General features: G+C 42.0%; 2 protein-coding genes across 10 annotated transcripts; both read left to right on the top strand.

Moving 5' to 3' along the window:
• Window positions 1-3,866: 3,866 nt before the first annotated feature.
• On the top strand, window positions 3,867-59,343 carry RNF145 (ring finger protein 145). Of its 3 annotated transcripts, none has more exons than XM_028718381.2 (11): window positions 3,867-4,200; window positions 21,203-21,416; window positions 28,453-28,561; window positions 37,376-37,467; window positions 44,466-44,701; window positions 48,311-48,486; window positions 49,735-49,875; window positions 51,803-51,985; window positions 54,138-54,285; window positions 55,036-55,392; window positions 57,666-59,343. In XM_028718381.2, exons 2-11 carry the CDS (start codon window positions 21,233-21,235, stop codon window positions 58,098-58,100), a joined length of 2,061 nt encoding a protein of 686 aa, XP_028574214.2. In that variant the 5' UTR covers window positions 3,867-4,200; window positions 21,203-21,232; the 3' UTR covers window positions 58,101-59,343. The 3 variants fall into 3 exon arrangements, with proteins under 3 accessions (XP_028574214.2, XP_028574213.2, XP_028574215.2); XM_028718380.2 differs by lacking the exon at window positions 3,867-4,200 and adding an exon at window positions 4,994-5,180; XM_028718382.2 differs by lacking the exon at window positions 3,867-4,200 and adding an exon at window positions 5,352-5,374.
• A 31,652-nt stretch (window positions 59,344-90,995) lies between these two features.
• Window positions 90,996-474,408, top strand: EBF1 (EBF transcription factor 1). Of its 7 annotated transcripts, none has more exons than XM_077924631.1 (17): window positions 90,997-92,175; window positions 93,901-94,057; window positions 94,688-94,751; window positions 95,755-95,810; window positions 112,079-112,152; window positions 120,644-120,712; window positions 339,499-339,580; window positions 355,972-356,089; window positions 383,266-383,396; window positions 392,502-392,628; window positions 433,557-433,645; window positions 452,929-452,994; window positions 454,994-455,171; window positions 457,132-457,311; window positions 462,355-462,549; window positions 462,854-462,922; window positions 471,109-474,408. In XM_077924631.1, exons 1-16 carry the CDS (start codon window positions 92,042-92,044, stop codon window positions 462,919-462,921), a joined length of 1,788 nt encoding a protein of 595 aa, XP_077780757.1. In that variant the 5' UTR covers window positions 90,997-92,041; the 3' UTR covers window position 462,922; window positions 471,109-474,408. The 7 variants fall into 7 exon arrangements, with proteins under 7 accessions (XP_077780761.1, XP_077780757.1, XP_077780755.1 ...); XM_077924629.1 differs by having other exon boundaries at window positions 355,972-356,113; window positions 383,263-383,396; XM_077924630.1 differs by having other exon boundaries at window positions 90,998-92,175; window positions 355,972-356,113.
• Window positions 474,409-525,037: the final 50,629 nt, after the last annotated feature.

Here is a 525,037-nt window from a genome sequence, read left to right as displayed (position 1 = left end):
CACAGGATTAACATATGGAGGAGGGAGGGGGGAATATGCAGAGCTGGAGATATGCACAGATAAGTACATCCTGAGTACCGGTGATGAGAGGACAATAGTCCAGGTATGCATAGTCTGCCACCTGGCACTGCCCAGAGGAAGGGCTTGGCAGGGTGATTAGGGAAGATTAGGGTCTTCCTGAGTGTACGTGACACCTTGCTTGAGGGATTATGGAGGACACTGGAGGTGTCATGGAGTCCTAGAGAAATTGAACAAATTGGCACCGAAAGCAAGAAAATCGGTGTTACAGTTGATTTTCTATGAATTTTATAGATTTTAGTCCCTTTTGACATTGACAATTGGACTCGGAAATAAATGGATATATTGTAGTGAAGAAGAAGGTGAAGAAGACATGCCCCACCCCCCCGTATCAGGAGATAACAGGCACACGTGAAAAAAGACGGTGAGAGATATACCTGAGTGCATACTTATTTTTTACTTTGTTTTGAAGGTTATTATCCTACATTTTGACTGGAGTCCACAAAGCAGCTCACAACGCATATATATATATAGAGAGAGAGAGAGTACTATGCTGCTGGCCTTAAACCTGTTGCTTTGTTAGAGTAATGATAATAATAGAAGCAATATTGTATGTAACACTAATGTCTCACAACAAATGAAACTGATCTGTAGGAAACGCAACTTGAAAAAAGACAATGCACGTGTTTTTGTAAATCAAGAAATCTTTGATAATTTTTTTTTTAAGTATAAATACAGCATTATAATAGTTCCAGAGGAAAGATAGCACAGGAATGAAAGGTGCCTCCAGACAGCCACTATTTTGTAGTAAGGATTCGAGGTGTGCACTTAAGGTGTGCACATTTTAAAATCCACTTTTCCAAAAAACAGACTGTGGTTAGAAAGTGATGCGGAAATGCATTGAAACTTTTTAAGCGCAGTTTGGTGGAACTTTATTTTATATATATTAACAGCAACAATCTACAATATCAGTTACAGACAGTATCTCTTGAGGTCTGGAATGCTTCGTTGTACTTTTGACCTTTTGTGTTTTAATTTTAGGTACATATCTATGCTTTTGAATGTTTTCTTTGTCCTCTGTGTTTTCTATGTTTGTAATGCTTTATTTAGTTATGTTATTCATATAACAAAAATAAAAATGTTAAAACATTAAATAATAATAATAGAAACAGTGGTAGCATCACTGAGCATTTATATACCACATTTGTATGGTTTTAAAGTGCTCCCCACAAATTAAACATAGCGACGAAATCTGCTTTGCATTCAGATTTGCATTTGATTCAGCAAGGGGGGGGGAGAGATCAAACCCACATCCTCAAATACGGTAACTTTCCACTAAACAGGAAACAAGAGGCTCCATTAACATTTTCTAATTGAAAAAAACCCCCAGCCTTTAACCAAAAAGAGGAGCTTGCAAAAACCAGTAATTAGGCAATCCCTGCCCTCCAGCTTATCATCTAAAAGTTATGACGCAGGCACCAGGAAAAAGGGATGTGAAGGAGCAAGAACCCAAGCTCAGAAATCTTAATGCCACAGATCTGTTAAGGACCAGCTGGGATGGAGTAAGTTCAGGTAGCCTGGTGGAAGAGTTGCTGCCAGGTGGAGACTGAGGGGGGGCCACAGGCAGCTGGTCTGTCAGCAGAAGCACTGGAACAGCCCAGCAGCTTCTCTTCTCTCCCTCTGCTCTGAAGCTCATTGGAATGGCTGCCACATAGTCCCACTTTGCACATCATGCTGAGCCAAAAGTTATTTTCCAGCAGGAAGTTGCCCACATTTCTGTGCCTTCAGACCTCCCTCTTTATATTTCTCCTCTCCACAACCATGCACACACATGCTTGCAACTCATGATAACACTTGTTGCATCTGATGAAGTGTACTGTAGTCCACAAAAGCTTACGCCGCAATGAATTTGTTAAGTCTGTAAGGTGCCACAAGACACTCTTATTTTTCTCTCACTTTCCTAGTGAAACCTGGTATTTACTATTGCCTGTAAGGTGGCAAGCTCATCTTTATTTGGGTATAAGTCTGATTGAACTAAAATTTATTTCCAAGTAGGCATTACACTGCAAAACTAGCTATTTTCAAGAAGTCACCATGGCTAATTAAAAACGGACCTGCTTTAGCACTGGACTTCAGATCGTCAGATGGAACTGATCCAAACAGGTCAAAACTGAGCTTCCGATAATTCAAATGTCCTTGTATTCAAATCAGTAGGTATGAAAGTATTTGTGCCGATTGCAGTGTGGGACATTGTCTGAATGGACCTAAAAACAGGCTCTGCAACGTGGTGGGGTTGCCACTTGGGGAAGACATAGGGGTGCCCCTACTTGTGGGATTATAGACTAAGCACTATGGGTGAGAAGTCTGGTAGAGGGAAAGTTTGATTAAGTGGGGCTCCCCCATTGTGAGAGATGGAGGAGAGGAGAGCTGAAGTGGACTTTTTCTCTCCTGACAGAGTGGGATGCACATATTACGGGGGCCTTAGTTTAATATCTGTGGCTCTTAAGTACAGTATAGGTTGATATTGCAGTGGTGGAATTGGGGCTCTCCAATTTCACTGGCGCCCTATGTGACTGCCTCTCGCGCTCTGTTCTACAGCATTGTTGTGGTCGACCCTGCAGCACGGTGCCCAGCTCAAGCACACTGGTTGTGCAACCTTAAAACTGCCTTTGGATATTAAATGCTAAAATGTGTCTTGCTGGGCATATAGCTAGGAATTGCTAAGATGCTTCCTCTATTTCAGTGGGTGGGGGTTCAGGTGAAGAGGCTAACATGGGTAGTTAGAAATCGTTTGATTTCTGTTCCTTCCTCTAGAGATACTGGTAGGCTATCCACCAAGCTTCCCTGGTTTGTGCTGCTATTGATGATCATTCAGGACTGGATCACCAGCAAAGAGAATGATCTGGTTTGCATTACCGAGGCTTGGATGAGTGAACTGGGTGGGTTTGACCTTACCCAGCTGTGCCCATCTCATTTCTTGATGCAGTATCAGGCCAGGTTGGGGGGGGGGGTCCTAAGGGAAGTTTTGCTATTGTCCATAAAAGGACCATCTTCTTTTCCAGAAAACCTATTACTGTATACCTTGGAACAGGCTTAGGAGGTCTGCACCTGATCCTGGAGTAGAGAAAGCACCCCCTTGAACGCAGAGGGCTTACCTTACTTTTTAATGTTTGATGTCTCACTGTGTTTTTATATTATTCCAGAAGCCGTCCAGAGTGGCTGGGACAACGCAATCAGATAGGTGGAGTAATAATTATAATTTATTGTTAGTTCCCAGTAGGCAATTATAGTATTTTGCCACAATCCCAAATTCCTAGGTGCTTATTATTACTATTGTTATTATTAATTAGATTTATATTACCGAGGGCGGTTCATAGGGTAAAAAAATAAATACTGTGGTTAAAAGCCGCAAAACAATAACGCCCCCACAAACACATTAAAAAAGCCGTGGAATATCATTTCTTATTAGATTTATATAGTTGGGCTTATGAATCCTCGATTTATATACATATATACTTGGAAGTCCCCGAACACAACGGGGCTTACTCCTGAGCAGCTAGAATCAGGCAGCGGGATCACCCCGAGGGATCTTTTCTCTCTCCGCCGGATTTCCATCCCGCCTTTCGCGACAAGCTAGGCCACCTGCGGTCGCGCTGGCTGGGTTCCGCTCCCACGCGGAGCGGCTGGGCTGGCCCCGCGGGCGAGGAAGGGGACCTGCAAGCGCCGAGGCGCCCAGGAGAGGGCGAGCCAGCCGCGTCCTGCCCCCGCCCGCCCGCCAACCGAGCAGCGCGCCGGCCGCGACAGCAGCAGCAGCAGCGACTTTTTGTTTCGGCGGGGCGGGCGCATGCGCTCTCCGCCGGCAAGGGCTAGAGGAGGGGGACGGACGGGCTGCTCTGGGAGCTGGCTGCAGGCGCAAAGCGCAGCACCGCGGAGGGCCCCATGGCCGCCTGCTAATGGGGCAGCGGCGCTCGCCGGCAGGCGGACCACGACCACGACGATGCTGCTGCCTGTGGAGGCCGATCGGGTGCCGCTGAGCCGACGCAGGCCGGGCATGGAGCCTTGGCAGCTGCTGTAGGAGCAGCCAGGAGGAGGCGGAGGAGGAGGCGGCGGAGGAGCGGGCGAACAAGCGAGCGGAACAATCCGAGCCCCCCGGCTGGGGCGGAGGCGGATCGCACAGCCCAGGTGATGGAGAAGCGCCCGAGCCGCTTGCATCCCCACCCCGCCCCCGCCCAGCATGCCTACTCCCCAGCCTTCCTAACGGCCCTTTCTCCGGAGCCTCGGGGCCCTTCCCAGATCCCCTCCCGCTCCCCGATCTCCTCCTTGGTCACCCCCCCCGATCCTTTCCAAACCCTCGCCCACGTTGCCAACACCGCCTCCCTCTTCTCCAGATCTGCCGGTCTTTTTACCCCCACCCCGTTGCCTCTCGTTTCCTGAGGATCTTCCCTCCCAACGAGGGCCTCCTCCATCCCCTCCCACCTCCTTATTATGGCCCTTTCCCAACCCAAACTCCTGGCTTGGCTGCTTAAAAGGCCGAGAGGCTGTGACTGAGAAGGGGGGGGGGTCTTCCCTGCCTGGATCCTCTTAAAGGCCTTCCGAATACCCCCTCTCCCAAATTCATGGGAGAGTTGCACAGTGCCTTTGAGTTATTGCAGCCTCTCTCTCCCCCCCCCCTTTCAAGAGCAATGCTGGGAAGCCCCCCCCCCTTTCCCCGCCCTGCCCCCTTTTTCCTTGCTGCGAGCAGGTCTGGAGGCTGCTTTTGCTGCCGCTTGGGTCTGGCAGCGAGCTTTGGAGGGGTTACTAGAGTTCAGACGCAGCTGAGCTCGCAGGAGGGGAGGGTGCGGGGGGGGGTTCCGCAGCAAGTTGTAGATTAATGGAAAGTGCTGAATGGAAATAAAAAGCGAGGTGCGGGGGAGTGGAAGGGCCAGGGGAGTTAGGGAGAACTCGCTTTCCAATGAGTGCGTCGGCTCCCTGCGGATCCTAACCTCACCCAGGGTGGTGACCTGGGTGCTGAGGTTTGGCAATGGCACTTGCGGCTCCCGGTTCCTTAAACGCTTTCGGTCTGTTCACCTTGCTGGTCTTGCCACCGAGTTAGCCCCGAGCACCTAGATCCGGAACTGGTTACGAGGAATTAAAGGCCTGTCGAGATCAATGGCATGCCCCAGGTATGTCGGAGTATGGACGATGGCTATTTGTTTATGGTCAGTCGTCGCGAGCGTTTTTGTTTTGTTTTTTACAGCGAGGCATGCTTTGCTGCAAAACCGTCCCATTTTGTGTGTGTGAAACTCGGTATTAAAGGGAGAGAGAGAGGAAGGAAGCGGGGAGTCTGAAGAGGTCCAGTTGTAAAGCAAATGCTTATGTAAGAATTATTTCCCTTTTCTCAGTCTGGTGAGCAGGGCAGTCCGCCTGCACCTCTCCCTCCCAACCTGATTCTTTTAGGCACCTTAAATTAAAGCTTGCAATGCGTGTGCATGTGTGTGTTGGGTTTAAAAATAATAATAATCTTTCTCTTTGGAGCTGCAGTTTGCCTTGACAGATGGGTAGCTATTGGAAATCTGCCTCCCTGACAGGTATTACTTTGTCCTCTGGCAAGTACAGGAAAGGAGTGTGTGTGCTAGGAAGACAGGCTGGGCTGGAGGAAAACGTGACTTTAAAGATAATTTAACAGGCTCCACTCCTGCGCATTATATATTTTTAAAAAACCCAACACCTTAGTATGCTAACCTTTTGGTTATGATCACATGCAGATTTTGCTCTCTTTAATGTAGACTTCTGGAAATAATTTCATTTAAAAGCTATGCGATTCTTTTGGCAGTGATCAGCTTCAATTTTTGTTAAGAGATGTGTTTAAAGCTCACTGTTTCGTGTGGAAGAGGCAAAGAGATTAATTTCCCATACATTATTGTAAATTAACACAGTTAACATGCTGGCATTGTACTGCAGATTTGATGTAACTAGCTCCTCTTGGTTTTACTTATTGTGCAGTGTAAAATTGCAATTCTCTGTATATAATTTTGGGGGAAATTCCACTAAATTCAGTGGGCTTTTGTCCAGTTTGGGATTGGGCTGCAGATTAAATTAAAACCACATTGTTAACTAAAGCTGTAATAAGAAAAGGATGGTTTAACTTAAATAAGTTTTATGGTAAATAAAAATTGGCTTCTTTAATTGTGATCAATGGCATGCTTGTGTGAGTAGGCATTCTGACAAGCTTCTAGTTACAGTATACTGTTAGGAATATATTTGCATCAAAGTGATTTGGAAGTAGGGTTGCCAACACTTTCCTGAACAAAGCTCCTGTATTTCCAACAGCAGCATAGCTTGTAAAAAATAATATTCAGAAACTATCTGTGGAATACAGGAAAAGTAATCACCTACTACATTTCTGTTTGTCTTAAAGCTGTTAAACGGGGTCTTGCTGGATAAAAAGTTGGCAACTCAGCAGGGAATAGGCAACTCTGTGCTTTTTAACATTACTGCGTGACAATGTCTTTCAGAGCAACCAGGTTTTCTTCTAGCAGATGTGAACATCTTTCAACATAGCTTTCTGTCTGCTTTACAGTACTGTATTACACTTATAAAGTGAATGAAGAAACTGATGTCAGAAGTGAACTGAAATCAGTCAAGTATACCGGAGAGGGATTTCCCCTGTCCCCTTTCGAAAGTGATGCAAATTTCAGTTCCCTCCTAATATCTCATGTCCCGGGGGTGGGAATTAAGAACTGCAGATAAATCAATATGTTGCAGAACTGACAAGTGCTGCAAAAAGGTGTGCTACTTTATAGTCTGCTTTAAGTAAACACAGCACAAAATCCATTGAATTATTGCCTTTTGCCCTTTTTAGCTTGTCTATTGGTAGTTCAAACTATTAGAAGCCCAATTGATGCTTTATATTCCAGCTGCTCTTTTCAACCAGTACTCTGCATGATATCATCACACAATGTTTGATTCCAAATACCTTACTGCAGTGATTTTTTTTTATAAAAAAGCTGTGGAACCAAATATAACTTTAATGTGTACTTGTCTTGAGTAGTAAAAGTGGTTGACGATGGTTCAGCGTGTGCTGTGTTTACAATCGCCGAAATTCCATGAGATTTTCTCATGCAAATAATACACTTAATTTAACAGATTATTTATTCTGTGGAACAGCTTTGCGTTCTGCTTGTACAGATTTGCATAGGATTTTATTCAGCCAGCTTTCCCTCAGAGTAGACCCACTGAAATGAATGGGATTTAACCTAGTCAGGGTCATTAATTTCAGTGGGTCTACTCTGAGTAAAAGTTGGTTGAACAAAACCAGTAATTTACTGATATATGTATAAAGTGAGGAGCCCCAAAGTAGTTTACCACTTCAGTTTTTGTAGGATCAGAACTGTATCGTACACCAGCTGAACTTGGCATCCTTACCTTCTACTGGAACTTTGTGGCATTTATTAATTTTTACATCCAGTACAAGTTTTGTAGTGTCTGTAAAAAAACAGATCTCTCAAACTTATATCCTAGAAGTCATCTATGTATGAATACGTATACGCTTTTATTGGAGATTCCGAACTGGGTGACCACCAGGTGTTTGGAACTATAACTCACTTCTGCCCCAGACAGCATTGCTGATGGGACTTGTAGTTCAAAACATGTAGAAAGCACCTGGCTGAGAAAAGCTGCTTTAGATACCCGGAAGCACAGCACAGATTTGTATCCTTGAGTTGGTTCAGTATTGTTTCAGCCAGATGTCTGGTACATTTTACTGATTTTGTGAATCTGCCGTACTTGCACTACATATGTTACATAGGTATCTTGGGGTACCCTCCCTTCTCTCACCCACAGAGGTAGTTGTTGAATAAAGACTTTCAGAAGACATCTGAAGGCAGCCCTGTACAGAGAAGTTTTTAATGTTGGATGTTTTACGGTGGTTTTTATAAATTGTTGGAAGTTGTCCAGAGTGGCTGGGGCAACCCTGTCAGATGGGTGGCATATTATTATTATTATTGTTGTTGTTATTGTGCCTGAATTTTTTAAAGTGTTGTGCAGTTATTAAAAGATAGGACAGCCCCTGCCTGAAGGTGCACAGTCCAATAAGACAGGATCATAGAATCATAGAGTTGGAAGAGACCACAAGGGCCATCGAGTCCAACCCCCTGCCAAGCAGGAAACACCATCAGAGCACTCCTGACATATGGTTGTCAAGCCTCTGCTTAAAGACCTCCAAAGAAGGAGACCACCACACTCCTTGGCAGCAAATTCCACTGTCGAACAGCTCTTACTGTCAGGAAGTTCTTCCTAATGTTTAGGTGGAATCTTCTTTCTTGTAGTTTGGATCCATTGCTCCATGTCCACTTCTCTGGAGCAGCAGAAAACAACCTTTCTCCCTCCTCTATATGACATCCTTTTATATATTTGAACATGGCTATCATATCACCCCTTAACCTCCTCTTCTCCAGGCTAAACATGCCCAGCTCCCTTAGCCGTTCCTCATAAGGCATAAGGATACGAAAGGGGGTGGGGAGAATGATGAGGTAAACGGAAAACAAACTGCCTCTGATTGATTGATTGATTGATTGATTGATTTTCTATGCCACCCTTCATCTGAAAATCACAGAGTAGTTTACAAAACACACACACAAAAATACACAGCATAGTAACAAACGAAAACAATACCCCACATAAACGCTTTAGAAATATTGTACCACTAATTTGATTTATCCTGTGCTTGCAGGATAAATCGTATAAAAGTGCCAGAGAGCCCACTAAAGTTAAGTGTGGGCCAACTCTTTTGAGCAGGTGTATTTGCAAGACATCTGCAAGGACAGAGCTAAATGTCTGTAGATGCATACCTGAGTGTTGCCTTTCTCATATGGAACTTTCACTCCTTTTAAGGCATGGAGATGCACACTGACATCTTCCAAATACCACATGAGAAGCTGCCCCAAGAGCTCCTTTCGTGGAGCTGCCTTCTTTTCACTGGAAGGAAGGTGTCAGAGTAGTGTCCCTGGAGACCTGTCCTTTTTTCACTCACTTGGCAAGGCATGGTCAAAGCAGGAGCTTTCAGATTGCTAAAGTGCCTTCTCTAGATTGCCAGCCACTTCAAGGTTGCTTTTCATTATTTATTGAACATAAGATGAGCCTGCTGAATCAGGCCAATGGCCCATCTCATCCAGAAGGTGATGGTTGTCCAGCTTCAGGCATGATTGCAGAAACTGGTTACTTAGGCTTCAGGCCTGGTCATGGCACAGAAACTATCTCAGTCTCACTGGTTGATGACATTTGTTGGGGCAGAGATGGAAAGAGTGTGACCCTGCTTGTTCTCTTCAATCTCTTGACAGCTTTTGAGACTGTTGACCATGGTATCCTTCTGGATCATCTCAGGGAGATGAGGGCACTGTGTTTCCGTGGTTCCGCTCATACCTCTGGGGCCATTTCCAGAAAGTAGTTGTGGCAAGCTGCTGTTCAGCACCCTGGGAGCTGTCCTATGGCATCCGATGAGGTTCCATCTTGTGCCTCATGCAATTTAACTATATGAAGCCTATGGGAGCTGTCACCAGATTTGGTAAGAAGTGGTAATCAATATGCCGGTGACATCCAGCTCTGCATCTCTGTTCCATCTGAATCCAGAGAGGCTATTGAGGTGTTGTAACGATGCTTGGAGGCGGTGATAGGCTGGATGTGGCCCTGCAAACTGAAGTTGAATCCTGAAAGGACAGAGATGTTATGGGTGCCAAGTTCTCATGTCCTGCAGGCAGGAACCTCCTGTCCTGGTTGTGATTGTACTCCCCTTGAAGGAAGAGGTCTGCAGCCTGGAGGTGCTGCTAGATTCAACACTGATGTCCAGATTTCATTATTGCAATATGTTCTAGATGGGGCTGCGCTTGAAGACAACTCAAAAATGTCCAAAATGCAGTGGCAAGAATACTGGTTGAGGTTCCATTGAGTTTCCACATAATGCCTGCTTTAAAACAGCTGCACTGTGGAAACTTTGATGTGACCAATGTCTCTTGACAAAACAAACAGTAGAGGGAATATTTAGCAGAATTGATGCGCTGGGAAAGGTTTGAATGCCATAATTGGTGCACTAGTTAGTGGAGGCAGGAATTCTGACACAGTTGAGACCTACCAGACAAGAAACTGAAGTTGATAGTTTGGAGGTACATCAAGATGGATAGGTCTAAGCACAGACAGGAGGAAAAGGCAGCGGGTGATGGATTAATAAGCACACTTGGAAAGGTAGTGAATGAGTGGGAAAGTCATATTTCCGGTGATGATTCTTCTAGAAAGAGGCCCCCAGATGTTCCACAGATGTTCATAACTGGCCAGTGAAGAAATCCAGCAGAATAGTGAAAACAGAATCTGAACTGAAATTCAAGCAGGCATGGAAAAGCAGCTGGAGGAGGAAGAGAGGACAGGGTGAAGAAAGAGCTGTGAGTGGGGAGAGTCTTTCCCCCATTCTCTGGAGCCCCTAGGAAACTCCACAAATCTGCTGAGGCTGGATGGGTCATGACTGTGGGCAGCCTGAGCAAGTACCGTCTGCCTCGGGCCTGTCAATTGTGAATACCTGCCTTAACTGTAACCAGGTAGGCATTGTCGCATTAATCTTTCAGGATCGAGATGTGTGGGATAAAGTTTGGACTCTAATTCTTATGTTTGCTGACAGAAAGCTGTTACTTGAATTAAAAGGTTGTCCAAGGAAGCCCCTGCCACCCACCCATTCTAATGGCAAGTTAGATATTCATTCCCTGTACTAGAGAAAGGGAATTTCAGTCTGGAAAAGGCAACTTGAGAGGAAGGTGCCGGAAGTTCTCAAGCCATAAGATTCCCGCCTTTGTCACCCTATCCTAATTATATATAGATATGATGCAATAGACAAGACGGGAAACTTCATAATATTGGCCTGAATGTAGATGTTGGAATAAACATTTCCAGGTTTGAAGCTCCAAACTCCTACCCTTCTAGCAATCTGTTTTGCAGAAATCAAAGGGATTACCCATTAACAAATGCTCAAGGTAAGCCCAGGCGTAGGGGTAACTATAGAATAGCAAATTATGATACCTTTAGCTCTTCTCTAAGATACCATAACTGACTAGAAGACATCCAGAAAGGGTTTAGCAATCATTAGTGCAACCTGGCGTGTTGGGATAATGAAAAGGCAGATTAGGAATTTATTTGTATGCTTCAGCAATTTGATACAATATGTTTGCAAGGGACTTGGTTGCACAAACTTAACCCACCCACCCCCTTTTACAGGGTTGTTTACAGGGTGGCGCTGTGGGTAAAACCTCAGCGCCTAGGACTTGCCGATCGCATGGTCGGCGGTTCGAATCCCCGCGGCGGGGTGCGCTCCCGTCGTTCAGTCCCAGCGCCTGCCAACCTAGCAGTTCGAAAGCACCCCCGGGTGCAAGTAGATAAATAGGGACCGCTTTATAGCGGGAAGGTAAACGGCGTTTCCGTGTGCTGCGCTGGCTCGCCAGATGCAGCTTGTCACGCTGGCCACGTGACCCGGAAGTGTTTGCAGACAGCGCTGGCTCCCGGCCTATAGAGTGAGATGAGCGCACAACCCTAGAGTCTGGCAAGACTGGCCCATACGGGCAGGGGTACCTTTACCTTTACCTTTAACTCTTTTAGTGAGCCACCTAAATGAAGAAATTTTAAAAGGGCGGAGGAAGTGGGGACTTGATTACCTTGATTTGGCAGAGGAAGTTTTGAGAGCAGAATTTGGAGTAAAAAATAATTAACTTTTGTCCGTACAAATCAAAACTGAATTTGGAATCTTTATTTTCAGTATCAATGTAAGCAGAAGAGCTTATTTATTGCGTTTCTATCCTGCCTTTTTCTCCAAGGAGTCCATTGTTCACCCCCTCCTTAGTTAATCCCTACAACATCCCTGTGAGGTAGGTTCAGAGGCTGCCCAAGGTCACCCAGTGAGCTTCAGGACTGAGTGGGGATTTGAACCCTGATCCCCCAGGTCCTAGTCTGATACTCTAGTCTTATACCACACTGTTTTCTTAGAGTACTTCTTCTATTGGACAGCTATATACTGTATTTTCCCATGTATAAGATGAGCTTTTTTTATCCAAAAATGAAGCTCAAAATTTAGGCTTGTCTTATATACGGGTAGTGCTGAGGGGGATGTGTGAATGGTTTTTTGGCGCGAGCCTGGATTGTAAGCGGCGATTGGCTGCTTGATTGTTGGGGGGCGGGGTTGCCGAACATCGCTGACCCGCCAGAATGCAGCACACAACCGCTCGCGTCGCAGCTGCCTGATCACTGCCTTTAGCCCTCCTGCTTGCCGCTGCGGCAGCCAATAGACAGCTGCCCTTGTCGCAGCAAGCAGGAGCGTGTTTGGCGGCCGCTGGCGGCGATCGGGGAGCTGATAGGTGGTTTCTGCGATGCGAGCGGCAAGCAGGAGGGCTAATGGCAGCGATCAGGAAGCTGCGACGCGAGCGGTTGTGTGCTGCGTTCCAGCGGGTGAGCGATTTTCGGGATTCCCCCCCCCCCCCCCAACAATCAAGTGGCCAACACTAAAAATCGCTCACCCGCTGGAACAAAGTGTGAGCCCAAGATTGTAAGCAGCAATTTTAAGCGATGCGAACGGTTGTGTGCTGCATTCTGGTGGGTGAGCGGTTTTTTGGCATCCCCCCCCCCAAATAATCCTCCCCAAAAGCTCAACGCCCCCCCCCCCCCATTTTCTAAATTTTGAAGCCCAAAAAATAGGGGACGTCTTATAGACGGAAAAATGCAGTAAATTAAGTAGGTAAATAAATATGGGAAAGCAAAACGTCATTTAGAGAAGGATCTGAACTATTTTCCTTGAAGCTTGAATTTGTTTTATTTGATGTTTTAATGTGTTGTAAACCACTTTGAGAATTTTCCTTTAAATATAAAGTGGTAAAGAATTGAAATTAATAATAATTAAAAATTCCACTGAAACAAACAAAAATGTGCCTAGACATTCTGTTCTGGCAACTGTAACCTAGGTTTAGGTGCCATTTGGCAATTAGCTTTTATATCTCAGTTTCTAATACTGGGGCCAAATGGCTCCCCAAATCAACACAGACTGTGGAAACTTCACACTGGACTTCAAGCATCTGGCATTGTGTGCCTCCCCATTCTTCCTCCAGACTCTGGGTCGTTGGTTTCCAAATGAGATGCAAAAGCTGCTCTCATCAGAAAAGAGATTTGGGGAGCCATGTCATCAGCTGGTGTTGGTCCACTGTGCTTCATTAAGTCCAGGGTCAACGCAGCCATCTACCAGGAGATTTTGGAGCACTTCATGCTTCCTTCCGCAGACGAGCTTTATGGGGATGCTGACTTCATTTTCCAGCAGGACTTTGGCACCTGCCCACACTGCCAAAAGTACCAAAACCTGGTTCAATGCCCATGGGATTACTGTGCTTGATTGGCCAGCAAACTTGCCTGACCTGAACTCCATAGAGAATCTATGGGGTATTGCCAAGAGACAGATGAGAGACATGAGATCGAGCAATGCAGAAGAGCTGAAGGCTGCTATTAAAGCTTCCTGGTCTTCCATAACACCTCAGCAATGCCATAGGCTGATAGCATCCATGCCACGCCGCATTGAGGCAGTAATTGATGCAAAAGGGGCCCAAACCAAGTACTGAGTACATATGCATGCTTCTACTTCTCAGGGGTCCAATATTGCTCTATTTGCAGTCCTTGTTTTGCTGATTTCATTTAATATTCTAATTTTCTGAGAATGTTAATTTGGGGTTTTCATCAGCTGTATGCCATGATCGTCACAATTATAACAAATAAAGGCTTGACATATCTCGCTTTGCATGCCATGAGTCTATCTCATATATTAGTTTCACCTTTTAAGTTGAATTACTGAAACAAATGAACTTTTCCATGATATTCTAATTTTCCGAGTTTCACCTGTATATGCCTGGTATTTCCTTCAAAAATGATCAGACTGATTGTAAAGTAAAAACATTAAGGGTAGCTCAGTCGGTAGAGTGTGGGACTCTTAATCTCAGGGTCATGGGGTACACCCCGGCAGAAATGGTTTGGTTTCTTCAGAGTGACAATAATAGCTTCATAACACGCAGAGTGGCCCTCTGTGCACTGGCTGCAAAAATAGATAAAATCACTATAAATTGTTACAGTGATTCAGAGGTTATACGTTTGAAATCAAATTGGATTTGAATTTCTTGGTGTCTCCGATAACCTCTCTCTTACATCATGGATGTTGGCTCATATTCTCGATGTATGATCTGCATAGTTTTATTGCCACTCTTGCTGTGGGTTTGCCATGGCCTTTGGCTAGAACAATAAACTTGCATTGAAAATTGAACCATCTTTATTCATGGTGGTGCCATGCTGTTTTTATTGCCATTGTCTGCATGTTTTTAATCCATTTGCCAACGAAGCCGAGAAGAGCACCCTTCTGTAGATAGAATCTTGGCTGCTGTAGCTAAGAACTTAATTTATATTAACTCGGGCGGTGGAATACTTTTGGAGATTGCGTTTCCCACAGCTTCACACACAAAATAGTCGATATCTTTCAAAACGCATAGCTTGCTTGCCATGCCTTTCTGTGTGAACCCTTAACAATCCCACTTTGATATCATTTGGATATTGCTCAGGTACTGCGATGAGCTACAGGGTGGGTTCCAGTGGAAATTCTGACAAGCCCTTAGTGTTGGTGCACACAATACTTACTTTCCACCTGAGGTTTAGCAGTATGATTATTTTCCAGGGTGCACTGCATACAGAAAGAAGTGTTCCTATTGTTGATACCATTTTGTATAAACCCCACAATAGTCAAACTGCTTTTTTGCCAGTGTGGTGTAGTGGTTAAGAGCAGTACTCTCGTAATCTGGGGAACCAGGTTCGCGTCTCCGCTCCTCCACATGCAGCTGCTGGGTGACCTTGGGCCAGTCACACTTCTTTGAAGTCTCTCAGCCCCACTCACCTCACAGAGTGTTTGTTGTGGGGGAGGAAGGGAAAGGAGAATGTTAGCCGCTTTGAGACTCCTTCGGGTAGTGATAAAGCGGGATATCAAATCCAAACTCCTCCTCTTCTTCTTCTTCTTCTTCTTCTTCTTCTTCTTCTTCTTCTTCTTCTTCTTCTTCTTTGCTTTCCCGCGGCCAGGAGGAGTTCTTGTCTTTGTGAGTGTGCAGGCAACAGGTTCAGTTTGTGGCATCTCCAGTGAAAAGGGCCAGATATGAAGTTGTGGAGAAGACCTTAGCCCAAGACCCAGGAGCAGCTGATGGGGAGGGTCACTGCCGTACACCTGGCCTCCGGAAAGTGGCATCGCTGCTGCTCACCAAGGGGGGAGAGGCAGTAGGGAGGTTGGTACCCTGGCAGGAATGCCAGGTGGGCACTGCCAGTGCGCCTGCTGGCCTGCTAAGTGGCAAATCACTCAGAGCCAGCAGTAGATCCTGGTCTACCTTCTGCCCACTCCTGCCCCACACCACACATCTTGATATAAACCAATGTTGTGTTCATCTCTAGGGTTACCTCACTGGTCCATTAGAAACATACCGTATTTTTCCGCGGAGAAGACGCCCCCATGTATAAGACGCCCGCTATTTGGGGGGGACTCAAATTTAAGAAATTTGCACTATACACTATCCATGACTTTTAAGCATAATTTTTAAAGAAAAAAATTAAAAAATACGGTGGTTATTTAACTATGGCCAAACATTGCGAAATACGCCATCATGACCTGAGGATGATGGTAATACTTGAACTAGTCCACTGCTACTTAGCATGATTGCCTTTTAAAAACTTGCTTTTTTAAAAAAAACAACCAGCTCCAGTCTCCTTACATTTTTTTTATTTGAAAAAACAAATGGCAACCGTAGGCTGATCCCTAAATATTTCACAATGAAGAGAAGAACTTGGCAGTGAATTAAAAAAAAGCTTTGCCTATTCTTGCTGAAAACTACAATAATTACTATTTTAAAAATAAAAATTATTTTCATTTCACAGTGTTATGTGTTCCCATAAGCATTTCATTTAGCATAATATCAGGCCTGTAAAGCACAAACTTTTTTTTTAACAAAAAAGAAAAGAGACTTTAATCTCTCTCTCTCTCTCTCTCTCTTTGTCTTGCCTTCCAAGTTCTTGGCTCTTCTTTGACAATTTTTGGCTGGCATCTTCTCCCTGCTGTGTGAGATGCAAAAGGGCTGTTTCTCACAAGACCGCAATTAGGAAGAACAGGAATCGCAAGGCATTGGCTCCCCTTGTTCCCTTTGCGTAATCGTAAACTCCAAAGACCTTGCCTGTTTCATCAAATGCTCCTCCTGCACTTTGAGGGCAATGAGCAGCTTTAACTTCCTGATGTTTTGTAAATCAGAAGTATTTTACTTTATTGGTTAAAGTGAATGGTTGTGGCTTTTCTAATACTATCTCTATTAATACAGCCTGTAAGTGGGAGGAAATTATTGAACAACTATAACCGGGAGATACTGTACATTACCATAGTTTTCTGTGTATAAGACAACTTTTTAATTATAAAATAATGTTAAGAATTGGGGGTCGTCTTATACATGGATAGTGCGGGGGGACGGGACGGGCGATCGGTTGCAGCCGCGAGCAGGAGATTGTCAGCGGCGGTTGGTTGGGTGATTGGTGGCTGTGGCAATCCCTGTTGTTAATTGGCTGCTGCTGTGGCAATTGGGCAGGTGATTGGCGGCTGCTGAGCAATTTTTGGCAATCTGGGCAACCCCCTCCCAAAAATGCTCAACAACTCTGGGCAATCTCTCCCCCCCCTTTTCTTAATTTGGAGTCCCCCAAAATAGGGGTCGTCTTAAACACGGGGTCGTGTTATACATGGGAAAATACAGTAATTTTGCAAGAATTGGTGTTGCAGGTTGGAACAGAATCCTGACATAGAATCAATAAGAAATGGCTTTGCCAGGTTTCTCTTTGGTGAATTCACAAAAGCCTGTGTAAGAGAGTTCAATCAGGGTAGGCTTAATTTTAAAACATATTAATAATAAACTGGTAGTAAGGGTTTCTCAATATTCTTTCTTAAGGGAAGAATAACTTCTCGTTACTTTCTGTGTTAGCTTTATTTCCAGATTGGCAGTTGTATTAAATGATAAAACAAAGTACAATATGTTCAGGGCTTTTTTTACAGCCGGAATTCACCGGAACTCAGTTCCGGCACCTCATTACAAGAGAACAAGGGAGGCAGGCTTTCCTTGTGGGTTCCAGCACCTCTTTTTCTAGGAACATGGCACTGAATGTGTTTAATATTCGCGCTTTTTCTTTCTGAGTTTTAGAGGGCGCACATTACCAAGATGTTATTGAAGTATGTTTGCATGATGTGCCAGGCTGCTGAACTAAACCGGAGAGGCGAATACTTGAAAGCAGTTGTCTTGAGAGCAAGCAGAGTGTGCTCTCGCTTGTTTGCTATATGCTGCTATATATTGTGGGCAGCTCCGTACAATAGACTGTTGTTCATAACTGAAGGGACGTCATATCTGAATCATCTTATCAATTATTTTTCTCCGATCACTGGCACGACAGTGTATCTAGCTGTGGATTAATGTTTTGGTGGCTGGGACTACCGTTCTAATGGTATTCTGAGGCCGAAGCAGATCTATGAAACTCTTGGAAAGCCTTTCCTAAACCTAGATATTAACGAGCCTTATAAAACTGAAGTGGACACGGGTTGAAATGTTGGCAAGATCAGCTGTGCTTTCTTGCACAATCCATTTAAAGGAGCTGCATGCTTTACACACACACACACACACAGTTCCAAGATACTGTAGTAGTGTTGCTGTTGTATAACATCATGTATTCAGTTTTGTTGTGTTAAATTGCTGCCTTTCATCTTTCTCTCCAATCTTCTATGATTCTCCTGCCTGCGACATAAGTGTGTTCATAGCAATCACCACCTTTTCCTTACCCACCTTTCGTGGGTGAGCAGCCGCCTCTGAGTTGTACAGGTAGCCTGCCCTGTGAGTATTTTATGCAAACTGCTTAGAGGTTTTTGTCTTATCAGGCAGCCTATCAATCTTGTAAAATGCTTTGATTCTGGCAATATTAACTCACATGGCAGTTTTTATGGATGATTTCCAGTCATGCCTGGTTTATATGGATTTCTCTCTTGCAAGAAGGTTTCCTTCCGAGTTACTTGTTTTTATTACAAGACTATTGCAGATTTCATTAGTCCTCAGTTGTACTAAATTCCTGGTCCTGCTTATGTATACCGATTTTCAGCCTTGAAAATCAACTCACACACATCATTAGAGATCCTGTTTTTATGGCTCTATCGTATTATTTTCTGCTTGATTCCCGGGACACCTGTATAAGCTAATCAGGTTGTCAAAAGATAATCCTTATCTGTTAGATGTGCTGGAATTCTTTCATGCTTTACTAAAATGTATCCAGGGTTAGAGTTGGTTTAGCTCTGTTTTGTGGTAAAGGCAACAATCTGCGGGCTTGATCTTAGAAATGTGAAACGTCATTGTAATGGAGAAAATGCTGCAATTACTGGCTTAATAAATGGGTGTTATTAGATAGTAGGCTATCTTCTTTCTCCACACCCATCTCTTCTATTCATTTGAACCATATTTTCAGTTGGATTATTTTTATGACTGAAATGGTAACTTGGGCTGGTGCAATAAGGCCTATTACCATTCCACATCTCAGTTTATCCACTTGCCTGTTGCTTATCCATGCCATGCATAGATTTTGTTCTTCCCTTTTGTAAGTATTCAATCCCAATGGCTGGTTTAGCTTTCATTTGTTGTATTCATGCACATAATTTCCAAACTGTCCACTAACCCACACCCAAGTGGAACTTGTTTTTTAAAACAGTGCTCTGAAAACAGGGGATTGCAGGACTTAGAACTGTGCCAATAGTGTCCTTTGCTAACAGAATCCACACCACAATCCAAAAGGGTCTATAGCAGGGGTAGGTGGAATGAAGGGACCATGAACTATCAGTGGATCCCCTCCCACCTACTGGGTCCTCAGATTCATAAACAATACTGAGCTAGTTGGATCTTGGTCTGATCCACTCTCACTTCCTTTGTGTGTGATTAGGATCATATATTTATTTTATAATAATTTTCGTACCTCCTCACATTTCCAAAGGAATTTTTAAGCCGTTTAACACAGACCAGTTCAGCCTGTAGACCAGGGGTATCAAACATAGTGCCTTGTAGATGCTGTTGGACAAGAATGCCCGCCAGCCTCAAGCAGCAAGGCAAATGTTCAGGCATGATAGGAGTTCAACGGCATCTGAAGGAAAACATGTTGGCTATCCCTGCCTTAGACATTCAGTGATTCTGAGGGTGCACTTTTGATTTGTAAATTTAAAGTCTGTCAATGGACCATGGGAACACTAGTTTTTAATTATCTTATGTGTAGAACACTTTGCGACACTGCTTTAGAATGCAGTTAATAAATTTATTGCAATAATAATAGTTTTTTAGTACACCATCTATGACTTAAATAAGCTTACCCCTGGCTTAGCATCTTGATATTGTGTCGTCTCTTGATATTACATTGCTTTGAAAACTCCCGTTGCCACCTTTCTCCTTGTTTAATTGGTTACTACTTTGTCTTCTCTTTGGTTAAGAATAATTGGTACATTTAGCTGTCTGTGTCTGTGGTTTATCTAGGAAAAAACAAGTACAGTCAGCCTACTGCTATGCAAACTATGTGCTGAAAAAGACTTAACTGCAATTATAGGTTTGTAGGCGTTGGGTTAACCGACATCTCAATTGAAAGCCTTCACCCGACTGAGCAGTAATGCAGTGTCCTTCTCATACAACAGAGCCTATCTGTTGACAGTAAGTGACTGTGAGCGCTGAAAGCTACATTGACAGAAGGGCACTTTATGCAGTTCTCCCAGTTCATACTGTCATCTCTTTGGTGACTACACAGCACCTCTGGTCAGTCCATCAAATATCAGATGCATTACTTGCATTTTTAAAAGTTCAAATGGAATGTAGCACAGATCAAAGTTTTGAGGCTTTATGCCCAGACTGAGTTCAGTTATTAAAAGGGTGTTGTTTAGTCATATAACAGCTGAGCTCAAATTGACTCAATGAGCAGACATCGCTTCAGCAGCTTTCCATGTGTGTCTCTGCCAGTGATCAGTATCGCTAAGAGTTGTAGCCATAGTTGGTTTTTTTAATCCATGGCTTAGTACAGTAGCTGGTTGTGTGTCAGTCTACATGGCGGTAGTGTGTGATAGCTACATCCAGCACTAGAATGTGGGGTGTGTATGTTGGCCAATGTTGAATGTGGCCCTTGAGACAAAAAAGGTCAGCAACCCACGGCTTAGTGTGATGTGCGAATGCTGTCTAGAAGCTTAACTATACTTTGTTTATTGCCATCAAACGACAATCTGATGCCATGATAAGTTAGTGTATGGGCCAATGGCATGCCACTATGTGCAAATTGAGCACCTTTCCCTAATCATGGTTTGTTTAGCCAACAACCACAGATGCTCAAAAAGCTACAAAGGCATGAGGCATTTGGGAAACAAAACAAGCTTTGCAGAAACAATCCATGGTTTATTAGATCCCCTGGGGTCGACAAGCCATGTTTAACTTGGTTTTGATATACAAACCATGGTTTACTATTATGTGCAACCAAATCAGTGTGTGTTTCTTTATCATACATATCGCTGTCCAACATAGCCTTGGGTGGTGTGAAAAAGGAAGGCTTTAATGTTGTTTAAAATAGGGGGACAGTTTGACAAGGAGCTAACCCTGCTTTTAAAAGCAGCCTAGAAGACTTCACCTATTTTATGTCAGGTCTTTTGTCCAATCCTGCTCCAACGAACCATACAAAAATTGCTAAAATGTGAAACTAGAAAATATCCTGTTTCGACAGCCCTTTTAACATGCTTTAAAGACTTTATATGGAGCAACTGAAAAGGTAAAAGAGAGTCCAGACTTAAAGGGTAGCTGGTTTATTTAGAATCTGAAGTTAAGCTTTCCCCAAATGTAAAATAAACGTGAGTGAGTACAAAATAGTGAAAACATTGCAGCTTAATGTATTGTGGTGAAATTGGGGATGCTTTTTCTGATTTGTAGCCCACCTTTGTGAAAAACGTTTACCATCAAACTTCCATCTACTTAGTCAGCGTGAACAGTACTGAGCCACGTAAGCCAGTGGTCTCACTCTGTACAAGACAGCTTCATAAATTTTAATGCTGTGGATACTTTGGTGTGCCTAACTTGCTGTCTTTGGCTCTTTACAGTCTGCTACCCATCCATTGATAAGGAACAGAATGGCTGCCAAGGAGAAGTTGGAAGCAATGTTAAATGTGGCCTTGCGGGTCCCGAGCATCATGCTTTTGGACGTCTTGTACAGATGGGATGTCAGTTCCTTCTTCCAGCAGATCCAAAGAAGTAGCCTCAACAACAACCCCCTCTTCCAGTACAAGTACTTGGCTCTCAATATGCATTATGTGGGTGAGTATGCATTGGCTGGCCAGAGCATTTATGCCCTGCTAGTGCTGCATTCTGCCTGAAGCAAAACCTCTCTCAGTGTATTCAAAGCATCTGATGATAGTCAGTGTCTTAAGAGAGAGGTTTGAGTTGCTAAGAGGCGTTTAAAATCATTACTTCCTCTGGCTCTTGAATAACCTGAGGGAAGGCATTCCAGAGGGTGGGTGCTGCTTCCATATTGTCAGCAAGTGAAAAATCAGTAGGGTGCCCTCAGAAGGTATTAAATACTGGCTTGGTCTGTACTGGGAGGCAGTCTGCTAGGCATCCTGGTCCCAAGTTGTATAGGTCCCAAGTTGTGTCAGCAACACAACCTTGAACTTAGGTCAGTAGCCAGTGCAGATCTTTCCACATCAATATAATATGTGTTAAGCTGGATGTTCCTGGGAGCTGCATTTTGCACTGGCTGCACCTACTGGACCGGGTGCAAGAGCACAGTCATGTCTGCCTCCCACTTCCCAGGGTTTCCTGGGAAGAAGGACTGATCGTCAAACCACTCTAAAAATTACAGTTCTGTGAGGGAAATAGGAGGTCTCCTAACAACTCTTAGCACCCTTAGCAAACTCCTGTTCCCAGGATTCCTTGGGGGAAGATAGGACAGTTAAAGTGGTATAATAGTGTTGTAAACATACAATACAAATGCTGCCCATATCTCCACATGTGCAATTAATATTCCATAAGTGACTGGGTCACCCCTCAGGGGAAGCATTCTTGAGTAAAAATGTCTTCAGTAGGCTCCAAAACATTGTGACATTAGGTGCCTCATTTAGCGGATAATTGATTCCAGAGGGCTGGGGCCATAACACTTAAAGCTTGATTTCTAGTGTAAGCTACATGCACCTCTGGGGCGTGTGATACTCTGGTGCCCCTTCTGAGGAGTGCAGTTGCCGGGCAAGGTGGTCCCATAGGATAGTTCGTTTGACAACTGATGGAGCCACGTGTGCATTTTGTAAACTCTGGCACGCTTCGTACCTGCGTATCAGAAATACACTAGCCCTACTCAGGCACTTCCCCTGACTGTGGCAGGGTTCCAAATCATGCAGAGGAGCCTGCACATGGAGAGCAGACCTTCCCCCTTCACTGTGTGGAAAGTGGTGATGGGGACACAGAAGAGGGGTTGGCACCATTGAGCCATAACCCACTGTCCCCCACCCCACCAATGACTGTAATTGTGTGTGAGAGAATGTAAATTATGTTTGCTTTGTTCACCATCTAGCTTGATGGAGGAGCTGAACAACGTATACTTGGTCTGTTGTTGTTGTTTGTTATTGTTTTTAAAATAATTATGTTTTAACTGACTGAGCTCTTTTTAAGGTACAGTGGACCCTCTGGTTATGAATTGAATTCATTTTGGGGGTCTGTGTGCACCCCAAAAAATTCATAACCAAAGGCACCGCTTCTGTGCTCGCGTGCGGCACACAGAGCACTTCTGCACATGCGCAAGTGGCGAAACCCGGAAGAATTCACTTCTGGGTTTGCCGCTTTCACAACCCGAAGATTATGTATCCAGAGTGGCACGTAACCCGAGGGTCCACTGTATCTTGTAATCCTACTGTACCCTCAAGTCAGATTCATTGCCTTACTTCCCAGCACATCAAAGGGGAAAATACTTTCATTTATGCTAGTACCATGCCCTTGTTTTTATTAGTATAAAACAAGCAGAGATTCAGATTCAGATATTTCAGACCATGTTGGCTGCACTGCTCACCCCTGGAGGATATTAAGCAGCAAGAAAGGACGTTTCATAAGTTCGAGAAATATTTCACTGAGAGAGGGGTGGTCGCTGCTATTTGATTTTAGTATAAATGATTTCATTGGTTGGATGGTCATTCATTTTGATGTTTGTGAACTGTCATAAGTGGTCTAGATTTTTAAATAATAACCTTTGCCACATGATGTCTTTTATATATGTACTCTCTCCTTCCCCCATTTGATTCATATGCTTAAGATGTACACGGACGAGAGTGGCATACAAATAATGTTACAAATAAAATTATGTAGATATAATGAAATAGCTTGTAGTGCAGATGCTAAGCTGATGCTAGATAGGAAAAATAAGTCAATTCCTTTAATTCACTGATAATCCTACCTTTCTTTAGTAGAGCTCAGGACTGTGTACATAGGGTTACTGAGCAATTGCCCATCCAGGTGCTAACCAGACCCAGACCTGCTTTTAGCTCCAGCAATGGTACTTTCAGATAATGGACCTACCGAATCTTAGATCTATGTAAAGAAATAGAGGCACTTTCCATTTGAGCTGCTATACACAGTTTATCCCTCTGGCATTTTCTAAGGCTGATATGTGGGAGGTCTCTGCTTCTTCAGCCTAATGCAGCCACTGGCTATTCCTTGTAAGAATGCCAAAGTCAGTGTGACACAACCAGATGTAATGGTCAGATAAATTGTTACGCTTTATGGACTTGGGAGAAAGCGCCCCCTCTGACAGCTACAGAGATGTATAAAGAGTTCATCATGTTGCTGCCTTAGCTATATTTGTGAGAATGGGGTTCGTTATAGATTAGTGCTTCAGAGCTGCATATTGGGTTTCTGGGTGAACCACGTTGGGGAGGATTGTTGGCATACACTTCTTCCATTGTGCTTGGCAATCCTTCCTTGTGAAACCTGTCCCAGAAAATAAAGGAAGTCCAGCTATTGCCAGTTGCTCATGCTGCCCTCTTAAGAGTACATGTGAGAAAAGTGTTGCTTTGTTTGCGCTAGTAGTAGTTCCGTTTTAATCCTATGATTGCAGGTGGGGTGATAATGATCTGCGTACATGTCTACTGCCTGCAGCATACTGATTTTCACCATAGATTACAGCCTGCAACCTGTCTTTTTGACTTGCGGAAGCTGGGCGTACGGCTTGCAGAGCTATGGAGAAAATATACTTAAGAAAAACAGCCCGAACCCCACTCCGCACCAAAATGGATAGTTAGTTGACTTCTGACTGTTTATATCTAAGTTAATTGTAAGACAGTACAGTTGTAAGCTATTGTAGGAGCAGGCCGAGTTGATTTTGCACTGCATAGATAAAGGGTGCTTACAGGTGTTAGGACTTGGGAGCCCTGAGTTCAACTCCCCAATCTCTCGTGAAACTTGATTTTGAGCTACTCGCTTTTTCTCAGCTTCAACCTCATAGAGTTGTTGTGAGAACAAAATTGGGGGATGGGGGAGAACCATTTATACCACCCTGAGTGGCTTGGGGGGAATGGGAAAAGAGAATACAGTGAAGCAACAATTTTTTTAAATGCAAGGACAAAATGAGGTTTGCATTACAAACCGGGAAGTGGTTTTTAAAAGGTTACTATAAGCAAAGTACTATCAAAATATTTGTTTCCAGTGTTAGCAAAAAAATAATAAATGTTCACAAATACATTGCCGTCTGAAGCTGTCCGGTGGTATCATATATATGTTGAATCTCTTTTTGTTGTTGACTGTTCAGAGACAGTGGATCTCTGCACCTGACATCTTATGACATCAAGTGACCGGGAGGTGGGTGTGGATTGCTCAACATGGCCTTGCAGGCCAAATCCAGGGCTAATTAGGGCCATGGGTTAGGTTCTCCGCTGTTGCTTTAGGTCCTGAGGTACCCAGGCCATGTAAGGCTTTCTAGGTCACAGCCAGTGCTTAGAATTGGCCTTAGAAAACGAAACAGATGCCGGTGGAAGTGCAAAGTGGTTAACTTCTTGACTTCTGTCAAATACCATCAAGTAATAGGCAGTCAGTTGGATATTATTCCTCTCCTCTCTTAAGAACATCCCGGTTGCATAGTGTTATGCTAGCTGCCCTGCCCCGAAGTAGATAGTTGGAAATTGGATTTGCCTGTTAACGTGAGTGCAGAATTTTGATGCTTAGTATAAATCTGTCACTGCTTCAGAAATGCGTGGGCTGAGGAAGCCTTGCTTTATAAATAACAGAGTCCCCTACCTATCTTTCTCTCACCATTCATTTGATTTTTGCTTCTCTCACCTCTGTCCTCTGGCTGCGGTGATATGCTGCCTTTCCCCTGAGAGGCTTTTGCTGTCACATTAATAGCATCCCCAGGCACATTCAGCAGCCATTCACTTCTATGGCACAAAGTCAAAGAGCACACTTGAGGCCATGATCACATCCCGGCACTGAAATGCAGAGGGGGAAAGAGCAGGTTGTAGTTTTGGTTAAGCACTTTTAACAGACCTCTTCATAGTGTGCCTTCATGCTCAGGCCAACATTAGTGCCTGAGTGACAGATCTAATTTTCAAATGTTCTATTTTGGAAGTGTAGCTATTTTTAAGTGAACCCATAATCTTATGACTTGTCTTGTGTCTTTTTGTGATCACGCACTGGGAGGGAAGTTTTTGTGTGGTGATCAATTGCTATCTTGAGTTCCTTGCAGAAAATTAGTTACTTAATACAGTGAGAAGGCACATGAGGGCTAAAGCTATCCTCTTGCATTCAGTACTTGCTGTGCGGTCTGCATCCATTCCCTCTTCCATCCTTAGTGGTTGCTGAAATGCTTGCATGGGTCATTCAAACACAGGAAAAAGAGCAGAGTGGAGCATGTTAAGTAAAGTTTCCCCCCCACACAATTAGTTAACAGGGTGGGCCTATCACCTACTTACTTAAGTCCTTTTGTAAAGGAAGTGCCTAAGGGGATAGCAGTGTTCTCTGAGCCAGTTTTCACACATATTAGTCATCTAGTAGTGGCCGCAATTGAGACATAATGGACGCAACATGTGAACTGGACCATTGTGTCATTCTTGCTTCTGCTGTTGTGGAGGAAATTGAAAGAGATGGCTGTAAAGTCGTACCTTGGTTTTCAAATGCCTTGGGAGTCGAACACTTTGGTTCCCGAACAATCGGAAACTGGAAGTGATTGTTCCAGTTTTCAAACGTTCTTTGGAACCCAAACATCAGACACAACTTCTGCAGCTTCCGATTGGCTGCAAGTGCTTCCTGCAGCCAATTGGAAAGCCACACCTTAGTTCGTTTTGGAATTCCGTTCGACGTCCAAGGTACCACTGTACTGCATAGCTTAGCCAGTATATTCTCTTTGTAGCCAAAGCTGTGCAGTACAGTGGTTAAGACTCTTCTACTTTTGCCTATCAGTTCCAGCATTTTAAGGTTTGTGCTGTTGGGGCTACCTTTTCTAGAGAGCTCTTGCTCATGGCATTGTCTTACTTGCAGCCAGTGATGGGGGGATGGAAAACATTATGTGGAAAATTTTCCAAAATTTTCCAAAATGGGAAAACTTCCTGTAGCTTCCCCCCCCCCCCCGCTATAAAATTTCCCATTTCATTAGTTCCTTGGTAGCAATGTGAATGAAACTGCAAATACTTTTTAAAAAAAGCTTTCCTTACTAAAAGAGAGAGAGAGACTGAGAGAGTAAAATAAGCATTCTGAACGGGTTCAATCTCTACGATTTTGGAAAATATTTGATGCAAAATGAATATTCTCCAAGGCAATTTTTTTCTAAAAGTTTCCCTGATTAAATTTTTTCAGGAAAGTACAACACTGCTTGTGGCTTAACATGTGAACTGCTGTGAAAGCCTGTCTCACACAGCAGCTGCGTGTGACCTCCACACATTCAGTGTTGGGTGGGGAATCAGGATCATGCCCAATATGATAGGGAGCCATGTAAAACACAGGTCTTCAGAAAACCAAAACATTGAGAAACTGGTACTTCATTGGTGATTCCTTTTCTTTTTTTAAAGGAAAATCTTAGTCTATATCTAAAAGACTGAAATGTCTTCCCCTATTTCAGTGTTGATTTCTGACTTATTTTTCCTGAACATTTTGACTGACAGCAAAGTTATGTCGATCACCTCCTTTTATTACGACAAATGAAGAGTGTCATTTGCTTAGTGAGTGAATAGACCACTTCTGCTGCTGTTACTCAGAATAAGCAAGTGTTCAGAGCCCCAATTGATAGAATAAGCAAGCGTTCAGAGCCTGAATTGAAGTATTGATTCCTTGGTTGCTTTCCATGATAAAGTATTCTTAAGGGTGCACCATCAGCTGTCTCCTCAATGAGTTTACTGTTGTTTGAGAGTAGTAATGAGGGACTGTATGATTAATTGCAAAGGAACATTCTTACCTCCCTATTAGAATCATAGCATTGCAAAGTACTTTGGAGGTAATCTAAACCAGCCCTGTTTTCCATTAGGGTTCTGCAATGCAGCTTACAGCATCATTGACAGAAGAGTCCAGCCTTTGCTTAAATACAGTTAAAGAAGTCCACCACCTCCCAAGGCAGCTTACTGTTAGGAGGTTTCTGCTCACGTTTGTATCTGAAATCTGCTTCACCACAATTTCAACCCATTGGTTCTTTTACGCCCTCTAGAGCAGAAAAGAAACCTGTTTCATCTTCCGCATGGCAGCACTCCAGATATTTGAAGGGAATGCTTTTATGTCTCCCCTTCTCCTCCTCCACGTTCAGTATAAGCATCTCCTTCAGCTGTTCCTCATAGGGCTTGGTTTCCAGACCCTCTCCACTACCACAGTCCTAATTGCTCTCCTCTAGACATGCTCCAGTTTGTTAACGTTCTTAAATGTGTTGCCCAGAACTGTCTGCATTATTCCAGATGCACTCCGACAAACAGAGAATAGAGTGGAACTGTTTCGATCTGCCTCTGTTAATTCAGCCCAAGACTTCTTTTTTATAAGCTGCTTCGCAGTGCTGGCTTACGTTCAGCTTGCAATTATTTTGCTTGGTTTTGTTGGGCCAAACTACATGGGAGAGATTCTGTGATTGGATTTCATGAAGTTGAAGGACTTTTGTCAATTCTCTCTCTCTCTCCCTTGCACCGTGCCTCCTTCTTAGTTGATGTTTTGTGGATCAGTTGACCTCTCTAAGATTAATTGTCTTTTTCTTGATTTGCTATGGCTCTAGCCATAACACCTGCTTTTTTGTTTTTTAAAAAGGCAGAAAGTGGTACCTTTAAATTCACTTTTAAAAGGAATGAATAGTATCATTCTTTAGAAGTCCATGGACTTAACTGTGAAATTATTTCCATTTCTTCTCCAGGTTACATCTTAAGTGTTGTGCTCCTAACCTTACCCAGACAACACCTGGTTCAACTCTACCTGTATTTTCTAACTGCACTGTTGCTGTATGCTGGTCATCAGATATCCAGGTAAGAGTTGTCTCATCACTCTTGTAAGCTTTGCTTTTCATGAGTTTTTTGCCAATAACTTCCACTTGCAAAATACGTTATTTATTCCATTTATGTATTTATAGAAGGTAGTAGCCAGTGGTGACTGTCCACTGACAGAAAGTGAGGGAAATCAGTTTTTGACAACCCCCCTTCCCCTCCTCCAGAACTCAACCCTCCCCAGATCTTCTCTAGAAGTCCCTCCCCAATCCTCTAGAGCAGATTCAGAGGGGGAATTTCTGAAATCTGCCTCCCACTCTATTCTTCTGACTATACTTGTAGTTTATATTATGGCTTTTCTCCAAGGATCTTGATGCATATGGTTCCCACTCCCATTTGTCTATTCACAAAAGAGGGGTAGGTTTATATTAGCGCCAGTGACGTGCCCTAACTCACCTATTGAGCTTTGTAGGAGAATGGAGATTTGGACTCAGATTCCACAATCCTAGTCAAACACTAGTTTTTCCAAGGAATGAATGAGAAACCTTTCTGTTGACTTTAGTTGTAGCCTGGAATGAGTCTTGAGACTTGAAACACAATCCTGTACTGTATTGGGTTGTAATGGATCCCTTATCATGCCTAGATATGTATGGGATATGGGTGTGCGCGCACGTGTGTTTAGATATAAAGTGGCTGAGAACATGTAAAATGCAAAACTAAAAATAACAGTATCACACCTTTAAAAGACAGTCGTGAAAAACAACCCAATTTTAACAGCATCAAAACCAAAACCCTGTCTTTGAGGTCTGGAGTGCAGTGTCAGAGGAAATGTTTAAAGTATTTAAATAAACCATCTCCCATACAATTCTTGTTTCTAACCATTTTTGAAGGACCAGATATGGACCTAACAGTTGAAGTATTGCTTATTACCCCAATACACTGGTGCCTCGCAAGACAAAAATAATCCGTTCCGCGAGTCTCTTCGTCTAGCGGTTTTTTCGTTTTGCGAAGCAACCCTATTAGCGGATTAGCGCTATTAGCAGTTTAACGGCTTAGCGGCTATTAAAGGCTTAGCGGCTTAGTGGCTAAAAGGCTATTAGCGGCTTAGCGGCTTAGAAAAGGGGGGGGGGGAGCGAAAAAAATCGCAAGACTCGCAAGCCCATAGGGAAATTCGTCTTGCGAAGCAACTCAAAAATGGAAAACCCTTTCGTCTAGCGGGTTTTTCGTCTTGCGAGGCATTCGTCTTGCGGGGCACCACTGTACAGTGGTACCTCTGGTTACAGACACTTCAGGTTACAGACGCTTCAGGTTACAGACTCCGCTAACCCAGAAATAGTATCTCAGGTTAAGAACTTTGCTTCAGGATGAGAACAGAAATCGCACAGCAGCAGCACGGCGGCAGCGAGAGGCTCCATTAGCTAAAGTAGTACCTCAGGTTAAGAACTGTTTCAGGTTAAGAATGGACCTCCAGAACGAATTAAGTTCTTAACCTGTGGTACCACTGTAGTAGCAACATGTTTATCCAGAGCCATCAATGGAAATATATATATATACAGTGGTACCTCAGGTTACATACGCTTCAGGTTACAGACTCCGCTAACCCAGAAATAGTACCTTGGGTTAAGAACTTTGCTTCAGGATGAGAACAGAAATTGTGCAGCAGCGGCGCAACGGCAGCAGGAGGCCCCATTAGCTAAAGTGGTGCTTCAGGTTAAGGACAGTTTCAAGTTAAGAACGGACCTCCGGAACGAATTAAGTACTTAACCTGAGGTACCACTGTATACCACTAAATGTGGCACAATTTATGGAACTCTGTTATCTCTGAAAGCAACCACCCATCAAATACAGCCATTAAGTGGTCTTTTTACACAGTATGGAATTTCTTCAATTCTGCAGGCTTTTAACTCCCTCCCCCCTCCCCATGTATTCACATCTTCACATGCAGACTTTGGGTTAGTAGGCATATTCAGCTCAGGCAACAACCCTTCCATTTGTCTGAAATCTGCAAGCCCTACCTACATGTATAAAGAAAAGGAAAATAACGTGTGCACTTTTGACTGTCAAGTATAACATTGCTATGAAAGATACTGTGCTTTTACTTTTGGTCACATTTACGTTTTCAAACAAAAGATTTATTTAAAAATGCAGAAAAACCATTCCCTTCATGTTACCACAGCTGTGGGAAACCTCCGGCCTGCAGAACTAATGAGGCCCAACAATGGTTCTGATATGGCCTGCAAGGCTGTTTTCCTAAAGCTGCACCCACCCAGCACCTGACAAAAGTGGGCCTCCAGGTTGTGGGGAAGCTCAGCGTTCAGCCTACTGGCCAGATCCTGTTTCCCATCCCTGTGTTAGCATATTTATGTGTGTCAAGTAGATACGCAGGGCCATCCTTAGCCAGCTATTGAACCTCTGCCATCTGAGCTTCGTTCTGGGCCAACAACGTGATTCAGCTTTTCAGCCTACGGTGGACAAAATATGGGAAGGGGGAGCTAGGAAGGTAGCCAAGAACATAAAGAATCATTGCTGTGACAGTTATTGCAGATATTTATTACTTTTCCGGTTAGCTTTGCAGCAAGGAATTTATTGACTTTGAGGGTGTGAAATAAAAAGTTAGACATTGGATAGCCAAGGGTGAAGTATCAAGAAGAGTAAGACTCCATGGTGTCTGCAAGTTTTCTTCAGGGAGAAAAATTCAGACATTGATTTTTTTAAATTTATTTTTTACAGAGGAGCCATCTTGGAGATTTTGTGTGGGAAATGCAAGGAATGTGGAATTGAAGCCAGTTCCTTACAGTGCTCTGTGGTGTGGAAACTGGTGTATTAAAATGATGTCCAGAAATTAGTATGTTGGCTTCCAAAACCAACAGAATTTCTCTTCCAGCAGATGGTTTGGAATTGGAGAGAGAAAAGCAAATGGACATTGTAGAGACATGTAAACAAAGAAGATAATTTTCTTGTTCGGAAATGAAAGGAGGTGGTAGAGAGTATACATGAGCCTGAATCTTGTTCAAATTACAATAATCCAGTAGTCAGTCGGTTTCCCATCTCCCCATCAAGCAAGCTTTCCCCTGTATGTTCCTAACTTTCTCAAAGCTTTCCATGATAGCTTTCCATCACTTTGGCATCTTTTCTTTCATTACTACTACTACATGTATGCTGCCCTTCCCTCCTTTATTATAGGATAAATTGATTCTGCAGTGACTCTATGTATACAGAGACAGCTACACTGGCTTTAAATCATACACATTGGCTAGGGATGGGGAATTTGTGAGTCTCGAAATGTTGGCTGGCAACTCCTGTAATCCCTGACCATCGGTTGTGCTTCCTGGGGCTGATGGGAGTTGTAGTCCAGCAGCATCTGAAGGACACCACATTGGCCAACCCAGCTGTAAACATCTGTAAAGATGCTCCAGAGCAGCCTTTCTCGACCTGTGGGTCCCCAGATGTTGTTGAACTACAGCTCCCATCACCCCTAGTTAGCAAGGCCAGAGCTCAGGGATGATGGGAGTTGTAGTCCAACAACATCTGGTTGAGAACCGCTGCTCCAGAGGATTGTGGGATCCTCCAGAAAAGTGTGGGAGATGGTGTGGAGTACAGGTTGTCTGTAGGAACCTCCATTGAATCAGAGTTCCTTCCATGAACAGAAGGGCATATCTAGATCCTACCCAATGTATGTATGTGGAATAGTAAAGTTCAGCAATTGCATTTTGCATTGCTTTGAACTGTATGACTTACTTCACATTGTTTTCACCTTTTTTATGCTCAGGGATAATTTCCCCATTTTGTTCTGGTTACCTTGATACAAGCCTCAGGTACAGAAGTTTCCTTCGTTGTCATGCAGTGCCCAGAGAATGCACAGCATCCACATAATCGCAGACTAGCAGCTTGAATGGTCAGGCTGTGGTGTGTGAGAGAGCAAGGGAAATTTTGGGACGTCATTCATTGAATAGAGAGGGAAGGTCTTTGTTTGCTTCCCAGAGGTCGTAGGATGAGGATGAGGGCAAGCTGGCCTGCCAAGGCCTCCATCACCCCATGGTCTTAGGGAAGCTAATAGGGGCCTGGCAGTGCCTCTTCCTATGAGGTGTACATCCTTACATGTATAAAAGGACAGGATTGTGGTAAGATACTCATTTGTTAATCTCTGGACATGGCCTCATGTGCTACTGTAGCTTCTTTTCATATACAGTGGTACCTCAGGTCACATACATTTCAGGTTACATACGCTTCAGGTTACAGACTCCGCTAACCCAGAAATAGTACCTCGGGTTAAGAACTTTGCTTCAGGATGAGAACAGAAATTGTGCTCCGGTGGTGCGGCAGCAGCAGGAGGCCCCATTAGCTAAAGTGGTGCTTCAGGTTAAGAACAGTTTCAGGTTAAGTACGGACCTCCGGAACGAATTAAGTACTTAACCCGAGGTACCACTGTACAGTGTATCCCCCTATGAGGTTATTCAGCAACCTGTTTGCCGCAGCAGAATAAAACAAATACTAATGAAGCAAGCTCTACAGATTTATTCCTGTGCTCCTTAATAGCAGTTTAATAAACAGGGCTATTGCTTAGCTAATTATTATGGCATTTTAGTTGCTACTATATTGAAAACATCCTTAGAGGATTCCTTTGAAAGCTTGGCTCATACTTACAATGTAGCTTCAGGGCAAAGTATTTCTTTTCTTAACACATAGCATCTTATATAGTGCTTTTAAGAGTTTTTAAAGCCCTTTGCATATATTACTGGTACAGTGGATGTTGAGATACAGTAGAATATAATCAAGTGATGGGAGGAATAGGAATCCAGGTTTATCTTGACTCATGAAATGACATTATGAATTTTCTCTGAGCAAACTCTTGTTCTGGAGTGATAGAAGTTGCATTGGACACCCACAATTTGGGGAAATAGTATGGTAGAGGCTACCAAACTTTCTTCTCCATGCAGCCATTTCAAGATCTCAGGCTTCAGCAGTCCCACTGACTGCGCAAGATTCTCAGTCCTTGGCTGTCAGGTTCACACTTTCATTCCAGTTCCTTTCCCCACACTTTCAAAGAGATGGGTAAATGCCGAAAAATGCAATGAGTGCTATTGAAATTTTACAGATAAATGGCACATACAAATCCAAGATGCCAGTAATAATATGAAAGCTAGAAAGGAGTTGTCTAGATACTTGCCCTTAACAGAGAAGACGGGCAACAAAAGTGTCTGTTGAATTATCTGATGTGGCTAAAGAAACCACAGTTGCCTACAATTAATTCATCCTTGCTAGCTTGCAAATACGTCTCTTGTATGCCCAAGAATGCATGCATGTAGGTTCAGAAATGCTTCTTAAAATGTGTCTTTTGTTTTTAAACAAGATTAGTTCAGTGTGTGTGCAAGGATCCATCTTGAGAACCATTTCTGAGAGAGCCTTTACTTACTTACTTACTTACTTACTTACTTACTTACTTACTGTTAGCCATCTGTGGAGTAACAATACAAAGGGTGGGATACAGTGGTACCTCCGGTTGCAAACAGGATCCCTTCCAGAGCTCTGGTCGGATCCTGAGGTTTCCACAACCGGAGGGACCGCTTCTGCTCATGCGCACGGCACAGCACTTCTGTGCATGTGAAACCCGGAAAAATGCCGCGATTGCATCCTGGAAAAATGCCACGTTCGCATCCTGAAGGATACACAACCGGAGGTGTGTGTATCCAGAGGTACCACTGTATACACATTTTAAAATTAAGGTGTTTTTTTTTTAAAAAAATTGATTTTTAAGAAACATGGTGGGCACTTTTTCCAGAGTGACAGATTACATACTACTGGCTGGACAAGAAAAAGGGAGAATGTGTGCAGCAAAGATGGAGGGAGAAGGTCGTAATGTACTAGCGGTATCGGTCCTTTAGATTCCTTGCTTATTCTCGTGCATTTTAATTGCCGGTTGTAGACTAAAGAGAACCACTTCACCTACTTGTAGCATAACCTGCACCTACTTGTAGCACTTCAAACACCTCTTCCGCATACCTGTGTCAGACTTGCTACTTCACGGCAGATTTTTAAAATGTTTATAACAAGAGAATTACTCATTTTGTTAGTTTCATAACTCTGAAGGCAAATAGTTTGTAATGAGTTAAAGAGAAGAATTTGTTATCCAGCTAACGTTGCAGCTTGAGTGGGCTTTTTTTTTCTGTTTATGATTAGCGCTGCCTTAAGTCCAAGAGTATCTTAAGGCACAAGGCTATGAAGGATAAATGAATCAGAGAGAGGCCCACATAAAAATTCCTAAATTAATATGCCTCTCCTAAATAGAGACAGGGTTTCTTTTACTTAGTACTCACAGTTATTCCCTCAATTTCCATTACCAGTTATTTTGTTCTCTTTTTGCATGCTTGCCTTGTAAATTTCACATTCGGCTCTAAAAATTGGGCCCAAGCTACAAATTTTATGTAATCATGTCAATCTTGTTTTCATGACTGCTGTTCTCCCAAGCAAAAGAACTTTTGGGAATTTTTGATCCAGGGGTTACCAACCTTTTTGGGCCCATAGACACAACTGCAACTGGAGAAACTGTTGTGTGCACTACACACAGGGCAGCAAAGCACATACTGCAACCTATTTTATTTTATTGACTACAGTAGAATACTTCTTTCATGGCTAATTGCAGCAGGGGAGGAGATCCTGTGGATGTCAGGGAGGCCTCTGCAAGCACATCTGTGCCCCCTGGGAGCCACACTCCTTGGAGACCAGCTTGTGTGTTCTCTCTCTCACTCACTCACTTTCTCTCTCTCTCTCTCTTACACACACACACACACACACACACACACACACACACACACACACAATCACTGCCTTAATACTTTCCCTATCGTCTGTTTTGCCCTTTCAAAATAACTTCCTAAACCTGATTTCTACCTGTGGGAGGGGGGGGGGAATGCCAGGACCCCTGTATTTTTGCTCATTTGTGAAAAAGCAGCTTGAGGGGTGGTGACTGGTTTGGCAAGGGTTAACCAGCATCTTTTGCCTGCTCTGCTGCTTAAGATTCCAGCCTCCTTTAGATGCTTCCCTTCACAGGAAGGGTTGGGGGGAATCTATCAGCAAAAAGGAACATGGAACAACATGTAGCTTGGCACCTCTTCAGATTGCAGATTTGGTAGAATTGCAGCTGTTTAGCAGAAAGGATCTGGCGGGCAGGGGCAAGAATTGAGAGAGTTTCAGTATTACTCTTTTCCATTGGTAGCTCTGGCTGAAATAATAATTCAATTTTTGCTATTGGGGAGTCTAAAAAGATCAGATGCAATATACTAATAGGCTTGATCTATGTTTCTTCATGGTTCTGGTATGCCTTTCAGTCTCATTCATCCTTGCAAGCAATTCTGTGGATTGTGGTTTCAGTTATAGAAGCCCATTGGTAAGTCCAAGGCGTAGACATCAATTTTATACAAAAATCTGCACTCTTAAATATTATTACCCAAAAGTAAGTCCCACATATCATTATTCTCAGTAAACATTTTGTAGCATCAAGTAGCAGCTGTGCAGAATGTTTACGTCCTCAGGAAAACCTGTGATCTTGGATATTTTTTAAACTTCTTTGAGAGAGGGAAAACTGAGACTGAGTAGCCCAAGACCATCTAATAGTCAGTGATCTCAGCTGGGATTTGAACTTGGGTTTTGCAAGTTGAGCATGTGACCGTTTACTTCCTATATATATTTTAGAATAGACTTATGTCTCTCTCACTATCAATCACTTTGAGAGAATGATTACTTGTTGAAAGTTAACTCAGAAAATAGCATTGCCAATGAGAGCACGTAATAAATACAACCTGGCTGCCTCTTTAATTAATCAATGTATGGCTTAAGTTGTATACAGCCTTAAGTTTGGCCGTATAAGCCTTTTTGTGACTTGTTTGTAGCCCCAATTCTTTCATTATTTAGTATTTAGATTGGATTACAGAAGTGTTTGTAAACCATTGAAAGCTTCTCTCCTTGAAGAGATTCAACAGTGGTTTTAATTATTTTTTGTTCCTGTCCCCAAAACAGGAAAAGAACATGATGCATATATGGAACTTCTTTTTTTAAAAAAAAATATATGAAATTGGTACATTTTTATGAGGCTTGTTTGTTCTGCTTATCTGTTTGAAACGTCACATGTTTGCAACCCACTTCCCAATAGGATGTATTCAGTTTAAAGAAAGCTGGTGAAATTTCTAGGAACAGTAAGACACAATACATGCTTTAGTTTAAAATTAGAAGAGTTGTAGGTTCACTGAGGGCTATTTCACACAGGACATTTTCATGGCTTGCACCTAGGACAACCAGTATACAAAATCTTCTTCTGTGAATTCTGAGTGAGTTTTGCTCACCACGCCCTCTGTGATATTGGGAAACAGCACTTGTTTCCCAATGGTGCGCAATAGTGGCAAAGTAGCCAGTTGCGCAATTGGTCGCATGTGACATTGGCCCTATTCAGATGTAAAAAAGAAGGTCTATAGCTCAGTGGTAGAGCATCTGCAAAAGGTACCAGGTTAAGTCTCTAGCAGGTAGGGCAATGAAGATCCCCAGTCTTGAAACCTTGGAGAGTTGCTGTTGGTCAGCTACTGAGATTGATGGGCCCAGTGGTCTGACTTGGATAGGAATACCAGAAGATGCCTTATACGACCTCAGACTGATACACTATGATAAAGGAGTATAACAGACTTGGGTACTTCAGGAGCATCCATACAAATCTTTGCTAGATTTTGTCTAAAGAAATGGACAAGTGTCTATGATTTCCTGGAATGTGCATGGCAAAAAAAGAAAAAGAAATGGAGGGTCTTTTTGCATGAACAGTTAATGGCACCCGTTCTTACACTTGACTTAATCATGCTTCATTGTGTTCCTCAGGGATTATGTGAGGAGTGAGCTGGAGTCTGGCTATGAAGGGCCAATGTACTTAGAACCTCTTTCCATGAATCGTTTTATGACAGCCTTAATAGGTGAGTACACTCAAATTCGACATCTCCTGAGGGGCACCATGTTCTTTCTTGTACCATGAAAGCACATTTCACATAATCAAAATCACCCTCTTCAGCCATATTTATCTGCCTGTGTCTTGCCATTTATAGCAAACAAAATTAATAGTGATTGTGTAGCTTCACAGACCATAGCTGTAATTTTGGCTCCTTTTCTTCAGTTACTGGGTACTGCTTGTTCTGTGTCTTCTTTGGAATGGTCTGCTCGTTCAGTCCTGTTTTCTATTTGTGCCAACCTGTGATCTGGATTATGTGGATTAAGCAATAAGGGGCCTGTAATATTTGGAGGTTCCAGCTTTAGGGCAGGGAATTGCAGCTACACGTTTCTGTGAATTCTGTTTGCTTGTTTTCAAATATTACAGGCCCTTGGTAAGAAACTGTGGGGCCGTTTTGAGACAGGAATGAAGACTGGTGTCACTGTTATCCCCTATATAATGACACTAACACAAAACACCACACCTACTATACTATATAAAAACGCTGCACTATATCAATAATTCTAATTATTTTTTTTTGTCTTTCCAGAGGACAGTCCTCTGCTCGGAGGCCTATCAGAGGATTGTCCTCTATTTGAAGGCATGTTTTGACTGGTTTATAGAGCAAGAACCATAAGGAAGAGCAGCAGGGGCCTTGAAATCTTTATTCTCTTTTTAGATGACTTTTTTGTGATGTAGATGAGGACACCCTAACTAAACAATCAACATTAAAATAGACTGAGAGCTGAAATTTTAAGAAGGAAATAAATAAATGCTGATCCATTGTTGTTGTTTTTTTAATTTTAGTTACAGACTAAAATAGGTTAGCATTGTACTCAAGACTGATTTTGGGCGTTTTGTGTCCATGGTGGCCTTGTGGCTTTTTACCAGTTTTTGAAGACTTATTGGGACCTTCTTTCCTAAGCAAAGCATGTTCCAGCCCTACAAAGGGATATTCATCTTCTGCTTTATGGTGATGTTACAGCTGGTCTGACAGGAAATCAGCTTGTCTTTTGGCAGTAACTTTTTTAAACAGCTCATTTACCGAAACTACCAGTAATGCAGCCTTCAGCAAGAAATCCCAGGTTTTTCAGTCTCTTTGCTCTGGTGAATGTGTTGTGGTTTTTGAGAAAACAGAGATGGGAGGCCTGAAAGCTTTCTTTAGAGGTGTTTGTTCTAACGCAGGAATAAAAAGCTGCTGTTTCTGGCTAGGCTGGCTGCTTTCCCTTCTGAACTAATTTCGCAACACCCACTTATTTCTATGATCATTAAAAAAAAAAAGTCCCACCACTATCACCAGGGACTACTTGTAATCTTGAAAAGGATTGTCTCTTTCCTTACAAATATGCTTTCATTCAGTTTCCATTTTACAGTTAGCATCTTCTTTTCATGAGCACTCTGGAAAAGAAGCTCCTGATCCAAACTGTTTTCTTGGCATTTATTTTCAAGTCTCAAACTATTTAGTTTTAATCTTCCAACAGTTCTGCTGGCTCAGATTTTTTTAATTTCCCAGTTTCCATTTCACCAGTAGCCAAACTGAGCCTCTCACACTGAGGGTGGGAGGAAAGCAGTTATAAAATACAATTGACTGTATTCAACTAACTTTTAGTCAGAGTAGACCCATTCAGGTTAATTCATTACTTCGATACCACCTCTTGTGGGTAAGCTGAGAATCCTCTTGGGAATCCCTAGCCTTTCTCCCAAAATTGTTGTTCCTGGGGCTTTATGTGAAAAGTCCTGGTAGTTAAGCTTGTAGGACAGAAATCGTCCTCAGTAGGTATCCAGGAGAGACTGGTATCCTAAATTTCTGATGTTAAGTGACATTTCTGAGGACTGCCCAGGTGTGCAGAGAAGTGAAAGTTTGGAAATACAAAAAATAAAGGGAGACAACCCCCCTCTGCAAAACATATTGACAAGGACTGAACATAGTCCTTCTAGTTAGACTGGAGGATTTGCGCCATAAAGCATGTGTCATCCCTTAACCCTAATTTCCTCCCCCAACTATATGATGTTTGGGGTTTGATCTCCTCTAGAAACTAAGAGCGGTGGCGGAATAAATTAGAAGTGAAGAAAAAAACCTGCTTCCTCCAGTCTTAATTAAGCCCACCTCCAGGACTCAATTTAAGCTGTAAAAGAGTTTTCACATCCTGAAGTATCTCAGAGTGGCAAGTGGTAACGGGTAAATAATACTACCAGCAGCCTAGTCTGTGCACTGTACCACTCGGAGATCCTGCTAACCGAAAGCTCAACCTCAACAGTCAGCACTATATAGGGCAAGTGTTGCCAACCACATTTGGGCCTGTTAAGCACATCTGCAAACAAGGGCACCACACACACCACAACCTATTCTATTGGTTGCATTGCAACATAATCCTGCTTTCCACCCTAATTTCAGTCGTAAATGTCTCTGTGGGTGCATGTGTGGCTGCAGGTGCCACAGTGGCAACCCCTGTTATAGGTCATTTGCATTATAGTGGTTGGATGCTAAAGGTCAGGGCCTGGTGAGCAGGAAGTTGCTCTAGTTTAACCTTCTTATTCTGTTGTGCAATGCAGGAACTTCCTTCCCTTATCTGTCTATGCATAGATGCACACATGCTCCCTGCACTCATGGCTCTCAGCTTGTTTTTTCCTTAAATAGCAACATGCATAGGCATCTTGAACCTGCCTTGAGAGAATAGGAAGATTAGGTGGGGAGAGATATGGTCAGGAATCTGAGTTATGGCCACCATTCTGCATTAATGGCATGCTTAAGCGCACAAAGCAGAACACCCTTCGCTATCAAATCAGTCTCTGCACCCCTGGTTGTTCCCACAGAACTTCCACATGGTAAGAATACTTTCAGTTAACCTAAAACTTGAGGTGTCAGCTTATTTCCTTTGCTGCTTGTGGGAGACATTCAGATCAGAATATATGCTGCCCTTTGATCTGATTGTGCCTGCATTTTTCTAATTCGTGTAATGATAAACAGACTGCAGTGGAAATTAGCCCTCAGCTATGATTAAGTCTCCAAGCATCATACTTCAGTGCAAGGGCTTAACAAGCAAAATGAATGGCTTCTGTTTCATAGCTGACGAACTAATTGCTCAAAAATCCCATTTTCCAGCATTCACACTAATGGGCCAGTGCACAAAAGTATTCTGCTGTTGGTGTGGTTGTTTTCGTTCTCTCCCTCTTTCCAGCCACATTGACTAAGCTAGCCCTGTCTCAAGAACGCTGGGCTAATTTTAAAACTTCCCCATCTTGTGTGTCTTAGCATATGGGAAGGTTGCGAAGTTGCTTTAAATATTGATGTGTGTAATTAATTTTGACTGCAGGCTCGTGCTGTGTGTTCCACATTTCCCTCTGGAACAAGAAAGTACCAGTTGCACCAGTGATTATGTAAAAGGAGATGGGCCTAACAAAATAGAATTAAAAAGTTAAATTGACAAACAGGATTGTCTAACTCTCTGCCGTGTCTCAAGGTGGTTGGGTGAGACTGAAGGTATCTGAGAGGGTGAAGACAGCTGGCATACAGGCTTGTTCATACCATCAACCAATTAGGGGGCACCACAACAATTCTGTAGAATTTAAAGATTGCCTTTGCTTTCCAATGCGCCTTCACTTTTTGTACCTATAATTGGAAAACTGCAAAGAGAAAATAATACGAAGTTAAGCAACAAGAGGAGAATTCGAGAAGGCGCTAAATTTTTGGGCATTTTATATGCTGCTTTAATTAGACTATTACTCAGATCACCTGCTCTTAGATTATTCACTCTCAAGCTCCGTTTTGTCATCTGTGTTGTGTGAATCATGTTCTGTATTCTCTTATAAATGAATGTGGAGCAACTTCAAGTAACCAAATATGTGTACGGTACTTCAGAAGTTCTGAACTATTCACTTAGCTGCAGCCATAAGCAAGACTTTGCTTTAATATTCAGCCAGTCCTCATTAATGTCTGGAAATCAGCAAATGTCTTATTTTTGTGGATGAAATTGGAGGACGTAGCTTTGGTTCTAACAGATACATTATATGAATGACACTTTCCCACTCCCAGAAGGGAGGATCGCCCAGTCAATGTGCACAAGAGGTACAAGTATAGGAAGTTTGGTGTTGCTGTGTCACTGATGACACTAGCTTTGACACAAAAGGATTTTCTGCCTTTAAAAGGCTTATTGTGTAACAGCTATAATGTGTTGCCGTGTGTGTGTTTTGGGCCACAATAGAAAACAACGATTACTAAGCTAGAAACAGTGGAAAGTTCAAGCCATCTTAATAAGCACCTCCATAGATGGGACTTTTACCTTCACTTCTGTGAAACAGCTTGTATATTTGTTGTTGTTGTTTAGTCGTTTAGTCATGTCCGACTCTTCGTGACCCCATGGACCAGAGCACGCCAGGCACTCCTGTCTTCCACTGCCTCCCGCAGTTTGGTCAGACTCATGCTGGTAGCCTTGTATATTACTGTCTGCATTTTAGAATACACACACACACACACACACACACACACACACACACACACACACACACAGTATCCAAATGGTTTGCATCAGATTTGGATGAATTCAGAACTAAGGTGAGGTGCCTCAGAAGTGAAATGGGGTCTGTATGAGGTGATAGGAGTCAAAGACAGAACCCCTAAGGGGTTTTGTGGCACCTGGGTGATCCCACTGTCAAAAATAAATGCTACAGTCAAGCTTTTGCTAAAAGCATATTTGAAAGCTTACCATATAAGGTGTAAAGCTACTTCTGACTGGGGGGGGGGGCTGTTTTCTGATGTGCAGAATGTGGGTTTGAACTGAATTTTGTGGTTTGTGCACACCTCTGATAGTTTGAAAGCTATCCTCCTAGGCTGTGTTGGATGATTGGGAAGCAGTCTTCCTAAGACGAAGTGGCTTCTGGCTGCCACTTTTCAAAGCACAATCCTATGCAAGGCCTACGTGTTACTAATTCTCCTTGAGCTCCATATGGTTGACTCCTGGGTATGTGGGCACAGGATTGCAGCCCGAGTCTATGTGTTATGTGCAGCAGTCACTCTTAACTGTGGACATGAGGGCATCCTTCCATTTATGAAAGCTGAAAGCCTCATTATCTTGTCAAGAGTTCCTAAGTATTCCCTCACGAGTCATGAGTAAGCTGCATCTTGGGCATATTAATCTCTTTTGAGCAGCATTTCAGTGTTAAGTACACTTACTCCGAGCTAAGTTATTGGGTGTGGAGAAACTTGCTTCATATGTTACATTTTTCGTTTTATTCCTGCAGTGGAAGCCATTTAAATGGCACCCCTCCCTCTCATTATTAACTGTGCATACGTTGTAATGACATAGGCAGCAGGGAAGCTGTGTAGCTTTTTCAAACAGTACAAGTTTTAGACTGCGGTTCTAGGCACCCTGACCTCTGAGTAAGCTCCGTTGACCTTGGTGCAACTTGGTTCTGAGTAACCGTGCTTAAGTTTGCACTGTTAAGCACACACAGCCAGTCTGTAAAGTATAAATATAAAAATATACAGTCATAACTCGGGTTGAATGTGCTTCGGGATGAGTGCTTTCGAGTTGCGCTCCGTGGCAACCCGGAAGTAACGGAGTGCGTTACTTCCAGGTTTCGCCACTTGCGCAGACGCTCAAAATGACATCACGCACATGCGCAGAAGCGCCAAAATGTGACCCACGCAGACACGGATTACGTTTGCTTCTAGATGCGAACAGGGCTCCAGAACAGATCCTGTTCGCATCTAGAGGTACCACTGTATATCACTGAAATATAATATGTAAGTCAGCCCTTCCAACCTCAGCCCCGAAGCCAAATGTGGCCCTCCAGGACACTCCAGCTGACCCCTGGGAACCTGTCCAGGCTACACACCCTTTTAAAGCCACATTTCCCATTGGTCGTGCTCCACAATTTCCTTGAGTGCTCTGGTGCATGTTTTTGAAGTGTGATAGCACCGCTTGCTTGCTTGCTTGCTTGCTTGCTTGCTTGCTTGCTTGGCGTGGTGTGTGTGTAGAAACCTCTGACTGAATATAACCAAGTGTACAAAGGTAAGGATCACATCTGTTGGTCCACCCATACTTGTCTCTGACCCCACCCACCACTGCCATGTGGTCCCTGGGAGCTCACCCATGAGGGACTGTGGGCCTTGGACTGGCAAAGTTTTGCTACCCTTGCTTTAAGCATACTGCCTAGGGCTATATTTTTTTATATTTATATTTTTGCCACAGTCCTCCCATATTTTCACAAAACATGCAGCAACCACAATTTTGCCTTCTGTTAAAAAGCAGCTGGACTAGTTGAGCTATGTCTCGTATGCAGCTTTTACATATTTAGATTTGGCAGTCACACATAGTCCCAGTGCTGGATTTATGTATAAGCTAAACAAGCTGTAGCTTAGGGCCCCATTCTCTTGGGGGCCCCAAAAAAGTTCAAAGGAAAAAAACAACTGGATGTACATTTCCAAAATATAAGATAAAAAAAACAAATACAACCTACATACAACAACAGTGTTTTGTGTTGTGTGGTTTGTGCAGTTACTCTAATCATATAAGTAATGGGTCCCGCCTGCTAGCCTGCTCCCTAGAATATCACTGGTTTGCTCATTTCTATATATAGGGTGCCTACATTCTGCATGGACTGGTTGCATGGAAACATGTGCAAATGGCTTTAGATACCTATTAGGTCCATAAATCATCATATAGCATATATTCAACACAAAAAACAGCGACAATTTGTTGTTCGCAAAGGACATCTGGACATATAAAGAGCCCCATTACCTTCAGTAGCTATGGGCCTCATCAAACCTAAATCCGGCCCTGCAGAGTCCCCAGTGTGAACTTCTCCCTTTGCTATCGATTTAGTCCATCATTGTTGCATGAGGACAATGTATTTAATCAAAATAAGATGCGTCAGGCTGTGGCGCTGCTTAATGAGGTTACTGGGGGAGGTGGGAGCCATTAATAAGATACAGATTTTGTTGAAATTGAAAGGATGTCGCTATTCAGTGTTCTCTGTCACTTTCAGGTCAGCTTGTGGTATGCACCCTTTGCTCCTGTGTCATGAAAACCAAACAAATCTGGCTCTTCTCTGCTCACATGCTCCCTCTGCTGGCACGGCTTTGCCTGGTCCCTCTGGAAACTATTGTGATCATCAACAAATTTGCCATGATTTTCACCGGCTTGGAAGTTCTCTATTTTTTGGCATCCAATCTTCTGGTACCATACAATCTGGCCAAGACTGCATATAGGGAACTTGTCCAGGTAAGACGTATGCATGTTGAAATAAAGTAACTGGTTTTATCGTTCGGTCTTGCATACTTTTGTAATATGGTAGGTGCATATACATATGCAGACAAACAAACGCACCTATATCCAGCATTTAGGTATTGGGTGCAAGCCTGGGTTGCTTGTAGAATATAATTGTGAGCCAATCCTAAAAATGGCTATTTTTGAGTACTGCAAAGTGCAGCGCAGGTACCGATAACACAGAGGTCTCTTTTAGCCCTGTACATCGGAGGGTTTCATTGTTGAATGGGAGAAATGCTATCTATTTCAGTTTTGCCTTATCCCATGAATTAATAGAGGTCCTATTGCCCACAGCTCCCTTTCGCCCTTGCCACCTACATTGCTTTCTGCTATGCGAAACATTTTGACAGTAGTTCCAATATGAACCATTCTTGCTGCTCATAAGCATTGCCTCCGCTTGTGTATGAGTGTTCATGAGGAATGAATTCCCTCGACCCAAAAATACTATGTATCCGTGAAGTTAATGAAACACTGAAATAGCTAATTACACTGCTGCAATCTCAAATGCAGCTGTAGAATTGAAGATGTATATAAATAACCATCAGCTTGTTAATTAACACGATGGTACGGTTCTCTCTTTAACAGAGAACTTGCTATCTGATCTGTGTGTACATTCATCTGTGCAGTGATGGAAAGGAGGGGAAATGGGCTGGGGAAATTAGGGCTCTCCCAGGTGACAATCTTACTGTTTGCAAGCTGCTTTGGGATTCGTTTGAATGAAAAGCAGCATTGAAATATAATAAATCAAATCAATTTAGTCTTGCTTTGTGATCTACAGTCAGTGCCAAATAGCTGACGGATAATTAATATTGATTAATGAAACATTAAATGCAAGAACCACTGGCACTGGAGGGTGCGGTGATGGCATCACTTAATTTTACATTTAAATTTACATTTGCTGTTATCATGTGGCAGACATGTTAGTGGAGGGAACTTCAGTACTTCTGCCTGTGGCACCCATGATGTAATTGGCTGTGGCCCCACAACATCTGCTGGAAACTGGGGGCAAGCTGAATGAAAGAGAAACCTCACTTTTATCCTCACAACAGTCCTGTCAAATAGTTTAGATGGATATACCTTATTTGAAAGTTTATTCAAGGTGGATCACTGAAAAAGAGATAATAAAAATATAAACCAAATGCAACTTATTTTTTTAAAAAAGTACTTGTATGTAAATAGTTTAGATTGCCTTAGTTCTTATTCATTTGAAGGCATTAAAAATAAGCTGGCTTTCTAATGCAACTTGTGCAGAAAATCTTAATGCCTGGTAAGTACATTGCCACACACTCTCAACATTTGCAGAAAGGTGTTTGTCGTTGACAAACAGAACTCATACCACTGTTTTGTTAATTCCCTGTGCAAATCTTGACATTTACTTGTTGAGAATATCTAAACAATCTGGAAGATACTTACTACCTTCTGTTTGGATCATAGAGATGCTAATAAATAAATAAAAGCCTGTGGTTAAGAATAACTGTGTGTAATGTAAGCTAGAGAGAATGGAGTGCTGTTTACAAGAAGACAGAATTGTCACTAAGTTAATTTCCCCCCAAATTGCATCTCAGACAAACTGCCTGCAATCAGAGCATAATTATAGCTCTGAATTGGCTTTGTGTTAAGATTCCAATATAGTGTAATTTAGGGTTAGGGCATGACAACTTCTACAAAATAACATGCTGTAATCAGAATTATATTTGTTCTGAAACAGGGAAAATATATATTGCTCAAAACAAAAAACTGAGGCTTTATGCTTACAAGTAAAAAAAAGATCCAATGAACTCATCCAGCAAACGTTTGTCTGTCTGTCTGTCTGTCTGTCTGTCTGTCTGTCTGTCTGTCTGTCTAATACATATTCCAGGCTAGAACTCGTCTTGTTTAATCTTGCCCAGAGTTGGTTTAACTGTATTTTGCTTACTTTGTATTCCAGTTGCTCTCACTGATCTGATTGGTTGCCTTTTCTCAGCTTGAATTAATTCAGTGTAAATCAATATTTTGCTCATATGTCTCCTTCTGAGACTTGGAGGTGACATTGTTATCAATAGTTTTTTTTAATGCCAGAAGAGGCAGGGGAAATGCAGGAGGAGGATTTAAAACACACACAGAAATACTGATTTGCAGCCATATCTCCAGAGCCCTACAGTTCTTGAAAGCACATGGGTGAAGAGTATAGTCAAAACTGGTTGCATATCCTGCCCTCACCTCCAGCTGCAATTAGAGTTTCTGGGCATTCTGCCTAGTGAACTTAACTCTGTTGTTTCCAGTGGCTCATGGCAGTGCATCCTCATCTATCCCCCCATTAGGGAAACACCTTGTTGAAAGTTGAAAATGCCATATCAGGGGTAGCCAGTGTGGGGTCCTCCTTATGTTGTTGGGACTCCAGCTCCCACCAACCTCAGCAAGCATAGTCACCTTGGCAAAAGCTTCCATTGCAGAAGTAACAGTTGAATCAGCGAAGTACATGTTTGCTGCTCAGCAGTGGCTAAAGAGTACAAAATTTAAGAACGGCCATTGAGAAGCTGCATTTTGATATTCTGGAACTTCCATTGTTATCCGTAAAGTAGTTCTTAACCATAAATAAGTGCAACAGCTGAACTTTCAAAAAAGCCAAGCAGACTGTTGTGCACATTGCCATAGCTGAACTTCAAGCACAGAAGTTTTGTGCAGAGCTTCTTGCCTCCGTTTTACTTAGTCATCTCAAAAAGCATTTTGATCTTGCCATAATTGCTTTCCCATCCCATATTGTTCCACACACCCAACCACTACTGGTCCTACTCTTAGAGCATGATCATATTCAAAGCCTTCCATTGATGCAGAACTGAGTGTATTATTATTATTATGATTATTATTAATTATTATTATTTATACCCTGCCCATCTGGCTGAGTTTCCCCAGCCACTCTGGGCAGCTCCCAATCGAATGTTAAAAACAATACAGCATTAAATATTAAAAACTTACCTAAACAGGGCTGCCTTCAGATGTCTTTTAAAAACAGGATAGCTATAGGATAGCTGCTTATTTCCTTGACACCTGATGGGAGGGCGTTCCACAGAGCGGGCGCCACTACCGAGAAGGCCCTTTGTCTGGTTCCCTGTAACCTCACTTCTCGCAATGAGGGAACCGCTAGAAGGCCCTCGGCGCTGGATCTCAGTGTCCAGGCTGAACGATGGGGGTGGAGATGCTCCTTCAGGTATACAGGACCGAGGCCGTTTATCATCATCCTCATCTCCTCAGTAAAGTGCCAAGACACAAAGATGTGCCTTAATTATCAAAATGAATGCCACATGCTAGTTTAGGAACCATAGATTGCAACTGAAAAATGATTTTCTTTCTTCTTCTTTTTTAAAAGGTAAAAGTGGTGGCTCAGATTTGACACCTGTGATTTGTCAACAGGAATGTGGCAAAAATAGTTGGCAGAGTGTCGGTTTGGTTGTGACAGTAAATGTGAATAACTGTGCCGTCACTCATTATTTACATCCAGTGATCCCCATTTTCTCCTTCTGATATTTAGATTTTAGGGAGGCAACGGAAATCATTAAATTTTTTCTCTTCTTTTAACTTGTCCAGGTGGTTGAAGTGTATGGCCTCCTGGCCCTGGGGATGTCCCTGTGGAACCAGCTGGTGGTCCCTGTCCTCTTCATGGTCTTCTGGCTGGTACTGTTTGCTCTTCAGATTTACTCCTACTTCAGCACACGGGATCAACCTGCCTCTAGGGAGAGGCTACTCTTTCTTTTTCTAACCAGGTAATTAACAAAAAATCTGTAGCGGGATGTTGCTAATCTGTGCTGTGTAAAGCAGCATGGCAGGCTAGAACGTTATACTCTAAAACATTTGGAGGGCACCAGGGTGCAAAAGCTGTATGCACCTGTTGGCATATAAACCATCATAGAAGTTTCTACACATGTGACAGGGCTCACCTCACAAGCAACGAAACCTGCACCACAGAGCGTTTGCACGTACCTGCATATGCCTGCAATCCTTCCCACCTTATTTTTTAAAAGAAGAATTACAGAAATTGGGAGTTCTTGTTTCTGCTAAACTTCCTTGCCCCACCCCCCAGTAAATGGTTTCCAGGAAGAAATCTAAGAGAAGGCTTCTTCGGCAGGTTTAGCAGCCAAAAATGATCAAAAGTGGTTGGCACTCTACCCCAAGGAAAGGATCTGTTGCACTGTGCTTTGTGGAGTCATTGTAGCCTTTGTCTCTCGGGGCCTTTTGCAGTCTTGCATGTTCCAGGAAGAAGAAGAAGTTGGGTTTCATTGATAACCAGAAATAACTATAAACGGTTTAACGGGATTGCAGAGTAACACATCAGAATGGACCCATGCAGCAACTTAATTTCTAATTTTACAATCATATTAGGCTTGTATTGTGCAGACATCCTTGGGCTACTGCAGACTGACACTGGAAATCGTGTAGAGAAAATACCTTGTCGACTACTAATGGAAACCTTGTATATGTACCCTTCAATGTTGGTGCCCCACCACAATTGGTTTCTTGTGTCTAATATTTGGCTAAATGGGAATTGATGTATAAATGCATTGGTATAACCTTGCATCTAACTGGACTCTTTTGGATTGAAACATCAATGAGCAAACTAAAAGTATTCATTTCTATTCGTCAATGAACGACTTGTTATCAAAATATAAGCGGACTGGACCCCCTGCCTCAATGGTACTATCTTGTAATACACATCTCCAGTAATATCACCAATAGTTGAATATTGCTGCCTGATACATGTGTACATTTAAGACCCATTCTGAGTAGAAATGCTTTAGGATTTCACTGCTATGCTAGATGTGTAGCTTCAGCATTAGTATTTATAGAATATGGCAATGGACTGATTCATATTGATATTCCCCTGCTTACCCCTGTCTCCATTCCCCTCCTCTTCTTACTCTGTTGTTCTCCTTGTGTCTGTTTTAGCCACATCAGGGACCACTCTGTGTATCTATGCACAAAGATCTAATTCAGCTGTATTTTCTCCCTCCTAGTATTGCAGAATGCTGCAGCACTCCCTATTCCCTCCTGGGTTTGGTGTTTACAGTCTCCTTCGTGGCACTTGGAGTTCTAACCCTCTGCAAGTTTTACCTGCAAGGCTACCGAGCATTCATGAATGACCCAGCTATGAACAGGTAAGTGCACAGCAGAGGATGCTTAAACCTTTGACAACTCAGGCTGTGTTTAGTTAGGCTGAGCACAGCATAGTGTAATCTTTCTAAATCCCGCTCGCCACAAAAATAGCTTACTATATTGCTCAGGTCCAACTGTTATTAGATTTGACACTGAAATATAGGCTATCTTGTACCTTTCCCCCTAAGAGGATTGCAACTTGCTCAAGTTTTACATACACGATCACAGCTTTATATGCTTGGCTGAATTGGGCCAGAAGAGCAGGGGACCATTGGAGATCTCACAAGAGCCTCCATAGCTCACACAGGCACTTCCCAGAGCCCAGTAAGCAAAGCAGAGAGCTTTAAAAGTTCTTTTGCACATCTGATGGTAATATTTCTCCTAAGCTTTTATTGCATTATCAGTTTGCCTCACTTTTGCCTTTTATATTTTTTGCTCCCTGCCAGAACACCCCAATCCGAAAGGGGGAAAAATCCTCTTCAAGCTCCTCCCCCAGAGCTTTGTTTTAACACAGGGGTGTAGGACTTGTGGCACGTCAACTTCAGCTAACAACCATTGGCCAGAGCTGGTGTAAATTGCACTCCAGCAACATCTGGAGGGCCACAGGTTTCCCATCCCGCTTTCAACAATTCTTCTTACTTCATCCTGCAGTTTCCTTGTGATGTTTTAATGAATGTACACTTGCATTTGCTCACCATCTTGATGAGTAGCCCTAGTCGGTTGCCCTTGGCTCTCATGTCCCCGGTTTTAGATTGTAGGCTTCTCAGAGTTGCATCTGGTGTTCCTTAGCTCTCAAAAGCACCAGGCACATTGTGATATCATTTTGTGATACGTAATAACCTATGTTCTCCTCCCTCCCTTCATACCACAGTTTCCTTCCTTTCTCTTCTGTGTGCCAACCAAAGTAATTTTGTTGCATCCTGAAAGCCTGTTTAAATTACAAGGAGAGACAGCTGAAAATAGCTTCCTTTCTCCCAACAATGGCTTGGCATAAAAATAGGAATTTATAAACATTAGTGGTGCAAAATTTCTAGAATGCTGAAATCTTACATTGTTACGTAAGCATATATATTGTACTCAAAAATGAGCCAAGAATCAAAGAGATCAGAAGTGATCCAGGATCATTTCAGGTGAAGACAAGATGTCGAAAAACATTCTCTGGTGCCAATATTGTATTTTACAGGATATGTGCAGTTGTATTAAGTCTCACAGCTCTGTAATGTAGGGCCCATGTGATCATTATTAATTTATATTAATTGCTAGTGATTAAATTTGTCATCTGCCCTTCACTGTAAGGTCTCAGGGTAGGTTACATCTAGAAGAAAAATACAAGGCACCAAGAAAGATTAAAAACAACCCTGCCCCGAAATACAAGAGGATTCTCTGTAACCCTATCAGACATGCAATTGTATTTATATGCATTTTTATTGTTGAAGTTCTTAGTGTTAAATCATTTCAGGATGTTTTATGGGAAGCGATTCATAAATTAGATAAATGAATAATATTATACGTATCAACTAAATAGTTTAGCTATCAAAGGCCAAAAGAAAAGTGACTGCCTTAAGTTGTAGAGAAGATGGTGCCTGACACACCTCTCCTGATAGGGAGTTCTACAGTTTGGGGGCCATCACAGAGAAGGCTCTCCCATGGGCCCACCACACACATACCTCACACCAGCCATTTTATGGATGGTGACTTGCCTAAGTCTGTCAAGTGAACAGAGATTTGAATTCCAAGACCAATGCACTGTATTGGGGATTTGCAGCTGACAGCCAATGTCTCGAAAAAGGATCAGATGAAAAAGGCAACAAAAACCCACAACATAGTTCTATGTTACGTTGTACAATTCTGAAATTGAGCCAAGTTCATTAATACTACAAATGTTATTCTTGTTTCCCTCCCCCGTTTTTTCCCTTTTATGTGATGAAGAGGGATGACGGAAGGAGTCACACTTTTGATTCTGGCTGTGCAGACTGGCTTGATTGAGCTGCAAGTTGTTCACCGGGCCTTCCTGCTCAGTATTATTCTCTTCATTGTGGTTGCGTCCATCCTGCAGTCCATGCTTGAGATAGCAGATCCCATTGTCTTAGCTCTGGGAGCTTCAAGAGACAAGTAAGCCATGCATTTTCTAGTGGTGTCTATTGATTCTTGCTTTGCAAATCTAGTATATATGTGGGATTTTGGACTATGGGCTTGTTAGTTTAGGCACCAAACTATGGCTTCAAAATATGAGAATGAGCATTCAAGGGTCATCAGGCTCACTTACTCCTTCCTTCCTTCATGCATGATGATTGCTTTGCTGGTTGAGGCAAACTCCTGCTTGCCATTTCCTTTGAACTGATCAACTATGGGGCTTACGATCCTGGTTAGCAGAGCATGCACAAATCATAGTTTGTCAGTGTGGGCAAAACAGCAAGCAGAGGTTTGCCTCAAACTTGGGATTACAGGAGCAAACCACTGCACAATGCAAGGGAGAAGGGAGCAGCTGATCCCAAGGCTCATTGAAATCTTAGTCTCTGTTTCATTTGAACCAGCCCTGTGTGTCTGGAAGGAAGGCTTAGATCCTTAGCAGCTGAAAAGAAGTGGGATGCAGGTCCTCCCTGTTCAGTCCTCTCTGCTCTCTCTGGTGCTATTTATAATGTATGGGAGTAGTTCTCAGTCTTAGTAGTCACCGTATTTTAATGCAGATATAAAGTACTAAAATAGCGCCATGAGGATTAACAGCTCTTCTGCTAAATGTCTGCCTAAGTTTATTTTTTGTGTGTATGTTCTTATGTAGAAGTTTTGAATAGTATATTGAGTTAGCACTGAAAAGGAGCAGCATGGCAGGAGGTGCAAAGGGTGGGATTTGGAGTATGGAACCAAGTCGACCAATAGCAACCGAATGAATACATAGCAGAAAGTGAGCACAGCAACTGAGGACCATAAATCAAAGGAGTAGGAAGAGAAAACCTTGAATGTGTAAGTGTTGGAAACCTGAAATTGATTTACTAGAACAGCTAGAATTTGGGACTAAAATTGCTTTAGTGTTGCATCTTACCTGTGACCTAATGCATAATATTTGAAGGGTTTTTTTTAAAAAATGTCCTGGTTAGAAGCTATGGCTTTTTGTACCTTGCCACCGTTCCCTGTAGCTTTGTCTTCCTCTCTTCTGTGTAGCCTGAAAGCGTGGTAAATAAGAGAAGGCTTATTTATATCCACTGTGTCTGTTTGTTTTGCTTAGAGGTTACTTGTGGCCAGCACAGGTTGTTGGAGCATGTTAAATGCTAAATTTATTAGCTGAGGGAAAAGGGAATATCAGAGCTGCGGAATGCATAGCTGGCTCCTATAAATTGGCTCTGCTGGCAGCAGGCTGTAACTCAGCTCTGCTAGGTACAAACTAGGCTGGGGAAAGAAGATCTAGAAATGGCTATGGGTGGTGTCCTTAAATTTTAAGATCCAGATGTTGCGCCTTGGTATTTTCATGAATAAAAGATACAGGAATATGCAAGTCCTCTCTGCACAGACACTTCTGTAGCTTGGAGTTGTGGGTTCCTTTCCTCCCCCCAGGAGACAGCGATATATCTGTGTGTCCACTTTATGCTTATGTACTGTTACAGAGAGATAACCCCTTCGGAGGGCGGGGCATGCAGTCTTCCTCCATTGAAATAGGTCACGAATGAGAGAAGCAACATGGCACTAAATAATGCTACTTTTATAAAGCTAACTGAGTGCTTTCCCCCCATCTGCTGAAACAATCATGTTCAAAAGTTAAGTAGGTTGTTACATAAGAACGTAAAATGTGCCTGCTGGATGAGGCCAGTGGCCCTTCTAGTCCAGCATCCTGCTCTCATAGAGGCTACCCAGATTCCCTATGAAGTCTGCCATCTGGACATGCGTGCAGCAACACTCTGCCCACCTGCAGTTCTTAGTATTCAGAGCCATGTTGTCTCCGACTATGAGGGTAGCACGTAGCCATTGTGGCTAGTAGTCACCGATAGCCTTCTCCCCAATGAATTTGCTTAATCCTCTTTTAAAGCCGTCCATGTTGGGGGCCATCCTTGCCTCCTGCCGGAGCAAATTCCACAATTTTTAACTTCACATTGCATGAAGAAGTGCTTTCTTTTACTACTTGTCTTGAATTTTCGAACATTCAGCTTCATTGGCTATCCACTGGATGCTTAACACTGGGTTTCTTCTGTGGGGATTGTGATGCTACTCAGCAAGTCACTGAAGACTAAAGCCAGGGCCCTTATTAATTTTAAAAATGTGTTTCTTTTTACAGGAGCCTTTGGAAGCATTTTCGCGCTGTGAGCCTGTGCTTGTTCTTGCTGGTCTTTCCAGCTTACATGGCCTACATGATCTGTCAGTTTTTCCACATGGACTTCTGGTTACTGATCATCATTTCCAGCAGCATTCTCACCTCCCTCCAGGTAAGGTAAAATGGCCTCCTGTATGCTGTTAATTATTTTTTAGTTCGTACCTGGCAGCAAGGCCTTGTGTGGAACAAGCTGGGAAAGGATTAGAAAACCAGAGCTGGAAAGCAGAATGCAAGGTGTTAACCAGGTTGTTGTTGGGAATACAGACTGAAAGAATATGTCTTTTCCATCAAGCTTGGTCTGTGTTGCAGGCCCAAGTACAGGGCATTTGTATTTACAGATTGTAATGGGTTGCATGACAGATATACCAATTTAGAAAACTTCCATTACTAAGGAAGTTTAAACATAAACCATCTATGTCAAACAGTTAGACACAACCCAGCTAAAGCAGAGCACTTTCCATTGATTTTTAACAGCAGAGTTGACCGTGTGCTCAAATCTCTCCTGCTGAAATCAGTGAGCCTTAAAACTACTTAATGGCTGGAATGTATCTAGCGATATTACATGTAACTTAAGCTATCCTGATCATGCCATAATGTATTTGTGCTGAAACTCTTAACATTGAAATTCAGACTTCCACTTAAAATATATAAATCATTAAAATATATTGTTCCACTTTTTTTAATAAAAAAATTAAGCCTTGAGTTTGTCTTGTTAAATATATCAATTATATATTTATCATTATGCAAGTGCATTGTTAGATTAGGTATCTATATTCTTCACCCATGCAAACATAATATTGAGAAGTTCTAGCTTTGTGACTCAGTCCCCTTTTTAAATCAGTGTCATTTTTTCTTGCTCCAGGTGCTTGGAACACTCTTCATTTATGTCTTGTTTATGGTTGAGGAGTTCAGGAGAGAGCCGGTAGAAAACATGGATGATGTCATTTACTATGTGAATGGCACCTATCGACTGCTGGAGTTCCTAGTGGCTCTCTGTGTCGTTGCCTATGGTGTGTCGGAAACCATCTTTGGAGAATGGACTGTGATGGGCTCGATGATCATCTTCATTCATTCCTATTACAATGTGTGGCTTCGTGCTCAATTGGGATGGAAGAGTTTTCTTCTCCGCAGGGATGCTGTGAATAAGATCAAATCACTGCCCACTGCTACCAAAGACCAGTTGGAACAACACAATGATATCTGTGCCATCTGCTATCAGGTGTGTAGTTCTTCTGAAATGGGACTTTTGTGGATATTGTTCTGCCTCCTTATGGTATTTTATTGGAAGAGCTGAAGTTTATGCCTTTGAATTGGGTTAGAAATTAATTGAACTGGGGAATTTATTACTACTAGTACTACTGTTACTACTGTTACTATTGTTGTTGCTGTTTAAATTTGTATTCCGCCCTTCATCCATAGATCTTAGGGCAGTTCACAACATAAAATTACAGTGCAATTGTCCTGCAGGGCTAGCACTTCCACCTGTGCAATGGAGGAGTGGGAGCAAGGCTGCCCCTTCACTATGATTCCTGCATTGCAGGGGGTTGGTCTAGATGACCCTCAGGGTCCCTTCCTGTTCTATAATTCTATGATTTGCCAGCCTGTCTGCACAATGACCTGACTTGTATGATTCTTCCCTTCAGAAGAGTAATAGATGGTGTAGATTAGGTCATTATATTTCCAAGACTTCAAATAGTATATCCACATCACACATTTTGTTAGGCACTACTTCCCCCATGCAAATTGTAGCCCCAGCCCAGTTAAGTGTTTGAGCTGGGCCAGTCTCTTCACCAGTCGCAATTAAAAACGAAACAAAAAAGTGGTCAAAGGCAGATGATGCCTGTAATTTTGTAATATGCATCAAACATAGCTTTTTAAATAAACAAAAGCTTCACATTTTAATTCATCTTTTGAAACAAATGTAACTGCTTTATAAAGGATCTCACTTTGACAATTGTGCCCGAAATAAATTGTGTGATGTGTATGCTGATAAGCTTGCAATGGCAACTTGCTTTGCAGCCAATGTTTGTAGCCACCCAGAGATGCAGGTAGGCTGTTGGGTTCCTTCGCACACAGTCTCAACTAGTTTCTCCAAACCCCTGCAAGAACAATTTAATCTCTGAGGCCTGTTCACTGCATCCCTGAAGAACCAGTTGGGCAGAAATTAAAAGGCCAGTTATCTAAATTAGATCTAGCCTTTTAAGTGAGCATTAATAATGAAAAATTCCTTCCAGTAGCACCTTAAAGACCAACTAAGTTAGTTCTTGGTATGAGCTTTCGTGTGCATGCACACTTCTTCAGATTAATCAGATTAATCTGATGCACAGATTAATCAGATTAATCTGATGCACACTTCTTCAGATTAATAATGAAGTTAAAATAAACCTGGAAGCAACACTTCCACATTTGTGCTTTAAACTCCCCAAAAACTGTCTTTTCTTCCTAAGAGTGCATGTTGGATCTGAATGAAGTGGTTATATTGATGGCTCTTGGAATACAAAGCTTCTTGTACTTTCCTAGCTACAGTTTAGGAGCATCAAATCCAAGCCACAGGTTACTAGTAGAGCACATGTACTGCATATATAAGGATCCAGGTTCAATGGAACTACCAGTGAAAAATGCTTCAGGCAGGCATCTGCATATTTGGGCTAGTCTTGGTAGCCAACCAGAAATTGTGCCAGGAACTTGCTGCTCTTTCCAGGGATGGTACCCTCTCCCTGACCTCATGCTGCACCCCGACAATCAGTGTGAAGTCAGGGACCTTCTCCAGCACCAAGCTTGGAGCTGAGGTTGGGGGCATTCCAGCAATCATTCTGCACTTTTGAGGAACCCTCATTACCTTGGAAATAGAGCGCCAAAGCAGCAGGCCCTTTCCAAGCTTGGAACTGGAAAAGGGGAGTGGAGATAATCTTGTAGTTCAAAGAACTTGAGAAGCCCAGTACACTGTCCTCGTCTCCAAGGGCGTTGGCTCCTGGGGGCCAAGGCACTATGCCCCCCATATTATTTTTTAGGGGGCTGGGCCCCCTCAATATTCAGTGGGCTACACATGTGATGTCAGGACATCACATCAGACCCCCTCAATTGTCTGGAGAAGCTGGCGCCTCTGCTTGTCTCCCTTTCCTGTTCAAAGGTTGGGAGAGTGACTTATCATGCTAGCCAAAGGGTGATGGGACATGCTGTTTCTGCACAGAATTGTGGCATTCATCCAGCTGTGTCTATGTAGTTCTTGCACTGCAAATCCTTAGTAATTAAAATTTAGCCTACTTGCCTAGAATGAAATATTATGCTTTGTGCTTTGCTGTTCTCGTGTGTTACTAATGTATAGATATAAAGCAAGTTTCCTCTGTGTATGAATAAAGGGTGACAACTGAACATGGGCTGTTGGGTCATTGTGGTTTACCTTTTAGCAGTCCATGCTGAGTTTTAGGGTAGCTTCAGGACTCTGCGTGTTTGCTTGGGCGCTGTGTGATCCTTCTGCCTTCTTTCTTTCAGGACATGAAATCTGCTATCATCACGCCTTGCGGCCATTTCTTTCATGCGGGCTGCCTTAAGAAATGGCTTTATGTGCAAGAAACCTGCCCCCTGTGCCACTGCCAACTTAAAAACCCCACTCAGCCCCCGGGGCTAGGATTGGAACCCGTGCCACAACCAAATCCCGGAGCGGAACAAAACACTGTTCAGCAACAAGCCACTGAGCCCGCCGGTGTAGAGCACCAGGAAAGGGCAGGAGGCAAACCTATTGACAATGGACAAGCTGCCAAAGGATCAGGCTCCCTGCAGGACTCTGTCAATGTGAAGGATGACTCTGTCAGTCTGGACACTGCATCTTCCAGTGAGTCTGGCCAGGGGGAAAGTGCCGCCGAAAGGCCGTCTGAAGAACTGGAAGAAGTTGCAACGCGAGATCTAGGGAGCTGCATCCAGAATTGAACAGGCGGGCGCTGGTGGAAGAATTAAGCACTCCAGGAGCTCCTGATTTGGCAGGCGGAATCTTAAACCCTTTATTTGTCTCGAACAAGTTTTAACTCTCAGAATGCTGGCCAAAATGTATTTATGATATCCTATGCTGATTTTCTGTGAGCTGCTTCGTTTACAGGGCTGCCAGTGGGTTCCACTGGAAACTACCTTAGAAGCTGCCACCATGTTGCAAAAGGGCAGAAACTGGAAATCAAAACTGAGTATTGTTGGAAGGGAAAGTTGGGCGGCGGGAGGTGGGGAACAAATGTGAGGATGTTGGGGTGTGAGTGGAGAGAGAGGAAGAGAGATTAAAATAAAAGACAGTGTTGTTTAAATGGAAAAGGGAGAATAAAATTCAAGGGCAATAGAGGTTTGAGTCCATATCCTTGGCCTTGTCTTTCTACAGTGAGCGGAGCTCAGTCGAGAACAGCGACACAACTCCTGTAGATCTCAGAAGTAACAATAAACAAATCAAGGATTGTGTTGGGACAGGGCAGCACTCAAGTCGAGTGTGGTGCTTTGGGCATGTCGGGGTAGGGCATTTGCATTCATGTAATCTATAGCAACTCTTGAATTTTTATGATGGAGTCTTAAACACTTCAATGTTTTAGAAAACCTTTTTTGTTCATGAACTTTCTGGACAGCATGGGCTGTGTGAAGTCATTAAAGCTCCGGTGAACTTTCTGTCTCGCCTCCAGCAGTGAGTGCAAGAGAGAAATGGGAGGAGTTTTATGGTGCTGATTGAAGCCTCTAAGGGCTGTTGAGTTCTGTGTAGTGTATAATTTCTTGCAGATGAATTGAAGCAGTATTAATCTCCTGGCAATATTTGCACCTTTGGGAATGAGTACATCAATTGTATGATCAAACGCCGCAAATGCCACTCCTAAAGCTGTTAATAGGATTTGCACCTTTTTCTTCCCCTTCCCCCTTCTTTGACAAAAATGTGTGTGTATTTAAATTTTTACATTCATCATGGCTTTCAGGTAGAACTAGGGATGTGGGAGGGATGGGAGCTGGCAATTTTTTATGTGAATTTTGATATGAAAAGGAACTAGTCACTTATTTATACACTAGGCTTGGCTCAATTTTTTGTTTTTCTCGAGAGTTGTTGTTCCTAATGTGAAATGTGACATTACTTTATTTTTTAGTAGTGAATTTGGATGTAGACTGACAGACATAGCTGAATGTCTCAATAAAGTACTTTTGAAGATTTTTATATTTTGATTGTCTTGTTCTTCCATAGGAAAGTTTCTTACATTGCAGGATTTTAGACTAGATTACACTTGGGATCCTTTCAAACCCTACAATTCTAGAATTCCTCACAACCCTGTGAGGCAAGGCTACATTATCCTTATTCTGTAGATTATGAACTGAAGCTAAGGTTGCAATCCTAATAATTTAATCATATATACTAATAATAAACTCATTATATGAGTATCTGCCTAATGGCATCATCCATACACAGGTAGGAAATATAAGGCTTGGGAAAACCCTAATGTTTGTAGGAGTTGTAAGACTACAATAACATACACTAACATATGTTAAATCTATATATTTTGGAAAGTGGTTTGTCTGTTTGTTCTATGTAGGTACGGACACCTGTTGAGATAATCATCACCAAACATGACATGAGTATTCACCGTATGGGAGCAGCAGCTTCAGTCAACATTTGGATGCTGGCTGCCATTTTGAATCAAGATGGTAGAGCAAAACGTGACTTTATCCTGACTCTGCCCATTTTGGGGCTTAAGTTCAGCCGCCTCTCAAGATACTATCACCAGACTTGGCACAAGGCTTCCCAAGGTGGAGCTGGCAGACTTTATTGCCCTTTGGGTGCCAAGCACCATTTTGAATCAAGGCAGACCAAAACGTCACTTTGGCATGACTTCAGATTTGTGGCATCGCAAGTCCAAACTCGCAAATTACGCTATCCATTTAACAAACATATTTTTAGGTTTCCAAAAATTCCCAGGCAGCAATGGGCACATCCCACTACCATAAACATAAAATAAAATTCCTGCAGTGTATGAAAACACCAACAGGAGAGAGCCCCCACCCCCCAGCAAAAATAAATAAATCTGAGGTCTGAGCATACTTAGTGGGCACAAAATACTGATTATTGGTGCAGTGGGGTTAGGTAACACAATGGAGTGGGGAGGAGGCTGGAAACCTGAGGAGCAGCACTGCATTTTGCTGCAGCTCACACTTGTTACTTCCCATGTAATGTTACGGAATGGAATAAGTGTGGTTACAATTAAAGCTGTGTCTGTATAGCTCAGTGTTTCCCAACCGGTGTTCCGCGGCACACTACTGTGCCGCGAGACTTTGCCTGGTGTGCCGCGGGAAAAATTGGCGGGGGGGGGGGGAATAAAGGGGAAAAAATTTATTCCCCCACCGCCAGGCGTGGGGCTGGGGCGGGGGAAGCCCGAGCTTCCCCCTCCCCCAGAACGGGACCCAGAGCCATGCCGAAGCTGCGCGCAGCTTTGGCATCGCTCTGGGAGCTTGCGGGGCTGGGGGAGGAGGAAGCCCTCCGCCAGCCTCCAAACCATGTCGGGAGACAGCGGGATGGCGCGCTGCGCCTCTCCCGCTGTCCCCCGAGTTTGCAGGGCTGGCGATGGGGAGGAGCAGGCTTCTCCCCCCGCCAGCCTTCCAGCCAAGTCGGGGGACAGCGGGATGGCGCGCTGCGCCTCTCCCGCTGTCCCCCGAGTTTGCGGGGCTGGCGATGGGGAGGAGCAGGCTTCTCCCCCCGCCAGCCTTCCAGCCAAGTCGGGGGACAGCGGGATGGCGCGCTGCGCCTCTCCCGCTGTCCCCCGAGTTTGCGGGGCTGGCGATGGGGAGGAGCAGGCTTCTCCCCCCGCCAGCCTTCCAGCCAAGTCGGGGGACAGCGGGGTGGCGCGCTGCGCCTCTCCCGCTGTCCCCCGAGTTTGCGGGGCTGGCGACGGGAAGGAGCAGGCTTCTCCCCCCGCCAGCCTTCCAGCCAAGTCGGGGGACAGCGGGATGGCGCGCTGCGCCTCTCCCGCTGTCCCCCGAGTTTGCGGGGCTGGCGACGGGAAGGAGCAGGCTTCTCCCCCCGCCAGCCTTCCAGCCAAGTCGGGGGACAGTGGGATGGCGCGCTGCGCCTCTCCCGCTGTCCCCCGAGTTTGCGGGGCTGGCGACGGGAAGGAGCAGGCTTCTCCCCCCGCCAGCCTTCCAGCCAAGTCGGGGGACAGCGGGATGGCGCGCTGCGCCTCTCCCGCTGTCCCCCGAGTTTGCGGGGCTGGCGACGGGAAGGAGCAGGCTTCTCCCCCCGCCAGCCTTCCAGCCAAGTCGGGGGGCAGCGGCAAGGACGCGCTGCGTTTCTCCGCTGTCCCGGACGGCTTTCAAAAGCCTGCCTTCAAAAGCCGTCCGGGACAGCGGAGAAACGCGCTGCCTTTCTCCGCTCTCCCGGGAAGGCAGGCAGGGGGGAGCAAAGGCTTTCGCCCCCGCCCGCCTTCAGAAGAGGTCCAGGACCTCTTCTGAAGGCGGGCGGGGGGCGAAAATCTTTGTCCCCCCTGCCTGCCTTCCCAGGGGCTTTTAAATAGCCCCGGACAGCGGAGAAGTCCTCCGCTGTCCCGGGCGATTTTAAAATGCCGCCCGCCAGCATTTTAAGATTGCCCCGGACAGCGGAGAAGTCCTCCGCTGTCCCGGGGTTTTTTAAAATGCTGGGGGTCGGAAGAAAAGCCCTTGTCCCCCCCCCCCCAGCCTTCAGAAGAGGTCGGGGGACAGACTGCGGGGAGAAATCAGGGTGGGAGTCACGACCGTGAGGCAGGGCTGCCAAGTGTGGCAGAAGAGGACACGGCCGTCGCACCTGTCCTTGGGTAGGAGCTTCTTCCGTGTCGACCTGCTGCCCTAAAGTCTTGGCTTTTTTCTTGGCTTTTTGGCGGTTGGCACAGAAGGAAGGCAAGGGGGAGGGGAAAAAATTGAAACTTACACTTTCGTGCGTCCCTCCCGGCGTGACGCTGCGCGCTGACGTCACGGGGCTGTAATGGTGGTGTGCCTCGATATTTTTTTCATGAAACAAGTGTGCCTTTGCCCAAAAAAGGTTGGGAAACACTGGTATAGCTGATCAGAAATGTGAACCTAAGAAATATGGTTCCTAGGAACCTAAGGAAGATTATTCCTCTCCTGAGCGGCTTCATTTTAAGGGCTTGTCTGCTTTCCCTTATCTTCATTTTACAGCTATGCAGGGGTTTGTTTGTTTACAGAAGCAAAACGTCTTTTTAATAAGGAGCTTGTAAAAAAATACAGCCACAAAAAAAGATGCAACTTAACCTACATTAACACCACACTCCCTCTGCTGGTTAGATCTGCTGCTTCAGGCTCGCTGCTAGAGCGGGGCTAGCAGTAGAATATGTTGATACCTGTAATCTGCAGCACAGAGAGCAGCCGGCCAAACTGCGGCTGCCGTTGATCGATCACAGCGTTCAACAGGTCGGCCTCTGGAGGGCAGACGATACCTAAAAGGGAGAAGATGCTCCATCTATATGCTGTGAGAAAGGGCATCAAGGAGTTGTGGGAAATATCAGGAAACTGATAGGGTGCCATTTATATTGAGCTTTGTGTACAGATAACTAGCCAAAACAAAGCTGGAAATGACCACATTTTATAGTTTCAGGAACTCTTCCATCAATATACATTGCACAACTGAGAGAAAACTACCATTCAGCCATGCAGGCTGTGAGAACAGAAGAATGGATAAAGCACAGCAAATGTTATCCAGTGCCTCTTTGCAAGATCTGGCTTAAAGCAAGAAAATGCAATAATTGAAACGCAGCCCTTGGGTATTGGTACAATAAGCGATTCTTCCCAATCTGATCTGGAATTTATCTTGGGAAAACTAAATTTAAAACTATGCATCTGCTAGCCATTTAGATGTTTATTCTGGACTTCCACAATTTAGCTCAATATGGATCCCTAGCTTGGAGGCTTCTAGCACCATGGCAGGAGCTCCTCACTCCTGTGGGAGCCTTTTCATAGGCAAACTTACGAGAGGTGGAGGAATACCTTTTATTTTTGCCTAGGAGAACACGACAGCCCATTCACTGGTATGGGAGATAGTAAAGGTTTGTGCTCACCATATGGATGGGTAGTTAAACTCTCTTCCTGCCCCTGGTGACCCCCAGTTTCTTGGCAGTGTTCCCAACAGCCTTTCAAATTCTAGCTCCTCTCAAAAATTTGCAAGAGATACACGAGGGAGCCGCTGTTCCTTTCTTAAGCCATGCTCTCAGTTCCGATTTGTTAGCATTTCTAAATTGTGACATTAGCATGTGACTCCATGAGGTGATCTCCCTTCCCCCAGATGTTGAAATCAGGTTTCCTCCTCATGTGGAGGAGATCTATATACATACATCAGTACATGGAAAAGGCATGGCCATGGAATATAGCTGGTGGGCACATTGGTAGCAATGGAGCTGTTGGGCAGGATTCCAACCCCTCGCTCAATAAATGGGGGATGGGTGGGTTTCATCTGAACACCTTTAAAGAAATTGGACCAAAACACATCTAGATAGATATTTCTATGAGCCACTGACTCAGGGCAGTGGATTATAGCTTTGACTCTTGTCAATTGTCAGTTATTAGTCATTCTGCGGTGCCTAAAGTGTTATTTATACACTAGAACAGCCTGCTGGATCAGGCCAATGGTCCATCTAGTTCAGCATCCTGTTCTCACAGTGGCCAACCAGATGCCTGTGGGAAGCCTGCAAGAAAGACTTGAGTGCAACTGCATTCTCCCAACATCTGATTCCCAGCAACTATTCAAAGGCACTCTGCCTCTGATATTGGAGATGTAAAGGTAAAGGGACCACTGACAATTAAGTCCAGTTGCGAACGACTCTGGGGTTGCGGTGCTCATCTCACTTTAAAGGCCGAGGGAGCCAGCGTTTGTCTGCTTCCACAGACAGTTTTTTCCGGGTCATGTAGCCGCTTCTGGCGAAACCAGAGCAGCGCATGGAAACACCGTTTACCTTCCCGCCGGAGTGGTACCTATTTATCTACTTGTACTGTGTGCTTTCGAACTGCTAGGTTAGCAGGAGCTGGGATGGAACAACGGGAGTTCACCCCGTCGTGGGGATTCGAACCGCCAACCTTTCGATCGGCAAGCCCAAGCGGCACAGTGGTTTAACCCACAGCACCACCCACGTCCCAATAGTGGAGACAGAGCACAACAATTATTGATAGCCTTGTCCGCCATGAGTTTGTCTAATTCACTCTTAAAGGCATTCAAGTTGGTGGCTGTCACTCCACCTTGGGGGAGCAAATTCCATGTGAGGTCCTTTACATTTTCCTGTCCTGAATCTTCCAACAGTCTTCTCCAGCTGAAACTACAAGTGCTAAATACCACAGATATTTGCAGGGCAGATATGGAAAACAGTGTAAAGGGGAGGCAGGGAGGTGGACAAGGATACTTTCAGGCAATGCCTGATATTTAAAGGAAGCGAGATACACAGGACATAACTTCCTTTGTACATTGGAGCGCAATGTTTTCTCTTTTTTTTGAGACCTCTTCCTAGCATTTCTTAGCATTGCCTTCAAAGCTGAGAAAAGAAAACAGAAGGTCTTGGCTGGAATGCAGAGGGATTAAGTTTGTATTTATTTCCCCTGCTCTGAGCTCGTATTGTGCAGTTTGGAAAGGAAATGTGCTTGAAAGATGGGTTCCTCCATAAACTCTTCCAACTTCTGTTTGTTTTTAGATGGAAATTATTTTCTCAGAGACCCTGCCTGCGAGGAAGTGGGTGTTGATAAGTAAGGCAAAATAAGAAAGCACAGCCTACCACACAGAAAACTTTTAGAAGACATCTGAAGACAACCCTGAGAAGTTTTTAATGGTAGATGTTTTATTTTGTTTTTAATATTTTGTTGGGAGGTTCCCAGAGTAGCTGGGGCAACCCAGATAGGTGGTATATTATTATTATTATTATTATTATTATTATTATTATTATTATTAGTTGTAGTTGCTGTTTCCATTAACATGGGCAGTTTAGCAGACATAGCACCTCAGCTCTGCTTCCCCTTTGTACTTTGCATGACTGCAGCATCTGGGCTTGATTAGGCATGTGACCTTCACCTGTTCCAGGCCTACTCCAGATGACGATTCCCACACCACCTCCTAGAGCTAACGAGCACCACCTAGCCAGCTGGTGAGCTTCACCTCAGAGCCTGCTCCCTACACCTCAGAGCCTGCCATGTTTGTAGAGACAGCGGCCCCTCTGGTTCTGCTATTCTCTGTCACCCTGTGAGTACTTCCTTACCCATCCCCTGCTTGTCCCTGTGTGTCCCAGTCCCAGCTACACCCCTCTCTGAGATCCTCCTCTTCCCCATTGTCCTGCCAGTTCATGACACATGGCTACTGAGCATGCTCACTCTTTATTGCGTTGGGTTGTAGTGTGTGGTTGTTGGTTTTTAAAAATAGTTGTTATACTTCTGCAAACTTCGGTGTTGCCCCAAAGCAAGTTGCTGCCTACCTCTTGTTTCACAGTGGTTCTGTTTTGATTGTAATCCTAATTAGAGTCCAATCTATTCTAACCAGATCCTTTAAGTTTGTGGGGAGTCCCTGTTTGTGGTCCCCCCGCAAAAACCATGCATTCAGTACTGTGGGCCCAATTTTATGGAACTCCATCTCAAGTAATTGAGCATGTGGGTGACGCAGCTCTCCTGATAGTGTGTCATTAGGAGATATCCAGAGGTGTGAGTGATCAGCACAAGTGGATTCCGGACTTTCCTAAACTACAGTTTGGTTAGATGCTGGCCAGTGATTTGGTCAATGAGCACTTGCTACTGCTGTGTAGAAGCAGAATGAAAGGCTGGTGTCTGTGGAAGAGATTTATCTTCACCCAAGTTCAGAGGCGGCCTTTACCCTGTAGTTCTGTGGCAAGCACCATAGCTCCGAGGCAGAGCATAGACTATGCATGGAAAAGATCCCAAGTTAAAACTGTGGCATCTTTTGCCTGAAATGCTGGAGAGCTGCTCCCATCCTTGTAAACAATACCAAGCGAGATGAACTCAGCATAAGAGATCTTCCTCTGTTTCCATGAGCTTATTTGAGGTTGCTTTTGGATAGAGGTACCTCGGTTCCTCAGTTTTTGAACGTAATCCTTTCCATAAGACCGTTCGAGTTCTGAAACATTTGAAAACCGAAAACTCAATAGCCAACAGCTAGGCCTCAGGATCTTGCACTCAGCAGAAGCTGAAGGGCATGTTCGACTTCTGAGGCATGTTCGAAAACCAAAGCATTTACTTCCAGGTTTACGGCTGAAGTCTGGTCATTGTGAACATACTATGCCAACTGCACTCACTCCTCATCTGTTTCTAGGCCCAATTCAAAGTTTTTGACCTTTTAAAGTCCTTCACAATTTTAGGTCCAGCCACAGTACTTGCCTGCCCTTCATAAGTACCGCTAACTGCCAATATATTCAGATTTTCAGTGGAGGGCATCGTTATTGTTAACTGCCTTATACTGTTGCTAGCTGCCTTATACTATTTTTGTGCTTTTGTGGCCTTTCATTTTGTATGTTTTAAAAAGTTTCTTGCAAACTGTCCTGGGAATACGATTGATGTGGCTGTGCAAAAAGGCCTATGATTAATTAAAATGCCACATGGCAGTTTACATGAAAGACTTTAAAATATTTGTGCTTTATTTTCTCACACACTTAAAATAACAACAGTGTTATACCAGGACTCTAGATCAGAGGCCTTTAGCCAGACTATAATTTAATGACTCTCTATGGGTCACTTGTATGCATGCGCCCCAATATTTGTGGATGCCCCTCCATAGAAGCCTTGCATGGCCACAATGGAAGAAATGCCACAAGGAAATGAAAATCTAATGTGAAGGATCTTTCTTTTCCTTCACTACGTTTTTAAAGTTTTACAGTATTGTATGTTAAGATTATCCTTTTAAAATATATTTAAGAATAAACCATTTTCCTCTTTGCACAAAATACAAAACAAATATGATCTATCCAATAAACAACAATATGCAACATAAGTCAGGTTGGTTTGTAGCCAATGCTAGCCATACTCAGAGTAGACCCACCGAAAATCACAGACATTCATTAATTTCAGTAGGTCTACTCTGAGTATAATTTAGTTGGAGTCTGGGAATCCAAAGGGTGTATAATTTAACCTGTTCTGTTTTTATTTTGTTTGGATATTTGTATGAAAATTGGGGAAACCGTGGAAGGGAATTTAGGCTGACTTTAGAAAATGGTTTAAAGAATAAGCAATGATGTATAAATATGAAGTTTATAAGGCAAAATTGGCTTTTTAAAAATGAACTAAATATAAAAAAGGTTTAAAAATAGGGATAAGAACTTGTCGAACCAACAATCTGAACTGGAATACAAGAGGGGGAGGTGTGGGGAAGTCAGGGAAATATGTTATAGAAAATAAGGATTGTGAACTCTATGTGTTTTTAAACTTTTTTGTTTTTTGTTTTTTGATTTTTTATTGTATTATAGTGGAAAATCTTAATAAATATCTTTTTTAAAAAAATATATAATTTAGTTGGCTTCAACTGTTTGTGCTTAAATTGGTCCTGAGAGAAAGGAACTATGACACTTCCGTAGCTGGAAAAAAAAGTATAATTTAGGAAAGAAAGGCATTAGGATAGATGTTCTCTTGTTGCCCTCAGGATTCTTTGGAAAAATCCCAGAGCCTTTCTCGACTCATTTCTTTATTTTGGAGTGCAGCATGGGACCATCTCCTAAATTTCCATCTTGCACAAGTTGAACATTATACCTTTCTGAAACTTAGCTCTGATTAAGAGCCAGCCTAAAAAGCTGCTCTGTTTGCAGTCATATTCATCCTTTAGGATTCCTGCAAACCAAGTAGATTATCACTATTTGTATGCTTAGACATGTAGGAAAGAGAGGGAGACTCTTACTCACAGCCAGCTACTAGGTATATCTACGAGTGTAGATGCATTAGCAATAGGTTAGTTATCAGGAAATTTACAGGCTTGTCCTTTGAATGAGCCCACTAATTTAAAGTTCCATGTTTGTCTATAATTGTCTTACATGTGTTTTTTTCCACTGTATTAATAGCACTAAATGAGAGATGGTATTAAAAAATGCTACCACTAGTTGCCACTGGATGGCACCATGGTTATGGAAACCAACAAGCTCTTTCAAATTTCTTCATGAGAAATGAAGACACTTAATAAATGATATGTTTATTGTATCAAAAAATGTTTTAGTTAGCAGTGTTGCGGCTTTGAAAAATGTTTACTGTAATTGCGTGAAAAAACTGTACTTGCAGATTTGTTTGCTTCCTTTCCTTTTAATGCTCCGTTTTCTGTGTTCCTTACAGAGAAGATTCAAAGTCAAATGAATTACAAGGCAGAAAATAATCACTCTTTCATAAGGTCCATGCTGTAAATTGTGAGTATTTCATAAATAAGCCTTTGCCGAAATTAATTAGGAACCCCTTTTACTCCTTGTGTTCACTGAATTTGTCACTTTCTGCATTCTAAAAAGGTAAAGGTACCCCTGCCCGTACGGGCCAGTCTTGACAGACTCTAGGGTTGTGCGCCCATCTCACTCAAGAGGCCGGGGGCCAGCGCTGTCCGCAGACACTTCCGGGTCACGTGGCCAGCGTGACAAGCTGCATCTGGCGAGCCAGAGCCGCACACGGAAACGCCGTTTACCTTCCCGCTTGTAAGCGGTCCCTATTTATCTACTTGCACTTTGAAGTGCTTTCGAACTGCTAGGTTGGCAGGCGCTGGGACCCAATGACGGGAGCGCACCCCGCCGCAGGGATTCGAACCGCCGACCTTTCGATCGGCAAGCCCTAGGCGCTGAGGCTTTTACCCACAGCGCCACCTGCGTCCCTTCTGCATTCTATGGACTTCTAATATGCCACCTTCAAATTTAAAAATAAAAGCTGTGTGCTATGCTGCTAGAAACGTAATTCCACACTTTCCCTAAATCAACACACCACATAAAGTATAAGAACATATGGATTGTCTGAAACTCATTAATTAGGATGGCGTGGAACAGTGGTCCCCAAACTTTTTTTTTTTCCACCATGGGCCACGTTAAAATTGCGGAGTGTCTTGGCAGATTTCCCCCCCTGCTTGTTTGTAGCAAGTGCAATGCACTATTCAGAATGCTGTATGATTCTTAATCACATTTTATTGTGGCCTTTATTTCTTATATATTGCATTTTATTATATTACCATTTGAATTGCAATATGAGAAATAAATGAAGCAATGAAAAATCAATATTAATATTTCGTGCCATGGGTGTCCCATTTCCTGTCTTCAAGCACAAATCCACAGACATGACACGGACCACCTTAATGAAGTTCATGGACTGATGGTAGACTGTGGACCACCATTTGGGAACCGCTGGTGTAGAATGTCGACGGGTTTCCTTTTAATTCAATCCTTGGTTCAGAAATCTATACTGCCCCCTTCAGGTATTAAGCAACTATGTATAATAATCATGTGTGGGGAGGAGGCAGCTGGGATTATCCTGCTAGCTCCACCCACTAGGCTAGTTCCACCTCCCTGAGTTGGAGGGTGACTATGGAAAGCAGTGAGTGTTCTTCTGAATGTTTCCTGTGTGTTTTAGAGCCCTGATTCCCCCCCCCCCCAGTTTTCTAAAGTGTAGTTGCAAAGTAGAGGAGGCTCCCCTCTTTGTGCAGTTTCCCTCCAACTCATGGTGGGTGATAAGAATAAATCTCTCATAAGCAATAAGAAATGCTAGTTTTAAGCAGTTATGAAGAATGATGTTTAAGAGAGCTAAAGGGAAAAGGCAGAAATGTATGTGAGGGACAATTAAGAAGCATTATAAATCTACTCTATACAGCTACTTACAGACAGAGGCCTCTGGTCTCCTCATGAGTAACTTAACATCCTGGATGGTCAGTTGGAGGGTGAGGGACAAAGGAAGATTGGCAACACTCCATTTTCAAGATCTCTTGACCCAGAAACAATGCATGTAAGGGGGAAATCTGGAACACCACGGGCTATTTGAAACATTCGTATATTTTCACAGACCTCTAACAAAGATACTTAGATGTTTTCCCCCTTAAAAATAAAATACCACAAGCCGAGGTGATGCAGATTCTGCAGAAGCTACTGTGTTCTATCCTGCAGATATCATTTATGAAACAGAATGTATTCAGAGCCATACAGGGTTTTAATACATTCCAGCTACCTAGATGCTAATGCTAATTTCAGAATATTTTTGAATAAGCAGCATACTCATTATGTTCTGCTAATGGCTCATGTTTTCAAATATTGCCGGTAAATTATGAATTAATTCACAGTGTAAAAGAGATCTGCTTTGAATCGAGTCTCTTCTATTTCAAAGTCTTTTTCTCTTGTGAAAGTCAGAGGATACAGTTCTCAATGGCAAAGTAATTATATGTCCACAAGCCAATTTCTAACTTAGGTATTTCCTACAGATAAAGATTTATGAGAATAAAATTATATGACTAAGGTCAGAATTTCTGAGCAGCGATGTTACCCAAAGGGATTCTTAGGAGAGCTCAAGTTTTTATCCAGTTCCCCCAGGACATTAATCAACAAGCCATCCAGCTTCAATTATGGGTTCAGAGGGTGGACTCCCGCCCCCCTCTTCATCACTCTGAATTTTTAAAGCTCTGTGCAAAAATGCCACTAACATTGTCTACTTTTAGTTTGTTTTCCACTGATGAGATGATCATTTATGCATACATAATTTGCTGGCCCAACTTGACTCAGTGTTGTTGGGTTTTCTTTTTGAAAAGGATGCTATAAATTCAGTGAGCTGGTTTTTATTATCATTGTTTACTTCAAGCATTTTTATCCTGCTTCTCAGCCAAAGAAAAAAGAAAAAAAGGGGCTTCTAGAATGGTTTACAAGTATCAAAATGCATGACATGAAAAGAAAGGAAGAGGGTAGATCAGGTCAGGGGAGGGAGAAAACCCAGCTACTTTTCTTAGCTACAAAGTTCTTGAAGTCAGGGCCGGCCCATGCATGAGGTGAAATGAGGCAGTTGCTTCAGGCGGCAGATCCAAGGAGCACGTCGCCACCACCTCCTCCTCCTCTTCCATGCCTGCCTGTCATGCCCTTCTCCTCCAAGTCCATTGGAGCTACCTCAGCTTTTTAGCACTTGTGGAAAGGTAATTGCAACATGTTGTGCAGGCCAGAGGTCCTTGACTGTTTATTCTTCAGTAAGTCCTGTTGAGTTTATTGGGATTTACTCCTGGATAAGTGTGCATAGGGTTGTTGCGTAAGCATACAGCATTCCAGATGCTGCTGCTGGACTACATCTCCCTTCATCCTTTACCCTTGGCCAAGCTGGCTGAGGCTGATAGGAGTTGGAGTCCAACCACATCTGGATGGCCAGATGCTCTCCGGTAGCATGTAGGAAACCTATATAAAAATGGGGCCACTCTCTGACTTGCCGATAATGGACCAGAATGAAAGATGATCCTCCACACTTTGCCATGACCGCATTGTTGGAACCAAGATTTTTGTGTTTTAACTTTTTGGATTTTAAGTCTTCCTCTCCTCTTCACCCACCCCTGAGAGGATAATATGAAGGAGTAACATGGAAAAATATGACTCCTGGCTCTGATGATGTAATGGTTCTTTGTGGTGACATTTTTAAGAGGCCTTGGGGAACAATGACAATAGCAGCCTAAGCATGTGAGATGTTCTTTGTAGTAAAAAGGAAACAAATAAATGTCCCCATTAAACTCTGTGAGGTCAAGAGCATTCTCCTGACCATTTGATTCATACTTTCACTGACACTTTTTTCCTGACTTATCTTTTGGAAGGAACATAAAACAGAGGTACTGCTCTCAACCTTTTGTACACAGAACATGACAAAGAATTTCCAATCTGCCAAAAAAGAGACATTTTTCTCACTGCTTGAGTATGAAAAACTGCCATTGTGAAGAGACTTTTAAAAGGTTTGCTAAGGCCTTGCCTGCCAGAATTCTCTTTTTAGGTGAACTTACTTTTCTGTTAAACTCCACCCCACCTTTTGTTTAAACAAACAAACACCCATATTCTGGTTATTTTGATGGGAAATTTTGAAATCAGAAAGTGCCCAACTGTCACTTCTGTCCCATCTCAGAAAAGAGATCACAAAGGTGATATCTACACTGCCCCCGCCCCAAGAAGGACAACCTATCCCTTCAGGATGGTTAAAGCATATGGGGCTTAGAAAAAAGGCTCTTGAAGGAGACATGATAAAGGCTTATAAAATTAATGACGTCTGGGGAAAATGAATAGAAGTTTTCTTTCACACACAGACATTGTTCTAGAAACTGGACCCAAAAATGAAGATTGACTGGCAGTCATTTCAGAACAGGCAAAAAGTAAGTACGGTACATAATCAACTTATTTTTGCAAGAAATTAAGAAGTTGCCTTGTATCTAACTATTGCTTCACTTAGCTTAGTGCAGAGATGGGGGGTGCAACTTAATTGAGAAGTGAAATCACAGAATTATGGAGCTGGAAGGGAACACAAGGGTCATTTAGTCCAACCCACTGCAATGCAGGAATCTTTTTGAAATGAAAGCAAGGAAGGAGTCATTCAAGTGTTTTAAGTATTGATTGATTGATTGATTGATTGACTGATGGATGTATTTGAATTTTTCATGAGTTTGATCGTCACTGTTCATCATTTTTAGTAGTTGCAATGAAAATGTTTACATAAACTGTGATGATTTGTAATTTTCTGATGTAGTAAAATTTGATTGATGTAGTTTTGCCTATGTAGCAAATTGGCATTCATGGTTATTAATTAATTCACCATTATTAAATGGTGCATACTAAACTTTATAGCACATTCCTGTTGTTATTCTGTGCTTTCTGTTGATAGCAACTGGGAGGAGGTGCAGGAGGAAAGCCCCAAGTCTCTTTTGCCTTGGGCCACCTCTCAGTGTTGACTGGCTCAGAGTGAACTGCATGCTATGCAATGACCGGCCGTGTTGACTTGCCTGAGGCTGAATGTTTGGATTTGGGGGTCTGAGTTTTGACTCAAAACCTCGATTGCGCTGCAACTACAGCCTTAGCTAAATACCTTAGAAAAATGAATATCCGGTGCTAACTTGATTCTTAGACTTGCAGAGAGCTCTGCAAAATAAAGGGAATATTGAAAAAGAGTTATATGCACAACTGGACACTAGATGTCAACATAGTTCCATAAAAACAGGATTGAAGAGCCCAAGTCGGCTTTTCAGTTTGAGTGTTGTTTAGATGCTATATTTTCAGGAATGGGTCACATTTGCCCAGGATCTGGGAAATAAAAAACAACAACAAAACATTTGTTTTAAGATGCATACTCTTAATTTTTTTCAACGTATTCCCAGGCAGGGCATTTTGTGGTAGGAAAATATCTAATTAGAGAAGTCTGATTAGAACCAAGGTTAAATACACTCAGCCTCACCAACTGGAAGAATCTGAATTATTTAGAATAGCAAGCCACTGAACCATAGTGTCCACTCTCTTTAGCTACTCGTGTCTTAACAAAGGCTGTGAGCCTTGCCTCTTAAGGGGCAGGACACAACAACAAGATCTGTTGGATAAAAAACGCAACTGTGTATTCAGGCTACCTTTGCACATTCCTGCTAGCGTGTTAATGTTTTAAATGTTCGGTGTGTAAGATGAGGGATCTTTTTAATGGCAATATTGTCTTGCTTTATGAGTAATTAATACAAGAAACATGTGCTTCTATCTCCTGTCCCAAAAGAAAGCTTTCAGAAACACTACCACTGATTTTGATGTATGCTGTGCTTTGATTGTTTGCATTGTTTGCAATAGATAAGGTTTTAAAACTACGTGAGCTTGGAAAAGGATATAAATTATAAAATAATATAAATAATAATTCAACCCTGGCTGCCCCACCCCCAGCAAGAGGACTCTCATCTCAGGTGTTGTGTTTAAGAAACAATTCATTTCCAAAATTACACGTGCTAGGTCTTTTTTTCCTTCTTGCAAAGTCTGGGGGAATATTGTCTCCCCCCCCCCTTTTTAATTGCCACCTATATTTTCAGCAAAGCTAATCCCATTAACAGAAGTTTTCATAACAAGGCTGTGTATAACTACAGGGTCACCTCCTGATGTTTTCTCCCTAGTATGATGCAAAATACCTGCTGAGGCGTTTTGTTGTTGTTTGTTCACTTTGAAATCAGGCCCTCCCTAGTTTTCACCTGAACAAAGATCCACTGGATATAGATATAATTATAGGTGGTTATAACAAAGAGGGGACTGGTGGCACATGGCCAGAAACTAAGTCAAGAAATGACCATGACCTTATAAGTAATTTTGTGTTCTCTTGACTTTGACCTCCTGAATATGACTTGCATCTCTGCCTTGTCTGATCTGTAAAACTAATTAGAAATTATGGCACATCCAGTTAAAGTTAAGAAGTTTAAAGTCCTGCTGCTTTGGGTATGGACTGTTGTTCCAGAGCTTTCCCACCTTTAGATGTGGACTTTTTCAGTCTTGGCTATTTCAAACTTTCCAAATGTCAGGAAAACCCCACAGTTAAAAGGGGAAAGGTCTGGGGCAACACTGGGATGGGGAGGTTTTCACGTGGACTCCCCTACATTTAGGGGCAGACGGACTGGTGCAAATCCACATTTTTCTCTGGTGTGGACAATTCCATAGAGCCAAACTAGATGTGATGTTAAACAAGTTACTGTATTTAACATGTGTGTGTTGTTTGTTTGTTTTTAAGTTACTGTGAATAGGGCCTGAGTAGGATAATGGCACAATAGGGAGGAAGACTTTCACCCTTTCCCACTGCCACCGCAATCCAATAGCTCCCTCACCACAATGCTATTATTTGCATTGGAACAAAAGCTCCCATAAGTTCTAATGAGGCTTCACCCCCACCTGAATGCAAATAGCAGCTAATGGGGACGATATTTTGGTGGGCATTGCAACCGGAGGCATACCTAAAGTCCCTTACACTCTTGGCAAAAAGCTGTAGTGGTCCCCCTTCCCCTCGAAAAAAGCCACTTTACCACAATAGTCATATTAGAAATTACTACGTTTTGTGTGACCCAAGTACTCGAAGCACCTGGAGTAAGGGTGGAAGGGCGAAAAGAATTGCATGTCTTTTTGCCACAGTGTGAGAGGAACAGGAAGCTTCTCCTGCATTGGATCTCATTGCAACTGTGGTGGCACGTCAACACACACATATATGCCATATAGGCGATTTTTGCACCCCCTCTGGGTTTGCGGCTCCAGTGGGGGCCGGTTTCGCCAACCCCAAGATATGCCTCTGATTGTAACAGTGGGGCAAAGAGTTACACTTCCCCCTTTGCAGCTGCCACAGTTCTGATTGTGCTTATTCCCCCTTCTCTACGGTCGCTATTTATCCAGGCTAACATGTAAAATATGACAATGCATTATGTCACATCTCATTTTGCCCTTTGGCATGCAAAACGTACACATGGTCAGGCATGGAAAATGTGGGGTGACATTCAACTTAGTTTTACAAAGAGCTGATGTTTTGAAATGAATAGACCTAACTGAGCTGTGTTCATTAATTCCAACGGGTCTACTCTGAGTTGGGTTAATACCCATTTTTGCCATGGGTACATGTGCTAAGAAGCTTGGAAACTGGAGAAGGTGCATACAGCTGACTTAGAACAAGCGCTTCCATTAATGGGCAGTGGCTATATATACATAGGAAGCTGTCTTAACAGCGAGTCAAGCCATTGGCCCATCTAGCTCAGTATTATCTACACTGACTCTTTAGGTCTGATGCAGAAAGAGATCTAAACATGATTGCTTCTACCAAGAGCTCACCATGGTGCCCGCTTATCAAAATGGAGCATGCCCGAGCCAGATACCTGACAAAGCTCCCATTTGCCGTACTAAAAATCGCTTTTACAGAACTACAATTCCAATTGATGCTCTTGGCGGTGTTGGATGGACAGTACAGCAAAGTACATTACGAAGAGAGACTCTGTCTGTGTGGACAACCCTGCGTCAAGGACCTGTGCCATTATTTATTGCAGTGCCCGTTATATATAGACCCAAGAGACCGATTTATTAAAAACCCTGTTTACGAATGGAACACATTTGAATAGGGTAGAAAGGGTGAAATGGCTGCTGAGCGACACTGATGACTTTGTTACTTATAAAGTAGCACTCTATGCACTGGCAGCTAAGAAGATCAGGAGGAAGGAACTAGATAAAATAGCGGTCAACTGCAAAGGGGATTTGGATATTTAATTTGGCACATCTTACCTGAGAATCTTCTGCTACTCTATTCTATTTAATGCAACAAATAATTGTAGTAGCCGTGACCGTAGTTTTATTGTATGTGTGGTGCCCAATGAATTTTATGGTTACTGTTTTTTTGTTGTTGTTCTCCTTCTGAATGATGCCATGGCCTATGGCAATAAAAAGTTTAATTGGAAATTGGAATTAGTTAGCAAAGAATCTACACTGACTGCTAGTGGCTCTCGGGGGTTCCAGGCAGGGGACATTCCCAGCCCAACCAGGGACTGAACTTGAGTCTTTGCATGTGAAGCATGTGCTCTACACCTGAGCCACAGCCTTTCACCAGCCTAATACAGTACAGATTGATGAGAGGACTGGGAGAAACCCTGGATCTGGCGGGGGGGTGGACCCCACACAGTATCTCAGATTACATATCCACATGGCAGGCTTAAAGTGGTCTGTCATTTCCTCTTCCCAACAAGCCCTGGGAATGTTAGTTCTTGAGGGAAGAATGGGGCAGGGATATGATCGCTCACAGGATATTATTTCCCTGGAATTTCAGGTCTGACACTTTCTTTTAAGCAACATTTGAGGAAACAACCAAACATAAACTTCTCCCCTACCCCCCAACTAGCATTAGTAAATGTACCAATTTTATGAATGAAAATAATGATATAGGTCTGGGAAGGTGTGACTATCTAACCTTGATTTTAAAGCTACCCTCACATTCTTCTAACATTCTTCTTTTGTACAACCTAACATTAACTTGGGTCAGGTGATGCCAAATCTTCACTTATATGGCAAGCAGTTTCCTGCGCAACTTCTTTAGAAGCGGCTGGTGCTTGGGTGCCACAGATTCTTTCTCACAGAGCACTGAAACTATTCTCAAAGAATCCACCAGAGTTCAGTAGGGGGTCTTAGGCAAAATTCTCAATGAGGTTTTAAAGTTCACTCTTAGTTATATTCAAGATCAATTTCGGGGGGGGAGGGGGAGCAGCGCATCTTAAGAGTATTGTTGTGGCTACTTTTTATACATTCTTATTGGCTTTAAAAGGAATTAGATAAATTCATGAAGGATAAAAGCAATTGATGGCTACTACTCATGATGGCTTTGAATAGCAGTTGCTATGGACCAAAATTGGGAGAGGACTATTAGCTATGTCCTGCTTCTGGGTTTCCTGAAGGCATCTAGCTGTGCAGTGATGGACCAGGATGCTGGATCACCATTGGTGATTCTTCTGTTCCAGTGGTGTAGTGGAGGGAGACTTCTGGGGAGCACATCTCTGAGACTTTTTTGAGTTGGCAGCTACTGGAGCACCAGGGTACTTCATGGATCCTTCTTGCTTTGGCAACTGAATGAGATGATAATGAGGCTTTCAAGTTTAGCATAGAGGAAGACAGGGGGGGGGGGAGAGAATGCAAGTGGAGTTTGGATGCTTTTCTTTCTTTTCTTTGATGAGGTTCCTACTTCATGTTTGTTGTTCAAAATGGGATAACACTTATCTGCAAGATTGTTTGCATTTCTGATTAAAAGCTAAAGGTTGCATATTAGCAGGCTGAAGATGTTTTGTTGAAGCTCAATGTGTTTTGCGAATCATATCAATGAAGTCTGAAACAAGCACAGCTGAGTTCAGTGGAGTTTGGTCCAGGGTAACTATGCATAGGATTGCACTCATGCTGACCCTAATGAATTGGGTATTTAGATATGGGCTGCTGCTCTTTGGTGTGGGTGGGTGCATGCAGACAAGCATATGTGCATGTTTGTAGCCCTGCTCAAGTGTTTTTTGCTGCTATTCAGCAAAATAGTTCAGTTGGTTAGAGTGTGGTTGCAGGTTCAATCCCCGCATGGGACAGCTACATATTCCTGCATTGCAGGGGGTTGGACTAAATGATCCTCAGGGTCCCTTCCAACTCTACAATTCTATGGGAGCATGGAGCTAGGACATGTGAACGCATCATTAATATCTCTAAGGAAGGACTTCAGGTGGCTGGGAAGCCATCGTACATACCATTATATGTGTGAATCCCCCTTCCTACTGGTGTTCAGCACAGCTTGCTTCCTGGTGCAAGTGCAATAGCAGGGATCATTCCATTTATAACTTAAGGGATTAATGATGTTCTCAGTGTTAGTCAACTAACTAAGGGGTCATTGTCCTGTTGTGCTGCGTATGTAATAAAGGGGAACCACACTAGGGTGAAGGCATCCTCCGTAGCTTGTCCATGTGCTAGTTTGTTGGTTAACTTTTCTGGTAGGGCTGTTTCCCATAGGTTTTGGTACCTGCATATTTCCCTGCATATCTCTTTGCAAAAAAACCTTTTAAAAAAACTATTTTTTAAAAAACTAACTAAGAGGTGTGTGCTTAGCAGCCAGTCAAGGTGGCATGATCTTCTCTGAGGTAACATGTACTCTGATTGGCTAGGTGGTTTTGAGGGAGTTTTCTTCTGTATGTTTGGTTGTATGTCTTCTTACCATGTACCAGGCCTGAAGCAAGAAAGGCAAAACCCCTCTATTACTTTCTCCTCAAAGTATACACTGCCTTGGTTCATTTCCTCAGTAAAGTTTTATCAGGATTTCTTTTCTTCCTGGACTCCCTCTATGTAATTTAAGTGACTGCCAACACTCCCGACCAGATGCTCATTGGAGCAAATAACACACAAATAAGGCTTTTGTAAAAATTCATGAACACAGTTGTCTGGATTTTTAGACCCTCCTTACGGGGGTGAGAGCTATGGGTACTGTCAGGATGAGCTCCAGCACTTCAAACTGTACCACTACACCTCTGATTCTATTGCAACACAAACTATGCAAAACATGTCAGGTCCCTTTGAGTTGTGTGATCTGATTGGCTATTGGTTTATCTTATTTGACTTACAACACAATCTTAACCATCTATGCAAATGAAAGTCCTGTTGAATTCACTGGGGCTTTCTCTCAGGTAAGTGAGCCTAGGTCACAGGATGCGGCTTTAGGATTATGCACAATTTTTCATGGAGTATTTTTTTAAAATTATTTAACAAAAATTATACGCTGCTTTGTGGTAATAAAACCTCTAAGTGGTTTACAAAAAATAAGATATTAAAATGGTCAGTAAAAGACTTTTTAAAACCAGGTATTTTAAAAAATCAGAAGATAATTAAAACTAACAATTCTGATATGGGCCAAAGGAATCTTCATCTCTACCAGTCTGCAGGATAAATAATCTAACTAAAGGTTTAAAAGTGCCAGCTTCCAGCTATTCCTGGTGCATGAACAAATCCAGTTGGGGATGATGTTTTTATAGTTCAGAGGGTTTTTTTGCAGGAACACCCACAGAATGAAGCTTGCAATCCACAACCAGCCCTCTTGGGAGAGAGGTTGTCAAAGGGGCAGCATTGCCCCATTTCCTTTAAAACACAAGCTGATAAAGTTCCATGCACATACCAGCCATTGGGGAAAGTTGCAATGGCACTGGCAATGATGGTGAATGTTTCATTAAAAATAAAAGGCAAAGTATGAAATGGCTCGCTTTATTTCTTATAGGTGATTTTAAAATAAAAAATCACTATACAGCCCAAGTTTGACTTAGCATTCCTAAGAGTCCAGCTCATGTCCTTTAAGTTAGAACCTTTTAATACTTTAAACAGTAACCTTGGAGGGGATTTATATAAATTAAATAATATTCATAATGCAAAACCAGAAACAGTAAGCATGAGAGTTTAGGGTGTTGTTTTTTTAAACTCACTTACTTACTGAAACAAGTTTAAATCGTAGTGTAAATGCACTAATCCCAAAGGATCCACTTCAGACTTCAATAACTCTGAATATGGAAGCTTTAACTGAAATATTTCTGGCTGGGTAAGAAAGAGGCGTGCTGATTTCACTGAAGTTCCCCCCCCCCCCCATATTTGAACCATGTCTAATTAGAAGCATATCTTCTACCATTAATAATGCCTACTGTGCAATCTGCTACTCCTTTACCTGGGAGTGCATCCCACAATGAACTCAGGAAGACTTCCGTCAAATTAGGAATGCAGGTTTGCACTTCAAGAGCAGCCTTTGGTGAAGCATGAGCAAGTGAGCTGTCTAGCAGGTCCCAAGGGCCAGTGAAAGTAGGGATAGCAGGCACAGGAAGCTCCCTAATACAGACTTAGGCCAACGATCCATTTGGCTTAGTGTTGTCTACATTGACTGGCAGTAACGCTCCGGGGTTTTAGACAGGGAGTCTTTCTTAGCCCTCCCTGGAGATGCTGGGGATCAAACTCTTGGGACCTTCATGCAAAGCAAATAAATGCTCTGCCACTGAGCTCTACCACCATGCCTGGGGGGGAAAATAATCTGTTGCAAATTCTTTTACAAAGTGACCTGTTCCTCTCTGGAGTAATGTGCAGGTTGAGATTTAGGGGTCCACTGCAATTTGCACTTCTCCAAATTCAGTATCAAATACAGTGGTATCAAAAGATGCATCTAATGTCACATCCACACAATACCTTTAAATCACTCTTATACCACTTTGATAGCCATGGCTTCCCCTCCAAGGATCCTGGGAACTGTAGCTCTGTCAGAGGTTTCCTGACAACAGGGCAGACTTTGGTAATGTGGTACCCTGAGTGAGGCCAAAATTTGGCTCCCACAAATGGGTCTTCTCACTTATGGATCTTCTCAATTTTGTGCTGCCTCAGCTCAGCGTTCTGTGCTGGGGAACCACCTACACTGCCCTAAATCCGGTGCTGCTGACAATTTTCAGCATGCATAACAAACTACGGTACATCTCTCAAGGTTCTTTGGGCAAAACCATGCCTGTTAAAGTAAATTAAGGGTGCTTTAAATGTATGGGGTGGATGAGGCCAAAATATGCTGTTGGAGATAAAATGCATTTCCATGAATGCCTCCAAAATGTCCCCCTCCCCCAAAAAAGATTTGGGGAGGATCAGGAAATCTCCCAGAAAATCATGCAGCGGGCAGATCATTCCGCCTGTCAATGCTGGAACTGATCACCTTTGCATAATGCTGAATTCCTCCCATATTGTGAAAGAAAATGATATTTAAATAGTATTTTGAGAGAAAAGACATATTAAAATTTTTGAAAGTTTTTTTTTAAAAAAAACCTGGAATGAAATAATGGGTAAAACATGTGAAAGTGACATGGACCAGAAGGATGACTACATAGGTTCACCCATCCCTAGCTAAGAAAGATGGGAGGACAAAAGGAGACATCAGAAGACAAGATGTTGCCCTGAAGACAAGGGAATCTTAAACCATAGAGTTGGTGGTGGGGTGTGTGCAAAAATAGCAACTTGGAGGGGGAAACTGCACCACCCAGTTGGATTGGGAAGGGGCCACCATTTTGCTTGCCAAAATGATTAGAGCCAAATCTGAGTATCATTTCACAGGGAGGAATTTGTTTCCAAATCCCATCAGGTATATGAGGTCATGAGGCAGAAGCCCCTTACTCAGTTTCCCATCCCTTTGAGGTACAGGAGGCTTATTTTGGAGCACGGGGGGGTGGGGAGGAATGAATCTTAGGATCAGTGGGGAAACAGCACTATTTGCAGTGAGCCTTTTTCTTTCTCCAGGATTTATGCTCTTTGTGAACTCTGTGAAACCGAGTGAGGGAACAGTATCTCTGTTCTCTGTAAATGAGAGGAAGGAGCATTTTTTAAACCTTAGCTTGGGTCTGTAAGGTATAAACCCTATGCATGTTATATTAGATTCTCAGCCGACCACCACCCTGAACATTGGTGTGAGACCTCTGGAATCTTTAGCACAAAGATGAATCCTGTGTTCTGCCTTCAGTGCCAATGTCCTGTGCACATTCCTGTGGGGGGAGGGACTTCAGAGACCAGTTCCCATGTGTCCTCTCTCATCCACTGCGAAAGTGGTCAGGAAAACTGACTGCTGTCCCCACTTTCAAGCAATCCATCTCATTCCACTCCCACTTTCCTCATTCAAAACAGAGTCAAATGTTTGCAAGACTAACAGGACAGAGTTCTTCATGTTGTGTCCTGTTCCCTTTGCTGTAGCAAGTGGATAAGCCAAAGTTCCTTACAAATGCGTTTTCCATGCTGAAGAGGACTCTAATGAGCTCCATCTCCATCCTGTATCAGGTGAACACGGTAGGAACCTGACATTATATAAACTGCCACTCATCTAGGTCAGACAGGCAGATTCTTGGTGCACCTTCCCATCTTGCAAAAACCAAGGTAAAACACCTATTGTTAATATCTGCAAATGAACAAATGTAGGAATTCTCCCCCCCTTCCTTTCAATTAATTCTCATTTTACTGGTGCCACTGGCAAAACTCACTTTTTCCAAGAAGCCTTTGGCATAACTCCTGACTCCTTATTCAACTCAGCCAAAGTGCACCTCACGTAACTGGATGCATACATGTTCTTCCTCTCTCACTTTCAACTCCATCCTCCTCTCACACCTCTTCTGTCTCCCATCATGTCGGATTTTAAATTGAAACCTCCTCAGGGCAGAGATTCCTGTCTTTCTGTTTGCTGCTCTGGACAGTTGCATACACTTTAGGATCGGACAACAATATTCATTTCTTTGTAACATTTGTATACTGCTTCATTGTCAAAACCTCTGAACTGAACATAAAATATACATTAAAATTCCTATTCCCCTTTGCACATGGTGTGGTAAAGGAGCTGTCCTTGTCAGCAGTGAACTCCCTGGTTCTAGAGACTCAAACAAAGCCATCTTTAATGACTTTTCAGCACCAGGCAAATTCCTGTTTTTATTTTCCAGTGCTTTGCAAAGTACACTACTAAGAGGTATTTCACTTTAAGAAACGTATTTTTAGTATATATTTATTTATATGAGCTTCTTAGCTTCTGCATCTTGCTGTGGTTTGAAGGTGTATTTTCTCTCTACGTGGTCATTTCTGCTGAAATTGTACAATTTGATTTGATTGCATTCTGATATGATATGGTATGGTATGGGTTTTTATTTGATTGCTGCATTACAATAAGTTGTTGTTGTGGGTGGTGGTGGTGGCAATGTGATTTTAATTGGTTGTAATTGTTCATTGCCCTGAAAACTAAGGTGGTAAGGAACTTGATAAATATGACTAAAAATAAATAGGTTTGCCTAGGAATGCAACCTTACTTGAGGAGAAAAATTCAAACTGGCATTTCCTGGTTATTATATGACTAGGGAAAGGGCTTGCCAAATTTTTTTGTCTGGATACTTTGCAAGCTCTTCCGTACTAGATGGGAGCTGATTGTCAAAATTATGTCTGATAATAAAAATTTATAGGCATTATCTAAAAAATGCTCAGTAAGTGTTGTTTTCTTTAAAACCACAATTAAATATCTCTTCTCCTCCTGGCATGACATGATCATACCCCCCTGAGGATATTGTGCATTCACTCCTTCCATATTTGGGGAGGGGTGAGAGAAATATGCAATGTCCCTTCCTTAACTATGTGAGGAGGAAAGTTACTGCTCTTGCCTGGTGTGACTCATGTGCAATGCCTTCAGTCTATGAGTTTTTCCTCAACCCTGTTGCTGATTGATCCCCATATACAATACAGAATACATATGCCTGTCATCAGGCCTGGCAGGTTTGCCTGTGGAAGTGATATTTGGTTCGTGCTCCTATAAAACTGAGGTGACCAGAAGATTGGGCTGGACGACTTTAAATTCATTCCTACTCATAGGCGCCGACTCCATGGGGCCTGAGGGGGTCCGAGCCCCCTCAAAAAATCGCTTGGGGGGGCTCTGCCCCCCCAATAATTTAAGAAAATTATTAGTTATATTATGCTTTGTAAAATCAGAAAATTATGTTGGTATTTTTTATTTTCCTTGTTTGACGATAGTTACCTTTTAAAATACATTCAGTAATGAGTTAAAACAAAGCCACTCCCGATCTAGAGAGGGGGTGGGGTTGCGGGCTCTCGACCCATCAACAATCTCGCAGGGCTGGCGTCAGCCCCGCGAGAAGCGGGGATTCCCCCTAGCTCATTAATATTCACCGCCCACGGCGGCAGCCAATCGGCTGCCGCAAAGGGCGGGCCCTCACAGGTTCACTTAAGGTCAGGGCAGCCCGGGGCTCGCCCCTTTCGTTCCCCCAGCAGCAGCGGTTTGGAGCTCTTGGGCCCCCCAATATTTTTTATAAGTCGATATGGGCCCCCCCAATATTTTTTATAAGTCGGCGCCCCTGTTCCTACTCTGTAATTGCAATCCGTAATTTAAAAATGGGTTACATGTATCCAAAGTCCCCGCTCCATACACGTTAGATACAAGAGCTTTTAAAAGTTAATGCGAGAACTCCCCACCCCCAACCCCTGTAGCAACAAAGGCATTTAGGAACTTGTTATGATAATGACTTGTGTTTGGACAGTTTTTAAGCCGGATGTTTAGCTGAGGAATTTTTATAGTTTTAACTATTTTGGCATATGATTGTGTTTGAGATGATTTCGCTTGCTATTCTGATTCAACATGACAAAAAGCAACGTCAAAAAAGAAGGACAGAAGAAGCACTGAGATTCCTGCTACCTCTTTGATTTTTTTGTTTTGTTTTCTGCAGACTCCCCTCTCTTTTGGTGCTTCAGAGTCATATTGCTTTCACAACCCAATGCCAAGCCTGAATGAAGGGGACTTGAAAGCAGACTCACCTGCACTGGAGAACTGGAGAAACATATACAGCCTGGTGTGTGCTCTGCATCCACACACAGGCAGAGATAATCATAGAATCATAGAAATGTAGAGTTGGAGAGGACCCTGAGAATCATCTAGTGCAACCCCCTGCAATTTGCAGTTGTCCCATACAGGGCTCGAACCTGGAATCTTGGCATTATCAGCCCCACACTCTAACCAACCGAGCTATTCAAAGCGATTGCTCGATTGCAATTACAATCATTTAAATGTGAGCAAGTTTTAAATCTAGCTGAGAGGCAGAGTTATTTCTAAAGGTACAAGTTATTTCTAAAGTGTGAGAATGTCGGTTGTGTGGTGTCATTTTTCTGGTTAAGCGAAAGGACTGATGCAATGATTCAAGGTCAGCAGAGAAGAAACCACTTTCAGGTTATAAATTAGTAGTAGCCACTACCTACTGGGGAGGAGAGGGGATATCTTGAAACAGCGAGCATAGTTTTATCATTGAGGAAGGCAGCTTTCCTCCTGCCCACGTGAACAGACCTGGAGAGCAAAGGCTGCCAACAGTGCCCCTTGCATTGACCCAAGTTCTGCATTTATCTGATCATTACTCCTTCTCCTGGCATGTGCAGAGCTCTGGAAAAGAAACAATTGGGATCGGTGCAAATTGCTTTTAATTGTAAAGAATATCGCAGAGTTGAAACATTTGGCCTAGAAAATGATACAATTATTGCACAGGGGGGAGACTACATGCAGTGAGGTAGTTTCAACAACCGGAAGGGACATGTACTTATCTGCTCAGAAGGGAATGCATTTAATCCAGAGCTCATCCGGTCTTTTTTCAGTGCTACAGCACACTCCTGAAAGTAATATTCCTATATGCATAAAATTGTAAGGCTGCCATCGCATGGCCCCCACTGGAGGATTTGTATGGCTGCATCACAATCCTAGATTTGCAGGGGTGGCAAGCTACGCAAGCAGGCTTGGCAGCCCATTATCATCACCATCACCATCAAAATGTAATACCTAAGAAAAGGCTGAAACAAATATTTTCAAATACTCAAAATCCCTCCATTTTTCTCCAGTTTCACCATTCTAATTATTTAGAATCAGAAATTTCAATGCAAAATCCAAGTTCCAGTTTTGGATGTGAAGCTTTAAGCTCGGAATTGGGATGTTTTAGGCTTGTTGGCGTCCCGTGATTATTTTGATTTTGGCAAGCTTCAAACACAAGCTTTCAACTGTCAAGTGCTCATTGCTATGGCATGTTATTGATCAAATGTCAGATACTAAAGGCATTGCATGTTTTTCATCAAACACTATAAGATTTTAAAGCGCTATTATATGTCAACTAACAAACACCTTCTAATATTCTGTATTTTTTGCATGTCAACCATCAAATGATGTCAAATGTGATTGTAGCTTTCTTTCTTTCTAAGCTTATGGTGGAGACCTCAGTGGGAAGAACAACTGAAAGGCAGCTTGCTGATCATTAGTGATCATACTCTGCAGTGTAGAAGGGATCTTTTTTGTTGTTGTACCACATGGGATCCGCAAGATCATGAAGTCCCACCTTCCCGCTTCTTTTTGGTTTAGGTTACCTCCCCACCCCATCCCAATCACAGCTGCACTAAAATCCTGGATACCTGAATTGTTTTCAGCCAGCCAGCAATCACTTTTCAATCATAGGAGACCAGAAATGAAAGGCTTAAATTATCCAAGAAGTTCCGTCTACTGATGAGAGTAGTTTCACCCTACACTTCTTTGTCTAATTGGCTACACCTCCTTGCCATGTCAGCCCTTGCCATGACTACATTCATTTGCTAAAAAATGCTACAGGCTGTTTTCTTATATAGGAAATGAACAAAATAGACATTTTGCCTCATATATCAGGTCATACAAAGGCTTGCTTTATTTGTTTCGTAAATGAAAGCTTGGACTACAGGGAATGTGGCTCATCTAGAGGAGTACCTGTCCCTTTGCCTTCTTGCATAGAGCATGCCCCAGAATTATCTGCAATAGCTTCCCCCAACCTAATGCCCTCCAGATGTTTTGGGCAGCACCTCCCATCATTTCTGACCTCTGGCAATGTTGAGTGGGGCCAATGGGAGTTGTAATCCAAAGCTTCTGAAGAGCCTCAGGTTGGGGAAGGCTGATCTACAGATGGAAAGAACATGCATACATTCCATGTCAGATGCTGTGGAGTGTATTCATGGAATGTAGACCATTAGAAAAACACTGTGATAGACAACTATGTGTCAGTGGTCCATGCAATCAGATATGAAATGTCACTGCAAGTTGATGATCAGATGTTGCCATATATATATATATATATATATATATATACACACACACACACACACACACACACACACACACACACACACACATATATCAGTTGGCCAATATCCATTATCGCTGGTTGTTAAATATGAACAACAACAAAATATTCAAGCATCCAGAGAATACCTGGAGAATATTTGACTCCAACTTTGGAAAGGAGAAAGTTAAAAAGAATCTTAGGAAACTAATTCTTAGGAAATTAATTTCAGCTCAAAAAGTGGGTTTATTAAGCATGTGCAGAGTGCCTTCACCACTAACTAATTACAACCATGTCCTATAAACATGGGCTTATTTTAGGTGGAAGTAGGTTTTATGCTAGGAGGGGGCAGAACCGAGTTATCGGTGACACAATTGGTCAGTTAAGTATTTTTATTTATTTACTTGATTGGGGGGCAGCTGCCCCCTGCACCCCCCTGGCTATGCCCACGCCTACAAAACTTGGAATAAGGAGCAGGATACCAAGTCCTCAGGCTTTGGGACTTTCAGGTAGATTTGAAGCCAACTACTTCCCCCTAGTGAAATTGACTGTGCATGTGTTTGATTAAGTTGAATGGAGAATGTACATAAATGCAGGTATTATTCTGTGCTGACCAGGTGATTGTGTGAACTCCTGCTGACTCTGTCAGTTTAATATTTATTCATATCTAGAGGATATCTGGCCCACCCATCACCATAAGGATCCCAGATAGTTTGCAGAAAATAATAATGATAATATCAGTAAAGGTTTACATAGGAATATTAAATATTAAGCCTGCGCACAGTGAAGATTTTATGGCCATTCACCATTCAACTCAGATGAACCCTGTACAGCACATGCCCCTATTTGTATACTCAGTGAGACTCTGGTAAAGCAATGCACTCGATTGCCAGATTTCTTGATCTTCACAAATATAGGCACCAATGTCAGTCAAAATGAGGCTGAATTTTGTACTCGCAGCAGTCTTTAACTTGTTGGGTTTCAGACACAATGCTGCATACATGTGTTGCCCTCTTCATTCAATATTCGCTTGAAATACAGGCAGACAGAAGTACCTACAAAGAGCTTTGGATGTTCAAAATGGCCCCATGGAAATAAATGAAATCAGATCTCTGTCAGTGGTTACCTGTCTGCCTTCCTGGAAGTCAGTTTATAAACTGATGTGTGTCTGTGTGTCATCTATCTATAATCATCTGTTATATTATCTGCATATTGAGGCAAGTGAATTTTGAAAGAGGCTCTTTATCAATACGCTGCAATACAAGGTGTTAGAACCACATTATTTGCATGTTTTTGCAAGCGTGAACAACGTCGGTGCAACACCTGTGCAGATTTACACATGTAGACACGGACAAAAAGAAAGAAAGTCGGAGAAAGCCACCCTGAATTTAGTTTTAAAGTTTCTCCCATATAAAAGTCTTCTTTGCGAGAAGGGCTGGGAGAGGATACCAAGCCCGCAGTCTTTGGGCAGGAAAAGAGAAAAGAACAAGTCAAGTCTCTGGCTGCTACTTCCTAACGACCAGTTGATTTACCCTGGGAGGATAAAGCGTTTGTTTTTGCGCCACATTATTATAAAAAGGCTGACCAGGCTTGTCAAAGTGCCCCTCTCCATATGCTAGCACCGCTGATGAGAAGTTGCTCTTTGGGGAGAATCCGACACGCATGGAGAGGTTTGGGGCGGAGGGCTGGATCACTTTTAGGGAAGATAAGCAGTTAGGGGGCACGCACGAAGATGTCCCACTAGACGTCAAGTACGAGAAAGTGGGAGGCTCTGGCACTTGGCGATCGAGAGAGGAAGGAAAGGGAACGCGGGGAGAGTTTTGACGCACGGAGACTTAAGCCAGCTCCAGAATTTGAGTCGGTTCCAGAACGCTGCTTGCAGCGGAAATGTTGCAGAGTGTGCGTGTATGGGTATGTAATCTCTCTCTCTGGAGAGAGAGGGGTGGTTCTTGAGAGCGTTTGTGAGAAGAAACTGCCACAAAGATACGTGTTACACGTGTGGCGCTCGTGTGCATGCATTACTGGGTTTCTTTTAACTGTCTTCGTCGTCTTCTCTTTCTCGGAACAAACCAAGCAAGAAAAAGAAAATAGTGGGCTTGTGTATATGTATATTTTTATTTTTAAAAACCCATCGCCGCTAACCCCGTCCATTTGAACCACAACGTCCTATTCGAGACCCGTGTTTCCAAGACTCCGGATAACAAGAATGAAAAACCATCACCGTTCTAATGGAAATCGTTCTAAACTGAAGTGAAACTCTTTTCTTTCAGGAAAGAGTCCTTTCTCCATTCTGCCCCACCACTCCCCATCCTAAAAAAAGAATTACCCGACCTTCCTGGATTTGAAAGAGGGATAAAATGAGCCCATTAGGCACTTTTTAAACTGATGCGCCCTTGGTTTATTGGTAAAGGAGAAAAGAAATAATAATTTTAATGTCCTTTGTGGGGCGAGAAGTGGCACTTCCTCGTCGGAGAGTGACTTCTACTATGTGGAGGCCACGTGAAAAGGAATAAGGGAGGACGAGAGAGACATAATAATAATAATAATAATAATAATTATAATAATAACAACGCGCTGAGCTATCTGCGCAACGAAGACTCCGAACGACGGGTTCTTATTTTAAAAAACACAAGGCATATTTTGTGTGGGTGCTTTTGTTTCGGTTTTTTTGCAGGCATCTGCCTTATGACCTCGTCCGACTATAAATTAGAAACAAATCCCACGAATCTCTCGATGATGGGGTGAGGGGGGGGGGAACTGTACAATCGGTCGTGAGAATGAAATGTAACAATGCGGACGGATCATCTGCTCTTTTTTTTAAAAGAGGAACACCAGCTTGGTGGTGGGTGACAGCTGTGCTCACAAAATCGTCTCCATTATGGAAAGGATGGTGGGGGTTGCATCCAGTCGGAAGAGCCTGTCACTGTGGCCCGCAACAACAGCAGCAGCAGCAACAACAACAGCATTGGAGGACGTTCCTCTTTTTAAATTTTTAATTATTATTTTTTGTGGTTGGCTGAGGGGCTGCACAGCACGAAAGTAACACCACCCGCACCTTGGGCACGTAACTTTGGGACGAGCGGCGGACGAATCGTCGAGGCGGCGGGAAGAAGGACCTTGGTGGGAACTTGGGGGAGGCTGCTATACTGGAAATATTTAACTCGATGTGCTGGAGTGGGAAAAAGAATCCCAAACGCAGCCACCTTTGGTTTAAGCGATGGGATCGCGAGAGGCCAAGAGCGAGGAATCAGTTGCTGGACGGCGCGCCTCGCCAGCCCGAACTTCCACGCGTCTTAAAACAAAAACAACACCACGAGGCTGCTGCCGGAGAGCCAGCGCGCTGCTCTCCGCCTGCATTTGCGCCTTTCCACTCCGATCCTGCCTCTTCCCAACCCGATCCTGTCCCCTTTTCCCCATCCTTCCTTCCTTCCTTCTCCTCGCCGCCCGCGGCTCTCGCGCCCTGGCTGGCAACTTTCTCCGGTCTTTTCCCGGCGAGGCGAGGGGGCGGGGCGATGCTAATGAGCGGGGCGTGTCCGCCCAGCCCGCCGCGCGACGCACCTCGGAGTTCCTCGCCGCCCATTGGCGAGCCGCGGCGCGGCCGAGGAAGTTGTGACGCTATGCAAATGGAGAGGGCGGCGCCGGGCCCGGGCCGGGCCCCGCCCCCTGCCCGCTGGGGCTGCTGCGCTCGTGTTTGGCTGCGGGGAGAGTCGGAGCGGATTCCATTGGGAAAGACTGCAAATCACTCCGGTTCGAGCGCGTGGGGGGGAGGGAAGAAGGGGGGAGGGAAGAAGCCAAGAGGATCGCCGTCCACCCGCGGAGGCTGCTGCTGCTGCTCCTGCTGCTTACCTTTGCCGGCGTGTCTTCCTCTCTCGCTCTCTCCAGCAGCCAGCCAGCCAGCCAGGCAGGCAGGCAGCTTCCTGCGCTGGGGAAGAAAGGCAGGAGAGAGAGAGAGGAGCCAGAGGAGCCCCGCAGAAAGAAAGAAAAGCAAATATATATATTAATATATACATGTTAAAGAAAGAAGGGGGAAAAGATCTTTGGCTGGAGGGAAAGAAAAGCCAGGAAGAAAAGGCACCAGAAAGAAGAGCGCGCGGGAGGCAGCAAACTTGACGCTCTCTTGTCACTGGAAAATGACACTTGAGGTAGCCAAGGGCGCCGCCGCCGCCGCCACAGCAAAAGCCGCCGCCGCTCCAGTCGATCCTATTGTTTCTTAAACTGCCTTCTTTCTCCGGCGATCCCGAGGAGGGTGACTTCGGCGCGGAACAGGGACGGCGCCTTCGTCCTCCGGCTTCTGGCGCGATCCCGGCCAGCGAACAAACGATCGTCGTCATCTTCATCACCATCAACATCGTTTTTTTTTTAAAAAAAATTATTGTTGTTATTCTTCTCCTCCAAAGGCCACTCCGCCACGCAGCCTCGACAAGAACCAGCTCGCCACCAGCCAAGCCAAAAGCATCCGCGGCCAACCCCGGGGGAGGGCGATTTCGGTCCCCCTCTGGATTCTCGCTCGTTTTGTTTTTCCTCCCCCGCTGCTGCTGCTTCTCCCTTTCAATGTCTGTGTTTGATTTTCTCTGATTTGCTTTGATTCCAGCAGCGGTTCCACAGAAAAAGAAAGAAAGCAAAGCAAAGAGCGAGAAAGAGAGAGAGAGAAAGAAAGAAAGCAAGAAGAAAAAAAACACTCCCTGGCGATTTATTATCATCAACACTATTCTTTGTTGTTGTGTTTTGTGTTGTTGTCGTTCTCTCTCTCTTAGATCTATATTATTACTATTTTTTAAGAAGAAGGGAGGGTCCTGGTTGCTTTTAATTCATGTTTGGGATCCAGGAAAGCATTCAGCGGAGTGGGAGCAGCATGAAGGAAGAGCCCCTCGGCGCGGGCATGAACGCGGTCAGGACCTGGATGCAGGGCGCCGGCGTCCTGGATGCAAACACGGCCGCGCAGAGGTACGTAGGCGCTGGCGCAGCATCCCTCGCTCCCCTTGCCTTGCCCTCCTCTCCCTTCTTGTCTCGGCAGGCTACCTCTCCAGCAACACCAGCTCTCCGCAGCCGACTTTTTGCCTGCAGGACTTTTGCGCTGGGGGCACTTTTTGTTGTTGCAAGCGCCTTGTCAGTGGCGTCTTTACGCGCGTTGCCTCTTCCTTCCTAGTTGGGCAAACACGTCTTTCTCTGTCTCTCGCTCACACTTTCCATTTCCCCTCCTCCTCCCCAAAATGGTTTTCACAATATGTTTACTCTTCCGATGCCCCCAGTCTCATAACCGTCTCTTCATCTCTCTCAAAAAAAGCTACATTAATAGGTGCAACGCTCTTCCTTCCCCAGCATAACCCTCCAGAAGATATAAGCACTAATGCAAATTGACCCCCGTTTCCTCCCAAAGCCTCGTTTTTTTTGTGTGTGAGTTGCAACAGGCAATGAACTTTTTCTAGATGCACAACGCTAGACGCGTGTGTGTGTCCCTTCTGCAAAACCTTTGCAATATTTATTGGGAGTCATCCTCCTCCTCCGCGGATGCTCTTCCCGCCCTCCACAGCCTTGCATTCTGCAAAGCCTCTGTCCCGGACATCTCTAAATCTTTCTCTTTCACACACCCCTCTTGCTGTCCGTGTTTGCGCGGAAGCAAGTCCGAATTATTGCCGTGGGACTCGCCTCCAAGCCAGCCCCGGTTCGGATTGCAGCCTGGGGCGCATTTGCTAAGACGGATCCGGAACCAAGAGCCAACTCTCGGGTTTAACTGTCATGTTCGTCTGTATTTCACGTCCATCCTTCTCTGCCCAGTACCACCCCCAGGAAAAATGCCCCTCTGAGGAAGGGAAAGTTCTGCAGGGACAACCCAAAGGTTGAAATGTTTAAAGTTTTCCTAGGCAGCCTGTGGCGGGATGGTTCCCATCGCAAAGAACCGGAGAGGCGATGGAGCCAGAGGCGCTCATAAAAGCTCGGGCGGAAAGATAAGGCACATGGCGGGTTTCCCTGACAGCTGAGGCCAGAGCGGAGGGGACTGCGAAAGAACAGCGCTGGGAAAGCAAAGCTCAGCTATCTCGGGCAGTTTAAAGCAATCTATAATTCAACCTGAATTTCCACAAAGTGGAAATAGAAGGTTTGTGGGTGGAGGTGGGTGTTTCAGGAGCAGAATAAATGTTTCATAAAAAAATAAAACCATAATCACTTTGGAGAGCATTGTTTCTTCCTTTCTGGCTCCGAGGAGCCAGGCGCTCCAACACGGGAGAGAAAGAAAGAAAGAAAGAAAGAAAGAAAGAAAGAAAGAAAGAAAGGCAACAAAATAGGTGAATCAATAAGTTTGCCTCCCCTGTAGGACTGAGCCACCTGCTCTGGTTTCTCCTTCGGGCTAGTGAGTTTCACAGAATTTTCTGCTGGAGATTAGGAGGACCAGGCCTGAAATGGACGTGGGTGAGGGCCCTTTAGCTGTGACCCGAAAGCTTGCTGGGCATTTTAGAAAGCCGTGCGGGACCCTGGCCCGGGACTTCGAGTGCTTTTCGACTCGCTAGCCCCGGCGCCCCTTACTCGGTGGCGTCTAGTGCCCTAACTTCAGCGAGGGTGACCAGAAAGGCGGGCAGGGGTGGCATGTGGGAGAGAGACCCCCTTGGAGATGGGAGTTAAGAGGGTCTTGGGACCGCCTCGGGGCTCTCTAACCGTGTGTGTCTTTGGCTGCAGCGGGGTGGGCCTGGCCCGGGCTCATTTCGAGAAGCAGCCGCCTTCCAACTTGAGGAAATCGAACTTCTTCCACTTCGTGCTGGCTCTGTACGACCGGCAGGGGCAGCCGGTGGAGATCGAGCGCACCGCCTTCGTGGGCTTCGTGGAGAAGGAGAAAGTAAGTGAACGTGTGAAGTGCGGGGTGGGTGGGTGGTGAAGAGGCTTCGACTGCCTCACCTGCGAATTGTAACCCTCCCCCACCCCTTGCACAACCCATCACCAGACAGAAAGAGAGAGGGAAGGAGCGCAATCCCACACCTCCATGCCTTAAAATTAGTTTTGCAACTATTTTGCACGCTATTGGGAGCGGGGGCATAACATTGCCTTTGCAAAATCCCTACCAGACGATTCGCCTTCCAAACTCTCGGAGGGTCCCTTTCTCCCCGCAGAACCTCCACCCCAATTGAGCCAGTTTGACAACTTTATGCCACCACAACGCCCCCACCCCGTCGAGTGTCTTCGTGACATCAAGGCGTGCCCCTCCATCCCTGGGCTTCCCTCGTGGGCTTCTCTTCGGTTGCAGCCCTGCCCCAGGCTTCTCTCTCTCCTCCTTTAGGCACTTTTGGTTAAGTGCTTCAAGCTAAATCCCCGCTTGAATGGGAAAAAGGGAAAATGAAAGAAAGCGGGATGTGTGTGTTTGTGTGTAGAAACTAAGAACAAAGTACAGTAAAGAAAAGCGCAGAGTGAGTTTGGAGCGTCCCGGTGGTCTGCCATCGTTCTTATATGTGTGCGCCCCTTTTCCCTTCAGGAAGCCAACAGCGAAAAGACGAACAACGGGATCCATTACCGGCTGCAGCTCCTCTACAGCAATGGTGAGCCCCTTTCCTGGCTCGGCCCGACCCTGACAGCTCGCGGCGGCTTGAAAGCTCTAGGGAGCTCCCTGGCTCAAGTGAACTGTTTACTCCTGGAAGTGAGAAGCCGGGGAGGGGAGAAGGGCTCGCTCGTCGGGATGCTTTAGGGGGGAAATGGATCAGAGGAAAAGAAAAGGGGGAAAGCCACCTCTCCAGTAGTCCCATAAGGCAGGACAGATTCTCTTTCCTTCCCCACGTGGCGACTGCTTTCGCTTTGCATGTTTCCAGCTCACCAGACACAACGTTCCACTTTGGTCAGTCAAACATGGAGGTCGCCAAGGCGGAGCAGGGAGGGGCAGCTGCCCCCCTCCAAATCAATATAAATCAATAAAAATACATAGCAAACGGAGGTTCTGTCCCCCAAAGCCCTGCTCCCCTAATAAAAGGCCTACCCTCCAAAAAAATCTTGTCTACGACCATGCAGTCAAACTCAAGGAAAAGAGGGAAAACTCTATTTTCGCCTCCACTCTCCCTTATAATATATATGCGCTGGGCTGGGGTGGGGGTTAAGGCGGGGTGACAAGTCAGACTGGGACCGATGAGGGCAAAGGGACACCGGAAGATGTCTCGAGGAAGATCTCTCCTTTACGCGCCATCCAAAAAAAAAGAAGGGAGGGGTGTCTTCGAAGTGTTTGTGTGCATGCTGGAGTGACAAGGAATTTGAACCCGTGTTCAATGGCTTTTCGGAATGCTAACGTCCTTGTTATTTTCGCGATCCATCCCCCCAAATTTTTTTAGGGTTGTGCTTGGTAATGATGACAATAAATAACAGTAACAATAATGGTGATTATTATGACAATCGGTTCCAAGGCCCTTCCCTCTTGCTCCTGGACAGCCGAGTAACCGAAGTTCAAGAAAACACCGATCTGTCCATTTTGTCATTTTCTGCATTATTTATCGTAACGACGCTCCTGATTAATTTATTTCTCTTCCCCACTCCCCATCCCCCCTCTCCTGCTCGTAGGGATCAGAACAGAACAGGATTTTTATGTCCGCTTAATCGACTCCATGACAAAACAAGTAAGTTCCTCCCGTCTTAATTCGTGCCTGTATACTTTCTCCTTCGGAGAGATCAAGCTGTGTCTGGGGTGGTGGGAGGCAACGCGTTTGGTTCGGTTCGCCGCGGGTTGCAGGAAGCTGAGACTGGGGGCTGGCTCGGGGGACCAGTTGGTTGGTTGTTTGTGTGCGTCCCCAGAATTGCGGAGCCGGCGATCGACGTGGGGAGCGCGCCGAGTGAGGTGAGGTCAAGGCGCGTAACGTGCGACTGCTTTTGTGTGCACGCTGCGACAGGCCGTGCAGCCCAGTCTCTCTTCCCGGGGGAAAGCGCAGCCCCTCGGACAACTTGACACAGATCAGCAAATTAGGGGAGGAGAGGGGGTTGGGTTTTCTCTTCTCCCCACCCCAAGATACCAATTCAATTTCATCCCCTTTGCTGTCCTGGTCAAGTTTACCCCGAAGTAAACCCCTTTGTTCCAGCTGCCTGCCCGCGGATCCTGGCTTTGCACGGCCGGGTGAAGTTGATAAACTCCTATCCAAACCAGTCCCACAAAGACCTGGTTTCTGGGGCGAGAGCCGGAAGATATTTTCTAACATCGGCCAGAGTTTCCAAACGCGCCTCATCTTCTGGTTCGATCCCTGTACGGGACAGCTATATATATTCCTGCATTGCGAGGGGTTGGACTAGATGATCCCGAGGACCCTTTCCAATTCTATGCTTCTGCTAAGAGCGGACGGTTGCCCTCGGGGCGCATTAGGTGCGAAGTATTTCTCTCTCTTTCCCCTACCCTCACATTTCCTACTCCAAATTCCTAGCCACTTAAAAGTCCAGGTAGAGGAGAGAGCCAGCAGTCCTAACGGTTAGAGCACAGAAAGGGGGAAAGTCCTCCGAAAGCAGGAGCGATGAGATGACGGAGATCTCGCCTCTGCGAGCGAGGGATGAAGTCCATCCGCTTGGAAAGGAAAGCGCGCCTGCGGCTGCAGAGCCCAGAGCAAGCCGCGCGCAGCTCAGGCGAAAGAGCGCTTTGGAATCGGCGTTTGGCTGCGATGGGCAAAGCGCCTCCTGCTCCCGGTTTTAGATTGGCCGGGAGCCAGGGCGGGGTGAAGGCGCCGCCGCCTTAAAGGTACAGGATCGCCGTCACAGCCTCCTCGCCAACCTCTCTAATGGGCCAGGGCCAAATAAGGAACTGAGATCGGGTTGCGGCCAGAAGGAGGAGGAGGAGGAGAGGCGGGGAGGGCAATGTTATTTGTCACACACGCAGAGATTAATTTTGTCTCCCCCCAAATCCGAAGTTTTAATTAGGCACAGTTGCTGTTTGAAATAAATAAATAACGTGCGGCTTCCTACTCCCTGAAGGCGTTCAGATCACAGGATTCTCCTCTCCCCCGCCCCCAACTCACTTTAATTATACGAATGAAAAGAAATAGAAAACAAACACAGCCACGCAAAAACAGCAACCAGCCAGTGTAGCAAATATTTATCCTTCTCTTATTTGCAATGACATTGCTAGTGTTTTTGGTGGTTGTTTTTTGGGGGGGTGGGTGGGTGGGGGGACAGCGATTAACTCATTAGAGCTTTGCAGCTGTATAACTAGGCAGTGAAATGTATGCCGGGAGGTTAAGTGACTGTTTTAGAAATGCTACGTTCAAATACATGCCTAGTTTTAATTTGTAATATGGGGAGCTGTTCCTGTGATGCAGGCTAATTTTGAGCATGACATTTGCTTCAGAACGCTCAAGTGTGTGCCAAGCAATTGTGTTTGCAGGTAAAAGGCTACACACAGAGAGAAAACCAAAACAGGAGGCAAGAATTTTGCCTCCCCAAATCCCAATATTTTTGTGCTATGATTTAATTAAAAACATTTCTTTTTTTTAAAAAAATCTAAAATTAAAAGACTTTAAAATCAGATCTTATTAGCATTCATGTTAATCATTTGAAAGTAATCAGTTGAGGTACATAGTCTTATTCAAGTTTTGTTTTTCTATTAAAAAGTTGGGTTTTTGTGTGTAGGAGGGGTTGCTCCACTTTAAAAAGGCCAGACAAAATATCCAACATTTGCACACATTTATAAACCAGTTTCTGGGTGTTTCAAATTCTGCCTTCAAAAACTTTTATTGCTTGGCTTTGTTTTTGGTGGCTTTTTGACACCAAACCAGAAAGGTCAAAGTGCTGAGTTTGTTTTAGAACACTGTCTTTGATGGTCCCTAAACATCTTTTCCTGCTATTGATGGCTGTCTTACAATAGGAAGAAAAAGAAAGAAAGAAAATGAAGTAATTATGTTAGACAATTCCATCATTCAGATACAGCTAATTGAAAGATACTCTTTTGAAAGAGTCTGTAGCAGGGGCTGAAACAAAAACAGGAACAATTCTCTAACAGCAAGTCTCGAAAAAGTGGTGAACAGAATTGGCTGAAAATGGATCTGTGAGCTCATATTTAAATTGGCAGAAGCCCTCACAGTGCTTTGGGGTGTGTCTTGTGTATTTCATGAGAAATTGCTACAAAAATACCATTAAATATTATAATTGAACAGCTTTTATATTACAGTCATGGAAGAGATGATGTTTCCACCTTTCATAATTATGATCCCCTGGTGGAAAGCGACTATTTGAGTTTCTATAGCTTTAAAGCACTTTCCTTAACAAGGCACTTTGCTTATGATTGCATTGTTGTCAAATCATCTGTGAGTTTTCTTAAGAAAATAAAAGGTGAATAGTCTGTCATCCTTCGCTTAAATACGATGGTGAGATTTAAGCAGCCTGAATGCAGGATTGCAGCCTTTGTTTGTTTGTAGCATTTATAATATAGATATTACAGGCTATAATCACCTTTGGAGGATGTCTCAATTCCCCCACCCCCTTCTGTATCTAAATCTGAAGTGAGGAAAAAATACAGTATCTTTTTTTGAGTTTGGGGTGGGATCGAAGAGTATCACTGACAAATAACATAGACAGAACCAAGATCTGAGGGAGAATGTTGCTACAGAACTACATTAAAAGCCTCTTCTGGGTGTGAATGTAGAAAATAGCAAGCTGGTGGATACAAGTGTGTTGTGTTATTTGCTTCCTTGTTAGGCCCATGAATGTGTTCAGAAGTGGCACATGTGCCTTTAAATATAATCAGTGGCTGTATCAGTTTTTGTGCGTGTGGTGATCTGATTATTATTTCTGGAAAGCAAAGACGCTTGCTAAATTTCTGCTTGAAACAAATTTGCTTGGGAGGTCTTGAAGCCTGTGCGCTAGTTAATCAAGGAAGGAAGGTCAGTGCTACATATGGCTTGCCAACGTGTCCAAATGTGGAGACATCGCTAGCGGTTTAGTGCAGAGTGTGCATAATATATAGGAGATTCCCGAGTAACTTTCAGCTTGTAATTAAATTGTGCAAAGCCTGGTTGGAAAAAAAAATTCTTTAATCTTTAATGCAAGTTAAACATATATTGTCAACCTACTTAGAGGGGCAGTATTCCAGTACACACGACTCAGAACAAATTGGATAATGGAATGATGACTCTGAAATGAAACTGTGGCAGGAGCATGCATGCCTTAATGGGGTGGCGTCAGCGGGAGACTTGCGCACGTGCCTTCGTCAACAATGACTGTCCTACACAGCAGTCACTGTTTCAAAGACATTTGTTGCAAATATTATTTTTAAAAAAATATATCTGAAAAGGTTAATGAACAAATAGGTTGTCCCTTTTGCCTTTAGGAAGGTGTCAGTGAAGAGACAGTATTGAAGGGAAAGGGTGGTTTAAATCTATAGTGATATTGACATAAGCATGCAGGTAACTGAACTATATAATCATTTAATTCAGAAAAATAAACTTTAATAGATGGTTTATTATCCACAGTGATTGCAATCACTTTCATCCAATTGTATTAGCATTATTATTATTCCTTTGTTTAAATGTCTGGATGCTTGAGACTCTCTGTATGAAAAGTCATGGACAGATGCTGGGCTTGAGATATTGCTTTTTTAAAAAATAAAGCAGGTCGTAATAGTGTTTTATGAGTCATGGATAGTATCCCAACTTCATCTGTATGTTTTTTTAAAAAAACAACCCCTAAAGCCTAAGAATAGACAAGGGTGTATTTTGGGTAGAAATCTTGAAATAGTTACTCATGAATAAGCCATTGTTGGCTTAAATGGGACAGTACCTGCATGCAACTGCTTGCCTATATTTAGCAGTCTCCGATGCTGCCTAAGAAATTAGACTTGGGTCCTGGTATAGTGACAAAGCTTACCCCAATTGGTCTTCAGTGAGAGCTGATTTAGGCTTATGGGCATTAATTTTGTCTCTGCATGCATATAAGCAAACACCCAATCTTACTTCCCTTGCCCCAAACATGTGAATTTGTCCCTGAAGTTTTAACATTGGCCAGGCCTTCAAGCGTGTGCATGTATCATGTTGTGTTTTATGTGTCTATATCACACTTGGCATTGGACGTATTGGCAATGTAAAGCTGGATGCCGTGGGTGCTTCTCAGCTCTGGAATGATGTGCATGTAAATATATATGTATGCAACCTGATAAACAATACCCTTCACTGAACAACGTTAAGTTCTCTTCAGTGCTGAGAGCAGATCTTTTCACAGTTCAGTCCTAATGCACTTCGTAGAAATAAGTAGAGCTGTTTCCTGCAGGACTTTCCCCCATGTAAGGCATTCTAGATGCTATATCAAACATTATTTCAAATAACTCTATAGATGTCTGTTCCCTCCCCTCCCTGCCGCTGAGCATGATGCACATGGTACATATGTAGTTTTCCATTTTTGCTCCGATCCTGCTGTGCCAATGCACATAGGTATTCAATCAGCTTTCTGCTCAGCATATTGCATGGTTCTGTGGCTGGCACATAGGCGATTAAAATATTATGAATCCATTCAGAAAAGAACTCTGCAGAATCTGAGCTATTGAGCACAATGCGCCTTTGAAAACGCAACAGAGAAAGTTTGCAATCGAGCCAGGTTCTAGCAGCTTCAGTGTTCCTTTGGTTGCATGTCAGAAAGTGCAGGTGATTTTAATTTCCTCATACGGAGAAGAATGCAGAAGTCTGAAATTTGCATGCATGATCAGGACCTGTGTGTTTGGGAAAATGTAAACTCATCACAGTGGAAAATGTGTTGTTTGGAGTCTGGGGGTGAAAACAAAGCTGAGGATTTTGGAGCGACTGCCTGGGCCAGATGGCCTAGTGCATTCCCAGTCTGGCAGCCCAACTGCTCCCTCCTGTATAATATACAGCCATTTGTTCTGGGATATTTACGCTAGAGTTGTTTCCATGTGAATGTTTGAGAAGCGTTGAAAACGAACATATTAAGGGGGGCAAGAATTTTATTTAATTCATGTGAATTCAAGTTGATTAGCGAGCCAACATGCCGGGGATGAGAGAATGAGAACAATGATTAGTGTCTTTTGGTTTAGGGCTGTTGAGCAAGAAAAATAATCGCTATATTTTGGGGGCCAGTCTGGGAAATCCCTTATTGCTCTACCTATTAAGATATTATAGCAAATAATGAGAGGCTGCTTTGCAGCCGGAAATCAGAATTAGTGGCTGGTTAAATATTGCAAGTGGAAATTATTTTAATCCAGAATCTAAGCACTCATTCCTAAATATTTCCAGGGCTTTATCAATACAACACCCTTATGATTGGTATTTTATGATTATCTAAATACTCTTTGCCCCTTCTCCAGATATAGACCTATGGATGCAACCTGATGTATAAAATGCTTCTTTTATCTGGACACCTATTTTTCTGCATAATGTTAGATAGCACTCAGATATCCCAAGTGGTAAGAGATAATTTGCTGGATATAGGGACATAGGGATTGGTTCGTGACCATTTATGCACATTGGGTTATATCCAGTGGTGGTGTTCAGCTAACAGAAGACTGCTGCCAGCAGAAAGGGGATTTTGGCAATTTCAGGCAATTATCCCACCCATCCCTGCAGCTCCCCTCACCTGCCATAAATATGGTGCAGAGGTTTGGAGGAGCGGGTGGGGAGAAATTGCTAAAAACAACAACTTATTACCCTATTCTGCAGATGAAAAACCTTACTGCCTGCTCAGCAACATTGTTGGATACAACCCATGGGCTCCAATCCAGCTAAAGTTAGTGGCTCCTAAGTAACATTGCAGCTAATGGAACAAGTTAGTTATAACTGTAGAGCATGTCCCGCTGGAATATCCAAATCTGTGCATTTTAAAAAACCCCCAGTGTGGTTGGACATATATCCCAATGAGTCAGAGGTCCTGTTCTGGAGGGGGTTGCACTGCTACTGAGTGAACCAGTGCATAGTTTGGGTTGCTCCTAAAATATTTGTTGTTGAGAAGCACCTCTTTTCAGCTTTGGCTGGTTCGCCAGCTATTGCCGTCCTATGACAGGGAGAACTTGGCTACTGTGGCCCATGTGCTGATAACCTCATGTTTGGATTACTCTATGTGAAGCTGCCCTGGAAGTTTTGTTGCATGTGGCTAGGCTCCTGTCAGAGCAGTGGTGGGCTTCAAAACTTCAGTGGCTCCCTGTGCAATGCCAAAATTCACCCCCTCCCACCTCTCACTTTCTGTTATTCATCATTGCTACTGTTTCCTCTCAGTTTGGCACCCAGTGTGGGCAAACCAGTCGTGTTCCCTTAAATCCACCTCTGGTCAGAGGCGGCCTGCAGTGAGCACGAATTGTGGAAGAACTGCAGTGGCTTCTAATATGTGACTGTGCCAGTTTCGTGGTTTTGGTACTTGTGTACAGAAAGCCCCAAACAACTTGGAAACACAATTCCTGAGGGAACACCTGCTCCCCTATAGACCAGCCTGTATATTAACGTCAGCTAAGGTGGTTCTCAACAGCCTCACCATTTTTTGATATTTGTATGGCAGTATTGTGGGGGAGAGGCTTCTTGGTGGGGGCACCTTGCCTTTGGAATGCTCTTCCCTTTCAAATAGGATGGATGCTGATCCTGTTCTGCTTTGGGCACCAGCTAAAGACTGGACTTTTTGCTCAGGCCTTCCTCAACATTTAATGTCAGACTATTTGTCCTGACCTCTTCGGGTTGCCATGCATTTGCTCCTGTTCTTAAGCTGTTGAGTGTTTTTTGTGTTGCTTTTAACTTGTAACCCACTTTGAAATCACTAGCAATGAAGAGCAGGATAGAAATGTTTTTAATAAGTAGTAGCAGTATGTATGTATGTATGTATGTATGTATGTATGTATGTATACCCCACCCATCTGACTGGGTTTCCCCAGCCACTCTGGGCGGCTCCCAACAGAATATTAATAACACGATAAAACATCAAACATTAAAAACTTCCCTAAACAGGGCTGCCTTCAGATGTCTTCTAAAAGCCATTTATTAAAAGTTATTTCTAAATTAATAAACATAATGGTCCTAGTTGGAGGTAAGGGGAAAGGATTTAATTGCCCTTTTAATATACTTTTCCAACCTCCTATCAAGACATACCCCAGAGTTAAAACTATAAAAGACAAACACACCCACACCGGGGGGAAATTGCATCACATGGTTGTTTATTTCTTTACCCATGTGGGTTATGGTGTACATTTGCAAAATTATTTTTAGTACTACAGTAGTCTAACTTTATACCGGGGAACTTTCACTTCTTCCTAATTTATTGATCTCCTTTTGTAACTGGGTTTCACTGGAGCAGAGCCCTGCATAACTTTGACAATTATCCCACCAGAGGTCTTGGTTTCATGAACAGAGCATGAAAAATATTTGGAAATATTTAGCTCAATACACCATTTTCTTTTAATGCATACAATAGAAGGGTGGTGTGTGTGTGTGTGTGTGTGTGTGTGTGTGTGTGTGTGTGTGTGTTTAAAGGAACCATAATTTAGCAACTTCCTGTAGTGGGACCTGAGTTTCTGTCAGCTGCAAAGATCTGAGACTGTTCTTCCTTCCGTCCTGAAACCAACTGTTGTAAATGTTTGCCGCCATGGTTTGTGAGCACAGACGGCAACTGTAAGCTAACCAGTCAGCCCCACACTTCTTATATTGTGCCATTTGTGAGAAGAGGTAACATCCTAAGAGTGGCTTAGAGAGCCAAAATAGAGTGGCACCCTGTGTATCCTGTTATCTGATAATTCATACACAGGGGGGTGGGGATTCTTTTGGTCTTCCAGGTCCTTCATTGCAGCTTAGAGGTCTGCAAACTTATTCTTCTGAATAAATCTAGTTTGCCATTTTTTAGCCTTGATAATGGTGCAAGGGAAGGATAACAAGAAGCTGTTCTCCACAGGCCCTTAATGAATTAAATACCTGCAACATTCTAGACACTCGCATGTCAAGTTTAGCCAAGTAACGCCAGCTTATTGAACAAACACTAAGGACCACTTATTGCAATTTCTCTGCCCAAGACGGTCTCTTTCCTCCCCTTTGACTGGATTTCACTCTGCAGCAGGCAAAGTGTTCATGGGACTTGGCCATGGAGAGCATGGCCTGTCCTTTTTTTTAGCATGCTCTTGCTTTTGCATGGTGTTGGTCATGTCCACTGCACTGTTTCTGCACGAACACATGGTGCATCAACCTGCTCAACATAGTTGGGTGACATGGATCTAATTTCCCTGGTGCTTGTGCACAGATCCTAAGCACCTTGGATGGACCAGGCTCACATATAAAGTAGGGGCAATCTTGGCAGGAATGTTGCATCAGTGTGTTTGTAAGTGTCCCTTATGTCAAGTCGGACCAGCTTTCTAAGCATTGCCTAAACTGACGGGTAGTGGCTCTCCAGGGTTTCAGGCAGGGAGTTTTTCCAGGCCTACCTGGAGCTGCCAGGGACTGAACCTGGGACTTTCTGCATGCAAAGCAAATGCTCTGCCACTGGGCTAAGGCCCTTCCCAACACATGCATGGTATTTAATGCAATTCATTGAACAGCTATTATCAGTAAACAATCTGAAATGCAGGTAAAATTGTGTTTGGTCAAATAGGCTCCTAGAACTGGCTTGCCTTTTTGTTCTTGCAAAGAAGGAAATACTGAGGAGCATCTGCACAACCCAACACGTGTGTGTGTGTGTGTGTGTGTGTGTGTGTGTGTGTGTGAGGTGGGGGGTTAGGGTTGCCAACTTTCAAATCGGCACATGCAGCTCTCCAAGCACAGTTTGATAGGCAGCAATTGGCAGGTGATAATGCTTAGCTGCAAAAGTGGTGCCTGCTGATTTATGCAAATCAAAGCTTTGTTATAGGGCAGGAGAGGGTTGTTTTTGCTTTTATCTAGTTGGCAATCCTAAAGGAAATGCAAAACCTTTGGTAACCTCTATATGTGGCTCATAGAATGGGAGCTGAAAGAAGTAGGCAGCGTCCATCTCCTGGCCATGCTTCTGTTTTAATACATGCAGTTGCCTTGATAATAGCTGAGTGCAAAGAAATTGAAGTGAGCCCCTAGTGCATCGCAAGGCTAAGGATGTTATGCACGTAAGCAAAAGGACTGCTGATGTTAAACACAACAGACAGGTGATTAGATACCACACTGTTGACTCTGTTTGTTCATTATTGCTATTTAGCTGGGTTTTGTTTTTTAAAAAGTAGGTACCTGGAGGTTAAGTAAGCATAGCAGATGCATGGAGAGGAAGTGAAGAAAGGGAGGGAATTAAATCTGCTTGCTCTTATTTGTAGCTGCTAGTGAAGCTGATGTTGCTGCAATTAAACTCACATTGACTCCGGTGCCGGCAAGATTGGCAGCTGAGCATGCACAGTGGTGGGGCTTCAACATTTTCAGTTCTTACTTAAGTAGGGGGTGGGATCCTTTGGGGCCCTACTGTGCTGTATTAAATGCAAAATCAATTATTCAGCGCAAAACACCATTGCCCCAGCTTTGCTGGCTTTTTGGCAGCGCCTAGATAACCTGACATATCAAATGCAATTAAGCCTTTGGTATTCCATTCCTGCGGTCAAAAAGCCCACTCTTGATAACATACAAACCCCACAGCATCAATCACTCATGTTGCCTTTTGATTCTAGGAAGATTTTTAAAAAAATCAAAACCTGCAAAAATCACAGTAGACTAAAACTTCATTTATTTAAATAATTGATTTATATTAAATGCACCTGTATCTGGTCATGATGATTCACAGGTAAACCTCTACTTGTAAATATTCCTTTAAAATTCCAAGAGGCAAATCATTGTGTGTTTTTTAAAAGCACCGTCTGATGTAGGAATTAGTACCAATGATTCTAGTGCAGTATAGTGTTTACTTGCACAGATCCAGAACTCTGTGTGCACTCCGGTGGGCACCCAGACCTCCTTACATGGAGTGGTTTCCTCATTCACTTTAATTGTGTGCAAGACTCCATCCATGGGAATGTTTTTCTGCCTCTCTGCACAGCAGATCCCCCTCATCTGCAAGAGATCTCTGGATCACCACAAATGCTTTTAACATGAGGGTTTCTCTGTGTTTCCAAGCCTAAGGACTTGTAAGTTAGAGCTGGTTCAAGCAATTCAGCGAGGTGCGTGGCAGAGTCTGGGTGAAACTGCCTCACGGCACCTTATGGAGATGAGATGTTTCAAACCACCCCTAGTTCTCCTTGCGCATCCAAAACCCACTTCATCTGCATGCACTGGCTTTGCATGTACAGAGGGATTTTGACATGGAGTGCTTTCAAGTAAGTCACCATTATGGAAAAGTATGAATCAGCTCAAAGTTCCACTGAAGCCAGTGAGATGTGCATGTAAATAGGTGAGTGGATATGGAGTTGTTTAGCCCAGTGCAGTTCACTCTAACTCAGTAGTGGGAGCCAGATGTGGCCCTCCAGGGCCTCTCTGTTTGGCCCTCAACAGCCCTATTTCACACCTTCAAGTATTTTTTTTTTTTTTTGCCTAACTGGAATGTATCCTTGAACAGATCATGCCTCCTGGTTGCCTGGATGAAGGATATAGAGGTGTGTGTGTGTGTGTAAAATAGCCCACTGTATAAAGGTAAACATTTGTTGGTTCCCACAATTTTGCTTCTCACCCCTGGCATGGGGGCCCCTGGCATGTGCCCAGATGGCACTGTGGACATTGATCAGATACTGGCTCTAACTGGCATCAATTCTTAAAGACATCAGGCACCAATCCTTAGCAGCCCTGCTCCCCAAGATCTGCTTAAATGAGAGATGCTGATGGTCAGTCTCGGCATGCAACTAACTTGCAATGCTATTGAGCTGCATCCCTTTCTCTAACCTTGCAGTACTGAGCTCAGATCCTGCTAAGTATGTCAGTGGCTTTTCAAAAGGGAAAAGAGAAACGCACTTGGTACACAAAGCCCCAGTGGGTGAAACAAGTGGAACAATATATGCAAAGGAGTACAGGCTGAAATCCCTCTGAAATGCAAGCTAAGATCTTGGTTGATGAGAAAGGGATAAGATCTGGACCCAGGGAAGACACCCCCCCCCAAACCCTCTGCAATAAAGTTAGATGCTGAGAAAGTCCCTCTGTACAAGCTCTGTTCGAGCTTTCTTAAAAAGTGACGTTGGCGTGAAGGCTGCAGAAAGCTACAGCAACACCAGTGCTATTATTTACAGCACTACTAAATCATATTAAAATATAGTATACCGTACTGGAGTGTGATAATACTATGTTTAAGCAATTACTTTTGCTGGCTAAGATTCATGACTGCTGCACAGGCAAACCTCACCCCCTCCTATCGCTTTCAGTGGGCAACCTTTTCAAAAGCAAAGTTACCGCAGTGCCAAGCCGTCTCATTTTATGCATGGCTTTGTTCCGCTTGTTTAGCTGTACTAGTTTGCTTGAGCTGGCCACACACACACACACACACACACACACACACACACACACACACAAATTTTACTTGTTGGTTTGTGTTAGGGATGCCATGAAACGACTTATACTTTTAAAAGCAAAGTTTTTATGCGGTACCCTTTTTAGTAAGGGTGTGCCAAATGATGCTGCGGACTGCAGCTCTGGCATCATAGAATTGTGGAGTTGGATGGGACCACAAGAGTCATCTAGTTCAACCCCTGCAATGCAGGAATCTTTTGCCCAATGTGAGGCTTGAACCCACAACCTTAAGATTCTCATGCTCTACCAACTGAGCTATGTGCATTTTAATTTATTTATATATTTGAATGTTTATGGACCCCCAGTTTTTCATAAAATATATCAAGGCAGCTTACAACATAAAATGCAATGGAACCTATCTACAAATGTCTATAAAGCATAATGAAAAACATCAATAAAGCATCAGTAGATATTGGCTGGTATCTACTGATACATTGTAAATATACATTGTCTCTTTGAAGCAAATGGGAGTACCTGGCTAAGTTAGGTGTGAGACACATTTATTTGTATACAGTACATCTTGAAACGATTCACTCATAGACATGAATATTGCCTAAACCTGTAATAGGAAGCTAAGTCATTCAATGACTATGCTGCCTAAAGTGCCACAACTCCCTCTTGAGGAAAGCTAATTCCACTCTCTACTTCCAAAACAAAACAAAACAAAACAAAACACTCTAATGGCCTTCCTTAGTTAAGATAGTCAAAATCTTCATTTTTAGGAAGGCTTTGGGGACATAAACTGTTATTTCCCTTTTGAAGTAGTTTTAATGGCTGTGGTTACATTGTTTTTGATGGTTGCTTTTTTATTTAAAAACACACACATTCTACTCTCTCTCTCTTGTTTTAATGTTTTATAGCTGTTGTTTTTCTTTCCATTGCCAAATTGTTTTTTAAATGGTTAAGTTATTGTTTCAACTTGCATCGTTAACTACCTTGGGCTCATTGAGGAAAGGCAGGCTACAACCATTTTGAATGAATGAATGAATGATAGCAAAAATGGAACACCCATGTTCAGAACCAGTGTACCTGACATAAGAACAGGTCAGCGGGAATAACTGGCCACTGGAATAACTGGAATTGCTCAGCCACTGCAGGAGACAGAGTGGGCTAGGCAGAACTTTGGTCTGATTGAGCCAAGGCAGTATTTTCCTGTTCTTGCATTATATAGAAGCATCAATGGAAGATGCAGAGGTGGTTTTAGGGCAGTGCAACCAGTTCCCCCGCACTGCACTGGGCACCCAGTGCAGAGGGAGCCTGGTAAGCACTTGCTCAGCTAGGAGGAGGAGACAAGAGGGCTCTGACAGGGTCCTAGAGTCCTCTCACCTTCTCAAAACCTAATTACTGCTTTGGGGAGGAGGTAGGAAGGCTCTAGGACCCTTCCAGAGCCCTCCTCCCCAAAGCCTGGCATGGCATGAGGGCTGGGGTGGCAAGTTTTGGCCTAGCTTAGGACACCACAGTACCAAAGTCTGCCCAGGAAGATGCACATGTGGTTCTGTAGGTCATCATGCTATTTCACTCATTACTGGAGACAGAAGACAGGAAGATGCACCTCTATGCAGCACCTAAATTACTGGTGAATTTGGAAGCATTTCCTGCCTGCGGTTGGTAAAGCACAGGGGGAGCACATGAGGACAAAGGACAAGAGGGCTTCTGTATTTTTTTAAACTGTTGTGTAGAGGAGGGCGTTTCAGTCGACTCAGGCTTTCTTGCCATCGCAGGATAAGCCGCTCCTGCTGAAAACACCCCCTTTCTTTGCAACTAGTAAAGACAAATACAGGAGCCCTGCCCTCCTCTGCATCTGCTCACCCTAGTAAAAGGAGTTTACTAATGGCCTACCTTTAACAAGATGGCACGAAAGGTTAAGTATTGCAAATGCAGAGCTCCATCCTGCAAAAAACATATGCCCCTGCACAGCAGTACACCCTGCATGAGGTTGTTTGCCATTTTTATTGGACCTCAATAAATAGCTTGTTGCAGATTTTGGCAGCCAGCCTTTTCTTTTAGGGTTGCCAACTATTGAACTGAACCCCCCCCCCCCCGCCGTCCATAGCTATTCCTTTACCAGCCATTTGATCAGCATCAATTAGCAGGTGAGGGCAGTTCTGTGCCATAAAAATCTTTGCCTGCTGATTGCTGCAGAATAAAAAGTCTTTTAAAGGGCCAGACCAATGATTTTGTGTTCTAGCCCATTAGGCTTCATGGAGGATCCTTTCTCTTTAAATAGCAACAGCGTATTACTTCTGCAGTGTTTTGGGGCCCTTTAGCCGAAGGGGGACATGGGTGTCTGCCCCAAAGTCCTTCCCTGAGATTCTATTTGTTTTCTCTTTGTTGTGCAGAGTCATATTCCCCCCCCCGCCCCCATTGTGTACATGTTGTGGGAGGGGGGACTGTAAACTTCCTTCAGATGGCACATGGATTTCTGTTGTGATTGCAACGTAGAATGTTGCTGTGTGCAAATGGCATAGTGGCACAGCTTCCCCTTCCTTGTCAGTTTTTGCAGCCCAGGCTGATGCGTTATTTATTGACTCAGCTGTAAGCTTCACCAACTTAGAGTCAGCATGTGCAGGACTGCACCCTTAAAGGTACAGGCGGAATGGACAGACCAGGACAGCTTGAAGTCCCACTGTTTAGAAATGATTTATTCCACACATTCTTCTGTGGCAGCAAAAATCCGGGCTGGCCACCTAGAGAACACGTGGCAGGGATCCGCTCCCTGACAAGTGTGGCTGTGTACAACATGCATGTTTGTAAACATGTACTGATCACGTACCACTTTGAGGCATTTATTTAATGCGTCCTAGGCTAGAGCTAGATGATGTGAAACAAACACATTCCTAACCCTGGGCTTGTTTGTTTATTGCATTTATACCCCATTTATTTCAGGGACGTGGGTGGCGCTGTGGGTAAAAGCCTCAGTGCCTAGGGCTTGCCGATCGAAAGGTCGGCGGTTCGAATCCCCGCGGCGGGGTGCGCTCCCGTTGCTCGGTCCCAGCGCCTGCCAACCTAGCAGTTCGAAATGCAGCTTTGTCACGCTGGCCACGTGACCCGGAAGTGTCTCCGGACAGCGCTGGCCCCCGGCCTCTTGAGTGAGATGGGCGCACAACCCCAGAGTCTGTCAAGACTGGCCCCTACGGGCAGGGGTACCTTTACCTTTTTACCCCATTTATTTCCCTCCAAGGAGGTGATGCACATGGTTCTCCCCCTCCCCATTTCATGCCCACAACAGCCCTATGAGATAGGTTAGGCGGAGAGGTGGTGACTGGCCCAAGGTGACCCAGTGAGCTTCTTAGTAAAGTGGCGATTTGAGCCCTGGTCTCCCAGGTCCTAGTCCGACACTCTAACTGCTGCACCAACACTGGCTGTCAAGTTTACCCCTGACCCCAGTGTGGGGACAACTCCTGGGTGAATTGGCAGATAGCATGAGGGTGCTTAATCCTTCTGCTGCCGCCCAGTTCTCCCTTCCCCCTCTCCTTGTGGCTTGCTTCTTCCCCCTTTTTTTCCCCTGACCAGCTAGATCTGAGCCTAGAAATATGCCTGGCCTGGGAAAGGGATGAGGTTTGGGGAGCACTGGCAGATGGGAGGACGATTAAGCAGCCCCTCTCCACCCCCCTCAGTTATTCCCCATCTCCACATTATGACCAGCATGTCTTTGATGACTTAACGGGTGTTGTTGGTCTCTAGATTCCCTCAGCTTTAGCCAGCATGGCCGGCGGTCAGGGACGATGGGAGTTATAGCACAGCAACATCCAGGCGACCGCTACCTCCTCACCCTGGATTAACATATTGTGTCACATAAGGTGTATGCTTAAATTGATAACGCATGAAGCAGACTAAAATACTGACATGGCATTTTAGGTTCTGGTGCATCTGTGTTACTGGCTTAGTCTCTTGTTTTCCAGAACTTGTTTGTTTGCATTGACAGGAATTTACTCTCCTTTAATTTGTTAGCATAGTTAACTAGGCTGGAGTTTTACAGAGCACGTTGTGAATCAGGTTCTGTGCTCTGGTAGTAGCTAGTTAAGTGTACAGCCATGCTTTTTGAATTAAAAATATATTAACTTTTTCTTTTTATGAATAGGCCCCATAGTGTTCTGAGCTTTCCTGGTTTTCCCGCCCCCCCTCCTCCCTGCTATTAAGTTTATATTTTATTCTGAATTGAAAAGAACATTGTGGTTGTCTTGACTACTAAAAAAGCTTATCCTACACACCGCTCAGAAGATGTGCATAATGCATCGGTTAAAACAGAAGGGGGGGGGGGGGAGAGAGAAAAGCGCAGAGCAAAGCTCTCACTCTGCTCCGCTTCTGGGACTCTCCAGCAACAAATCTCGAGGCAATTTCTGCTAGGATGCCGTCTGTTTAAGCAAAGCTAACTGGCTTGCCACATTGTTATGCATTCATGTGCTGTGTCGGTGATCATTTTCTCCAGGCACGTTCACTTTGCAGGTTAAAAATAAAATAAAAAATAAAATAAAATCCCCCTTCCTGTTTCTCTTTCTTTCCAGGCGATAGTGTACGAAGGCCAAGACAAGAACCCAGAAATGTGCAGAGTTCTGCTCACCCATGAAATAATGTGCAGGTAAGAAATCTCCTGTCACCATTTAATTAGCAAATGCAAAATTAATTCCTGTCTCAAAAAAGAAAGCGGGGGGGGGGGGGGGAATGAAAGTAGGTTGATCCTGTAACTATTTTGGAATGTAAAAGCATCACTTTCTTTCCTTCCAAGAAGCCCAAAATAACACAGTTTTACACCTGCAATTAGCAGCAAAGCCCCAGTCATCATACACATTTTCAATTATTTATTGGAGCTCAATCCTCAACAATGTATGAGAAGCTTCCGTTTAGACACTGTAGCCTTAATAGGCGCGGGAAATGTCTTCACACCAAAAATGTTAGCGTCTAAATTGCTGCCTTTCGAGGAGGAGTCATTATCCAGCAGAATCTCCCAGCAGTAAAATTGCCATGTTAGGCCTCTGGGATCACGATGGGCTTTCATTCAGCCGGACAGAAAGGCAGAGGATGTTGTCATCTTTTTACGGATTTACAGGTTTATTCTCAGCAGCGAGATGCCATTTCGGCTGCCTGGGAAGGGCGTTTTAGGGGGCCAGGGAAGGGAATATGGTCTGTGGTCAAGGTGATGATATCTGTAATGCAGACATAAGGCTTGGATGCCGCAAGGACTCTGGTGCTCAGGTTTACTATGGCTTCTTCGTTTCAATGGGACCATTCATGGGAGCAAATTTACACCCATTTCGAAGCCTCGGATAAGAGGCCATTGGCTCGACACAAGGTTTGTCCTTGTTTGGAAATATTTCCACATGTGTTTCTATCCAGGGCTGGCTTCTTTGGATCTGGCAGAATTAAGCAGCAGCAACTCTACTGGGGCTATTTGGGAACTGATCGCAGCATCTTTTTTCTTTCTTAAAAAAAGAAATAAAGATGTGGGTCTTTTGCTTTTCCGATTCCATGAAGGATTGCAATAGGGTGCTGCCAGCTTTTGCACCGGGCTCCTGTGCCTGTCCCTTTAATGGCAGTTTGATTGGCAGCACTTAGCAGGTGAGTACGTTTAGCTGCAGGCCATGAAGAGCTCTGCTGCTGATGGTTGCTGCAGAACAAATCTCTGTTAAAGGGAATAGGCGAGGCCTTTTCTTTCTTAGGCCATGTGACAAAACTCTCAGCAAGATCCGTAAGCTCATGCTAATGGGCATGACCCTACAATTTCAATGAAGCCAGTAAGTATTTTTTAAAATAAATTTCAGGAATTTCTGTGCAGTGAAACACTGATGTAAGGAGGGAGGCCTGGTGAAAAATGGCCCCAGAGCTCCCTTTCCTTTGATTGCTGTGTAGGAGAGGGAATTTCAGTAGATAAAGCTTGGATGACAAGCTCCAGCAACTGAAATTCCCTCTTCTATTTGAGGTGCAGGAAACCTTTATTCTATTTCACCTGGATACTCCACTTTGAAAAGTGGGCAAGTTCTCCAGATGACTGTATCAGAAATTCTGGTGTCAATTCTGAAACAGTGTATTCTTGAAGGTCTCTAGGGGTTGTATCGAATGGATTTGTCCCATGAGTGCAAGTGCTTTCACCTGCAATATGGGTCTTCATTTCCCTCTCCTTTCTCTGCATCCTCCCAATCCACTCAGTTGGTTGGGGGAACCTCCATCACAGATTGGGGGCAGGGTGGTTGGGGGAAGAGGAAGTCCTGTTAGTGCAAGTCGTTCTTGCACTAACAAGACAACTTCATTGGATAAAAACCTAGGCTCCAAAAGTGAGACACAGGGATCATTTACAGTTTTACTTAGTTTTACTGTGCAGCAGGCAGAATTCCAACAGGTGAAGTTTCCCCATATCTCCATACAGGACAGTACACACATGTTGAATTTCTGCCTGTTGTGCCACTGTTAAAACTGAGAGCTCCTTGAGGCGAGAACTGTTCTACCGAAGTGCATATAATGGGTGTAATTTGGAGAAAGTTCGAAATGCGGGGCGGGGAAGGAACTTAACAAATTTCAGTCTGATTTCTCTGGGCTCCAACTATATCAGATAAGACGCTAACCACGCTTTATTGAAGATAGTGACAAAATTCCCCATGATTTCAGTGTGAACAGATGGCACTTGGAATTTTAACACCCACAAGCCTTCCTTTCATTTATAGTGCCAACACACGGTAGTCTGTTCTCCTTAAATTATACAAAACTCTACATATTTACTTTAAATAAACCAAAAATGCAAAAATAACTAGATGTTAGCCAATTTTAATATCTGTGTCAGTAAATTACATGGCTGCCAATATACCTTGACATGAAAACAACATTCTAGGCCAAAATTTTGAATTTACTTGATGTAGTATTTGCATTGTTCTTAAATGTGCAATAGATCTTTCAATTTCTCACTGCTTTACAAATGCATGAAGGCAGAAAAGGACATGTTGCTTGAAATAAGAGGGTAATACCCTGTTAAAATATTTTAGGGCCAATGTGAGCATTCGTAGATGTTGACCAAACTATAAAAGATGCTCTTTTTTCTATCTGGCTGCCTGATCTTAATGCACAAACCTCTGATTGGTTGTACTGATACCACACTTTTCAACAATAAGGAAGGTTTGGAGGGCGTGTGTTCCAGCCTTGGTTTCTCTACCACTCGCTTCCCTGCCTGCTATAAGTGGAAGCTGGGATGTGCTGAATCTGCACCAGGGGTTCAAATGCAGCCTCAATTATAAGCATAAAATTAGAGTCTGTTCCCCATTAATCAGCCCAGCTAATTGCTATGCACTACCATTAGCCATATGGTGTGAAAGACAGCTTGCTCTCTCTAAGATGAAATTTCTTCATTCCAGACATGAAATAGTGAAGGCCCTGTGCTTCAGAATAGCTTGTTTTAGATATTTAATTCCCAAACAACTTTCAGCAGCGCCTTCGATCAAGGCTAACGGCACAATAAAACTTTGAGTTTATGTCACCAAAACCGAATATTTACAAAATGGAAGGGACTGTGTTGTGGAGGAAACAAAGGGCTCAGATGTAGAGGAGAAATCCTGGATGAGTGGAAACGGCAAAGAACTGAATCGAGATTACAAGCGGTTGCTTGTTTACTGCACAGGATTTCCAAGTATCTTGAAGAGATGGTTCTTTTGGTGATGATAAAAATAAGAATAATGCTGAGGACAAGAATAGCTTCATAATTCATATTAGAGGAGAATCTTGCAAAGCTAATTTTTGTTAGTGGCCATTGTGCAATGGAGATATCAAGGTGCAACCTGACTTCTAAAGAGCAGCGTCCTCTTTTCACCATAGAAAATTTGTGTTATCGTCAGCTTGTGTTTACTTTTAAATGGCAGTTAATCAGACAGTTGTCTGGTTGCTTTCTGGCAGGCTTCGAATTTGGCACAATTCAGGTTCTGGCCCTTTGTTACCATCCCTTGGAAGCAGCAGTAAAAAGGGCAGTCATGTGAATGGGCCCCAAGATCTGCAAGGGGCAGCTTCCTATACTGTACGGTGGTACCTCGGGTTAAGAACTTAATTAGTTCTGGAGGTCTGTTCTTAACCTGAAACTGTTCTTAACCTGAGGTACCACTTTAGCTAATGGGGCTTCCCACTGCTGCCACACGATTTCTGTTCTCATCCTGAAGCAAAGTTCTTAACCCGAGGTAATATTTCTGGGTTAGCGGAGTCTGTAACCTGAAGCGTATGTAACCCGAGGTACCACTGTACTCTCAATGCAGCACAGGTTACAGTATTATTTTATTTTATTTTGGGGCTATCGTTCTCATGTTCTAACATAGTATAACCCAGATCCATCATTAGCTTCTGAACAGGATGGTTTACCTCTGCTTTTTGTTCTGTGGTGGTTTCAAGACTGATCATTCTCAGAGCACTAAATGAGCCAACACCCCCCCACCCCCCCACCCACACAAACAACACACATACACAGAACAAATACCTATCATTTATACAGTATATGCCAAGCTTCACATTGTTCAGTGCAGAAATCCTTACAACTGCTGGGTATGGCTGATTGAGATTCTCACCATTATATAGATTGGTGTGTGTGTGTGTGTGTGTGTGTGTGTCTACCCAGTGAATTCATGACTGATAAAGTCATTTTACCCAGAGCCTTCCTGTGTCATTGCTCACTCTCTTAGGCATCAAATGAGACATGATGTGGGGTTTTTGTGATTGGCTCTCCAGTGCATATACCTCCACGATCCTTTCGATCATTCGATTTCAGTTCCAGCATGGGGAACCTGTGGCCATTCAGATGTTGTTGGATTGAAGTTCCCACCCATCCCAGACAAAATGCCTAATGGTCAGGGAATATGGGAGCTGTAGCCCAGCCACAACCTGGAGGGCACCAGGTTCCTCACCCCTGCTTTAATGAGATCAGGGTTGTAGTGTACCATGACCCTGATTGAAATAGTCCTCCTGAAGCTGTGGACAGGTGCCCATGTAGCGGACATTAGTTTCAGGTGTGTGTGATTTGGATCAGCCCTGTGCCTCACCGCACTACAGCTCCAGTTCAAATTAGACCCTCTCATGGCTGCTTTTAAAGAGGTAGGAAAACATCCAGTGATCCAGTCACAGATATTTCATGCAAAACCTCGTTTGGTCTGCAGCTCTCGCTTTCTTAAAACAACAACAACAACCACCCTGAATCCTCAAAATGAATTTGCTTTGAGTTGTATATTTATTGGCATTGTCCATATGTTGTTTTAAAAAACAACAACAAGCCAGTTTTAATGTAGGAGAAGCACTCTTTGTTTCAAGCTCACTCTCACAAAAGTTATGTTTATGAAAATCAATAAGGAATATATATACTGATCATGATGCAGCCAGAACTAAACACTTTTAAAGTCCTGCTGATTTCAAAGGGAGAGAGAAACACATGCTTAAAAAGAAAAAATAAGATTTAAAAGTGCTTAACTGTGCCTTGTTTGTTCTGTTTATGTTCCTACATATAAATTCATGCAATAATCAAGTAGAACCCAGTTCTGAGGGTTTCAGATGCTCTGAGGAGAGGCCAGGTTTCTAGGCATGGGTTTGGGATGAGGCATCAACAAGTGGAATGAGTGTGCTTATCACTCAAGTGAATAAAAATGCAATTCTTTTCAGATATGACTCATTGTGGGTCCCTGTGCGTTCTCCCTCTATTGCTAACTATTTTAATGCGCGCATTCTGCCCATCCCCTTATCGCTTACTAATTCCTCAGTAGTCTGGGTGGGGCCCTTAGTTTTCAACAGTCATTTAAAACTATTTTATGTCGATCACTTTTTAATCTTGCATTCATCTTGGAGAGGAGGTGAGGTCACATCTTTAATTAGTACTACTTCTTTGGAAGGGAGTGCTATTTGCAGGTTTGGTTTTTTTTAAAAAAAAGATATAAAAAATGTTTCTAGCAGTACATGAGTGTGGGGGTGTGGGGAAATATGACAGGGTGGTGTGAAAATTGATAGACAGTCCTCAGATGCTGATATGTCTTAAAAGTTATTTTTTTACGGAGCAGAGAACAAATCAACGGTTCTCCTTATATTTGGCGCAGCCAAAACAATGCCAATTCCCCACAGGTGTGGAAATCCATTCATCTGTGAAAAAGTAAAAAAGTTTGAAGCCCTTTATAGCTGCTGTGAGCTTTCTGCCCTGTGAAAAGAGTTGTGTGTTCTTTCCCGTTTTTGTTTTCGCAAAACTGCTTAAACAGTCTGGTTTTGTAAAAGGCGCTTCTGTTATGCTTAGTGCCGTTTATCATTTTATTGCCAATCTTGGTGGGTCCCCATACATTATTCGCAATATTGTTGCACAGCACAAGCAAACCTTTGTCGCTCTCCCTGGAGAGCTATTTATATGGCACGACACTTCCAAGAACTCTACTGGGGGAAAGAAGTCTATCTTCACACACAGTTGGTATAGGGTGAGCTTCCAGTGAGGGGCTGAATTCTGGCAAGATTCAAGTCTCACATTGAATATTGCTGGTCCTCTTCACCCTTCACTTCCCAGCCTTCCTGAACCCTGGCCTTCCCTTTAGCATTTTTGATGGGAGGCCAACAGCATATACAGTGGTACCTCGGGTTACATACGCTTCAGGTTACAGACTCCACTAACCCAGAAATAGAACCTTGGGTTAAGAACTTTGCTTCAGAATGAGAACAGAAATCGTGCTCCGGTGGCGCGGCGGCAGCGGGAGGCCCCATTAGCTAAAGTGGTGCTTCAGGTTAAGAACAGTTTCAGGTTAAGTACAGACCTCCAGAACGAATTAAGTACTTAACCCGAGGTACCACTGTACTGCTTGCATGTAAATTTCCTTCATCATATAAGTATCTGATCCCAAGTGCTTCTGTTCAATACTTCCCCTCACGCACACACAGGGCACAGAGCAGCCCTGTCACAACAGCCCTGTCATGTGAGTAACACATGAGGAATGCTGCCTCAAGACAGTTTGCTCCCTATAGCAGAGTCCAAACCCCCTTGCTTTACCCTACTACGATTCTGCCACTCAGGTAGCAATTTGCCCCTTCCTCCACCCACCCTGATGGTGCCACTTAAAACAGGTTGCTTCACCCTGCTGTATGATTGGTCCAACTTTGTGCATTACTGGGATTTCAAAGGCAGAAGTGACATATGGGGGGAAATTCCGGAAGACAGCAGTTTGTCCTCTGGCAACCCTAATGGTGGGACGCACCAGCTGGTAAATCTCCAAGGGAACCCCTAGGGGAAGAAGGCCCAGAGCCAGGGGGAGTGGGACGGCAATGGGTGCTCAGAGGGAGAAGAGGGAGCAGATTGGGAATAGGAGGTGTCGGAAGCAGAAGAGGCAACAGGGTTTGGCGAGCAGAAAGAGGCTGTGGCAGAGAGCAGTCCAGAAGAGGAGGCTGGAGAGGAGGGAGGCTCAAGAAGCAAGGTGGAGGTCGGCTGCTGAAGAAGCCAAGGAGTCTCCCCCTCCTGCTCTCTCTCCCAGAACACAGAGAGGAGTGAAGAGGGTGGAGCAAACAGAGACAAGACAAAGGAGCATCAGGATGCTGGGGAAGGACCCTGGGGGGAGGTGGAGACTGAGCTGTGGGAAAGTGGGGCGCTTCAGTCTTCACAACTGCCTCATTGGGGCAAGACCTACTCGGGAAGGGTTGCTGTTATCACTAGGCCTGCACTGTTTTGGTTCCTTTCATGGGCGTAGCCAGGATTTTTTTTTGGGGGGGGGCAGGACTTTTGTTAGGGGGCAGAACTGACGTGATTGGTCAGTCAGTTAAGTATTTCTATTGTTTTACTTGTTCTAGGGGTGGCAGCTGTGCCCCCCTTAGCTACGCCCATGGTTCCTTTGACTAAACAGTTAACTTCACTGACACAAGGTGTTTTCTTGCTGACCTGACTCCAGCTCCTAACAACTGTGGCCATTCAGGTGTTATTGGACTCAAAATTCCCACTAGCCCCAGCCAGCATGGCCACAGACCTGCTCCAGTGTTTGTAATTTGTTTTATTTTTGTTTTCTTACATTTATGCCCCTGTTTCTTCTGTCATGGAATGGACTCCAAGGCAGTGTACATGTGGCTTCCCAATAGTCACCCATCCAGGCACTGACCAGAACAAGTTATGCTTAACTTCAGCAAGATGGTGCCCTCATGTGCCTTTGAACTGTACCATAGGATTTTAAATGTAAAGACCGATACATTTCTTGTTGGCAATTAGTTTTGCCAGAGATGTATGGTAGCCAAAGAGGGTCAGGCAGAATTGGCTTCAGAGACAGATTTGGCTTAGGGTCTATGGATGCTGATCACTATTTTTGATCACAGGGCAGTCCTGTGCATTGAATCATGAGAGCCAGACAAGAAATATGAAAATGCATCTCACTGTTAAGAGATGATTATTTGAGATGTTGGTATGTTTTCCAGCACCAAGTGTCAAAGTGGAAATAGATCATGATCACACTTGTGTATTACCTGCTAATAAGGTGTAAATGCAAATTTCATGGCCATGTAGAGTTTTTGTCTTTATTCCAAACAGGCATCATCCAGCATATTGAACAAAATGTGGCGAGAATGGTCTTAAATAATGCAACATGGAAAACATTACGAATTTCTTTTGCTTTCTGGATTCCAAGCGTTCCCAAACCTTGCCGTCATGTTTACAAACAGCTGCAAAACGATTAGGTCTAGAAATGTTTTTTGTTTTTAAATGAGAAGCTGAGAGATTGAGGATTCTAATGATCTACAGAACTAGTGCATTCAAACAATCTCTTCTCCATAGGAGTTTTCTGCCTGCTCTCTTTCTAAACTTATCTATGGGATGTCTCAAACCATTGCAATGTAACTGGAGAAGGTCATAATCATTACCTCAAGAAATCTTGCATTATTATCCCTAAAAAGTGGGATAACCCTCTTTCCCCCTTTTTATTTATTAATTGTTGTTGCTTGCCAGCTGTACAAGATGTTAGACCTAGTCATTAACCCATATGTGACCTTCTATATTCAACTGATTTCCAGACAGGGACAGAACAGTAACTCTAGCCGGCAATGTGAACCCTCCTGTATTTGTAATTATGATTTTGAGAGTGTAATGGCTGCACTAAATCCTCTCCCTTTTTGCTCTGTAGCCGCTGTTGTGACAAGAAAAGCTGCGGCAACAGAAATGAGACTCCTTCAGATCCAGTGATAATTGACAGGTAAGGGCTGCTATCCTTTTCCTTGAATTTATTCGAGCTATTTGTGGTGTGTGTGGTAGTTGGTTTTCTTTTTGTGGGGTGGGGGGACGACGACTCCTCATTATAATGAAACACCTGCCTTGTGTTGCTAATGGGCAAAGAGTGATGTGCGTCCGTGGGCGTAATTTTGTCGTTCATAGGGAATTAGTGATGCTATAAGGTTTTGATTTTTGTGGAAAGGCCATATGGAATGTAACTGTGAGTGGAGGCTCTGTGGAGCGTTCTGGTGCTAGTCTCTGATTCATGCTCCTAAAGGGGGACATTTTTCTCTGCAACTTTCTGCGCCTCGATTCGCATGCTGTGCCGGGGAAGCTTCGGGAATATAAAATAATAATAGTTTGTGATTTATGAAATGTGGTTGGGTGCTTATAAATATTTAACTTTTTACTTTGAAAAATGTTTGAATCATTATCACTTTTTAGCTACAGTAGTTCCCTTGGATGCAATCTATCTAAATTGTAAGGTTTGTTTTATTTTATTTATGCATTAAGATATCTGAAAACTAAAGATTCCTCTGCCCCCCCTTTCTCAACAACCCCCCCACCCTCGGATTCCAGCTTGTTTTCTTTGGTTTGAGTGCAATTTTGATTGTATTGTCAGTTGATTAATTCATTTTGCCTGTCTTAATTATTACGGTTTCTAAACCGATCCAAATTACTAATCTGACATGACCGAATAAATCACTGTAGAACAATAAATTCGCTGGAGTTGTTCTGTGCAATTTGCACTCGGCAGACTTGCAAATTAGGCAACGCTGTAGCCAAAGAGTCACTTTTACATTTTAATTATTGAAGCTCGTCATACAGAAACATATGATAAACTGTTACGATGTCGCATTACTTTGTGAGAATTAAGTGACCACGCAAGGCTGATACTGTCCATTATCAGTTAAGAGAAGGAGTACTATATCATTGTGGTGTGGAACTCTTCCTCTTGCTTTGCTGCCTGAGTTAATGTTCGCAACCTTCAATTCATCCTCTTTGTTGGATTGCTCAGAAAGTGCCGTGTGACGTCGGAGCAAGGTGGCATTCTGTTACGCAGTGACTGGAAAGACATGATTGATAAGCCATTTTATTTATGTAGTTTTATGTCTTTGGTATGGCTTTTGAAACAAGAAGTTATGCTTTCATGGCAAATGTCTTTGCAAATTATTCCTGAGTTTGTTTACAGTACAGTAGCATTGAATTTATATTGCATACTTGCATTGCTGAAGAGCGTTAGGTGAACACAGGAGAGCACAAAAGTAATTAATTAATGTGTCTGTTGTGTATTCAAGGTGTATTATAGTCTGATGGGGTATTAAAGATGGCACTTGCAGTTGCATGGAAAATTTATATGTCTCCTAGATGGTTCTCAACAACGAGATAGATACTGAACGTGAAATGTGTGTGGTTCTACCTACATATAGATGTGCTGGCTGTGGTTCATTTTAGGAATAAAACCATTGGCATTGACTGCATTTTAGACTAGCATATTTCATCTTAGTAAGCCAAGAGAAGAACAAGCTTTTTGCCCATGCGTGACGATCCTGTGTTCCTCCCTTCATATTGCAAGAAGTCAAATTGCAAAATCTATAATTAACTACAACTTCTCATTTTGACCAAGCTGAGGAGAAAATGGTTATAAGCTTTGGAGCAAGTGAGGGGTGCTAAACCGACTTCAAACTGTGGTTACATATCCTGGCATGTTTCAAAGCGCCATGGTTTCTTGGAAATGAATGATTGGCAAACTATGGTTAATTAGGTTTGCTGTTTTGCTTGTGTGGACAGGCAAAAGCTGTTCATCTCTTGATTTACTAAGCTGAAATCAGTCATCTGATCCAGGCACCCTCATCTGCATATTGTTCCTCTTCTTAGTAGTTTGGACAACTTGGGTCATACGGTACTTCACCAGCATTGCAGAACTTTGCGCTGAGGCAGATTAAAAGCTGGAATTTGGTTTGTGGAACTGGGCTCTATTAAACTTTGCCTCACCACACATTTTGAGTGTGAACTGGTTAATCTTTTAAAATTCTTCCCTCGGTTTTAAGTGGTGACTTTGATATGGAAGGTTGATATGACTGTGGTTTGAATAACATCTGATTTTGACCCGCTCCTTTGGGTTGCAGTGGCATAAGAAATTTGACTCAGCTGTGCTGTAATTAGCCTTCCCTGTGTTTTTGAAACAGGATTGAGTTACCTGGATCGCATTAGTGTGGCTTCTATTGTTGCCGCTTAGCATCTGTCCCAGTAGGGTACTTAAAACCTTTTTCTTGGCCAGGGCTAGTTCAAACAATTTAGGCAAAATAAAGTATGCGCTTTGTACAGCTAGTGGCTCTGGTGATGTTACTAGTGACATTTACCCTGTGCATATTATTTCCCCCTTGGCTTAGAAAAGCACGAAGGAATCTATATGAAGCCTGTGTTTTAAACAGAGTACTTTGCAAATTGTTTTAACATTAAAAAGCCGTCACGAGCTGGAACATATGTTGAGTTGCACTCTGCTGTCACTCTGGCGTGCATAAAATTGTAAGCTATTATGCCAATTGATATGCAAAACCATATTTAGCTATTTTTTATTTGCAAGTGATCCTTCGCAGGACACATTTGGGGAGAGGGGAGAGGGTTTGCAAAGATTTTCTCTGATGCCTAGCAGACTGCTCAGTCTTGTATTTGACCTGTATTAATAGAATGGGCACCTTAAATGCTACATTTAAGTAGGCAAGGATCACATTTAAATCATAGACATGTTTCCTTATGAGGATTACTACCTCTTTGCTATATCTGCAGAATACGGTTTTTCAAATGTCTGATCAAGAAGGATACTTATGATTTTTACACATACACTAAATGATATTGGAGCATGTCTGGAAAATTTTGAATGACAGTAGCCACATGTGAGTATTGACAATTCTGGACAATTGCGAATCTCTGAAAATTCAAAGATACACTGGTGAATATAGGCAGCTTAAAAGCGAATACATTTGTGTGTTATGAAAAGTGGGGATATATGACACATATAAAACCTTTGTACCTACAGAGTTGTATAACATGCTCTTTTGCCTCCAATTATCATTTATATTCATTTATAATATATAATCCAGAATGAACTGGAGCCATTTAATCATAAATGTAGAGTGTTGGAACAGCCTTGGCAGATGCATTGGGAAATGACTTCGTATTTAGAGGAGCACGTTTTGATTGCGATCAAAATGACCTCAGGAAATTTTCTATACTCTAGAGATCTGTCTTCCCTCCATGCTGTGGCATCAATCTATTTTTCTCATAGGCAGTTTGTAAGCTTTATACCATCGGTTCATATAGCCCAGTATTGTATGGCTGGCTCCAGGCTTGAGGGGAACGTGCGCAAAGTGTCCCCTCTCTATCGTTGTATCTTATCACCTGGCTACAATGATAGCACTTCAAGGAGTGCTGTGTTGCTGGATTTAGTTACCCTTTAAATTCCCCACAATTCCTCAGAGTGACAAAAAGTTTGGGGCACTGAGAGAAATTAAAGTGGTGGCTTGATACAGTCAGCTGGCGCTGCTCCAAATGCCACATCAGGTGATGGTGGTGGTGGGAATTAAGGTTGGAGATGAGTAAGTACTGGGGTCCTGTCAGCTGCTCAAGGATGCCAGACACAGGCTATGAATACTGTTTACGTTGGTCCTTCCCAACCCTACCAGAGTTACCAGGGCATTTGCTTTTACCACAGAGTACTGCTGAGTTATGGCCTCAGTGTGTTTGTGTTGCGCGCACACAGACACACACACACACACACACACACACACACACACAGAGAGAGAGAGAGAGAGAGAGAGAGAGAGATATGCCTTAGAGATGCTGTAAAATAATCTCCAACACAATCACACAGATTAAAATAAAAGCCCTAGGGCTGCTTTAAATGAAATCATTGCACTAGTGGGCTCCCCCCCTCCACTTCTGTGTGCCCCATAACTTCCCCAAACCTGCTCCAGAGGGTCAGGAGAACCCCCCCAGAACAGTGCAAGGGAGGAGGAGAGGAGATACTGTTTGGTTTGCACGAACAGAAATGCACAAGAATCTCCTGAGCATTACACTGAACGCAGCCCAGTATCCCCAATAAATGACATTTTAAAAGCCATTTGTTGCTTTGGCACAAGCTGTGCTGGTACACAGCTTTCCCCCATGCCCCAACTGGCCCTTCATGTGTTCCCTGTCCTGGTTAGTTCATTTTACAGCAGGATGATACAGTTTACATTGTACAGAAAGTACAGTATAGCAAAATGAGATAGGGCGTAACATCTATTTTAAGGTAAATTATCATTTTTTAAGCGGAAGGTGCATGCATCCCCCTAAAAGCACCTGCAAGTTCATGGAGATGTGGAGGGGACGAGTCTTTGGAGGAAGCGAGTGTGATGCAAAACAATTCAGGGTGCAACAATTTCTGTTACAAGTGACACTGTGTGCATTCAGCCTAGTAGTAGCAAAAAAATAAAATAAAAAACGAACCACTTCCTGTTATTACATTCTACATAGATTTAACATTCAAACGGTAACTCAAATTTGAATTTAAAAGGTTTGCTATAAAATTCCTGGGCAGGAATTGAATAAATTGTACTTTTATTGCCACAGTGGAGATTCCCATGTTCTAACCTTTTTTTCCATATAGCTATTCTAGTTCAATAAATAAAACCTCATTAGACTATTCCCATTTCAATGAGTTTATTAAATTTTACAGGAGTAATTAGCATAAGCTGTGCTAATTTTTCTGGAAGACTAATGAGAGAGCTTCTTAATTAGGTTTGCTTTGTAAGAATCTGAAAAGATGATAATGAAAAAAGTCACATAGGGTGCAATACAACAGGAAGGAAGAGTCTTATTATTTCTTGATTTGTGAAAGATGATTCTGTGTCTTGGCATGGCTTCAAACTTTAAAAAAAAGCCTCACACACATTTTTAAAAACCACCCAAACTGACCAGGGCTGAAACAGATATTCTAGTGAGATTTCTCTGCTTGTCATTTAGTTTCATCCCCGTCTCCCTTCATGGATGAAACAATTGAGCAATGGTTCTCTTGGCTAAGATAAACATGGAAAGTAATGTCTACTTCCAATGTATATGGCAGAATCACTCCAGCATAAACACTCATACCTAGTGCCCTGGATCCCCTTAAATACCTGTTGTTTGAGCATGTATGCATTCCAGTGGTGGGAGAAAAACATCCCTGATGTATGGTTATTAATGGCTCCAATTCTCAATAATGATGGGGGAGAGATGATTCCCCACTTCCCTGCCAAGAGCCAAAAGTGGTATCACAAGTGTTTCATTGCTAATAGTGAATCATTACCTCTGGCAAATAAGGTTTTTCAGGTTTTAAAGACGTTTCAAAAACCTACAAAACTTGTTTGATGGAAGATGATTGCAGGACAAAAGAAACCTATATGGGCTGCACCTCCAGCTTTCTTATAAATGACTGTCTCTAACCATAGCTGCTATTTTCTGTATCCCTGTTGAGAGCTAATGCCCAAGAATCCGAGACTATTTCCCTAAACTAATAAAATAATTTATTCCAGTGCCTAGTGTACACAATTGCATCATGCAGAGACTCAGTATTAATTCTGATATCTGAAAGCAGCCACGGCGCTTAGCCACTGCCTCCAAGTTGTCTGTCTGATGCAGAGTTGTTACCTGGCTACTGTTTATATTAGCCATGCTAGAGAGGTTTTGTTTTGTTTTGTTTAAATTGGGTAGGCCTATACCCAATTTATCCATAATGAATAGGGCCATTTTTAAAGATAGTAACTCTAGGTATGTGATCAAGCAAATTCCCTTAAGCCAGGCAATTTCAGATGGTGTTTGTATGTTCCCAGTGTGCACTGGATTCCAGTGGAAAACATCTGCTCTCTATGCCCATAACACTCTGTACTGGGATATTTTCCCAGATTGCTCTGTGGGAGAGTAGCCAGCAAGCTGCTCCTTTGTGAGAGAGCTGTTGTGTGACCACTGCCTCTAGAGCTCTGAATTCCTCAGCAGTCCAGTTTTGCCTGTAACTATCTATCTATCTTGCTGATGCGGTGCTAAGTGTCTGAAAATAGTTTCTTCTTAGCATTGATTCACACAAGTGGTGCAGAAGAGGAAAAGCTTGTTCCATGATGACTTCCAGATGCTGTCCATTGTGTGCATATATGATATTGTAGGTTGAGTTTAGCATGGGTTCGTGTGTTTTTTTAAATTTGGCACTGCCTGCACATTACTAGCTGATGTGACCGGAACGTGCCCAAGCCTTTTCTGCAGCTGAAATGGTCATATGAATCCATCATCTGTTCATACACTTGCATATGGGTCAAATACCTTAACACACTTATGCTCATGCCATAACCAGGATGGCAACAGGATGGGCAGAGGAAGGTGTATGATTGTGTTTGATGGGAGGATCCAAATAGACAAAGCTCAGATGTAGCTTGATGTAGTCTTGGTAGTTCACGTAAAGATGAACAGGAAGTCTGGTGTAAGATTTTTAGACGCGTTAATTAACCAGCATGAACTGTACTGTGAACAAAGATCTCGGTGCAGCAATTTCTTGCAAGGACAGAGGTATGCTTGAAATGTCTCTTCCTGCAAGGGCTGCCTCATTGACTGCAGAAGTGGTAAAATTCTGCCCATGTATCCCTTTGAACATGCACGCAGAGATCTGAAGTGAATGGGGCGGTGTGTGCAGGTTTATAAGTTCTATGTGTGCATGACCATTATGTGTGAGTTGCTCTGTCATTAAGGTAGCCAATCTGGGGAACATTCAGCACTTTTGAGTTTCATTGGTTTCAGTGGGAGAATCAAGCATGTGCTTCAGTCTCTTTCTCTCATTGAATTTAATGAGACTCCAAAGCACTTAACCTTGCTTGGATTGTGCCTGATGTTTCTGTTGGGCTTAGGCCTGAGCTTTGCTTGGAAAAGTCAAGGACACACTACCTTCCAACAGGAAATACCTCCTTAAAGAGTGACTATAGCTCTGCTCCCAGCGTTGATCCTTCTATTCCATCTGGAACAGCTGCAACTGGAATAACGATTGCCTTCCTGAACGTATCATTTTGGAGTTTTTGGTCATTGCTCCAGTTCATCGTGCAAGTTACCTACAAACCTATATGTGGAAAGCACCATGTTGTTGTCGTTTAGTCGTTTAGTCGTGTCCGACTCTTCGTGACCCCATGGACCAGAGCACGCCAAGCACCATAGTATGTAGCAAAACGTATACATTCCTCTCTATCTTAAGCACACAATGGCCCTGTGAGTAAGGCTATGTTAAGAAATAGTGACTGGTCATCTAAGGAGCTTTGTGGCTGTGTGAGAATTTGAACTCAGGTCTCAAGTCACCCAAGGCAAGTGTTTAACACATAACACCACCTTGGCTCTCTTCCAGCCTTTCTTCGTAGTCCTCCTTGCACCGTGGCACACGCTGCCTCAGTATAAGAGGAGTGAGAGGGTTGGCACCACTCATTTGATGCAATGGTATTTTCCTAATCTGCTGATTAGTTGCGGGGGAAAGAACTTGGGAACATCTTATTTGGCCCATGCCAAATAAGTGGTCCCTGCCGCTTTCTTATTCCTGGAAAGTGGCTTGAAAATGATGGCGACAAGCTTCGCTTTTATTTCAGGGGCAAGTTCTGCGGAGAATATGTAGTGTACCTATATTCTTTTCAGTGTAAAAAAGCCCTTAAAGCATCTGGCTGAAAGGCAGGGCCTGATCCTGACAGGGTAGCCCAGAAAGCACTGAGCACTCCCCACCCAACTTTGCAGGGGTGAGTACCTTAAAGGACCGGGCTTCTCTTTTGTTTCTCTTCACAAAACTTCAAATGTCCTATTCATAGCTATTGATTTCTTAATGCTAGCTGCTACTTCAAAGTGTGTGCAGGGGCAAAGAGGACAGAGGCGGCCCATAGGATTACCTGGGTCAACAGAACTAAGAATCTTTTATTCCATTTCATGTATTATTAAAAAGAGAGTTTTTTGGGGGGTGTAGATAGGTTCCCCCCTCTTTTTATGGATTGTGGGGGAGAGCAGAACGATGAAAATCCAGAAATATCTAATCTCTGAATCATAGCTGTGGAGTAAATCTGATTTTGGGATCCCTTTGTTGTACTTGAAAAATGTGCCAAGGCAGTGGAAATACACGGGGTTCCAATATTAAGAAAAAGGTTGCTTTGATTAATTTGGGGTCTGCCTGTCTGCAGAGTGATGTGGAGTGGCCTTTTCTTGCTGAAGGATGATGGGACAGGTGACTTGTCAACCTTGATTGTAGAGCCACATTGTACAGAACCCCGACTTCTCTGTAACAGTTTTGCGGATTCTTCGGAGATCATTAATTAAGAAGCAGCAACAAACATCTGTTATGCCAGCGAGTCACAGACAATTGAAGTTTCCTTTCCTGAGTACTTGTGGTGGACCAGATCCACATTGCCCCTTTACACCTGATGTTGTACACCATGTGTACATGTGTGTGAACATGCTTTTATCCATCACTGGGATACTGTCTGGTGAACTCCTAGAATTTCTTCACAAACTTTAAATGTGTAAATGATTTTTTTTTTAATGAAACAATGCCAGAAAAGAGTATCTTCTTTTCTAGTGGAAGTTAGACCTGCAATGGCTGTGTTTAGAGAAGAGAGGAGCTTAGTTGCATTGCAAAAACTCAGATGGGAAGGTGTGGATAGACGAAGCTTTTACTGTACTTCCCTTTACTACCTTCTTTGAGAATCATAGCTTCATTGGCACCAGCAACTTAACCAAGCAACTCAATGGTTGCTCGGTGCCACCTCCAGGTTTTGAGGGGCTCTTAGGCTAGGTGGTCCCCTGCTCTGTCACATGTTTGCTTGCCTTCTTCCATCTGCACAACTACCTAGAGAGGGAGTGTGCAGAATACTGCATAGTAGTGAGCAGCAGGGTAGGGTGGTAGTGCTCACTTTACCTCCCACTTATTGTGTTGCTGATGCAAGTAGTAGACAGGGAGGTCAGCACGGTGCACACCAGCTGGAGGAAGCACCACCTTGGTGTGTTTGCACTGCACAAACTTCTCCTCCTTCTCTACCTCCTGGTAAGCAGCAGTAACATGGGCAATGAGAGGTCAGGTGAGCACCGCTGCACTGTCCCATCACTTGCTACTGATGCTACTCCACCTATTTATTCTTACCACAGCTTGCATGCTTAGAAAAGCCAGATGAAGAGGTAGCAACACCAAGGAGGAAGACTAGCAGGGTCAGGAGGCTCTGGGCCATTCCCTGCTGCAGGGTGTGGAACTCAGCACAATGTGAACCAGTGATGTTAACCCCTGATGCTGCTGCCATTAAGTTTCAGCTGAAGAGTGGAGGGTCCATGGACTTATGAACCACCTAGGTCTAGCGGCAACCAGAGAGAGGAAAGCATCCTTTTCCTATGATGCAGATGCTGCAGTGCTGGCCCTATAGCATCCAGCACATGCACCACCAACCGGTGGTGAAATTGCACAAGTATAACATGATGGCACTGAAACCACATAAAGCAGTTCTTCCACCTCTCAGCTTCCATTTAATGATTGCCTGGTGGCCAGTAAATGCACTAGAGTATAACTGCTAGAATGCACTGTGGTCATCAATACTTTCATATAATCCAGTAAAGCAAAAATCTATTTCATGCTGCTAATAAGATGGGTCAAATTACACTGTCATCTATAGCTCCCACACAGAAGGTGGCAGATTTTTTTAGAAAGGCGGCAGATTTTTTTAGAAAGGCATTTAATACAGCTTCAGAAAACAAGCAGCATGTGTCAAGAGCGTAGCATGCACTGAAATTTCTCTTTCTCTTTTAACATCCTAGCGTATTTCCTGTCATAAGAGTTCTGGAAAAGTACAGGGTGCACTATACAATGTTGTCTCTGTGTCATTTTGGGAACTGTGCACAGGCAGTTGTGATCAGATATATTAAAGTATGAATGAAAAGTTTACTTCCAAAATTATAAAGGAGAATATTTTAAGGTGGTTCCCCCCCCCCCCCATTAAAAAAAAAGTCCTCTATCATTTGTGGCACTTTAAAATACTTGTGACACTTCTTTAGTATATGAAAATCTATATTCCAAATGAATGTGACATGTTTGATGCTGTTAATCTGCTCTGGGTATGAAGTAGGTCGTTAAAATGTGTTATTTCATTACCTTGAAATTATATCCTGGATGTTATTAAAGTGACCCAGATATAGACTTTCACAGCAGCCGTTGAAATGCTGTGAACAGTACTTTTTTGTCTTCAGTTCTTAGCTCCTGGAAAGGTGTAGGCAGATGAAGATAAATCTAGCACAGGCCATTTCTCTGGTTACAAACCTTTGTTCCACTGCAAATAAAGGTTTTAGATATACAGGGTTCATTATAACAGAATTTTAATTGCTTTAATCTGGCAAAACTCCCTAGTCAGACAAGAACGTTTCCCCCCTCCCTTTTTTTCTTTTAAGATATAATGGAAATACCTCTTCTTGGATTCTGCAGTTTGTGTATCCTTTCATGTTTTTTTTTTTTTAATCCCCTAGATTAGAATATCAACAAAGTTATTCTAGAGGTTGTTAAAGTTGTGTGTTTTTTTGGGATAGCCAGATTTTCACATTCTGAATGCACTGCTCCTAAAATACACTTTTGGACTGAAGGGAAAGTACTTTGGAAGTGGTGTGCTTGTGTGTGTGTGTGTGTGTGTGTGTGTGTGTGTGTGAGAGAGAGAGAGAGAGAGAGAGAGAGAGAGAGAGAGAGAGAGAGAGAATATGTTATAAAGAATCGCCATGTTATGACTTGAACTGACACTCTAGCAATCTATATTGCATTATAGCAGCACCAGGCATCTCCAGCGTGGCATTTTCCAACTATATCATTTAGCTAACTCTTGGAGACACAATAGTTTTGTATATATCTGTATGGAACAGTGTTGGCTAACACGCCTTTAATAAGAGATTGTCTTCTGCCCTGCCATATGCTACGGGAGCAGCCACCCGCTCTGTGGGGCTTTTGATTCCTCTCAATAAGATTATTTCAAATACTCTAATCCCGAATCATTGACATGAATACAAAAGCCTAGTGACATCTAATAGATGCCTCTTAGCTTTGCTTTTTTCCTCTTGTTCCTTGCCTTTTTCTTCTTTTTTTACCTGACAAAAAGCTTACAGACACTTGGGCTCTGTCTCTCAGTAGCAGCATGGGGGGCTGCTCATGAAATATAAAGGAGGAAAAAGGACTGACATAGGGCTGATAAGCCACAGAGCAAAGGACCATAGATTAAAAGTAAATGCCAGTAAATCCTATCCTGTACACTCACTTGTTCTTTTATTGTTTTCTTTAACTCTTCCTGTGCTGGAGGAAAATGCAGGCTGAGACCAGTAAAGGGGAAGACAGGCGACAGAAGAAACTTAAGATTAGCTTGTTGCTCCCTTTCGTGTCAGTTTTGACACATTTCCTGGGGTCTGGCTGACACAAATGCAAGGTGGATTTTAGTTGCTAAAGTCGCTCTGAAACTATATTTTCAGCCAGCATGTAAATTAACAGATTGGTTAGAATATCTTATTATATACAGAACATTAAACAGATGATACCTTTCCTACTTGGCAGAAAACACAAGTATGACTATTTATTTATTTATTTATTTATTTATTTATTTATTTAAGCCATTTATATGCCATTTCCCCAAAAGATGTGTTTGAAGTGGCTTGCAGCAATTATATAAAATCATTAATAAAGACCATGTCAAACAACCTTGTGCTAGTCTTTATTGTATTCTTCATGATATTCTTCTGAGGTACAGTAGTTACTGTTATTCCCAGGCTAAGGTACGGCAACTCGTCTCAGGCCTGCAACGCATTCTTTGGAGAAATGAGACCTGAACTCATATCCACATTTAATTCTCTATCCACTGAACTACTCATCAGAGACAAATTAAGAATAAAATAAACTTCATGGTCAGGCTTCAGCTAACAAACCCCACCAGCGGAAGCCAAGCACAAGGGCTTCTGCTTACTCAATGGTGCTTTCCCCGTCCCCCCAGAATTGGTAATAGCATAATGCTGACCTCAGCCTCGTGTTTTATATTTCTATAAAAATATATATTAAACAGTTCCAAGGTTAAGTAAAAGAAAAAAACCCTATTAACCATCTTTGGACATAAAACAATATGTTGGACTCGGACTTTGTGATGCTTACAGCAGACCCACTGAAACCTATGGAATTTAAGTTTTGACTTACTTTTGTCCCATTGATTTCAGTGGGTCTACATTAAGCATGGCTAAGCCAGGATCTAACCCTGTGCTGCTAGGACTTATAGGGTATGTTCATATTAGTGGCTTAAAACGCAACAGGATCATTTCTGCTTCCCTGAATTTGCATGGTGTTGCCCCTATGAAAGGGGTGTGTGTGTGTGTGTGTGTGTGTGTGTGTGACAGACAGACAGACAGAGAGAGAGGTATCTTCACCTATACGCATGACCTTTTTGGTTTCCTTGCTCCCACAATCCCCACTCCAATTCATGAAGTTGTGCATGCACAAATATTCACATTACCACTTACTCCGTGCCCAAATTTCTAGTCTGATAGATGCTGGTTGGAGGAAAAAAATGCCTCAAAAGAGAAACACGCCACTATGAATTATGGCTAATGTGAACGTGGCCACTTGCACTGGATGTGGTGTAAGCGGCTATGTGAACACTTGCTAGGCAGCAAACTCCACAGAACACGGGATAATTTACTTCCAAGTAAATATGTATAGGATTCTGCTGTCAACCCTAAATCAGAGACGCAAATATATTATTTGATACGATTAACATTTGTTGTCTGTCATTAGGCCTGAATGTACATTTTCAAATGTTCACAAAATATTTTGTTCTACACAAAGGGACTAAATATTTCTCTCCAAATACTGCCATGTTCGCGTTCAACAGAGTCAAGCCTTATTTGATCTCACCTAATAATCCTCCTATGGGGCCAAGAGGAAGCACTTCCCCCAAACACTTTCGGACTGATTCTTTGCTGTCAGAAGCTGTTACTGGGGGAAAGAAAAAAACCCCAAAACTATTAGCACAGACTAAATTCCCTACTGTAATTGGTTATGAAGGTGGCAAAGCCTGTCAAATCATGATGATATCTGGATTTCTCTCTCTCTCTGTCTCACTTGCATCAGATTACAGTTAAAAACTTTAATGATTTTGAAGTAACCATCTGTATTCAAAATGTGGATTGTCGTTCAGTTTCAAACAGGTCTAACTCCAGAGTCAAAGTTCTATCTACCTCTGTGATCTCTATGAAATTAACCTTTCAGTTAGATTTTTTGGCATCTGTCTAACAGCATATCCATTGGCTGACATCCCAGATGTTAAGTTTCTCTAAGTGGATGTTAAAGAACATTTTACCTAGCTCAAATTTGGTAGAAGAGTGACAAGAGCAAGGAATAAATGTTTCATATAATCGCTGCAGAGTTCTTTCCAAGAAGTGGATTAGCAAATTTCAGTGTCATACGAGGATTTTTTCCAGTGTTTCCCGGTATAGTCTACTTCAGATCTTTAAGATCTATGCTTAGGGCTCAGGCACATGTTTACAAATGTTCATGCTCAGAACAGATATTCCTTCCATCTTTGCAGTGATATAAGCCAGAGTTTTATATCAAGAAATGTTCAGCTTTCATGTCCCTTTCTAGCCTTAATATGGCCTTTCTTAGTAAGAATCAATGATTTTATTTTATTGATCTTGTCGGTTTTGGTTAGGGCAGAATACAAAAACTGATGGTTTTTTGCATGTGTAGAAGCCTTTTGGAGATGTATTCTCAAACAACTCACCTTTTGCCCCAAATATAGACATATCACTGAACATTTGTGTCTCCAGCATCCCTACAGTTGGTTTCTTAAGCTGATTTTGCACCCCTTGTTATCTAGCATACTGACTCTCAATTGTGTCCATCCTATCTAGCTGCGACCCCTCCTCCCAGCTGAAGCAAATTGAAGGGTATAAAGGTCATGACCCCTGACCCCTGTTTGTGACACCCTCTTTCGATATACCCTTCCAGACTGAGAACTCCAGAGTAACTCCATAGACTTTGCTTGTTTATCAATGAAGTTGCTTAGGGTTTGATGCCAGGGAATGAATGAATGACTCTGTGTTCTGTGGCTCCTCAATTAATGGAGCATTATTGTGTGTGTGTGTGTGTGTGTGTGTGTGTGTGTGTTTGTATAGGAAGGGAGGTGGGAGAAAGAGGAGCAAATAGCTGTCTATTTCCATTTCACACACTAGCCAGTGCTTTGGTCTGAGTTGAGATTGCCAACTTCCCCCTACCCTACAGGTTCTTGTGCCTTTAACAGTTATACGTTAGGCAGGAAACAACACGTAAAATGTTTTCTTGGCATGGACATTCAGCAATAAGGGAAGTCTTTCCTGCCAATTTCGTCCTGTTATGCAGATGTTAAAGGCTCAAGAAATTTGCCAGAAAGCAAGTTGGCAACCTTATCCTGATCGAACTGGGATATATGGAATGGCAGAAAGAGGTATTTCCAGAGGTGCGCCTTTTGCAGCAGGAACAACAAAGAGTCTTGTGGCAACTTAAAAGCTAACACATTTATTATGGCCTAAGTTTTCAGTCCACTTCATCAAATGCATACCGTGTTATCCTGAGTCATAGATACATAGAGACATGATTGGAGGTTCAGAGGCAGGGATTATAAACAGTAAGGTCATAAGGAAGTATAATTAATGTACCTGATATGGTCAGCATGCAATCTAATGGCTTGATCCAGTTCTAAAATGCTTTTAGTCACTGTCCCACCAAGATCTATGTGGCTAACTTCATCTTCACAGCTGGAGATCCATCACTCCACATGACCCATTCATAGAACTTCAAGGTGTCTGGGGCAAAGAGCAGTCTGATCAGGGTGGCAATGTGTGTCCGTTAGATTGTATGGTTTCTTGCTGTGAGTTGGTTTCTCACCAGGGGCCCTGCTTTCTGCAGTTTTCCAAGTTGTGTGGCCGCGTCTAGGCGTGTACAATCTGCACATCATCATCATCCTCATCATCATCATTTTATTTGTATGCCTTCTTTCCATGGTTAAAACCATGCTCAAGGCAGCTTACCGCATGACGAGATTTATATAATTGCAAACATAACAAAAGTCACAAACAATAAATGCAGCACATCAAAAAGTACACAAACTAATTGGAACATAAATCATAAGCATAAGCACTGTAAACAGAATCTAGCTGAAAGTGCATATGTCAGAGCAGGACCCGCTGGTGTGTTCCTATTCTACACACATCTACTCTGCAGACTTTGACCCCCTAAAAAGATCTCATGAAATCATTCAGATGCAGGGCTCCTGAGGACAGCATTCTGCTCTTCCCAAAACATGTTCAGCTACTCACTGGGAAAACAGAAGTCTCAGACTTCTCAACACCATGTCCTTCCTCCCCAGCCTGGTGAACATATGAAGCTGAAGTTAGTCAGACCACTGGCTCATCTAACCGACTGCCCTGGCCAGCAGTGGCTGTCCAGCTTTTCTCTCAGCTCTATCTGGCTATGCCCAGGATTGAAACTGGAACCTTCTGCATGCAAAGTGGGAGCTCTGGCACTGAGCTATGGCCCTTCCCTTGACTATCAGAGCTTAATATTGAATGAGTATTCAGCCTTAAAATACCTGGGAGCTGCTAAATGCTTCTTCAGTAAGGTGCTTACTTGGTCAAGCAATGTCAGCTGCCTTCATCTATTTAGCACAGTCCCACTAAGGCAGGCCTCTGCTTCGCTGTGAATCTTAGGCTGCCCAGCTCCATGTTTCTGCTTTCTGCCCAGTTGGCTACACAGGGAAAGTCTGCCAAGGAGATTCAGTCTGCAAAGCAGTCATGTAGCTAGCAACAGTTATTTGAAATGTTCAGCTTTGAAATTAAGAAAATGAGCAATCCATGCTAAAGGGGAAAAAAAAACCTAGCTCCAAACATACAGTGCTAGATGAGACCTGCTTTACACTATTGAGGGTGGTAGACGTGTCTGGTTTGAAAGTATTTCAATGCTGTGCTACTAATACATTTAGGATTATTTTGGTTCATATAATACCATAGTATTATTGCTAATACCCATACATTTAAGCTTCACGGTTCTGCAAAGATAAACACTCCTAAGTTAAGTTGCACTTGATCCAATTAGCCCTTAAATATTAAGCAGCCTGATCCTATGTATGTTTATGCAGAAAGAAACTGCTAGTTTCACTGAGACATATCACAATAAGGGGATCTAAGGTCACAGCCGTAGTCACTGGGATATTTTTTCCTTTCGTTATTGCTAAACCCATGCAGGCTATATATAGCTCTTTTGTGTTATTTCCATTTTATAGTGAACACAATGTTTTACGGTGGCTATAACATATCTTAGCAAGTGTCTCTCGGATATTGCTCTCGGAGAAATATGTGAGGGTGTCCTTCCCCAATTTCCCAGTGGCAACACAGTTCCTTCCCATTAGTCTGTCAAGAGTGAGACAAGTTCCAAAGAGCCGTGCCTCAGAAGAAGAAAACAACAATTGTTTCCTGGGATGGGAAGCTTCCCCTCGTTCTGCCTCCCTTCCTTCCAGGCAGGTTTTGTTAGCTGCTGCAGCCGCCTCCTCGGTTATTGAGGGGTTAATGAATTGGAGCCTGCTCCCGGCAATCCCATCATGTGCCTGGTTGACTCTGAAAGAAGGTCTTGCAGTAGCCTACAGGGCATCCTTTCCCAGCTTTCTCTGAGGCCACCTGGGCAGATGAGATCCTGCACAATCTGTCCTTAGGACACAAAATCTAATCAGGCGCAGCCTTCTCTAGTCTCAGTGACCTGCCTGCTTAAGGAGGGAAGAAGAAACAGGGGCAGGGAGGGAGCTGATCACTGATAGGCTACATCGTTTCTGGCTTTAGGGAGCTCCTGTATCTCCCACAAGGGAGGAAGTCTCCCCTCCCCCTCCCATTCATTTTCAAGATAAGGTGTCATTCATGGGAGCATTGTGCTGAACTAATCAGGTTAATTGAGGAGCCCTGAATAGTACTCATTTAGTTGATCTCTTTTTCCTGTTAGAGACAGATAGTGCCGTCAGAGATGGCACATGCTTTACATTTTCTTGCACTTCTTGTCCCTCCTGTGCCGACTCCAGAATGGCAAATATAAATGGGTTAATATGCAAACTTTGGTGACTGAATGAATAAGGTCTGCATGTATGTACTGTACGTGTTAGAGGACTGGCATTATATGGGTCTGTAATGCACACTTGTGCATGCAAACCTGTACAGCATATTCCTTACAACAGAAATCCAGAACATATTCTTGCCAGGATTACTGATTCTTGTATACATAATGCCATCTATTCCTTGGCTTCAAAACTGTTGTTTTACTTAAAAGTAAGAGCTGTTTTGACAGTGGAATAGACTCCCATGAGAGGTGGTAGAGATGGCCAACTGTCATATATGATCTAGCTGAGATACTTCTAATTGGGGGTGGTGGTGGTGGACTAGATGACCCTGGCGATCCCCTCCAACTGTACAGTTTTATGACTGTATGCTCAGCAAAGTTACACCAACAAGGTATTATTTGAAAACCCCAGGCACTGATAACTTGGCTTGTGTTTTTTTTTTTAAGTGTTGTTCATGGTTCTGAAATTCAAATCTCTCGATTGTGCTGCCTGGTCATTTTTTATTTTCACAATAGGCTTTGATGTGATATAGCAGTTAATATATGGCAAAATTACTCATTTTGTAGACCCAGAGTGAAAGGCTGTTTATTGACGAGCAGGCTAAGACACTACACAGGAAAGTGAAAGTAACAAGAACAAGCTAAGGGGGTGGAGTCTTACCTCCAACCCATAATAACTGGAGACAACATTTAACTCCATGATTTCCGGTTGCTACAGTAGTTTCTTTTTCTCTCTTCCTTCCTGCCTTGCATTACTCAGCCTTCCATTGAAGATGCTCTTGTTTAGGCAGATCCGCTGTGATGGCTGGGGACAGGCCAAAGTCTTCACTAAAACGTAGAAGGTCTAGGGGGAACATTTATGGGAAAATTAAAAAATACAGTCCATTGTATCTGTAATAATTTCACAAGCATCCAGTAAAAAATAGAAAACTATTAGAACCAAGGTTATTGCCTGGACATTAAAAAAACCCCATTGCTAAGCATTTACTTATATACAATATTTATATATCGCTTTTTAGGTAGATCTCATAAAATGGTTTGCATAATATAATTACAACAATAAACTATGGTGTGGGGGGTTTTGTTAATTACAATAGACTGGAAAACACCACTTGTTTGTTAGAAAAAGCTTCTTCTCTCCCTCCCCCTTGGAGCAAGGTGGTCCTTCAAATGTCTCTTTGGTGGCAGTTGTGGGAGGGGGGAAGAGAGAGGCCACTAAAAACCCTGGCAGTCAGCTCAGTTGGTTAGAGCATGGTGCTGATAACGTCAAGATCATGAGTTTGATCCCCATATGGGCCACATCTGCATTGCAAGGCATTGAACTAGATGACCTTCAGGGTGCTTTCCAACTCATGAAATATTTTCTATGATTCTATTAACCAGAGCAGAACATGAAAATAAACTGAAGCAACTTATTTGCCCCTAAAGGACCAGTCAAAATAACTATACAGGTCTGCAAGGGAGACTTCACATACTACGTGGCTGAATTCTGCCCTGGCGACCCAGTGTGGCGCTCTGGCTAGAGAGCGCTGGCCTACCCTTCAGAGTGAGAGACTCAGGTTCGAATACCCCCTCTGCTTCATTGTGTGGCTTTGGGCAAATTAAATTCAGGCAATCAGATGCAAAAGAGGACAGCACTCCTGCACCCTTAATAGTGATGTGTAGCAGTGAGAATTTCAGAAGCTGTAACTTGCATGCACCCTGAGCTAGGCCAATTTTTTGCCCCTGTCCTTGCCAAGCTTTGAGAAGGAGATGCACGGGCCCTGGCAGAGCCTAGCCCCTTCTGTCATTCATAGCGATATCTATCCCATGTGAGGCCTTGGCCTGCCCTCCCTTCCATACTCCAGATATCAGCTAAATTGTATCCCTTTATCAATTTCTAACATTCATTAACTCTAGCAGTTAGGGGGGCCCTTGCACCCCCAAACTCTCTTACCCCAGATGTGTAACAATACTCACATTTTCATCAGTTAGAGATGCAGTATAAAGACCCATTAATATTTTGCTAGGAGAATGCATGGTTCTGAAGTGATCAGTAATAAGGAAACGATTTCAGCTCTCGCTTGTTGTCGTTCTCTATAGTCTTTGAAGTGCAGCTTAGAAAACATACGTGCAGAGGCACACAGGCACTGACTTTACAGAGTTGTCTTCCTTCAAGTCCACCCGTTAGGGCTTCCCTGCTTAATCTATCAGAGTGCTATTTCCCTGAAGATTCTCTGCCCAATTTAGGTGCAGCCAGCCCATAGCCTTCACTATAATCTTCCTACTAGCTGCAACCCACAGTTTCTGCTTTGCAAATGTTATACCCATTAGAGTAAAGGTGAAAAGAGTTCAGGGAGAAATGAATGCTATATAGAACCAGCAGAGATTTGTGTGTGTGTTTCTCAAACATTTGAATGTTTAATGCTTAAAGGGGTGAAAAAAGTTTCTCTGTCATCTTTCAACCTCTCATACCCTCATTCTTTGAAAGTTTCAGGAATGACTTCATTTATATCCACAATCAAATTCCTGCCTCCGAAGGGCATGTAGTTGTGAATTGCCCAGCTTATTTTTCTTTTTAGCACTTGGCAATAGGGAAAACTGGTTGGTTCAAAATGAGAACCAGCTGGGTTCTCATAGCTATCATTTAGGGCGTGGAAGGGGGGGGGGAAGCCACTTTGCACACAAAAACCAAAGCTCAGGTTTGTCATTAACTAAAACCCTAAATAGGCAGTGTTTGGTTTACCGCACTTCAGAATACAATGCCAGGAACCATTCTGTCAATCTAATTAATGTGCATCGTTAATGTTGCTCCTGCCAGACTTTAATTCAAGACCAACCGCTATCTAGATTTCGTTGTTATAAAGAAGCTTTTCCACCAGGAGGTGTTTTCCTTCTCTCCCCCCTCCCTTCCCTCCCCGGCAATGTAGACATTAAAATGGAACATACAGAATGAATGCTGTACCTGTCATGCAACGTGCAGATAAAAGAAAAGCTGCTGAAACAGGTTAATACCATGCATGGAAAGGTATCTCTTTGGTTCCCCCCCTTTTTAAACCCATTTAGGCAAAATACAAATGTGATCTATTGGGGACATAGTCTCCCAGTCTTTCTGGATTAGACAAACTAGGTGTTTGTCACATTTTATTAATCAATGCTGGTGCCAAATTTAATTTAAAATGAGTGTCATATCTTCAGTCAGAAGTTATGTAAAGCAGAAACCTTCATTGTTTTTTCTTTATTTAAATATAACAATGTAAGGTATGTTCATACAAGGTTTAGTTATGAGGATTTAAATCTGTTTGTTTGGCCACTGAATGTATGTAAAATGTCCCCTTTAGGAAAAGAGAGGAATTTCCTATTTACATTTTAAATTTGATATGCAAGTCTAGTGTTGTGCTTAAAACAAAAAAGGATGGGTTCTTGAATTCGCGTGTGAGAAAGTGTTTAAAGCTAAATTAATTATTGTTTTTTAAAGTGAAGATTTATAGGAGAAAGGATATTTTAAAAAGAGACCTTCTGTGTGTCTTTCGCAAGAAAACTTGTAGCAGCAAAATGATGGATTGCTCAGCTTTGCACAACTAATTTGAAAAGCCTTAATGTATTTTTTTTAAAAACCCTCCCCCTGATGCCTGGAATATAACATGTTTCTGACACTATTAATAACCTGCTCAAGCACAACTGAAGTATTTTTAAACAAGGTTGAAACCATTTAGCACTGTACATATTCAGATCATTATTTGACCTGAATATTCTGACATATAAACCTTTCTGAGAATTACATGTTGAAACAAATATTTTTTTAAAAAACAAAACCTAATGACTAAGATTTTTAGGGTTCTTTTCTCTCTATCTCTTTCTCTGGGTGATGCATTTATTTAATGTTTCAATGTGTTACCATACTATATTAGCTATCTGTACATTTTTTAAAAAGCTGTTTCCCCCCTCCCATTTTTTTTTTAAGCTGGTATATTTCTAGTCATTCAAATTTGGACAGAATTTTACTTCCTGTTTCAAAGGTCAAGGAAAGCTGACCTCAACAGCAGTGCAGAGACTGCTGAATTATTCATATCATTGACTTTGTGTCAGCTTCCACATTTGTGCAGAGGGATGTTTTATTCATTTATCTCATTTAGGGTCCTTCTCTGCACCTGTTTCTACCATTAAGTACCCTGTAATTTGCATTTGATGCTAATTTAGTTTCATATCAGCCTGGTCCCCCCTTGTTAATTTAATTTTCTAAGACCCTTTTCATTATACCAGAAATGTTTCCCTCTTTAAAGCAAACATCTATACAAGTAATTGTATAAACTGCCTTTTAAATAATATCTTTTAGAAGATTCCTTCGTTTAATTCCTTAATTCCTATAATTAGCCATGGTTTGATTAATGTTTCAAAGGGTTAAATTAAAATGCAAAGTTACTTGAATGCACACTTGAATAATTTTATCTGCAGTCTGTAACAGTTTCTGCATTGCTGCCTTTTATTCCACTTGTGGTTTTGAAAATTATATGTGTTAACAAGTCTTGATTCCTTATTTGGTGACTTTTTTTTTTTGTCAACTGTTTATAAAAAGTATAAGCACTGGGAAAGAAGCACTGATAATCTAACACTTGGGTGTGTTTGTTTTTATTCTAGTAGGTTGGAAATGGTGTGAAGGAGAGTTGGTATGAGGGGAATCCTAACCTAGAAAAGCGATGATACCCATTCTGTCTTTCTCCTACATCCATTTAAAAAAACCATAGTGATTTTATTTCTCACAGAAGAAGTAAATATCATTACTGTGCTCTGTCAAACAATCTGATCTGGCATAGTTACTTCAAAGTTATCACTTCACTATACAAGCTGTGTGTGTGTGTGTGTGTGTGTGTGTGTGTGTTGTCTCTTTCATTTCTATATGTTGATGACACTTAGTGTTATATACATACTTTATACATACATACTAAATAAAAATAACAATTTTTTTTTTGCTTCTTAAGTAGCTAATAGGATTTCTTAATTCATTAACAGCATTTTTGAACGAATTTAGGAAAGTTGAGTCATTTTGCTCCTTCTCTGGGTTTTTATTTATTTATTTTCAAACAGTGCTATTGTTGCAACAGTGGGATAGGCTGCATGTTATGTTAATCTCACTGTAATTTAATTATTCAGTGCTGGAGTTTTGAGCCACCGCTTCTACTTTTATTAATGTATGATTAAATGTAGCAGAGAGTTTCGTTTTGTATACATGTAAGTTTCAGCCCCTCCCCATTAGCAGAATAGCCCTGAAGACACTGTAAAAGGAGCAGCGCAAGAAAGAGAGGAAAATGAAAGGAGGGGGGGTGGCCTGTTAGCAGCTAGGCTTCACTTCACCAGTGAAACCTGGGTCTGCATTTAGAAATAAAAATAACAATTTTTCAGTCCTTTGCTTCCCCCCTCCTTCAAATGACAAATCGGTTCAGTTTGGCTTTCGTTTCCCAGCCCAGCCCCAAACTTTAATTTCTGCCTAAATCACAGGGTTGTAGCCAACAAAGTTCTACTTAGAGTAGACCCATTGAAATCAATGGACCTAAGTTAGGCATGCCCATTAATCTAAATGCATCTCCTCTGAGCAGAACTAATATTGGATCCAACCCTTTGTAAACAATAAGTAAAAATGCACAGTATTTTGCAGCTGTACACAAAGAGCTTCCATATCTTAGGAATTAAGCAGCCATTTCTACCTGTGTGCCCACAGATTCAAGGCTTAGCAGAGAGAACAATGGTTTGCCCATGAAAGTCCTTTGCTATGTTCGATCCTTAGGGCATCATGCATGTACAAAGAGAGGGACTTCTCTGTGTTGGCACCCAGACTGTGAAAATTCCCTCCCGAGGGAGATATGGCAGTCATGAACACTTTATTAGTTTCGACACCAGCTTAAACCCATTTTATTTTCCCAGTCATTTTATATTATGACATTTTGCAGCTGGTTAAATGGTTTTATTCCTCTTAATTTGATGGTATTCTTGGTGATGTTTCATATGTAATTTTAAACTTTGTATACCACCCAGGACCCGTTTTTGGTTATAGGTGGTTTATTTTCTACATGAAATGAGTACATGAATAAATAAATTGAGATGTAGAGATGTTGGATTACAACTCTCATTAATCCTCACCATTGGTCAAGGTGGTTGAGACTGATGGGAGCTCAGGTTGTGATATCACCACACTGCAGGATCCCTGTGCTTTCCCTACTGTGGATGCCAAGTAGGTTTCTTGCTTTTAAAAAAAGCAGAGAAAATTTCAAGAAAGCTTCTACCCTCATCTCCAGCTGTAGTGCAGTTCTTACTGTTTTTACTATAATGCTGTGGAAGAAAATTTGTTTTGATTTACGGAAAAAATATCCATGCTAATATGTTTCTTTAGCTAAAACAGGTTGTTTCATTGCGGAAGAAATGAATCAACTCTAGATGTGCATTAGTAAAACCCAATCCTACAATCGGTCTACTTGGAAGTCAATCTCACTGATTTCAGTGGGACTTACTCCCTTGTAAGCGTACTCCAGGATTTTTGCCTTGGGGGCGGGTATAAACAGTTTGTGCTTTTAAGGATTTCTGGTTATCACCAGCCTTGTGATATAGGAGGATATAGTCAAGAATTTCCTTTTCAGATCAGGGGCTGAGTCAAGGCTCTGCTTTGGACTGCACAACTTGCAAATGTTATAGAAAGTGATGGAAAGCCATATCTGAATCAACTGTGTAATCTAGTGAGGAATACCAGAAAATACATTGATTTGGAATATCATAATTTCTGGCGATAGTGATGTGCTTGCCAGCCCAGGGTTGGGCTGAGGCAGTGAGGTTGGACGAGTTCTGGGTTGATGGCAGGGGTGATGCTGCATGTGTGTGTAAACCTGTGGGGTGCCACTGCCACCAAGCCAGCAGTCCCCCAGGCTTGCCACCACACCACCCTGTCCTGGTGTTCCCAGCACCACTGGGAAGACGCTGCTCTGCCCGACCTCATTCACCACTGCTAGTAGAGATGGATCTCATTTGGCGCTGATAGATACAAATTATAATTTGTTTTCATCCAATTAAGTCAGACTCTCATAAGTTTATTTTTCTTTTAGCATTATAATTCGATGTTTCTCAAAATGGTACAATTGATTCCAGAGCAGGGAGGGACCTCGGCAGTTGGGAAGAAGGCACAGGGATAGGACTTGATTGGCCTTCCCCCTCCCTTTTTGGAAATAGATGTCTTTATTACAGTACAATGCAATGATGGAGAAAATAAAGGTGATTGAGGAGAACTCCTTGAAGGCGTTAATGGATGTAAAAGTACACAGGAACCAACCTGTGCAGCCTTTTTGTGGTGCTACTATTATTATAATTTTTTATTATTTATTTATTTGGCAGAGAGTATGTTGTATGAGCAAGGACAAAACAGACATAAGAATTAGATATTTTAGTTTCTGGCTAGGTGAGTAGAATAGTGGTGAGGCTCCCTATCTGGTTGAATGGGTTGGTCAGGTTTTCATCAACTGCATAGAAGGATGGCAAGTTCTTTGTGGTCTGACAACTCCTGAAGTGTGTCCTGATCAACATTTCAGCTGTGAGCATCCAAGAGCAGGATTTTGGTTTGTTTTATAATGAACTCTCATCCCACTTATGAGTCAAGGCCTCAGTCCAAATAAAGTTGCTCATGATGAGTCTCATGAAAATCAGTGGAACAAACTATTCCCAACTGAAGTTGTGCTTTTTAAAAACTAAGTTAAGAAATTATTAAGCTTAGCTGGATCTTGACTCAAGTGCTTATTTGTTTCACCAACCGAATTTGGCATTCCTGTCCTTTCCATTGTCATTTTATTGTTCTTTATCATATTTATTAGACAGTTCTCTATTGAAAAACGCTCAAAAGGGCAAAAGTAAAATGGCTTTGTACAAAATCATTTCAGCTTCAGAATATGGATTAAAAAGTATTTGTTATGTATAATGTACAAATGGACTGTAGTTCATATTGATATCTGTATCATTTTGGCAATGTAGGTGATCTTGGCATCTCTGATTTTCTCCTTTTCATATATGGAGCTTTAATGGGAATGACTGCAGAGTTGGGCTCTGCATTAGGAAATATCCTGAAAAATGAACTCGTTGTTGAGAGATGGTTCAAGCAGTTGATTGGACTAATGTAGAGAGAACTAAGTGCCAAGTGCATTAAAAATGAAACCCTATCAGCCTTAAACATTGTCAACAAAAATCCATACACATATTACTTTTCTCTCATTTTTGTCTTACATTCACAATGATGACCTCAGCACAGGGCATTTCCTGAGTATTAATGACCATTCAGAGTTAATGGCCCTCGGTTTTGCCTCGAGACATCAGCTCCTCCTAACTGGTCATTAATTCCCAGGAAATGCCCCATGCCGAGGTCATTATTGCTTAATTATCTCCATACACTTTAATGCCAGTTTTGACAATGTACAGTCTTGTGCCATGAGTTATGTGTCTTTTACAGTTCGTTTAATAGCTCATCATTAAAACTGCAGATGATCTTGATTATTATTTATTAATGTTTTCCTTTATTATTATTTTTGTGGTGTGTCCATACATGTCTTACGCAAGGGAGTAAGATGTGCTGCTTGGTTCTAATATGTGCCAGAAGCAATGTCCTGGGCATGGTTTCTAGATAGAGCCAGAATTTGGGAGGCATTATGGGGAAGAAAGTAAAATAAAACACCCTTCAAGCATTTGTCGCTTCAGGCTTGTAGTACAAATAAGTGTGCTCGAAATAAAATTGCCAAGCAATTCATTCACAAGATCCTCAACGGCCGGTAAAGGTTGTCGAAAGAGAAATGAGGATCAGGCAAAATCTCTACAAAGCTTCCTGGGTGTTTTGTAGTCTTGAGGTAGGAAGTAGTAGTAGTGAGGTGCTGTTGATCATTTCATTCTCAAGTGCCTGTGAGACTAAGCAACTGAGTGAGAAGGAAAGGCGGCCCCAGAGAGTATTTCATTCAGAGCAAAATGACAGACAGAGGACTTCTTTGTACAAGATCAAATTTTTGTCATGCAAGTCACTTCCATGTATGCAGTTGCATGAATGCTACATGCAGTTAGATCACTGACAAATGCACACATTGACTACACACAACTGGAAGCCTTTGCACGTCAGTGTAGTGAAGTAAACATGCAGGAAGTATCCTAGGAGAAACGAGCTCTGTGCATGAAAAGTTGTCTTGTGTGAGAAAGAGATGCAGAAGCAGAGAAAGCTGTTTCATGCTAAAGATCGAAGTGGTATGTCAAAGCACCCTGGCCATTTCACAACAGCAAACTGTGCCATCATTGTGAAATGTGCCGAGTCAAACTCTTACCCCCGCTGAAGTGCTATTGACTGTAATTTGGCACTGGAGATTGCAAGAAGGAAAACTATCTCCAAATCTGGCAAGAAAATGCATTGGAAGAGATGGAGCCAGAGGGTCTGAATGGAAGGAACCTTTCCATTCATGTAGCAGAGGGTCTGAATGGAAGGAACCTTTCCATTCATGTAGCAGCAGATCTGGATCCAATGTGTTCTCTAACTCACCATCCATATGAATAGTAATGTGAATTAATATATCTGACTGGGTAGGGGAGAGATTCTGCATACCTCTGGAAGGGGCCACATCGAATTATATCATGAGCTGTATGCTACAACTAGTTTGCATATTTTAGAATTCATTAATTAGATATTTGAATTAAATAATTACAATTTTAACAGGCACGGAATCTCCTTATAATTATCTGTTTGTTGTGAGAAACCAGTAGCAGACCATCTTAATAAGTGACTGTAGGTAGAATGGAGACTTTGTTTATTTGATTTCTGTCCTGCCTTTGCTTGAGCAGCTCAAGTGGTGGCATACCTGTCCCCCCCCATTTTATCATCACAACAGCCCTGTGAGTTAGGTTAGGCTAAGAGACACTGACTGGCCCAAGGTCACCTGATGAGCTTCATGATATTGGGGATTTGAACTCTGGTCTCCCAGGTCCAAGTCCAGCATTCGAAGCACTGAAACCCCAGAACTGGCAAGGCAAACTGAAAAAACAAAACATTGACCTGTTTTGCATGTGATGCCAAACCAAACCATGGCTAAGCATGAGCAATAAACCCCTCCCCTGGTCCTCCTGTTGCTGCTCCTTGGAATTAAAAGGTAAAGGCAAAGGGACCCCTGACCATTAGGTCCAGTCCTGACCGACTCTGGGGTTGCGGCGCTCATCTTGCTTTATTGGCTGAGGGAGCCGGCGTACAGCTTCCAGGTCATGTGGCCAGCATGACTAAGCCGCTTCTGGTGAACTAGAGCAGTGCACGGAAACACCGTTTACCTTCCCGCCGGAGCAGTACCTATTTAACTACTTGCACTTTGACGTGCTTTTGAACTGCTAGGTTGGCAGGAGCAGGGACAGAGCAACGGGAGCTCACCCCATTGTGGGGATTCGAACCGCCGACCTTCTGATCGGCAAGTCCTAGGCTCTGTGGTTTAACCCACAGCGCCACCCTAGCATTATGTCCAAACCTGTGCTCATGGCTTTTCTCATTACAGACAAATCATGATCTGTAGCCAAGGTTCATTTGGCTTATCACTTTCAGGCATAGACAAACCATGAGCCCAGGTTCAGACATATCACTGGACCATAACTGTCAACGTTTCCCTTTTTTAAAGGGAAATTCCCATATTCCAAATAGGATTCCTCGCAAGAAAAGATAATTGTTGACAGCTATGCACTGGACCAAACCAAACCATGGCTCCAGGTAGTGTGGCATCATCCTAGAGACTCTTCAGCATCTGAGTATTCAGGCAGAGAAGTGTGTCTCATCATTTTCCATGGTCCATTAGTGACAAGGCATAATTTTTGCCAGGACTTGGTCTATCTTAAACATCACTTGCTAGAAAGTTAAGCATGCCTAGCACTGAATATTTCACCAGCGAATGTGTTTCCAAACTGAATTAACCTCTTAATCATACTTACTGATCTCAGTTGTTGTGTTTTTCTTAAAGGAGAGCCTGCTTTTATTTCAAAGAAAGCCATGCTGCCTCATTCTCATTTATGTGTAAGCCAATTTGCACCACTCTGGCAGCGTGAAGGGCTCTTGAAGTGGGAGTAAACATTATTTGCACCAACTTGGAGAGCTCTTTATGCAACCTACAGAAGCGGCATGGAGGGCTCTCAGCAGAGAATCATTGTGGTGAACGCCGTTCAAAAGAAACAAAACAAAAAACAAGCGTATGGAAAATTAGAAGTTAGCACATTTCTAGAAAGATTTTATTTTATTTTATTTATCAATGGTGGACTTGTTAGTAATCTGGGCTGGGGGCTGGGAAGAAATTCTACAATAACCCCTAAACGAAAAGTTGAGATAATTGTTTTTCAAGCCAAAAACCAATGATTCGTTTTTTCTTGTTTAAAGCGAGAACTAAGATCCAGGACCAAGTTAAAGGAACCAAAGGTTACTGTACCGTGAATGAGGGCAGTGTGCAGAAGCTGGTATTGTAGAGAGAACTGAGGTTAGGATTTCGGCAGAAGCCCTGAAGAATCGGGGACTTGCTGGCCCTCCCCTCCCCTTCTACCTTCAGTCAGTAGTGGCATTGTAGCCTGCCATGAATCGGTTCTTAGATTGGTGTCTCCTTGCTATAAATCCTGACCATAGGGCTGTGCTCAGGGTGGGCAGCGAGGCTCGGACAAGAAGGGGGCAGCCTCTGTGTTGTGTTGTTGTTAGCGACATGCAGCAGAAGTTCTCGCTGAACGGAAAAGCTCTGGCTCCAGAGTGTCGCCAGTGAAAGTAGAAACATAAGTCGCACATGGGGGTGAGAAGGAGAGATCATTGCCTCAACTATAGGGATTCACTCTGGAGGTGGAGGCAGGATGATTTGGGACACTGGGTGTTTGTTTGGAGATTTAAAGGAAAGGGAGAGCAGGGGTCAGGAAAACCTCTTTCGGAGCCAAGCAAACGATTAAAGCCTTGTGATTTAAAGAAACAGCAACCCACGCTATGTGTAGATTTTCTTTTCAACCTGAAGACAAGATTTCTACACACACACCCCGGCCTCCATTCTATTCTGCTATCTGTATTCATTTTTTATGATGGCCCCTTTAAGAGGCAAAAGCATGTCACTAGGTGTAAGGAACTTTTAACACTTTTTCATCTTTTCAGCATTTGTATAATTACTGTTAAGCCACATTGGAAAGCCTGGGGCCTAGTGATCACTAAGGTAGTGTTAGGTTTCATAAGCAAGGAGAAGGAGGGGGTGGGGGGAACCACTCTTGAACTTACTGCTCAGATAAATTGGCTGCAAAACCTGTGCCATATGCTGTAAGACCAACCAAATAATTATGCATAATAATAATAGGCAATAAAAGCAAAGCCAATCAGATTCTTATCATCTGGTGGCAACTTCTGACTTAAATCTGTTTTGTTCCGCAGCATTAATACTCAGTAAATCATGTTGGTATGTTGCTTTTCACTTGAATGTAAAAGTGTGTATACGTAAATGGTTTGTGGGGAAAACTGACTCTGCATTCGGTGATGACTGCTATCACACCCCTCCTATAAAATTTAAGAGTGGGAGACACAAAACTCCAGGGATGAGAAATATATTCATCTAATGCAAGGCTGTTTTTGAATACATTTTTTTTTGTTCGTTTGTTTTGTTTGCATCTTCTGTGAAACCAAAACGACACAGTTGGGCATAGTCAAAGAAGCATAAAAATAAGGAGAAATAAACAGGAGTGAAGAATAGCCCCAAATAAAAACAATATATATATTTGAAAGCTGCTCATTATAAGAGGGTCTGATCCAAATGATCAAAGTCCCGTGAAAGCAGCACAAGAAATTACCAAAAGAGAGCCAAGGGTTGGTTTGTTGATCTGAAAGTGGGGTGACTCCGATTTGGATTTAACGTCCAGTCTCTCTGTGACAGCGCATTGTGCCTCAGTTTTCTGACCTGTGAAATGGGATTACTACAGCATATGCACATCAGGATTTGAGATGATAACACATTAAGATTAGGTACCCTTTACTAGAGAAAATAAGAAAAAAGTTTGTTGCTCCAGCAAGTAGGAACTTAGGCTTGGTAGGCTGTTGATCTTGGGACCTAGAACAGACAGTACCATGTCATTAGATGGACTGGTATCCAGCATGGTGTGAGTCTTCCTCTCCTGTTCCCTGCAGATCCCCAGGGATCCCTCTGCCAAATCTGCTCCAGAGGCTCCCCTGGTGAGCATGTGGTGACGGGGGGCGGGGGAGGGCTTCAGGGGGAAAAGAGGAAGGGAAGTCTTGTTCCACTAGCAAATAGGAAAAAACGGATCTCATATTTTAATTTATGTGAGAAAACTCAAGCAACATATCTTTTGAAGCAACTCGCAACCCCCCCTTGAGGCAGCATCTGTACCCATTACTCCCTGAACTGTGAGCACAATCAAACATTAAATTGCAGCGTGTTGCAATACAATGAAAAATCTCCCACCATATTTGAAGAAATCCTGGAGTGCTTGGGCAGGGCATAAAGGCCTCACATCCTGCCATATAGGTTGGTGGTGGAGAAGGGCTGAGCTGCAATCTCGCAGAGGCTTTGAGGTCTGGAAGTGGCAGGCAGACAGCTCAGGAGATAGATGGCAATTAGGATTTAGAAGCAACCTGGGAGATAAGGAGCCACTGAGGATTTATTGTATATGTATGGACAGAAAGAAAAAGTCAGTGCATGGGGAGGAGACAAGGGAGGTGGAATACAGTAAATCTCCAGTGACTCCCATTTGCTGGCTGTTCCTGCATCCTAATAGCTGTCTCTGTGCAGGCCACAGAGGTCTATTACTTTTTTTTGCTTTGACTCCAGGATGCCTTTTCCATTTTCTGCCCAGCCCTCCTTGCATCCTCTAGCCTATTTTCCTTCATTAGCTTCTTTTTTCCTCACGTCCAGAGCTGCCATTTACTTCCTCAGCTGTTCCTTGCTGATATGCGCTCCTCAGCGCATAGATCAGGAGCTGAGTTCCTCCTCATCACCCCTCATTCAAACACTGGAGTACAAAATAAGTCTATGCATAAAGTCCCAGTTAAGGATGGGGTAACTGTGTTAAAATTTAAAAATAATAATAATAATGCATGGACGTTGCGACCAAGACACAGTTGGGGCCTTTCTTATACTATATATGTGCCTTTCATAATGTGATAGTAGTATGTATTGAACATGACCATCTGTATCTGAATACAAAACCTTAGAATGATGATGACACAGGAAATACAGTGGTACCTCGGGTTACATACGCTTCAGGTTACAGACTCCGCTAACCCAGAAATATTACCTTGGGTTAAGAACTTTGCTTCAGGATGAGAACAGGAATCATGCAGCTGTGGCGCAGCGGCAGCAAGAGGCCCCATTAGCTAAAGTGGTGCTTCAGGTTAAGAACAGACCTCCAGAACGAATTAAGTTCTTAACCTGAGATACCACTGTATACAGAACAGAGTGGGCAGGATCAGCCTTGCTCCCATGAAGGGGAATCCTAAGAGCTGTTTTTCAGTGGATGGTGGTGTGGAAGGAAAGAGTTAAATCTCTTCTGCATGCACAGAGCTGCTGAGCCTGAGAACCCAGCACTACTATTTAAAGTCTTTAAAGAAGAAAAAGAATAAGAATGGCAAAACAAGAAATTATGGGTTCCTTCAAGACTGTCACTATTTTGCAGGAGGGTTTCAAGCACACACAGGAACTTTAAGCTTGCAAAATTAAATTGTATTGTAAAGGGCTCTCCGGCCCTAAGCGCAACAATTCCACTTTAAAAAAGAACTGTCTTTTCTAGAGAATGTTGGGGGCAATGCCTTTAAAAGTGCGGGATGAACAAATGACTTAGGGGAAGCTGTCCGTATAAGCACGCCACAAGCAAATTGGGATGAATGCTCATTATTGTAGAACCACCCTGCAAACAAATTGGAATGAATGTTAAATACAGATCAGACAGAGTCTGACCACCATTGCATAAGCTTTGTGCAAGCAAATATGGATAAATGCTCAATAAATAGGCAATCTGGAATATTTAATATGACATAGGTTGGCATTAGAGTGCTTTGTATGAATAAACAATTGTACTGTTAATCTGGTATATTTTTGCATTATTAGGGTTTAGGGAAGAGACCAGTTCCTTTTTTGTTAAGATGTTCCTCACTCAGATAGAACCGGAGCTTGCAGGGGTTGTCCCTGACATCTTAATATTGCAGCTCCTTAGGTCTTTTCACAATCCAACAGCATCACATAGTACAGACAGAAGAGCTTTATAGTATACCCTGTGAAGTATTGTCTGGGTAGCAATCCTAGCTGCTAGATGTCAATACAGTGAAAGAAGAATTGGCAATACCCTTCCTTTCAGATGCAGGTTGTTGTCAGCAATGTTTTCACAGTGTCGTGTGCAGTTGTCTTCCTCTCTAGCTGTGCTAGATCGACCTACACAAGTAACCCAAAAAAGCTTCCTTGGGATTCATTTGTGAGGAATAAGGTGAATAGAGCCTGGTCTTTTTAATTACATTGTTGGAATTACTGTATCCGGATACCTTGAGAGCATTTTTAGAGCCCACCCACAATTTGAACAGCAGACCCCTTTAAAGATTATATTTTTACACTGCCCCATTCTAGCAATCAAGTTCTGATGCACTCCAACTCTGGCTGATATGTTACTAATGCTTAATTGTAGTAAGTTTAGATCAACTAAATATTTTTCTTAAATGTATAATTGATTGTGTAGGGAAGGAAGAGCTGGAAGAATGGAAATCATACATCATTTCATTATTAATGGCAATGTCTAAATAAAATGCAGACCTTGTCATATTTAATGGATGGCTGAGTACATTCTGCTCCAAAACACAAGGCGTGCTTTTTTCAATTTTTTTTTTTAAAGAAGTGCCTGAATAATTTTAACTGGATTGGGTGGGATTTAACATTGTTAGAGATGTGTACAAATTACTCTAGATGTAGAAACTTTGGGAGCAAAATAAATAAATACGGGGGAAGAGGATGAGGGTCCGGCAATTGTAAAATGTATGTGTGCGTATGCGTGTGCAACTGTATAGACATAATAGTTTTTTTAAAAAATCTCAGTAATATATGGAAAGAGTTAGACTTATTAAACAAACAGATAAAATTACATGCGTTGTGACTGTAGGTTTTGGTACCAGTCCACTTTTTTAAAGGGAAGTCAGGGGAACAGTTTGTGGAACAACTTTGAGCTTTTCAGCCTGGTGCGAAAAAAGTTGAACAACTAACTTAGCCTTGTGGTTCTGGTCTCCACTGAAGAATTAAACTACTCTGAGTGATTCTTGAGATTTACCGGTGTCAGGAAGGTCCTCGGTCATTGTATTCTTTACAGCACTACAGGTTCAGAGTTTAAATATTAGGGACATCACGGAACAGTAGCATCTGTACCAGTAAATGCTGAGAAATTGGATCATTCTGAAATGAGGGAAATTACTGCTCGAGAACGTTTATTCAGAAAAAAGGCTTGCTCCTTGAAATTGTAGCATAGCCTTTAAAATAAGTAGCATGTGGCAGCTCTGCTGTGTGATCTCAATCCATGCTCGTCAAAGCATTTTCACGTAAGATCTGGAATATCAGTGGGACCTGGCTGCTTCTTGAGAGTCTTTCTATGAATCATTTTTTTCTAATCTTATTCAGCTGGTCCCACTAAGGGTAAGCTATCCAGGAAAAAGTTGTGCGCTAGCTTCCCTTTAGAATTACAGGGATTTGAAATCATGGTTAAATCCTATTGATGTGATATGCATATTTATTAATAGTATTTATGTGTTGGTCAAAAATAATGCTAGGCAATATCTGGATTAGACTCCCCCCCCCCCCTCAAATGTCTGTGGTGATGTATGTGCTTCTACTATGATGTAGACTTTAAAATGTTAAGTGACGGGAAACACACTGATAGCTTGCTTCCCATTGCTTTCCTGCCCTAACTATGAGCATGCAAGGGAGCCCTTTACCAAAGGATTTCTCATTTCAAACCAACTTCTATAGTTAGTGAGGGTTAAATGGGGAATAGGGAAAGTAGGAAGCATGCGGATGCTTCATCTCATGCAAACAGAGTCCAAACTGCTGTCCAGACGGGGTTAGAGATCCATGATAACTGATCTAGGATTGCGATTTCACATGTGGCTGTTAACAAGTGACTGCATGCCCTCCAACATTCCTCTGATGAAAATAAGGATGTCCTAATAAAAAAAGGGGGACATTCTGGGATCAAATCAGAACCTGGGCCTGCTACTGTTACAAAAATTTCAGTGCAAAATAGGCACCTAATTTCACTGTTGGGTGAAACCTAAGCGTACCCAGTAGTGCAAATGGCTGCAATCCCGAACCCACTTACCCAAAAGTAACCCCCACTGAACTTGGTGAGACTTATCTCTGTTGTGTAAACATGCGCAGACTTGTGCTGTTAGAGTTATTGCTTCTCATAGTGGTTTCCAAGTATTTAATATAAATACTAATAAATGTCATGGTATAAATTCCCTGAGCCTCAAAGAACAGAATGAGTGTAGTTGTGTAAAGCATTGGTGTGATTCTCCCCCCCCCCCCCCAAGATCTGTGGCCTCAAGGCACATGGAAGAACAGCCAAAGATAAGTGCCAATCTGCCTAGTTAGCCTTTTTTAAGGGAAAGGTTATAGGTTGTGACCAATGCTGCCATTTCTATGTCTGCTTGCATAGTGAAATGTCCTCTTCCCTTCATTCCCCTGCACCCTCAAAATCTGCTCCAAAAAGTTCGGAGCCCCTCCTGAGCAGAATTTAGGAAGCAGGTGGTGGGAGGAGAGGAAAGGAAGATGACGGTCTGTGAAAGTGGAATTCCAGAACTGGATACAAGCTTCTACAGTGGTACCTCGAGTTGCAAACGCTTCAGGTTACGAACTCTGCTAACCTGGAAGTAGTTGCTCCGGGCTGCAAACTTTGCCCCAGGATGAGAATGGAAATCGCGCACTGGCAGCGCAGCGAAAGGCCCCATTAGCGAAAGCGCACCTCAGGTTAAGAACGGTTTCGGGTTAAGAATGGACCTTCGGAACGAATTAAGTTCGTAACCAGAGGTACCACTGTAATTACTATGTACACTTTCTGCTTTGTCATGGAGCTCATGGTGCTGCCCCATCTAGCTTGCAGAATAAGTGCACCCCCACTTACCCTCCCACATCATCCACTGGGCCTGGGGCTGCAGTATTTGCCAGGGATTTGCTCTGCCTCCCGCTCCCCTTTTAGAATAGCCGTAGTATTTGTTACAGCATTGATTCATTCCTGATCTAGACTTTAGGAGTTTTTAGATCTTTATTCTGGAGAACAGCATTTCATCTCATCATAAAATCTTTAATGTACGGCAAATATGCTCGTCTTTTTAAAGCTTTCAACTCAAGCCTTTGATGTTCCTTTTAGAAAGTTAACTAATACACCACAATGGCCCCCTCAAATGAGTGCTCTTGGAGAGAAAAAATGTTGCTGTACAATGTTAAGAAGGAAAACACAAATAAACGGTACTCAAATATTTATAAAAGCCTTCAGTAGATCAAAACGGTTCATTACGCCTTTAGACACTTCTCTTCATACTGAGGAGTTACACCCCCTCCTATTTATGCCATGTAGCATTTTCTTTTGTTGTTTCTTTAATTTGCAGCATCTAATCAATAAGTTGCTTAAATTTAGACATATTTATGGAAATATGTTCTATATTCAAAGTGGGACACTTCAGAGAGCAGTACCTTTGGCACAGACTTGGGTATAAATGCCTATTTGGTGTTGGATTTACTGGGTCAGTGTGGTGTTTTATGCAGTGCTATTTTTCTAGAAAAAGAGGAGCCAGAACCCACCATGAACGCCTCCCTTGTCCTCTTATAATGGCAATGGCACCTACTTGAGAGGTGCCGGAATTGAGTTCCAGCGAATTCCAGCTGAAAAAAAAGTCCTGGTTTTATGGCTTCTCGGCCTCAGTTCACCATCTTTAAAATGTGAAAAGTATACAAGTCTGCTTCACATGGTTGTTGTGAAAAGAGGCCAGATAAATATTCTATAGCACTTTTTAAGGACACTGAAATCAATATCCTAAAAAAGAAAAGAAAGAAAGAAAAAAGAGAATATATATATATATATATATATATATATATATATATATATATATATATATGATGACACTACCAGTGGACTGTCCGGGTATGGTGCTCAGGTTGTCATCAGGAGCTATTGTCTTTATCTGGAGCAATAGGAGTAATTTATGTTGCCTCTGTGCTGCTATATGGGTGTTCCTTCACTGTGATTGGCAGCCAGCAGTCATTGACAGTCAGCTAAGATGGGACATAGAGCTACTGCTGCTGAGCGAGGAAGCAGGAAGGGGAGTGTTACATCCCAATCGAGGCAGCTAAGGCAAGGAGCAGCTCTTGCTGCATCAAGCGGGTACTCAGCTGGCCAAATAAATCCTTTGTCTACATGCGACACTGCTAGTCATTCACTAGCGATGTGCCAGAACCGTGCAGCTTGAGTGAGTGGTTGCCTGCCTCTGCTCCCTCCAACAGATGCCCCCTGCTTTCTCCCCAACCTCATTGGCTGCCTGGCAGTGATAATACCTAAACTCACCAATCCTATGGGATGGACAGGCCATGTGCGTTGTTGCATTAGTGCCATCCTACCCAGGAAGCTACAGGGCTGGCGCAGTCATGTTGAATGTGCTCCATACCCTCCATGTTTCATGGGAGATGTGTTTTCACAAGAACTCACTTCCTAAGTGTGCCACCCAGTATACGAGGCTTCCGTGAAACCAGTTCAAAGATAGCAAGACAGCACGAGCTCTTGGGATATCAGCATTTATTTATTTTTAAAAAACCAACAACACCCAAGACTTATGACATTTATTATGGTGCCTAAACAGGAGCTGAGCGCTTCAGGAAATCTGACCCTCCATGACCGCATCACATTACGCTCAATGCTGTCCCTCTGCATGAAATTGGGACTGTGTGCTTGTTTCCTCCCTGAAAAGTTTTGTGGAAATGTAAAATGCAGTCTGACACCTGTCAGTTTTTTCTTCCCCTGAAAGAAAGAAGCTTTGTGCCATATACTGTGGGTGTTTTGGCAGGGAGCAAACAGTTGTGACTAGCCACTGCGCAAGAAGGTCAGACATGGAAGAGACCTATCATAATTGCTAGTTCTGCCAGCATAGTTCAAACCACATGCCCACCCAGGGAGGAACAGGAGCCATGGAATTATGGGAAGAGTCCTCACATTGCACACTCTCTGGGCAAGGTCTACATCTGTGTATCAGTCACAGAGGCAATGATACACACACACACGCACACACACACACACACACACACACACACACACACACTTCATCAATCAGAATCCAACACTGCAAAACTTAAACAAGTGATAATGCTGCAAACTCCTGCTTGTTTTATGGCAGCTCCTGTTTTTATGATTTCTTTGTTGTGTCTCATCTTGCGCTAAGGCCTCACTCTGTTGAGTTCAAATGGGCTTCCTTGGACTTAGATACACTGAACTCTTATGCTCTGTTTGGGAGAAACTACAGGGGCTTGGAAATAATGCTTTATAAAAGGGAAGGATACAATGCAGATTCCAAATGGAGAACTGTATGAGCCCTCTAGGGGGCTTCTGAACTAATCAGGGTCAATAGCGTTTTCATGCCAGACTGGTATATGAGGTCCTTTTGCTTTCCCCTACGCATTTACTGCCAGTTGACACTTTGGTTAATTCAGCCTCTAATCTGGTGGCCTTAGCCCCCTCTTAATTTGGCACCTGTAAAATGGGAGTAATTTTAACCAAGCTTGGGGTATGTGTGTGTTAGAGGACAAACAAGCTGATGTTTATAAAGCATGTTAATTCATTACAATTGCTGAATAAATGAAGACAGTAATGGCCACCAACGTATGTGGGACTGACGTGGGTTAGATGGTTGGTAATTTTTCTTGGGCCATTGTTGTAGGAATTCTTTCATAGTACGTGGCCTTTAAATGCTCTTTTGATGTTGAGAGCCTGTAGTGTCAATGCAAGAGGAGCTATCATACAAGACTATTTAAAGCCACACAACTCTTCACGAGAATAAGCATTCATGCATTAAATTAGCCATACTACCGGTGCTATTTTTATGGGGGTATGCAGGGGTACGCATACCCCTAAACATTTTGTGACCCTAAGTTTGGCTTCATTGAGGGACAGTATTTAAATATGAGTAAGAAAATGAGAGTACCCCTTAACATTTTTTAAGGAAAAAAAGCCCTGCATACTACCAAGTTTACATGTTTGTTCTTAAATAACTCCTTTCTACTCAGGTGAAGGTGCAGTATTTCTGCACCCATTTTAAGCACCTAGTTGTGAATAAGGCAATATATTTTTTAATAACTGGGAAGGGGAAAGCTATGTATGTGACGATACTAATTCAGACAAGCTTCTTTTCTTTTGTTTGGCACTTTGAATATAGCTTTAGTACTTGGGAAAAATCCTCTTCCAATTACACAGCAGTTTTGTGGTGGCAGAATGCTATAATGGGAATGCTTTTGCAGCCAAAGCTATCTCATTCATAAATCCTGCTGTTCCACTCTATAATTCTGATTCTCTTTTGGATAGATCAGTATTCTGTGGTCATATCAGCAACAATCATGCAAGCAAAAATGAGTAGTTAAATATTGTGACAGTCCTATAAGTCTTCTTACGGTTTTGTGCATAACACAGTTATTCAAAAGTGTCATTTGGTATGTAGAAGGGAATTGACCCTTCACTAATATTTTCCAGTAAAGCTCTTCATAAAAAATGACTGGAGAAATAGCTATGTGAGAATTGGCTAGGTGTCCTTTCCATTAATTTTGCAGTAAATGCAAACTGCTGGGTCATGTTTAAGGGCAATTGAATGCATGTCACACACACACACACACACACACACACACACACACACACACACACACACACACAACAGTACATGTGAATATCCTATACACATACTTTATCCTTACATGTGTTCTTGCTTTGTATACTCTTATGGGAGTATTTCTAGCAACTGTGGGAGAAGTTCTAGCAACCCAAACAATATTTGTTGCAGGGTTTATTAGCATAACAAAATAAATAACATCCAGGCTGCATTCAGTACACATCATGAACTTCTTATACTTCGATTTTGGCAAAGTTTATCCAAATGAGGATTTGACCCAGCTGTGAATGGGAGCATTGGGAGCCCAGGCAGTTCTAGGAATAATAGAATTAGAGTTGGAAGGGACCCCTTAGGTCATCTAGCCCAACTCCCTGCAATGCAGGAATCTCAACTAGACCATACTTGACAGATGGCCATACAACTTCTGCTTAGAAACCTCCAGGGAAGGAGAGCCCACCACCTTCTGAGGGAGTCATTTCCACTGTCAAACAGCTCTTCCTGTCAGAAAGTTCTTCCTCATGATTAGTCAGAATCTCCTTTCTTACAACCCCAAGCCATTGGTTCACATCCTACCCTCCAGAGCAGAAGAAAACAAGCTTGCCCCATCCTCTGTGTGACAGCCTTTTAGATATTTGAAGTTGGCTATTGTCTCTCCTCTTTATCAGGCTAAATGTAACCTATTCCCTCAACTGTTCCTCATGAGGCTTGATGCTTTGCAGACCAGACACATTTCCCTATGTTTACATCACTGAAGTACTCCTACAAGTCCATGTCTATTGGTTGAGTGAGTGAGTGAGTGAATGGATGTATTTATTTATCATACAGACCATATTGTATTCCATGTCAATCAAGGTAACACAGCACACACTGATTCAATGACTTTGTCAATGGACAGAATAAACTGATTATAAAGTTACAATCCCTTTGTCTAAAGAAATGTGATTTATGAATTATATATGTTAACCACTACTTCTAAAGAAGAACATGACTCCCTGCTTTCTGTTCTGTGAGCATCAAGGAATATGTCAACTAGAGATGGGAAATTGGTTGGGAAGGCCTAATAATGTTTGTGCTATAATAATATTTTCTTTCAAGGAGACTTGATAGGTAGGCTGTGCTTCATGCTGAAGATTTAACTGAATGACTAATTTCCCCTCAGGTCAATTGAGCCAATGATATAGAGTTGTTGTTTTTGCAATGTCTTGTTTTCTTTCCTGGCTGAGATGGAGATGCACCTTTTTAACTTTAACTCTTGTTATGCTTCTAGCTTTGATTTTATGACTAGCAAACTGATCCCTATGTTTGTTTATTTGGAAGTAAGTTCTTTGTTCAGTTTTGGATTGCAGCTTAAATCTATGAGAGGTGAAGAGTGAGGGGATTTGAACTGGTGATGTTATGGTGATCTCCGAGCTGGTTTGATCGTAGTGGCACTTCAGTCCTTTTTGCCCATTAAAAACTTACATAATTCCAGAATCTGAAGTTGCTTGGCAAAAGATGCATCTTCCATTTGGGTTTTTTAAAAAGTTGATCTTTGCTATTTTCTCTTCATCCAAAAGCCTGCCAGAAGAGGTGTGTCTTCACCTGAGAAACTCTATTTATAATAGTGTATATAGCTAGTAATATACTGAGTGTAATGAAGCATACAAGTATGCACACAGATGCCATCAATATCAGAGTATTCAGGACACATGTAAATAAGAGTAATATTCACAGATATACAAAAAGGTGTTTCAGAATATGTTTCCTCAAAATTTCTGCCCACTGTAAATACACAGAGCACAAGGGGTACAGAAGCAAATAAGTGGATGCACTTTATGAACATTCCACCCTCCTGAAAAACACATCGCTTTGGGGGAAGTTTTTAAGGGAAACACATAAGGAGTTCCCTTTATGCAAAAATATGCCTGGACACATTTTATTTAGAAACTGAATTAATTAATTTAATAGAAAAAGGCCTGGGCACTGCATGAGTGGAGTTCTGCTTGCACAAAGGCCCTTTCCCTTTGCCTTGTGCCCTGTGTCCTCCAACTCTCTGGAGGGTGGGCAGTGGGCAGGAGGCAAGAAGAGAAGAGGGAGAAGTTCCACAGCACAAGCAGAAGTCTGATGAGCAAGTGAAACAGTGGTGTTGGATACAATCCACATGAAAAACAGGCGTACCACACAGTAACTTTGAACCCATTATTTCAATGCAACTCACAATAAATGCCTCTTCATCAAACTATTCATAAATTATGTCAGTTGCAGTTGCCACCATCCAAAGACCCTGGTGGAAGAGGCGTGTCTTTGCATGAGAAATGCTTTAATAGCATATGCAGTTCTGATTACCTTATCTTTAAAAAAAATGGTTATTACCGAGCTGGGTTTGGTCAGTGAGCCTGAGCAAGAAAAAGGATCAGAGGTTAGGTTATGACTGAATAAAATAATCAATGCTTAAAATAAGAAAGCTGCTTTGAAAATGTTAAAAATGGCACTGAAGCAATAGAACATAGCTATTAAAGGCAGAAAAGCCCCCACTGAATTGGCACAAGAAGAGTATTCCCCCCCCCCACTGGAACATTTCCGCCCCCTCCCCAACCTGGGCACTTCTGGTTTTGTTGACATGGCAGTGTTTGCCCCTGAAAATTCTGGGGAACCCTAAGCAAGCCCTTTTGTTTTGGATACCAGAAGAAAACCCGAGTTCTAGATATGTACAAGTATATTTTGTACATCCTTATCCTTATGCAGAGCTTGGTCATCATCCATAAATTGACGCAGCAAGAGGTCTAGTTATCCATTAATAAGCAGCATGTGTAAGTCCCATTAGTGTCAATGAAAGCTGTACAGGCATATCAAAGGGGAGAACAGATTCATGTGCTGTGAGCAGGGTCCAAAATGGTGATTTATAGCCTGCATTGCATTTAATGGATGGTTCTTTGGCACAGAGCTTAAGAACTCTGTGGTGTTTAAAATACACTCCACTCTCCCCTCCTTGTTAATCAAGTGCAATGCTAAGGAGGGAAATGTTAGCAGATTTCTTATTGTATTAAAATGAAGGCATTGCCGGGCTCGTATTTTATTGCACTTCTGATTTCTCAGAAATGGTTTTCCTGTTGTTGTTGTCTGTTGTTTTATATATAAAAAAACCAGGTCCATACAACTGGCAACTTCCAGAGGTGCAGAGGGGTAGGCACACTGTGTGGCCAGCAAGTGACCAAGCAAAGAAACGAAAGATTAAAGGAATTCTGAGAGATTTCCTGATAGGTCTCTGCCAGAGCTACTTCAGGAGGGATGGTGGGGGTGGGGGTGGGTGTCCTCTTATAATCTGGATCAGAGCCATTTTCAGAGCTCCTTCCATGGATGCTGAGATGAGAGTGCTTTCAGAGCTTTAGCTCTGAGCTTTAGCAGATCTGTTGATTAAATATTTAAGCTTTTCCTTTTTCCCTGCCTCTAATTCAGCTGTCTGCGGATGAGAGCAGCAGTTTCTCAGCACCATGTAAAGCTGTCTCTTGCATTACGGTCCTGTAGTGCCTGAGAGCACCCAATTTTGGAGGACAGGAATTGGCCCTTGCCATGTGATCAGACAGGTGGAAGGTTTACAGGAGAGGTGCTCCAATATTTATAGCCCCCCACTAGATGACAAATAATATGGAATGGGCATGACAAATGAGCCTGTTGTGCTCACTATAACCATATCCTTTCTGTTGGCTTCACTTAGGTCAGATTTCCATTTTGCGACAATATCTCTATGGCTTGAAATATGATCTTTTGAATCTTGCCCTTTTACCACATTGTTGTTTTCCCTGTGTGCCTCCTTGTTTTCCATTCTTTTAAAGGAAAGAATCTAACTGCTTTCTGTTTTGCTCACATAGATAGCTACTGTGGTGGGCCTGGGGATTTTCCAAACCTGAAATTTCTTCTGTAATTTTCAATTTACAGCAGAGCACATGGATAGGTTACTTATAACTGCAAGGTGTTGTAAGTGAAAATGACCATCAAGCTATAGATCTATAGATAATTGTAGATGAGTAGATGTTTATTTTCCCCATTTGAAGTCATTATCCCTTTTGGCTTCCCATGAAATTTAGACAGAGACTCTCTAATATACCAGCAACATTTGTATCCCACCTTTCTATTCAGGGTGATGTGCATGGATTACCATTTTGCCTTAAGAAAATGCTGTGTGGTAGGGAGGTCAGGAGAGGGGTCTGGTTCATACAACACATGAAACCATAGTTAAAATACACTATGGTGTAATGTGAATGAGCAGCATGCAGGTATGATCAGTGATTTGCTCTTTTGCATGGAAGAAACAAGCCAGCACCTACATATGAACCCAGGCTTATGGTTGGTTGGTTTTTAAACAAATCATGAATGGACACCAAGGTTTGTTTTTGGAGGAAACAAACCACAAGTCCAGGTTGACATGGAGCAATAAGCCAGACTCTGGCATGTTTCCTTCCTGGCATGGCTGCAGTATGAGCTGAGGACAGGCTTTTGAGGTTTGTGTGCACTGGCAGGCTGCTCATTCATATGGAACCATAAACTAGAATTTAATCTGACATGCACACTGGGCCAGTGGCTTGTCCAAAGCCACGGAGTGAACTTCATGGCTGAGTAGGGATTTGAACCCAGTACCAGAGCTGCAACATGCATACATAGCTGCAAAGACTAGCCCTTTCATTTCTATGGAGGGGAGCAGGTCAGCCTGTGTCTAAACAAACAAACAAACAAACAAACAAACAAACAAACAAACAAACAAACAAACAAACAAACAAACAAATGCACTCATAGATCTGCTTCTATAGCAAGGAATGGAACAGCCTTTGTTGGCATTGTTTCAAGCTGGTGCTCCTGTTGTCATAAGAAATGACTGAACTGAGATCTATGACAGTTTATGGAGAAATTGTTTAGTGGGGAGAATGCCTCACAAAAATAAATGTTGGTATAACTATGTAACAATGATGTAACAACATTGTTATTGTTTTGGCAGTCAGATGTTATAAAGGTAACCATGTTAGCTTGAATGCTCCTTATACATGATTAGCCACCCCTTGAATAAGTATGATGGGGGTGTGTGAGAGGTTTAAATAGTGCAAACTCTGTTGAAACTTGATAGCAAACCAAAGAAAAAGTCATGTTTACATGTAAAATGATTTTTTTAAAGAAGAAAACTACGCTTTTTAACATATGAAGGCAGTTTTACAGCCAAATTACTTTAGGTAACTGAATTTACTGCTTTTTTTAAAAAAATAACCAATTCTGACAAAGGATGATGTTGAGATTTAAAATAAAAATGCATAAAACCTGAAACATCTTGCTTCCTGTGGCATTGTGTGGTAGGGGACATAAATGTACGCAGAAGCCTACAGCAGTTTTATTTTAACTAGTACAATATAACAGCATGACAACCTGTGCAAAATAAATAACTTTTGAAAATGCATTTTCTGAGAATGGAAATAATATTGAAACATGTACAGCTTTTGAGAGCAAAGGAGACAAATATAATAATTTGTGGCTTAATGCTTGGAGTCATATAAATGTGCGAAAGGGTTTTCTGGAATAAAATGCTTAATACTGGGTAGTAATGTTAGGGCTGGTTTCTGACAAGCTTCCATTTTGAGAATACTTTGCTTCCCTTGTGCAGTCAGTCAGTCAGTCAGTCACTTTAATATTGCGGAGATGACTGAGGTAAGAACTAGTTCTACTCAATAGAAAATAGTATAGAAAAAGTGTAGGGAAAACATAGGATACATGGAAGAGGAAGGGTAAATTTCTTTTAAATGTTGAGAGAGATATTGGATTCATACAGGTAAGAAGAAAGTCAGAATACAACCCTGGGCTATATTCATTTGGTGCCCTTGCATTTTGATCTAGTGGAACATGTCTGCTAATGGAAGAGAGGAGGCGGCATTTTGAGCTGATCTTTTTCCATCTCCCAGAAGGCCCCGGCCTTACCCTCCCCAATCCTCTCTTGAAGGATCCCCCAAAGGGTGAAGCATATGATAGGCCGGAATCACCTCCTCTCCTCTTCCACTAGCAGCCTCCACTAGATCAACAGCTCAGCTGGATGCCACTCCTGAATCTCACATATTAAGAAACCCTAAGGAGAGCCATGCTGCCATCACCACATATTGACACAGTTACACAGTTCCTCTCTCCATTCTAGATTTTCCATGGCACCCTGGAAACATTTAGATAGCTGTATTGCACATATCTGTTTGCTTTAATCACCGATGATGTTTTATGTGTTTAATATGGAATTCCTTACAATGGAACACTCCACAAATTGTTAACACAGCGGATGTCTGTGGTGCCGCCAGGTTTTCAAGGGAGCCTCCAAAGTGCCTGAAAGGAACCAGAACCAAGTGCGTAGATGTGAGAGCAAGGAATTGCTGTCTGTCAGCTTTGTCTCTCTGGAGCAAGCCTTTGTGCCTGGAAATTTGCCCGAAAAATAGAACAAAGGAAGACAGGACTCTCCTGCTAGGCTACCCTGGCAGCATTTGTATTGTATTGATCTTTTGCACTTGCTCTGGTGGGTTTGGCCCCAGAGGAAGTTGCATCGTGGTTGATCTTTGCTCAGGGGGAAATCACATCTTCAAGTAGGCTTCATATGTACAGCGCCTCAACCTTCGCTGGTTGGTTGGTTTATGTGGGGGGGAAATATATATAATCCACTTTTAAGTTCACAATAATTCTCAAAGCGGAGAACAATGATAAGCCTTGTCATTGGCGCCACTGGGCCCTCTGGGTGCCATGGCTAGACCAATTAAATGGTCCCCAAAGTGCTTTATGTGGTTTACGTTGATTGTAATTTCCTGGTGGAAAATGCTATTAATCTTTAGTGGTCTCCTTTTACACTAGTAAGACAGTACTGCTAAGCATACTTACTGGGGGAGGAAGTCTCACTGAAATCAGTGGGGCTTCCTTTCATGTAAACCTGGTGAGGATTGGACTGTTAAGCTTTATCTAGTGCCTGAAAACACATCCTTTCAAAGAGAGCCCTTTATTTGGTAAGGGACCCCTTTGTGTCATGTAAGATTTGCTAATCTTCAGATGTACTTGGAAATGCCCCCTTTCCAAGCAAAGTAGAATGCACTGAAGCCTGCAACAAAGGAATCTGCTCTGCTTCGTCTTAGCTGCACCTACCGAGCATATCCTTAAGCTAACAGGCCTGTAGCCTCCTTGTTCCATCACTACTGTATGTGTAGAGCGCCATGCAGGCAAGATGGAGTTAATTCAATAAAATAAATATAAAATACTCTCTAGGCTGTCAGACGGAGCTGGAAGCAGGTCAGAGGTCACAGAGCTGCTTCACGAGCGCACTAATCGATTTGCTGTCAAGGTAGTGGTGCCGGGGTTTCAAGTAACAGGAGAATTGAGTGCCACTCGGGCCCAATTTCCATAATTGCTCACTGCCTTTAGTGTACAACCTTTTATGAAACACAAAAAATATATCACTGAATTGTATTGATTAGCCATTGGGTTGAATAATTCACTTAGTATTTATTACCTGACCCTCAGAGGTTAAATAAATCCACTATCTAACTTCAGCTTGTGAAAAATATTACTTATTCATTGAAATGTGGACTGATTATTACACAATAGGACCCTATCTCTGTTGTACTTTTCCTCAGTCTCTCTCCTCACCCCTCTCTCTCTTAAAGCAACTCCATCCTTTCATCCTTGCCATTCTATAATGGCAATGTTAAAAAGAAATATTTATTGATAGCCAGCAGCACTTTCTAAAAGAAATACAGTAAATCTACAATGAAATCATGTCTTGTCTTCTGTTTGAAGTCCCCCCCATCCCCACTTTCTCTCTCTCTTTGCTTCACTTCCATGTTTCTAAATATTTGGATGAAATTTCAGGAAGACTGCACCTGCAATTTAAAGACAGTGCTAAAAACGATTTATAAACCAAAATTGTTTAGGAAAAACACAGCTTTATAATCATGCTCTTTCTTTTATTTAATGATGGGACAGTATTCATATTGGTAGTTCCTGAAAGGCATGAATCAGACTTCCTATCCTATTAAACATCCTCTGATAATTGAATTCCCAAAGAAAACAGAAACCTTTTCTAACATGAGAAGATAAAACCTAAACCAGTCAACCATGGACAGCTCACTGTCATTACAATAAAAATGATTTCCCTGTCACCTTAAAATGTTTTGGATGTAAACTGTAGGGCATTTTACAGCTTTTAACATTAAACCAATAATTGATTATTTATCTGTGGATATTATTTACACAATGCTTTTAGTATCTCTGAAGATGACATCTTTTTCTCTTTACCATAAAATGTACCTTATTCGCAGCCAGATATTATTATTTATCCAATTACCATCAAGTCACATCGGTTGGATGCAACTGTGAGGCAGTTGAAGTCTTCTCTCTAAAAAAGATTTCCTAACTTTGTGAAAAGTCTTTCCTCAATTTCCGGACTGCATCCTCCAGCCCCTCCAAGTATTGTTTTTGAAGTTTGATGGAATTTACGCTAGGTCAAGTGGAGGAAGCTGTGTGAAGCTTTTTCCCCTTAAAATGTAAAGGAAAAACCTTATGTTTTTCTTTGTATTTGTTGATACTTGTGTGCGTCTGTATCCAGGATCTGGGCTTACAGTTAGCAGCCATAAGAAACCTGTCCTCTTGGTGATATAATAAAATAACCTTCTTTTCCTGTATCACATAATGGAAGGAAAAGTCTGTCAGAAAATAGTGGGATGTAATATGCACAAAATTGCCTCAGGTTTGTTCAGGTGTCCAGCTTCCTGCTTTCTGGGCCTGCAAGTGCTATAACATTTCACATTGTTTACCATTTCTATAGCACTTTTTATTATACAAACTGATACTGAGCCAAAAGAGGGCATGATTCATGAATGTTTTTCTCTACAATTAAACATGCCATTTTAAAAATTGATTTTGAGGAAAACACATGGAAAGGAGTAAAAAAAAAAAAGGAAAAAAAGAGGTTCATTTCTGCAGTCACTTAAGTATGTCCTCCTGTGGGTGAATTTTCCCCATTGGTACTTTCCTCCTTGGCACTTTTAAACATCTCTTTGCAGCTCCAATTGCTTGCTGCTTGGGTGCCGTCGTTCTACAAAAGTTGCCTTCTATATATAATGAGATCATCATGAAACTAATTAGATTTGGCTGCACGCTGACATCACTGAAGGCAAACAAAGCTCATAGGCAATGCCCTCACTTTGTTTGCCCTCAGTGATGTCACCATGTATTCAAAAATGGGATTGACTTCATGACAGCTTCACTGTTTCTAGAAAGCAGAAGGCTGGTGTATATAGAGGAGATGGAGGTACAGTCACAAATCTCTGCTATCTTGTCCACTTTGATCCTGGTTATCCTTTATAAAACTTTGGAAGCACAGGGTGTGAGCACTGCTTGCGACTTGAAATTGGGGTGGGTAGAGGAACGTGCCTAAATGAGTCCAGGTGTTCTTAGTAAGGATTGTTATAGTGGCCTAATAGCTTTTATTTTTAGGGTCATTATCATAGCTGTCAACTTTCCCCTTTTTTAAAGGGAAATTCCCTTATTCCGAATAGGATTTCTCGCAAGAAAAGGGAAAAGTTGACAGCTATGGTTATTACCAGCAGAGTGAATGATATGTATAGTATAAGCCAATCTGGAAACCTTAATAAAAGTTTCTTGTTTCAAAGAATGAACTATTTTATTTAGATAGCTGAAGCTTTCAATGACAGCCAATTAACATGGAAGAGAACTGTTCCATTAAGGAAGTCTTAAGAAATTAACAGTACCCATGTTAGCATCACTTTTCATACCTTATGGTTGGGAAAAGTAGAAAAATACATTCATGCTGCTCAGTAGGGCAAAAAGACAGTAAAAACAGCTTTCTCTCTTTCTTTCTTGATGACTTAGCTGAGAATTTCTGGTACAGGAACAACTGTAATGAGTTTCTGATAGCATCTCAGCATAATTTGTGGGATACACCAAGAGAAATATGCTAGCTTGAATGGTCTCATGTGAAACGCTAATTGTACAAATAACATTCTAAAGGAAGGTCATGTCGTAATTGAGCTCATCATAACAGGTCAACAATCCATGTGAGTAAGAGGGACTTTTTGTTTGTTTGTTCTAATAAGCATCTAAATAGCACATGCATTTTGTTAAAAAGTAACACAAAGAAGCCACTATCAGACCTAGGATAATATGGTGGCCTGTTGTGGTGACAATCTTAAATTGCATTAATCTCCTACGTATCTTGCTTATAGCCATCAATTCTTTAGGTATGTCCAAATTATTGTTTTACTACGATTAATTGCATTTTTTTATCATAGCTTTTCATAGTTCTCTCTCCACATATTTCCCCCGAAACAACCTTCTGTGGTGGGTCAGGCCAAGAGAGAATGACTAGGTTTAGCCAATAGATTTGCGGCTGGAGTTGGGATTTGAACTTGGGTCTTCCTAATCCTAGCCCAAGTGCTACACCACATTGCCTCTCTAATAAATAGCTACCTCACCCAGGTTTTTGCTTGGATGGTGTTATGTACTGAGTTGAATAGGATCCAGAATGCAGCAGTCTGATTGGTCCACAGGAGCCACCCAATCCAGCTCCAGGTGGAAGTGAATCCGCAGCCTGATTGGCCCACAGGAGAATCCTGGAATTAGCCAATCATGTGGGGCCCATTGTGTAAATAATGTATATAAAGCAGACATTCTGGGGGAACTTCCACTCCTCCTCACCACTATGAGCTGAATAAAGAGCATGAAATGCACTCTTGACTCTGAGTATATTTCAGATACTTTAGGAAACAACTTAGGCCCCATCTGCACTATACATTTAAAGCAGCATCTTGCCACATACAAGCCATTGCTTTACCCAAAGGATTCTGGGTACTGTAGTTGGTTAAGGGTGCTGAGAGTTGTCAGGACGCTTGTGCTCTCCTCACAGAGCTACAACCAGAGTGATTTACTAGTCAGTCCCACTTCCCAGGGAGCCCTTGGAATTGCAGCTTTGTGAGGGGAATAGGTTTTCTAATAACACTCAGCACACTTAACAAACTACAGTTCCCAGAACTCTTTGGGGGAAGCTATAATGAAGTGGTATAATAGAGCCTTATGTATAGTGCAGATGAGGCCTAAGAGTGTAGAGTCTATTCTGGGGCAAAGCATGTATTTCTTCCCATGGAATGTCACCAAAGCTTACAACTGGAAGCCAAATGGGCAGAGTTGCACAGGCTCCATTGCTCCTGGAAGTTCTTCTAGCAGCATGGATTAGCAAGAGGGTGATAACCAGCTGGGGTGGGGGAAGCATGCTTATGTGGATTGTAGGAATACAGGAAGCTGCATTACACAAAGTCAGACTATTTGTCCATGTAGCTCAGTATTGTCTATTCTGACCAGCAGTGGCTGTCCAGAGATTCCGGCTGAGATCTTCCTCAGCACCGATTCTCTGTTCCTTTTAACAGGAGATGCCAGGGTTTGAACCTGGGACCTTCTGCATATAAAGCATGTACTTTACTACCAAGCTGTGGGACTCTCTGCAATGAGATGCGCTGCGTCAGATGTGCAGAAACTATTGATGAAAATCTGTGTGGGCGTATCTTTTCTCTTTCCTTCTGCTTTTACATCTCTAACTCACAGCAGTTGAGTCACAATTGTTCTGCTGTGCATGAGAATGGTTATTACTTCACATTGTGACCAAAAATAAAAATAAAGCATTATTCTTGTTTGGGCTGATGTTGAGCTCTCTTCAAAGCACAGGTTAATAGTGAGTCATTAGCCAGCCAGATGATTTTTGCAAAAGTCTTGTGCTTAACCAGAGGGGGCACAGAAATTCCCAATGAGTTTTTCCCCAGCCATGTTAATTAAAACCTCTTTTCACAGGGAGAAAAAAGTTTAGTATTCTTTTTAAAAGTCTCTTCTCCCCTCCCCCCAATCCAACAGAATGCTTTCAGAAGAAATTGGGTAACTGGGTAATATTCTGAATTCTTATATTTAGACATTTTCTTTTGAACCACATGTCAAGTGCACTCAAGTAGCCTACTTAGACCAAAACAAATAACTCCAGATGTCCAGCTTCCCTGAGAAATATCACAAGATAGATTCTGTTTTTTAAAAGAATAAAACAAATGTTTTTATTTCAGTTTTTATAGCAACATTAAATAACAGTACAAAACACAGCTATACAATGCAGAACAGTCATACAGTTCATATCAGTATAAATTATACATTTCATTGGTCTAGTCATTTAGGGAGCACAAATAATGCAAGAATTCATATGCAGCATCCCTCAGCGGATTGAAATCCATTTCCCAGCATGCTACTTTGTGCTCACCCTAGTTTTGAGAGTGCCTTTGGGTTTCTTTAATTCATGCAATTCTGTGATTCTCCTCTTGTAGTCTCCACCCATTTAAATATATCAGCTGTAGAAAATGTCTGCAGCTTGTCCTCCAACCTGCTTTTCTGTTTCTTTTTAAACATCTCTCTGCCTCCTGCCATCCCTGTTGTTGTCGATCTGTATTGGTGATTTCATTTTGCACAGCATGTCTTCTGGAATGAGATGCGCATTAGAAGCCCAAGTTTAAGGTGGATAATTTCCAGCCAGCCTGGAGAATTTGGCTGCTCAAATGAAATGAACATCCAAACCTCTTTTGGTAGCTCTGGGAATACCATCAGAGTATCTATAGTTCCTCTCCCCATCCCCCCAGGAAAAAGGGGTTTCCTGGGGTTACTCATCCTCAGGGACTTAAACAAAGTGTTTGCTTGCTTGCTTGCTTGCTTGCTTGCTTGCTTGCATGCATGAATCTGTGAAAGTTTGGGTGGGAAATAACAGATAAAGCACCCACAGAAAATGTCCTGTCAAAAATCCAATTAAACAGCTAAACATGTAGCAGATGCTAAAATGTTCCAACTCCTTGCCCGTTAACTATAACTAAAAGCAAGGGAGATCTATAATGCCTATTGCATAAGGTTTCTGCAGTTGTAAACTACTCATAAGCCTATCTTGGTATTCGGTGGCTTATAAATGGATTTTTTAAAAAGGTGTTGAAGCTTAGGCCTGGCATGTCTTCAAGGGTAGGGATTGGCTATGGGGCAGCTGCTGAGAGCATTTGTTGATGCTTTCCAGTCATTAGGTGGGATTCCCCTAACCAGCCCTGTCAGCGGAAGCCCTGTGCAAGGACTGCCATATGCAAAATGGGACTTTCCCATTGGAGAGGGCAGTGGCTTGTTGAAACTGGGGCACAGGGCATTTGCTACAGTCGAATTCATGAAGAAGAGTGGGGGCTATGTTTTTCTGCTCACTTCCTTTATCAAAGGGACTCGGGTGGCGCTGTGGTCTAAACCACTGAGCCTAGGGCTTGCTGATCGGAAGGTTGGCGGTTCGAATCCCTGCAACGGGGTGAGCTCTCGTTGCTCGGTCCCAGCTCCTGCCAACCTAGCAGTTCGAAAGCACGTCAAAGTGCAAGCAGATAAATAGGTACTGCTCTGGTGGGAAGGTAAACGGCATTTCCGTGCGCTGCTGTGGTATCGCCAGAAGCGGCTTAGTCATGCTGGCCACATGACCCGGAAAAACTGTCTGCGGACAATCGTCAGCTCCCTCAGCCAGTAAAGTAAGATGAGCGCCGCAACCCCAGAGTTGTTCGCGACTGGACTTAACTGTCAGGGGTCCTTTACCTTTACCTTTACTTTCCACAAGGGCTTTGATGAAACAGGATGAGAGTTTGTGTGACTTATAGCTGGATCCTCTCAATGGCTCCATTTGTGCATAATGCTTGTTAAGAGCTGCTTGGATGTTCTGTACAATTTCAGAATTGTTCTTCCCTGTGGCTGTCCCTTGGTTGTGGAATTCTCGCCTTAGAGAGGCTCACCTCACCCCATCTTTGATGGGTTTTTACTTTGGTGTGAAAATCTTCCTGTTTAGAAGTGTCTCCCTCCTTTAAGACGACTGGTCTTATGCTCTCACTACCATTCGTATTGTATCTGCTTGTTGTCCTATTTTAACATTGCTTGCTTATTTCCTTAAATCTGATGTCTGCTGTTTTAATTTTATTTATTTTAAAATCTTAATCTCTTGTTGCTGTTGGCTGCTCTGGGTATGTTTAATTGAAAAGGGGGTATAAATATTCAAATTATTTTATTATTTATTTTATTTATTATAATCAAAATTTTAGAATCATAGAATTGTAGTGTTGAAGGGAACCCATCTAGTCCAAACCCCTGCAATGCAGGAATCACAGCTAAAGAAGCCCTAACAGATGGCCATCCAAGCTCTGTTTAGACACATCAAATGAAGGAGTACCCACTGGAGGTTTTTGTTCTGGAGCTTAGACGTATTCTTCCATGTTCCTGAAACCACAAATCCATAATGAATATAGACATGTCACCCATAGGGTTGTGGCTAGACCCCTACATGTTATGCATTTCTGGAAAGGCTCTTTATAGCTCTCTGCTCTTTCATTGTGTCTACTTATAAATATTCTTTCCTGCATGTGATGCTACTCAGTTAGGAAATTGTATTAAAGACAGACACGGAAATTAATATTTTCTCTAAGTATAGGGAAAATGGGGGCGGTAGGAATATGAGATTAACATTTCTGCCTTCCTCTTTAAAAAAATGGGGGGGGGGACAAAAATAAAAATTTTCCACTTAATGCATCTTGGAAGTTGCATTTTCTTTCCCTTTTAGGTTGCATTTTACATAACATTTGAAAAGTGCTGTCAAAACAACTCATAAAGGAGGACAAAATGTAATTGTCTTGACATGCGGTGATTACTCAGAACTTAAGCTGCAGAGAAAGGATTGTTGTTTTTTTGTTTGTGATTTTCCTTTTCTTCCTTTTTTTTAAAAAGCAAAAACCTAGAAGTGCCCATGATTTCCCAGCTGTTCTATTTTTACTAATGCAAAAGTTTCATAGAAGGGTCAGATTTGGGCTTTTGTGTGGGAAACAACAGAGTCTGCCAGCAGCAGGGCAAGATCACTGCTGGGTTGCGGTTTACATGTTTTACAACATTCCATGCATTTCTGAACTGTATATCAAATGGATAAGTCTAAATCTCTAGTACTTTGTGTGAATTAGCAACCTTTTGATTTAGTTTGAAACTTGTGTATTATTTTTAACATGAGATGTTTACAGCCATCCGGCCATGATCTTTCTCTTCCCAGTGCGGTTGGCTTGCAGCACAGGAAATGTTTGGAACTGTTTCTAATAAAGCAACGGTATCTTGCCATTTCTCTCTCCCCTCCCTCTTTTATTCATCATTTTTTTATCTGACTAAAAGAATAGCTGGTGAGTGTGGAAGATGTAACCACCAGAGCTACAACATGTAGTGCGGGAAACCAACATGGTGCCCTCTATGTAGATGTTGTGAGCTACAACTCCCCATCACCTCTGACCATTGGCCATGCCAGATGGGGCTGAAAGGAGATGCAGTAGTTGACAACATCTGGAGAGGTACCATGTTGCCTACCCTGCTACATAGTTCCATATACAGAAGTGATGAAGGAATGGGAGGATATTGCATGTGCATGTATGTTGCATGTCAACACATTTATGCACAGTGGTGACTAGTGAGATGGGATGCTGGGAAGTAAGTGGTGACTGAGGAGATACAAGGTTCTTACAGTGGTATCTTTAAAGAAGTAGGGGACTGGCAAGGCAGCATCATCCTGATTGGCTGGCACGATGTTGACTTAACAGCCCCACTTCTTCTGTTATTGCTTTGTGATGCCTACAGCAGTTCAGGACTGTCAGGGAACTGCCATCGGAAGGACAGGAGGTGCAAAGGCTCCCTCAGGTTGAAAGAGACGGAGCAGCTGAAGAGGGAACCAGTAGGGGGCGAGCAGGAACTTCCAGGGAAAGTGAGTCGGAGGGGTGGCTCAGAGACGTTTCCAGCGAAAACAGTGGAGAGGTCTCAGGACCTCCTATAGGGACACCCACGCCTCGCCGGAAACTGTCACGCAGAGAGTCCAGAAGACGTGTTTCCGTGAAAGAGCTTTTATGTTGGAAACGTTTCCGAAAGCAACCACTTTCGGATTCTACTAGCGATTGACGCAGTCATGCCGGAGGGGCTCCGTCACAGGCAGAGGTTTGAAAACCTGATCAAACTCTGAGGGACTTGCATTTTACGCACAAGCAGCTCATCATCCCACCACAGCAATCCGAAAGTCACTGAAAGCCAGCTTGTGCAAGCAGCGGCATCATGAGCGACCCAGCCGGAACCGGAGGAGCAGGAGCAGCTGGAGGAGGTCCAAGCCTGGAAGAAAGGTACAGGGCGTTGGAGATCCAGCTGGCCATGCAAACGGCGAGGCTTGAGGAGAGGAGGGCTCAGGATGCAGAAAAGGGAAAGGAGAAAACCACCTCGATAGCCAGAAAGGTGCCAGGATTGGTGCAGAAATTCGGGGGAGATCCCAGAAACTATCATGCCTTTAGAACTGAGATGCAATACGCTCTCAACCTGCAGTATGATGACTTCCCCGACGAGGAATCGCGAGTGGCTTTTGTAATTGGCCATCTCGAAGGGGGGGCGAAGGATTGGGTTCGACCCCTGATGGCAGTGAATAATGAGATACTAAAGGACACGAGGAAGTTTTTTCGTGCCATGGACCTGATGTTTTCCAGTGACATTGAGCAGGGGGTGGTACGAAGGCAGTTAATGGCTTGCAAACAGGGGAGCCGATCTGTCCGTGAGTACTGGACTGAGTTTACTATGCTGATTCATAAATTGGGGTGGGACCTATCGGCGGAACCCATCCAAATGCTTTTTGAAGAGGGGCTTTCTTCGGCCGTTAAAGATGAACTTTCCCGGGGGCCAAGGGCGGAGTCTATGGACCAGCTGACCAAATCCGCGCTGGCCATAGGAGCGCGCCAGGAAGCGAGAGCTTTGGAAAGGCGGGAAGGGAAAGGAGAACGTTGGAGGGAACTGCGCATTCCGGACATTCCAGAGCCACCTTTCCCGCCGGCAGAGCCGATGGAAGTTGGAACAGCGCGGGCGCGCGCAGTTTCAAATCCCAGTGAAGGGCGGAAGAAGGAGGGAAAGAGCGCCAAGAAATGTTATCTCTGCCAACAGCCAGGGCACTTTGCCAGAGTCTGCCCACAAAGAAAGGAATGGCAAGGGATGGCAGGAGCTGTGGGGGAAAGGGAGGAGGAAAACAAGGAGCAAGTAAAAGCCAACGCCTGGCTGCCACCGTCGGGGCACAGCAGCCAGGCCAAAGAGCAGTGAAAGTGCCCACGCCAGAACCACCCAGACCTGCTTTAGTGATAGAAGTGTCACTAGAGCTGCCAAATGGACACCCCCTACAGGTCAAGGCGCTTTTGGATTCAGGCAGCTCCTGTAATTTTATGAGTAAGGAGTTTGCAGCTGAGCACCAGATACAGACCATCCCTTTAAGTAATCCCTTGCAGGTGACCACGATTGATGGCAGAGAGCTGTTGGGAGGAGAAGTTAGCCAACAGACTGTCCCGATGATAATGAGGGTGGCAAGGCACACCGAACGGATAGCGTTTAATGTGGCCACCTTGGGAGGAGCTCCCATCATCTTGGGGATGAGCTGGCTGGCGCTACACGATCCGCTAGTGGGCTGGCATCAGAGGGTGGTCTCCTTTGGGTCAGCGCATTGCCTAGAACACTGCAAGCAGGGGAAGGTTCAGGGCGGAGACAGAGTCACCCTAGCCGGGATGGAAGTAATGGGCAGAGGGAAGGTGCCCCCGCAATACGCAGATCTGAGCAACGTATTCAGCGAAAGGGAAGCAGACAAACTGCCGCCGCATAGACCCTTTGACTGTCAAATCAACCTACTCCCTGGGGCCCAACTCCCAGTGGGCAAGCTGTACGCCATGTCCGACAGGGAGATGCAGGAGCTGAGGGAGTTCATTGACAAAAACCTGAAGCGAGGTTTCATCAGAGAGTCCCGAGCGGTGGGGGGCAGCCCAGTGTTTTTTGTGGACAAAAAAAACACAGATAAGCCGAGACTTGTGTGTGACTTCAGGGCCTTGAATGCAGTGTCGGAACCCCTGGCTTTCCCTATGCCCCGAATTGATGACATTTTGACCAGGGTAAGGAAGGGAAAGATTTTTACAAAGCTGGACCTGCGGGGGGCGTACAATCTGATACGCATAAGGAAGGGAGATGAATGGAAGACCACCATGTTCACCCCTTTGGGAGCCTTTGAATACCTCGTTATGCCCTTCGGTCTACAAGGAGGCTCCGCGTGCTTTCAAGCGTTTATTAACCACGTTCTGGGGCCTTTGCTCTACAAGAACTGTGTGGCCTTTTTAGACGACGTGTTGGTGTATTCGGAGGATGAGGAGCAGCATGTGAGGGACGTTCGAGAAGTGTTGGGCAGGCTGCAAGCCAACCAGCTGTGGGTGAAACTGGAGAAGTGCCAGTTTCATACCAAGGAGGTGGAATTCCTGGGGTACCGCTTGTCAGACAAGGGATTGGCCATGGATCCAGGCAAGGTCCAAGCGGTACTGGAATGGAAGACACCGAAGACCAAGAAGGATGTGCAAAGATTCTTGGGGTTTGGGAACTTTTATCGGAAGTTCATCAAGAACTTTGCCCACTTGACGGCGCCCATCACCGACTGCCTCAGCAGCAAGAAGAAATTTGTTTGGACGGCGGAGGCGGAGCGAGCATTTGAAGAACTGAAAAGGGCTTTCGCCTCGGAAGAACAACTTCTGCATGTGGATTTACGAAAACCCATGAGAGTGGAAACCGATGCGTCCGACCGGGCGGTAGGGGCGGTACTTCTTCAACCGGGGAGGAGTATGTCAGAGTGGAGACCGTGCGCCTTCTTCTCGCGGAAGCTGAATAAATCCGAGAGGAACTACACGGTGTATGACAGGGAACTACTTGCCATTCACGAAGCGTTCCGGAGGTGGAGACATTTATTAATTGGGGCACAACACAAGGTGCAAGTGTGCACCGACCACAAGAATTTAGAGTATTGGAGAACAGCTCGAGTGCTCAACCAACGACAAGTGAGATGGGCACAGGAATTCTCTAAATTCAACTTTGAAATTTGTTATGTGCCAGGTCCAGAAAACGTCAGGGCGGACGCTCTCTCACGCAAACCAGAGTATTGGGAGGGGGAGGGGGCGATTGAAGAGAGACATGTCATCCCTGAGGACCGCTGGGTGTGTGGGGCGGCGCTGGTGGGGCAACGAGAACTGGTAGAGGAAACGGAAAATGATGAATATGCCCAGGATAAGCTCAGAGGACTCAGGGGGGAGGGCGAGAGCCCCGAAGGTTTTGAGGAAAGAAATGGGGCATTGTATTACAAAGGGGCACTGTATATACCCGAAGGTGAATTGAGGGGGAGAGTACTCAAGCAGTTGCACGATAGCCCCACGGCGGGACATTTTGGGCAACACAAGACCATGTGGTTGGTTACCAGGGAATTCTGGTGGCCCAAGGTGAGGGAAGATGTAAGGGAGTATGTAAGAGGGTGTGACCAATGTCAGCGAGCCAAAGGGGAAAGACGGGCGCCGGCAGGGTTATTAGAACCATTACCCACACCAGAACGGCCTTGGGAAGCGGTATCAATAGATTTTATGACGGATCTGCCGAAGTCCAAGGGGAAAACAGCCATCATGGTAGTAGTAGACCTGTTAACAAAGATGTGCCACTTTGTAGCATGCTCACATGCAGTCACAGCGGAAGAAACAGCGAAGTTGTTTGTAGAACACATCTTTAGGTTGCACGGGGCTCCCTTGAGGGTGATCTCGGACCGCGGCAAACAATTTACTTCCAGGTTCTGGAGGAAGCTCATGAGCTTGCTGCACGTGGAAGTCAATTTTTCAACGGCCCGGCACCCTGAAACCAACGGGCAGGCGGAAAGAGCAAATGGCATTCTTCAACAATATCTGAGGTGTTATGTCAATGACAGAGAGAACGATTGGGTCGAAAAGTTGGCGCTGGCAGAATTTGCCTACAATAATGCGGAGAATGTGTCCACAGGGATGAGCCCCTTTTTGGCTAATTACGGGTGTCACCCCAGGGCATTTCCAGGGGAGGGAGGGGAGAGATGGAGCGTTCCAGCGGCTGAACATTTTGTAGAAGAGATGGAAGCGATCCATCATCAGCTCCAGCTCAACTTAGAAAGGGCCAAGGCACAATATAAGAAGCAGGCAGACAAGAACAGAAGGGAAGGTGAAACCATAAGGGTGGGGGATCAAGTGTGGCTGTCAACCCAAGGGTTGCCGTTCAAAGGGGGTTGTAAGAAATTGAGGCCCAGAAGATTGGGACCCTTTGAGGTCATTCAGCAGGTCAACCCGGTGGCTTTCAAACTCCGGTTACCCAACCACATGAAATTGCACCCAGTGTTCCACAGGTCGTTACTGTCACCATACAGGGGGGGACGTGAAGGGGAGCACGTCAGGGGACCAGCCTTGGAAGAGAGGGAACGCAGCAACCATGTAGCGGAAATCCTCGATTCCAGGTGGAAGGGAAATCAGGTAGAGTATTTGGTGGCGTGGGAAGGGGAACCGGAGTCAGAAAACACCTGGGTGACTGCAGGGGAGGTCAATGACGAGGTTTTAACAGAAACGTTCCACCAAAGATTCCCTAGGAAACCACAGCCGGTAGAAAGGTTTAGGAGGGAGTACTTCGGCACCACCGACGAGGAACAGGAAATGGAAGGATTCACGGAGTCGGAGTTGGAAGAGGGAATAGACTCCGAAGACGAGGAGTATCGAGAGACGAGGGACAGTAGCAGGTGGAGGGAAGTGTTCGAAACTTCGGACGATGAGGAAGGTTCTTTCAGGGGTTTTACTTCCTCCCAGCCCGGAGGGGAGGAGACGGGAGGGGGTGAAGGGGGCCCTGGAGGGGAGGTGGATGTCAGGGAACTGCCATCGGAAGGACAGGAGGTGCAAAGGCTCCCTCAGGTTGAAAGAGACGGAGCAGCTGAAGAGGGAACCAGTAGGGGGCGAGCAGGAACTTCCAGGGAAAGTGAGTCGGAGGGGTGGCTCAGAGACGTTTCCAGCGAAAACAGTGGAGAGGTCTCAGGACCTCCTATAGGGACACCCACGCCTCGCCGGAAACTGTCACGCAGAGAGTCCAGAAGACGTGTTTCCGTGAAAGAGCTTTTATGTTGGAAACGTTTCCGAAAGCAACCACTTTCGGATTCTACTAGCGATTGACGCAGTCATGCCGGAGGGGCTCCGTCACAGGCAGAGGTTTGAAAACCTGATCAAACTCTGAGGGACTTGCATTTTACGCACAAGCAGCTCATCATCCCACCACAAGGACCCTCTTTGCTCAGTTGCTCTTTGGTGGCAACAACCACCAAAGCACTCAGAAACACAATGCAGAGCTAATGGTGGCTTCCCTCTCTGCCAGGTCACTTCCTTTCTTCTTGGGAGACTCAGGGGTGGAGTAGGGAAGTGATCCCGTCTGTCCCTACTATTTTTAAAGAGTTCTGTGCTTAGTGGATCATATAACTGCAACTGCACCCAGTTTCTGGCCAGTTTCTTTTTTAAAGAATGGAGCTCATGATATGCTAGTTATACGTGCACATGGTGGCTGCTTCAAAACATCAACTTGGTATGCTACCACTCAGCCCATTATCCAAAGATTTGCAATAGAGCACCAACATTGTGAAATTGGTAATTCATGCTCCTGCCAATGATTCAGACAGCTTGCAAATTAGAGCTGTTAGTGAGCTAAATTCGCTTTAAATTCTGTGCAGATAGCACTTTGTTTCATCCCAGCGGCTGATCAGCAAGCCTTTCTGGTCAATTAGATTTTAGTGTGTTTATAGACTAATTCTGAAGAAAGCTCTTTCTCCTGCATTGGTCGTAGTTTCACTCAAAGCCATCCTACCCTTTCTGCACTAAGCTCTCCTCTCTGCATATTTGTGTAGCTGAGAGACTCTTGTGTTCATTTAATGCCCAATTTAGTTGGAAGGCCTGAACCTTGTCACTCATGTGAAATAAATAACTGCTTTGGTTGCATGGTGCATTATGATGGGTATCATCTGTAATTACTGACCTGAATTCATTGCGTTTAGGCTACCCATGCATGCTGAACAACTGAGCCGAGGATATCAGCCTATCATGCTGTTGCTTTAATGTCCTACTTAAACCCAGCATTCTAGTTCAAGAGAATAGCCATTGCCATTCCAGTCTCCCACTTAAACTGCGAAAATCAAAGATACCTTCAAGTTAAAGATCTGTGGATGTTCCTTTTTTTCTTTTTAAATGCCATGATGCTTGAAGAGAATATCACAAAAGTGGTTTCATATCATATTACCAGTGGCTTTTACTAAAGGGAAAAGTTACTCCTCATATTCCAAGGGGTACATTATCAGTAACTAAAGTTAGCAGGAATCTGATTCCATTTTTAACATCCAGACAGACCTGTAGAGACACATTAAGTTGAAAACCCACAGAAAAAGAGAAACGCCTATAGGAAATCTTGCAGGGTTCAGACAAGGGCAGTTTCATGTGACCTCGTAGATTGGAAATAAAAAGGCTGCTATTAGTTCCGTGTCAGTTCTTATCATGAATGTTGCAGAGTAATCGAGGGTGTTAAGCTGTCAAATGATATCAAGGGTTAATAAGGTTAAGGAAGAAGTAAAAGCAGGCCCAACAATAAAGAACCACGGATAAATATGTTGCAATAAATAAGAGGTGTCATGCCATGGGGGGGAAACTCAAATCATAAGTCTGAGAAGCTTAACAGTGACAGAAATTCTCAACAGGAGATGGCTGCTAGTTAAGAACATAGCAAGAGCCCGGCTGGATCAGGCCAAAGGTGCACATAGTCCTCTTTCCCACAGAAGTCCACAAACAGGACATGAAGGCATTGGCCTCCTCCCAGTGTTGTTTACTGTGGTGTAGTGGTTAGAGGGTTGGACTAAGAGCTGGGAGACCAAGGTTCAAATCCCCACTCGGCCATGAAATGCATTGGCCGATTTGGGGCCAGTCCCTCGCTCTCAGCCTAACCTATCTCACAGGATTCTTGTGAGGATAAATGGAGAGGAGGTGAACTATGCATGCCACTTTGGGCTCCTTGGAAATAAATGGAAAAATAAATAAAATGAATTACTGGTATTCCAAGGCATGCTTCAGATACAGAAGGTGTGTTTGTGTGTTGTTATTAAAATTTGTATACCATCTTCCATCTGTAGATCTTAGGGTGCTTCACAACATAAAAAACACAGAATACATAATAAAATCAAAAACAAAAACGAACCAATAACCCAATCATGACCAATAGCCATTGATTAGTAGCCATTGGCAGACTTATCCTCTCCATGAATTGATCTAACCCTCTTTTAAAACCACCACTACATCTTATGGTACCAGTAGTTATTTCTTTCTTGCTAGTAGTCATTAGGCACACTAGATTTTAGGACAGGGATGGGAGCCAATCCCACACTTCTGCTGGACAGTCCTGGCCTCATCGCTGCCTCCATCCCTCCTCTTCTACCTTCCCAGTAAGCAGCAGCAACATGGCCGACCGGAGGTCAGGTGCATGACACTGCCCCACCACGCTGCCAATTACTGCCTTAGGAGGTTGTTGGACTGCAGTGCTGGAGCAGGTTTTGACGGCATGTGGAGGGTTGCTATGGATAGGAGAGGAAGGTCCAAAGTCTATTCCACATGCACATGGAGAGCACTGGATACAACCCTCTGATATGACAAAACAGATGTTTTGTATAAGGTCCCAAAATGTATTTTTAAAGATATAGGTAGGTAGCCGTGTTGGTCTGCCGTAGTCGAAACAAAATAATTAGAAAAAAAATAAATCCTTCCAGTAGCACCTTAGAGACCATCTAAAGAAGTATCTGAAGAAGTGTGCATGCACACGAAAGCTCATTCCAATAACAAACTTAGTTGGTCTCTAAGGTGCTACTGGAAGGATTTTTTTTTTAATTTTTGTATTTTTTAATAATTACAGTGGTACCTTGGTTTGCGACTGTTTTGGATTACAACCGTTTTGGATTACAACCACATCAAACCTTGAAGTGTGTGTCCCTTTTTTTGGATTACACCCCCCCCCTCTTTTTTTGAGGCCCCATTGGCAAAAGCACGCCTTGGATTACAACCTGTTTTGGTTTACGACCGGACCTCCGGAACGGATTATGGTTGTAAACCAAGGTATCACTGTAGTCCCGTGATTTATTGAAGAGTGTTAAGATTCTTTTTGTCAGAAATGGAACATGCATAGAGAGAAATGGTGTGTTATAATGATGTAGTACAACAGGATAATGATGTATTACCCTCCAGCATTATATTGTGCCACTTCCTGTATGAATTATTAAGGTTTGTTTCATGGTGGTGAACTGTTTACCTCTGTGCATCTTCACGGGGATGAGATGCATCATCCACTGGGGCCTCCCCTCTTGCTTGCAGGGCTGGGCTCCCTTGAAAGGCCGACTTCTTGTTGCATCATTCTCCAAACTTCTCCTGCAGCTAATAGGATACGGAGGGTCTTGTTTAAGGATATGTGAATCAACATTTAAACATGTCAGTGTAGTGTCAAAATAATATTTTTTATTTGCAGAATATGGACAGGTATCTTTGAGAGCAAGAGCATCAAGTGATAGTGAGGACAATCCTAGTTATGATCTTTTCCAATATATTTCTTATCAATAAGAAAGTTGGTGTGTCACAAGCAAATTTTTATTCTGAAAGTGCGTGGCTCAGAGAAAAAAGTTTCAGGACCACTGCATTGGGGAGTTACAGCATCTGCTGTGGCTGTAGAGACTGATATGGGAGAGACATGTTTTACTGCAGCTGAGGCAGATGAAGGAATCAAATTTTGCTGCTACAGTTGCCATGACATTCCTTCTCTCTGTGCTCCCCCCGGCAGTCATTCCTCCTCTGGTCACTGCTGTGGAGTACCATGACCTGACTGTCTCCAAGCACACTGTGGACATCCGCAAATGGTTTCAGAGTAGCTGTGATTGCACCTGCACATCATGCTAAACTCCCAACCATGGTCAATGGTAAGAGCTGGTTGGTGGGGTTTTTAGTTCAGGAACATACAGTACACCCCTGTGTCAAATTATGGTTTTAGATCAATATGCCTAAGTTGATTTAGCCTTCCCTTCTCCTACTCCTACTCCTGCATGGCCAAAAAGAGGGCCTTGGAAGCGTTTACAGTGGTACCTCTGGTTAAGAACTTAATTCGTTCCGGAGGTCCGTTCTTAACCTGAAACTGTTCTTAACCTGAAGCACCACTTTAGCTAATGGGGCCTCCCGCTGCCGCTGCGCTGCCGCCACGCGATTTCTCTTCTCATCCTGAAGCAAAGTTCTTAACCCGGGGTACTATTTCTGGGTTAGCAGAGTGTGTAACCTGAAGTGTATGTAACCTGAAGCATATGTAACCCGAGGTACCTCTGTACTTTCAGTTTTCTTTCAGCTTGACTTGTTGCTGCATCCATACTGGGGGCTGTGGTTCATGCGAACTGGTTTGAAGTTGCCTTCTTTTGAGACTGACTTATAAAGCATGACCCCAGGGTCTGATAAAAAAACACCAAGTTGAGTTTAAAGGAAACCAAGCGAAAAAAACTTCCAGTGTCCTCCTCCTGCCAGGTGTTCAAAAAAAGATGGGTAGATGGGTGGGTGGAGCCCAAATGATTCATTCCAGTTTGCGCATGTTTGTTTATGTCTTTATTTACTTTAAAACTATTTCTAAACTGCTTTCTAGTTTTAAAAGCTTTAAACACTGTATACTATGTACAGTATAAGAAACGCTATGATTCTAAAACACATTGCACTAACTATGACTCAGCATGAGCTGCCAACACGGCCAGCGCATTTCTTTTTCTTTAGGTCACAGTTTTATCTGGGTTATTTTTCTGCACTAAGAGTTCCCCCCCAGGTATTATCACTGTTCTTTTACAATATAAGCAGAAAGCTTCACCTACCAGCTCACACGTTATATCAATTCTTCCTCAAAACATACTGCTCTTCCCTTCGCTGCAGCATGAGCAAACTTCATGTACCCTTCATGCGCCAAACCCTGGCATACAAATGGCACACTGTGCACCACAGATGCTGTGTTCTGTATCTCCCATGTGGAAGCCCGCTGCATGCGAGGAGGGCCTGTGCAAAAGGCATAGTGGGCGAGGAACCTACTTGGTTTATTGCCTTGGGTTTGTCAGATCCCAAACAGACGAGCTCTAAGATTTTGGCAGGGCTCTTCTCCATGTCCATTAACTCCACAATCCCTCCTTAATTAGCATTCTTTATGGCTAATCATTGTGATACAGATTTATAGAGTTTTCGCTTGAGCTTCCCACAAGCTTTATTGCCTTCAAAATACTTAGAAGCAGCGTGCTGGCTGGCAACGGGTTATGGTGGGAATAGAGGCTCTTCTTCATGAGAGAGGGGAATGGCTATTACTTCTAATTGATTGCTTGGTGGAACGCTCCCCTTGTGCCTCGCCCCCAAGGCTTGACTCCGCGCCATATGCCTGGTGTCAATGTTTGGAAATCAGCTGGTCAGTCGAAGCACATCCTGTGGGAAGCTTGGCAGTTCAGAGCAGGCAGCGAGCGGCACAGCCATCAGCATGCGAGAGAGTGCCTTTCGCTGGTGTTTTGATAATAGTTTCGTACACCCTAATTATGCTGTATGACAACACCATTCAAGGACTATCAAAATAAACCATTTCAAGAGATTCACGGTTAACAAGTTTGGAAGAAACTCTGTGGATTGTTATTATTTTTGGTGGTTCTTTTTCAAAATTAGTATGTAGATCAGCTCTGCTTGTTCCTCTACCTCCTTCTAGAGGAATTTACAGATACGAGATAGAAAATAGGGCTAGGGAGGGGGAATGCATCATTTCATAGATACTACAGTGTTGTCAGTGTGGTTCTTTAAGCTTCAGCAAGGTCTGTGAGACTTCCCCCAATAGATGTAATTGGAAAAGAAAGCAGTATAGGGTCCATTAAGGCCATTTTAAGCTGAGACTTATTCTAATGGCATTAAATTGTTATAGTGACTGCAAATGGGGCATTATAACTTAATGCTCATAAACTGCAAGCGGAGTTTGTGCATTCTCGCTGTCAACACAGCAGTAGTTTAGGAACATCTCTTCTGCTAGGGAGTGTTTTAGGTCTAATGGTCTGGCTTCTTTGTGCCTGCAGTGTAAGTAATAGCTCACAGACTGGAAGTTAGCTTTTGATTAAGCTTGTCTAAGAAAGTAATGAAATTTGGCAGGATTGGTTCACTTTAACTTAAGTTAATTTTGCGTTTGCATATATAATTCTGGGGTGTTAGGTCCCTGGGATGTTGGATCGGGCTTTATTGGAGGATGAGAAGGAGGCAATCTTGACTTTCTGCCTTTCAAAATGGCAAAAAGAGCCCCCATACGAGGTTCACATTTCTATAAAAGTCTTGTATCATTAGTAGTCCTTTACCTTTATTCCAGCAAAAATCAATGTAGTTCAGTCAATACAGTTGTACAAGCTAAAGATGAATATCAGTCTCTGAATTTCAGTTTGCTGAAACTCTCTGCACACTATTTTTACTTTTTTGTTCTTTACTGGCCCCAAATAATCTTTGTGCATCTTGGGGTGTGTGTGTGGATCTAAATGGAGTATCATGATTGCATTGCAGAAAGAAGCAGGGCATCTTAGAAACATTTCTTGCAGTTACCATTTTAATTTAATCTCATCATAATTATTGGCACATGTCATGCACATTTGTCCCCTGTATCACGCTCAGTGCTCATTTAGTTGTTTGTAAAGGTCATGCAGTGTGTAGAGCGGGTTGGTCGGTCTGAGTTATAGGTCCTCCTAGGAACAGTCACCAGTGCATTGAAATAGAGGGGAAACTTGTTGGAGTTATAAAAGGGCTGGTGTTGAACTAAGCAATGTCATTGACTAAGAGAGGGAGATGCCAGAAGCAATGCTGATATTTGTCCATCTCTATCCCAGTAAGAGGGACGCGGGTGGCGCTGTGGGTTAAAGCCTCAGCGCCTAGGACTTGCCGATTGAAAGGTCGGCGGTTCGAATCCCCGCGGCGGGGTGCGCTCCCGTTGCTCGGTCCCAGCGCCTGCCAACCTAGCAGTTCGAAAGCACCCTCGGGTGCAAGTAGATAAATAGGGACCGCTTTCTAGCGGGAAGGTAAACGGCGTTCCGTGTGCTGCGCTGGCTCGCCAGATGCAGCTTGTCACGCTGGCCACGTGACCCGGAAGTGTCTCCGGACAGCGCTGGCCCCCGGCCTATAGAGTGAGTTGGGCGCACAACCCTAGAGTCTGTCAAGACTGGCCTGTACGGGCAGGGGTACCTTTACCTTTACCTTTATCCCAGTAAGTGTAGCAGGTCAGACACATTCAGAGCCAATAGGAATTCAGGATGGACAAATGAAACACTACTTTCGTTTTCTTTCGTTCTTGGTTTTCACGCATTTGCGACTATATTTTTCTGGAGGAGTGGACTCTGCCTTTTTATTTTCATTTTACACTCTCTGTCCAATAGTTGAAAAGAACTCAGGCAATATTTCTCCACAGTCTGCCTGTGCCATTAAATGGGATTCTGTGATGTATCTCTTTGACAGTTTCATTGCAGTGCAAAAATATTTTTTGCCATCTTTAAAATACTGACTTTGGAAACCTCTGCAGAACCAAGGAGAAATGCAAATATTAATGAGCCTGATATAAAAACATTTTTTCCTCTATCATTTTTATAGTTGCTATAGAAACACCTTGGCCTTCACTCTTGCTAATTAGTCGGATTTTGCACATTTTATATTTGGAAATGCAAATCAGTTTTCATAAATTATTACTTATTTTTCCATTTATATTTACAGTACTGATATGCAGATACACACAGGAAGCCTGAGATATTAATTAGCTGCATAACACAAATAAGTGCAACATTTATGGTCACATGACAAACCTGGTTTGCTTTTTAAAATGTTTGAAGGAAGTATGTACAGATATACTTTTAATTTTGTATAAAGAAATGGAACCTTAACAGTTTTGGGGACAGGAGGGTAAAATGCTTTTCTTTGGAAGGAATTGTATATATTTCTATGGATTTTAAATGAACCAATTTAATTGAAAGAATTGCAATTCCATCCCAAGTCCTTATGCAAATGGAGAACATGTGCATCTGATTCCCCTCTCATTTGTGCCACTGTCAATGAAATAAAGCTCAACTTTGTAATCATTTACAGGGGAAATGCTTCCTGTCTTGGACTATGGAAATATTGGGATCCTGTTGAATTATTTGTCAATGATCTTGGGCATCACTTCTGGGAAGCCCTTTGCACTACTTTTTGGGGGGGATTGGGCCGTCAGAGAGGGAAAGAGACTTGACAGTCTCCACATGGATTTCCCTTAGAGGGATCAAATGCACATGTTCACTTTCCACAATCCTTATGTGTCTCCGTTTGAGCCTGAATTTTCAAAATATCACTGCACTATGGAGAACACCCATCCTGACCTGAACAGCTGGTGTGCTGGGTGGAATGAGGCTGCACACAACATAGACTGAGCTAGCATTTATTTAACCAATTTTATGTACCAGTTGACTGGGATTTTCCTGTATTATACCATATGTCCCCTGGGTAGATGCAATCCCAGTTTATATGTATATCTTGGAATCACCTTGCATGGGTGAAAAAAGCACCATGTTGATCTAGAGGATTCAGGAACATATTCTCAGTTCGCATAGGGAGCTAGTCAGGTTGTAAGCACTCACAAGTTTGTGGTCTTGTGCCTCTTGGCTTCTCATGCAACTGACAGTGTTCCTTATCATGGAATTCTGGGATTCACTCAGTTCATGGGGTGACTCTGCTGACCTGGCCTGCCACACCCACCATTAGCAAGCAAAAATTCTTGAGCTTGGATTGGCTTCAGCAGGTTTTTGACAGCTACCTCGGCAGATGCTCCAGTTGCTTTCCCAGACTTCAATTTAGTCTCCCATGTCTCCCTCCCTCCCTCTACACACACACACACACACACACACACACACACACGTAAAATTGTAATAGTAACTTTAAACTTTTAAACTTTTAAAACAGCAGTATTAAAAATTAAACATGCATCTTTCTATGTTTGCTGCAGCCACAGAATTCAAATTCTAGAGTACGCTGGTCACAAAATGTGGAATTCTGTGATGCTTCTAACAAAGCTTTTGAAAGTTGAGTTCGTTTGCCATTATATTTTAAGCTTTTGATATTTCTGTCTTCTTGTTTTTTAATGTAGTTCCGTTCTGAATTCAAAGTAATTTTTGGACCCACAATACTTGAAGTTTTGTGTGTACTTACTTTTAAGACTGGACCACTCAGCAAACTGTGTGACCAAGTCCCTCAATGATTATTTTTGTTTTCAAAACTGTCATGCATAAATGCCATAGATATAAATGCTCCTCCTTCCACTATGTTTATTCTTTTCTATTTATAACAATCAAAGCCACCAGATACAATTTTCCCAAAGATCTTGGCAGATACAGAAGAAGTCCCAACCCCATGTCATAAGGGGAAAAGTATTATTAGAATAAGAACTAGTCATACCAGCTACAAAGATTTGTAGTATAGCAGTACATGCAAATATAGATTTCTGCATGACACTGTTTGGGTGGTTTAAAAGCATCAACTAAGCCCTGAGTATTTTTGTTTTTAATGATAATAATAATGGTTCCATAAATTTTGTGTTTCTTAATATGGTGAAATAAAAGACACAGATTTGTTTTTAGTTTTAAAAAAATGCTTTTACCTGTTTTCCTCACTCCTCTTCATCTCTGACCTCTCCAGCTGTTTTGTCATCCGAACATCCTCTGAACAGTCCTCTATTCTATTCCAATCTCTCCTGCCCTTCCATGCCAATGTCCAAGATGGTGAACAACATGAAGCATCTTCATAATCTCTGTGGCAATAGCTTCTTTGTGTTTTTGCAGTGACCATTATGCTTCTGGTGCTAAGTAAGTTCATAGTAGCAGCAGTGAATAAACAGAAAACACACACGACACAAACTTACTGTTGGCAGCTGTTTGTTTTGGACAAGTTTTGGGAACATTGCTGTACATGTCTGAGCATAAAGTTACAACATGTACTTCAGAACTGGCAGCTGGGGGACTTTGGAAGGACAGTTAATTAAGCATCTTTTAAAAGGTAGCATGTTTACCAAACTACAATAGATGTGCTGGCTAGGGGCATTTTCATCTCCTGTTTTCGTTTGCAGTGCTGCTGGTAGTGTAGCACACTGGCAACGGGTAAGTTCCAGTATCATGCTAGCAAATATGACAGGATTCCCCCTTTTTCTCTCCCCCCTCGGAGCTCCTTGTGCCCCAGATCTGCTCTGGAGGGTACCCCAGTCCTCCGGGGCAGATTTTGGATATGCATGGGAGGCTGCTGGAACAGGACATGAAGGGGAAGCCCATTTGGAGAAGCAGAAGTCGGTTGTGCAAGCGAGGCACTAAAATTGAATGTTACCTAAAGTTCTTTGAGATTCTTATTCAAGTCTTTACAAAAACACCACCACCACCCTTATTTCCACTTTGTAGATGAAAATTGTGGGTAAGAATTTATACATGGAAACTGAAGACAAGACAAATTGATTTACCCAAGGCTACACAGTGAGTCTCTGGCAGAGGAAGGATTTCAACCTAGATTCCCCTGATTGAAATAAACTTGTTGTACCAAATTATGCCATAGTAAGTCCATTCATTACAATTAGCCTACTCTGAGTATGACTTAGTTGAGTACAAAAACACAACACCGACTCTTTACTTACTTGGACTATGGTGTCAAGTTTCCAGACTGAATCTTGCAACACACAAGATGCGAACATCTCTGGACCCTATCCAGCTGCCAGAATTTTTTTTGTTTTGTTTCATGAGTTGGCAACCCTAGAATCTCCTATAGAGCAAAGAGAAGCAGCTAAGCTTAAAAGCAGGGGGGGGAATGTAGTGTGAATGTGAGAATCAAGATTGGGCAAGGAAGATCAGCCAGGTTTTAACATGCACAGATCCTATGAGATTAGTCAGGGAAAAGGCTACCAGATCAGGTGCAAAATGTCTTAAGGTCTACATTGTGTAAATAAGACAAAGACTCTGGTCTTCCTCTGCAAGGTCAGATATTTCTTTACAAAGAAAATGTTGAGGCATTTGCTCTGAATGTGAGGAAATGCTCCAGTGTTGACTTGTATTAAAAATGTCAGTAAGCAAACACAGCAATAGAATAAAAAAAGAAAACACCAGAGAGGATTAGTAGCAACAGGCATTCCCTCCCCTGTATGCGAAGCAATATCCAATGTTACTTAAAATAGGCTTTGTGCTTACTTTATGCTGCTCTGACAAAGGAGTGCATGCAGTAAGAAAGAATTTGCTTCTCTCAGGCTCCCCAAAGCAAATAAGCTCTTGCATTCTGTGCTGTCATCAGGCCCAGGAAGGTCCTTGCAGGATCACAAAACAAATCAAGCAGTTGAGGGCTTCCGGGCAGCTAGCTAACAAAAATATACTATCAGAGGATGCAGCCCAGCAAGCTCTGCGGCTGTCACAGCGGTCGGCCTCCAACGTGGGCATCCGTTCAAGAGCTTCACTCCCACATCTGGTGAAGCTGTGACAATCAGTGTCTGACCATTTTAGAAATCAGATACTCTGGGTACCAGGAAGTTGATTTGCCTTCCACTTCCTTAACAAAACACACATTAATATTTAAGCTTTGCCTTCATAAAGCAGCATTCTGTCTCAGGCAAAAGTTATGTGCTGAGAAAGTTCACTTGGATGCAGCCAACCATATATACATTTCAAATATTCCTTAAGACTTTTTGAAAAGCAAGCCAATTGAATCCTGCTGGCTTATTATTGCTGTTTGACAGATTTATATGTATATTAAATCTTGATTTTATTTTATTTTTTAAAAATTATCTCTACCCCAAAGCAAGGGATGAAATATTTCCCTATTAAGGAAAATGAAAGACCTTAAATGCTTTTCACCTTATTCCTACCGTTGTTTTTTTAGCATCTTTCTTCAATTAGAGAGCCAGATGACATAAGGTTATCATATTATTTTCATTACTGCACACAATGTCTTAACTATCAAGGACCTCTAGCTTTTCCTTTTTCCTTAAAGATAACTCCTTTAAAGAAATACTGTATTTTGTTTTTAACAGTGTGTCATAAAACTGATAACAGCATCTCAAATGTAGTGCAGCAATCCACTCCCAACTACTAAATGGTTCAGCAAACAACTAATTTATTTTTTTCTAAGGTTTTGCCACTACTTCTCCCTGTGACAGCCTTCCCTCTGCTTCTCCCTCTTTTAAACCTATGAGTAGACAACAGGAAGAAGAAAGATGAAGTTCTTTAAGGGCTGCACTGCATTCTAAACAAAATAATCTCTTTGTCCAAATGAATGTTTTGTTTATGTAAATCTTTATCTGAAGTTTTGTTCTAACAGATGTTCACTGAAATAATAGACAGGGGCTTAAATTCAGGTACCGAGTATTTATCCTGTGGGAAGTTTACCATCTATGTACACCAAGATTCTTTTATTTTACATATGTGATAAATCTTTGTTGTCTGCTTGGCTCTGCATGAACATTTGAGAAACAACAACAACAAACCACATAATTTATTGACAAATGCCAAACCAAATGACACTTGCATTTAACTAAAACTAAACACATTGGTCCAACTCAAGCTGAGGAAATACAAACAGCTAGCTTACTGATTGTTTATTTATTAGTAAACTTTCATGCAGACATTCCGACAAAATAATTCACTGCATGTGGCATTTAAAGCACGTTTGATGCACACGGCTTTCTGCAAAGAATTCTGCAAGCTACAATTCCCAGCATCCTTAACAAGCTACAGTTACCAGGATTCTTTGGGTGGGCGTAATTGAAATGTGATTTGAATGTATGGCCTACAAGATCAGCAGTTGGTTGATTCTATGACTCAACCAACTGTTCTCACTACGTCTGTGTCTGGAGCTCACATGACTGAATTATCCTACTACTGTACACAGGGAAACCATTTCCTTTTACAGTATGCAAGTGCTGGTAGCAAGTATACCATCACCAAGAGACAGAGTTATGAATCAGGAAATCCCCATTTTAGATCTTTCATCTGCTAGGAGGCATTCGGCCATGCTCTTTAAGTCACAGCCCACAGTTCAAATGCAAAAACGGACATATAGTTTGACAAGCTGGAACAGACTCATCCACAACATTGCTGTGGGTGAGAGAACTAACCAGAATGCCTAGGTGTGGAGAATGAAATTAAGGTTGCATCTAAAGTGGGAAATATTGTAATAAGGGGTGGCTTCAGGTACTCTCACATAGACTGTGGCTATGTACACACCATACGTTTAAAGCACGCCTCTCCCCAAAGAAATTGTCATTTGCTCCTCACAGAGCTACAATCCCCAGCACCCTAACTACAATTCCCATAATTCTTTAGTGAAGGGAAATTGGCCTTAAATGAATAATCTGTATGCAACCTGGCTCCATGTGTGTTTCAGACAGAAGAAAGAGGGTATTTTTTTTAAAAAAGGAACTGTTAAAGACTGCCCTAGAACAGTTGGTCATGAAAACAACAAGACAGAAGGCACCTCTGGACTTTAATCTTGGGTGATCTTAAGACCTGGTGCGAGATGTAAGTGTTGTTGAACGGATTGGGAATAGCTGCCACAGTGCTGCCAAGCTCAACACATATGTAACTGGACAGTTGCCAAGCAAGTCAGAGTCACATTTGACCTCAAAACAAGAAACTTAAAAAAATGAGGGGAATGGTAAAAAGGATGTTGAAAGTCAAGAGGGTAAAAATCTCTCCAGAATGCTTGGGGGCTATACAAAAGCACAATGATAGAAGAAGGTCAGCTAAAAAATATATGGCAGATCAGGAAAGGTACCACCAGGGCCAATAGGATATCAACATGGTCAACGAAAAGTCCAATAAGCTGTTAGAAAGCTCCTCCTCCTCCTGCTGCTGTTGTAACAGAAGTTGTTACCAAGCTCAGCAGGTCAAGTGTTCTTATAGTGCTTGTGTCATTGTTAGCTACTTGCCGTTTGATCGTTTTGAACCTTTGGTGGTCTGTTGTACACAACTGCAGTGGTCTGTTCTCCCAACATGATCATCTTCAGCTGACATTCTCTTATTAGTAGTTCTAATGAGGTGTTGAGTGCCCACCTACTACAAACTCAATCTAGTAAATAACTTCGCTAGTACAGCCTGCTATATTGAGAGAAGTGTTTAGTATATGCATATAAGGAGAGATCAATATCGGCATCCAGAGTATTGATACACTGTATAAAGATTTGTTATCAGTTTATCTGTAAAATTATACAGTTTATTTTGTATGCCACTGAGCAGCCATATTTCACACAAACTCAGGGTTGGACTCAATTAAGTGAGGATTGAGGTCCACTAGTGCAACAGGCCTTTCACTCCTCTCCTGTCCCTTGTGGCCCCTTAGTCTGCACTGGAGGGTTGGGAGAACACCGAGAACAGGTTTAGCAGACAAGGGAAGAGAAGGTCCCTTCGCTCAAGTGGGTCTTGTTACACATACGCATATCCTTAGGGTGGAATTCAACACAATGCAAAGGGTTGTAAGTCAGCTTTTACTTAGAGTAGACTCATTGAAATTAATGACAGTAACTTAGGTCGATTATTTTCAATGAGTCTGCAACCCTAAGACTTGGTGGGTGCTCACAACTAAATACTAAAGGGGGAAATGTTCTTGGCAGTCAGGACATATCACAATGTGCTTAGGTATCACCAGGAAAAGATCACATGAGGTCAGGGGCTGCCGTAAGATGTTTATTAACAGAAATGCAACTATTGTTCCCTTACTGGGTAATTTCACAATACCCCTCTCTCCTGATTGAAACAGGGTTAACTTCTTTTTGCAGTGTATAATATTTGCAGTTGTCTCCATCATATTAGAGAACTCAGCCATCCATGCAGAGAACCAAGAAGGCTAATTAGGAGTCAACAGTGTGGCTCCCTAGCATTGCAAACACACACACACACACACACACACACACACAAAATACACTTTAAAAAACACCCAACAAACCACATTCTAAATCACCCTATTACTGGTGCATGTGTGCTAGCTTCAGTCACCAAAAATCTTCGAGCATTCAGAATGCTTGCTGGAGAAAGGGAGACCATCTGGCAGGTAGAGAAAGTAGGCTTACATTTGCTGTTTCTGGAATTATGCTGGTCCTGCAATTCTGATAGCGTTTCTCCAGTGATGGTAACTGCCGGATAATATGAGAGCCATTGACATCTTCCTGCCTTTCCATTCACCAAGAATGTGCTTTATCTCATGACTTCTTTAAAAAGGTGGTCGAGTGCAACTGAGGACATTGATAATAAAAGAACAAAAATATTTTTATAAATGGATGGCATAAAACAGCAAGACAAGCCGTTTCCATAAAAATAGCAGCACATAACTAATAATATCAAGATCAATTAGCCCATAATAACCGCAGCATAAAACAATTCCAATAAAGATTACCAGCTTTGGGGGGTGGGGGACAGAGCAAGGTGTTATAGGCCAAAGGATCTTCTTAAAAAGAAAAGAGGTCTTTACCAACTAATGAACAGAGTGAATTCTATTCAGGATGTATCTCGAAATTATAGGCGTAACTCCTGAGGAGGCTCTTTCCCTGGTTCTAATCGAATAAACCTCAGGGAGAGTTGGAACATAAAAGAGATTTCTGACAATTGTTTTAATAAGTGGCCAGGTTCATATGGGAAAGGGTGGTCCTTTGGCTATCCTGGGCCTACACTGTGGGTCCCCACTTATGAACATAAGAAGGCCCCTGCTGGATCAGACCAGAGGCTTATCTAGTCCTGTATCTTGCTTTCCACAGTGGCCATAGACAAGTTGTCTATGGGAAGCCCACAACCAGAACATGACAGCAATAGCTCTCTCCCACAGTCATTTCCCAGGAACTAATAGTCTACCTCTGGTTATGGGGGTGGTATTATATAGCCATCATTCCTAGCAGCCATTCAGTAGTGGATGGCGTGATGGGTGGCACCACTCACCTGGCCGTTGCTTTTTTGTGATATCACAGTTGCTTATTGAGAGGTAGAGGAGGAGAGGGGAGGCAGCAGAAAAGTTGGTGCTGTGCAAACGCATTGGCTGAGCCAATCCTGTACTTCTGCTGGGGCGTTTGCACCATGCCAGCCATCCTCTCTGCCTCTCTCTTTCCCCTCTCTCTTCTGGTAAGCAGCAGTGATGTGACTGTCTAGAGGGCAGGTGAGCGGTAGAACCCACAACCCACTGTTTAGCCCTTGACAGCCTTATTGTCATTAGTATTGCCTTTTCAAAGATGGAAAATCTCTGTGTGTGTATTTCTAACTTTATCTCTGGGGCCAAAGTGAAACTTCTCACTGAAGATCTAAGGTGGTAGAATTTGGTAATTTTTTCCCGCTGTTAGATAGTAAGAAAGAAAGCACAACATGATTGTAACCTTCACATTTGTGAATCAATTGCTAGATTTATTTTAAAAAATAAGCTTTGGTATTTTTCTCAGTTTAACCATTTCTGTTTAGACTATTGAAGCACAATGAGGACTGGCTTCAAAACTGAATTTTACCCATAATAATTGGTTTCAAGAGAGGGAATCTGATGAACCTCCTTATGCTTTTTTAAAAAAAATGTTAGGCAGCTTTGGGGCTGTGTTGCCCAGTGTTGCCACTTACAAGCCCATGGGTGTAGCAGGGGTGGCAGTTGCCCCCTTAATACATAAAAATAAATAAAAATACTTAACTAACTGGGGTTCTGCCCCCTGCCAAAAAAAGCCTGCCCCCCAACAAAAATCCTGGCTATGCCCATGTACAAGCTCTGAAATTTTGTATGTTCAGTGACCAGAAGAAGGAGCACAATACACATACTGATGTTCTTCCAAGCAAAGCGGAATGTTGGGTCACGTATATCACTATGTAGGTATATTGCTATTTAATGGAGTCACTTGGAGTAACTGTGAGAAGGTCACTGAAGGTGTGGCCCAATGGGTGTATTGAGGCTGTTGGTGAGTTTCACTGATATGGACTGGATCCCCCTTATTTGTGATTTAAATGTGTGAAGGGGTCCATCTGAATGACTTTACTGAAAAGGTTGACGAAATCTGTCGAAGTGAATACATCAAGGTTAGCTGAGTCAAGGCGAAGGCTAATAAGCAACGGATCATCATTTCCCCTACTCATTTTAAATGATGTAGTATTATTTTAAGAAAAAATCCCCCATCTTTTTTTGTTGGAGTGTTACGTCTCTCTTTATAGTATACATGTTTCATTTAATGCTCTAAATGCTTCTTGGCTTGCCTGCTCCCTCAGGTGCCAGAGCAGTAACCATTGGGCAATTCAAGAGCAAAAATACACTTAACAGATGCTCTCTCAACCTTTCATTTCCTAGGGGTGATGCCGGTTCATTCCTTGCCAGTCTTGAAGTACCATTGACTGATTTTTAGGCATACAGAGTCAACCTGTGTGCCTAAAAAGTTACTTTCATCAGCATCTAGGGAGAATTTGTGAAAGCATAACAGTGTGTTTTGTAAGATGGCCTAAAATGCCTATTTAGAATATAAATACCCTTCCCTCAGAATTGCGTAACCACAACCACAGGTTCCTAAAAATAGTTCTGTGCTGGGAAATAATTCTCAGGATATATTTGTCATGGTGTCTTTCTCCCCAACTATACTCTATCACAAGCCTTTTGGTGTTCTATGTGTTTTGGGAGTGAAATATAATTTGCCAGTGTGGGAATAGTGCAGTGATACAAGTGTGGCTGGGGTGGTGGAATCATGGAAGGTCATTTGTCCTACTTTACAGAGCACAGTCGTCTATGTAAAGCTGTCCTTTGTTTGAAGGCCTGCTCCCATTTAAATTTAAAAACAGCCTTCAAAGAAGGGAGAGCAGGAGGGACCTAGTTGGGGTGCCGTCTCTGGTTGCTGCCCAGAAGACACTCACCTGCGACAGGAACTTCTCGATAGAGTTTCCCCTTTTATGGAATGCCCTCCCTGGTGAGGTTCCTCCGTCTCCCTCATTATTAACATTCAGGTGGAATTTAAAAACAATCTTGTTCATTCAGAGATTTGACAGCTGAAGTATGCTGCTGCTGGCAACCTTGAAATTAATTAGCTGTGAGGATTTTTGAATGTTTAAAAAAGTTGTATCGCTTTGCTCTTTGACTGCTTGCTGCCCTGACAAGGAGGACAGGATAAAAATGTATTAATCAAAATAATAAATAAACAAACTAACAAACAATTGCACAAAAACGGGACTGAGAGGTTTTAGCCCTCCTCAGGCGTTATACTGCTGCGTTAAGCAAACGTGAGCAGCAGTCCTTGCGGACAAGCATGATCGCTTGGCCTCCCTCTCCCATCGCCTTCCTGATCTCCTTCCAAGAGCTGGGCTGTGATCTTCTGACCAGAGGGCTTCTTGTTCTCAAGGAGGATTGCTGTACATCCTAGAAAAAAAATGGAAGGGCGATGGGAGGGGAGGCAGAGCCAGAGTGCTTGTCCACATGGGCATCCTCATATGCTTGCTTACCTAATTTATTTTATTTATTTCAGAAAACATTTCTATGCCGCATTTCACAAAATTTATCGAAGTGGTATATAACAATTTAAAACAAGAACATTTCATTTTCATACACACACCAGACATGAGATCGATAATAGATAACAGAACAAAACTAAATAGCAATATAATGTTTGAAGAGGGCTTAATTCGCAGTCATTCATCATTATTATTTTTAATTTATTGATTGGCAGGGTTGGTTTGTGTCCGTACAAGAAACACAATGATAACAACATAAGGTCAAACTGAAATAAAACCGGAATGGAACCATCCATGGAAAAAGGCCTGATGCGTGGGGGAGGGGGAGGGGAAGAGAGGAGTGGGTCAGCTCCTTCTGCTCTTTTTCAATTTGCAGCAGGGATATAAAACACCTTTGCACTTAGCTAGGGACAGAACTCAGCATCAGCTTGCCATAAAACTCGGTAATTTTTGTAATCAATAATACATAACACAACAAGTCCATGTATGGTGAGCAAGGATATTCCTTCTGCCCACTGCTGGACTGTGTTCACTTCCCCAGTGTTTCAAAATGATATGTACGGGGACAAGAAGGGCATGACTAATCCCATTTCCGCTCTCCTGGAATAAGTGCCCACACAATAGGGAAACACCCCATCGATGCTACTTGGTCTGTGAACTTTAGTTCTGTCTCCAGGACCAAGTTGATGTGAACTGTGGCCTCTGCCCGGAACTGAAAGACAACAGAACAGCAGGCTATCGTGTAGAAGCCTTCTGTGTTATTGGATTGTCAGCAGTTGAAGGAGGAAAGCATATTTTCCTTAAATACCCATGAGGAGACAAGTATGTCCTATACAATCATTTTGCTATATGAGGTGCCATCTCAAATCTAGTTGAGGTTATAGCAGAAAGAGAGTGCAGTGTTCCACTTATTTAGAAAGACTTGATTCTTTAGTTCCCAGTTCCCATTCTGCACATGGGTGTTAAATCAAATTTAGCTGCATTCATAAGCCAACAGTAAAAAGCTATTGCAGGTCCTCTAATATGTGCCCCCCCGGGGGGGGGGGGCAGTTCAGAAGCACTGAGGGCAAAAGGACCAAATACATCTTCCAGTCATAAATACTGCTACTCAGGGGTGTCAGGTAATGCATATGTTTATTGAAATTAAGAAAACAGGCCAAAATGTCTTGCAGGAACTGGATGTCAGCCCATGTCTTCCTCAAAACTCATAGCCATTTATAAGTGTTAAACCATAGTCTACTACAGTATATATATTTAGGGGTGGGGCATTCTAATTTATTAATATATATTCAGAGGAGGAAATTTTATTGCAAAGGCCAATTCTGCACTGCCACCACTGTTTTACTTTGCATTTTTATCTTGTGAACCACCCTGAGTTCTTGTGTTGAAAGGCGATATATCAGTCAGTCAGTCAGTCAATCAGTCGTTCAAGTAAATAAATAACAAGAGAATATGCTGTGCATGCAAAATATTGCAGGGTCATCTTCAAAAGAATTGCATAGACAATTTGGCTAACAGAAACTTGCCATGAGGGAAAATTTCCTCTGGGTTGCTCCATTGCTAATAAAATTCAATACAGTTCAGTAATTGTTCTAACTAGGTATTCAATCCGCAAAGGAACCAGTGCAGTGGTTCTGCTTGCACGATATATACTGCTTTATATAGAAAGTGAAACGAAGGTTTCCCTATTATAAGCCTCATTTATGTAGAACATTAAAAGATCTTCTCATATGGGCTATAGTTGTTATTTAGATATGGGTTATATCAGGGTAGCCACTTTTACTGGACCATGATTTGGTGATTATTGTACTTGACATTTATCTTGGGAGAGATGAGACTTCTTTGAGTGTATTCTGCTGTGGCAATCATGCCCACTGTATATAGCAAGCATCTTCACTATCTTCTGATACCCCTTTGGAGGTTAATCTATTGTAAAATTAGATTGTAAAAATGGACACAGATTTCAAATTTACATATCGGTGCTTAAAGGGTTTGTGAAATGATTCAAATGCTGTAAAATATTCCTAATGCAGCTGAGGTTGAAGCATAATTCATGTGTGATATGTAAGCCATGCAAATGAACATGGATTCTTTCTTATGGACCCTTTCTGCTTTCAATTCATCTTTCAGAGGTTCTTACCCTCCCAATTTGATTGCCTTAAGAACACAGATTGTCTTTTCTCGATGGCGAAACTACTTTAATCCCCCCTTCCAGAGGTCAACTAATCTCCAGTCTTAAGTGCCATAGATGCAAATACACTTCTCCTGCAATGTTCCTCCTAATTTAATTCCCTTCTAAGCTTTCGCGTATAAACCAAGTAATGGAACCAGTTTGGAAGGGGTCAAAAGGTTTCTGTTCCAGTAAAATTTAAATTGACATCATACACTGATAATGGTATGCGCTGCTCTACTATAAACATTTGCTGCCACTTTTTCAGCGAATCATTTTGTACCCCAGCAGCTAGACACTGAACAAAGGTGCTGCTTTGTTATAACTCAAGTTACAGCTTTTGCTTTCCTGTAAAAGTACCCTCCTGCAACTCGGAACACATGGGAGACAAAAATCAATTGACTTTGTTCATATTTCTACTATTATCCTCAAATGAACCCAGCAACATGCATTCCAGCTGTGCCTGGTTAACAGCTATATTATTTAATTTCTTTCGATATTATACTTTTGCCTGCTTTAGTTGGTACAAAGCTACCTGATTTCTTGAGTATGAGACATTTGTAACTATGCTAACGTGCACTCGATGCACTGAAGCCATTTCCAAAATCCCTTGGTGGGGTGCCTCATCTGATTGCTCATGGCTTTCCTCTTTGGCTTGGTTGTATGTACTTGTATATTTGCAAGCTTTATTTGAGTTTGTGGATAGCTGCCCAAGTTAGGCACACTTGACTGATCTCGTGAGCAGTGCATTCACAATATTGATTCTAGCTACAAAATTCCAGTCCTATTGAGGAACACTGCCTGCTGCTATCACCACCACCACCACACATTTAAGTAGCACTGATTTAGTAGCAATCATATTGCTTATTAATAACATGTGAACGTACAGAGTATTTGCACGTGCATTGTCTCAGCAAAATATGCTGTCGTGTGTAAAAGGAAGCTTTGTTATTAAACTCGAGAGAAAGCTGGCGTTATCAGCTGGGGACGTTTTAAGCAGACTGGCCTGATAAATGTACTGTTCTTGTGGATTATTTCTTCCCTTTGTGCAGGAACTCTGGCTCTGTGTCAGAGCCTAGGCCTGACAGAATCCAGAGCATGCAACTATACTAATTTATTATTAAAGGCCATGGGGAGCCAGTGGCTCGCTAGACAAGATGTAGCAGCACAGAGGACCAGGCCTGGATTGTGTTGTGTGGCACTTTTCCTTCTTTGAAGCACATGGCTGATTCCTGCTACTTTATAACATTCGGAAAGTCTTCTTGCGACTATCTTAAAGGGGGAGGAATTTGCCATTGTTACTGATTAACACATAATCATTTAAAGTTAACAATATATATAGTTGAATGTGCTACCCAGTGCTTTTTTTCTGGGGGAGATGCAGGGATACGCATACCCCTAAACATTTTGTGAATCTAAGTTTGGCCTCATTGAGGGGCAGTATTTCAATATGAGTAGAAAAACATATTATTTATTTGTTTTTTTTGGGGGGGGGCAATGTTGGTGCTACCAAACCACATGTAATTTATCTGAAATGCATTTTTAAAAACCTCACCCAACTTTCAGGTCATAACAAAGCACAAGGCATTGTTAGCCTCACCTTAGCATCCTTTTTTTATAATAGCCACTTTGGTATTCATAAGAATTATGATTTGCATGACCATTCTGGGAAATAAAACATTGTCTTCTCGCTATCTTTTAAAGGACCTCCAGTGACAAATCATGCACTTTGTTGTCCCTTTTGTTGTTAACCTCCCTAAATAATTTTGGGGTGATCAGCAGCTCTGAACACCTCACTGCTTACCCCAGATAATTTGTAACCAAGTCGAAAAGCAATGGATTTGACATTACCCTCATTTCCTTTTGTTGAGATTTTCTCAGTTACCATATGAGCCATTTTTAAAGGGGGGAGGTTCCATAGTCAAGTATGAGTTTATGTTGGCAAGAAAATTCAGGAAAAAAATGAAACTTATTCAAAACTGTTGTTGAGCATGTTTCTACACACTACCTTACTTTCCCCTTTTTCACCTGCAATGCTAATGGCTGCACAAAGCTGCCACTAGCGGTTAACCAGAGCTTTGACTAGCCTGCAACTGCAGGATCATTTTTCGTTATTGCTGCTTTGGAAGGAATGGCTGCAAAATTTAGCAAGCATGGCTTTCATTAGATTTCCTACCCCTAGAAGCCTCTTCTGGATCCTTGAAACATGCCCCTGTCAGCCTGGAATCTTCGTCACAGGTCTGAAATCCATTTCCCACAACGTTACGAATTAAGAAGCTGCAAAGACCGATCTGTGCGTTTGTGCTGTAGGAGGACCGCTGATATGCAGCAGAGCTGTCATTTCAACAGGAAACCATCCATCATTTGCCTGCTAGTCCTCAATAATCACCTTCTATTACAGTCAGATTGAATCTTCAATTGGTGGCATTATGCCAGGTTTCCTACAGTTCTCGATTTCCTGTACTTTACAGAGGTATTCAAAATAATTTACCGTTTAGTTCAAGAGACGTATTCCTCCTGAAAAATATTATTGTCATTAACCTGTTGATGCCAGAAGGTTTGGGAAGTGTAACCCTTGATCTCTCCCTTTAAAGGTTTCTTTCTTCTGACTGTAAGTATGCTGTAATATTTGTATTTTTTTTATGCTGTCCACACTGATGCAATGTAAAAATGGAAATATGGTGGGCAATGACCCTTTCCCTAACAATATAAGCAATGACCTGATTATAAAGATTACATCAAGCAGAAAGGTAAGGGTGCCAGTGCAGGGAATAATCAAGCAAATAGTGAAAATAGCAACCAGTAAGAAATAGCAACCAGTAAGAACGTAAGGCTGTGCATACCCTCCACTTCTAAGCTAGAGTAGAAGTCAAGAAAAACAACTAAATTTATCCTGTCAATTTTATTTCTTTGCTATAATAACACATCCTGTCTACACAAGGGTACCATTGCTACTGTTAAAATGTATTGATGGTTCTCAGAGACGCAGAATGGAACCGCAGAGATACAGAGGTGGAAAAGTACTGGTTTCAGTTCCTTTCCTTGTCATTCTTTGGAACACATTGTGTGTGTTTAAATTAAGTGTAAAGGAAACACACCATGATCCTAAATGAAATCTTATCACTGCCTTTCATCTTGGCCATAGTGTCATTTTTTGCATACTGATCACCATTAGAAACATAGGAACTTAAGAAGCTGGCTTATTTTCAAGTCCGAAGATTGGTCCATCTAGGTCAGTGCCGTACACGTTGACTGGCAGGGGACTTTCCCAGCTCTACGTCGAGATGCCAGGGATCTCAAAGTCTAAACATACCCTGATCCATGCACCCTTTTGCATGTTTAGCTGCTTCCTCCATCAAGGTGCATAGTGAAGTCTTTGCAAGGAACTACCAGACCACAGTGTGGTATTTGTCTTTCCAGTGATTGTATATGCTCAGAGGCACTGTTTTCCATTGCTTCACTTGTTCCAGAAGTGAAACTAGGTACTAAAAAGCCCAGTGGGACTGAGTCTTGTTTGGGCCTTGGGTCATTAGTTTGTATCCAGTAGTTTCACTCAGGTGACAGTAAGGCTTTTGTCAGCAGAATGGAAAGGGAAGCAATTTTGGGTGAGTCACCCTCTCCACTGGGATTCCACCAAATCCCCCAAAATCTGCTCCAGAGGGTTAGGGGACTCTCCAAAGCAGATTTAGGGGGGCACTGGAGCTGCAGGGGGATGAAATTGATGAAAAACCCATGTCCCCATTCTGCTTACAGAACTCTTAATCATCTGAGCAACACTATTGGCTACTGCCTCCAGATGGTGAAACAACTTGACTGATTTTAGTTTCTCCGTCTCCTGACTTGTAAGGGACCTCATTTGCTGCTCCACCTCAGGCAGCAAAATGTTCTGGGCTGGACCCATTTGTGCATGTTGAATATTGGTAGGATCTTGAGAGTATTAGTTTTTGCCTGGGGCTTTCACTGGCATGTTTTTGGCAATCTGATGGACTGTGATGATGTCCTGGTGTGCTGTAGTGTAAAAAATGGGTGTAAGAAAACACTGAAGACCAAAGGTGTCTATGACTGCATTAATATTTTTCAGAGCTGCTGTAACTACGCCAGAAGACTCTATTGTAGCAGAAGTGCACCATGACCACTAACTTTCTGGCATTTGTCATGTACACAAAAATAACATGAGAGTATATTATTCCCATGCAACATATGCAGAGCAACTTTGTCTCTGGTTTCTGGTCCATTCTGGTGTATGTCTTTGAGCGATTAATCTGCTCCAGAGGGTTAGGGGACTCTCCAAAGCAGATTTAGGGGGGCACTGGAGCTGCAGGGGGATGAAATTGATGAAAAACCCATGTCCCCATTCTGCTTACAGAACTCTTAATCATCTGAGCAACACTATTGGCTACTGCCTCCAGATGGTGAAACAACTTGACTGATTTTAGTTTCTCCGTCTCCTGACTTGTAAGGGACCTCATTTGCTGCTCCACCTCAGGCAGCAAAATGTTCTGGGCTGGACCCATTTGTGCATCTTGAATATTGGTAGGATCTTGAGAGTATTAGTTTTTGCCTGGGGCTTTCACTGGCATGTTTTTGGCAATCTGATGGACTGTGATGATGTCCTGGTGTGCTGTAGTGTAAAAAATGGGTGTAAGAAAACACTGAAGACCAAAGGTGTCTATGACTGCATTAATATTTTTCAGAGCTGCTGTAACTACGCCAGAAGACTCTATTGTAGCAGAAGTGCACCATGACCACTAACTTTCTGGCATTTGTCATGTACACAAAAATAACATGAGAGTATATTATTCCCATGCAACATATGCAGAGCAACTTTGTCTCTGGTTTCTGGTCCATTCTGGTGTATGTCTTTGAGCGATTAATACATTATCCTATCTTAGTTTAACATCCTGGTGGTGTGTGTGACCGGGTGGGAGGAAGCATTCCCAAACGACGACTTTCTTTTTTTCCAACAACTGTCATAAAAGAGAAGGATAGGGTTTTTCTTTTTCTTTTTGCCATCCAGTTTCTTGATTCTGCAGTAAAAATGGGTGAGTGTGTTTGTGGGAGAGTGGCTGTACCATTGTGCATGCCTCGTATCCAGCAGAAGAAAATAGGAAATATTTCACCCTGGCTCAAAAAGGGTGGGGATTTCTTTGTTTCTTTTTATATTTATCCAGGAAAAGCTGACAATCGTCCCACATTAATGAACAACACCATCAATCACAGCACTGACAATGAGCGGAAAAGCGAGGTATATGTCAGACTGACGACATATTGCTTTTTTCAGCTAGGGCTTGGCTGTTTATAGCCCCTTTTTTTTTGGTCTGGCAAAAGGCTTACTGCTTTGGGATGGAACTACAAAGAAGACTGTGCAATAAATCTAGAAATATGCTTTGTTGCTTTAGAACTTTTAGCACTCATTTGCTTTCATTTTTTTTTAAAGCGCTAAGCAAGTTAAAGCATGGAATGCACAAAAGTATTTTCTTTCACCCCAGTCCTGAGGGAATGTTGATGCCAATGCTAAGAGAGTTGGACCTCATAGTCCTTCTGTTTAGTCTCTGTGTGTAGTTTGCTTGTTATTTGCATTTGTACCTGTTTTCTGGCCAAAAGAAAAAGGCCTTCAGAGTTTGGTATCCAAAACATTGCAGCTAAGTAGAAACCATATTTAATTGCAGGGATGTTTTTTAGGACCACACACCTGTACCAACCAATAGCACATTTGGGAAGATGCCTAGTCCATTTGCTAAGGTGTTCATTTATTACCTGCAGGCTGCTTTTAAATGTGGGAAAGCAGTCCAAAATATGACCCTCCCAACCTACAGCCTGAAGTGATAAGAGTCCAGAATTCTGCCACATCATTCCATCACCTCACACTGTGTAACAAGAGGAATAGCGACACTATGAACAACAACCAGAATATCCTGGGTGTTGTAATTAATATTTTAGCCACAGAGGGGACGATTTAAACCAGAAAGCTGTCTTTTGTTGGAGCATTTATATGAGAAAACAACATTGGCCCAAGCTATAGGTATCCCCGTAACTTTTCCCTCTCTCAAGAAGACAGCAGTTTGTCTGTGGGAAGAGCAGTGTCTGTGAGAAGCATTGTTTGTTAAAAGAATGGGCACTGCAGTGGAGAGTGAAGGGAGTTCAGACTATCCTTTTCACATGAAGGTTTCATTTCAGTGCAGGTGGAAGGCAGGTCTCCCTTGTCTTTTCCTCCTGCCTTTCTTCTTCTTGCACCGATACATGCAAGACACACACCTACCAGTTTTTCTCTGTGGCATATCTCTTGGCTCTCTGAAAGACATTCGGCACACAGTCTCTCGGACCACAACTGCTGTCTTGTCAGAAGTAAACTGCTGATGGCACCGTGCAAGGTTTGCGAAAAGATCCTACGCACATTGTAGCTGATACTTGGCCTTTCTATATATAAGTGAAATGCTGTCTCAGGCATTTTGACATGAAAACGATGCTAAAACAATCCAACCCAACAGTGACCCAATAATAAACACAAAGCAGACTATCAGCCTAGTCCTGCGCATGTACTAGACTGGGCTCTGGTAAGTAGATCTTGTTTAGAACCAAATCAGTGTACCAAATAGGCAGAGTAGGCACACAGGCCTATGGGCCCCGTGTCTTTTGGGGCCCCTGTGACAACAGATCAAAATAATATTGATTTGATCTTGAAATAAAATTACAAGATTGTATTAGGAGATAATTTGTGACAACCCCCCCCCCCCAAGATTTTGACTGCCTAGGGGCCTCCACAGGGTTTAATCCAGCACTGAACTGAATCCTGTAATCCTTTACAGAGTTTACACGATGTTTAGTCGTGTCCGACTCTTTGTGACCCCATGGACCAGAGCACGCCAGGCACTCCTGTCTTCCGCTGCCTCCCGCAGTTTGGTCAGACTCATGTTTGTAGCTTCGAGAACACTGTCCAACCATCTCGTCCTCTGTCGTCCCCTTCTCCTTGTGCCCTCAATCTTTCCCAACATCAGGGTCTTTTCCAGGGAGTCTTCTCTTCTCATGAGGTGGCCAAAGTATTGGAGCCTCAGCTTCAGGATCTGTCCTTCCAGTGAGCACTCAGGGCTAATTTCCTTAAGAATGGATGTGTTTGATCTTCTTGCAGTAACAGAGTTACTGCAGAGTAAGTACCGCTGCAGACTTAGACTGCAATCCTAACCATACACAAGTAAGTACTATTGAATTGAATATTGAATTCAGTGATGCTTCCTCCCATGTACGTGGGGTTAGGATTGCGGTCTTACTGTTAATGGGATTAACAACCCGAATATTAACAGTACCCAATTGTTAATCCCATTAACCATTGACTGATAATAAATTAACCTTCATAGTTAGTTGCTCAGTTTACTCCTGGATAATTCTGATTTGTTTCATTTGGCAAACTAATAATTCTTTCTCAAATATATATATTTCATACAGGGGAACATGGAGGACCCCTTTGCTTCATGTGGGTTCTTATTTACAAGGGTAGACTTCTAAGATCACTGTCTTTAAGCCTAGTAGTGTGGGTATAATAACACAGATTCATGTGGGACATTTCTAGCATAAGCAAATGCAGGCAGACCAAGTCCATCTGACTGGCTTTTTAAAAATAAGGCAAACTCTGCTTGGGAGGCACCCTAGTGAGATGGAAATAATGACTATATAGAGTTCAGAGAATCAGCCACCCCAAATCTCTTCCCTCATCTGAAAGCACAAATGAAAGTCGGACCGATTCATTTCATGATGCTGTTCCCAGATGTTTTGTTTATGGGAAAGTTCCCTTATGTGCAAACTAACTGAAAACAAGAAATATAAGAGCTCCGAAACAGTTTTAAAACCCCAACAACAACCTTTTCCAGGCAAAATTACAGCTACTTGATGAGAGAGATATTTTCACGGCATCAGCATAAAAGACAGAAATTCTCATCCAGAAATGGTATGTAAATAAATAAACTCTAATTGGGTTGACAGTGCCCCCTTTCCTGGCAGTGCCAAGAATCCTAGCATTGTAATTACACCGTTCTGGGCAGACATGTGGTATCCATTAAGAAGGACCTGTGATTGACGGAACTCATGAGGCATGTCAGAAAAAACACATCAATGTCTTTATAAAAGGATGGGGGGAGGGGAGAGAGGAGATCCAAACTCACTTTGTAGGAAATGGGCTTTTGTAAATGGTTCAAAATGGCTAGAATAATGCAATAAGCAGAGAGGGTCAAAAATCAAGAAAGCATGATTGTGCATAAATTTGGAAGGCTCTAATGCTGATAGTGTTTCTTTCGGGAAAATAAACTTTCTATCTCTTTTCCAAAGCTCCTTTTTTATTATTTTTAACCTGTTTTCTGAGCATTTGAAGATGTTTTCAATTAAGATGATAAATATGTTCACAGACTGCAGAAGAAAGATCCCTAAGTTGTAAAGAACGGTATACACTTTCCCATAAGCAATTGGCGGTGTGTGTGTGTGTGTGTGTGTGTGTGTGTGTGTTGGTTGTTTAAGGGAGGAGACAAATTGCATTGTAAGAATATTGTAAACTACATCTAAAGAGCAGAGCAAAACACCCTGAACTAAAGGCTTGCTTTAATCACCTAAAGTGACTGAAACATTGGGAGGTTTATTTCTGTGCCTTAGCATAAATACTTTCTTTCCCCCCGAAATGACAAACATTTTAAGATTCTGCCAAATAATCTCATCACCTGGCATCCTCACCATTTTATGTTAGATGTGTTTTCTTGACAACAAAACAATTTCCTCTGCCCCCTCCCTTAAAGAGTGCTCTGTTTTTCTTTAAAAAAAATAGCAAAAAACTGTGTTTCTTAAAAAGATTACCTTTTAGGAAAATTATTTGCCATGAAATGTTTTAAAATGAAGCATGAAGAAAGGTATTCAAAGGATTTTTAAACTGTCACAGTGGAATAGTTTTGGGAAACCTCTGTTGCAATATTAGTCATGTCAATAAATTGGCATTTGTAGTTAGTTTGCAACAAGGATTTTATGCTTTGCTAGTGAAATCATGGTGCTTGCCATTTTATACAGTGGATTCAGGCTGTTGAACCTTGAGCAAGCTTGAGATACCCCTGGACTTCATATTGAGTACATGGAAACATAATCAAACTACATGCTTGTATCAATTTTATACCATTTTAACTGTCAGTACTCTCTTCAAAGAGTGCTGGAAATTGTAGTAGTTTGGTATTATAATTCTTTTTGTTCAAGATCTCTCCTTTCGCCTTCAAAAACCTGTTGTTCCTTGGAGAGGTAATGTCTGCATACTCTCAGAATTAGCTAACTATCCTGAAAACTCACAGCCTGTGCTGGTCTTGATCTGCCAGAAACCTCCCTCAGGAAAAGTTGGTGGTGGCGATTCTAGCTCTGTTGAAAGGTCTTTCTTTTTTTGCAGGGACCTGGGTCTCAGAATCCTTTGCACATTTGATAGCAGGTTCCAAAGGAAGCAATCTGGGACCTTTTTTGTTATAATTATGAATGGAGCATCCTTTCCCCTAAAAGGATTATGGGTCTTGGAGTCCTAGTACCACACAGGAAAAGTCACTTCACTAGAGCCTGGAGGTGTCTGCCTTTGTCACCGTCCCCTAGGCAGGTAGGGAAGGCAGAGATGGGGGCAGCAACAGAGACGGGGAGTCTACTCTTAAGCTTTTGTGAGCCTTTGCAGTGAATGCTCACAATGGCTCAAACACTTTCAAGGGTGAGCAGTGGGGTGCTTGTGCATCCTTCGTTTATATGTGGCATGATGGTGATGGTATGAGAAAGTACATAGCAATGTATGCCTGTAGTTAGTAAATGGTATGGCTCTTCTTCATCCAGAACCAACTGGGAGATGTGCAGGTGTTGTGTTTGGTGGGATGAAGACTCAAATGTGCTGTCAAGAGCAGAACCAGTATCTGAAGAATCAGAACAAAAAAAATTCCTTCCAGTAGGCGAGAGGCGAGAGGGTGGGGAACAGGAGCAGATCGGAGGTGGCCGGCGGGTTGCTGCCTGTTCTTGGTGTTTTGTCGGGTATCATGGATAGAAGCTGCATGTGGGAGAGGGGAGATAACCAAATGCATGTGGGAGAGGGGAGATAACCAAACAATAATGGGAGATAACCAAACAATAACCAATCACCCATTCCCAACGCCCTTCTGAGTAATACCCCTCCCCACCTTCTCACTATATAGAAGGATCTGGCAACTTCTGTTTCAGTGTATCTGAAGAAGTCTGCATGCACACGAAAGCTCATACCAAGAACTAACTTAGTTGGTCTTTAAGGTGCTACTGGAAGGAATTTTTTTTGTTTTGACTATGGCAGACCAACATGGCTACCTATCTGTAACTGAAGAATCAGAGTGAGAGTTTTTACTTGCCAAAAAGAGAGTACTTCATCATGAGTAGATAACAGCTTCAGAGGTCGAAATTTCACAATAATTATTTAAGAATTACCCTTGTTGAAAATGCCAGGGTGCCCAGCATGAGCCAATGTCCCGTCCATCATAAATATACACGTGTCTGTCAGCATGACAATCCATCCTTTCATCTTCATAATCTCATCTTGGGTTTTCCCTGTGGCACACTAAAGTGTGACATGTGAAATGAACCTAGGAACCTAGGTGGAATTCCACATAGCATGTGGAATGATCTCCCCTCAGTGGAATGATCTCCCCCTCCTCACCCTATGTGGTGTTTGGGGCTTCTCTTGACCCAGAACAGATTTGGGGAGGCACAGGGAGCATGTGGTTAGAAGGAGAGGGGGTAAAAACCCTGTTGTGGTATAGGTTGGCTAAATTCAGCCCATAATTTTTTTTATATGATTACAGTCATACCTCAGGTTGCGAACACTGTGGGTTGCGCGTTTTCGGGTTACGGACCATGCCATACCCAGAAGTACCAGAACAGGTTACTTCCGGGTTTCGGCATTCATGCATGTGCAGAAGTGCTAACTCGCGATTTGCGCATGTGCAGAAGTGCCAAATCACATCACGCGCATGTGTAGACGCAGCGCTGCGGGTTGCGAACATGCCTCCCGCACGGATCACATTTGCAACCCGAGGTGTGACTGTATAGAGGATATCTGAGCACAGAAAGTACAACTTAAACCCACGGTCGTAATGGGACTCTGAACTGCTTCAGTTGGGATAATAATTATTCATAATAAAGAAGCCTGTCATTTCATTCAAAGCTGATGAACCTAGTTGAGATTAGTGCTACAAGCCAGCATCAAACTCATAGTTGCTTTGAAGCTGGCTTGCTTCAAACAAACTGTGGTGAAAATAAACCATAGTTTATCATCTCAGGTTCAGTTCAAGTAGCAAGCTGCAGTTAATAATAAATGGATGTAAATGTTTATGATTGGTGGAAAAGAAAGAGCAGTGTATAGGCCCAACACCCACTGTGACTCATTCACATAACAATAAGCCATGTTGTGATGTCGGAACATTCCCTCTGAATCCGTCTGTGACTTGGGGTAGGAAGGCATTGTGAGAGGCATGTCCTTTTTATAGTTTATGGTATGACTAAAAGCTTTTTAGAAAAAAAAGGATGTTCTCCTTTGATATTTCAGTTGGGTGTCAAAAGAAACTGGGCATATCCATGGGATATCATTTTATACAATATGTGAGGGCATTAATTCTAACAGCCAAGTGATCAATTAGATTTTGGATGCTGGGAGAGAATGGCAGCAGTTCAAATGCATCATTATTGCCCTGTTCTGGATAGCATGTAGTACGGAAAATATTAAATGGCTAAGAGATTATCCTGTATGTTTGAAACTTTCCTTTGAGTGCACAAACTCAATCTCCCTGAGAGACAGTTTGGGCCTTGTGGGAGATAGTGTGAGACCTTTGGGTGAGCATTTTGTCTCTGAAGACTCACAACCCCAAAGTTTCCCACCCTTCTGCACAACTTCACCATTCATGTCTTAGATTTCCCCCTCACTGAAATTGGTGCTGTGTACACGCCATACATTTAAAGCGCACACATGCATGCAGGTGTGCACGCACAGCCCAGAATCCTGGAAACTGAGCTTTACCTGCCACAGACCTACCTTTTCCAGCATCCCTAACAAACTACAGTTCCCAGGAGTCCTCCAGGGTTGTGGCTGTGCTTTAAATGTACTGTGTGTGCACAGTGTGCGTCTGATTAGTCTTTGCTCCCCTGTCAGAGTCAAAATTTCATGAAGTGATAAATACACTATAAACCCTAAAGGAGTCAACGAGTCTGTGCAATGTAGTGAATGGATCTCTTTATTTTTAAGATGATAAGAAATCACCACGGTGAATTCACGTTTAATTACAGATACCCCTTTATTCAATATTTGGCCTCCTAAGGGCTTTCTTCCTAGTCCATTTTTGTCAAACTGCATTTCCCCTTACTTTTATGCTTATTTTGTAAATTGTCATTTACACATTGTGTAAACAGAATCTTGAAGACCAAAGAAACAGGGGCGGCGGGGGGGGGGGGGAGAGAGAGAGACCCAACTTTGTTTTCTTTCAGTCTTTCCTTCAGTCTCTAAAATAAAAACTAAAATCCCTAGTAGACCATTTTGCTAAAACAATACTGAAAATTGTACACCATTCTGCTGAAAAATAATCTACAGTGGTGGGTCATCATCACATCCAGAGGATATTGCAACTGGACATATAGCATTGATTTCTGGAGTATGTGGGTTTTAGATTGTTCTGGAGCACCTGCATTTAGATTTATTTAGTGCTACCAGTAAGTGGGGCTACCAGCTTAACTCCCAAGTACTCTTTTTGCAGTTTGAGCTATTAAGAAGTACATTTCAACCCCTTTAAAGCCAAGAACTGAACAAGTTTTTATTAAAAAGAAATGTGGTTGGTTCTGTTAATAAAACTCTGGATGCATTTGAATAACTAGTGCTAGAAAGATGAAGTTTCTCTTCCAGATAGTAAGCATTATTTTTGTTTATAAAGGGAGAGCAAGCAGCCCTTTCTCTTCCACTGTAGGAAATTTTACCTTCAGCATCTACACAACAGCCCTCCCCTTCCTCCATACTTGTTGGATTCTAGAATGGCGACCTTGGCGGGGAATTTCTGTGCACACCAGCCACAAATACACTGATGCATTTCTTTATATGATTTGTTGGCGTCTTCTTGTTGCATTCATACAGTAATTAACTGTGTCTTCAAACAGTATTGAAGTGGTCTAGTCTTCCAGCTTATTGCTCAACGAGTGTATCTTTGTCCCATAGTTTCCATCACTTTGCAATCGATAGTTCTCTTTCAAACATTCTGCTGATATTGGAAATAGATATGTCCAGCCCTAAGGTATGGCCTCGGTGTAGTTTAGGTTATTCTGCGAAATAGTTTTGGACCCAGAGTATAGAGTCAATTATGCATTCAGGAAAGCTGATAAATGAATGTACCTTTTGGAAAAACATGCAGCTTATGTACACAAAAATGATTTCTCATGTTGCTTCTGGTTCTTTTCCTCCCCGGCATTCCATGAAACACGACCAAGTATGAGACAAAGCTTTTCAGTGCAACTGCCAAGTAGAGTGTTTGTCTTATTTATGCACAGTGCGCAGCTCTATTGCTAGACATACAGGGGCAACCTCACTTTGTTCAAAAGTGGTCAGTATACTTTTCTAATAGTCTTCTCTTTGCTATCATTGCTGAGTTTTGACTGGCAGATGACTACAAGGAAAATGCATGGAGGAAGCAGAGTAAACTTTCCATTTTGGGGGTTCTTTCTACTATTAAACACACTTTAAAAAGTTGAGCTTCACTACTAATAAAACTCCTCATGACCTGTAACATCATTTGAAGACACCTAATAAATAATAATAATAATAATAATAATAATAATAATAATTTATTATTTATACCCCACCCATCCACCCATCTGGCTGAGTTTCCCCAGCCACTCTGGGCGGCTTCCAATCAAGTGTTAAAAACAATACAGCATTAAATATTAAAAACTTCCCTGAACAGGGCTGCCTTCAGATGTCTTTTAAAGAGAAGATAGCTGCTTATTTCCTTCACATCTGAAGCCACTACCGAGAAGACCCTCTGTCTGGTTCCCTGTAACCTCACTTCTCGCAATGAGGGAACCGCCAGAAGGCCCTCGGCGCTGGATCTCAGTGTCCGGGCTGAACGATGGGGGCGGAGACGCTCCTTCAGGTATACAGGACCGAGGCCGTTTAGGGCTTTAAAGGTCAGCACCAACACTTTGAATTGTGCTCGGAAACGTACTGGGAGCCAATGCAGATCTCTCAGGACCGGTGTTATGTGGTCCTGGCGGCCACTCCCAGTCACCAGTCTAGCTGCCGCATTCTGGATTAATTGCAGTTTCCGGGTCACCTTCAAAGGTAGCCCCACATAGAGCACATTGCAGTAGTCCAAGCGGGAGATAACTAGAGCATGCACCACTTTGGCAAGACAGTCTGCAGGCAGGTAGGGTCTCAGCCTGCGTACCAGGTGGAGCTGGTAGACAGCTGCCCTGGACACAGAATTAACCTACGCCTCCATGGACAGCTGTGAGTCCAAAATGGTTCCCAGGCTGCGCACCTGACCCCCATTAGAAGTAATTGTGGTTGCTTCCATGTCTTGTAAAGCAGACACGAGAAACCCATTGAAGTTTCCAGGTCTTCTTTAAGGGCAGCACCACATAGATTGCACCTCAATGATCCAATAGTGTACAAAGGGTCAATACAAGATTAAAATGTAAACACAGGATTAAAAGTTCTGCAGCATGTTTTTGGAATTGTTCTAAGATCTTATTGTAAGCTTTTGTGGTTTTTGTGAAGGTGGGCCTAAAATACACTGTATTCTAATGAGCATTTAAAAACTTACATCTTCTATATCATGTCCCCATTCGCAATAAGCATCTTGGAAAGACTTGGCTAAACACAGAAAAATGAATACTAGCCCATATAAGAGCATTGCTGGGGGTGGGAGAGGGACTGCAGTTTTCTACAAAGCTGCATAATGAACAAATACATTACCTGTTGAAATTTCAAGTCTTATGCTAACGTGTTTACATACTGCAAAGACTCGCTTTTATTTGTCCATCCAAGCTGTCCTGTTCTTTTTCTAGTATCGGAAGGATTTAAAATAAAAATATGCTGTACTTTCTAGGTTCAATAAGTATTTTATGCACATAGCCCCCCCCCCCCCCAGTCTGGTGATCCTCTTTTCCCTGGGGTATGGATGTTACACTAGTGAAATACCTCTTTTGGATGTGTAACAGCCTTTGGAGTTCTGAAATCAATAGAAAACAAGAGCAGAATCAGGTCTGCCTTCTACATGCAGAAATCACACCAGCCTGAATAATGAAGGAATGACATGTATACTGCCTGCACAAGACATTGTACTTGCAGATGTAGGCACAGTGGTGAGATGCTGTACTCATCTTAATATACAGGCAAATACATTTTGTGTCCTGAAAACAAAGGAGTTATGAAACCATTTCTGCCACAATTGGGTGAGTTTGGATAATATCTGCCACCTGACCTGGCCTGTTACATAGAAGGGAGAGCCTTACCACCATGTTCTTGTCTCCACTTTTGTCATCACCGGGGATCCAGCTATGGTCTACATGTATTAAATTAAATATGCAGATGCCAAAATTCTGATTGGGCGTTCAATTCCTGCAATAATGTGGGCATGTGCTTGCTCTTGTCCTTGCAAAAGACTGGAATGGGCAATAGCTACTTATCTGAGTTGATTGTCTCTTTTCACCCCAGTATCTACCAGGGTGATCAATCATTTATTTAGCATGTTACAGTTTTCAGACATTTTTCATCAACCATGAATGACAAGTCACTCTTATTATCTTGTACAGATAGTGAATTCAGCTCAGTGATAGGCTATCCAAGGAGTTTTGGGGTGGGGTGGTGTACACATTTGGTTTGAACTGACATCTCCTGAACCTAAGCCCAAAGTCCCATCTTCTGACCCACACTGGTTCTCAATGGGGATCCAAGGATGTCTCATTAAGAACCTTAATGTCCTATGTTGTACCACAATAAACATAGCACATTGACATACCTAGTAACAGAAATGTTTAATACTAAGTGAAATATTTTGTTTTTTTAATTAGGTTTTAATGAGTTATAATACAGTATTTTAATATTTTCCAGGATTTTAACACAGGCTGTGTTTCCTTTCCTTCTACATTAGACAATACTTTAGAATGTTCTTTCATGGGATAACATTTAATTAAAATATACTAATTTATGTATTTGCTTATTATTTGTATCCCTAAAGCAGTGAAAATTCATGGTGTGATTTTATGAAAAATGTAAATGAGGATGTTAGCGTTGCTAATAAAGTGAAATTAGCATAGTTTTCTTTTTTAAAAAGAAACAAACACACACTTATCATTTTATTTTTGTATATTCATAAAAGTTGAAAATACATATTTGAATGTGTGCTACAATTACATAAGGAATTGTCTGAAGGCAACAGTTTAGTTTAGGGTGCCACATTTTGGAACCCATTTAGTATGAAGGTGGTCCCACAGAAGACAGCTACTTAATTTGAGTAAAGAAAATAAATGGTGGTTTTTTAAGCACTGGACTCACTAGTTGCAGAATTAGATTGCTGTGGAAAAATAGGTTTCTGTTCTTCTTTTGGCCTTCATTAGGTTTTATCTGATTAGACGCTATTTAAAACTTGTATTGTGTTGCAGGAAGATAGATAGGTAAGTCTCTCTCATTTTACTATAGGAAAATCAGGCCTCCATTCTTTGTGGTAACTTTTGATGTCTTCAAAATAGTTTGGTTTTGCTATCAAGTGTATTTTCATAACAATGATTATTATACGACTAATCATAATAAAAATAAATTTTTGATATGAGACAGCAAATAACTGAAAACTCATTTGAAATTTATCTGTCCCATTTTATATTCACAACAATCCTGTAAATTAGGATTAGCCAGAGAAATAGAAACTGGTCTAATATTACCCCGAGGAGGTTTGAACTCATGTCTCCTTACAAGTGTAACCTCCAAACTATTACAACACATCTTGGCCGTATTTGAATGATCCTATTTTAGTTTGTAAGTTGAGATATGTGTGAGCCTTTTGCTCATGCAGGTGGACTTACTCTTCCCCTCACAATGTGAACTACTGAACCAGGAAGTCTAATTAACCACAGTTCCTCATTATTATTTTTCTGGTCAGGAAACTATGACTACCAGTTTCAGAGCAAGCCAAAGTATTGTAATACGTCACCCCAATCTCTGAGCAGTTTGAGATTCCAGGCTTACTAGGGTCTGTGTTTCCTTTTGGATCATAAGGCACAGTGGAGACTGGGGTGTCTGTATGATCTATGGTTTATTTACACATCTATGCAACCTGGCCTCAGAAGTGGGGTGGCTTCCAGCTTTACACTCCAGGTGGGTCCTGTCTCTCCCATGGCTGCAACATTGGATTCAAATTGTCACATGCTGTGACCCCCTTTTTATCCAACTTGTACAACTGCTTCCCAAAAAATGCAATTCAGCCCCCAGCAATTCTGAAATGCCCTGCTCCCAACTCTGCATTGTCTCCTGCTAACTACCCAGAGCACAAGGTGGGGCTTCACTCCATTGCATCCAGCAGAGAGTCTTCGCCTTGTTGACAGCTTCTTTGATGCGCCATGACCCTGTATTTTGCACTCGCTTAATGGTCCATCTCTTCAGGCAATTACTTCATCAGGAAGCCAGTCTAGCTTATTTATTCTTTTAACATGACTTATATATTAACATGCTAAATTCAATGTCTGGCACCCTGGCATTAAGAGGACAGGCCAAAAATTAGAAGGGGAGTTCAGGCACCCTGCAAACTTATAACAATACTAAACCACAGTTTTAGATAGAGTTGTGTCCACAGCTGGGGGGGGGGAGTCCCACTAAAACGTGAGATTTATCTACCCATAACTCTGCGGCAGGGCTGCTGTTGTAAGAAGGGTATGCAGTTTTGAACTAATTGCTTTGTTTGGATGAAAGAAGCCAATATCAGATTTTGTGGCAAACAGTAAACATCAAGATGTGCCCCGAGAGTCTTTTACACATTCTTCCTTTGTTAGTTATTTATATTCACACTTCTTCACTTGACTACAGTCTTGAGTAAACAGCTTGTGGGCCTTTGCTGTTTTCTTAATGAATTGTCAACAAACACATGGCTTTCTCTCTCTCTCTCTCTTTAAATAATTGTCAGTTGAAGAACTGCTTCTGCCATTGAACCAAAGGAATGAAGAGAGGAAGAAACCTATTGGCTTAAGGTGGGTGGTTCCACAGCACCGCCATTTAGGCTATACATTGTGGAAGGAGGTGGCAAATGGCTTACAGAAAAAGTGTGCCAATAGTCCTTAGGAAGGCCCTGTGAAGTATTTTGAAATATCATTAGCATTCACCACAAAGTGAGAGCTGAATCAAAGAACAAGGGGAAATACATATTTTGTTTCTAATGGACCACTTCTCTTATTGGCTCGGGAAGGGGGCTTATGCACCAAAATGGTTTGCTCTCACTTAGAACATCTAAGATACTGAACAATTGTTTTACCCCATCTCTTAATTTCCTTTCTAAATTGTCCACCTTGCTGAAATGTTTTGATGAGGAAATCATTTCCATTTAGAAACAACAACAGAGGCTGTATTCCAAATAATGCCCACTTTTGCCGTTTAGTCTCCTGTTAATGCTTTTTAGATGGAAAGAGGAGAGAGCGCCTTTAAGGAGTTTATGCAATAAAAGCACATCAAGAAAGCTTTTTAATATTTTGCTGGTTAGGAACAGTAGCAAATACACTGGAGGAAACATAACTTTCTGGGGGTAGGTGGGAGGAATCAAAGGAAAAATATGGCTTTACTCAGTCCTTTTTTTCTAAAAAATGTTTAGGGGTACTCTCATTTTCCTACTCATATTGAAATACTGTCCTTCAGTGAGGCCAAACTTAGATTCACAAAATGTTTACGGGTATGCATACCCCTGTGTCCCTCCAGAAAAAAAGCACTGGCTTTACTGTATACTGTCAATGATTGCTGCCCTGAAATTTAATATGATTTGTGTGAGAAAGACCTATATCTCTCTTTATAATTTACCTCAATTCAATGAACATGGAATGTGAGTGAGATTTTTTGAAGATAAACTCATTGCAACTACCAGTCCCCAAAAGAACATTTTTTTAAAAAAAAGTTGTGTAGGTAATATATTAGGGGAATTCAGACAACCACTATTTTCTTACTGTGCCGGGATTTCTTTGCTAGAACTCTGTAATTAGATCCACTAGTACTCAAGCCTTATGGCACAGTATAATATGTCATGAGAAAATCACAGTCATTACAAAGGCTTATTATTCCAGAATGGCCAAGGAACTCAGCACACATAATTCAAATATTTATGGGCCAAAGTTCAATATGGATCTCTTTGCTGGGTTCATGCAGTAAACAAACACTTCTGGGGGCAAAAAGGTGATATGTGAATGTTTCAGACATACCTACTTGCACCCAAAAACATAGCAAAAGCATCATATATGAGTAGTGCCTTATAAAAGGCAACATATTTTGACAGGATAAGAAGCTGCCTGAATCCGGAGATGACTTAACCATCCAGGGATCCCTTACCTTTTACCTGTAAGCACTTCAGGGATGTGGACAATGTATGTAGTGTTTGAACTGGGTCTAAAACTTCAGTAGTCTGCCCATATTGAAAACATAAGAAGAGCCCTGCTGACCAAAGGCCCAGCTAGTCCATTGTTTTGTTCTCGCAGTAGACAACCAGATGCTTATGGAAGAAGAAGAAGCTATCTATCTAGGTGCCAGCCTGTCTCCGCAGTCCCTGCTGGTTGCCTTTCCTATCTACACAAAGCAACTCTGGCCTTAGCAAGCCTAGAAGATGGAAACATGCCCTATTCCAATGGAAACCAAGTGGAATGGTTTAAGGATCACCTAAAAAGAAGTGATCTGGCATCCCACCCCAGCCCACCAATTGCAAATACATATTTCGGTGTGATTGTACTAGTTCAAACTTCTTAGCAAATGAAACCGCCCCACTTGCTCGCCTACCACTCTTTGAATGTTGGTTGTTGCTGCCTATGTATCTACGCATTCAGACTGGTGTTGACCATATATTGGGTGGGATGGGGCTTTGCTGGTGCAGAAGTGGGCAGGCCTGGGTCATGTATTCTAGATAGCCCCTTCATACATTGGCTTTGAAGACTTGTGCAGCAGGACTGGAACTGTTAGGCTGCTTTAAATCCTATTGTGTTGGATTGCAGTACCTCCGATGTTTACATTGATCATTATAAATCTCTCCATTTCTATACAAGTGGTATATGTTTCAGCACATTGTTATTTTTGTATATTTGTGCATGTGGTTGTGTTCGTTGTACCATCAATTCTATACATCATGATAGGTTTTTATTGTTGTTGCTGCATTGTTCTTCATGTAAAAATATGTGAGACCCATTTACTGGTGTTTGGAATCCTTCAGCAATATTACTGAGAAGCTCTCAGTATTCCTGCACTTTTTCCCCTTTAAAAAAATGCAATTTTTTATTGAAGAAAAAGTCGAGTCTAACTCACAAATGCATCCTTTTTCTCATGTATATTTGATACGAGGCTCCAGCCTAATCTGATAAAGTGCACTTTGCCTGTGGTGTCTTACAATAAGCTGGCTGCATTAGTGCCGGGAAAAATCAATACCGATTTATAATTTACCATCGCAAAAACCTATCACTTTTTATGACCCTCCATCCTGGCTCATTAATATTACATTAAAACACACCCACACCCACTGCAACAGGATGAAATTGTGGGCTTGTCAAGCTTGCAGTAGTAAAGAAACCTTTAATTGGTCTTAGCTTGAAAATCCAAGGCCAGAAGTTTAGTTGTTCAATTGAATTCTCTCTCTTTTTTAAATTTTTAAAAATGCAACTAGGTAATAAATCTGTTATTTAGGCTGCTAGCTGTTTCGCTTAACACTTGATAAATTCTGAGGATACAAAATACTGCCTTCGTAACCTGACTATCATCTGATCTACTTTGACACTATGAGTCAGAATAAATCAGCCTTCCCCAAGCTGGTGCCCTCCATATGTTTTGGACTACAACTCGCATCAGCCCCTGTCAGGTCAGCCATTGTAGTCCAGAATATCTGGTGGGCACCAACTTGAGGAAGTAAACAACAGTGGACTAGAAAGACCAGTGATCTGACTTAGCATAAGACAACTTCCTATCTTCCTTACTTGGTCATCTTTGGAAAGCCTTATTAATAGGGGTGCCAGCTTTTGCCCCCCCCCCCATATTTTTGGGGTAGGGACCGGGGTCCACAAATGTTCAAAAAACACAGAGGCAAAGTACAGAGCCAACCACAGCACAGCTCCAGTGGCTGGCTCCTTCCCTTCCTCCTCCTCTTCCTGTCACGGAGAGGAAGAAGAGTCAAAGCCTCCACCCACCAGGGGCAGTGCCAAGAGTAGGTGGAGGAGAAGCCACCAGCCATTGAAGCTGCACGGCTGCCATGTTCAGCTCTTCCCCTGACTCCTCCCGGTGTCCTGACATTACACGTGTGACGTTGCCCCTCCCTGTCACCCTCACAAGCTGGTGCCTCTGCCTTTCAGCATCTTTTCAATTCCTTTATGAAATTAGTAATTTGCATTCAGCAACCTTTTCCTCTGTTTTTGGTTTACTTATTGTAGCATCCATGTGATCCCCGGTCGGCAGTAAGAGCAGATCATTCATAGGCAAAGATGGGACTCTCTTACCCTCACGTTAGGAGGCATCATATAACAGTCTGGGCACTCCTTGCTTCATCTCCTGTCAATTCTCCAAATTTTTGATGCCGTTCTCTATTAAAGAAAACACATTTCAAAAGCATATATTAATGGAAAGCGTTAACATAAGTGAAAATACCAAAAAGGATTTCTATTAGATAAGTGGAATGTACCCCAAGATGTGTATTAACTTTCATGCAGTCTGTTTTTTAAAAAAATCTCAAACTGATACGAAAATCAGCAGAACCCAAGGTGCAAAAAGTGAGAAACCAAAATGGACAGATCTGCTCATCTCTTGCATGTGCCTTTCTGCCTCTCTTCCAGCCCCCTCTACATCTGCAACTTGAAACTTAGCAGTATGGGCTTGGAAAGAAAGAGTTGGTAGATTCTGGTCAATTCAATTTCCTTTAGCCTGTGCTGTGCTCCAGATTCCAAGCACAGCACATGCCGAACCAGTTCCTCCAATGAAGGAAGATTGCCCAAGCAATCTGGTGACTGTCCTGCTCTCACATCTTGCTGCCACTTGCTTCTTCTGTACCTGAAAAGTGCCCAAGCAGCCAAAGGAGAAGCAAAATTGAAATGGACAATTTGAGATGGGGTGCTGTGACGTACCCAGCATTCTAGGTAAAAAGGTAAAAGGTAAAGGACCCCTAAAGGCAACTATGAGGTTGCGGTGCTCATCTTGCTTTCAGGCTGTGGGAGCCAGTGTTTGTCTACAGACAGCTTTCCGGGTCATGTGGCCAGCATGACTAAACCGCTTCTGGTGCAATGGGACACCGTGACAGAAACCAGAGCACACGGAAACCCTGTTTACCTTCCCACCGCAGCGGTACCTATTTATCTACTTGCACTGGTGTGCTTTCGAACTGCTGGGTTGGCAGGAGCTGGGACAGAGCAACGGGAGCTCACCCCGTCTCGGGGATTCAAACTGCCAACCTTCTGATCGGCAAGCCCAAGAGGCTCAGTGGTTTAGATCACAGCACTACCCGCATCCCACCCAGCATTCTACCTTGGGCTTCTATGACTGAATGCTTCCTTATTGGCAGGTCTGGGGAGGTGGGAAGTCCTACGGAGAAAAGACATCAGGGAGAAAGAGAAGAAAGCTAGGCTAGAACCCTTCCCTCTAGCATTTAGTTGTCTATGTGAAGGGACTTTGTATGGAAGAACATTTAGTCATGTGGCACTGCCCCAAAATGGCACAGTGGGACACAGGCTGACCATCTCAGTGTGTTTCAGCCTTGAGACCTGGGGGAGTTGGGTTATTGGGTTTCCCTTCTCTCTCATTTAAAAAACTTCACTATTTGTAGCTTGGATCAAACTAAAGTGATCTGCTGTCCTCTATTTTAAAGGTGTTGGCTGCCTTGAAATGATATCAGTGGGATAGAAGGAAAACAACATGTCTAAAGGCTAAGTTTCACTCTTCTGTTCTCAGAGTCTTAATAAACCATGCCAGGAAATGCTAAAGTGTATATATCAATATATATATATATATATATATATATATATATATATATATATATATGCAGGTTTTGGTGTCCTCGGGTGTCTTCCCGTGTAAAAGTTGGGGTGTCTAGGCGACGTTTCGACGAGGTCTCACTCGTCATCTTCAGGCTGGTGCTTTCGGCTTCTTGTTACTGGAACAGAGCAGGATCTCAGTGTTTGAGTTCCTATAAATACTGTTGAGGAGGTGTGGCCTCTAATGTTCTGGGCAGAGAGGAAGTTCCCAGGCTAGTGTGCCTTTTCTTCTTTTGTTTCTTAATTACTTGAGGGATATCTTGAGTGATTTCTTGAGTTGTATCCTGAGTACCACTTAGGTGGGTCATTAGGTGTGGATTAGTTGCTAAAGCCTTTGTGTCTTGACCTCTTGAACTTTGTGAAGATGACACAAAGGCTTGAGCAACTAATCCACACCTAATGACCCACCTAAGTGGGATTCAGGATATCACTCAAGAAATCACTCAAGATATCCCTCAAGTAATTAAGGAACAAAAGAAGAAAAGGCACACTAGCCTGGGAACCTCCTCTCTGCCCAGAACATTGGAGGCTATACACCACACCTTCAACAGTATTTATAGGAACTCAAACACCGAGATCCTGCTCTGTTCCAGTAACAAGAAGCCGAAAGCACCAGCCTGAAGATGACGAGTGAGACCTCGTCGAAACGTCGCCTAGACACCCCAACTTTTACACGGGAAGACACCCGAGGACACCAAAACCTGCATATATATATATATATATATACGGTCAGTTTGTCATACATTTTTAGAAACAAAACCAAAACAATACTTGCCTCCCCGCAAAGTGAATTAAAGCCATTCTGTGCTCATATGTTTTCAGACTCCCAAGTCCTTTATCTCTAAATTCGTTCCAGATAATGTCTAAAATAACAATGTCAGTGTTTATGCTGGCATGTGGAAGGTGCTCTTTATTTAGTTTCCAGAGAATATCCCCTCCACTTGTTAATATCACGAGGATTCCGACTTTAACAAGATTATTTGTTCTCTTCTCATGGCTGTATTAAATGTGAAGGAGTAAATAGATAAGCAGAGAAGTTAAAGAGAGGGACAGAGGAGAGGAGGAGAAGAACACAGATTGAATAAAAATCGGAAATCCAGTGTGTTCTCAAGTGTGCAGTAGATGCACACCATGCAGCAAGTACATGTCGTGATTGGGTTTTTAAAAGACGTTTGCCTCCCCACTGACTGACAGGGCCTATTGATTTTTTAGGTTTCTGCCGTCATCAGTTTTCAGCCTCACAGCGGCCATATGTCGAGGTCAGGGCGCGCAGGGGCTCAGCCAAGGCAGCCTTCGCCACATCCAAAAGTGAAGGGCCGCTGAAAGAAAATCAATCATGTCATAAGTGGGAAGCATCAAAATTTTCCCCCCTGTATGGCCAAGGCCCATCAGGCTGTCTCCGCTCAGTAGCTAAGGTTAGGCATCTGTCAAGTCAACCTAGGTGAAAAGTATTAGAAATGCCAGTTAACCCATGGAAAGGCTGAGCCATGTAGAGCTTTCTTTTCCCTTTGTTTGCCTGCCAAATATGACAAGGTTAGCATTTCCACTTAATTTTTGAGACAGCACTTTTCCCCACCTCTTCCTCAGTTAATCTATAACATGGACTGTGCACTCTGTGAGGTTTTGGCAAAGGATTCTGGAAAAAACAACAACACAATGGGATGGAATGTTTTACATGTATATAACACTTTTTGCATGTAAGATGATTTATGTGCTTTCTATTGCTTTGCTTTGTCCTAGGTTAGGTCAGTACTGTTCCCATTTTACATGTGGACTAACTGAACCTTCAATACTTGCCCATGGGCACTCAATGGCTGCAGTTGAAAGCTGTGCTTGTGCTCTGGTATGTGTGCAGAGAGCAGCTATACCAGTGGGCTACCCCACTGACTATTGTCAGAGGCACCTCACCTTATGCAATAGGAGTCGTCCTTGGGACATTGAAAGCCAATAGGAAGGTCTTTGGACATTTAGGAATACTGTGCCTATCTGAGTTCCTGTGTGTCCAAGGACCGCTTAGATCAAGGGGAGTGCAGCAAAGACTGAACAGGTGTTTGAACTTGGTCAAGCCAATTATCCCCACGAAGCCAATTTGTGACTGCAGCTCTCAATGCCCAAGCAGAAGGTTTGCTTCATTGGACCTCAGGGATGTTGTTTATTTCTACATCCCACCAAAGGCACTTAGGAGGAGATTAATTTTCAGAGTACACGCTTCTAGACCTGGTAAACCTGATGGCCTGTGTAATCTATTGGTGTGAATTTTCACTTTCTTCTCCTAGAGGATTTTTATTTTCACTGTATGGACAATAAATACTTTCATTGTTGGTCTAATTGGTAAAGACATACTTTGTGTAAAAGGATACTGCTGCGTTGTGTGGCCATAATCTTTCTTTGTTCCATTCAAAACCCATACAATTAGATTGTGCAATTATGCTAAATAATCATTTTATTTCCTTTTGGTTGGTTACTTATACGAAGCCTTTTGCAGATATGAAAAACATGTCTGTGTATGTCCAGTAAATGTGAAACACTGACTGGCTAATAGGCAGGGATATTTAAGATGATGGTGGCTAGCTTTCTAAGCTTTTGATTGCAGTTCCTGCATGCCAAAGAATAAAGCAAGAGCATCAATGAACTTTTATTAGAGTTATGCAGAAGCAATACGAATGCATGAAGAAAATGAAAGAGCAAGATTTTGACTTATTCATTAACATCCTAGCCCTGTATGTTTACCATAGAAACATGTTATAATTAAGTTATACAGTTATATGCAGAATCAATGTTATTTCAGGGCTTCTCAGCTTACAGCCTATCAAGCCAAATGCAGTCCAGCAGCTATATATTTTGACTGGTCAGGTTCTTGACAAGCTGCCTATCTTTGTAGTTCTGCCACAAGTACTTCTGGTCTTGACATGAACAAGAGGTTTAACGGGCCACTAGTTCTCTCAACTCAGCTTGATGGGTAACAGATGGACCAGGCCTATGCTGTATGAACCATTGCTATCCAATGGTCCCCCACCAGTGGCAGACTTTGCTCTTTAACATTTCAGTGGTGCCCTGTGCAAGGTGAACATTTGGCGCACTCCCACCTTCCGTTCTGCTAAATTCACTACTTCTATTTGCAAAGCCCTGCAGCGCATTCTAGCGTCAGCGCCCAGAGCAGCAGAACCAGCCGCACTGCCCCAAATCTGCCTCTGCCTCCACTATGCCCTTCTCCCAACATGGCCCCACCTAAACTACCTCTTGTAAAAAGAAGTGTCGGAATGATTGGTCTGAAAGCTGGTACTCCTGCATGGAAAGTGTGTTCAACAAGAGTTAAGAAGAAACCCTGAGACGGATTCATGCAAGAAAGTATCAACCTTCTAAAAGCAGTAGCTAAGAGGGGCAGCACAAAAGATAAGGGAGCTGGCCCCCTTGAGATGTGTAGAGGTCCTATGCAGATGCAGTCGTACCTTCGATCCCGAACGCCCTGGAACTCGGATGTTTTGGCTCCCGAACACCGCAAACCCGGAAGTGATTGTTCCAGTTTGCGAACTTTTTTTGGAACCGAACGTCTGACAAAGCTTCCGTGGATTCTGATTGGCTGCAGGAGCTTCCTGCAGCCAATCAAAAGCTGCAATTTGGTCTTTGAATGTTTTGGAAGTCGAACAGACTTCCGGAACAGATTCCATTTGACTTCCAAGGTACGACTGCAGTTGTAGAAAAAAATACATGGAGGAAGAGTGGTGCGGATCTTGCCTGCCAGTCCCACCCTGACCTCTACATGAATGACCCTGCCTACATGGGTCAGACATATGCTTCCCAACGTAGGGTTCTAAAACGTAGGGTTCTAAAAGCACAATTTATATCCTGCACAATCTCCATACATAGTGTATGTACTTAGGCCTCTGCACAGATAGGTCTTTAAATGGTTGACGGCCAAGAGCAGGGCCATTATGGAGGCTCCCAACCTCCCATCCATGCATACAGTTCTACACACTTGAATAGTCTATACTGAGCTGAAGAAGACTTGAAGGTGTTGTCATAGTCCCCCCCCCCCCAGCCAAATTGATCCAGCTTGGTTTCAAATGATTATGGTTGTTAAAGCAAACACAATTGAGACAGCTTACTATTCTTGTAGTTACAAATGAAAGCTGTTAAAAAGTGTGTGCATGAATACAAATCACAGACACCATGCAAACTCAGCTTCAGAAAGTAAAATAATGTGTTAATTTTGGCAATGCTTCAGAAATACTCTGCTACATGTAATCATAGTCAGAATGTACCAAACTTGTTTTGGGAGATCGGAAACAGCACTACATGGAAAAATCTAGGCTTAAAAATAAAGGGCATCCTTGTTAATAGGCACTAAGCAGTTAATTTTCTTCCTCCTAGCAAAAGGAGACTGTAACAGCAAACATTTTAGAATAAAAGGTAGATTTGGTGCGGGGGCTTAGCCTAATTACATTATCCTTTTTGTGCGCTAGGTGCTTATGCTATTGTTATAATCAAATCCTGCTAGTGATCCATGAAGCCTGAATTAGCCAGACGTAACCTATCTACAACAGGTAACGCTTAGAAGAAAGAGCCGAACATGCTTCGGTATGCTCGAGTGTAAAATTACTTTAAACACAGCAGAGCTAGCTAGATGATTTCTAGCTTTCTTGGTTGGCAGGCAGCTCAGCGGGAGAGTGAGGGCACTGCCACATTTTAATTTGAATCCAATTTAAGAGACCATCAATTGGTAGTTGAAAAATGCTGCTCCTCAACCCAATGATTGGAATGATTTATTTCCAATGGTAACATTTTCACAACAAATATAATGGGCGAATGGCCAATACTGAAGGGGGCTGCCCTGTGCTGGTGACTCACCTGACAGCCAAGATGATGCTTTTATGGCTTACATATGGCATTACTAGACACAGGTTTACAACCACTGTTGCCAATTACCACTTCCATTGTTTAGTGTTGCCATTATTATTATTATTATTATTATTATTATTATTATCAAACATAAAGGGCGCTGTGGGTCCACAGAGCCTAGGACTTCCTGATCAGAAGGTCAGCGGTTCAAATCCCTGCGACGGGGTGAGCTTCTGTTGCTCGGTCCCCGCTCCTGCCAACCTAGCAGTTCGAAAGCATGTCAAAGTGCGAGTAGATAAATAGGTACGGCTCCGGCGGGAAGGTAAATGGCGTTTCTGTGCTCTGCTCTGGTTCGCCAGAAGCGGCTTAGTCATGCTGGCCACATGACCCGGAAGCTGGACGCCAGCTCCCTTGGCCAATAAAGCGAGATGAGTGCCGCAACCCCAGAGTTGGCCATGACTGGACCTAATGGTCAGGGGTCCATTTATCTTTACCTTTACCATAACACTAAGTTGGGATTCTTTAAAGTGAAATAAAACTTGACCCAACTCCTGCTTCTCAGCTGTGTGGAAGGAAGCTAAGGGAGTAAAGATCATGCTTAGGTTTATTCAAGCTCAGCCATGTGGCACTAAACCATGGTTTAATGTTACATGCAAACATAGGCATGGTACCAATTATGGCACAAGATGAGGTAACAAAAGAAAGCCCAACATTTCTCTCAATGTTCTACAACTTACAAACGATGAAGGTAGGATGAGATTGTTAAGAACGGTTGACAGAAAGAAAGTATTAGAAAAAGTAAGTTATGACATGGCCAGATCCTTGTTCATGTCATCATATCTTCTTTTGTAGTCTCCCCACTTTTCAGTTCAGGCTCAAAATGTTAGTTTTCTGTTTTGAATTATTGCAGTAATTGAATCTGCACTCACATTCCTGCTTCCCAGGCTTGGCCAAAGAGTGACCACAAAGCCAAGCACAACTTGAAGCCTTGTCTTGTGGCCTTTCGGCTGTTTGACAACCCCAACTGTTTTTGTATTCCCTGGTAGGCAAGAAAAACAAGACATTTAGCAAACTTCAAGTGGGCACCCATACACAGTCAATGTGCTGTGTTTTGCATAGTTTGCAGGCTGGTAGCTGGTAGTGTTAATACACTGCTTGGCAAAAAGTTGGGGCAATGGCCATTCTCCTTAATGAACGGTGTGTTCCATACATTATTGTAGTGTTGTCAGTGTGGAGTTAGAGACTGAATAGCTTTCTCCCTGATATTATCCATGGAGGATGAGGCAGTCTGATATTTTCCTATGTCCCTTGTTTTCTCAGGAGAGAATGTTCAGTGTTCCTGTAACTTTTCACTTCCCCATAAATGTTTTGATCATCTACATCACGCTAGGTGGTTTCACATGAAATTAGTGCCAACTTCCTCAAATTCAAGAAGGCCCACACCCCTTATATTCAGTTATTATGGCAGCTGATAGCCACCGTGAACAAAACTTCCCATAAAATGAGTGCCGTGTTTAAAGCCTTGACTGCTGCAACAAAATGTAGTGGGGGATAATTAATAAATGTGCCAGTGACCTTGAAAATTATTATTGTTTCCTATTCCTGTCAACAAACCCAGTTTCCTTTTATTATTATCATTTTTTTCCTGCATGTGGCAATTTGGCATAAACACTAGTTTTCATATAATATCCCCAGTTGACTTGGCAATTTCCGGCTTTAATAAAGAAAACCTAATTAAGAAGGAGCTGTTGATTGGTTTGCTAGTGTAATTAACACAGGTGATGCTAATGAGTTTTGATGAAACCAGTGGTTTATGGGGGAGAATAAACAGAGCAATGCTGCATATGGGCTTGAGTGATATCTGCACTTTGGGAAGATATTATTATGATTTTCAAGCCTCATGTGAGTGGTTTGTGACCATGGGAGGAGAAGATAAAATGTTTTATAAGATTCATTAGTGGAGCTGGACTAAGTTTGGTAAGCCTTTTGGATTGGAGGTATTAAAAATCAGATTTCTTCTGACCCCATTAATTGCTTTCATAAGGTTTATCTTGCTGAGGAAAGGGAGGAAAATTACAAAAGACTTGCCTTTGCTACATTCATTAAAATTGTAGTATAACTATGTTGCTTGGTAGATTTGGTGAGGGGAGCTCTTGGTGTTTACACTCTTGATCTCTTGGCTACAGTCTTGGAGGAATTAGAACCCAGGTTCTATTGGAAATGGAAATTTTGAAGTGGCTTTGTGAAAAAAATGATGTTTACCCTGATATTTAGGAACTTTGGAAAGATATACTTCCCATTGTGACCCCCCTCATCTGCAATCCACTTCCTGTTTCTTCCACTTTCTGTACACTAGTATTTTATTTGCACATCATGGTATGAAGAAGATGTAACGACTGGCGGTCTCTTGGAATAATGGTGAGCAATTAAAGAGTGTATGAGAAATTACAATGCAGGAGTGGAAATGCTGCTTACCTCCTCCATCATACGCAGTTGGCCAGATTGGATTATATGTTTAACCTCATCAAGAAAAACACATGGCGGGCAGGAGTACATGCAGCTCCCCTTACCCACCAGCCCAGTCTCTGGCAGACCTTGTGTGCATAACATATGTGAATGGAACATTCAGAAGCCTTCTATTAATGCAGGGTTTGACATGCATAGCCAAAAATCACATTGTTGATTTTCATCTATGCACACAATGTTGATCTAGCCCTCTAATACCTGAGGATTGCTGTATCCCTCTTTCTTAGCAGAAAACTAGTTTTAAGTTTCCTCTTATTAAAATGACAGCTCCTCATCATTTGTGGTGACATTTCAACGAGACCTGTGAATAGTCTGGACCCACCACTCATAGTAAGACATTCCAAGAGTTTGTGTGCAGGCTGTTTTGAAGTGCCTTTGTCATATTGGTTAATCTTAGATTTACTTGCTTAAGAAATGGAACAGTCACACACGTACAGTTTTCTTAAAAGAAAGGTTTGCATAAATAAAATCGCACTGGGTATTTCTTCTTTTTTAAGATGATTTTTAAAACCAGCTTCTGGAGTCTTGTGATTTTTAAAACCAGCTTCTGGAGTCTTGTGGAATATTTTTGAAAGACCACTTCTGTCACTTTGTTTGTGGTATGAAGTATCAACTCGGAAGCAGAACTACTGATAGGTTTAACACGGCCCTCATAAAGTTTTGTTTTGACATAAACACATGACCTCCATCTTTCTCTCTGGAACTGAAGTTCTTAGTTTGGAAACTTATGGTTGAAATTGTTATGAAAACAATTCTGAACTCCTTTTCTGGCTCTTAGCCTTGTTGAAGGAATCACCTATATACAAGAACCCACCTTTTTGTGTCTAAATCTGTATAAAGTGCAGATGTTTATAAAGCAAACTGCTGTCCTGAAGCAAACCATGCTGACGCCTTCTCTCCCTACACAACAACCAGAATTATGAGTTCCGCTTTCATTTCTCGTAGCTGTTTCCCTCAGAGAACGTTCACCATTCATGCTTTCCTACAGCCTTCCTGTCAAGTGAGTAGGATGTGGTGAAACCTTTCTCTCTACACTGAACATCCAAAGTTGTCTTGGAGTGGGACACATCCATGAAATGGGCGCTTGGGAGGAAAACACTCTGTCTCCACTGGCCTCTTTAAGCTGTGACCACAAGGGTAAAATTTGGGGCGGAAACAGTGCCGCTGTAAATATTACCTGTTCTCTTTTCTGCACTTCCATGTTGTCATTTGTGAGCACTTCTTATTTTCTGTAATAACGTTGACAGCACCTTTTTTTATTATTTGAAAAAGAGAGCCTTTCTTCCAAGAAGGCATTTGCTCATTGTTGCCTGATTTGCATAGCTTTCATTTTGCAAGGTGAATGCCGGAGCGATGTTTATATTTTCAAGGGTATGCTCTTCTTTTGTTCGTGTCATCCTTTCTTTAAACCTTCCTTTTTATTTGCCTCTCTCCCCTTATCCTTTTCTTTCTCATCTCATTTTTCATCATCGTGTGGTTAATTCTCTCTTTCCCCCCTCCTTCATCTCATGCTACACTTTGTCTTGTCTATTGCTATGTGACAGAAAAGCCAAAGACATTCCATGTCTGGCAGTACACCTCCAGGGACATCTTTTGAACTCTCATAATTTGTATTTATTGCCACCCACTTTGTAAGTTCACAGTTTAATTTGCCAGCAGTGGCACTGTTAGGCCGACACAGTAAAACAAGATAACGTTAAAATGTCAGAACGAGAGGGGGCATGAATGATGCATTACTCACTGCTAGAACTTGCACTTGTCATGCCTTTCCACCAAAGTGATGTTAACTACCTTTTGAGAGTCTTATTGGGCTGGTATTACTTAGAAATAGGATCATTAGTTCACTACTCTGATTAGAAGGTTGCTATGGTTGATTAACTCTTCTGGAGCTGGGATCATGGTCAGAACATTAAATGAATTGCATCGGGTTATACTTCTAGAACTAATTTTACAATTATTTTTGCGCAATTACATAGTAGTTTACATGTGTATTTCCCTAACACTGTTGTGAAATGACTGAATAAAAAAAAAGAGGAAAGTGTTTTGAAATTTGTAACCAATATACTGTATGACATGGGTAGGCAAACTAAGGCCCGGGGGCTGGATCTGGCTCAATCGCCTTCTAAATCCAGTCCACGGACGGTCCGGGAATCAGCATGTTTTTACATGAGTAGAATGTGCCCTTTTATTTAAAATGCATCTCTGGATTATTTGTGGGGCCTGCCTGGTGTAGAATGTGTGCTTATATTTAAATTGCATCTCTGGGTTATTTGTGGGGCATAGGAATTCGTTCATCCCCCCCCCCCCAAAAAAAAAATAGTATGGACCCCCCACAATGTCTGAGGGACAGTGGACCAGCCCCCTGCTGAAAAAGTTTGCTGACCCCTCTAGGATGGCCAGCTGACCAAGGAAAAATCCCTGGCTTTCTCTTATTCCTTTATCAGCAATGTGATATGCAAAAATCTGTAAGCAAAGTGTAGAGACAAACATTATCCACTGAAAATCTTGCAGATGAGGCTTCAATTAAAGGCAGAGAGGAGTTGGCAATCATAATATGCCCATCTAAAGTAATCTCAATCTCTCTCTTTCTCTCTTATTGTGGTTTGAACTACTTGCAACCAGGGGTCTGTTCTCATTACCGCTTTAGAGTACTCACCCCCCCCATGGGGGTGGGGGGTTGTGGGACTGAGATGTCTTTACCTCATGCAAGAAGCACTCACATCCTGGCTACAGATGATTTAGGAACGGCTTAAGAACTCCATTTGGTGTGAAGCTGGTTTGAGAAACAACACACCACACAGTATTTAATGGCAAAGTACGCGATCCCTATGCATTTTGGATAATGTCATTAAAACCCAGCACTGCAAATGCACACTGAATGCACAGTAAAGGAGAGTATGAACACAGCCTTAAGATGACCAGTTTTATTACTAGTTCTGCTTTTGTGCTTCAATAACGCCTCGATATGCAAAATGCTTAGCTGGTGAAGCTTTTCCTAGCTTGGCGATTTAAGTGAAGGGAAAACCTTCCCCTGTTAAATTTCTTTATATCGGGCTGCTGAGAAAGGCACAGGAGCAAGGCAAGCAATAAAATTAGCAGCCCTGCTTGTAATTTTCTGGCACTGTTATGTGATTAATATGATTGAAGGTGTCATAATACAGTGTTAAATATAGTATATGCAATAGAATAAGGGGTGGGAGTTATTCTAGATTAATCAGTGCAAAGTATAATGGTGCAATCTTGTTTACATTGTGTTTGAGCTCCAGTTCACCTCAGACATGCATTGCCTCTGGAGTAATAATACTGCTGGGCTTTAAGAGTGACTGAAGCATGTCCAGAAAGAAAAGGGATTAAAGATGTCCAGATAATAAAGGTTTTACTGCATGTGAAAATTGTGGGATTACCAGACAGGAGATATAAGAAATCGATATTACGGTCATACATGCATTTTTTTGTTGAATAATCTAGAGTGTTTACAAGCCGAATGCTTTTTATTTCATGACTGGCTTCATTTTGTGAAGAGTTCATTTAATGTGTCCCCCTGCCACGGATAATATCAAAACTGATTTAAGAGAGTGCACCTTGAATGTGTTATATGAAGTAAGGGCTTGATCCCAAACTCATTGAAGTTGGCAGAAAATCTCCAGCCCTTTATTACCTGCTATTGCTGTTGTGAATAATCATAAAAGAGAGAGTCTTGTTAATTTCAGTGGGAGTTGAATCATTCCATAACAGACAAGGGACCAATTTATGCATTCTCCAGACCAGCCAGTTATCCTGTGGAAGTGAAAAAGAAGCAGAGCTTCTTTTTAAATAATAGTGAGTGATGGTTTTTAAAAGCCTTGAACTTCAAATTCAAGCTATTAACCTTAGAAGGGAGGGTTGGAAACAAAAGAAACCAAGGTAAAAAGACTTTTATGGCCAAAAATAATTTTTGGACAAAGCCATAGCAAGTTGTCTGATTCTGAACAAGCAGAAATTACTGTTGCCTCCTGCCATTGTATCATCTGAAATTTAAGTGAGTTAACCTTGCAACCTTTGCTGAATGCTCTCCAGTCAGACACAAATGAAGTAATTGCCAGCATTTGGGCCATGACTTCATCAGGTCCATTGACATGAGTCAGGGCTTGTGGGATAAAGAAGACCTTTCTGGTTATTGCATGTATTTTAAATCTGTCATCCACCCTCTTCTATATAAACGTAAACAACTACAAAAGATAATCCTTCTCCTGGTCTTGGTGGATCCAGTATACTAATGCTGCCCCTTGCAAAGCTGTACTTACATGCCCAGTGAGGATGCTCAGTTCTCATTAGGTTTGGGGTGGGGATTTTGTCCCTAAAGATTTTTTTTGCACTTTTGCAAGCTTCCCGCAATCTTGTTGCTGACCTATTGTCTTTAGACAGTACCATTTAGGCTACATAAAGATCTGTGGAGAGAAGATAAGTCAGGGAATGAGTTGCCTGTTAAGATATAGGGCAGGGGTCAGCAAACTTTTTCAGCAGGGGGCCGGTCCACTGTCCCTCAGACCTTGTGGGGGGCCGGACTATATTTTTTTGGGGGGAATGAACAAATTCCTATGCCCCACAAATAACCCAGAGATGATTTTAAATAAAAGGACACATTCTACTTATGTAAAAACACGCCAATTCCTGGACCATCCACAGGCCAGATTTAGAAGGCGATTGGGCCGGATCTGGCCCCCGGGCCTTAGTTTGCCCACCCATGATATAGGATATCTCTGTCTGCATGTTTAAACAGCAGAGCACTGCATCTCACCCACATATCAGAAAGCCCTGGCCCAATTATAATTCTCAAGCAAGTGAATACAGAGGGTTAAAGGTGTGGGCATGCCCATCATAGAGCTGGAAGGTACCCTGAGGGTCATCAAGTCCAATGCCCTGCAATGCAGGGATCCTTCCTACAGTCATCCTTGAGTGGACTCAAACCACCAGCCTTCTGGTTAATAGCCAGACACACTGACCCATTGCTCCACTACACTTTACATCTTTTGCTGTGGGAAATTTCAATGCAGCACTGGTGTATCTGCAAAAACCACGTCTGCCACGTGAATTGGAAGGGGTACCTTCAAACTGATTTTAAAACAAGATTTTATCGGAAACTTAATTTGTATATAGGGCTGCTGCCTCCTCTCAACAGGTGGAAAGAACGTAGCAGTTACTAGTTGGAAATGCAATGTTTCCAAACTAGAAATTGCTAGAGCCTGAGCATTGCTTAAAATGCCAAGTCCAAAAATGTGATATGGCTTTCTGTTAAAGCACACACGTACACAGCTGAGGACACCTCAACACTGGTCAGGCAACAGCCCTTGTGTATCCATGAAACTGAGACATTCTGCTCTGTTTTCATATACTGTATTGCCTTCTCAAGGTATAGCCCTTTGAGTGCTTGTTTCAAAGGGATATTTCTCCCTGAGTTCCTGGCTCATTTGGATTCATGCTGTGTGAGTGCATCAGTGGGATTTGGCCAAGGAAAGGAATCTACGTTGAACTCCTTGTACACTGGTGGAAACTGGATCCTCCCTCTTCCTCCCTCTTGAGCCTTGGTCTTCCACCCTCTAGCTTCACTTCTGTGTGGGGTTAGAGGGAGTCTAAGGGATTGTGGTGGCAGCCGACCCAAGAGGCTTTTGCTTGGCTGGTATACCCAGACTAATGGTCATGGCGGAGAAGGAGAAAAGTCCTTCCTTTTACATTTGCTACAGGAAACACTACTTCAGGGCAACATATGCATTGGTGGTGTGTAATTAAGCCCATGACACTGGATTCCTTTCTTTTATTTTCACTTTTAAAAGGCAACAGTATCATTTGGCTACTTTTAAAATGGCAATAGGTAAGCACACATGCCTGGAAAGGTTCTCTTTCTTGCAATTATATTAATTGCTCATCTAACGCTTCCCGCTTTTAGTTTACGCTCAAAAGACTGGGGCTGAAGTGACCTGCTAAATTGATGAGGAAAATGTGGGTCCCCCTCTCCCTTGTTGCTGAAAGGTCTGACCAAAGCTTGGGCAGAAGGAATGTTTCTGCAGCTTGGCTAAAAGAAAGATTGCAAATGATGCTCTTTGTTGGTTTCTTTTCTCTGAGCTTTTACGTCTGGGTGGGTGCCTTGTTGCCAACAAGTCTTTTATGAGAGCCTGGGGAGGGTGGGGAGGGGTAGAGGGTCTGGCCAATTCTGCCTACCTTTCTTGCTCAGAGCCAAGGCTTTTGCAGCACCATTAGGATGTAGATTATCATATTTAAAACCTGTGATGACACCATTGTACCCATCTGAATGATTAATCTGCTCATTAAAAGAGTGCCGATGGGCTAGTCTAATTAGAACATGGATCTTCTTAAAGGACATTGCAGGGTCGGGAATAGGAAATATTACTCATAACATAAAGTAGGGATTAATTACGCTACTAAATACTATTGTATGTAATTTGCATATGGGTCTGGTCACAGGCAAGGGGTTAGCAAAAGTATAGCATCCTATTTTTATTACCTTTTTAAAGAGCGAGTTGTCACTTGAAAATGGTTCAGATCTTCACCCCACCCCATCTTTTAAAAAATGTGCTCTCATAAACAGAGTTATGTCTCCAGTGACATTTGTTCAGATTCAGGTAAAACTCATACCGTTGGTCCCACTAGATTCTGCAGACCATTTCTGCCCAGTCCCTTCACCCTTCTCCTGGTGTTGTCACCGTTGACAATTACTCCCATGCTGAATTCACCTCACTGCCATCTCTCCTCTCCTGGTGTACTGCAGTGATGTGGGTGTTGGGATCAAAGCTGTGATGAGAAGCCAATATTCTGGAAGGTTACACATCACTCTCTTTGTTTCCCTTGCTAGCCAGGAGTAGCCAAAGGAGTACTGGGCAATTATAGCACCAATGAGGCAAGTATTATCAATATAAGTGACTGCTAAATTACAGATATCAGTTCTAATGCACCAGCATTAGAGTACAGGAAACACTATGCATCTTAGGCTATTTAGATGCCCATAAACAGCAAGAGGCATAGGGGCTCCTTGATTAAGCTAAAGGTTGGGTAGCTAAAGGTTAGCTACTGTCACAGTATTTTCTTTATGTTGTTAAAAGAAAAAACCTACACAGGAGTGTATTGAAACAATGTAGAGAACCACCATGGGCAGGGCTGCCCCATGATGTTTTGGCACCTGAGGAGAACCACAAAATTGTGCTTCCCCCACCAAAGAAGAATGGGTAAGTGAAGACAAGGGTACTCTAGGGAATAAGGGTGGGAAGAGACCAGCAGTGTATTCTATTTACCAAGAGGGTGTAGAGGAGGCATGGGGAGGACTCCCACTAGTGCAGTGGCACTTCTCACCCTGCTCCCCTTGTACTCAGCCCAAATCTGGTCAGGAGAACCCCCAGAACAATGTATGGGGGGCAGAGGAAAGGGGGGGTTCTGTCAGGCGAGTGGGAATGCTTGAACTAATGGAACGATCTACTTAGTGCTACATTGAACACAACCCCACATATTGGCACTCACCATGAATTTGGTTGCAGCAAGGCTGAGCCTTATAACCATAGAGTCATGGAATTGTAGAGGTGGAAGGGACCCCCGGGTCATCTAGCTCAATCCCTTGCTATGCAGGAATCTCAGCTTCAAGCATCCTGCTTGGGTCTCGCTAGATAGACAGGAAGCCCTCCAGCAGGGCAGATGGGGCTGCAGAAGACTTTTTAGAATCCCTTTAAAACCGTTGTCTAGTCGCTTTTAACTTCAGAGCCTGCTGTGGGATATCATGTGTATGTTGGTAAAATGATTGTCGCAGCCTAGCATTTGTCACTAAATGATGAGATCATGTTGGTCTAGATGGGAAATCTAGATGACACAGCTTTCCAGTAAGTCAGAAACACAGATAACCCGATGGCAGTATTTTTGCATTTAGTCCAATGTGTAATGAAGGGGTTAGAGATATAGGTGAGACATCATCCTCTTACGAAATATGGGCGCAAAAAATTCTCTGACACATTTGCCCTTTACTTTTATCCAACAGTAGCAAAGTAATCCTGCCTTCCTAAACTGGATCTAAAGTGAGCAGAATTTGTCCTGTTATCCTGTAGAAAATAAAAGTGGGATGGAGGTGGACAGTGCTTGCATTTAAAAAAAGGGTGGGGGAAGGGCGGGGGCAAGGATTTGTGTGATGACAGGAGGAAAGGCTTGAAGTTGGGTGTCAGACTAAAAGTAGAATTTTCACAATGAGGATTGGCCACTTTCAATTTGTTCTGATTATATAGATGTCCTTACTGCTACTGCATATAATAATTTCGTTTATCATTTCAAAATGATAAAGAACTCAAGCAGATTTTCCACCAATGGTCTAGAACAGAGATGGAGAACCTGTGGCCCTCCAGACATTGTTGGACTCCAATTCTCATCAGCCCCAGCTTGTATGGTTAATGATGAATAACATCAGAAAAAGCCCAATAATATTTGAAAAGCCACAGGTTCCCCACCCTACAGCATGACATAGACTCATGCCCCAAAGGTGTCCATTGTCTCATCTCCCTGCTGTGGTCTTTCTCAAAGTGGGAAGCTCTTTCTGGGGATGTAGAAATAGTGATGTTTCCTGCCATTTCCAGAGGTTCTCCATGGAAGCACTGTTCCTATGCTGAGGTATTGCACTGAAGAGGGAGATGGGTCAGTTTTTAGAAGGAAGATGCTGTTTTAGCTGCTGTGGGGCATATCTTTGCTTGTTCTGTAACTGCTAAAGGCAGCAGGTGAGAGGATCAGACTGCATATGTGCACAGAGGTTTTCCTCACTAGTAACAGTGGTAGTGGATCATTTAATATTCTCATTTCAGAGGTGCTGTGAGCTGGCCATTTTGCCCAAGTGAGTTCCATGGCCAAATGAACCCATGAGATCTGGATTTTGAGTGTGGACTTCACAGGTCAAACCACAACATGCTTCTGTGTTGTGCTATACTGAGGGCCTGACTTAGAGACCCTGGTTTTGTTTTACTTTCTTTTCCTTTTGTCCAATGTGATTTATTGCTTGTCTCTAACACCTTTTAGATTTCATGTTTAAACTATCCGGGTTTGGAGTTGGGTCTCTGGTTTGTGTATGTGCGCACATGCAATTGTTTGTCTTATTATAGTTTATAAAGACTTACAATTTATATAGTTTTTTTCCTTGCTCTTCCTTTTGCTATACTCACAAGTGCAGTGCTTATGCATATCTGATTTCAGTTCAGCAAAGTAATCCTAACAAAGGACTGGGCAAACACAACGATGGATTCACCACTGTATCTGCATTTTCTGCCGGGCAGATTAAAAAGGTTCTTCTGGTTTGGGGGTTTGCATTTTGTTTTTTAAAAAATTATTGGGCAGCACCCGTGTGTGTGTTTGTGTGTTTGTGTGTGTGAATCAGGTTTGGCCCCATTTGGCCTTGAATTCCCTTTAGCAAATCACTACTTCACAGCAGGTTTTTTTATTTGTAGAAGTTTAGAAAAACAACAACCACACTACCAGCAACCTACATTTCCCTTTGTCAATATTATGGTGAGGATTTTTGCTGTTGATTTGTTTCTGCAAAGAGTGTGTATTAGATGGATGGTTGAGAAGCAGGCTGCATTTACTGATAGGCTGCATTGTTGACACTGTTGTTTACATGTTTGGAACGACACCGCCCCTCAATCTGTTTCAGGCTTATCAAATCACTTCCACTAGCTCCTCTACTACCATCAACATTGGTTCAAATCTGTCACTACTGGCAACCTTCAGCATTTGCTTGGAAAGCTGGCTAAGCCCACTGCAAAAGCAGCAAAGTTGCAAGGCACACGTCGATTTGTTGCAAACCACAGCTGTAGGCATGCTGTAAAATAATATGAAACAGAGGATGTAATCTTGTTGAATGCTTACCTGGGGATAAATGCCATTGAACAATAGCTAGGAGTATATGCCATTGAACTCAATGGGGCTTACTCGCAGGTTTGTATTGCATAGGTTTGTATTGTAAGAGGTTCCTTCTTTAACTATTTTGAACATGCGTGCATTAATTTTGTTCCCTACCTTATCCTTTTTTAAAAGCTGCTGTGTGAAAAGTCAGGGCAATAGTAAAAAGGCACAGACTGAATGATGTTTTACTTGCTCGAGAGTTAAAGAAAGGCAGGCGAATCCTTGATTGGGACACAATTCAAAGCACTTTTTTTTTTTTAAAGCAAACCTGGACAAAATAGCTTCTATGGCCCTTTGTGGGATGTGGAAGGCAAGTTTTTAAAAAGAGGGAGAGAGAGAGAGAAAAGAAAAAGCATCTTGTGTGAAAATGCCCTCCTTTGGCGTACAGAGTCTGTCAAGTTTTGTGAATGGGGAAAGTTTTGTAACTGGCCTTGGAGTTTGACATAATATCTCTCAGTTGGAGTCGGTGCTTGTTACTGTGAATAACAAGGACTTTTCGTGCCATAAAAGCAGTTGGGCCACTATTAGTGAAGCTGTGATGGCAGTCAAGCCCAGATTTTGACATAGGATCAGGGATGCTTTTGGAAGCGGAAAGAAGGACGAGGAGGATGAAAGATGTTGTGGTAATTGCAGTGTATGCAGAAACCATCTCTGACACTAATCACGAACTGATGCAAGGGAATATAGCGCCCGTAACATAGCATGGAGGAAGGCAGAATGCATGTCATTTTTTTCAAATGCAATTATTGCAATGCGGAGTAAGTTTCAGAGGCCTGTGATGCTTGTGGTAAAAGACGTAGGCGAGCCAATCAGCCGCACAAATTGGAGCCATTTGATTTGCATGGATTAACAAGGGGAGGTCACAACCTAGTGACAGGTCAGTGATACCACCAGGGCTCAGGAGGCAAACTTTGATTCTTCTTCATTTCTTTCTCCCTTTACTTCTTTCTATGAAGTAATCATGCTGTTCTATTGTAACGGGAGCACCATTGCTGATAAAGGAAGTCTTGTCATTTAAATTCATCTAAGTTAGGACCCCACTGAGCTCTGTCAGATATCAATCACAATACAGTGGGGAGATGTTTTCTGACAGATGCCTGTCTTCCTTTCTCTGCAATACAGTGTGGTGGAATAAAGCCCTGTGTGCATGTGTGTGTGTCACACACACACACCACATAAAATCCTGCACAATCCTGTTCATATGACCCTCTGATTCCACTTCTTGTAGCTACTTCTCAAAAATACCTTCTAGATTGAAAAAGGGCATTGTTGTTTCTATGAGAGCAATGGGAAAGAGATACTGTACATTCTTTCTTAAAATCTAGTGAATTTAGTAGAGATCTGCGAGGAGCTTGTTTGTCTCCCCTTGGCAGGGGTTGCCTTTTCCTTCCCCAATATAGTTTGTTTTTCTATATTTGAGCTGCTCAGAGTTAGGCACTGGCTAGTTTTCTCTTTCTCTCTCTCCAGTTCTGAACAGTGTTCTATATGATTAGGGTTGACATATTTCAAAAAGTAAAATTTCCACCAATATTGTCGAGCTTTTCTGGGGAAACCTACCCCCAAAATAGTGATTTAAAGCTTTTTGAGCTGTTTCCGCTGCTTTTCCCATCGCGTTGCCATACACCCGGGTTCCCCCTGACATTTTGCCAATTCCCCCGGCGCTATTTTTACACTCCAAAACCAGGACGTGTCAGAAATTTTTCTGTTGTATGGCAAGCCTATGTATGATGTCAATTCCTGAATCGGGCTCTGCCATCACGAAAATGAACTCCTAGATAGGAAACCTGCAGTAGCCGTCAGAATGAACTCTACACTGTTGTTGATATGAGCCTCACTTTAGATATCAGCTGTCAGGTCTAGAGTTAGAGTGGGGAATTTGCACTGTCCTAACCTGTGGTACATGTGAGGAGGAGAAAATGAGAGCTTTCAGGGTCGCCACAGTAGTAATTAAACCACTATTTAACACTTGCAACATTCAGTTTATTCTAAAGAAGACTGTGGAGAGATCACTGTGATTCCTGCATTGCAGGAGGCTGGACTAGTTGACCCTTCAGGTCCTTTCCAATTCTATGATTCTATATTATTCTAACTTCTCTAACCACCACATTGCATCTGTGTAAAAACCCACCATGGTCATGTCAGTCAGAATTTAGTTGCAAAAGATCAAACATCCAAGCAGTGTGATAATAGTGGTAAAAGCATATGTAGCAAAATTGCCAGAGAAGGTCAGAAAGTCATTAGAAGGGCCCGCCAAACTTGTGTCTCTGGATAATCTTGGGTAATTGGCCAATGTGTTGAGAATGGTTTCTAATGAATGGACTGTTGGACTGGGACTTGTTTGAGGTGCTGCTCAGCCATGAACTGTCATGTTCTTTTGGCTTTGATTTTCTGTTAGTAAAATAGGTTAATGACTTCATAGAGGCCTGGGGAAATGGCTATCCTAGTGGGATCTCCTTTTCTGAAGAAAAAATGGTGCGCCATGCTGGAATTTTCTTTAGAAATACTTGAGAAAGTGGAGGAATTGCCAAACTATATTTTAGAAAAATAACAGATGCTGAACTTGGAAGCAGCTAGTTTGCAAGATATGATGTTCTGAAAATTCCTGGCAACTATTTGGAACAGTTTGTGCAAGTAGGTGTGGCTATAACTAGTTGCTAGGAATGGCCAATAGAGTTACTGAATAGAAGCTAACATTGGGTTGTGTTTTCGGGCCCTTTATTTGAGATTCTAGAAATATACTGTCCTGTTCTGAATAAGACACATGAACACCTTTGCCAGAAACTCTTTTCCAAAGTGACCAAATTTATGTTTCTTGAGATTCATCCTTTTACTTAAAACGCAACTTGATTTTGTTTTAGATACGGAGGGCTGCAGACCCCAGGATCAAGGATGCATTGATAGAAACATTTACCGAATGTCAGGCAGTAAGCAGGGCTTAAAATGCCTGGAGAAATGGAGAAAATTATGCTTAATCAAGTGGAAAATGTTACCATTTGCCTCAGTACAATAAACAGAGAGATAAGTTCTACTTTCATTTCCTCAGAGAACATAAATGGCATAACAAAATACATTATGAAGTTGAGCATCACATTGTACACAAGAGTACATTAACAACTTGAAAAAAATGGTTCAAAATCCCCTATTATGCAAAAAAGGTGTAATGTTTCCTGAATAAAGGGTGATACTGTAAGCAAGAGGGGTACTTTTATGACTCATTGAAACTCTGTTAGCATTCTGGACACCAAAATAGAGAGAGAGAGAAAGAGTGTGCCTTCTTATTTCATTTCATTTATTAATTAAAATATTTATAGACTACATTCACTGTTGATCATATCCTGTAATAGCATATGTGATAGATCAAATTCATACAAGATGGCAGTAAAGAAAACTGTAGAAAACTTTAACATATTTATTAAAATAGACCACATTTTGTTAAAAGCTTTTGACAACTGTTGACTTTTGAGAACCAAGTGTTTGGGGCCTGCCCAATATATGATTCTGAATACTGGCTTGGTTCAAATAACATAAATCATTGTTCAGATCAGCATAGCTGCTGCTAGCATGGCTTATGGGATTTGTAGTCCAAACCATCTGGAGGGCCACATTGGCAAGGGATGGTTTACAATATTATAGGGAATGAGCTGTAGTGAACCTTGGATGTTTGCACTCTTTTTCCTCTGCTGGTTTGCATGTGAGAGAAGTAAAGGCTTCTTGTTTTACTATAAAACAAACCACAGTTCCATGTTACATATCAACCTGAGAAACTGTAGTATGTACTAACCCAAGCTAGTTGTTGTTGTTGTTTAAAAAAGCTGAAGTTGACACTACAGCTTGATTCTGGTTTGTTGACATGAACAGCTAGCAGTTCCCTGACTAGGCTACCCATGCCATGGAGGGCTTATAGAACACATCAGCTACCCAAGAACGGTATCATCTCTCTTTAAGATTAGGGGGTAAATGGCACTGTTCTACCAGCACAGCCCTAACCTCACCACTGCCCTGGCCCACCTCCACACTGTTCCAGTAAGCAGCAGCAGCAGTGATGCTGTCAGGCAGGCTGTGGTGCAGCAGCACACCACCATACTGGCTCATCCTACTTCTCTTCAAATAGGGCAGATACAGGAAACTTCTGATCCATGCAGATATAACCAAGTGCAATGCCACCTAGTGACTCAACTATATAATGACACTATTGTCACACACAACTGTGGTTTGTTCTAAGATGAAAATAGAAGATGCCACTCTTTTATTCTTTTGCATGAAAGGAAGTGTAGCATATAACCCAAAGACTTGCCATAGCTCACTCTTAAAAACCCCCCACAAAAAACCACCCCAAAACCTTGAACCACAGTTAAGATGATAATCTGAACTGGGCCAATGTATTCTTCTGCACCCACTGGGAGACTGAATTTGATTTGCAGTGTAATTGGCCTGCTTCCTGGACTGTTTATATCTGTAGCACCGTTTACACTGGAAAAATCCCTCATATACAAGCCCCATTGAAACAAATGGCAGTTTCGTGAGAGTAGTACTATGCTCTTACATAGCTCCTATTAACTTCAGGAGGGCTTTCACATTTTCTTTGGTGGTGTTCGCTGGCAGTTCTGGTGAAGGCTCAAGGCTTTGCACTATAGGCTGTGGGTCGAATTTCCCAAACTTCTCATCTTCCATTTCAACAGCATGCTAAGCTCTTCGGAAAACCAACCCAGCAAAGAGCTGTTGGGATTTGAGCTGCAATTCCAATTTTGGCTGCTCAGACTTGAAAAGTCTTGCCATGCAGGGCCGGCCCTATCATTGAGATGAATGAGATGACCGCCTCAGATAACAGGTGGGGTGGGGGTGTTATGTAGTGTGTCCTGCACCCTCACAACATTTGTCCAACATTATGTTGTGAACTGCCTTGAGATCTGCGGATGAAGGGCAGTATACAGATTTAATACATAAAATAAATAAATGATTCAGGTGCAATGGTGAACAATATCTCATTGCCAGTACTGATTAAAGTAAGTGGATAGCAATGCACAGCAATTACTTGTAAGTCCCCAGGGAGGGGTACCGTATTTTCTCTCTTTAAAATATCTGAGCCACTGGGAACTTCTGTAAAAGTTCCACTGAAAAAGCAGCAGCTCTTTCAAGAGATGCTCATGAAGGGTTTTTTTTGTACAGGTCCTATTCATGTCAATAGGCTTTGCCCCAGGAGATGATCCAACTGGACTGTAAGCCAGAATCAAAGAAGGCAAAATAATGTTTGAGCACTGAGCCACAGCATAAAAGTCAGGGTTGCATTGTGCCCATTCTCAAGACGTACTTACTTGCTTAAGTAGAGCTTTGTTACACGTAAATATACAGTTCAAGGAAGCATTCATGATAGATGGGGTGGATGAGGGAGCTGCACATTGACTTACTGTTTACTGGTGCAGCTAACAGATGGATAAGCCAACTGATCCACAGATGTGCAGCTTATAAATATAAACCAACGTCTTACTGGTGATGTATATCAGCAAGTGGCAAGAAATTACTTCCTATTTAACGGTGGTAGTTTGTAATGGCCAAATAGCTGTCAATAGACCCAGTGAACATTTTAACAGTCAAACTGTATCAAAGGAAGAATAATAAGAATTATTAGATCTTAACATTGTCCCACAGAGCAATAAATATGTTTATCTTTTAAAAGTTTTTTTTGCTGGAATCTGTGCTGCTCAAACTGCCTTTTAGTTTTTCTGGATGCTTATATAAACAAAAAGAACTCATTCATTCTAAAAATAATGCATTCTTTTTTCTTCAGTGAAAGTTGGCGAGGGTGGGAAGTGCATTGAAGGCTGAAACAACTTGGATCAAGGGGGGAAATTGTGAACCCACCCTTTGGTATATACCTACCTACCTACACACACACACACACACACACACACACACACACACACTAACAACATATGCTTTTGACTTGCACATTGCTCAAAGGGGGTGGGTGGGAATATGCAGGAGGGGGTGGGGATATGCTTTCTATTGTTATATTTGCTGTTTAAATAATTTAGCTGCAAAAATCTGAAGGCTGCTTTAGCTGCAATTAATTATTCATTAATGACATGCTAATTGCATGGTATCTCTGAATATTTAACAGAATGCAAAAACATGCACCATAGTCAATGTTTTTTATATCTATATCTATCTATCTATATATATGGAAGGAGGGAGCATTCCATCCTCTGCCACTGCTGGGGTTTTTTGGGGGGTGGGGGAGGGAGGGGGAAAAGTCTCTTTTCAGAGGGGTTAGGAAAAGTAGTAGTAGTAGAGTGGCCTAGTTTCCATTCAGCCTCTTCAGTCACTCTTTGTTCCGCAGGATATAATGTCCTTATCTAGACTTCACAATTGACAGGGTGGCAATGCCTTGACTTTTGTCCAAATGATTTCTCAATACAAAAAAAAAAATGGGTTAATTATCACTTTCCATAGCTTTTTGACTAACAAAAGGCCACAGCTCCCTTTCTTCCTTTTCTTTCCTATTTACTGTATGGGAGCCCTTTGAAATGCGATAGTTTAATCGGTGACACCTTTTAAACGGAGGAATTCTGAGGCCTGCTGCTATGAGCTCATATTGCTGGGTTGCGAGCATTACCATGATGAAGAGATAGGCTCTTTATTATGCCAAAGCCACCCTGGACTTTGAGGATGAAGATCTCATACGCTTCTAAACAGTGCAGCAGATTGATTCCCTCCTCCCAGCTGATAAAAGCCAAGCCTGCACGCTAGCAACACCCTTTCAAATCAATTAGAACTGGGAAGTCTGCAGCCTTTAATGGTAGGCTGCCCGGCCCTTTCTACTGCGTTGGTCACAAATTTCTGCCTGTCCCTTGTGTTTGGGCATTTGACTTTGGAAATAGCTGGCTCTTCTTAGATCTGGATTAGGGATTGTTCTGCTTTGAGAGAACTCATTAGTAAATGCTTTTGTTTTTGAGTTTTTACCAAGGACGGAGTTATATGATACACTACAGTCCACTTACTTTGGGCCAAATGGCTTGGGAGACATCCAAAATATTCAGATAATCAGGCATTTGGACAAAGGGGAGAACTAATATCCCAAGGGTTACAGTGGCATGGGATACGTGGAGGAAATGGCAGAATCAGATATCTCGGACTTTGTAAATAACTGAGCCTTGAACGACAGCGTTCTCCTGTAGTTAATTTTTAGAGCCGCTGGTTCTCTTTGGCTAGGGTAGACAGAGGTGGTTACAGTACAGCAGCAGTCATACCAAACAGCGACAGGACTAGGATAAAGTAATTGCATAGGCTAAGAGGGTGCTAGAAACATGGAATTTTTTTTGGGGGGGGGGGAGCAGACCTTTTGTTAGGGCGGCAGGCCTTTTGTTAGGGGGGGGCAGAACCTCAGTTTGCTATGTATTTTAATTGAATTTTATTGGGTTTTTGGAGGGGGGAGCTGTCCCTCCCCCCCCCCCCAGCTATGCCCATGGCTAGAAATGTAATCACACAAATAGCTTGCCGGTCAGAGGATGCTTTCAGATGCCTATGCTGAACTTGGTCCAAGCAAGGTTCATCTCAGTTAGACGCAGTCCCCATGTGCACCAGACATTAAAAACAGAATCACACCACTTCCCATGAGGGAAACATGTATGGCTTCTCTCACAAGGATCCTGGAAACCACAGATTGTTAAAAGTGCTGAGTAATAATAATAATAATAATAATAATAATAATAATAATAATAATTTATTTATACCCCACCCATCTGGCTGGGCTTCCCCAGCCACTCTGGCGGCTTCCAAAAAAATATTAAAATACTATAATACATCAAACATTGAAAGCTTCCCTTTTGCATTAAAAGCTCTATTCCCCTCACAAAGCTGCAGTTTCCAGAGTGGTTTAACAACCAATCCCCCTTCCCAGGGAACTTTGTAAATCTTCACTTTACACTAGAGGCGAAGCTTATTTCCTTGGTTATTGAGCGATTGGGCCAATACAGGCATCCAGGTTTCTGACTGCAATCAGCTGAATTATGCCAGAAGAACAAGGGCTGTTATGTAAGAACTCTGAAATCTGGTATCCCCTCAATAGACAAGAGTTTGTGCTTGTTCTGTGAGAAAAGCCTGTTTTGTAGCTGACATGTTCCTGTGGGAGTGCTATTTAGCACCTTCCATATAAACATTGCTGTATCCCCTCAAAAAGGGACGCGGGTGGTGCTGTGGGTAAAAGCCTCAGCGCCTAGGGCTTGCCGATCGAAAGGTCGGCGGTTTGAATCCCCGCGGCGGGGTGCGCTCCCGCTGCTCGGTCCCAGCGCCTGCCAACCTAGCAGTTCGAAAGCACCCCCAGGTGCAAGTAGATAAATAGGGACCGCTTACTAGCGGGAAGGTAAACGGCGTTTCCGTGTGTGGCTCTGGCTCGCCAGATGCAGCTTGTCATGCTGGCCACGTGACCCGGAAGTGTCTCTGGACAGCGCTGGCCCCCGGCCTCTTGAGTGAGATGGGCGCACAACCCTAGAGTCTGTCAAGACTGGCCCGTATGGGCAGGGGTACCTTTACCTTTACCTTTTTATCCCCTCAAAACCACAGGATGGACACTGATTGCTAGCACAAAAGACATGGCCACAAAAACCAGTACCTTATTAATGCCCCCAAGTATTAATAAACAAGGGACTGGAGCAACTCCTCTGTGAGGTTGCAAAGTTTGGAGCTTTTTTGCTTATAGTAATGCAGTATGGGGGTGGGGCTTGAGCAGGATAAAGGTACATAAAATTATGCACAGTGTAGATAAAGTGGATAGACATTTTCTCCCTCTCTCATAATACTAGAATTCATGGTCATCCACTGAAACTGAATCATGGGTGATTCAAGACAGACAAGAGGAAATAAATACTTCACATAGAGTGTATGGTTTAAACTATGGAATTTGCTGCCAGAAGATGTCTAGATGGCTTCCAACGTGGATGGCTTTAAAAGGAGATTATACAAATTAATGGAGGATACGAGTGTCAATGGGCGCCAGTCATGATGATATATTACAACATGCCTTGAGGAACACAAGTGAGAATGTCCTATAGCAGCCATATCCTTCTTGTAGGCTTCCTAGGGGCATCAGGTTGGCCACTGGGAGAAAACAGGATGCTGAACGAGATGTACTTTTGACCCAGAATAACTCTTCTTATGTTAGGACCTCTGTAGACCTACAGGCTCATACCATCAGTACAACTGGCCTGTCAATGTAGATCGGCCTGTCTTATGATTCCAATATCCTCTGATATGTATGCATTTTTATAATAATAATAATAATAATAATAGTAGTAGTAGTAGTAATAGTAGTAGTAGTAGTGAGAGTTTAGATCTCCACTGTGAAGCTGTTAGAATTGCTCTGACCAAGTGACTTATGCAGGGTCTGTTGTGATGATGTACTCCATTGGATTAATTTATATTGGAAAAAATCTGCCCTCTTCTGCCAAAAACTATACTTTGCGAGCAGATAGCATAGATCAGCGCTCTTTTTCTTTCAACGTTTGAAATTACACCATTCAGATATTACCATTTGTCCAGTGTTGTACCTCTGGATGTACTAGAAAGCCTAACGGAGAAGTAGTTGAATGTGTAAGCTGGGAGGATATGCTACACTGACAGGTCTGATCAAAACAAATGAATGAAAATTATGCAAGGCTCACTATGGGAGCAAGAGAGGGCATATGTACATTTATCCTCCAACTGCACCCGGGGCCTCATTCTCACATCCAGCCTGTTAATCACTCTGCTAACTCTCTGGGATGAAGGCTGGTTTTCAGTTTTATTTTCTTGCAGCATCTCACTTTCACTTTTACGCTAATAATGCAGTGCCGAGCACAAAGGGCAACAAATCAAAGCCCAGCCCTGAAAGCCCACACTGTGAAGCACAGATCCACATTTGCAGATGCTAGTGGGAGGGGTTGCCAGATGGCTCCCTGGTTCAACATATGGTCTGCATTCAAACATAGGTAGATGCAGATATAGTTTTCGGAGCTAGCTTGAAATAAATGTCCAGTTCCAATGTCTAAGAAGCACTGGCTCCTTAAGTGTATTACACAAGATGTAAAGAGTGTCGAAGATATCAGGCTGATGGTATGTATATAAAACATATAAATGGTCTTTCAGGAAACTGGCTGACAATAGATAGAGCAAAAAAAAAACAAAAAAAACAAAAACAAATACCCCCTATTATTCCAAAACACGATATTCCCAAGCTGTGTTACTGTGGCTGCGGCTGTTGTTGTTTCCATTTAATTTGCATTCTTTGGCCTTTAGCTAATGGGTGTGATAACTGGCAGAGTGTATATTTCAGGCAGAGTGTATATTTCAACCCATTTTAAATATGGTGATGTTAACTATGGCCAGTTCCAAGAAATAATGAGTCAAATGACAGCTTTGGAATATCACTGACTTCTGCTTAATTGTAATTGTGCACTGAGGGGGACTGAATTGTTCCAAAATTATATTTCAGTGCTATAGGAAACAATAATAGTAATAATTATATTAGTGGCAATTTGTTTACTGCGGGAGACAGATGCTTTACAATACAGATAAATGCACACAATCCCGCTCCTAAGGCAGTTACCAAGGACATTTCAGTTTTTCGCCAAACACAGAGGAGTAATCTGGGGGCCATGGGAAGATATTTACAGCTGAAGAGAAATGATAGGGATTAGGAGACTGTCCTCAAGCTTGTTCCTGGGGAGAAGTCTCACTGATGTCAATAAAGAATTCTGAACAGTGTTTTTAGGTGAAATCTATTTAGTATTGTTCACTGTGGTTGGTGTACCGCATAGTGGAATCCCCAAAGTGCTTTGCTGTTTAAGGAATCTTCAGTGCCGGGTCTTCAAGGTACCGTTCCTAAATACGGTTGGCTGGCAAAGGCAGAGTTGTTTTGGCTGCATCCTCACTGAGCTAGCAAATTGCACTTTTTTTGTATTGTCAAAAAAGATATGTAGCTGTCTTGCATTTCATACATTTTCAGGAACCACAAATAAACCGATCCCAAAGAAGGCAACATCAGTCTCAATGCCACTTAGGGTGGCCGGTTTGTTATTTAATTGTAATTTACTGGTCCAGCTAGTAAAGAGCACCTCTCCTGTGTTATTTAGAACATCATTTTGGGGTTGAAAAGCTTCTAGACTCTAGGTTCTGCCTTTGATGCCAGCTGCCATGGTTCTGTCTCCTTTCAGTATATTAAAAACTGAAAGTAGGCAAACCTGTTGATGCTACCATCTTGGCAACACCAAGGATTTTACAAAGTAGCTCTAAAGCGCCACATGTGTTCCCAACAAAGTTTGCAGTTTTATTCTTTATAAAAACCTATCTAGAGGGCTAGAAACAGAACAAAATTTTGCACCAAGAAATGGACAAATGCAAAATACCGGCAGTGACAGTATCTCTTACAGTAGAGGATGTAGAAGTCTATAGATTCCTTCTGAAGCAGTTAAAGAGGTGTGCCATTCACCTGGACTAAGGGGAGAACAGAGCCATGTGATAAAACATTAGCCTTGGAAGTGCTGTCTGAGTTCCAGGTGCCTTCTGATTGTCACAGGTTGAACTGCTTTCTTTGTTGTGCAACAGGCGCAAGTGAGAAATCTGTTGTCTTGTACGTGCTGACTTACTGCCAGTATGCGCCACTTTATAGTCTATGAGTGTGCCAAGCTACAGCATGGTACACTAGGTAGAACAATGAGACTAAACCCCAGTCCATCCATCTCCTGCAAACTTGGCCTTGATTTCATCTTGACTTATGTGCTGCACCACAGGAACATAGGAAGCTGCTTTATGGCAAGTCAGAGTTTTGGTCCATCTATCTCAGTGTTGTCTACACTGGAAGTAGCTCCTCAGGGGTTCAGGAATTGAACCAGGAACCTTCTTAATGCAAAAAAGATGCTCTGTCACTCTAGCCCTTTCTCAAACCAATCCTAGTCCTAAACAGTCAAAGCTTTCAGAATCCCTGACTTTCAGTGCCCTTTGGTAAAACCCAAGGAGAGGTACTGAATCTGTGTCACATCTGCTGAGTTGATGATAATCATTCATGCAAGCACAGAAATTGACCAATGCCAATTACTAAATTAAATTAAACCACTCCCAGTGCATTCCAGATGAGACCTATTTGAGCTTTCACACCACCAGCTACGTAACCCCTTGGTTTGTGTGTGAAAACCAGTGCCGTAAAAGCTATTTCTGTGTCTGGGGAGGACTTTTAATTCTACATCCACCCCCCCCACTCTTCTAAAAACTTGTGGTGGAATGAGTGAAAAGTGGTTGTGATGGTGTCATTCCAAAGTCTCACTGCATCAGAAGTTTATGTACAGAAAAACCTCCTGAGTGCTGACAGTCGGAGGACCCTTGGAAAGTGGTAGTCGTCTATGCTAAGCCTTTAGCAAATTGCCATCTGCTGACATGAAGGTGTTTCCTCACAGGGAAAAGAAACCCATTGCATTTATTTTTAATGATATTATAGCTTTTGAATTCCACAATACCTGAGGCCAAAAAAAGGCGGTAAAATGGACTGAAAATAAAAGCTACCTCTTCTAAAACCAGTCAATGCGGCAGCTGATTTTTGTCCAGGTTGTGCCCGATACAGGTGTCCACAAGGGAGGAATTCAGTGTTGAATTCCCAAGCATTTCAGCTTGTCAAATGGAACAATATCCCCTCTCCCCCCCCCCACCCCATGTGCTGTTTGGGGTGTTCTCTCACCCCTGTGAGCTAATTTCAGGGGGTTGTAGGGGGAAGATGTGGAAAGCCTCACTGCACAATCAGAAGTCCTTGCAGAAGTCTTCTGCTGACAGAACTCATTAGGTGAATTGGCTTGCATCCAGTGCTACTCAGAGTAGACACACTGAAAATATGACATTAGCTCCATCCGTTTCAGTGAGTCTGTACTGAGCAGAATGCAGTTGGCCAGAAACCATTGCTATTAAAATATTGTTGCTTCTTGTGCAGTTGTTGCTTTGAAGCATCCACACTAGTTCCATTTCCATAGACTGCCTTAGCACACCCTGCAACTACTGCATCATCACACTGCATGGTCAGAGGTTGTGCAAGACCAATTTCCCACATAGCCAGGATTGCAACTTGGGATGTTTTAAAGTAGAAACCTTCAGGAATTGATCGCCTCTCTATTTTAGCCCTTCGTCTTTAGCTTCTTAGCAGCGCTGCCTTCACCATCGTTGACTAGGGACCCGTAGTGTTATATTTTGAGCCACCAAGACATGTTGTACTTTCAGCCACCCTCATGTACAGAAAGGCCGATGTGGTGTGTTCTGCCTTGCAAGAGAGACTTGCTGCAAATGTGATTTTCAGTGTTGTCTGGCAATTAAGTACCACTTGAAAACCCTTGAGAATAATTAAGGGTTTAGATGATGAGTCCTTTTTTTTTTTTTTTTTAGGACTTTCATGGCATTAAATGTAGCAAACTGTGTGACGGGAGGGGAGGGGGAAGAAGGTGGAACCAAGAGAGAAAGGTCCTACTAAAACATATTCAGACATGACATTTTCTTATGTCAATAACCATCAAGAGCTTTGCTTCCCCATCCATGAAGACAAGAATGTCACATGTCAGTCAAAGGAGAGTGGCCAACAATAGGCCAAGAATGAATTGAACAGAACAATGCTGGGCTTTGAAAAGCCATCAGCTGCTTGTGTGGTTGTTGTGTTGAGGAAGGGGAGGTGGCAGGCATCAAATATTACAATGCTTCTTCCCTTTTAAAAGCTGCACTCGCTCATGGTAGGAAGATACCTTATCATTAAAAATGATGATCTATGGCAGAAAAACTATTTTTCTAAGAGTCTTTCAGTATCTTCCCCCTCCTTTCCCCCCTCCTTGCAACTTCCTACTGCTAGTCTGTTCAGCAGCTGCTTCTGTGGCACTGTGTGAGGAAGTGCTCAGTAACGAGGCATTTGCAATTAATCACCACTTTTTCCATTTGTTGTTTTTTTTTTTTGCTACTTCTCACTAGTAGTCCTATTATTCTTATTATTATTAGAATGTATATACTGTCCTATACCTGGAGGTCTCAGGGTGGTTCACAGAACAAAATCAAAATCTAAAACCACAAAATATATAAATCAAAATTTAAAAACAACAACCCAATAACCCCCCCCGAAAACCCCCCAACATTTTAAAAGGGCAATTTGGCCAGGAAGCAGGGAATGAGCCTCTCTTCCAGTCGTGTGATATCTGTGTGCTTCTTATGGATGAATGTGCATTCGTGCACACACAGATGCGTGTGCACACACAGTTTACAATGATTCGCACTGCTAGCAGTCTAAGGATCAAGACACACCCCGCTACTTGACTACATTGGTGTCTGCTAATCTGCTGGCTTTAATCTACAGTTTCAAATTGGGTTGAACCTGATTAATTCAATTTGTTGACTTAAAAGTTTTGAGCCATGCTGTCCCTATTCTACTCACCCAGATCTTACGTGTGGGTGAGCCTGAATTGTGGCCCCAACAGGGAGCAGAGCAAAACAGGAGTGCAAGAACTGCAAAGGCAGCGCATGAGCTAAAAATGTCACAGCTTCAGTGGGTAGAGCTCACACTGCAGTTTGGAATGACAGTGGCAGGGATCCAGTTTCTGACAGCACAAGGCGAACTTCGGGCCACTGTGGTGTGCACTGCTACTATATCCACCTCTGTCAACCTGGGGTTATGGCCGGCCTGCCAACTCTCCAAGGTGGCCTGGACCATGAGCCCATGCATCCTAAGGCCAGAATGAAAGGAGAGAGCCCACTCCTCCATCCTGGACAATGGATCATGCCCATTGTCCCAGCACCAGCCAAGATAAATTGTGACAAAATGGAAGAAGCCAAGACAGAACCATCATGCAACTACTGATTTGTTTTTGTTCTTTTACTTAGAAGCAGTGCTATTTTTCTTAAAAAATGTTTAGGGGTACTTTCATTTTCCTACTCATATTGAAATACTGCCCCTCAGTGAGGCCAAACTTAGATTAACAAAATGTTTAGGGGTATGCGTACCCCCAGAGAAAATCACTGCTTAGAAGAATTTATAAACCGCTTTTTAAAAATTGCTAATATATAGATAAAATCAGCCACAATAGCTAAATTATATGTCCTGGTTGTTGTGCTGAAGGCAAATCAATCAATCAATCAATCAATCAATCAATCAATCAATCTCAATCAATCAATCCTGTTTCACCTTGGAAAATGGTAAAATTCCTTCCCATGCCTGTTGATCAGCAACTAATGCCAATACATATCAAAGGTAATACAGCAAGGTTCAGGATAGTAAGACACTGGCTAGTGCCCAGGCTGGACCCCCAATTTATAGCGCAGGCATGGATGTGATTGAAAGATTGTCTCCCAAGTCCACGTCTGAGCCTGCCAAAGCAGACTTCCAGTTCTGGCAACTTGCCAGTAGCACACCGCTATCCTAGGTATGTGGTTGGGTTACAATCTAGTTTGCCTAAAGTTGCAATCCTATCAACACATACCTGGGACTAAGTTCCATAGAACTCAATGGGGCTTATTCTGTGTAGGCATGTATAGGAGTGCACTGTTAAGGTGCCAAGTTGTCTAAATGCAAGTTGATCTCAGGTGGCATTTTTTTCATGCTTTCCAGTAATATTCTGATATTTGATGTGACCCTCTTTTGTTACACTCTTGCTAAGAAGTCAAAGTTGTCAGCTGCAAACACAAATAATACTTGTAAAACCCTGTTAGGTACTAGAATTATGGTATATGCCTATTTATTTGGGAACAAGTTAACAGCACCTGGTCAGCAGACTGAGCAGGCAGACAGGCACATAAGGCACCTTGTTTTTTTCCTCACTATGGTGAGATGTGTTGTATTTCTATTTAAATCATCACCATTATTTCTAAATTTGCATCTCTGTATATAAATCCCCATGTGCAAATTGGTGTCTTCTTTTGGGTGATGCTGCAAATCGTCTGCTATGGGAATTCATAACTGGCCACCCTAGCTGTCAATCTTTAAACCTCCATATAATAGGCTGGAAATAGGACATAGTCATTCAAGAGCTAGCTCAGAGTTAGCTTAGTTCACCCAAGGAAATGCAAACTGAACTGATTTGCTTAGCATTTATATCAATGAGTTTCACATGCACTGTCTCTGCAATCTGTACAGTAACTCTGTATATGATTTCCATCTTGCAAATGGAGGTCTGAGAGAAAGTCGGCCTACCTGAGGCTACGGGGTAAGTTTGTGGCTGAGGTGAGATGCGAACCTGAGACAATGTTCTGGTGGACACAACATCAGCACACCAATTCGGTCATGTGACTTGGCACTTAGAATTATGCCTAGCTGTGTGCTTAGAATTAAAACCTCAGTAGGAATCCCTGAAGAGAAAAAGGCAAATGTCTGTTTCACCACACTTCAAGACAAACCAGCCTATTGACCTTCTGATTTTGAAGTGACAAGACTGCTTGTTCAGTACATCTGTGTTTTTGTCTCTGTTTCTGTCTGTAATTATGTTCTCTGCAGTGATGATAGTGGTTTATCCTGCTATAGAAATGCTATACTTTGAGGCTAACTTTCCCATGGGGAAAATTTTCTTTTGTTTCTTCTTTCCCCTTTCTCCCCTTGTGTAAAACAAACAAAACATAAAATCCTATTTGAAGAACAGAAGACAGGAAGCAAGCCCTTCTGAGAAGTGAATGCATCTTGCGCTGAGATTATTTGTGTCATTGCGGGGGGACGGGGGACTGTAAAACACAGTTACCAGTACTTTCCGAAAGCAAACAGGGCCAGCTCTTATGGAATGCAGATAGACAAATGTCACAGAGCTCAATGAAGAAAGAGAGAAGGTTAGGAGGCATATGACCCAGACACGTTCCACCCCCCCAACCCATGAGGAAGAGCACTGTTGCTGTGACTTTCATCCTTTTCTTGACTTTTGGGCTGTGTTGACACAACAGTGATTTATGGATCACTCAGCATTCTTGTGTTTGCATCTCAATGGAGATGTTGAATCTCTTTCGTCAGACAGTAGGCTTTTCAAACATATAACTTTTAATTTGGGATCCAGTGCTGGTGATCCCCTAAATCTCACTTTAAAATGGCCATTGTCTGTTTGTTTTCCTTATTATTCTAATTTATTTGATTATTATTTTTTACATATCCGTCATCATGAATTCCCAGGATGGGTTGCAGCTATTTAAAAATGCAGTAATAAAAACAGAACAAATTACAGTCAAGAAAATAAGGTGGATCCTAAACTATATATCTCAGGTGTCAAAGGCTAGAGTAGAGAGGTGAATCTATAGAAACATATAGCTATACATAAGCAAAGCACATGCTGAAACACTCCCTGGATGGGGAGGTAATTATTACGTGAAGAAAGTATTCCTCAACTACTGTGCAGATAATATCGAGTCTGAACTGGCCACTCTGTCCCATTTCTGATATTTCCCCTTCAAAAAAGAAGGGGTATGAAATCACACAAGCCACATTAGTATATTAGTATATGTAAAGGTAAAGGTAAAGGGTCCCTGGACAGTTAAGTCCAGTCAAAGGCAACTATGGGGTATATGGGGTATTAGTATATTAGGCATTCACAAGAAGTGACTCGCACCATCCCTCCACCATGTGTATTGAGTTCTGGCTTAGGGTTAAGAAAGTCAACCTAACATTTAAATTACAAAGACATTTCTAGAGGATGACTGAGCAGGAAGGTTTTACAGTATCTGTGAGGCTCAGCAAAGGGGTAGGGACCATTAGACTCACATCATCCTGGTCACCTGTACAGTGGTGAATCTAATCAAGAATTGAATGACACATTAAGGGAGGCATATTAGACTTAAGATAATGACAGCTTCATAGAACATAGCCAGCTCCAGAGTCTGAAATTACCATTTTTTACGTACAGATTGCTTAAAATTGGGTTGAAAACGTTGTCTACTTGCAAAGAGGCAAGCAGCAGCATATTCTGCACCCTCTGCAGTTTCCAAATACATTTATGAGGCATCCCAATGTAAGGCATCTGCCAGCAATTGATTTTTGAGGTTGCAGGGGCCTGGATGGTGGTTGCTGGGTCATTGCCCCTTGGAAGGGTTTCAGCCTGTGTGCCAGCTGGCAATGGCAACAAGTAACCCTTATTACAAAGCAATACACCAGAGCTGTATAGAACCTAAAGCTCACACGTTTCAGAGGCTTACCTCTCGGCAACACCATAGAATCCACAATGACATTTCTACAAGGGTTTGAAGAGTTCTAATATTTGAAGTGTTTCTGACCTTTCCCCAATGGTGCTTCAACTTAGAATTAGCGGTGGGAATGTGAAAAGTCCCTTACTTTTCTGAAGCAATGGGGGGGGGGGCAAGGGAAATGAGGAGCCTCTGTTGTTAAGAGGGATACTGTAAACACTTCCTGTAACAAATCACCAGGGTCTCGGGAAACCCCCACCTGACTTTTAATTCTAAGAAGAGCTTCATTAGGTGAACAGTTTCACCCTTCCTGCTCACTTCTTCAGAAATGATGGAATGCATGTCTTCCCACCACCTCCCTCCTTCTTCCCACTCCTGTGTATTCACTTGTCCCCATCTTGATGCAACAAGTAGTGATAGAAGATCAAATTACCATGTTGTTGTCCAAAAAGAAGTAATATTGCATGGCGACCAGCAATCAAAAATCAAGGGTATGTGTGTAATAGACACACATGTATAGTATTTATTTACAACTAATGCATTTCAAATTTGGGTGTCTACTTGGCACGCTGATAGAGAATCAGGACTAAATTCTAAATGGCACTAACAATGGTTTGAGCTTTTAAAGAAATATATAAAGGAAGTAATGCTGTACTTTGAAGTGTAGTTTAAGCATCTAATCACTTGGGGAGGCAGATTAAAAGTGACATGTAACAGAAACACACCTGACTAACTCGCATCTTGTATTTCTTACACTCGGAAGTACAATGCTTATGGTAATGAATTTTATCTATTACAAGGGAAAACAATAACCTTTGATGACATTATAGAATAAACACATTTAACAGCATGCTGAATTGCTGAAGTATCATTTTCAACGACCTCATTAGTGTCACTTAATTAAAACTTCCTTGCTCTTGACTTTGATGCTGGTGCAGGCAAAAACACAGAGGGAACTGAACAAACAACTAAAAAGGAAAGGGGCATCTTCTTGTGATAAATAGCAGTGGTTGCTAATGAAACCAAATTATGTACCTTTTTCCTGCAACTTCGATAAAATAATATGAAACACGCAGCAACTTTGCATCAAACAAATTAATCAGCCGTCAGCAGATTTGCCTGATAATAATCTCCTGCCCTTATTGATCATTTAAAGAAAGTCCCCCCCCCCCTGTACACAAGCATTAGGGTTGGTGATAATTAAAGCTTCAGCTTCAGGAATGCCATAATAACCGTTAATTAGCAGGATGCTATTTTCAACATAATTTGCTAATTAGGCAGGGAGCCGGTATAGTGTACGTACCTAATTATGAAAGGGTCTTGCGCTTTAAGCTCATGTGACTAGAGTGTAAATGACACCATTACATGGGATCTGGCAGGGTTGATTTTCTTTTTAAAGTGTGTTTTCCTCTGGAACATTTAGCCAATTTGATTCTATGGGTTAACCATTTAGTTTAAACGGGCAGGCTTTTGCTTAATGCCTCGTGTTTTTCTCAATGAGTAAACAAGGAGTGCACCAAATCCTCTGCTTCCAGATCTCAGAATGGACACGGTTCGCGTTGATTTTATTTTTATCCAGTTCCTAGTAAGTTTAATCACTTAAGAAATAATAAATAATGACATCAGTGGAGTGAATTGGTCTCTGCATGCTTCTTCCACATGGATGTTGTAGGAGACACATTCCAGGAGCATTTGCACTGCTATGTTTGGTTGCTACTCAGTTTAGGCACAGGGTGATTCCATGGAATTAATATCTGTTTGGCAGCCAGGCACTATTTTTGCTCACTTCAGGGCTCTGTAAAGCTACCAGAATTACTATGATCACATTATCTTAACCAGTTCATCACAGAAGGCAAATGGATAGGCATATCCCAGTTTCATCCAGTAACAGTTGCTATGGTTCACATTCATACACTCTTATACCACTTCCTGGGAATTGCAGTTTATTAAGGATGCTGAGAGGTGATAGGAGGCACAGAACAAACACCAGTTCCCAAAATTCTTGGGGGGGGGGGGGCGGAGAGCCATGTTGTCTGTTGAAGTGCAATTAAGAGTGCTTTAAATGAATGGTGTGGATGTTACCACAAACTGAGAGGGAGAGGCCACAGCCACTCACCATCACAATGCCATCACCATCCTGAAAAATTTATTCCGTGTCCTTATTTTTTGCAAGAATAAATAAGAGATTGGAAGTATGGAAAATTTACTGTGTTGGTATTATAATAAGTCCTCAGTATAAGTAAAATCTTGTTTTCTGTATTACCTTTATTTGCAACTTGGATTTACACACAAAGATAGCTTATGACTGTCTGATATAAATAGAAATCAAGTAATATTAATATTATCTTAAGGTCTCACATAATGTTAGATACTTTGTTAGCACATTGATATTGTTGTCGCCCCCTGGAAAAAACCCTCCACCTAAAATAACACTGCCCTACATAATAGGATTTTTTGTAAGGATGAACAAGATGAGTACCCTGGCATAAGATACGAATCTAAATGAAAAATAAGCATGTCAAATAAATTAAATTATGTTTTTGTTTCATTGGTAAGAAGTTCTGTTTTAATATGCAGTGAAAAGTATGGAAAATCGTAGGGAAGTGGAATTTTTGTGCAAATTACAGTCCCAGGTGTCAAGAACGTATGAGGGCTTTTGCCTCTACGTTCTTTAAAGCTTCTATAGCCCTTGAACTGGTTGTGGTGTTGAGGTGGCAGCCAGGAACCCATTGATCAATGCATACTCAATTTGGATAAACAAGAGATGCATTCTTCATCTGTTTGTTTTAATTGATTTACCGTGATTTTTTTTTTTAAATGTAATGTAGCACTGTTTTATTATATCTTGTTTCTATGTTTTGCGTACATGGTTCTGGGCACAAATAAACAATAAAACCCATATATATGTGTGCCGTATGACATAGGCAATTTGAATGGCCATGGGAATATGCCAAATCCTGAACAATCAGAAGTTTAGGTAAACAGGGGTGTTGTTTCTAAAGCTACAATGACATAACACTACATGGGAAGCAGTTCATGTTTTGGATAATTTGCAGGTTTGGACAATTTGAGGTTTGCATAATGGAATGCTCTGCACTTAGCATAGTGCAAGTTTACTTAGATTTAAACCCAATGGTGCTAAAGTTTGAGCACCATACTTAGCTGGTAGACTTAGCTGTGAACCAGAAATGCTGCAGTTCAGATCTTAGCTCAACTTTCTCACTATTAGGCACGCCACTATCTGGCAACCTCAATTTCCTGTCTGCAGTATGGGAATAATAATACCGCTGTGCCTTATCAGTTTGCTGTAAAGATCATTAAGATGCCATACATGAAACAATTTGAGTAAGAACATAAGAGCTTGCTGGAGCAAGCCACTGGCCCATGTAGTCTGGCATCCTCTTCTCACAGTGTCCTACCAGATGCCCATGGGAAGCCTGCAAGCAGAACCTGAATGCAAGAGGGCTCAAGTTTCCAGCAACTCACATTCAGAACCATAGATGCAAAGCATAGCTATTGTGGCTAGTAGCCACTGACAGTTTAGTCCTCCATGAATTTGTCTATAATCAAAAAGTTCACTAAAGTTGTTGTTGTTCGGAGGCATGTCAACCTGAACTGCTGGCCCATATAAAAAGGTAAAGGGACCCCTGACACTTAAGTCCAGTCGTGAACAACTCTGGGGTTGCGGTGCTCATCTCGCTTTAAAGGCTGAGGGAACCGGCATTTGTCTGCTTCCGCAAACAGTTTTTCCAGGTCATGTGGCCAGTATGACTAAGCTGCTTCTGGTGGAACCAGAGCAGCACACGGAAACGCCGTTTACATTCCCACCTGAGCGGTACCTATTTATCTACTTGCACCGTGTGCTTTCGAACTGCTAGGTTGGCAGGAGCTGGGACTGAACAACGGGAGCTCACCCCGTTGTGGGGATTCAAACCGCCGACCTTCTAATCAGCAAGCCCTATATAGACAAACATAGTTGGCTTGAACCTGTGTCTGATTTAGTGGAAAGTGTCACATTCAATGAAGTTCTTCCATTGGTGAAAGTCCTTTCACCACTATTTGCATGAGATCTCTCCTATTTCCCCCTCCAGATTCCATATTTTCAACTGTTTATATAGGGGGGGGATTCATTCTGCATATGGAATGCATGTTGTTCCCTACTGCAAAGCAAATCATAATGGCTGGAGTGCATAGTTCCCCATTGGAACAATTACGGCAATGGTTTGCAGGCACAACTGTTTTGAACCCCTGATCCCTGAGCTCAAAGCAAACACAGCTTGCTCTGTACTCAGGGCTTGAGATTTAAAGGGGTCAGTGGGGGACTTTTGTGCTTTGGCCATTACGACTTACTTTCCAGTGGGGAACGATATGCACCCTGCGTACCAACATGTACAAGCACGGCTCCACATACATTGTTGTGCACAATAATCTGCCCGCACTTGCACAACCATCTGCAGAGCAGTGCTAATGACTGAACTCCTTCCACTCACGCTTCTTTGGATCCAGCCCAATGTGCAAACTAGGCAATTATGGAGACAGCCAGTAGTAGCAAATACCTTGTAATCATGGTGGATGTACTGCTATCCCCCACAATGACAAGAATCATTTGCTAGGCTTATCCACGATTGCCTGGCTCACAAGTTGTGCTGTTTCCATGAGTGTTTAAATTGGAGATAGAAAAGGAGGACATTTGTGAATTTACTTATGTGAGCACAATTACGCCATATTTATATGTGCAGATATACAGGAAGATGCACAAATGCACACAGAATGTGCAATCAGTGCAAAATAAAAATGCTTGTGTAATTTTTTTTTTTATATATAAACTCCCATCGCTGATGGTAATAGCTGCCTTCTTTGAACAATTTTACCTTGTTTCATATAAAGTGATATTTCTCTTTTCCCTTTAAAAGGAATGAAAATTTAATTCAATAATAAATGAGCTCCAGCACAGCATAAGAGTCACTTAACTTAAATCTTTTTGTAGAGGTTCCCACTTAAGCAGCTTGAAAAAGAGTAAATCACGTTGGGGGAATGGACATCTCTGTTTCATTGCCACACAGTGGAGCTCTGAATTAATGGCCGTCTCTTTAGAATGTATGGATATGCCTTCCAGCTGCTGGGCCTGACAGTGTTATAGCTCAATTAATGTGATTTTGATGTAATTGCAGATAGGGAACAGAGCAGCTCAAAGTTATATTTTTCCATGAGAATTGTTTTCCCCCTCCTTTCAGACGTAAGGATGAATAGGCTAAGTAGGCTTCTATTTATTATAGCATTCTGATCACTCCTTTAAAAGAGAATTATGCATTAAAGAAATATTCCATGTGTCATAGAGTGGAGATGGAAAGCTAACATGTTGGGATAGTCAGAGGTCTCGGTAGCAATAACACCACCACCACCCCAATTGGAAAGAGCCAATTGGTTTGCAGAAGGCATAGCACGCAAAAACAGGGAAGGGTTGGTGGGCAAAGCTTGGCTTCTAATCATGGCTTGTTTAGCGCAAAACAAACCACAGTTCTGGGTTCAGGCTTCACACTGAGCCAAGGATTGTGGTTTGTTTGTTCATGCTGAAGAGGGAATAATCTTGAAGAAGAAGAAGAAGAAGAAGAAGAAGAAGAAGAAGAAGAAGAAGAAGAGTTTGGATTTGATATCCCGCCTTTCACTCCCTTTAAGGAGTCTCAAAGTGGCTAACATTCTCCTTTCCCTTCCTCCCCCACAACAAACACTCTGTGAGGTGAGTGGGGCTGAGAGACTTCAGAGAAATGTGACTAGCCCAAGGTCACTCTTGCAGTGTGCACCAGCCTGCTGCTTGTTCACAGGAAGCCATGGCTTATGACTTACCATAACACGTGAACACAGCCACTGGGTTTCAAGTTGGCAGTGCTGGGCAGTTATATTAGTGGCATGATTGGTGGCCAAGAGAGAAAACATGGTCCCAGTAATGCAACCAGGACAGAATTGCAAATTGGATTGAGCAGCAATGACGAAAAAGTGCCGATTGGGCTCCCAGTCCTAGAAGGCAGGGTTCTTTGAATGGCCTGTGTGCCAGATTCATGTTAGAGCCAGGAGAACAAGGGCAATCCTATTCATCATGAACTATGGTTGTAAAATGGATGGCTTGGATCCTTCACTTGTCCAACATAATTCCTCCAAAAAGCAGGAAAGAAAGAGCAGTGAATGCCGAATGTTAGTAGCCCTAGAGTGAGCACATTGGCTGCATTTGGACATCATGATAAATGATGCTTCTTTTTGTTTGTTTTTAAACAAATCTTCTATTTTTTTATTTGGCTGCAGCTTTTTGTGTCATCCAAATCTGACTGTGGCTAATCTTAACTTCAAGTTTGCTTCTTTCAACAAACCATAGTTAAGATTAATCACAGTTTTTGGTTTGGATATGCTAAATAGAGCAGGACTGGCCATATCTCACCCATCTTAAAAGCACTTCTGTTGGCTGGCTGCATGCTACTGAGCACTCTTGAAGACATTAGTACTGGTATGTAATGTCTTTAAGAGCTTTGGGCCCAGGTACCATGAGGAACCCCTTCTCCCAATATCTGCTGACCCAGGTCTTGGGATTTGTGGAGGACATGGCTAGGGGCTGCTGCATAGTGATGTGGGATGATTTTCTCCATTGTAGCACCCTGATTGTGGAATTCCCTCTCCTCGGAACTACGCTTGTCCATCTTAGCATTGACATTTAGGCACAATTGGAAATCACACTTGTTCCCCCATTGCTTTGGGGGAATGAAGAGGATTTGGTGTCCATTTGTTATGGAAATTGGCTGGGGTTTTTTGTTTTTTATTAAAGAGATCAGTTGTTTCATTGATCAAATTGTTTGTGTTTAATCAGACTATGCTGTACATCATCTTCCTTTGGGATGATGAGTGATACATAAATGTAATAATAAAAATAATCTAGCATGGCATTGGAAGCTTCCAATCTCCTCTTGGCAGCTGCTCTAGAAGAAGAATCAAGAGGTGGGAGTGCAATAGCTTAGCTCATTCCCATCATGACCAACCATAGTTTATTGTGATGTCCAAATGCAGCCAGTGTAGAAATATATGGCTTTTTACAAGAAATACAAATGAAAGGTCAATGTATCCACACAGAAGTGGAGTAGTTCATCCTTGTCACTTTGGGGAGCGGCAAACAATTCCGGATATTAAAGGCCACACTTAGCAGGAGAATATGTAATATAATCAGCTATCTCAGCCCACCAAAACAAGTATTGGCACGCCTGCAGAAGCTGCAACCACTAATGATGAATTCCGTATTCATCACATGGACTAATTAATGCACTATAACATATCCCCATGCAATTTGCAAGTCACAGATTTCATTAGGTGATACAAATGACTCATTTGTGAACCTGAAGGGTGACCTTTGGCAGGACTAGCTTCTGACCTCACAAATATTAAAGAAAGGTTATTTCACCTTGCCATTGTCTCCAAATGCCAAAATAGCCCAATTAAAAGCCTTGACATGGAAGCATAGGAGCAGATGTGAGTCCTAAAGGGCATTAATTATTTTCAGTGTCAGCTGGTTGTATAACGGAGGCCAAATGAGAGTTTGGAAAGCTATTAAGCCCCTGTCTTACATGTACTGGGTCTAAGGTTTGAATTCAAAATAAGGTGCGTAGGGGTGTATTTCATTTGGGCAAGCTGTACTGAATTAAACTGCAGGATGTGCTGGTGAGAATCACAATCTGCCTTTCTGATAAGATGTTGATCTTTAAAATATATCCCAGCAGCAACAATCTGCCTGGTTTTCATTGTATATTTATGAAATAATCATAAGTTACCATCCCATGAGGTCAAAAGCATGTGCATATATTCGGGACTGTTGCCTTGTGTGCTGTTTTCCTTCCCTCCAAGACTCAGTGCCAGCACTGTGCATGTGTGTTTTCTCCAAATGTGGTGACAGATGAAGATACTGTACCACAACTCAGTCTCCATATGGCTAATTTTTACATTTGTTTTAACAACATGCAGATTTAAAATAAATGAAAACACAAAGGATCGAGTAATCTCTGCTTCCTCCCCACTGCTCTGTAATTCCTTCTTCCAGGTGGGCTTTTATTGACATACACCCAAATGACTTGATGTCTCTTTAAAGAGAAACTAGTAAGACCCTAATGTACTCAAAAGGCTTCATTTGCTGAGGGCATGGTCTGGCAGAATGCTCATCCTCTATTGACTCCGCTTACTAGAATCGCTTGAAAGTTGTGCAAATAACGGGCACGGTGGTAAATTCAGCCAAGCTGGTGGCTATTACTGTATTTCTATGGCTGAAATGTTCTTCTGTTCTGCATAGAATCTGTCCCCCCTCCCCTGACTTTGTGTCTATTTTTGTCCTGATCGCAAGTGGCAAAGCACTCTTGAAAACTAAAAGCCAAGTCTGAAAATCTTCACCAATGGAAGACCCTTTTGAGGAAGGAGGACTACTCCATTTTTGTGACTCCAGGAGTTTTCTCCACCTTCCCCCCATAACTGAGGCATCGAAAGGAAGCCCTTTTAGCTATGCTGAGAATCAAACCAGCTAATTAGGCCCCAGCATGACGCTTGCTGCAGTTCAATGGAAATTTTGTTTCCGTTTGTTTGCCTCTGAACAGCTGACCAGGCTCTTGGACCATATCACTACTGATTCTGAAATTCATCTCAGTTTCAAAAGCGGTTTGGCATGTGGGGAAGGGAGAGCTATTATTAGAAAATGGAAACAATCCTGTGTATACACTATACCTTTAAAGCACATTCTAAACACATTTGTCCCCTCAAAGAATTCTGGGCACTGTAGTTTGTTAAGGGTTATTGGGAATTGGAACTCTTTGTGGGGCAAACTACTGTGCCCAGAATTCTTTGAGGAAAATAATGTCCTTTGTTGCAAAGGTTTTGTGTATACACAGCCTATACCTTCTAAAGCACCTTGGACTCATATAACTGGTCCCTTGGTTATTTGGATCTGGACTTATCATGCATTTTACCACTTTTATTATTACTTATTTTTTAAATGCTGTAACATGTTCTAGCTTATGAAATCAGGCTAGACTCAACCCTCTCTTGCGCAAACGCCTTACTGCAAGGGTGGGAAGATCCCCAGAACCCTGGGATTCACTAACTGGAGCCAAGTTCAAAACTTGTAAACTTAGAAGTACAGAATTCTGAATCCAGGAATTTGTATGGAGTTTGAGAACTGAACTGAGCTCATAAGTCCTTCCACCACCACCCACAATCACCCCATGGTTTCTCCATTTCAGTAGAATAATGTAAGGGGTGGGGCAGCCATTTTACATTGCCATTGCCGATCTACTTCAAATTACCCAAAGATCTACCAGTAGATCGTGGTCTAATATCTGACCACTCCAGCCCTTTTGCAACTGACGTAGTCAGATATTATCTTCCCTGTCTCCCCACAGGAGGGCGGGTGGCAGGGTGGCAGCAGACCATTTATAGCTTCCTCCTGCTCCTCCTCCTTATTGGCAATTGCCAGTTCTTCTTGAGAGGAATGGACTTCTTGCCTCACTTCCTGTCCTTTTGCAAAAGCAGTCCTGTCCGGATACTTTTGGGGAAGGCACAGCAGGGAATGGCACTGCGCTGATTGTGGTTCGAGGACCCGACCCCCGCGAAGTAAAATGAAGACACAGGGACACGTGATATAAGGTTAATGGGCTAGAAAAGGCCACAACTTTATTGATTACAGCAATGAAAAGGTATTGGCTTAGGCATTGGATCGCGAAACAAGTGGGTTTATTCACCAGGGGTTCATCACCTGTTGATGCTAATCCAACTATAGGCTCACCCCTGATGTCACCGGGGGTCGTGCCATGGCCTCCCGCCAAGCAGGCTTCGGACGGAATACACGACCGCCTGATTCCTTTAACGGAATACCCCTAGAGATTGAAGGCATAGGCGATGGCCACACCTAGCACTTCGACACACCACAACACATTATTCCAATGCCTAACCTACCCACCAATACCACCAAAAAGTTGTGACGATTGCTACGAGGTAGGCGAAAAAACCAAAAAGCCTAATGCCAAATGGAAAAACTCCTACCAGGCCCCCCTGGCAACCGGGGCGACCAACCTAAGGTCCATAGCAAGGCCAATGACCTAAGCCCTAACTCAAAGGGAGTGGAGGGTGGGTGACTCGCACAGGACGACAAAGAGAAATGAGGCCGGGGAGAGGCTGGCACTGCAGCATGAAGGCTGCTGGACACGCCCCCCCCATGGCACCTGGTTGGGCGGCCACCGGGGGGGGGGGGGGCGTGAGTGCCAGCCAGGTGAGCTGGAGGCAGGGGGCAATGCCCCCTGCTAGGAGCGGTGTTCGGGCTCCCGCCCACAACCACTCCCCTCTCTTTCAGGGAGGAGAGTCTTTGTAAGCTTCTCTGGGCAAGGAACTGCCCTCATGCACACTGATAGATGAGGCAATTAAATGGAATGATGAACAGAGAGTTTAAATGTGAAAGATTAGGAAGGCAAATTAGGTAGTCACCACTCACTGGGACAGACTATGTATGTTGCCAAGACCATTGGCCATATAAAGCAATGTCTATCATTTCCAGTTCTTTTGCTTTCCTGTAAACAAGGAGCACACTATTTCCCTCATGCACCCTTCCACCATCCCTCTGTTCCAGCTTCCAGAGATGGCAGCAATCATTTGGTCAGAAGGATCTCAGTCTTGCTGGCTTTCCCTTGATCTCTTTATTATTATTAAATTAAGAATAAATATATTCATACATTCTCCCCCCCCCAAAAAAATCTCTCTTTTATCCTAAGTCCAAATGTTAAAACAAAAGGACTAATTTTACATCCCACTTGCAAGAGAAACAATGGACCGAAAGCCAGGTGTAAAGAATGTACCTTTCATCAGTGGCAATCTAATGTAAAATAATGTCTGTGATGTATTATAATAAACTTGATTCCACATGGCTTGCATTGTTCCTTCTTACTGTTATTGTGCGAACATTTTTCTTCTTCTTCTGGAAGCAGCTGGAGAGTGTAAATTTCCGATTTAACTAGCTGCTTGCCATTGCTTGTGGGTCTTTCCCCCCACTGAGGGAGTAATGACACAGTGCTATCGTCTGTGAAGGCTATTATAAGCAGACCATCACATATCACCCAGCTGAAATGCCCCTTTAGAGACGGCACACAGAGTTCACTTTCTTAAGTCCATTGGCTTCTGTTATCAATAATGCAGGGTAATATTCCAGTGCTGTGTGAGTGCCTGGACCGCCCCATTTCCCCTGTCAGCTTCCTCATAGCCTAGCAGTCCAGTGAACTTGATAAGTGTCCCATCATCCAGTTAATCAAATTACTTATGAACCAAAATTGACAGTTTTCATTAATTATAAAGGATTATTCTAATTGCAATTCAAATTTATTCATTTAGAACAGACGGCATTCAGTAATATTTCAGGAAATTTGCATATTAAATGGAGGGGGTCGTCCATTAAGTATGGTAATGTATGCATATTTCCTTATTTTTAACTTCTGGGCCATATGCACGGCTGCTACTTCAGCAGGTGAAAAACCAGAACGTGCTTAATTTGTTCAACAAACACAGGGCTGTAACACATCCTTTGGCACGAGCCACCATTGTCCTTCGCTTTCTCTATTACTCTCACCTACCACTCTCCATCCCCTTCCAAAATAGTTTTTTTTTTTAAAGGACTCTTATGCTTTTCAACTTTTTTATTTATTAATAAACCTGTGGTTTTTTTTAAAAATATAAATAAATAAAAATAAATTGTAAGCACAGCTGGTAGGGGCTGATTGAAATGTTTTGCCATCGAAGCTGTGTTCATTAATTTCTTCAAGATGCTGAAACAGGCATTAAGGTTGCCTGTTGGAGTCCTTCCCAGTGTCATGTGGAACAGCAAGGGGGCTAATCGTCAGCCTTGTAACATCAACTGGTTACCCCCCTCGTGCGGTGTGAACCTTTCCCCTCCAGTGAAAAATGAACCTGTCTGAGACAAAAGCACAAAGTATGCAGGCAACGAGACAATGCCATTACTCAAGCCCCTATATAGGTCTCTGTTCCCAGATCATTAAGAATCATATCTTCATGATATTAATAAACACCTACCCCAAAGCCCAGATCTAAACCTGCATGCAGGTATATTTATATTTACCTCTTTGTCAATATCATTCAGCCCAAGTAACTCTGAGAGCAGCACGGCTTTGCTTCAGTTTCCTCCTTTTGGACCTAACTTTTCAAGAGTTAATTCCACCCCCCGCTTCCTCACCATCACCTTGGGTGGAAATTGTGTTGTCATATATCATGTGGCCCAGTCAGCAAGGAATTTAACTAACATCTCCAGAAATTATTTCTATCACGTCTTAATGATTTTACTAAAACATCTGTCATCTCATTCATCTTTGGGAAGCGGCAGGGAGGTGCGGGAGAATAGTTCTTCAAGGAATCCATTTCTTGCTTCACTTTTTTTTTTTTTTGGCAGCAGTTTTGTTTCATTTTCTTTGCGCTAACTACAGACCTTTGGTGTTTGTGTGGTTGTGCGTGCGTGTCTTTTGGATCATTTTGGTCTAATTAAATATCAATTTGGAGTATTTTTTGGGAGGTTGGACTAGATGACACCCACAGTTCCTTCCGTTTCTACAATTCTGTTTTTAAAGTTAAACCATGTATTGGTGACTCCCTATAACCTTGTATTCTAGTTTTCTGTGCTTGTATCCTATTGAAGGGTCTGGATAGATAGAAAAGGAGGAAGGTCAGACCCTGAGTCAGACCCTTAGTTCATCCACCACAGTATTATTGACACTGATTGGCAGCGGCCTTCGATGATTACACACCTTTCACCTGGAAAGATGCTGGAGCTTTCTACCTGCAAAGCAAATGCTGTACCACTGAACTGAGGTCCTTCCCTATAGACCATAGATGGACCTAAGGGCAGTGTTGCAGCTAGTGGCACCTGGTGAATTTTGGAGTTGGTGGGGTTATACTGATTTGTGAACATAGTGCATCACTTCAGCACACCTGCACATTTTTCTTGCCCTTGGACATACTCTCCTCCACCCAGTAAATAACCACAGCCATCCTTCATTCCATGCCAGTGATCATATCAGTAGCTGTATTAGCATTATCTGTGACTTTTCAGGCCAGTTATTGCCTCTGAACATATGCAGAGTATGTTTTCCTAGTGACTGAATGATCGAGCCAGGGCTTGATGATACCAAAACAGAGTATCATCCCTACCTTGTTCTTCTAAATAAATAAAAATAATGCAGTTTTTTATCATTAATTGTCCCTACTATTTATTTGTTTGATTCTTTTTATGAATCTCTTCCCCTGAAATATCTCAAAGGAATTTTGCAATGAAAACATCAACAATGAAAACAATGAAAAGCAATCCCATATGTAAACAATTAAAAACAATTTCATACGCAAAAACAATTTCAAATCCAATACAGATGCACACTGAGATATAAGTTGAAAGAGGAGGCTGTGGCAGAAACCTATAGCTAGTGCAAAAATGTAATATATCAGAGTATGTGTGTGAGGAACAGCAAAACAACAAAAAAATACAGGGATAGTAAGCTAACACCCTTATCTGAAAGCTCCTAAGGTGGCATGTAAGCTTTTAAGTTACACAGAACTCTTTTCTCAGAGTGAATTCAATTAAAACAGGAGCAGTAGATGCTTCTGGTTGGGAGACACCACCATGTTTAGTCTTTTTCTGAAATCTATTTCAGTCTTAAAGTGACAGTAAAAAAAGATTGTGCAGACTAAGAACTATGCTTTATTTATCTATAACACTTCTGTACAGTTGGGCAGCTCTCCAAAGCTATTAACATAAAATACCAATAAACAGCATCATGATAACATGCCAAAACAGTAAAATACTCGTTCCAAAATGCTCCAGTTATGATGACACCAGGGCCCTATCCCTGTCTACTCAAAAGTAAGGGATGAAGGGATTGCAGTCATTTGCAAAATTCTGCCTCCAGCATCAGTGTTCTTAGCTAGCCTGAGAAATGGGTATCAACAAGGTCCTCAAGAGGACACAATCAGTCATAAGGACTCCAGGTCAGGGAGAAGAGATGCAATGGGTCTTCCTTGGACAATTCAATCTCATTTAGGGGGTCTTAGTGGTGGGCGCAGGTGGCGCTGTGGGTTAAACCACAGAGCCTAGGAGTTGCTGATCAGAAGGTTGGCGGTTCGAATCCCTGTGATGTGGTGAGCTCCTGTTGCTCGGTCCCTGCTCCTGCCAACCTAGCAGTTTGAAAAAAGCACTTCAAAGTGCAAGTAGATAAATAGGTACCACTCTGGTGGGAAGGTATCGTAAACGGCGTTTCCGTGCGCTGCTCTGGTTCACCAGAAGTGACTTAGTCATGCTGGCCACATGACCTGGAAGCTGTACACCGGCTCCCTCAGCCTATAGAGCGAGATGAGCGTGGCAACCCCAGAGTCATCCGTGACTGGACCTAATGGTCAGGGGTCCCTTTACCTTTAGTGGAGGGCCACATTATTCTCCGTTTTCGTGTGGGCAAAATGTCCCTGGTTCAATTGGTGGCATTTCCAGCAAAAGAGAGAGTCAATGTCAATCAGAACAAACAGCTCTAGGTTTAATGGACTCACTTAGTAGAAAGCATGTTCATTATATAAATGAATATTATGCCGAGGCAGAGGATTTGCATCTAAATGCAGATGTCGTCCATCTGTACTGCATGACTTTCAATGGGATGAGTGTGCACCTGAGTTTTCCTGGTTACCAATGTTCTGCCCTAACAAGGTGCCCATAACTGCATATGGCAGGGGCTGGATTAGGGCAAAGATTTTGCTGGACACCACAGGTGGGCAGTGAGACTGCCACTGAAGCATGACAAGGCACAGAGTGTCGGCCACATTGCATGCACAATAGGGCTGTGTTCCGTATTACTAGTGAGGCGTAATGACTAGAGCAGGGGTCATCAAGGTTTACCTTGCCTGGGCCGGTTCACTCCCTTAGAGATCGCTTCGTGGGCCAGATCGCATCTGCAGAGATGCGATTTCCGGCGTCTGTGTCTGCGCAGACGCGAGATTTCCGGTGCTGCAGAAGCGAGTTCCCCCTCTGCACTGCACCAGTTTAGTGCAGCGCACGGGGACTTGCCAAGCGGGCGGCTCGGTTCGGGGGCTGTTTAAATGACCTCCATGGGCCGCAGGTTGCCAACCTCTGAGCTAGAGTATTGGACTAGGACCTGGGAGGCTGGGTTTGAATCCCCACTCAGCCATGAAACTCACTGGGTGAACTTGGGCCAGGCAACATCTCTTAGCCTAATCTACCTCACAGGGTTGTTGTGAGGTTGAAGTGTGTGTGTGTGTGTGTGTGTGTGTGTGTGTGTAGAACCATGTCCACCACCTTGAGAGTCTTGGAAGATAAAGGTGGTATATAAACGTAATATAAACAAACAAACAAACAAACAAACAAACATACTTCCTTCTCAGTCAGAGTGAAAGTAATGGAAGGTCTTCATTTACCCTTCTTGATATTGTCACTGAGCCAAGTCAGATTGGCTATGGGGAGCTGTGAAATGAAAAATCTGTTATCCCTGTAATCACTGATTGAAGAAGCTCCCTCAAATAAACAACAACAACAACAACAACAAATAATAATAATAATAATAATAATAATAATAATAATAATAATAAATGGTTCCAAAGCAGCAGCAGGTTGACAAATGAGATCTGTGAGCAGCTGAAAAAATGTGGGAAAGTGTTAATAATTTTGCTTCATATAACAATACTTGAAAATACACCCAGCCTCTCATAAAACCTAGAACTTGACACTGCTGATCCAGCAAGTCCAGGCACTTTAACTGGCTTGTGATGGGTTATGATACTGAGCTTTTGAGCTAAAGCTATTGCCCTCATAGCTTTCATTGTCTTCTTTTGTCAACATAGCTTTCATTGACTTCTTCCTCCTTAGCTCTATTAGGATGGGCAAATTCAGCATGTTCCTCCACAGCTGATCAAAGTGAGGTTAGCTATGTTGTTCCACGTGAACAGAAGCAGATCACTAGTGAGATTATGGCTTTCAATGAACCAACTGGAAGTTGAGAAATGCTGCAGAAATCTTTTGAATTCCCCAATTAAAGAGTAGCTTATGAAGTCTCCAGAGTTTGTTGTAGCAATTTTTTGCATCAGATTGTTAACTATGTTTCTTGAATCAAATATTTCTAGTTTTCTAGTTTGAAAAGAACAGGAAACAAATAGCTGCTCTGACAGCATAGATAGACCCCATACAGAAAAGGAAGGCATGAACACACACACTCACCCAAGTACCTAAATCTATTTGTTCTAAGAAATATTTAAAGATGAGAGAAAACTACCAGGTATTGCTGAGATTAGTCAGAGAGCACACATCAATGAATTTTTTATTCCAAAAAGGAACTTCTGCCTACATAAAATATATATGATTTCTTTTTTTTTCCCTTCAAAAAAGGTCATCTCTGTCTCCTAGATTAAGCACACTATTTCTTTACTGTACTGCCTAATTTTACTAAGGTAGAGACCACAAGTCTCCATGACCCAAAAGTTAAGTTATAAATAGGCTGATTGTATGTATCATTCTGAGGTTTATAGCTTCAGTTAATGGCATAAGGCTCAAAGAGATGCACACAACATACTGAGGAAGGATTGTAGCAGAGTCGTAGAGTGTGTGCTTTGTGTGCAGAAGGTCTCAGGGTTCAGCATCTCCAGGTAAAAAGGATCAGGTAAGCAGAGATCTCTGTGAATTGGTGCTGCCACTGCCAGTTAGGGTAAACTAGGCTTCCCAACCAGGTGCCCTCCAGATGTTTTAAAGTACAGCTCCCACCAGTCACAGCCCAAATGGCCCAAATGCCATTACCAACAAAAGCTTTGACCTAGGCAAGGAAGGAAATGTCATCTACAGCAAAAACCATGTCCAGTCGATGACATTTCCTGCCCACAAGTATTTCAGTGTGGTAACTTCGCGGCAACAGCGATTCCAAGATTATTTTCATGAGATGATAATTACAGAGACCTCAAATTGCATTTGTGGTAAACAAGTGGTGCAAACAAAATAATTCAGGGAAGATTTGCAGAATAAATCAATCCAAATGCATATCTTCAGTTACCAGAGCATAACTTTGAGCATAACACCCCTCTGGTCTTCTCCAGGGATCCTCTAACTCTGTCCTTACTGGGAAGCTCATGAAAATAGCATATGCTGTGTGTGGCACCAGTCAAAGAAAACAGAGCAGCTTTCCTGTAAATGCTCATCTTTGAATCACAGAGTGACACTCCTGCCCAAAGTCCACTCAGAGTAGCAATGGGCTAAAGCCCAGGCTATTTCATGACTTTTGGGGTTGGGTGAAAGCATGCTTAATTGAGGACAGGGGGGATCTAAGAACTTTTGGGTCAGGTGGGTTTATCCTTAAACTGATGTGGCTCAGTTTTACACACACACACACACACACACACACACACACACACACACCTTTGCTGCCTTTTCAAGCAGTGTTTGGCTACCCTTAGCAGTGTGGTGGTATTCCCTTTGTAATTCAGGACAGACTGCTCCATGGGGGGGGGGGGATGATGCTACATTATGGCCATGGTTTAGCTCCTGGGAAATGATGCTGTAACGTGACATAATTTTGTTCCCATGGGGAGGGAGTGTATCTCCAAGCTGTTGGGAGGGCAATGACAGGTGCTGAGGGTACCCAAACTACTGCTTGAAGTCAATAACAGTAAAAACTTTGCTCCCTTGCCTTTAAGCTAAGCCTATCGCCTCCCAACATTTCTTTGAATTCACTTTTCCCTTCCTGAAAGTTGCAGATCTCTCTGCCACCCCAGCACTTCCACAGGGAACAAATGGCCCTGTAGGTATATGTGTGAATATTCAGGCTAGCCTTAATTTGGAGTCATGAGCTAGACCCTTCCTCCATTCTCATGTGTAAACTCTGAGAAGTAAAGCCTCTCTTTCAGCCAGCAATGTGGTTGCCTCCAAAAACAGATGCTGGAAGCCTGGGCCTCCCTTCTAGCATGGCTGACCTGCATGGGTTCAGGTGATTTAACTGATGGGAGAAGCCCCAGCCACAGATCAGCGATGCTTCAGAGTAGATCATTTGATCAGACTGTGGTCTTGCCTCCTCAGATGCCACCAGGTGGGAAGAAGGGCCTCCTGTCAGTTTGTTTTCTCTTTTATCATCAGAGAATACATTGCATTCCTCTATTCAGAATGCCTGCCTTAACTGTGCTAGGAGAAGGCAACATACATAATCAGGAAACATGACAGTAAAGTTGCAAATCCTCATCTTTTTTGTATATGATTTGTTTTGCATGCATAAAAATACACAGCTTCAGCTTGTGAGCCTTTTTAAGAGCTCGGTGCCATGTGCAAGAAGAAGCATCACATTTCGCTATGTAATTCACTTTGCTGGCACTGATGAGGGATGATTTCCCCCCTAGTGTGGCATAATATTAATGTTTCTCCCTGCTGGCTTCCAAGCCTGTGGGTCAAAGCTCATGTTTCACAACACAGAACAGCCAATCATAAATCTTCTTAAATCATACAGAAGGCAGGAGAGGGTCACTGCAGGGAAAGCTAGTCAGTCTGAACAAAGTGGCATTGATGCATGGAAGGAAGAAGAGACTGGTTTTGGAAAGGTATTGCATGAAGCCATTCGCAGTCTTGAGAAGGACTGCTTTGCCTGTTTATGTAATACATTACAACAGCAATTATCTATGACAGGTCCCTGTCCCAAAGAGCTTACAATTCAGATTTTGACAACGTGGAGAAAACAAAAGATGAAAGAATCCACGGCATGAAGACACCACACCTCTTCCTTTTCATGGTTTCTTTAGTGCTTTATTCAACACATTCAAGATCCAGTATGTTACACAGGACCATTGAATAGCCTTGACAGACAACAACCCCCTAAAAATTGATCCTGCTGACCAATTCTCTTCAGCTTTGGAGAAATTATGGGTCTTGTTCCTGCATTACATACACAGGATTGCTTTGGTTTTGCCCATTTAGCAATAATATAACTCATAGCTTTTATCCTCCCCCCTAAAATTATTTTTGGTAGTATAAGCCAGCATTCAGTGGCTTTTTAGTTTAATTCCTGGTGATCATTTAGCAGAAATTCATTAGGCCAGCATCACCTATCTGGAACCCCATTATGTTAATTTGCTTTCGGTTCTCACTGTGTACATTTTACCTGGACTTTTGCAAAGTTCTGACTGGTGCTTTTTATCCTCCTTTGTAGAGATGGGGTGGTTTGGCAGGTATTTCCATCAATCTTTTTTTTTAAAAAAACCCACACACCTTTGTTTGCTTTAATTTGTTGTGCTAAATATGATATTACCACTCTGTAGTTCTGTTTTAAAAAACACAATGTATCTAGAAATTCCCCTTTTAAAATACTGCAAAATGAAAAAATGCATGTTTGTTGTAATACGCACCAAATAATTCAAGGAATAGGGATTAGCTTGATGTTATTTACTTTTCAGGATCAGTTTTGATAGGACTTATAAGTGCCAGAACCCTTGGTTGTAATCAGCAACTGCTGTTGCTAACAATTTTTTTTGCAGCTTAAGCGAAAACAACTATTACTCGAACCCCCTGCAGTGATAAGTGAATGTGTCAGTGAAATTATTTTAAACACTTCCAATTCACTAAAAGTGTGTATTTATTCTCTGTATTTGCAAGCTGTTCCTATAATTTCACCCTCTTATTTAGTTGCCCTATAATATCAAATTACTCTCAAACCATTTTGGTGTAACACATATTGCTTGGAAAAAAAGAAAGCACAGAAAGGAAATATTTCACTATAGTATACACATCTCCACCCTGCCCCCATCCCTGTGATCATTCAGAGAACATTTATTTAAATTCAGATGGCATTTAAATAATGCCAATATCAAATGGGCCAAACCTTGCAAAACGAAAACAAAAGCCCCATGATACAACTGTTAATATGGAGGAGATTATGGAATAAAATTAAAATGTGAAATACCTTTCAGCTGTAAGGAAGGAATAAAGTCAGCGATGTACACCAGCAAAACACAAAGTCGGCAAATAAGACAAGCACTAGCTTATTTGCAATGTATGGGCACATATCAAGCTTAAAGTTCCATTTGCCTTTTTAATGTGATGCTGGCTTCTCATCTTTCCCAAAATACGTGGATGAAACCATAAAGAAGCATGGGGGTGCCTCAAAATCAGGCACCATGTTGAGTCCCTGCTCCAATCTGGAGGGCAAAACCTGTGAGCTTAAAATCTGGGGCCTTCCAGTCCTGAAATTTGTATTTGTACAGAAATTTCTCCTGCTCTGATTTGTACTCTTTAATATCACACAGTTTTTAGTTCCACAAAGACAGTGTGGAACAGAGGTTGAGAACTTTTTTTTAGAACCACCACAGGATTTTCCTCCCTAGTCAATAGTAGGGCAGGTGGGCAGAGATGTTCTCCTGACCCCAGCATTATTGCTACTTACCTGGACAGGGCTGGGATGGCAAGGTGGCAAGTTCTCAGCTGCATGAGTACACTGGTGGGAGCACTGGATTGGTGGCAGCAGCATTCCCACCTGTTCAACCATCTTTTGGAAGGACAGCAGTGCAGCTGTGCCCTGCAACAGTTACTATCGCTACTGCTTCTAGCGCCGACCCAAGACATTTTGGTACCTGAGGTGAACCACAAAATGGCTCCCCCTCCCTACCAGGGAAGGAGTGAGGGAAGATATAAATCAGGTACAAGGGGGAATAAATATCTACATCAGGATCTGCTGCCCATGTGGATCCTGCCACCTGAGGCATTTACATCACCTTGCCTCATGAGTGGGCCCAGCCCTGACTGTTTCTGGTTCCAGCCTGGACATAACTAACAAACCAAATGGAGAGGAAAAACTGAACTAAACAGTGCCCCCCCCCAAGAACTATGTCAAGATTATTAAACTGTATAGTGAAGGAATAACCTCAAACACCACCAACAAATATCCATGTAATTCAAGTTAAGATGCCCAGAAGAAGATGTGAGACATCAAGGATAATTTTAGGAAGTTAATGAAGCATAGGGAAAACTCTGCATTCCCACTTTTACATCCATCTATTGCAAAGATGGATGAAGGACCAGTATGGACTCAACCCTGGGCATCTCATCCAATTTGCCCCAAAGCCTGAAGCAGAAGCATAATTAAAAGCACAAAAGTTGTTGCTGTGATAACTGGTAAACACTGTACAGAGAACCTTAGTGGGAGATAGGTATGGATAAATCTTTCTCAGGAATTCCTCAGACAAGTTTCAAGTCAGTTTGAGAGGGAAAATGGTGCAGTAGTTAAGCAGTACCATCTTAATCTCCCCCCTTTCTACTTTCTTTTATTCTATTTACTGTTGCGAGGAACCAGAAACCAAACAACAGGAACACACATGTCAACTATGCCAGAAATGGCAGGCAAGACCTCTTGCGCCACTGGGAGTTTTTCTCTCTCCCCTCCCATGCTTTTACATACGCCAAGAACAAGCACACAAAAATTGTTTTATGGTGGTTTAACAAAACGGGAGACAAATGCTGGCCCCATGCAAAAGAACTGAATTACACACTTCATGAACCAAATTAGTACCACAGCGCTTTGCTTTGTCTGAAAGGTGATGTGCATTTACGGGCCCATTTTTCAGCAAGATAAATATGACATGCGCCAAGTCTTCCCCAAGTAAATATTGTAAATAATAAAAGACTCTGCCAGGGAGAGCTGAGAAATGACTTAACCCTCACCCATTTGTACTGTGCGATGCCAAAATGCCACTGGCCAGATTTGTATAACAAACTGCCCGTTTAGTCCTCTAATATATTGCACCGCAGCCTTCCTTAATTCCCCGCGATCATCAACATTGCTGGTTTAATTGTGTGCCATTCAAGTGGAAGCATAATGCATGCTGAAAGGAGAGTTCTTTATGGTTGGGTTTTTCAACCTTGCCCACACAAGGGCTGCTCCAGGACTTGCCATGTTCCCTAAGGCCTCCGTTCCATAAAGCAAAACAATGTGCAGTGTCACTCTTTCGTAATGCGACTCCTTTGAGAAGCACAGCTTGCAGCTGTGATGAGAACGTAGGCTGTTGTTCCAATTACTGAAGCAGCCAGTTAGGCTTCTTTGGTCGAAAGACAAGGTTCCTACTGGCAGAGGCGCTGGTCGTGCATACAAGGCCTGGACCCCTGCTCCATGTCACCAGGGTTCCTGCAAACCTGCATCTGCCTGGGGTGGCTTTAAGGTTGAATCAGCCTTACAGGCAATCACAGTAGGTGCAAACATCATCAATCTCCAGAAGTTCAACACCAAGCATTGTGATCAAGATAACAGGCTGCAGAACTGGATATATGCTCATCATGTATAAGATTGATTCAGACCATAGCTAATGTATGATCAAGGGCTGCATAGGAGGGGCAAGGACTAGAGGTTCGTGCCTTTACTCTGAATTTGGGGCAGGGTGACATTCCAAGATGATCTTAAACAAGGCAGTAATTCAGGAGGTCATGGAAATTGCTAATCTGCTGAATCAAAGAAATCCCCCTTCTCCCTTGAGAGAGGAGTAGAGTACAGTGGTACCTCTGGTTACATACTGAATTTGTTCTGGAGGTCTGTTCTTAACCTGAAACTGTTCTTAACCTGAAGCACCACTTTAGCTAATGGGGCCTCCTGCTGCCGCCGCGCCACCGAATCATGATTTCTGTTCTCATCCTGAAGCAAAGTTCTTAACCCGAGGTACTATTTCTGGGTTAGCGGAGTATGTAACCTGAAGCGTATGTAACCCGAGGTACCACTGTACATGCTGTACATGAAGGTGGTCCCAGGTTCAGTTTCTGGCATCTCCACTTAAAAGGGTCAGGTAGCAGGTGACTGAAAAAACAACAACAACAAAAAAACCACACCAAACCTCAGACCCTGAAGAGCTATTGCCACAATATTGGGCTAGACAGAGCCTTACTTTCCTAGGTTTCCTTTTGATTACTGTTGCCAGTTCGGACCAGTTCTAAACAGGGGCCTGGATGCAAAAGAGAACAGGGCTCTGATATCTTTAATAGCAATGTTGAAGAGATTAATTCCTGCAGGTGTAGCCAGGTGCAGCTGAAATCTCCGAGTGTCTTTTCTCCTGCCGATGCAGCATTGCCATAGCCTGCACCTGGTGAGATCTTGCCCCTTCAGAAATACAGGAGTCTTCCTAGTGTATGAATTTGAAACACATTAAAGGAAACAATCCAGTTTCCTGATGGATCATCCCAGTAATGGAAAGCTGTGACCTGGAAATTTCCCACAGAATACCTGCTTGTAAAGATGATAGAGAACACAGCTGTGAACATGCACTTATTCTCAGTAGGAGCTGAGTTCTTCTGTCGGGTTAGCAATTTCCCTAAACTTCTGAATCAATAACTGCTTTGCATGAGATAATGCAGGACTGTAAAGGTTGTTTATTATTATTATTATTAAAGTACTTATGAAAAGCTAACTACTTAGATGATATCAGTCGCCATCTACCTTTCTCAGCTCACAACTGTGTTATTTAACTTCATGGACAAGTCCTTGTATTTTTGGTAATAAAAAAGGTAAAGGGACCCCTGACCATTAGGTCCAGTCATGGCCGACTCTGGGGTTGTGGCGCTCATCTCGCTTTATTGGCCGAGGGAGCCGGCGTACAGCTTCCGGGTCATGTGGCCAGCATGACTAAGCCGCTTCTGGCAAACCAGAGCAGTGCACGGAAACGTCGTTTACCTTCCTGCCAGAGCAGTTACCTATTTATCTACTTGCACTTTGATGTGCTTTTGAACTGCTAGGTGGACAGGAGCAGGGACTGAGCAACGGGAGCTCACCCCATCACGGGGATTCAAACCGCTGACCTTCTGATCGGCAAGTCCTGGGCTCTGTGGTTTAACCCACAGCACCACCTGCGTCCCCATTTTTTTTTTGGGGGGGGGGTAATAGCAGCTCTTAATTAAAGCATCATCTGGGGATCCTGTTACAGAATTGGGACCTGAAGACTGGAACACGGCCTAGGCAAAGCCATACAAACAATGTTGGATGACTTCATAGATGACCATCTTTGTTTCTCACCCTAAACAATGGGTAGCACCAGGCAGAGATACATGTGCCTGGTTTCTGCCACAGATTCTCCCAGCTCACTAAGCACTATTACTTCTTAAGCTTCTAACACCTCCTCTTCCCAGTCTTCTCCCTCTTCTCCTTCTGACCATTCATGGCTGTCCCACCACCACTCCCAGGGCTCTGAGCCTTCTTCCCTTGGGTGTTCCCCAGCTGATTCCTCCATCATTCCTCTGCATCCAACCAGTCCATGACATTAGTATTATGACTGCTGCTTTTGCATAGTTTGACATGCATGGCTTCATGAGTCTAAAGTCTTAACAACTGTGTTTTATTTAAAGTTGCATTTTATCTATGTTGTCTACATGGAATCCCGTGGGGTGAAGGGAGGTTTAAAATTGTTTTAAAATTACTTTATCTGTATGTTGAGAGTAAGTTCATGTCAACTACTACTGCCTTAGACCTCAGTCCTATGTGTCTGTATATGGAAATATGCCCCAACAATCTCATTGTGATATATTCATTGGTAAACAGGCATAGAACTGGGTGTTGTTCATACCTTATATAATCTAAGCATGCACTGACAGCAATTACTAATTCTAGATTATAATGTTTTGTATGAATAGCTGGTTTAGAATCACCAATTATAAGTACCTTTGTGCTTAAAGTTTTTGTGCATGCATCTGCAACTGGATGATGAGCATTAGATTTTGGCTTCCCTTTTTTGGGGAAAAAAGAGGAGCTCTAATTTGGCACAGTTGTGTAGTTTGCTGACATGTGCTTATGTTGGGTGTTGCGCATGACTGCAGATGCGTTTAGGAACACTGTAACTGCAGTACGTGCTTGTTTTTTAAGTGACCTGTTAAATATTTGTCTAATGCTGTGCATGTTGAGAAATGGTGGGGAAGCTGAAACATGAAAACATTCTTACTGTGTCTGGGCCATCTACTTAGTATCATTTCTCTTAACTGTTGCTAGTATCTGATAAATGATTATACAAGGGCACAAGGCAATCATGAGTACTCCACTCCCTGTTTGTAACTGTGAATTGACTCCTGTTTGGAGTGAAATTGTGGACTGGTTTTTTCAGAGACGACCAATTAGTTATTTTGTCTTGTTAAGGGAGAAGAGCTTTCTTTTGGCTGAAAGTAGCTAGATTTATTTTTTTATATTGAAGAGGTGATGGGGTGGGTAGTTTGGGGCAGTTTTATGCTTCCTAAATGCCAATTTACCTGTATGTTGAGAGTAAGTTCATTTGAACCAGGTAGAGTTAATCAGTAGGTGGAGCAATTGCGCATTTCCTTAACTTCACATTCAGCACAAATTTAGTTTTAGTTTACATTCTACCTGGAATTATGTAACTGATCCTGTGCAGCACGCATGGATGTATGTGTATCAATCTTTATAATATTTCCACCCTGCTTTTTTATGAAAATGTTGAAGACACTTAACAATAAAAAGCCAATAAAACAACAATAAAACTACATTAATAAAATGAAAACATTTTACAATAAATTTATAAAAGCAGCAGGAGGGGCTTCAGAAACCTAGTTTTAAAACAACAGCTTCTATCTTCTATTCCATTCACAGAAGGCTTTTTCCCCCTGCTGCGATGTTTTCTGTGAATGGAGGGGGGATATAGGGAATTTTTGCAATTTCTCCCATTCTCAGACAACCATCTGTGCCACCTCCTAACTTACCCAACCTTCTGGGTAAGATTTTTTCTTTGTTTTGTTTTTTGGGGGGAGGAATCAGTTAAAATTGCCTTTCCTGCCTCTATTCACTAAATGGAAGGATATTGATGGCTGGAACCTGATAAACAGAACAAGCTCATTGGAATCAGGGTGTCTTCACTGCCTATCAAAAGTTAACTGTGCCTGTGATGGGACATGGTGATCCTCTCTTTTTCAAATAGCATCTTTAAATACTTAGAAGGAGTTTACAATCCAAGGGCCAAAACTCTGATATTAAATGTACCTTTGTCTCTAAGATGCAGGTTATTAAAGATGCAGATTGCATCTTCTGTGGGATATGTGAAAGTTAATGGGATAAATACATGCAGGGGGGGGGCATTTAACTCCCTAGTCCCCTGCTGAGGTCCTGTGGAAAACCCTCTTGCAAATGTGGCCTGTGCTTTTGTGGGAAGCAAATGCTAGCTTCAGAAGAGGGATCTTCCCCAGGACCATAACAACAGAGGAAGGGATTTAATCTCCCCTCCACATCATTTGCAATAACAATAATTGTCAGCCCCATCCCAGCTAATGCAATTTGTGCTGGATGCAAATTTTGGTTTTGATCCTAAAAGTCAAAGCACAGGGGAAGGAAATGTAGATAGGAAAAAAAGAGGTATGCACAGTACATCAGATAAATGAAATATGTGCATGTTTTCTGGGTATAGTTCCACTGGGTATCTTTCTAACACCTGAGGAGGGTTGGAATAGTAGCATGCTAAATGTCTGTTCTCTTCTGGAGCTTGGCACTTAGTAAAGGAGGCACATGATTATTATCTTTTTGCCATTGGATGCATCCATGCAGACCCAATTCAGCATACTAAGCTGTCCCTAAAGTAGTCCTAGTAAAGTTTTGGGATATTCTCAAGGGCACTTCCAAACTGTTGCTGTTTTGTGGGTGAGATTCAACTGCACACCAGTCTCACTGCATTCCGGTCCCACAGTTTAAATGGTACTCTTCTGTAACAAACTTGTCCCCCCACCCCCAAATCAGGCTTTAGTAAGGAAAGTGATGGGGAAATATATTGGGAAGTGTAAGTTTACATTTGCTTAATGTGAGGTCATATAATCTCCCTGCAAACAACAGAATGGATACTTAATAAACAGCCAACGTAATGTAACCTCCTCCCTGCAAACGTTGTGCAAACAAATCAGGACATGTGTTCATTAAACAGGCTTTTTTTGAAGCAACCTCCGTATTTCTGGCTTTTTCAGCTGTGGACAATTCTATGAAAACTTTTCCTACAGCCCTCTGAACAGCAAATGCCTCAAATTTTCTGATCCAATATTTCTAGTCACTCTTTTTACAATTCACTTGGTTGTTAATTGTCTGGATCGCTTCAGCTGTATAAACTGACAGTTGAAGGTGGCGGCAGTTTGTGAAATACTAGACATTGGCCCTGAAAGCATTAATTGCTGTTACAAGAAGTGTCTCCAAAAAGGCCAGAGCAAGATGGGACATCATGGCAAGAACTCTGCTTTCTACGATTAAAAAAAGAGAGCTACTCTTGATTTGCTTATATAGTGATTATCCCAGCGCAGGAATGAAAGATCCCTGTTGGTCAAAATGGAATTTTTGCCTAGATGTGAGCTTGATCAGATGCAGACTACTGTTTGAGTATGTAGTTCCCGACACCCCCCACCCCCCGCTACAAAAACATTCCTGTTTCCCTTGTTGATCTTTCCATCCCAAATCCCCATTTCCTTCCTGCTCTCTTCACTCAGCGAACTTTTATCATATGCTAAGGCCATGCTGTCAGCATCAGAAGTAGAGAAGAGTTATAGGAAGAACAGTAGTAAAGGATCTGCTATGGGAGCCCTCCTCCAGATGGAGATTTCCCTGGCAGATTAATTTTCTGGTTTTATGGCCATTTTGTGCCAGCTAAACAGCTGCACCGGAAGCCTCCAGAAGGTCCTCTGCTTTGCTTCCTGGATTGCACGTAACATTGTAAAATATTATGCATAACATCAGGCATGTGGGAGCAGGTTTTAAATAAAACAGGGTGACTAGGGCTGCTGTTTCTGAATGGCATGATATGGGGGTCAAGCTATGGAAATCAGTGCAACTCAGTCAGTTTGCTTCAGTTCAATGGCACACAGATTTAGACCCATCTCTGATCCACAGACGGGGCAGGAAAATGTGTAGGAATTGCTACAGTCAAAGATCTAATTCACAATACCATTTTTGAGGGAGGAAGCTGGTCTTGTGAAGGTGACCTGCACCCCATATAGTATAATTGCAAGTTACTGTGCCTTGAACTTGTTTTCTTAGATATCTTCAGCATTTGTTTTGCCGCATCAGGGACCACCCACAAGCCACATTCCCATCTAGCTATCTGCTTTGGTTCAAAGAAATGATCTCAAATCAGGATAAAGGTAAATTATAATCTCTCTGGTTAAGAGTCATGCAATACCTTCTGCATTCTGCACCACACTCAGTACATTGCTGGCACTGCACAAGTGTTAAGTGTGACAATTAAGTAGTCACAGTGCTGGTGCCACCAGGTTTACCCAAAATAAAAAGAGCATGAAATATGTCTGGTGCCCTCCTTCGAGTTTTCTCAAGAATGCCAGCAAATGCCGTCATTTCCATGGAATGCTAATAGGTTTTATAGATCTCTTGGAATTCTGGCTGGACACCTTTAAAAGTCAATTTTCAATGACAGCCTTCCTCCCCCTTCATATTGCATAATATATATTTTAGTGACATATGCCTCTAATCAGGCTAGATGCTTTTGCAGAGCTCTGAAGGACACACGGGCTCTGTAACATCTCTCAGATAATATTGTCATATTCTTGGAGCACAAGGCCCATTTTGAAACAGTAATTTGGTCCCTAAAGAGCTCTTTAGCCTCTGCCTCGCCTGCCAACCCTGGCCAAGTGTCGAAGAGAGCGGCCTAAGATAGATGGTCTGGACTTGGGTAGAGTAATTTAAACCATCCTGCTTTTTCTTGCTTTCTGGGTGGAGAATTTACTCAGGAATCTATATCATATTCTCTCTCTCTCTCTCTCTCTCTCTCTCTCTCTCTCTCTCTCTCTCGATGAAGTGCTTCTTTCCTTCTTGATCTTTTGTTTTTATTTTCTCTCCATTTTCCATAGGAAACCTTTATTAGAATGCAGATGAACTTGACTTCTGCAAAGGGATTAAGTGGAGGTTCTTTGAGTAATAAATCTAAAAGCATATTACAAGCAAGGAAAAGGGATTTCCCTAGTGTTTTTGGATTTATAAGTGCTAGAGGCTAAACAACTTACAAGGGCACTAAGATTGCTCTTTTTTTCCTCCCTGTCCTTCTCCCCTGCCCAAGTGTAGGACATGTTCTAATATTGTGACCTAGCTGAAAATTAAGCTGGTTTTACTAAGTAGAAAACATGTAGAGTAATTGAAAATGTGCCATGCAGACAGGAATGCTCAATGTTACATTGTCTTGTTCGAAAGATTACACTGATTTGCAGGGAATGTCTTAACTCCTAATCCCAGTGACACGAGATCACATTGACTGTTTATTCTTCCATAGCTGGTAGAATCTAAAGGAAGGGTGATAATAATAGGTACTCTAGACGCTGAAAAGAATGCTCTGGGAGCCTTTTTTGAAACACGTTGAATTTTCAGTTTTACGTTTTGTATAGTGTGTTATGTTTTCCAAAAGGATAGCATAAATTAGAAAAGTAGAAGGGGTTGGTAGGAAGCTGTTCTAAGACATAAAGGGATTGGAGGGGCAATAGTAGTGAGGACTCTGTAAAGGCAGAGGAAGTTCCCTCTGGATAATGCAGAGTCTGGAAGAAGCTGAGAAAGATACAGAGCCTGTACTACTTGAAATGAACAAATCATCACAAGAAGAGGTGTTGAAAGTAAGGATTTCCTTTAGCTGTCCGTTCCTAAACTGTGGTCTGCCGACCCCACTGGTGGAATCATAAGCAGATGCATTTGATCCCACAGGGGAACGATTAGAAGGACAGACTGCCACTGCCATTTTGGATCTGTAGCAGCTGAGAATTTGAATTCTGATAGGAGGAAGCAGATGGTGGTCTATGAAACGTTAGGAAGAACGTTGGCTATTTTTGTGTTTATAAAAGGGCTAGGTATCGGTGACCCACGGTGAGACAGTTCACAAGTCTGTATCCTACTCTAGTTATGGATCCCCGTGAGAGGTTCATAAAGGATCTTAGTGAAAGTTTTGCTGTGAGTCACATATGATAATTAAATATGAAAAAGCACATTGGCTTAATTAAAAACAACTAATTGCAGGTGGGTGAGGATTGGGAGGATTTGTGCACAAGCTTCATCATGTTCCATTTTCTTTTGAGATTGTGGAAACCTGCACTTTGAACAAAATGTGTACCATTCATACAACCAGCATTCAAATGGTTCTCTGCCATGAAGTGTGAAAACAAAATTGTTTACCACTTGTGGATGGCGTAATCATGTTAACTGATTACTAAAATTCAATTGTAACTCTTCCCCCTATGACAACCTGCTGCTTTGAATATCTGACCCTTATTTTGAGTCTTTAAAAATATTGTAATATTGTACTTAGCACATTTGGCTTCAGTGTAGCTGCTACACGTTTTTTTCTAAACAACCAATAAGCAGCTCAATGGAGGTCTCCACTGGACCACTTTGTGTGTGTGGCTTCAAGCATCTCTTCAGATATTTTCTGAGATTTTGGCCCAGTGACTGGAGTTGGAACTAGAACAGAGATATCTAGAGCTCTGTTTTCCACTCTGGCTGAACCATAATTTACACGTAACATTTATGAGCTGTTAGAAGCTTTGGACACTACCTCTTTTTCTCTTTTTGCATCCAAAAGGAGATTTAAAACTTCTGCTTTTGGTTTGGTTTTCAGCAAAACAGAGTTCCCTGCTACAGTGCTTAAGGGAACTTTGGCTAGCTTAAACTCCAGCTGGTTCAAACAAACCAGGATCAAACTGCGGTTTACAATCGCTTAACTAGAGTTTCAAGTAACTGCGGTTACAGTCGCTTAACTAGAGTTTCAAGTAACCAGAGTTCTCTGAGTTTGGACGTTACCAGGAAACTGCCAGATTTAAAACTGGAAGCAGATTATTCCAGTCCCTTCCTCTGGTGCATGGAAAGGGGGGAGTGGGAGAGTTCCAGGCTTGTTGTAGTTCATGCATGTAATGCTAAAACACAGTTTGGCATGGCATGCGAATGAGTCCATTACCCTTTTAATGGCAAGAATGGAACTTGAAAATTGCCCCTTTTCTATTAGCTTAATTTAGGAAAGACTAACCCACACTTTACTACACCCAGGAATACTCATGCTGATGAGAGATTCAGCAGTGCTTATTATTCTAGAGTTAACAGCCAGCATTAACCCTTTCCACATCACATTTTTGAAATAAAATGAATGTTTTATAAGACCTAACCAGATAAGCATTCCTGAATCACATCTCCCCATATCTTTCCTTTCCACTCTGCCATGTTGCTTCTGTCTGCACAGAAGCACAATATTCCTTCCTCGCTGCCTGTCCCCATTTCATTCTGCTAGACTGGTGGTTTCACTTGTAACATTGACATTCACAGTGCACAAAAAAAAAAAGAAAAAAAGTATGGAAAGCAAAGTGCATTTTAAGAGCCCCTTTTTTTATTCCTTCCATGACTGGGAAAGATGGCAGAGAAATCTGAAGTAAAAACTGTCAATATGTGATGCCTTTTGCAGCTCTCCTTCTTGATCAAATAAATAATTTGTAAGGTTTTGATGACAAAAGGATGTATCCTCTGCTCAGCTATCACCTGCCAGCACTGCCCTGTGCAATCTGATTTAGAGATTTAAGCATAAAAATCTTCCTTTCCGCTGTTTCCCCTGGAAACAGGAGCCCAGCAGAGAGGTTAATCATTTGGGTTTGCAATTCATAGCCGGAGTGGTGGTTAGTAGTGGTGGTGGTGGGGAGCCAAAAATAATTCTGCTTTCATGCACCTAAAATGAATTGCAGAAAATGTTTATTTGAGAAACCATTGTTTAAACCACAGGTCTCAAAATGCTTTTATGCATTCACTAGAAATGGATTTATTCTTTTACAATTGTGCACATTCACATCAGATTGTTTTATTTAAGTGTAAGGATGTTCATTGACCTAAATTCTGTTGCACAATATGTCTTTGATGCTTACGTTCATTTGTTCTTACAAAGGTTTATACTCTACTCCTCCACCCCACAGCAAGGCTGTCAAAGTAGCACTGGGAGGGTGGGCGGGGGGAAGAGACTTTCTTTCTTTTCACATTTATATCCTGTCTTTCTTCTGTCGTTGAGCTCTGGATGGCTTACACAAGGGTCTCCAGTAGTTTTCCGTCCAAGCACTAACCAGACCCAGACCTTCTTAGCAGCAGCTAGGTTGCTGTACCAAGTCCATTCAGATTATAGCCCCTGGCCCTGTATTAGCATAGCCATGTATCACTTGATGGTCTTTTAACAGATTTATCCTCCCAACCTGCAGTGTGGTTTAGAGAAATGGTGTTATGCTTATTTGATATATGAGGGACCCAGGCACAAGGAGATGGATATATTTTGCAACAGGAAGAATGCAGCTGTGCATTGTAAGCTACAGTCATTGCCCCTCAAGCTGCTGAGTACTGTACGACTCTTTCTTTTTTACCTTTCCTAATGTAGAAATGAATCCTAGTGATGAGCTCTGTTGAAACAGGAGGGAGGTCTGTTGATTTAGATTTGGGCAAGCTTAATTCTTCATCATGGTTCACTAGCAGGAAGTGCCTGGTGCTGCCTGGGAATCTAAATAAACCTACAAAAATATGTTTTTTTATGGATAGTGTCATTTGTGAGTTTTATGACAGTGTGTGTGTGTGTTTGTGTGTTTGTGTGTGTGTGTGTGTGTGTATGTGTGTGCACTCCCCCCCCCCAACCTGAAGCTTCTACCTCTCCAAACCAGAAATCAGTTTGTGTGTGTCAGGGTGCTAATGTTTAATTATGGCTTACTTGGTCTGCTGTCCTGGTTCAACATGGTGTCTGGGTCAAAACGTAGACAAAAAACACCACCCCCATCTCAGGAACCCTCGTGCTGAGTTTGATGATGTTATCTTCAGAGGCATCCAATCTGGTAGAGGTTGGAACTTTTCCACCCAACTGGGCAATGATATCTTCAGAGCCATCCAAATTGGTGCTGGTTGGAACCATCACAACAAATTTGGTGCAGTCACACCAAACTGAGTGACAATATTTTTAGAGGCATACAAATTGGCACAGTTTTGGATCATTAATGCCAAATTGGGTTGTAGTCACCCTGAATTTTGGTCTTCCTCCTTAATTCAGAAGGGTGCCCAATGTCCAAATGAAGACGAAAATTGCTGCCATCCCCTCAAGAAACCCTTTGTCAATCTAGGCAACGATATCTTCAGAGGCATCCAAATTGGTACAGGTTGGAACTGGCATGGTGAAAATTGGGCAAAGTCATGCCAAAGTCATGTTTTTGTCAGCTATCTTGATTCATGAATGAATAAAGGCAATAGCTTTCCTTTGCTACCTCCTCCCTTCAATTCGCAACCCCCAATAAACTGTCTCTGAGGCTAGAGGCAGTGGCGGAGAGCAGGTGGGGGCGTGGCGTGGCGTGTGTCCTGGGGGTGTGGTGCACATCTTGGGGGCGGGGCGCTCTGCCCACAGGGGCATGGTGTGTGACCTGGGGATGGGGCGCCCATCGCGGATGGGGGGGGCAGCCGCAATTGCACCCCACTGGGATTGCACTGCCGGGATCGCTCTGCCCGCATGCTTCTTCCTCCACCAGTAGCTAGAGGTTCCATTTACCTGTCATGGATAATAGCTGTTGGTAGACATATACTTTGCGAATGGAAAAGGAAATTAAAGCCAGGAAAACTAGTAGCCATTGTTGCAGCTTATGGAAGCCAGTTCCATGAAATAATGATATATGAAGTTATTTTCTTTTGTCTCTCCTGTATCTATTGCCAGTCAATCTCACTGGGTGATCCTGAGTTTCAGTATTATGAGAGAGAGAGAGAGAGAGAGAGAGAGAGAGAGAGAGAGAGAGAGGAAAAAGTTGTTTCTAGCCACTGTTTCCACACTTCACATCATTTTGTCAACCTATATCACACCTTCCCTTAATCATCTTTATTTCCAAACTAAACAGCCTCAAAGACCGTTAGCTTTTTCTTCCAACTCCTTGTTAATTTTGGTTACTTTTCTGATCTGCGACGGCCAGAACTCTGACATTTTCCCAAATGCAGCTGCACTACGGATTTGTATGAAAATATTACGATACATGTTATTTTATTTTCAGTTGGTTACTTAATAAATCATAGCACGGAATGTGTCTTTTTGACCACTACTACTGCACACTGAGTTGACATTTTCATTGAGCTATCTACCAAAACCTCAAGATCTCCTTTCTCGATAGTCACTGCCAGTTCAGACCCTATAAATTTATATGTAAAGTTAGGACTTTATTTTTTCTCTCCAATCTGTCTCCCTTTACATTTATTTACACTGGGCATCATTTGCCATTTTGTTATTCACTTGACCAGTTTGGAGAGATCCCCTTGAACTGCTTTGCATTCCACTTGGGTTTTCATTATCCTGGATCATTTGGCGACATCTGCAGACTTGGCTGCCTTGTTGCTAACTCTGGACCATTTATTAATATTAAATAGCATGTCCCAATACAGATCACTGGAATATTCAAGTGCTTTCATTCCTTATTTCATTAGAACTGCTTGTTTACTCCTATCATCTCCTTCCTGTTCTTTAACCAGTCACTAGTCCTTAGAACCTGTCCCTTTATCCGATGACATGCAATTCTAGTTGCACTGGTATAGCATTAGACAGATGGTATCACAGTGCCTATGGTCAAAACCTTCACATCTGTAACCAAAAAAGTTGTGGCCTCATTTGACCTCATAAAACCAATATTCTGTGTATTGTCCTCAGTCCTAGGGAATGGGGTGGACACGGGGCCTCAACATGCAAATGATTTGCCTCAGTAGATAGCAGCATGATTGTTTCAAATACCCTGCAAAACATGTGGGTGAAATAGTAGCAGCAGGAGTAGAATCTCCACTGGTTGCTCATATCCAGTCTAGTGGAGGCATTAGTAGGTCATAGTGGATAATCCTATTACGCTTCTCAATACTCTTGTGGTGGATATTTAAATTGAAAAGTTATGGCATTTCCAAAGAAATTTGTCTCTGAAAAAGAAAGCCCAACACCACTAAGTGACCTATGGGCAATGAAACAAGGTTGCCTTAATTTTCCTGTATAAAATCTCTTAGTATCCTTCTATATCCATAAGATGGTGAATAGCAGGTGGGGTTGGATGCCATGACCTAATCTACTAGCAGAAAGCTGAGTAGCACACACCATCTTGGATACAACCACATTGTGCATGCCAGCTGGTACCATATACAGAGATGGTTATGAAACTGAAAGACCTCTATTTTATAGGTGCTGCTGTGAGCAGTGTTTTTAAGATCACATTACTGTTTGAGATGACTCAGTCCTGAAACACATCCTAAGTCATTTATGTGACTCATGAACTTGGTAAGGCAAAAAGTTCTGTAGTTGCGGAGTGGTCCTGTGAATGCTTTTTCAAAATATACACGCCTGGTGCATGCAAAGAAGATGTCCTTGGCTGATCTTAGATGATGTGATTGGGGCAGAATGGAACAGATGATTGTTTGTTATATGGTACATGGTTGGCGCTGTGGTCTAAACCACAGAGCCTAGGGCTTGCCAATCAGAAGGTCGGCGGTTCGAATCCCCGCAACAGGGTGAGCTCCCGTTGCTCGGTCCCTGCTCCTGCCAATGAAAGCACGTCAAAGTGTAAGTAGATAAATAGGTAGCTCTCGTGCAGGAAGGTAAACGGCGTTTCCGTGCACTGCTCTGGTTCGCCAGAAGTGGCTTAGTCATGCTGGCCACATGACCCAGAAGCTGTACACTGGCTCCCTCGGCCAGTAAAGCGAGATGAGCGCCGCAACCCCAGAGTCGTCTGTGACTGGAGCTAACAGTCAGGGGTCCCTTTACCTTTATCTTTATCCAGCCCATCTATTCCTTTCTAGCATTTGCCTTGTGGAAACTTTGGAAGGCTGTGGGAATATCTTGGAACATTGGTCCAATTTACTCCCAGGAACACAATTCATTATCAGGTGACCTGCCATTTTCATTTACTTATTTCAAACACTTATGCCTCACTTCTCCAAAGCTCAAAGCAGCTTCCAACAGAATAAAGAAATTCATTCTGCTTTAGCTGAGATTCCTGCATTGCAGGGGGTTGGACTAGATGACCCTTGGGTCCCTTCCAACTCTACGATTCTAGGATTATATAATAAAACTAGCAATAAAGCAAATAAAAAAGCAATAATCAGTAAATACAAGAGAATCAACAGTAACACAGGACCTAGCCTGCATTTGTAAGCCTTTAGGGGAAAAGCTTGAAACCCTACAAGCAAAGAGTTGCAGTCATTGATTGATTGATTGATTGGCACCACACTATTAGCTTCTATGAGTACTCTCCCTTAGAAATGGTCTAAGGGTGGTGTGGAGGACAATCTGTGTAGCAGCTTTAGCTGGAGTGGCTTTTCAAAAACACCGGAGAGGGAAGTCCTACAAGGACCCTTGTGATTTGGCAAGAGGCTAGTTATCACATACAATAGCGGAATGTGTTTAACTACAAAAGCGTCTACCAGCAAATCCTAATGTCAGAGAAAAATGACTAAAACGTCTTACGACAATAAATTTGACATTCATGTACTCATGCTTGATAACTGATTTGAGGCTTTTACACCTAACTGCAAAGCATTACTAAATGAACCTTTCTGTCTCTTGTGTAAATAGATAGATTAATGACATTAAGCGAAACTCAAGCCTGCTGAAATGTTTGCTTCCTTATGGGGTTTTCAATTTCCCTTATTTTTGATAAATGAAGCAATCTGGCAATAAAATCCTTGCACAGTAGGTTAATAATGTCATAGCTGAACTGTGAAATAGTAATGTGTGTACTATCTCTTTGCAAACAATAATCCTTGAAGCCTGATAAATCTATTTCCAACCAACTTGTGTATTCATTGTTGTTGCTCGGTATTCCTTCTCTGCAGACACAAAACAGTTTGCTTCCAGTGTTTTTTTCGAAGCCGCAGAAGACAACTTGGGTCAGGAGGAAAAGAATGCAACTTTCTAAGACAAAAGGCAGATTAACCTTTCTTCCTCTGCATCATCACCTGCCTTTTTCTCTTAATAGCTTTCCAGAGGTTTTAAGAGATGAGGTCTCCTTCCTTACCTCTGCAGTCACAGCTCACTGCTCTGTTTGCCTGTGCAACATTCACCTGATGTTTGTCAAAGTAGTATTTCCTGTATGTCACTCACAAGGGGACCTGGATTTTGTTTTTAAGTGGAACACTGTACTAGTTGCCTTGAATACTGGCAAGCCATAGTGTAGGTGGCTGGAATTTTTCTGGTTTGATCAGACAGTGTGGTCCTGCACACACTACTTGGGTAAGTCCTGTCAATTTTAATGGAATTTGGAATGGACTCACATATTGCTGTGTGTGTCAAACTTCCTCAGTGTTTTATTGTATGGTCTGTGCACTGCATGTGCAAAGGAATTAACTGCAATTATTTCCACTACAGATAACAAGTCGGTGAAAAAAAGCCCTTTTGAATGCAATGTGCTTACAATACGGGTGTGCACTTGTTTAGAAGGGGCCACTGCAAATTTGTGTTCCTTCTAGGTTAATAGGTTCAGTATTGACACCTTGACAGAGGATGGCTAATGTGATGTGTTGGTAGGTTGCCAGCTTCTGCCAGTGTTAGGGGGACAGGGACCTGACACCCTTTCCAGAAGGTAAAATGAGCTGGCAACTCTGCTCCTTCAGTTCTGTGCAGTTGGAGATAGCTCAGTTGGTTAGAGTGTGGTGCTGATAATACGAAGGTCACAAGTTCGATCCCTATATAGGACAACTGCATATTCCTGCATTACAGGAGGTTGGGCAAGATGATATTCGAGGTCCCTTCCAACTCTACAATTTATAATTCTATATAGCTGCTGAGTGGATATACTAGGCACAAGGTGTAGACCATGACCAGGCCTAGTGCTGCCACCTTCACCTAATGAAGAATTGAATTTTGGCCTCATTTAATGCAATCATCTGAGTAGTGATGTGGAAATGAAAATTTTAGATTTTTCAGCGTGGGGAAAGAGCAGCCTTCAATGGAAGGAAAGGCTTTCTTGTGAATTTAAATTTTATATAAATTGCTTTTTTTCTGCCCTGAAACCCAAGGTGGTAGTGGCATACAATGTGGCCAGATCCAGACCTTCTTAGCTTCAGCAAGGCAGGGACTTCAAGTCACCTCCAGACCATGCCCTGGGATCCAGCTGATTGCTGCATGAACTGAATTAATTGTTAATGAGTTGTCTGACTCCACAGCAAGAGTCAGTTCATATAGGGTTAAATGCAAACTTGCATTGTAAGAAACACAGGGTAAAGCATATTTTGCCTGGCGTTTGAGCAGATATATAAAATGTCAATATGAGAGTATGTTTTGTTTTATAGTTTGGGATTCAATACATTGTAACCTTGTTGGAGACAGTGGCCTGGGCATAGCCACCCAAGCTGAATTTGTGGCTAACATACCCCTATTAGACATATGACCACAGCTGTATGTTTCTAATGAAATTATTCCGGAATTTTTAGTGATGTTCACAGTGCCTCAACTCCAAAATGGTTAAAAAACATAATCTTGGCAAGGCTGAGGCTCATCAGGAACTGCTTCTCCGCTTTGTGAAGTTCCTTTGCCTTAAGACATAGCTACTTGCAATATGGTGATGTGGTTTGGATAGCGTCAAGAGCAATCACATGGCAAGTTTACCTGCAGTGGGCAAGTACATCCCTCCACCCCATCCCAGGAGTTCTTCTATGCAAACCTAGAAGATGGTTGTTCAGATTGGAAAGTTTGCTTGGGTCCCACAATGCTCCCTGTCTCTACTGCTCTGTGAATGAGTGGGAGCTACGATGGGCTGGAGCCCTCTTGAACCTAAACGATTCTCAGAAATTATTTTGAGCATAATCAGTGTTTCAACTTAACTGCACGCAGGGCTGTCTTTCATGACCTCTCTGTGTACAAATTAATCCATTTCATTGGAGGTTTTGTGTGGGTTTTCTGATGTCATAGTAATCTCAAATATTTAGAAGGGAGGGAGGAAATAGCATTCTGAAAACCCTCAACACTATGTTTTCCTATCTCTGTTCATCATTATGTGTGAGGTAGTAGATTTGCTTTCCAAAACAATGCTTTCATGTGCATGAATTTATTATTTCGGTCACAGACCAGTTCCAGCCCACATACAATATCAAGGAAGTCATAAAACATGATAGGGATACATTTGTATTTGCAATTAGGTATAACAGGGACAAAACAGATATAGCAACAGTTTAAAAATATATAAATTAAAACTTAGTCACTAACATATAACCTAAAATTATCATTTAAGGCCTTAATCATTATGATAGCACAGCTTGTTCCCTAGGTTTTATAGCAATCTCACAGAATTTGGCTACCCTTAACGTGATCTCAGGATCCTTGTCCTCTACCAGGGATTTTAGACATTGAAGTTCGGATTCATTTGGAGATTTTTGCATAGCAGGGATAATAAATACCGAGTGTATATCCCCGTAGAAACGGCAGCATAACAAGGCATGAGAGACAGTTTCTACCTCCATCAAGCCGCAGGGGCAGACTCGTTCCGCGTATGGTTTACCCTCGAATCTGCCCTGCAATAAGGCAGATGGCAGCACATTGAATATGCTTTCATGTGTTGGTGCCTCCACACAGCTGCTGCTTTGTAACATAAGGGGCTGACTAGCACTATCACAGGAAAGTGCACATGCCTGTAGCAATGATGGCAAAGCACTGGAATGGAGACCAGATAGCAACTATTGATTCACAAGATGAGCCCTTAGTGTATGTTGTGACAGCAGCAAGGAACTCCTGCAGTGCAAAAATTCTTTTCAAAAACAACCATACCATTGCGGCAACACTTATTTATTTATTGGAAAAACACCAAAGCAGTTTACAAGATAATAATAAAATGGTTAACAATACAATAAAGCAGATCAATGAAACAGCATTAATATTTCACACAGTAGCCAGGCATCAGGAGCCAACGCCAAATGCACCATTTAGTGGTAAGTGGTACCCAAACTAAATAATAATAATGAGGAGGAGGAGGAGGAGAGCACCTAGGTGAACATGTTTTAAGCTGGTGGCGAAAACACTCTCCCAGTGGGCAGTTTGTTCCACACACTGCATGCCACAGCAGAGAAGGCTTTCCTCTGCACCACTGCCAGATGACTCTGAAGGCTGTGACGTGGATTGGCTCCACTACACGGTACCACACACATCCCCCTCTCCTCTTGCAGTAAGTGCCAATGACATGCTGTGTTCAGAAGCCAGGAGAGCAAGGTGCCCAATGGGCTGCTACTGATGGTTAGCAATGCCTCTCTTACAGTCTGCAGAGAACTGTGGTGGCCCATGCAAGAGATAACATGGCTTAAGCTGTTTAGCGCCTTTTAATCAACCTCCCACACATGTACACAGGCACCTTGAACCTGGCTTGGTGGCTAACTGGCAGCCAGTGTCATATGTGTGCAGTGGGGCAATCCCTAGAACAGCCCAGCCATCACATTCTGCACTAGTTGCTGCTTTGGAACTAACCTCAGGGCAGCCCTGCATGAACTGTGCTACCTTGCTGCTGTCCTCAAGCCCAGGGGACCTGCCAGAATAAATACTGGATTACTTTAAGCAGCCTTAGAAAATGCTCGGCTTGATGTGGGAATGGAAGCCTGTTCAAAACACTTGGATCAAGGCTATCAGCTACTTTAACCAGATTATAGATGTTTGCCTAAATTAGACCAGAATTTGTTCTGTCTTGGATAAATAGTAGAAATGAATGGTAGCCCTTAAAGGCTTTGTTGATAGCTACATGTGTTGCCTCAATTAACAGGGGAAAGAGGAATGTTCCAAAAGACTCTGAGTGGGTCCCGTGGCATGAGAGAGAGAAAATATGATGTCATGATGTATTGATGTATTGATGTATGATAATATAATGGAACTACTATTAGTTTAGACTATAAGGGATAATTTGGTTGTTTTAAACAAATTTTTGAATATATTATATTTTTGTACTTTTCTCTTAATTATAATAACCACTGATAACTCACATTATTATTTGACCCTCAGAGTCTAAATGGCTCCAGACAACGTACATAAACTTGACAAACAGGCCACTCTAATGCTGTCTGTTTCTGTCCTTACAATGTGGCAATGAAGCTTTTATTCGCTGAAAGAGATGCTGAGTTTGATTGACAGGTTATTTGCCTGAACACTGTGGCCCCCTTTTCCTAACACTTAACTGCTATCAATTACAGTTTTGAATGTGGTTTTTTTTTCTAATGTAAAATAATGCCAGCCACTGCCTCTAACCCCGAGCTCTTTTGTCTTTTCTCTCTCCAGTCTTATTCAGGTCTTGCTCACTCACTCTGCTTTATTTTTCATGTATATTTTCTTTCAGCATATAAATGCTGGAGTGCTGTCCTTAGAAATCAGCCTCATGCAAAAACATGCCTCATCAATAACTTTGTGGACAAGTGGGCTACATCAGTGGTTAAAACAGGAAACCTACTGAGGTATTGTGATTGCTCCATCCTGGTCTCATTTACTATAGTGATATGCAGTATTCTAAATACATACATTAGGGGCAGTAATTTTGTGCACAGCTACAAGTTGGCTTGGCTCATTCTGTAGCATGATTTCCCTCTGGCAGTCAAGTTAAATTCTCCTCTGAAAATTTGCCTGAATGAATTGAATACAGATCTTATTTAAATCAGGTGATTTGCTTTAGCTGCCATCTGTTGGCCAGTTTGCTATTATTATTCTGCTGTTGTAGTAGTTACCTGTCTCCCTGTATTGTGGAAAGCCAGATATCACATTTAATAAATATTTGAGGTATTATGCAATAGTTTTAACCTCAGGGAATGTAAGTGTTTGCTTGTACGTACGTACACACACACACACACACACACACAGGCAGGCTGGAAATTGTGTGCTTTAACATCCCCATCTAACTGTTTTCAAGCAATCCTCCAGCTCAAGAGAGCACTATATTTGTTAAAGCTCAAAATGATGAGTTCTCCTGTTGCTGTGGAGCCCCACGTGCCCTCAGTGAATGGCACTTTCTGCGTGATTCAAGAATAGGCCCCACAGTGCACAGTCAAGAATCTCTTGTGAATTCTGAAGTCTCTTGTAGGAGTGTTTTATAATTTACTCTGTAGAAGGTTTCCTTTTATGAAGCCTCTGAAGATTTTACATGAAGGATTAAACTCCTGCCTATCTGAAGTCTGATCTTAATCGGTGCCTTTTGACCACAACAGGGATCTTTTCAACACCAAACACAAATGCTCTTGGTTCAGATAAATGGATGGGCTTGGTTTTCTCCTTTTCCTTCCCTCTTTTCTGTTTTGGAAACACTGCGTGGTACTTTCACATTCCAGTAGAAAATTAGCCTTCCTTTCACAAATGGCAGTTTGGACCATAAACCAGTACTATTTCAGACTGTAGGACATGACTGAATGGTCTTCCATACCAAAAAATAAAAAGTTAAGAAAGCTAGGATAGAACCTTGCTTCCATTCAAAACCACATACAGTGGTACCTCGGGTTAAGAACTTAATTCGTTCTGGAGGTCCGTTCTTAACCTGAAACTGTTCTTAACCTGAGGTACCACTTTAGCTAATGGAGCTTCCCGCTGCTGCCGTGCGATTTCTGTTCTCATCCTGAAGCAAAGTTCTTAACCCGAGGTACTATTTCTGGGTTAGCGGAGTCTGTAACCTGAAGCATCTGTAACTTGAAGTGTCTGTAACCTGAGGTACCACTGTACAGCCATTTTGGAATATTGTTACAATTGTACGCTGCTGGGGAATGAGTAGAAATACAGTATTGCATGGAGTAACAGTGAGTGGTGGCAAGAGAAGAGGAAAGCAGCTTTAGGGGAGGAGCCAGTTTGCTTGGAAAAACAGCTGGTAGGAAAGGAGTTAAGCAGACCTTCTCCTCCTCTCCCTGCCTCTCCTACACTCAAAATCACAGCACTCCCAAAACTGTTAAAAATAAACCTGTTGGGGCATCATTGTATTCATTTGCATGGAATGCTTTATTTTCTCCTAGCTGCAAAAAAATTCACTGGATTGTGTCCACGCAGTCTAAGGCTTCCTTAATTACCCACAAATTATTCATTATATATATCCTGCCCTAGCCTGTAGCCTCAGGGCAGGTTACTATGTTTTCATCAAAGACAAATCTATCAATTACTATCCCCAAATAGCTCACAACATAAGGGCTCAAATTTAATTTCTCCTTTCATCCATTAATTTCCTGATAGGGATAAGAAGGGAAAGTCTTCCTTTGCACTCTCATTTTGCTGACAAAGTTGCTCTGAAATAATTATCCTCCTTGGGAGACTGGGACGTGGAGACAGAAGTTATGTACAAAACAACTATAAGTCTAAATACTGTGCCCAGAGCTACTTAGGTTCATGGTTTTGCTTGTACAATTCATTATACATAGGACTTCAGTCTAGTATACAAATAGCAGGTGACTGTACAACTTCAGACTACAAATGAGGGCTCACATTTGGAAGTATTCTAACACAAAAAGAGTTTGTGTATGTGAAACATGTGGTGAATGTAATATGTGAAATGGCTCTTGGATATTCTTTTCTTAGACAGAATGAGAAAATCTTCTGTCATGTGGCCAGAGGATGATGCGTTCTGAATGATGTAAATTCCAAGATGGGTTCATTTTGCACCTCAGATTATGAATCATCACCTTGTGTTCAGAGGTTAGGTGACTGTAGCAGCAGTAATTGAAACCAGTAGTTTGGCTTTATTTTATTTGTTTTTAAATCATTTATATACAGTTTATTGTTATGAAAAACTACAAGTTGGTTTACTACAGCATTATAATAACACAATACACTAGAATATCCAGAGTTCATGAAATCTACTACTAAGGATAAGTACCCAGGAATGCCATGCAAACAGAAACTTTTTTTTAACCAACCAGTGAAACATCTGAATGATAGGTGCCTGTCCTGTCTCTACGGGGAAGTCACTCCACAGTGCGGAGGCCACTGAAGATAAAGCTTTTCTTTGAGTAGCCATGAGATCTTTCTCCACTAGATGCAACGTAAGGAAGTGTTCTCTCAGATTGCCTAGTCCTAAACTGTCAGGTACTTATAAATCAACAACAAAAACTGAAACTCACTCAGTAGTGAATAGGCAACAGGTGCAATTCCTTCCACAGCGGTGTAATATGAACAAAGTAGGGGGTGCCAATAAGTACCCTAGCCATTGCATTTTGCACTAGTTATAGTCCTGAATTGACCCTAAGGGCAGCCCTACATAGAACCTGTTTGCAACAAACCAGTCTAGAGGTTACTAATGCATGAGTCACGGAGGCAAGCTATCTCCATTCAGGAACAGATGTAGCTGGCACACCAGCTGGAGCTGGTGAAAGGCACCCCTAGACACCAGTGACTCTTGAGCCTTTGGTGGTGACAATGATGGATAACTACTTGACTGTAAAATTTGGAGACATGCAAATTTCGAAGGATGGCTGTGTTGCAGTTAATTTACTGTTTAGGGAAGTGCAAATCACCTAAGTTTACTTTTGAATGAAAACGGAATCTAATTTCTCCCTCATCCCTAATTCTGAGGACTACCAAGGAATTCTGATGTCTGTAGCTATCAGTTCTGTCAGCTGGTTGAACATTCTCCAGATTCCTCTGAATACATGTGGCGGATGCACAGGCTGATGTATGAACCAGGCCTCAGTTTGTTTAAAAATGTTCTTGGTAACAGAATGACTTCATATAAATTCACCAGGTCTTGTGAGATTGCAGGTCTTTTGTATGCCCACTTAGCAGAAGAGGTGGAAATTATCAAACAATGCTTTGTGATTGTATAGTTTTACTATTTGTGGAAAACCTCCAGTAGAGTCATGCCAGTTTCTGTAAAACAAATAAAAGATGCCTAAGAATTTGGACACATGACTGGGTTGGGAAGGTGATCCAAATTGTTCCTTAGTATTATGCTGATTTTGTTTATCGGCTAGATAGAATATACTTTCACAGTAAACTACTCATCTTAGTGAGTTTCATGGAAGTACTCTTGAAACCAGTGGGTCTACTCATAAGTCAGCTTTCAGTCCAGATGTCTGCCTGAACATTCAACACAGACATGCTACAGAGAGGCAGTTCTTTTCATGAATGAATGAGTTACGGAGCATCGGGATTTGTAACAACCCTTAACTCAATATCCAAATTTGAATACGTGTTCGTTTAAGCATGGTTGGATCCTGTTCTTTCCCGTGTATTGATTTAAATGGTTAAAGATGACTGACAGGATCAGTGACTGACAGAATCAGAGTTTGGTTTAGTCACATACAAGAAGGCCACCGGGGTGTGCTTCTTCCACTGCACCTCCCTGCTTACATTTGCATTCCAACTCAAGCCGCCTTACAGTCATCCAAAGCCATTATTTTCATTGCAACTGATGGCAGATGGAAATGACTTTTCCCCGTTACCCTTGCAGAGCTCAGGCATTATCCCACAATAATGAGGTGGATCATATTTCCCACCACAATACTGTAGAATTCCCATTATACAGATCCCCTATCACTGTAGCCCTATGTGAATAAAACTCCCATTTACATGAATTTCTGATTCAGTCAAATATTTTGGATGTCCCCCAGTCACTTAATCATAAATAAATTGCTTGGAAGTAACCCCAAATGATTTCAGTGGAATTTAGTAGTAGGAAAGGTGGTTAGAATCTCAGCCAAAGGATACCTAAACTTTTTTTATGGAAAAGTACTTGTTTTGGAACAGATGACCACTTTGAAATTCCTTTCACCCATGGAAATTATCATATAGGGAGTGTCTTAAATCACAGATCGCAAGTCAGATGATGAAGTAGCTCAGTTGTACATTTTTGTGTCCTATCATAGTGCCTGAATATTCGTTATTATTGCTACTAATTATTCATAATAGTGTTTCTTCTTTTAACACAATCTTACGTAGAAGTAAGGACACACTGTGTTTGGTGGGACTTGTTCCCAGGTAAGGGTACACAAGACTGTAGCTTCCATATGGGGTTTTATAAAGGAAGGGTATTTTTGGAAGAGTCAGCACTATCCTGCCATATTTCTCTGAAAATGTTGCAGGGTTTAGAATGTTCCTCTGTGGAGATAAATAAGCTGTCAATTCATGATGAAGAAAATCAAACTTGCACAGTTTGTTTTGGCCAGGGTTACTCGAAAAAAATATGAGAGAAATTCCTGACTAGCCACGGAGTGCTCCATGTGTTAACATTTAGCTTTCCTATCCTTTATCATGCCTGTGATGGCTTTTAGAAAAGGTAAACAGGAATGTCAAAATAAAGAAAAGATTAACCCATTCAGGTTTTGCTTTCTTTTCTTTTTTTTAAAAAAAGCTATCACAACTCTTAATTAAGTGGATAAAAAGTTTTATTATGTTAAGCAAATAAACAAACTCAACATTTATGCCAGCTGCCTGTGGTTTCTCCCCTCATTTGAATGCGCCGCCCCACCTTGTATTGTGAAATGCCTAAACTGAGATCCAAGCAGTAACCCAGGAAGTACAGAAAATATGCAAACATCAAATCAGTTGACGTACTTCGTGACTTTGATACAGCCTTGCAATTAGTAGGGTATTTTCTTTTTATTTGTGGTCTGGTGATATGCATTCCTTCCCACCACTGCACACAGAGTTTACATCGGAAAATGTCTGCTTCCCGATTTCCCCATCTTCTACACTCCTTGAATCCAATCCACAACTTTCCCAATATTTAATTCTGTTTCCCAGATGCTCTTCACTGCATGGATGCTGTAAAATCAACAGTGCTTGGTTACAGTATTCATTTCTGTGTGTGCATATGGTTTAAAAAAACCACTTTGCATATCTCCGTATCTCTAAACTGTGTCACTTTGGTAAAAACCAGAAGAGGAAGAAGAAAGCATTAATAAGTACGGAAACGGAAATGTGCCAACACTTCACATATTCTAATAGCTCACTACTACTACTGATAGCATCTCTGTAGTGTTTTTCCTGCATATTCATTGCTTCACTAAATCTGATCAGAATCTTACTCCATGCTCACTCCTATCAATAGTAGGAACAATATTTGAAAGCAGTTGGATTTCCTCCTCTGCATCCGTCTAGCAGATTCTTTAATGATGGAGAAAATGAGTAGTGGCAGAAGGGGACTTCTTGTTTCTGAAGGGGAAAACGTGTTCGTGGGCCTACAGTTAAAGGACCCTCTCTTCTACCACACACCATTCCAAAGCAAGCCTTTTATAGCACTCAACAATACTTTCTCCCTTTCCTAGTTTTCAGATTCCTTTAACTATTCATCAAGCTTGTCTTGTTCTTTGCCTCCAGTCTTATTATAGCCTTCTTCTTCACCACCACCCCCATTCAGATTTCAGTGTCCAAGGATGTTGTGTAACTCACCCTTAAGTGACTGGCATTGCTGGCATTTACTTTGCTAAATGTGCACCCTAAATGACACCGTCTTAGCTTGATGATCCTTCATTTTGCAATCCCTCAGTCTTGAGGCATAAAGGCTAGCCCCCATGTCTCCCATGGTGGCAGCCACAAACTAACTGAAACAATTGCTCGTCGTGTTTGCCAAAACCACAAAATTGCAGCAGTCTCTGTGAACCAAGTCACAATTTCAGATCCTTCATAGTCTTGCTTTTCTCTGTGACCCCATGACCTTGCTGCAGAGGACTGATCCTATGATTTCAGCCATTGTTCTTTGATTGTAGCATCTGCCTCCTTCTACAACAACCATGCATTATTGTTCTTTACATTGTTTGTTAGAGTGACTTTGGACGTTCAAATGTCTGGGGGAGAATAGGGAGTGCAAACCACTCATGGTCCTTGCCTCTTCAACCCTGGTCAAATGTCGGAAGCATCTCTAAGCATCATGGTAAGCAAAATGATGATGCACTGTCAATAAATGAGAATATGGCAGCTCAGACTCAATGGTGCAATGCAAGTTCTCTCTCTCTGTATGTGTGTTTGAGATCTAAGCCTGAATTTCTCAAACAGTGGGCCTTGGGCAACTTTCAGGTGGACCTCAATGCTGCCACCTGCCCAATGTCTCCTCACTTCTCTTTTGATTGGCCTGATGGCAGCACCAACAACTCCTTGCATTCTGAGTAAAAGGTGGCTGGGAGACTGAGAAGTCCAGGGAGGAAAGGCAAGATGGCAATGAGATATCAGGAGCAGGCTGTGTCTGTACCACGCTTGTTGTATCTCTGGTATAGCTAAAAAGCAATGGAGGAGACTACACCATATCTTTAGAGCAGACACCCAAGCAGGCATCTCAGGAATGAACAGCTTATTCTCACCAACCTTATATTGCACCCAAGAAAAGGGTGGCTTGAAATCCTCATTGGTACCCTGTGTGCATGCCGAAGACTGCTGTGTGGACACCGCAGCTTGAGCACAAAAGCGATTCCCAATAAAGTGCAGATCACACAAAACAGTTGCAGATCAGGGATACAAGTGTGACGTTGCACTCTCAGAAACTATTGACCCAAACCATCCCTATTCAAGAATTATACTGTGGGACTCTACTTCTAGCATCAGCTAATTACCCGGGCAGCTGGTCCACTAGTTCAATCGATTATGATTATGATCATTTATTGAATTTATATCAATCAACTGATAACAGTCAATAGATCTAAAATAAAAAGCTGGTTCACTACTGATGTTCAGTTTCTCAGCGGGGCAGGAGATATACTGCCTCGGGCTGCTGTCCTCCAGGTGCAGCTCCCGCCGAAACCGACAGGAGTTGCGCACTTAAAAGTCCATACGCGTTGCAAAAGTTGTTCTTAGTGCAGAAAGGAAGAGTCTGTTCTTACCAACCTTGTCTTGCACTCGAGAGAGAGGTTTACAGATAGATAGAGGTGTTGCCCTTTTTTATCCATTTCTCCCCTTCCATTCCCCTCAGTACATTTTATTGAATGTTATTTATTCCTTTATCAAATAACAAAAAAGGAATGCCATTTCTCTTTTTCAGGGTAGCGGTGTTTTGGGTTGGGGTTTTTTTGGTGTGCGTATTCTGAGGCTCAGATGTAAGGCATGTCTGGAAGCAATACTTGGGGTGTGTGTGTGTGTGTGTGTGTGTGTTCATCTCTCCATGATTCATTCTGAGGGCTGTTTTAGCCTTCATAAAATATTCATGCTGGTTGTGCATGGCTCTATAATTGCCATCTCAGGCCTTGAATTATTTATAGGTTGTACTGTTCACATAGTCTCATTTACTGATAGAGCAGATAACACCATAGAAGAGGATCCCAAACACTCTAATGCCTGTTACTTTGCATTAAGTAGTGGAATTATATTACTGTAGGTGTAAAACGCTGGCCTTTTCCTCCTCTTGCTTTAATATATCGTTTTTTGTATTTATCATATGCTAATTGTCGGGAGGCTGTTAAGCCTCATAATTCCTGCCGGGTTTTTGCAGAAATCAAGATGTGGGCTGAGATGATTTCATTCTTGATCCCAAAATGATTGTTCTGAAGAACCCTCCCCTGTCCTTCCAGCCCAGATAATTTATTGAAATGGAGGTACGAGAACACATTTGTACCTGGACTCCTTTGTTTTGCACTATTGATCAGTTTGCCTGCTCTACTGGTTAACAAACATTCAGCAGTTCGGCTAACACAGATGTTTACTGAGCTTTCCCCTATTTTTTTTTTAAAAAAGCCCTTTCCCCCATTCTTTTGCCAAGTTTGTGATGCTAGTTAGTGGTTTCTGAGTGAGGGCAGAAGAAAGCTTTGAGTTCAGGCCATACCCTTTCTCCAATAATATAATCTATCAAAATAAATTTAAACCAAACCTTGTCTTGCCTGAGGGTGAGTTTCTGTACATTTTTTTTAAAGTTGCTTTTATTTGTGTAGGTTTCTATCAAGCACTGCCATCCCACTTGTGCAACAGACTTCTGCATGTGCAACAGAACTTCCCTCTCCTCTCCTCTCCTCTCCTTTCCTCTCCTCTCCTCTCCTCTCCTCTCCTCTCTTCTCCAATGCAGCCCCCTTGCACCCTCCAGATCTAACCTGGCAGGTTGGGGGACCCTAAGGAGCAGATTTGGAGGGACACACATGGAGAGGAAGGGGAAGCCCCATTGCATGAGCGATGAGCGGAACTCCATTCATTCAGCATTAGGTACAACCCTTAGTGTCATAAAAATCAATAGAATTATACACTCATTATAGTGTGTGTGTGTGTGTTTGTGCGTGCGCGTGTGTGTGGTGGGCAGTTATCTTTCCACAAGGGTCAACACTGATGCCGAAATCCAGCATCGCCTGAGCTCTGTGAGTGCAGCTTTCTCCCGATTGAAGTGCAGAGTGTTTGAGGACCGGAACATTCGCAGGGAAACCAAAATGCTTGTTTACAAAGCTATTGTACTGCCAGCCTTACTGTATGCTTGTGAAATATGGACCACTTATAAACACCATCTCCAACTCCTCGAAAGATTCCATCAACGGTGTCCCCAAAATTTTTTACACATCACTTGGGAAGACAGGTGAACTAATACCAGTGTACTGAAAGAAGCAAAGAACACCAGTGTTGAAGCAATGATTCTTCAACATCAACTTCGTTGGACTGGTCATGTTGTGCGGATGCTTGATCATCATCTTCCAAAGCAACTACTCTATTCCGAACTTTAAAACGGAAAGCGTAATGCTGGTGGTCAACAAAAGAGGTTTAAGACTGTCTCAAGGCAAATTTTAAAAAATGTAGTATAAACACCAACAATTGGGAAACACTAGCTTGTGAGCGCTCCAATTGGAGAACAGCCTTTACCAAAGGTGTCATGGGCTTTGAAGACACTTGAACTCAGGATGCAAGGGAGAAACATGCTAAGAGAAAAGTGCGCTTGGCAAATCCACACCGTGATCAACTCCTGCCTGGAAACCAATGTCCCCACTGTGGAAGTCTTGTGGGTCCAGAATTGGCCTCCAGTCACTTTGAGTTAACTTACAGACTCATTGTTAATACCGTGTTTATGGAAGACAATCTTACTCAGCTACGAGTGATCGCCAAAGAAGAAGAAGAAGAGTGTGTATATGTAAGGTAAAAGGTAAAGGTACCCCTGCCCGTACGGGCCAGTCTTGACAGACTCTGGGGTTGTGCGCCCATCTCACTTAAGAGGCCAGGGGCCAGCGCTGTCCGAAGACACTTCCAGGTCATGTGGCCAGCGTGACGAAGCTGCATCTGGCGAGCCAGCGCAGCACACGGAACGCCGTTTACCTTCCCGCTGGTAAGCGGTCCCTATTTATCTACTTGCACCCGGGGGTGCTTTCGAACTGCTAGGTTGGCAGGCGCTGGGACCGAGCAGCGGGAGCACACTCCGCCGCGGGGATTCGAACCGCCGACCTTTCGATCGGCAAGCCCTAGGCGCTGAGGCTTTTACCCACAGCGCCACCCGCACACACAAATGTGGTAGGAGTTGCCCTAAAGGCACATCTTCACTGGTACTTGCCCATGCTTTGCTAACTGCGCTTCATGAAAAACAGGAATGTGAGGGGTTGTATCTCCTAGAGCAGGACCAATGCAGCATGGAAAAACCATGGGTCAGCAGTAGTCATGCTCTGCTGTAAAGCATTCCTCAAAATTATGCCTGGTGATCATGGCCAGCTCCATTGCTGAGGAAGGTCTCAGCAATGTGATGTCTTGAGGGTTTCCTCTTTTGATGGTGGTCTCCCACATGGTTAGTGGAAGCCCTGGGAATCTTGCCACAGTGGTAGGTGATTCTCTAGGGTTTCAGACAAGGGATTTAACCTGCAACCTTCTGCATGCAAAGCACGTGCTCTGCCACTGAGCTATGGTCCTTCCTCATATATGACTGTACTATAGATGACTATTATCCATATTTTATGGATGCACATATATTATGCACATTTAACCACATTCACCTCAGATATAATATTTCCAGGCTGCATCACATAGACGTCTTTTCATAGGAAAAGAAAGATGTAGATTATATGATTTATTGGGATATATATATATATATATATATATATATATATATATAATCCTCGACCACTGGCTCTGGCAATACTCAGCTTCCCATATTGGAAGATTTCCTATCACAATTATGACCCTTAAATACAAACCATGTTCTTTAAATTTAATGACTTATCATTGTAAAAAAATGAAATGGGCCTATATTCTAATAGGTATGCATGCCAAAGGCCAGTGCCAAGCCAAGCCATTTTTCAACCTCAGGAGTTGTGCCCTCTTCCCTGACAAATGAAAGTGCATAATAACAAGTTGTTTTGGCACCTGTGACAGAAAATCCCACAAACACCTCCTAGCAGAAAATCCCACAAACAATTTCCTGCCCTTTCCAGATACCCCAAATAAGTTGCCTGAGGCAGCCAGCTCACTTTGTCAACTGGTAGGAATGGCCCTGTCTAAGGCCCACCTTAATTTGCTTAAAAATGAGAGTGACTGGTTGAATTTTGTGACACCCCCCCCCCCAGTATTTAGGGTTTGTTTGTTTGCTTGCTTAAAATGTAATTTTGTAGTCAGATCAATATTATGTTATGAATTATTTGACTGCTTTATATAATGCCTTTGACACCTATTGATGGAGAGGTTACTTTTGATTAAAAATAATGTAAAAATACCTCAATCTGTGTTAATAATGCTGCTATGTGAAACTATTAGAAAAGCAACTAAGGAAAATGCTTTGAAATTACACTGCTTTTTGCAACTTTGATTTGAAAATATTTAAGGGCGACTTTCAGTCTCTCCTCTGCTGCCACTGATGTAACTTCTCCAACTGAAATGTCTCATCTGCTATTCCCCAAGTTCTCTGGGATACAACCGATACCATCACACTAACTGCCAGAGCAACCCTTTCCTGTATTGTTAGAATGATAGCTGAGTCCCATCTTCAACCATGATTCTGCCATGAATTGTTTTAAAAAAAAACCATCCAGAGCCTAGTTCAATGTAGTATCATTACCAGAATACCAAAATATAGTAGTGAATACTGATACTCAAAATCCTTACATGGCAGAACAGGGAAAGCAGCAGGTAACAGAGGGGAGAAAAATTTTAAATGACTGCTATAAAATGAAAAGAGAACTGTGGATGAAAGCAAGCCTGTGATGGAACCACAGGGAACTGCCAAAAAAAAAACAGAGAGAAAGAGAAAGAGAGAGAAGAATTGTTTCTTCAAAACAAGCCATTTTGGTGAACAATAAATCCTTTAGAAAATATGTCTCTGCCTGAACCCTCATTCCCCCCCGATAATAAATCATCATTATAAAATAAACCGTACGACATCCACATTCCATATCATGGACTGAACTGGAAAATGCTGCGGTTTTCCTTTACGATTCGGTGAGTCCTGTTAGTCAGAGGGGAAACTATTTTAGCGCTATGCCGATTCTTAACCAAGTTAAGACTTGGTTAAAGGGAATTTTTGTTCAGCAGATGGCATGGACGACTTTATCAGTGACTTCTACACACCCACTAGAATTTATAAAGGTTTTGGTGCAGAGTTTGAATGATCTGCTGTTTCTCGGTGGATCTCCACAGAGATGGATTGAGGGCAGTGTGAGCGGTGCGTGTGGCCACCCTGGGTATGCAGGTGAGCAGCTTTGGGAAGGAGCCATGAGGGCTCTGACAGGGTCCTAGAGTCCTCCTTCCTCATTCCCAAAGCCAGGCAAGTGCTTACCAGGCTTTGGGAAGGAGATAGAAGGGCTCTAGGACTCTGCCAGAGCCTCATGCCTCCTCCCCAAAGCCCAGCTTAAGCTGGCATCACAAGGGCTAGGGGGGAGGGTGTCAGATGTTGGCCTTGCACGGGGCAGCATATCACCAAGGTCCACTCCAGTCTCCATTTCCCTTTAGTCACCTTTCAGAGTGTGACTCTTACTGATCGCTCAACCAATAAATACATTTTTCATGTTTCTGTTGAGCAATTACAGTGGTACCTCGGGTTACATACGCTTCAGGTTACAGACTCCGCTAACCCAGAAATAGTACCTCAGGTTAAGAACTTTGCTTCAGGATGAGAACAGAAATTGTGCAGCAGCGGCACGGCAGCCCCATTAGCTAAAGTGGTGCTTCAGGTTAAGAACAGTTTCAGGTTAAGAACGGACCTCCGGAATGAATTAAGTTCTTAAGCCAAGGTAGCACTGTATAAACATATGGAAACATTCCTCACTGGTGCACACAACCCTTGGAAAGCGAAAGGACTTAGGTAAATATGTTACTTAGAAGCAGTGCTGGATTTACGTATAAGCTAAACAAGCTATATCTTAGGGACCCACTCCCTTGGGGGCACCCAAAAAATGTAAAGGAAAAAATCTGGATGTACATTTCCAAAATATAAGATAAAAAACAAATAAAATAAAACCTACATACAGCAACAGTGTTTCGTGTTGTGTACGCTCCAATTTTTTATGTTCAAATGGCTTTAGATACATATTAGATCCATAAATTATCATATAGCAGGGATGTCCACAGGTTGATCGTGATTGACAGGTCGACCCCCGGTTGTTAGAAGTTGATCGTGGTCGATCGTGGGCTCATTTTCGTCCACGGGTGAAAAGGAGCATGTGGCCCTGCCCCCTCCTTTCCTGTATCCACACACGATTTCAAGAGCGTAAGACGGAATTTCCGCTGGCGAGATGACTTATTGTTTATCATCTTTGTCGCTGCCCCCCCCAATTTAGACACTCCTCCCTAACAAAAATTCCGACCTTCCTCCCTAACAAAAGCTTAGTAACTTTGACCTGAACCCCCCCAAAAAGGTCGACAATTACGTCTGCCCTCCCAAAAAAAAGCTCAACAGCTACAACCCTCCCCCCCACCCCGCATGGGTAGATCCCTGCCAGTTTTTCATTCTGTGAGTAGATCACAGCCTCCTGGGAGTTGGATGTCCCTGCCATATAGCATATATTCGACACAAAAAAACAGCGACAATTTGTTGTTGACAAAGGACAGCTGGATATATAAAGGACCCCATTACCTTCAGTAGCTTAGGGCCTCATCAAACCTAAATCTGGCCCTGCTTAGAAGCAATGACCAATCCTGCTTCAGAAAGTTTGTTCTCAAGTGCCCTTACCCTCCAGATTGCTAGAAAGGACCCAGAGAAGGAGTTTTGTGTTTGGTAGAACATGAAACTATTATCCGAGGGGACTTAAATGTATGTACAGAGCTGTGACCTATGACAAGTACTACGAATACCAAATACCTCTTATTAGAGCCAGTGGCATTCCTCACTCTCACTGCACATGATGCTCTGAACGCAGGAGTGTCATGTCACTGGCTGCCCTTGCAGAGAGCTGTGATCACTGGAGGGCTGCGGATTCCTAATGGAGCTCATGTGAGACCCATTTAGTTGGTTCACAAGTATGGTGGCTCATCCATTCCTGATGTAGCTTGAGCCTGCCCATTCAATAGCATTCTTGGTATATAGTCCAAAGTAAGAAACGGCACTGCAGCAAATTTTGTTATTTGTTATTTTGTATATCCAGCCAATTTAGGGCCATGTCCTAAATATATTTCTGGTAGTATTTATGCTGATGCTTTTCCTTGTGGTGGTTCAGTGGAATTTTTTATGTAACTTTCTTTAAAATACATAAAGAATATTTCAAACTGGAGAAAGATATTTTTGAGCAGGTGATATATATTCTACTGGAGAAAAATGTAACTGGTGACCAGAACACACCAAAATACAAGGTTCTTAAGAGAAATGTTAAAATATAAATTTTATATTTATAATGATTGATTATAGCTTTAATAAAGAAAGAAGGGAAGGAAGGAAGGGAACGAGGGAGGGAGGGAGGGGGGGGAACCCCCAGCACAGAATGTTGTATTCTAGCATGAACCTGATCAGTAACTAAGCTGTAACAATAATCTTACATTGAAATTGGACTGGTATTTGTCAGTTCTTGCTGTCTTGCTTATGGCTTTGATTTTGGGTGGGAAATACATTGTGCCACAATTGCATACTGTGTTTGAAATCCTTTCTTGTCCTTTCCTCTCTTAACTGAAAAATTACATATTTTATTGCTCAAACATTTAATATATGAAGGGCCTCTATATATTTTTTGCGGCATGGGGGCGGGGAGAACAGGGGCAGGGGAGAAGTGTGCTGCATCTGGCATCTTTTGGTGCTTTGAAAGTTGTGCAAATGGTAGGAGGGTGCTCCTGAAGCCAAGTCATCACTTAACTTTAATTGGGAAGCTAGCCTTTGCTCTTCTGGGCTTATAATGCTGCAGCCTGTTGTCTGACCTCAGTCTGCACTCTGAAAGAGTTTACTTCAGCACTAGTCATTTCCCAATTATGCAGAGTGTAAAGAGTAGCAGTGCCCTTGGTTCTCCACCCAGTTGTACCCTTAAGTATTAGTGTGCCTACATGTAAGTATTTTACAGAATGTGGGAATGAACCATTAATGACCCCGAAGGAGAAAGTGGATAAACATCTTCCTCACAGAAGGAGTGTATGTTAAATAATGAAATTGCTGAATATTTAGATGAGACATTAAATTTATTTATTCACTTATTTATTCAATTTGTATTATTTATACTGTTGATTAAAACATGCAATGTAGACTTTCAGAAAGTCCTTTATTACACTTTCCATTTTACCTTCTGTGCTCAGCATGTTGATCTGTTTTATAACAAATTGTAACACAGAATCATACTCAGGTTCAAGTGTCAACAATCAATTGGCTGATTAATTTTAGAATGTTTGGTGCAATATGTAAGTGTTGTTTTTTAAAAAAATTCTTTAATCTTGTTTCTCCCTTCTCTGGGATTTTGAGCAGTGTGAAGGAAGATTATTATTTTGTAAAGATCTTTTCTCATGGAATAATAGAAATAAACAAGTTATCAAGACATCTTTCCCTTGTTCATTATTAGTTTATTTCTAGTAATGAATTAAAAGTTCAATAGCTCCTGTTGAAGTGAGGATGTGCCTGCAGTCAGTTGGGGAGAAACTCTAGAACAGATTTTGAGGGTTTGAAAGGGGGGGGGGAGAGAGAAGGTTAAAAGTCCCATTGCCCAATCTGAAATTGTTCCACGAGTGGAAAGAGCTACTTGGCACTACTTTGAATACAGCCCTTAGCCTGGATCCAACCCAGTGTTTTGTTGTGTATATTTGTACTCCATAACATATATTCACTGTTCTGCTTTAGTGAGAGAGCACAGATAAGTGTCTGTATGTCCGAACACATCTGTAACTATACTGTATAACTACAACCACTCTGGTCTGTCGCGCATAGTTTGTATTTTGGAGAGAAATCATTTTCTATCATTCGTCATTGCCTGGCTGCAGCAGACTGGGCCAGCACATCATTTGTTAGCAACGACAAAGCCGCACTCATAAACGCCGACATGTTACATTAATTTATAGGCACTGAGTGACTTATTAAATGTGACGTGTGAAATATAACAGGGCCTGGTATGGATGATTAGGTTTTGGGCTTTGAATTGTTGACAAGGCAGAGGTAATGAATTGCGGGACACAAGCTAGAATGTTTCTCCCTCATTAGTCAGTATTAGCTGCATTAATAGTAATAATTGGATATATTCATCATTTTAAATGTTTTAATAAAATGTTTGGACAGCACCTGATCAAGGCTGTCAACTATTTGGCTGGAAGGTTTTGTGATAGCAGAAGAGTGATGGCACATTTTGGGTGGAGATGTACATGGCCCTATTAAGGTGATGTCTTAACCAATGTCCTTTCTGTAGCAGAAAGTGGCGGTGGTTGGGAAAGCTATGTAGCAAATGGAGGGATGGACGCTCTCAGCAACTGTGCCTCTACTTGAAACCGCAGAGGACAGAGTGATGACTTTGAGGCTCTAAGAATATGGTATTTCACTACTTTTACACAAATCTATGGAAGCAGCTTACTTTTATAGGAGAAAGTAACTATAGTCACTTTGTAAGAGGGGTATGAACAAACAGCTCAAAGCAGAGTCTGCTTTATTTTAAAGAGTGCTGGGCATTCTGCACCAATATAAATAATGTATAGAATGGTTGTTTTCTGCAAGAACATGATGACTGTGTGAAACACACCATTTGCAGCTTGGATGCAACCAACTCACAGCAAAAAAATCAGTGTGGATCACTTGCTTCCTAAGGAAGCTAGTCAGGGGGCACAGCACAAAACACTATTTGGGACCTGGAAGGTGTCTCTCCTAGGTCAAGACAGATGAGACAGAAGCCTAGGGCATCCAGACCCCCTAATTTTCCACTGGGACACATCTTCACTTTGAAGTGTTGTGACAGGGACTTCCATTCCACTTCCAGCCTTGCACATCCCACAAGAAATTGGGACCATCCCAGGTTTAAAACACAGACTCGCTTTCTAAATAGGACTCTTCTGTTTTCTGTACTGTATTTAACAACATTTGCAGACTAGGGGGAAAAACAACAACCCTCATTGCATTTGTAAAAATGCTGCATGAATACCAATGTTGAACAAGGAAATAGTTTCCTTTCTGGAGATGTCATGTGTAACGACAAAGTCTGGTGTATGTGTTTGTTAGCAAATTTGTAAAATGAGTGTGCTTCCTAAGAACAAGAGTTTTTCATTTATTTGGAGAAGAAGCAAGAGTTGTGAGTCCCCCATCTAGAATGCACCTGTGATTTTAGAAAGTCCATGAGGCTGAATATTCAACAGACAAAACATGCTTTGTCATTTGCAATTATATTCCTGTATGCACTTCTGAAGTCCCACTTTGTTGATCAGTGTTGCATATTATGTCATAAGAGACCTAGTGTCACTGAATGGGGTGGGCAATTAAATCTCAAGTCTAGACAGCAGTGCCTCTAGTTTGTCTAGAACCTGAGTGTCATGTTAAAAGTGTAAATACCAATTCATTAACACCAGTGAACCTGAGAGCAGAGTACAGAGTACAGGAGGCAGCACCTATATTTGCATTGGTTTGGCAGTCACTGCATTAAACTGCTTTGACGGACTATTTGTTACACTTGCATGTTTATAGATAAACTAATATACATTTTTAAAGACTTTAGCAGCGAGGTTAATTATTGTACAATTACAGTCCTAATAAATAATTCTTTCATTGGTGCAGACTGCAGGATTCAGCAAAATAACCCCCAAAACCCACAAGGCTCTTGACATTTCAGTATTGATGTGCTCCAGTTGATGGTTTCTGACTTGACTTCCTGGTAGGAAGGTTTCGGATGGAGCTGCCTGATTAAGTTTACATTAAGGATGAATTAATTTTTGTCAGGGTTTTACTGAAGAGGCTCAGCTGTAAATTTTTGTTGATTTTCCTTGCTCTCAAACAGTTGGCAGTGCTGCAGTCATCAAAGAACTGGTGAAGGAGATGTTGGCCTGGTTAGAATTTCTAATACTCTCCAGCTAATTGAATTACTATTTTGGAATGTTCATGTTTTTTGTTACATTGAAGATAAGTGAGGGTGTCCTTTTTGCCCTACAGCTTGGTGCCCATCATTTCCACCACTGCCCTTAGGATGACTAAAAGAACAATGCATGGATACTACTGTAATACAAGAATACTAATGTCACCCGCACAGCTTCCAACACATCTCATTGTTTTTAATTCATATTATTTTGGGCACTGACCCAGATTCAGCTGTGAAGTCAGGAATGGACTAATAGATGACTAACTAGTTTATTTAATAAGATATTACTGGCACATTCAGAAGAGTAACTATCTTCCTTCTTTTGTGTGAAGCTTTGGAGACATGTTTCTAGTTCCCTCCCATTGCACTCGGGACACTTCAGGGATGTGCCAGAAACCACTCTGTTATTTGGATTAAAGTTCACATTTTCTTCCACATGGTGCAAATATTGCACCAAACTGATTCTACATCCTTGAAATCTCGGCTTCTACTTACAGAATAAAAGTGGTGTTGGGCAATGGTTCAGAAACTTCAGGATGACTGGAAAAGGCATCCAGCTGTCAAATGAATCACTAAAAATTGTTTCGTGCAGCACTCTGCCATGAAGACTGTGGCACACCACCCCAATTTCTGCGTGGTGCAAGATTCCAGAGTTCCAGGCACTTACCCAGGGTTCAGTTTCTTCGGAATAAGGCACAGCAGGGGCTGTGGTGTGTTTATGATACATGGTTTATTTACAGATATATACATCCTGAGCCTATGATGGAGGGGCTCACAGCATTGGCATCCCATCTTGCTTCTCCCATAGCCATAGCCTACACAGGCATCAATCTGTTTCTCTGGCTTTCCATCCTGCTGCCTGTAGATTCTAGCACACATACCTCAACTCTCAACTCTGGCCTTTGTCTTTCTAACTCCTAGCAAGTTGATGCAGTGGGGCCCATCCATTTGCTGTCTGGCACAGAGCCACTTCCTTTGTTAATGGCCCATATTTAGAGGACCATCACCTCACCAGGACACTAGCCTGGCTAATCCAGGAATTGAATCCTTGCTGGATTCAGGAATTAGAAGGTGACTCAGGAATACAGTTTACCCACCCCCACACCAAACTCATAACAACACTATTATCTACTCTTCTGATGCTGTTGGCCTTCTAATACAAATTTGTACTACACAGGATAATAATCTTTGGGGACCTTTAGGGGCACAAGAAGCTGCCTTATACTTAGACCGACCATCTAGGTCTATTTTGTCTGCATTGATTGGCAGTGGTTGCCTCCAGGGGTTCAGACAGGGGTGTGTCCTATCTCCAACTGAAGATGCCATGGATTGAACCGAGACCTTCTGCATGTCGGCATCCTTTGGGGGTCGAGATGCCAGCTGGCTAGCCCCCAGCTGGATCATGCCCTTCCAGCCGTGACGATCCCCCGATCTCTGGTGCGACGTAAATATGTGACTCAGACTTCAAAAGCCTGAGCACGCTATATTAGCAGAGCATACTGCGTAAGGTGGAATGGAATTTTCCAACACTGCATACATAGGAGATACTCAGTCACTGAGTTATGGCCCTTTCTGGGTGTCCCCTCTGCCATAAGTGAGTCATGAGCAGGCATAGGGCCTTCTTGGTTATGGCACCCATCTTTAGAATACCCTCCCCAGGGAGATTCAACTGACACCTAATCTTTTCAGCACCAGGAGAAAAACTTTTTTCTTTTCCCCAGTCCTTTCTAAATCCTGTTTTATGTGTTTCTCTGTCCTGATGTATGTTTTGCTTATGTGGCTCTTCTAACAGTATCTTTTGTGATTTCATTGTTTTCATTGTTTTACCAACCTTTTAGCCACCTGGAGAACCCATTAGCCAGAAGGGAAATGATAAATACCGTAGTGTTGCTTCCAGTGCTTCCTCTGTGATGATGGAAGGCTCTTTGATCCAGTGAAGATTTGTCTCAGTGGAACAGGGAGGGTGGGCTTTTTTTTTTGTTTCTGTTTGCTAATTTACCTTTTCCCCCCCATACCATCTCACACACTGTTCCTAAGGGCCCCCAAGCTTTTGGATCAGATTGTTGGGGAGAGAATGAAGGCTGCAGTGGGGCGGGTGAATATGCAAAATTCACCTTCCTTTCCCATTCTGCTATATTCAAAGATTCCATTCTTCCCAGAAAATGAATCCTTCCATCAGCAAAAAGGGTGACGCTAACATTAAGCAGGCTGAGGTAGTCACTTTAGGTGGCTGATTTGGGATGTCACGAAAGGATAGCAATTTATTGATATACAGTGGTACCTCTAGTTATGAACTTAATTTGTTCGAAGGTCCGTTCTTAACCTGAAACTGTTCTTAACTAGAGGAGTGCTTTCACTAATGGGGCCTCTTGCTGCCACTGCACCGCCGGCACACGATTTCCGTTCTCATCCTGGGGCAAAGTTCTCAACTCAAGGCAACTCTTCCAGGTTAGCAGAGTTTGTAACCTGAAGCGTTTGTAACCTGAGGCGTTTGTAACTCGAGGTACCACTGTATTAATATGTATCGTATTGCTATTAGATTCAGGTAGGTAGCCATGTTGGTCTGATGCAGTCGAAAAAAATAATTGTCTAGTAGCACTTTATAGACCAACTAAGTTTGTTCTGGTATAAGTTTTTGTGTGCATGCACACTTCTTCAGATACTATATCTTCTTCAGATAATACGTGCTATATTTTTATTCTCAGTGTACCAAAATAACTTGGCAAGCTTTGGGTGGTATGCATGTGGGATGAAGTGGTGGTATATTTTGATGATGTGATGGTATATTTTGCTGTTCTGTCTCAGGCAGAAAAAAAAATTTTGGACTCTTGATCCGCTTGTAATAGATGTAAGTTTATGCAGCCACCTCTAGAGGCATGTGGACTAAGGACCCGCAGATTTGTTTGGCATTCTTCTAAGATTGCAACTGAATAGCACACAGTGGTGTGGACAGATTCCTTTTGTTCCCCTGGCATCACTAGAGAATCCAGATGGAACTCCTCCAGATGTTGTTTCTGAGATGACTAATTAAACACTCCCAATGTCTTGTTACTGTAAAATTGACATGCACTTGCAATGTGCACAATAGATACTGAGTCCAGAACAACTCAAGATGTCATCACTTGACCAACAAAGTGCAAAAAAAAAAAAAAGAGGTGGGGGAGAGAGGGGAGGGTAGAGCCAACAATGAAACACCACACCCTCAGAACAACATCTTGTAAGAATAATGTAGGGTGTATTCTCTCTCTCTCTCTCTTGCCCCTCTTCCAGGATTTCTTGTATGAATTATTGGGAGGAAGGGGAAAAAGTGCAGAGCAAAACAGCTAACAAGTTGTGGAACTTAGCCCTCCTTTTAAAACAGGAATAGAGACATGTTTCCCTGCTGCTCCTCTATGACTGTACACACTGCTCAGATGAAGCACTTTGGCCTTTCCACATACAAGCCCCTTCCTTGCAGCCCTTAAAATAGTAACCACATGCTCGATTCCATCCTCATTGCCAAGGCTCCCTGCTGCAAAGGAAGTGAGAGTTGTATTCTCTAAGTGCCTCAGAACAATAGGGGCACCACTGTTTTTCTTTTTTTTTAAAAAAAAGACATGGAGGATTTGAGCTTCTTGAACTGTTCCTTCATGTTATTTCTTCAGGATAGCTAAAAGCAAAAGTGTGGAAAGCAGGGGAAAGAGATTCTGCCTCGAACAGTGGAAGGGAAGAAAAGGTCCTGTTGCTGCTGCTGCAGCCCTCAGCTTAGGTGGTCTGGTGGCGACAGTGCCAGCATCTCCCATTGGGGGGATTTCCTCTTTCTCCTTCGTGCTGTTATGCTGTAGCCAAGGGAGAGGCAGGAAAAGGGAGGGGAACCAGAAATGGGTGTGCCTTACAGCTGCAGGCCTGAACGCACAGGACTCGCCGCTGAGCAGCCCGCACGGCTTGCTGTATTCTCTGGGCTTATGGCTGCTTGTTTTGGTTTCTAGGCACTGAACCAAACAGAAAAAAGAAACAGGACAGCATACTACTGGAGCAGCTCTCTGGGGAGAATGCTAAACAGAAAAGAGGCAGTAGTGTTGTGCTGCCCTCGATGGCTCACAGCCAGTTTTATTTCTTCACTGCCTGCCTGTCTATGGAGAGTTTCCTACTTTTATGAAGATTCACACAAAGCAGGACCCCTGTCACCACACGACATCTTAGGGTGGCCGATGGAGCTCACTCCTTACAGTGAAAATTCCTGGGGGTCACTACCAATGTTGATGCCTGCTGGGGCTTCCAGGCTCCCTAGGGTTGCAGCTGTGGTGGTCGTTTTAATTTCCCCCCAATTCAGGGTTCCGGACGTTCCTTCATTCTTTGGCATTGTTGATAAAAAAATATCTATATTATCCACCATGCTTTGCAAAACCCTTCTTTACTTCATTGCAAATTTAAGAGATAAGATAATCACATTTCCCTGAATAGAGAATGGGGTGGGGTAGGGGATTTTAATTTTGAACAAGGTTTCTGGCAAAATGTTTTGTTTCTTTAAGTTGCTTCCCTGTCCTAAACAGTCACTTATCGTGTACTTGTTGAAACATTGGCTTGTCCAAAAGTGTCCCCAATGCTTCGCCGTGTTGACACCTGCAGGCCTCTATGTAAAAACAAAACAAACCCTCAATTGGCTGGCAGGGAAATCTTCCCACTCATCCTCTTGGAGAGTCAGTGTGAAGAGGAGATTTACAGTTTAGGTTCTAAATCAGCCATGGCTGTTACAGCTTTGGTGGGGATTTAGTGTGGCTAAGGCTGAAACTGGGTGTCATCCCAGAGGTTAATCCCTAGGCCTAGTCTCCGGAATGCATCTCACACTCTCTCTGATACTGACACAGTGGAACAGCTGAAGCCAAGAGGCCTTTAACTAGTGCTATGTGTAGAATGTGGAAGCAAATATAATGACAGCGATGTAAATGTTGTAAGTTGAAAGGCTCTTGCTTGTAGACACGACTGCATGCCATTGGAAGAGACGCAGTGCATAAGCTGGAAAAAGGTGGTTGATCCCTGGTGATGATTGAATTGAAATAGTAGAAGACGATTAAGAGCAATTAGAAATGAATGCTGCCCTTGTTACTTGAAAGAGGTCATAGGCCTTCCTCAAAATATTAGTAAATTCAAACACATGTAATTTGCTGGGGGAAATTGTGAATTGTATGCAAAAAGCAGAGTAGGGGGATGGCATAAGGTCAAATTTCAGATTCCAAAATGTGAACTAGGCACACAATTGTTCAGCGTGAAAGAAATTGTGAAAAGTGTTTGACCCAAATCACTCCCTGACTGGAATTTTCACCCAACTGCTAAAGTCAGTGATAAAAAAAAATGATATGCCTCAGAATTGCATTATAACATATGCTTAAATAATAGTTGAATCTGGTTATGTTGCCAGTTGCGCCGGCAGTTGCCAGTTGCGCTGGCAAGACCTAACTCCTGATTTATATTCAGTTCAGGACATAAATGTGGCATAAACTCTCAAGTAGTGCAATTTGCGTTCCAGATAAGGTTAAATTTAGAACTACACTTTTTTGTGAATTGTGTGCTGGATTAGAACATGGATCATTGAGAAACAGAACCCCCCCCCCAATACATATTCCCTTCTTTTCCTCTTTCTGCAACTATTTCCCCTCATTATTTCCTATTCCCCCTGTTTTAGTTAATCACAAGCAGATCAGTATGAAGCATGGGGAGTACATAAAGCAAGTGCTTTCAAATTGAAATCATTACGTGGTGACAAGGGAGGGGTCCACAACTCAAACCTTCAAAATGCCACTTGGGTGCGGGTAATGCCTTTTTTGTTTTTAATTATTTCTTTGCCCACTTGACTCCCCCCTGCAAAAGTTTGCTAAATTCCATAGTTGAACTGTAACACTTTAGATGGCAGGTGTGGGATTGCATATTTGAATGTTTCTGCATTAAAAAAACCACAACCCTTTCCTGCATACATTCAGAATGGAGGGCCGCAACTTATCTGGCATGCTAATTTTCTATGTACAGGGAATGGGGTTTCAAGAGTCTGACCTTGAGGTGACTCTTGAGGTGGTTGAGGTGCCAGAATATTTGCCTTTGCGCTACGTTAAATTCCACCTAATGTTTCCTTTGAGCAATGTCATAAGATTTGCAGGTGCAGCAGAATGAGTACTGATGTGACAGATCTGCAGGCAGCAGATACCATTTTTAATGCTGGCCATATAAAACCAACCAACCAACCAACCAATTCTAACTAGAGAACTAGCACTTCAGGTGAAAATCCTTCCCCTTTGCCTCCCATGCAAGCTTTGTTTTTTTCAGGGACTTTAAATAAACAACAAAAACGTAGAAGTTGATCAGTCCGTTCTAGTACTTGACCCCCCCCCCCCAATACTCACCTAATTCTGCTGCGAGTATAAAGCCAGTGTTAACTGATCCCAATGTTCCAAGGATAAAATCCTATACACAGTTACCTGGGATTAAGTCCCATTGAGTAGACATGTGCATAGTTTTCCTGTTAGGAACTCATGCCACTTGAACAATAGTTTCTCCCCCCCCCTCCCCCAATAACAGGCGCTTGGACAATAGTGTCATATTACAATTAACGGTAATTCTGTTATATGCCATCACTTAATAGCGTTTCTTCTAGCAAAAGTACAATACTGGCATGGCTGCTAACTCTGTGGCAGCTTGTGAACTGTGACAGACCCCAGTTCCGTTTTTTAACGCTTATTTCGATGAATAGTGTCTAGCATCCTAAGTGGAATTAAAAAAAGAAGAAGACTTCACACATTTCTGTACTCTACTACTTGAGGGGTCAAGGAAGGAAAAAAAATAGTGTAAGGGAAAGTAATTAAACAGAGGCAGATTGATTGAATATTAGTGCTTTTACTGAATAAATGAGGATAAATTCCGTTAATTATGTGTCTTTCCCCCATACTAATGTGATAATAAAGTACTCTAATTCTGGAGAGGCTTGTCACCATCTCTGCTAACGCAATACTTCCTTGGCTGCTACATAGCAGACAGTGACTATGAACCATGAAGAAAGAGGAAAGCACAGCTTGAATGCTTGCACTGCTCATGTGTATGGGGATAACATAGTCAACTTGCCTCCCTGTGTCACTGTAGAACTAAACAATGAATCTGCATTGTACTTAGTTCTGGGTCCCAGTCCACTGGATTAGGACTTGCTTAAAGTGAATGGTGTTGGTAGTTACACCCCTTGGTTATGCAAAATGCCTCCCTCCTATGTAGTTGTTTATTATTATTATTATTATTATTATTATTATTATTATTATTATTATTATTAAAAAACTAACCAGTAAAAGACTGCCTGGGAACAAGCTACCATTTGTAGAAGTATGGTGCATGAATCAATATTTTGCATAATATTTTGGGTGATGGTCAATCGAATCATAGAGTACTCTGTCCTTTAAACATAATTGACTTAACTTCATGGCTTTCAGTGGGCTTACTCTTGAGTATGACTAGCATTGGATACCACCCGTTGTTTATTTATTGATCCATCCTGCCCTGTTGCTAAACCCTGGAAGTGTGTAGCAGCATTAAAAAAACAACACAATTTTGGCTCTGATTCAGAGAATTGTCCAGTCCTTCCCACTGCAGCCCTCAGCTCCTCCCCAAAGTCGGTTCCAAAGGTCTCTCCCCCCACTACTCTACCCCTTAAAATAATTTCTAGTCACACACAGGGCTACTGGAATTGCTCTGCAAGAGGAAGAAAAATTACCTTCTTTTCTACTGCCCCAGCCCACTGCCTGCCACATGAAATAAAAGGTTAGCCCTTCAGAGAGAGAGAGAGAGAATCATTGTAAAATGAGACCCTGGGAAGCAAGATCAAATTAGGGGGAAGCAGGGCATAAATCTTACCTTACTTATTTTGTTGTGTCTTCTGTGGTAATGCTCTATCTTTGTGTGCAACATTAACATGTTGTGTGAGACCTCTTTAGATTCCTCTGAAAAACCTAAGCCTTTTTGTGGGAATGTTGCCTGCTTGGAAGGGAATGACGATGTAACTCTGAAATGGTCTGGATTTCTGTGGAGTGTTGTAAATTCTGAAAATAGGGAATTGAAGAAGGTAGAAGAGTGGCTGAAAGTTTAAAAAATTGATGTGCTGTGCTCCAGTGCACAGAGCACGACGAGGCCTATAGAAAAGCAACTTGAAAACTTTGGTGAAACAAGCTGTGAGTAGTTGAAGGCTGCCTCTGGGCAAGAGTAGCTTCTGCTTCAGTGATTAGGTGGGTTCTTTCCAACCGTTTCCAGCACTGAAACAAATATCGTTTATATTCACTGTAACAAGTTATCGTCTTTGTTAGAAAGTTCATAAAATAACCTAGTCTGTTCTGTTTCTCGCTCTCTTATTATCCATGGCCAGGTGTTAGCACTGAGATCGTGTCTTGTTTAAACCACAGTTTCCAATTATATCAGAACTGGGAAACCGTGATTTAATGCCTCCTTATCAACCTGCTTTCACTTCCTGATTAGGAAACTGAAATTCCAGTACAGTTTTCTTGTCCAGAGGTAATGTGAAACTGGCTTAAACAAGCTGGGTCCACTGAGGACCAGAGTGAAAGTTCTGTTCTTGGGTGAATAACCATAGTTGAGATTTTTATGTCTGAACCAGGCCCAAATCTCACTGACCTCACTAAACATGCATAGGATTGGGCTGTAAGACAGAGATAGCTCTAATTGCTTCTGCTAAAGTCAACAAGCAATTTGTAGGCATTGTGATGCATAACTTATGCTCTGAAGAATTATTTTCCTGTTGTGAGCGTGTCGCAAAGGATAGCTAATGCTGATTATTGATTTAAGAGACATGCACAAGCCAGCTGTGAACCTGTGGGTAAAAAAGTGGCTTTTCCTGTTTCTGTATTTGATTTTCATGTTCAATTTCATGCTGATAAATATGTGTAAGCCTTCCGTAGATCTTTGATAACCAGTGGGCACCACATAACCCCACACTTGTACGCAAAATGTTCCAATATAAAATAGTTGTAATACTGGGAGGGCTTACAAGGAAATGAAAGGTAGTTTTAATTTCAAGTTGCTGTGTTTTCAACTATATTCCTTGAGTACTTGGTAGAATTTATTTTCAGAATGGGCATTGATCTAAATTACTTTAACCAATGATCAATGAACATAAAACACATGCATAGTCTATATGAAAAAGATGCATTGGATGCCTTCAGCTTGAATAATTCAGCACTACATCTGACGGCCAGGATACACTACATCAGTGGAAAACACCATAATGTCCTCACCGTTCTTTTTTTCTTGGTTTAGAATCCAATATTCAATTCATACTCAGGAGTTCTGTAAATGGAGAATCGTATTAGAAAGTAAAAATCAAAATTACATAGCAAACCATATAATAATAAGGAAAATAGCTGAAGCATTGACTTAGCACCAGGGGAGCAATCATTATTGAATGAAACAGCTAGGCCTAGTTCAGATGAAACAAGAAAGAGGGCTGGCTGATGGGAATTTGCTCAGATTTTGGAATATGCTTCCAGCAGTTTCATGCAATGGAGACAGGATAGATTCCTGCAGAATCCCCAAGAGATCTCCCAGAGGCAAGGAGAGCAATCTCCCAGAACCACCTTCTTAGATCTCATGGTGGAAAAGTGCTGCACAGCAGTGCCCCCTGCTCCCAACAGCAGCTGAATTTGGAAATGTGTCACTGTGATGTCACAAATGGATCATTGTCAGTAGGGCATTTTTAACTATCTCCCCCCCATAAGAGTAAAACTGGATTAAATGGGGAGGGGGAAATACAGGCTGGCATTCTAATGCCAAAAACATTGCATGGAAATCAAGCATTGCTAGGAGATGTTTCTTTTTTGTTTTCCAATGTATTTCTTATCAATAAAAACTTTGGTGTGCCATGAGGAAATTTTATCCCTGTGGGACTACTTCATGGGATGTCTATCTCCAGCAGCATGCCCCCCAATATGCTGCAGGGGGAAAGAGGGATGCACATCTTTTGGGACATCCCAGGGTCCAATTGGAAGCCAGGAAGGCTTCTGTAATTCCAGGACATCCCGATTAACGTGGGACTGTTGAGCGATATGCAGCTGTGGTTTAGCTGCTACCCATTATAGCTTCTGGGTTAGGTCAGGAAAAAGTCCAAGCCATTCATTGGCTCAACGGTAGAGAGTTTTCTCCTTGAGTCACTGACCCTGCTGATGGCAGGGGGTGGGGAAGAGATGGTGTAGTTTCTAACTCAGTGCTTCTGTCATTGCAGTCTCCATTGGTGTTTCAGGCTTTGTAGCCCAGGCCAGACTGTTTTCATATTTTGTTTTTATGGAAGTTGCGCATCGAGGTCCACGGGGCCACCCCAATAACTCACACATCACACAGAATTTTTTGTTTAAGGTTTTTGGCATAATTTTGGCCACAACTTTATTAAAATACAAAAATGTGAGTGGTTGCTTAGGCATTGGTTGCGACTATCTGCCCCCACCATGGGGGACAGACTGACATTCTGCACGATGCGAAAGTCAGAAAGGGGGAATACACTTGGGGGTAGTGACAGAGCAGGGAACCTGCCCTCCACCCTCCCCAAATGCAACCAGGAGCTCATTGTTATGGCCCGAGCCCCCTTGTCAGAGTGGACAAGCAATAGTTAGCCCCTGATTCCTTTAACGGAATCCCTTGCAGCAGCAGCATTAGAGGGGCAGGCACAGCCAATCCATACCCCTCCACCAACCAAACCATAAACCAATGCCTAACCGCAACCTTACAAGTTGTGACGATTTGCTATGCAGTAGGCAAAAACCAAATGGCCCCAGCCAATCAGCCAGATGGACAAAATTCCTACTGGGCCCCTGCCATAAGAGCAGACGACCCCATGACAGGCATAGCAAAGTCAAAGCGAACAACCCTAATTCTAGGGAGGGGGGGACGGGCAATCCAATGTACGGGCGAAAAGAGGAAGCCCTAGCCTCGTGCAAGGAGTTTTAGCATTTCTGGCTGTCAATCAACAAATGGCAACATTAACTTCTTCCCAACAACAAGGGAAGCCCCAATCGCATCAGTGGCCAACGATCAATTAGCCCGCCCCCAACTTTGGGGTGTCCTGGCGGCCCCCACATCAACATGTGCTCTCCATGAAGGAGAACACGCTTTATCATTAAGAGCTCTAACTAAAAGATCATTTATTTACCCAGAATCAAGTAATTGTCCCTAGTTCTTTTTGTTATGCTGCCTTGCGTGTGCTGTTGATCTAGTGACAATACTACTGTGTTTTTACACGGATGGCATTCATATGCTGTTGTGAATTCCTGTCCCCCCCCGGTAACTTAGAAAAGAGTGAATGTGCCATAGGACACCCTTGCAAGTAGGTAGTAATTGTGGGAATGGTTGCTTACTGCATGCTGCTTTTGTCTGAGATTTCCTCCCTACTTTCTGCTCCCCATTGGCCACTGTGCTCTTTGAAGCATCCATCTTGGCTGTTTGAACCCATAACTGGAATGTGAGATGTAGCTTTCTGCCTAAAAACACAGCTCACCCCTGTTGTTATACACAAAGCTGTTTTCTTCTTCTTCTGGCCTTAAAGAGTCAGAAGTCCTTTAGGGTGAGAAAGATGCAAAGCAGCCAGTGTTGCAGGCACATACCCTCTGCGAGAGAATTCCTTGGAATCCAGACTCGCTTTCTTCACTAACATGTTCATAAAACTTGAAATAGGTAGCTTGCAGCTTCCCTTTTATTCTAGACAGGTTTAAGTAAGCAGTTGTCACTTGTACTGTGGAATCACCACATGTTTCACTGACTCTGGCAGCCTTACTGCTGTCATATATTTGCATGGATGAACCGTTCTCAAACAGTTTCTCCAATGTATTAGAACAAACGTGCTTTTCTTCAGTACCAGGAATGTAGGCTTTACCTTCCCGGCTATACTCCTTTCCTCCCAAAGATTGTGACAGTGGCAAATGAAATCCTGCTTCATTTCTGAGTCCTTTTGAGTTCTGCATCAGAGCAGTGACAAGACCAGGGCATTATCAGTGGCCCAAGTTGGAGGAAGCAAGAGCCATTCCTTGGCTCCAGCACATTCTGAATTCCCAGCATTCCACATACCTGGCTGGGCTGTGCCACATTTCAAGGAGAAGCTGATTGTGATGAAATGGATTACTCTGATGGGATCCTTCCCAGGACTGAGTATAGCAAAACTGATTATCTGTGATATGATCAGTGCTGGCTCAGGACATTTTGCTGTCTGAAGCATAACACCAAATGGTGTATCCCCTAGGGTGGCCACTTCTGCATCACTAAAAAAGAAAAAATGTATCACCGGGGGCGGGGGAGGACACAGATTTACATAATATTTGTATATGCTAATTCATATAAATAGATGAAAATATGAACATAATTGTGTGTGTGCGTGTGTGTGTGTGGTGTATATATCTTTAAAATGTGATACATCTCATCACTTTGGGCAAGACTATAACTAGGTGATCTCCAAGTCTGCTCAATCTTCTGTCCAGGCATTAAATATAACAGGCAATTTCAAAGACCCGCCTCTCCCTTATAGTTATTTAATTCTGAACTGGACTTGGACCAGACAGTCTTCAGAATAGGGGATGGTTCTCAGCAGAGTAGGACACAGCACTACCATATCTCACCCCAGACTGGGAGGGCCAAAACTTCTGGGAGGACCAGTTTCTGCCTTCACCTATTCCCTGCTTCCTTCTCTTTGATGGGGCCAGTTCCTGGATAGAGTATTGAGACCTTTTCAAGGTCCACTGGTTTGGTTTCTTCTCACCAGTGCAAAATTTCTAGTGTCCAGTCTGCAATACCACCTTCATATTGGAAGGCCTTCACCCTAATAATAACTCTGTTTAGTGAAGGAAATACACTTTCTACTTGTTTAGTGGATATTATATTCAGTCTAGCACTGAAAACAACTGCTGGTTTTCTACCATAGTTCACAACTGGACAAAGTAAGTCCTGCTCCTCCCAGTTCATCCTGTTTTCTGAGTCCTGATCCCAGCAGGCAATTCTGAATCGCTACCCATTGTTTATTTACATGTTACTTTTCTGCCTGGGGAATTTTGTATTTCAATGTTACCATTGTCTGTGGCTGTTTACCCCCTGGATGCGTGTGGTTTGCATGTTAGTATTTTGTATGATTAAAGAAATGGAAGGAACACAATACCCTGAGCACCCTACTCATAAACAGAGGCATCTTTAAAGACAAAAGTGCTGGAGATGTGGTGCCTTTGTTTAGAAGTAGGTTGCAGAATGTTTGGGGTTCCTTCCTTCTGCACATGATACAGAAATACTTTGCTAGCCTGTCACTGAGAGAAACTAATCTTACTACAGAATCTGTTCTGGAAGTCCGTTCGACTTCCAAAACGTTCAAAAACCAAATCACGGCTTCTGATTGGCTGCAGAAAGTTCATGCAGCCAATCAGAAGCCACAGAAGCCCCTTCAGACGTTCGGGTTCCAAAAAAAAATGTTTGCAAACCGGAACAATCACTTTCAGGTTTGCGGCATTCAGGAGCCAAAACGTCCGAGTTTCAGGGCGTTCGGGATCCAAGGTACAACTGTATTACAACTGTAACTCCCATTTACAATGCATTTAAACATATATACTCAGAAGTCCTACTACAATCAATGGGTCTTATTCCCAGAAAATGGATATTATGCAAGTAGCCTTTACATTTTTTAAGGTTGTTTTTTTTTAAGGAAACTGCCTTTAACTTTGATATTTTTGGTAGAATAAGATGAAATTTGTAGACATGGTAGCCCTTTCTGAGGTGATGAATGCTGCCAAATTTTAGCAGATAAATGCTGCTACACTCTAGATAGATATATGCAGGTTTTTGTGTGCAATGGGACTTTCTTTAAGGAGAGATCCATTTACCCGTCTATGGTTTGGTTGTGTGTAGAATTTATATGAAAATGGCATATATGATCAAGGTGTCTCTGGTTAAATAATATTGGGGGGAAATCAGAAGGAAAATGACAGAAGTCTTTGAACAACAGCTTTCTTTGGGTGGGCGGATGGAGTTCATTTATCCTCCACCATGACTTTGGAGGGAATTTGTATAACAACACACGTCACAGAGTGTACCCTAGATAAAAAAGCTGCAACATTTAAGCATTGGTACAGTAGCTAAGGAGTTATGATGAATGAAAGCATTTGAGAGGTTTTGTTTGTTTGCTTCCTCCTCAATTGACATTAAGGTTCCTTCAGCATCCATCACAAAGCACCTTTACTGGAAATAAAAAAGGAAAGCCTTGGTGAAGTTATCATTAATTGGAAATAGAGCGCCTGGGAATAACAGTTTTAAAGAGACAAACAGTCTGAATCTGATGTGGCTCCAGGGTTTTAGGAGCAGCCTGATTCACTTTTCCTCAGGAAAACACCGTTTTACCTTGGAAGAGTCCCAGATCTCTCTGAAGCTGCCTGATTCATTTCTGGTTTCGGAATCTGTCCAGACCCAATACACATGCCTGCTAATTACTTTATTCTGTTATACATCAATGTAATTTTCACTTTAGAATAGTGTGTTAGTTTACAATTCTAAGATTCACATTCTGCATCCACCTGTAGTTGAAAATTTCATTGAAGATATTTGTCCATTCAATAACAAACAAAAATAAATGTGTTACAAGAGGGATAAAACTCCGTTTTTGTTGTTTGGAATTTTTTTAAAAAAGGAATAAATCAGAGATGTTCAGGTCCATTTGCAAGCCTTTTCCAGAATTGCTCTAAAATTAAACAGGCACCTAACCCATATGCAAAAACCCATTTCTTTGTCCCCTAAATAAAATTTTAATCAAGTTTATGTTAAATTTTTTTATCCTTTCCCCAAACTGATTGTAAAAATAAAAGTGCAAGAAAATTCACATTTAAATACGTAAAGTATTTTCCTCCCCTAATATGCATATAAAAGCATATTCTGCTATGTTGTCTTTGAGCCAAAAACTACATTATAGTACATGGGAAGTAGTGTGAAAGCCAATAGATAAACCAAGTTCTGAGCCACACTTTAGGCCCCATCTGCATTATACATTGAAAAGTGTATCATACCACTTTAAGCACTCATGGCTTCCCACAAAGAATCCCGAGAAATGTAGTTAAGTGTGCTGAGAGTTGCTAGGTGTCTCCCATTCCCTCTCACAGAGCTACAGTGTGGTTTAACTGTCAATCCCTCTTCCTACGGAACTCAGAGAATTGTAGATCTGTGATGGGGAAAAGGGGTTCCTGGAGGAGTGGGAGCAGGTATGTTCTCAGAATTTTCAGAGAACAAATTCATCAGGCATCCCTGCCAGAATAGCTATTAACGATTATCGCCCGCCTCTACCACACAAGTAGAAAATTTATCTATTTGTAATTAGCAAAGAGCGGGGATTTTTTTCAGCTGGAACTCAGTTCTGGCACCTCTCAGGTGGGCGCCATTGCCCTTCTAAGAGAGCGAGGGAGGTGTTTTTCTAGAGAAATAGCACTGGCCAAGGGAAAGACAGACAAGCAGACACATCTGTTCTATGAACTATACCCATTCCTGTTCCCCAGTCCACACACTATCTCTAAATCTAGTCTGTTTCCACACATTCAGCCTACGCTGGAGATGTTGCTTTTCACTTGTTTTATTTAATGCCATTTTTCTAGTCAAACTACTTGCAGTAGTTTTTTTTTTTTTTGTAAAGCAGAAGAAGCCTGGAATTTTGCAAAATGAAATGAAAAGGTATCCATTTTTAAAATTTATTTTTTTGCAAATAACCTCCTTGGCCAATTGGCCAACACGTTTGCCCCTAACATTCATGCATGCCTTATACTAGCTAACACGATCAATCTTTTCCTCCATTTGCGGAGCTTGTTGAAAACACACGCTCGACTGTGAGTAAAGATATTTTTAACTATTACATCCACCTCCCCTTCTTGGTAATCTATTCCTTTAGGGAAGGGCAGGCCAAACTGGTCAGCTGCTTGGCTCCTACATTCTGGAAAACTCCGAAGAATTCTCCAGCAAGCCTCTGGGGCAAAGCAAACTTTTCCCTAAAGAATAAGGGCTTCTGAGAGACTTTGCCACATAAGGGCCTGTTGGAGGCTCTGAGCAGGCATCAGTTGACAGGGAAATCTTTGCCTCCCAACAGATGGCCAGGCTTTTCATTTCAGCAGGCAGGAGACCGAGCTCAGGATTCTGCCAGCATTCCACGCGGCAGGGCCAGCTTAGGGCAAGAGGGATTTAATGTCCATGCCCTTCATAGCTGGCGAGCTAAACGATGAGCTGCTGACAGGAGAGCCATCGAGTGCTCATCCACAAAATGTAAGATCCCGAACTTCTCCCCCCCCCCCCAGCCCCGGCCGCATTTCATTTTTCTTTGGTAGAATTAAAGTCCTCTTTGCTGGCCTCTCAGAATCCATTTTGGCACAAATACAAACCACCTCTTGGTGGCAAGCAGTTGTCTGGATTTGAGATGCCATTATTTGTGCTGACAGTTCTTTCTGCACATTCAAAGTCACAGCTGGCCATTAGAGGCTTAGAAAGCCCTTCTCTCCCTCCCCCCCCCCCCCGCCTGCAAACACCAGCTAGTGCCAGTTTACTGATATTGGATATCAGGCTGCACTTGACGGGACAATGCAGTAACTTATGTCTGTCTTTAATTTAGTGTAAACAAACAGAGCCCTTCCAGCCCTCCTTTCATCTATGCTGGGGCTTCTTTGCATGTGTTTATAACACACAATCTGGAGTAGACACATTTACATGTATGGTATATTTATTTATATCTTTCTCTCATTTTCAAAACATATTGGCTATATTCTCATCATTAAACTAATCAACCCATACATGAAGATTTAACAACTACCCCAAATATTTCATGGTCTTCCCTAGTTATGCTGGAATTTCATGTATTTATGTTTGTGTTTTGGTCAAGACCTCCTTCTGGTTTACTTTTTTAAGTTGAGGTGTTTCCTGCCCCCCCCCCCCATTAAGAAAGTAGCCCATAATCTGTGGCTAGCTGTTCCTCAATCTCTAATGGTGAAAAACAGGGAAATATTTTTTCGTCAGGTTTTTATCTCTTTGCTTTATAAAATACAGCATTGTTTCTTGGCAAACTGTGCCAGGGACATGAGACTGCTCCAGTGATTTGCGCATTGTGGGGAACTCAAAGTATCCTGCATTTAAGCCTTTTGTGTACTGCTATTTATGTAAGCAAAGCTAAATTTCTTCTTCACTTTTCCGTTCTGGGTGTAGGTAATTTGCTTAACTGTGTATTAATCAACACCCAAGCTGTAATCAGAAATTGGATTCAGCTGACAGCAATTTACAGACTGATTGGAGGTGTTCATTATTAGCACCAGAGTCTTTAGGGTATATCTCATTTGTTTATGGGAAGGAGTTAGGACACTGAAGTTGTTGGGCAAATCTGTGGCATCCTGTGGGTTTGGGAAGAAACCTTGCAACAGGTTTGTCCTAATACCAGGAAGCAGCAGGAGTGTCAGGAGAGCTTCGGAAGCTGTACTTATTTGTGAACAACTCAGCATTGCAGTTAAGAGCTGCTACATAGGTAAGACAGGCTCCAACTAGTTCCCACTGAGCTATGGAGGGAGCCATACCCAGGGAAGTGAGTTTCTATTACAGAACAAGCATGTCTCCATACAAAATCAAGTGCCTCTCTCATTTTGCCAGCCCTTGAGCTGATCCTCTATAGGCCATATACGTTTGGCTTAGTTGTTCCTAGGGCACCGCTTCATCCCTACAGATGGCACTAAGTAGATGAGGGGCCTCCCACTTGAGGCAGGTAGTGTAGGAAAGGATGTGGGGTCCCCCTCCCCTTCTCTTTGCTTTGAGTGGCAGCTAGCTTCTCCCTCTCTGTTATTCTATAGGCCTTGGCCAAAAGGATGTTTTATGGGAATAATAGGAAATAGATATTTGTGTTCATGCTGGTATTTATAATTACCCATGAATGTTTGTGGCTGGAGCTCACTGAATCACCTTTTTAATAGCATCCCTTTCTCTCCCCAGACAAAAATATAAACTGAATTATGCAACATGTTGCATTCTTTTGTTAGAATTAATTACAGATTAAAGTTTAGATTTTAAAGCAGCATGTTGTACAATGTTGAAGAGTGCTCTGTGAGCAAAGCATTGTACTGCTGTATAAAGTAACCATCAAAGTTTGTTGATGGCCTCTGATTTGAAATATGTATGTGGTTTGTACTGCATATAGATATTGTTGTAAACCACTTCGCTACTTTTTTTATAGCGATATATATATACAGTATACAGTAGCACCTTGGCTTACGTTACCCTCGGGTAACATAAACTTGGGGTTGCAAAAGCGGCAAACCTGGAAGTGTTTCACTGCTTGTGCATGCGCAGAAGTGGTCCCTCCAGTTGTGGAAACCTCGGGATCCAGCCGGAGCTTCGGAACGGATCTCATCCACAACCAGAGGTACCATTGTGTGTGTATAATAAATAATCATCATAATAATAAATACAAATAAGCAACACTCAGTAGATCTGCTGAAATATTTTTGATATGCTTTATAATTTTCTGCTTGTTTGGGAAAAACTACAGTAATGACCCTTAGAATTTAACCTGTACTGAGATACTGTAATATTTTTTAAATAGTGAATCAATTGCTTTATCAGTTAAATGCAAGGCTGCTGATTGACTACAACCTTTAATAAGTTGACAGCTCTAATTGCTGGCAAATTTAGTGAAAGAGGACTTCATCCTAGCTAGCACATTTTTTCTTTTGTTTGATAAGAGTCCATAGTAAGAATGCCTATTTAAGGCATCAAAGACCACCAACTGCATCTATATAATGGTATCGCCCCCATTTATTTAATTATGTTTTCCTGTTGTGTATTAATTTCCATTCATTACTGTAGTACAGGAGTAGGGTGAGTGAACAATCTTGTTTCTGCTGTGGGCTCCTTCCATCACAGGTCATGGCAGGGTGTGAGTGGGTGAAGTTAGTGATGACTATAGGCAGAGCCAGAGACAGAAGTATTCTGCAATAACTAAAATAAATAAAGGTCACCTGCTTCAATTTTCACAATGGCTACCACATATTAGAATACCCAATTTTTGCATGTGTCCCCAGAAGTGAAGCCTACTGGGTTTGATGAGGTTACTCTCAAATATACAGAGGCTTTAAAAAAGAAGAAGAAATACAACAGATCAACACAGCTATTGTTCTAGTGACAGTCCTTAATGACTTTTGTGTGTGTCCCCCCCCCCACTTGTGCGGGTGTGTTGCAGCTGCCTACCAGTCTGTTTTCAGATAGTTTCAGTGCAGGGGTGAGAACATCTCCCCTAAGACATATGACAAGAAAAAACAAGTAAACCAAGAACAACATCAACTTCTTCATATCACAGAGGAGAGGAAAACAGTTTATAAAGCCAGGATAACTAGTAAGGAGACAAAATGGGAGGCAGAAATTCTGATAGGAGTTGGGGGTTTAGGATTTAGTGCTTAGGAGTTGTTAAAGCCTGGAAGTTGACACCTTTCATTGTTATTGCCAGTGACTGCCATCTCATCTCCATATTCCTCATACTTTTAAAATGCACTGAAAGGATATTACGATTGAATAATACTAACAACACTAGTATCATTACTAGGGCCATTTTTCTATTAAGTAAAATGCATAATGATGGTAGAAGCAGCAGTTTTGCAACCCAAGATGCAGGGCCACAGGTGAGAGAAGCAATGAAGCTGCAAGCTTACCTTGAGAGAACATTTAGTGTTTAACGCCTTAGCTGAAATCACACGCACTCCCTGTACAGTATTACATGCACGAATGTTTTTCATCATAAACACATTTTGGAATTCTGTAAATTATAGTATGTGGGAGCCAGAATTGTGACAGTGAAAAATATGCCAATTTGTCGTCCCCAAATGCATAACTGTTTCAAGTAGTAGGGAAATATGATCATTTCCGGAATTCTGTAGTTGTGACTGCCAGCCGTCAGACTCCATGGAAATGGCGGCTTCATTTTCTCCTCTGTACCCTTGTTGTGTGATGAAAGTTTCAAGCGGCATGTTTTAGAAGACGGATAATGACTTTGCTTTTTGGCGGAATAATTTTGTGTTAAGTTTATGCCTATTTTTTTGGCTCATTGGTCTGGTGTGTTAGAACTGTGAGAAGACAGTCTTTATCCATGTGGTACATGTGGACAGACAATTTTATATAAATTGTTTGCTGGGTGAGCAAGGGGTGTATTGGAGCAACTTGTCAACAACTGGTTTACTCAACACGATATCCCTTTTCCAACAGGTTCTTCTTGAAATTTTTTCTTAAATGTAACCAGAACTGCCTAAAAAATGCAGGAAACCCTCGAGACATGCGAAGATTTCAGGTCAGTGTCACTCCCCCCCCCCCAAGATAAATAATGTTTAAATGTTGTGGGCTGGGAAGATTGTCAACCTATGTAAAATGATTACATAGTTCTTTCAGAAAGTTACGTTTTGCATTTTATCGTTGTTCTTGGCATTGTATTTTGATGTATTTTCTGTGAGTTCACCATTTGAATGGGGAAAGGTGCGATATAAATTATAAAAAATAAATAAGAGTTGGGATATGGGGGGAAATGGCGAGGATTTGCATTTTTGTAAGCCACCAGGCTTTGCTCTGCGATCAGAAGTGTGAGAATGCCAGCTCGAAAACAACGAATCTGAACTAGGGTTGGCCCTTCCCCTTTCAGCACCTGAGGCCAAATGGGAAGATGCCACTTCCTGGTCTCCCCCAGTGCCGGATTTATGTATAAGCTAAACAAGCTATAACTTAGGGTCCCATTCTCTTGCCCCCCCCAAAAGAAAAAACAAACCTGGATGTACATTTCCAAAATATAAGATTAAAAGCAAATAAAATAAAACCTTCATACAGCAGCAGTGTTTTGTGTTGTGTAGGTTCCTATGATGTAAATAATGGGCCCCGCCTGCTAGCCTGCTCCCTAAAATATCACTGGTTTGCTCATTTCTATATATAGGGTGCCTACATTCTGCATTGCAAATGGCTTTAGATACCTATTACGTCCATAAATTTCCATGTAGCATATATTCAACACAAAAAACAGTGACAATTTGTTGACGACAAAGGACAGCCGGACATATAAAGGGCCCCATTACCTTCAGTAGCTTAGGGCCTCATCAAACCTAAATCCGGCTCAAGTCCCGCCCCCCCCCCCCCCCCCGGTTGCGAGGCAGCGGATTCTCTGATGGCTACAGGGGTGGAGGCGCCTGTGCCGTCACCAGAGAAGTGGTGGCAGTGGTCCAAAGCCACTAGAGAGGTGAGCAGAAGTGGCAGCAGCACTGAAATCACATCTCTCTGGAAACTGGCTCCCCTCCGCTGGCTGTGGTGCCACACCTCGTGGGCCTCTGCTGCTCGAGCTGCTTGCCTCGCAAGTGGGTTGGCCCTGATCTGAACACTCCACTATTATTGCTCTTTGGCTTTTAAATATTTTTAACCCCTCCTCACAAGACATGGGAGCAAGGGTTTGACACCCCAGGTATTAACAATGACTGCATTCGCACGGCAGTTCTATCCCCAACAGTTAATTTCCACCTTTTTGAAAATTTCATACAATGTTAAAGCCACTTTCGGAACTATAGTGGAATATAGCTCGCTTAGCACTCGTTTTCATATTATTTGCAAACAGGCGTTTTTCTGGAAACAAGTAAAACAGGAATGAGCCCTAAACCTGCTCCATATTCCACTATTGTTCCATAAGTGGCTTTTACATTGTGTGAAAGCTCAAATATAATGTGGAGCTTGGCAGTCGTGAAAGCAGAAGCAACTGCCATGTGGATGCAGCCAATGACAACAGAGAATTACCATTAAAAACAACAACACAATTTAATACATGATGAGTAATGAAAGTCGCTAGGTAAGTTGGAAGATGACGCTAGATTTTAGCAGTGGTTCCCAGCCTTTTTGGTACGGTGGCTTAGAAATCCAAATTTCCTTGATATGGTAACCCACTGAAATATTGTCATATGAATTTTGGACCTTAGGTCATTGGCAGCTGTCTGTTTTGTTCCCCTGAAGTGTAAGTTTGCCTATTTTATAACCATTTACTTAGCACCCATATTAATGTGGAATTCATTGAAATATTTATGGTACCGACAGTATTCACAGTTTTGTTTATGGGAAGACAAGAGTAGCCTTTCTGACATTTGGTTACAAGTGTGAACATAGCAATATAATGTGCCAACAAAACAAAAAGCTGTAAGAGTTGTAACATCATACCAGTGAAGGATTACAAGCGATAATTAATTTGTGTTTAGTAATAAGGCCACTTCCACAGGAATTGCACCCCACTTGCAGGTCACAGCTCACAGGATGGGAAACTCTGGACTGTAGGAATACAGATGCTAGTTCTCAATTGATTTTAATTCCGTAAATCAGCAAGCTAAACAAATGTTGCCTCTTTCTAGTTCTAACACCCAAATTGAAAAAAAAATAGTATTTTATTCGTTCTCTCAAGTCTGTGCAAGCTGTGACCTACCAATGTGAACACACTAGCTGCTTGATAAAACTACCTCTTAGTGGCCCAGTACAATTCTGCCTTCAACACTAGCACCATTCCTTTGCATGTTGATGGGGTATTGGATGGTTTAGGATGGGAGGGAGATGTTGTTCCCTACTGGCTTCTATTGGTGGAGATGGGGAGAAGTGAGGCAGACTCTGCTGCTGTGGAGTACCCAGTTTCACCGTAATTTGTGGATATTTGCAACTGCCAGTTCTCCCACCGATAGAAGCCAGTAGTAAGCCCCCCCCCCCAAATGGGGCAGTGTGGTGTGCCAGAGGCTTTGGATCCACAAGATCCAATCCCCTACTAATCCCCCGCGTTGTGCTGGTCTGGATTTGGTACAGCCAAAAAAAAGTGTAAAAGAATCACCCTCATCTTCTGCCCAGGCCAGCTGGGAGAGAGGGTTTTGGACACAATGCTGGATCCACAGATTCTCTCCACCCCTTGGTGGCCAGGATTTGGATTGCTCTATTACTGAGCTACTGTAGACTGCCTACATGGCTGCTAGTGGAATCTGTTTAGCTTGATAAGACAAACGTTATATAGGCTTCACATTTTGGGATTGGTAAAGTAAAGGTAAAGCTACCCCTGACCGTTAGGTCCAGTCGTGGACGACTCTGGGGTTGCACACTCATCTCGCTCTATAGGCCGAGGGAGCCGGCGTTTGTCTGCAGACAGCTTCCGGGTCATGTGGCCAGCATGACTAAGCTGTTTCTGGTGAGCCAGAACAGCGCACGGAAATGTCGTTTACCGCTGGAGCGGTACCTATTTATTTACTTGCACTTTGATGTGCTTTTGAACTGCTAGGTTGGCAGGAACTGGGACCAAGCAACGGGAGCTCACCCCGTCACGGGGATTCGAACTGCCAACCTTCTGATCGACAAGCCCTAGGCTCAATGGTTTAGACCACAGCGCCACCCGCGTCCCCTCTTGAGATTGGTAGCCTATCCTATCTCACAGTGTCACACCATATAAGGCAAAGAAGACAGAGTGATAAGGGGGAACAATAGAAAAGACCTTAATAATAATCCATTCTGTTATGATCCTCCTATCACACTGTGTGCTGATGTTTTCACCTCCCCAAACAGGTATGGACTGGAGATATTGTTCTAAATGTACCGGGTGAAATTCACAAACAATTCTGAAACAAACAAAAGTACCCTAATCTGCCCATATGTAGGTTTCCCCACCAGAAGAGACACAAGCCTCTTTCTGCTGCAGTTCAGATCTTTTATATCAATTGTCCATAAAGTTGGCCATACTTCTATAAAAACTTTTTTTTTTTTTTTTGCCAAATGACAGTGGTGGAACAGCCTGGCAAAATTTATTATTGTTATTACTGTAACACTGCAAGATCAAAAACAATAAATCACTTAAATACAAAAAAAATGTGGTTGATTTTGATGGACAACCTTTATGGTATAATTTATTTATAAAGTATTTCTATACTGCTAGGTCATAAAATATATGGGAAATATGCTACATTAAAACAGAGAACTAGATAGTAACAAGGTGTGGATTTTATACCTTCAGCATTAGAAATGCAGGAGTAGGCTAGAATCAGTGCTTTTTCTCTGGGGGGACGCAGGGGTATGCATACCCTTAAACAATTTGTGAATCTAAGTTTGGCCTCATTGAGAGGCAGTATTTCAATATAAGTAGGAAAATGAGAGTACCCCTAAACATTTTTTAAAAGAAAAAAAGCACTGGCTAGGATTATTTTAAGCCATAAGTGTTTGCATATTTGTGTTGATTTCCCTTATGTTTAATATTTAGATCTTCCATATGAGATAATGGAATTATTAGGCTAATAAGCATCCTATGCATACCTACTCATAAGTACATCTCACATAGTTAAATGGGGCTTACATAAGGTTTATAATTCTAAACACACAAGTAGAAAGCCTCACTGAACACAGTGGGTCTCACTTTTGTGTAAATAGGCACAGGACAGCCCTGTTAATTATGCACTTTTTGACTATCAGTGTGCCATATAATTAAGAAAAATGTAAATAGCAAAAAAGTCCCCAATTGTTTCAATATTTTCAGTTTAGAGATTACTTAAACATGGAGTAAAAAAATGGAACATTCAGAACAGCTTTAACTGACTTTGAAAAGCTAGTAAATAACCATTAAATTCTTAAAGGACTATTATCCAAAATTTATTGTCAATTGTTCCGTTAATTACCACTCTGGACTTAATTTGAAGCTAAGTTGGAAAAAATGCTTGATAGAACTCTTACAGCGTATGGTTGGAAGAAAATCTTTGCTAAGCTTTTACCCATATTCAATTTCTGTAATATGAAAGAGAGTCATTAGGAAACTATTCACAGGTCATTTCCTAACTGCCCATAGGTTGGATAGAGTAGTTCTTCTTCCTTGGTGATCACTCGGAGCCAAGTAAGATTGTCTTCCATAAACATGGTTTTAACGATGAATCCGTAAGTGACTGTGGGGGCCAATTCTGGACCCACAAGTCCTTCCACAGTGGCGACATTGCTTTCTGGGTGGGAGTTGATCATGGTGTGGATTGCCATGTGTGCCTTCCTCTTAGCACGTTTCTACCTTGCGTTCTGAATTCAAGTGTCTTCAGAGCCCATGACACCTTTGGTAAAAGCTGTTCTCCAATTGGAGCACTCGCAGGCAAGTGTTTCCCAATTGTTGGTGTTTATTCTCCATTTTTTAAAAATTGCCTTGAGACAGTCTTCCAACCTCTTTTGTTGACCACCAGTGTTACACTTTCCATTTTTAAGTTTAGAATAGAGTAGTTGCTTTGGAAGACGATAATCAGGCATCTGCACAACATGCTTTACACTCTGCATATTTTTCTGTTTATTTATTTAAAACCTTTATATGCCACCTTATATCAATGATTTCAAGGCAGTTTGCAAAAACAAAAACAAGTAAAGCAAATAGTGTTGGGAACACTCTGGTCCCAATAGCTGGGACATACTCAGGTGTGTGAGGGTAGATGAGAAGATATGTTGTTGCAGCAGTTGAGCATTTCTGACCTGTTCCAGAGTTCCCAACTTCTGGCATGAGGACTGGCTCCAGGATGAGGGAGAATTGTTGAGTCTTCCACAAGAGCCCCAAAGGACCAGCAGGCGGAGTCAGCAGTGGAACCACCTGGAGCAGGGAGCGACTGATAAGATAATTGCTGCAGCAAAGCCCCAGGGTGGTCTGTCTTACTGCCTGATAAGCAGCATCTCCTGACCCACCCTGCACTGCTGCGTGCTTAGAGTAGGAGCATTGAGAAGAAGACCTGGTGGCCCAGCAGTTTTTGTAGTGGATGCAGTGTTGAACTTCAGTGCAGACTGGAATATCTAGGGCTAGATTAACTTACCTCAGCTTGGGTAAGATCTTACACTTTCCTGAGCTCCTTGGAGGAATGTGCAATAAATAAATAAAGCTAAGGCTATATTTATGACCGTAAGTTTGTATTTCCCTCACAGTTAATGTCATGTTACCTGGAAGCGGAACAGTTTTGTTTGACTAGCTTTTGTTTTCCAGGCCATATAATTTCTGCTATTTCCACATGGAATTTGCAGATTTCTACACAGCATTCTTAAGGGCCTCCCATCTGTTTCCCTTCCATCTCTGCCACTGTTGCCTCGTATTTATTAAACATCGGTTATTCTGTAAGAATATCCTCCAGTCAGACATGCTCTCGCAAACAGGGCAATCTAGCGTGAACAGCCAGGACCGCAGTCTGTCAAAGCAACAGTTTGTGCTTACCTACGTGCTGCCAGTTTGCAACTCCCCCAAGATGTGAGCTGATTTTCATATGGTAATGCTCTTGCATGTTCTGTCAGAAGAGCAATCAGGAGCTTGTGTAGGTGACTAGGTAGGACATAAGAGGGGTTGTTGATCTCTTGACTCGTAAAGACATTCTGTCAGGCAAGCCCAGCCTCACAGCAGTCGAGCTTTCCGTGTGTAAACAGAGACTGCTTAATTACACAGGTCATGTCAATTAGCGTGACCTTCGCATTTTAAAGAAATTAATCACTTTCGGCAGAGCAAATCACTCCTCATACTTTAATATTCAGCGTGGCGGTAAAGTGTGCAGAAATGCATTAAGTGACAGAGCATTCCTATTTTTATGAATAATGGTTCAGTTTAATCGTTGGTCCCACCCCAAGTCTTTGGACTTGTTGCTTGAACATTACAGCAAGCAAAATAAGGATGCCTGTTGATGCTGTATATTTATTTTGGTCTAGCAAGAAGTGCACCTGGGAAAAAAATGGGTTTGGGCGGGGAGGATAAGCTTGCTGAAGTCCCTCACAGTGTCCCACAGAGTCCCTCCTACATCTCACACCAAATACAACCAATGTAATAGGGTAGGCGCTTCTTTTCGTATGGGAGGCTCCTTGCATGGGATTAGCTGCTCCCACCTGGCTATGTCATGGCTTCCTTTTTGTGACGCATCAAGTTCCTCCTGTCTTCCATCTCAGCACCTGCTTGACCTCCCCACTTTGGACATTTCAGGTTAACTTCGTTCACCTCAGTCCCGATTTAGAAGCAAGCATTTAGCAAACAGCTCCTTTCAAGTAAACTCCAGCATGACTCAGCAGTTCTAATTAAAGAGTTGGTTGCAGAGGTGAGGAAGTAGAAAGAACCAGGGTGCCAAATGGAATTAGATGGCATCTATCCTCTGTCATACAGCAGGATGATGTATTACATCCTGGGCTTACCGGGAGACGGGTATGTAGCCCATCTTAAGTTGTTAATTAGGGACCAATATAACTTTGGAGAGATAATGAAGGAAGGTGGGGTTGCATAGTGCTGCTAGCCAGGTAACGGAGGCAGCTGAGGTCATCAACCCTATCAAAAACCACTCCATCCAAAGCAGGTGAGACCATAGCACTGTGTCTGTTCACACAGGAAATAACTGCACTACTGTTGGTGATATCGTGCTAAAAATGAGTAATTTTAAAACAACACCTTGGATTCTCAGGAATAAATTACTGGGTGAATTATGTCGTTACTGGGGGGAAGTACCTGTTGCATCATCACAAAACGACAACTGAAAAGATTATTGGTTTGCTCCTTCCCTGGCTTTGCTACAATTCATTATTGGCAAATGTATGGTTAGAATTTTGCCTATCAGTCAGGCAGACTACTGACGATACAGGAATGATATTGCTGGAAAAACAGGCACCTGTGTTTTCTGTGAATTTCTAAGAGTATGCTGAAGTGTGTAATTAAAAGTATAATGGGCTGGTTCAGAATGAGCTCAGTTTTCTGAACATCTTCTAAAAATGCCTGAAGACTCTTTTTAAAAACAATGGTCAATTTTGATAGAGTTTCAAAGTTGGGGGGGGGGGGGGTTCATTACTGCGCAGGCACCAGCCAGTCAGCACTGTGCACAGCCAGCTTCTGCTGTTACATTGCAGAACTGCCTCCTTCCTCCACAAGCTTGTGCCTGTATCTTAGTTCTGAGAAACAAAAGGTGGATTTTCCTGAATGGTACATCCAAACCCAGAGAGAGCCTCAGATACTTCTATTCCTCTGATTTGAGTAGCGTTTGTTGCTGTTTCGCTGCTTTACAAGATACGCAAATAGCTTTTTATATATCTAATTTTAAAGAACAGCAAGAGGAGACTGCATGTTAGTAGTCTCAAAGCATCTACCTAAATTTAGGCTGGGCCTTTAATATCATGCTAAAGCTGGGACTTGAGTCAAAATAATAATAGATGTGTACTGCCAAGAGTAGTCTGCCCAAAAGTCATTCCAGCCTCTTCCACACAGTGTTTAGAAGTGTAAACAAAAGTATAAATTTGCTTCCAGTAAAAATGGAGATTACTGAAAATACCAGGAATGTGCATAAACTAATTGGCTAGCGAAACCTAATGGGCTGTGGTTAAAAATGAGGAGTAATGTGATTCCTAATCTTGAAATATTGGGTGGTGCACCCTAACAAATAAATAGGCTCCGTTAACCAACTCAGATAAACAGATTGATTTCTTAACCTCTAGTTTTCATTTCCAGAAGATTTTTTAGCTTCCAGAACATTTGCAACTGAGCTATTTAATAATGCAAAAGAAGGATGTACACAGAGGAATGCAAATAACAGTAAATTTAGGATACACAAATTTAACTAAACCCCCCCTCCCCCACAATCTGATATTTTTATTAGCAGTCTGCTAACCTGCAGTGCTGCACATACATTTGAAAACTAACAATCTATGAAGATTTGATGCTAAAGCCGATTTTCCTCCCCTCTATGTTTGCCTGTCCCAAATTAAAAACTGCATTTTCTTCACATTTTGATAGGTTTGAGATTTGGCAGGCCTGCCTGTCCCCGTGTTTATATGAGTTTGTCAGCACCTCATTAATCAATTTTTAAACTGCAATATGCTTCCCCCCTCATGTGTTGGCCTGTTGTTGTTTTTTCAAAGTTGCTTCACTGCCTGCTCTACACCTCCTGCTCTCATTTTTTTTTAAAGCTGAAACAAAAGTTGTTTCCTTTACAAATTAGTTTTGCATGTGCTTTGATTGAAACGCATCCCACTCATTAAAAAAATAAAATAAATTGTTTCCTTTTCAAGAAATACACGCAAACCATATTTGGAACACACTTGCTCCCGAGAAGTCCTGTTGACTTTAGTAAGATTATTCTAAAGTAAATGGATTTGTGGATTTTAGCCATAAACCTGTGAAGGCTGTTTGGAAAGTATTCAGTGCATATTAGATATTACCTTTAGCTTAGGCAGAGGACATTAATATTTAAATAACACGTAGGCCAAATATTTCTTTTTCCTTTATAGTAATCAAACTTTTGAATTCTCTCCCTCTCTCTGTCTGTCTCTCTAAAAAGAATCAGTAGAGAGTTTCTTCTTTTCCTACAGGTGCACTGTGAATAATCACTTCTTAAAGTAGACCACCACTTAACCACTTTTATTTTTTTCACATTTCCTGACCCTAGAAACAGTTTCTCTAGGGGATTCCTTTTATAGTATTTTCTCTTAATGACTCCAAAAGAGCCCAGCCCACCCCCAGCATGGCATCTTTGTAGTAAATCAAATTCTATTCAAGGGAACTAGGTAGCAACAGTCTGTTACTGCAATTCAAAACATATTTTAAAGATGAATGGCTTAGGTTGAGTGCCTGATGTTGCAGATGTTGTGGGCAGGGAAAGTTAAGTAACTGATCTCAGTGAGATTACGCTGGTAACTAAAGTTGCTCACTGTTCATGCGCTCTTATGAACAAAATAGTTTGCACTGAAGGTCAGGAGCCCTTGTCATAGAATTGTTTGACATTGTATTTTATTTCTTTTAAACAAAATATTTCTTAAGTAGTTATGTTTTTTAAAACCTTTCTTGGACTTGGGTCCCCAAAACACACTTTTCTGTTCCTTTTTTTCTGTCTCTTATACTTTGTATTTAGATACCATTTTCAGGTGGTTAAGGTCTTAACAAGAAGAAGGGTTATTGAAAGTGGCTTTTAAAATCCACAGGGGGAAAAAGGAAATATAAAAGGACAGCTGAAAGTTTGGTGAATTCTCAATGCATTTTGAGTATGTCTTTTATCGGGGGCAAAATGCTCATATTTGTTCCTTAATCAGCCTTCTTAAAGCAGTGGTAGCATGTAGCTTTTATGGAGCAGTTTTTCTTACGAAGGAGCAAAAATGATAATTTTCCTTTGATGAAGCCATACTCAAAATGTGCTGGGAACTTAACAATCCTTGAAGCTGCCTTTTTGTGTTTGCTTTTTTCAGTGGAAGTTTTCCCCATCTGAGAAATCCTGTAGCTTGCTGTGGCCTCCATCCATGAGGTAGGTGCCAGGCGAAAACGCTCGGCTTCCACCAGGCCTTTGGCCGATGGACATCTGATGTTATGGGAGGGGGGATTATTGGCTTGTTTTTGTTCTTAATTTTATTGTATATTTTATGTTGTAATTTTATGTTGTAAACCTCCCTGAGATCTATGAATAAAGTTAGTAATTTTAGTAATAAAAATAATAGGTAGGCTAGAGACTGGAGAAAATGTCCTGAGGGTATTCCTCTCTAATAGCCCTATGCTCTGGGACAGCAGTAGGACAGTGTCATAGTCTGTGAGATTCTTTAAGCTTGTGTCTTTAGCTTGACTATTTAAAGTAAGGTAAAAGGTAAAGGACCCCTGGACAGTTAAGTCCACTTAAAGACGACTATGGGGTGCAGCACTCATCTCACATCAGGCCGAGGGAGCTGGCGTTTGTCCACAGACAGCTTTCTGGGTCGTGTGGCCAGCATGACTAAACCGCTTCTGGCACAACGGAACACTGTGACGGAAGCCAGAGCGCATGGAAATGCCGTTCACCTTCCCGCCACAGTGATACCTATTTATCTACTTGTACTGGCATGCTTTCGAACTGCTAGGTTGGCAGGAGCTGGGACAGAGCAATGGGAGCTTACCCTATCACGGGGATTCAGTGCCGATCAGCAAGCCCAAGAGGCTCAGTGGTTTAGGCCACAGCACCATCTGCGTCCCTGTGCTTGACTCTTTAGCAGAGGCTGGATGGGCATCTGTCATGGATACTTTACTTGAGATTCCTACATTGCAGGGGGTTGGACTCGATGACCCTCAGGATCCCTTCCAACTCTACAATTCTATGTGTCAAGAAAGATAAAGGCACTAGGACAGGAAATCACTACCTATCTTCATAACAGCATGTGACTAGCCAGTTCTTCCAGGTTGCCATGGTCCTTGCAACAAGTTCCTTAGGCGAGCTTCTACTATAAAGATGTGGGGTCTGAAGGAATAGGATTCTGTATAGTTCAGTATTGGAAGGAAGGGATACTTCCAGCTCAATATGCAAAAAGTTGACCTATAATGAGAATAATATTCGGCTAGCACAATTGTTGTAGTTTATGGACCTTTTTTTGGTACACAGTTATATGTTTTTCTTGGTGTTTCTGCTTGATACGTCTATAATTTTTTTAAAAAGAAAAGTTGACTAAGTGCTTTCCTAGGCATCACGTTCTAACTGGCAGCTGTTATTGAAAGTATTGTTACAAAATTTTAGGGTGCCTGATCTCCCCTTCTAATATATGGAACCCCAGCCCCAGTGCCAGAGGTTGAATTTAGCTTGTTAAAATATAAGCCAGGCTGGCTCACTGATGAAGCAATCGCCTGGAGAGATGGGCCATCAAAAGAGCAGAAGGTGAAGGGTGAAGACCTATTAAGAAAGCCATCAGCAAAGCTAAGAGTGTGCCAGCTGGGAAATGGGTGAAGCCCCTCCCTGAGGTCCGAGTTGGGTAGAAGAACAAAGGCCATTAGTAGAGTTTCAGGATTGCAGTTTGCCTGATGTAAGCAGGAGGAGAAATAGTTGCATTTGGCAAGCAGCTTGCAGGCTGCAGAACGGGAGGGTCGCAGCAGTGTGGGCTGGCAGTTTGCATCCAAGGTGGCAGCCTTGTGAGAAACAGGGCCCTCCTGGCAGTGGCGTAGCGTGGGTTGTCAGCACCCGGGGCAAGGCAAGTAATTTGCGCCCCCTAACCCGTGGATTTTAGCACACGAGTGCGAGCGCCCCCCCCAGATGTTGCGCCCGGTGCGGCCAGCCCCCCCTGCACCCCCCACGCTACGCCACTGCCTCCTGGAGTGCAATCTTGAGAGCTCCTCCATCCTAGGCTCAGGTTGTATATATGTGGAAATAAATTATATATATTATAAAGACACCACAGTCTCCACTTTGCTTCATTTCCAAACTCTGGATAAGCGCCTGGAACCCCCATAATCTCACAGTGCTGTGGGGATTATGGTGGCGTAGCAATATGTACATGTTGCTGTTCTTGCTTCAGCTCGCTGGAAATGTTGCTGGCCTCTGCCTGTGGGAATGAAAGTGACTTCTTCACTCTCCCTGGTATTGGAAAAAGGGATCACTGGATTGCTACATGAGAAACTGGGCTCTCTGAAGCAAAGCACTTCATTTCTGTTTGGTTAGTTCTCAAAATAGTCTCCATGAGCACATAAGTGAGCTGGGCAGAGCAATTTGAAGCTCTGATTTAGGCCATTGGGATGTAATGAATCAGTGGATGCACCACTGCATCTGAAGCCCTGCCACTCACGTCGGCTAGAGTATTAGGAGAAAGCAGTTGTGTAACTTTTTTCCTGTGCCAGCTCCAGGCTGATGCAGTTTAGATGGCCAAATTGGGTCCCTCAATGGGAAACAGGTCAGCTTTGGAGACAGCCAATCTAGTGTTGGCCCTGTTCTGCTCCTGCTCCACCTCTCTGTTTCCCTGCTTTGGAGATTTACAACGGCTATTCTTGTGCTTTCAGAGCATGCAGCAGTAGCCTTTGTGGTAGTGCAGCTCTGTTGCTGGCAGAGCCCACTGGAGGGACACCTCTGCCTCATCCTAACCCCTTCCAGCAACAGGGTCAGGGATAAGGATTGTTTGGTAACAGATGAAATAACACATTTTCCCCATCCCTACCTTCCTTTTTGCACTTGTAAGGCATGGAATACAGGTGGGGAGAAAAGGTTAGAAAGGACTGCCATGTGCTGAGCAGTCTGCTTTATGGAAGTGAGTCATTATCAGAAGCCGGAGTCAGAGGCAGGTCAGCAATAAAACATCCAGTGTCAGTGAAGTTAACTCTTTATTCAAAGAAACTGAAACGGCGCAGGCCTAGTGATCACAGCAGCTCTTCCCAGTAGGTCTTGCCCCAGTGAGGCAGTTGCAAAGACTGAAGATGCCCATCTTCCCATTGCTCTTTAAGGCTCCTCCCCCAAGCTCCTTCGCCTTGTCTTTCTTTCCTCCACCCTCTTCATTTCTCTATGTGTTCTGGGAGACTGGGCAGAAGGGAAGCTGGAGCAGGAGTGGGAGATTCCCTGCTTTTTCATTAGCCTACCTCTGCTCTGCCCCTTGACCGTACTCTGCTTCTGCCTCAGATTCTGGACTGCTCTATGCTACAGCCTCTTCCCACTCACTAAGCCCTGTTACCTCTTCAGCTTCTGACACCTCATCCCAGTCTGCTCCCTCTTCTCCCTCTGACCACTCATCATCATCATCATCATCCCACCACCAGTCCCCTGGCTCTGAGCCTTCTTCCACTGAGGGTTCCCTTTCTCCAACTGGTGCCCCCCCTCCCACTCCTCTGCATCCAACCAATTCATGACAGTTGTGGGCAACTTGCAGCCATTAGGAGCAATGCCTTCACACCTTCCATATGTGCTGTGTCAGGAAGATGCTGAACACCACTTCTTTCAAACAAAGATGCCCTCTCCCAAGCCTCCAAGCCCACTATGTTTGCATTCCTGTCTCAGCGTCATCTGCGCTGGCTTGGTCATGTCCACAGAATGGAAGATGGCAGGATCCCCAAGGATGTACACCATGGGGAACTGGCTTCAAGCATTCGGCCCATTGGCAGACCAAAGATGTCTGCAAACATGACATGAAAGCAAGTATCAACCCCACCGTTTGGGAATTCCTTGTAGGCAACCGCAGTGCCAACTTCTGCAGCAGCACAACCTGACGCCTTCATCTGCCCCAGCTGCAACAAAACATGTCTCTCCCATATTGGTCTCTATGGCCACAGCAAGCACTGTAACCTTCAAACAATTTTACTTCACCCCCAAAAGGTACACTCCTCCATTGTTTCCCAAGACAGACAGGTGCCAACAATGGCCATATGATACATTATGTAGGAGCTATCATTTAAAGCTACCCTATTAAAGTAATTCAGTATTATACACACATCATGAAATGTTCACCAGCTATTGTTATGCAAAACAAGTTATGGACAAATGCCCTTTTGGAGTGTGCATGTAATCTTGCCCATGTAGACTTTTCTCACACTGGAAAACTGTTTCTATGGATTGTGGTTATAGGGAAGATTGAAACTGACTTAAACAGTGAAATGGAATATTACACAGGAATATCAAAAGTTCTTCTCACATGTCTAGTGTTTTTCCTTCAGAATTCAAGTTTCCAAATCTTGTCAAATAATTTTGACCCTGTTTTAACCCAATGGGTTTTTCCTTTTTAAACCACACTGTGAAATGAGCTAACAAGATTCTGACAGACTATTTCTGGGCGCAAATCATTTTAGGTTCACAATCTTAAAGGCCTTATTAAGTTTGATGGGGGGTGGGGAGGGATTGCTTTGCCAGAACTGCTCGACTAAGCAATGTTGTAGGTCAAGATCTGACAAAACATGTTTTTAAGAATTTTATTAGAGTTAATAAAGTGTTATTTGGAGAGTTTTGTTTCGATTGCCTTCCCCTTTCTACCCAGTTCAAGCAATGTAAAGCAATTCTTTGCAAGGAAATCTCCCTGCTCAGGCAACTTTGAGAGGGTAGCGGCTTCCTTGGAGAGTTGAAGCAATGTTTGCCAATCCTTGTAAAGCATTTCACCTCTTCAGAGGCTAAAGCCTCTCAATACCAAGAACAATTAAAGCAAGAGCCTTTTGGAACGACTGGGGAATTCAGCAAAATAAATCAGAAATCCTCTGCCTTGGCTCTGGAGGGTTGCCTCATTATAAGAGCAGATCTATTAGCCCCCTTGCCATTGTCTTTCATTTCTCAAGTGAGGTGATTCTAATTAAATTAATCTGCATGTCAATCTATCGGTGATCAATCAAAGGGGCCGAGGTCCCCCTTTGCGGCAGTGTGCTTGCGGCTGACAGGGCCTGATAATGGAGGAAGAAATAAACTGTCGAGCAAAGTTAATTAGTCAACATAATAGGTGGATTAAACAGGAGCCGGCTGATTGCTGTTTCACATGTTGAAGCATGAGGTGGGAACTGAAACTGCAATTAACAGACAATTATTATATTTGGTTGTAAGAGGTCGCATGAATAAACATATCTCAGTGGGTTTCAATTTTTAATCCCCCTTCCTTGTTTAATATAAGGAGAAGTGTAGGTCATTTCTTCTTATTGTTTTAGCCAAAGTTCTGGAAGGCAGCACATGTTCTTGGGTAGAATACTTGGTAAGCGGTAGCGGAGAGAGGGACGTTGCCATTTTGTTTGTATGGGTGATTAATATGGGCTAAGAGGTGATCAGGGCAACCAAGAAATTAATCCTGGAGCTGCTGCTGATGTGCAGTGTATTATTATCAAAGAAGAGGCGCTCTCATATTGAAGGGCACCATGCTGTCCTTCAGATCCTAATGCTAGCACATCCTGGGGCTGTCCACGAGTCTTCCCCATACTTTTAGGTTTCAGCAAAAGGCAAAATGGTCAAGTTTTACCTTATTATACAAGATGTTGCCTGAGCCTGAGCTCAACCAAAGATAGAAATGGGCATCCCAGGCAACAAACTATGTCATCATCACTAACCAAAACATCAGCAATCCCTTGCAGCAGTAGTCCTCTCATTAGAACGTAGCATTCTTTATCTGAACTTCTTATTGGGTAAGCTAAGGTCATTTTGATAAGAGACATACCTTCATAAAGAGTCTCCATAAAGAATCTCACTTACTTGCATTGTTTAATAGGTTCTGATGAAAACTGGAAACGTGTTTTAAATTTGTTGAGAAGTATGTCAGTTGAGCAGCTGTGTGCTTGCAAGCCATCCTTTTGAATTCACTAGAATCTGTGACTTAATAGTCCCATGTGCCCTGCACATTACAGCAACATGGCATCTCCATTTTTAGTTGTTTAAGTGAATTGAGACAAGTCAAAGTTTGCCAAGTGTGTGACTTCAAACTTGATTATTTGCTAAGGAAAAGGTTTACTTGGATTTGAAAAGCACTATTCATTTCAGCTCTGAAATGCCTTTGACACACATACCCTGTTCCGGAGAATTTTGGAGTGGAAACACCCCTGGCAGCTACAACTGTAACAGCATAATGAATACAGTTGCTCTCATCCCAACTTTTGCAGACCACACTTGCTTTTCTTTTTTAAAATACATTTTCATTTGCAATGACAGCAGCTTTATCTCTTCTGGCATATATGCTGAAGAATGGTGTGGGGTAAAATTCAGTCAGCTCTTAAAAAAAAAAAAGTTAATAAAGTGCTCTTGTTAGAATGATGGTTAACAGTGTACATTTCGCCATACAGCTACAAGCTGTGCAATTTGACTTAAAGCGACATCAAAAGCCTGTGATGCCAAAGACCCACTCATCAATAGCACCTCTTGTTAGAGTCGTACAGTCTGAGCACTAGTTATTATGTGAAATAGCTGTGCAATTTTCTGCAGCTCCCAGCTGTTATTTAAGATTCTGGGTTTATTATACTCTGCGCTCATCTCATTTTAAATTGTATTAAAGTGTTTCCTTATATTGTTGTCCCACTCACAGGTTGTGGTATCTACAACAGTCAATGTGGATGGTCATGTCTTGGCAGTGTCGGATAACATGTTTGTGCACAACAACTCCAAACATGGTCGGAGGGCTCGAAGGCTTGATCCTTCGGAAGGTACGCCTTCTTATCTGGAACATGGTAGGCATTTTTTGTTGGTTGACGTTGCTTCTTTAACCGTGGGTCTCTCGGGTTGTGTGGGGGGTCCCCCCTTTTCTTCCATTACTGGCTGTCCTAGCGAGGTCATAGGATGAGAGGGTCAGTGTCTTCTCTCTTTTTCCCCAAGGAGTACTTTGCTCAGTACTGGCACATAGTTTTTAAGCATTTGGGTAATTCCAGCAAAATCAGTTCATGCATTGAGTTTTGGCTCAAATGCTTACTGTGGGCAAGCTCTTCCCATCAAATGTATGGATATTGTTAGTGCATTTGAAAAGGCCATGGGCAGGATATGTAGAGAATTAAATTGTGCACAGAGTGTTCTATATGCCCAAGAAAGCCCAATTCTCTTCTATGATGCAGAGGAAGCACTTTAGGCTCTTGGAGTTTCCCAGCTGTGAGGCACATGGGAGACCGGTGCACTCTTTGCAAATTCTTAAATAACTGATTCGCTTACTGTGGCACATTGTAGCTATCACATGACAGTTGCAATGGTCACATGGTTGTATGAATCGGGTCTTGTGTTTCAAGAAGCAGAACTGAACAAAATGGTCTGCTTTTTTTAAATAAAAAAATGGGGCATAATCAAAATTGGTTTCCTTGCGTTATATTTTACATACTGTGATTTAGGGCAAGATTAGGAGATGGGTTAGTTTTCTCCTCTTTGTCCCATGGACAGAGTCTTAGGTTGTTTCCAGACATCCACAGAAGCCCTCACTTGATTCGTTTGAGGATTATGTTGCCAGACTCAAAAAAGAGCCAAGGTCAGGTTTCAGTAAACCAATCTTCAGAACAAAATCATATGTTAATATATTTACACGTCCCTCCTATAACTGAGAGCCAGATTAGGACATAGAGTACTTTCTTGTAGCTACCTGGATATTCATTTAAAACTGAACCTAAAAATTCAGACTTTCATCATAGCCTTGGTCAAATGACCATTTATCACCCTGATTCTGGCATCTATAAAATGAGAAAATAAAATTTTATTTATTTATTTATTTATTTGAAACACATCTGTCCTGTCATTCTTCCTTAAAAGGAAACCAACATAGCTAACAATCCATAATGCAAGACCTTAAAAAAATGCAAAACATGACCAATAAATTCTTACCAGCGTATCAAAACCACATAAGTCAATAAACATACAGTACTCATCACCTGCACACACTTCCCTCAAGAGCTCTGAAACAGAAATGTTATACCTGTCCCTTGAAAAAGACGTGGGGGTGTGTGGCAGATGTTCTTTACTGGGAAGCCAATCCAGAGCCTTGGGCCACCTGTCCATAGTGACTGCGAATTTAGTCTCTGCTTGTAGTGGCTCACCTGGAAGATGCCAGATGCTACAAAAGGCCTAACAATCGAAGTGTTTGGGTTTGGTCAGTGGCACTGGCAGAAAAGCTAACATGCCAAATCTACATGGCTAAAGGAAGGACAAGCCCCTCTATTTTTAACATGGCATGGCAACTGTTTATATCTTACATGAGACAGGAGCAGCAGGCAAGGATTCCCCGACATTCTCATGGTGGTCTTTGGAGAAAGCTCCTTGATTAGGGTATATTCTTGTCTGCTATTTGTATGTATGGCGTGACAATGTATTTTCCTTTCATTCATAATATCCTGAATGCTCGTATGGATGAATAACGCAAATGCAGTCGTTTGTAACTGTTCTTGGTTTTTTATTTCATTTTGAAATATATAATAAACCTTTTTTTAAAACACACAAACACATTAAAAACAAAACAAAAGCCCTAGTCTCTGACAGAAGTGGGATGCTAGCAAGAGGCTCAAATGATAAGACATGCAAGCTCTTATGGGAGCAAGTTGTTCTTCCAGTCACTGAAGGTCTAGGGATGTCTGTTGCTGGTAGTTAACTAACTTCCCTGGGCTGCTGAAAATAAATAAAATAAGCAATGAAAAAAACAATCATTTAAAAATAGTACCGAAAAACTAAAAGGCAACTATACAATGTTTGATGGCTGGGGAAACTGTGGTCCTTCAGGTGTTGCAGCATGTCAACATCTGGATGTGCTTCAACATCCCCATCCCTGCTATATATATTAATCATTGCAAATTAATTAATCATCGTGAGTTGTTGCCACCTTAGTCATAAAATAGAGTGTGTAAACTGTAATTATAAGAGCTGGTAGTGGGCACAAACAAGGTATATCGGAATCTGCCTACTTGTGTGTGGCTTACTTCACTATCTCATTCCTAACTTCACACAGGTAGGCTGTGATCCTGTGTACCTTGGAGTAAACCCCACTGTATATAGTTGGCTTCATTCTGACAAAACCTGCATAGGATTGTGGTGTTAGTGAAGCCACAGGGGAAGGTTCAGCCAGATTTTGGTATGTGTCTAGGGTGCTGATTCCTCACAATTCCCATTCAGTGTTTTGTGTGTGTGTGTGTGTGTGTGTGTGTGTGTGTGTGTGTGAAGTCTTCTCATGCCTGATATCTAATCCAGTTTTCATGGACGGTCAAGGAAGCTAAATACCATGGAAAAAGCTGCAAAGTGAAAATGGGCTTTCCCATCATTAGATAAATCAATACTCAACAGAAATTCTCTCACCTCAATATTTGAGTGTGATATCATCACACCCTACCATTTTTCTTTGCATACATTCAGAATTACTGGAACAACTTACGTGAGTAAATGTAGTTATGCAGACAATGCATAATGAATCAGGTCCACAAGTTTGCACTTTCTAACCTAAAATTCTTAGCTCTGCAGTGTTTCTTATTATGTAAACATAACTTACATCTGTATTTATTTAGCTTTAACTTTTTAGGCTATAACTCATACTATAGATTTTTTCCATCCCTGCCAACAACCTAATTTAATAAACAAACCACTGTCATAATTTTTGCCTGATTTTACTAAAGAATGTGCAAACTGTTATTTTATTAATTAGCAAGACGCAAAGCTATACAAAGGATATTTATTCATTCATCCTTGAAGTGTCCTAACATAAACCATAGTCCTTCAAAGCCTGCTTTTTTATTTTTTAAGGAGATATTTTCCCCCTACAAGGAGGCCACATGAATACCTGCCAGTTACTAAGACAGCGCTAGATTCCTTCAAGCTTGGAAATATTCCTGTTCTCACACTTAGAGCACAACTATCTGCTCTAAATATTTCCCATACTTCCACCCCATGAGATGAGGTAATGTTTTGGGGAAAGCAAAGGAAATCGTACTTTATTATAGCGGTTTTCTTGACAGTTCAGCTCATGACAGTCAACACCAAATTCTGTAGTTCTACTATTATCTTCTAAAACTGGAATTAATGTTTCTATAGCCACTCTCCAAATGTTTCCCATTTACTTAGTTGAAACAGTTTGGAAGTCCTTGGGGAATGCTCACCTTTTTAAGAGACCATTGTGCTGGAGAAGTAACTTACTTCAGGGTTGGCTCAACAATTAAGCAAAGTGAGCTGGCTGCCCTAGACACCAGATGTTGTGGAGGGTGGTGGCAGCCCCTCTGGCCATTCACCCAGAGCCTTTATGCCAGCAGTGGGAAGCCTTTGTCTCTCCATATGTTGTTAGCCCCATTAGCTGCAGCCAGCATGGCCAATGGTTATGGATGATGAGAGGTGACCAACGAAATCTAATATCCAGAAATGGTCCACAGATTTAAGATTCAGGACAGGGAATCCTGTTCTCATAACCACAGGATATTGTGGATCTCTTTCCAAATATAGTCTTGTGTAGAAGAGTGTTTCTGGTGCAATGTGTGTTATTAGTTTATTATTACATTATTATTATTATTATTATTATTATTATTATTATTATTATTATTATTATTACATAGCTGAAGAGTAAGCAGACTTACATGTTTTACAATTAGGCCTATTTTTGTTACTGTTGCCTATATAGTACTGAGCCAATCATACAAGGTGTCACCTTTCTCAACCTTTGGTTCCTAGATATTGTTGGACTGCAACTTCCATAATCCCTAGCTAACAGGACCAGTAGTCAGGGATGATTGGAGTTGTAGTCCAACAACATCTGGAGACCCAAAGCTGTCCTAAAGGACTCTTTTTGCTCTCCCAGTTTGGTTCCAACGATTTCATGTGTCAGAAATCTGGTATGCTTTGGGGTTATCCAGCCTTTTTCCCATTTATAGTCCACTTGTCAATCAGTAAAAAGGAAAGGTACTCTCAGTGGTTTATGTCAGTGTAATCAAAATCATGCTTTTACATCCACCAAGTTCTTGATACATAAATAAATAAATACGTTACTCAACTAAATGTTTCAATATTTAAAAAGTAATAGCTGGCAAAGGCTAAGCAGCATTGTGTGGTACAGGCAGGGTAAACCACAGTAATCAGTGGCTTGCCATTGTTATTATGGGTTACTCAGTTAATAGTTTTTTTTTCTTTTTTAGAGAGAGAGGAAGAAATTCTGCTTGATTATTTCAAAGCTTATTTAGATACATTAAGATGTTTACAGAGAAACCAATGTACCCAAAATCAATATTGACCTCCAGGGTTGTAGCTTTATAAGGAAAACTCCCCCCCCCACCAAAAAACCAAAAAAAAACCAGACCAAAAGGCATTTGAAGGAAAGTGGTTACGATATAGAATTTGCCAGATGAAATAATGTCTTTAGCACCCTACCCACCCAGCCCCAACAGAGGTGGGTGTGAAATGTGTAGAGACTTAGGCCTGACTCTCTTCTGTCCTGCCACAGAAGTTTTGTGTGCCATATTAACAAGTCACTGTAGTACCTTTTTTTCTTTAAGGGTGAAAGAGATCATATCAGTTGTAAATAAATTCCATAAGTATATGAGTTTAACTAGAGTGATCTTTTTGCTTTCTAGGGTGGATTCTTTTCAAGTGTGTGTGTATATACACACACTTGTATTAATCTATCTATCAAATTTATATACCAGCTTGCAGTAAAATCTTATTAATGAGATAAGTTAAAATGCATAAAACAACTTTTTAAATGCACTTATGCTGCACCCCCACTCTTGTATTTGACAGTTTTATATTAAGGCTGCACTGTGAAGTGGTGTTAGGAGTTGCTTTGTTAGCCTGGTGCTATTACTTCCTTTGAGTAATATTTTGACAACTATGCACCAAAGCAGTTATTACCTAGAGTGATTACTTGCTAGAATGCAGTTTGTCCTTTGACTGTATCCCTCTAGGCTGCTCTATTCACAGCTCCCAGAAATTCTTCGGTGGGTATCCTCACTTCGTAATCTGTTCAGGCAGAATTTCATTTCCTCATTGCTGAGGTTGACTTCAAACAGCCAAGGCAGTGAACGAGGTTGTAAAACCACCATGGGCTGCGTTTTGACAGTCGTAAAATGTGTGTGTATCTCCTGACATGCTATAGACTACTACATAGTATAGGCGCGATCATGGGTTATCTTCTCCTGAACTAGAGGAACCTCAGCAGTAAAATGATGCGACACTTCAGAGGAATTCCGGAAAAGAATGAGCTGCAACCTCTTCGCTGGTGTCAGTGTTGTAGCCACTATCTCACCCCTTGGTCTGAATTCTCTGATAACCACAGTTCAGTCGTCTGTAACTATGGGGATGAGGTTGCAATGTCTTAGCAAAACGTGAGCCTGATTAACTCTCTCTTTTTATATAAATTAAGCACTGACTAGAAGAGGATATAGATGAATATAAACATCTGGGTGGAATTAAGACAGCTAAGAACACTGTTGTAGCCAGTGGAGGCTTGTCCAGTGAGGGCACTGTCCCAGCAGCCTTATTCTGCCCTCAGCCAGCCTCCATCTTCCCGCCTTCTTTCTCACCAGAGAGAGAGCTGCTCTGCCAGTCATTGGCTGCGGCTTCACCTCCTGTTGGTCTTCCTACCTTTCTCCCTGTCAGTTTCAATGGGCACTTGCTACCGCTGGTTATCACTGCTAAAAAGCTTGCCATGTGGCATCTGTAACCACAGCGAGGGTAATTATCTGTAGCTCATGACCCCATAGTAGAGCCCAGCACTACCAGGCAAGCAGCGCCCTGGATTTTCAAATGGCTGCAAGATGTAAGCAGACATTGTTTTCCATTTCACCTTGTATTTGGTCACTTGCAGCTCTGTTTCTGTTCCTTTGCAGTTCGTCTTCTGCCTTGCTGTCTGCTGTGGTCAAATTATGCAGCCAATGTAGTTTGTGCAATTAATTATGTAAATTAGGTAATTACATTGTCACTATGTTATTCCACTCCATTAATTTCAATGCAAAGAAAATTCAATTTTGGGGGGGGGGGTGTAATCCATTCTGTATCATTTGCGGATTGAAAGGAACACCAACAGGAAACATGGATAGAACTCACTGGATTGATTTCCATTTTGAACAGGGGACAAATAACTGAACACTGACAATTTCCACTCCTGCTTCTGTTTTCATTGGAATTCCCCAACATCCCGCATTGCAAAGGAGTGGTGATACTGGCCCTGTGTTATCAGAGGCGACAGACATCACAGACTACCTCCTCCAGCCTGGCCCAATGACTTGTGGCAAGCTTTCTAGTGCCTAAGAAAGCAATCCACAGCTGCTGAGCACACTACAAATATGATAGTACCTAGTCCTAGAGGCTCTTTTGAAGCATTCTCCATGTTGGGGCCGTGACTCGTGTATCAGCCCTAAGTAAGCTGGGGGGAAGTTGTCAGGCAAGGAAAGAACATGGAAATGGGCCATGCATCAGATTTGCAAAAGCAGGCAAGGTGGCAATAGGAAGCACAAAATAAGTGAGCCCACAGTTCCCTTAGTGTAAAATAAAGATGTTAGTGCTGCTCCGGCACATGTTGAGAAGATAGCTCAAATCTTGCATTTCCACCAGATAACAAAGCAGTGACGTTCAGGTGAAATCCTGCTTCGTTCAGTGGGGGACCAAGTTTCACCATAGACGTGTGCAAAGTTTTATCAGCACGCTCAATAGCCTTGCTTCAAAGTAATTTCCCAGCCTGCAGGTTGTATTTATTTGAATTTAAAGCCAATTGCACAATTGGTTTGTCTCTTTTTCTCCCCCTCCACAGCATAATGCAGTAGCCTCAAAATTATAGTGCTAGGGACCCTGTCGGCTCGCATGCTCTAACACTTTATTATCTAATGATCTAATATGCAACAAGGCAAAGAGGAGGTGCTCATCACTCTGACAGGATGCCTAAGAGAAGTGACTAAATTACTTTATGTACCATTAGCGCTAGCAGCCATGGTGAACTCACCGTGAGCATTTATGCAAATACTCCCGAATATATTCAAGTGGCCTTGTCAAGCTGACAACTGACAAGCAGTTTAAATGGCTCTCTCTTCCTTTTTTTTTTTTTTAAGGGCCAGGGCTGTGCTTTTTTCCTTCTCACTTTCCCCCTCTACCCTGTGCAATTACTGGATCTCTTTGGCAACTGCTTTGATTCTATATCAGTCTCAACAAATAGCAGAAGCCAAAAAGGCAGTGGAGTGGTGGGTGGTGGGATAGCCAAGCCGGCCTGTGTACATTTTTCATATGGTAAAAGTACACATCTTACAGGTATGGCAAATTAATGGGTCATTCCAGTGGTGGAACTACATTTTGGGGGTCCTGAAGCTTAAAGCCTCTGGGTATAGGGCAGTATATAAATTCAATAAATAATAATAGCAATAATAATAATAATAATAATAATAATAATTAATAATAATAATAAAACTGTTATGAGGACCCCTTTGCAACCAATAATGAGGTCTATTATCTTCTTCAATGGGATTGTTCCATGACAGATCACCATATTTTTTAAAAAATTACATCTCAGAATTTGATTTAAATTGCTGTACTGGATTATCTCATATGTCAAAGTCGCCAGTGTGAATAAAAATTTCCTATGCCTTATAGGTTTCTTTTGTGTGATTCAAATTGGGTCTAATAGACCCAATTTTTTAAAAAAAACATGTGGACTAAAATCACTTCTGGAGCCTCTTCATTAGTTTCATAGTAGATCTGCCCTGGGCCATTCTATTGGTCCATTTTAAATACTGCAACTTTTGAACATTTTTCCTGTTCCAAAGCTCTAGCTCAGTGGCAGAGCATCTGATTTGCATGCAGAAAGTTCCAGGTTCAATAGGGCTTGGAGAGATCTCTTTCTGAAACCCTGGAGATCTGCTGCCATTCAGTGTTGAAAGTACTGCGCTAGATGAACCTATGGTCTGATAAGGCATGTTCCTATGTAATTCCCAGGGTCTGACCAAAATAGGATCAAGGATACATCTGACTATTGGGTATTTGGTTCAGTTACGGTATATGATGCGTTGAAGCCATATATATTTATTTTATCAGTTAAGTTTCACACAGAACCTATTTACAATATTTGTTTATTACATTTATATTGCACCTTTCCTCCAGTGAGCTCAGGGTGGCATACATAGAGTGGCGATTTGAACACTGGTCTTCCAGGTCCTCATCCAGCACTCTATCTGCTATACCACGCTGGTTCCAATACACCATTTTTTAATGAACTAATGCTATGGCTAGGAGGCAGAGGAGGATTACCAGCAGCAGCAAAAGTTATCCTCTCTTTGGACTTGTGCATTAACATTTCCTGTATTCACTAAGTTATGGAATAGACTCTGAAATAGATACTAAGTATTAGAAAAGGCTATGAAATAATGATTAATTTGCCTTAAACCTTTTACACCAGACCTGCAGATTAGGTGGGGATGATGTTCCAGGGATAGTACATAAAGCCAAAGTTGGTTGCAATGGCAGGTGGGATTGCCAAAGCCCCCCCCCCTTTCCACCCCCATTATTATTTTGTTTAAGCAGCCCAGCGCATAAAGCTGAATGTGCGCAAGTTCAACGTGCGTAAGTTGTGACTCTACTGAATAAACCTTCAGACATATGACCTATAATATCAAGGCTGCACTGAAATTGCAAACCAGGACTGTCATTTTAAAGACTAGTCAGATCTCCATACGTCTTTGGGAACAGATTCTGGAATTATGTTACATTCCACCATAGTATGTCTCATTGTGGATGCTGAATATATTACTACTGTGATGAAAATTTTCCCCGCATTTCCTCCTGCACACTATTAACCATCACTTACTTGGAAAATACATTTTATTTGAAAATTATCAAAGGGAAGTTTTGTGTTTGTGTATTAAAATTCTCATAGGTAAGGTACATGGTTTTTGTTGCAGCTGCCTTCCTTTCAGGGTGGTCAAGCTATGTTTGTGGGTTCCCTTTTCTTTCATTTTATAATTCCAGTAATTCTGCAGACTTTCTCAGTGCCCATATCCTCATGTCATCAGCTGGGCTTTTCTGTAAGCATGAGAAGGGGTCTTGCTGTGGACCTCACAGCTTTATTTCTTTTCTTTTTTTTAAAAAAAGTGAAGAGTTTTTCTTACTTTAAAAGAAATGAATGCAGAGAATGCTTCCTTTAAAACCAAAATAAGTGAGTGCCTGGATCTCTGGTGTTTGGTAGGCAGCCTCCCTGTCTTCCTTTACTTCACATAGCTCAGGGCAAGACATCATGGGGTAACTCTTACCTTATTTTTTCTAAATTAGGAAGTGCAAGCTACCAGGGAGGCTGCAGAGTGATGGAAAAAATGTTTAATGAAAATAGTGTTGTTGTTGTTCAGTCATTTAGTCGTGTCCGACTCTTCATGACCCCATGGACCAGAGCACGCCAGGCACTCCTGTCTTCCACTGCTTCCCACAGTTTGGTCAAACTCATGCTGGTAGCTTCGAGAACACTATCCAACCATCTCGTCCTCTGTCGTCCCCTTCTTCTTGTGCCCTCCATCTTTCCCAACATCAGGGTCTTTTCCAGGGACTCTTCTCTTCTCATGAGGTGGCCAAAGTATTGGAGCCTCAGCTTCACGATCTGTCCTTCCAGTGAGCACTCAGGGCTGATTTCCTTAAGAATGGATAGGTTTGATCTTCTTGCAGTCCATGGGACTCTCAAGAGTCTCCTCCAGCACCATAATTCAAAAGCATCAATTCTTCAGCGATCAGCCTTTTTATGGTCCAGCTCTCACTTCCAATGGAAAGAGTAGCCACCCACAACCATAAAAGCAATACAGAAAGCCCGACTTTCTCTATGCCTAGGGTTGTATCCAATGGAGTCATCCCATTAGCGCAGGGACTTCTGCCTGTGCAATGGGACTTCCTCTCCCTCTCCTCTTCCTGTGCCCACCCTGAGTCTGCCCCAGTCTCAAAAACAGATTTGGGGATGTAGGGGCAAAGACAAAGTCACATTGCGCAGGTGGAAGCCCTTGTGCTAACAGGATGACTTCACTGGAAATCACACCAGAATTCTTAAGAAACTCCAGAGTGCCCTGTGGAAGAACCAGGAGAAATGGAAGCTTTATTTTGCATTGGAGGACAGATTTTGGCACAGCACTAGAACATCTATCCTTGCTGCATATGGAAGGCAGCAGCCATCGGTGCAAGAAGCCAGTGGTGTCAATAGATAGCTCATGACAGAGCCAGAAAGTACAGACCCAGGTTCCTTTTCTGTGTTATTCCAATCTTTCCCCACCCCGATCTGTAGCTGGGTTGAGACAGAAATAACTGCAACCATTGCTGTTTGGGTTTTACAGATTTGGAATATTTAATAGTCAGCATGTCAAAGCAAAACTGTATCCTGCATTCTAGCAACGTATAGTAGTTTTCAAAGATTAAGCGTCTCCCTGCTTCATGTGCAGTCATACCTTCATCTGTGAATTTATGGTAGTATTATGGTTTAATGAATTGAACAAGTCCCTGAACAACAACAAACATCCTTTTTTGTTCAAATTTAGGTACTGCACACTTTGTTCTTCAGATGAATAATAAATCCAATATGTTTCTTTGGCAGTAAACTCCAAGCTACCTTTATTGCACATTACTAATAAGTGCTCAAGGGTTTGTGTGTGTGTGTGTGCGCGCATGCATGTGTGTGTGTATTTGCAAAGCGCCACTGTTACTTATGCTGCAAGACACACAGAGGCTGCAAATTTATATTCCGACAGGCAGAGGCAAACCTCTGAGAACAGATGGAGCAGAGTTCACCACAAAGGTTTAATCCTATCAAGATGATTCCTCTATGGCCATCTGGATTATCCAACACACAAATTCAGTGCTTGTTAAAAATACAACGTAGGCCAAGATTAACGTCACAGATTTTCCAGTAGACTTGTTCATGTTTGATTTTATGATTCCCAGGCTCTGGAAAATTGCATTAAATGATATCCTCTTTTTTTAGAAAAGAAATCAAAACAAGAATAAGAGCACAAGGACGTCGTGAGTTTTTATTTGTAGAAACCAAATTACAGTCTGTTGTTCCCCAACAATTTCCTCATATTTTTTAAAGGGTTTCTTTAATTTGACTACTGTCTTCCTACAGTGTCCAAAAAAGCAGAATTTATCCAAAAGTAGGAGAATTGATAAATGTTGCCACGGTATGAGAGCAAGTAGATTTCTTGATTACAACAAGCGTGGCAATCAACTGAATTAGTAAATAATTAATGATTCCTTATTTATACCATTTTATTTATTGGCCATTTTACACTTGTCTAAGGTTGGGAGTTCTAACCTATAGACTTCCGTTTCAGTTCTTCCTGCAGTGCTGATGCAAAACCTCTGTGCAGCTGATGTAATTTCATTAGCATGATTTTGAAAATATGCCTAACACAACACGCAGTGTGGGGCGAGGGAGGAAGTGGGATAGTTTCATTTGAAATTAGGCCACATTCAATTTAGCCTGCGGTCTATTCACCATATTTATAACTGCGTAAACAATTTACTAACAAGCTTGAATTAGTACATTCATACTTTAAATAATTACAATCTGTTATCAATCATTACCATGAAATGAATAGAGTTACTGTAAATGAGGTCAAAACCTGGGGTTCTCAGGGTAGGGTAGGCTGGGATGCCATTTATTTTCAATGGAATAGGCACCATTTCCATCTTCCAGCCTTGGCCAGGCCAGATGTGTTTGTGAAGCTAGGAGAGGCAACAAGCAGGTATGGCAGAAGCAGTCAGGCATCTGGATAGACAATTTTCTATTTCCCCATGGCTTTTCCAGTGCTTAGGGCTTTCTCTTCTTCCAGGGCTTCTACCAGGTTTGGATCTTCAGTTGTGGTAGGAAGTTGCCGTGGCAGCTGCCTGCCTGCCTCAGTTCCACAAAGAGCTCTTGGGTCAAGTGACTTTTTATCTATGTAGCATCCCAGAAGAGTTTAAAATCCATTTAATAAAGGGAACTGGGTACATTTGGCCATCCAGATGCTGTTGAATTCAAAATCCCATCAGTCCCAGATGGTCAGAGCTTTAGTCCAACAACATCTGAACGGCCAGGTTTCCTCATTCCTGATTTAAAATAAGTAGACTGGTTTTAAGTCCTCTTCAAAAGCATCCCACCCACCCCATCCAATAGATTTTATTAAAGCATCCCACTTTGACCACTGAAGTAATGTGACCAAGTGCATGTCTCCATCACTAACACTACAGATGCTGAGAGTGTTTGTGCACATAGTGCAGGTCAATAAATCCCATCCTGATGTCCATAAGGAGAGCCTGTTGGGTCTTGCCAATGGCCCATCTAGTCCAGCATCCTGTTGGACTAACAGTGGCCAACCAGATCACTGTGGTAAACCCACAAGCAGAACCTGGGCACAAGAGCACTTTCCTCTGGTGGTTTTTAGCACTAGGTATTCAGAAGCATTTCTGCCTCTGACAATGGGGGCAAATAGCTGTTGCGGCCTCTGTTTCACAGTCCAGGAAAGACCTCCTGCATTCTGGATCCTGTCCAGACATTCTGGCAGATTCCACTGAGGCTATTCTACAGTGGAACCAAGTGGTCTCCACATCTCTGATCCCAGTACTCATCTGTCTATAGACAAAGGCTTTGGATCCCCCATAGTGCTTAAGCACTCGCTGTCTTTGTCCCAGCTCAGTAAACAATTAAACAATTAAATTACAGACTTGCAGCAAAATGCTTTATTGGGTATTTAAGCTGTATTTCCTTTTGCCTTTCTTGCCTTCTACTTCTCTTGCTTTTCTTCCTCCCTTTCGCCAACAGTTCACAGTCCCCCTCTCCCCATAACCTAGACCCCCTGTGAGGATTTCTCCCTAGGTCTTGTCTTTATAAGTAATGGACATAATTTAAAACAGTAATTTAAGCATAATTACTAGCATAATAATAGGAAATCCATTAAAAGTTTTCCTCTTCTGCAGTGGTTCCATTGACTCTAGTAGAACTGGTAGGGAATAAGTAGCGCAAAGTTCGCCTTTCAATTGCTCTGCAGAATTATAGTCCATATTGGGCCATGTACACATTAGCAGCTGAAAGCGCAGTGAGTTCGTTTTTCCCTACAGCATTTCCAGTCTCATTTGCACGTTGCTGTGCACATCAGAGGGAGTGGGGCTGGGAATGTCTTTGTCCAATGCACATTACCTGTTTGGATTCCCTATGGCTGCAACTCTCCCCCCCCCCCAATTCCTGGAAGCTGCCGTCTGTATGTGCACAACAGCCGTCTCAAATGGACACACCTCAGCTTAACTGAAGTGAATGTGGCTTGTATTTTCAAATCAGATGGAAGCTGGTTTGAGGGGAAATGCATCAAACAGCAGTATTTCTCAAGAAGATACGGTTTCTCAAGAAGATAAGTGGAGTATATATTAACACCACATTAGTATTTAGATCAGGGACGCGGGTGGCACTGTGGGTAAAAGCCTCAGCGCCTAGGGCTTGCTGATCGAAAGGTCGGCGGTTCGAATCCCCGCGGCGGGGTGCGCTCCCGTTGCTCGGTCCCAGTGCCTGCCAACCTAGCAGTTTGAAAGCATCCTCGGGTGCAAGTAGATAAATAGGGACCGCTTACTAGCGGGAAGGTAAACGGCGTTTCCGTGTGCGGCTCTGGCTTGCCAGAGCAGCGTTGTCACGCTGGCCACGTGACCCGGAAGTGTCTCCGGACAGCGCTGGCCCCCGGCCTCTTGAGTGAGATGGGCGCACAACCCTAGAGTCTGTCAAGACTGGCCCGTACGGGCAGGGGTACCTTTACCTTTACCTTTTTTAGTATTTAGATCAGTTAGACTGTAATACCTGGGAGTAAATATGACCAATTTCAGTGGAACATCTGAATACATGCAATAGGACCAGTGTTGTTGTTTTTCTGCAGGTACTCAAGAGTACACAGTACCGGCACCTTTTTTCATTAGAAGAAGAGCACTACATAGTGCTGTATTGCATATTAGGAGGCTAACCCAATGGAGAGATGCTAAGAGACATGTGTGGATCACTGCCTTGTCGTGGCAAAGGGGCTTGAATAACTCCAAGAAACTCTGAGCTATGCCTTGAAGGGCCACCCAAGACAGACAGGTCATAGCCAAGAGTTTAGACTAAATGTGATCCACCTGGAGAAGGAACTGGCAAACCACTCCAGTATTTTGCCAAGAAAACTCCATGGGCATTAAAAAGGAGAAGCTTTGAGAAGAAAGTGAGAGTTTCCAAGGCATGCTCTGGTTCATGGGGTCACAGAGAGTCGAACACGACTAAGATGACTAAACAACAACAAAATGTGTGTGTGTGAAGTGAGTGTATTCTGCAATCAAAACAAACAAATCTTCATATGCTCCTTGGGCTTCTCTAAGCTTACAGAGAGTATGTAAGGGTCTCTGCTTACATTTTAGTTCAAGCAGGTTGGGGAACTTCGGAACCTCCTGCATTACACAAGCTGTTTTGCTTTCCAGTGTGATGAGTTTCCCTGATCTGTGCCTCAGGGACAGGCTCCTGGGGGTCTTCAACACAGTGAGGTCTTTTTCACAGTTCCTTTTAATGCCCTGGGCTTTGTGGGGTGGAGTGGAAAGGACAAATTGTTGAAGAGGCACGTGAAGGCATCCTGAAAAATGGAGGTGCTTTTCAACCACATATGAAAGTTTAAAAAATAAAGTTTAAAATCCAATTTTGGCAAACCTCTAGTAAAAACATGTTCTCACATTCCTGTAGAAATAGGGATGTCTCATACTACATGTATACCAAGTGTCAACTTTGTGGAAAATGCAGAAAGGCCTTAATTATTTGAGAATACTCTGGCTCACTGGCTCTGCTCATGTAATAGACTTCTGCGTGCACAACAGAACTCCCTCCCCTGTCCCCTCAAAATCTGCTCCAGAAGATTGAGGCGGGTGTCTTCTAAAGCAGACTTTTTTGTGGGTGGAGAAGAAGTGGAACTCTACACTGATGTGTTGAATGCAACCCTTTCAGTTTGCTTTTTCTTTTAAGAGGGAGAAGTACACAACTTTCCCATTTTCAGAAGTCTAGTAATTGGGGTTCCTTGGAGTATATATGTAACCAACTTTTAGCTGTGTGGGTGATAGGAAAGAATTCCATTTTGGAACCCTCAGAACGAGGGAAAGGAAAGAACTGTGCTTCAAAGATGTGCCTCCTCTGAACCCAGTTCCCTCCTCACATTCCTTTAAGGCAGAGATAGAAAGCTTGTGGCCCTCCAGATATAGGTGGACTTCTGTATCCACCAGGAGGGGAACTGTAGCTCAGCAACAACAAGAATACCAGATTCCCATCCCTGTTTGCCCCAAAAGGATAATTTGTGTTGGAACTGGGTTAAGAGGGGAGCTCTTCCAGGGTGAAATGAATTTGAGTTTGCTACCTCTTCTTCCCCCACCCCCAAAAATGTTTCAGAATTATTGAAGGGTATTTTGCTAGACCAAATAAAAGCAAGCAGCCAGCTGAACTCCTGGCCAGCCAGATGGAAGTTCACCCCCAGAGCATAAGAAAATTCCTGCTGGATCAGGCCCATCTAGTGCAACATCTCTTGCAGGACATAAGGGCAGCAGCACACCCCTGTTTGTCTGCAAGGACACGTGGTCTCCAGCATCAATCAACAGCCAGCCCTACACAGTTACCATTTTAGGCTCCCATGGTATCTGCACATAGCATACCCTCTTCAAAATACAGCAAATGATACTCTGTGCCTCCGTAAGTGTCAAGCAAAAGCACTGTAACGAAATCTCTGCCCTTGTTTCTTCTAGGCATAGTGACTGGCTGAAGATGAAAACAAAATCAATAAGTATTTATTTAAGCACTTAACTAGGGGATGACACAAAACAGTTTCCCCCCTTGTGCTGTTTACAAATACAGAACTTAAAAAAAATTATTTGGCAGTTAAATTGACGACCATAAATGGACAAATAAAATTCTATAGTAAAGCCGTATAATTTATTTTCACACTATTTAGAAAAAAAAGTTACCACTTTGAGGTACGTTTCTCTAAAATGTCATATTTCACATCTAAGCAGCATTCTACTTACTTGATTCATTAGGAGTGGGTTTTCAAATGAATATTATATTAGCAATGACTGCAGTGGCAACTAGAAAATGAAGCGGAGATAAAGGTGACCTCAGTGGACCACCTGGGGGAACCACCCCACTATTATTGCTATTATGAGGGTTGAAAAGAACTGTCAACTTCAGTTCTCTCAGTTTCTAATTTTTCCAATCTTAATTTCCATTCTCCACATTTTGCAGCAATTAATGATTGATTGATTTTTTTCACAAAAATTCACCAGCATTTTAGTACAAATTTCTCCTAACAAACACATTTTTATATGCCATTTTGACTAATGTACACACTTTTGCAAGTGATTTGCCCTAATATATGGATTTTTAGTTACAGGTAGGTAGCCGTGTTGGTCTGCCGTAGTCAAAACAAAATAAAAATATTCCTTCCAGTATCACCTTAGAGACCAACTAAGTTAGTTATTGGTATGAACTTTCATGTGCATGCACACTTCTTCAGATACAAGTGTGCATGCACATGAAAGTTCATACCAATAACTAACTTAGTTGGTCTCTAATGTGCTACTGGAAGGAATTGTTTTATACGGATTTTTGTAAACATTGTTTTGTTTTGTTTTTTTAAATAATTTTTATTAATTTTCCAAACATGTATTAAAAACAAACAATAAAACAAAACAAAACATACAAACAAATAAACATGTATAATTTCATAAACTTATTTTCCTTCACCTTAGTTCCCGGACTTCCCCATACCTCCCTTTTTCTGCATCCTTATTTTTACCTTTTCTCAGCAACCCTCCATTTAATTAATTAACTCATCTTCATTATAATTTCCTTAAACTTATGATTTACAGCTGCAATTCTCTGTTTCTTAACACCATGGCATCTCAGCACTCCTCAATGTTACAACAATTTTTAAGATATATTTTAAATTTCTTCCAATCTTCTTCCACTGTCTCACTCCCCTGGTCACAGATTCTGCCGGTCATCTCTGCCATTCCCATGTAGTCAATCACCTTCACTTGCCATTCTTCCAGAGTGGGTAGCTGCTGCGTCTTCCAATACTTTGCTAGAAGAATTCTTGCTGCTGTGGTAGCATACATGAAAAAAATTCTGTCCTTCCTTGGCACCAATTGGCCCACCATGCCCAGGAGAAAAGCCTCTGGTTTTTGTAAACATTGTTTTGTTGGAGAACTACATTGCTAAATTTGGAGAAGTATGAATTTAAAAGGATAGCTGTGTTGTGATTCACATATTGTTTTGGAATGTGATAGACTCAGATTTAAATTTGATTAAAATTAAATCAAATTTCTCCTCTAATCATGATGATGATGTATATATAAATCACAATTATTTTCAAGGAGAGCTGCACATTCTGGGAGATTTAGAGGAAGAATCCCAAGGCTACAACTAGGCAATACCAGGAGTCCTAGAAAGTTGCAGACAGTTAGGATATATACAGTGGTACCTTGGTTTAAGAACAGTCCTGTTTATGAATTTTACAAACTCCACAAAACCAGAAGTAGTGCCCCGGTTTGAGAACTTTACCTCAGTCTATGAACGGAAGCCAAACGGTGGAAGGGCACCGACGGCGGGAGGCCTCATTAGGGAAAGCGCGCCTTGGTTTAAGAATGGATTTGGTTTAAGAATGGACTTCCAGAACAGATTAAGTTCATAAACCGAGGTACCACTATAGTATTAATCTTGATGGACCAATGACTTGATTTGATTTAAAACAGCTTTGTTTTATGTATTTGTTTTGACCTCTCAAAGTGTTTAGTGTTTGCTGAAAGTGCAGCCCTCATGCTTATTTAGCATTACTGGAATATGCTGTCTTTTTGTTCCTGTGGGATGTGAACCGTTGTTCTTGCACAGTGAACAGGAACCTAGTCGCATGAACTTTATTTTAAAGAGATTTTGTGAGTGCAGTAGGAATGGGCGGGTGGGTAGGCAACAAGAGATAGTGTTTCTTATGTCTCTGGGAACATGAAAGCACAATTCCTATACAACGTTGTTAGCTGCATATGCAAATTGCAGAACTTGATCTTCAAAACTGTGTGAGTGAGCCCTTGGTTCTACTGCCATAGTATCTAGCCACCCTTCTCAAGGATAATCACTGTAGACTCAATACTATATTGACTATAGGCTGTATTAAGTCCCGAGGCCCAGTTGTACAGAGAGCTAACCTGATTGTGAATTTCCATTTCCATCGCTCTAAGGACTGTTTGATGTAGTCTGTTAATTGGTTTGCTTGAAGATCTTTGGACAAATATTTTCCCCTAGGACCATTTTAAACCCAGTCCAAATTTATTTAATCAGAATTGTTTGTCTCTCCTGTAATTCTTGCTTTACATTTTAAAGATGTTGCTTTTCGGCTGCGTCTTGCTTTAATTCGTTGAACTGATTCTGTGCAGTTAGATTGCATTTGCCCTTTTCAGACGTTATCAAATGCATATATGCTCATAGCTCAATTCTGACGACGTCCATCGTTGCTGGAGCCTCCTCTTATGGAATATGGAAGCTAAGCCAATGTTTCATGATGAATATTAGAGAAGAGGGCTAGGGGTTGGGTCTTTCTTCCTGAGACCAGCACGGACTGTGTATTAATCACAGCACAAATAGATTACAAGACCAACGGCAGGACCTTGATGATAGCTGTACATGGCACTAATTCGCCTCAGTAAGCCTGAACTTCTGAGTTCAATTAACCCTTATTCTCAAGGCCCACCCATAAACTCCAAAGTAAGCACAGTTTTCCGCTCCCTGTGTGTATGTGTGTTTTATCAATGTAATAGATTGTTTCTCTTTGAGAGTGGAAGCCAGGCACATTGCTTACATGAATTCTAGCTACTAATGAATGGGGGTGATGGGGCCACTGTGTGTTGGTGGGCATCTGCATCACTGTCCCTTCGATCTGGCAAATCAGAATCTTTGACGCTGCCACTAGCTTCTTAATTTATTTGTGTCATTAGATACCCCGGTGGCCCATCAGGCGCTGCTGGAGGCTTCCCCAGTAAAACTGTTTGCCCACACAGAGCATTAGCGGTTAAATAAGTACAGAGCAGAAAAGGTTCCCCCCTCCCCATTATAATTATTTTTAGTATTCATTTTCCTCTGTCTGTGCCATTGTGCTGAGGCAAATTGGAAATCTGGTAATTAGGCCCTGACTCTTAGTGTAGTATTAGAGTCCCAAGCCAAAGTTCAACACCCTGAAATGAAATTTAAACCAATTAATCAGTTAGATTTTTACCGCTTGTCCGTGTTTTCTCAGCAATTCCCACAGCACGTGGCCTTTGATCAATTCTCCTGCAAAAGCTAAAATGTGTGCCTGCTGCTAGCGAGATGGGGATGACATTAACATGGCACTCATAAAACAATCAGAGCAGTGAAGCCCTCAAACAGAACAGGGCATAGTAATATTTAATAAAAGCGAGCACATAATCTTCAGAATTAGCATTTTGTGCCTTGCAGTACCTTTGGGAGAAGAGCTTTTATTTGTGGAGTGATCATTATTATAACAAAGAACAGCTACCTAATAATTTCCACTTTAAGTCTGCAATATGCTATGAGCAGTTCTGAACCATTATGCTAAACTGAGGCCCGGGTAATCATTTTATTGTCACCATTTGAAGGGAGGAAATTCCCCTCTACCTTTAGTGGCTGGAGAAATGAAAGAAAACCAAACCACAAACACAGCACTGTAGTAGTGGTAGTAATAATAATAACAACAACAACAACAATAAAAACAACTTTTTTGTCTCTTCACATACTTTATATGGTATAGAATGCTCTGCATTCAGAAGCATAGGGGAAACCTAGTTGGCATTCTATAGGAAAAAAATATGTTATTTGCTTTTGCTTCTGTTGATGTCGTGTGTGACGAATAGTTTCATTCTTACAGATGCTATTTTACTTCATTGGTTGATTTGTGAACTGGGAGTAATGGTGCAGTCCTAATCCCAAGCAGGCAGCAACAAGACTTAGAACAGCTGCTGCAAAACTGCTGTGTCTGGAGCCCCAACACTGTTGCCAGTGAGAGAGGGGGACGTTAAAAGTCTGCAGTTTTTGCTGTGCCAATTCAAGGCTGGTGCAGCAAACAGAACTGGATCAGCCCTACCCCACCCCTGCACACCCACAACTTCAGGGCAATCTTAAGCATATCCAGCGTGGTGCACATATCTCTCTGGCGCCCCCTCCCTCATTTCCCAGAGTTGTTGACCTTTTTTAAGGGGGGGGGGCCTTCGGTCCAGATTGTTTACATCGCATGGTCCAATGCGCGCTCGGCGTTGCACGTAAGTAAGAGGCACCCAGATCGCAGCCCAGATGGCCTCCTGTGAAGCCACCCTCTAAGTGCCCGGAGCCCCTTACCTGCCTCCGTCCAGGGAGGTCTGCGCCACAAGAGGGCCAGCAAGCAGATCAGGTGGCTTGCCGTCTGTGCCATCCTCGCTCGGCGCCAGGATTGCACAGGGCGCTTCCCTGCTCCGCTCGCAGACTCTGCAGGGAGGTGCACAGATAGCGATGCAACCAGAATGACAGCAGTAGCAGCAGCAATAGCAAACAAACAAACAAACAACTTGCCAGTAGCTAGACTGACTTAAAAACCCAGTGGATCCTTGGATAGCTCAGCTTTGTCCCCATCTTACCCCCTCCCCAAATACCCTGCTTTAAGAGTTTTTGCTGACTAGCACCAATGGAGATTCAGCCACTGGTAACTTTGGACTGTATAGGAGTTGTATAATAGGCCTTGTGGCACACAGCTCTGATTTCCAGCAGGAGGGAATAGCTGGGAGCTCAGGAAGAGCAGCTGGGTGCAGGGGCTGCCTTAGCTGCCCCCAGCACCTACTGACTGAGCTGCCTGCCTCATTCTGCCAGACAGTAGAACCATCTCTGCTTAAGAGATTGCTCTTGGATTTTTTTGTCAGCTTGAAAGTTCAGAGTTGCTCTGCACTGCCTAGGTTATTGGCTTTTAGTGTTTATTTGATTGAATCCTATGATCTTGTTAAGCTGTTGCCTTATTTGTTCACCGCTCAAAGAACATTGTGTTGCAGAGCTGCCGATAAATATAATAAATAAAATAAATTTTGATGTGATGTGATGTGGACATGCTTCTGAGAAGAGAGAGTCCTCTATGGTCTCCTCTAGAGCAGCATTTCCCCAACTTGTCGTTCATGGCCCACAAGTGGGGTGGGTATCAAAAGCTTTTTCATTTTTGCTTGAATGTCTCAAGTAACGGTTATAAAATAGACAAACTTACGGCTAAAATGCACAAAACCAATGGCCACCAAGGGCCTAAGGTCCAAAAATCATGTGAAAATAAACTGATAAGTCACCATGCCAAGTAAATGTGGACCCATGGGTTGCATACGGTAGGGGTTAGGAACCACTGCTCTAGATCAGCAATGGTCAAACTCAGCCCTCCAGCTGTTGTTGGACTACAGCTCCCATCATCCATAGTGCAGCCTTATTAGACTGTACCGATTGGTGGGGTCTGCGTTGCTCCCGGGAGAGAGAGAGAAAGTCAAATGATACCGAGGCTGATTCAGAGAAAGAGTTTATTCTGCTCTCCGGATAGCAGAAGGCACTTGCGTGGTCAGTTCACAGCAAGTCCAAAGAAATGAGAGATTCCATGCAGTATATATAACCTCCAGGCACCCACTCCCCCTTTCCCCAGGAATCCAGCCACGTAAGCTTATACATGTAAGTTGACATCACAGATGTTCCTGCTCCTGTACTCTTAACCATAAAATGCACCCTTGGAGAAGGAAAAATGGGATTTTGTGGCCCGTTTCAGACTGACTGCACAGTCAGATTTTAGAATGGGAAACCCATTCCTTCACTAGCTAACAGGACCAGTGGTCAGGGATGGTGGGAATTGTAGGCCCAAAACAGCTGGAGGGCCGAGTTTGGCCATCACTGCTCTAGATGGTGTGTAGGATCAGGATGCTTTGAGCTGCTATCCCAAGGCCAATAACCATGTCAAAAATGGTAACTAGGGTCAAATTAGACATGGGGTTAATTATCTGAATGCAAGTAATTTACGCATTGAATAGCAGCTGCAGGAGGGCCCTCAGTGGGATTGTAGGTTTCCCTCTTGCTGTGCCCTCCACCCTGCCCTGCCCTTACTGAAGCTGCAATAAGCAAAAGAAGGAAAGCCTTCATTTGGTTATGTGAGTAGCAGCTGGGAGGTCATTTTAGTTGGGGCCACTGCAAAGGTGAAGAGGAAAGGCTTAAAGTCTCCGTTAGACGCAGTCAAGAATAAGACCCACAAATGCTTCAAAGAGTCCTTCAAAGAACAAAAATAGGACAATGAATCATAAAACCACCAAGCAACTGGTATAGATCCATTTTGACCATCAAATCTTTTTCAAAGACGTCCCAATTAACACCAAGCCCTTGGGAAAGGTTTCCTAAACAATCTTCTGTGGACAATATGTCCAAACAATTCCTCTTTTGCAACAGTGGCTGATAAGAAGTCCTTTCACTAACATTTTTCATTTTGTTGAAAGGCTGTCCTCTACAAACACAGCTTTATGTTATTACATCACATATTATCCAACTTCACTGAGATGCAGATTAGATTAGGTTTTATTACAAAATATAGCTGCATGTCTGGTTTTGTCCTAAATGGCCATGTGAATTGGCTCATAGTTGGGATGCAAAAGAAGAGAGTTTGTCTGTCGTCATCCTGCTTTTCAAGAAACCCTGCAGCTTCTTCCAGATTGAGACATCTGGGCTCCCTATTCTACTATTTTACTACAGAATTCACTGTTTTCCCAGTTCAGTACCAAATATATAATTTTCATACCCATTGTTAAAAACCATGTCTTTTGTACCAAATTTTGATTTCAGTGCTTTTTAGCTTCTTCCTGCCTCCGTTTATTTATCACATTGTCTTATTGGACAGCATCAATCTTGTTAATAAGTGGCTCTGAGAGAGGGTAGGAAGGAGGCATCTCTATTTTCATACTGAATCCCCCCCCCCCCCCCAGTTGCCTTGAAGAAGGAAGACACCGTTTTGTTTTGGATACGGGGGGATAAAATTTCAAGGTGATACTTAAAATTGAAAACTATCCCTTAAGATACTAGTACTAGCCCTACTAGTGAAGAGTGAATGGATAGATTATCTTGTTGATAATGCAGCCTGCCACGATAGCATTTGGAGTTCTTCACTGTCAACAAAAAGATGTAGGCAACTGGAAGGCTTTATTCCTCCAGAGACATGGAGTTGAAAGTGCTGAATTGGTGCTTTAGTAATGGGTTTTATAAGGGGCTAATAAAATGGGGGGGGGGGCGACAGCACTTGGTGGGTCAGGAGAAGGCCTGGCTGTGCCAGGCATGGAGACAAATGGACATGCAATGGAGGTTAAGCCAGAACTCATCCTGAGATTTCATTTCTCCTGCAGATGTGAGAAGGGACTAAAATCCTGAAACTTCCAGTTAAAACCCTGGAACCTGTTAACCTTATTTTTACATCCATGCCTTCCCTTTTGTTAAAAAGGAGGAAAACAGTCAAGATAACTCCTTTCCTCCTGCTGCTAATAATCTCCTGTCCAAAGGAGAAAGGGAGAGAATGGCAGGTTTCATTGTGCTCATTGAACTATGAATTATTTGTAAATTTCTAGAAAATATCCCCCTCCCACTGAGACATGTGGAATATTGGTTAAAGTTTGCTTATGTGGTGGGGTGTATGCATGTACCATCAGGAAGTGTGTAATTGAGAAGCAATTTTAATTTTATCCATGCTCTGATTTAATCAGAGCATTTGATTCCTTGGAGGGCGTGGGGCGATATTTTTAAACTGCTTTTATTAGCTGTAAGCCCAGCACCATGCGTTGAGCTATTAAAAAAAAAGTGAGAAGCTTTCTGGAGTTTTTAATGCATGCATGGCTTTATGAGTGAAATGCAAGTCCAACGTAGACATATCAAAGTTAGTTGAGTGTGTATGTAGCAATTCCTTGACTGTAGCTTTGTAAGATTCCTTTCGTTAGCTCATTTTTTGAGGTGCAAAGCTTGATGCTGTGTAATGGATGGAAAGGGCTTCTTTCCATTCTTCACTCCCCTTTTTGAGCAGGCAGTAGGACCAGATTTCCCAGAAGGCAGACTAGGGACTAGGCAGACATTTTTAGAAACCTCAAAATCTTGTATGAAATCTTAGCCAAAGCAATAATCTTAATACGTAAATAGAAACAACAGTAGCATTCGTACAGTATACATCTAAGGTCCTCCTATACTTTAGCAGATGGCATTACTGGTAAAAATGTTTCTCATTTTTGTTTTTAAACAAATATGTTTTAGCTGCCTTGTCATGCTACCAAACTGTACAAATTCAAATTCTGAATGTATTTCATGCTGCTCCCCAAAATATTGATGGAGAACTGCAAATGACTTTCAACCAGTTGCCTCTGTTGCTGAACAATGCAGAAGCTTAGATGGTGAACACAGAGTTGAACACATCCAACCCAAAGTTGAGTGTGCTCAAGTGCATTGAAATCAAAGTGATTCCACACACACAGTTTTATTACTTTCTTCCATGTGTATTACAAAGTGTGTCAAATCTATATTCTGGACAGTCCTGTGTAGTGGATCTGTATTATTTAATTTTTCTAGCAAGGGGCTTTGGCTGGGAGGGAGAAACTTGCTCAAGGTTACCCAAGATGGCCTGAATTTGAATCCAGGACCCTCTGGCATGTTTTTCTTGAGACCATTTTTATTTGGATAAAATTCATACATGCCATGTTAATTATGCATGCATCAAACTAAGGGTGAGGTAAATTGTTGAGAATCTTCATATTCCTGTTGAAATTTTCATATTGGAAAAGATAAACTCTTCCTTTAAACTGCTTGGAAAATTAGTCAGAAATCAAAAGCATTTCTTTTGGTTCTTATCTGACTCCTGGTGCTAACTGCTGCTCAGAATGTGCCTGGTAAAAGCTTCAAAGGACTGATATTTGGAGAGATGTTCAGACAGGTGGTGCATAGGAACCACTGAGGGAAGCGCCTGAGCCTTCGAAACAAGGGTGGTTTTCTCCACCCTGATCTGAAGTGTAAGGATTGGGAAGCTCCACCCTGCCCTACAATGGCTGGGGAAAGATTCCAAGGAGGATCCAATATGACCACACCCTACGCACAGTTAGCTTGTGCGATTTCAACCATCTGCCATTCATTCAGAGCTGGCTAGTTGAACTTGCACAAATTAATTGCATGCAAGGCAGAGAGTTTGCATGCTCCCTTTGCACCAGGTTTTTACATACAAATTCAGGAATTTCATAGAACAATCTTTGCCAAACTGATGACTTTGGAATACAAATCCCATCAGCCCCAGCCAGCACAGCCATACTGGCTGGATCTGATTGGAGTTGTAGTCCATAACTTCCAGATGGTACCACGTCGAGGAAGCACAGCATAGATGCACAGAAAAGGTGAGTGGGAATAGAAAGTGTCCCTTCTTGCTTGCATTACACAAAAAGTGTGTGTGCAAAGTCCCCTTGAAATAAATTTACACAATTACCCCCCCCCCCCGATATTTTCTTATTATTTTCTTATTCTGAGGTTCATGCATGAGGTGAAGGGTTTGATAATTAGGAATGTGGCAGATTTTCACAGCCTTCAGTTTTCACTTTGTGATAGGAACTACCAACCCGGCAAATACTTTTGTCAACTCAATTCAATAGACAAATTGTTCAAAATCCATTAAAAACAAACAAAAAACCGCTGTTTCACACAGGAGCTGCATAGTTCTAAATCCATCTCAAAAGGATCAAATCCATGAATCTTTTCCGAGTCTTGGCACATCAAAACTGTGCAGTCACTGAGTTAGCCCACCACCAAAGGACCAAGTCTTGTTAATCTCTCCCAATTTGGGATTCAAGGGAATCTCTCTAATTTGTCAGTAGCCTCTGGGCCCATCTCTCTTTAGATGCATTCTTTCAAGCCTTTTTGCAAGCCCTTTAGAAAAGTGATGGCCGGTTGCCCACTTACAGCCTCCACCTGTGGACCCACCCACAGCCTCATAGCTTGGTACAAAGAATTATAGAGGATATATCATGGGAGGCTGGTCCTGCTAGTCAGTTTGACCATTGGAGCAAGGATTGGGCAAGTCCATTGTGTTAAGGCTAGAAAACTTAGGTGGAATTTGCAATGGACTCTTGTGCCCATTAAAAAAAAAATTCCCCATAGAATTACTTCCCTTAAAAGATTGATCAACTACATACAACTATGGACTCACTGGGCATGTTGTTTTTATAACAATGGGGAGAAATACAGGCATAGGTAACCTATGATAAGTGTAGCGCTGCTGCTTTCTTTCATGGTATTAAAATAAAGGAACATTTTAAAGCATCTAATTCTTTCACAAATGTGAATTTTGCAGTCGACTGCTAATACATGACACCATATTGGTTGTGTAATATCATGCTAACAAAATTCAAAAATGATTTTATAAAACTTATTAATTGGATGAAGTGGTTCCATGACACAAGGAACACTCTAGACACAGTAAGTTCTCCAAATAAAATTTGAGCTTTGTTATAATGGAACTCAAAGACAGCCCAGGATCATGTTTTGTGGAGACCTGAATTCAGTGTTACAAAAATGTGCTCTATTCTCTAGTCAGGCTCCAGCCAGCAATGCTGCTATTTTCTTTCTATGGCCTGCCAAACACAATTAGCCTCTCAAGAGAAACAATGGAAACAAAATAAAATTTTAATGGCAAACATTCCCTTTTCAAAGATCTGGTTTGGGATCTCTCGCACACAAAGTAGAGAGATCTCTCTCTCTAGAACCTGCATCATAGTATAGGAGAAAGAAAATCAAAGCTTTTCCTCCCCTTCCCCCTCTCAAGTCTTCTATCATTAAAATCTTGTTCTAACAGCCGAATACTTCTTTTTCATGTGTGTTGGAAAGCAGCTACCCCATGTATCAAAGCCATCAGTCCAAGTGAAGGATGGACTACAGGAGGTGCCACTGTCATCATCATAGGAGACAATTTCTTTGATGGGTTACAGGTCATATTCGGCACCATGCTGGTCTGGAGTGAGGTAGGTGTTGTCTGCACATTAATATCCAGTAACTTTGTCTAGTTTATAGCCAGCTTTCTTTCTTTTAGGCCCTGTTCTATTGCAGTAACAATGAGAAAGATTTTCTTATTCCTCCCATTTTATATAAAATCACTGGAGCAACCCTTGGCACAAATATAGTGCCACTGTCCTTGTTCACATTATCAGTTCTAGTCAGTCTATTGACATTCTAAAATATAATAATCTATGTCACCATCCCCCCGGGGGAAAAAACCAACCACTGGTAGTCTCAGTTACCCTAATTTGCCTGAACATGAATAAAATAATCCAGCCCTTAATTATCATTCTTATTTTTTTTAACCAGGTACAACTCGTTTTGGCAAACCATGATTTAGTGTGAACGTGCAAGTATGTAGGCCCCAAGAGAGGAACTCAAAACTGTTTTGCTGCTCCCTGGTCATTCCTCTGTTGCATTGTGCTGTGCTATGCCATAGCTTGATTTAGTGTGTCACCTGAACCCTGGCTTATGGTTTAGCGCTCTCCAGACTAGCCATGAACTATAGCCAAAGTTGGTCCTATGATTTATTGCTTGTTCTTTGTCCAAGAGAACCAAACCATATTCCAGATGACTTACTAAGCCATCCAAATGACTTATTAAACTATGGCTAAGTTCAACGCGGCAGCTGAACAACTGGGGAGGAGCAAGGTAGTTGTGACCTCCTCTTCAAGATCTTGTATGTTGGTGCTAAAACATGGTTGGGCTTAGCATGGTGTGTGAATGGGGCCACTGACTTTATATTCTTTGTGCTGCAATATCCATACCTTAGTTAATCATTTTCTCTACTCATTTGTTGACATTTTCCTTCCTTTTCTATTTCCCGTCAATTTATGCCACAAATTTGCGGCCATGTCAGTGGTGACATGGCTGTTGAAATTACTTAATCCAATAGCAGTTGTTGGACTATAATGGGACTACTTCACAAAAAGTGATTTGAAAATGGCAGCTTTAGAGGCAATTGAAATGTGTAGGTGCTCATGTGATATAATAGATCATTTGTTTGAGTGCCTCTTATGTCAAGATCTTCCACATCTGGAGAACTAGTAAGGAAAAGGCTTACTGTCAATCTGCAATCATCTCTGATGTGGGAGATCTTCATGTGCCAACAAATTATTAGAAGAACATCCCCAGCACACACACACATTGAGACTTGCAAAAAATTGTCAAGCTTCAAATGGCAGGAGAGTGTAGTGAAGCTGTTCCAGGAATGAGGAAGATTCAGTTTGGATTTAAAGGAGAACGTAACTAATTACCATTTTTGAAAAAAACAACAACAATCTGAGAATCAAAACAACCATCTTCCAAAATCCGCACTTCTTTGAATTTTGCAATGCAGTTCTTCAGCCAAGTGATGTATAAAAAGTGTATACATTGGGGTAGAGTGTGCATTAAAATGCATTTGTCAGTTAAGATAACATAACAAAAATGCATTATTTGGGGGGACATTCCTTTGCTGAAATGTGTATCTGTTGCAAAACTGCACACAAATGTGAATATTAGGAGAAATTCACAAAAATGCTGAGGAATGTTCATGATGCATTTTTAAAATATATATATATTGCAAAATGATGTGGAAATGTGGAGTACTGGATTTAAGATTGGAAAAGTAAGAAATTGAAAGTGTAATTGATGGATTCACCCGTTTGCTGTGACAAAGGAGAATTCAATGTGAAGGGAGAATTCAATGTGAATGGGGAAACTATGCCAAGATGAGAAGAAGGTTTAACAACAACAACAACAACAACAACAACAACAACAACAAAACCAACTTTATTATTTAAACCCTGTCCATCTGGCTGGGTTTCCCCAGTCATTCTGGGTGGCTTCCAGCATACTGTATATAAAATCACAATGAAATGTATGACATGCACTTAGGGGAGAAGCCATACCTCTGTGGTAGAGCATATCCTTTGCATGAAAAGCATCCTAGAATCCCCAGAATCTGCTGTTGAAGTGTCTCAGGTATTAGTGCAGGGAATGATTTATGCTTAAGACATTGGGCGCCATTTCCAGTCACAGTAGATAGCATTGGGCTAGATGAACCAATGATGCAGCTCAGTATATAAGGCCTCTTATATTCATATGTCCCATTCTGAAGTTGTATCATTCCAAGTGATGATTGCAACATGTGAATGCCTGTATGTTTGACAGGCACTCTCAAATGAATAAGCATTTGATCATATGTTACATAAGGTCTAGCCAAGAAGACAACATTTCTTTGATTTTTATGGTTGCCACAGCAGTTTTGCAGTTTGGTCTTTGGTTCTTGAAAAGTATGAGGGATCATTTTACAGTAGGTACCACTAAAGATGTGAACTTCATCTTTATTTTCTTCATGGAAATTTGGTTGACCAATAAGGCACTGGCAGCTGTGCCATTGGCTGCAAGAGATGCTACACCATGATGCTTAAATAAACAAGATTCTCCCAAGGTGCCATTGCTGTACTGTGAGGCGTGGAATGCACATATTTCAATGTGAGCCCCATCTTAGGTACCTTGTCCCCTGTGCAAAGTTGAACCATACTGCATCTTTTCCTTTAAATGTGGTCATTCAGGGAGCTCCCCCCACAAACGAAACAAGTAATCTGTTTCTTTCTTCAGAGGTATGGAACCTTCATTTAAAAGATTAATTTCTTTTATACTTCCTTTTCATATTTCTAACTCTATTGAAAATATTGGCATTGGGGTACAGCATTTTTAAGGGCTAAGAATCAGTTTCATCCAGTTTACATTACACTCCGAAATGAATACAGTTAACTGCAGGGGATAAATTTTAAAAGCACCTTTATTTAGACCTCCCGCTTTAGATCTAAATTAATATTTTACATGTGCATTTGAGAAACAAAGGACATGAGCTCTCAAGTGTTCATTGTGAAATAGTCTTGCTGCTGTAAGGCACACACCATAAGCAATTTGCAGTGCAAATATTGTAATTTTAATGTATTTTGCATGTATTCAAGCTTTGTAATTGCAGTATTTATAGGCATGAAATGGAAACTGATTATCAAGCCATTTATTGAGACTCTGCACTGGTGTATGTGCCATTGAAGAAAATAGGACTTTTGCTAGCACAGCACTTTGAGGATTGAGATGCATGTTAAATATGTAGATTTAAAATGATTTTGGAAACACGTATTTATTATTTAAACATACATTTCAGTTATAGGCTCTCATAACATAATTACAGCCTTTCTCACTCAGGGAAGTACATCGGAACATAATTTGTCATATTAATTGTGTGCAGAAATACAGATACTTCAGGCCAGGGCTTTCAATTAATCTTCAACTGCCATAATGAAAATTATTTTAAAAATTCTTTGACTTTTTTTAAAAAAGAAAAAAGAAAGAGGAACAGGTTATTCACTTGAATTATGTTGTTCATACATAAACAGCAATTGAATATACAATGGCATAAACAAGCAAATAATTTCAGTCCCAAGACCAGATTATTTGGCAGCCTTGATTAAACCTCAGAAAATGTTGACTCTCTCTTGTAAGATGAGGACTGCAGGGACACTATCCCTTTATGCTTAAGAGCACGAAAGCATAGCTTCTTTTTTTATCTGTCACCCTTTCTCTGTTTAATTTTTGTTAGCTATATACATTTATTTTAGTGATTTGTTTTAAAACTATTTTTGATATTATTAGCTCGTTTTAGCACTTTTGAAGTGGGCAAGACGGGGTAAAAGTCTTGTTGTTGGGGAGAGAGATCCTAGTGAAATTGAGAGGATGCATAAAGTTTTTGAAGCCAAAATAATTATATCCAAAGTAGCCCACAGAGACATTCTCCATTAGGGTACTGATTAGGTAGCTGGAATGGAAGAATTGTATATGTTGGAAATGGACAGTCTAAACATTTGCTGTAGGCCTCTAGTTCTTCTCATGTTGCAGATTAGGGTCTAAGACCACAAAAATCGTCAGTGATAAAGCGATCTTTGAATTTGGGTACTTCTGACATTAGTGCCGTTGTGCTGCCTCTCACATATTTTGGGGCTTCAGAAATTTGGGGAATTGTAAGAAGTGGTTCCAGGGCATGGTCTGATGAAACATAATGCAGTCAGTAGTCTTGCTAAAGTGAAACAAATCTGGGTTTTATCCATGCCTTGATGGGAGACTGCCTTTTCAGTGGAAGAAAAGTGGGATATAAATGTTAATAATAAGAAGAAGAATGAAAAGGGAGATAGGCATATGGCTGTTTACAAATGTCACGAAAAGGTAAAATCCTTAATCTGTTTTGTGTTTAAACATTAAGACCTGTGCTAATTGTTCTGCAGAACTAAAAGCAGAAGACATAACCATGTGCTTTGAAAGTACATGTCTTTTTTCATTATATTTATGTTGATAAATTTCTTCTTCCTCATGGTTCCAGCTGCTGAAATTACTTATGTTCATGCATTCATTCTTTTATTTATGGATTATATTTAAAGCACAAGACTTCCCCATCCACAGAAATAGGGAATGGTTAAAATAATAAAAGTACACAGAAAAATCCTGATAATGTCAGGCCAAATAAGACATAAAGCCTCAGCCCAATTGAGAGCTTAAATCTTGAAGCCAAAAGCCAGCCAAAATGAAGAGGTCTCATAGTGTGTCTGAAAGAGGCTCCGTTAGTATTTGGCAAGACTCCAGGAAAGGAATTTAATAACTGTGGGGCAATTGCTGTGCTTCTCTGCATTACACGTATTGCACAGCACACTGCTGGTGTGGATGTTAAGGACACTAATTTCAACCAACAGAACAATGAGGCTCTTGGTACATTTCACTTTTGCACAGTAACTCAAATGAATTTCTAACAAGCTGTCAATACTTTTGTCATTAAAGACAAATTATCTAGAACTAACAACATTTTTAAAAAAATTCATTTCAATATCAACAACAGCTCCATAGGATGCAGTTACAGTATGCAATATAAAAATAATTGGAGTAGATTACGAACTTGTTACTGATGCAATGACCAATATACTTTGGGATCTTAAAATGATAGCAGCAACATACGTCTTGCTATTCTTAAGCCCTGTAGTTCAACTTGTAATACGGTTCATGTTCCAACTGATTTAAGAGAATTTATATGAAACAGATGACAAGCATAACATCTTAAAAAGTTTTAAGTTTACTTAAAAACCCCAGAAGGGAGAGGTGCTGTTGTTCTTGATTCGAACCTCATTCCACATTCTCATTTCTTTTATGTCTAAGTAACTCACTTTATTTTCTTAAATAGATTTATATTCTGCTTTTTTTACTAAGTCCTCGTAGTTGCTCACAACTTTACAGAATGGAATGCATATATTGAACACCACACCTTTAAAAAATAAATAAAAAGAATTAGTCTACCTGGAGTAAGTGCCAGATGTTGACTTCACCTGCCTTTTTTCTCTGTCCTGGATTTGTATCCGCGGAGCAGTTAGTAGTAAATGGTCCTGTAATGGGAGGAAAGATAGTCTAGCAGCAGGCAACTGCAGTTATGTTAGTGTGTACAGAAAAACTATAGCGGTTACTGGGAGATGTTTGAATGTTGACAAAATAGTGGTAGGCTGCTTAGAGCAGATAAATGTTCCATTGCATCACATTTGATACAGTGAAAGAATGTAGAACAAACTTAAGTGCTTAAGGAGTTGTGACTTTAAAAAAAGAGAGAATTCGTACCTAGGGGTTATGTCTCAGGTTTTGGGGTTCCTATAGCAGTTTAAATCTCTGGGCTGTGACTTAGCCTATTGATACACCTGCATCATTAGTGGCTACTCCTACACATGCATTCCTGAAGCATTGCTGGGGGGGGAAGTGTATATGATTTATAAGAATCCATTCAGAATTTCAGCACAGGAAGTTGGGGGGGGGGGGGAGAGCGGTTTTCAGATTTACCCCTTTCTGTAACCTCCAGTGCAAAATGAACTAAATGTCAACAGTTTGATAGAAAGTTTGTGCCCAGAATGACTGGGCAATAATCTATATTTAATTGTGCTTTTAAAACTATAGTTTTTGTTTAACATATTTACTTAAAAGAGAATGAGGGAGCGTGATCGTAAAGAACCTTCCAGCAAATCTGCTGAACTCTTTTCAACCTTAACACTATGCAACAATGTACCATAAATATGTCAGTTTCTTCATGGGAACCAACATGTTTTTATTGGGAAATGGATGAAATGATGTTGAAAGAGAATTAAATTGGGGACAGACATATGGAAGCTGCAGAGATATTAATTTGCACACATACAGATGCATATACACACATATACTTATTTACACACACACACACACACACACACCAGGGGGTTTTACCAATCACAAGATTTCATTTGAACGCCCCCCCCCCAAGTGCTTCATAAAACAGCCTGATTTGGCTGGAACCAATTTGAAGGCTGCCCAGTTCAGTTCAGGGGTCCAAGTCTGCTTGTTTTCTTTCCAAAAAGGAATAATGTCTCACTTAAAAAGGGGGGGCTACAATTGGAAGACATTTGCAGGCAAGGTCACTCCTTCTGAGGGCAAAAATCATGCAAAAATGCAAAAGGATAGCTGTACTTTTTTTCCTGCAAAGGCAGCCATTACAGTTGGGAGCGGGTAAAAAAGGAATCACTTCATCTTCCCTGGTGTTTTATGGGCAATTGGTCTGAAAATTGCAGACAGGAGAGAGTTGCTTCTGGGTAAGAATGGCAGACAAATAAGCCCAGGTGTTTTTGTTCTGGGAACCTTTAAATTTGATTTTGGAGTGGGAAGAACTGAAAGATTTGTTTTCCTGGGCGAAATCATTCTCTATGATTACAGTTTAAAGCTGTCAGTCATAAAGGAACTCTTCATCCTGGTGCTTAGAGTTTGGCTGTTGCAAAGCTGTTCCCTCCCTCAAAGCACTGGGATTGGAGAGGGCTAGTAAAACCATTCCCTCTGATTACGAGATGAAGCTGTCAGTAACAACACAGCTCTTCCTCTGTGCCCTCTCACCACTCTGCTTTCCCATCCGTCATCATCCCGCCCTGGCATTATGATGTTATGGTGGGGCAACACAGGCAGCGTGGTGTGGTGCATCTGGCTTCCAAACAGTGAGCTTTGCTGCTGCATACAAGAGAGGGAATGGCAATGTGCAGAGAGCTCAGCTTGGTGGAGGTGCGGTGGCAGAGCCAATCCGTGGTGCCTATCAGTGTACCTACACTAGACTGATCTTCCCATGCTTCACCTCTGTTCCTTTTGGGAAGCGGCAACGATGCTGCCTAGAAAATCAGGAGCACAATTCTGTGCTGCCTTTTTGCCACCCCACCAACTGCTGCTGCTGTTACGGTACCTCGGGTTACATACGCTTCAGGTTACAGACTCCTCTAACCCAGAAATAGTACCTCGGGTTAAGAACTTTGCTTCAGGATGAGAACAGAAATTGTGCTCCGGTGGCACGGCAGCAGCAGGAGGCCCCATTAACTGAAGTGATGCTTCAGGTTAAGAACAGTTTCAGGTTAAGAACGGACCTCCGGAACGAATTAAGTACTTAACCTGAGGTACCACTGTATATGCCACACTGTAAAATGAGAATGAATTTGGGCAGAGATGATGCTATCTTATACTGAGTCAGACCACTGGTCCACCGGCTTCCATATCTGATGAACAGTGACTCCCCAGTGGACTGCCAGGCCTGATGTACTATAGCTCAGGATGCCAGGGATTGAACCTAGGATCCTCTGTATACAAAGCCTTTGCTTTGCCACTCAGCCAATACCTCTCTCCATGGCCAAACCCTCTTTGAAACCTTCCTCTTTTTATTTAAGTTTCTTCTGTCTTCATTTCATTTCCCCCTGTGCTGTGTTTTTATTATGCATGCAATTTACCCAAGAGATGAATGAGTGGAAGAGTCATATATATATATATGAATGAAGGTAAATGAACCCTGGACGGTAAGTCCAGTCAAAGGTGACTGTGGGGTTGTAGCATTCATGTTGCTTTCAGGTCAAGGGAGCTGGCGTTTGTCCACAGACAGCTTTCTGGGTCATGTGGCCAGCATAACTAAACCGCTTGTGGTGCAACAGAACACTGTGACGGAAACCAGAGCGCATGGAAATGCCATTTTATGTTCCCACCGAAGCGGTACCTATTTATCTACTTGCACAGGTGTGCTTTCGAACTGCTAGGTTGGCAGGAGCTGGGACAGAGCAACAGGAGCTCACCCTGTTCAAACAGGAGCTCACCAACACGGATTCAAACTGCCAACCTTCTGATCAGCAAGCCTAAGAAGCTCAGTGGTTTAGATCACAGCACAATGTAAAAGTCACTTCTGGAAAACTAGTGGAATTTAGCAGAAATTTAGTGCTCATCTGCATGCTTTTTGCTTTCAGAAAAAAATATGCTTGCAGCCCTGTTTACCTGGAAAATAATGGGAGTTCTGCATTGTAATTTGGCATGATGAAATTTGGAGTGTTATTCCAGCATACAGTTCTTTCTCAACATTTAAAATTTAGCTTGGCATGGAGGTATATCGATCAAAAAGCCACATTCCCATAACACAACAGGTAACACTGTATAAAAAGAAATGTTAGAATCCAGGATATAAACACTAGCATTGTAATTAGGAAAACTAACATAACAATCCCCATGTCTGCACCCTCACTCTTGCATAGATATATGTCAGTGAGGCACAAATGAAATTTACTTTGACTGGATTATTCTCTTGTCATATGAGGTACATACTACATTTTAGAACTTGGGAATTTTCTGTTAATTTTCAATAATATACTATGGAAGCCAGCATATCCTAGGCCCTGAATTATTATTATTTTCCTTGAGATGCATGGATATATAGAAACTGCAAGTTGACTGCATTCAAATGTTGCAATGTGTCACAAACAATTTTCATACCCAGAAGCAAATGCCTGTCTTGTATGAAAACAGAGCTAATATTATTACAACTGGGAAGATGAACATTTGCAAATATTGTTGTCATTGGCTTTTATACTGGTTACTTCAAAAACGCATTCAAACACTGACAGGTTAATTACACGTTCCAAACCTTTGTTTATGTGATCTGAGAAGAATGTGTTATTAAAGAACTATTTTGCATCTCACTGATTTCCTCCTTGCTTATTTTTTCCTCCTAGCTTATTACGCCTCATGCAATCAGAGTTCAGACACCACCCCGACACATCCCAGGTGTGGTAGAAGTTACATTGTCCTACAAGTCCAAGCAGTTCTGTAAGGGCACACCTGGAAGATTCATCTACACAGGTAAGGCTGCCTTAATTTTGACTGTTCATAACAGAATGGGAAAAGATGTGTTTCATCCATCTTTGCTGACATTGCTGCTTTTAGACTGAATGTTACTGCAATAGGCTTTGGTGCAACCACATTTGGAATGCAGCGTACAGTTCTGGTTGCCTCACTTTAAAAGGGTATTGTGGAGTTGGAAAAGATTCAGAAAACAGCAACCAAAATGTTTAAGGAGATGGAGCAGCTTCCCTGTGAGGAAAGGTTTCAATGTTTTGAACTTTTTAGTTCAGAGAAAAGGTGGTTAAAAGGTGACGTGATAGAAGTTTATGAATCTGAGCATGGCACGCAGAAAGGGGCTAGGGAAAAGTTTTTCTTCCAGTCTCCTAGCGCTAAAACTTAGAGACATCGAACGAAGCTGAATGTTGGAAGATACAGAAGAGTACTTCTTCGCACAGCACATGGTTAAATGTGGAAATTGCTCCCACCGGAGTCAGTGATAGCCACAAACATCGATGACTTTAAAAAGAGGATTAGACAAATTCATGGAGGACAAGGCTATCAAGGGCTACTAGCCATGATGGCTGTGCTCTGACTCCATGATCAGAAGGAGTAATGTTACCAGTTGCTGGTAACTACAGGGGGGAAGAGTGCTCTTGTACTTGGGTCCGACTTGGGGATTTCCCACAGGCCTCTGGTTGGCCACTTCTTAGGTGACGTTGATCTATTTGAGTTGTTCTGTAGACAAAAGCCTCTGCTTCACAGGTGTGCATTTACATAGACTGAGAAGAAGGGAAAGTATGGCGAGAAAGTTTGTTCCATATAATAGAAATATGAAATACAATGCATACCCTTTAAACTTGGCATGTAATATACTTACCTGGCAGGGGAGACACCTTGATCATAAACTTGGCATGTAAAAAGGTAAAGGTAAAGGACCGCTGGATGGTTAAGACCAATCAAAGGCGACTATGGGGTTGCAGCGCTCATCTTGCTTTTAGGCCATGGGAGCTGGTGTTTGTCCACAGACAGCTTTCCGGGTCATGTGGCCAGTATGACGAAACCACTTCTGGTGCAATGGAACACCATGATGGAAACCAGAGCGCACGGAAACACTGTTTACCTTCCCACCACAGCGGTACCTATTTATCTATTTGCACTGGTGTGCTGCCGAACTGCTAGGTTGGCAGGAGCTGGGACAGAACAACGGGAGCTCACTCCGTTGTGGGGATTTGAACCGCCGACCTTCCAGTCGGCAAGCCCAAGAGGCACAGTGGTTTAGAGCACAGTGCCACCCGTGTTTTGGGAACCATTGGCCTGTGTACAAGCAGTGTAGTCTACTAAGACATGCTACTGGTAACCTTAAAGCACTCCTAGTGGAGTTCATATGGCTCTCTGACCTAAACACAATGGATTGAGTGCAGATTGTAAAGCAGCAATGCTTGAAGATGGTAATCCTTAACTCCCATCTCTTAGGCATCACGTTATAGCTCGCCAGGCTAGAAATGCATTTGGGTCAGGCATGAGCCTATGGCTGGGCAATATCAGGGCTTTGCTTGTGGCTCCCTGGCCATGCTCCAGGTACCTTTGGCTATCAGTCTTCGTTTTCCTTCTAGAGCCAGTGTGGTGTAGTGGTTAAGAGCGATAGACCCGTAATCTGGGGAACCGGGTTCGCGTCTCTGCTCCTCCACATGCAGCTGCTGGGAGACCTTGGGCTAGTCACACTTCTTTGAAGTCTCTCAGCCCCACTCACCTCACAGAGTGTTTGTTGTGGGGGAGGAAGGGAAAGGAGAAAGTTAGCCGCTTTGAGACTCCTTCGGGTAGTGATAAAGCGGGATATCAAATCCAAATTCCTCCTCCTCCTCCTCTTCTTCTTCTTCTTCTTCTTCTTCTTCTTCTTCTTCTTCTTCTTCTTCTTCCTTCTATACTGCTATGGCCTCGACTTGCTTGCTACCTAGCACTGCCTTTGTTCAAAATCCCTTTTAAATGGGCTTCCCAGGTTAGATGCTGGCCTGCAGTTGAAACTCTCTTGTCTCTCAGGACTTGTATTTCAGCTCTCCGCATACTTGGCTGCCTGTATCCATTTATTGCAAGGGCTAACTTTTGCAGGGTTGTGTGCCTATTGTCTTTTTAGAATCCACTTCAAAAAATAAATAAATGGGGTGGTGGTGGTGCTTTTTGTTTTCTTTGCACAATGTACTCCATTTTATACAGAACAAAGAAGGAACTTAGTGCAGTCTAGAGGACTTAAGAATCCACAAGCAGATAACTGTTTGGGTGCAAAAAATTAAAAGGGAGGGGGAGTTATACATTTATACACCTATCGGTCTCACCTTCAAAAATGCCTCCCAGCCCTTTAAACAAAATGCAGAATTGGAGCAAACCTGCTGAATAGTTTAAGTTAATTGAAAATTATAGGATTGACCCAAGAGGAAAATTTCGTTTGCACTCCAATCACTATTACAAATTAAGGAAAATTACTACAATTTTGTTTAGCTATGGTTTCACACTGAGTTCACAAAATTAGCTCAGCCACCCTGACAAAGTCAGCACTTTGTTAGTGATCAGTAGAAGGGGGGAGAAATAATAGACTGTGGTGTGTACAAACGAAGCATAGAAAAAGCCATGATGCTTTACAGAACTAGGCCAAGTGGTTTTAATTAGGATTATTAGTTCATTGTAAATTTTGAAGAATAATCAAACTAGCAGATTAGCTGTTTCTTTTAAAGCGAGAATTTCTTGCCATTCATTTTTCCCATGAGAACTTCTTTTAACTCCCACATAGTTTACCCCCCCCACTTTTTTTTTAACAACTCTCATTATGGGCCTACAGGAAATGGACCAATTGGAAGTTCTGATCCTGCAACATTCCATAGCAGCGTTCCAGTCGGTGGGAGTTTTTCCACAGTGTTTGTCGGTGAATTCAGTGTTCTGGAACGTTTTACAAAACCACAGAGGCCAAATGTTTTCTCAGAGGAGTTTGGCCTCTGTTTTTGGCTGAAAACAGTGAGGCATCACTTGGTGTTTATTTACCCTGAGATTGAGAATGAGAAAAGAGGACAGAGGAGGAAAGAAAAGAGGAAAGAGAATTGGGGGTTGTGGGCAGCGCAAAAGCCATTCAGGCGTACTTTCCTTTCTGGTGAAAATGCCCTATCCATTAATGGCCCCATTTTGTGGTTAGGTCTCATTTAGAAGAAATTATTTTTAATCAGTGTTCAACAAAATATCCCCTCAAGCCACCTGGCTGTAAACTTTTTTTTTTTAACTGTTAAGTGCTTAAATTCTCAGGAAAAAAAGCCTAGTGGCCCATTAATTTTAAGTTATTTCCCCCCTCCCCTTCATTTAACTGCCAACAACTTAGAAATTTGATCTGTGAATTGCATGTTGCATCTATGAAGCAAGATCCTCGATGCAAGGAGAAATGTTATGTCTTAAAAATAATAATTCTTTTTTGTAAAAACTGTACATTCTGAGCTTCAATAAGAGAGGGAAACAGTTCCTTGATCCCACCCCACCTCTCTCATTTCACAGGCAGTCTCTTGCAAAGCAAAACAATTCACATTTGGATGTTAAATATATTTAAATATAGAAAAAAAGAACTCAGATACTTTCAGTGTTCAGCAGTGCCTGTTTTTCAGTGAACTCTTAAAAGGGGCCAGCCTTAGCACAAAGCAACAACGTATTTAAAATTCACATAATTGTATAAAATGTAATGTTAGTCTCTTTTTTTTACATTAAATTCCCCGTGAGGTTTACAGTGTGATAGAACACACACACCCACACACACACACACACACACACACACACACACACCTTCCTTGGAAGCACTTCAGAAGGATGTTTATGTTACAAACAGACTCATGAAACCTCCTGACAGGAATTGCTTTTCTGCATGGATTTTGCCTGTCACAAAAGTCGCTGAAGAGAAGTAAAACTGTTTTCAACTAGAGCTGACAGAAATGCCGATGTCAGGCTGTCTTTATTGAAGGAAATGCAAGATGGTGTGTCTTGGAATCTGAATGACTGGGTGTGAGACAGTCCCATCTAGGGATGACTGGGAATAGGGCTAATGTCATTGGCCAAAAATGTTTTCTGTCAGCAGAGCTGACTTTCAATCAAATGCATTTATTTGGCTTAATTTTGGGTTTGTCTGAAACCTCCAGTGAATGCATACCTAAGTATGTATATATGCATTTAAATATCCCACCCTTTTATTTAAACTCTAAAGAGCTTAAAAATGCAATTATTCAATTCAATTATATTTAAAAATTCTTTAAAATATTTTCAACTGTTGGAGATTTTTTTAAATAGCATGAATCACCTCCTACGTGTCTCAGCTTTCAAATTCCATTCAGCAAATTAGGATTGATCTAGGCACCTGGTATAAGCCTTCACAACATGTGACCAAACTGGTATGCATATCAATTTATTTTTGGGTGGACAAATCTCCAGTTTTTGCTGCTCTCCAGAGACTGCAATGCTGGGCTGGGGTCATCCTAAACTACCTGGCTGTCCCTCAGTACATGGTTGCTAGACCTTGTACAATATATGATTTACGAAGCTTAAAATACTCATTTAAATGCGATATATTCTTTCAGTAGCTTCTGGCATTAAAAAGACTCTCCTCCCTGGAAGAGAGGGGAGTGGTTGTGGGCGGGAGCCCAAGCTCTGCCCCTAGCAGGGGGCATTAGCCCCCTGCCTCCTCCTCTCACCTGGCTGGCGCCCATGCCCCTCGGCAGGCACCCAACCAGGTGCCTCCGAGGGGGCGTGTACAGCAGCCTTTTGCTGCAGCGCCAGCCTCTCCTCGGCCTCATTCTTCTCTGTCGTCCCGTCGCGAGTCACCCACCCTCCACTCCCTTTGAGCTCAGGGTCTTAGTTCATTGGCCTTGCTATGGACCTTAGGTTGGTTGCCCTGGTTGTCCTGGGGGCCTGGTAGGAATTTTTCCATTTGGCATTAGGCTTTTTGGTTTTTTCGCCTACCTCATAGCAATCGTCACAACTTTTGTGGTATTGGTGGGTAGGTTAGGCATTGGAATAATGTGTTGTGGTGTGTCGAAGGGCTAGGTGTGGCCATCACCTATGCCTTCAATTTTTGGGTATTCTGTTAAAGGAATCTGGCGGTTGTGTACTCTGTCCGATGCCTGCTTGGCGGGAGGCCATGGCACGACCCTCGGTGACATCAGGGGAGAGCCTATAGTTGGATTAGCATCAACAGGCTCCACCTACTGGTGAATAAACCCCCTTGTTTTAGACATCCAATGCCTAAGCCAATACCTTTTCACTGCTGTAATCAATAACGTTGTGGCCTTTTCTTGCCCATTAACCTTACATCACGTGTCCTTGCGTATTCATTTCACATGGCGGGGGTCGGGTCCTCGAACCACAATATGACTCTATGTTACATTGATGATCCTATTCTAAAACAAAAATATACTGAGGAGATATTAAGCAAGACACTTCAAGTTCCTGTGGAATATAGAAAAATTCATTGCATGAGTGTTCATTTGTTCAGAATAGAACAGTACCCCACCTCAAAAAAGAATTGAATGTTGCTTCTTTTCTGCCACTTTCTTATCTTCTGTAAATAGCATCCTGAGTGGAGCAAAGGTTTCTGCGTATCAGTCTTCTGATCTCTGTAGTCCTGCACTCTTTTCAAAAGATCACGAAGCCAATCCTTTCACTGATTGGAATTACAAAACACCAAAATACTACATACTGGATAAAAGCCACCTGGGTGTGGGTGTGAAGTGTTCTCTGTGTTCTAGTCCACACTGTGAATATTTTCCCCCGGGACCGAATTTGACATTTTGAATTTTGTTCATGAAAATGTTTCCCATTTTCTTGAAACTATATCTGGTTTCTTAATCCTCCAAATACGTACAATCAAAAAAATGTTGGGCTTCTTTTAAAAAAGGAAAGGTAGTACAGTGGTGCCTCGGGTTACAAACACTTCAGGTTACAGACTCCGCTAACTTGGAAGTTGTACCTCTGGTTAAGAACTTTACCTCAGGAAGAAAACAGAAATCACTCGCTGAGTGCACGGCGGCAGTGGGAGATACCATTAGCTAAAGTGGTACCTCAGGTTAAGAACGGTTTCAGGTTAAGAACGGACCTCTGGAATGAATTAAGTTCGTAACCAGAGGTACCACTGTAAAAGCACTGCTTGTTGATTAGATTAAGTAGTAATAAGAGGCACACTGGTTGTCATTAGTCTTGTATCAAACTACCAAAAACGCTTGGCTCCTTCCTTTGGTTAATCCATATTCCAATGTTTGACCAGAGAGCATCATGGAAACTTAGTTTAAGTGGAGTAACTGTAGCACGCAGCCTCATCAGCTCTACAGTCTTTCACGCACCAGTAGAGGATGGTGTCGTGGGGTTGCAGACTTCTCTGACCTGCTGGCATGAGAGTTGCTGCTGCATACCAGCAGAAAGAGCTGTGCAATGCAAGTACCCTGACAGGAGCACCAGATTGGATCTGCTGTTGTGTTCTCCTTCCCCTTCCAACAACTCACTGCCTCTGTTCCACAGTGCTATGTGCTACTGCCACCCACTTTCTTTTTCTTCATTCAGGCTTGAATAGTTAATAACAACTTTAGTAGCAGTTTGGTTTGGGGACAAGGAGTCAGTTTCACTGGAACAAGGGGAAATATTTCTTACTAGGAAATAGAACACAAAAGTCTCCAACTCTCATCCCCAAGGATAAGAAACAGGATACATTATGTCAGAGGTCAGTAAATATTTGGTGGAGGTTTTTTAATACATTCTTTTATATGTTCTTTGTTATTGAATGGTATAAGAGGATGAGGCCATGCAGTCAAGGAGGTAATGTTGAAGGCAGGGCTTCTCTATCTTTTGTTCTGTTGCTCCTGTTGTGCATCAAATAAACATAAGCGAAGCAATTAGAATAAATTACACTGCGTAGATTTACACATTAAAAACTTTAAGATTGCTGCCGATTTTCAAAGTTCTACCAAGGATTAAAGGCAAACAAATGACTCTTAACAACATAAAGTCTGCTAATCAGATGATGTACTCCAGTTCCATGTAACCACTTTTAAAATAATTGGGGAATTTTTGCTCTTTGTGATACAAGTAGAGAAGCCGAAGAGAAAAGAGCAACACACTGTGATCTAAACGCTACTTAAATGTTCCCAAACATTCCTGAGATTCTCTTCCTCCTTCTCTGTTCACATGTAATCCTATGTATATCTATTTAAAAGCAAGGCCTATATAAGTTCAATAGGTTTGCTCCCAAGTAAGTGAGTATAGGATTGCAGCCTCAGTCTCTTACAGATCAGGCTGTGTCACTGTGCTGATAGGTCATTGTCACCACTTACCACCCATCACATACCTACGGGACTGCCTCTTCTGGTATGCCCTGCAGAGGACCTTAAGGTCCACAAATGACAACACCTTGGAGGTCCCAAGTCACAAGGTGGTTAGATTGGTTTCAGCTAGAGCCAGGGCCTTTTCAGTACTGGCCCCGACTTGGTGGAATGCTCTGTCACAAGAGACTAGGGCCCTGTGGAATTTGACATCTTTTTGCAGAGCCTGGCCTTTGGTTTGGACTCAGTCTGACCCTTATGTTTCTCTTCCCTTATGGTTTTGATCTATGGGCTTCTATTAAAATGAGGCTGCATTTAAAATTGTATTTTAACCCGTATTTGAAATTGGTCCCCCCCCATTATGTTTTTATTGTAATTTTACTGGTGTTAGCCGCCCTGAGCCTGGCTCTGGCCGGGGAGGGTGGGGTATAAAAATGATGATGATGATGATGATTCCCTGCATCTTCTGTTGGCTTCTCGGTGGTTTGTGTTGCAGTTAATTTGCTTGTTTGCTTATAATAACATTTATATCGGGGCTCACTCACTTGGGAAGTGGGAGCCTTCCCGCCCTCCAGCTGAGCAGCGCAAACAAGCTGTGTTGTCCCTGCCCACAATGCTCTAGGATGAAAGTGCCTCAACTCCAGTGAGCCAGTGTGGTGTAGTGGTTAAGAGCGGTAGTCACGTAATCTGAGTAACCGGGTTCGCGTCTCCACTCCTCCACATGCAGCTGCTGGGTGACCTTGGGCCAGTCACACTTCTTTGAAGTCTCTCAGCCCCACTCACCTCACAGAGTGTTTGTTGTGGGGGAGGAAGGGAAAGGAGATTGTTAGCCGCTTTGAGACTCCTGAAGGGGAGTGAAAGGCGGGATATCAAATCCAAACTCTTCTTCTTCTTCTTCTTCTTCCCAGGCTGGGGCCAATGCAGCTTGTTCCAACTTTGTGGTGTATCACCAGATCACGATGTTTGGCTGGTGATACATTGCGGCGTTGAAAACCTAACATCACCAAGCCCTACCCAACATCTTGTAGGGGTGGTGCTTCAGATTCTTGACTATCATGTAATCAAGTCCAAATATTGCTTCAGCATGACTACTACCTCATTTGAATTTGATGCAACGGAGAGATATTGCTAGATGGGGTCATCGGCATATTGATGATGCCCAGTTCCAAAACCCAGGACGATCTCATTCAGCTGTTTCATGGAAACGTCGGAAAGCATGAAAGACAATACAGATATGAAATCACTACAGCCAAGTAGGCAAACAGTCATCATGTGGAAACCAAACATGGTAAACCTGAAGGCAGAAAGATGTAACTAATTTCATATAACTTTTTACAATGTAGTACAGTAGAGCTAAAACCTGTACATAATACCGTGTCTGCAGAATTAATTCAATTACAGCTACAGTCACATTAAAATTTATAGTCAATGAAATATATTATTTTGCATACTTTACACTTCCCAATAAATATGATCTTTTTCTCTCCGCACCGCCTGGTTGCCCAACAAAGCCTTATGCATCACAGGGTGCTCAGACTATTTAAAGCAACAATGTCCTCCTCCCCAATATTATAAAGTCTAGATGTGCCCAAGGCCTTATAATCTTGACTTTTCCCTGTCTGCTCTTAGTGAATAAGTGATAAATCCAGAAGAGACATAAATCTTTGAAATCCCTGTCCAAAGAAAACATATTGACTACAGCCAAGCAAATAACAGCCCATAACCAATGGTCCAATTCATCATTTATGTAATAGGGGATATAAAGTATTTTCTACCTATGAAATCATAAGGTGGGGGAGGGGGGAGGCTGATAAGAGCCCGGTCTAAGCTATGTGATTTGATTATTTAGGGACATGAACTGTTTGTCACATACCTTTAATCTTTAAGATGTGTTGCCATTTCTAAACTATAAATTTGCACTAAAGGATTAGGAGAGTATTAACGATAAAGGGGTAAACCAGACTTTATATGGCTTTCTGGCAATTTTCATGCAATCCCATGGACTCCTGGATCTGCTAACCTATTTAATGTGGCATAACCAGTTATCTGACCTTCATAGCCAATAACTCCCCCCTTTTTTTGCTTTGCAGCTTCAACAATAAATTAACCCGCAGGGTCACTGAAATTTATCTTGCAAATCCTTTCCTTTATCCTTACCCATATGCTCTCATTTTCACACCCTTGCTTCCAAACTTTGCTCTGTTTGATTGGCCTTACTAGGATTTTATATTCTATTGTTATTTTACAACAGCTGCTGGTGTATTGTTACCCACTTTTTAAAAACGTGGCCTGATTCTCAAGGGATTTCCACTGAAACAAGCTTTGTTGTTTTAAGTGAGTCATGTATTGATGCTGCATTTTGAGGTCTGAACAGCATGTGGTATAAGCAAAGGTTTAACATGTGAAATGATGAAAAAATAATAATCTTGTCCAGTTCTGAAGTTTGTTCTGGGATTTCAATAGGATTTTCTAGTAGGTTTATTTTAATTTGGACCTGCAAATACAATAATTTGCATACTGCTTAGAGAAGATGTATTCATCATGATTACCATAGATTAGTGATTCCCAGTTTTAAAAAGGTAGCATTTCTGTGATCAGTAGATGGCATAGCTGTCAACTTTCCCCTTTTTTAAAGGGAAATTCCCTTATTCCAAATAGGATTCCTCGCAAGAAAAGGGAAAAGTTGACAGCTATGGTAGATGGTAAAATCAATGCAACACAAGTTGGCACGTGAGAGTTCATTTTCAAGTCCAATTTAGGGTGAAAATATGGTTATCAGAAAGGGATCCTATGAGGGGAGTAGGTTTTCTGACCAAACAGTTTGGGAACCACTGCTTTAAATCAATCAGCCCTTAAAGCCAAAGTACTATAGCGCTGGCATTAAAAGAGCCAAATATATATTACAAGTATTCCAATCAAGTTTAGATACCATTCAGAGTTGTAATACAAGGACTTCTGCTTGCCCAACAAAATTTCCCCTCTCTCACCTCTCCCCATGCATTCCTGTGCCCAATCAGCTCTGGAGGGTTGTGGAAACACTTGCAACAGAACTGGGAGATGTATGGGATGAGGAGATGAAGGGGAAATTCTGTTCTGCCTCGCGATAATGGGACAGATTTGCTGGTTGCAACCTCCAGGAAAGAATTTAACATCAAGCCCCATCAGTGCAAGCATTTCAGCCTGCCATGCCACTGTTCTGGAGGTTCTCCTGACCCAGCTCAAATCAATTTTGGGGTGTGCGTGGGGAGGAGGAGTGGGGGAAAGCCCCATAGTTGAATCTCTGCCAAAGTCTCCACAGTGCTATGACATGTACATGTCCTGCTTACATAGTAAAGGGCTTGTTCGTTTACTTGAATTACTGAGAGCTTCGAGGTGGTGCTGATATTAGTTTGTGGGAAAACCGTAGTTTGCATCAAATGTCAGTTCTACTCTGAGTAGACCCATCAAAATTAATGGATGTGACTAAACTAGGTCCATTAATTTTAATGGATCAACTCTTAGTAGACTTTAATTGGATGCAAACCTGTGTATCTATACTTTCTGTCTTGATGTTATAATAACCTTTGGAGGCAGACCTGTCAGTGTAACCAGGGACTCACAGCTGTCCATGGAGGCACAGGTTAAATCTGTGTCCAGGGCAGCTGTGTACCAGCTCCATCTGGTATGTAGGCTGAGACCCTATCTGCCTGCGGACTGTCTCGCCAGAGTGGTGCATGCTCTGGTTATCTCCCGCTTGGACTACTGCAATGCACTCTACGTGGGGCTACCTTTGAAGGTGACTCGGAAACTACAACTAATCCAGAATGCGGCAGCTAGACTGGTGACTGGGGGCGGCCGCCGAGACCATATAAAACCGGTCTTGAAAGATCTACATTGGCTCCCAGTACGTTTCCGAGCACAGTTCAAAGTGTTGGTGCTGACCTTTAAAGCCCTAAACGGCCTCGGTCCAGTATACCTGAAGGAGCGTCTCCACCCCCATCATTCTGCCCGGACGCTGAGGTCCAGCGCCGAGGGCCTTCTGGCGGTTCCCTCATTGCGAGAAGCAAAGCTACAGGGAACCAGGCAGAGGGCCTTCTCGGTAGTGGCTCCCGCCCTGTGGAACGCCCTTCCAGCAGATGTCAAAGCGATAAACAACTACCTGACATTCAGAAGACATCTGAAGGCAGCCCTGTTCAGGGAAGTTTTTAACGTGTGATATTTTACTGTATTTTTGGTTTTTATGGAAGCCGCCCAGAGTGGCTGGGGAGGCCCAGCCAGATGGGCGGGGTATAAATAATAAATTATTATTATTATTATTATTATTATTATTATTATTATTATTATTATTTGGTGATTCAAGCATCATGCCAAATCATAATTGGATAAACCATGGGGTTCACACCCTCCTCAAATAATGTCTGCTGGTTTTCAAACCATGATTCAGACATCACACATTTCTCACTTGCACTCTGATGTAGCTAAGGCTGAGGAAAACGTTTTGTTCTAGAGATGGGCTGATTTGTTTTTGCCCTAGCTTTTTTCCAGCAATTGGTGTGGGGACAGTTTTATTTATTTTATTTTATTTGTTAAAAAAGCCTTGTTGAATTTCTTGATGATTAAGAGATCAGAAGTGCAATATTTTCCAGAACTGAATAGAGGCTTAAACCACCCCTGAAACAGGGGTAGTTCTTTTCTTTCTTTCTTCTTTTTAGCAAGGTAGAACAGCAAAGAAGTGTGAAAACACCATATATTTCTGTTATACTCCTTGTTGTCTCTCTTGCCCATCGACACGTTCAGCACAACCAACATAATCTTTCACTTTCTTCCGGTGAACATAAATTATGGTTAACCTCCAGGCGTCATGAGCTGCCACTTTGAACTGCTTGTTCATTTGCACCTGGATTTTGCACTGGTGGTTACCATCAGGAAACCTTGACTTCCAGCAGATGTAGGGTTAATTAAAGAATACAAAACACCTATTAATTCCCCCCCCCCCCAATATATCTTTGTGGAACAGAAACTGAAGAAGAAGAAACAATTGTCTGAAGACACTTCTGTTTGATATTTGAATGTACATCTTTCTTCTTGTCAAATTATAACTTGCATTTTAATTTAAAGAATAATTTCTAAAACAAGCCCTTCAGTGTCTGAATGCAGATTTGCAACTTTAAAAACAAGCAGTTATTGGAACTGGGCACCCATTTCTGTGGGTTTCCTAACTAAGGTGCAACCCTGTTGCACGTATCTGGAAGAATGTGTCATTGAGAACTATCTTCTAAATAAAAGTGTGTAGGGTTGAATTCTCTTAGCTACATAATACCAGATTAAGCACTCGATGAGCCAGGAATTAGCCCTGATCAGCCCATGTTTGGCCATGGAAAGTATTCCAATAGCACCTGAACTTCATCACCATAAGAATTATTGTAGGCTTTAAGGACAAACTGACACTTGCAGCAAACTGTTATCTTGATTAAACTAAGGTAGCATCTATGTAATCTTCACTTTATCTATACTAAGGCACTGCCACAATGGCCAAGGCAGTGTCATGTGCATTATAATGTTACAGGTACAGTACTGCAGCCATATTTTGTTTATGCCTCTGCATCTGATTGTTTACAGTGTTTTGGAAGGATTTGCTGAATAATAAATTAGAAATTGGAATACAGAAAGGGGAGGTATGAGGAAGTCGGGGAAGTAAGTTATAAGAAGATAAGGGTTGAAATTATACTTGTTTTTTATTTTCTGTTTGTCTGTTCTATTGTATTGTTTTGTTTTGTTGTTATAAAAAACTTCTGAAACTTTAATAAAAAAAATATAAAAAAAAATAAAAAAAAAATGATTGTTTACAGTGTTTTGACAGTATAAGAAGGTCCTATGTTTTTCAAACCAGGAAATGCTGGACTGTTTGCCCAAAATCTTGTTGCCAGCACCTGCAGTTTACATGTGGGTACCGATTACTGATTATTAAAAGATATGGGATTATTCTGAGATGCTTTTGCTCTCAGAATTCACTCAGAATTTGTTTGTTTTGTGAACAAAACAGAAAATGAGCAGATGCTAAAAACCAATCCTGCCACAGGTTTGCAGGATCAATGGGATAGCATCCTAGCAGGCTTGAGTCATGGCATTACCCTTTTTTTCTGCAGCAACTGGTAAACTGGATTTAATACTTTAAAAAACCCCACCCATGATTGCCAAGATTATCCTGGCAATTACTTATTTAATTCTATAGTGAAATAACCCCACAGTTGATGTAGTCAAGCTGTTTGCCCTCTTTGGGCCTTGCAGTTAACCCGAGAACTTCAGCCCTTTCTTGAGGGTTGATAGCGCAAACAAAACAGCTTATTTGATGCTCAAGAAACAGGATGATCCCCAGGGACCATCCTATTGCCAGTTATTGGTGCTGTATAACGAAACCCTTTAAGCTCCGATGTCAGCTCCCTTTGTAAATGCCCTTAACATATATAAATGAAGGCAGCCCATAACGAGAATTCAGGGGAAAGCTCATGGATACTTTACAGAGCAAGGAGAAGCAGAGGTTCAAGGACAGGTGAGCATATTCACAGAGGCAGTACTCTTTATGCAGCATTCTCTAATGACTCCTCAAGCAAGCTGCCTCCCAGCAGCCTCTTTCTGGTTCATTTGCAGGGGCTGCTTGAAAGCTGTCCCTTGGTAAGAGACTGAAAGTCTCAGGTGTGCTTCATTCCATGCAAGCAGCCTGGTTGAAAAGTGAATCCATATAGTAAAACAGCTTGATTTCTGCACTGAGATGCAGGCAGAGGCTCAAGTGATAGCACAGGAAAGTGATGTGGAGCCAAGCAGTTCATCACCCTGCAGCCTCTCTTATTTTAGCATCTGTCTGGCTGAGGGTTGCACTAGGGATAGGCACCAAGCGCTCTTAGAATGTGGTGCTCCTGGTTTTGCTGTTGCCCTCCCAATTTCTGAAAGATTTTTGCCCGCTTGTATTCTTCTGCCCCATTCTGAGCGCACTTGAATTATTACTTTAGAATTTTACTGGGGTTTTGAGCTTACCTTGTTGCTGTGAGGTAGTTGAGGATGGTGTATGTTCATTTATTTCGAGTAAACATCTTTCCAGCACTCTGCAGCCTCCCCAGCTGCCTCGATTTCCTAGTCTGAAAAAGGCCCATGGAAGGAATTTTCTTGCATTGGTTTCCCCGGGCTTTAACCGAAGCGTGGCCTCCCGCGAAGGCTGCAGAGTGCAGACCACTGGGGAAATGATTTGTAGAATGAAAGAACAGACAAACACCCCAAGGTAATTTCAAGAAAACCCTGGCACCTCACACATGAAAATACCTCAACATTTCTCTCTCCCATTTTTATAGCTTTTATGTGCAATTGCTTTTCATGCGGATTGATGGAGAATGTTTTTAAAAAATAGCATACAGAATAATTCTTAAGCACAGCACTATTTCGGCCCCCTTCTTCAGGTCCTTCCTCATACCCAAACCATTACGTATTTTTGAAGGTATAGACTCTCTGAGTTTGGAATCTTTAGAATGGCTGCAGCCTGGAACTGTATTTAGAAGCATATTGCTTCCAACAGTCACGGTAGAGCATAGCAATTAAAGCATGGTTTGCAAGGAGCTGCCACACCAGAATATCAAACCACAGTTTGTACTCACTGTGGCATGATGTCATGTCTCACTTACAAACCATTGACAAATTAAGGAAGTTGTTCTGTTTCAAGAAATTGCTTCACTATTGAAATGGGATTAATCATACGAACTTGAGTGCTGAGCAGATGGAAACTGGAAGCAGCAAGGAGCTCAAAACCATGGCTTGTCTGCTCTGTGTCTGGCAACATAAACCATGGTGTAGATTCCTATATATGGCTAGCACAAAACATGTTTGGGCATGATATTTGATTTAAGCCAACCTCCTTTTGTGTGTGTGTGATAGCCTAGTCCTTTGCTATATTGTTGCTGTGCTTTCAAACACAGGATTAGTTTACAGACATGTTATGTAAATGATCCTGGCTCAGCCACATCGGCTGACTTATAAAGCTCTGTGTGGATGAGGACCCCAATATTCTCCAGAGCACATGGTCCCATATGAACCTACCTCGTCCTTTCTGCCTTCATCTGAGACCCTTCTTTGGGTGCCCCCTCTGGGGAAGGTTTGAAGGGTCATGAACGTGCCGATGCAGCTCTCTGCTTGTGGAATGTTCTTCCTAGTGAAGCCAGCCTGGTGCCACCATTAACATATTTTTGGCACCAGATGAAAAAAAACTTACCTTGTCTAGGAGTTTGCCCTATAGTGTTAACTATTCTGTTGTTTGCTGATTAAATCTTTTCTTCTGATGAAGTTTTCAGCTGTTTATAGATTTTGTTATAGCTTTATTGTAATGTATTGTCTCCTTGTATGCTATACCACTGGCTCTTAATTTTTTGTAAGTAGTAATCATAACAACAACAACAAATAATAGAAATACTAAATTCTCTTTGTAACCTGTTTGTAACGTATCTTCAAGCATAGTCTTAATAGCAGTGACTACTTAAATAGCCCATAAACCTTTGATTAAAAAAATGTTTGAAGATACCAAATGAATTATCTTTTTACCTGCTAGAGTAAAATGCTTGGTACTTACATCTTGGAAAAGTTTGGAAATTAAGGGTAAAGAGTTCATGTGTGTGTGTGTGTGTTAGATTCACTGGTGAATTGGATACCGAATTTGCTACTTTATGCTTTTGATCATGTCATTATTTGGAAGGCTGTTAAACCTTCAAATCAGTATATAAATGCCTCAAATAATAAATTTGTAAAACTGTGCTCTCCTAGCCCAGTTTGGGGAATACCTAACTTCAGAAGATATTTATGCTAGCCAAGTGCGCTGAAGGTTTAGTAATAGGTAAGTCACCACACAATTGGTATAGGTTACAGTGTACTCTCCAAATCACTGGGTAATTAACTTATATTGCTTGCTCTCCAAGGGGTCTGTGGGTAGCTTCCATTAATGTCTAAAGACAACAGTTTTTTGTTAAGACACTCTAAGAGTACTGCAGCAGATGAGTTAACATGATCTGATTTGCAGACACTTTAAACACTTAGCAGGAGACAGCTCTGGAAGCTAATTAAATCATTCTAAGGTGCACAAAATTATCTGCTTTGTAAGAAACAATTTCAGTGAATTATGCTGGCCCTTTAACTGCGACCAGGCACAGAGGTAGCGGAGAGGCCAATTTTGCTTGGAATTAAATTTTGTGTGTACCGTGTATCTCAATTCTGTGTTTCATACACCGAATCTTTTGAAGCTGTTGTTATTATTTATTATTATTATTTAGCCATTTGCATTTACAGGAGCCAATTCCAGGTTTCTACTTTGCTCAGTGAAAAATATTTCTGATCACGTTTTCATAAGCTTGCCCCTTTCACCCTGGTACAGTGCCCGAGTTGTTAAAAAGAAGTGGAAAAACCATGTTGGTACTCTCACTACCTTTCAGATACTGCATCTTATTTAGTGTACCGGAATTCCCAGTTTAAAGTAATCACAAAATTTATGGAGAAACGGATAAAAAAGGTTGTAAAATATTGATTTGGGGAAAATAATAACACAACTCATCTATAATAAGAAGAAAAATGAAGCAATATTTCAGGGGATATTGAGCGGCCTGCTGCTGGTTGTATTGATCTGGTTCTTTAGTGTGTGAAATCTCACCTGAGATTGGAACTGCATTCCTTCGCTCATTATTTCAGAGATAGTATTGCCTCGTTACATGGGCCTTGCAGAGGTAGGATTGTTAGAGAGAAAGCAGAACCCCCTGCTCGAAATAAATACAAAACAATAAGGTCTTAGAACCACAGTGGCTGCTGTAAAACACCAGCATTTGTGACTACACAAATCCTTGTCTTTCCCTCCCTGAATCTTATTGCATCCCTGAATGATAAGGAAGGGGAGTGGGCCTAGGGTTGCCACCTTTGGTCGAGCAAAATACAGGACAGCTCAGGCAACATAAAGGACAATCATGTTTTTCTAGGAACTTGGCATCCCTAGTTAGGCCACATTCATGTCATACATTTAAGGCACTATGACGCCACTTTAAACAGTCGTGGCTTCCCCCAAAGAATCTGGGAGCTGTAGTTTAAGGGTGCTGAATTGATAGAGGTCCCTATCACCCTCACAGAGCTACAATTCTCAGAGTAGATTCAGGTAGGTTGGTCTGACTGAGATGAAATAAATTTTAAAAATTAAAAATTGTCTAGTAGCAACTTAGAGACCAACTTAGTTTGTTCTGAATATAAGCTTTCATGTGCATGCACACTTCTTCAGATACACTGAAACAGAAGTTACCAGACCCTTATATATAGTGGGAGGGTGGGGTGGGGTACTTCTCAGAAGGGTAGTAGGAGATGGGTGATTGACTCAATGGGTATGGTAAACCTGTGGACGACTGGTAGCGACTGCAATTAGTCCTACAGAAAAAAGCAAGGGATCGTATGCAGATGACCAAAAATGGCTTTAATAATAATAATAATAATAATAATAATAATAATATCTTTATTGTCATTGCCCCCTCTCGGGGACAACGAAATTACTTGGCTGCTCCATCCACCCAGGTAGGGCACTCCACACAAAATCAGATCAACTATAAAAACACTAATTAAAACAATACAGTAGCATATGTGATGAGACAAGAATTCAATATCTCTATTCAGACCAGGTCTCTCCATAGTTTTCAGTTTAGTAATAAGTTGTAATTCAGCAACTTCTCTGTCAAGTCTATTTTTGAAATTCTTTTTTAATAAGACAGCTGCTTTGAGATCCTGTATTGAATGTCCTGGGAGATTGAAGTGTTCTCCTACTGGCTTCTCTGTCTTGTGATTCCTGATGTCAGATTTATGTCCATTTATCCTACTACCCTTCTAAGAAAAACCCCACCCCACCCTCCCACTATATATAAGGGTCTGGTGACTTCTGTCTCAGTGTATCTGAAGAAGTGTGCATGCACACTTATACTGTACCCAAACTTAGTTGCTCTCTAAGGTGCTACTGGACAATTTTTTAATTCTCAGAGTAGTCTTACAATCAATCCCTCTTCACAGGGTACTATGGGGATTTTGGGGAATGCTCCACACAGCAACATTTGTTGCAGGTCCCACTTTTGTGTCCTACAGTGTCCTGGCTTGCATGATAGGCTAAGCCAAATGTTATGTTATCAAGTTTGCACAAATGTGTGAGCTCCTACTGCCACTTTGCTCTTCCACAGTCCTTTTTGATGCTGAGTTAAGCCAAAATTTGGTTTAGGATGTCATCCAAACTGGGGAGTTGTGATTAAGCTCTCTCTTCACTTAACCACAAACACTAAACAAGGATGGTGGGATTATGATGACGCTTGCCTAAAATAGATAGTGAATGCAGAGAATTGGGATAAAGTGAAATAGTATGTCTGAGGAAATGCGCAACTTCAAATTTGTGTTGCTGTTTTGTTGTTATTTATTAGTCTCTTTCCTTACAAAGTGACCCAAAGTGACATACAAAACAAAGTACACCAAACAACCAAGAAAAACGGAAAAACACAACTATACAGGGGGAAAACAGGTTTTACAGAACCCGCCCCACTAAAAGAGACCACAGATACCTGAAACCTTTCAAATTGAAGAAGTCTTACAATGTATCTCCCACATATACTATTTGTTTTGAGAACAAATGTTGCAGATTTCACCTACGTATTGCTCGTTTAACCTAACATTATGCAGTCACCACAGTGTGCAGCACTATTTTCTTGTTTATATGCTGACTTCTGCAGAAAGCATGACATGTAATAATTAGAAATAAATAATTGAACAGATGGGATTTTATAAAAGAGAATAGGAACAAGTTAACATGGAAAGATGAAAATTGAAGAAAAATTGCCCAAGATATGAAAACAGCAACTGATATCCGGTACTTGCATTTCTGGCTTTCTGAAAGGAGATGTTCCTTAGAGAGGAACCTAAGCTTTTCTTAAGCCTGTGGCTGCCACCACAGGGGTAATTTGTGACTGAAGCCTTCTAGAGTTTCCTGAAGGCCAGAGCCCACACCACAACAAATAATTATTGAAAAATGTGACCCAAGTCAGTTAGCATTGTCCTTAAGTGGAAAGCCTTCTGAAAATTTCAAAGAGTATTGATTGACCCATGAATTGCAAAGGGATCTTTGAAAATGCCATGCTGTAAGCTGTCACTTATTCCTAAGGAAAATAAATATGTAAATGTGGAGGAAAAGCATACTCTGTACACTGTGACTGACTTGGCATTTCGATAAAATGCAAGAGATCAATGTTTTGCGCAGCACAGGGAACTTGGTGGAAATATTGGGTGTGATCTAGAGGGTGTGTGTTTGTTCATATCCGTATATCCCACCACCATTGTACAATCTGATTGTTTTGTTGCTCTCATGGGTCGCATAGTGCGCCTGCTTGGGCAGTTGGTGAGGGCCTCATTGGAACAAAGTTTTAATGGCATAGTTGCTTATGTTGCTTGGTTCTATGGTGCTACAGTGCTAGATTATTAGCAAGTTTTTTTTTTATTTTTTTAAAAAACCAGCCTCCCAGATTAACAAAGGTGATTTGAAACATATTTTTTCAGCTGCTTATATGGCATTTAACTTGTTTGTAATATCTGAAAAACTTATTTATTTAAAGCATTTTCAAAGCTCGAGGTGGTTTTCATAACAACCAAACAGCATTTAGGCAGAATCAACTGATAATTAAAAATGTGCAAAACCCCGAAACACCACAGCATGGAAGATTTTAAGAATGCTTTCCCAAAGAGTTAGGTTATCTTTAAATAAGTAGTGCATGGAAGATTTTAAGAATGCTTTCCCAAAAAGTTAGGTTGTCTTTAAATAAGTAGTGTTTAACAATGCAACTCTTCTTATTATGAATGGTCGGTTTTGTTTAGTAAGTTATTGCAGAATTGTTTGACTTTGTAAAAAGGTAGCCATAGTGAAGTTTGGGTAAAATGCGGGTTTGTTTAACTGTATGATATCTTACATTTAATCAGCTACAAATGTTTATTTGGTTAACATGCTTAGAAATTACAGATTTCATTCAGTTCATTTAGCCAGGGTGGGGTGGAGATGCTCTCCCAACACTGCCATCTCTACAGCTTACCTAGATGAGGGAGGCGATATGATGAGGTCAGGACTGTGTTGTCGTACCGGTGGGAGCACAAGTTCAGCTGGTGGCTGTATGAAAAGTGCAACTGCATTTTACGAACCCTGCTACCACCAGACCTCATCCAGGTCAGCAGCAGTGACATCAGTGTCAGGATGGCACCTTTGTGGTACACTCAAAATGGTAGCTTAAGAGATCATTACTGGATTGTCAGCTAAACAAGTGTAGTGATCCTAGGCTTCCAAACAACCATAGAGAAATGGCAACCTTAATCTTTGTTGGTTTACAAGGAAGGAAATCCCACTGAGATTTTTAAAAAATTATTTACAGGTAAATCTTTGTAGGATTGTTTGAACCCTTAATCAAGTTACTATACCTTAGCAGTGCATTATTTTCAATTCAGCTTGGCTTGTTTTGCAAAACAGAGAGCAAGAAAGATGAAAAGAATTGTTCTAACTTATTAAAAGTGCTTGGTGTGTGTTTAGAATTTAAAAAAGTGTAAAACTTTTCTTATTTAATTTTAAAAATTTATCTACAGTTCTTCTGAGGATCACAGGGCAGTTTACAATATAAAACCACAAAATATATAACATAGTAACAAACAAAAACAGTACCCCCAAAACAGTTTAAAAGACCAAAGATTGATTGGTTAGCCAAAGGCCTGGGAGAAAAGGAATGTTTTTGCCTTGCACCTAAATATATGTAATGAAGGCACCAGGCAAGCCTCCCTGGGGAGAGCGTTCTACAAGTAGGGAGCCACTGCAGGAAAGGCCCATTTTCGTGTTGCCACTCTCTTGACTTCTCATGGAGGACACACATGGAAAGGGCCTCAGGTGATAATCTCAGGGTCTGGGTCTGTTCATATTGGAAGAGGCCGTCCTTGCAGTTTTAAGGTATTATTTTGTTGTACAATTCACTTTTATTCCAAAGGCACTTTTTACTTTGTACTTCGTTGTTCTTGCAAGGGCTGAAAGGTAAAAGATATTCCTACAACTTATACCTGTAACTCCCTTTAAAGAAGTCAGCTATTATTTCCATTTTCTTGTTAAAACCAAACAGCATGCAATTTGTATGAAATTGAAACCACATTTTTCATTTATATTTCCAAAAGTAAAATTTATGAGGGAAAGGGCAGCAGTAAAATAGTTACAATATGGTCAGCTATAATTATCTGCGTGGTTGAAATGCATCAGTATTTAAAGATAATGAGATCTAAAATTTGCCAAGCATTTGTCTCCACCTGAGATCTCACTTCTGCTTTTTCACTGGAGAATGAAACTTACCCGGTTTACTTGTGCCTACATTTATCTATGTAAAAATGAACTACTATTGTCCCTAAATTAGTTTGGACTAATGTGACTCAGAATGGTTCAGTTTGCAAGATAAAATTCTGTCTGAATAAGCCAGTATATACATAAGCTTTGCATGCCACAAACAGCTCCCTTGCTCCCCCATTTTGCTCAAGTAGGGAAAGAAGCCAGGAAGCCACAGTTAACCATAGTGTCCTCTCACATGTGAACCCAAAACTGTGGTTAATGGATACTAAAGAGGCCAGGATTTTGGAGCAAGTTTTTAAAAACCAAATCCAGACTTATTTGGAAACCATTAACCGTAGGAAAGGGGCTGTGTGTGGGTTTAACCGAGCTCATGTATATCCTAACTTACTAAGTCAGGATTTTGCCATTCCTCCTGTTCCTCCATTCTTACTCATCCTGCAAAGAATTTTGTAAGATTACTTTACGCGTAGTTCACCATTCATGCATGGTTCACAAATGACTTCCAGTTATATACATTTCCAAACGTCAGCCATTTTACAATTGTGTTGATATGTCCAAACTACTCCACCCCCTGAAAACATGTACATATTTTTTAAAACTGTTGTTATTGTTGTTATAATGATGCGAATACAGCTGTTTCTCTGAAAGCTGATTGTTATGTGTATGAATGCATGGCTGCTATTGCACATATTCAGCATTCCTTAAAGTAAAATAAATAACCAGAGCCAAACTATTTGAATTGGGAGCATGTATGTGTTGGAAATTCCTGACGATTAGTACCAAGATGATGGAAGTTAATTGAAATAAGAAGTTAATATAACAAGCAGCATGGATAAAAAATATATATGATATAGATATGTACAATTATACAGTTGCAAAGGCAATAACCCACACTCCGCAGTGCTGTTTCATTAGCTGGCGACACTGCCAGAGGGAGTAGTCACAACTGCTTCCAGCTAGGGGCCAAAAGGCCTCTGGCATCCTGTACATGGCTGCTGGCTGCTAGCACCATCGTGAGCAGTGAACAAGAAGCCCCAGGGAGGCTTAGATTCTGTGCCATGTGGTCTCTGAAGTGCAAGAATGCCTCAGGTTTGCTAGGGCTTAGCAGCCTGTCCTGACCATGTCCAGGATGGAGTTGGATGGCAATGAGAATGGAGTGCATCTGCTTGGATTATGGCCAAAATTAGAATATTAGCTGCTGGTATGGTGGGACAAAGCCCCCCTTCTGTCATTGGCATTGCTGCAGCTTACCTGGGTGGGACGGGGCAAGTTGGTGACAGGTTGAGACTATGTGGAAGCACCAGTGGGAGCACCAGATGGATTTCACCAGGACGCACCCCCAACCTCATCATACCCTGCTCTGTCCCAGCCATATGCCCCACCGCACCGGGCACTGCAGTGGTAGAGCAAACAGTTACATTTTTGCTCAGATATTCCGAAGTACACTGCCTCCAACAGTGGAAGTCGGCAGAGGTAACTCCCAGGGGCTGTGGCACTTCGGGCTCCACCATAAAATATTTGAGGGGGCTGGACCCTCACAAAATGGATGGGCATTCTCATTCAAATGGTGTGTGTGCACTGTGTCATGTGATCAATTATGCGGGATGGGGCTTCCCTAGGCCCCCCACAATATTTTGTTCAAGTTGGCACCCCTGGTGGAAGCAGAGCATCTCCAATTGGATTAGCAGCCATATCCTTTAAAAAAGGGATATGGGTACTAACCTGGTTGGAATAGCTCTACTTCTACAGTTGGAGGCAGTGTTCTTCCGAGTATCAGTTGCTGGTACACCACAGGTGTGAGCACATTCCATTTGTGGGAAATAGGTGTGACTATATCACCTGAGAATACTGCTAGCCCCAATGGCTGTGTTCTGCCTCCACTGTTAGTGGCAGTATGCTGGGAATTCACAGATGGGCAAAGATTAGTCCTGCTTACAGGCTTCCCATAGGCATCTGGTTGGCCACTGTGAGAACAGGATGCTGGACTAGATGGGCCTTTGGCCTGATCCAGCAGGCTCTTCTTAAGTTCTTATGTTAAATTAGCTACATTCAGCATACTATAGCCATCCACGATGTAAATAATTTAAGATGTGTACTTATTCCACCTTATTCTAGTATTGTAATATATACATTACATCATATTAAACATTTGCAGAAAATCGGGCTGCAAGTGATTCTTGCCTTAGGATCTTTGTCTGCTCAACACTTGTCTCTTTGTAACCTAAAATTTGCTATTCTTCCTTAGTTCAATCATATTTCTAAGGAGGAATGGAACAATTTTAGGTTAGCTTTCCGTTAGACTGCTCAGCCTATTTCCTATTCCCTTTTTGAATTAAAAACTGAGTCAAATGACAGGCATTTCGTACTATAAATTGCATTAGACAAGCTACTGTAACTATTTTTTGCTTCATTTACATTTAATCAAATTATACTTTATTTGCTATACAGAAAAAAAGAAGAATTCTGCAATAAATCAAATATTGCCTCACCAAGGGCCCACTTGAGGTAGAAGATAGTCACAGCGTTGGTGTGTGCGTTTGCGTATTGAATGTTGCAATAACTGTCAGGCTGAGAAAATTTACTTGCTGCTAAATTTTCATATGGAAGTATATTGTTTGTCTGTGGTCCCACCCCTGGGAGTATTTAGGTTAGTGTATTATCATTTGTATAATATAACGATCAGTGTTTGTGTATCTATACCTTCTTTTAAGAAGTTTTCACCACATTGAGAGAGTGCTATAAAGGAACCTATTTTTCCTAAGTGGGTTCCTGGTTCCCGGTGCATTTAGCTATCCAGAGCCTAAAGTGTAGGTGTGTTGAATCTCCTGCTTAGCCATATCATCTTTTGTCCCTTAGGGCAAAAGCCATAGTTCTGTGGCAGAGCAGAACTAGGTTCAATGCATGGTATTTCTAGGTTGGGAAGGAAAAACTGGGGAGGAACCACTCCCAGTCACTGTAGACAATATTGAGTTGGATGGACCAATGGTCTGTCTCAGTTGAAGGCAGACTCCCATCTTCCTACTCTATGGCATCTTAATTTAGTGTTATAATAATAATAATAATTTATTATTTATACCCCGCCCATCTGGCTGGGTTTCCCCAGCCACTCTGGGCGGCTTCCAAAAGAATATTAAAATACTGTGATACATCAAACATTAAAAGCTTCCCTAAACAGGGCTGCCTTCAGATGTCTTCTAAAAGTCTGGTAGTTGTTGTTCTCTTTGACATCTGGTGGGAGGGCGTTCCACAGGGAGGGCGCCACTACCGAGAAGGCCCTCTGCCTGGTTCCCTGTAACTTGGCTTCTCGCAGTGAGGGAACCGCCAGAAGGCCCTATGTACTATGTACATTGGTACATTGGTAGTGGGACGCGGGTGGCGCTGTGGGTAAAACCTCAGCGCCTAGGGCTTGCCGATCGCATGGTCAGCGGTTCGAATCCCCGTGGCGGGGTGAGCTCCCGTCATTCGGTCCCAGCTCCTGCCTACCTAGCAGTTCGAAAGCACTCTTAAGTGCAAGTAGATAAATAGCGGGAAGGTAAACAGCGTTTCCGTGTGCTGTGCTGGTGCTGGCTCACCAGAGCAGCTTCGTCATGCTGGCCACGGGACCCGGAAGTGTCTCCGGACAGCGCTGGCCCCCGGCCTCTTAAGTGAGATGGGCACACAACCCTAGAGTCGGACACGACTGGCCCGTACGGGCAGGGGTACCTTTACCTTTATGTACATTGGTACCTCGGTTTATGAACTTCATCCATTCCCGAACTCCCTTTTTAAACATAAACCATTCTTAAACCAAGGCACACTTTCCTTAATGAGGCCTCCCACCGCCGGTGCCCTTCCACCATTCGGATTCTGTACTTAGACCGAGGTAAAGTTCGCAAACCGGGACATTACTTCCGGTTTTAAGGAGTTCGTAAACCGAATTGTTCATAAACAGGACTGTTCTTAAACCAAGGTAACACTGTATAAATAATTTCCTGCTGTATATCGGGGGAGGGGAGCTATTGTAATGGCCTTCATCGTCTGAAAAGGTTTGCCCATAGTGATGTTTAGAAAGGGGAGAGAGATAGAAACAATTGATTCATAAATCTCTTCTTACTTTCTCCTTATCTGAAGGGGGGAACCATCTAAAGTTAGCCTTTTCAAAGTAGTTTCCAGAGGAAAGGATTGCACCATCTTTGTCTATTTCATGGAATCCTAGTCATGAGCTGGACTTGCCAAGGGCAGGTTCTCCAAAATTATATCTGGAACTGCCTCTGGCAGATCAGGTAATATATATTTATATCATTACATTATATAGAAGAGGAGGATATGTGTCACTAACACACACAATAATGCCAGCTCTCACATTTGGGGCTTCCCTTCGCATTCTACTTTCTTTGCCTCATCTCACCCAGACAATTGTGTGCATTTCTGTGCTGGTTCATTACTCAACAGTTGATGGTCTGTGCCTGACCCTGTCCACCGACTCCTTTGGAAAGCTTGTTTTGAGATGATGTCAAGTAATATAAAATTTTGTCTGTGGTATTTCACACGTTCAAGTCACTTGTTCATGCTATTGTCACCAAGCAATGAATGTGCACATGTGAAACATCCTTCTATACTAGTGTATAAAAGGCACAAAGATGGATAGAATGGACTGCTGTCCACCTTACAGTAAAAAGGTAAAGGTAAAGGTACCCCTGCCCGTACGGGCCAGTCTTGACAGACTCTGGGGTTGTACGCCCATCTCACTTAAGAGGCCAGGGGCCAGCGCTGTCTGGAGACACTTCTGGGTCACATGGCCAGCGTGACAAAGCTGCATCTGGCGAGCCAGCGCAGTACACGGAAACGCCGTTTACCTTCCCGCCAGTAAGTGGTCCCTATTTATCTACTTGCACCTGGGGGTGCTTTCGAACTGCTAGGTTGGCAGGCGCTGGGACTGAGCAACGGGAGCGCACCCCGCCGCGGGGATTCGAACCGCTGACCTTTCGATTGGCAAGCCCTAGGCGCTGAGGCTTTTACCCACAGCGCCACCCGCGTCCCTCCACCTTACAGTACCGAACACAATTGTGGGGGTCTCTAGACATGACATCCCTGGATGCATGGCAGTGACAGAGCTCTTATTGACTTTAGCCCAAGTAAAGTTTGGGGTGGTGATGTTACATTCTATTACTTTTGGAACTTGAGAAGTTAATTAATGAACCATTGGATCGTACTTTACATTCAAATGCGCTTCTCCCCTCACCATCACCCAAGCATCTTGTGTCTCAGTGAATATAGAAGTACCTCAATAAGATATCATCCCCAAGGAAGCTTTTCTTAAATACAAATATGTGTCTTCTTGAAATGCTGCACTCTGAAAACCCACTTACCAAAAGCCCTAGAGCATAAGTCACTCTTGATATTTAGACAGAATAACTTCCTCTCCTTAGCTTCCTCAAATGTGTAACAGATAAGGACCATCTATCAGTAAGTATTTTTACACACATATGATCGTGTAAAAGGTATCACTGCAAACTTCAGCACTCAAGAATATTGGTTGGGTTTTAAACAATCCCCCAAGGACTTTGCCTCCATAAAACAAAAAGTATTCTGGCGTTCTTTCTTTTTAGAAAGGTAATCCAGGTTTCCTAAGCTTTAAACTACTTAAGAGGCAACTCCTTAGAAAGGGAACAGGATTTGCTGTCCTAAATGATGCTACTAGTGCAACTCATCCAATGCTCTGCTTCTGACAAACAGCTATTTCTTATACTTTAGAGCAGGCATAGGCAAACTCTGCCCTCCAGCTGCTTTGGGACTACAACGCCCATCATCCCTAGCTAACAGGACCAGTGGTCAGGGGTGATGGGATTTGTAGTCCCAAAACATCTGGAGGGCCGAGTTTGCCTAAGCCTGCTTTAGAGGGGATGGACCCAGGAACAAAAAAATAATGTTGGATGCTGTTGAAAATGCAAAATGGTTCTATCCTGGCTCTTACAGCAAAACCCTATGCGTTGAAACATAAAAGTAGACAATGCACCTGTTGTGCTGCACAGCGAAAACTCAATCTCCTTCTCCTATAATACATAGATAACGCACCCAGTAATACATAGATAATGTGCCAGCTTTGCTGCCGCCTTGGCCCTCTCCCTACCAGCAAGCAGCTGTGGTGTCACTGACCAAAGGTCAGGTGAGCTCTGCCATCCCACCAAGTTTTCTTTTATTGATGTCATGGATACCTGTAAATAAAGTTACATTGGTTGCCACAACCATGGGTGTGTGGTCAAATGAGGCCAAGACAGTGAGTATTAAGGAGGAGGGGAAATCAGTAGCCAATAAGAACTGGCCCCCGAGGGGACATTAAGGTCTGAGGCTTTCAGGCTCTCAAACGCAAAACCATTTTTTACTACAAATATTTAAAAAATAAATTAGCTGGAGTGTTATGTTTAAGCAGATCCACAGATATGACCATTTTCTGTTTAAAATATGCATTTCTGGAATAAAATATTTTGTTTTGTTTTTTTACAAAAAGGACTTATGCATTGATATTTCTAATACTTACATAGTTTGGGGAGGTACAAATAGTTTTGCATGTGGAAAGTCCCAGGTTCAAATCCTCCATCCTCCATTTTGAAGAACCCGATAGGAGGTGATAAGAGTCTGGAGATGTGCTACCAGTCAGAGTAGGCAATGCTAGGTTATATGGATAGAGAGTTTGCCTTGGTATTAGGCAGAGTCCTATACAAAACCAGTCATGACTTGCACTTCGATGCTAAACAAAGTTAAATCCCACTGACACCAATGAAGTTTACTTCTAAGTAAGGATGCTTGGGATTTCAACCATGGAAGAAGCGGTTTGTCCAGCATCCATCACTATTGATTAGTTAGATTACATTTTCATCATATAATTTCCCTTCTCTCATTATCTAATTTGACCAAATTGGGTTGCTCAATTTACTTGGGAATTCATATTGGCCCATGGGATATGGCTTATTGCCAACTTCTCAATAGGCTAGTGGCTACTGCTGAAAAGATGCTTCACTTATTCCTCTCTGCTCAGTTATATTTTAAAAAAACCCTATATCTTTAAACAGTCTTGTAGAAGGTTATTATTTATTATTTATTTTTTCCCCCACTATCACGTCTGACTTGGTGTTCTTCCCTACTGCGAGCCGTAAGGTGCTGTAGGCTTGTTCTAGGAGAGTAATAAGTATTGTTGTTAAGCAATTGTGGTGTTGAAATTCAGCTCCACTATGTCTGCCAGTATTTATCTAAAATACTTTCCCCGGTGCGTGTTGGAGTTCCAGTAAACCGTGTCTTATTGTGCGACCTTTTCATTTTCCAGTGAAAAGGGATCAGCTCGTCAGATAAAAGCTACAAGCTGGAGTACAGGAAAAATGCGTGCTCAGAAAATCCGAGCATGATTGAAAACAAGATGTGTTAAATCAATGCAGTTTATCGCCTGCCTATTCCTGGCAATTGCTGTTCTAAGCTCATTCTGAGCACACACTAGATGATAAAAGTAGAGTGTCACAGTGCTCACCAGGGTGTGAGGGCAGGGAAACATGTTTATCAGACAGGTTGCTATGATTTCCCCTCCTGATAACAGTTATTGTCAAAACTCTTTGGGATATAAGCTGAACAATTATAGGGGAAAGTAATGTCGCTGGCATTGAATTTAAAGGCTGCTTAAAATACAGAATTTCAGCTCCCTCCTCCCACCCCCTTAAAGGCCAGGCTACTTTAGTAATAATAGTTTAAATGCACTTATTCTCCTACTCTCCATGGTCAGTTCAATATTGTACTACTTCCATTTGGTGTACAATCTGCTAATTACTTCTGAAATGAAGGAAGGGCTGTTAATATTAGGATAGTAGGTGTGCTGCATTTAGAATGCATTTGTTGGTTTGGGAATGTTTCTTTACAATAGGTCTATTGTGGGTTAGGTGGGGCTGGCACTCATGGGAACATTGGGGGACAGGGCCTTTTGCCCCTACACAGTTTGAGTCCTGACATGTTCTTTTGCTGCTAGCCAAAATTTTATTTTTTCAAAAAGTTCATGTTCAATAAAATTTTGTAAAGTTTTATTACACATTCTTTGCGTTTACAAGCATTACTATTATACATATTCCCTTTTTCTTCTTCCTCCTCCTGTTATTTTTACTATTATTATTAATTTAAATGTCTGTCCCACCATTTCTGCCAAGAGCCAAAGACAAAAAATGAAGTAACAATACAACTAAAAATAATAAAATAAAATAAAATCCATTACAAACATCTAAAAACAATTGTATCCCACCACAGCTGATAATGTAAAGCTAACTAGTTATAGTATCTACCAGCTATCAAATACCTGGGTGAACTGGAATATTATCTTATGAACCGCCCTGAGATCTTTGGATGAAGGGTGGCATATAAAGTTAATAAATAAGAAGTAATAATTTTGTTATTCCTGAAAGTTAGTGAGGAAGGCAGATTCACCTCCCCGGAAAGTGTACTCCACAAATCAAGCACCACTGAGGGGAATGTACTCTTTTAAATACTTGGGTCCCAAGCAGTTTAGGGCTTTATATGCTAATGCTAATACATTGAATTGGGCCCAATATCTCACTGGCAGCCAGTTCTTTCTGTCTACACCACCTATCAACACTGCAGCCATATTCTGGTTTATCTGCAGCCTCTGAACCACCTTCCAGGGCAGTTCCGCACAGAGTGCATTACAGTATTTTGGTCCAGGAATGACTTTAGCTAGTGAAGCAACCTTAACTGGGCATCAGCACTCCTAGCCACAGAAGCCACTTGACGTTCTAGCGTCAGGTTGGAATCCAGGAGGAGTCCCAGACAACAAACGTCAGAACAGGCTGCCGATCGAAGTCCCAGATACAGGAATTGCAAACCCACAGCACCTCCATCTTGTCAAGATTCAGCCTCAGATTATTGGCCCAATCGTATGGCCAGCCATACCTTACTGACAGGAAGAATGAATGTAATCAGATATTAGTAAGCTTGGTGCCCTCTAAATGTTTTAGACTGTGCCTCCAATCAATGTATTAAAGTATTTTAATATTTTTTTGGAAGCTGCCCAGAATGGCTGGGGAAGCCCAGCCAGATGGGCGGGTTATAAATAATTTTTTATTATTATTATTATTATTATTATTATTATTATTATTATTACCCCAGGCAGCAACTGTATTGGCAGGAGCTGATGGGAGTTGCAATCCAAAACTTCCTGGGAGCTCTGGGTTGGTGTAGGCTGTCCTATATAAAGAGCTATCTCAAAGCTTCACCTACATACAGTTCCTTTAGTGGATCAACAAATGAACAGAACCAGCTTGAGAAATGTGTGTTTTCATCAAATATTGTGCATTTCTCACTATCTGCCCTTCTCCTTCCCCATATGCTATGCTATAGGTCTCTGCTCCAACCTACAGGCACTATTAGACAAAAAGACAAGGAAGGCTTTGCTCATTCCATGGCTTGGTATATTAAATATTCCTGAATCATGCAGGCTCAGCATGGAAAGACCTCCTTTGTTCCTGCTCTCTGTTGGTGGCACATTATAGTCTGGTTTATGTAGGTTAATCTCTAAGGAAGCACACGTGTAATGGGAATCTGTGTTTGCGGATGGATAATCCTGCTTTATGGTACGGGATTGGTGTTGCCTGTCTTAGTTTTTATTTTTAAAGAGTGCCGCTGAGCTTTGGTGAACCTGGTTCCCTCAAGAGGTTCCAGACTACATGTCCCATTAGCCAGAGCAGCACAGTGCTGGTTGAGAAGGATGGAAGTTGTAGCCCAGAACAACTGGGAGGCAACAGTTTGACAACGGTTGGTGTAGATAATGTATGGTAGTAACAGGCACCCATGTGGCACTGTCGATAACCACTGCAAATGTAAAAGTTCAGTTTTCCACAATAGCTTTGCATTCCTCACTTGCTCAAAATTGCCACTGACGTGTAGGGCTTATCAACACCTCTGTTTGCCCCACTGCTTTCCCCTGGGGAAACCAGATCAGGTTTTCTATGGATTACTGTTTGTTCCAATTTAGCACTAAAGAGCAGGTTTTCCAGGGGAAGGCGGCAGGGCAAAGGCAAAACCACTTGCACCCATTCTTTCTAGGAACAGGACTAGCGGAAGTGTGGACAAAGCCTTAATTTTGAAGCCAAGTTTCTGGATTATGTTGAAGGGGGGGGGGGGGAGAGAGATATTATATATACAGTGGTACCTCGGTTTTCAAACGTAATCTGTTCTGGAAGACTGTTTGAGTTCCAAAACCAGGGCCGTCTTTAGCATATGTGCTGCCGGGGTGCAATGATCCACCCAAGACCCCCAAATTTAGTTTAGCTGCCCCCAAATTAACTTTTGTTGAGCTTTTCTGGGGGGGGGGAGAGCCAAAGCTGTTGACATTTTTAAGCGGGGGGGCAAACTCAAAGTTGTTGAGCCTTTTGGGGGAGATTCGCTCACCAGTAACAATGACGCAGTGGAAAAAATGTTGACTCATCAGGAATATTCGACGCTATGGAGTAACAGACTGAGGGAAGCGGAGACTTTCACTCCATTGCTTTTCACTGCTGCCAATCGAGAGGGACCAGTATACAGTAGGTATACATTTGGTGCCCCCCAGAATTTGGTGCCCGGGTACCACGCAACCCTTGCACCCCCGGGTAAAGACGGCTCTGTCCTAAACGTTCAAAAACCGAAACTATAGCCTGCAACTAGGCTTCAGGGTTTTGCGCTCAGCAGAAGCCGCACTTCCTGTTCAACTTCTGAGGTGTGTTTGAAAACTGAAGCATTTACTTCTGGGTTTATGCCATTCGAGTTCCGAAATATTCGTCAGTGGAGACGTTCAAAAACCGAGGTACCACTGTATATATGTATGTATATAATGTATGTGTATATCTACATATAAATGTAGCACAGTATGTATATGGTCATGTTTGACAACAGCAGGTCAAGTGGCCCCCGCTGCACCTTTAATTGGAATAAAGAGCAGTCGCCATAAGAACCCAAGGACCACAGGTGCTAGTTTTGTAGTTTGATTTGGTTGTGAAATGTTATTTATAATCTGATGAATGTGCTGACTGTTTATTTAGACTCCAGGTTGTTGCAAAATTGAAATCTTACATTTCTTATTAGCTACATATCTTTCTATTTTGAGAAAAGAATTACATCATGCCGCACTACCATTAAGAAAAGGAAATTAAGACTCCCAGGAATATGTTTAAGTGAAAGAGACACACAAAGTCATAAAAAGCAAGGAAACTCTGAGTTAGTCTTGCAATAGCCTCTGTAACACCCAAGCCTTCTGTCTCCATAGTAGGATGTTGCTCCTCCCACTTCCATTTTCCATTGCCTATGGGAATAAACACTTTTTGGGGGGCAGTTTAATGAAAAGGAAGCTTTATACAGTAAAGGGTAGATCATATTAACAACAACCACAACAAAAACAGTCCCAGCGCTTGTATGGTTCCATTTAATGGCATTTAATTAAGAAAGAAAACTTTCTTTGCATGTGAGATTTGGAAAATATACTCTTTCCATTGATGATGTGTGTGTTAAGTAGATTTTTATGCTTCCCCGGGGGCCAATTAAAGCCCTAGTTGCATACAAAGGTGCATGGTTGGGAACTTGCCATATCAATCTGGTGGCTCTGTTGTGTTGCCACTGTTTGCTGAGAAGTATATGGTCAGAGAGGGACATGGGGTTTCCTGGTGAATTTGGGTTGGTTTGTTTTTGCCATGTTTCCTAGTTGCCATTGTCTGCGTTGTCTCATAAGCAGAAAAATAAATGCTTGTTTGCTATATCTATATCTATCTATCTATCATCTATCTATCTATCTATCATCTATCTATCTATCTATCTATCTATCTATCTATCTATCTATCTATCATCTATCTATCTATCTATCTATCATCTATCTATCTATCATCTATCTATCTATCTATCTATCTATCTATCTATCTATCTATCTATCTATCATCTATCTATCATCTATCTATCTATCTATCTATCTATCTATCTATCCATCTATCCCATCAGATACGTTTGTTTGTCATTGAACTAACATGTGCAACATGTCTTCTTCAAGGGAGATGTTGCACATCAAGAGAGGCGTTTGAAAATGTGGTGTGAAGGATTGAAGAATAATATTTGTGGTCATGCGTAGAGGCAAAGGAGGTTCTGGTCAGGAAGGCTTTTCACTAGAGCTCATACTGAGAGCTCATATGAAAGGTTGGGGCTCCACTTTTTCTCTGCTCTGAACCAGGCCCTTATCCAGGCAGTGCTGCTTGCTCCCATGTTCCCTCTTCCTGAGGGGGATTGCATAGATTTATTTTGGCACTTCACTGGCAGTCCTGAAGCTCACTATCTCTACCAGCCCTGGAGATGATGAGGGGCAAGGACAAAAGCTGGCCAGGAACCCAGGCAACCATTGTGGAGACTTCTGGTTTGGGTTGAGAGTGTCTTGATCTGGCTGCTCCTCACCTTCATTGACAACATGGGGGCCTGTCTGCTGGAGGGCCTGTCTGCTCTCTCCCTCACCTCCTCCCAAGGAGACTCCAGGTTCCACGCCTGGGTAGTACTGAACCCTGAAACCACCCAGGTTTCTTCTAAACTTCTGGGATTCTGTACTTGGACCTATGTGCATGTCACAACCTCATGTGAATGAAGGATGTCAAGGAACACAGTCATGTAGCAGCTTTTTCTTATAGGCCCTGTTAAGTATACCACCTGCTTACCATATCGATCCTCTGGACTGGGTGGGAAACGTCTTGATGTTAGCTACCACATAGAAGAGTGCTTTTTGTGTTTTTTTTAAAGGCCTCTATGTGAAATAGAAAATATGTCAATTTAGTTAATAAGCAGAAAGGTGAGAAGCAGCACGTAGGAAAAAGAGACACGACATAGTGGTATAATTCAGAAATTGCATCCTTCCCTTTATGATGAGCTGTGTGCCTGTTGGGCAGGTTGCCTTGGTCTTCCGTGTGGAATGGAAGAGATAATACAGGAAATACCCAATGATGTGAGATTTGAAGAGATTTGGTTAATTGAAATGAGCATGCTAGAAACCTATAAAAGCCTCCCTAATTCATGCATGTGTATTTAATTACGGGGATCTAAAGCTACCATTTTGTTATGCCTAGAGCTTAGATTTTCTATGTTATGATAAGCATTCAATAATGGTTGAAAAGTTTGCTTCACTGTTAACCAAACACTGAACAGCTGCCATCCAGCCATAGAATTTCATTGGCTTCCTTTTAGTCCTGTGAAGGTGTGAAGACTCTCTGTCATTCCCCCCCCCCCTTCCCGGTTATGTCCTCACCATCTTGCCTCCTCCATAATATTGGTTCCTCCTCCATAATATTGGTGTTCTGGAAAAAGAAAGATGTCTTGTCATGAACACAAAAACCATGAAGACCATTCTGACAGGATTTTCACAGGTCCTGCAGACCAAGGATGAGATGGTCAGATGCAGCACTTAGTTACACAACACACATTTTTTCAACACACTGGTTGGCCTATCAATACTCCTTGTTCAGTTCACTTTATTCTAGGACAATTATTCCTTTCTCAAGGTAGAACTTATAAATCTGAAGTTAGCAAAAATAAAATCAGTATATGAAGTGTGTGTGCGTGTGCATGTGTGTGTGCAAATCAACACCCATTTTTATCAACATCAACAGCCTCGGTCCAGTATACCTGAAGGAGCGTCTCCACCCCCATCGTTCTGCCTGGACACTGAGGTCCAGTGCCAAGGGCCTTCTGGCGGTTCCTTCACTGCCAGAAGCAAAGTTACAGGGAACCAGGCAGAGGGCCTTCTCGGTAGTCACACCTGCCCTGTGGAATGCCCTACCAAGAGAAGAACAACTACCAGACTTTTAGAAGACATCTGAAGGCAGCCCTGTTTAGGGAAGCTTTTAATGTCTGACAGACTATTGTATTTTAATATTTTGTTGGAAGCCGCTCAGAGTGGCTGGGGAAACCCAACCAGATGGGCGGGGTATAAACAATAGATTTATTATTATTATTATTATTATTATTATTATTATTATTATTATTATCATCATCATCATCATCATCATCATCATCATCAAAACTATGCTTATGTCATGGTTTGAAAACATTTTATAAGTTCCAGAGTTACAGTCTTATTCCTTGAGAAGGATTACAGTGGTGCCTCGCAAGACGAAATTAATTCGTTCCGCAAGTCTCTTCGTCTTGCGGTTTTTTCGTCTTGCGATGCACGGTTTCCCATAGGAATGCATTGAAAATCAATTAATGCGTTCCTAGGGAAACCGCCTTCAGACCAGGTCCGGGGACAGTCTGTCCCCCGACCTCTTCTGAAGGCTGGGGGGGGGGGACAAGGGCTTTTCTTCCCACTGCCAGCCTTCAGAAGGCTGTTCTGAAGGCTGGCGGTGGGAAGAAAAGCCCTTCTTCCCACCTCCCGCCCCGCAAGCTCCGGGGACAGGAGGGCTTTGCTGCCGACCGCCAGCATTTTAAAAGCCCCTGCTGTCCCGGGGCGATTTTAAAATGCTGGCGGGCGGGAGCGAAGTCTCCGCTGCCCCGAGGAGATTTTAAAATGCTGGGGGTCGGCAGCGAACGCTTTGCTCCCGCCCGCCAGCATTTTAAGATCGCCCGGGGCAGCAGAGAAGTCTCCGCTGTCCCGGGAAGGCAGGCGGGGGGAGCAAAGACTTTTGCCCCCGCCTGCCTTCAGAAGAGGTCCAGGACCTCGTTCCGATTCCCGGCGGCGGGGTGAGAGGTTCCCGCCCCCCCGCCCCGCTTCGGAGCAGCGTTCCGAAGCGGGGCGGCTGGGGCAGGTGTTCCCGCCCCCCCGCCCCACTTCGGGGCAGCGTTCCGAAGCGGGGCGGCTGGGGCAGGTGTTCCCGCCCCCCCGCCCCGCTTCGGGGCAGCGTTCCGAAGTGGGGCGGCTGGGGCAGGTGTTCCCGCCCCCCCGCCCCGCTTCGGGGCAGCGTTCCGAAGCGGGGCGGCGGGGGCAGGTGTTCCCGCCCCCCCCGCCCCGCTTCGGGGCAGCGTTCCGAAGCGGGGCGGCTGGGGCAGGTGTTCCCGCCCCCCCGCCCCACTTCGGGGCAGCGTTCCGAAGCGGGGCGGCTGGGGCAGGTGTTCCCGCCCCCCCGCCCCGCTTCGGGGCAGCGTTCCGAAGCGGGGCGGCTGGGGCAGGTGTTCCCGCCCCCCGCCCTGCTTCGGAGCAGCGTTCCGAAGCGGGGCGGCTGGGGCAGGTGTTCCCTCCCCCCCGCCCGGCTTCGGAGCACCGGGAGAAGCGATCTCCCCGCAGCCCCTTGCTTCAAAAGAGGTCTGGGGGCAGCGGGAAGCGCTTCCCGCTGTCCCCGGACCTGGGGCTGCGGGGAGAAGATCGCTTCTCCCCGCCGCCCCTTGCTTCTAAAGAGAAGACCCGCTGTCCCCTGGGCAAGCTTCGTTTTGCGAAGCAAGCCCATAGGGAAATTCGTCTTGCGAGGCAACTCGAAAACGAAAAAACCTTTCGTTTTGCGAGTTTTTCGTCTCGCGACGCGTTCGTCTTGCGGGGTACCACTGTAATCTCAAAATATAACTGGGAGGGGGGCATGTTTGGAGGGGGAAAAAGAAGAGGCTTTCTGGCACCACAGTGCTAGTTGTATAATTCAAATGCTTGATGTTTAGAGACAATTTTTGTAAGTATTTTAAAGCAGTTGGATGGATGGAGAGGGGTTGAACTAAAATAATAGAGAAAAATGTATGAGAAGCAGCAGAAGGGAGAGAAAGAGATAAATAAATGAAACCATTGTTGCATGTGAAACAAAACCCCAAGCTTTGTCCTTCGTCTTGGGGTTTGAGGTATCTCCACTATGCTTCTATGTAGTATATTTATTTTTCCTCAGATAATAACATTATAATGTGTCTAATTCAATTATTCCCCACTGCATCTGAACAGGTTTCCCAAGACTACCCTAAGCTATCAGTTCCACATGATATTTGAACAGGTTCTTTTAATTGCTGATATTAAGTGTTGATCATTGTGCTGTAAGTTGGCAGCCTGGCTGGAGATACAGATTCCACCCTTCTGTATATCAGACGGTCTTTCAATTAACATACAAAAGCTTTATTGTTACAGCAGGAGCTCATTATGTGAATTATTAAAAAAAAAAGACACTCCTTTTAATTCTGATTTTGAAACAAAATAGAAGATCCAAAAGCTTGTATTTTCTTTGTATATTTATAAGGGTTATCAATTTATTTAGTTCAGAAGACACATTTTTTCTTAAGGCTATTAAAGCAAGATGGATGACAAATTAAGTTACAGTTTTGGAAACATTAAAATAATTTCACCTCAAGCTCTGATTTTACATTTTTCTGTTAAGTGTGTTGGATTTTACGAGTTACTGCTTCAAAAAGGCTGCATAAACAGCTTCCAAGGCTTCCACTCTTCAAGTCTAATCTGAAAGAAAGTTCTTCCTCAAGGGTTTAAGTAGTAATTCATAAAATGGAAAGAATAATAAATATTGTGCCTTAACTCATACACTAGCATAGATGACAGATTTTGTACACCTGGGTGTAATTTTAGTTAATTCACACAAGAGACAGGTTGAAAGTTTACTGTTTAGATAGGAGAAAATGGCTTAAATCTCATATTTGCAAAAATGATTACATTAACTTAAATGAAAATGCTATTCTATTAGCTACTTCAATAAGCATTGCATTTTTAAAAGTATTTTAATAAAAAAGTTGCCTGAAGTTCCACGCAACTTAAAATACATAAGTGAGGTGAAAGTACTTACTTTGATTTAGATGTCTTTTGGAGATGTAATTATTGGCTTTTTACTCACCTATGTAAAACAATGTACTTTTGTAAATGGATTTCTGGCCACTTTAATCCATTTTTTCCTTCTTTCTCTATCTCTTTTTTAAAAAAAAACACCATAAAAAGTAAGCACAGTCAATCAAAGAATTTTAAGGTTTATTTCCTCTTTAGAAATGATTGATAGCCTTTTAGATTTACAAGCTGACAAGTTAAAGGGTGCTATTGGTATAATTATGTACTATATTCACAGTATTTCAATTTAAATGTCCTTTTAAAACCATGAGATTATCATACCTGTATTTTGAAAAGTAGGCCAGTCAGTTTGGGTTGGTACACAAATTGCTTCCATTAGCCTTGGGACCTATTTGAATTTAATACAGTTTTTAAAGTTGGTAGTACTTTCAGTGTACTTTTGAAATTTAGGGTAATGGGAATGCATTTTAACTACAGTATGTGCTAACTTTGTTTTTAATGTATAGATGGATGTCAAGAATACAAATACTGACTGTTAGACTAAAAGTTTTTTTTAAAAAAAGAAAATTGTATTGATATTTTTTTCCATCTGTGGGGAAAAAAAACATTTTATAGAAGGACATTGGGGAATGAAGGAACGTATTTTATGTATGGTAGAAGAGGTTGCATTCAATCCATCTCTCATTAAAAACAATGGCAAAAAAGAGTCTATAAATGAATCCATTTATTCACCTATACAAAGTAACAAGTTAGCCCGGAATTTCACCAGAATAATTGCAAGAGATTTATTTTATCTCCAACTTGAATAATAGCAAGGCTGGTCTTCAAAGCTGTGCATTTGTCTATTATTTATTTATAAAGAGATAGAAATATTTTTCTCACCATTCTAGTGCCTATGAACTATGAACAGGGTAGCTTACCACAAACAAAAATTGCAATGTCATAGAAAATAATTGAAAAAAAACCAACAATAAATATACTTCAAAAACATAACAATAAAAATATAACAAAAGGGACAGACCACAGATTAAGCGTAACCTCAAATAAAACAGCGGGTAAAAGCCTGCTGCAATAAAAATGTCCTTAAAGGTAAAGGTACCCCTGACCGTTAGGTCCAGTTGCGGACGACTCTGGGGTTGTGCGCTCATCTCTCTCTATAGGCTGAGGGAGCCGGCGTTTGTCCGCAGACAGCTTCTGGGTCATGTGGCCAGCATGACTAAGCCGCTTCTGGCGAACCAGAGCAGCGCACAGAAATGCCGTTTACCTTCCTGCCCAAGTGGTACCTATTTATCTACTTGCACTTGACGTGCTTTCGAACTTATCAACTGGTAAAAGGTGACCAGAGAGACAGCCACCTACAGGTCAAGCGGTTACGCAGTATTGGTGCAGCCACTGAGAAGGCCCTGTCTCGTGTTGCCATGACCCTTTGGGTGGTGCGCAGAGAATGACCCCCAACAGTGGATGTTTGGTGCGGTGGGGTTGTGTCGCTCACCTGACCTCCTTCCTTCTGAGATGCTGATGCATACAAAGATGGAGAGAGGTGGGGATGAGCCAGCAATGGTGTAGACACAGTTCAAACAGAGCAGTGGCACACTGGTGGCATTGAGCCAGAGGGCAGCAGTGGTCCTGAGCTGGCGTAATAAGGCCCTTGGCCCTATGTTGGGTGGCCCTGGAGGGCCAGATGCCACACTTCCAGGTTACCGGGGGCAGGGGTACTGCTCCAGTATACACTGAGATGGGAACTTCCCCCAGCAACCTATTCTGGTAACGTAGCAGGTGGGGCAGGGCAGGGCAGGGCAGGGCAGGGCATCCATTTGATGGATCCTTGCCCTATGCTATGCCAAACCCCAGTGTGTTGTAATCACTAAAATGGTTGTCCCTTTTTCACCCATATTCTCTCACACCCTGCTTCACTCTGCCTGGCACACAACTATGCAATAGCATTTGTTTGTTTGTTTGTTTGTTTGTTTGTTTCTACCCTAAGGGCTCTCCTTGTGGTTAATTTCTTGAGAACTTTGCATGAACCAATAGTGGTTTTAGGATTCAGCGATTGGATTTCTCTTCCTAAAAGCACATCATGTATTTCACAAGGAAAATATACATAATTTTGTTTGTCTGGAAGCACAAGAGACTTTTCCTTCTGCTTTTTTTTTTAAATCCACACTCAAAAAGGATTCCATCTAACAACATAATAATGGAAAACTTGAAAAGCAGGGTACAAAGCATTTAAAAAAATGAATTGCATCACAGATTATAATTGTTTCTTGCTCAAAAGCTGTTTATAGAGAGCAAAACTTGCTGCCACCTTTTCACAGATACTCAACCAAAGCCTCGCATCTCACCTCAAACAGTGTTTGAACCACAGCTTCACAGTCATCGCTGATTTGAATGGAAAGGAGCAAAGGGAGAGTTTGCTGTGAAAGTTTCCAGATTGCCCCCCCCCCCCCTACACACACATTGCAATTTAATACACTCTTCGATGTTGCACCTTGTCCTACTGCTTATTATATAATTATTATGTTTGTTGTTTCAGCTCTGAATGAACCCACCATTGACTATGGTTTCCAAAGGTTACAGAAAGTCATCCCAAGGCACCCCGGTGACCCTGAACGCTTGCCAAAGGTCAGCCCAAAGTGATTGTGACTGTGTGTTTGTGTCTTTCGACGCCTAAGTCGGTAACAGCATTTTGATTTTGTTTTAGAAGAGACTTTTGGTACTGTCCAGATCATTGTCATGTAGGATCAATGTATGGAGAGGGGAAGTTGGATTACACCAGCTGCCCCTCTTCAGTCTCCATGCAGGGACCAGGACCCAGTGCACAGGGTCTGCGCCACGTACAAGCTGTATGTGTATAGACTCTATACATCCAATCTATATACTGCAGTTCTGCAAGGTAAATAGCACACCAGCAGAGCCTGCATGCTTCTACATGCCTAGGCTCTGTACAGAACTGCTGGTAAGCGCTTGAGAACAGGAGTGTGGTAACTTCATGCATTCCTCATCCCAGATGACATGCCTCATTCTGCATATGCACTGCTACCTCAGAAATACAACCCAGAGGCTCAACAAACACACCACCATTGCAACCTTTGAGAAATAAACCATCTGTCCTCAGTCTTAATATTGACTATTTAATGTCCACTAATTCACCAGCTTTTTTTTTTTAAAAAAAGTGGCCTGCTTCAAATGTGTCCAGCTATTTGTTGTAAATTCCAAAGGGCTTATTGAAGGGGTAATGGGCTGTTCATTTGGTTTTCCTTACAATGATTGCTTTTGAGATATGCCTCTGAGTGCAGCTTCAGGGCTCTTGACCAGCTTCATAGCAGGGTCTGTAATTTTCAAGTTTTAGTGTACTCAGCAGCTAAGGCCACCTCACCCATGAAATGTTGCCTACACATCTATGCAGTTGTATACGGGGGGTGGCATATGTGTAGTTTTAGGTTCACAAGGTAAACACTATGTGGCATTTGATTACGCAGAACATCTGAATACCAAGAATCTGGATTGTGACTGGAAAACTGCTTTGGCAAAAAACAAAAACAAAAAAACCCCACCAAACGCCAAAAGACACTTAAATCTTTCCAGTAAACATGGAAATGACAAAAGCATAGACCAGTACACTGAGGGTCTAAGCTTATTGTGCCTTAGTATAATATTTTCTTGTGGCTAAATAAAGTGAAACAATGTTTTGCAGCATTTCCCATGAAACCTAAATGGGGTTATAGTTGACAGTGGCTCCATGGTTTAAAGAAATCCATGAGCAAATAAACATGCCCTTCTGTTTGTATGTCTACAATTAGCACACATTAAGAATTTGAAGTTGGATTTGAAGTTCAAGACTCATTTATAGAATGCAGCACAGGTGGGCACCTGTCTCCTTCTGCACTTTTGACACTAATGGCTGAATCCCTCTCATTTGTTGGCTGCGGAATAAAGATAGCAGATGTTGTGAGTAAGTTCTAGGAGAAAGCATGGCTGTATAGTTTTTTGTTAGAGTTTTGGTCACTTCATTACAGGTAATATGGTCTAAGATTTAGAGAGTGGTTGATTTCTAAATAATTCAATGTTGACACAGTATTGATATTTTAGGTTGCCATTAAATAAAAATAGTTGGTTGACATTAGAAGATTGCCATTTAAAATAGCTGACTGTCAGTAGGAGGAGTCAGTTTAGTTCTTCCTAGAAGCTGGAGTGTGTGTGGTCATATGTCTTTCTAGTGACTAAAATTTTAAGAAGATCTGGCCTGGATCAGGACCACAGCATGGGGCCAAGATGAGGCACTACACCTAAAATGTAGTTTTAAACGCCACAAATGCAGTTACTCAGAATCAGTGGATTCTTACCCAGTTTCACCCTTGTTCCTACTTGTTTTCTTTCATACCCCTAATATGGCCTTTGAAACATCTTCCTTTCTCAATTTAACTTCCACAGTGATGTAAAGGAGGAGGAACATATACTCAAATTCAAAATTTGATGATTCACTAATTGGCAAGGGTATGGGAAGAAATTCCTAAATGTCAACTGTATTCTCTTGGGTGACTGCAGTTGTCATCACACTGAGACCAGGCAGTCATCAGTGGTTAGTTTTGGTAGTGTATAAAGTCCAAAATCGGGGATTACTCCCAAACAGTGACACTCTGACAGCTGAAGGGCAGAGTCATATACAAATTGCTGGGAAGCAGCTCTTTTCTTTCTGAAGGTCAGCAGAAATATGTATACATTCCAGTGCATTTTCTAAGTGGGTCAGTGTTTACTCAGCAAACGATTAGAGCAGATGGTGTAATTTAGAATCCATGGCAAAACTTTAATATATAAGGAATAGGAAGAACGACATGGATCCTTTTGCTATATTAATCTGTGCCTTTGCAATGTTTTCCTGAAGGTGGAAGACACTTTTCATTTTTTTGCGTGTGCTTTGTCAGCCTAGTTGAAGCAACTGAAACATGATTCTAGTGCCCCATGCAGTTGGCTGTAATGTTTTCTTAATGCTTATCCCAGTGGCTTGGCCCAGTCGCAGGCATGATCTCCATAGCAGCACAAGCCACCTACAAGGACACAGAAACTTTCCAAGGGATATAGCTGAACTTTACGGCCAGCTTGAGCACCGACATATGAAAGAGTGATGTGATGTTTAAACCATGTCACTTAAGCAATTTGGCCAAATATTGAAACATAGGAAGGTGCCTTATCCCAAGTCCATCTAGCCAATGTCACAGTATTGCCTACCCTTAATGCCAGGAGCTCTCCAGGGTCTCAGCAGGATATCCTAGCCATACTTGGAGATTTGGGCCAGGGAACCTGTGGTCCTACAGATGCTGGTGGATTGAAACACCCATTAGTCCCAACAGGCATAGCCAATAATCTGGCATGCTGGAAGTTGTAACCCAACAGCATCTGAATGGCTACAGTTTCCTTATTCCTGATGCTGGGGATTCAACCTAGGACCTTTCACATGGCCCTTCCCCTTGACTGAACTGGCTACATGACTGTATTGATTTTAAAATCCTTATATATGCCAATACACACATGTACACAGTGAGATGGTGGAACAAATGAAAAGCCCCTACCCCTATAACCAATTCTTTTTTATTCTAGGAGCAGCAGTGCTTTGGGGCAAAAAGTATATGCCACAGTTTTGAAGAAAGCAACAAATGCTGCATTTGTGTATTTTGCTCCGTGGAGCTGAAAATATCTAGTAAATTGATCCTGTGGGAGTAATAAATACACATTACTTTATCTTGTACTTCATGTCTTATACCCCTGAGCCTTGATAGAACAACACCACTTAATAGACTTAAAAAAAGAGTAATTACAGTCATTGGTTGTGTGATTTTTCAGGCCTTCCAGCCCTGCCTGACCTTCTAATTTAGCTCACCGTGTCTAACTAATGCATTTATATTCATCTTTTATGAAGCATGTGTAGTACAAAATTGACTTTGCAGCCTTAAGCAAGCTGTCTTACCAGGTTGAGGATCTGGTTAGTCCTACATTCTGTACGGTGCGGATGTGGTTGTGTTTGTGACAAATTCTTCTTTGTGATTCTAATCAATTACTTGTTTTATCTTTTGGAGGGGGGGGGAGAGAGAGAGAGAGAGAGAGAGAGAGAGAGAAATATTATTTGTTTCGCTTTCCCACCTACCTTTTGAAGAGCTGTTATACATTCCAGCATTATTTACAGCCAAACATGCATGCAGAAAAGATGCAAGCATTTCTAAAATGATTACCACTAATGTTTCTGCTTGTCAGGAGTGCTTAAATTTCCCTGCACTTTGTCTTAAACCTTATCACGGTTACCTTTTAAGAATTACTGATGTATAAGATCATCCGGGGCTGATTTGTAAACACCGCTGACAGTTTATGATGAATGATGTCGCAAAATGTTCAATATGCTTCTTTGTCACATCCGTACATGTACGCATTAAGAAGTGGATTAAGGGAAGACTAGAGGAATCCCCTTCTGAAAGAACCCTTGAGCTAGAGAGCACACAGACAAATCTCTCTCCTGTGTTTTCTCATAACTTCCTACCCAGTTCACCCATCCAGTGGAGCACAATTGTTCTCTCTGCATTTCTTTCTCACCATATGGTATCCTCATTACCATACACTAAGGGTCCATATGGGGAACTTGTGAAGTGAACTGTATTCATTTTAACTGCCAGATGAGCAGCCTTTTGCTTTGCAAGCTTAGCTTAAGTCATCTGCTGCGTTTATGTTGTTATGGCAACACAGTACCAATAAAAAATTCTAATCTACTGTAAGTATCTCGGATCACAGTATTTTAAATGTTTGCTGTATCTGTCCTCTAAAGTGAGGATGCTTGTTCTTTTAGTGTGACAAAGGGTTATTGCCAGATCCAGCAGGTGGCAGTAAAGAAATTATCTCTTCCCCCCCCCACCCTTGCATAAGTCATATAATTACAAACCAGAGTTATATTTCAAACATGTTTGTTGACTGCACCTTTGGATTTGCTTGGAAGGAGAGTCTTTTTTTTTTTTTTTTTTGCATGAGAAAAATTCAGGCAGAAAATCTTTGGCTAAAAATGGACTTTGAAGCAGATCTTATTGGAATTTTGTAGCTTTAAAGAAGCCTAGTTAAATCTCTCTCCCTCTCTCTCTCTCTCTCTCTCTCTCTCTCTCTCTCTCTCTTTCTCTCTCTCTTGTGTGTCCTTCCCTGTGTCCTAAATTTGCTCATTCCAACACCAGACTAATTAAGAGCACCTTAAAGTACTAGAAGCAAGCAGCAGCATCCTTAAATATAAATCATTTTCACCTCTGCAGGCCACATGATATGTTGCATCTCTGTCTCTCTGCCTATATTGAAAGTGAATGTTTGTAGTCTCACTTCATCAGTTCACATTAGCCTCATGCTGAATATTTAAACACAGAACAATTTGAACACACCATGAAGAGACGCACTTTCCGTTGGAACTGCAAAGGCTCATCCAATAATAATTTAGTAAATCAGCCATTTAGTGACTCGCTTCTACTCTGCATTGTGCCAAATGCTATTTGACTCAACTGTGCGCCAGCTAGAACTGAAATTCAGACTCCAGTCACGTGGCGGCACTCTGTTGTTCATTGGTGAAATGAGACCGAAAATTCCCTACTCGGATACAGTGATTTATCACAGATGAAGCAGAGTGACAAATGCAAGCAAGAGTCACTGCAGGCTGCACAATCTATTCTAATTACATTAATATTGTTTTGGAATTTCCATGTGTGGGGAATAAGGCAATTTAGATACTGCATTTGTCGTTTTAGTCCTCTGCAAATATCAATAAGGAGCACCAGCTGAGTAGCAGTAGGAAAGAGTAAATGAAATATCTAGTTTCCAGCTCAATGCAAAGGGATGTTACAGGTTGGCACCTAGTTGGATATACTTGAAAAATTGTTTCAGATGCTGGGACATCCAAGTATATTGGTTCTTGTGAACTGCTTGTCGCATTGTGGAGAAGGAAATGTTGTTCGAGTGCATTACATGTAAATGTCTTTATTTATTTTTGTGTTGTTTCTAGCCTTCCCTTTAACAAGTGAAGTTTGTTAGTGACTGCTTCACTCTTTTGCTATTTCAGGTGTGGGGTCTAAAAGCTTTTCATGAGATACAGCTCTTTTGATACACAATTTGTGACTAACATTGGGCAAAATAATAGGTTAGAATGACATTTCTTGTTGTGGAAAGTGATGGTCAGAAAGGGTTACATGGTGCTTCGGAAGACTTCTAAGATAAGCCAGTTGTTGGGTTTCATTAGAACAGGGATGTGGAGCCTCTAGCCCTCCATGTATTGTTGGACTCCAGCTCTCATCAGCCTCTGTCTCCATGGCTAATAATCAGGAGTGATCCCTGCTTTACACCATTAGGTATGCTCTCTGTTTCTTATGGTTGACTTTCACAGTTCTGCATTGTTGTAGAGGAACAATTTCCCCCCCTGAATCAATTCAATTTTCAATGATTCTCGCTTGTGGTGCATTAATCCAAATCCTGTTAGGCTAGTGTGAGTGTGCCAAAAAGTACCTGATATGCTTCTTTTAAAAATTATTTTAATCCCCTTGGGATTAGTGACACATCAGCCAAGTCCAATTTAGTATTGCCTTGAACTTATTAATTGACTATTCACTTTAAAGAAACTATTATGGTAGCTCAAAGGCTCTAACTGCACGATAACTTTAAGTGCATAGTTGTAGAATCTGGATTCATGCACGTAGATATCATGATTTAAACCTTTCCCTTCCTGATTAAATTTTCCTTCTAAAACTGCTCTTGGTACACCCCCCCCCCCAAGAAAACCCCACATTCATGTGGATGAACTGTTACCTTGATTGAGCATTCCCCCTGATATCTGGGTCAAACTACACAATATATTAAACAGCAGCTATGTGCTCCCCTCCACATCCAGACTGGATTTGTGGCATGGGTATGAGCACAAATAGCAGCTTCTTTTGGGTGGCAAATAATACCTTTGCGGATCATATTTTCATCAAGAAAGTAGTGAGAATAGCCAACTCCCTCCTTCCCGCTTCTCATGCCTCCAAGCCAATCCAGTCTAGATCAGAAGAGGGCATAGCTGTGTTTCAGGTTTAGGAGCAATTACTACACTCTGACCCCTTCCTTGATTGGCAGTGATGTGCCACATTCGGAAGCCAGGTGAGCATCTCTGCCCTGCCCATGCCACCCCACTGACTGCTATTGACAAAAGGGCAGCCTGTGTTGTATGTGCAGACATTGGCCTTAGACATTTTGCACCCAAAGCAAAAAAAAGTCTAAATGACACGCACACCTTTTGTTTTTCAGATCTTGACTGAAAGTCACAAAAAATGTCTTTTTTTACAACACACAGAAGGTGGGAGGCAGGAAAATGGCACCTCCTTGAAACTTGTGTCTGAAGTGATAATTTCATATTGCACTGTGATATGCCAAGTCCAGTTGACTGTGTTGGTGTATGTAGGAGAAAGTTTTCCCTTCTCATGTGTGTTCGACAAACAGTATTTTCACTCAGACACGTATTTCAGCAACTGAGCACCAATTTGTTTATAGTGATATTCCTGAATATTGTAATTACCTGGTTTGGAATATGAATTGGTTCGGTCCCTAGTGCTTGGCTGTATTACAAACAGAGTGCCATTTCTCTGCAAAGATCTTCCCCAGCTCAGAATACCAAATAAGATTCTGGGTATACTTAGAATACACCATTCGCCCAAAGCCAACTACCTTGTAGGTTCATGCACAATCATGCACCTACAAAGCATTACTTTTAGTGAGACTTGACTTTCATTGACTGGATAACCCAACCAAGCAGCCTTTTGTTTCATATCATCTCTGCTTAGGTCAGATGATCCTCTTGTTTCTTGTCCCCTTCCCCATCTAGATCTAAAACCCTCTCTCATTACTGGTTGGTTTGTGGGGTGGGAAGGGGGTGTAGATTCCTAGATGGTTTTTCACTGTAACAGATGCTGTACAATGGATAAAGTCTGGTGAAACCAAACTACAGTTCTTAGAAGTCGATATGATGATGCACATTCACTCAGCACTGTCAGTGGGTGAACAAAAATCATATGAACCAGTAGAAAACCAATGAAAAGGGTTATTTTGGGGAAAGGGTTACTGAGGTGAGGGAGCTCAGATCCCAAGCTAGTTCTGCCCAGGCACTGAGGTCCAGCGCCGAGGGCCTTCTGGCGGTTCCCTCGCTGCGAGAAGCCAAATTACAGGGAACCAGGAAGAGGGCCTTCTTGGTAGTGGCACCCGCCCTGTGGAACGCCCTCCCACCAGATGTCAAAGAGAAAAATAACTACCAAACTTTTAGAAGACATCTGAAGGCAGCCCTGTTTAAGCTTTTAATGTTTAATAGGTTATTGTATTTTAGTGTTTTGTTGGAAGCCACCCAGAGTGGCTGGGGAAAGCCACCCAGATGGGCGGGGTATAAATAATAATAATAATAATAATAATAATAATTATTATTATTATTATTATTATTATTATTATTATTATTATTATTTCACACCAATCATTTATTATCTTTCTCATAAGCAATATGCAAAGGAGGCTAATATTCATTTTGACATATCATCCAGGGACTTGCAACTTGAGTCTTTTATGTATAAGGGTCAATGTATAAGGTTAGTTTAGGTGGCATAAGATGTAAGGATGGGAAAGAAAGCATTTCCCAAGAATTCTATCAAAAAGTTGGGAAAGACCCAGCTCAATCCAAATTGAGATTGGTCGATTTTTCCCATCTCTAGTAATCTATTCAAGCCTCAGTAAACCAGATATGATTGTTTCAAATGTCTTAGCTATTGGTATCCTTCATTCTTAGAAGTCACTCTTTAGGGCAGGGTTGGGGAACTGTTTTGGCCCAGCAGGTCACATCTTTACCTTCCCCCACCCATGCAAGCAAACTCTGACAGGTGGGTGGGATCACCCACTGCTCAATCATCTGATGTAATAATGATGTCCTGTGCTTCACATTTGTCGAAGTGCAAATGCCTGACAGCCAGCTGGTTGTCAGGTGTTTTGGAAGTGCTGCAATTGGAAGTTCCTGCATAGCTCCTTATAGCCAAACCCCATCCTTACTGGCCCCACACCTGGCACTATATATTACATCAAATGCAGGGCAGGTGGTCACAGCTTAGCTGAAATGACCTGGTGGGCCAAATGGAGATGCCTAATGGGGCAAATTTGGCTTGTGAACTAGAGGATCCCAACCTTTGCTTTAGTGACATCCTGCCACTGTCCCTGAACAAGCATCCTTTTCTCAAAACTACTGCATTCTTCTAGTGTCTATTAATTAGTTATTCTGGAATTGTCAACGTCAACAGAGGTTTCTTGAGATAAGTATACCCAAACCTAAAGGGTTTCTACAGGCTCCATCTCGTCATTTGTTGAGTGAGATTGATGTTTTGAAATCCCTTAATGTTGGTGCTTTAGGATAGCCACATATAGCTTCATTGTTGCCTGCTTAAGCCTGAAATCCCAAGAGATACTGTATGTTGCCTTCCCAAATGAAACACAGCTATTGCAGAGTTCACTCAGCTGAGCATAAAGAGATCTTCATTCTTACCATTTTGATGTCATAATAACGTGGAGGAAAAAGTATACGGCAACGGTCCTAATTCCTTCCTAAGAAACACAGGGTCTGTTTTTAATGTCTGACACATAAAAGGTGAACCAGTTTGGTGAAATGAACGCAGTCCTGTTTCTTTCATAAGGGTTCCTATGCAGAAGGGCCACACTTTGTGATCCATCGCTATAAAGTCAGCTATCCCAGCCCAGCTACTTGGAGGTTGCTCAGTGGAACTTGCAGCTCTTAAAACTGCACTACTGCTTATGGAACAGTAATTGAGGCACCACGGGTAAAAATTACCTGGTGTAATAGGCAGTGAATAATTTGCACTCAATATGATTTGAATTCAAATCATTCATTTCTTACCACTTGAACTAATTTATTTGTTGACCTTCTAATATCCATAGCTCTTCAGTAGTATTAACGGCAACTCAGACAAAATCTCATGTCTTCATTTTACTTCCATTGATTTTTTTTTCATTAAGGCAATAACCAGCTCTCCCCACTCTTTTTTTCTGTTTTAAAAGTCAATCATTTTGCTTACAATGATATAAATCGTTTAGACAGTAGCATCCTCTGAGTACCTCTGCAAGAAAACTCAAGACTGCCTTTTAGAACAAAGATCTATGCACTCTGCCTTTGCCTAGGCGGTAACCATATTCATGATTTGTAGCTGATGGATTAAGATACTGTAGGTGATACACTTGTATGGGATAGATCTGGCTCATACAATATGAGTGTGCAATGCAATTTGCTTTTGTTTGCTTAAAGAAACACATTTCAGTATGTCACGGTTTTGATTTTCCACCCTGACGGTCTTGTATATTGCCCAGGGAATCTTAAACTGTGCCTGGTAGCTGATCAAACTTCCCCCCAGCTGTTTGTTTTTATTTATTCATTTAAAAATGAAGAGCAAGGAGCAATGAAAATATTGTCAATGTTTTTGTGACCAGTGTTGGGGATAAAATAAACAACCCAGGCCCTCCACACTTCCCTCCCCTACCCCTAAATGTTATTAATATATGCTTAGGAAGAATGGTTGTATCTGTCATCACTGAGGCCAGGCAGAACAATAATATTAAATGCAGTGATAGTTATCAGAATGCTGGAGGGGCTAATATCAAGTACCTTATGCCCCCGATATTTTTGAGGAAATGTTGTTTATCGGTTTAGCTTAGACATCTGCTTCGTGAAATTAGTTACTGCCAGATTTTTAGGGCCACTTAGATTGTTCAAAAATTAATCTTGTCGTTCTCCTGCTGATAATAAGAAAGAAAGTTGATGAAGTGCTTTAACAACATAAGGCAGGGAGCACTCCAGTAAAATAGGTCTGCTTGAGCTGAAGCCTCTCTGTGCAATAAAATACTATTAAGTCCTTTGAACACAGAGTTATAAAACATAATTGTTACACATTTGGCATTTTATGCTTCCCTAGAAATTACCACTTGGTATCTAGATGTAAGCTGTGCTCTTTCTTTTCATTTCAATTGGGACTAAAGTGGTCCTTTATTGTAATGAGAATGCCCCTTCCTAGAGACTTTTTTAAAAATTATGCCTATGATAAAATGTAAGCGAATGTACTCGTTTGTAGGGGTTATGACATAGCAGGTTTTTTTAACACTCTAATATGAAAACCTCCCAACATTATTTCAGTCTTTGCTTCATTCAGTCTGGACAAGATGTAGCCAAATATCACCAGAGGTCATCCTATCACAGCCTTTTTACTTTGCCACTTTCATTCGTCCCATTAAAAACCAGCCATTTTGCAGAATCTAACAAGTCTCTTTTCTTATCTGAGATTTATATCCCAGAAGATATTCTTGATTGTTTTTTTTTAAAAAAAAACACCTGTTTAATCTACATTCTATTCTTATTGTAGTTTTTAACCCAAAAGGGGTTTATGGGTTAATGCAGAAAGAGCTGGCATATATTAGACAGCCCTGTTCAAATAAGTTGATTTAGAACTATTTGTATTCAGCCCAGTTAAATTCAAGCACCACCTGTAGGCAGTGAAGTCTTCCTCCCATCCTTCCTGCAACTTGAGTGTCCAAGGCAGCAAAAGGGACTATATGTATATACCTATCTAACCCTCCTATGGTTTGTTATGCAAGGTACTTATGCTCCAAAATCAGGGACTGCTGGCCTGATCCACCCCCAACCTTGATGCAGATAGTGTGAGGGAGGGAGTCAACAGAGAAAAACTGCAATGTAAAGGCATCTCCAATACTCTGCAATTGTCAGGGATGCTGAGACTAGGCCAGACATCCTTACCTACTGGAACAGCTCTGATTCCCCAGCACTGATTGCCATCTTGCTGAAAGTATAAATGATGCATGGGAAAGAGCTGCTTGCTTCTGGCCCCTTTTCTTATGCTTCAAAGACTTCCTTTGCCAAAGCAAAACGTTTTGGAAGACGCGGTGGACTTAAATCCTATTACTGTTCAGCACTTACAGCATAAAACTCTGTGCATGAGATTTTTCTCCCCTCTGCTATAGCATTATCACCTTTGTGATCAAGAGAGATCTTTCTCATTGATTCACAATATATTCATGGCTTGATGCCTGCATGCATTTACCCTTCAAAGATTTTGCTGTCTCATATATGCTTACTATATTTTATTTATAAGCTTGGTTCAATGTGGAGCAGGTGGCAAGGTCATGCCTGAGTGTTTCTGTTAGTGCCTTAGGCATAGGCTGTGATCTTCAGTTTGGATGAAGGCTGTGGAGACCATTACAGCTTGGAGAGACCTTAGTCCTCCTTCGTTAAGTGAGTCTTGCATACTAGAATACATCTTTATACTTGATGGGTGAAGGGAGGAAAAACCAAGCTAGCTCAATATTATTATTTTACCTTCACTTGGCAACAGGCTAGCTTACTCAGCTGTGGGGTCACATACTAATGCCCAGATGGGAGCATTCACACAGCCATTTATTTCATTTTCCTGATGTTTCCTTGACTTTTAATTTCCACTTCATCTTTAAGCTTTCACATGACATTAATGCCACTTCTGGAAATATTGCAGAATGTAGTGCAAATTTAGTGCTCATTTCAATGTTATTTGCTTTTAGGGGGGAAAAGTCTGTTTGCAAATAACATGGAAGAAGAGGCTACATAATAGGAAGAAGAAGGAAGCTTAAGTACCTAGCAAACTCAGAATTCAGTTTGCTGAACGAACTTTGGCTCCCAGTAAATCATTCTAGATAACTATCCCAAATCTGAATTCTGTCCTTTTACCTAAACTACCTTAGCAGCCAGATCTAATAAATAAATAAATCCAATGGTCAATCTATGGGGCAATAGTTAATATCCAAGATTATATCCAGTCTTAAATTCATATTGAGACAACATGGGGTGACAATTTTTTCCTTTTGTGGCACCCAGCTTTATGGCAAAGCACAAACGTTTATGTTTTTTGAGTGATTGCTAAAGACCTAACTAGCTATCTGGGTTACTGTTGATATTTTTTATTGTTTTTAATATATTGATTTTTTCAGAACTGTATTACCATTGTTCTGCCCCACCCTGGAATTTTTAATGACGATCAATATAGAATTGTTTTAAACAAACAAACAAACAAACAAACAAACAAACAAACAAACAAACAAACAATGGCAATGTGATATCAGGCGCTTCACTGTTTAGCAACTAGGGAATATTATCTTGTTTTTTGTTTTGTTCTTTTAATTCTGTCCCCTAACATTCAGTTATGGGTCATGAATATGTTTTCGTCAAATTTTACTGTTTGTTGGGTTTTTATTTCCTTCATGATGAAAATATTTGTTCATTCTTTCATGTTCCATTTCACTACTGCTGACTCAACATTTTCTTCCTCAAATGGCACATTTCCGCAACCCTGCATTTTTAATTTAAAAAAAAAACCTTCTGCCTGTTTGCTAATCATATTACCATAACTAGTAGTTTGGCCAAGGTTTCCCAAACTTGGGTCTCCAGCTGTTTTTGGACTACAGTTCCCACCATCCCTGACTACTGGTTTTGCTAGCTAGGGATGATGGGAGTTGTAGTCCAAAAACAAATGGAAACCTGAGTTTGAGAAACCTTGAGTTAGGCCCGCAGTGATGAAGAGAATGGAGATGCTTCCTATTAGACCAGTCACCACTGTATGAGTTTTTCATCCATATTATGCAAATATTTCAGACTGTGCATGTGAATTGTTCTTCCATGGGCACCAGCATCCAAGACCATCATTTACTTCAAAGGAGGGGCACAGTGAGAGGGTAATGCTGGTGATTCCCTCATTTTCTGTCATGGAAGAAGAAGAGTGTCCATTCCTTTATGAATATAGTGGGTGAGCCCATGCTCTTTCTTCAAAAGGATATAATTTTAAAGTCTATTTGAAAATATTTGAAAAGTTAATTTGAGTTGGTATATTGATTTTGAACGTTCCCCGAAAAAGAATGCTTACCCAACCCTAACAATGAAAAACACTGACATGGAACAAACATATTCATGTCTTAATATGTAAAAGGAGTTAAAATTTTGCAGCCTAATCCTTGCCATCTTTTTACTTGTGTTAATCCCACTAATGAGTTCTATGAAACTGATTTACACATAAATGTGTATGGGTTGGCAGTCTAAGTATTATTATGCTTTTAAATTAAAATTTCCAAAGCTCTCTCCCCTGCCAAAAAAAGAAAGCAACCACCCTCCAGAGGCTATATTTAGAATATAACTGGGCATTTGTTTGCCGCACCCATGAAACAAGAAACTAGGAGTCAGAGTCCATCAGCTAAAGATGGAAGCATGGAAACTTTGAATGACATCATCTTCATTAAGCTCTTCTACAAGATGAATGATTTCTCTCAATTTCTTATCTTTGTCACAGTGCTGAGCTAATAGAGCATTAGAAGATGATATGATATCTAGACAACCCATTATAAATACCTCATGATTTGCTAGAGAATCTCTATAAGTATACTAGTGCTTTAGGTGAGTGATAAGCTTTATATATAGTGGCAGCTCTTTCATGAAAAGGAAGAAAAAACATGATACCTGTAACTAATTCCTTGAAATTTATTGGCATCAGGTAAATTCAGGGTCCACATTGCACAATTACTTTCTACCCATTTTAACATATGAAACCAGAGATCAATGAGAATATTGTAGCATTTCTTCCCAAGAAGGAGCACAAAATATAGTTATCATGATGAAGCTTAACCCCAGTGAACCATATATGGCAAATGGTTTTCATTCTCAGGGAAATGGCTCAGCCAACAAAGCACTGGGCACTTATATAGGAGATTATAATTCATTTTAAAGCAAGTTTCATGCTTTAATGGATTCCTCTGTGGTGCAATCCACATCAAAAGCCAAACAAATACACTTTAGCTATTGCTATAGAAACCCTTAGGTAGGTGGGGGACAGGGGTTCTATGAATTTAACTCTAAAGTCTCCTCAGTATCCCGACCAGCCCTTGATGGTGTTGGGGCAGAACCATGAAGGAATTGGGTGGAAGCAGCTCTAGCTGATAGTTAGCATCTGACTAGAGAGCTACAAAGTTAGCCCTGCTGAGGCACTGTGGACAGATCCAAATGGGAGGCAACACCCAGAGGGAACAACACGAAAAGGAAGGTTACCCCTTTGGGGTTGCCATGATGGTGAGGGCACTTCAGCCCCTTCAAGTTGCGTTATTTTTCTGTAAGTGTGTCTGTTTGGGTGGGTTACAAATGTCTCTGATTGCTCCTTGGTGAAAGGAAGAAGTACCAGAAATAAAAAAAAAATTAATAACCTGTAATCCAAACATTTATAAACACAACAGTGCTACTATAAATATAGCAATCTAGAGTCTCTTCAATATTTTTTCAAAGAGGGTACACTGAACACAGAAATAAATACCCAGCACCAAGAGGAAATCCTCAGCCACATATTGTTCCTCTTCTTGCTCTCAACATTGTGTTTCTACCCTTGCTGGTGCTGGGGAACTATGGTGCATTAATTGACAGCTTGGGCCTATAACCAATTTATGAACAATCTCAGTAAAAAAACTCCATGCCAAAAGCCTTTCCGTTTCTGTGGAATTTTCCTTGTTGCTGGTTGAGTTTACTGAGGAATGTGGCCCCTGCAGGTAATAACATGAAAGCAGCTCCAGCACTGCCCGTGACCTGTGGTCCTCTTACTCTCTGAGGAGGGCTAATAGTTTTATTTATTCATTCATTCATTTATCAGGAACATTATAATCTGCCCTTCGCACAAAGGTCCCTGGGCAGCAAATACGTACACATTAGAACCAAAATTAACAATATAAAACAAGCAAAATGCAGCAACAACAATACAAATCACAATAAAATCAGAGAAAAATAAGATCGCTAAGCAGCGGCAAAAACAAAGCATACTCAGTGCACTTCACCCCTTTTCCCAAACCTGGACAAAGAGGTGTGTCTTCATCTTCCAACAAAAAGGAAAAAAATGTTGAGATGAGGCACACCTAAGAGGGAAGGTCATTCCATTGATGTGAGGCTACCTCAGAGAAAGGCTTCCCATGGAACCGCACCCCACAGACCTAACCCACCTTCTTTTCCCCCAAGTACAGGGGGGAAACCCTGATAACCCACCATCGTAAAGTGAGAACAACATGGCTTACACTCTTGAGTCTCCTGACCATCTGCTCAAACAGATTTTGCAAATCATTGAAGTGGCACATTTATCCCACTTTCATCTCTGTCCAGATTTTACAGGGTTTTTTCCTAGCACTTCAACATTTTGCGAAATCTGAGCAGATGATAGTGAGACAAAAGAAATGAGTGTGGACCCTACGGGATGATGCCTGTATCACATTTCTTTTAAAAACTGTTACATAATTCCAGTCTCAATTATTTGTCATGAAGACAAACAGCATAACCCTATACATGGCCATTCAAATGTCAGTTATGCTGTGTTCAGTAGAGCCTACCCCCTGCTAAGTATGTAAAGAATTATAGCACAGATAATTTTAAACCCAGAAGTACTAAATGAAAAAGGACATAGACAGGTTCCTTAGTCCTGTGGACTTCACTAGGAGAGAAATGGAAAACCATCACTCAGAATCACATCTTGTGTCATAGGATTTTTCAGTGAAAAAAATGGTTGAATGGCTTTTGAAAATGAAATATACTTTCTTAACATTTTTAATGCACTTTACTGTCTTGATTTTTTCATCCAAGCCTATAGTATTAAACAGCATATTATTAATTTAGTTGAATTGCACCAATGTATGTTTAAGGACAAGGGTTATGGGTTTGAAAAAATGTTTTCTATGTAACTTTGCCTCTCTGTGCACACTTTCAGTGGCGCAAGATCACTTCGATTTTCAAAGGCATAGATCTTTTTATATTAGCTATCTTTCTTATAATACCATTTACAAATTTAATCAGTGCATTTTAATATTCCATAGACTTTAAGTGCAATATACAATAAATAGCCAGGCTTCATCTTAAACATGCTTTAGCCCTTAAATTGTTAAAGCTGCAGTGCCCTTTCAATCTACTTACATAATGTCATAAAATATACATTTCAAGGTAAATGAAGTCAGCTACTTCAATTTAGTCTCTCAAACTGGTAGTAAATGAGAGGTTAACACTATGGTGCCAAACCCATTATTGAGTAAATTTAGCACCTTGGACAGCTCTGTAAAATCTTTATTGCTTTCCTGACCTGCTCGTCATGTTCTGTCTATGTGTTCAGTGGCTCTCAGCTCTGATTGAAAGGCAATATATTAGATCCCGAACACAAACACGCTCGGGGGCTGGTTCACTGGGAGCGTAATGACATGGAGGTGAGAACAATTTTCTGGTTACCGCAATTCAAGCACCTTGCAAGGTCTGCTGCAGTAACTTATAGAAGACTTTTAGGGCCTGCTTTTCATTTGAAGCAATGACACTATTAGCTATGGTAGCTGAATGGGAACTGATTTTTTTTTAATGATTATTATTGTGTGTTTTATTAAAGACTAATCTGAATATAGATGCTATGATCCTCTTTAGAGTAAAAGCTTAGAATCATCTGACAAAGGAGTTTTTGTGCAACATCTGCATTCCTAACCTAAAAGTGTCAGACACAAAAAAGGTTTTATTATGTAGAAATATTGTTTAAGAAAGCAAAAAAAAAAAAACCTTGTATAGGCAATTGCTTGTTTCAAAAGAAAGAAATCACAAACAGCGAATAGCTCTAAATTATAACAGCACTTACTGAATGTACTCCAGTAATAAACTACATGGAAAACCATGGCTATTTTTTTTATTTGCACTGTCGTTTACTATAAGTTACTTCTTTATTCCTTAAGAATGAGAGCGTAAGATTTCTGCATAATTATATTAAGGCAGTGGTCCACAAGCAACTTTCCCATGAAGAGTTCTACTCACGTGAATTTAACTGCTCCAATATTAAATAGAAAATGAACTGCAGCCTGTATCATTGCTCAGACTCGAAGCAAAATGATCTTTTGTTTCAGAATTGATACTAAAAGAGAAGGGATAATTACTTCAATGACGATGGTTAAAAATGAGCATGCAAGTACATGTTAAAGTAATATTACTACAACTGTTGTTCAAGCCTAACATTGTTGACTTTGATTTCACCAGAACAATTTTACTTTTTTTGAAGTTGTGGTCCCTGAACAAGATGTTTTAGTTTACTGGAAACTGGGTGGTGGTGAGGGAGTCAAATCTGACAAGCAGCTCTTCCCTCTACTCTAGAGTTTTAATCTTTTACAAGGCAGGCAAGGCTTACTGACAATCTAAGTGGCTCAGCTAAAACAGCATGGCCTGATTCCATATGGGTATCGTGTGCATTCCCTTCATAGCCTTTTAAATTATTTAGTGCTTTGGTCAAGCAGCACAGAAAAGGACAAAGCCTGTAGCCAGTGATCTCTTCAGAAATAGTTTCAAATGTATTGATTCAGAAGCCATCAATTATATAATGCACCTGGCTGCATGTGTGAAAATAATAATTGAAAAGTGCATTCTGAAGGAGAAGCTGTGCAATGGTTTTAAGGAACGATAAATGTTTACTGGGGGTGCAAAATGCACAAACACACTCTCATCTCATTTTTAAATTTAGGACATCATGTATGTCATAAGTAGCTACTGCAGTATGACAACTATTTTATCGTATATTGTAGAGAATTTTAAATTGAAAAAATGCTAATATGCATCTAAAAGCTTGTCATCTGAAGAGTTGTTCAAGGATTTTGAAGAGGTTATGGTGACAGCAAAATGAATGCAATTATATCTCTATTTTCTGATCAGAGACTATAGTATATGAAAATTGAGCATTACTGCTTCTTTTGGTTGGAAAATCTACCTAGTGTATAAAACATTCTCAGTTAAACTTTTCAACTTTACTCAAAAGTCAGTAGGAAAATGTTGCATCTAGTTTTTTAAGACACCCGCAGAAATATATATGGCTTCAGCTTTGCTGTTCTTTTATACTGTAGTATATAGAGAAATCGAATCGTATATAAAAAAAAGTTCCCTGATCAGTTTTTTTATTGAGCCAGTAGAAACCTGCTGTGCATTAGAGGGCAATGTAGAAAGATATTTTATGCTCTGTAGTTTGCAAATGTATTTTATTGTTTCCACTCTTGTTCTCCACATTTTTGCATTCTAAAAAAAAAGAGCATTGTGGTATGCAGGTGTCAGATTTAAAAGCATAGGTATATAATATAGAAAGTTGAAGAAGTAACAATGAAAATTAAAGGGTTATGCCCCAAATCTAGCCACATCTTCTTATTCGTTCTTAATGTCACTTCTATGAAGAACATTCTTACATGTCTCCCTTTGCAGCATTGCTGTTTGGCTTCAAAGCCCTCCCACCGCTCCTTCCATGGTGCTGTAGCTAGTTTGAATACCTGGTTGTGGCATCTGCCCATGACAAAGGAATATGAGCCAAAGAAGTTGGATATTACATTGTTATCAGATCAACACATTCCACAGCTATGTAGCTGATCTGATAAGGTCAATCTTTCTGTAATATAAATTAAGAACCAAATAAACAGATTAGAAGGATTCATAACATGCTCTGAACGGCATTGATTTCAGCAATCTAACAAATTACTATAGGTCATCCTGCAATAAACCCACCAGTGGACTCTCAGTGCAGACAGCAGACAATCGACTGACAATTTTTATTTTGCAGCACAAACAAGTTTCACCTTTAAACTTTATTAAGCTTTTGTGCATGAACTGGATGAACTTGTGATTTAACAACATTCTGAGCTCACTAACAATGGTCGCTTTTAAAGACTCTTGTATACTCAAGTCAAAGCTGAGAGCTAAGAGAATGCTGGGAAATGCTATTTCTGCATACAGTTTATTGTACTCTTACAAGCATGTCTCTTCTCTCCCCTTCTCCTGACAGGAAGTAATACTCAAGAGGGCAGCCGATCTGGTGGAAGCACTCTATGGTATGCCACATAACAACCAGGTAAATGCAGTCCTCATTTAATAGCTCTTTATACTTAGCATGTTGGTACCTATGCTTTAGGGGTAGCCTACTCAGTCATACTTGTACATAAAAATTTTTGACAAAGGAAAATAAACGAGGGAATCAAATGAGCTTGCTTTGTTGGTGTTTATTTATTTTCCTTCCTTTCCTTTTGTTTTTGCAAAGATTAAAAACTGCATGCACGTCACCTTCAGAAACACAAATCTGTGTTAGGTAGTGATTTATACCTTTTAGATCTGTAGACTTTAAATAGAATTTAAAAACTTATGTTTTCCAAATATTATATGTTTTGAGATGTTATATCACCTATGCCAAGCAGTTCTCATGATGTGTGTAATAAAAATAAGTAAATGAAACTTATGGGGCAATATTATACACATCTATTCGGAAATAATTACCATTGTCTTTTGTTGGGCTTACTCACAGGTAAATAGGATTATGGTTTCCAGAGCTCTTTTCAAGACCTTACCTCAGCAAAGTCTATAATAATTCTCAGAGGATGACATCCCATTTTCACAGAAACCTTTGGGCAAACTCTGTGGATTGAAGACAGATGCTAAAATGCTCTCTTTGCCTTTCAAGGTCTTGCTGTTTGGGAACTTTGAGATGCAGTTATACTCAGAAGTGATTTGCTGCACTGTGCAGAAGTGGACCTGCCCATGTAGACAATGTCACAAATAGAGACATTGAATAGGTCATTTTACGTTTGTCTCTCATAATACAGTGGTACCTCGGATTAAGTACTTAATTCGTTCCGGAGGTCCGTACTTAACCTGAAACTGTTCTTAACCTGAAGCACCACTTTAGCTATTGGGGCCTCCTGCTGCTGCCGCACCGCCAGAGGATGATTTCTGTTCTCATCCTGAAGCAAAGTTATTAACCAGAAGCACTATTTCTGGGTTAGCGGAGTCTGTAACCAGAAGCGTATGTAACCTGAAGCATATGTAACCCGAGGTACCACTGTATAGGCAATTCCCTGTTTGACCGGGGGTTGCATGTGTCGGCCATCACACATCAATTGGCCGTGTGCAAAATGGTCACTGCTTGTACACTCAGTTGACCCTTTTGTGTGTGGAGGAATATGAAACTATTTCTTGTAAAATTACATGGGAATTGGCCCAGAAGATATGCTGATTCTCATATAAATCAGCATCAGTGACATCAGATTCCTTACCTACAACTGCCTAGTCTAGGAGAAGCCCACTTAAAACTTTTGTTTTGCTTTCTATTACCAATATATTTTTGCATTAAAAATCAGGGCTGATTGAAAAGCATACATTTTCCCTTGGCAAGGGAAAATACCATCTCAAAAATATATATAATACTTGTGAAGTGTAAGTAGTTAATAAATTCTATTTAAAGTATTAATGTCAGATAAGGGAGAATTATGACCAAACATAGATTTGTGTTTCTAGAGGTTACTTATTGTGGTTAATAAGTACATAAAAGCTTCCTTACTCTGAATCATATTATTGGTCCACCTTGCTCAGTTTTGTCTACTCTGAGTAGCAACTGCTATCTGGGATTTCATACTTGGGCCTCTCTCTCTCATCCTTACCTGAAGATGCCAGGCATTGAATCTGGAATCTTTTGCATGCAAAGGATGTGCTCTACCACAAGAGACCTTTAGGTACCACTATTGCAATATCTATCTTCAATCTTGAAGCAATCTCGTTTGGTAGATCATTGTTCCCATTTCACTGAGAAAGACCCAAAGTTAGAAAGGATTGTTTGTGCAGCTAATTAAGTCTGGGTGGGATCTTCAAATGAAGGCCACAAATTCACTATCAGCCATATCATCACTTTATCCGAGTGGATTAGAGTTTGACCTATGACTTGTTCAGCCCTCAAGTCAATCCAATCTTGTCCCACTGTTCTGAGAGAAGATATGCTGAATCTTGCATCGGTGTAGGCTCCTTAACTGCTCAGTGAATTGCCTCTTAATTACTTTGTTACATCTCTCAACGCTTTCCCCCAGGAAATAATCCTGAAAAGAGCAGCTGATATTGCAGAAGCTCTCTACAGTGTCCCTCGCAATCACAACCAACTCCCAGCGCTCGCCAACACTTCGGTCCACGCAGGAATGATGGGCGTGAACTCCTTTAGTGGTCAGTTAGCAGTCAATGTCTCAGAAGCATCACAGGCCACTAATCAGGGTAAGCTGAAGAAGAAACTTTTTTTTTTCAATCTTCAGGCACAATTGGGTGGATTTTTTTTTTTTTTAAATTGGAAAGCAAAGAGGTTACCAAAGAGCCTCTATATGGCTAAGTAAAAGGCACCATGCACATTTATTTCACTGAGCATGCCAACATCCATGTTAGCTGGGATGGATGAGAGTTGTCCCCTGGAGGGTAGAAGGTGGGGGAAATTGCATTAGAATAGTACACAGAACAGTTCATGACCTGCATAACATGTAATCTGTTTGACTAGTGAGATAAAATGCAGTGCTGTTTCATTGGTGTGGAGGGCACTTGATAATTTACATATTTAACGGAGTCATGGTCAGTGAATAAAAAGAAAAGAAAAGAAAGTATTTGAGTTAAGCACTCAGTACTAAGGCTGAACATTCTGCACCAAAGTACTTATAACATGAGTTTACCTTAACATAAACATGCTGGCTCATACCCAGTGTTAGAAACTGAGATATGAAAGCTAGGAGCGCATTAAACCTGGGTTATGGGGGCAACAATGGAATGTATAGGCATGCTTTTTTTAATAACAAGCACACAAAGCTGAAAATGAATGAAATGCAGCTAAAATATTATGTTCATTTTTCACATAGTCTAGTCCTTCCCTTGCCCACCCTCCTAATATTCTTAAGAGGGGTCTCTTCGCCAGACTTCAGAGAGTAGCTAGAAGTGGGGAGTCAGAAAGGTCCTCCTTTCCTTCCACTCTGCAGTTTTAATCTGAAATCTTTGGTGCAGTACTGCGCCCAGAGCTCAGAAACTGCTCACGCTAATGAAATTCCCTGTCACAAAATGCACCTAGAACGTCCAAAAGCTATATAACCAAGGACATATTGCTATCTCCATGGAATTATCAGAAGTGATGCAACCAAAATTAGTTCCTGAAAACTGACATTCTAGACCTTGTTTAATCACGTTCTGTTTTTAGCAAGCAAGGACCGAGCACTTTTCCTTGGCAGAACAATCCTAACTATAGAGGCTGGCCTGCTGTGGAATGGCAGATACACTGCCACATCTGAAGCCCTGCCAACAAGGGTGGAAGGTGGAGGGTTTTTTGGGGAGGGTGCTGCACCAGCTCCAGCCTGGTGCAGCTGAGGGGTTCAGGGATTGGACCTATGAGCCAGAGCCCCCAGCATTCCACCCTAAAATGCCCTGTTTGGGAGCTTTCCACTGGCTACTGCCACCCATTTCGTTGGCGATCAGACCTCCAACCTTCCTCCCATCAGGATTACAGCTGCTGTTAAAATTTCTATACTGCCCTTCACCCGACAATCACAGAGTGGTTTACAATATAAAAATTCAAAAATACATGTCTTAATAACAACCAAAAACAATACCACCACCACCCCAAGGTTTAAAAGGCCATAGATTGTTTAATTAGCCACAGGCCTGGAAGAAGAAGGGCTTTGCCTGGCACCTAATAATATGTACTGAAGGTGCCAGGCAAGCCTCCCTAGGGAGAGGATTCCAGAAGCAGGGAGCCACCACAGAAAAGGCCCACTCTTGTGTTGCTGCTCTCCAGACCTCTTGTGGAGGAGGCACATGAAGAAGGGCCTCAGATGATGACCACAGGGTTCAGGTCAGTTCATATGGGGCGATGCACTTCTTTCCCTAAAGAACTGATCAGAAATTGTTAACAGGCTGTTAAGAGTGTGGCTCAGAACCATATAGAGAATGCCGTGATAGAATCCCTCAGGCCAGTAAGTTGTCTCTTTGCTATATCTTTCAGCTATTTGCAACATCTTCTGCGACCCATAACACTCACACTTACTTAAAAGTTCTCAACACTTCATAAATGATTTGCAGATTGAACTTTCTAAAGCAACCCCCTCTCTTTCCTCAGAATTGCATTTTTTGGTATGTTCCGAAAGTCTCTCTTGAAAAACAGCTGTTGTGTCTTTCTCTTTTTCGACTCCCCCCCCCCAAAAAGGTTTTACTCGCAACTCAAGCAGTGTGTCACCTCATGGTTACGTGCCAAGCACTACCCCTCAGCAGACAAACTACAATTCCGTCACGACAAGCATGAATGGCTACGGAAATGCTGGAATGTCCAATTTAGGTGGATCTCCAACCTTCCTGAATGGGTCTGCTGCCAACTCTCCCTATGCCAGTATGTATTTCTGCACCATTTATGCTGATTGTTTTCCTGTGGTGGCTGGTGCCCATGGAAATTTGCAGGGTGGGATTCAGGGAGAAAAATGCCAGGAAGATCCACTCCCTGAACTGGTTGTAAGAAGGAAGGCAGACATGTGGAGGCTTGCTGATGGCAGATTGGGGGTGGTGGGACAGTGCCCTGTTCACTCCAGTTGCGCAGTTGCTGCTGACAAATGACCTAGCCTTTTGTAGCGTCCCTATTGCCCCAATCCTAAATGCACTTATTCGGGTGCATCTCACTCAATTCCCATTGGATATATTAACTGCAGTCATACAGTCACCCCATAGCAAGAGTTCTTGGAGCAGCTCACAAAGAAATGATTAACAACTAATTTACAGGAAAAACTCAAATTCAGTGAGTCAAAGGACACATGCTTTGAATTGAACTGTAAGGCAGCAACCTGAGGCAGAGCGAGTAAGCCCCACTGATACAGTGAAGCTTACTTCTGAGAAGATGTGCATAGGTTGCGCTGTAAGACCCTTGAAGTTCATTGCAGACCCTTAAAGTTTGTTTCACGCTTGTCATTTTTGTTATTTATTTACAAGTGGAAGCAGCTGCATTGGGTTACGTATTTGATGCAGTAAAGTGCCATTAATCTGGATCATTGCTTTCCATTTCCCGGATAGACTTTGTACTTCATATAATTATATATGATTTTTGGTTTTATTCTAATTGCTGCTTGAGAAACTCAGGCGTAGTTTTGGGGCTCCTAAGAAGCTCCCATTCAAAGGTTGATCAGGTCCTCACCTGCTTATCATGAACAATGCTAGCACATCAGAAGCTGGCTGCCAGGCCCCTGGGAAGCACTGTGCAAGGCACTTCCCAAGCTGTGATAGTTGGGTATTTGAGAAGTGCTGTGCAAAGTGTGTTTGTGAGGGGGGAGGTTCATTGGAATTGCCCTAGGAGAGGGTTAAACCTCTCCTCTCCAGACACTTGTGATTCCAATGAAAATGCACCCTGCCACCTCCACCCACACCTACTATTACATTTAACAAAGTCCCTGATGTGGCTGCTACCACATGCCTGACGCAATAGGTAGTTTTGCCCCAATACTTTAAAAAAGGATCTTGCCCTTAAGGGCAGCGTTAGAAACTGAGATATGAAAGCTAGGAGCTAAATGGCACCTTAAACCTAGGGTATTGGCACAACAATGGAATGTATAGGCGTGCTTTTTTAATAACAAGCACACAAAGCTGAAAACGAATGAACTGCAGCTAAAATATTATGTTCATTTTTCACACGGTCTAGCCCTTCCCCTGCCCACCTCCCTAATATTCTTAAGAGGGTCTCTTCTCCAGTCTTCAGAATGTAGCTGGAAGTGGGGAGGCAGAAAAAGGCCCTCCTTTCCTTCCACTCAGGAATTTTAAAGTGAAATCTTAGGCACAGTACTGCGCCCAGAGCTCAGAAACTGCTTGCCCTAAGAAAATTCCCTGTTGCAAAATGCGCCTAGAACAATGGGAGTTTCGAACACTGCTTAAGGGTCTTTAAAGTAAAAAAGAAAAAGAGAGATCTACATGGTTGTCATGTCAGAGCTTAAAATTCTCCACCAGGAATTACTATTTAATTCTGATAGCAGTATAATAACAATGGATGATAATTAAACTCTCTGAACTATTACACTGAATTAATGGGATAGAATTTTTAACCCCTATTCTTTGTTCCATGAAAGTGATTTCTGTGATACACTATTTCATAATCACGGACTGATTTGTCTTCTGAAGTGTTTCTTTCTCTTGAATAATGTCTTTATATTACTTTTCATTTCACCACCACCACCACCATTATTATTATTACTATTATTATCTTTGAGCGGTTTTTCTTGGTTGATCTTGCTGTCCCATTAATGGCAAATATGTTCAATTGGAAAATGTTTCAATCATGACCTGAGAATTAGAAAGGTGGCATCCTTAATTAAATCAATAAACTAATTGCTGTATAGTAGCAATTCAATTTAGGTGCTTTGATTGCTGCGCCTTAACAAGTGCTTGCAGGAACTGAGTGACTCCAGACCAAGATTGTATCTGTCAGACTGTGAAACTTTGAACGTTTAATTTCCATTAATTGATTTCCTCAGTGTTCACAAATATGATATCAGTTTCCTGCACCGAGATTCTGAGAGGGTGATTTTTATCTTCAGAAATGCAAATAAAATAATAATCTCAAGTTCAGCTGATTTAAATTTTCATTCCCCTGCCATTTAATTATTCATAAACCACAATTAAACATAAACAGCTTCTAAATAAGGGGGGGGGGGGAGATAAGTAATTTGTCCAGCTAACCAGGTTCTTCTCTTTTCTCATAGTAATAGAACCCAAATTTCTGGAGCAACTTGGCATTATCTTTAAGTAAGGAAAGCTGCTCTAAACCAACAACCACAACCACCAAATATATTAATTATCTTTAGACAAAATGCCAATGAAGTTGAAAAAGAAGGCAATTCTCAAAGCCAAAGTAGTTGATTTGGCCCAGGTCACACATCACATTAAAAAGCAAACTATGGTTTAATGTGAATGGTCCATGCCACTAAAAAAGTTATTGCTGCGCTTCTCAATTTCCAGGGCTCCTGAATTGGGCTTGCTGTGACATCTGAAAACATGCTCTTGGTTTGCTTTTCCCAAACAAACCACTAGGAGTGAGCCAGGAACTTTGGCTACTGCTCATGGTTTGCTAGGAGAGAAACAAACCATGAGCTAGACATGGTCCTCATGACAAACCAGGCTGGATTATTTCCTGGTGGTTCCGCAGCAGCAAGAGCAGGAGATAAGCAAGGCAAGAAGCATGTTAGGCTTTCACGTGAAACCATTGTTTGTTTCCATCTATGGTTTAATGTGACGTCTTAGAAATTTCAAACATGTACTATCCTACAAGCTAGGAAAAAGCTGTGGCTGACCTTAGTTGCTAACTGCAGCGCTGGATTTAGGGTGGTGTGAGCAGTTCTCCCGCACAGGGCGCTATGCCAAGGGGGCACAAAATTGAGAAGATCCATTTGGGAGTGCAAATTTTGGGGGGCAGTGTACTAATTTAATTATTATTAATAATGGAACCAGGAACAAAACAAATAACTGCATGCATACTCTTATTACCACCATGGAGCTTTCTGCCTCCACCACCTCACACTCGCACACACACCGCCTCACTCCTGGCCAACATGGCTAAGGCATGAAGTGTTGATACTGAAAACTGTTTCCAAACTGTCTGCAACTGCCCCTCCCAAAATTTCATGACTGTGCAGGCAAGTTGACAGAATGAAGAAAATCACAGGTTGAAAATCACAAAAATGGTTGGCAAAATTAAGGAATGCTTTTAGCCTAATCCTATGCATGTTTATTCAAATGGACGTTCAGTAGAGCTTAGTCCCAATTAAGTGTGCATATATTTGCAGCCTGGCAGCCAAATTTTGTGCATGTTTTCTTAGAAGTAAATACCACTGAGTTCAGTAGCTTTTAGCCCCAAATGAGGGTGCAGATATTTACTCATTGGATTGCAACCTGAGTCATGTGATCTATTGGATACAAAAATAATATTGTACCAAAAACAAACAAACAAAACAGCAGCCAGTTTTAGTTTTCTTCTTTTAAAAGTAACATTTTCATATATATATATTTAAAAAAGAAGAATATTGGGATTTGGTCTCTTTATTTAGAGACTTCCTCCTACACATGTAAACTCATGGTTCAGTTGCAGGAAAAGCTGAACAAAAATTAAATGAAATAGAGACAAGGAATAAAAGAAACTTTTTTAATAACAAGCACACAAAGCTCAAAGCGAATGAACTGCAGCTAAAATATTATGTTCATTTTTCACATGGTCTAGTCCTTCCCCTGTCCACCCCCTAATATTCTTAAGAGGGTCTCTTCTCCAGCCTTCAGAGAGCAGCTAGAAGTGGGGAGGCAGAAAAAGGTCCTCCTTTCCTTCCACTCTGCAGTTTTAATCTGAAATCTTAGTACTGCTTCCAGAGCTCAGAAACTGCTCCGCCAATGAAATTCCATTGCAAAATGTGCCTGGAACAATGGGAATTTCGAACACCGTCCCTTCCAAAGTTGCAGAGGATGCAAGGCTGTCACTTATGAAAACTACTCCCCAATATTTTCTGTGACTGTAAGAGATTATTGAATTTGCCTCTTGGATGCAGCTGTGTGACCACCCGGGGAAGCACAATTAACTTCCACCAATGCTGTCCGAGGTCCCATGTACACTATACATGTAAAACACTAACATACCAAAGTAAACAGTCATGACTTCCCCCAAAGAACCCTGGGAACAATTGTTATGGGTGCTGAGATCCCTCACAGAGCTAAAATTATCAGAGTGCTTTAACACTCAATCCCTCTTTTCAGTGGGAACCATAGCTCTGTGAGGGGAATCAGGTCTTCCTAGCAACTCTCAGCACCCTTAGCAAACTACAGTTCCGATGAATCTATGGGGGGAAGCCATGGCTGTTTTCAGTGGTATGATACTGCTATAAATGTACTGTTCAGGTGGGGTGTGAAGTAGAGCGCAAACATTGTTTTGACAAGTTGACTCTCTTTAGGAAAACAACATGGAGGCAACAGTTGTTACCATTTTTAATGAGCTATCTCAAGATATGTGGAGGTTGTGAGATAGCCCAGAGTGATGATGCAGACCTGGTAGAGCTGCTTTCTCTTGCTTTCCTGCATTGCAGGGGGGTGGACTAGATGACTCTACAATTCTATGATTTCATGCCACCTCATAAGTAATACAAGAAGCCCTGGATCCCATGGGAAGCCATGGGAATGAGCCATGTCATGCTCTCCTTCCCATGTGACCTGGGATTCTGGCTTCAACTTTCCAGTAAGGGAACAGCTGTTGGCAAGAACGCCATGCTAAGGGTCAATCAGATGTTATGAGAACAAAACCACCAAGAGCTCAGGGCATCTGCTAAAGAAGTCTTGGTGGCACCCTCGAAACTCAAGCCTTTTTGCATTTCCATTTAAAATCTTGATACCAGTATTTCCTCTGTGTTTTGTTTTGCTCTAGTCGTGCCATCCAGCCCAACAATGGCCTCCTCCACTAGTCTCCCTTCTAACTGTAGCAGCTCCTCCGGGATCTTCTCCTTCTCACCAGCCAACATGGTCTCAGCAGTGAAACAGAAGAGTGCTTTTGCTCCTGTTGTTAGACCGCAGACTTCCCCTCCCCCCACCTGTACCAGCACCAATGGGAATAGCCTGCAAGGTAGGCCAACCTGGGCATCATACTGTTTTACAGCACCTTTGTTTCTTGCATCTCATCCAAAGGGTGACAGGCCTTGGCAGTCTACAATGTGGCCTGTGCATTCTATGTGTCACTGATAAGTGCCCTCATTCCCTTGCTTGGCAAAACAGCCTGCTTTCGTTGCCTTGTTGAACTGAGATGCTGTGTCTTTTTTTAAAACAAAGCATGGTCTGAGTGTTTGCTTAAAATGAGTGATATTGCAGCTTACTAATACCAGCCTTTCTCTTTCTTTCCTTTCTTATTCCTTGTTGTTGTCTTTTATCAGACCAGTCTTTTGTGGACTCTAGCAAGTACTCCACTGCAGGGTCTCTCCAGGGTCTGGCCTTCTCCTGAAGTACGTCAGTCAATCTTCCCTTCCTTTTTTTAATTTTGTTTTTCCTTTGTCATGTCCACATGTGGAATATCTCTACTAATAGCAGCAAAGTTTGTGGGGGTTCATCACAGAAAGTAAACCACAGCAACATTTGCTTTGCATGTGATAGCAAATTATATATGGCACGTTCTACATTCATGTAAGGTTTCCCAACTTCTTACCTTGTAAGGCATTAGTTCATTGTGATTAATGTTCTGGATGTCAGCTAATTTATATTGCAAACCCCCGTGTCTCCTTGAAAACCTCTTCAGCTGTTGGAAACCTACATTTTTATGCCATCCCATTGACTTAAACTGATGCTTTCCCAAATACTGCACCCCTTTTCTATATCATTCACATATAGAGCAATCAGATAGCTATGGATTTCCAACCTATCTATGTACCTTAGGTTCAGGTCAAATTTAGTGGGTGCCTGGAAGCCCATGCCATGATTCCTGAAAGTGGAGAGTCCTGTTTTGCACTGTGATTTCCCTCCAGTGTTCCAGTCCCACTTGAAGAGTACTTGAGTCTCTTGTTGGCTTTCATAGTGTACCAAAATGGATAAGGCACTCTCCAAAAGGGAGCAGACATGGATCATTGCTTATCACAGCCAAGTTTGGATCAGGAATACTGGATAATACATACTAAGCCACTAAAGCAGCCAACTAACTGGCAGAATAGGCCTGCTGCTTTCTGTGTTACAGTTGTGTTGACATTGCCTATCCTACATTTCAACATGGAGCAGTTGGGGAAATGAGAAATAGCCAACTGAGGTGGATTTCAGAAATAGGCAAAATCCAGCCCTCCAGATATTTGGGACTACAATTCCCATCATCCCTAGCTAACAGGACCAGTGGTCAGGGAGCATGGGAATTGTAGTCCCAAATATCTGGAGGGCCGGAGTTTGCCTATGCCTGTTTTAGATAGTCATCTGAGATTTTCACCTTGAAGCCCTCCTACAAATGAGGGGGCTTTGTGGCCACACACCTGCCACTTAAAGTATATTATTAAATTTCTTTTTTCATTTTTCCCTCTCTTTTTATAGTTAATTTGCACATTGCAGATATCAATGTAGATAGGAAGGAAGCTTGTGTGTGCAGGAAAATTCAGATAATTAGTTCTAAGACAGCAAGGGACAATTCACTTAAAAGTGATAAGAGCGCTTATGGTCAGCTTCAGTTTTGCCAAATATATGTTCTATGTCAGAGCACTCAAAGTTTGCCCTGAGTCCACCCTCAACTTGGCTTCAGAAGCCTGCTTAGCTTCTGAATGGGCTTGTTCACCTATTATCAGCCCTGAACTTAAGTCCCCAGTTGTCATTGCATTTCCTTTTGTTCACGGACAAACACGGTGATGCCCACATTTGAATAAAAATGCTGTGTTTTGTCCGTATGTCCTATAACATTACTTGTCATAGATGCATTGGGCTGCACATCCAGCCAATGAGAGAGGGAATTAACACGTGTGGTATACACCATAGAAGCAGAATCCGCCCTGTTCACTGGTTGCTGGGGTCTGTTGTACGTCTGCCCTACTGTGCTTAACCCTCCCTCATAATTACTGCACCACACTCTGAAACACTGAGAGGAATATACATTTTCATGCTCACTTAGATAAGAAGAATTCTCATAATCACCAGCTGCCTCAAACTGTGCCAGAGGTAGAAGAGGTTACTGGTGCATGCTGTAGTTCACCCAGACCTGTTTCCCCTGCCTACTTTCTTTCTTCTATCTATCTGTCTGTCTGTCTTCACAGAATGTGGTGACAAATAGTAGTTTTTTTTGCCCCATCGCCTTAAGCCACTTTCCATGAGCTTAATTCAAAAATCGCCTATCCTAAATAGACACATATCAGAGACTCTTTTTGGGTCATGTCATGAATCTCTGAGAGTGAGCAGCCAGCTTTTGCAACTATAGATGAAAACATTTTCAATGTTAAATGTACCAGCAGAATGAAAAGTGCTCATTCATAAACAAAAGGCACTTAATATGCCTAAAGACAAGTGCTTCACCCTGTGTACTAGAAGCTGAACAACCCAGGGCATAAATCTGAAGACTAAGACAAGTCAGAGTGGGGTTGTTGTTGTTTTAACCATATAGCATACAATCTATAAAGAACTGAGCTTATGCAAGCCTTACTTGAAATAAATGAAGTTTTCAAGGGAGCTATGCTGGAAAAATTGCACCCAAAGAAAATGAAAACTCACAGACCTCTTTAACATTCCCTCCACTATTTTGGATTTGCAGTTTAAACTGGGAAGCATTCTCAGTTGTAAGCTCCCCACCCCCATGGTTACAGAAGCTGTAACCTCCTCCTAGAAATAGTATGAGTCAAACATAGTTGTCATAAAGCGTCAGTTCGGCATATTGCTAATCATGGACGATATATTAGACACAAGCCTTATATCTGATCAACAAGTGAGCTCTAGTCTATGAACAGATATGCCTTTCCTAGTAACCTCAGTTAGGACACCCACCTACCAATCTGAATAACAGACATAGTCCTTTAAATCTCCTAACAGGAGGCAAGACAAGTGAGGCTCCTTCTGCCGCCTTACTCACCTGCTGGGTGATACACCTGGGAGGGAGAGCGTGACAGGGCAAATAATGAGCTACAGTAACACTGTCTCCTGCTTTAGTGGAAGATTTAAAGGGTCACGCCCAATGTTTGGCTAGTAGTCCTCTCCATTTTTGCAGCTATGCTCACTACAGTGACATTGATTTGTATATTAATATTGTGGAATTAAAATCTGCAGACCTAAAACCTTCCAGTTTTACTTCTGCTTGAGCAGAGAAATAGAACAGCAGGAGCTTGGAGCTTGCAGTTTTCAAACTGTTGCTTTCGATTTTGCCATGCCCGGGATTTTAGATTTCCTGTTTTAAGACACTGGCTTCGTAGGTAGTACATGAACAGAGTGATTTTCACCTCCCAAAATAAAGCTCATATTTGCTGTTGGAGATAGAAGTGATCACTTTCTTCGCAAGGCTTTGTACATTTAAAGCAATTGTTTATGCAATGCACAGCAGTGATACAAACCTGTATTAATTTATACCACTATGTTTTTGCATGGGCTCTCTAATACATAATTGCAATAATAGTAGTCATGCATTGTGCAACAATGATTCAGATCTGCTTTGCTAAAATTGTGCATGCACTTTTCAGATAACCATGCCAAGTGTGAAAAGCCATATCCATGAGAATAAAACCATGGGTGTAACATACCTGATAGGCGGGGTATAAATATAATAAAATCATCATCATCATCACCATCATCTACTAGAACAGGCTTCCTCAACCTCAGCCCTCCAGATGTTTTGAGAATACAATTCCCATCATCCCTGACCACTGGCCCTGCTAGCTAGGGATCATGGGAGTTGTAGGCCAACTCCCATGGAAGCTTGATCCAAACCCTTCATTAGAACAACAGTCATATTTCACTGGTAGTGGTGTTTTTAACCACACAGTTTTTGTGTGGAATATAGAATGAAATCTTTTTTTCTTTTATAGATCATCATCGTAGGTTATCCTTATATAAATTAGAACATGATGGAGACATATAACAGCCATTCATTTTGTTTTTGCAAAAATACATTTTGCTTTTGTCAGGTTTTGGGTGGGGGAATCCTGCGATATTTCCCTTTTCAGAATCAATTTCACATTGAACCAGAAAAAAAGCCTAGGTGGTCCTGTAACCAAGACACTTAAAGTACAAAAGTAGCATGATAAGGCCTTGGCAGAATGGAAATAAGAAACCTTTTAAGCAGAAAGAAATTCCGAACATCATTCTGCCTTTTGACTTGTAATTTAATTCAGAAGTATTAGGCTTCTTCAGCAATAGTAATGGTAGCTGTTCTTTGAAAACCTTACACTTATGCTGTGTTATATTCCATTTCTCTTCCATTGGCACAGTTTCTTGCATTTAGCTATAGTGAAATGTTAAGCTTTCCTAAAAGGAGAAATTGTATTTGCTTAGAAAATCATTGCAGAGTTAACAAATGCCCAATACAGAAAATCTGCAAAAACATTTTATTCACTTCCAGGTGCTCTTTTATTGTTAACAGCCTAATAATGATGTTCTAGAAAGGACAGTCAAAATTACCTATACGGGGTAAGGTGTAGTAAGCGCAAAAGTGATACAGGTTAGCCACAGAGAGTTTCTCCCACCCAGCATAATACCATACGTCTGGCAATTTCTTATTGAAGTTTCCAAAATCCACAAGAATCTTAGTAGCCACCACGCTGATTGGACACAGAATGCCTTAACCACCTCTTAGGAAAGAATTCCTAATATCATCTGGGCTATAACATTAGTCTGGTATATGTGGTGCCATAGAGTAGTAGGCAGTTGTGGTGCTATCGCCCCTTTAAGACTGGTTTATGGGAATTGGTTAGAACTTCAGAAGAAATGAGCTTACATATAGCTGTCTCCCGTAAAAGGCTTCAAGGCCAGTGTCACAAGGTAATTGAGTGGAAGAGGTGAACTCCCATGGTCTAAGTTCCTAAAAAACCTGGATTGGTGGGAGCTCTCAGCAGCCAGCCAAGCCGAGGTCAGCATCTATTTGGGCTTTTGATAGCATCTTGTTCTGTTGCTCAGCCTACTGAGATTTAAGTGTAAGCGTTTATGTTAATTAGCTGGATAAGTTAGTGTTTGTTGTTCTCTTACCTTCTGAGCTACTTTAATCTGTGTGATTATTTGGAGTTTTTCTCTCTTGTAAAGTTGTGTTTTAGTAAAGTCTGTGTATGATTTTTATGAAATTTGGTCTGGTCTGAGTTCCTGGACCCTTTAATTTTGACCATGCTTTTTGGAGCAAGGCTCATCCAGTACAGCAGTACATGACAATTTCCCCACTATGAATTAAAACATAAAACTGTATTTATTCTGCAAATATTATACATAGCAGTTCAGTGTGGAAGGGGGGAGCTTATAAAATGGGCAAAAGGCATAATGCGTAAATGCATAGCCATTGTTATGGCTGTAACCCTGTGAAAGTTTTTAGTGTGGCTCTAAGCTTAATTCCCAATTTTATTGCTGATTTTTAAGATATCATTCCACTGCTCACCCTTGCTCCTGCTCTTCCCACCACCGGCATGTGGTTCCCAAAAAGTTGCTAAGAAGGGCATATGGCAGTCAGAATGTAAAATGGGTTCCCACTCTTGTCTTGGAAGGTTTTCCTGGTCACAACCCATGGCTGCACTGCAGCCCAGTTGGTGGAAGCACCAGGAGGAGACAGCCTCAAAGGATGACCTCAGTGAAGAGGCAAACTGGTGTGGAAAAAGGCAGCCTTTCAAGTACTGTGGTCTAATGCCATGGAGACGTTCAGCAGTTAGTAAATGTTCATTCCAAAAAATTAATTTGCCCTCACAAGATGTAGTAGAATTCATTCCCTGAAGACTTAGTGATGGCCACCAATTGGCTAGACAAATTCATGGTGGATAAGGCTAGCAATGACTGTGTTCTGCCTTCACTGTCAAATGAATATGCTTCTGCATACCAGCTGCTGGAATTGTAAGTGCATAGAGTGTTGTTACACTCAGGTCTTGCTTGTTGTCTTCCCATAAGGCATCTGGGTGGCTACTGTGAAAATAGAATGCTGAACTAGATGGGCCTTTGGCCTGCCTCAGCAGGTGGTTCTTACGTTCTAATGTTTCCTCTAGTTTGGAAATATCAAGATCATTCCAAAACTGTTGACATAGTAATAGTTTTCCAGTGTCTGGATAAGCCATCTTTCCTGCTACTTCAAGATTTTCAATAAATATTTAAACATTCAGAATTTAAAATGTTAAACAGTGCAAAGTTTAACCTGTGACCATATTCTTATATCTGTTCCTTCTTCCAAAATCTCTGATCGCAGTTTCATCAGAGATTAAAGAAATATGTTGCTTGTAAAGGCTTTATTCACACTATGCTGGTCTTTTGAAGAATCAGGAGGGAGACTCCAGATTTATTTTTAAAGGAAATGGCTGTTGTGCTACTACAACAGGTCATATCCTTATGATGCCTAGTTCCAAATGCATAATTTATTTTCATCCTTTCGTCTTTTGTTTTACTTCATTTAGTCATTGCTGTTTGCTTAAACTGCCTCCCTCTTGCTGATTAGTCTTGTAATTCATGCACATATGGCGATGTTTGTGGAGTAAACATTCCTTCCCACTCCCTGGTCTGCAAGTCTTTCACATTGCTTGGTTCTTATCAAATGAATGCGACTGCAATTAAAGCACACTGAATTTGAATCAGTTATGGGTCTGAGTTCTTTCCCAAGAAATCTGCCCAGATGTTTGAGATGGTATGCAGCTGGCATTTTAAAGAGGTGACCTTGTGACCACAGTCACCACCAACCATATGTAACTCCCAGCTTAAGGATGTGTTTCCTTACACTAGGTCATTTTGGGCATTACATAGAAAGGCTGAGACCAGATTATCATTGCAGATCTTTCTAGGTCTAAATGTCCAAACATCCTGATGCATGAATGGATTAATTTGAAGTGAGTCAATTTCGTCCCATTGGCTTCAATGTGATTTTAAACTGGCTTAAAAGGAAAGACTCTAGCTTAATTTGTCTGAAGACTGGACTGAGTTATTTGAGTCACCATGTGATACAAAACACTCTACTGAAGATGTCTTTGTGGGGGGGGGGAATGAATTCAACTTTAGTGGGAAATTATTTATCAGTCACAAATGACATCTTTTCAAGGGCTGAACTGGAATGGGATATATAGCTTTCAGCTGTGGTGTTACTGCTTCCTTGTGGTGGGAGCTCCTTCATAGCAGTGGTAATTTATGCAAGCCCTAATTACCCAGGCAAGCCTCCTAGCATGGCAATTTTCAATGCCAACATCACACACACATCGTGGCAGCTGGCAAGCTAACTGCACAACCTGAGAGACTCATATATTCAACATTTGCATACATTACTGCTTCCAAGTGGGCCAGATTTGCGGCAGCATAATGCCACCGCAACCAGGTGTAAACCATTTATACAGCTAAAAAAAGGCTAGGGCTTCTGGACTGTTCACTAGCTGGCTTGTTTGAGATCAGGGGGTTTGTGTATTGCCAAGAAAAACAGAAACCCAAGGGCTTGAAGTCACGCAGAATACAGAACATTATAAACGTATTCATGATGTTGGCAAAATGGATACAAGTTTTCTTGCTGCTCCATGACACTAGAAGTTGGGCTCACCCAATGACACTGGCTGGCAGTAGATTCACAACAGGCAGAAGAAAATACTTCTTCATGCAAAGCTTATGGAGTTGACCGCCACAAATAGTTGTGATGGCCATTGTCTTGGATGACCTGAAAACATGAGACTTTCATGAAGGTTAAGGCTGCCAATGGCTATTGACCATGATAGCTAAATAGAATATCCAAGTCCAGAGGGAGTATATCTCAGAATATTAGTACTGTAGTGGAGGCAACAATATTTGGGAAGGGCAATTGCCTTCGTGCTCTGCTTGCAGGTTTCTTGGAAGTATTTGGCAGGCCACCATCAGAAACAGGATGCTAGACTAGCGAGACCTTTGATCTGAACTTGTTATGTTCTTATATAGATGGCCGCAATAGTTTGAGGCTATGTTGGGTTGGGGGTTAAGGATTGCCCATAGTTACAGTTTGACAGTTGAGAGCTTTCTGTGTGATCAAAGTATGTTGCAGTTACATTTTAGTCTTTGCAAGTTCCTTTACAATGACACCCCATCCTCCTACCTTTAAAACAAATAAAAGAGGAACCATATTTGTAAGCAACCGTCTGATTTTTTTTTAATTATAAAATGTTGATTTTAATTGCCATTGAACAGACTTTTTACTGAAATGTGCTTGATTATTGTAAAACTTTCTACTGATTTCTCAAAGCTTAAGGAACTTTGGATTGAAGTTTGGACTAGCCTTCATTAAGCATGTGTCTTAATTAAAGATGTAAGTCTCCTGTAAGCATTACATGGGAATTACATCCCACTAAATATGCTTGGGAGACGTATTATCCCAAGCCCTTTAAAAAAAAAATTCTGGGCATATACATATGAAATAAGGCCTAAATCCAGCACAGAATTAGGCATGCTTAAATAAAAATCTAAATAACAACACAAATGAATGAACTGCTAGAAAATATTTGGAATGTTCTCTTTTACAGAATGATTTATCTCTCTCTTTTTTTTCTTCTCCTCCATTTAACAGCTATATCTGGCATGATAGTTCCCCCCATGTGAAAGGATTGCCTTGAAGAATTTTACTAATGAAGAACTTGGATTCTGCTTCAGAACAAAGTCTGACACAAGTCCCAGAGCGGAACTTTTAACTCAGGCCTTTCTCTCTCTCTCTCTCTCTCTCTTCCTTATTAAGGAAAAAAGGAAGAATCTCACAATAATTGCAATGTTTTTAACAAAATAGAATGGTGGGGGGGAAACCCGTCCTTGCAAAATAATACTGAAATTTACCCGGAGCCTACAAGTGGAAGGTATTACTTTGTGCTGTCTATCCTAGGTTCTTGGGGGAGAGATTTATTTTGTGTCATGAAGAAAAATCCACTTGTGTCTTCTTGGTTTTCGATTAACTCAGTCACTATTTGTCTTTTACAAATCATAATGGGAGAAGGGGTGCCATCACTAGGGACTCTTTTTTAAAAGGTGTAATGAAGGGAAATAAAGTGGCAACACTTTTTTAAAAAAAAAACAAAACAAGTTTGTGTGGAACAGAAGTAGAAGTGCCAGAATAGGGGTGGTGGTTGTTTTTCTTTCCTTAGAAGAGTAATGGCAGTGCCAGTTAAGGGTTGGCTTATTTGTGTTACTCCTCCAGCGACAGTTCACTCATCTGATGTTTTGCATTCTTGGGAGGTGTGTGTGTAGTTCTGTGGGGGTATGTATACACACACGTGCATATGCACACATAAATGCACACACACTTACCACATTAGGATTCCATTTTAGAGGCAGTGAGAAATTTTTTTTGGGGGGGGAGGGGGCATCTTTCTTAGAATATTGTACTTAGGTGACTGTGTAAATAATGCAAGACAGAAAAATTAGCAAAAGTGTAGCTAAGGACATGCATATCCCACCTTTTACCTTGGAAAACCCAGTGCCTCTGGATATAATGCTAAAAAGTGCAGAATTAGATTAGCATGGCTCTCTCTCTTTCTCTCTCTGTCTTTAGCTTATATCAAACTTTTCCAAATGAGTGGCCTCCTTAAGTACAGTTTAACCCTGTCTACACATACAAATCTCTTTGGGATCTGGTGTGGCAGGACAAAGGCACAAACGCGAGCCACTTCATTGCATTTCTGCATATTCTCAACGGAAATATATTTCCTAGCTTACTTACATGGGGTTTTTGGTTTTGTTTGTTGGGGCCAGGGGCAGAAGACAACTTCATCCTGCCGTCCCAGAGATGGCCCAGAAGCACACATGCACACAAAACGACATGTCCGTATCAAGCTGCGATTGCTTTTATATCAGTCAACCCTTTTGGTTTGCGACATACTCTCTTAAGCAACAGGTAGTGGCATTTTTTTTATACATAGAAAATTAAAATATGAAAAAAGGGCGGAGGAGACAGAGTGTTATGTGAAGGTTTGCAAAGTAAACCCTCACATGAATTTAGCTCTCATTATGTAGGGAGCAGACTTAGTTGACGGTGCAGAAAACCTCTAAGGATGCATTTACCTGATTGTTTTCCCCCTTTGCCATTGCGTTTTGTATGTAGTTATAAATACTGTAGATCTTTTGGGGTGATTTTTTTTTTTTTGGCCAAAGTTATTGTTCTATTTATACAATTTAATGTCTTAAGACAGTTTTTTCAATCACATACACAGTCACACGAGAGAATTACTGCATATTTTGCAAAATGAGCTCACTACCTTTAAGATTGCACATGCTTGCAAAATGAATTAAAGAAAAAAAAGCTTTTTTAAAAAGAAGAATTTTGTAAAATATCCATATAAATAATGTATTTATCTTTGGAATTTGTACATTGCTTTTTCCCTGCAGCATCCCAGTTTATTTTATTGTGTATGTTTGCTATGTGAAAAGTGCTAATTTGTTTGGTCATTCACAGGTGTATTAGCTGTTTAAATGTGATTTTAATACAATTCATTTATAGGGTTTTTTAGTAATTGTTTTAAACCATGCTTCCATTTTGGTTTAATTTTCACTCAAAAGCCATTGTCTATTTTTGTATTATTTGTAAGTTAAGAAGGTTTTTTTCCCCAATATATGGCAAAAGGTAGCATATTATTCTTGTAGCATTTAGTTATGTAGGTTTAAAAAAGTATCCTTTGCTTTTGAGGCTTATAAAAAAAAAATCTAATGCTGTTTTACTCTATTAATATGCATGGAATCTCTCCCCTTTGGAGTGACGCATTTTTTGTGCATTAAATATGGGGAGAAACTTCATAGAAATCAATGAAAATACTTTCTTTCTTGTCTGCTTGTATATTTCTCTGTCTTTCACATGAATATAAACCAGCAGATTGGATGCCTTAACAATGCAAATCATATTCATTTCACTTGTACATTGTACTGCGCACCAGAACTGTCAATCATCACTAACATTCTAAGGAGAAAAAAAAGGAATTTGAAAAGCACAAAAGAACTGTTTTGTTACCTTAAGACAATGTGACTTTTTTCTAGCCAAGCAACAATGCTGCAACTGTGCATGCTTCCTGTTTGAATTTTGCAATTGATTTCACTCAGATATCACTGTGTGATCTTTTGGGAAGGGGAGTGGGGTTGGGGGGAGGAGAGAAAGAAAGAAAGAAAAAATCCATAAGGTTTTTGCCCCTAGAACAATAAGAACACACTCACATATAAAGAAACTGGAAAATATAAGGAATATCAATGTATTGCTTCTCTATTGTTCAAACATTTATTCTAATTCACATAGTAAGCAACGGCACTGCAATGTAATCAAATTTAAAGCCATATTTTGTCCAGTGATGCCCTCCACTGAACCCATTCAGACAGAGTTGCACCAGTTTAGACACTCATACAAAGTCATATACATGTATAACCCCTTTCCTTCAACGTCCAAAGATCCTTTGAACAATAGGTAGAATTTGTTTCTCCAAGTATTTATAGCGCGCTGATAAAAGGAAATCTATATTTAAAAATCTCCCTGCCCCAAATAGATCCTACGACTTTTACATGATTCTTAAAGATGCCGCTCTTAACAGAATATGGCTTTAAGTGGAAATGACCATGTTTCAGTCTTTACAAAGTGAAGCCTCTGATGGGCTGAGTTGTGTGGAGGATGCCCATTTCCTCTCCAGTGTACCAGGCTGCATCTAAAATGAAGTCATCTCTGAATCTACTAATCGTTCACCTTCTTAACTAAACCTTTTGGAATAGACACACACACTGTACAGTTCTATTGTTAGAGAAAACTAACTACTGTAGAGATTGTTATAATTTTTTTGCAGAAATTCAAGCTGTAAAAACTTTTCAACTTTCACAATATTTAATTAAAGTTACTTCCTGTCTGTGAGTGCAGCTCCTGGCTGTGTATTTATTCATTTGGCTCTGCGAAGTCGACAGACAACGAAAAGTGCTGAATGTCAGACAGCGGCAATGGAATGGACACCCCTTCTGCATTCTGTTCTAAAATATGAAGCAGCAAAAATAGGGGGAATAATGCATTGTGGGCTGCTTATGATAAATTTGCTGTACTTACAGCTCTGAAGAGAACCACCATGATCTTGGGGCTCTGTTATGCATCTCAGGAGCTATCGCGTATAAGTGGTCCATTGGTGGCTAGCCCAATGTCTTCAGTGTTGGAAAATGCTTCATGTGCATGGAGGCAGCATAGTTCAGTGGTTTGTCACATACTTTGTAAACAGGCAGTCTCAGGTTCAGTCCTGTGATCTCACTGAAAGAACATAAGAACAGCGTTGCTGGATCAGACCAAAGTTTAATATCTTGTATCCAACAGTGGCTAACCAGATGTCCATTGGAAGCACACAGACATGGGTACAACCAGGGCTTTTGTTCAGCTGTAACTCAATGGAACTCAATTCTGGCACCTCTCAGATGGGCATCATTGACATTATAAGATAACAAGGGAGACACTTATGGTGAGTTCCAGCACCTCTTTTTCTAGAAAAATAGCAGTGAGTACAACAGTCTTGTTCTGCTGTTGTTTCCCTCAACCGGCATTCAGGAACACATTACCGCTGATCTTGAGGGGGTAGTATACATCCATCTAGACCACTGATAGGCCAATGAAAAGGCCTTATCATCCATCAATTTGTCTAACCCCATTTTAAGGTTGCCTGTGAGAATATAAAAGGGTTTCCTAGAGTGGCAATGGAAAAGACCCAGAGGCCTAAGAGAGCTGCAGTCAAGAGTAGGCCGCAGTGCATGGTCAAGTAGTCTGACTCGGTATAAAGCTACTCCACATACAATAAATGGCTAACCTAAGGTTGTCCAGATATTTGCCAGACTCCATCTCCCATCAGTCCCTGCCAGTACAGACAGTGGTTGGGGGATGATGGTAGTTGTAGTCCCAACAAAATCTGGAGGGCCACAGGGTTACTGTTCTTCAAAATAGAAGAGTATTGGGCAACTGAAAATGCTTCAGAAAGCCAGGAATCACAGTATAGAGATATGTGATCATCTAATGAGGCGGCAGTTTCATGACATCATTATTTATCAAACAATATAGTACTACGCCGTGATTCACCCAACGTGGACAAGTTCTCTATATTTCAATTGGAGAGAAGTAAGTATATGTGTCTAACACCCACATTAAAAACAATGAGATACTCAGCATGGTCCCAACTCATGCTTACTCAGAAGTAAACTCCACTGTATTCAATGGAACTTGCTTCCAGGCAAGTTTGCAAGGACTGCATGCACAGCTTTAGCTGTACTGTACCCAGAGTGCCCTGGAATGCTAGCTTTTAAATTACTGCTCCCTCTGCTACTATAATCTGATGGTCCCATCACTATCATTTTGGAAGCTAAACCAAAATAAGGTAGTGGATTTAGAGGACTTATCAGGTATGAAGAATATTAGTATGTAAATACAAACACACAGAGAGCAGTGTTCGAAACTCCCATTGTTCTAGGTACATTTTGCGACAGGGAATTTCATTAGCACAAGCAGTTTCTGAGCTCTGGGCGCAGTACTGCACCTAAGATTTCAGATTAAAACTGCAGAGTGAAAGGAAAAGAGGGCCTTTTCTACCTCCCCACTTCCAGCTACTCTCTGAAGACTGGAGAAGAGACCCTCTTAAGAATATTAGGGGAGTGGGCAGGGGAAGGACTAGACTATGTGAAAAATGAACATAATATTTTAGCAGCAGTTCATTCAATTTCAGCACTGTATTCTTGTTATTTAAAAAGCGTGCCTAGACATTCCATTGTTGTGCCCATGAAATATACTCAGAGTTGAGAGTAGATTTCATACTCTTTATTCAGCTCATAGTGGTGAGGAGGAATGCAAGTTCCCCCAGAATGTCTGCTTTATATACATTATTTACACAATGGGCCCCACGTGATTGGCTAATTCCAGGATTCACCTGTAGGCCAATCAGGTTGCGGATTCAATTTTTTCCTGGAGCTGAATTGGGTGGCTCCTGTGGACCAATCAGACTGCTGCATTCTGAATCCTATTGTTCTAGGACCAATCAGACTGCTGCCTTTTGGATCCTATTCAACTCAGTACATAACAGCCCATAACCTAGGTTTAAGGTGCCATTTAGCTCCTAGCTTTCATATCTCAGTTTCTAACACTGACACACAGAGAGAGACACAAACAGACATGTACTACTGGCTTGCCAAGAAGCTATGCTAAGTGGTTCCCAGGACCTTCAGAATGTGAAGGGCAGTTGAACAATTTAGTATTGTCAATATTGAGGTGGTGAATATGAGTGATCCATCAAAAGCATCACCAGCAAGAGTTTTTGAACCACTTGTATTCCAAATGTTTGTTTTACATTTGGGACTGTAGGTGTTATAAGTTTAGTTCCAAAAGGTGATTATGTGAAGCAGCCCACAGTCTAAATCTGTCACTGATGAATGTGGAACAGGTGATGAGCATTCATTTCTTAGAAGAGATAGAACAAGTTTTAATTTATTCAAAATCTGAATGGCTTGGTTAATATTAGCTTGAGCATGTTCACTCCAGCACCTGGGATAGTAAATTCACGAGAGAGGCTGGAGCTGGTCTACAATTCTGCCTAAATACACAAAACATGTAATAAAATCTGAAGCACGAACAGCCATTCACCATATGGGGAGGGCTGTAGATTAGTAGATGAGAACTACTGCCTACTTTGCATGCAGAAAGTCCCAGGTTAATTACTTCTATTGCCCTCCACAGTCATGTTTAATATAGAATACAAAATCTTTCTGATTTCTTCCTGTCATGTATTATTACCCCCATATGCCTCTTGCTTATACGGCCACAAGTTCAAGGTGTTCTGATTACATCACTTGTGTGACTACTGGCAAACTTCTGGAAGAGAATTTCAAATTCTTGTCAGCAGGTTACAACTTAATGACTGTCAGTGACCTCTCCCATACCAGCATGTCAGAGACTATATTTATCAAACGATGTCATATCTGTGATTTTAGTTGTGTGTGTGCACACACGTGTGTGCACACACAAACACACAGTGCTATTTTTCTAGAACTCACCATGAACGCCTCCCTTGTTCTATTATAATGGCAATGTCGCCCACCTGAGAGGTGCGTTCTGGTGAGTTCCGGCTGTAAAAAAAGCCCTGCAAACACACACACACAAAATACAAACACAGAAAGAGAGAGAGAGAATGTCCAACTTTAGACTTAGCTCTGAGTCTACAGGAGGAGTAGGGAACCTGTGCCCCTCCCTAATGTTGTCGGACTCCAACTCCCATCAGCCTCACTCAGCATGGTCAATTGTCAGGGATGGTGGGCTTAGTGAGTGCAGCGGGTGTGCAAGAGTTAATAGTTAAAGTGAGCCATTGTGATGCAGTGGTAAAAGTGGAAGACCAAAACAGAGACCCAGGTTCAAAGCTCTACCCACCCATGAGGCTTACTGGGTGACCTTGGGCTCACCACATACTCTCAAGCTTGACCTATCTCACTGGGTTGCTTTCAGGATAAAATGGGAGACACACCAAAGAACAACAAAATTAATATTTCTACGCCACCCAGAATAGCAAACAACAAAACAGAACAACACTATTTCAAAAAAATGAAAACAATAAAAAGCATTGAAAACATTAAACTGATACTGCCTTGAACTTCCTGGAAGAAAGGTGGACTATAAATGGAATAAATACACCCTGAGGACAAACTATTTGTAACCACGCCATCTCCCATTCCATCTATCCCAAACTTCACAGCTGGTTTGTCAGAGTGCTTCTCATTTTCTCACCACTGGCCTTGGCTCACTGTGTGGTGATAACACCAGAGGGCCTTCTCTGGTATGGACCTGCCAAGTGAGGGATACCTTCCTCCTAGAGGTGCAGACAGTGGAGATTCTGATGAGATTCCACCATCAATTAAAAACAGCCTCATTCTCTCAGGCCAGTTGCTTAGCATGGGGGGCAGGGGTCCATGGCCCCGGGCGCAAAATTCTGAGGGAGCACAACCAGAAACCCCTCTGCAGTCCACCAGCTTCCATAGGGATCCCCATCCCGCCCTAGTGAAGGTGGCAGAGCAGGTCAGGCCCACAATGAGTGAGCGTGGACAGAGGAAGGGAGGCAAGGGGCAACCCCAGCGTGGCCTGGCCTGGCGCTGCTCTCTGTGGGCATTGGTGGGATTCACCCGCCAAAGTCCATGTCAGCTGTCCATTCCCCCCCCCCTGCATGCATGCAGGCAGGTGGCACAGCACTGCCCCGCTTGGCTCAGGGGCCCGTGGTCCAGTAGCACTGGCAGCTTGCCTGCCCGGGGTGCTGGCAACCCACGCTATGCCACTGTCTCAGGCATTTGAAGTGAGTTAGAAGTCTTAGGTAGTCTTAGGTCGAGGTCACTTTGATATGACAAAGGGCAGCCTATACGTTTTAGAAATAACGTAAAATAAATATTAAGGTCTCCAAAATGGCTAAGATTAGCCCTGCTTTCAGCTTGCTATGTTATGGAAAGCCCTCCTGACGTAGCGACACCCTCAGGATTTGAAGTGACCTGCATGAGATATTTTACCATAGTTTATTTGTTACAGATACAGATAATTGGAAAGATAAAGAGTGAGGAAAACTGACATGCTTTTAAAAAAATAAAATAAAATATCAAAGGTGTCTAGGGTAAAATTCATGTTAGTTTTCCAGTGTGGTTATTGGCACAAAGCTGCTCCCTTACAGTGGCTCCAACACTGCACTGGAAACACGCAGAGAGAGGGGGGGAGGGGGAGGGAGCAATGGTGGGGATAGGCTGGACCTCTTGAGTGTTTCCCACATCAGTTCCCCCCTCCCGCAGCCTGCACCTTATCAGAGCAAAGGTAACCCATGAATCAGGCAACAGCTTAATGGTACCACTTGAAGCCTCTCAAATGGCAGTGGGAACTTCCTGTAGGAATGAAACCCTGCTAGCATATTTATCCTGAATAGACTGCTTTGTAATGTTAGAGTATGATGCCATTCCAGATCAAAGAAAGAAGGAAAGTAGAAGCAGAGCTCCATAAGGTAATAGCCTATTCACAACAATGGCTCCTCACTTTCCCCTGGATGTCAGGGCTCACGCTAGTTAAGGAAAGAATAATAGTTCATACCCCCTGTTCAGCAACATTTTTAGCCAAATCTGCTCCTAGACCCCCAGACAGCACAATGGCCTGGAAATCTGCTAGTTTATCCACAACAATGTAATGTCTTCTGTTGAAGTCTTTAAAAACATTATCTTAAAAATATTTTAGGCACTGATTTCTTTAACAACAAAAACGGCTTCACTTAAAACAAATCAAGGAACTAATAAGAGTAGCAGGCAGCACACACACCCTTTGCACTTACAGCAGCCGTGCAGAACCTATTGCCTGCGGCCCTAATGTACAATGTTGGGTGTGACACAAGTAAAGACGTGGATGGGCTGGAAGTGGGGGTTGCAGTCACCACCCATCAGCAGATTGGCGGCACCTGCAAAACCCCATGCATGACACTATGAAAGCACAACAACCTGTGGCTTGCAAGGTGCTGGTCCTTTGCCAGCATGGTTTGCTTTCAGTGTGATGTCAGGTGAGTGGTCCCACCCACATGTCCAACTTGGCTGACCCCTTGAGTATGATCAGTTCCACTGGGCAGCTCCAGCTCCCCACCCTTGACTTACAGGAAAGCCCATTGTAGGGTGTCATAAGGTTTTGTGGAAGCACAGGCATGCAAGCAGGCAGACCATTGAAAAGATGGTGAATGGTGAAAGACAGAAGACAGGACATTCACAAACATCTCTTTGCAACCTCAGAGGTGAACCAGGTCACACAAAGCATTTTTTTCAGAATAATCTTAAATATTCCACAACAAGCCTCCACTTCAGGTCTTTGGAATTAAGGAGACTGAGCTTTAGAAAGCGGTTCAGAAAGCTGTTGCCTGTAGAATAAGCACAGCCACAGATTTACACGTTAAGATCTCTGCTGCTAGAATCTACAGACAACTAGAGTCATCCAGCAATAATATTTCTAGGAATGTGCTCAGGCTCCCATGTGTCAATGTGTAGCATTTTGCTCCTCTTTCGATCCCAGTCATGCCCTCTGAGTGTTAAACAATACAGAGCAACCTTCTAACAGCTCTTAATATATATTTTATTTCAACTATCACTCTTATTTGGCAGGTGAGTTATTCTGCACAGCAGGTGTTCCTTAATGGTGTTAAAGAATAAACAGAACTTAGTGATGGTCTTACATACCCATTAGCTAATGGATTACTAAGCAAAAGGGACTCATGTTTAACCTCCCTGCACTTAGCCCACTGTTGAGAAAAACGTGAAAAAAGTATAAACCAACACTCCAACTGCAGTTCTCAGGACCCATGGGAGGTGAGCTCAAACTTTAAATGCAGTTCTTTTGATAGACAGGTGAATGAATGTGGCTATCATTATGTAATCACACAGCCTGGGAACTATTTATCATATTTATTATCCATGCAACATGTAGCTGTGATTTTTTCAAAAGCTCTTGACCTGCCTGAGAGAGGCAATGCTATTAGCATTGCTTTAAGGACCACGCAGAAAGGATTAAGCAGAGCAAAACTATAGAGTTGATCGCGGTGGCTCCCATTTCTACATTCCACCTGAACCCAGTAGATAATGATGCAAGAACAGTCAGAAGAACGTGACAAGGTTCCCTTTCTCTTCTCTGTCCAACAGCACAACTTACACACCTTAACTGGCACAGTCCCATTGGGCTTCTGGGTTTTCATAGCCTCTCATCATCCAGTTTTCAGTTAGCCATGTAGCATATTGATATTCACCAGCATTACCACCTTTTGTCTATTTATGCAGCAGGATCCTTTTTCCTTCCATGCCTACTACTGATCAACTCTTCACACTAATGTGACTGCTAGATTAGATGATTTACTGCAAGGATTAGACAATTTCATGGGTCTATCAACAGCTATGAGCTATGGAATAAGAGATGTGGAGCAAGAGTTCTGGATAAGAGAACAGATAACTCAAGAGCAGTCTAGAACCACCTGACTATTGGAAACAATCTAGAATGCTGGAGTAGGTGGACCTTTATTATGTTCAGACTTTGTTGAGTTTATGCTCAGCAAATCACTCCACTGTACCTAGAGCTACCTTGCCATTTGACCTGCCTCTGAGGGAGGATGAATTGGCAATCGGCACTCTGCCGCCACACAGCCTCACTGGACTCCAATGGCAGGAAGCAACAGAGCTGAGTGTTAACTGCATATTGGTGACCCCTCACCCCAAACTTCCTGATGACATCTCCCAGCAGTTTCATCTGTTAAAAGAGTATGAGGGACAAGATGGAACCTTGTGCAACCCCACAGCACAACTACCATGGGCCTGAGCAGCAGCCCCCTCCAAAATGATAGTCTCTTAAACTAAAACTGCAGAGTGAAACACTCTTATCACTATACCTCCAATTCCCAAGCCACAGAACTGGTACAGGAAAATATTGTGGCTGATGGTATCAACACCCACTGAGAGATCAAAGAGAACAAACAGCAAAGTGTGGAAACATGGGCTGTTAGACTTTTAAAATATGCCCTTTCAAGTGAGGTCCAAAATGCCCCCTTAAAAGGCTTTTTAGCTTTTTAAAAGGGTTTCTCTCTTCCCCCAGCATAGGAAAATGACCATGTTTGGCAAATCAAAAATGGTTTACTTACAAACTCTCCAAAGGTGAGATTTGTGTGCTTCAGAAAGTCACACAGGCAGCAAAATTTGGCTGAGTTACAAACTCAGGAATGGGTGATGAGAACCAGGTGGTGGAGCAACCAGCTCAAACCTCTTCACATGCTGAGCTTCTCTGATAGGCTGGGGGATGGAACAATAAACTTGATTGCCTAGTTCCTCCCAGGTGAGGGGAAGTGATGTAACTAAGCCTAGCTTAGTTACAGCTTCCTGCATTAACCGCTTCATGCATTGATTAGACTTAAGCAGGGAGTTGCCATATTTCAAAACATAACATTCCTGACACCCACAAAATTGTTGAGCTGTTTGGGGAACAAGCCCAAATTGTTTAAGCTTTTGGAGCTGTTTCTGCTACATTTTTCAATGCGTTGCCATATGTCCAGGTTTTCCCTGACATTTTGACAATTTGGCAAAATTCCCCCCTGACATCATTTTTACACCCGAGAACCAGGACATGTCAGGAATGTTGGTAAGCATTCTTAGGTGAGGTTTGGACTTCAAAATTTTTTATATATTTTTTAAAATACCTGAACTAATTTCCCTGGATCCCATATCCTAGACACCAGACTGATCTCTAGTAACATGCCTCTAAGGCTGATTCCTGGAATTTCACTCTGGATTTGTACCTATGTTCTCTTCTTAAATTAAAAGGCCATGCAGCTGGGACAGCAATGTAGTAAATGTTAACTAGAGGGCTGGTGAAGTTTTAGGCAGGCCAATGTGAGAGTCTAGTTGTTTTTAATCTTGCACGTTGTTCTTCTGTGTGAAGTTTAATCACTAAGTTGCATTTTCATATTATATATTGTTTCCCATATGTTCATTAGTTACATATTTTGTTCATTATTTCTCCCTTTCCTGAGGGTTCATTCATGTATAAAGTTGATACTATTATACTTATACTATTATCTTCCATAAATCATTGGGGCAATTTAAGAGCCTCATTTTCACCACCACTGGTGTTCTTCCAGTTGTATAGGATCCCAAGCCCCCTTATTCCCCTGACACCCCACAATCTCATGTCCTTTACATTTTCATTTCATTTTCCATTATTTCCACTGAACTATCCCGAATTTTCTTTCTTTTGTCACTTCCTAGACAGAGCTACATGAAAATAAGGCTCCAATCCTAAACACACTTACCAAGGAGTAAGCCCCATTGAAAACATGGGAATTTCATCTGAGATATATCATTTAAATTGATGAAATAACCTCATAATGTTTTAAGTCTCAGTTGGGTGTGAACCAGACAAGAGCAGTACATCTTGTCCTTATAAAAGAATGTGAAGGGCAATTACTAAGGAATAATATATGGATTTGGAAAATTAGGTTCTAAGTGTTTAAAACTTTTATATCTCACCTTTCATGGCAGCTTACAAAAAAACTGAAATACAGAATATATAGACAAAAATACAATACTAAAATCAAGTTAGAATCAAACACTAAAACATCATTACAGTCATACCTCGGAGGTCGAACGGATTCCGTTCTGGAAGTCTGTTCGACTTCCAAAACATTCAGAAACCAAAGCATGGCTTCAGATTGGCTGCAGGAAGCTGTTCAGGAGCCAAAACTTCCAAGTACCAAGGCATTCGGGATCCAAGGTACAACTGTACTTAAAAAAGACAGTGGCATAGCTCAATGATAGAGCATCTGCTTTGTATGCAGAAGGTCCCAGGTTCAGTTCCCAGCATCTTCAGGTAGGGCCGGGAGAAAGTCTTGCCAGGAATCCTGGCGACTCACTGCTGATCAGTGTAGACAATACTGAGCTAGATGGATCAATGGTCTGCCTCAGTATAAGGCAGCTTCCTATGTCCCTAACAGCCAAAGCCAGAACAATAAGGCCATAAGAAGAAGAGCAGTAAAACCTGCCAGCCAAATGTCACTACAATCACTAACAACCCAAAGGCCATCCTAAAAAGGAAGGACTTCAAATTGCAGGTGAAGAGACAGTTCTCTCTGGGCAGGAAATGACAAGATCTGAACGTAGCCAATGAAAAGGCCCTCTTTTCCTCTGGATCTGTACAAAGTCGAAACATCACAGTCATACCTCAGAGGTCGAACGGAATCCATTCCAGAAGTCCGTTCGACTTCCAAAACGTTCAGAAACCAAAATGTTTGGAAGCTCCTGCAGACAATCAGAAACCGCAGAACCAGTGTTGGACTTTTGGGTTCCAAAAGAACATTCAAAAACCGGAACACTCCCTTTCGGGGTTTGATCGTTCAGGAGCCAATTTGTTCAAGAGCCAAGGCGTTTGAGATCCAAGATATGACTGTATTGCACGATTGCATGTTAGCAACTCCCTGCATTAGAAATCAAGCATATCCGAAATAATGTTGTTGTTGTTGTTGTTGTTGCTGCTGCTGCTGCTATTATTGTTACTTCTGTGTACATCTTGCCCTTCCTCCCAAAGGATCCCAGGGTGGCAAATGCATCAATAATACAGCACATTTAAAAAGCATCCTATAATTTGTCACACTAAGATATGTGCTTTCCACAGGTGGGAACTTTTGACTGCAAGGCAGGGGAGCCTTCAGGAGTATGATCTCCCCACTGGCATTCTGAGTTGCAACATTCAAGGTGACTATGCTAAATGCCTTCTCTGAACATGTAGATTGGCTCTCATGTGGCAGAATTACAGTGGGGGTGATGTATCAGGTAAATATTTATTGACATTGCCATACTAAACAAACATCCTCAATATCCTCTACCCAATAAGAATTCGTCTGTAGAATTTCAGGGTATGTAACTAGCACTGTTTAGTTTGAGAATGCAAATAAAAAAAATCTGAGATCTTTCCAATTTGGTGTTTTATTCCATTGATCAACCCTTGAATTTAACCTTAGTTTCCCTCTTTTTATCTCTGAAGAGCTTTTGCCAACAGATCTACTTTCAGGCGGATAAAAATATGTATCATTCCACCAGTAAATTATGCAAATTAAACAACTGATTAGCATACCGCTTCTGCTAGCATTAGAGGGGTTGCAGAAGGGGGTTGATAGGTAAAGTGATCTCCTTAGTGATAATTAACTTTGATCTCTTCAATAACAGTTAAGTTTAATACAAAGGGAGAGGGGGGCAAAGAAAGAGAAAGTGCAAAATGACATTTGTGGTATGGTAACAATAAAACAGCAGTTCGTCATTTGTAGTAGCATAGTATATGATAAGCACTTTTCTCCCAGTGACATAATAATTTAAAAGTAAGATGAACAACAATCTTTAAAGTATGCTGGATTTGCATTACTTTCACATGCAGTCTTTGTTGGGCAACCTCTGAGGTGTTGATGAAGAAAAGAACAGAAAACGTACATTGGAACATTGACAATAACAGCAGCAGTAATCATAATGCCTTTTGTACTCTCTCTCAGAACATCAAAAGCCCTTTCCTATGCTCTGCAGTGATAGCAGCTGGTACATTTTGCCCATCCTATGGGATGCCAGATCTCATAAAACCAGCGCTTCCTTGTACCAGTAGAAGCTGACAGTGGTACTAACTTCCCAGTTCAGCCCATTTGTCCAGCACAAAATTCTGCTTTAGTTGCAGTATTACTAACAGCGAACATGGCAGAGTTGCCCCATGTTAGACATAGATAATTCTCATTACATGTATTAGTTTCTTCTTGTTCATCTCTGCAGTTTCCAGTTGAGTGAAGCATTCATTCTGGCAAGGAGAAGGATGCAAGTTCCCCACAGCTTTTCCTTCGCTGACTGATGGATGGGGCTTTCTTGACCTCCCTCTTGCCACAATTTTATTTCTAGGAAGTAGGCGGTACAGCCTATCCATGGTGCATGGTCCCCTCGCCAGTGGCAGAGGCCAGAAAATATTCTCCTCACTTCTGTAGTCTTCACAACCACATTTTGCCTTGTAGTGGTGAGACCACTGGACTAGGACCGTTGGGAGACCAGGGTTCAAATGCCCACTCAGCCATGAAGCTAACCTACCCTTGTGAGGATCATACGGCGAGGAGGAGAACCATGTATGCCACCCTGAGTTCCTTGGGGAAAAGTGGGTTATAAATCTAATAAGAAATAAATTGAGCTCCATAAATATGGTGTATATGGGGTGGGGGAAGTAGTGTGACTCAATGCAGTAAGAAGATTCTTACTCATGTTGAGCGTGGAAGAGCTTGATATAAAGCATTTCAGAGGTAGAGATATTCAGAATCATTTGTCTCAACACAAAGAAGCAAGGCGAAACATTATAGTTAATTATAGGGGTTTGGACAAGAAGATGCTTTGAGTCCCATCCAACTGTACAAAACCCCACCCAGGAATGAATTACAGTTCTGGTATCGGTTTATTTTTGATGAATTGTTGGACTCTAATGGGAAATGTGAGAAAGTATCTCCCCAAATAAGCATTTTTAAATCCCATTTATTTCAATGGGAAAGATTTAAGCTCATACTTAACTATGAAATTGAAATAATTGGATCTTATTACATATCCTCTACATTCGATAGATTATACCCATTTGTGACCAAGATTGTAGTCCATAATGAAAGGATACACACACACACACACACACACACACAGTATATATTTTCATTGATTAGGAGAAATATAATACTATGCACTTCGCTATTCTAAATTTCATGTGCATGACCTAAATTGGGAGCATGGAGTGGAATTTGCCATATGCTGTTCTGGGGGCTCTCCCAACCCCTGTCTTAATCCAGAGCCAATTGGGTGGGGCACTCAGAGGAGGAGAAGGAGATAAAGCCCCATTGCGAAAGCATAAGTACACAATTAGGGCTTGTTAGGTGAATCCTGCCTATAGTCTTGGTGTAGTAAATTAGAAGGAAGAAGTGGTGAAAAACCAAAGGAAGGAAAACTTCCAGGAGCAAACTGGAGGAGTGAGTTCAACCAAAGTCAATGGAGGAGGGAAGAGAGACTGATATACTGGTGTTCGGCTTCTGGGGAAATACGAATGTAGTATTTTTCTTCTGGCCCTACAAAGAGAAGCAATTAATATACATAACGGTTGCAGTCCTATGCACATTTATGTGAAGTGAGCTTCACATAACTCATGGGGCTTAACTCAAAGTAGGATTGAAATTGCACATGGTTCAAAGTACCTTTATTTTATTTCATTTATTAAATTTCTATACCACCCCCTGAGGGATGGCTCAATCAGCAGAGCATGAGACTCTTAATCTCAGGGTCATGAGTTCAAGCCCCACATTGGGTGAAAGATTCCTGCACTGCAGGGAGATGGACTAGATGATTCTTGTAGCTCCTTCCAACTCTACAATTCTATGAATCGAGGCCACCGCCCTTCATCCAAGATCACTGTACAAATGCTATGTCCTTCCATTGTGTGCACATGTGTATATCATGGTTTATGCGGCTTGGATTTTGCTTGAAGACAAGGAGATCATATGGTACCGTTGGACACCTAATGACACCAATTGATGGTGAACTAATAATAACAATAATTAGCAAATAAAAGTAATTTTGCATAAACACTGATTTTCATTAAAATGTGGAGAATGCGCACAAATTGGCACCAAATGAGTATTTTGCCCATTTAATATGGATAGTCACCAAATGATGCTGGAAAATGTGAGTAACATATATTACACCCACAGACATGTAACAAGTAACATTTACCTAGGCAATATGCATAATTGGTGCCCAAGCACTATGTGTGATTTTGAGCACATTCTTGACGCTTTTCAATGAATGTGCACAATCACTGGTGTTTGTGCTCCATTCAGTTCACATTTGTGTATGTGTGTGTGTGTTATATCTCTATATAGCAGCTGCCGCATCTCAATGAATTTATTCACTAGCACCACAGAGCCTCCTGACCACTTGCTGAATCATTTTCATCCTGACAGCTCACTGCCTTTGATATGTATGAACTCAAAGGGGAAAGCCTGTCCTTCTAATTTCTATTTTCAGCCTGTGTCAAGGGAGTAGGAAAGAAAAGCAACACTTCAACTTTTATAAAATATATATTTTTGGGAAATAATAATAATAATAATAATAATAATAATAATAATAATAATAAAGAATGGCTTCACTGTTCCCCTATTTAATAGGCCTTCATTACAATTTAAAACTCATATGCAGGAGCTTCATATATTCAAATCTCTGGTGCCTATTTGAAGGTACTTCTGAAGGTGCACCCTGCAACCTGTGTGTAGGAAACTCTTTTGAATCTTGTCCTTGAAACAAAAATTTGTGCCCCAGGGGACTGAGGGAGTGTAGACAACTGGTAACTGCAGAGAGAGCGAGAGAGCGACTGAAAGCCAAGCTCGGAGTCCTTACAGCTGGAAAGGGAGAAAAGGGATGAGAGAGAAAGAGAGGGCGGAGGGGGGAAGACAGAGAATGTGAAGATGAGAAACGCCTTCAGGAGCCATTTGGGAGACAGTCACTGGGAAGAAGAAAGAAAGACATGCGCTAAAAACAACAGAAACACAGGTGGAAATGGCCTACTGGGAAATCAGGCTGTCAACAAACAAAAGCCGACGGCCAGAAAGCCGTTTCAGCGGCCGCCTCTGCTACCAGGGCATCAGTGTTCAGTAAATAAATTAGCAGTGGCTTTGACTGTGTGGAAATTAGTAGTGACACTATGAAAGAGGCAAATGACTGGCTTTTATCTGGCGTAAACATCCAAAGATCTACTTACTTCTGTGGGGAGAAAGAGAGAAAGATAGGCAGAGAGTTGGTGACTGTGACTTAAGATTCAAATGGGGAGTTGAGGGTGCAAGGAGGTGATTTATAAAAAGGAGAAAAAGAAGAAAGAATAAGGGGGGAGGGAAAAGTTCCATTTCATGTACTAGCAGCTCAGAACTTCATTTAGAGCTAATCAGCTCTGTCTACCACCGAGTCATTTCTGACAGCAACTCCCTCATGGATAGTTTGCCACTCAGAATACGTGAAGGAAACAACATGATAAAAATATCTGTGTCTATCAGAAGTGGGGGCAAGGGAAACACACACACACCCCCCACACACACAAAATCAGAAGCCATTTTTAACGCAGTCAGGAAAAGAACTTGGACCAAACTCATCTCCTGTAAAAATGACATTATCCATTGTGGCTGTGTCCAAAGGGGTGGTCATGCAATGAAAACAACAGGGTCTTATTGCATTGTAAAGAATCCCAGATTTATAGCCCCAGATGTTTTTAGGGACTAGAGCCTGCTGGGCTCTGTTCTACAAAAGCGCATGCCCCACCCCTACCTCAGAAGCCATGAAAGACCAACTGTCCTGTGTGACAGTCCCTTGGGATGCAGGCAGACCTGATCACATGGCACCAGTGGCAGACATCAGGTTCTCAAATTTCAGTGGCACCCCATGCAACACGAAAATTGGGTGGGTTCCCCACCTTCCAGTCTACTTCATAGTTGTGGTGCCCCCGAGGCACCACACCAAGTGCGACCACACTGGTCATCTTCCCCTAAACCTGCCTCTGATAGTATTACCTCATCATCACATCAACTGGTCCTCTCCTCGCCTCTATTTATATGAACTCAACATTTTCCTGTAGTGACAGGCTTGCTTAATTTTTTCCTTTCTGAGCCTGTTATTTCAAACCTGTTCTCCTCTTCAATCTCCTGCCCCATGTCTCCTCATGGGTCTATTTTATTCAAAATGAATCATGCAAGGTTTTTCTTAGCATTTAGATGCCATGATGAGGATGGGTTTCAGCTGCTGAAAACATTGTTACTAAAAGTGCCAGTGACAGGAGACCTTCTATTTCAGAGAGAGAGGAAGTCGGTAACCCTTCAGGTACTTTGCCCCCACGTATATCCACAACATTATAGTAGCAGCCTGCTTTGTTTTTGCATTTAACGCACAACACATTTCATTAATATATGACACACAAACTTATAGAAAGAATTTCCCACCCCAGCACCATACAGTTAGATTGTTATCATTGTTTCCTAAACCACAGTGTATATTACTAGAATTTTCAAGAGAAAAACTGGAGTGGTATTGCTTGGTTAATAATCAAATAAAGCAGATAGAAATCTCTCCAACAGCTAGGAGCCAATGAGTTATCATCAATGGCTTTGTGTCAGAATAAACGAAGGGTGGTATCAATTGTTTTCCCACTGGAATTGGTACTGAGGCCAGCATTAATCAATATACTCATTAACAGCAGAGGAGAATGTAAATTCAGTGATCATTGGATCTGCAGAAGATACAAAGCTGGGAGGGGGAAATGGCAAAAGGAGACATTGACCCATCAAAAAATATAGATGGAACTGATTAACTTCAGGATTGTGTCAGACTGAGAAATGCATTTGGGAAAGAATAGTGCATGCTATAAATGTAAAATCAGGGCAAGTCATCTCCTGAGGAACCCAGAAGATCACAATCAATAATATTAATATGGCTTCATAGAGCAATTCAGTGGCACAAAGAACAATGTCATTGTAAGAAATCCCCTCCCCCTACCCTATCATCACATCATTTTTAGGAGAAGGGACTAAACTGTCAATTCCAGAGCAAAATTTGTATCCAACTGTCAAAAAGGTATTTGGAAGGAATTAGGATGAGTTAAAAGAAAAACAAATAACCAAAAAAATCCCCATAATAATTTGAAACTGGGAAGGGGAAATGTTCCAGAAACTCACAGTTCATTGATTTAAGTTAGAGAAGGGCACAGGAGAATATACTTCTTACGAAGAGAATAAAAAATGAACATACTTGGTATGTTCACATTTTTATCATGATGGGTTTTTAAGTTCTGTAAAACCAATTCTAAGTGCACCCTGAAGCTGTAGACATGATCCTATTGGAGGGGTATGATCCTATACAGAAAAGCCGAACCCACCTTCAAAACCAGATGAAGCGCTCAATAACTGTAAATACATCTTATTTCATTTGCCCTTCGGTTTCTTGGTCTTCATCCAGTCTATTCCTGACTCCAGGCACTGATTCAACACACCCAGGCTATATCATGGCTAAACAGCCCCGGACACAACTACCCAAGGATAGCATAGTGATGCAAACTGATAAATCCTTTAAGCCACAAGTTTTGGGAGAATGTCATTATTATATTATTGTGCATCTAATCAGTGTGCCATAGCCACATTGTTTTTTGTGGGGTATCTTTGATAAAGCAGTTCAGTTGCCTGAACATTTTCTCCTTTCTGGAGAAACAAATCGCCCTGCGCTAACTATATAAACCTACAATCCCATTTATTTCCCTTCTCACCAGCTGAGAAAAATAAATATCTCTAGAGTTGGACAAACATCTGAAGAGTTCAAAGAAATCAAGTACAAATTTTCCCCTGCTAAAATGTTAACACGATGGAAAACCTTTGACTGAGAGGTAACAAGAGATAAGTAGTTAGATAGATTCTATAGACAACAAGTCACAAACAAATTAAATCTATTTCACAGAAACACTGATATAATTTCCCTCCAGAGAATATCTAAGAGTGACAAAACAAACAAAGAAGTAACATGTTTCTTAATGTGAGAAATGTGACAGTCTATGGCATATGGCAAAACAAGAGTCTAAACGATGCGAGATGCTTTCTGTGAAAATACACTTCTTTGTATGGAGTGTATGTTCATGTATGCTGCTGTTGCATTTAAGGTAGTGTTAATTGTCTACCCAAAATGGCCTGTGGACCAGATAGCCTGCATTCTGAATCTATAAAGACCCTGGTCCGTTTCCATAGATCACAATAATACCATTTCCTTTTACGGGATTTGTGTGGGGTGCCATGCCTCAAGCAAGAGAATTAGACAAATTCAAGTGCCCCAGGGGGAAATGGGACGTCCCATTTTCCCCCTCACAATATTTTGTGTGCAATGTGTTCTCATACCTCAAAAAGCATGGGGGGGTGTCAAAAGCAGGGCACAAGTCAAGGCATCCCGGAAGACACGCATCCTGGTTTCACATGAGAAAAAGTCGGAAGGTATGGTTCTACATGCACTGTCAAGAGGCGGTACGTCTCTGATTACCCAATGGAAGAAAGTGTGTTCCAAGTCAGGACATTTCTCTGACCTGAGAAGCTACTCCCAGCTCAGCACATCTTTGTGGCTTTTTCTTTTTCTTTTGGCAGCTCTGTTAAGTACTGTGGCTGTACTAGAAACAATCTAGATTTGTATGGGATTGGCACTGCCAGAAAAATCTGGCATAGAGGATTTATTTTTCTTTCTTCGTCCATCAAAGCATGTCCAATGTATGTTTAACTAGCTTTTTTTTAAAAAAAAAAATGTGATTGAGACCATCACTTTCCACACCAATTTGTTGTTTTTATTTTTTAAAAAACCTTCTTGCATTGCATAATTCTGTATTCCTTTCCACCCATCATCTAATAACAATAAGAATGTCTGTAACTTGGAGGATTGCGCATTTATGTTGGCGCTCTCTGAAAAATTCTAATGTGAACTGAATCTCTTGTCTGCCCCCAAACACCAACAAACACCATTCATTTCCTAGCGATTAGTCTCAGCCCATCAAGCACTTTTGTTGCGCCCAGAAGAATATTTCATTTATTTAGATAAATGCTATTTGCTCACTTAAGCGCCACAATCCATTCAACAAGGAACAAGCTGTTGCAGTTTAGCCCCCCTCCTTTTTAAAGAAAGAAAGAAAGAAATGAAACAGAGCAATCGATTCAATACTGTAAAGAAAGCGTGTTGTACAAAGACTACCTATAGCCATGAGACTAATGAAGAAAATAATAATAATTTCACAGTGGTACGTAGATTCTTAAGTCTGATTTTCAGTTTGTAAAGCGAAAAGTTTGTATTATTTGTGAAATCTTTGCCATACTTATTTCACATTTTAGCAATAAATAAATAAATAATGGCTTAGCCTTGGCAAAGAATCCGCTTTCTAAATGTTTTTCCCCCTTTAGTTTCATTCAGATATTTATCATCATAAAATATGAAGATATAATATGTGTGTGTGGAAAGAGGGAATATATTTAAGCTATTCACACATATATCAGATAGATATAGCTTTGTACCAAAGTGAGGAAAAGAGCTGATAATTTACTGTTTTCTGACTTTAAATGTTTGGGATGATATACAATGTTCTTTGAGGTTTGCGCATTATGTAAACAGATATAATGCATTTACTTAAAGACTTAAAACATTCACTTTCTTAATAGACTTTATTATTATTACATTTGTGATCCTGCTCCTCCCGCTTCAAAGACCTTAGGGAAGTGTGCATTTTAGCCTCACAACAACCCCGTGAGGTAGGACTAAACTAACAGTAGTGACTGAACTAATGTCACCAACAAAACTTCATGACTAAGTCAGAATTTGAACCCTGATGTTCTTGGTTGCAGTCCAACACCCACACTGAATCTTTAAACTTGAGTAAGCATATCAGAAGAAGTGAATGGAAATATGTTTGGGTTCAGCACCCACACCAGCCCCCTGTAGCTACTAGGAGTGGATGAGAAATTTGGTACAGTCTGCATTTTAACATGAACCTACCTAATTCAGTGTGGTGTAGTGGTTAAGAGCGGTAGTCACGTAACCTGGGTAACCGGGTTCGCGTCTCCACTCCTCCACATGCAGCTGCTGGGTGACCTTGGGCCAGTCACACTTCTTTGAAGTCTCTCAGCCCCACTCACCTCACAGAGTGTTTGTTGTGGGGGAGGAAGGGAAAAGGAGATTGTTAGCCGCTTTGAGACTCCTGAAGCGGGTTATCAAATCCAAACTCTTCTTCTTCTTCTTTCTGAAATAATGCTCAGCTGGAAAACAGCCATCCTTCACAATTCCCACTTCTTTGAATTTTGTGATGCAGTTCTTCTGGACAAATTAAGTGCACAAAAAATGCACTGCGTTAGGGGAAGCGGCTTGCAAAATTGAGTCTCTTAGGCAAAATTTTACGGAAAATGTTTATATTCGGAGGAATCACATTATGATTCTGTTGAAATTTTCACGAGGGCTTAAAAATTGCAGGCCGATGTGGAAGTGTACAGAACAGAATTTAACACTGGGAAAATGAGAAACTAAAGACAAACTGAAAAGTGTTGTGTTCATCCATTCCTGGTACCCACCAACACTTTATTCCCCCCAAAGTCAGATCTGACAGTTTGGGTTAAATCTGAACACAGGTGATTAATCTAGTGAGATAGGTCACAATGGGAGTAGCACCTGCAGGAACTTCCAGTATTGGTGATCACGGTGATTCTAGTATTGTCTCCTTTAGTACTGCCTCCTCTGACTGGGCCAAAACAAACTGAGAACTGGGCCAAAACAAACAAGATGAACTTTAACAGGGAGAAATGTAAAGTATTGCACTTGGGCAAAAAAAAATGAGAGGCACAAATACAAGATGGGGGACACCTGGCTTGAGAGCAGTACATGTGAAAAGGATCTAGAAGTCTTGGTTGACCACAAACTTGACATGAGCCAACAGTGTGACGCGGCAGCTAAAAAAGCCAATGCAGTTCTGGGCTGCATCAATAGGAGTATAGCATCTAGATCAAGGGAAGTAATAGTGCCACTGTATTCTGCTCTGGTCAGACCTCACCTGGAGTACTGTGTCCAGTTCTGGGCACCACAGTTCAAGAAGGACACTGACAAACTCGAACGTGTCCAGAGGAGGGCAACCAAAATGGTCAAAGCCTGGAAACGATGCCTTATGAGGAACGGCTAAGGGAGCTGGGCATGTTTAGCCTGGAGAAGAGGAGGTTAAGGGGTGATATGATAGCCATGTTCAAATATATAAAAGGATGTCACATAGAGGAGGGAGAAAGGTTGTTTTCTGCTGCTCCAGAGAAGCGGACACGGAGCAATGGATCCAAACTACAAGAAAGAAGATTCCACCTAAACATTAGGAAGAACTTCCTGACAGTAAGAGCTGTTCGACAGTGGAATTTGCTGCCAAGGAGTGTGGTGGAGTCTCCTTCTTTGGAGGTCTTTAAGCAGAGGCTTGACAACCATATGTCAGGAGTGCTCTGATGGTGTTTCCTGCTTAGCAGGGGGTTGGACTCGATGGCCCTTGTGGTCTATTCCAACTCTATGATTCTATGACTGAAAGTGGTTCCCCAGGGTCTCAAGCAGAGTCATTTCCCATCACCTGAACATTAAAATTGTGGATACCTGAACCCAGAGGAGCTAACCAGAACTTCAGGCCCCAGTACAAGGTATGTGGATTGGGAACTGCAAGACGATACAAATCTGCATATCATTAGTATTAGCTAATTTATATATGGATGTATAATTGAAAATATATACTGTAACTATAATTAAAGGGAAATAAACATGCCACACCATCTTGGAGAAGGCTGAGAACAGGTGAGGAGACTTCTTCCCCTCTTTATTTTGATAGGTACAGTGATAGGTACACATCAGCCTCGAAATCTTACTGACTTGGAGAGGATCTGCAAAGAGGAGTGGGACAAAATACTTCCTGAGATGTGTGCAAACCTGGTGGCCACCTACAAGAAACGTCTGACCTCTGTAATTGCCAACAAGGGTTTTGCCACCAAGTACTAAGTCATCTTTTGCAAAGGGATCAAATACTTATTTCACTCATTATAATGCACATCAATCTCTGACTTTTGTCTTCTGGGTTTCTAGGGGTTTTCCTGTTGTTTTTCTGTCTCTCACAACTACAATGAACCTACCATTACAATTATGGACTGGTCATTTCTTCTACAGAGGGCAAACGGGCAAATTTAGCAGGGGATCAAATACTTTCCCCCCTCACTGTATATGGTGGCAAGGGTGGGGAATATAGAAACCTTTTTCTCTAAAGGACCATTGTCCCCACCATGGAAGAAAATCAATTGGGGCCACACAGACCAACAGACAAAATGTCTACAGCAGAAGCTTTCCACGTAATTATTTCCACACATAAAATAATAATAATAATAACAACAACAGCAACAATAACAGCAACAACAATAATAATATAATTATAATAATAAATTGTTGTTGTTATTTATACCCTGCCCATCTGGATGGGTTTCCCCAGCCACTCTGGGCGGCTTCCAACAAAAGATTAAAAGTACATTAAAGCTTTAACAAGCTGAATTTCTGCAAACTACGCAGGTGTTAAAGGCACAAGAGCCTTGCTCTTCCCGCTTTGCCATCTCTATGCCATTCAGAGAACTCAAGTTTCATGAATTGAAGTGCAGAAGCGCAATCTCGACTCCCTCGTATCCAAATGATTTATCTTACTCTCAGAACATATTAAGCACTTCTCTGTCAGTTATCCAGGCAAAACGAGTTAGATATAAGAGACGAAAGACAAAGACGTGTATTGTTTCACATTGCTAGAACTGAATTGCTATGTCTAGAACTCTGAAAAGATAATACGAATTATTTCTTCAAATGTCATTTTTTAAATACGTCACTTACGATGCATAGCTCAAGTGACAGCCTAGAAATAGCTAAATATTATAATTCATGATGTATAGCATCGAATTTCTAGATGAATTTATTCCCCAGGTTCTTAAGATCATATACCAACACTAAAACCCTATCCAATATATTATCCATGATTAAATCAGGATTAACCAGTATCTGCTCAACCTTTGCTGTTTAAATAAAAACATCCCTGGCTAAAGACTTTTCTGTCCTTTTGGAAATTATTGTTTGGAATTGGATGAGTCCTCAGTAAAAGGAAGCTCTACTGTTGTGTCGTTTCCCACATATAACATTAACGTGTCTGCAATAAATGTCAGTGTAAAATTTGGCAGAGGCAGGCATATTATGCATTGGTGAGGTTTCTACATTTGTAGATTAAACATCATTTTTATATTAAACAGTTCCCAAGTTAAATAATTAAAACTGACAAAAGTTCCATAAATCCCCCATAGTTGCAGTCATGTAAATTTTAAAGTCAACTGCTTGTAAAGAAAGAAATCATATTTCACCCACTAAATAGCTTTTGCTGCTTGTTTTCCAAAATTATTAGTATTATGATTATTGTCTCTTCAGTTGCATTCCTTCATCAACATGAAGCTTACAGCCTGTGAGAATACCAACGAGCACTTCAGAAACTGAGGAGTAAGCAAAAACAAGGCTGTTCCTTAAACCCTTCACAGTTTATAGCCACATTTACATAACATTAAATAAGTCAACAAAGGCATCATTAGCTCCCATTAAAATATGAGCAAAGAAATTTAAATGAACAAGACAAGCTAATTGGTAAGTAATGTTGTGTATCAAAATTATGACTATAAGATTCCACAGTTAATGAGAAGCACTACAATTGTATTTCCTATACGTTTAAAAATTAAATTAAAGGTGAACATAGTCAGCCAGAAAGTTTTCAAGACCTCATTTGGGAAGGCATGCAAGTATAGAAATCTGAAATGTGCCAATGTACCATGATTTCAAAACAACACAATTGGCAGACATGTATTCCCTGATTCAGCAAGGAAGTTCTGCATATGGATTCAGAAGATCTACATCTTTCTCAGTGGATATGGAATGTGAATGAACCTCCAGGTGTCTATGTTCAAACTGGAAATATAGCTAAGAATGCAATTTCCATTACCATGAAATAGGCTTGCATCCAATGGTCCACACAAGTAGTTCTGCTGGCACAACAGGACTACTGTTCCCTTTCCTCCCTTCGCACACAAATGCAAATTTGCTTCAGAGGATCCCTCAGCCCTCTTGGAGCTGGAGGTGTCAGGAGAGGGAAAGGAAGTTTCACTGCATGCAAAGAAGTCTGTGATACTGGTGGAACTGTAGTAGTAGTGGTAATAACAATAACAATAACAATAACAATAATAATAACAATAACAACAACAACAATAATAATATTATACCCCCCCAATCTGGCTTGGTTTCCACAGCCACTCTGGGCAGCTCCCAACAGAATATTAGAAACATGATAAAACATCAAACATGAAAAACTTCCCTAAATAGGGCTGCCTTCAGATGTCTTCTTGTTTATTTCCTTGACATCTGATGGGTGGGTGTTCCATAGGGAGGCGCCACTACCGAGAAGGCCCTCTGCCTGGTTCCCTATAACCTCACTTCTCACAGTGAGGGAACCACCAGAAGGCCCTCGGAGCTGAACCTCAGTGTCCGGGCTGAATGGTGGGGGTGGAGACGCTCCTTCAGGTATACTGGGCCAAGGCTGTTTAGGGCTTTAAAGGTCAGCACAAACACTTTGAATTGTGCTCGGAAACACAGCCCCTATCATTTTTATATACACAGAGAGAGTACATTTACAATAAAGGGGAAAGTTCACCATACAAAATATATGGGAAAAGAAGAACAAAAAAGAAGTACAATTAATCTTGTACAAGGAGGACATACAGTTGGATGTTGTCATTAAACTTTTCATTACAGTACTGAATGAGAAGCCTATTCCTAGGGCTTCTTCCAAAAGTTGATCAGCATTGCCATTCAAATGGTATTCAGGTGCTATGTCTTGTGATCAGTTATGTGAGGTGGGGCTTACCTGCTCCCCCTCAATATTTTATTCAAGTTGACACCCCTGACTAAATGGATACCAGCCACCGAACTCTACAAAAGTATGTCAGCATGGCATAGATTTCAATGGGTTCAACAGGATTTAAGCACAGCTAACTTTGCCACAAGTGTTCTTGGCATTGTTATGACCCTTGCCTACCAGGTCCATGTTCTCTTCACCTAAGAAGGGCCCATCAAAGGATCCCATATGGAGTAGCCATTGAAACTGATTGCAGAAAAACATGTAGAGGTAGTAAAATGATAAATACATGGAAGGCAAATAAATAGAGCTCTGTTTGGATGAAAACTCAATACTGGGCTAAGTAACAAAGTAAAGGAAAGCAATTTTTACATTACCCAGCTGTGCTTACAATAATACACAGAAACTCTGTGAATCATTTCATGGTTTATTAAATGAAAATTTTGTTTGCAACTGATGAGTTAGGAAAATAAACGTCCTTGGTTGTTTTCATTTTATGTTTCCCTGGTTTGTCCAGATCTTTGCAGCCTTGTGTGCCAGCACTGTCCTCAGGGGCTCATTAAAAAGACCACTGTTTGCTACTCAGATTGTCCAGGGAAATCAGCAACAGATTGCCATTAACCCCTGGAGGCTGAGAGCTTGAAATTCTTGATGCATTCACCACGGCTGGCAGGAGAATCCCTCTTAGCCTTCAGTGCCAAAGGGTTAATTTTTCCTCTTCTATTGCTGTTGTCAGGACTCCAATAAAACAGTATGTGACCACTATGAGAGACTGACCACTTAAGACAGCAGTACCTGCCAAAATTGGCTTAAGATTTCAGGAGAGCAAGGGGCAGAAAAATCCTGCTTTTTCCTAAAGTACACTGCATTACCACTGTTTACTTACAATTCTCTCTTGGAAGAAATGCTTAATCTCTGGAACATTTCCTCCCTTTCATATGCTCAGGTTAGGAGCAGAAGGCAAATGCTCACTAATACATTGTGGATAATGAGCATTCTCTACGAGAAGCCCCCTTTAGTTTCTTCATATAATATTAGGTATGACATGTCAGTACAGGGGCAAGTGAGTGCAGATCTCTACCCCATCTTTCTTTCTTTTTTTAAATCATATGAGTTTTTAAAAGGCTCAGCTTTTCATAACTGAAAAGACAATACAGTGGTACCTCGGGTTACAGACGCTTCAGGTTACAGACTCTGCTAACCCAGAAATAGTACCTCGGGTTAAGAACTTTTACCACAGGATAAGAACAGAAATCGCATGGTGGCGCAGCAGCAGCGGGAGGCCCCATTAGCTAAAGTGGTGCTTCAGGTTAAGAACAGTTTCAGGTTAAGAACGGACCTCCAGAACGAATTAAGTTCTTAACCCGAGGTACCACTGTATATCCTAAATGAGGGGACTTGAACAAAATGCCCAAGTAGATATAATTCAATTCTGAGGCCAGCCTTCCCCAATAAACACGGTAGCATTCTAGATGCTACAGTTGCATTGTATCACTTGCTCAGAGTTCCTCTTTGAGAAAGTGCAGTACAGTGGTGCCTCGCGTTAAGAACTTAATTCGTTCTGGAGGCCCGTTCTTAACCTGAAGCACCACTTTAGCTAATGGGGCCTCCCACTGCTGCTGCGCTGCCAGAACACATTTTCTGTTCTCATCCTGAAGCAAAGTTCTTAACCCAAGGTTCTATTTCTGGGTTAGCGGAGTCTGTAATCTGAAGCGTATGTAACCCGAGGTACCACTGTACTGCATCTAGATTAGGGGTTGTCAACCTGGTCCCTACTGCCCACTAGTAGGCATTTCAGGATTCTAGGTGGACAGTAGGGGTTTCTACGGCACAAAGCTGAATCCTTCTTCCATCAAGCACTGGTGGGCGGTAAGGAAATTTTACCATCAAGAAAGATGCATTAGCGGGAGGTAGGTATAAAAAGGTTGACTACCCCTGATCTAGATAGTTGTGGCATCCACAACAAGGGGTGACCATCTGAAAGCAGTTTGATCGGCATATCCTATTTCTAACAGAACTTGGTTATTTGGGTGGCAATCAATGCCAGGCAAATAAATAGGTCTTACCTCACAGAAATGTGGGAGTAGCATGTCTCTGCCTATCAGTATCATGGCACTGTCACCAAAATGGCAGCTTTCAGAGGAGAACAGGAAATGAAAGCTGTCTCTCTAGTTCATCTTTAGCTCCATAGTTTTATGTTACCTACCGCCCATTGCATTCTCAAAAATACCCACTGCCTGCTTCATGTGCACCTTCTTGATGTTATGAGAACTCTAGTTCTATGACTTTCTGTTTTGACGATATTTCATGCTCAAATTTCAGCTAGAAACTGGCATTCCACAACAGTGTGGGGAAGGAGGTGAAGTAAGACTGGATAATTATATTGAAACCACTGACAAGAACTGGTAGATTATCTGTTGGCCTCAAAATTGGGGGTGGGGGATGTTTCCAGAGGGGGAAAGCTGTGTTAGTCATTTGCAGCAAAAACAACAGAGAGACTTGAGGCATCTTAAAGATTAAATATATATATATATTATGCCATAAGTTTTCACAGATCAAAAAACAGAAAGCAAAATAATTTCTACAGTTGACCATCAAGCCCTGTGTCCTGTCTCCACCAGTGTTTAATTCAAAATGATATGCAAAGGTATATGATACAGTAGATAAAACTAAGTAGAAAACTCCATTCGCCAGCGACTTCCCATAACCTAATAATCAAGGACACCATAAGTCTCTCACTATGTTGATCAGTAGCCACTGAGATTCCCAGATCAATGTCAATGTGCACTTTTCTTTTCTGGAATCTAGTTAGCCTATTCAGCCAGTTGCAATACTTTTCAACACACAAAACTTTGACATTTGAAGCTTTTGAGGCTCAGGTGGCCCATCCTTTAGTTTGGACTCTACAGATTGCTAGCTTTGAGTTCCTGAGTTCATCCTCTGGTGAGGCTCAAGATGGCTGTTGTAGTAATCAACGCTATAAACTTGCCTATGGTATTATTATCCAAATCTGATGGATATAGATTACTACCACCAGCTGTGCTCTGTGTTAGTTTTATGCGCAGCAGAGAACAATTGTGGAGATGAAACAGCCTTTTATTCCTGCTGTGCTGACATTTCCTTACACAGGTGCCATGGTCCTGCAACTCTGTTCAAACGGTTGAGGTTGTGTGGGGAGTAAATTGCAGCAAAGGAAAGAATCACATTATTAGTCCGGGGGGGGGGGGGGGAGCTGGGCAAGGGAAGAAACACAAAAGGGCTGCCAGCTTTAATGCTATTTGCTTCACAGATGGGTTCTGTGGAATGTAAAAACTCTTATACCTATTGCATCCCGCAATGAGGTGGACACATAAAATTAGCTGGGGTGGTGACAAATGGCAGAAAGCAAAAACTAAGACTCTAAGGGTGTGACCTCACATCTCTTATCATGGTGGCTTAAGACAAAACTGTCTACTTATAAGGTGTGTGAATAATTCAAACTCTGCATATGTTTTAAAACATTGCACCTGACATGACTCTCCACAAAAAATCCTGGGGGATATGGCATGGTGCAAGTGGTCAGAATTTGCTGGACTGAGATCCATAGCTTTCTCCAGAATTACAGACTTACCTGGGAAGGGGCAGGTGGTTGGAGAGAGGGCAAGAGAGAGAGTATATTACTGTTAGGTTTGTAGTGTGGACATAGTCATAGAGGACACATTTTAAGCAGTGGAAACCTTGTGGAACTTCTATTGGCATTATTCATTTCCTCCTGGACTCCCCCCACCCCCACCCTGTGCTCTTTTAAATTCAGTAGCATTGTATTGCCAGTACCACTAATTATAATTCCCTTGTAGGAACTGCAGTGAATCATTGGGACTCCATTTTATTAAAATTATAAACAAATAAACCAATCATTGTTTTCTATGCAGCAATATTCTGCAGCATGATAATAAAACTGTGCAAGTGTTAAATATGTAAAACTGTTATTTATCACTGCCCTTTGTGGTGTTGTAAGACCTTGCTAAACAATCGTGTCATTTGTATAGATTTGTAATTACATATAGAGCCCCTTGGTGATGCTGGCTGAAGACTGTGGAAACTGATTGTTTCTTAGAAATGACTCTAAGAGAGCTCCTCCAAGACATATCATGAAGAATGTTCCCAGGGCGGGATGCATACATAAAATAATATATATAACAGATTTAAAATAGGCAACAGCTGAAAACATGCAAATGTCAGTTAAAGTCACAATGAAAAGAAGAATTAAACAGGAGCCTGCAGAAGGGGAAGGGTCTGCCTTCAATCCACAGCATTATCTTCACCCAAAGGCAGAGAGGTTTTTCTTGGCTACACCTCTATACCACACCTTTGCATACTTAAAAGATCACCTCATCCCCTTCATGCCCAACTGATCACTTCATTCTGCAGGAGAGGATATTCTGCAGATATCCTCCTCTCAGGAGCTCTGCTCCATACAATTAATTAACCACATTTAGAAAATGGTCGTTTGTGCACATGCCCCAATGTCCCACGGAGCTGTTGGAGCAGATGAAGACTTGAGACTCCTGTTCAAACCACTGAACCCCTCCTCCCCCACTTGAAATTGCTTCATGCTGGTCTTTGTTCCTGTAGTATAGGGTACACTTATGTGGCTCACCATCAAGTTAGGAATGAGGTGCATATTTTATTTTAAAACAGATTCATAGACTACCCTTCAACGAAATCAAAAAAGTATCACCTGCTTAAGTTCCTGCTTAAGTGTATAAAAGTGGCACTTATGTAGGTCAGAGTTCTGGTTTTTGCTCCAGCCATTAAAACTAATGCAGCCAACTTCCAATAGGGTACCTGAAAGACTAACAAACTGATTATGGCATTACCTTCTGAGGACCGTGTAATGGACTTTAGTCCACAAAAGCTTCTGCCATAATCAATTTGTTGGTCTTTTAAGGCGCTCAAAGATTCCTTGTTGTTTTTACAATGCAAGACAGTCGTTCAGGACTATTTGTCAGATGTTTGTGAGAGTAAGGCCACAATGCAGAATATAAATTCTGTGGAGTGAGCGGGCTGCAGTTTGTAGTCCTAAATAAGCCAGTCAGTCCCTGGAAGTGGGCTTTCCCCCCCTTTCATTATTTCAATGAAACACGCTTCCAAGTAAAAGTACCTGGGACACTTGTTACTCTCTCCAAGGCACTTGAAGTGGCTTAAATAGGAGGAGGTGTCCTGACCTTCTAATCGCAGCAAATGATCTGCTGGTGAGACTCGTAAGGAGCTCCTATTGCATTATTTATGACAAAGTCACCATTTCTTTGGGCAGACTAGTATTACTTTTCCTTCCCCCTTTACAGCATTCTCATCATGAAGAATGTGCTCTTAACTAAACCGCAGAGGGCTTTGTAGTGGTCAGTAATAGGATGCCTTCCAACACTCAATAGAGTCCACATCAGAGAAAGTGCAATCAGCCGCCCAGTTCCCAAGCTCTCCTCTTACAGGGCCTTATAAAAGTTATAAATAGATAACTCTCTGTCCCTTTGTGCTTTCTGACCAACCTCCCCATCGCCTTTTCCTTTGCTAGAGAAACAGATTGGTCATTAGGACACACAATATGCACTTAGATGTTTTGACGTTCTCTTGGCTGGACAGCAGTTAACCAGAGGGAATTTCTTGAAGGGACCGTACTTGTGTCTTTCTTCCTTCCTTCACCCATAACTTGTGTGTTATGAAGAATTAGGCATGGCAGCTTACTTGGGAGATTGTTGTGGCTCCCATTTTCTTACACATCATATTCCTTTATTCCCTTAATTACTTTTTGTGTGTGAAAGACAATTCCCATAAAAAGAACACTTCATTTCTCTGAGTCGTTGCCAAGAATATGCACCACAACTGTTGAAAAGGGAGAGAAAAGATCTGGCCTGTCCGTTAAGGATTTACAAAGGAGCTCTCTCTCTCTCTCTCTCTTTCTCCTCCCACATTTCAATATTGCATTTTCCTTAATTCCATGATTGATTAAATAGATCTAATTTCTTTTCTCACATTTGCAACTTCAAATTTTTTCAGGTTCATAGGGTCTGCCCTGCTTTTCAGAAATCATTTAGACTCATGAATGCAGAAATCGCTCCCCCCCCCCATTATTATTATTATTTCACATTGTTTTACAGTTGTGCACCACCCTGATATTGTGATATGGCTGGAAAGAAATACTTATGTAAATAAGATAAAAAATAAAATAAATACATCCAATCCTTCACTGCATATTTCCTTCGTATTCTGTATTTGCTGCTTCACACATCCAATGAGCCCAGCATACTATGTTTGGGGAAGAAAGGAAATTCGGGTCTGAGAGGGAACGACTGATTGGACTACTGTACAGGAACACTCCACACTGCTACATTTTGTAGCAAGTCCTGCCTGTCTTATAATTCCCATTATTTAACAGGTTTTTCAGGCTTCTCAATGGAATCTGGCTGGCTACTATGATGCTAAATGGGCCATTGGCCTGATCCAACAGGTCCTCCTTATGTTCTTATGTTTGCTCAGATCCAGTTTTACCTAAGCTAGGTATAGGTCAGCTGTAGTTCACATTTATTTATTTGTTGCTTTGTTTGATGAACTTGTTGCTTAGCTGCAGGAAAAAAAGTTCTCAAAGCCACTCATAAAACATACAAAACCCTATAAATCACCATAAAAATACACCATATAACACCATAAAAATATACTGCTAAAACGAAGAACAACAAGAACAACTGTAATAATCTGGTAACCGGGAAAAGCTTTTGTGTACACAAATATTTTCTCACAGTGAAAGGAAGCAAGAAAGGAAGTCATTTGACAGATCTGTGTGGGCAAGGAATTCCAGGAAGTCCTTTCTATCACTAGGATTGCCCTGCTCTATGACCCAGTTTGGTCATTACACTAAGCCAAACCAATACCTAGCTCAGTGTAGGGTACCGGCAGCAGGACCAGAGGCAGGAAAAGGCATTGCAATCTTCTTTTTGTGAACCCACATGTTTGCTTGTTAGCACATGTTTGAACTGGACCTATGTCTCAAGCTTTATCATATCTAAGTCAGGGATAACCAGTTCTTCCACCCTGATCTGAGGAGATAGGGGACAGGTGCCAGCTAGGTTATTTTAGACCCTGTACTTAATGGTCTTTCACAAACTCCTTTTAGAAGACCATGTGTATTGCTTGAGTTGTGAAGCACAGAATTACCATTTCTTTTCCTCTTCTCCCCAGCACTGTTCTCGCCTTCTGCATTTCTAATGTTTGAAAGCAAGAGGGAGAAACAAACAAGACTCAGTTCAAATTTCAGCCTCTCCGCAGTAGCCTGGGATGGAGGGGAGGCAGGCCTTGGGAGCAGACCTCGGAGTGGCAGTCTTCACTCTGGTCCACTCCCAGCCCCTATAAACAGGCTGGCGCTGCTACCTGCTGTACATTCCGGCCGGGAATGTCACCCACCCAGCCCACTCTTTACTCTTTAACACTTTGCATTGTGCCTTAACAACTTTTCTTACAGGTCTGTGGGCTTTGCTATGGTTTTAATGGTGGTTGCTGTATTCACAGCTGGGAAGGAATTTTCCCTGGTTGACAGGTTTTGCCTTCCCCAGAGCAATAGTCACAACGTTGGCGGTTTAGGCTTTGGGAGGAATCCTTAGTTTAGCATCTGGTGAAGAGGTGACTCTTGTGGTGGTGATAACAGGGGTCTTGAGGGGAAGCCTCTGTACATAAAGTCAAAAGCGTTTGGCTGGCAGGCCATAGAGCTTCCCCCAGTGGCTTGGGAGGGGCCATCTGTGTAAACCTGCATTTTGCGATAGTCGCATTTCCCCCATACTTGACCCTGTCATCAGACCCCCAGCAGGGGGCTGAGAGGGATATACAGGCCTATGCTACATCTGAAATATCAATAAAGTTGTGGCCATTTTAATTCCACAATGTTGTTTAATTCCAGAATGTTCTTGTTATCCCCCCCCCTTTTTAGTCAGGCTTGCTCCTGGGGGTGGGGGCGCTGCATCTGGGTACGCAATGACATTTGCTTCTGATGCCCTGATGTTAAACACATTTACGAGGGAATGAGACCCTTTTGTTGTAGAAAAGAGGAATGTATTTTTTAAGTGAAAATAATAAAACGAATATTTGTAACCATTTACATGCCTGACATAAAATGTTTTTTAAAAAAAAAATAAGAAAAAAAATGATTCTTTTTATATATAAAAAAGGATAAAATAAGAAGGATGCTTCAGGGACCATCATCAGCTCTGGTGGGTCTTAACATGACCATGCCAGTCCACATGCTGATGCTAGAATTCTTTGCCATCCCTTCGGCCACTGCTCCCAGGACAATAATTTGTGGGACCCTTAGACTGTTGGGCACTGGACCCAGGGGCTGGGGGCCAGCCCCAGCTGTACATCTGGGAAGGAATATACAGGAAGAACATTCTTCCCCAATATGTGTCATAGTTCAGAAGAATGTGGTAAGTTCTATGTGCAGTCCTAGAGAATGTTGCTCTCAAGAGAAAAGGTCACGTTTTGAGAATTCTCTGTCAAGAAAATGCTCGCATCCATTTTTCAAATATATAAATAAAAACCTTGACTTCTAGTCCACTCCGAAATGCATCCAGATTAACCCCCTAGCTCTGAAGGTCTTGAAACTGCAGAATTGCTTGGACTTACATATGAGGTTCATATCTGGCTGCTATGGCATGGCACAAGGGTAACCTAAGGCTGAGAATCACCTTAGACCAGAGACATTGAATCTTTTTTCAGCCTCCTGGGACACCTTCCAGAGACTGTGGGCCGGGCTAGAGACAAAAGTGGTCCAAGCAACCAATGTGGTTTTTCATTTGTATAGTAGTTTCTTCACTCATACATTCCTACTTATCCTCCCTCAAAAGCTAGCAGCAATGACAGGAGTTCCTCTCTTTGATATTTAATATGAACCTGGACTTTGCTCCCCATTCCAGATAAGGAGATCTTTATAATTTGTTTATTTCTCAACATTCCACATGTCCTGGAAGGTGAGAGGGTCTTTTTTGGGGGGGGTGGGGAGGTTTCCTTTTTTTAAAAAAAAATAAATTTAGAAACATTTAAATTTCCTTATACCTTGGGATAACTCCAATTATATAGATTCCACTATATTTTTAGCAACACTATTTTGCCTTCAAACCAATAGGCATTAACATCCCAGTTTGCTATTACAGGGTATAACAATTTTAAACATTAATTTGGCAGTGTATTATTAATATTTTACAGGAATGCTAAAGAAGAATCTTGTTTTTAAAAAATCACAAATTGTCATGTTATAATTATTATGTTAAACATGATCAGATATTAACAATGATAACTGGAACTTCATCATCATAATAAGAATATTTAACACTAATTTGCTGGTTTGTAATAAATAGAAATGCCTTTTTTTTCTTTTCTGTGAATTGAATGTAGCATCCTCCCTCTTTTTTTAATAAGAGCCAAGAGGAGAAAGACATATATATACATCTGAAACTTCCTGAGGCCATAGTGAGTTCATTCTTTGGCCATATAAAATGCTTCACTTTCATTAATATTTTGTTTCTTTCCTTCATCATCAGGGAAAATGGATAAAAACAAAAGATACATGGCCTATTTCGAAATCCATGAAAGTTGGATACTCCCAAAATTCCAACAAGATTACATAGAAGTCTCATCTGGTAAATATTACTCTATGTTTTTGTCTTTGCTTAAGTTTTTACACAACTTGACAGCTTGTGGTATTGTGCCCACATTTCAAAGTTAAGATCTGCAAACATATGGCAGGGACTCAACATTCCATTCTACATGGACCACAATGTCTCCAGCCTACAAGTGTTTGCTTGTACGAAGTGAGGTGGAAAATAAGAATTTTCCTAGAGAAATGTGAAGACCTACACAGGCAATTCTGCTTTAGCTAGCCATCTGAACTGCCCTCAGGCTTCAGAAGAGATTAACTATTTCACTTCTTTGGCCTCTGATGAGGCCCAGTGTAGTATCTAGGATCACTGAATGGGTTCAGATCACCACTTGGTTGGGAAATATGGACACCCACCATAGGACAGGATGGATGGGAATTGAAGGGGTGAAGGGAGATGGGGAAAGAACTGATGGTTTCAGTGGAGATCTTTTTTTTTTCTGGATGCCAGGTCCTACCCATAACCCACAGATTCCCAGCAATCTCTTTCTTTTAAAAGTAAGTCTACAGCACTTGCAGAACCAAGGCTAGGAAGCCAAACATGCAAGCACTATTCTAGTTTTTAATATTTATTATTTCAGCAACAATACTGTGTTTTCTAAGCAGTGCTTTGTGGAACACTACAAGGTGGTCCCATCACCTCCTGGCAAATAGAAGGGGAAGAAATGGAGGCAGTGAGAGCTTTTACTTTCTAACTTTCTTGGGCTCCATGATCACTGCAGATGGTGACAGCAGTCAGGAAATTAAAAGACGCCTGCTTCTTGGGAGAAAAGCAATGACAAACCTAGGCAGCATCTTAAAAAGCAGAGACATCACCTTGCCAACAGAGGTCCGTATAGTTAAAGCTATGGTTTTCCCAGTAGTGATGTATGGAAGTCAGAGCTGGACCATCAAGAAGGCTGATCGCCGAAGAACTGATGCTTTTGAATTACGGTGCTGGAGGAGACTCTTGAGAGTCCCATGGACTGCAAGAAGAACAAACCTATCCATTCTTAAGGAAATCAGCCCTGAGTGCTCACTGGAAGGACAGATCGTGAAGCTGAGGCGCCAATACTTTGGCCTCCTCATGAGAAGAGAAGACACCCTGGAAAAGACCCTGATGTTGGGAAAGATGGAGGGCACAAGGAGAAGGGGATGGCAGAGGACAAGATGGTTAGACAGTGTTCTCGAAGCTACAAACCTGAGTTTGACCAAACTGTGGGAGGCAGTGGAAGACAGGAGTGCCTGATGTGCTCTGGTCCATGGGGTCATGAAGAGACGGACACAACTAAACAACTAAACAAAAAAGCTTACTGCCATTCATTAATGTTTTTAGCCAGTGAATTAAGTCATAGGGTTACAACACTAACAATTAAGAAAGCAGTTCTAGCCAAGTAGGCAAAGAGAAATCTAGAGTGAAATACACACAATTTCTAGAGAAGGAACTTCTGGTTTAACCCTTTGATTTGGACTTCTCAAGTGATTGCTGCACCATAAAAAAAAAAAAAAAATTCAGGTATTGAGGATTTTTGTGCAGCTGTGATTGGGAAGTAGCATGTAATCCAAAAACAGAAGGCAAAAGCAAAGATGGGAGTCCATTATCTTTTCAATTCAGGTTTTATTTCATGCAGGGGGGAAATGTGATTTTACCCTTTTCTGAGCTGTGAACTAATATGTGTACAAATACCAAGGTGACCTGCGTACCCCACAGCAGGTGCGCAGACCCTTAGGAGTGATCAAGCTGATGGCTCTGTGCACCTCACCATTCCACAGACTGACAGCAGCCTTGACAGGAGCACCAGCCATTATCACAGGAATCCTTATAACAACCCTACAAGGCAGATCAGTAGAGATAGCCCAGTATATATACAGTGGTACCTCGGTTTAAGAACAGCCCTGTTTCCGAACTATTTGGTTTATGAACTTCGCAAAACCGGAAGCAGTGTCCCAGTTTGAGAACTTTACCTCAGTCTATGAACGGAAACCGGACAGTAGAAGGGCACCAGCAGTGGAAGGCCTCATTAGGAAAACCATTTAAGAACGGTTTCAATTTAAGAACGGACTTCCGGAACGGATTAAGTTCATAAACCGAGGTAGAGTACCACTGTACTTTTAGTGTTACTCCAATAGCGAGTAGGACTTGTCCTGAAGTCAGCGTATTATTCACAAATTGCAAAAGGGTGCAGAGGTTCTGAGGTCATGACTAACCAAAGGCCACCTAATGAATCTGTGGCAGAGACAAGAGCTGAACCAGAGAACTCCTGATTCACTGCAACTATGTGACACACCGTCTCTCATACAGTTCATTGTATGGGCAAATTGCTATTTCTTGCTTAAAATTTACAATGGAATGTTTCTAGAATCTGGTTTCATTCTCCTCCCACCCCCCACCCCAAGTAATTCAGCACAGGGAGATACCATGCCAACATTTGAGACTTTTTTCAGCATTTTGTATATTTGTGTGGCTGATCTGGACTGTGAGCAATCTGCAGCCTTATACACAGGGGTGTATAGACTTCAGGCTTGAAGAATCTCCTTTTGAGGTTTTTTACTAGCACCCCAAGATGAAGCCAGGTGCAAAATAAATATTTTAGAATTAAAGAACAGGGCGCATCTGAGCACCCCCTGAGCCTAGCTATTTGTTTTTACAGTCATTTTACATCCACGTCTACTCTTCTGGTTAGCCTTCTTCATTTCAGCAGCATAAGATAGGTGAGAAAAGTTGAAGTTTGCAGCTGAAGTCTGAAAGAAAAGGCTACACCACTTGACTGCTACAGCAATTTGAAGATTAGATTGCAAAGCATCCTGGAGGGCCACATCATTACAAATCCAAGTCACCAAGAGAAGATAAACCCCATCATTATTTCTTTGATCCTCAATTTTCCTGATATACGGTACCTGCCTGCCGTGGTCACTCCCTTTCCATATGTGCATGTTTATGTTTGCAGCACCTGGATTTCTGAAGAGGGTTCTCAAATAAATACACAGACTGGTGTGTTAGGGCACAAGCTCTACATAGGCTACAAGAATAAATTTGTTATTCATTTTAGAATTTTGGCCTGGCTTGCCAAAGTATCACTGCTACAGCTGTTACACATCTTGTTATGGCATTAGGCTGACTCACAGTGATCATCTTCCAAAAGATTCTGGCACTGAGTGAAGCCCTTCTAATATCCCAAATAAGGAAACCATCATTAATAGTGTTGATGACAAGGAGATATCCAGGGAGACCGAGCCAGATTTGACTGTGGGAGCCTGAGACCAAAGACACTAAGGCAAAGAAGAACCCTTTTTGTCACCAACTTGGCTACGCTTCAATTTCCTTTATTTCTTGGGGGGGGGGCATGTGGAACAACTGGTAACGATTTGGGTGCATAAAAATATTATCCATCTGCTGTAGTTTGAATTGGTCCCAGCTGATGTTTGTGTTTTCCGATGAGAATGATCACAACAGTTTTGCACTGAACTTCACTTCAGCACTGTGAAATAGCAGCTGCAGATAGCTTTGAGCTGGTTGAAATTCTTGAATGAAATTTTCTTTCAAATTGAAAAAATAACCTTTTGCATGAGAAGGCATGTGATCATTCATCTCACTCTCCAATCTGTGTAACTACTGTTTGTATTTTCTCAGTACTAAGATCTTGAGGCAAAGAAGAAATGAAAACAATGATATAAGATAATGTAATATGTCAGCAGATATATTTCCCCATCGCAAACGACTTATGATAAGCTTCTTCAATCAATACCAACTTTTAATCACTCATTTTCCATTTTAGAAATGTGCAAAGAGGCTCACCCCATTTCTGATTTCAGTAGTGCTAAATTCATCAATTTGCATCTCCAGTTAAAAGATTTCAGGAAACATGGCCAGATTAAGCCTTGAAACCATCAAAAGAAGCTTCCAGTCTCAGTAAATTATGGGCTGGAAGGACCAACAGGCTTATTCAGTCTGTCAGGCACATGTGTTCAAAGATCCACCACACGCAGCACACCAAAGTATTCAAAACAGCTAGCAAAAGGTCCCTGGCACTCTCATTAAACAAAAGGCCATAATGGAGATCACCCTCTCCAACATCTTATAAAGCCATTTCCGAACTTGAGAGGAGAGGGGGTTGCGGGCTACCCCCTCCCACTCTCACGGGGGCTGGCCTTTTGCCCCCGCGAGAACAAGGGAATCCCCGGGCGTGCCTGCGACCCTGCCCACCAATCGGCGGGCTGGGGAGGCGTGGCCTAGCCCATTTAAGGCCAGGCGCGCCCAGGGACCGCCCTCTTTCCCCCCGTTCCAGCTGACCGGTTTTCCCATCCCACCCACCCTTTAGGTTAGCTAGCTATGACCTTGCTATGGACTCCGGTTGGTCGCCGCAAGGGGCCTGGTAGGAATTTTTCCAACTTGGCGCATTTCCAGCCTTTTGGTTTTTTCGCCTACCTTGTAGCAAACGTCACAACTTCCTCGGTATTGGCGGTTAGGCATTGGCAGGGGTAATTGTTATGCAAATGAAAGGGGAAGGAAGCGCCATCACCTTCCCCCAATGAAAAGGGTAGTCACCGGGGGGCGTTGCCTTGTCCGAAGCCTAGGGAGGTAAGGGCCTCCGGCACATCCCTGAGCAGTGACACCCGTGGGATCCTAGTTGGCGTACTTCAACAGGACTCCCATGGCTTGTGGACAACCCTTCCCGGTCTCCATGCCGGGTAGTCGATAGGAGCCAATGCCTAAGGCCAATACCTTTCAATTCCTGTAATCAATAAAGTTGTGGCCTTTTTATGCCCATTAACCTTAAATAATGTGTCCGGTGTCTTTATTTCACATGGGGGGAGGGGACTTGCCACGCAACTAAAAGTCTACACTGTGTACAATACACCCTCTCTGAAACAAAGATGACATTTAAGCATTATCAACACACCCTTATACAGTGGTACCTCGGGTTAAGAACTTCATTTGTTCTGGAGGTCCGTTCTTAACCTGAAATTGTTCTTAACCTGAGGTACCACTTTAGCTAATGGGGCCTCCTGCTGCCGCCGCCATGCAATTTCTGTTCTCATCCTGAAGCAAAGTTCTTAACCCGAGGTACTATTTCTGGGTTAGTGGAGTCTGTAACCTGAAGCTTCTGTAACCTGAAGTTTCTGTAACCTGAGGTACCACTGTATTTAAGTGCCATATAGCATTAGCACCATTGCTTTATGTATTGATTTAAATCTATGTTATACATCTGAAAGTCTATAGCCCAAAGTACAGAATATGAATTCTATAAATGAATTCCTGCCTCCATGTTAAATGCATGAGCATCATAGAAATGTAGAGTCAGAAGGGACCATTTTTCTATTCTCTTCGGCATACAACTGGGTTCATATGCACAAATCATTTGACATTATTTGCTGTCCAAGCACCAACCCTCTATGCCCATCTGTACTGCTCCTCCTTTAGTTGATTACACAAAGCTTCCCACAGTCTCCCCTCCAGGAAGTGGCAAGATTCATTCCTGTTTAGCTTTAACAGGATCTCAGCATCTGTTAATAGCCCATAGGAGTCACTGTACAGGTGGATCTGTGAAGGACTGGTGGATAGACGGGACTGTGTATTCTTTTCATTGCCTCCACCACAGTGGTTTGCTTTAATGTCATTTTCAGATGTATGCCTAAGATTGTTTTTAATTCTGCATCTAAAACTGAATGTCGCAAACATATTTTCAGCCAGCCAGTCAGAGAAAATAGCTGAGGTTCCCTGTTGCCCGTATCTCACTGGTAAACCTAAGCTTCTTTTTCCATAGTGCATGTAATGGCCACAACATCTGATAAACAGCATTTTTATCAACAGAGACAGAGGATTTATGACAGTGCAACTGGTTTCCCTGCACCGGGCACAGGGTCCAAGGTTCTGCCTTCCTGCCTCCTTCCCAAAGCCCAATAAGCACTGGGCTTTTGGAAGTCACTGTGAAGGCTGGAGGGGCATCGAAATTTGGCCTCACACAGGGCGCCATATTACCAAGGTCCGCCTCTGACCAAGATTTGTGCATTGCCCAGTAAATAAATTTCCTCTTAGACAGTGAAATAGCAATCCAGTGCAGGTACTTTGAAAAAAGGCAAAGTGTAGAAAACAATACTGGGGCTATGTTGAAATTATAGCAGGTCTAATTCAGCAAGTTCTTCATAGCTGTGAAGTTTGGGGGCATCCAAGGAGCTCCCTTGGGTGAGTAAAACTTAGTCTGCTCAATATGCAGGCAGATAGTCTGGTTAGATACAGCTCCTTTCCCAAGCCCAGTGTCAGGGTTGGAAGCTGTGAATGGGCATTTTAAATTCACCTGTTCTGCATTTCTTTTCCCCAATGCACCTTTTCTATCAGTGCAAGGACTTTAAGCTGTGCAATGGATATTCAACAGAGCTGAAAATTTGGATTAACCACAGTTTATACAACTGGGATTGGGACGCGGGTGGCACTGTGGGTTAAACCACAGAGCCTAGGACTTGCCAATCAGAAGGTTGGCGGTTCGAATCCCCACGACGGGGTGAGCTCCCGTTGCTTGGTCCCAGCTCCTGCCAACCTAGCAGTTCGAAAGTACGTCAAAGCGCAAGTAGATAAATAGGTACCGCTCCGGCGGGAAGGTAAATGGCGTTTCCATGTGCTGCTCTGGTTTGCCAGAAGCAGCTTAGTCATGCTGGCCACATGACCCGCGGGGAAACTATACGCCGGCTCCCTCGGCCAATAAAGCAAGATGAGCGCTTGACAGCGCTGCAACCCCAGAGTTGGCCACGACTGGACCTAATGGTCAGGGGTCCCTTTACCTTTATACAACTGGGATAGCAAGTAACCTATGATTGATCCAGAACTGGATCAGAAGTTTCTAATCTTCTTGTAACTCCTTGTGGCTCATTTTGGTGAACTTAAACCATGGTTTAGCATAGCACCTGAATGCAGGCCATAAATCTGAAGGTGGTTGTTTTTAAATGCCTTCTGTTGTTGCACTCTTAGTGGTCCCACTTTTATGCACTGAGGTTCTTTTCCTTGAACAGAAATAAGAGCATCACTTTCCCCATCCCTGAATCTTCATGCTGGGGAAAATGTTGCCTGTTGATTTCTGCCTGATATGCACAGAGCCTACCAGTATTATATGTATATCTCACAATCTCATTGCTGCTGCTTTTTAATGATGTAACCAACAGGGCAAGGGATGCACTTTGTTAAAACTCATTCCATATCACCTGCACTCTTAACAAGCAGTTGTAGGTCAAACACAAGTGCCTAGGGGACCATATGTACTACCGCAGGCTGCATGTTGCTACCCCAGAAGTACAATATTCTTTCTGTGCACACTTCAGTTCTTTCTGTGGAACAGCTTAGCTCTGTGCCCTTGAATATTTGTAACCCGACGCCTTCTCTCTTCTGCCGGGGTGATCATCATTTACTGAAAGACTTGTCTGTTTACCAGGAATGTCAGGAGACTGGAGGGCTGATGGCGTGTTTGCTGTGAATATCAAGAGGCTGACATTCATAAAAATGAACAAATACTTTGCAACCCACAGGGAAATGATGGCTCTGAGGAAGACTTGCACGCTGCTTATTCATCAGCGAGAAGTGGAAAAAAGCAAAGCCAAGGTGTACTCTCTTTTTCCTTGTGGCAGGTATTGGTGGTGGTGATGGGGAAATAACAAGAAGATGTGACAATTCAGGGCTTCTTAGGATCAGGAAGTATTCTAAGACTGCAGAAAGCCTGATTTCTTTTTCAAAACCCCATTCCAATCATGATATAGTGTCCCACTTAACAGGATGGTGCACAATTTCCTAACTCACAAGGTAAGATTTCATTTAACAGGAATCAGGAGAGCAGAATCACAAGTCAATGGGCAAGCATACTACACACAAGACATTTAAGGGATAAAAACAGAGTTCCGTAAACATAACTGGGATCAGATCCTCATTAATGGGCAAAGAAAGGCATTTCTTAAAGCTGTTACACACAATATGCAAACCTGGGTCTGCATCAGGTGTACACTTGACAGGGGGCTGTGGGCAATTTTCATAAGCAAACTAGGAGGAGTACTGTGGCTTGTTTTCAAACTTCTCTGAGGTTACACTAGGTGTTTTTTTAAAAAATCTTACACATACATATACAAATATGTCTGAATTGGTTTTTTTATTTGAAGGATATAAGTAGATTATGTGTTTTTGTTTTGTTAAGGGTGTTTAAACTTTTTTTTAAAAAAGAAATAGATTAATAATTTCATTTTTCAGAAGAGTTCAGTGTCCTGTTATTGAGGCAAAATTCTCATTAAGAGTTTTCCATTTTTAACTAGAATGTTGAACTTTTCTGGGAACTCTAGACAAACAGAAATTGTTTCTAGCTCTCAATGAAGTGAACCCGCAAAAGGATTATTCAGGTCCTCCGTAACTCTTGAAGCTCATAGTCATCGCCTTAGAAAGATGTTTGATTGCTCCCCTCCATGAACATCTCCATCATGCTTTCTCCATCATGGCTTCCACTGGAAGGCCTGTCATTTTCATCACTAGGGGAAATGTATCCTTTTCCATTTTAGTCCTTATGTGAAAGAATCAGTATCTATAGATAAATATACACAGTATTTATACTGGACCATGTGCTATTCTTTGTCATACAGAATGTGCTCATGTTATCTGATAGCATCAAGCAACCAGAATCTGTTATGCTGCTTCTTACTCAGATCTGCCATTTTGTTTGGTGCATCTTTAGGACAGGTTCTTCGAAGTATTCAGAGAATAGGAGGATTTGGTGCCTCAAGGTGCGCCATTCCAGTCAGCAGAATCCATTGGGCATGAACTTCACTGCACACAGTCTATTGTTTCAATGTGAACTGAACTTCATTTGTCATTGGGCTATTACTACTGTGCCATCTGTTCTTTGGTAAGAAAAGGAGAGCGAACCTACTCCCATTCTGCATCCCCTTCCCCTACAACAGCAAAAAGATGGGGAGAGACTTCCCCACAAAGGAAAGGAAAGTTTTACTCTATGAAAATCTCTGAGCAGTCATCTCTTAGCACCTAAATGCCAGCTGCCAGTTACTATTGTTTTTATTAGGTTGACAGCTCCACATGGGTGGGTGCCAACTTTTATTCATTATATTTCATATTTTATAGCACCAGCCTAGGTTTGAAAAGCTGCTGGCATTTGGTGCAACAGCAGCCCTTGCCCCAGAGGGATAGTCATGCTTCCCTCTGGTATTTTTCGGGTTTGTTTTTTTTAAGAACCTCTTTCACGACAGCTGTGCTTTCTGTCAGAGTTTGCTGGCTGCTCTGCATTCAGTCCCTAGGTCCTGGTTCTTTCTTCTTAGTCCTGGGTTTCATGTATGTTACATGCAGCTCAAATCTCCCTGTGAAAGAGCCCCTCATGCAATATAAAGCAAAATAGCTGTAATTCTATAGTGTTCCCACCAGTGGAATGCACATCTTCCAGTATTCTTCTGAGCTGCCATTCTAATTAACTATGAGTACTTAGACCTGGCCATAATTAAGAGAAAAGGCTTTAAAAAATGTTTGATTCTCATTATATAGAACAATATTCCTCCTTTCTTTCATGGTAGGAACAGGAGGTCACTGGTTATAGGCCTGGGATATAACAAAATACAGATTGCTTCAGTATTATGATACTATGCAAAACAGGTGTGCCAGTTCTATGGGGCCGAGGTGTCTTCAGCCCCCTCAATGTTGAGGGGATGGAGGAGGACAAGGCGGAACCAAGCATGGCGTATCTTCAGTGGCTGGCTCCTGCTGAGCACAACAGAGGAGCTGCCGGTCACTGAAGCTGCACTGTGCTGGGCTCCATGCTCAGCCTTCGCATGTCGTTGCATAGCATCACACAGACACAGTTCACACCGGGCCCACTCAATCTTGGGCACAATATTCATTCATTCTTGGTATCATGATTCCTTTCTTGCAATTGTCTGCTTCTCTTTTCTGCTTAAAAGATCCCGGCTGAACCCATTTTTAAGTACAGGAGAAAACAAAGGAAATATGAATGTGTGAAAATGTGTAGTTCAAGAGACCACATAGAGTGAAATCATCAACAGCTCCAATTCTGAACTCTTTTGTTTATTGGATAGATATACAGTTTCACATTACCGTAGCTTGTGAACTAGAAATCTGACAAAAGCAATTTAACCCCTGCATTTAAATTTCTGGCATTTGGGCCAACTGAGGTTTCCTTCAAATTAGAAAACAATTAGATGAAGAATCTGGCAAAGAAACTGGACCAGATGTAGCAGCAATTTTTTCTTCCTTAAAAAACAAGAGAGCCAAAAACCAATGTAATTTAATTCTTAGCTGCTGTGTAGCCAAAAAGGACTCTGCTGAAAGATGAAGGCCTTACCTTGCCATAGGTCTCTGGATCAAGGTGAAAAATTCATATGCTTCTCTGGCTTATGGAGTTGCCATTAAGAATGTTATTTTATTTTCTTGTATGCCAAAATTTATACAGGGCCAACATTAAGGAAAATCTTGTGAACAGCACAAAAGCAACAGTAGCATTAAATCCATAGAACAAATGGTACGTCACAAAATGATGTGTTCTCCACTTTCCAGGCACAAAATATAGAATGTTACACTGCATGGATGACTACCACCATGGAAGACTCATGTTGCCACACCACATTCTTGAAGTCCACAGAGTGGGTCGAGTTCCACCCCCATGTGACCAAAAGCATCTGTAGAATACAAATCTATCTATCATCTATCTATCTATCTATCTATCTATCTATCTATCTATCTATCTATCATCATCTACACACACACACACACACACACACACACTTCAGATGGATGGAAAGTGGATAGGGGTACAATTTTTGGCAGCACTCAGTTTCAAAAGCTGTTTGCCATTTGGCACCAGGGCTCCTGTTCAAAATACAATTAGGCTCATGAATCAGGCCTTGTATTTTTTAAAAAATTCCTCACCAATATTAAAAGTTGTTTCTAAATTCATTAATTTCCTGTGTTATTTATGGGCGCCTAACTCTACAGATATGTTTATGGTAATCATGAAACACAGTGTGTATGTTTCATTGTGTATGTGCTTGTGTATTCATGACCACCATCTAACTACAACTCTCATCATTCTTGACTATTGACCAGGCTGCTCAGGAATGTTGGCTACCTCAATCTAGATCCTGGCCAACAAATGAAAAGACACGTTGGAAGAATCAAAGGTAGTTAATTTATGTGAACATCTGAAGTTCTAGAAGGAACCCAAAGGGGAGAGGGACGCCAAGGATGATCATCTGAAAGGCAGCACAAGCACATGAGAAAAGACATCTATAGATCAGCAGGCAAGGTGAATGGTAGCTCGAACCATCATTTTTAGAATGAGAGAGGTAGAAGAAATATATGTAGCAGAAGAGGCACCATGGATTGGTAATAGAATTCATGTGTTGCATCTGTTAGATCACCAACTTCTCCAATTAAAGCAGACTTGCCTATAAAACTTTGCCTAAAGAGAAATGTTAAAATGAATTTGGAGATTCCTGTTCAAGTGAAACATCCAATGAATTTAAAGGGTAGCAAAATACTTTAACAAAAAGCTTCCAGGAGTGAAATGGATGCATCTTGTCATGTAATTTCATCTGAATTTAATTGTTTAGGTGAACTTGGAGATTCTCTCCCTTCCTTGGGAGGGTCATCTGAGTAACTGACACACAGAGAAAACATTTGCAAAAAGAGAAGAGATATTTCTCAGGGAGGGTTTTCACATCTCTTAAAGGATCTCTGGTAGGGGGCCAGGAAAGATTTAACCAGAGATCTTGGAGAGCAACTACAAGTCAGGGAAGAAAGCACTGAACTAGATGAACCATTGCTTTGAAGGATGGATTTAGTCAGAAGATAACTTATTGTAGCACTGACTTCAAAATAATATTGTTGGGATGGAAACCAATAGAAACACATGTAATGCCAATCAAAATATGGTGCAGGAGGATTAAAAGGGCTACAATGGCTATAAAGTACAGACCTCTCTACTCATGGGTCTGGGTTCTAATCCTATGCATGTTTTTACTTGACACAATGCGTCTCTCAAAGGCTATCTAACAAAACATCGGCACTACTTCTATTGAAACAAAAAGCTTGGCAAGTGATCTAGCTAACTGCCTGCATGCTGATTATGACCCACCCTGAAGATCCCTTCGCCCTGGCCTGGGGAACAGAAACTTTTGAGGATCATGTTGACCAATTCATTCTCTTTGTTCTGAATAGGAAAATGTTCTTGCTTTAAGTGTGTCAATGTTTTGTTTTTTTTAATTGGCCTTCTATTCTCAGTTAAGATCTTGCTTGATTGTTTCTTTTTCACTCTCCAATGTACAAGAAGCAATGAGACTCTGTTAGTCTTCTAACATGAGGAAATGATGCCAGTGGCTCCGGAACATTTTTAATTAGTGCATCCTTTGCGCTTGAGGAAAGAACAGTGTTTACACAGATAACTCTCTTAAAGGCGATTATAATCCTAGTAGTGGAACACAGTGCTTGGCTAGGCAGGAATCAATAAAAACAATATAAGTAGGGGGTAGGGTTGGGGGTCTGAGCTGGTAAACCTAGCAACACACATGGATAATGAATTCAGAAGCTGGATGTCCTGCTAAGTACAGCAACCCGTTGCTCCATCCTATTTCATTTTGAACTGCACTCATTCAATCCCTGGCTGAATGGTGGTGGAATCTGATGTGTTTTTCTTGGCATCCTGAACTTAAAGAGTTTGTTTTTCCCCTTGCAGACACCCACCAAATTCAAAACATTAGGGCAAGCCATTTCATATTAGAAAGGCACACCATGTATGTCAGTAAAGAGGATATCACAAATATCCAGCTTAATTTTCTTAATCTACATACAGTTCCGCAACAATTTTATTATTTTTGCAAGCTTCATGAGAAGCATAAGCATGCATTAAGGTTCAGAGTGTAAAAATAATGAATGTTAAAAGAAGGTTAATTTTGGCCGCTATGCTAGGAGACAGAGAAAGAGAGAGGGAGAGAGGGAGAGGGAGAGAGAGGGGGAGAGAGAGGGGGGGGGGAGAGAGAGAGAGAGAGAGAGAGAGAGAAGAAGGAGGAGGAGGAGGAGGAGGAGGAGGCAGACAGGGAGATGGGAGAAAGCAGAATTCAGTAAATGTGCCCTTGCAATGACCTTATTATAGACATCAGGAAAGTGTCAATGTAGTTTTTTCTCGGAACTGCATGAAATTAAACATCAGAAAAAGAAAAGAAGGAGCAACTGCTGGTTTGGATTAGTCTGTTCTCACCTAGACCTTCTATTGAGTTATACAGCTCTTACATTTTTAAAATATGACATGGATTGAAATAGGACTCAGCTGACATTTCTAGTCTCCCCTCACCAACTTGTTGGTTTGACCAACAATAAATTGGTGGGGGCAGGGAGATAATTGCCTGAGTTTTCAAGGAAACTTTGCATATAAAGTATTAACAATTATCTTTTCCCATCCTCTGTGTTATATTGTCTCAAAAACTCCAGCACACACTTTATCCTTTAATGGATAGAAATTAGGGAAGAAAACCACTTTAACATGATGTATGTACTGGGAAATACTTGAGAAAATACTTGGGAACTTGGCACTTATAACATACAGCAGTAATGGACTGAGCAAGTTTTCTCTTTAACCCCAAGACTATAATTAAGTGCTTTTAAGATTAGTAGTACTGTACTCCAAGAAAATTGCCAAGCCCTTAATATTTATTTTCATTTAAACATTAAGGAACCCCAGGTGTACATATGGAGGCGGACAAGGAAGGCTGTCATTTACTTTAGCTTTTGCATTTTATTTTATATTTTTACAAAATAAATGTTTTAAGTGACATTGGCATATATTTCATGCATCCTCCTTTCATATAGTAAACTCCAAAGAAAATTAAACCTGCACCTTTAAGACCTGTGCATGTTGTTTTAGAGGGCAGGGCAGAACCTGAACCAATAGGTTCAAACTACAAGGCAAGGGACTTAGACTAAATAGTAAGAAGAATGTCCTAACTGTTCAGGTGGAGCAGACTGCCTTGGAGTCTTCTTCATTAGACGCTTTTAAGTGTAGACAGAATGGCCACCTCTCAGTGGTGCTGTAGTAGTGAGCTTCCCGAAATGAACTATGATTTACCTTCCAATTATATGATACTATTTAAACAAAAATGTCATACATACACAGAACTTTTTTGTGACAATACTCAGCAGTACAGAATACTGGAACCTCTTTCCCCCATCTCTCTATGGCTGCAATCTTGTGCTGGCCCCCACAGCACTTTTATCAATATAGGAGTACCCGCACCTCTCTCTCTGTCCTTTTTTTTAGCAACAAAAAAGTTCTGTGTATACACTTCAGGCTTTTGCCATCATCATCTAGTTGGGAAAGAAGGGATCAGCAAGAGAACTCTGGGCGGCATCCAACAGAATACAAAAACACAGCAAAAGATTAAAAACTTCCCAGTACAGGGTTGCCTTCAGATGTTTTTGGAAAGTCATATAATTTTTTACCTCTTTCACATCTGATGGGAGGGCATTCCACAAGGAGGGCACCACTACCAAGAAGGCCCTCTGTCTGGTTCCATGTAACTTCACTTCTTGCAGTTGTTAAAGTTATTATAGTTTGTTATCCCGGGGTGTCCCAGGACATTTTGCCGCTCTAGGCAGAATGCCCCCTGCTGTGCCCTAGCCACTGCCACCACTGCAAATTTAGGGGCCCCTCCCTCCCTGCATCTTACCTGACCTGTCCCCACCACCTCTACTGCATCCTCCTCCATTTTGCACTCATGCTGCCATCACAATGCAGCATTAGTAGCAAGAGAAAGGGCACTTTGGTGTCAGCAACAGTGGTGCACATGAAGCCGTGGCAGGCCTGACAGTGGTGCAACAGGGCCACTTGAAGCATTGGCCTTATCACCGCCACAACAGAAAACAAAATAAAGATACTTTTTAAATAAATAAAAAATAGAAATGTGTGGTTGTTTCGCTCACTGGTTTGGTGGGGCAATGTGAAACTAGCAGAAGAAAGTCTGAATTAGGTGAAAGGTTTCCAAAGGAGATTTGGCCCTGCTGGAAGCTCGAAGGCAAACTGTGCCAGCATGTATCACCATGAAGAAAGGAGGTCACAGAAGAACAGGTGAGGGCAGTTGAAGAAAGAGGCTGAGCGGCATGAATACACTGGAGTGAAAGCCACGGGTTGGTAAATAAGGACATGCTTAAGTGAGAAACGCAATGCCTCAGTGGCTGGTGGGGAGAGAAGCCACATCCAACATGAATAAAGAAGTCTGCACTTGTGAAAGGTGTTAGTTGTGATAGGTGGCATATAGCGTTATAACCCCTTCTGAACTCTCAGGCATTAGTCTGAGGGCTGACCAAATTCCAGCATCACAGTCAGTAACTGAAACAAACATTTCCCTCCTCATTCTAGTCCATGAGAAACTTTTCTCCTTCATTTTCCTTCACAGCATGGGCAGACCTTTGAGCTGCTAATCGAAATATCCCAGATTGTGTTGCCTAGTGTCACTGGATTCCCCTCCCAACCTCTTTCTTTTAGACCAGTGATGAGGAACTTGTGGCCCTCCAAGGTGTTGTTTACTACAACTCCCATCATCTATGGCCATGCTGGCTGGGGTTGATGGCACCTGAAGAGTCACACATGCCCCACTCTACTTTATATCTTCCAAATCTAGTACTTGAACCTACCTCAAAAACCTCTAACTTTCAGTATGTCTTAACAAATACATAATAACAAAGGCTATAGTAATTCTAAGCTCTCTGTCCTTGGCAGACTAGCTTTGAAATTCTGAGACCTAACCATACACAAACTCCAACATCAGGCTCTGCTACACACCCAGCCTCCCCTTATCCCGGTTGCAAATGCCTCTTATCCTATCAGCTGGAGGACAATGGCGGGGCCATGTCTCTCCTTTCTGATCACTGTTCTGTAATACGGTTTCATTTCATTTATAAAAGAAGTTTGTTTACCAAGAGGGAAGGGGGAAAGAATATATTTTGTCACCTCTGTGCTAAACCCATTGTCTCCTTCCTAAAAGCAATCATCTTTAGATATTAAAATGGCATGTCCCAGGCATTGCATAGCATTTCTTCTAATCTGCCTGCATTGCCAATTCAATTCACAGATTGCATTCATTCTTCTTTGAAAAGCTTGCATTGTTGAGGTAGAATTTTTGCAAAGAAATGGCATTTACTCACATGAGCATTGTGTTCAGGTGGGCTGAAGGACAAAGTCAAGAGCAGATGAGTGATTGCTGCAGCCTATTGGAAGAAGAAGAAAAACAAGAATGAAACAAAAAAAGGAACTATCTTCTAGCATTTATAGGTTCAAATTAAACAATGGACTTCTTTAATCCAATTATGGAATAAATATAAAAAGTATATCCCAAGACAACTATTTAAAAATATTATTCCCATCTCCAGCTAGTGAGCCATAAAACAGGGGTTGGTCCAAAGGATAGAGATGTGTGTAAATTTGAAAATTGTTTCCCTATGAATAGTTACTTCTTTCCAAGGATGGTAACCCCCTAAAATTTAAAAGAATGCTGTAAATGTGAGTATTCTCTAAGTTTGCTGTGTGAAGGGCAGCCATTGGAATGCCTGATTGAAATGCCTAACGATGGCTCTTATATCTATTTTAGCTTTTGGTGTGGAAATCCAACCTGGAATCCTGGTGATCCTGAATTTGGAATCCATGGCAACTTATGGACAAGGAAGATGAATCATCAGGTGAGGCTGATAGAGCTTGTAGTCCAAAACACCTGGAGGGCACCAGGTTGGTGAAGGATTATCTACAGTTACAATGGGTTTTCTTAGAATAGTCAGCTTTTTCA

The sequence above is a fragment of the Podarcis muralis genome, chromosome 2 (genome assembly GCF_964188315.1).
Source record: "Podarcis muralis chromosome 2, rPodMur119.hap1.1, whole genome shotgun sequence".
NCBI lineage: Eukaryota > Metazoa > Chordata > Lepidosauria > Squamata > Lacertidae > Podarcis > Podarcis muralis.
This window is presented reverse-complemented; position numbering and strand designations above follow the sequence as displayed.

Bases quoted from the DNA above. Each gene is read 5' to 3' on its own strand.
- RNF145 (XM_028718380.2), top strand. The intron at 28,562-37,375 runs GTAAGAGTTGTC...TGTGTTCCTCAG, and splicing joins GCTGGTCATCAGATATCCAG to GGATTATGTGAGGAGTGAGC. The intron at 48,487-49,734 runs GTAATTAACAAA...TCTCCCTCCTAG, and splicing joins CTCTTTCTTTTTCTAACCAG to TATTGCAGAATGCTGCAGCA.
- EBF1 (XM_077924629.1), top strand. From the start codon at position 92,042: ATGTTTGGGATCCAGGAAAGCATTCAGCGGAGTGGGAGCAGCATGAAG. The intron at 94,058-94,687 runs GTAAGTGAACGT...TTTTCCCTTCAG, and splicing joins GCTTCGTGGAGAAGGAGAAA to GAAGCCAACAGCGAAAAGAC. The intron at 383,397-392,501 runs GTAGGTGTTGTC...TTTTCCTCCTAG, and splicing joins CCATGCTGGTCTGGAGTGAG to CTTATTACGCCTCATGCAAT.